This window comes from Sylvia atricapilla, chromosome 4 (genome assembly GCF_009819655.1).
Source record: "Sylvia atricapilla isolate bSylAtr1 chromosome 4, bSylAtr1.pri, whole genome shotgun sequence".
In the NCBI taxonomy this organism is placed as follows: Eukaryota; Metazoa; Chordata; class Aves; order Passeriformes; family Sylviidae; genus Sylvia; species Sylvia atricapilla.
The window spans coordinates 51,725,661-52,275,928 of record NC_089143.1 but is presented as its reverse complement, the minus strand read 5'-3'; the positions used below and the strand labels follow the sequence as shown (position 1 = coordinate 52,275,928).

Genomic DNA, 550,268 nt, shown 5'->3' with positions numbered 1-550,268 from the left:
TGTATCTTTGGTCACACCACCTCTCTGGAGTGGCTCTCCCAAAGAACGAGCTTTCCCATAAAGCTGTGGAGCAGTGCACAGCCAAGAAGCATGTCAGAAGCTCCTCCTGCTTATCACTGCTTTCCCTGCCTTGGGAATATCTATAATCTTGGTCCATCCTTGCACGCTTGGGATCCGCAGTGAGGAATATAACGGTCCGTAAATCACAGCGTATCAGCTTTGGCTGAGTCTTTGAGAGCCAGTCCCAAAAGTCACGTGCAGCAGATGAAGAGCCAGCCTGAGCTCGGACAAGGGAAAGAAGCAATCAGGTTCCTGCTGACATTTGGAATCTGCCGCCTCAAAACCCATCATTTTTTAGTGCACGACTGAGAGCCTCATTTCAATTAGGGTTCTGTGCCATTGGCTATCAGCTGTGATGTTGTGGAGTTTGCTGTGACAGGATACTCCCTTTTCCCAGACCAGAGTCTCCGCTCAGTCTCTTGACAGTCTGCCAAGCTTTGCAACTGGAATGTGTGAAGTTCAGTTTTGAAACAGTTTCTTTCCATCATTCCTGCCTGTTTTGATCTGGGATGTGAAACAGGTTTCTACATTTGTTATAGGATTCTTGTTCATTCTTGCCAGATTCAAATTTATTATAAAATCTAGCAGCATCAGATGACTGCCTAGGAATGAGTAGCAGATGCATCTCCTGAAATACGGAATTCCTTGCTACAACCATGCATTGGTGGCTTGATAGCCACCACTACATGACTGGATTTGTGGCAAGAAAGGCACCAAGAATTTCATAAAACCAAAACCAGATGTAATGAGCTCTGAAGAGGGTGTGATGCAGGGCTGGCCTGCCCTACCATAAAAACAATGGGGAAAACATTTGTCCTGGCACAACCACACTGTCACGGTAATCCTTTCCTGCCTAGGAGCAACTCAGGACTACCCTCTCTGAGGAGAGGGGTAGCTATTGTCAGCATCAGTCTGGTTTCTCCATTTACACACTCTTGTACCGCAGGCAGACTCTGCAGCTCCTCTTTAATCTACCAAGGATGACACTGATCCAAGCTAATGGATGAGGTCACTTCATTTGATGAAGGGCTCTGAGGCTGTGGCCTGGGTTTGCAATCCCACTGCTGGCAAAGTGAAAAAGAAGTTACAGGTAGTAATGCCTGTGAGGTTGCCAACTGCCATACACTTCAGAAACTTGGAAAGAACTTCTGAGAAAACTGGCACAACTGGCATTTTCCATCTTTTTTTTTTAATAATCATCTACAAAACACATCTCCTGCCAGTTACTGCTACCAGCAACCAGTGCTGTGGAAAAGGCTATTAAACATCTTAGGAACCTCCATTCAAAACTGCTCTGAAAAGGTTGGCTAAGCTGCAACTTGACTCTGGAGGTACCTGATACCTCCAGGACCTTTCCTGCTTGGTGTTATGTTCGCCAGGAGCCTCACGTGCTACCTTGGAACATTTTACCCTCATCTTCACAGGGCTAAGCAACTCAGCTGTTAACATGGAAGTGTAACACATTAAGGTCTTTAAACAGTGCTATTGTCCCCTGAAGTCCTTAGCAGCCGTTGATCTTGGTGTCCCCAAAATAAAGTACAAGAGTTGTCTGTGCAAGCTTTTTCAAAAGCATATTTAAGTCTGAATGGACTGGGCAGGTTTTGCTAACAGTGTGGTACCTATTCCCATTAATAGTGATTCCCTAAGAAAATGGGAAAAAAACCCCAAATTCAAGACTCAAAACATTAAAATGCCCAACTACTAGTTTTGTCCAGCTATAGGCATTCTCAGATAATGCCTGCCACAGACTGAAATTATTATGTTCCTTACAAAAGGAAGTCACAGCTGCCTGTGCCTCTTAAATCATAGCTGGAAGAAGAGAAAAAAAGGCCTTCATTTTCATGAACCAACCTAGTCAGGTTATTCACCAAGTGAGAGGATATTTCTTCTGATAGTGAATGGAATATAAGGTGAGAATCTTCCATCTCTGACAAGCATCCTAGAGCTCATGCTATAGATCTTTGTTTTGCTTCAGTTTAAATTGTCTCTGAGTAAAATAAAAATAGCAGCAATAATTCTGTATTAATTGGCCCAGTCAAGATGCATGAAAATGCCTGGATTTTCATCTTGTTCTCCCTGATCACTTGTGTAGTCACAGCAACCAGGGGCATGGGTGAGTCCCTCAATCCATAGGTGGGCCTAGAACTTCTTCCTGTACTCTCCAATCCATCTTCATTATGGAACAGAGGAGTCCTACCTAAGGAGACCACCTTTTAAGTAAAGAATTATGAGTGGGATGAGACTATCCTGAGTTTCTTCTTTCTGTCGAGTCTTAGGTACTTTCACTCCAGCCCTGGCAGCCCAAAGTCTCTTGCTCTGAGGTGAGCATTCTTGGTACGGGCTGTGGGGCTTCACAGACCGAAGCCCTTCACTGTGTCCCCAATTATCTAGCTCAACTCAGAGAGGTCTGTCCCTGGATAATATCCTGAGACACATATCCTTATGCCCCATGGATGTAAGCATGGTGAAAAGAAAAGGTCTTTCTCCTAAGTCCACCCCTGCATTTTGCCAAGACAGGCATAAATTAAAAATGTTCATTAGCAGTTCCTCAAGTGGATGTCAGTGTGTCACAGATCAACTATAGGCAGACCACAGACCAATCCTCACTAAATTATTTACAGGTTTCTCTTGTAGATCAACAGTTGGCAAGAGGTCTTCCAGAATGGACTAATATGTTGTATGCATTGTCTTGAGGATAATGAATGGATGCACATCTGTGCTTAATACTTTTCTGCCTTTCAGAAATTCCCTGCATTCCACAGATGTGAAATGAGATCCTTCAGATGTGAACAGTGCTTTTGAATTCTATTCACAGCTAAAGAGGTTAATAACTTGATGACCACAAGGAAAGCACTTAGAAAATAAAGCTTCTTTGCCTTTTAGATTAATTAATGAGATTTAGTAATAATGGTCATTGTATAAAATATGTGTTGGTCATTATTTTTCTAATGGAAAATCAGTGTTTTGGGATCCAAATGCCATACTGGCATTACAGTGTTGGATATTTATACAGCAGCTATCAGGGTTTCATAAGTCCTTGTTGGTGATTCCCGCTCTGCTTGTTAGGGCAGCTCAGAGTTTTTGTTTCAGGTAACTCCAATTATTAAGACTGTCAAGAACAAGTGGAACACACCTGAGTAAGGAGACAGGAGGGAGAACTTGGGGAATGAATATCGTAAGTTATACAAAAACTGTTGCCAGCAATTTCTCAACAAATGGAAAAGCAGGAGGAGATATGTGGATGTTGAATTCCATGCTAGGAGTGGATCACTACTTGCCTTGAGACAGAGGGGATGCTGTAAAGGGCACTTTGAATTTTTTTCAAGGCCATATGCTAATATTTGTCATTAATAATTGAATTTATCTCAATCTCATTTCCAGGTAAGAGCTGCTGAGTGATAAAGTGGAGCAGAAAAAGTAGTATGACACAAGACTTCCATAGCCTGGCTCGTGTTCTCTACTGTACACGAGTATACACCATATATGACTGCAAGCAGGTCACCAGTTCTGGCCTACACTGAGGCTAATTTTTGGTACAGAGTAAGTCTGCACACTCAAGGTGAAGACATATTCTTGCTGTTGTCTAAATATTTTTAGAGGGATTTGTTGAAGTCAAAGTATAATTGTGTACTTTTGATTCAGATAATGAGTATGCGGTGTAGTTATTTACAACAGACTGTATGAACACCATCTCTCTCTTTCTCTCTCATTTCCTTTATGTTATCCCACTGTGGAAGGCAAAACAAAAAATTTTACTACTGAAGGCTGGGTAGCAGCACAAGACTTCAGCAGCAGGTACTGAAGTCTCCTGGCACAATCACCGCTGGGTTTCCAGATCTGGCAAATTACTACTTTATCTATATCAGGGTTTTTCAATATTTTTAATATTGTTGGGGTTTTTTCAGTCATAGTGAGGCTCTTTCCAGAAGTTATGCATGTTTCAGATTAGTGTATATGAAATAGTTTTTTCTGTTGTCCTTTCGTGGTCCTCTGGAAGTAACTCTCCACCCTTCTGGGTTGAAAACTGCTTATCTGCATATCTGCACTGGGTTGGGTGTGCTCTTTTTACCAGGAATAAACAATCTCGGAAAATGAATAAGCTGTCACAAGCAGCTTTGGAAATAAAGAGCAAAGTCATGGAAAGCACAGAGCTAAAAAGGTTCTTTTTGTCAATGCTCATATTCATGGTTCATAAAAATCTAATTCAGAATGTTAGTTTACACCCCTCAGCTCCCCCCAGAAAAATCCATTCAGACACTGTGCATTTGTCATTTGTGGGCCAAATGCTAACAACTCTGGTATTATCCCATCTCACAGTCCAAGAAAAATCAACTTTTATCTTATGAAAAATTATTTAATGTATCAAAATATTGCCTTTTTTTTTTTTTTTTTTTTTTTTTTTTTTTTTTTTTTTTTTTTTTTGTGGAGTTGTGTTTGTGGTGCCTTGCTATATTACAGAGTTAGGACAGCAATCTCTCCCCTGATGGTTTCATGTTCCTCTTAAACAGGCACAAAGAAACTACAAGCAATGCATCTGATGCTGAGGTTATGGAAAGACCAACTTCCAAATGATAGTGAACTAAAAGGAAGATTCCTGCTGTACACTTTTTATTTGTTAGAACGTTTCTCTGTGAAAGACAAGAGCTATTTTTTGGTCACACATGCAGAGGGTCCCTGACTCAAGGAATTTATACAGGTGGGAGAGGAATGGAGGCACACTAATGGAGGTGCTTGGGCCAAGCAGCCACAGCTAGAGCTGGCCACTGCATCCTATTAGCCTCCCTGGAAAAGCAAAGCTGCTGGCCTTCCCTGAAGACATCACCTTTAACTCAATCCAAATATTTATTTAGGTTGATTTCTTTATCTGGAAGATGTGGGAAAAAGCCAAGGGTCCCCAGGGGGACCAAACATTAAAATGGCTCCTTTTTTTTTTTTTTTTCCCCAGAAAAGGACAAAATAAAATATTAGCAGTGCTATATATATTTTTTAATCTATCCTGTTTAATTTTATCGCAAAATTAAACTTGTTTTCATTAAAAACTGAACTGCACATTCTGGCCATTTACTTATCAATGGATTTTTTTAGCCATTGGTCCCTAAGAAGAGCCCTGTAAGCCAAATGAAGCACTTTGGCATGTTGGAATTATTTGTGCTCACTGCAAGCAGAGAATAAAATGGGAATATTTCACAATTAGTGATGGACTACAAAACATCAAGGAAGTAAAATACAGGTAACTGATCTGGGGAAGGTGATCCACACTCTGTTCCTGCCCCCAAATTTGTCAAAAAATCTGCCATAAAAGCTCCTTCAGACAGGCATGTAGGAACAGCTTTTGGCTCTGCTGTTCGTCCAGCTTGTGTCAGGCTTGATGTCCCTGGGAGAGGTGTGAGGGTTTCAGGGGCACCAGGACGTATGTCTGGAGAGGCATACGTGTGTGGAGAAGAGTATCAATCAAAACAAAGCTCTGAGGCCTGAAAGCCACAGAAGTCAAGCCTGTAGAAAAAAGTGTTCTGTACCAAACAGAGAGTTTTCTCCCCACAAAAGACTGCTCTTTGAACAGGCTGGAGAGACCCTTGGCCAGTCAGCCCTGTACAGCTGCAAAACCTGTCCAGATGCTCCCGAATGAAGATTCAGGCAATGTCCTACAATAGTCCCCAAAGCAGAGGAACTGAAAGGAAGGAGTTTCAGAGACAGGGTGGTAGCCCAAACTAAGCAAATAACTGTTTTGTTTGACATTCTGCCCAAGGCTCATAATTGAAATAAAAAGCTGTGACCTGTAAGAAACCCCGGGTGTGGTGGAAAGTGCTTCCTGGGCTGGGGGAAACTGGCGAGCCGCCCTGTCAGCTGCCTGGGGCATGGGTGAGCAAATACACGGCCCCTGGCTGAAAAGGGATTAATTATGACAGGAAGTATTTTGCATGGATTCATACTTAAACGGTTTTCAGGATTACTCAGGTACTTTTGTTTTGAGGCTTCAGTAGAAAGTTGCTCTTAAGGGCAGTGAGAATAATCCTATGAAGTCAAAGTTGCTGATGCTTTGGCACAAGCAAAATCTCACCCAGAAGACAAATTTTACAAGCCCCCTAAGTGCAATCCAGCATGGCAGAATCCATTGATGAGGGGACAAGTCATTTTCTGGAACGTGCAAGTCTTATTGAATCAAGATAATACAATATGAAAGGCTCCAGAAACAAAGATTCTCAATATGCTGTCAGTGTGCTGTGTGTACAGCACAAGGCAGTGCATACGTGAGAGCGAAAATAGATGTATAGCCCTGGCTCAGAAAGTACATTTAAAACAACATAATTTATTATCTGAGCTATAGCTGACAACAATCTGTTCCCATGTTTTGGACTGATTTTGAAACTTCATCAAGCTCCAGTTCATGTGCCCATCTCATGCTGGTGTTGTCTCACATTGGAGACTGTGGGAAATGCTCCAGGGTAGCTTACACCGGATGCACAAGCAGCATCATTACAATTTGTAAAAGGGATTGTTTTAATCCAGGAAACAATAGAAACAAAAATGGTGAGCATCTGCTCCGAAGGACAAGCCCCAAGCATTACATTATCACTACTGGGAACTGTGAAATGAGAGTCCACTTTAGTAGTCCTCAGCAATACTTCTTTTCTGGTAAATGTCGCAGCGTTGGTAAATGGAGTGTATATTTATGGAACAGCTTTGTTTTTGATGGGATCAGTGTAACTCTGATGAGGCTCATGTCTGCTGTGAAAAGAGAAATTCACTGAGGTGTTTGAAGATTATGAACAGTAGTTTTTCATTACAAGGTGCTTTTATATATGTGCAAATTGGCAATATGACAGTCTTTACTTAGTGAACTGATACTGAGGGTGATCTCGTCATTTTCTCATGATTTAAGAAGGAATTAGAATCCCAAACAGTGGTAAAATGCATTTGAAGGTATTTGACCTTGCCCAAATCATAGCTTTCAGTTTAATTTTATTTTTCATTCCTTGCAGAGACTTGATAAACCAGATAAACTGGCCCTGAGTTTTGCTATAACTGACTGTTTGGTACTATTTGGAATTTCTGTTGTGCCTTTGTGAGATACCGAAGCATAATTATGCCAGTTTACCCAGCACAGCCTGTTCCCTTCACTGCTCCAGTATAAAGTGTCTGTTGTTCCTAAATTCAGTGACTTTCAGAACACTTTAAGAGAATATATTTTCTTGAAAAGGAAAAAGAGAGGAAGTCAACAGTGTCTTGTATTAAATTGTTAGTGCTCCAGTTATAGCTGGAGAGGCCTCCTGTGGAGTGTGTCCTCAGCTTTTCTCAGACAGGGCAAATTAAGCGAGATTTTTTTTTCCTGGGACCTCGAGAAAAAGTCTCAACTTTTGATGTTTACATTTTTTCTATGCAAAATAATATATTGGAGAACAAGCTCCAGCCTTGAGTAATCTTTCAAGCTCCCCACCTGTTACCAATAGGATTATGTTAACAAGCCTCAATTGCCCAGAAAAGCCCCACCTGGGGCTTCCACCCACACATCCTGCCCAGGTAACCAGGCTCTCCACTGAAGGTCAGGACTGAATATCTCCTTCTTCTCGCCAAGCACAACTTTCTCCAGCCCTGTCTCCTGCTGCTCCTGCCTGGAACCCCAGGTGTGGCTCACACCTTGCCAAGTCGAGGGCCATCCAAGGACCAGCTCTACCCAGTGTTCAGGTACTGTGGGGGGACATCCAGGGTCATGATGAGCGAGTGTGTGCCTGGTGCTGCAGCGGCCCTCAGCTCCCCCTGAGCTGGGCAGCCCCTCCTGCTCTTTCTCTGACCCTGTAGCCTTGCAGCCTGGCATCCTGACTCATCTGGGGCAAGGGGGAGAGAGAGCATCCTTGAACAGTAACAAAAAAGTTATTTGTGCTCCAGAGCAATTTGGTGCCACCCCTGGATGGCATCCTTTCCTTCTGTTGTGTCAGACACCCTGCTCAGCTTTGTGTCATTTGCAAACTTGCTGAGGGTGCACTTGATCTCACTGTGATGATGTGCCACCATCCAGCAAATACCTTCTCCAGTGAATAGCCTCTCCAGTCTGGAGATAAGGCTGTTGTGTGGGACTGTGTCAGAAATCTAGGTAGATGACACAACTTGATCTTCCCTTGTTGACTGTTGCTGTCACTCCACTGTAGGAGGCTGCCAGGTTGTTTAGGTGTGGTTTGCCCTTGGGAAAGCTGTGCTGGCTGTCTCTGGTCACCTCTTTGTCTCATATGTGCCTTAGCATGGCTTCCATGAGCATCTGCTCCATGATCTTCCCAGACACAGAGGCCAGGCTCACCTCTCTGTATTTCTCCAGGTCTTCCTTTCTTCCCTTTTTCAAAATGAAGTGTTGTTTCCCTTTTCCCAGTCAGGACCTTGCCTGACTGCTGTGACTCTTCAGATAAAATGGAGGATGGCCTGTCGACAGCATCAGCCAGTTCCCTGAACTGGGAAGATGGTGTAAGAATCTGGAAAAGGATTTGAATGTCCTTGTATTTTTGATGAAATAGAACTTTGATTCCTGTTTCAAAGTACCCCAAAGGCAATGTTTCGCATTATAGTCAGTCTTTGGTCTTTGTGTGTTGTCCCCCAGAGTAAAAATTGAATTAGTTTCTCAGAGTATCCCACTTGTACAGTCTTCCATTCCAGTCTTGCATCTTTGCTTACCGCTTAATGCACCTGGCAAATTCTGGTGGTTGCTCTTTATGTTTTCATATGAGTACAGATTGTTAGATGTGTATTGTTGGCTTGTTTTTTCCCTTGCACTTCTTTTTTCTTCCATTTTTAAATTATTTCCTTGCTGTAAAGCCTTTTATTTTATTTTTTATTCCCTACATACAGACTTTTAAATTTACATTTTCTTTCATCTGGAATCTCAAGGCCTTTGATTCATATTTGCTCTTTGTTTTGATGTATGGAAAAAACTTAAGACATACTTGGCTCTAATAGCTATATAAATTCAAATCCTGGTAAAGAAGAGAAATATTTGAAGCCAAGTCAATCCTGATTTATTTTAAGGTTTAATTTGCCCATAGATTTCAAATAAAAAAATAAAATTGTCATTTATATTTTATTACTAGATCTTAAAATAATAAAATCAGCCATAGTTTACATGCTTGTTGGGTGACATTGGATGTTAAGGAGGAGAGAAAGCTGAAGTTTGCTTCCAAAGGATTCTTGTGAAGTGACTTTGAAACATGGCTTAAAGGGTAATTGCTTTTCCATCATAAAATTCTTAAAGGAGAGTGATTTTCCAGGTGTTTGATAAACACTTTGTTAAATAAGACGTATAACATAAAAACTTCAATGAAAACCTTTCTTTTTCAGAAACTAAGCATTGCAAAGAGAGAGGAAAAAACATAGCTCCTCCTACGTTGTAGCACCTTAACCAGAAAAATGTAAGGGACTGTAACCAGAGAGATACAGGGATCCAGCATTTACCCATTTTTACTGCATTCAGAGGGAGGTCAAGAGGCAATAGTAACCACTTGAAATTTTATGGCTAAGATATTAATGGATTAAATAATTTTTTTTTTCTTTAACACTGTTCACAAAAATAATTTCCAATTGCAAAAATGCATGTAGCTTTCCCCAGACTGGAAAACAAAAAGCCAAACATGCATATTTTAAATCCTTTCTCTGTAATGTGTCACTACATTGAAACAGCACCTCGCATGAATAGCAATGTTTCTAAGTTGTCATACTTATAAATGCAGATGCTTTAATCATAGAAGTCTTCAGCTTGCAGCTGTGGGATGGTGGCTTTTTTCCTTTCCAGGAATGGTTTGTGTTTTCTCTCCATTGTTCCAAACATATAATGAATTCAAACGGTGCTCTGTATTCACAACCACATGGTTCTGCAAACTAAAGTTTGCAAAGCAAGCTCCAAACAGAAATTCCAAACTAAACTTAAATGTCTCTGAAACTTCAAAGGGTTAATGCTGAAGACATAGATAAAGTTTTTCCCAGATAGATTTGTGAAAAAGGTGTGTTTTGTACAAAAGAAAACTAGATCCTCTGGTTGCAAAGTGGAATTAATAAACTCTTTCCCTCCGGTGTGGTGTCTCTTCCTAAAACTTACTTTTATCCCACCGGAATATCTGTTTTCAGCAGTAAAATTAAAGTCTGTGGGAGGTGGTGAAGGACACAACTCACCCAACAGAAAAAGTTTTCTTGTTTTCAGTATTTGCATCCTCTGAGCTTTACCTCTGGTGGTCAGTACTTTGTGTGCTCAGTACAGATGTGTCTGCTGAGGAATACCCATGGAGCCCTTTGTGCTGCTTCCCTTCCTTTTCAGTCCCCACATGGGGCTTTGGTGGGGCTCAGACTCTGCCCATAGCCTCCCATCCATTACTTAAACCTCACTAGGGCCACTCCAGCAGGAGAGCTCATGGGTTGAAAAGGGCTGAGTAGGAAGGGATTTGTAGGCTGCATTTCCATATTGCAAATCACTTTCCAGAACTGGCAGGATAATTCTCTTTCAGGATGATTTCTCTTTCACTTTGGGAACTGGAAGTAAAATACAGAGATCTCATATATGTTCTCTGTGATGGATGGCGATGAAAGGAACTGTCCCTCATGTGCTGCTGCTTTTTCTTGTTATTACAATGATAGCATTTTGAAAAGGTTTAAAGGGAATTTCTGTCACTCTGATGCATGAAAAGCTGTATTTCACTAGAAGCAGTTCCTCCTCTGTGTTATGCACCTGTTCATGCATGATACTGCCTGAATGCTTGCAGGTAGCCTGGGTGTGTTTATCAGTTTTTATAACCAAGCCTTTAGAAGCTTTTTATCTTCCTGAACAAAATGGAATAAACATCAGATTTAGCTGATACCACATACTGATTGCAGGAGAAAAGAGAAGAAACATGTTTCTGTGATATGCCTCATTTTACCCAGAAGTCGCATGGGAGCTACTAGATCCGTATTTACTGTGCAGGAGTATGTGGTGCTCAGGGCTTGGACAAAGCTGCTGACAGGGAAGTACTTTGGTAAGAATGAAGGAGAGCAGGGGATGGAGGCAAACAGACTGACCAACATGCAAGGAAGTTATTTGTTGCTGCAAAAATAGTTCCTAGAGTGGCAGTTCCTCCCCTCTTGTTCTGTTCTGCTTACAGCACAGCATCAGGACATGCAATGGTACAGCTAACTGTGGACTCCATGCTTGGAGATGTCTGTGTTCTGCTGGTCTGCTGGAAAACGTATTACTTTAGCAAACATTCATTAGTAGTGACTGCCAACATTTATGCCTATTTGCAACTTTTGTCTGCTGAGACATATTTAGGGCTCTGAGGGACTTTTACTACTGCCACCTCGGCAGCATGAGGAGACCATTTCCAGTTTCATCACGTACTTATTATTAAATAAGAGCTCTCCATTATAGGTGGCTTTCTAGCTAAGTACTACACTGGGAATTTAAAAAAAAAAATCCCACTTTATTTTCCACCAGACAAATATCCTGCTATTTTTTTTGGCCTGGGTCGCAGAACACAGCAGAAAAATAACTGTAATCCACTTTCCATGTAGTGTCTTCTCGCTTCTTAGAGAGTCTGGGTAATTTCACCAGTGGTTCTCTCATTTCTTATCTATGCCAACAACTATAACTTCTGGTATCCAATTACTCTATGGTCCTGACTTTGAAGACATTTCTTTGCATGGCTTTTGGTAAAAGGAAGCTATTCGAGTTTACTCAGTTTGGCCTTTCAGAAAAGGACCCTAAACCCAAGCAGTGAGTGCCCTGACAATATGGTTGGATGCGTGGGCCCATCTCCAGCAGCCTTTATAAAGGACACAATGATATGGGGACCTGTACACCTGAGCAGCAGTACAGTCCAGGAGAGTGGCTGGGATAAAAGGTGCTGGTGGGAAACTCAGGATCTCTCTCATGAGAAGTCAGGTTAGGACAGAAAATGTTTCCCTGCTTCCTCTTGAAATTTATGGAATAAATGGATTGACTGGACCAGGAAAAGATAGATAGTGTCTCCAGCCTATAGTTAAGAGCTTCAGTCAGAGTGCAAAGAGTCCTCTCTCAAATGATGTTTTTGTTTATTTGTATCTCTTACATCTCTTACAATTTTCTATATGCAATTACACTAAGTGGTGATTATTTTTTTGTTTGCTTCTTTAATAGCATTTACCTCTGGGTTGTTCAGTTACCATTTTTTATGACTGAAAATTGGTTTTAAAGTTTTCTCTTTCCTCCTGATAGCATTACAAAAATTTAAGTGCTTTTATTATGATATTTTTCTTTATTTTTGAAGAGAAGCTGTAATAGCAACATTCGGCCAAATGACTGGCTTCTCAAAGTTTCAATATGTAGTCAGGCTGTGTAGGGGAGAATATCAATGATGAATATTTTAAATCTGAGTAGTATGAAGGCATGGTAAAGCCAAGGGCGTGAACAGGATGTGGTGGTTGATTCCTGGATGTTTAAACAGTTTTAAACATTTTCTTGCTAGCAATTTTTTTTTTTTTTTTTTTTTTTTTTTTTTTGTAATGAGCTGAAGACAAACTTTCCTATATTCCGGACATTGAACCCGTTGGCTTTCACCTGATGCAGTGCTCTGTCATTAACTCATCAAAGGACTCGCTCTTTGCAGCCTCATCAGGAGAAAGCAAGCACAGTAAACCTCTGGAAATCATCTCTGCAGTGCAAAAGAGCAGCAGTCCAACGGATTGTGTGACATGGCAGGTCTTGAAAGCACAGCACATCAAGGAAGGAAGGCGTTCCATAACTTCAAGGGTATTTGGCTGTTATTTTTAGAATTATTTGACTGACAGATCACTATGCAACAGTGATGTGTATGGGTAGAGCTAGTAAAATAGTGCTGGAGATGGTTATGGTCTGATGTAACTCCAGTGTGATGACAATTCCCTGGCGCTTACTGGCTTTTTATCCCTGACATGCAATGTTCTACTTGTCAGCCTTCTTTTGTTTTCCATGGCTTGTTTCTCCTTGCTTTCCACACCATACAACAGTGAGCAAATGAAAAGGATCCTTTTAATGAATGCCTTTTGTGATTTTACATATTCCATTTTGGGTATAGGAGAAATGCATTGAGCCTGGGGTGACAAAATGGGTACCTGCAAATAAAAGGGCACCTAATTTAAAATACAGTGAGACCCTCTTCCTTCCCACTGCGAGAATGAAACAGTCTCTCAGCATGGGACTTTGCCTTGAGTGGATCCCTCGTGTAGAAATCCAGAATTTTCTTACTCCCATTTTTCCTGTCAAGCCTTAGAAAAAGCAAAACATGAGCAAAGGAAGATCCCAACCAAGAAATGTACCTTTTTCTCTGCATACTCTGCAGATTTCATCAGGCCTTCACCAGGCAGTCATATGGCTTGCTGTATAAAAGTAAAATAGCTTAAACAGTTTTGTTCCAAGAACTTTTTATGGCTGCTTCAAGAGTGAGCCCTGATCCTTGTTTTGATGTCTTAGGGGATACCAAGAACTTTTGCTGTCATTGTGTGAAAGGTCAAATTTTATGCCCTGTGACAACACAGCTGTATTCAGGGAAAACTGCTGTTGTTATTGCATTAAATTGGTCATTTTATGCCCTCCAGAATGTCTATCTCTTTTCAAGGGTTTAAATCCAAGAGGAAATCCCACTAAGATAGAATAGCATTACAGTATAGAAAGAATAAGAATATATGCACACTCTATATAGACATGACAAACAGTAAATGTAAAAATACCTATCATGCAAGTCCCAAACTAAGGAATTTCAAGAGGAAGAAAAAGCTAAGATAATGAAATGAAGTTACTATAAAAAAATGATGACAGACTTGCTTTTAATTAAAATAACACCTGTTGGATTAAGTTTCAAAGAAGTGATCAAAGAAAATACTGAGCAAAAAACAAGGGACACAGTAAGTGTTTAATAGATCAAAACATAAAATGTTTCAGAGAAGTATGAGATGTAAAAGGGAAAAAGACATTGGGGATTTTGTTGGGATTATACTGAAACTTGACTAAAGGAGCAACACTCCTGAACAAATAATATTGCACTAAACTAATCAGAGTTTAGAATATGAAATTGTTAGAGTTTGCTATCTCAGCTGTTTCTTTAAACTGAAAAAGGGATTAATCCATATTGTAAAAATAGTTAGTGGTTCAGAGGGCAGAAGCTATAAAATACTGCTGCAGTTTGGAGAAGCAATAACAAAATCCACAAGAAAGTGCAGTCCAAGTCCTTGGAAACCTTAGGCATGTGAAGAGCTCTTTGTGTAAGTCCATTTACTGGGCTTGGGAACTGTCTGCTATCAGCAAGGTGTACGTGGGTTCTTTGGGATGTAACCAAAATCCAGGATGTTTTGTCTGCAGTTTAAGACAGAGTAGTTTAACTGTAGTTAAAAACATCACAGGAAACAGATTTATTTTCAATTGGAGGGTATTCTTCTCCACTGCTGTTGTCCTAGAGACAGACTTCTGGGTTGGTTTTTTTTTTTTTTTTTTTTCAAATTTACTCTGAAGATTTTTTGCACCGTAAACTTTTTACTTAGTAAAGATGTCTAGTGTTCAGTTCTGATGGCTTTCAAGCCCCATTTATATCAATAGGGATTGTGAATGCCAGAAATTCATAAGAAGATTTCAGCTTCAGCTCTTTCCACACTGAAAACTTGTGGAGGATGTTATGGCTGACTGCTGGCTCCTCTTGCTGGTGAAAGATGCTGAGGCAGGCAGCCAGCCAGCTGCTCTCCCCAGGAGGGAGTTAGTCCCTGGATCTCAGTTTGGGAACGGCTGTCTTAAATGATTTTGTTCAAATATAGTGCCTTTTATGTTCTTTCCAATTCTCTGTCCCTCTCGCTATTACCATTTCACATGGGAAGCATGTACCCTTTCTTCTTGTTCCTCTCCTTTTATTGAGATGGGCTTGTCAGTATTTTACTCCCAGTGTGTTACATATTTAAACACATATATGTACGTGTGTATCCTATGGCAGAGTGAGGTAACAAGAAGTGAATTTGATCCTAAGCTTCTAGGATTTGCACAGCAAATATGAAACAAGACTGGGCTGCATATCCAGACTCAAGCTATGCTTATTTATAATGTTTGAATCAAGTTTTGGCAATTAAAATGTGTTTTCTGTATTTGGGGGTTTTTTATAAGCCTACTATATTGTGTAGGTGATTAGTGCATTGTATTAAGTGATGGTCAAAAGCATTTTTGACATCGTGTAAGTGGTAAACATCTGTTTCCTGAGTAATTTTTTAGCTGGCTGCTGAAGGTTTTTGATATTATGTTTATCACAGTTTAAGGGCTGATTTGAAAATCACAGCACGGCACTACAGACACTGTACTCGAGCAAACAGATGGTAGAGAGCCATCAGCTGTAATTTGTGAGCAAACAAAGACAACTGAAGTTTGGTACAGAGTTTTGAAAATGAGATGTAATTGTGTTATGGAAGTGTAAGAATGCTGTGAAATGATCTTACCCTGCCTGTACAGTAAAGAACAAGCTCTATTTAATCTGCCTTAATAATACTTTTTTTTTTCTCTTTTTTTTTCCTCTATTACTGAAACTTCCAGCTTTGGTACAGTAGGAAAATCCTCATGTCTGATCAACAGTTAGGAAAACGGCAATAAATGGGTTGCATGTGTGTGTTCTTTCGTTTTTTCCTTTGTGAAATACACAGGGCCACTGAATGGCAAACAGACTCCATGAAGTTGTTTACCAAGGAGAAGAAACAAATAGAGCACAAAGCCACCAGGCTCTTCACAAAACAGAGGGAATACTACTGTTTTGGAAAGCACGAGAGAGAATTTGCTTCTAAAATAGAAAGGATTACGTGATTATGTTGTCTTTCCTAAACATAGACAAAAGGTGAAGAGATCACACAATATTTGTTTTTCCACTGGATTGTTTATTTGAATGTGTTTAGGGTGGATGGGGGGGATTCTCCTCCACTGGCAACACGTAGCATGAGAAGAAATTGCAGAGGAGTGCTCAACACTTAGAGGTCAGGAAGGTGAAAGCATGCCAAAAGCTTTGCTAGGAGGCTCAATCATTTTTGTGGTTTCATGTGTTTACCTTAGCAATGATAGAAGATTTAGACAATTACCCAGCAGTCTCAACAGAGTCTTGTTGGGCAACACTACATCTCCTCTTCAGTAATGTCACTGGGAGCCTGATTTTTTTTTTTATTATTTTTTTTTTTAGCATTTTCATTCAAGTGTTGTTATAATCAGGTCTGATATAATTAGGAGTTCAAGAATGGTGGCTGAAATGATCCAGTTAGAAGAGATTAACTGGAGCTTGTGGGAAGAAGAGAGAAGTTGTGATGCCTTCATTAGAGCTCAGTCCAGGTCAGCATATTTTCTGTTGCTGCTGATTCATCATAGCTAAGAAGAGTATTCATTTTTCAAGTTTTGCTGTATGTTCTCAAGGAAATTGGTAAAAAACTTTCCCCTTTTTGCTGCACCCTGGCATTGGAGTGCTGTAGCACAAATCCTTGATTCTCGCATACTCAGTAAAGAGTTAATTAGTTTAGTGCCTCAAAGGAAACCACACTTTTCAGTTTCTCAGTGTGAAGCAAAGGTGTCCATAAGGCCTCTTTCTCATTGCCAACTGTTTCACTTTATGGCACTTTTAACTCAGTTACACCTTCCTTTTGTTCCTTTCCTATTTGTTTTTATGTCTTCTTTCCTTTTCATCCCTCTCTTTATTACTTCCTGAGGGTGTGTTTTTCTTTTCTCTTTGAGTTCTCTGTTTTCTAGGTTTTTCTTGTCAGTGCAGCAGCATTCAGTTGTTTTCTAGGAGAGTCACTCCTTCCATTTGCCCTGGTCTTCTCTTTTTTCTTTGTAGGAGATAAATAGAAGAGGGAAACCAAAAAGTGAAGTATCTCTGCTGAGAGGGAAACCTTGGGTTCACAATAGAAAATATATCTGTGTTATAATGAGCTGTGTCTAGGATACAGGCCAAAAAAGTGTGGAGCATGAGGGGCAGAAGGATAATTTGAATACACTGATTTCACAAAACAGCAGTGCAGAAATCTTGCTGGAGCAAGCTTTCTGCTATTTTTTCAACATTTCCAAATTTGCCTTGGCTGGTAATAAGGCTTCTGCCATGTCAGTCTCTACTATTAACTGAGGTTGTTGTCAAGTGGAAAAAATGCCCCATGCCTACAGGGAGAGGACAGGTTTGGGCCTAAGAACAGAGAGACATGCAGCTGGAGGTAGTTTGCCCCTCTGCTCTGTGTCTCTGGCCCAAAAATATTGGAGCAATATTCTGCAAATTAAACGTTAAAGGGGGATAGACTAGCTCTTGTGTGTGTGAATGCAGCATTAATATACCAACCCACTTGAGCAGTGAGGGCGTATGTTAATTTGAGTGTGAGAAACTGAAATTAAATGAGGTTATGCTGATGTCTGCATGACTAGTGAGTGTGGCCCCGTAGATTTGCCATGTGAAGCCGCTGGTGCTCAGGCCGAGGCGTTTGCACTACCTGTGACCTCATCTTGTGCATGGAGTGCACTCCTGCTGGCCCCACAGTGCATTAGGTGCACTCCCGGGATGCAATTTTTGGCTTACTGCTTGCAGCCTGTGCACTGAGGTTGCTCCACCTCTGTTTTAAAGTGTACTCCTAATGCACACTAAACTGCTAATGTAGTCAACCCTTGAACATTCCCATTTTAAATTTCCACTCTCCGCATCAGAACGTGCTAAAATGGACTAAATTGTGGTCATAAGCTTCTAATATCATAACTTAAACTGCTGCTCTGTTATTTCCTTTCATCACACAATCAAAAGAGCGAAGCAGTGATAAGATAATGCAGAGGTTAAAAAGGCTGGGCTGTAAGGTAGCACGGGATGGTACTCGCCTGCCTGTGGGATGCAGTACAACTTGAAGCAGAAGTATCCACATCGGGGCCGTGGTGCTGCCTACACTTAGTAATAAATTCTTGCTGACACTCTAAACACTATGCAATGTATAGGCGATTCATCTTTCAATCGCCTGTTCCCACGCTGTCCGTTTTATCTCGATAGTTAATTTAGTCCTGGCAGTAAATTGCTTCGCTTCTCTTCCCTGTCCCCGTGCCGCCAGCCAAGCGCGGGGCCCCGGGGCGGCTGTGCGGGGCCCCGGGGCGGGTGTGCGGGGCCCGGGCGGTGATGAGTGCCCGGCCGTGACCCGCCCGTGTGCCCCGGCTCCGCAGCCCCGCGGGAGGGACCGGGGAGCGGCGGCCGCGGGGGGCGGGAGGAGGAGGAGGAGGCGGCGAATCCTCGTCCGGCTGGCCGGGTGTGCGAGCACTAGTGGGAGCTGGAGAGGGCGAGAGGAGGGGAGAGAGCCCCAAACCACCCGAGCCCGAGCAGAGCGGCTCCGAGCCGGGCGGGAAGGGGCTGTGCGCGGGAGTCAGGCGGGGAGCGAGCGCTGGGAGCGGCGGCAGCCCCGCGGAGCCTTGGCAGGCGGTGAGGAGCCGGAGCCGGGCGGGGATGCTGCGGCGGGGCGGGCGGGCACCTGCGCGGCCGGGGTGGCCCGGGAGGCGGGGGGCTACCGAGGGGCCGAGTGCTGTGAGGGCAGCGCCCCGAACGCGCCCGGCGCCTTCCCGCCCCGCCGGCTGCTCGGGGAGCCGCGGCCGCCCAGCGCCGCGCCGTGCCGTGCCGTGCCGTGCCGTGCCGTGCCGGGCTCGGAGCGCTCCCCTCAGGCTGCCCCGGGCTCGGCCCGGGTGAGCAGCTGCGGTGACGCGTGTGAGCGGCCGGGGCCCGCAGGGAGCGGGCTGCCCGCCCCGCTGTGCTCGGGAACACGCCGCGCCCGGCGCGGTGCGCTCTCGGCACGGTGCACCTCAGAGGCTGCACTGTGCAGCGCTCCCGAAATGAACTTTTAAGTCAAAACGCCGGTTTGTCAAGGTACATCTTGTATTGTCACTGAGGACGGTGAGGGCCCGGCGAATCTTTGGGAAGCGGGAATCTCTCGCGCAGCAGTACGGTATTGTTAACTCACAGACTTTGTCTTTTGCTTGTGATGGACTGACGTGAACTCTGGTTTTCCGGGCCGGATTATAGCAGTCGATGTCCTCGGTGATGTTTAGAAACATGGCGTTGAAGCACTCGATTGAAGGACCTGCCGAATGTAAATTGCAGCAAGTGTCACTGTTGAGGAGTCTCTTGTAGGTAAAAGCAGAGGTCTGTCTAAGCGTCCTGGGTCTGACGGTGCAAAAAGCAGTGCCTGAGGGGGAGTAAATATAAGACAGGCGTGTGAGGATAATTCTCCAGGAGGCTCGCTCAGCATGCAATGATTTGAAGCTTGGATGCTTTCTAAGGGAAAGCTGGTGTCTTTATGGCACTCAGTGATTTTTTCCTTTCCATGAGCTGCTCTGAGTGCCCCTTGACCCTGTGTAAACTTTTAACAGTGAGCTGTGAGGAGGAATTTCATAGCTTTAACTTTACACCGTGTCAAACCTCATGGCATTTTTTTCTGAACCTTTGATAGTGCCTGTGTCTTGACACAGAGTTAGAGCAGGATTGGTCTCTGTTCCTCTCTGTCCCATTCATGCTTCTTTCAACTTTCAGTGTGTTCTCTGATGTTTCCTTTTCAGGCCAAAATGCTCTCTGCTACTTTACTTAAAGCGTAGCTTAAGAGGAGGGAAATGAGCAGAGACATAGTTATTTTCTGAGAATGGATCATTTTGAATGACAGGCATGTTAAGGTTAGGATGCTGAAAGTCTCTGGGAGTAACTCGTGGAAGGAGTGTACATTAGAGTGACAGAATGGCTACCGTGTGATTGCCTACAGAAGACAGAATATCTTCTGTCTGATGACTAGCATGGCTTTACAGCACCAGCTATTCCTCCTTTCTTTTACTGGCAAAGGCTGCATGTGCAGGGAGTGGGTTCCTTTCGGAGGTTTTTGAAAGCAAGCAAAAACCCAACCAGCGTTTTACTATTGGAGTGGTATCATGGATTCATAATGTGTTTGTAAGAAGATTCTCTGGTTCTCGTGTTGAAATTTTGCATTGTTAGGAAACAGTCTTGCAGTTATTTCAAAATAAGGAATCCATCACAGTAAATGCAACCTAAGGACCTTGACTCTCTTCCCACAACCTACTGCCCTGCTTGGCTTCAGCTGAGCTGCCCTTGACTGACACTTGTGCAATCAGGGAAAAATGACCCTCAGGCCTTTGGGATAGCTGTATCTGTGCTTATTTGTGTGTGTAATCCTGACTTACAGCAGTCCTTCCTGTGGGACAGTATACTGAATGCTCTGGCTTCTTTAAGTTGGCACTTAAATACATGCTTAATTTTAAGGATTTAAGGGGGGTCCATTTTAATTGGTGCACTTGTGTAATTAAAGTGATGCATGTGCCGGGGCCTTTGCTGCAGCAAGACTGGAGCATTCATCTCTTGACAGAATCGAGCCCTCAAGTTTTGAAACTCCCTTTGAAAGAGCTTTGATTGGTGGTGATGTAAACTGACAGATTCACAAAGGCTGTTCCCAGCATCTAGTCTTTCTTGCCTGTTCCTGTCAGTCTTCCCTGTGTATTGTTTCCTACAAAACAAGACCTTCAATCAGTAAGACGCAATATCTGTTGCCAGGTGTAAGGAAACAACGAGAGGAAGTCTGATGCTCAGGTGGGAAATGATGTGTTACTACTCCCAAGAAATAAGATGAACTTTGTTTTAGCAGAAGGTTTATGAGCTGCTCTGCGTCCTTAACTGCTGATTGCTCGATGCTGGCTACAAAGCACTTGTCCAAACTGTAAATCCTGAGGGGAAGGGGCTGCTTTGCTTTGTCTTACAAATGTGATACTTGATGCAGTGTGCTGGGGAGAGTGAAGGGCTGCCTCTGGGTCCAGCCTGTGCTGCTGCTAACAACAGCCATTCTAAGTAGTTTACAGCTTTCAAACAGAATATGGGCCAAGGCAGAAAAGTCTCTAACTACTTGTAGCAGGAAATTTCTGCCAATCTTAAGGTAGTTGCAAGGAAAGGATAGTATATAAACCAACATGCTTATCTTGGTTGTCATTACTCTATCTTATGAAGTTGATGAGGATTTTGAGATATATCAGTAGGTGACTCATAAGTGCCAAAAAGTGTTGATCTTTGTGCTGTAAATACTGCAAATATAGAACAGAAACAAATTAGAAAATCTATTGGTGGTACTCCATAAACCAAACTATAAAGTATATCTTAGACTTATTGCCATTCAGATTTTGGTTCCCTTTCAGAAGATACGAGCTATTTTTAAGTTGTCTCAAACAAAATGAGAATCTTGTTGCTGATAGGCAAAATTAGGAGGAAACTGTTTTGGAAACGCTGCAGTTTAATGTAAGGTTCCACGTGTCAAGCTGCTTTTTTCCCGAGTGCACATTTCAGATTGGGCTTGGTTCTGGTGAGCTCCTTCCTCTTGCTGTTTTGTATTTGGTTGAGGTAGCAAAAATGTCATGAAGGTTATAGGATAGGTTTTGAAAAAGTCTTCAAATTGTAGCATTCTGATGTCTGTGAATTGCATTGTTCTCTATATCAACAACCTTGTTCTTTTGAGAGCCTTAGAGGAGGAAACATTTATCTATTACAGCATCTGTAAGCGCTGGACTCTTTTGTAATAAGGAAATGATTTTGAGGTAACTGAAATACCTCATAATGTAGTGTTTGATTACATTATACCAGTTTTTTCATGCGTCACATTACCGAGTTTACTTTTCTCTGCTTAAAACGTCAACACCTCATCAAGCTGTAAGAAAAAAATTCCTATGTGATCAATTATTCTTTATGATCAGCCCATGCCAGAGTGTGCACGCACACCCAGGTGTGAATGCTTACACAGTGTGCACAGAGAGGAGCGTGGGTCTGTGGTAATACAGGCAGTGTGTTTTAACTGCTGTCACGCACAGACTGTTGCAGGACTGTGATAAGCAGCCAAACCCAAAGGAACCTCTTTCCTTTGGCATTGTGTCTCAAGGCTGGGGTCCCCAGTTTGATGCTCCAGCCTTTGTCTCACAGGATCACTCACAGGGGCTTGCATGCTCAGCCCAGCTGCCTGCTTTTCTGCTGCTTGTCACAGTGAGTATCTCTTAGGCCTCCAAGCCTACGTCAGATTTGGTTATAATTGGCCAATAGACTCAGAACTTACTAGAGAGGGTCTGGCAGACGTGTTTATCCACAGATAAGCAAGTCTAAACATTGCCTTGGGAAAGTAGGCTGAAGGAGTTATTTTCTGCTGGAGTCAGGATGCAAAGCAAGTCCTCATCTGGTGGTACAATGGCCAGCAGGGAGGGCATTTGCATGGAAGTCACGGTCACAATTCTGAGCCTTACATAATTGGTATTTTAGAGTCATCTATGGCAGCTTGCAGGGCTGCAGATATGGCCCACAGAGTTTGCAGACTCTGGATGTAGTGGAGAGACTGGAGCAGCAGCATGAGCATGGGGAGAGCACCAGGGAGCCTAGACTCACCCTTCACGTGTTCCAGAAAGCTTCATTCCAGAATAGTGAATGAATTGTAGTATGCAGGGACCTGAATGACACAGGTCTCAGGAAGTTTCTTCCCCTGAAACCAACTGTGTTACACATTAAAATTAATTCAGTGCTGAAGTCAAAATGCATTGCTACCAACCTCTACTCTGTGATGCCATTAAGCAAAAGATTGCCATTTTGGAGACCAGGATGAATAAAGGCACATAATTAAAAATGTTCATTCTTTAAAGCTACCACTTATTTCCTGAACACAAAAATATCTGTTGCTGTTTTGCTGACGCAAAAAGAAATATTCTTTGGTGTTCAGAAAAATGTCACATCTAAAGCCTAAAATACAAAATAGATTGCATATTAGACATATTTGTAAAGTAGCCACTTGAAAGTTTTTAAAAGGTGAAGTTATTCAAGACCTATTCCCTGAAGCTACAAACGTATTTGTTCATGCATAACTTCACTAAGGAATACTTATGTGAATAAAATTATGCACTTACAGGTTTGTAAAATGAAGACTGTAATTAGCTCTAGGTTAATTCCCCTGCTTCCTAATTAAAAACACACAGGTCAATTAAGGATCAAAGGAGACATTACCTTTGTGATTATCCTCCTTGGCAGAAATAGCTGTTCCGATAAATATTTTAATTTCACTATTATCTGACCTTTTGTCCAATTTGCTTTCCCTTACCCTTGCCAATTTTGGCCAAGGAAAAAGTGTTGTGTTTAAAATAGACCATGAACAGTTGAAATGCTGAATCTCATAGTTCGGACACATGTGTCTTTTAGGGGAAAAAAACTGGTGGATGAAAGAGTATATATATTTGCCTTGGATTTGATAATGTGTACATGAGCTGGATCTGGCTACTTTGTTTATTTGTCTCTCCTACATAAACAAATGCAGCTTTATTTCTAACTAGATAGTTAAATACAGTTTCCTTCATGTGTCTGACAATTTGTCTTTTCCCCAATAAAGTGATAATGGAATGGCATGCAGAGGTGTGTATTTAGAGTATGGGTCAGAGGGTATACCCACATGGACAGGCAAAATCTTGGACAGGCTGGTCAGATTTGCTTCAGAGCCTCTTGAGTGTAGGCTCTGTATGTATATGAGAAGAGTTGGACAAAAAAACCCTTGCTTCCGTGCCAGATGTATTGCAAAGTCAGGACAGTGTAATGGAGATAAGGTTAATTAGCTATTTGCATTTGCTACTGAAGTTGGATGAATAGGTTTTTTTCCCTAACAGGGAATTTCTCTTCAGGCATAACTATCTGGTAGTTTGTTAAAATGAGTAGAGCAGGACTTTTATAGCCTGCAGAAATACAATTAAATGTGTGCAGGCATCACAGACTTCTTTTATTTGTAGGCAAGTCTTGTAGGGTCTTGTCCTACCAGAAAATCGAAGCAGAGAAACCCTTCAAGCTGAGGAGGGTTGTACTGCTTCAAGGACATGCCATAGGATGAGTCCTTGTCATCTCTATCTCTGCTTCTGTCCCATGAGGTGCAGTCACAGGTACCCTTTTAAAGTGTTTTGAGGCCCTGGGTCAAGTCCAAGATGCTGCTGTTCACAGACAGGATAAAACTAAAGTTACTCAGAAGATTGCTTCAACATTCATCGTTAAAAGTATTAATGCAAATTGTCTTTTTCTTTTATTCACAAGCATGCCTGGGTAGACATTCAGGGCTCCTGTATTCAGCGCCTTGCAACTATTATGAAATTGAAACTTTGAATCTGTGTTGTGCTTATGATTTAAAATACTGATATGCTTTCTTTCTGAATGATGGTAGGAAGGGCTTTGTCTTAAGATTGCCTCTGTGATTTCTGCATGCAGACTGAAGTCTGTCAAGCTTGGTGATTTTCACAGGACATCCATCATTCTTACATGAAGTCAACTTCTCACAGTAGGAAACATTCATGGAATCATAGAACCATGGAATCATTGAGGTTGGAAAAGACCATCAAGATCATCAAATTCAGTGGTGAGTGTAACACCACCACCATGTTGGCCACTAAACCATGTCCCCAGGTGCCATATACACATTGTTTGAACACTTCCAGGGATGGTGACTCTACCACCTCCCTGGGTAATCTGTTCCAATGCTTCACAACCCTTTCCATGAAAAAAAAATCTGATATCTAATCTAAACGAGTCCTGGTGCAACTTGAGACCATTTGCTCTCATCCTGTCCCTTGTTACCTGGGAGAAGAGGCTGACCCCCGCCTGGCTATACCCTCCTGTCAGGGAGCTGTAGGGCAGTGAGGTGACCCCTGAGCTGCCTCTTCTCCAGGCCAAACACCCCCAGCTCCCTCAGCCTCTCCTCACAGGACTTGTGCTCCAGACCCTTCCCCAGCTCCACTGTCCTTCTCTGGACACTCCCCAGCCCCTCAATGTCCTTGTAGTGCGTGGCCCAGAACGGGTCACAGCTCTTGAGGTGTGACCTCACCAGTGCTCAGCACAGGGGCACAGTCACTGCCCTGCTCCTGCTGCCCACACTATTGCTGATACAGGCCGGGATGCCCTTGGCCTTCTGGGCCCCCTGGGCACAGCTGGCTCATGTTCAGGTGCTGTTGACCAACACCCAGGTCTTTTTCTGCCAGGCAGCTTCCCAGCCACTCTACCCAAGCCTGTGGCGCTTCATGGCGTGGTTGTAACCCAAAGGCACCAAGTACCAAGTTCTCAGCTTTGTTGAATCTCATACAATTGGCCTCAGCCCATTGTTCCAGCCTGTCCAGACCCCTCTGCAGAGCCTCCTTACCCTCCAGGAGATCAACACTCCCACCCAACTTGGTGCTGTGCACAAACTTCTTAGAGTGCACTTGTTCCCTTTGCCCTGGTCATCACTAGTCACTGGCCTCCAGCTGGATTTAATTGCCTTCACCACCATTTCACAGTGTTCTGGAGACGGCTGATGGTGTGGATGTGTGCATTCCTCACTGGGTAGAAAACTGGTTGCACAACTGAACCTTTTCTCTTATCCCAGCAGGGTCATTTAGGCTTTCTTTCCACAGGTATTAATCTTTCTTGAGTTTGTCTTGTTGTAGACATAATAACTTTATTAGAGTGAAAAAGCAGAAGCAGCATTTTCCTCCAGAATTCTGGTTTTAATTGGAAATGGATGGTAAACCTTGAGGGTCTATCTCGGAGTTAAATATTCCCTTAGGGCATGTGAGTTCTGCTTGCCAACAGCTCGTGAGCAGCAATGGCATCACAGAGATACACATTTGTATTTTATGGAAGAGACAGGTTTGTGCTCTTCCTTACAGCCATCACAGCAGCAGGTAGGTTGACATTTGTGCCTTTCAAGAGGAGGAGGAGGAGCACATTTTAAACCTGAAGCTAATTAACTTTTCTCTGATAACCATGTATGATAACTGTTTAGGCTTGTCTGTATTCCTTGTCTTCCACAACTAAGTCAGAGGCCATAGAAAATACACCTCAAAATAATTGTTTAGAATGGAGATTATGCAGTATTGTTGGTCTGTTCAATGCAGTAGGGATGCTGCTGGTTGAGGATATGCAGAAATCAGTAACTTGCTACAATTAAACATGAAAAAAAAAAATAAGATAACCTTTATAGCTTTTTATCTCAGAAATCCATTGCCAGGGAGTAATCAAACTTCCCTATAACTGAATTATGTAATCTTTTAAGACTGCTTTTGAAAACAACTTTCTCTCCTGACAAGAACCAACGTGATCTTGATGATACACATGCCAGTGTTTTGAATGTGTGGGATTTTCTTATGACTTGCTGCTTTTCAGGTTTTGCAGAAAAAACTTTATTTGAAAATCAGTTAAATTGAAGACTAACATAACACCAAAGCCAAAGCAACACGAACAATAGTTTCTAATCCTCTGGGCTGTAAACTTTATTCTTATTTCTTACGGCTTGAATTGTGAGCTGTTAGATTTTGTGTGTACAAAATGCCATATTTTTTACCAAACTTAGTGCTTATTTTGTGCATAAATGTTTTTCTAGCTTTCTGAAAAAGAGTAGATTTCTGCACAGTTTGTGCATAACTCGAGTTTTCTGATTTACCTTACCAGTTTAGACAACGTGACTTGGAATGGTGTGAACAAATAAGAACCTGTCAAAAGGGTTTGATCTATTTTTATACTGTCCTTCTGCTCTCAAATGCTGCACATATATTTGAAATTATTAATTCAGATGTAATTTCTTTCTTTAGCAGCATTTCAGCTGTTTCGATGAACCATCCTTGGCATTTCTTCCCTCTTAACTGCGAATTTTGTAAAAAACTAAAACACTGACTACTTGCATAGATGGATATATTCTCACAGGTTTAATCATTGATTCTAAATCTTTTTAGAAGCTGGTGGGGACTTGGCATGCAGGCAAGACTTGTCTTATGTGTATTAAAATGCCTTTTGAAATGTTTGGTTGGGATTTTTTTATGCCAGTCATACTTAAATGCTGGACTTGGCTTGAGATGAAAAGTCAACTGTAAATACACTGGTGGGCCAAAAGCAGTACTGTAAAGGATAAACTAATGGCATGAAAGCTGTGCTAAGCTTTTAGAAGTGTTTTGCCATAAAATTAAGGACCTAAACAGGCAGTTGCTTTGGTAGTAGTTGGAGTAGTTGGAGCATTTGAGGAGTTGCCATGCCTAGCTCCTCTTTTTATTCCTCTTGCTGAAAGGTAGGGTCCTCAGCACTCTCAGCAGGTGGGAATGTGCCTGGTCTGCATCAGTGCAGAGGCACCTGCCTTGTTTTGTCTCTTATTCCACCTGTGAGGTGACATAACCTCACTCCCTGTCCTCAAGCCACGAGAGGCAATCCTTTGACGAAGTGTGGATAAGCCTAGCTGGCTAGCACAGCAATGAACAGTTGAAGATGCTGTCTGCCTCAGAAATTAATTCCTTTTGTCTGTGACTCCAGAAAAAGCTATACATACAAATGGTGCCTAAGAGATGTCCAAGGCTAGAGATGGAGAGGTTTAGATTTTTTATTGTGTCCGTGGCTAGAGGTGTTTAGATTTTTTTGTGTGTGTGGTGTGTGTGTGCATCTAATAGCCTAAGAAATACTTTTTTTAAAAAAAAAAAGTTTGAAAATAGCAGAAGGCAGTACCTAGTACCTAAGATCCAAACACAGTCATACCAACAGAGGTCCTGCAAAGTTACCTCAGCAGGCTGACAACAGTGGTATAATAAGAAGAGTTCAACAGGTGGTGTGTTACTGGTGCTGGGTGCTGAGATCCTCAGTGGGCTGAACACATGTGAACTTCAGTACCCTGAAAGAAGTCCTTAATGTTGTCTGAAGGTACAGCCAAAGGTGAGCACTGTCAGTGTAACCCTGGGAGAAAAAGCTCAGCAAAGGTCAGGATTCTTCCTGTTTCTGCTTCTCACATTAGCCTAGGACAGAAGGGGCGGGCTGCTTCAGCTGACTCTATGTTCTAGTAATGATTAGAGACAATAATGAGCACTGGAAATGATTATAATAAAATCCTTGAAGGATGTGCACAGTGATTCCTGTGTTCATTCCTGGTGACACCAACTCTGCTGTCCATTTTTTGTTTCTAACAGATGTCAATCCAGTTACCTGTTCTCTGTAGGTATAAGAATGGACTAAGCTGTGGATTTTCTTTTTGTGGGGACTGGAAATTATCACAGAAGAGTTGTCAGCAACTTCAAACTACATCTTAAACTGCATGCAGTCTGTAAGCTGTGTCATCAGATAGGGAGAGGTGGTAGGGAATGAATAATAAATACATGTCAGGAGTGGAGAAAGATTTTGCCCAGAACAGCTTTTTCTGAATCTCATCATCCCTTCCATATTTTCCCTAAGGTGTCTAAGGTGAAGCATCATTCCAATACAATAATTCCTTTGTGATGTTTCTTTAGTAAAACTCTTGGAGAAATTACATTTTCAAGTCAGATTTTAAAAAAATACTTACATAGCTAGTTTGAATATTTTACTGTGATTTCTTGCATAAATACTCCAAGACAGAAATTATTCATATTGAAAGAAATAATAAAAAACCCTAATATGTCTTGCAAAATACATTTAAAAATTATTCCATTTAAATGTGAAACTATCTTGTTAAAGGTGTTGCAAGTGATAACTCTTTAATTGACTAGTAAGAAGTAAAATAAATGAGCTGCCTATTTAATGAATGAAGTAATTAATTGATGGAAGCTGTTATACTATTTCTGTAACAAATGGAAATGTTATTTCCATATAAGTGACTTTATCTCCCCTTCTTCCTGTGCCATTTCATTTCTCTTCCAGCCACTAACCTCTTTCATACATTTCCCCAGTTCCTTCTCTCTCCTGATGATATTCTTTCCTGAACAAAAGCAGCCAATTTCTGTGCTTGTTGTCAAATAAGCCAGTCTCAAAATGTTAAGCTGCACTCATTCTTTAGAAGATACCCCTTTGTGTACTTGGAAGACTTTTGTTGAGTATTAGTTTAGCAGTATTCATGACACTTAATGATAATAATTTCCCATCTGATGATAAATGCCTGTTTATAGCAGCTCTTTTCCACATTCATTAAACAAGAAAGGTTATCAACAGAGTGATAAATGTAACTTTTATTTTTGCTTGAATGTACCATATACAAAGAGTACAATCCTATTCATCAGTGAATGCATGACAGATATGCATTAGAGTGCATAAAAATACTAGGAGTGTATGTCAAACAGTAGGATGTTCTTCTTCTAGACAGTCTTGCTGAAATTGTCTTGCACATTCTTTGTTTTTGCAGTGTTGTGGCTTGTCTCCTTCTGTCCTTCCTGCTCCTGACTGAATTAGGTTATCATTGTGGGGAATGCTTCCTAATTCCTGCTAATGTGGGGCTTGCTCATAACCAGTCCTTGCACAGGGGAAGTTAGCCAGAATCTGTTTTCCATCCTTTAGCATGGTAGAACTTACAATGGCATTCACTTGTACCTGTTGTTTGAGGCCAAAGAAATTATATGTACAAATAATATGTTCTGCCTCTCTCTGAGGACTGTAGAGAAGCCTCATTTTGTTGTAGCAGTGTTCTGGTAGTTGGAAAAGGAGATAATCCCCCATGGCACAGATAACAGCCATGTGGGCTTTATCTCAGTCATTTTCCTTTTCTAATCAAGATTTTGAGGCACCTGCACTTCCGTTGGATCTGCTTTGGAAAGTAGCGCTTGGGCTGGATCCCCAGTTGCATCTCTGGATGCTTCTTACTGAGTTTTTCCAATTTCAGGCAGATTCTGTGACTACTGCATTTTGCTGATCATCTGGCCTTTGCAAAGCCTGTGAACTTCCTTCGTTGTTTGAGCCATAACATTTCTTAAGTAGTGTTGCCATAGTAGATGTAAGCCATTCTGGAAGTGGTTTCCATGGGTGTTACTCTCTGCCTCATCTTAAAAGCTGCATTGCTTTGATTTCTTAGAGGTCTATCTGATGCTATAATTGTCCAGGAAACAGAGGCTCACAATAGTGGGAATCAAATCATATTGAGCTCTTCGCTTTGAGAGTTTCTCAGATTCCTTTCTGTCTTGAGTATTGTGATTTTTTTAAATTTTTTTTCAAGCCCTTACTTTTTCTTCATGTCTAAAAGGATTTAAAATGTCTTTTAAATGTCTTTTAAATGTCTGGTCATTACATTTTCTTGAAGAAAGTTTGCTCTCAAAATAGCATTTCTTGAAACCATTTGTACTTTCTGTAGGTGGTCGTCAACATATGCTGGGGCCACCAGACTAACTGACTAACAAAATTGATATGTTTATTATTTATTGAATGTATAATTTTTTTTTTTCACTCAGATTTTTTTTTTTTAAAGGAAGCTTGGTATTGCTTTGGTCTTTGTGCAGCGTAGGTAACTTCAGACCTTACTTTTTACCTTACTTGCCAGATGTGTCATTAAATATGGGAATGTCTCATCAGAAATTAATTTTTAATTTGGGAATTCTTGCACGAAACCTATGGGTTGCTGACTTTTTACCAACCCTCAGAGAAGGTGAACCTGGAGGGGACAGGCACTGGGAGAAACAGATAAACTGAGGCTTTTCACAGTGAATATTTAACAGAACGCCGTGTTGATTGATCTTCAGCAAAACTTGTTTATTCAGATTTAAGATCTAGCTCAAAAATCTGACCCTGCAGTAACCAGAAAGTTGCCCTTGTGCTCAGGAGCAGGCAGAAGGGGTACTTGGTGAGATGGAGTTGCAGACATTACGCTCATGAGTTATGTGGAAGGAATTGGAATAGATGATAGAAAAGGTCTGAAAAGAAAGCAACAGCTGATTTTGTTCAGTTCAAAATGACCCTGCCAAAAGAGGCAAATGATGTCACAAACTGGAAGGTCATTGTTTCTTTATAGACTTTTAAAATATGTTTTTATCCAAAAAATACAGTGGGAAACCTGAATGATGATGAATAAACCACTTTAAACTCATGGGAAACAAGCATCCTTAGCTATCAGAAATCTTCAAAGCTGCTGACAGGAAGGAGGTCTGGCTTTATCTTAATGGATACAATCAAATACCTCACTGTTACAGTCAGGTAACATTTTCCAGTGTCCTCATCTGCTTGACCAAAAAGTCTGGAAATACAGAAATCACAAAAGCTGACTTGGCTATTTTACTGACCTCAGGAGTGAGTTAATCAGCTTTTCCCAGCTATAGTTCTTATATCATCAGCTGTGGGGATGAACTGTAGTAGAATCAACAGTGGAAGAAAAATTAGTATGGCTTTTTTTAGGATATGCAAATTATTGTAACTGTGGATAGTTTCCCATTTTGAAACAAACCAAAATTTAGACTCTGAATAATTCTTGTCACCCTTCCTATTATGACCAGAAATTCTTGGAGTGCATCCTCTTGCCTTCTTACACTTTCCCACAGGTAGATAGGAGATTTTGGATTAAAAACTTTTTGGATAAAAAGTTATTATTTTATTATTCCACAGATGGACAATTTTGTTCTCAGAAAATTAGTTCATCTTCTGTTTTTTCCTCTTATATCCTGGGATATATGAAGCTTCATCTTTTTTCTTCCTTTGTAGAAGATATGAAGAGAAAATGTTGCGGGAAAGCCTGTGTTTTTAAAGAACATCCATTAACTTCAGACACTTTTTCCATTCCTTGTAGCAATGTAGATTTTGCACACAAAAATTATATTTGATGTGTTTTGATTACTTCAGGACATTGTTTTCAAACATTAGTGTCATCTTTTATTTAATTTGGTATGTAGTCAACTGTTGATCTCCCATAATGGATCCAGTTCTTCAGCCCTTAGGAATTATTTTGTTCTTACTCCCCAAATTCTCCAATTTTTTGTGTTTCTGTAGTGTCAGGTGCTAGGTTTGTGCTGCTCAGAGGTTGTCAGACTTTCTGACTGTGTTCCAGTATTTAACAGCATAGCATGTGTTCAGGTAGAGCTCACGTAGGAAGATGTTTTTCTCCTCTCCACAGAATTCAGTTTGGTTGTATTGAAGTTTGCTGATTTTTAGCAGCAAAACCCAGCAGTTTATGGATTACAGTTAGTTGAAGTACAATTTCCACTCATCAGTTGTAAAATAATTTTCATTTTCACTGGTTATGCTGTGGTTCTGTAATTTAGCTGTAAAAATGATATTTACTTTAGATCATAGTGCTGTTAATTTTTGTGCATGATTTTAAGTACCATATTGACAGAATTCCTCTCTTTTCTCCTCTATGAGATGGATCAGGATGAGTGTTTAAAAGCAGTTTGAAAGCAAGGAAAGAAGATATGTAAACCAGAGCAATTCCACCAGCAAGTTTTATTACATTTTGACAAACTGCTTTTCCATTGCATTCACCAAACACTTACCTGGAATGCAGTAACCTAGTCAAGAATTTTTTTCTTTGTTTTGTTGTGGTGTGTTATATACCACTCCCTCTGTATTTCCTTGTTGCACTTGGGACTGGTCACTTTCAGGTGATGTCACCACATGCATGGAAGAGCTCATCTGCTATCTCACATCTCTGCAATTTTTCCATGGGCAAGGAGTTTTTGCAAGGAGCAGATTCAGATGGTCCCTTTATGTGTGTGTAGTTTAAAGCTTGCTAAATACATCGAGTTCGACACAGATGACAAAATTTTACTCCATTCCATGGAGGAGACGTCCCATTTAATTTAGCTGTATCTGTGTCACTGATGGTTGCAACTTGGTAACACCCTGTGTACAGTTCTCTTTCCATGTAGTTTCTAACCCTTCTAAAATAGATGGCTCCTAGGGTTATTGAGGATGTGAAATTGTATCTCAGACCACTTGAGCGTAGTCAGAGCTAATTGTATTCCAATGCTGGCTTTGCTCCCTGTCAGTGGACTCCAGCTGTTCCAGTGGCCGCTGTTTTTTATCATTGTGCTGGACTACAGAGTATTAGTGTTGAGACTACAGATGCTTTTATCTTGTATAAGTTTTCAAAGACTTTTCCTGCTGGCAGTTTACATCGCTCAACCTATTCTCTTTAATGCTTTCTAAATGTAATATACATGGCAGCCGCTAGCTAGAGAATCATATGTAGCAGCTGGTTACACTCTGTATTTCTTTCAAGATCTTGTGCGAAACTTCAAAGTTGACATCAACTTACAGGAAAAAAAACGCCTGAGTATCAAAGGGAGAAATGAGCACAGTACTCAATAAATGTTGGTGCTGGTCTGAGTGCTTCCATGTTGCCTTGAATACAACTCACTCATTTCTTTAGAACATGCCCTGATATTTACATTACCTTTCTCTAATTTTACTATTTTTCAGAGTTCATTTATGAACTGCCTTTAATCTACTGAAGGAAACTAAGTTGTTTTTGTGATGTCATTGGGTTCTCATTAGTCAAACTTGCTTGTTTTTTAATAGGACCATAATTCCCTTTGGCAAGCCAAAACTTTATCTTACCACCCTTTCACCTTTCCCTCTGTTTGCAAAGCCCAGGAAAGTCTTTGTCTGAACGTTATGTTTCAAAGCAGAACAAGAAACCCGTAGACAAAATAATTCAGCTCCCACTTGCAGAGTTGATCGGAATGGCTGAGCACTGTGTGTGTAAATGTTCCTGGAGACTCCTTGGCTCCCTCAGCATTGCAAGCCCCTCACAAGACCAGAGCAGCCAGGTGAAAGCAGCCACAGGGTCAGCATCTGGGTGAGTCCCAGCTTCACTCCTGGGTGGTTTGAGAACACTGGTGAAGAATATTTGGCTGAAATAAAAATGACATCTTCTGGTTTAAGGGCTACAGAGGAGAGCAGCTTTGGAAATAATTACAATGATTTACTACGAGAGAGCTATTAGTTAACGTGGGTCACCCATGAATTTGGGAATTAGCACTCTTCTGAAGTCTAAAGAAATAAAGTGAGTTGTAATTCACTTGAAGACAGGTTACTAAGTATAATGGTTTAGCTAGGAGCTAAGACTCTCACACCTTAACTCCCAGTGAAGTCCTTTTTTATTATTTTTCTTACTAGGTTTTCTAATAACCCATTCTGACAGGGAAAACTGTCTGGTCTGCCTCCACTTGATTTTCTTCTTCCTGTGTCATGCACTGGTTATGAACCCCAGTTAACTTTAATTCTCTAGCACTTCTCCCTAGTCAGTGCTGGGAATTTGGCCCTCCTGAAGACAGTTCTGTTTGTCCTGTCCTAACACGAAGGTGTTTAAGACAGAGCAATGAATACTCGGAAGCCCAGGGTCCTTTTCTCTGAGGTATCAAAATCATACCAGGGCTTACAGATGAACATATATAGGAGATAAATTGAACATATATAGAAGATAAATTACATCTTTTCAAAAGAAAATATTTATTTGATCTCTCTAAGAGCACCATTCCTCTTTATTTAATTATTGCTGCTGTTGTTGTTATTATGATTATTAAAGTATGGTTTGAGGTGCAGAGGTTAAAATATGCCCTTTTTAAGGTTTATGGACCCCAACATCAAAACAAGCTTTTGAGATAAATTTCTTCTTCTCTTCCTACTTAGAAGCTGACTGCTCCAGCAGAAGCTACCTAGGGGAGGGAGCTCCCTGTGCTCTGGCTGCTGTCTGAGGCTTTCCTGGCACCAGATCAGTGAGACTTCCTGAGTCGCTTTCCAGTGCTCTGCCTTTTCATCTCTTATACAATTCCTTTTGTAGAGGTAGCAAGTTTGTTCTTCTGAAGGCTGAATGCCTGCTTTCTGTTTCTCCTGTATGGAGGGTGTTTTCTGATGATTTTTATGGAGTTGTCAGGACATTTGTTTTCAAGTCCAACCTGGACATCGTCACAACTGCTTCACACACAGGGCTTGATGCTGCCCTCAGCAGATATGCTGCCTTTTCCTTTCTGCTCTCTGTGCCTTCCTGCTTCTACTGTGGCATGCTGGTAGACAGCAATCAAATGCCCTCTTAGCCTTTCTTTGCTGAGTATGTTAGCCAGGGCAGGCAAGGCCAGTGTCTTTGCTCCCTGGAAGATATAGCTGCAGCAAGGTTAAGTGGGGAGATTTGTAGTGACCTTGAGCTGTGGGCAGACCGCAGCTGGCAGCTCAGCCTCACAGAGCCACTCGCTCACTCACCAGAGTGGGAGAAATTGGAAGGGCAAAAGTGAGGAAATGGGAGTTGCAGTAGAGACAGTTTACCAGATAAAGGAAAACCAGCACTGCCAAGCAAGGAATTCATGCACTATGTCCCATGGGCAAGTGGATGTTCTGCCCTCTCCAGAAATTCAGGGCTTCATCACGTGTAGGAAGACCAAATGCCAACACTCCGAACATCCCCTTTTTGTTCTTCTCCCACCTTTTACTGGTGACCCTGATGCTGTATGGTTTGGAATATCCCTTGGGTCCATTGGGGTCAGCTATCCCAGCTGTGGCCCTTCCCAGCCTTTTCTGTAGCACCATCCTGCTCACTTACAGAGCAGGGTGAGGAGCAAAAAGGTCTTGACACCAGTAAGCTCTGCTCAGCAATGGTGAAATCATCTCTGTGTTATCAACACTGTTTTCACCACAAATCCAGCTCACAGCATCACATGAGGAACTACTAAGTCTGTCACAGCCAAAACCAGTATATGTTTTCTCATCAGTAGGGTGGGACTATAAATTGGGCAGGTAGTGGGCTAGTGTAGATAAGAGCAAGGACTTGCAAAATAAAAATGTGATCTATTTTTCAAAGGCTGGTGTCCTCAGTACAGAGCCAAATCAGATTGTTTCTGCTGTGATGTGCTTTTTCTTTTGCTTTCCCCCTGCTGCAGCAAGGTTAATTGCTTTGTCTGTATGCGTGTCCACATTATTGAAATTCCAGTGTTAGCAGTATGGGACTGGTGTTACGTGGTGTGGCAGTGACCCTGACCATTGGAGTGGCTGTAGTGATGTTTTACAGCTTTTTCCCCCTGGTCAGTCAGTATTCTCCTCTAATTATAATCAGGAGCATGGGTCAGGAACACCTTTCTTGAGATAAAGTGGCTCCTATGCTCGATGCTTATGTGGACAAATAAATGGTGCAGCCTCTAAATATTTTAAAAGAATCCTCCTGTTAATTTGTTGTGAGTTGCTTGCATCTAGACAATCCATTTGTCTCAGTGATTTCAGAGTTCTGGACACCTGACTTGTCACACCATGAATTTGCTTCCCCTTGCAATCCTCAGCTCGCAAACTTTTGAGCATCTCTGAACAGTGTCTGGTGCGACCTCCCTGCTCAGGGAAGATTATCCTAGAGCACATGGCACAGCATTGCATCCAGATGGTTCTTGAATATCTCCAGTGAGGGAAACTCTAAAACCTCACTGGGCAATCTGCTCCAGTGCTTTGTCACTGATGTTTAACAACTCCAAATCCTTCTTGGTACTCCTACCAAAAAAAACCCACAAGTATTACCGTTGTATGGACTACTGTGATAACAAATATTTTTGGCAACGATGGTGGTGGGGGAGAATTGTTTCCCATGTTTTGCTTTGTAAATCTTCTGTCCTGTGTTGCTGGAGCAGAGGGGATGCTCAGGTAGGCTTATTCCACTGGAAAAGCAAATGGGGAAAAGGGACGAGCAGAGAGCCAGGTGTGGGTTGGTGAAGAAAGGTTCTTGGGAATAGTATTGTAGAGTTTGTAGTAGTGTGGTGCTTTCAACTTGTAATTCTGGTGTTGTGTATGTTTAGTTATGAAAACTGAGATGCCTCTCACAGAGAAGTGGCAGGTGGAGAGGGACTTCAGTTGGAAGCTGAGATGTAGTTTTTCTTTTCCCGCAATTGAAGTGTTTTTTCCACCCTCATATGGCATTACATTGTTTTTTTGCCATCACTTTTTATTCCCATCTAGTACATAATTTAGAAGATTAAATAATAAGATTCTGGCGAAGCGTCTTCCATCATATTTTCCTGTAGTGAACTGTAGCACAAATTACCCTGTAGTGAAGTAAAAGCTGAAATGAATGGCAGTAACTGTGTCTGAACCCAGCCTTGATTCACCATACCTGCTGTTACCCAAGTAAATGCATTATTCATAATTTACATGATACTTTCCTAAAGGCAATATACTTGAAAGCAATGTGTGTAATATAATGTGTCATTATTCCAGAGCTCTGAAAATGTCCTTTTATAATTCTCCTTAGCAGTACAGTTTATGTGATGTGGAAACTATTTTCTGACACGTGTGCCTAAGCAGTGAGCTCTTTGTTAGATCCAATTAGAATTTCTCCCTTGATAGAGTGTGAGGCTCTAAACCAGTGTTATGCTTGGCCGTGGACAAAATTAATCCAGTCAGCTGGGACTCCCTGCATCAACCTTCTGCGATCTCATGGTATGGAACCACTGATATGTGCTTTTCACTTTCAGCAAATCCAAGATTCAGTGCAGGAGGCAGCAGCCACACCACTTTTCTGGCATAGCAAACGACGTGTCAGCACATTTAAAAATTATTACATGAATATGAGCTACTGTATAATAACCCTTTCCCCCACAGAGTAGTGAAACTCCTTTCCCACTGGTGAAGAGGGTTTCTCATTTATCTTTTTTCATTTTTTTGTGTTTTGTTTTGTTTTTTGTTTTTTTTTTGCGAGTGTGGTGGTGAACATGATTTGTTCATGAAGATACTTAAATGACATTTAAAAAAACCCGATGTCTTTTGTGTTTCTTCTGCACTGTAAATTGTGAAAAAAAGGCCCAAACCCCAAACATTTTGTTGATTGCCAATTATTTTGTTTGTTTTATCAAGTGTTTGGTTTAGCTAAGTGTTAAAAAGGATTGTTTGAGAAACTTAACTTTAGCTTGTGTGTTAAGCAGATCAATTTCAGATGGAGTAAAATAATTTCAAGTGTCATGGATTGTTTTTTCTCCATGTAGTTCCTATACTAAAATCTGTGGGCAGAGAGTTAGTTGTTGTTGTTGATGATTTGCTAAAGCAAGAGTGGTAAATGTGATTTAAATCTAATCCAAATTTATGGTTCTTCCTGAGAGCTTGTACAAAGGCCAGAATCATTTTGACTGATTTTGATGCACAGAAATCTCTGTGAGCATTGAAATTACTCAACAGTTTATTATGACATCTAAATGCTTTTAAACCGGACCTTTGTTTTTGCTGATTAACTGTGCTCTTCAAGCACTGCAAAACCATGTCCCTCTGCGGCTGGAAGTGATGAGCTGCTCTTGGTGTTCTACTCAGCCTGACTCTTCTTGGTGTTCAGCCACTTCTGTGGGTGCTAACCCTGGCTGGAGAGCCCTTTTTTTACCATGTTGATACTTCAGACAGCCACTGTGCAGTGAGGTTGGGTCCTGTCCTGTACTTATCGTGTCTTCAGGTTGAAAAGTGTTTCATCTCAAACTGGTTTTGTTCCAAAATCAGTGTGTGTGTGGGAAAGCTGAGCCAAAGCTCATTCTCTGGGAAATAACCCATCATAGAGTTGTTCCTCTTTGCTTCTAGTAGCTCCCCGAAGGAGCCAAATGCTCTATGTTGTATATAGGAAGCATGACTCTTACCTTGAAGGTAACTCTAAAAAAGCCCCAAGTGCCACATACTAATTGTGGCACAACATTTTATGAAATGCAGACAGAGAGGCATGTATTTAAATCATCTGGACAGCTAAGACAGTGCTGGATTCTTCAAATTTTTCTTCATGTATGAACAGTGGAAGACACTCTTCAGGTTTCCATTTTTTTTAAGTTAAGTCAGGATGGTACAATCTTAGAAAAAGGACATAACACATTTTAGCTATCTAGGTGTAAAATACAGTTATTGCAATTATTAGCTTAGTTTTAAGTGAGAATCTGAGGGCCAGCAAATCTTAGCTCTGCAGCCACAGAGTGATGCAACCAGATTGTATCCTGGATGTATTTTGCATTTATCTGGAGGAATTCAGCTGCAGAACAAGTTTTAGATTGCCCTGAAAAAAGTAGCCAGTAGATGACTAAGAGATTTACTGATATTAACAAATATTCCTGAGTGGAACTGGTATATGCAGGTTGGAAATCTGCAACTGATCAAGCAGATGCTAATTTATGTATCGTGAGTTGTGCCTTTTTTCTACATAAATATTGATAGTTCTTTCTCAAGATGAATTGAATTTCAGTGTTATGGAAAATATGCCCCTTTTAATTTTACAAAACCTTTATGGTAACCTATTCCTTTGAGATTATAAAAAATAGTTTCTTTTACTGTCAAATAAATGATATATTTTTATATATCTTGAAGTATAAAAGCTCTTGAAAGCCATTATTCAAGTGTAAGTAATTGAAGCAAAGCATTTTTTGTTAGACTTAATTATTAATTTTTATGAATCCATCTTTTAGTATTCTGCCACAGCAAGTGGAAACTCACCAAGGCTGAGAGCAACATAATTTTTACCCCTGTATCTATTCCTAAATAGAAACTACTATGAATCTTTGGAATGAAGGTAAAGTGGCATGGGCTTCACTAAAGAATGTCATAATTATTCCTATTTTAAACAACTCTACCTGTTACAATTTTGTAGCTTGAAAGATCTGTTCATAAATTACACTGTGTTATTGGGAGAAATATTTTGTCAGCTTTTTATTTTTTTTTGTACTAGATTTCCCACTTGGGAAAAAAAAAAAAAACAAAACACCCTCCTGACTAGGTTATTGTCTGGTTATATGCTGCAGCCCTGCTTCCAATTGTTAATCTATTATTTCTTTCTCAAGTCATGTTGTTCTCTTGCTTCATTCATGCCTCTGCCAAGCCCCAACAGTTGCACATCCCGTGAAGTTTATTTGGCTTACAGGTTTGCATGGGGATATGGACAGTTTGTTCACTTTCCTCCCTCGTGCATGGCATCACCTTTTGTAGAATCACTATGTCTGTAAACCCAGTTCTGATAAAGTTTTGTTTTAAACATTGTTAACAGCTTTGAAAAATCATCCACATTGACCGTGTTACTACATAGGTAGGGTGACTCTCTGAATATAATAAATGAAATATTTTGGAGATTGTCCTAAAGGTGTGCTTAGAAGAGGGAAAAAGAGGAAGGCATACACTTCTTGGGAAGGGAGTTATAAACCACAATTCTTTGGGCATCATCTGCTAGTGTTGCACTGAAAGAATCTTTGTGCAAGCAAAGGAGCATAAGCCCCTCTTTTTGGTAGACTTGTAGCAGGGGAGATGATGTTTCACATGAACCTCTCACTGCATTCACAGTGTGCTTGACTCACTGAGTGCACTTCACTTCCAACAGTGGTAAGGTAGTGGAGGTAGTGGCAACAGATCTCCTGAAAAAAGGACCTGCATCTAAGGGAAGGAACATGGAGTAATGAAATCAGAGTGTTCAAACTGGTCCTTTTGGGACTTATGGGAATACCCAGGGTACAGGAATGGATGGAATTCCTCTCAAGTAGTATATAATTTTACCAGTTGGTTACCACCACCTGCTTCCCTTTTTCCTTTTTCTTGGAAAAAGCAGACACGCACTGGAAAAGTTAATGAGAAACCATTTGAAGACTTTATTCTTCCAAAGAGGAAGGGAAGAATTAATAAAGTGTTTGCTTTCTTTCACATTGATTTCATTCATGTTTTGTGTTCAGGAGAGAGCACATTCCATAATATCTGCTTGAGCCCTGCCTGAGAGTTAGCCTTCAACTTTCTACTCCTGGGCATATATTCTTCCTTCAGTGTACAATAATTAGTTGCATGCCATAACCCAGCCCAAATCTGTTCAGGCAAGATATTGTATTCATATTAGTGTTAAACATCAGGCACCAGTTTACCTGGACGGTAAATTTGCCAGTTTAGCTCTCCTGTAACACTGCTCCACAGAACCACGGGCACTTGTCTGACACATGGTGCCTGAAGTATGATGCCTAAGGACTTTCCAGTTGAAGTCAGATAAATGAGTGGAAGAGGGATCTTGCACACATCCTTGGCAGGACAGAACTTAGCAATCTTTGAAGTTTTCTGTTGGCTTTATTCTCTCTATTCATATTTTGGGTTTTCTTGACCTCCTGTATTTTGAAAATTAAACCTTAGGGGTTTTTCCCCTTTCTTATTTGTTTTGACCCTCATGTTCTGTGTTTTCTCTTGCTTTTACCTTGTTCATCCACTGACCATGTGTCCTTCCTAAAGCAGATTTTTCCTAATGCTTGTCTCATTTCACTCCTGAAGCTTGTTAGCTGGATATAAAGCTATCAGAAACTTCAAGTATGGAAGCACTTTCTCCTACTTTGAGAATTAATCTGTAATTTCAGATGTTTTTGTTTGTTTTTTTAACTGTAGACATTAGAGAGTTTAAAAAAAGAAGTCCAGTAAACCATATCAGAGATACAATATTTATGAGAACTCTATATTTAAAGATGCCTTTAAAAATCGGTTGTTTAAATTGTTTTTCCTTTTGGGGCAACTGCAGAAGTACTTAATAAGCTGGTTTTGAACAAGAGCTGGAAGCAAGTAAAAGAATTGCAAGTATTTTCTTACTTGCCATTTGCTATGAAGAGCAGTTTGTTACTTTTCCAAGTCTGCTTTCAGTTCTGTTTAGTCCAAATAGGAGCCCAAGAAATTTTCTACTGAAAAGGGAATTTTCTATGCAAATATAAAAAATTATTTACATCTTGCTTATCTATGTCAAGGACTGTTGTGCATTTCCTAGCTTTTTGCAACATCAGTCGTATCAAAAGCATCTCTAGAGCAGCTCAAGGCTGCACTTAAAGCCATGCCAATACTTTTGAGAACTGCAAATGGGGCATGTTTGGGAGAAGAAACCAAGGACACCTTGGGTTAGTATCAGCTGTGATGAACAGTAGGACATATTTGAGTAACTTCCAAGAATGAACAGCAGAGGAAAAACAGACAGAACTAGCTTGATGAAAACAGGTTGAGACATGTATCAAACTAGGATATTGAGTATAGTGAGGCTGGAAAGAAGGTTTTTCACTTTCTGCTTATTCGGGGGATGTGCTCCTGGCATTGTGGTCCAGGCAGGTGTTATGGAGCCTGTTCATAGATTCTAAATGCACCCTGGCCCTGACTTATGGACCACAGCTGTCCAAACCCAACCAACTGGGCCAGGTGGGGAGTGCTGGTGGAGACAGCATAAGGCTCATGCTGACATGAGTCAAAGCTGCAGAGGGATTGCTCAGCACCTGTGGAAGTCAGCCCGTCATCTTTAGAAGTGTCCAAATTTCACTTCAGGGTCCCAGTTTGAACAATCTAACTTGGGTTTATAAGTTCTGTTATAGTTGTTTGATTTTTTTTTTCTGGTGAGGGGGAAGGTAGCTCAGTTTGGTTTGGTTTTGTTTTTAGTTCAAGGGTTTCTTGTGGCCAGATACTCTAGTGCTATCTTCCTTGCTTGAAGGGAGAAACTTGCACCACAGGCAGACAAATTTGAGTCCTCTTTTGTAGGGGTGGGAAGGCTTTTATTCCTGTTTGTTTCCTAACAGAATTCAGCACTGGATTCCAGTCAAAAGACTCTAAGAATTGTATGTCTGAATTCCATTGGAATTTTTAATATTTGGGTGTCTGGTATTTAGATTTTGGCTTTTGTATCCTGTTAATTTCAGTGGAGTTCAAATTCCCTGTAAGCTCTTTGCATGTAATCAGGGAGAAATGGTATCATTAAAATCCCAAATTCAGCAATAGGGAAACCTGTCTCAACTGTCAGGTTCCTAGTCTAGCTGTCAGTTCCTAGCTGTTGAAGTTCAAGTACAGCAAGCCAATTTTTTTCCGGTGTCTTTTATATTTTGGCACTTGTAGAGGGGTCATTCTCCCACCATTTGTTTTGCTGGGCTAGTTTTGCTCAGTAGTTTTGTTGTTGTTGGTCGGTTGTTTTGGGAGGGTTTTTTGTTTTCTTCTTTGAGAGAGGCTCCCCACTTCTGTAGCATCCTCTTCTGCCACTGGTTTGTAGCCAGTTTTCTGGAGTGGGAATGGCCAGACTTTCATGTGCTATTCCTGAGGTACAATGACATTTCTGCTTTCCAATCACTGCTGCTCATATAACGCTTGATACTTTCTCAGATCATATTTGCCTTTGAGATGTTGGCATTATGTTGGCAGGTCACAGTTAATCTGTTAGCAATGAGTATGGTCAACAAGGTATTTTTCCTCCTTGAACTTTTCCAGCTGATAAATAGCTTCATTTCCTGGTGCTTCCATGCACCTAGCCTTCCATTTCATGCTACAGGGCTTCAAGCCTACGTATCTCAAAGTTATCCATTGAATTCTGTGTGATAGTCTAAATGGTCCTTCTGTGTGTTGATTGTATCTCCTGACTTTGCATTAGAAGCTGTTTTTAATAAGGTACTGTTGGTTTGTTTTGGTTTTTTTTCTCCTTGCTAAGTTCACTGGTAAAAGTATTAAATAAGATGACTTTCTGAACAAATGTTTCTGGAGGTACATTAATAATCTCCACATGGTGCGTGTTTCCCCTTTTTAAATCTATAAGCTGCTCAGTCTGTTCATACTGCTGATATGTATACTTCAAGTCTCCCCTCTGAGTTCACTAAAGAATTCCTTATGTCATGCTAGCATAGGCTTTGTTGAAGGCTAGATTAATGATGCCTTTAAGAGATGCTCACATTTTAGAAAAGAAATAAGTTAGTCACACATTCTTCTCTTTCTCTCTCTCTCTTTTTTTTTTTTTTTCTTTTTTTTTTCTTTTTAATGCAGATACATTTATTCCTGTTTGTCTCAATTCCTTCAACATTTTTTCCCCCTCTGAGTAATTGTGCTAAAGCCATGCATTCTTCTGGGATCAGAAAAACTGGACTTTCTTTGCCCAGACTGCATTTTTTCTTTCTCATGTTATGGTTATTATATTTGCTCTTTTCCATCAGATGACACCACCCTCAGCATAAGAGACCTACTAAAATACTTCCTTTTACACCTCCTGCTTCACGGGCTGGTGTTTCCAGAGCTCTGAAATGTAAATTTTCTAGTCCTAACTTCAGTATATTAAATTCTACTGAATTTTGCTGTCATATTGGCTGTGTTTATTTACATGTCCATTAACTAATCTCAGAGAATAAAATGTAATTTTCTGCTTTATAAGTTTCTAAATTAAAAACACAGATTTGGTAATTCACATTCTCCAGAAGTCTTGAAAGCAGCCTGGTAAACCCTCTTTAAAACTGCTTGTAGAATTCACTGGCCTGTTAATTTTATCCCATAAGCCATAAAAAGCACAAGGCAATTGACAGTCAAAGTAATGTACATTTCCCAGAAATTCAGAATTGTGGAGTGAAGACTCATTTGGCACAAGAATGGCCATTTTCCTTCACGGCTTTCAACTAACTCTTGACTATAGTTTAATCTGTCCCTTTTTGACGTTCCTTTAGTCTAGGAGGGAGAAAATGGATGCCTTGAAATCTTGAATGTGGAATTTTTCCTTTCATGTGTCTGATGTTCCAGCCCATCAAAAATGTTACTGTCCTTCCAGTTTCCTTTCTACCCCTCACGTATTGCATCTCCGTACTTCTATCTGTTTTTCTGTCATCTCCTTTATAGTCTTTCCAGCTTCCTGCACAGTCTTCCAGTCATTGTATGACTTCCCAAGCTGCCTTTTTTGTGCTATTCCCCAGTGTTTTATAAGTGGCTGCTTTATATAGTCAACCATCCGTGGTTTTAATTTTTTTCCTGAAAATCAGTCTTTTCCACAGGTAATCTGGTGGATGTAATTGAAAAAAAAAAACTCTTCTGCATTGTACCCACTCATTCTATTAAACAGTGTCTCTTCTTTATCACTCAGGAACTGTGTCTGCCTATATAGCAATACATTTATTCTCATCTTTTCCTTTAGGACCTGTGAATTGGTGCAGTTTCTTCTTTTCATGGCTTTTTGGTGTTTTGGAGACCCTGTTCAGTTTCTGGTAGTGTGTCATGTTATGTAGTGGGATCGGGAGAAGCAGAAAACGTGGGCTGTTACTGGCAAAGCAGCTGTCAAGCTATGGCTGTGTAGGTATAGAGCATTCCACTGTTTTGTATGGAGAGAGCTTTTGGGGTAAAAAGAGGAGACCGTGCATTAGACCTTTCATTCCGGAGATCCCGGCCAGCGCTGCTTTCCTGTGAAAAGCCACGGTCAGCCATCGCCTTCTCCAGAAACGTCCTCTTCAAGGGTTATTCAAGCTACTGGCAACATCGATTGGAGCACTTTCTAAGTGTCAGCAGCCACTTTATGGCCGGCTCTGTTTTATGGGTGGACACAATGTGATTTAACACGTCCTTTTCATTGCAAGACCACCCAGCTGCAGCACCGGGCGGGAGAGAGCCGTGGTCCTTGAGCATGTTTTTATATGCCGTATTGATATGTATTGGCTGCGAGAGTATCTGGTTACACATTTGAGCACTCCCTAGCTGTTCCCTAATTGCTCCTGTTTTGCTCGTGGTTGTTAATGTGTAATCTTGCCTGCTGCACTGAACTCGTATTACTCAAGCTGCCGGGAGCCTGTGCTCGGCACTAAACGTGCAGCTGGTCCAGCTGTGGCTGCTTCACCCTGCCACTGTGGGAGCTCCCAGGCCAGGGAATGGGCCTGCCACAGCGCCGACCTGCAAAGTGAGCGGCTTTGGTGGAGAGGCTGTGCACAGCGCTCCGGCCCCGGGCTGTCCCGGCACAGGGCTCCTCCGGCCCCGGGCTGCCCCGGCCCCGGGCTGCCCCGGCCCCGGGCTGCCCCGGCCCCGGGCTCCTCCGGCCCCGGGCTGCCCCGGCCCCGGGCTGCCCCGGCCCCGGGCTGCCCCGGCCCCGGGCTGCCCCGGCACAGGGCTCCTCCGGCCCCGGGCTGCCCCGGCCCCGGGCTGCCCCGGCCCCGGGCTGCCCCGGCCCCGGGCTGCCCCGGCCCCGGGCTGCTCCGGCACAGGGCTGTCCCGGCCCCGGGCTGCTCCAGCACGTGGCTATCCCGGCACAGGGCTGCTCCAGCACAGCTCCCCGTGGCGGGAGGGCACTGCAGAGACCCTCCAATTCCCTCCTCGGCTGGGCCAGCGCTGTTTCTAATAAGGTTCAGGGAAAAGGTTTAGCAGGTGTAGAATGGAGCTACAATGTTCTGCATTGACTTGAGGGCTGTCCTTGGTGTTAACAGCTGTTTTCTGGTCTTCTTGTCATGCCCCCTTTTTCCCCCGCCCCAAAGCAAGCGTGCACTGGTTTAGAAAGCTCTTGTTGCTAATGGGAGCGAACTCACTCTGAGTTTTAAGAAGGACTGAGAGCTGGGTCTTTGCCTCCTGTAAATGGAGAGTTCGTCATCTGACCGGGTATTGCTGCAACAAATCGGGCAGAGGTTATTGGGATGGGGCCAAACTCTTCTAGATGCACTCATGCAGTCTGCTTGCAGTGTGGCAAATGGTGTAGTTACTGTATGTATGCTTTACATAAATATATACTCTAAGTGTACCCAGCATGATGTGTATAAGGGAGTTCGGTTACTAAGCAGCTTTTAAAAGAACTAGTAGCTTTCTTCTAGTAAAGCAAAAGGGTTAAATTCTTCCTAGAAGGTTGGAGATGTCATCATAAAAAAGGAAACATTAGGACAATAAAATCTGTCCACAGAGTATACTTCACATTGGGTTTTTTCTAGAGGTGTCTTTAGGTTTGTAAGTGTTTGTAAGCCAGAGTAAACTTCAAACCAAACACCTGATCTGCCAGGGTACTTTTGTGTAGTCCTCTATTTCTCAAGATCTTCCTGAGTTTTTTAGTTTGTGTTTGAGTGATGCTTTGTCCTTCAGTTCTTAAATTGCATCTTGAGACCCTTTTTTCTTCCCTGCTCCAAATACGAGTGCTACCTGACTCGCTGTCTGTGAGATTGCTCTGCTCTACTTCAGAGTATATACCCAAGATGAGCACAAGTCTTGGATGTCACAATCTTTCCATTCCATTCCATTCGGTCTTTTTCTCAGGAAAACAATTTCATTGCAGTCGTAAAAGTACACTATTCCATTTTGTGGATACAAAGCACAGAAGCTTGCTTCTTTTATAGTGATTTTTAATTTTGGAAAGCATGCTTACAACATGAACATTTTCATAGCAACATCATGGCTTGTGTTCTCTCCATATTAAAAAAACCCAAATTATTTAAAAGCGTATGTGCGGTTTCTGTGGAAAGCTCTATCCAGTGTGTTAAAATACTGACGCCTCAGCTGCATGGCTCAGTTTCTTCCTCTTCTTAGTTTGAAGGAAAGTGGTAACATAACAGAAAAATTCTTGTTGTTCATAAAGGAAAGAACAGCATTTTTACTAGATATGGAAAATTCCAAGTGGAACACGTACAGAGGCAAAATACCATTCGGAGATTTGAGAAGACTTTTTATGATTCTGACTTTTCTGACACAGAGCACACAACAACCTCACAAGTACTCTCTTTTCCAGTGCATTATGGTAAGCCATACTGAGAGAAGTCATGCAAGTAGAGAAGCACAAACTATTTATTTGAATAACCTTCTTTTCAATGCTTTCCTGAGAAACCAGAAGACGGTACCATGCAGGGTTGAAAATATTTTAGCTCCAACATACTTCATAGTTGCAGGTGATTGTTTCTGAGTTACTGTTTGTGCTCAAGGGAGAAGGCAGTTCTTTTCCTTTCTCCGTCTTCTGATAGCCTGGGGACTCTTGTTCCAGGTGACAACTGGCACTGGCTAGGGGCAGCAGCAGAATCAGCCAGCCTGTGCAGATATTCACTGCCTGATTATGGGTAAGACTGACTGTGTGCAGTTCCCCTTAGAAGAAAGGTTACATCACAGGGAGTGCTGAGGTGAGGCAAGGGGCTGAAAGGCTATAGCAGATTTTTTTTTTTCTTTTCCTGCTCCAGTTTTAATTTGTTAGCACACCTGCAGGTCTGGCATTTGTTTTCTGCTTTGCTTCTCCTCCTTTCAATATGTATAAATGGCTCACTAGAGGCAGAACTAACTCTAGCTTTATTTCCAGCTGACTTAACCCCATGCTGCTGCTCCCCAGTGCCCAAATCCCTGCACCAAGAAGCACACTCCATCCTTTTCTTTCTTTCTTTCTGGTAGGTAGTTCATGAGAGGGAATTGGTGAATGCTGGTCTTGGAAATCTCTACAGAAAATAAGAATTTAACACATCTCATTTCAAAATTATTTATATTGTTTGAATATAAGGGTAGATATAAAGAGGTTGTAAGAGGAGCATAGTTTATCGTTCCAGAGGGACAGTGGATGAAGAGCACAACATCTGGAAAGTTTGGTAATATGAATAAACCCAACTGGAAACAGATGGATAATGGGGAGCTCATCTCCTACTACAAATCTTCCTGTTTCAAGAAAATGCTAAATCTGTTTTTAGTACCTGGCAGTATTTTAAAGAGGACTTTCTGTATCTCAGAGGAAGTTGATAATAAGGAAATAAAATTATTCTGCTCTCTGTGCGACCAGGATTTATTCACCCAGGTGAGCGAAAAGAGCGAAGCCAAATTTTTCAAATTCAGCTATTGAACCTCCAGTCTTTAGAGAAAACTAGTTGTTATAAAGATGAAAAGTACACAGAAAACATACCATTTACATAACACAAAATCAGCTTTATCCCCTTGATTTGCAAGGCCCAGTTGTACAAATAATTACTCTTATAATAATTTTAAAATAATAGTTGCTTTGATAATTAGTATTATTTTTCTATTTAGTAATGAAATTATTAGATTAAAATTCTTGTTCTTCAGAATGAGAACTGAAAATTTATACTAATGGCACCAATGTAAATGTCAAATAAATAATAACTTGTTGAGGAGCGTTTCAAATCATATGATGTGGTATCTGGAAGTTACAACTTCCAGGAAGTGAACTAATAGTAGCAGCTGAATTATCCTTTAACCTACCAGTGAAGATGCTTTCTTACCCAGAAATACTAATGTAGTTAAAAAAAAAATTATTCTTTCAATTCGTTTGCTTGATACCTAGTGTACTTAATGCCTTGATATGTTCTCGAAGGTATTATGAATATTTTAGCTGAAGTACACCACTTAAATTTCAATTTGTGACATTCACAAATGAAAGGCAGGGCAAAATCAAGGTTTTAAAAAATTAAGTACGTATTTGTGTTTAGAAACTGCAAGGCAGTTTCTCTGTGCATTTGCACAGTGGAAGGAAACAAAAATTAATTTGTGAAGCGTGAGGAGTTATCAGAAATGGAATGCAGTGATCTTCTGTTTGTGGGACTGAAATTTTCTGTATGTACATGCTGACAAGTGGCCAAACCCAAACAAATTGTTCTCAAACACTGAACACTTCTGACAGTCATATGTTGTAAACCACTTTCTTTGGTCCTAAGTTGACTGCCTAATATCTATTGATTGCTATTTAATGTCAGTGCTGTCATCATTTGTTCAGTTCTGCTTCTTAAAAAAACATGTTGTGTGCCTGCTGTAGCTCTGCTGCCTGTCCATGTCCATCAGTATGGCTTTTTCATAGTGGAGCTTCACCAGTGTTATAAAAGATTACAGGCTTAGATGGATGGGGTTTGTATATCTGTACACTGTGAGGTAACAGTGTAACTGGGAAGTGCTCAGTAAATCAAACCATACATATTCAAGTATTTTGCAAAGGACATAATTATGGGAAATACTCTTACAGGCGAGCAGGTCTCTTCTGAAAAATGAAATCTAAGAAGATGACAGATGCTTGCTTTTACTGAATCCATAAAATCCTCTTACGAAATCTGGTTTTATAATTGCAGGTTGTGCAGAAGAAATCTGAAAACACACATGTGTTTTAAGATTCTAAATATTTTCCTAGTGATCAGGGCATTTAAGATAAGCAGAGGTGAGCAGATCCAACAAGTTTTTGTTTCCCTTCTCAACGTGATGTGTTTTGAAAACACTAATACTTAACTAAGCTCTGGAGCTCAAAGAGACTTTCAGATTTGCATCAGGAGTGGCTACAGTACCTTGGGGTACTGCAGGGAAATGTGATGCTGGGGACAGAGTCCTAACTTGTGTAAAGGCCCCTGCAGAAAGCCCAGGGCTGTTTTGCACCCACTCCCAGGCTAAATGGCATTGTGATGACAAGAGCTGGAGATTTTCTTGCTTTCTTGGAATTGTGTTTTGATGAAGGCCATTGATTGGGGTTTGAGGTTTTGATCTTCTAGGAAAAAAAATATTCCAAAACACTAATAATCAGTGCAAGTGTTTCATTTGCTCATCCCATCCTTTCTTTCCTGTCAGTAATGGGAATTGAAAGCTGTATAGCTAATTCCTGGGTGGTTTATTTTCTTTATTTCATCTTGCACAAATAGGTCATGCACTAGCCTGTGACGGTGGTGTTCTTGAGTAAGATAATTTTGGGACATATTGGATAAAGGATTATAAACTGGTGCTGATTAACACTTGTCCTGCTAGGTAGGGCCCTGGTACAGAGCAGCTGAAGTAACTTGTGACTTACAGAACATGCCATGCCTCACTGTCAGCAGCACTGGGCATCTTCTGGAAATGAACTGCCATCAGTTTTAACTTTGCACTTCAACTGCAGCTGTAGCAACCCGTGGCCAGTATCTGCTCTAGTGGGCAGTGACTGAGCCATGACAGACCATCTGTGACAAAAATAACAGGGAACTTTATTCCCCAACTGAAAGTGTACATCACACTTCTTCACAGAGTTTATACAGTTTTGGTGTGACTCTTTCCTAGGTTCCTGTCTTAGCCCCAAGTGTTGAAATGTTATTGTAGGCTGACAGCTCATTTTGGGCGAGACATTCCTTTGAACTTTCAAGGTGGGTAACCTGTTTCAGCGAAAGTAGGTGCTTGCTGAATCAGGGCCTTGGTTTCTTTCTACTCAGCAGTGTGGAGAGTTCATGAGTCGGTTTGCATTGGCACCTTTTCATTAGCGATGTTGTAAGGTTGTAAACAGCAGGTGCGTGCTGTCACACTTTCCTTCAACAAAAAGAAAAATTTACATTTGACAATGAATGCATTCACATACTGTTTTTGTTTTGATTAATGTTTCTTTCTAATTGACTGTCATTTCCACAGTTTTAAGTGTCAGCATATTTCTGATATTCATATATAGCAACTGAACACTATTTTTCTTATGCAAATTTTGTAGATGCGTTATGCTCTAAGAAAAAGTAGCACTCAATTTATAAAATCTTTGCCTGATGAATAAGGTCCGTTGCTAGATATGTCTGAATCCACTCTGATTCTATATAAACGTCTTCATCTTTTTTGCCATGTGCCTTTCTCTTAAAAAAATATATCTTATCTTTGGATGCATCAAGTGACTGATGTTTGAGAAGAGACTTGTTTGGAATGCTTGAATAATTCACATCATCTGCACTGACTTCAGCTCTTGCCCTGCAAACTTTCAGTATGACTCAGGAGTTCCTCTTGCACTGAAAGAGAGGACGAAACAAGCAGTGAATTTATTAACAATGGACTCACCAGTGTTCAGTAGTAGTAATGTGGTTCCATGCAAATGGAGCAGCACACTGGTACTGGAATAGAAAGAGGAAGGGAAATCTGGAGCCCACCATGGGCAAAGATGATGCTTCAAGCTCAGGTGCTTCTGGTGTTCCTACTTTAAACCAACAGAACTTGACTCTTGCCAGCAAGCAAATTGTTGAAGCCCTGCTCTTTCACCAATTTTACCATCAAAATGAAAGTATTATCAATGCAGAGAGTTGATTCCCATTTCCAATCTAGAGGGTCACTAAGATCAATAAATCATAGAGTAGTTTGGAAGGAACATTGAAGATCATTGAGTTCCAACCCCCATGTCACAGACAGGGATTCCTTCCACCAGACCAGGCTGCTCTGAGCCCCATCCAGCCTGGCCTTGAACACTTCCAGGGTGGGGCATCCACAGCTTCTCTGGGCAGCCTGTTCCAGGGATTGATATTGAGCAAGGAAGGAGGGGAAATGGACTGAGAAAACAGACCTGCTTTAGGGACAGGATCCCATGCTGTGTTGGGATCACATTGTACATAAATAGCTTTCTGGCAAAAGAGAAGTAGGACGAGAAGACCCGAATGCCAAATGTTAACAAAAAGACCAGTACCTTGTACAGAGTAGGAGCTGTGTGAGAACACTCAGACCTTGTGCAAAGATTGCCCCATAGTGCTGGAAGGTCAGAGAGACCTTGGAGTTATCTGCTGTTTCCTCACACTGGAACTGGAGAAACATTTTCACATTTCCATTCACTTTTCACCCCCTAGATGTCATCAATACAAACTGAATTAAGTGAGGAGCAACCAGAAAATTAGGTTTAGTGGCAAAGAGGTATCTTACTGAAGACACAGTTTATGCTTTACTTTGTAGAAGATACTTGGGGAATACTTTCATGGTGCTCTCTGAACTTGCCATATGTCTGGATGCTGGAAGGTTAAAACATTTAGGAAGTGTATCCAAAACATAAAACATATACTGGGTTTTGTTCTGTTGCCTGTACTTTGGCACTTGCCACCTTTGGCAGATACCTGTACTAATCCATTAGCTGTCTGTGTTGGTGAGTGAGATGGTGAGTGAGACAAGTCTGAAGAAAAATTGCCAAGGAAAGGAAAACATAGGAGGAACTCTAAAAATATGTCAAAACCAGTTAGGGTGGTTTTGGGGTTTATAGTAAAACTGTGGAATGTTTTTAAAAATAAATAATGGAAAAATATGTAAACCAAAATTCTTTCTCAGTATATAATATGGTCATTTTGCTTTGTATTTAAGTTCTAGCTTGATGCTATAGTAGCTATTTATTATCTTTTGAAACTCCCTTTTCATGTTTTTATACAATCTTTTTATATGAAGTGCTACAGCGATTTCATAGATTTTTGTATCTGAAACAGGATGGTCACAGGAGCATTGCTGTTTAACTTGGGGTATTTTGGTTTGTCTCTTTTTTTTCCCCTTGGTTGCATATATGACTTGTTTTTTAATATTGGGCAAAGCCATTGCAATGAATATATATGAGGTTAAATTCATGCTTCAAGAACAGCCTTAATTCTAGTATTTACTAATTTGAGAACTTAGAGCATTTTAAAACGAATATTCCTTCCATGAGCTTTTCAGGTTGAATTTTTTAGTAATTTTAAACTAAATCCTTGGAACTTGCTCGCCAGGTTCCTTTAATTGCACCTCTTGAAATAAGCAGGGAAGATGATGTTTTCCAGAACACAGACTTTGAATTGGTGCTTACAGGCTTCGTTATGAACACATTGATGTTTTCACATCCAAAAATCAAGAGACCATAGCTGAGCAGAATCAGAGCCTTCATTATTATGGCAAATAGCCTTTTATTTATGTGCTTTATAAATTGCCAATAGCAAATGAATACATACTATTTCAAATTAATATGTGCTGCATACAGCACTTGTTATGCATATTTAATAGGAAGAAGGAGATTAATGGGCTCTAGGTAAAAGTTGCAAGATCATCTTGAAGTGTTTTTTGTATTTAACTTGAATTCCTGCATGTTTTGAATGCTCACCTCTTCTCATCCTTTTCCCTCTGCATTCCTGATTATTTAAATTTATGGAGTTGTTTGATTTGTTTTGGTTTTTTGTTTTGTTGGGTTTTTGTTGGTTTGGGGTTTTTTTGACATTGCAGTCGTTTTGTTTATTTGTTTGATTTGTTTTGGTTTTGTTCCCTAAGAGCAGTTTAGATAAACAGGTACATCATGGCATGCACAATTTGTGGGCTCCCTTTCCAACTTTGGAAATCAGTTTCTGTTCTAAAAGCAAAAAAGCAAATAGGAGGTTTGTGGTTTTTGAAAACCATTTTACTATTAAACAAACAGGGCTGCCCTTGAGGCCTGTGCCATTGCAGTGATCTCCTACAGAACACAGGGCAATTGACAGCTGTGACTGTGCTTTTGTGATTCTTCTTTTGAGTGAACTGGAAGAGGGGGCTCATAAATCAGTTTTAACAATTTATTGTGGCTGAATACTAAGGCTTTATGGCCCAAATTGTGCAGCTTGCATATATTTTTTTTCCTTTTGAGATACACTTTACATAGAACCAAGTATTAATAATGATTTAAAAATGTTATTGTTATAATTGGACACAGCAGTTTATTTGGGAAAAATAAATGCTTTGTGTTGTAGGTTTCCCAGTTTTACTTCAGGCTAAGTCTTGTATATATAATTATGTTTTAGGAGACATTTTAAGTGCTAGTTGAACCTTTAACCTGCGTTTCCTCTGGAATAATTACAGGATGTGAAAATGGCCAAATGAAATGCTTACTCATAGAGATTAATAGAATTAGTTAAGCTACTGTTACCTTATGCTTGATTTATATTGTATGTGTAGGTCGAAACAGGCTGTAATGGTATGTGGGTGTTTTCCTATCTTTCTATACTTGCTAAAGTTTTGCCTTATGTTTATTACTTGCTATGTTATGTGAACTGCTTAAAAAGGCATTTTAGACCACTGGCAGGTAGTTGAATTTCAAAGGCTGGCTCTATTTAAAACAAAACAGTAGTGTTTGAACTTCTATCAATTTTTTTTTCTGAAAATAACAGTAATAGAATTGATTCCATCACCTTCCAAGGAAACAAGTTGAAAAAGAAACCTCTGTGGATTAGTACTCCAGACATCAAATATATTTTGCAGACGTTTGAAACCAAGCCTGAGTCAGCTACAAAAAAATAAGAAAAATCATTTGTCTATCTGCATTGCCAAAATTGCAGGAAAAGGTGAAAATAAAAAGTCTGCAAACATGAGGAGTGGAATAGCATTCAGTTAGAAGTGGTTTGCCTTTTAAAATTTGATCTGGTTGTGTTTCTTTAAAAAGAGTGATGCATTGGCTTTGAGGCAACTTGAATTTCAATCTTTGAAGAAAGTGTTGAACAGTTATCTTAATTTTAAGCAGCTAAGTCTTTAACAGAAAACTTAAATTTAGAATTAGAGAAGAGCCTGAAGTCAGCTTATCTTATTAGATAATACCGTGGGAGTTAGCAGACAGGTTTATGCCAGCTTTCGCTGGTGTTGAAGGACTTTTTGTTGGGCTCCTTTCAGTTAATGCTTTGCAGCCCCCCATCCTGCATCCTCTACCAGTTAAAACATTTTGGGTTTTCACCCAGGTGATGAGTAATTTGCAAAGGTGCTGCCCAGGAGCAGGAGCTCACCATGGCTCACTTAAAAATCTCAGCAGGTGCCAGCTTAATATATTCATTATTGGTTTTTCAGTTGTTCAGAAGAAAGAGAACAATTATCTCCTCATTTTAAGGCAGATAATGATACTCATCTGTGAAGCTCCTGGGAAGGCTTAGGGGCAGTGAACTTGAAACCTTTAAAAAATCCGAGCCACAAGTCGAGGAAACCTTTTTCTGGTGGAAAGTTTTTAGTCAGCAACTTCATTTTGAATCAAAGCGCATTTGGGTGAACCGTTTTTACCACTCACCTAAGGTATCTTTAGCGAGCTATTTCACTGCTTTTAAATCCTGTTTTAACTTGGTTTAGAGTTCATGTTTGTTGCAGTGGTTACAGCAGGCAGTGAAAATGAGATTTCTTGTTTTTAAGGTCAGTGAAGTATAAATGCAAAAGAGATTAAAAACCAGCTATTAAATCAAGATTTCCTTTTTTCACATTCTGTTTATGCTTACCTCTCTTTGATGACTTCCCTTTAGAGTATTATGCTAATGTAGGAAATTCCAGGTCTTCCTTATATACGTTTCTGTGTCATCTTGGGTTCCAGGATTTCTGGTCTTTTTCCTGAAAAACACACTCAGTAAGTCCACTTAGTGTGTGTGAAAGATGGGCATCCTCTCTGCAATACAGACAAGTTATTTCTGTATTATAATGATTCTGTTATTGACTATAATTTCTTTTAAGGAAGAAATCTGTATTTTGCCCCTTGTGTAGAATGGATATATCATGGAGGAATTACGGGATTTCACCAGAGATGCAAGCAGAAATCCTGGAAAAGGGTTGCTAAGTGTGGAATCTGAATGCAAATGTTCTGTGATAAGTTTGGGTTATTTTGCTGAGGGCTGCATGTGCATGCATCAAGAAACACTGTGATGGCATGAAGGGGGTTTATGGGCACAGCTGTGTGTGTTGAGGCGTGGCCCTTCAGCTGGAAAATTATATACTAGGATATCTTCACTTTTATCTTTGTGTCATTATGTCTTTTGTTACTGAAGTAATCTCTAAGGAACTTTGAGAAACACAGAGGCTCTGGTTGATGAGAAATCAACTTAGCAAATCATTAACATCAACAAATGAAATAGTAAGAGAAGGTAGAGACTGGAGTATTGAACTATTGACTCTTCTGTATGTTTAACAAAGGGCATTAGAATACCATGTTTAAAATAGTTGACTAAAACTTCAGACGGATGACATTAGCACAGGCTTTCCTCCAAATACACTATTTATATTGAAATGAGGAGAAAGCACTCACAAATCCTTGAATGTACCGTTATCAAATGCTGGTCAGAGAGCTTCCAGCATTTATTGGAATGTCAGTCCCTTTGGAAATGTTTTTATACTGCTACCATATTTTCTAAGATGATGGAATGACTAAATATTAGCCACTTGTTGTGCTTTTGGGAATCATGAATTTCTGGAAAATATCCCTCTGCTGTCAAAGAAATGAAGTTCTGTTCTGGGGAATTCATCTGGAAAGAGCATTTCTTCGGGGGCAATGGGGACCATCTGTGGAATTCCAACTACGTGAAAACCTGGAGCAGAGATGGGCAAAACTACACCAGGATGCAGGCAGTTCTGAGGAGGTCACTGTGGTAACCTCGTTTAGAGGAAAGGTCTGCACACGTGGGCTGACCTCCTGACCCTTAATAATTCCAGAGTAATGTTAGACATTCTTCATGCCTGTGCAACATTTCTGTGGCATAAGGCTTCTAATCATTCCCAATCTTCATATAGTTTTCAAATGCATCTTTACACATATGCAATATATACACACAGAAATCCTGTGATTGTTGTTTAGTATCCTGCCTATGTAGTTTAAAATAGTTCAACTCCAAAGTAAATAAAAAGCAAAAGTAACCATGCTCCAAGATTCAAACTGCTTTTCTACTGCAGTGAATTAGTAACTTGCTTTGTGCTCTAGTGTGGTGCATTTTTCTGTTTGAACCATTTGGTTCACAAATAATTTTGTACTCTAGTCTTTTACTGCTGTTGTGGGACTTCGTCAAGCAAGCAGTGTTTGTTTTCACGTGTTTGTTTGGTTTGGGCCATCTAGTTTGAAATTCCATTATATGCCCAAGTCACAATGGAAAGCCTTTTTTTTCTTCTTCCTTCAAGGCACTGAATTTTGTGTGGAAATGGAGATGATCTGTCTGTCATTTCTCTCCTAGCTTATGTAGCAATGTGGTTGTGCCCTTTCATAAAGGGGGTCTCTGCTGTGTCCCCCTCCCTCCACCCCCCCAATTCACTGTGTTTCATTTACTGTATGTGGAAGTCTTTTTAATGGAAAATGCAGAGATTTGTATGAAGTCTGAAAACAGAGGTTCATGTTCCTTGTTTAAAAGTCATAGTACATCATGTTGTAAATAAGGATTTAGAATTTACTCTGATTTTTATGCTGATATTTTGGGTTTCTTGTTTTTTCACTGCCTCAGACTGTAATGGACTGTAATTCTCACTTCTCTGTGTGTTTTTCACTATCTGTTTACATTGTTAGCCTTGTTTAAAAAGAGAGAAGAAACACTGAAATTTTGTAACTCTTTTTGGTAGCCTTGTAGTTTGTGTTTTTTTTTTTTTCTTTTCATTAATATGATCATATGTATGGATAATTTTAACATATTTCACTCTTTTCATAATCCTGTTGCTTCAATGGGAGGTTTCAAATTTACAGAGAACACACCCAGAATTGAATGCTGAATTGGATAAATATTTTTTCTGTTTTAGTAGGCATTCTATGGTTGTGGCCTACTGTATCAACACTGATTTAGAGATTAATTTGTGAAGATGGGTTCATTAGGACACCATCTCTCTGTTTCTCGTGGATGACACATTATGATGTTCAGTAAGGAGAAGGGGATTTGGTTTATAGTTCCTCTTTGGACCCTTGTCATGGGGATCCTGCTCGCACAGCTGTGGGAAAGGGGGAACACAGTGTGGCCCTTGGTGTCTCTGGGGAGGACCTGCAGGCTGCTTGTCCTTAGCCAGGTACTTGAATTGAGCACTCACTGTTGCATAAGCACCCACTGCAGAAGAGTGCAGCTGACTAATGGGCACCTGCTGTTCCTCGGCCTGTCTTTCCTCACACCTGACTTTGTGCACTTCGGCTTTGTTAGTCCCCTCTGGAGACATCACTGAGTTGGCATCAAGTATGTCAAGCGCCCTTGAAATACACACATGTGCATTTGTCATCAGCATCCTGGAGTTGTGTGTTCTGTCTTCTCCAGCATGCTTCACGTAGGGATTAGTACAAATTTCAGGGAGCACATCTTGCTCTCCTTTACAGCCTGTAGCCTAGGGCTCCTTTCATCTCTAATGATAGTCTCTATCAGCCCCACGTGGAAAATGTAGCTACACAGGCCTAGCATTTTACCAATACTGCCAGCTAGTTTGTGTGCAGAGAACAAAATAGATCTTTGGACTCAGTCTAGGCCTGAGGCTGGAACTGAATTTCCAGTTGCTAAGAGTAGGTGGAAGCCACAGTTACATTCTTAATCTCAGACCTTTGAAAAGTGTTTTCTGACTCTCCCTTTAAACTCGTGTGCCTCAAAATAATACTAGTAGTTACTTTAAAGCACATGCATAGATGACTCATAATGTCAATACACATGATTTTTGTAGTGCCTTTTCTCCTCTGCTTTGGAGTTAAAAACTAGAGTGTTTCAAGTATTAATTTCATGACTGGCTAGAATACAGTATTCTAATATTGACAAGTCCGATAAGTCTCAATAGAGCCATGTAAACTTAGGGAATATTTATGCTGTCACATTTTGTTTGTACTCAGACTTTGTTCAAAATCTTTAGTAGTTGACTTAGATTTAAGCGATTACATATGTTTAATTGCCACTTTTCCATTGGAGTAACTGGTAATGAGTACAGTGCTACTGTATTTCTGCTGAAACACAGGCACTGAAATCCTCTGAAGTCGAGTGGATTATCAATAATATATTGTTTCTCAGACTTTTAAATATCAAAGCTTTTTGCATTAAAAAAACAAAGAAAAGCAAAAAACCATGAAGAAACCAACAACTCTCCCCAAAACCTCAAAAACCCCAAACACAGACTCTATTACAGTATCAAGCAATGTTGCTCCTTCTCTTGGTTGCTTATGATTGTGCTGTAGCTCATTAATCCTGGGATAACAATGACCTGGTTGCATGAATTATGATTTAAACTTTACTCCTTGAGCATCTGATTGGTGGTACTTGTGTACCATGGAAACAGTGACAGCAAATACAGAAGCCAAATTCCTCATGTTCCTTATCTTTGCAGTGCCTTTGCAGGGACTTTTCTGACTGGATGTGCAGAGCTTACTCTTTTGTACTAAGAAAACATTTTAACATATTATTTCAAAAGTCAGCCTGAAGTGTCTTTTTTGGTTGGATTTCAGTTGAAAACACGTGGATCGTGTTTCGTACTCTCTGTTTAGATAGATGCTTGTCATTCCAACAATGAGCAAAGAAGGCTCAATGTGTGAATGCCTGGATGGCACGGAGCCATAGAGAGGAGAGGATGTTATGGGGGGTGTGGGAAAGCATGAGCAAGACAAGGGCTTCATTGCATAGATTACCTGTGGTGTTTTTAGTGATTGCATCTTGGAGAATCTCTCAGATGGTGCTAATTTTCAGCACAATAAGTACAGAAAATAGGAAGCAATAAGAAACACATTGAAATAGGTGAACATTCAGTGGATAGCATAACTGTATTCTGTAATGAAGTTGTGAGAAAGGGCCTTGTGTTTTTCCTGACAGCTTAAACTGGCAGCCATAGGAAAGCTAGAAAACCTATGGAGAAGAGTTTATCCATATTTGTGAATTATGGTTAAGGGGCAGATTGTCAGCATCTTATTACTATGTGCTGCAGTTTCCTTTAGTGTTTCACTGTGTGGAGGGTGGAATATAAGACTTCACAGTTGTCACTGATTACACTTTCCTGCTAGAACCAAGATTTAGCTCTTCACAGATGAATCCTCTTGGGATTTTTTTGCTGTTTGTTTGGGGTTTTCTGTTTTGTTTTGGGGGGGGGGGGGGGGGTGAGGGGGTGTGTGTGTTGGGTTTTTTTTATTATTATTATTTATTTAGAGCTGCTGCTCGTGGCATATTGGCATACCAATATGCCACTAGAAATCTGTAAACTTCAAATTGCTCCAGTCTTAGTAAAAGTGGTATCTTAGTAAAAGTGGCGAGCCTGTCATATGAGATCATGTAGTCTATTAGGAGTGGAGGAATTGGTTTATATTCAGATCAGGTTTTTTTGTCTACTTGTAATTAGATCGATGTGCCAACTCACCAACTTGTCTATACTGCAGTTGTAATTTTCCCTTATAAAACTGGTAGGTAGAGACAACTGCAAATGCCTCGAATTGATTTCTTTCTGTCATAATGTTAGGTAATTTGAGAACTGAAGCCAACTGATACCCAAAAGAATTATCTGGGTTTCTATAATCAAACCATATACTTCTATATGTTACATTCACACATTACAAAAAGATACTCATGAAGTTTTCTGTGCATGGATTTTGTGGGTGGGTTTATTTTGTTTTGTTTTTTTTGGGGGGGATTTTTTTGGGGAGGTTTTTTTTGTGTGTGTGTGTGTTGTGGAGGCAGCTTCGAGTGAAATCTTGTATTCCTCATGCTGTAACACTTTTCTGTAATCTCCCTTACAAACTTCTTAATGGCACCTATTAATTTTCTCCATAGATTTTAAATACTGTTCATGCTGAGTAATGTATTTAATTAGCCCCAAACTTTCTGTGTAATCATTCCAATCTGTGCTTCTCTCAGCTTTTGCCTGTAAGGCTGACAAATGGCAGGAGGGGGAAAGGGCACTTTGCTGTCAGTGGCTGCGGAGCCTTTGGTCCTTGGGTTGTCAGAGCAGTTGCTCCTTCTGAAAGAGCTGTGAAAGAACAATGAAAATACTATTTAGCTTCATTTAAGAAGTCAAAACAAATATTAGTTGTAGGAAAAAGCTTCCTTATCTTATGAAACAGGACATTTTCATGGTTCCTTTAGTGTTTCCCATCTTTTCATTATAATAACATCAGCTTATTTGTGAAATCCTGGATTCTATCAGTCAGAGACAAGTTCACCTTTCTGTGTCTATTCTTGCAGGGCCAAGAGGAAAGATAAATTAGCTCAAAAATTATACAAGTGTTTTCTGTGCAGTTTAGAGTAAATGCTAATTGAATCCTCTTCACATTTTCACAGGCATTGACATCCTTGGCTCTTGGGTTGGTTAAACACCAGTTCTGAGGTCAGGCACATGGATGTCAAATTGCAGCTGTATTGATCTGGTGAAGGACCATGTAAACTGTACAGCCTAATTTTTTAGGTTTGTTTTTTTTACTCATTCTGGTCTTTTCTTTCATTCTGAGAATAAAATGAAGGAAGGTCTTTCTATTTTTAACCCAGCTCATAGAGGTAACATTTGGTCAAATGCCAGCTGAACCATTTGTTTGTTAGGCAATTCTTCTAGATCATTACTGGAAACGATTAAGTCAGTTAAACATAAGAGAGAGAAGCATCCTCAAATAGGACAACATGCTTTTTGGAAGCTGGGAGCTTACATGCAGTATTATAGTTAAAGCAGGATCTTTAACCATGGAGTGACCTGTTGGTCTGTAGTGAAATACATCATCATTTGTGTATTTAACATTAGCTTAGCATGGGAAAATGTTACTTTTAAGAACTCCTTTAAAAATAAGACGTATATGCTTGAAGGCTATAAATGGAAATTATTTCAAGCAGGAGAGGCTGTGCTGTGATTATTGGGGACATTCACCTGTGGAGTTCACCTACTTGAAACAAATCCCTGGTGTCTGCAGGATGGAGTTGAGAAAAAGAGAAAAAAAAGTATAGGAAAATGGTTTCCAGAGATTTTAGAAAACAGGAAGATCATGTGAAAATATTGCTGTGATGTTTCTGCCTGTTGCTGAGCATGGCAAAATCGAGGAGGATATTATTGTCCCTTTGTGGGAGCTGAAGGGAAGGAGTTGTCATTCTTTACTGCCAACCACCCTGTTTAAACCCCTTCAGAAAAAGATTGTGGAAATGTAACTGCTTGCATAAATTGTAAGCTGCCAATAAGGTCCTCATCCCTCTTTTAACTGTGTGGGAGGACACAGTAAAGCAGATATGAATGACTTCAGATTGGACATGAGGAAAAGGCTCTTCACTGGCAGGGTTGTCAGTCTCTGGCACAGGCTGGATGCAAGGGGAATGCTGTGGCAGCTCCAGAGCTGTGTGAATGCTCAGAAGAGGAGAGGAGAGTTTGCTCAGGGAGATTTACTAACTTGGGAAAGTTTCTGATGCTGGTGAAAGTTGCTCTGGCAAATGTGTGCTGTTAAAATAATTTGGTGATGAAATACTGATACAGAGCAGATTGAAAATACATTGTTAAACCTAACCTTTTCTACCTGTAACTCTGTGTAAACACCAGACAGACCTCTAGGATGTGTAAACACAAGTTAACAGAGTATTTCAGCACAGATATGACCCTATGCGCACAAATTAATGCATGTGACAAAGCAGAATCCCTAATATTTGTACCCTTTGAAAACATTCCACAATGGAAAGGAAGCATTGCAAATCCCTCCAGTGAATCTTATTGAGTAAAGGCAGTAATTTTTTCTGAGTTTGAATATATGTTGTATATTACAGATGCATGTGAGCTTCCAAGATATCAAGATATTTTTGGGGTCACAGACTCACCATTAGCAGCTGGTCTCTGTTAATTAGAAGCTAAACCAAATGAACACAACTCACTTCAGTAGGTTTTTTAATACATGACTGTTCATGGGATAGAAACAAAATTCACGGAGATTTTCTTTTATCTCAGAAAAAGGGAAATGGCAGTGTATACTGTGAAATAATGATGTCATTACGAGCTATTTCCGTATTTAAAATATAACATCTGATTAGTGTCTCTTAATTACATGGGTATTTTCTTTAATAACAAACCACATGATTTTTTTTCCTTTCAAACATCAGGTTATTAGAACTGTAGAATGACAAACCTGATGTAGGAACAAGAACAGCTACTTGAATCAGCCCATTATCAGCAAATCAGTTGTATTTATGCCCTTGTAAAATTGCTAGGTATTTTTGCACTGTGAAGGAAATGATAAGTATTTGGCCACTGTTTGGGAGAGGAATGAGCTTGAACCATTATGTAACTCTTGAATTGGTGTTGATATATGTAAAACTACTTCAGATAAGATAAGCAGTGACATTTATGATTTGACTCAATGATCTTAAAGGTCTTTTACCAACCTAAATGATTCTATGATTGTAAAGATTTTGGTAAACTGTCTAAATGAATAATTTCTGCTCCACATTCTAGTGTAATAATGGAGTAGTTAATTAAAAAACAAATACAATGAGGCTCTGGTCCTCCTTTTCTCCTTCCCTCTGTGCTCTTGTGCCTTTTGTTCAACACATGAAATTTCTTTTGCTTGCAACATAAGTATTAATATGTTCAGTCTCCAGCAGCCTTCATCATCATCCTTCTGCAGCTGTTCTATCTTCTTTTTCTCTTTCGCTTCTAGCCTCTGTGATTAATTTTACAGCCTTGTCTTCAGTCCTCTGCAGCTGGCTGAAGCTGCACTTGCTGAGGACTTCAGTAATGCTTTTGTGGTTATGCTGCAGAATAAATCAATCTCAGTTTCTCTACTGCTTACTAGACTCTTGCTCTTACCCTAACACTTCTAACTTCTGCTGCCATAAAAATCCCATCCTGCTTCCATGGAAGGGCTTGAGTCTGTGCATTTGGTACAGCAAGGAGGAGTGATGATCCTTATGTTAGAAGATATGTAAATTATTAGGAGAGCCAGAATTAATTTTAGTCATGTGTGTCATGTAATCTCGTTCTTCTGGGCCCTCTGTTAAGATGAAAAGGAAAACTGTAGTTGAAGATTATGTCATGGGTTGCAATATTGCCGTTTCTTCTTGGAAGTGGACAAATATACAAAAGTGTCATTTTCCTTGCAAACCAGTATTGTTGAATATTTTGCCATCAGTGGGCTGCAGTTCATTAGAGCATTTGCATGTTACTTCTTAAAACAAGGTAGTAAATATGTAACTACTTATGCGCCATCAGTGGGTGTTTTTCCAGATAGCATAATTTTTTTGCCTGAGTATCATACAAGAATTGGGAAGTCTGCATTATTTTGTAATGATTTAAACTTTTTTTCAGAATATCACTAATCAGTTAAAAAAATGTTCTTTCCCCACAGGGTGGAGTTCCATTTCTTTTGTTCCTGAGAGCTGAATAGGAGAAAGGGACATTTCAGCTATTCTTGATAAAGGTAAGACAGCATCTGTTGATAAGGATAAGACACTGTTCATTATTATGAGCTCATAGAAAGTTTGTCGATGGAGGGTTTGTTTATTTTGGGCTATTTTTCTCAACTTTTGTGCTTTGTAGTAAGTGCAACGTGTGATAATGTAACTTGTATTGGGAATGGAATGTGTAACTCTACCACAGGTATCAGTAAAGGCTCTGAAGATAAGCAGGTACCTGTAGATCAGCATGACAAAGTGGATAGCAATTTGTTCTACTGCTGGTACTTGTGATATTTTCCGTGTGCCACTGAACTGGCCTGCCTAAGTTCACTCCATCGTGCTTCCACAAACTCAGCAAGGGCTTTTAAAACCAGTAGAGTTCTCCCCATGCCAGTCAAAGGAATGTATAGCCTTATCCCCTGCTACCTTCACTGGTCTGTATTGTCATATGAGAGTGCAGAGGTTGATGTGAAGAGAGAAGGACCTTGAGATCTATTTTAGTTGAGATAACACCTTTAAAATTAAGCAGTAAATAATTATCATGCTTGTCAGAAGGATGAGACCGAGAAGGGGATAAAACTCTGGAAGCCTTCTTAGGGATGTGCAATCCTCAATGACTCTTCCTTCATGTTGTGCTAAAAGGTCTGACTTCTTATAGATTTGTGTGCTGAATTAAATCCTGCAAGAAACATTTAGAAGTAAAGCATGCAGCTTAATGTTGAACTCTTAATTACAGTTTTTGATGCAGAAATCCACGTAGGACTGTCTTGTCTTATTTCCATTTGGTGCATTTTGAAAAGCGGGGGTGTGTTTGATGTGACAACTGCTAGTTGTGGGGTTGGTCAGGTTTAGCAGTTACCACAGTTGCAGCAGATTGACTATCCATGTGACCTTCATGCAGTGCAGATAGAGAGCATGTGTGGCTCAATTTCTGTTCAAAGGAGCTGGAATTCATACATGGTCATTTCTATTTTGTCCCGTCCCACAATCTCTCATTGAAGGTGGTAATGTGTTTTAACCAAGCCAATCACTGCCTATTTGGTGACTGCATCTGCAGATCCGCTTTTGACTTGTTCAGCAATGCATTTAACAAGATGGTAGAATGAAGGCTCCAGTTGTATGCTGATGTTTAGGCTATCAGGAACAGCACAGCATAAGTCTACTTCTTGAAAGTAGGATAGTTTGGAAAAGAGGAAAAGACAACTCTAACAAACGTGAAGAGAAATCAGAAATCAGAACTGACCAAAAATCAGTTTTATGTGTTTGTGCTGATGTACCTGATTTTGAGGTTTTCTCTGTAAGCATGATACAAGTTTATTGATCAGCAGTTTAAAGCAATGCTTTCATGTCACTATGTATGGATACCATTTTTATGAATATACAAGTGCTTACTGTACTATATATAGCCCACTGCTTCAGGGGATGAGAAATCCTTCATATCCATATGATTGTATGGATATATAGACATTAGGAGTTATGTTACCTTCTTGCTTAGAAACACACAATTAAAATATTTGTGGCATGGAAATATTCTTTCAAAACCTTTAGTTTTGGAATTTAGGCTCTAGCTTTAATCTCTTATCCACTGATAAGAGAATAAAAAAAAATGTAGAATCCTCCTCATCCTGGTGCTCCTGTCCTTCTTCCCCCTTGTGACTTGTGAAATCATTGCCCATCATTTCAAATGCTCATGTTTTGTGATTTTTAAATTTACTCAGCATGTATAATCTCAAAGATTAAACTTATTGGAAGAATTCTCAATCAATTGCGAAAGGAGAAAAAAATTTTCCTGCTGAAGTGATAAATTTATTGAAGGACTTGTAGACTCCTAGTGAAGGAATGTGTTAAATTGCTAAAGATGCAGGGTGAAAATTTGCTATGCTAACATACATGAAAATGTATTAATAATAATTTACTGATAAATTAATATGGCTTGAGCGTAATCTTATTCTGGCAAAACCCATGTTGAAGGAAATGAGAATTTACTGTGTTAGGATCTAATAGAGTATGATTTATTTTTTCCTTTTTATTTTTTCCCCCTTCTTTCCTACACTGGGGATCCTATGTAAAGTAATAAATAAATCTAAAAAAGAACATAAACTTAATAGTACCTACAGTGTTAACTTGCTGGTTACAGTTAAATACTTTTCTTTCCATCCTGGTGAGGATCAGTTGCATGCATAAAGCACAGTTCTTTGGTGAAACAGTGTACTCTTGTATTTTCTGAACCTTGAGCAGAAGTTATTGCTTCTTAGAGGTTGCTCCATGCTTCTTGTACATCCATTAACCCTTGCTCAGATATAGATGGATAGAAAGATGGATGGATAGGTAGATAAAGGCTGCATTTGACTTGCTGCTTTTCTTTCTGTATTTAGAAGAAAACCAGTACGTCTGGAGTCTCTGTTGTGTGTTCTTCCCATGGCTGCGCAAACAAAGCAGCAGCACTTCGCTTGCTTTTGTTACTTTGTGGGAGTGGAAGATCTTGGATGTCATGCTTAAATTTACTACTATCCAGCAGGATTTAAGGATTACATTTAATGACAGAAATTCCCAAACATAATCAGATGGCAGATTCAGCTTTTGGCTGTGTGAATTGGTGTTTGTATTTACCTATGGGAGGAACTTGAGCTATACGGGCAGGACGAGCAAACAGTGCCATGGAAGGTTAGTTGAAGTTGTTAAGCTGTGATGCTTCTCCATATTATAATTACTACTTTAGCCTAAATACTTCTGCAGTGGCTGCAGGCTTCATGAAGAAAAGTAATGTTGGCTGATCCCTGCTCCTGCCTGCAGTCTGCTCCAAAAGCAGTGCCCTTGAGTATTAATTTAACTTTATTTTCAACATGATACGCCTCTGTATTATACACAGAAAGTTCAGGTTGCAAATTGGGTGTGAGAGTAGGATGAATGCTTTGAAAACCTGCTTAAAAATGTGCCAGCAGGCTGCCAGCTCAGGCTGGGAAAACTCAGGTCCTTTGGAGTGGAAGGCCAGAAACTGCCTTTCAGCTTTTCCTACATCTTCTCTCCCATTTATGATAAGCAGTGTAATTTTTTTTCACCAAAACATAGTTCAAGTTCAAGCCAACAGTCCTTCCCATTTGTTCTTTAGTTCTTTCCTCCTTGACCCTTAAATCGAGAACCCCTTGGGACAGCAGCAGTCTTCATACTTGTCTGGTTCATGATCGAACACGTGCATGTTCTGATCAGTCTTCTCCCTGAACAGAGAACTGTGTCAGAATGCAAATGCTGTCCCCAGAAATAATCTTTGCCTCAAAGGAGCTTGACCCGCTTTGTGATGCTTTTGGAAACGAAGAGCAGGAATAAGCGTTGCATTATAAAAGAAGAGAAGAAAATAACATTGCTGTTTACCTGAAATAAGAACAGAGCTTTAATACTGCTGAAATGTTTGGTTTGCTGGGGGAGCTTAACTTTCCAGGAAGTTGAATGTTGTCTTGACTCGTTTATTTTGGGTATTTCCACTAATTGATTGTAATCTAATTATCCAGACATGAAGCCGGGCCACTGAAACAGCCAGTAACTACAGTTGGAAAGATGTATTGTTATTCTTTCGTCGAAGGAGGAGAATTGAGTGGTGTTTATGTTTCAGTAGTGTATAAAGCTGCAAGTGGAGTTGCAGAGCTGGTGAAATATGTGATGTTTTGTGTCTGGGAACCATCTTTCAATAACTGGTCTCATGATTCAGTTCATAGGTGCATGTTATAATTTTGAACAAATATCAACAGGGCAAGGCTGATTTGTGTAGAAAATTATGCAGGGGGACATTTTGTTACCATTCCTGTTCCATATTCTAGCAAAATAGTTTGTTCTAGACTACTGGTAAGCCATGTTCAGCTTGGGAAGGTGACTGCTCTAAAACCTTAATGCTGGGGAATGCACCTCTTTCTTACCTAGTCGCTCATTTTCTTTTGTATCTAAAAGGTAATCAGTCCAAAAGAGGGAGGTTGGGGGAGGAGTGGATGTTGCTGAATGGAGTGGAACGAGTTACTCATTCTTCAGAATAGCCAGAAGGTAAACTCGAGTGCACTGGAAAATCCACTCTGGTAAAATACCCCATGTGTAGTTCAGGCTGTTAAATACAATGTTTACTATTGACGTTTTTATGGGTTAGAGAAAGAATCGACCCCTGAGAACACACTGGGAAAAATGTGCTGTGGAGGATGTTAAAACATGGCAGTGTAGGGTATAGTGCTTTGTGTGTGCCTAAATGTGTGTGGTGTGTCCATTCTACACAGAGAATGTACACATATATGGATATATTCAATAGACACGTGTACATATATAAATATTCTGTGACTAAATATACATGTATTCATATCTGTGTATATAGATATGAATATATATGTATATATGCACATGCATGTGTGTGCAGACATGTGTTAATACATGTATGTATAATAAGGATGAGTACAGTCCTTATTATACATAATATAATATACATTATATTATACATATACATTATTATACTTGAGGATGCAGCAAGTGTTCTGGAAGGCAGGAAGATGTCCAGGAAGTTTTGTTTTTTGGATTTTTTTTTTCTTGTAGGGGGGAAAAGGGAGTGAGGGGGTTGATGGTATGATTTACTACTATACCTAGCTGAACTGAAGTTTGGGTCAGACTGGGAGTGAGATTCTGTTAAGATATATATTTATATTGCAGAGGGAGAAGAGGTAGAAAAAAACAACTATTCAAGTCTCTAACATAGAGGAAGGAGAATTTACAGTGCTTGAGAAATTTGGAACAAGTCTGAGACCACAGACTGTTCATGCAAAACCTGCTGGTTAAAGCATTAGTTATGATGTGATTAAAAAAACAAAACAAAACAAAAACTTGTTCAAGTATTTCTGAAAACATGAAAATAAGGTTAAACAGTAGTGGCAAGGCCAGGGTAATGTAACCTTTGCAGCCTCAAGGGATAAAAAGCAGGATGTAAACACAGAAACTAAACCCACCTTATCTTGGTACAGAAAGTACAATTTGCGTCTCCCCTGGCCTTGGATAAAAAGCCAAACTGTGGGATGCCAAAGAAGTTCTAGCCACTGATACTGAAAACAAACCTATGGCATTAAATGAAATGAATAATTTTTACCACGTATGTACATCTTGTGGATTCACGGAGCTGTAAATCCACTGTTGAAAAGCTCTTGTGTGGCAAGTCAAGAGTAAAAGAGGAAGAAGCTGAATAAGATTTCAGTTTTCCAGAGTTGCCAGTTGCTGACTGAGACTATTTTAAGTGAATCCTGGCATATTAGTATGGAAATACTGACTGTATCAGCCAGCGTTATCTAGTAAAAGAGCAGAAAATACCTTGGAAATAAGTTGTTTGTTGCAGTTCCCTGGAAGTTATTATCTGCTGCTGTGACTACCTAATGCACAAAAGTGTAAGGTGTTGTGCCAGGGTAGTACAATAGAAGCATTGTGATAATGTGATAATTTCTCTTCCTGGAAAAACATAATTTAGCTCACTGAAATCAGTGGGACTGAGGGACACAGCTAAAATATATTATGTGTTGCTCCCCTGAACAGTGTTAATTGGACCTTAAATACGTTCCTAGGCAATGTGGTTGGAACTGTAGCACATTTGTCCATCGTATTTGAGATATTCAGCAACCAAAGCTCTTTTATGTGTTATGGATGAACAACATATTGCAAATTACCAAAACTATACATGGAGATAGTACATTTTTGAAAATCACAACTCTGTGCCTGGAGTTGAATTACTTGTGTTATATATTGCACAACCTGTTGGCATGCTGAATTAATGTCTCTGGAGACCTACAAAAGGAATACTTATGGGGAGAATTAGAAGTCAAAACTAAAGGACTAAGCCTGCTGTAGAGATCAGACTGCTGCACTGAGAAAATCAAAGTCCATGTGTGTGATTTAAACCATGTTTGACATGCCAGGCTTTGGTTTCACCAGGAGACTCACTATGCTATTTGGCTGTGTTTTTAAAACCCGCAAGTGTAAATTAGAACGAGCTAATTTTATAATTATTCCCAACAGACACACAAGTAATTTAGTCTCAAACATGTTTATTTTATAAAGACACAATCATTCAAAAAAGAAGTGCTGAGAAACCACAAGTGGTTTGAGCAATAGAGGCTTAGAGCTTTGGCAAACATGCACACGTTTAAAATGTGGTAGCATTTGTTTAAAAGCCATTGAGTGTTCTGTCTCTTTCTTTGCAGCCTTATGACTGTCCTTCAAGAGTAATACTGAAAAACTGGGAGGCGAAAGAGTTGTTTTGTTTATGGTGGTATTAGTCATTAATTTAGTTTAAATTCCAGGAAAAACCTCAGTTGTTCAGCCTTGATAAATGATGAACAAAATCATGCTTGTTTCATATGCTGCTAGAGGAGGTACTGATCCTGAGCCTGAATAGAGAAGGGCATTAAAAAAAAAAAAAAAAAAAAAAAAAAAAAAAAAAGTCCTAAAACTCGATTGATTGTTCATTCTGAAGAGGCATGGGTACCTTTTCAGTAGCTTGAAGAATTGACTGCTCTCAGGGAATAAATATGCCATGGGGAAAGGACACCCTATACAAATGAGTTAAAGTGCAGATTGTAACATGTAACAGTTAAAATGGAGCTTGAGTAAAAGTCCTTAAAAAGGTGGCTAGAAATGGTGAAGTTCTCAAGAGTTAATAAGCAAGTTCTGGTATGTCATGACTTTCACCAGGTCTCTGATACTTTTTCTTTTGGTGCAACCCAGGAGGAACAAAATATTTGATAATGAGAGAAGTGCCACACAGTCTTTGGGGCTTACACAATGCATGATACAATGTTATAATTTTTGTAATTTAAACAAACACCTTTAGAATGGCTGTAATGTGCTATTAAAGGTGAGATATGGCCTCTTCTTTAAGTTGTTGTTTAAAGAAATCTGTATTTGCCTCTTTCTAAGCAGTACAGCAGTACTTTGTGTTCTGTTTTCAACACAAGTATCAATTTTTTTTGGGGGGGTGGGGGGGGGGGAAGGGAGACTTTATTTTTTACAGAGCAAGTTTAAAGCTTTTTCTAAACTTTTTGTAAGATTTTTATATATAGCTAGATAGCAACCAGACCTTTTACATCTCCTTTCCTAAATTGTTAGGATCACAAAACTAATCCTTCATCAGGCAACGTATCATGTTTTAGGTTCTTGCTTCTGCAAAAAGTTGTTTAGCTGCATCTGAAGCATAATGCTGCTGGAGTTACATTAAAGTCTCTGTTTCTGGATTTTCAAAAACTCTTCAAAATTCAAGCACCAAGCTTTCAATAAAGATAACAGGACTTAGGACTGTAAGTTCTTGTAAGTTTTTAAAATTTCAAGCCCTGTACAAAGCAGGATGGTATGCTTGGGAAGTCAAAGTAATGTGAATTAAAAAAAAAAAATTGTAGTAAATGGTTCTTTTAGATGCCAGACTTTTCTGGTAATTTCCATAAAATTTCTAACATAAAGTAGATGTGAACATTTTGTTAAGGAATAAGTAGCTAGAATATTTATTTTAGTCCTTCAGTGTAGAGAAGTCACAGAGATTTAAGGAGTGTTTAGGGTCTATGGAATATCTTAAAATGCAGTTGGAAATTCTCATTGAATTCTAGATAACTTTTTAACATCACAAGGTTATCTATTTCGTTAAATATACCAGACTCATAGCTTCAGTGAAAAATCACACTTTTAACTTAAGTGAAGAAATATTGCCCTGATGAGATATTAGTGGCTTGAGGAAAGGAATTGTTACGAGCAGTTTTGTCAGATTTCTGCATGAACACATTTTGTGTGTGTCTTCTGCAGTGTTTTAATACTGGTCATCATGTTTCCAGCACAGTCTAAACCTATAATTCCACGCCTTTCTCTGTGGTCAGTGTACGAGACATTGCTCTCACTGCGTTCTGCTCTAATAGGTATGCCTTCATATTTACATTTCCCATCAGAAAATGTGTATTTTCAATTGTTGAGTGCAGGTTTCAAGATTTGCCTCCAAAGCTGGAAAACTTTTTGCAGCAAGGGGTTATGTGTCGTACATCCTCATCTATGTCCAGCCAAGGCCAGCAGAAAAGGCACCTGCTGATGGCAGTGGGTGGTTGAGCACCACTGGTTGCAATCTCCCTGATATGTTACTGTATGGTTTTTCTTTGAGTTTGCATAACCATATGCTAGAAATGTGTTTTTGGAGTTTTAGTCATTAAAAAGTTCTGCCTTTCAGTTTTTTGCAGTAATACGTACTACACGCTGCTCTTCTGGGAAACTTTTAGTGCAGATGCACTGTTTTGACACTGCCATCTAAGATGTTTCTTGATACTCAGACATCAAAATCCTCAAAGGACTTCATCTTCAAATTGGTATTTTATCTCAAGTAGTTACTAAGGTTGAGAAAATAGGTTTGCTTCCTGTAATTTTTAATGCTCTAATATTTTATTTACATATTTAATTTTCTGTACATTATTTGCAGCCTGTGTTTTCCTATTTAATTTTGATTTCCTTTTTTCAAGCCTCTAAGACATGTTGTGCATTTTGAGGTTGGATGTGGGACTTTTCTTTTAAAAATATCGGTTTAGAGAAATGGGAATGAATGTTCAATATGGTCTTTGTATCCCTTTGTTATGAAAAGCAGATGGAATGGGTGATTCTTACTTTTTTTTCTTTAATGGCTTTCAGCTGCATTGGGCTAGTAATGTTTGTAATAAATATCATTCACCAAAGAAAAAAGCTAAGCAATTAATATTGCAAAGCTGCAACAACAGAAAGTGTCACTTTGAGAAAAAAAGTTGAAAGAAACCGATTTCAGTCTCAAGGTTTCCCAGCAATATTATTTTTGATTTTAAAGTGTACTTATCTAAAACACCAACAAACACATGAAACCTTTGAATACTGTAATTCCACATACATCTCCAGCATTTGTACACATGTGAAGAATTGCACTGATGCTAGTTCTACAAAAGAAAAGAAAGGACCTTAGCAAATGTGGTACTGTGTGGAAAGAGCCTCAGGGCAGTAAGCAGACATTCCTTTTTTTTTTTTTTTTTGTTTCATTTAGATGTGAACTATGAGAATTCCACTTTACTTCTTTGTATGCCTTTTTTGCATCCTTCTGTGCTTTTAGAAGATTTTCACAGATGTAAATATTGTCAGTGAGGGTTTGTGTTTGTATTGTCAGTTTGGCCTTTTATAAAGGCCACCTATATAAAGACCCTCCTTTTATGAGGGTCACAGTATTGACTTGAAAAAAAGAAATATTTTGGTGCCTGAAATCAAAATAAATAAATAAAAACACCAGGTAGACCTTTGACATTTTCTAGCTCTGGGCATATACATATGTATATGCACACACACGGGGAATTTTTGAAAGAATGCAAAAAAAACTTAACAAAAAGCAGCAGCAGATGTGGAGATTTAGGAATTTTTTTGCGTAACTCCACAAAATATTAAATTACATTCTGGTTTTAAATGCTAATATTCTGCAAATAAAGTTAAAAAAATCCTCTGACATCCAGAAAGTTTAATTTAGAGGCACTTTTTTTCCTAGTCACATTTAAATATATTTATAGGTCTCACAGTACTATAAAGTTCAGCAGTGCAAACCAAATTCACAGTAAAGGCACTCTATCTGAACATACACACCAAGAACTTTATACCCATTTTTTCCTCCATTAGTGTACATGAAGTCAAAAGCTACAATTAAAATGTCATCTGAGATAGGTGAGCAATGAATTTGTTTAAGAGTGATCTGAGTCCAAAAGATTAAAAAAAAAAAAATCTCACAGTACTTCAGACATGATGCCTACTTCTCTTTGGCTGCCAAAATTACCCTTGAAGACCTCATTTAAAATGATAAAGATTTACAGCATTTATGTGCATAGTCAATGAAGGGAAATGAAAATGTAATTGCAAGCAGTCATCACAAGCTCAGTCTTTCAGTTAGGTTCAGTAAAAAAAAACCAGCTTATTATGAAGTGACATGGTAAAGTTGGCAGGATTTTGTCAAGTCTAAGCTAGAGCTGAATCAGCTGCAGGTAGGAGACAAAAGGCCCAATCCATACCCCACTGAAGTGAATTGAAAGCTTCCCAACAAAAAGATCTAAGACTATAAAATTTGCCAAAAGATTTTGATTTTGTGTGGTAATTTTAATTTTTTTTAAATCTCAGTAATTATTAGACACATTGTTCATTTATATATGTTTGAATAAGAAAAAATATGTTATGGAAGTAACTGTGTTGATCCCAGATATTGGTGCCTGAGCTCTGGGTGTTTTGGAGAGTCCAGAAGTGCCTTTTACCTTGTGAGGCCGTGCTCATCAATACTTGTCAATACTACATCTGCACCCTGCAGCCCAGCCAAGCCCTGTGGATTTGAACCAGGTCAGAAGTGAGAACTTGCCCATGGATTTGTCAGCCTGGCAGAGCACACCATGATGTATTTATAGCTGCCTTGTACCAGCTGTAGGAAAAAGGATGATACCTGATCTGGCATAAAATCTACCAAGATAAAATTACTTAAAAAAAAAAACCCCAATTAAAATTTATTTATGTCAGCAGAATGGTTTGATGCCTGTTCATGGTTTGCCTTTTTTTTTGTCATGAGTTTTCACTGCTTTCTTAGGTCCTGAGCATCCAGAAGCTGCAGTTACCATCTTATTAAACCACATATTACAGTTATTAATACTGTAGATTAATGATTAATATTAAATATTTGAACTGTATTGAAGTAAATTGAGCTATTTTCTGGAAGCTAGTATTTGCCAGGGTGTAATTTGTGGACTTTTTCCCCCTCCCCTTTTACTGAGGGAGAATTTTCCATGACAAGATGTTTTCTCCTCTCCCTTCCCCCAGTCTGCCCTCCCACACAAAACTTGTGGTTTTCCTTGACATGACATAAACATTTTTCATTAACAGGATTGACACTATTAAGATAGAATTATGTAAGAGGAATTTATTCAGGCATGATACTTCTCTGCTTTACCAGCACCACTGGTGCCACGGTGAACCTGACTCAGGAATATGAGCAAGTGACTGACAGAAATGCAATAAAACTTGCTGTTGGACAGGGAGTCATGGCCTTATTGGAGTACATGCTTGTGGAACTGCACCATCAGAGCAGATGCACCAGCATTTCACATGGAGAAATCTTATCAACAAAGGGTGAAGAGTTGTGTCCTTTTAGATATTTGTTAATAGTTCCAAAGTTTGGTTAACTTGTGGGCTTTTGGCAGTCATGGAATGGTTAAAAGTTTGTTAAAGAGGAATGCAGGATAATAAAAATGCATAGTTCAGTTCTGAGAAATGAGATGATCACCTGGGAAATGTGTGGGAAAAGGTATTTTGAGGTGTAGGGGGAAGAAAAACTATGAGAGAAGGTTGTTTTAATTGCAAGAGCATGTGCACACCTGATGCTCTTCCATGTATAATCACATTACAGTCCAGGATAAAGGGAACAGAAAAGCCTATGCAGATTTCTGTAAGTGATCCCTGCAACACGAGATGTGGGATGTGGAGAGCTCTGGTGAGTGACAGTTAGGTTTTTCTGGGTAATAGAAGAAATTACATTTTCACTTCTCGATTTTATAGCACATAATCTACACTGTTTATGTCAACAAATATACTGATAATAATGTCAGGAACTGACATTTGCATGCAACTGCAGAAGTATCAGGAATTTCAGAGCACCACCTTGTTTCACCTCTCAACTTGCAGCTCTGACTCAGATTGTACATTGCTTATATGTACCAAATTGGCAGCACCCAACAGCCACTGATGACAATTTCAATCAAAGAAATACAGGGCAAGTGTGCAGATTTTAGAGCAAATTTGTGTTGGTGGGACCATTTCAATCATGCAGTAATTGCCCAAGAGGGGTTTTGCACAACTGCTTTCTTACAGTTTCACTGACTGCTGCATGGGCAGGAGTCAGATTACTGGAGAGGTTCTTGCAGGGTCTGTTGACAGTACAGCCACAAGTAGGCAATATCAGTGCTCAGGCAGGAGAATTTGATGAATAAGATAAACCCCATATAAACTAACAAGCATATCCCTTGGCTGTATGAAAGAAGATGACGGTGTTAAGGTCACAGTAAAGCCCTGAATTGTTTAGGAAAGCTTATGTCTCCCAGCTGGGAAACATCACACAGACAGTTCAGGATACACCAAAGTTTTGGCTTAACAGAAACACAGAAAGTCAACTTAGGTAATTTTATCTGCTGTGTTCCCTTGGGCCAGGGCTCTGGGGAGGAGAGTAAGATCTGTCATTAGTCATCGTTGCCTCTTGTGAACTATTAATTTATTATGCTCTTTTATGTCTGCATGCATTTTTGTAAATAGTGCTTAGATTAAAGTTAAGTGTATGTATTTGTAAAAACAGATGGATTGGACTTTCTTTTGCCTCTGAGTAGGGCTGGTACCATTTGTACTCACGTTAAACATCTACACTTCTCTGCTGTCTGTGAAAGGTTTGGTAAACTTAGGAGCTAGACTAATGGTTGGTGACAAGAGCACATTGTAGAAAGTCTCATTCCATTTTTTCTCACTTTTATTAACAAAGGAACAGCCCATGTGTGCTGGATAACTTCAGTGACTTGGTAGAACTTCATATACCCACCTCTGTACCTGCAAAGGGCTTTTGGAGATGCTGAAGTGCTCCTCCATCCCAGGGCTGTGTGTACACAGTCATGAAATGGTCGTGAGAGAGCTTTGTAAGAACTCCTGAAGGATCTTTCAAGGTAAAGTGTAATTTTAGCATTGTTGTTTTATTAAATAACCTTTTAGCTACTCCAGCTTTTGATCCTGCCACAGCAGTGCTATGTGTTGAGGTAAATAGGAACCTTGGAAACACAGTGTGATGCTGTATAATCAGCTTCTCCAAAATCCATGAATGAAACTGTGCCCTCATTGGAGGGAGTGGAGCTGGGATGCACACACAGGCACTTCTTGAGGAGAAGGTGGGCTCAGCTCTCACAAATGACACAAAGCACAAGCTACATAACTGTAAAAGTCTGAGGCAAGCTTGACTTTAGATGAATCAGATATGCATTCTATGGCTGATGCAGTTTGATGATGAGTATTTTCTGACTTCATTATGCCCTAGGCAGTTACTGTGTTATTTTTAGAATATTGGATTCAGTAAAAAATGAATTAAGAAGAAAAAGAATTGTGAGGATATCTCACTGTGAATTCTGGTATTCAGCAGCTCCAGGCAAACAAGGGAATGACATAAAATTAGGATGCATGTTTAGTTTAGTGTTTTGGCAAGGTAAAGGATAGGTTAACAAGGAAAAGATAGGATTAGATAAACTCCTGGTATAATTTCTCTTTTAGTTTCTCATTAGGTTTTGCCATTGGGTGTAGTTAGCTGTGGCATGACTTTATGCTTTGTGCTAAAGGGCGTGTTGTAATTTGTATTCAGGCTTTGCAGTGAACAGATTTCTGGCAGAGAGAGAGTTCTCTGGAGGGGATAGATCCTGTAAGGGGGAACCTCAGGAGAAATCAGACCTGCAGAAAACCTGGCCTGTTACTACAGCATGACCTTTTACATGCTGTGCCTTGGTTCCTGACTGTAACCCTTGAGATGCAGCTTTTTTTTTTTCTTTTTTTTTTGAGTTCCTTTATGCCCTTTAACTGTCTTTTTGGCCACAATTCACCTATCAGAAGTGTACAATGCAGGTCTTGCAGCTTAGCAGTTCCCCACTTATTCCTGTAGCAGTTCCTTAAGAAAGGACAAGAGTTGCAGAGCAAGAAGTGAAGCTTTGGGAATGTGTCCCTGGAGATGAAAGAAGGCTGGAAACACAGGCAAGAGTGCTTTGGCAGTGCTGGAAGTTGTTTTATGGGTTACCCGAGTCAAACCATGTACTGATGTAACAGTTTGGGTGCCCTTCTGTAAAAAATGAGATAAGTCTGAGTTAACAGAGGTTTTTCACCTTTTCTTTAGCTAAAAGAAAAGCTTATTTCAGGCCTAGTTATAAAATTGCTACTAAGCTTGATGGAGCTTCTTTATCCTGGACTCTGCTTTCCCCTGAGTGGGTTTTTGGGTAAATGGGTTATCGCAGTGCTGCCAGCAAGGTTGTTCTGCAGCACAGTGCAGAGAGGAATGTAGTCTGTGTGTGATGGAGATAACTTTCCCCACTCATACTCCCTGTGGCATGCATGATTCCATTGTGTGTCTCCCAACTCCCTCATTGTCGTTGGAGCTGGCAGAATGTTGGAAATGTGAGTTTGGTCACGAACAGATGGCCCAATTGCAAGTGGTTGCCCTTGCTGCTGTTCTCTTCTTCTCAGGTGCCTCTCAGAGAGTGTTCCCAGCTGAGAGCCAGCCTCATGTGCTGCTGTGAGAGTAGTGCTCTAAAGCTGGAGAAACCTGAGAAGGAGACACAGCCTTCCTGCAAGTAATAGATGGTTACTGTTTTAAATAAAGGCAACGGGAAAGAAAAAAAAAAAAAAGAAAAAAAAATTCCCATCTACTATGCAGCGTTGGGAGAGAAGGCAGGTTTTTGTGAGGGGGGAAAGTGTGTGTCTGTGCTGTCTGAAGGGAAAAGAGAGATGAAAAAGAGAAAAATGGATTTGAGCTTTTTCATATCCTACTTAATCACAGTCATATGTCAGGCTGTTTGAGAGGAGGAGGGAGGAGATGGCTTGTTGAAAAGTGTAGCGTGCTGGAATTCTGCGAGTGAGTTGTGTGGTGAGTCCTGTGGCTTACTGCTGCCCTGATGAATAGAGCCTTTCCAGAGCTGCCAAGCCCAAAGCAAATGTGGTCAGGGATTTATTATGAAATGTACCAAACCTTGGCATGGGGCTAATTGCATATAACAAGAAGCGTGCTGGAAACTCAGACCTGAAAGGTGACAAATGCAGAAAGTATTCTGTATCTGACACTACTGAAAGGGGTTTTGTGCAGGGGAATGTCTCTATGTCTGTGCTTTTTGCTAATGAGCTCCCAAACATAGCTGTATGTTTTCATGTTATTGGTTTGGTTAACATAGATGTAGATTTCTTGTTTTGGTTAGTTCTTTCATAGCCAACAAAGAAAAAAATAATTGCTTTATGGCTGTAATAGCTGAAGTTTTCAAAGGAAGTGCCTGGGTGCTGTCTACAAAATATCTGATGCACGCATTGAAAGAATAGAGTGGAAAGGTATGAGCTTGGATACTAACAAAATTCTGGAGCTGAGAGTTTGAAAATTGCGTATCAAAGTTTCAAGAGAGAGCAAAAAAATTAAACTGTAGGCCTTGAAGAAAATGCTCTTTCAACATTCTCAGTGGTCGAGTAACAAATTTGTACAGCAAGACTGGAGTTTCTTCAAGTTTGAAAGTTTCTTAGACCTGCTGAGTCTGCGTCCTTGTATGTGTAATGTTCATTATCATATTATACAGCATAGACCTGCACCACAGTGACATTTAATCCAGTGAAAAGCTTCTTCTCCCTTTCAGGGCTTTTTCCTGTTCTTCATATATATCTCCATAGCTGCATTTTGAAATTTTGTGTTGGTTTTTAATGTCAGATGTTGTTCACCTTGTTCTGTGCCACATCAAGACAGAGACTATTGCTTCTGTCTTTGAAAGCCATCAAGTTGTCCAAATGAGTATAATTAAAAATCAGAGGTACTGCAAGGAAGGGCAGGAAAAGAAAAAGTGGGGGGAAAACCCACAAGCAATCAAGAAAACCACAAACAAAAAAATCCCTGTGGGATGAATTCAGAACTTGATTGATTCAATGTTAAATGATATGGAAGCTAATCATAGGGAAACATACAAGAAATAGAAAAAAATGCTATGAAATTTTATGCTGATATTCTCTTTTGTGAAATTGTAAAATTTGTTGACAATTTTTCTTTTTGTATAAAGAGAGCAGCTTTTGTGTTGCTCTTTTACCCAAAAAACAAACATAAATCCATTCTGTTGCTTTTCTTCTGCTTCTCAGCCTTTAAAAAACTTCCTCATCTAATTAATAGGTCTGAAAAAAATGTACTATCTCACTTAGTTTTCTCCCTGGAGGTGCCAGATTTACTGTAAAAATGAGGTATTAGGGAGAGACAGACATGTAAAGCACAAGATCCCTTGGATGGCTTCTTGAAGGCTTGTACAGCCTTCATCTCACTTTGCTGTTATGTTGATGGTCAGGAAAGGAGAGATTGACAAATGAAGCAAAAGAGGATCTCAAACAAACAGAAAGTAAGCACTCTGCACACATTCGCTCTTGTTCCAACCAAATCTTTTATATGGAGTGTGCAGTCTAAGGCACTTGGTTCAGTGATCTTGTTAGCCCATAGTAACCTACTGTGCAACTCCTAATACAGGCTAGATAGGGTGTTGTAATTTCTATTCAGGCTTTGCAGTGAACAGATTTCTGGCAGAGAGTTCTCTGGAGGGGATCGATCCTGAGATCGATCCTTTTGTTTCATTTCATCTTCATGGGCTGAACTGAAGTCTAAGTGTAGTTACAGACTTTTTTTTGTTTCATTTCATCTTCATGGCAGAACTAAATGTTATAAAACTGTCCCAGTGTAGAGGCTTTTTTTGGGTATGGAGGGTTATAAGACCTAGCAAAGTTTTTAGTATTTAAAACATGCACTAGGTACCCTGTAACTTTGTTAGATTTATTCCTCTCAAGAACTTTTCTTGCTGCCTTTAGCAGCATCACAGAAATGCCATTTTTTCACTCAGCTCTTGAACCATTTCCTATATCTATGAAGCCCAAATAAGGCTCGTTTTCTTTGGCATAGACACATATATGCATGCTATATTTTACCTTCATTTTCCTTGATAAATATACAAGATTTTTATAGAAAGCTAGAAATAGTCTTGATATCAAAATGTTGGTGTAAGTTTGTGCAGATTCTACCAGTTAGATTTGAACACATAAAAAGTTGTATTTGAAAGACATTGAGTAAAACATAAGGAAGGGAAAGGATCACGGAGTCAGAGAATCTCTATGTATTTCTAGAGGACTTCGTCTTCCAGAGTAGAAGTTGTTGATGGCTACTATCATACTTCATCTGTGCAAGTTACAGTAGCTTTTGTACCCATTTCACCTTCTGCCCATGAATAGCCTGATCATCCTCCTGTTGAAGCTTAGCAGGAAATTGTGCTGGATTCCAGCAGAGCTAAAGTGTGCTGTAAGTGAGGGATGGTGATGAAGGAAGAAAAACAAATGCAATGATAAATCATTTTCATTTGCAGAGGCATAATGGTTGCACATCAGACCATAAGTTCTTCTGATCTCTAAAGTGTTACTTCTTGCTGCCTTTCTAGCAGTTGTTCAGAGCAGAGATGAGGGGGTGTTAAGTTGCTCAGTCCCTCACCTGCTTTCCCTAGAAGAACAGTGGCAGTGGGATATCCAGTGGAATATTAATTGATTTTTTGAATCAGCTTTTTATCTGATTGGTAGCCAAGTTTGCCCCTCTCTTTCCCTTGCCTTAGCATGAGACTTACACTTAATAAAGACTCATAAAAGTTGAGGTTTTTACTCTGAGGACATTGTCCAATTCTGAAGGCCTCTGCTGAGGAAATTATTTTCCTCCTCAGTTCTGGAACCTAATAAGCACTAAAAAAAGAAACAGATACAAGTAATGTTGTGATCCAAGCCAAAAGTAATAGTGAGCAAGTGTGTTATCATAGATGAACTATATCAGAAGAGTAGTTAATAAGTTTATAACGTACAGGAAGCATAAAATGCGTGAGATTCTTTTTATGTTTCATCCAACAACCTCCCAACAATATAATTTGACAAATTATTGCCTATCAGGAACATGTGAAAGTGAACATAAAGACTGTAGTAAAGGTAAAATTGGTGTGTGGAGTAGATGGCTCTTGGGTTTGTGCATGAGGCAAAATTAGGGGATGTTTTATGTCGTAGCAGTAGCTCTATTGCCTCAATAAGGCTTGAACATCCCTTTCTTGGATTATACTGCTGCTGCAAGTTCATGGACAATTCTAAATATGTATGTGACAGTTTGCACCAAAATCAGATAGTTTGTCTGTGGCCCAAAATTTTTACCAAAGACAGGTTAAGAGGAAAGTGTAGGTGACTTAGCAGGTGTTTTCCTATGCAAGAATTCTGGAATTTTGCAAATATTTTACTGCTTCATAGCTTAATAATCTTAAACGTTAATTTCAGATGAAAAGTTAATAGCTTTTAAATCAAGCAACACAAGATTGTTCCTTGGCACTGTCTTATTGGACTAGAAGCATAGAAATGAACCTACTGTGAAGTCAAACACCCTGTAAAGGTGATTTCTGTTGCAAATACCTCCTAAACCCACATTTTAATCTAAAAGCAAATTACCAATGTCTTTCGTGTGAATATTTAATATATTCAGTAATAAACTTATACATAGGAGTGTGGTTAGAGGAGGCCCATAGGCTGGGCTTGGATAATGATCAAGAAATGCTGATGTCTATAGCATCTACCTGTAAAATGTGATGGTCATGTGAAATTTTCTACCTGTGCAGGATCCCAGGCTTCCAGTGAGTTTGACATGAGCTGCTCAGACACAAGCCAACTTTGTAAGTGGTGCTGGAGAAAGTTTAATAAAAATACCTTGTGGATACTTTAATAATGCATAAAATAGACAAAACCAAGCTACAAAAGTCAAGGCACGTGGAACATGTGCTTTGCTTCTCCCAGACATGGAGGTGTGTGCAGTTGTCACCTGAAGGGTCAAGGGCCACATACAGTGGCCTTAAGATGCATATTGAAATCCCCTTGGGGTTCAATGAGGCACACAAACAGTGCTTAAAGCGTCTGAATCATGTGGCTTATTATTCAGCATGTTGTCACGTGTACTTAGAAATTTAAAGTACATTGTTGTAAGAGGTACTTGAAACAGATTCCTTGCTCTGTGTGGCACATGCTGAGCGATGAGCAGAAGCCACAGCAGATCTCATCAGCTGCCTGAGGTCTTGTGTTGGTTAAATCTGCACTTCCAGCTCTCCTGGCTTAAGCAGAGTTGTGACAGGGTATGTTGAAACAGGCATTGCTTTGGTTTTTCCTGCTGATCATTTTTGCTGATGCACTTGAGCCTTGAGCAGCTGTCCAAGGACCTCCTTGCTGCACTCTTTGGGATTCTTTACAAAGTGAAACCATGGGCCCTGCCCTGAAGTGGTCCTAGGAATCACACTTCTTTGCTCTCTCTGTGAGTGATGTGCAAGTAACCTCAGACTGCCAGGTTGTACTTCTCTCTGTTTTGTTAGAAAAAAGCCGGGTGAAGCTCCATGACCTATGTTAGAATCAGTCAGATAAATACTGGCTAATTCACTACAAACATAACTCTGGCTAAAAGTGGGGATTGTTGGCTGGTTCTGTGTAGATGCCAAGTGATGATGCTGTAGCAAAAACTGCCATGGCAGTAGAGTTGCATTTAGATGCAATTAACCATTTCTGCCTTCCTTCTCCAGCTAGGATAAATAGTTAGGGCTTGAAGCATGTGGCAGTGGCAATTTACAGCCAGATGTTTAACCAGTGCTGCTGAGGAGAATGGCAGGTTGTTACCATGGGGGCTGGCTGGAGAGGGACACACGGGGGTGGGAAGGAGGCCAGGGGTTAGAAATAACCTGCTGGTGGGGATCATTAGAGCCTTTATGTAAACAGGGCTGGAATGAAAACAAGGTGGGTTGTTGTTTTTTTTTTTTTTTCCTTTGGAGACCTGTATGGTATCCAAGCACAACATTGCAGGCTGAGCTGCATGCTCCCTTTCAGAAAGGCACCACAGTGCAGGAGATTGGGTCCACAGGGCTGATTCAGTGCTGGCTTTGTGCACGGTGGCCACTCTCTACATCAGTTGTATTTTTGCAGTGTAGCTGTAAAGGCTGGCAAAAAGGAAAAAAAAAAAAAAAAAGATAGTGATCATTAAGGGGGAAAATACCTGGTATGATAGCAGTGAACTAGAGTGACAATATTTATTTTAATTGAAATGATAGGGCCTTAGGTGTACCAGAAAGTAATAATAAGTATACTTAAGGTCTTCAGTGCTTTTCAGTTTTTTTAAAAAACCCTCTTAAAATAGAACCATCCTCTCTTCTTAATCCGAAATCAATATTATTAGCCTGCTTTTGTTTTAGCAAGCATCATATTTACTCATCTCTGTGTTGAGCAGGGGTTTTCATGCTTATGTGTCTTGTGTAGAAAACTGTATAGCAGCATGTCATTTTAAGAAATTTAAAGTTCTTCGACTTATGCAGTTCCTGCATGAAGTCTAAGTGTAGTTACAGACTTTTTTTTGTTTCATTTCATCTTCATGGGCTGGCAGCTTCATAAATGTGTGCCACATGTAGGAGACTTGTTGCAGTAGTGTTCTCTGGTGCCAGCACACACTTCTAACCAGGAAACCCTGCCCAGAACGGCAGAAACTCCTGCAATACACTGTCCAAGACCCCCAGCACAGTGCAGGGTCAGACTATACAGTCCTTTTACCGCTTGTTGTGCCATGTTGCTTAAGGCCATGGCAATCCTGGCCAGAGATTGTCTCTCTCACCTCTTCTGTTTTGACTTGGGTGAAGTTTCTGGTACACAGATTTGTAGGATGTTCATGTCCATGCATCTTGTACTGATCCCACCACTGTTTCAGAAGGATATGGCTCCTCATATAAGTGCTGCATTGACCTGGGAAGACCCAGTGCAAGTTAGAGATCTACACACAAGGATCATCTTGGAGATCAGTTCTCATTTCATTCTCTTCATCTTTATGTGGGTTTTTTTTCCCTTTTTCCTATTTTTTTTTTTTTTTTTTTGGCGTGGGTGGGGGCGGTGGTGCGTAGGTAGGTAGAAGAAAAAGCAGAGGTTTCAGCATCCTGAAACCAAGAATCTGAGTCCTTTTAGAGACAGTGGGGCAGGGAGAAGATGCTACTCTTTGCTTTGCCTCTACAGAGAGGAAGTCCAAAGAGGTTTAAACACAGAGGGCTTTGGCCAGTTGCCTCCTCAGCATTATAACCTGAGGGGCACAGGCACATTGCACCTGCTCCTCAGCCAAGAGACACTGAAGGGCTTTTCCCCACTGCAGAGCTGGGAGCTAAAGCAGACATCAGAGTAGGGAAATGTGTTTTTAAAGGGCAGAAGAAAACTCAAAGGGATGAGGGGCCTTTGGTTTGAGCACTGTTTTTGTAGGCTGAGGGTAGGTAGTGAGTGAGGACCATAGTCATGGTCCATGCAGAGGAAGCTAAAAGGGACACCTTAATAAAGAGCCTGAACTGTGGAGCCAGAGGTACCCCAAGGGACCAAAGCCCCTTGTGTTTTTGCCTTTGTAGGCAGCTGAATTATTAGTGTAGCTTCCTGAAGCATCCGTTCTAATACCTGTCCTAATGTTTTACAGAACATTAAACAGGTTAGTGAAAAAAGAAGAAAATGTATCTTCCTTTTTCCTCCACCAGTGAATCTAAGCAAATTACAATGATCAATGTCAATTAGAAACAGACTTTATTCCATTTAGTGTTTAAATACTAGATGGAGAGTATCACACAGAATTGTGATGTACTACTAAGCACATACAGAAATTACTTGGGAAATGAGATGTGTTATACAGCCTGTATTTCAAAATACATGGGTTCACAAAATGCCACTGGTCTACATTTGAACAACTTTACTGAGGATTAAGAAGGACTGACCTGTTAAAAATGTTAAAAAACACCCAGTTTTGGTTACTGTCTTTTCTAAGCAATTATTAACTTATTGTTTTGCTCATGTTTGTAGGAAACAAAATTTCAGCTGCCATAACCACATTAGGTCAGTAGCCAGTTTCTCAGGACTGCTGCTATTGGCATGTGCTCTTGAAAGCTTATTAAGAGAGAAGAGAGCTTGATGCAATTATTAGATTGAATGAACAAAATCTTCCTGGGATTTTGTGCAAACAGTAGATTGTTGAGAACTATATGAAATCTGTGAGAGATGTGAGAAACTGGTCGTATGGCCTAAAATCAGAGCCACTCTTACAGAATTAGTTTGCTTTTCCTCCAGAGATTAACACTTAGAAATTCTGGGCTAGATTTCAAGAAGAGTGAACTCTAACCTGAGCATTTTCCCTTCGCTTGTTTTTCTTAACCTGAAAACAGCTTTAAGAGTGTTTGCAATAAAATGCCAGGAAAAATAAAACAAAATTAAATAATCCATTTCCAAGCTTTGGGAACTACTCCTTTCAGTTTATAAAGAAAGCTAAAAATACCTCCTACACTCAACAGGCATTTGAAGGCTTGCTCAAGCTGAGCTTGTTCACTATCAGATGGGTCCAGGTATTTTCTGCTCCAGATACGTGCCCCTGTAGATCTGCCCTCGCCCTCCCCAGTGAGTCTGTGCATGTGTAGCACTTGTGGAACCTGCTCCTGGGTAACCAAATACTTGTGTTTGCTGTATAGGATGGGAGAACACCAGGCTTCTGCTCTTCTCCCCTTCCATGTCTATCCAGGAAGAACACTTGGTCCCAGTGCGAGTGTGATTGTATTTACTACCCAAAGGGGTTTGTTTTTTTCTTCTCAGGTACGGAGCATAAAACTTACAGCACAGAGAATGTCAGAGTACCAGCTACATGAGCAGAAAGTAAGGGAAGCCTCAGAAGTGTACCTCAAGATGGTGCATTGTCAAAATTCGGACATATTTGGTCTCTCATTGAGCTGAAGGCTAATGGTGTGGTAGCTGGGTGTGGCTTTGTAATGATCTTTGCGTGTGCATTTTTATATGAATATTGTTGGTTTATGCTTTGAAAACTGCACAAACCATTCCTAGGCCCAAGGTCTGATAGGCTGGACCAGAAGTCAACCCCAGGTCCAGAGACATCCAGGCTTGGATACTCAGGCAGTCAGTGGCTTCATGTGTATTCCAGCACCCTTTTGCTACAGCTTGGATGCAATTTCTTGTGATTTTTTTTGGTACAAGTAGCAGCACAGTAATTTAAAAGCTGTCAGTTGGCTATACATTTTAAACAGGTGTTCTTGGTTCCCCATGCTTCTGTCTCTTGACTGTTGTTGAGGTGGTGCATACAATTTGTATCTGATATCGAGTGTTTTGAGATGCTGAATGTGCTGAGAGAAGGCATGTATCTTAATATACTGCTGCTGGCCAAGGGCTAGGAAATACAGTAAACACACACATGCAGGTTTTCAAATTGCTCATTTTAATTGTTCCTTGTGGAGAGATTCCCATGGCTCTAAAGATTTACAACTTCCTGTTCGTTTGTGTTGTCTTCTCTTGTCAATGCCAAGACAGATTTTTTTTTAAGGTGTAATTTTGTTCTTTAATCAGCCTAAAGTGTTTGTTTATTTTTCTACAATACACCATTTTTTTTAGTGCTTAAGAACTTGAAAATGAAATCGGGTAGAAGATCAACATATAAGCTGCATTGAGGGTCATTTTTCTGATTTTTATTAACCTCGCTGAGAGGAACTCTGATTCTAGCATCCTGGACATACTGGATAGAAACTTGTCATAGAACTCTGAGCAACTGAAAAAAAGTTGAATTGGATTGGAAGCTAGCATGTCTTCAATTAGAAGAATCTGTTTGCTTTTTCTTTTTCTCTGTTTAGAATATATAATTCTTTTTAACCTTCATTCTTAGTGTCATTCCTACTGCACTCCATGGAGAATCCTGTTTGCTTCTTGATAACAACTTGTAGCAGCATGGAAAGTACCTTTAGACCATTAGGAGAGCAGGGTTCCATGCTCAGCAGCAGTTCAGATAGTGAGGATAACTCTCCTAGGTACTGGTTCACAGCTACTTTTTGTTGGCAAAGATGGGTTTCTGCCTCATTTCCTCCAATTGTGGGTACTCATTCTTTCTGCTGAGCTGGTGGTGGCATGCAGCTCTGCTGGTGGCACAGAGCTGAGGGCTGGGTGATGGGCAGGAGGTGGGATGGGGCAGGATCCTCCTCAGTTCCATTTTCTCCCTTCAAATCTGGGAAGCATCTGAAATGTTGTCCATATGGACTGCTCACAGATGTATCTGAAAGTCTTTTAGTGCACTTCTAATTTAAAAGGTAGCAATTCTTCTAAATTGAAAAATGCAGCATTTTGCAAGTGAGGTAAGGTTCTGTCGGAAATTTGCCGACAACAGAGAATGGCAACCAAAAATGTCTCGTTTTCCACTGTTTTGAGTTAGTGACTTGCCTTGTAGCAGATATATGATCTCCAACACTTGCTTCAGGCACTTTTCCTTCTGCATTGGTATGTTACCTGATCGTATGGATACAAATCTGGCATGAGACTTCTCATCTGGGAAGGTCTGTGACGAAGGCATGTAGGGACAATATTTGCCTGGTGTACTTATATATAAGTGGTGTAGTTAACACAGCTGGCACTGTGTTAATTTCATTAACTTGGTTTTGGGTGGTTAAATGCTGTTTTTAACTTTATCAGAATACAGTTTTAGCATTTTTACCAACTACATCTACTCTCCTCCACTCCCAAATTTTGATTAAAGAAGGAATTTATATTAGAATTTAACCTCTGCGTGATCTATTTTTTTAAAAAAAAATATTTAATTGGTTATGTACAGGAAAAAAATTACTTGGACTCTTCTTTTTTTTCAAACAATTATTTCATTTGGAAGTGTGGTGTTTCTAGGAGTGTTTTGTGTGAGGTGACAGATGCTAAATGCAGTGGCTCTGAGATCCCTCTGTTCCAAAGAGTTTTATTTATTTCAAGGAGAAGCAATTTTTTAACAGATGTTGTGGTAAGAGCAAGACTTCTTCAGCGTTGTGGGCTGTCTTGTTCAAGAAGGGTACTTGTTTAATGAAGGAATAATTTCATGGATAGCTGCATCAATGGGCAAATGGTTTACAGTTTGAAAAGATAATCTGTTCAGGCTTAGCACATCACAATTAATGTTGCAGGACTTGAGACTATTATTGTCTCCTTAGAGGAAATATTAATTAAGAGACTAAAGCCAAGAACAAGGTCAGACTATTTCTGCTTGGAGAACTTGTTAGGATAAATTGATTTTTTGTTAGAATTTGTCTTTTAGTCATGTATCTTGGTAAGCATATTAAGTTAAAACTGGCTTGTGGACAGCAAAGCATCTAAATCTTTTTTTTTTTTTTTGTGAGCAATTGGTTGTCTTTGGACACTGATACTGGATGCCTAACACTTGGACTGCAGTAGAATTAAGTATAAAAGGGGAGCCAGTTGTATTCTGTGTATTATTAGCAAGGTCAACTAGTGCTGGTATTCCTCTTATTACAAGAACTGTTTTGCCACTTTGGTGTTACTTCTTCCCTATGCTTTAATTTCCCTGGACTCCACTGGTATTCAGTATATTTGCTTAGGAGAAGATCATTCTTGCAGCGTGGCTTTCACTTGCCCTTGTCCCAAAGCCCAGTTTTGGCCTAAATTAAATGAATTGTCTTCCCTAAGAATAGATGATTTCTGCCACCTTCTGAAGGATTCAATAGATAAACAAACTCAAAGGCATTAGTAGAGTACAGTTCTGCCAAATGTTGAGCACATTTTGCAAGGAACTCTGTGTCTTCAATTCTCTTGACATCTAGAACAATTATATCAGTTAAGTCTTTGCTGAACAGCCTGCCAGAAGAATATAATTGTAATATATGTAGAAAGTGTTTTAACTACTTGCAGATAAGCAGAAAACCTGGCTTCTTTTTTTTATAGTGCTTTCCATGTGTAGCTAATTTTAAAAATAAGACGAGAAATCTTGACTTTGTCTTTTTCTCTCAGAAATTAAGAATGAATGGCATTTTATTCAGGTTTTTCTGGATCATTTGGACTTTACAGAATTGAGATGCAAAAAAATTAGTAATAACAAGAATTAGTCATAACTTGTCCACAGAAACAGATTTTGCAGACTTCTTGGTTTTCACTTGTGCTGGCTGTAATTTTTTCTTTGTTTTCAGAGTTCCACAATATTTTGTTTTCCTATAGAAACATCTGTCCCCATATTTCATAAGTATGGCAGCTTTTACACTGGGAACCATTTATTTTGATGCGAACATCATAACCTAAGCATTTAAAATGATGTATTTTCTAAAAACAATATTTAGGAAACAGTTGTTCATGGCAGGAGGTCCTCTTTAATATGTGAATTATAAACTGGGAGGTCTCTTTTCTGCTCCAGTTTTTTTTTCCCAAACATATTTAATCCACAAGATTAGAAGGTGAAAATGAATTCTTTGTGCATTGCTGAAACTTGAGAGCACTGTCAAGGAGTGAAATTTCCCAGAGTTTTGTCAGTACCATGCATTCCATAATATGCTTTTTGTAAAACATCTGTAGAGTATCCTCTTTATTTTTATTGTTTCCTCACAAGAGATTTCAGATTTGGATGTGTATTGTTTCTTATGCCAAAGCATAGGAACACTACATGAAGTTTTAGACCAGGGAAATCCTGTAGTGCAGCTAAGGTGAAAGTCAGTTCCCTCTTGTGTTGCTCATCTGATGGAGAAACATTGACAGATTGGACAAAGGTGGCTTTTATAAGGCTCAGTTTGTGTGAGCTGCAGTGACAGTGAGTGAGCAAACCTCAGCTGGATACAGAACACACTGAGACAACCAGTGAATGAGTTTCTAGGTTGGAGCCTTGTTTTGTGAGATGATACAGGACAAGGACAGCTGCCTTTCAGGTATGTAATCCTTGGGCCATCCTAGAGCTAATTGAGATGTTATTGGAAGGAGTGTCACCATAAAACATAATTTGTTCTTAAGATCTTCAGTGCCAGTTTCATTTATGTTCTGAATTTATCATCAATGCACACTGTGACGTTTTTTCCTCTGGTTTTCCATGGGTTGATTCTCTTCCAGCATCACATTGTCTTGCTGCCAGTCCTGGCCAAAATACTGTTATTATATGACACTCTGTGTAGACTGCTGACCAAGTTCATGCAGAAAACCTTGAGTATGTTTTTAAAGAAACATATTGTCTGGGTTTTGTGTGAACTTTTAAGACTGCAAAGTAGTCTGTGAAAAAAAAAAGAATCAAAACAAGTTATTACTGAATTCAGGAATTGAAAAGAAATATTCCATCTGCTAAAAAGGGTAGTGTATGTATAAAGATGGTATTTTCACAACAGCAGTAATTCTCTCTTCAGTGAATCAGGTCAGATGCTGATAGTAATTACAAGCTCCCCATGTGCAGTGAACTCACATATACAGAGGTAAAAGTGGACCATAAAGAAATGGCTATATATTGCTTGCTCAGTAAAGGTTATGCTATTTTGATATGAAGGATTGAAGTGATGTAGTCACAGGGCACCCAAGTTATTCAAAATCAAAACCATTTTTCAAGATACCTGCACAGGCAAAGTTTTCCTCCAGCACTTGGATACCAGGTGATACCTCAGCTCATTTGAGTTTATTGGGCTTTCACAAATGATTTTCTCATTCTTCATGTATTTATTCCTTATAGACTCTCTTCATTACTAGCTGTATCAGAGTTAGTAGTAGCTTATGTCTGCATAAGCTACAAGCTGGAAGGGATTTGGCATTTTATTTTGTGCAGGGCAAAGGTCCCACATTTAAGTGCAGCTTCATTACACTGCAGCTTTTCTGTATTTTTTTGGCAGTTAGTATTTGTTTCAGTGGTTAGTGATGAGGATGTTACTCTTGTCCTAGAAGATTAAATTTTGATGGAATATTGAGAGCATTTCCAGCAACCAGTGCAGACAGTGCTGGTGAACAAACAGAAGCACAGCAAGATTTTTTTGAGACACTTGCCTGGCAAGCTGCTTGTCCTGTATGTGACCCAAGAGGCATTGTACAACCTTTGACAAGCCCTGGGTGGTTTTGGTTGAAGGGAAGGCAGTGAAGCGTCCCAGCAATTCTGCTCTGACCTTCCTACTTAATCTGGTTGAACAATTTGTTCCTACAGCTAAATTTCTCAAGCCTTGCAATATTTTATTTCTGATCATTTTCTGGCCTTTCTGCCAGTTTACACTGCCACCTGTCTTCCTATCTGGTTTTGAGGTCTTCCCCTGTTCTGTTCTTTTTTCTTATCAATACTGCTCCTTTGCAAGCTATATTTCCAGTCTGTGACTATGTAAAGGAATTGAGTAAACTCTCATTTCAGTGCTTGCTCATTTGCAAAGGTAATCCACTTTGCCTGAGACTTGCTTGCTTTTGCTGAGCATATGATTAAATTTGACTTGGATATCTTCCCTGAGATCAATTGCTCATTTTGGCTGTTGTTTTTTTTCCCTAAGTGTCTTGGGGGTTTTTGCTATTGCTGATTTTTTTTTTTCCCTCTTCCCCTGGCTTCCTATCACTCATGTGCTACCAAAGCAAACTTGACATTCAAGTGGGATAATGTTATCAGTTTCATGTTGTACTGTACTGGGCACATTCTACTTCATTCTCCTCCTATCAGCACCAGCAAGTCTAGCAGTTGGGAAGTATTCGAGACATTGCTGTACGTGAAAGAGAAGAGTGGTGTGCCTTTTTCTCATTTATTAGTAGAAGTAAAACTTTTTCACTGTTGAGGCAACATTAATGTTAACTTTCTTTTGTAGAGATTAAAAACACAGCATTGCCTAAAGTGCTTACCTTTTAGCTTCAAGACCATTGGAGTTTTTTCTTCTTGCCTTTTTTTTTATTTCTTTGTTTTGTTTTGTTTGTTTCATTTGTACAATCAAAGCAAGTAAAACTGAAGAGTTTGTTGAAAAAATTGTCTGATCCTTTTGCATGTCACAGACCATCATACTTCTTCCACTTACCCTGTATTAAGACAATAAATTATATGTGTTCATTGCAGATTTGTACTTTGCCATTATATGTGTATATATATATATATATATTCTGGAAAGCTTTTTGATACTTTAGCTCTTGATACCATAAGTTGAAGAATTCAACATTCCTGACCTTGGCAATTCAGATCACTGAGTAACCATCCATCATAGCTGATGAGGGGTTTTTTTTATGCCTTTATCAACTGAAATAAGACTGGATTTTTCTTCCAGTGGAAGCACTTGGGGAACTGTAATAAAGTCTGGTCCTAGAACTTTTCCAAGTTTAATAAATTGAAATTTTAATTGCTTAATATAAGCTTTTGTTTTGTTCTCTTTGAGTTTGTCATTTAAAGGTGGAACACAAATTTCTAAGCTGATTTTGGTGTCAGTAAGGCTGTGCAGTGACTCACTTGATACAGATGTTGCTGGTAGAGCCTGGATCTATATTGGTGATGAATCTCAAATCAGCCAGTGTTTTGAATAGGTGCTTATTAGATCTTTTTAGCGTCGACCTTTTTTGATCAGAATTTTGAATAGCAAAAAGTGAAATGACTCAGAAATATTGATGTTCCCAATTTGTAAACCCTTATTTAATCTAATAGATTTGCTGTGCTCATCAGAGGATGAAACTGACTTTGTTTCCCTACATCTATTTTACATAAATCCATGACGTCTGGCATTAATTTAATAACTGTTCATTGTTTCTGTATCAGTTGAGTCCCCTGAAAATATTTCTTTTGCTTGTTTGAATCAGTGTTATGCCATGTGCTGTCAGCATCTGGTTATTCCCAGTGAGACATGAACAAGTGGTACTTCATTATCCTGTGGTAGCAATGCATTCTCTTGAATTTCTGGGAGAGTGTACAATTAAAGACTATCACTGTGTGAGGAGAATGGCCACTTCTGTCTTTATGTAACCTGTGAGGTAGAAACTTAATGCTTTAACGCTGTTGTTAGATCATACCCATCTTGTAATGTTGATAACCTCTGTACCCAGTTCCTTTGAAAAAGACTGCAGCATTACTAAGCATGATCTTTTCCTTATCTTTAGCTTCACCATTTTTAGACTTACCGTAACTTGTCTAAGCCCCACACAGAAATCGTGAGAATCAAAAGTGTTTGGTGTCCCTGCCCTGGATGTCTAACGCTTGTCCCTGTGTTTCCTGCAGGGGAATGAAATCAGGCCCCTACATCTGGCCCGTGTGTCCTCCTGGTCATCTGCATCTTGATCAGTTGGGGGAAGGAAGAAGCTGTAACTGTAACATGAAACACCTTTCCTCCCTTCCACACCCAATTGAACTTCTCTCCCATTTACACACTCCTTTCCCCCCAAACACTCTAATTTTCCACCCCTGTAGCAATCCTACAGAAGTTGGTCTAGTCACTGAAGTTGATTCTCTCATGTTATTCTGTTCACTTTTAAAATCCTCTTTCATTTGACCTTCTGAACAGTCCTAGCAGCTGACCCAAGGCTTCTGCCAGTAACCCATATTGCCACAGGACCTGTAAGGCTTCAGCTGTGTCTCTCTTTTGCCAGGTGCCAGAAGATCAAATTCCTGATTTGCAAGCACCAAGTAACACGGAGTAATTTAGAAGGGGTAGCAGTGGCTGTCAAGGAGTACCTTGGGAAACAGACATTTTTACCAGGCTGTGTAGGAACAAAGCTTACGTGGGTACAGGTTTTGCAATTACAGAAAATGGCAATAGTCTATTTCAAGAAAAATGAAGGGTTTTGTATATTTGAACACTTCTCAGTGTGTTTTCCTTTTGACAGCATGACAGTTTGTTAGTCCCCTTTTCTTCAGTGCTGAATTTCTAGGCATAGAAATTTTGCTTTCTGATGTCGCTTAGGGAAATCTTTGAAGTGAGGTACATTAGCATATAAACTTTGGAACTTTTTGGTTGTTCTTGGATCAGGATAATAAATGTTTGTTCAGGTGCCCTGTCTTAGGAAATGAGTGTTTTCTGCCTTGTCTCAATACATTAACTATTGTGCTGTATTTTCATTAAAACATCTGTCATATTTTTCAAACCTGGGCTTATTTCTAATTGCTCTTCCTCTAAATTATAAATTTTGAATGTTCTTTTGATCTTGTCTGCTTTGAGTCTGAATGAAAGTGTTCCTTGCATGTATATGAATATCTCCCTCCCTTAGGGGATTCCTCCCTGCCTGGCAGGGAACATGGAACTGGATCAATCATCTGTCACTTAACAGTGTTAAAGATTCCACGGGCTTTATCTCTTACCAGTTCTGATAAAATGCTTGTTCCAGTTGCATGACAAGCGTCCATGTTTGGTAGCTGGTGTCTAATGAGTCATGTTTTTTTAGAGCTGGCCATATGGGTAGTGAATCTGAATCACTCTAAATATTGTAAATTTACTTTGTGTTGATGAACTGTGGGCTTGTTTGGTGTATATGAAATAGATTTGATATGTAGATCTTTTAATTATTAATTACACAGACATAAGCCACCTGAGTAGTGATCGTGTATTAAGTAAGGTGCAAGAGCTATTCTTCAGGACAAATGGATATTTTATGTTGGTAGGAAAAAAAAAGGGGTTTGGAAAATGAGAACACACCTAAATTAGCTGGAATATATGGTAACCTTGAATGTTGTAAACAGAAAGTATGTGAATGGAATGAAAGTGTATGCCAGCAAAATTTTAAATGTACATTTTCTTAGAGAATTTGCAAGGGAGAAATGGTATTTTCTACATATTGTATGTGTGGTTTTATATAAGGTTTACTTTTGGGCTTTAGTAAGATTAAATAATGCTGGGGAAAATCAGTGTAAAAATGGCCCACAATAGGAAGTCTGTAGGATGTGTGTGTGTACAGGCCAGAGGGACTCATCATTTGCCTTTCTTCTTATTATTATTATTTTTTTTTTTTTTTTTTTTTTTTTTTTTTTTTTTTTTTTGTGTGTGTGTGTGTGTTTCTGCATTTAAGTGCTCATTTGCAATATTGCATTAATGTAAGGGCTTGGAGTAAATTCTAAAAGGAGTAGATAACAGCTTGCTTTGGCAATAAAGCTGCACTCTCAATTTTTTGGCAGTAGGTAAAAAGGCTGATTAGGAGAATGTATTTCCTGTATTTTCCAAATATAAACCAGCTACTCAGTCATGAAAAAGTCGTTCAGTGTTTTCTGAAGACTTCTCTTTTTTTCCAGTGTGAAATTGTAGTTTGGATGGAAAATGTGTTAGTCCTTATGCACAAAACAAGCATCAAGAAAATGTGACTTTATTAGATTTTTCCCTCCACACCCTCCTTAACTCCCTCCCTGGATTCTGATTATTTCTGGCTTTGAACAGATGAGATCCCTCTAATGACCACATTAGTGTTTTCAATCCTTCAAAGCAGGAGTGAAAGTACAATTACTGTACATGAATATCAAAAATTCTTCAGTTCAAGCAGTGTTTTTTACAGTCCAGATTTCACATAATTTTTAGAAATGAAGATATAATGTACAGCTGTGGGTTGTCCATATTCTGATAGTTGTTACTTGCAATTTTTAAGGTCATCCCTTTGAATACTTAAATTGATGTTCCTATTTAGATGTGGAAGATCAGGCGTTTTCCAGATCCAGTGTGTAAGGACTTATTTCTGGTGGTGTTCTTCTCTTGACCCATTTAGAACCACTTCTGTGTTCTCCTCTGGTGGTTGTGGTGACTTTGAATAGCTTGGAGAAGGTGAGAAGAACTTCAGTAAACAGGAAAAAAATATATTCTGGTGATAGTCACATTCTGCCAGTGATGCTGTGCTGATGAGTTTTATAAGGGAGTTTTGGATGGCGTGGTAGGTAAAGTGTCTATAAGTAGAGGCCTAGTCATCCATGGAATCTCTGTTTTCTAATAAGGCTCCTTGAAGCAGAAGTTCCTTGATGTTCCTTGCGGTCCTGTAGCCTCTTTTCCATGCTGGTATCCTGATTTTCCAGTGTAGCTGACCATGACATCCCTGTATGACAGAGCAGCTGCATCTCACCTTGCTGGAGCCCAGGAGTCAGAGGTGCTTGACAACAACAGGCAGAGCTGGTGGACTCTTCAGAATGGAGATCTGCCTTCCCCTTGCTTTGGGAATGGCAAATCCTTGGCACTGCAGGCGATGCTGGCAGAAATCTGCAAAGATTCTGCTTAAAGGGAAGGGCCATTACGTTTGTTCATAATGGAAGAAAGAAGAGATAGAAAACCCCTCAGTGTTATGCTCCTCCTCGAGGCAATCTCAGATTGGCTTCCACCTAGAGGGAGTTGAAATTGATAGTGCTTTATCTTGAGAATAACTCATCACAGGGACAGTAGATGGTACTGTCCCAGCAGCAGGTGTGTCCCTGTAAGATTCGCGTTGCACAAGCAGCTTGCTCAGTGGGCCTGTCTTCCTGCTGGGCTTTTAGCTGGATAACCATCTCACCTTGCCTCTGGTGGTTTAACACAGCAGAGCAGCAGGGGAAAAAGCATTCTGTCATCATCATATCAATGCTTGCTCTATGAGGATGATGCAAACCTTTTTACAGAAAACAACATCCCAAAAGTTCATGAGGTCTGGGGCTACGGGAGCCTGTGCACTCAGGCTCTGGTGTCTTATGGGAGCTGAAATCTTTATACTGATTTACACAGCTCCTTGAAACCTTTTCCAAGACAAGCCTGCTGTTTCTATTAAAGAATTTTATGGGGCTCCCTGTACATCATATCTTGCACAGCTTACGATATTGGCTCTTAAAAGTGGCTTTGAATACAATGCCAAGGCCCCCCAGTAGCAGCTTTACAGGCTGCTGGCGAGCTGGGAAGCTGCAGTTGGCTGTCTCCGTGCTAGCCAAGCTCCCTCACTGGCTTTTCCAGCTAAAATGATGAAGCATCTGTTCTGTCTGGTTTAATTAGATATGACTTCCTTCCTGAATACTGCAGGGAGCTCTGCAAAGTGCTACAAGCTCTTGTTCCAGAAGTACTCCTTCGAAGGAAGAATGAGTTCTAATCTAATGCCAACATCTAACCCCCTTCTGTACCTACTCAGTGCCTATGTAAAGGGCTTCCATGTGGACCCTAAATATGAAAACAAAAGCTTCATCATCAAGGTAATTTCTGTTTCCTTTCAGGAGTCCTGGCATAAAATTATTTTTTCTTGCTTTCAGTTTTGCGAAGTTGCTAAAAAGCCATGAATCTGAATATTTTTGTGGGGAAATTTGACACTCATTGTCTATACTTCAGCTTGTATATGAACACTGCTGAAGGGATCTCCAAAACTCATTCATGTTTCTGGATCATTAGATCTGGAATAATGTGTCCAGAACCTTTTTGCCATTTTATTAAAGACCCAGGTAGATGCTGCAGCCTGTAGGAGGTGATGGCAGGGAGCTGGAAGGCTTTAATTCCATTGTGCCTGCCTGCAGAGACAATTTATGTCCCAAGTTTTGTCCTAGGCACTTGCAGGCTGCTGTTAAAGTGTGAAGTGACCTCTGGTAGCCTCAGGACAAATCCAGCTCATTTTAATATGGATATAAGGGCAAGGGTGTCCCGCTCAAACATTGCCACTTAGACGAAACCTTTTAAGAGGCACATAATGACACATAATGCAGCTTGGCCTGTTTTTCTGTGTAAGTTATTTCAGTGCAAAGGGAAAACAAGCATGTAGAACCTCAGCATGCAATTATATAGTAATTTTAAAAGTGGTTGAAGGATGTATAAGAACAGGCACTTAGAGCACAGCATGGCTTGGGGGTTTTAGCAGTGATGGGGACTGAATATTATTTATTCTTGTTCAGGATGCTAAACATTAAAATAGGGATAAAACTGAAGGATATGTAAGAGCAAATTATTTTTTCCCCTCAAGAAACAAAGAGTTAAAATTCATCTCCTTAGTAAACCACACTTAAAGATTAGAGCCCTGAACAAACAAACACTAGATAAGCTTTTAACATAACAACATCATCCTCTGGCATTTTTAAAGGAAAAAAGGCACCTTACAGTTGTATGCAAGTAAGAAGCATATGAGAAAAACTTCCTAAAGGAGGAGTTTGATGCTCTGATTAAGATGAAAAGTCTCAGGGAGATGGGAGAAGTTGAGTAGAAACAATTCTAGATCTAAACAGGCTTCATCACTGAAGAATATTTGAAAATTAATAGTCGAGTTTTGAAGACTCTGCCAAGGTAAATCCTTTTCAGGGTATTTAGTCAAGAAGGAAGGAAGTGTTCAGTTGTTTGATGCTCACAATATGCCAGTGTTGTATTTCTATTTCATAAGAATTTTCTGCTTCACATTGCTGTGGTTAATACTTGGAGTGAGAAAACCACAGAAAATAAAAGTCAGCATTTAATGGGAAGGGGTGAACTTCAGAATAGGACTGCAATTCATGTGGATCCTTTCAAATGGAAAAAAGTAGAAAAAGCCAGGCAGGACTCAGTGGTTGGATTTAGACCCAATACTGCATTTTGAGCAGTTTGCCCATCCCAAACTGGTCCATAATAGTCTCCACTTTTGGTTACTGCTTTTTCTCTAGACCAGAAGAGCATGTCATAGTGTACTTCCAGATGTGACTTCCCAAACTCACTTCAGTGAGTCATGAAGCCGGGTGTCAGTTTTTCAAGACTGTTACATTTAGGCAAGAGCTTGGAGAGGAAGGTGTGAAAGGCTGCTCCATGGTTGGATTGCAAAACCATTGGCTCCAGGGTCTTGTTAATTCTATGTATGAATATGGCTGGAGCCTGAAATCTTGCAGCTTTGTCATGTCTACATGTTTTCCAACTTCTTTTTTACACAAAGACTACAGGGAACACCAGCCAACACGCGGCTTGTGTTATTTTTGAATTAGTATTGTTAGGATTTTGCATGTTGACTAATGTGTTATTGCTGTGGCGTATCAAAGAAATAAAATGAGGCCTTATTTTGACAGGGAAATGTATGTTACAATTTCCTTGTGATATACTGCACTGCCTTGTTAGTTTGATATTTTCCATTAATGTGGAAGAGCAGAGCAGAGCAGAAGAGATGTTCATCTGCCATGAATTTTCCCTCTCCTTGAAAGGCTCTCATGTCCTCTCCCAATTAGTCACCTTCCCTGTAGTGCGTGATGTGCTGCCCACTCAGAGTTTAGCTGGCAGTCCACATGCAGTTTGTTTCCCTGCAAAATCCCTGCAAGCTGAGCAGCTCCACCAGGCTTCCCAGGCTGCCCTGTCGGTCTCTGGGTTGCCAGACTGGAGAAGCTGGACTGTGTTCTTCTGGATTAAACCAGAATATAAAGACCCAGGCATTTTCAAGTAAGTGTGATCCTGCCTATTTTCAGATTCAGAAGTTTATTTGAAACAGTTTATCTAGATTGCTTCATATTGTTATGCAGGTTTTTTTTTTGTCGTGATTTTTTGATGCGTAGGCAGTCACATTTTATGTTCACTGCCAGGCATGCTGAGGTTTAATGATGCAGGTAATTTATGGGCTTTACTAGAGATGGAGGATTTATGGAAGCAAAAATTTATGCAACTAGATACATTAGTGTATTTCTATTTCACTTTCAGAGTAATTAACTTCAGAAGTAATTTGAACAGTTGGTAAAAGTTTTACGATGATATGGCTGTATTACGATTTTCCAGTCAGTTTCACTTTCACGGCCTTGTTTTGTTTGCTTGCCTGTTCACTTATTGCTCTGATTTTATTCAGTAAGAGCAGCAATGATTATAGACATTCATTTCCTATGAAGAGCTTATGCTACTCTGTTAAAAACAAAGCCTAACTCCTCAAAAATAATCTTGTAAAAATGCCTCTTTGAACAGGAAGTTTGAACAGCTGATCTGGGTAGGTCATAGAGAGCAAATGTATTACTTAGGGGACAGGGTGCTAACCTCTAACTTCTACGTCAGAGCATGTCTCATGCAGAATAATCCTCAAGATGTGACCGAGACTGCTCATGTTGTAGCATTAGACCAGAAGCACATACCACTGCCACACTGAGGCTGAGGTTTTAGATGGTATTTGGAGTTGTATTTCAGGGGACAGGTGGAAGTAATGATGACAATTAGAATGCCTTTGATGCCGCATTTAGCAAGTGCTCTTTTACTAAAGTGGGCAGATCAAACAACAGGAAGCAGTTCCCTCACTTGTAATACGAAGCTTGGCTTTGCAGCCCCTGCTCTGTCTGAAAATCTGCCTCTCTTTTGCAGGGAGCGACTGAACTGTTGCTTTCCGTGCTGCCCCGTTTCCCCTGGTTTCCCCATTGGGTTTGCAGGAAATGCACATGGAACCAAGCCAGTTCTTTGTCACCTGCAGTACATCAACACAGCTAGAAGAGCCTGAAAGCCCCCTGCCCCCTAGGCAGTTTACACCGTGGCCGTGCTCAGACCAAGCAAAATGACTTCCCAAGTTAGGGAATTCTGGCTATGAGTGGGGGGCTGTTGCATTTTTGTCCCCATGAGTGATTTGCCCCAAAACCCTGATACTTCCCACTCTTAATGTAACCAGATGGTACTGAGTGGCCCCGAATTACAGAATTTTGCCAAGCACATCTGTCAGACGCAGCAGAAGTGTATTTTATGTTCATGCTGGTCTTTGAGTGGTGGCATTCGGTATCTCAGCTGACATTTAGTAAAGACCATTCTAATCGTCCTCCATTTAGTTTGGTAGCTATTAAACACATCAGCTTCACAAAAACCATGCTTGTAGCCAGCCTTCTCTAAGTCACTGAAAAGTAAGGACATCCTGTTGGCCCAACTGCTTGACTGCTTGGTTAAGAACTACACACCTACAGTCATCCAATACAGTAAATCTATGCTATTGACCTGAGTCCCTCAGTTAAATGTCCTTTAAAACAGGGACCCGCATGGGAGGTGCCTCTTGCTTCTGCCAACTTGTCATTTGCTGTCTTTTGATACATTCTGTGCTGTAAATCTAATTTATAAAAAGAGAGATGACAGAATACTGATTCTATAAACTGAACAGAAAGATTGGATCCATATGCAAAATACTTTATATTTCTTTTGTGTTTCTTGTGACTCAGAAAACAACGTTAGAGGACAGGAAATGTACCTGAGTTATGTACACGCGGATGAGCTGATGTTTGCAGTGACTTGGAGTTGTGAACATAAGATGGAATGTGCTATTCAAGAGTGAGTCCAGCAGTTGTGTCTTTTTTCATGCTTTTTGTATTGCAACTATGTTTAGCATATCATGTTTTGCTTGAGGTGCTGCTTTGGAGTTCTGTAAAGTGACTTGTTACATAGTCAGAACAACAACGGTCAGGTTTTGCATTTTAAATTTTTTTTCTGACATAGAAAGGCATCTGCCAATTAGTCTGAAACTTTCAGGGATCTCCTGCTGTTATTTCTCAGCCATGAACACCTTGTTAAAGTTTATTCAAAGTCAGCGCTCCATGTTGAGTTGCTGGAATACTGAATTGTTCTTCCCACTGGGACTTGCTTGATTTGAGTGAAGGGAGCACAGCTCCCTGCCACTGTACCCAGTTATACCAGTGACTTGTGGTTACAAGCATGAGGGAATAGTGCAGGGGCTACCAGCAAAGAGCGGCTTGGCACATCACACTGTTCGTGCATTTTCTGGTGGCTAGTTTTTTTAAATCCTTCTGTCATCCGGGAGGATGTACACAGGCATTTCACAAATAGTAACATGTATAAACCCACCAAAGTGATTATTAGGCAGTGCATATTCATGTGACTGCTATTAAGCTTTTTAATGCAGAGGTTGGACTAAATGACCTTTATAAAGGTCCTTTGTACTTAAAATGTTCCATGTTAGGTACACATATTTGTAGTATTTGAATAGTAGAAAATATATTCTCTTTATTTTAGTAGCTTATTAGCTATTAAAATTCTCTGGTATTTTATATAGTATATTTTATATACCATGGGTATATTTTTTCTATTTTCCATAGACATGTAGGTAAACAAACTGCATGAGTGTTCCCCTGGAAAGAGCAAACATAAAAAAATTCCTCTTTCATTTATGTAGATAAATCAGTGTTTTCACATTAGTGGGTGGAAGGGAAAAGGCTAAAAATATTTTTTGCCCCTAAATTATATTGCAGTAGCACAAGCACTTTTGCGTGTGTTCCCGTAATTTATGTGTGTGGCAGACTCAAAGGTGAGATGACCCAGATCTGATTGCAGCCTTGTATCAGTGTAAAGCAGATGGACAGCGGCAGCTCCCCAGGCAGCCACAGTGCTCTTGTCGGTGGAAGTCAGCCTGAGATCAGAATCTGAAGCATTTACATATTCTAGATAAGAAGGTGAAACTTAATATTTCGTGTTGCTAGTTTTGAAGGAACTGTCTCAGCTGGGTTTCTGTTTGTTCTGTTTTTTACTGTCTCTTTTTCTTGTGCTGTGAAGTACAAGGAAAAACTAAGCCGAGATATTATTGTACAATAAAAGGCTATCTGGTACCTAAGAATAGGAAAGGAAACTTACTCTGCACGGTCCATCTATTACTAATGGGACATACAGCTGGATCTCTGCAATAAATTACTGCAGCACGTCCCAGGTACTCTCTGAGCAAGAACAATTTCTGAACTGAGCTCACAACTGTGGTTTTTATTGTGGAGAGTTCTCCTCTGTGATTGCAATAGACAGTAAGTAAACTAATGTGATGAAATGTTGTTCTCTTTGTCCTTTTCAGGATCCTGGTTTATTACATTGGAGCGCTTGCATAAACTTGTGCCACATAGGCATTTTTCAGATGTTGCTGAATAAAAATAGCTTCAAATTGCCAAGAAGTGGCTGCTGGGTTAGGAACGTGAATTTCATAAATCTTTTTATCTAAATTAAAGCAAAATAAAATCTTTGTTAAAACAAACTAGAGTACACAAAAAAAGTTTGTTAGGCTGTTTAAAAAAACAAGTGTCTTTGCTTGGCTTGTGGGTATCCTCAACCTGAAGTCCAGAAGTACTAGTTTTTCCTTTCAAACAGAAGATGTCTTCTGAATGTGGACAAGGAATGGGACAAATCAATTAGTGAGAATAAATAATAAAATGTTGCTTAGAGGCATCAGGCAAGGCTTCAGTCCAACAGTACTTTAAAGTTATGCAGACTTTAAAAGGAAGATAAGCCGATAGAAAAGTACTGCAGCAGATTGAGTTAGACACCGGATTATAGTTCTTTTATGGTTGCAAGCAAATAACTGAAACTCTAGGCTTCTATTTGCCATACATGAACACAATGAGATAGTGTTTCTTACTTTCAGGAGAGAAGTGAGCATTGTTTCTCAAAAATGTCTTGTGTGTCATTTATTCCTATTGTATGGGGGGGTTGGGTGGTGGGTGGGGGGTTAAGCTAGATCATTTAGAAACATCTTTTTGGAACTGTTTTCATGGTACAATAGAAAGAAACAGAGGTCTTTGCTTGAGTCTGAAATTGGAATTCTTGCATTTCATATTTGAGCAACATTTAATCATTAGTTTCATTTTAGTGATTTAGTTTCATGGAAAGTTTGCATGGAAAATTTTAGTTATTTTATAGAGAAACTATAAAAGAATTATTTTTTTATCATACAGGTTATTTCTCCATTTAACTGCTGGCACTCCATTACTGTGGATCCTATTAATGTTGTGCTATGTGAATTTTCCAAATTTCCATATAAACTATGTATTTTATATTGCAAATGCTTAGGATTTGGTTTTGTATTGATGGACTGTATGAAATCTTCCAAATGTGGGAAGATATGTTTGTAAAGTATTACTGAACAAACTATTGCAATCTCCCTGTCTTCTTTCTAAATACATTCTCCACTTTTACCAGAGGTAACAAAACCATTATGCTAAAAGAATTTGAGCTAATTGAGACCACCTCCCATCTCCAGGTTTGTGTTTGATCTTGGTCGTATTGAATTTGAGGCAGAAGCTCTCTCAGTGAAGGAATGCAGTGCAAGAGCCTGGGTCCAGATGTTATGCTTTCCTCCTGTACCAGCCTGGGCCTCTGAGGCAGATATCCCCCTCTCTGAAAACGTGGCTTGGACAAAGTGCAAACGCCTCATTTCCTGAAATCTCATTGTTTAGGCCAACAAACAGGCAGGTCAAGCTGCAGGTTGCAGAACTGAAACTGAACACCACCTCAGTTTCCCTGGATCAATGAAGTGTAATTTGAGGCTTGTGGTTGCCTGTCCAGCTTGGAGAACCAGCAGAGAGAACAAAGGCTCTACACTGTGGCCTTCAGATATTTGAGCAGTGAAATAGTGTTGCTGCTGTTCTCTTCTGCTGGCTTTTGGCTCGGGGCTGTGCTGTTTAGGTAGGCTAGGCATAAATTTTTTCTGATGGTTATGCCAGCAAATTCTCCTAGAGCAGAGGCAGTTTGTGCTGGCCCTAGGTAGGTTCGTTGAAGAAGAAAAACAAAACAACAAAACAAAACGCCAAACCAGGAAAGAAAAACTTATTTGAGGTCTGTGGCTGTTCACACAGACTTTCTTACAACAAAAACTTCTTGGTCTGACTCTGCCAGTGTCTCTGTAAAATCAAGTCAGAAAAGAGCCCTTAGTGAACAATAAATGAAAAGCTTGGCACAAGTCTGGTACTAGATGCAGACTAAAGAACAGTAGATGTAACTGGCTGTGATACCTGTGGCATTTTCAGCGACTTGTCTGAATGGTTAGAGCCCATAGCTTCTGCCCTCAGTGGGAGATGGTACATACTAATGTGGGCTGTCTTGACTGGAATGTTTTTGCAGTGTGGCTGCTGCTTTTGGACAGGGAGCCTTTTCTGGTCAGTAGAAACTCTGGCTCACAGTATTTTGTTTAGCTGCAGTTAAGGGTGTTAATTTACAATTAGACCTCACTGGGATGTAATCAGATCCATACTTTTAGGGATTATGGAGGGGTTTTTGCACATTTTTACTGAAGAGCTCATTAGAGGTTGATGGGAGTTGAGTGCATCTCAACCCAGTCATGCACCTCTTTCTGAAGCACCTAATTCAATTGATTGGAGTGTTTAGTGACAAGAAATACAATGTCAGCAGGACCTTAATTATTTAATCTATCTAACCTCAGCATGGGTGTTATGAGTAATGCATTGAGGTAGATAAAACTCTTAAATCTCCATGTCCGAGCAAGAACACTGGGAAAGGAAAAAGGTAGTTTTTATTAGCAAGTATATGCAATATTGAACAATTGCTGCTTGATATGTGCCACACCATGAAAATAGTTAGAATTTCATCTGTCAGTTTTCTCAAGTGTAACTGAACTCTTATACTAATTTTAAATGTGCAATATCATATGTAATAGATATATCTTTCTCCTCTGTTGTAGATTATATCGTCTTACTTAAACTGTGAGACAGGAACGCTTCTTGAAAATTAAGATTTCTACCGGTAAGAACTGAGGTAATTGATTTTCTTTTTATAAAGACCAGTGTTGTTAATGAGCACCATCATAAACACAGAAGTGTTCACTTTTCATGAACTACACTATGAAAAGCTGAAGAAAAATTACTGAAGATGCTCACAGTGACACAAGCAGGATATTTGAGAAGGACAGATGTCTTTCTCAAGTTTGAATGTTGTTAGTATTTTCAAGGCTTAGCACCAAGGATGTCTGTCATGAAAGGATTTGTAAAGAATTGTCTTCTGACAGAAAAGTGGGAGCCAGTTGAGAAAGTGGCTGGAGGTAATGGGCACACAGACACCAGGTGTTGGCAGCATGGCTCTGGTGCAGGCTGCTTGTCATTGTCGGCCTCATATTTTCAGATATCCATTGGGAGACCTGAACTTCGTGTTCAGGAAATGTCCCTAGTCCCCTAGGGGTTATTGCTGAGTAATAGCATACCCAGCAAGTTAAGTTGTCATTCTTTGACTGATGTCTCCCCTGGGGTAAACAAGAGGTAGATCTGCAGAGCAAAAGTCATCAGCTCTTTGTTTAAACAATCTGCTAAAACTCCTGCCTAGCGCTTAAGAAGAAAGGATTTGAGTCTTTTCAGGAGGACTGTTGAAAGATTAAATAATTACTCTGTTCATAATGGGGAAACTCCCCCTTTGCTGGAGATGGTGTTGTAAAGCCTTGTAGTTAGAGCTAACATGAAAACAAAATGTGAGCAGTTTTACCTTATCACATACTGGGGGGAGTTGTGTGGTTTTTTACTCCTATTGCAGACTGAGACAATGCAGGTAAGCAGTTCACTCAACCCCAGGTAAAGAACAGAGAAACAGAAATTTGATGGATGCTTACAAAACCTATGATGTCCTTAAATTATGAACTGTCAATCCACTTTTCCAGGCCACTGAAAACTTTGTGAGCTGTTTATCCTACAGAGCCCTTGCCATCCTTTCAGTTTCTTCCTTTTTGTATACATCTACTTCATCTTGGAGCTTATAAACACAATACAGGAAGTTGTTGAAATTGGAGAATTAAACATTTTTTCATGTGCAGATAGCACTTCCTGACTGCACCACATTCTGTTACCTTGCCTCAGTATCATAAAGAGCCTGAAGTTGAGAGATCGTGTTGAAGTTCCTCTGGGTTTACATTCTTGGAACTTTTCCTAGAGCAATTTCACGACTTAATTTGCATTTGGTGTTACAAAATTTATAAGACTCTGGTGGTTTGTTACTTATACCTAGATTTTGAAAGGAAAAAAAATGAATGCCTGCTAAGTTTAAAATAAAGTTGTAGCCTTTTCTTACGAAAATGGATGGGCTAACCTTGAAATCCCAGCAAGCTGCATGGCGATATTAAAAAAAAAAAAAAAGCTATGCTATCTTCCAAGCATTATAAACTAAACAAATGAATTAAGTATAAGCTTTTCTCTGTTAATCTTTATTTATATAGGAACATGGTATATAAGAATTCTTAAGACTGTCAAAATGCTGTTAATTTTCTGTGTTCCATCTCAAATCTTTGTCTTCCTGTTCTTACAGAAAATGAATCTTTTTATTACTAGCTGTTCAAGCACGTTTTAAGCTGAGTTTTGAAATACTTCCTTTAACAAAGAACTTTTTAAAAATTTTTTGAAACATTTTAAGGCTAGTAATCTATTTACTATATTTAACTACATGATAGCAAATGCTGCTTTTGCTTCTGCAATATCCTAGTTGATTGTTTATCTGCCTGAATCTGAAATGAGTACAAAGATAATAATAGAACCAACACAATTGTGTGGATGTATACATGTGGCTTTTGGTTGTACATCTGCATAAATGTAAACTGCTTTATTGCTTCACACTAAAGACCTTTTAAAGGGTTTTAAAGGGTTGATTACTCTACACTTAAAACACTTCCCTGGAGGAAGGCAATACCTTGGACATCTTATATGATGTTCCTAGTCAGTCCAATCATTTTCGGGGAAAAAAAATTGCCTTAGTAAATTAAACACAGAAAAACCAAATGAGTAGGTCCATGCTTTCTCCATGTAATTCCTGTACTAGTCCTTGGTTTTAGAATTATACTTGTGTAATACGAAGCATTTGAGGTGGCATACGCTTCATTATAGGCATCTGACTGTAAAATGCCACAGAAGATTGTCCACTCTTTTAAAAGCAATTTTTTAACACTTGACCAATTCAAAACGAGCTTTGAAATTTTAGTGACTACGTAAATTCTGAATGCCTTTCCTTATGTGATGGTTGAAGTAGTTCCAGTGGGTTGTACTGGTAGTTTCTGCCACTGCTTTACCAGAAGAAGTTGGAGAACAAATTGTTGTAATTCAAAGGCTGTATAGAAATATTTAATTTGTATACCTGCACCACCATTTATTAATGGAAAAGAAAATCAATAATAAATGATAGAAAAAAGCAATAATAATTCTAGTGCTTCATGCACTTCATGCCTGGAAAACCCATTTGAGCTTGGTTTACTTTAAGAAGGACTTTAACTTAGTTATTGTTATTCTATGACTATTCTGTTTATGGAGAAAAGAAATAATAATTATTAGCCATTACATCAAACCTAATACCTTAATCTGGAATAATTTTTCATTAATGTTTCACAGGGAACCAACGCACCTGAGAAAAGGGCATGGCAATGTCCAGAAAATAGTTGCTCTTACACCCTGGACTTGAAACCAATCGGGTTATTGAGCCAACTGTTACTTGGGCCCATAGTGAATTGTCTTAGGGAGCACAACCAGCTGAAAACTATTTCTTTAGAGGAGCAGGGACCAGGGAGAAAGAAGACAGAGGTAGTCTCAAGTGGTTTAGTTGTGTAAGCTGGTGTCACAGACAGGGTCATGAAAAAGGCAGGGATAGTCCAAGGGAAATAGAATGAGGGAGACGGTGGGGTGGACAGAGGAGAGGAGAGTAGTCCTTTCACTGGCAACTACTGTCCTCTGATCTCAGCTGTCTGGTAAAACTTCTCTTTGCAATTTGATGGGCAGTTCTCCAATCTGATGAGCATGGCAGAATAAAGAGGTGAGTGTCTTACTAGTGAGAGGCCCCAGGAAACATGTCCATCCCTCTAGCTCCTAAGGAAAGCATGCCCCAAGCCTTCCTCCCACTCAGATCTCTTTTAGGACTTCTGTTCTTCCTCCTTCTGAATCTTTCTGGCAGATTCAATTTATGTCATGCTCTGGGGATTTGATTAATTTCCTATTATTGGCTGAGTCTTGCAAAGTCCTGCACTCAAGGTTGGCAAGTGTGCTGTTAAATCTTGGTATAGATGAGTTCTGCTCCTGCACATTCAACCTGTGGCATCTTTACTGTCTGGGACTGTCCACCCAAACCCTGTTTGTTTGATGAGTAAGTGGCACCAGAATGTGAAATCTATCCTATTAGCAGGGTGAATAAATTTACTCAGTATGGAACTTTTAAGTGATTTTTACCATATGCCTTAGGATCATAATTTAAATTAAATTTGCTCAAAATGGAAATCTAGATTCAAGCTGACATCATAACATATGACCTCCACTAGCAATGAAAATTGAAAACATGAGACAAGGACATTAATCACTGAATATTTTATAAGCTGCCCTGAATGTTCATCTGAAATGCTAACGCTATTTTATTTTATGCAATAACAGCTTAAAGTAAAAATTTATGAACACTCTGAGGTGCCTAAGGTAAGGCATTCAGACTCATTTTGTTGTACCCTGGCTCAAATCTTTTGAGTCTTTGGAGAAGTGCAGAGCCACTTGCATGCCTAACCTACTGCTTTTAGTGCACGCATGACCTCCTCCTTTTACTGGGAGTGGAAATGTGAGCAGGATAGTGGGGATCAGATTTGGCAGCCAGACTTGTGTAAACTCAAATTTGTTCATACATACCCATTTGCAGGAGGAGGTGTTTAATGGCCTCAGCATGGAAGTGTCTATGAAGTTTGGATCATTGTTTTCTGGGGTTCTAATTCTGCTTAACAGTCTGAATTTTGGATTGGAGTTCTGATCGTAAGTTTTGATGTGGGTTTTTTTTTTAATACATAGCTGTAGTTGTAATGTTAAATACAGCTGAATATGGAGTATAATCAGTGCAGTAGAGCTTATTTATGCAAAATTGACCATGGCTGTCATCAAACAGATGTCTTCAGATGACCTGATGGAATTACCACTTTAAACCAATTCGTAGTTTCATTTTTTGAGTCTTGATGTATTTTCATTGATTTGGGGTTTTTGTACCTGGTATTTTATAATTAGTAGGTACAAAATCTATTTGATGGTCTGAAAAGGAAGAAATGTAAGAATGTCTTTTTAGCTTGATCTCAGATTTATAATGCTTCGTCTGTAATATATGCCCTTTACGTGTGAACTCATCAGTGTAACCCAGAATCTTCAAAATTTGATGTCACACCTAGTTGGCTTGGTAGAGTCTGGAAAAACACAAAGTTGGATTATTAGTTTCCAAATAATTCACTGCTGCTCTTTTGCTGGAAGAGCTTCTTTGTTCCTATGTAGCTTGAGCCAGTGATTTAAAAATAGATTTAAATGCTTTCATAGGTGAAAGTGAGCTTAATTGACAGTGAGCTGGTTGTAGCTTTTGTATTTTGCTTTATTGGGTAGTGCCAGTAGTAAACTGAATTTATTGAAGTAAATCTATGAAATTACCTCAATTGCCTGATCTCAATAATATTTCTAAGGAACTTCGCTATTTGCGTGTTTTCATTTTAATGTAAGGTACATGGTGCAGCTTGTATATGCATATTGTTTGAAGGCTTTGAATGGTTGGCCTGTCTGATCCATTTTAATACATTCCAGCCTTTTTCCATGACATCATTATTGTAACAGACTTCCTAGAAAATATGAACAGCTGCTGTGTATTTTTTTCCTGTGTTTGATATTAAAACTGTAGCAGCTATTCTGTTCTTTACAAATGACAGCAATAGGCTTGTCTGATGTAAAACAAAATGAAAAAAAGTCCAAGTAAGGAGCTGTGATACTGTTAACAGGCCAGTAATGTAACAGGTCCCCATGTATGAATCATTTCATAATGCAATAAGGGATTACTTATGCTGCTGTCATACTGGTCAAAGGTTGGTCCCATTTCCTTCCCCCCTCCTCCTGAACTAAACTGTGCATCATTAAAGATGATGAAAACAGTATTGTGCTCAGCTTCCTGGCCCAGATGGCAATTTGCATGAAGAATTTTACTGTATTTTTTTTTCCCCTAATATTCTTATGCAGACTGTGCATAGAGGTTTTAAAGTTCTTTTCAGTTCAGGTCAAGCAGATTCCTTCCTTGTTGCTCTGTGCATCTTGGCATTCAAGGATCACTTAGAGACCACTTAACATTGAGCCTCGAGTATTAAATAGAACTAAGAATTCATCAATCTCATTGTTACATCTGATTTTCTATCTTGCTCCATCTGTAAATACTGTGACTAGCTGAAAGGTGTCAAAGAGGGACGTGGACCTTTAGGTCATTATATTCCATGCTGTCTGAAATACCTTGGTTGGAGTTTTAGTATCTTTGAGACAACTTGTGCAAACCAACCATGACATCTGGTACATTTCAGGCCTCACTATCTGCATTTGACACAACAAAACCAGCCTGTATAAAGAAAACCAATCGTTTCTGTGGCTCTGAATAGAAACACACAACACTGTGTGGCTGACTTAGAGACCAGACAAGTCTTAGAGTGTAATGTGGCCATGAGACAACTCATCATCCATTAATGCTGTTATCTCAGTCCTGTGTCGTTTGGAGTTCCTTCTGCCTCCATTTTCATATACATCACCTGTGTATTTTCTCCTGTGTGTGGGGGGAAAAAATAGCAACTACGTACTCTTCTTCTTTATGAAGCGGGGAGATGGTCTATGCACCAGGTGTGTGTCTGTGAGCTCATTGAAAAGTGCTCAAAGAAAATCAATACTAACCTTGCAATGAGAAGTTAGATGAGGAATGGCTGCATTGCTCCTGTCTGTGGTGTTCATCAAATGGTGCCTGTTCTGCAGAGCATGTAGAGAAAAAGATTCATGAAGAAAATAACTAATACCTTTTGGCAATTATCAGTTCCTAGCCCTTCTTCATCTGTCAAGGACTCCATGAGAGACTGCTTGGCCTGTTCTCCATTTATGTCCTGAAGCAGTCTTGAAAGCACATGATACATAAATAATATTAATTCAATTATTATTAGCCCAGATGTGAGAACACATGAAAATTACCTTCTGTTCCATAACCAGAGAAGGTCTATAAACTGAGTATATCATGTGTGTTGCCTACAGAAAAAAATCTGAGGTCATTCCTTGGAATATTTGATGCACCAAGGTACTGAGCAATTAATGGTTGATATCTGTGGCTTCTGGGCTGTACCACACCCTGGCTGGAAAGACAGCTTCAAACCACACAAGCCCTTTTGAAGGTCAGCTCACACCAGGGTGGCATGGTTAATGAAAATGCAGGTTTTTTCCAATGTTAGACAATTTCTGAAGCTGATTTTTTTTGGTTGCCTCCTTCTTGTTTACATTGAAATGAGTGTAAAAGTCTGATATTCAGTGGAACAAAATCTGTGTCTCATTTTCACTTAGTTTTTGCAGGTAATTGTAAAGCAAAGTGAAGACACAGCATGTTATGTATAAAGTATTTTGAGACAGTAGTTCTTATCATACCACTTCTGCTCTGAGGAAAAAGTCTTTCTCATTATCCTAAAATTTCCCAGTATGGGGAAAACTGTAGAGACTTGGTCCTACTGATTTTAGCTTACTGTTTTTTGTTCTTTGAAGCATGCAGAAATTAATTTCTTCCTTCCCCTTCTCCCAACTCCCCATATTGTTTTCAAAATTATAGTCCTCTGGTATTGCATTTCTGGCCAGTCTGATTTATTTCAGGTGTGCAATCAGGCTGTGGATGGTTTTATTAGTTAATTTCTGCAAATAAACTTCTTTAAAAAAATCATTTTTCCACTTCCTACCCCCAAAAGAAGGTTCAAGAGAGTAATTGATATTTGCATAAATACATACTAATGGGGTTTAAATAGATGTCAGAGATAAATATTTGCCAGATGAGGTTACAAAAATTCTACTTACAAAACAAATTTATTTCGTTGCTTTTACTTGTATTTTAAAAATGCAAAACATCAACCATCCTGTAGAGATTAAACACTTCCTGGTGAAAAGCAATTTTGCAGTCATTGATACTTATGAACTACAATATATAAAATATCAAGTAATTTTATAATAATTACCACATCCATTCCGATTTGTGTGACAAAGCAAAACTGTGGAGAAATTCCACTGAAATTAATGTGGTTAATCTATAGTTACACTATGGAGTCAAACAGTAATAGGGATCATTCATTTGTAATTTGAATGCAAACAAATCGGTAATAATTTCTACCATTCTTCAGACGTGTCATGGAAAATGCTTTGCATTTTGCTTCATAGAAGTCTGAAATAAAACTTGAAATATGTCTTAGTAATAGCGTATGTCCACAAAATGTAATTCACTGAAAAATTATTTAAGTGTGGCTTTCTTACCAGCACCCTTCTTATAGTGAATCTGCTTACCTGTGAGAGAGCAGAGAGAGCAGTGAAGAGTAGTTGAAAATGGCCTGGTTTATAATAATTAACAGTGTATTTTAAATTGAGGGCAAGAACTGATTTTTCTCATTTGCTGTACAAATTCTTTTCAATTAGATTTGTGCTAAATTCAGTGGCAGACTGTGGAACAAAAAGTATGTCTTAATAGGCTGAACATAATCTTTCAGGTATTTGTGCACCTCCTAGCAGCAGTGCTTGCCCATGCAGCAGGTCCAGACAGCTGCTTCATCTCTTCCATCAGAAGTACTCAGAACATCAAAGTACATAAGACACAAAGACCTTCCTTGAGGCCCACAGTGCTTGAAAGGCTTTACTGGTTTACTGGTTTCTGTGTTTTTCTCTCTGCTGTGTAGATGCATGTCCTCATGATAAACTCTTTAGGGTGTAGTTCACATGTGCGTCACTTCCCAAGACCGTTGGTAATAACAGGATTGGGAATGATTTTTGGGATGGGGAATTTTTTTGGCCTTCATCACCATCAGCTTTACACTGGCCTATGTTGGCAATGAGTATAATCTATAATAAGCTATTGCCTTTAAAAATGGTAGCCTTTTCTCTGTGACATGAGTTGATGGCTGTTAGACCAAATGCAGAAGTCTGTACTGCAAACCATCAGTACTAAAGTAATTGTAATAGTATTGCTGCTACAGCCACGATATTCAAAGACTGGTAAGGGGGGCAGGGTTTGCACAGAGAGGTAATATCTTTTATTAGATGAACCAATATTGTTGGAAAAAACAGATGCTTCAGACAAACAAATCCTCCTTCAGGACTGTGCAGGAAAAGCTTTCCATGCCCAGAAGCTTGTCTGTTTTTTCCAAGTGTATCAGTTGGTCTAATAAAAGATATTGCCTCTCCCTGTAAACTCTGCTTAACTGAAACATGAGCATTTTTATCAGCCCTTTAACAGAAAAGCCTGCAGCAGCATGGGCATGGTGCTTTCCTGGATTTCATATGTCATACTTCTACTCCTGCTTCACCTGCCCTGCACTTCTCAGACACAGGGCAGAAAGGGAGAATGTGTTCAATTAATAAGATTAATAGACACAGACTGATGAAGTTTATCAGACTAGTTGGTTTATTCCTTTCCTTAGCTTTTGCTTAAATTTTTGGTGGAAAGGAAATTTTGCCCTCTGTGTAGTCTTTTTTTTTCTCTCCACTTGAGTGATGTGGGTCCTGTGGTTCCTGTTAGTGCTGATTTCCTGGTGCGGTCCGCCTCCGTATTGGAACAGTTACAGAAGGGAAAATTGTTCCCTGGCCATTGCTCTGCTTTTCTGATGTATCTGATTTTGTAATGTATTTAGATCTGTAGTGATAGTACTCACCCAATAGCTGGCCATAAGTCTCTTGCTTAGAGTTTGAAAGGGCTCTAAGGCTCTCCTTGCAGAAAACAGAAGACAAAAAATATTTGGTGGCTTAACGGGAAGTGTGTCTAAAAGGATTTGCTGTAATGTAAAAACAAAAGGACCAATGTTTCCAGCTAGAGAGCACCAAACATCTTGGAGTCCACTGTGGAAAATGTTTATAGTGTTGTATAGTTTTACTAGCACAGATTGAAGGAAAACAGCTTTTTGAATGATTTTGGGGACTAGATTCAGTAGCAGTGGAATACTGAAAAGTGGTCAAGGAAAACCCCTCTCTGCTGTGGGGTGAGAGCAGGGAATCTGTACGGAGTACTCAGCTTCCTGTACAATGTGCCAGGACCAATGCTGCCTTCAGACTCCCTGAGGGTCCTACATGTGCTGAGGGGAATTGGGTTGCAATGCCAGGAGTCTGTGTGGGTGCCCTTGGGCCTGCAGATTATCAGGTCAAAGTACTCCCAAATCCTTCCACAGGGATACTGTAAAAACAGTGGAGCTGTTGCCTTTCCACTCCTCCGCTCCCAAGATGCCTTATATAAAACCTGTTTACTTGGGCTGGTTTTTAGCTGACATTCTCTTAGTTGTGTTTTGCTCAGCGTCTCCAGTGTGGTGGGCAGTAACATGTGCAGAGCAGTCTCCTGTCTCTGCACTGAACCGTGTGTGATAACTGTAGTGCCTTTAAACGTCTTGGAAGGATTTATCTCTTCTCAAGCAATAAATATTATTAAAGCACCAAAGTTCACTAGCAAGGCCATCAATTTGTTTAATTGTCTTAGGTGTCTTCGCTGCCTTTATCGTAAGCAATGCCAGCAGTTGCTGAAGGCTGTAGCTGCAGGGTGAGCCTCGGGCTGCCCTGGAGTCCCAAGACAGTTTGGCTTTTACGCCCCTGCAGCAAGAGAACAAATAGTTCTCTCTGCACATTGCAGAATGAGGTGTGAGTGAGCTGTCGTGTCGTCTCAAGGAACTGGACTGGAGAGCGAGGCTGAAGCCAGGGCTTGAAAAATGCAGCCTGTGCCTATGTGCCAGAGCGAAAAAGTTGGGCTGGCATTCTTCCTGTTGTGTTCGGAGGCAGTGACTGATGGGGGCTTGGATTTGAACTTGAAAAAAGAGATGCCTCTGCGTTAAATCTACATGTAGACCAAAAATGAGTGAGGAAAGAAAGGTGTGAGGGGAAAGTGTGTTTTGCCAGATGCTGCCTTCATGCCATGCATTGTGGCCCTTACTCTTCTGCCTCCAGGAGAAAGGCATGTGCCTTTTTTGGTCTCAGTTGGTGTGAGATGGTCCACTTCCTCTTGTAGATCACTAAGTAACTTCAAAGCCTTTAAACTCAACAGCTTTCACCTTCTGTCCCTCCAACAGACTGATTTTTCTGAGTCCTTCTCAAGTTTTGTGTGCTGAATTTCTCCCTTCCCACCAGCAAGTACTAGGATTTTTCTGGTTGTGCTGCCATGAGACTGCACTGAGTGCCAGGGTGGGATTATCCTTGATATCATCATTCTGGTAGCATGTGAGAAAAGAGCCTAAACCCTAGTGTTCTGTAGCAAAGAGGAGGAAGACATCCTTCTGCTTTGAATTCAGCAGTGTTTTCATTGCTGCTTCATCCTTGCAGGCAGCTGTTCCTTGACGCTCTTCATGCCTCTTGCGGGGTTCTAATGAGCAGCCGTGAGCTGCTGCAGCTTGGCACACATCTACGCAGCTGGAGAGGTATCCAAAAAGTTATTTACTTGCTTGCAAACATGAGAAGCCAGCTATTAGGTTTACTGCCCGTTCGTGTTTGGAAGATCATTTTACAGCCAAAAGAAAGCTAAAAAATCTGGAGACACTTTGGCATTTGGCTAGCTGAGTGGGTGGATAGGTTGTTTTCAGTCCTTGGTTGGAGCACAAGGTGTTGGTGCACAAGGGTGGAGAAGCAAACCAATGTAATTATAATATGAAGTATTGCTTAGGAGCTGAAATACTCCATGATGTATGTCATGACATGTCAAAATATAAGGTGAAAGTCTGATACAAGCAAATGAATGGCACCTTTGGCCAAGAAAAGTCAAGGAAAGAAACAGAAAACACGACCTGAATCAGCAGAGAGATGCTAACACAGGCAGTTATGTGTAAGTGCTGTGTATGTGGGACAAATCAGTGTCATCCAAATCTCTCTTTAAAAAGTAATGAAACACACAGCTACCACCATGAAAGCTTAATGTGCAAGGTCTGCTGTAAATTACACTGCAGTGTATCACGTACGGGGACTCTGAATGCTGGAACTGGTGCCTCCCTGACATAATTTGAGGCACGTGTGGTAGCAATTCAAAGACATAAATTCTAATATATGTAACTTGTAGTGTAGTCTTGTTGACTTTTGCCGAATCTAGGCTAATAATAATAAAAAATATTTAATATTTTTGGTGATTTAACTAGCTTGGAAGCCCATCTGTTGAATCTGAATAGCTTTGTGATGATAAAATAGTGATGACAAAAATTAAGGGACCAGTGAGATTGACATGGAATCTGCTTGGTTTGTAAGTACACATGAGTTTTCATGGAACTACTTTGAAGATTGTGAAGATTGAAATAAAACTGGATTTGTTCTCTTTGATAAATGAAAGGTAAATATAGCTTATATTATTTTAACTTTTTCCAAGAAGGGTCTTGCAACATTTATCTCTTGCCCTTATCTGTATCCTCTTGATAGCTGTTTATTTCCAGTTTTAGCACTTAGCTTCATTTCTCTGCTTTAGCAAAATTCCTTTATTTTTTCTTCTCCATGTAACTTAGTAGATAGGACTTGCCTTTAGTTGCTGTAAAATGTGAATTTTTGCACATGTACAGTAATCCTATTTTTTAATATTTGTCTTTCACAAACTCTTCAATGATTTTTTTTTTCCAGAAAACTTTTAAAATTTTTCCTCTTCTTCTTGAAGATTCTTCATCATGTATCCTCACATCACTTTGTACTGTAGACACAGGAGCCTCACTCTTTCCCACAGCCATGCACACCTTGTGGTTTGAAAAATTGACCCATTCTTTATGCATGCTTCTCTTCTCTTGGCTGGGAATTATTTGCTTTAAATCTCTCTTCTCCCATGTTAATTCTGGCTAAGTTGATTGGTGTTGCTCTTCTTCTCTTAGTAAATCCATTAATTCCAAATTCTTCAGCTGCCTCTGAAGAATCTTAGAGCGGCTGCTTCTTGCCAGTTTGCTTCTCTTCCATCAGGGTGACCAAATCTTTCTCTTCTTTTTCCAGTGATAATCCAGGAGGTGCTTCCTCTCTGTTCTTCTCTCATCTCTTTCTTAGTTTTAGAGGAGATAGAATTGCTTTTGTCTAATGTCAGTCCAGTTAGGCACATGTTATCTAATCAGTGACATTTTCTGGAGATTCAAAACCTTCTGGCTCCAGTTGTGTTAACTATCTGACATTTTTCCTTTGGGCTCCAGATCCTTCATTGGAAGGGGACATCATAACCCCAGACACCTTTCTATCCTAAGATATTATGACTAAAATTATTTTCTTCTGTTTCAGCTTCTGTTTGCTGAAAACTCTAAGTTTAAGAAATGCTATCTTATTTTAAAAACACATGGCTCCTTGCATGCTGCATTTATTCCTTAGGAAAAAAAAAAAACCCAGAACATTTTCAGACAAAATAGTTAAACTATAGGTCGTTGCCAGTATGTTTTCATTCCGAATTTTGCTTATTTGTAGCTAATCTTTCACCGGCTTTATTTTTAGTTTAAGGATGAAATTTTTTAGTCAGCAAATGAACTAGCAATTTGTCATGGTCACTCATAAGTTAAAAAGCCAGCCAGATGCTGGATTTTTCATTCTCTATTGTTGTGTTTTGCAGTAGCTAAAACACCAGTTGAGTGTCAGGCTTAATGCTTTAATGCTTTTAAAACACTCATGACTGCTAAGCAAAATGTTCGTTCTTAGAATAAAGAGTAAAAAGGCAAAATATTTCAGAGTCTTGAAAGATTTTATTTTTATTCCTCCATTTTTTTTTCTGTTAAAAGGTGCCACTACTATTCCTCCCAGGTGATTTTCTTTTTTTTTTTTGTGCTGACACCGTCTTGTCCACTTGGACCAAAGTTGCAAGCTGCACATCTGGCTGAGCCATGTGTGTTTGCTGCAGGAGAGATGAGACACACAGTTTTTTGTCAGAGGTTCTGTGAAGCTGATATATGGCACAACAGATGATGCCATGAATTATTTTATGAGCCCTCACTTTTGAGTGCCCAATTTCTTTTGACTCCTACAGCTCCAACATTTCTCAAATGCTACGTGATATACTAATGCAATATTCCTCTGAGGCTGGTTTCCCATCAGGATTTTGTGACTGCTGTGGGCATCTCTAAGTCCATCCATTAGTAATGCTCAATTGCTATTGACCAATTCGACCCTAACTCCTGTGATGCTTGGAAGCACAAAGACACTAATTTTCTGCAATAAAGCTGGAAATCATATGAAAAAGATAAAGAGGGCTAAAGTAGTATGCTCCTTGAATTTTTTATATGTGTGTACATGTAAGGATATATATAAGTGCTCTATCAAAATTTTGAATTCTCTTTATGTTTACTAGATGTGGCTTTTTAAGCTGTAAGAAAACTGCACAAACATATTTTCCTATGCTGCTGGCTTCCCAGATAGCAGGACAAAATTTGCTTGCTTGTGTTAACAAGCAAGTACAGAGGGGTAATCAGCTTTTAATCAGTTACATAATTATGGGGAGATAGAGATTCGTGATGGTTTCATTTTTTAACCCCATGGGCCATAATTGCCTTTCTTGCTACATATTGTTCAGCCTTGCTATATAGCCATAAAATCAGTTTGCATCTATGTGAAATGGGACTCAGAACAGCTTTTCCTCTTTTTTTTTGACATTGTTTTCAGTTACTAACCAATCAGTAAAGATTTGGGAGTGATATAGGCATAATGCAGGAAAATTGTAAACAAAAATCTGTTTTTTAAAGGAAATAACCAATGACTTCTTGAACTTTGAAGCCTCATTTTTAATAATTTAACACAACACATGGATTTGTGTTCATTACATTTTATCTCTTTGCAAAAAACATGTTGGGAAGAGTGATCAAGAATGAGCCAAGACTGTGAATAACTGTGGAAATAGCCGTACCTGACTGAATAAATTATGATCTGTGGTCAGCCAAAAATTGTGCTACACAGTGAAAATTTTTCCATTAATTTCCTAAGATTTTTTTTTCTTTCTGCCTGTTTGTCAAATCCATCATTTATATCAGATGCATTTTCAATGTCTTTATATAGCATATTTTGGACGATTCTTTTGTTGTCAATCCATCTCCCCTTTTCCATAGCTCTTTTCTTATTTTAAAAACCACCAAGCTTAGGATTAAAAGATTATTTGGAATGCCGCACTAAATGATTCTGTTAATGTTGGACTAATGAGAGGAATTTTCACTGGTATGAGGTAAGTTGCAAATCAATAAAATTCATATAATCAGCACTGAAGAATAAGCAGCATTCAGCAAACAGTAACTCAGAGAATAGAAAAGGTTGAGGAAGCAATATAAATATGAGCCATCAATGAGCCCTGGTGGAAAGGAGAGCCAACAGCTTCCTGGGCTGCAATGGGCACTGTGCTGCCAGCAGTTGAGGAGAGGATCCTGCACTTCCGTTCAGCACTGCTGAGCCACATCTGGGGCTCTTGGGCCAGTGCTGGGCTCCCTCATACAGGGAACACATGGACATAGTGGACCCAGCTCAGGGAAGGTGCCATGAAGATGTTCAGGGGACTGGAGCATCTGTCCTATGGGAAGGATTGAGAGCTGGGAATGTTCAGCTTGGAGAAGAGTAGGCTCAGGGGGAACTGATGTGTACAAATATCTGAAAGGAGGGTGCAAGGAGGATGTAGTCAGGCTTTTTTCAGTGGTGTGCAGTGATGGGCAGAGACACAATGGGCTCAAGCTGAAATTCAGGAAATTCTGTTTAAACATGAGGGACAGGGGAAGTTTTTACTGTGAGGGTGCTCAAACTCTGGCAAAAATTGCCCAGAGAGAGTGTGGAGTTTCCATCCTTGTAAATGTTAAAGATCCAACCAAAGCCCTCAGCAACCTGGTCCAGGTGACCCTGCAGGATGGCTGCATTAGGTTCTCTCCCAGGTGCCTTAAAACCTCAACTGTTGTATGGTTATACGTAATAATAAATAAAATTCGGAGTTTTGTCTTTAAGATAGCTATCTTATTTCTCATTAGGAGTGACCAAACAATTTATTGATTGGCTGATTAATTGATTTATTGGCTGATCTGAAAACACTGTAAGTAATTATTCTTTCCCACACTAAAGAAATGTGCTACCATTTTCAGACTTGAACCACAATGATGAGAGCATGGAAGCTTAGTTTAAAAAAACGTAAGAGCAGCCTTTCATTACTACACTGTGCATTCCTAGATAATGTGAATACTTAAGAGTAATTGAGGTGGCACGAAAATTGTTCTTGTTTTGCCAATGTAGCTTTTGGAATGTTTTATCAGTTGCTTTCTCATGTTGTGTAGTGATTGGGATTACTTTGTGTTTATATAAATGGTGGTCATCTTTTGGTTAGAAGTCATTCTTCTCATGGGAGGGTCTGAGAATATAAAACAAAGAGCAGTCGTGTAATATAAAGCTGATTTGAAACCTATTTCAAAATGGTGATGTTACTTAATCTCTAATTTCCATGTGATCTCTGTAAGTGGATAAAAAACTAACTGTGGAGTGGGTCAGACTGTCTCAGGTAGGACTGCACATCTCAGACCTCATTCACATTTCTTGTTGGAGATGGACCCAGTGTGCCCCGTGTTCCTCCTGCATTTCCTTCTTGGCTTTTCAGAAGAAGGAAGCTTGACAGCATGGAAGGATCAAAACTTGCCATGAAGTCTTGGTGCTGTTGACGTGATTTATAACAAGGTTATAGAAAAAGTTGCTGTTAGATTAGTGTAAACTCTGTGTGGTTCCATAGCTGTCATCAACAGCAGAGTAAGTGTGGGATTTGTTTCTGGATAACGTAACCAAGGATAACATGTGTCCCAGTAGCACTAAATCTTAAATCAGGGGACTATGATGTATTAGAATGTCTTGCAATGATGTTTACATTACTACATTCATTGTGTGAAGAAAAGGAAGGTGCATGAACAGAGCTGGGGAAATGAGGACATCAGGTCACGGTGATCAAATCAAAGCTTCCACAATACTTGAGGCACACCAGACTGCAGTTACTAGCTCTACTAGAAAGTTAATTCTATTAGGCTGCAAGAAAGGAATCAATTGAATTAGTCTGAGAAACACTTAGGTAGTTAGTTTGCCTTTCCCATGCATTTGGACTAATTCTTATTCTTTTATGTTATATTTCTCCTCCAATGAACTCATCTTCTGACTGTCACACATATGCCTGCAATATGTATTATGGAAAGAATTTGACTCTAATCCAAATATTTAGTCTGATTCAAACAAGCCCAATTCACTGCATATCATTACCTCTGTTTTCCTTCTGCTATGAGTAGTGTAGCTGTCCAGCAGCTTGCATCCAGCTGTGAGGGCAGGCATGCAGCTGTTCAGAGAAGTCCAACGTCAGAAATAAAATGAGGCACCTATGAGAGATGCGTTTGTGGATAAGTGGCATAATTTACTCTCACAGTAAAAGAAAACAAACCATCAGCACCTCTGAGTCAGTGAGCTGCCCAATGGTGAAGTTCAAAAATAGCTGCACATGTTTAGTACAGGCTGAAATGGATGAGGCTTCTCGACTTGTTGGCTGTTTGTTGTAGTTTGTTTTTTTAGCCAAAGTGATAAAGTGAAGGCATGATGGGCTGCAGAACCTAAGTAAACTCGCTTTGTTAATTTGTTGTAACTGAACATTTGTTAATGTTCAGTTCATTTGTGCTCACTTGTGCTACAGTGACACTGCCATACCATGCCACAAAGAAACAGGCACTATTAGAGATGTTTTCCCTTCGTTGTTCCTACAGGTACTGTTTTAGTATGTTGGAGTACAAGTTCTGCACATGACTTTTTTCAGATGCGTTTTAGAAACTTTTGGACATCCTATTGTTTCAGGACTTTTAATACTGAAATAGATTACATATACACAGTATAGTTGCTTTTATTACAAGAATGGATCAGTTAAGTATTAGCTCTGATATATGTCAGGCTTGCAAATTAACTCTCATTAAGTGCTGAGTATGGTTGGTGCTTTTTTTTAATTTAACCCTCCAATCATATGTTTTGAATATTTCTGTCTCTTCCTTCCCCGTTAATCTCTTCCTCCTGTACAATATGTTTCTAATCCACTTCTTAATTGTGTGGAATCCTTTTAAGCAATTTAAATAGTGATTGTTTTCCTTCTTGTAGCCATTAAGAGACAGTTGTCTTGCACATGATTTATTAAGTGTAGTCTTAAAAGCAGTGATTAATTAACAATGATTGAGGGCATAACTGAAAATATTTATACAGACTGACTTAAGGCAAAAGAACTTTTCATGTGAATATTTTCTTGTTCTAAATGAGATTAGGCTCATTTTAAGAACAAAAATGGGAAAAGGGATGCTCAGTTGTATGCCTTTTGTGCTGACAGCTTGCTGATGTTTTGCAGCAAAGTGGGCTCTTCACCTTGTTTGTTGTTTTGCACTTCAGGGCAACATTTATTCTCTGGGAGAGCTGAGGCTGCTGGTTTTGCCCAAAGAAGACAAAAATCACTGGACTGTGTTGTTATAAAGCTACACAAGTATAGTTACAGTTCACTTCAATGCCTTGTTTCTTGAAAACTTAGTTTTTAAGGGGTATGAATACCTGGTCCTGCACAAAAAAATTATGGAAGCAGAAGAAATTTTGATGCAGCATTTGTTGATTGTGTTGCAATGACCAGAAAACTGAAACCACCTTCTGCAAATTACCTGCTGTGTGATGTCTTTATGTTTTTAATGGTCTTCTCTTCAAAAGTCCTTTTACAGTATTGCTTCAGTTAGAAAGAACAAATAGGCTATTTATTAAGTGTGCAGTCAGCAGCATTTCAGCTAATAATGAATAAGTGCTTACAATAATCTATCAACAGTAAAGGATTTTTTAGAGTCATGTATGATCTTCCTGTCTGCTCCCTGGAGTCTGAAATATTTATTGCTCGGAAACAAAGACCCTTAGAGTCAAAGGTAAGCAATGGCATGCTGAAAGAGCAAGAGCATGCCTGTAAACAGGAATATGGTGGAGAGTTAATAATGGACCTCTAGAAGGGCTCACTGTACATTCAGTCTTCCCACCTCATCTCTTCTTCTAAGCTAGGAGGCGATTCCCTCTGGCCACATTCATAAACAGTGAGTTCATGTATAATCATATATTTTACACGCAGTCGTTAATGTGCAAGGAGTATTTTTTTATCACCAAATAAATAGCATTTGGTTCTGTAGTTCAAGTGTATTGTTAATTACTCTGGGTAGATTCAATGTTCTGTGAGGTTGGACCCTTAAACAGTGCTTGGGTGAAAACTGTTCTTAGGCACGTAAAACCTTTATGACAGCATGGCCCATCCGTGTAGTAGAGCAGTGATTGTTGAGAGAGTGGCTTTTTTCATGTCGTAGTTCTTCAGATGTGACAGACATCATGGATGGGCATATTTAAGAAAATAATGTAAATTAGGAATTAAAGTTGTCTGTTTTCCATCACCTTCATGAACATGTTTAGGAGTAGTATTCTCCAATTTAGTAGTCCCTCTGAAACGATGCTGCCACTTCCTGCTGCTCCTCCTCCGACTGAAAGCACAAAAGGTAAAGATTACGGGTTGAGGTAAGAACAATTTACTGGAAACAGCAATGAGATATGAATACAAACAACAGTAAGTAACAGCATGAATATCAAGTAGCAGCAGCAATATGAATAACAAAGGTATGATATACAAGGAAATGATTTACACGTAAAATAAGCCAAAAATGGACCATTTTTCCCATCATGCTTTTTCTTCCCTTCTCCCTGGAAGTGAGAGTCCCTTACTTCTGCCCCTGAGAATGAGGTGAGGTGGTATCAAATAACATCCCAGCCTTAGCCATGCTTCCCTCCTGGCTACTGGGAAAAAATTAACTCTGTCCTGGCCAAAACTAGGACAGAGCAAAAGCTGATAGTTGTTACAGTGCAGGATTCATGAAACTGCAGCCAACTTGAAAAATCAAAATGTGATTTTACTTTGAGTTGCCTACATAAAAGATAAATTCTTTAAGCTGAATAGAATTCACTTTGATGAGTATTAGAATGGCTCATAATGCAAGGATTAATGAAATACGATAGTTTCATTGTGATTTTTGGCACTTGTGTAGAGTTTCAAATTAGCATTGTGAAGGAGGAGAAAAAAAATTTGCTGTTTTGTGGTTCATTTAAATGTATTCCTTCTGGCCTTTGAAATACTAATTTTTTCAGGTATGTTTGATTAAAATAATTTCACAGTCACCACTGACAGCACTGTGAGATTATCTGCCTGGCACATATAAATAAAAGTGAAATCAGTCCTGCTGTTAAAAATGTCACTTATACTTGCCAAACCTGACAAGGAAGAGATAGTATGTTAACTAAAGAGATCAGAGTGTATAATCAAGAACAGACTCATCATTTAGATTATGGGGGAGAAGAATCCAGAACCCAGGAAACCCAGAATCACAGGAACCTGAAGTTCAGATTTCACAAAACTTGACTTAAATTTTCATTTTCCAGAAACAGAGCAATGTGTGCAGCCGTGTGCAATTTGCTGCCTGTAGTCTATTTCCCCCAAAATTATTTTGCTGGAATCATAAAACTTTGTTACTTGAAGGAATGTGGAGAATCCTGTGGTCTTTATAAGTGAAGGGACATTTTGTGGTTTTAATATTTCCTCTTCATTTTTTACAAGCCAGTTTTCTTCAGTGATAGTCATTCTCTTCATTCTGTGCTTAATCAGTATCTGAGTTGCTTGTTAAAGAGGCTTTAAACTTTGAAAGTAACTGGTGATATTTTAGTTATGACTAAACTCATAATTTTGAGCTTGGGAGGAAAATTTAAGGAATTATTTTTTAAAGGAAGATTACACTTTAATTACAGTTTGTAATGCAGGTGGAATTAAAACTTTTGAACATATGCTGCACTGAATTTCTAGAATGGAGTTTGCCTTTATAGACTTCTATCCATATTCTAACCTAATTTCTTAAATGGATTTATATTAGGTCCATAGATGATTCCACATTGTGTATGTATATGTGTATCTAAACACTTTCAAGGGTGATTGCTTTCTTTTGCTGGCTTAGGGGAAGATGTGCAAAAACACAAGGACCTGGTTTCTGGGCACCAGAGTGCTCTTCCATGGCAGCAACTCCTTTTCTTCTGTTAGCATATATTCCTACAGGAATAAATACAAAGAAATACATGTACTCCTGGAGGAATACATGGATGAATGTGTCATCTAAATTTAAAGTGTTGAAAATTATCTCTGTTAATTAATGACTTCACACATTTGCTCTCCCGCTGAAAGTCTGCAACAAATCATGCTGCCCTTCTGCCTTTTCTCCCCCACTATCAGCATTTTTCCAGGTGTTTGTTCATATGGACAGCTTTTAAACCTGCATGAAACATTAGGAAACAGTGTCATCTATGAAAAATAAAACTGAAATCATTAACAGGATCAATTTGCCTTTACTGCTCAGTCATTTAATCCTGTAAATACTGGCATTATGGACTAGATTTTTCAGTGAAAAAGAAATGCCGCTTGATTTATTTTCACTGTAAGAACTCATCATCCTCTGCATTATTGTTAAACCAGCTCTTTGTGATAACAGATCTCCTAATTTTACCAGGCAATCAAAGATGATGTGATGCAGAGAAGTATCAAAGGGGCAAGGTACCAGTAACAGTTTTTTTGACTCTACAATAAATGTCACACTGGTGCTTAGATTACGTGGTTCAAGTTGTTTACTACAACCTTTTATATGAAATAATTCAACAAGAAGGCATTCTAAACAAGTTATCTATAGGTGTTTCTCCTTTGTGTTAGCTGCCTTGTGCTATAGCTCTGTCTTCTATTGCTTATGGCATTTCTGAATAGGGAAGCACAGTGATATAGCTGAAAGATTATTCTTGAATTACTCTCTGATTAAACAACTAAATTAGTTTTAGATTTTAAAAATGAGTACTGCATATTTTGACTAACTTTGTTTTCAAAGATTGGTGTCTCAAATGAGTGTCAGCTGAGTGAGGAAATGAGAAACATTATTATACTAAACAACCACTAGGGCATTGGCCTGCAGTTCATCAGTTTTAAGAGATGAGGAAGGAATTTTTGTTAAGTGTAATGAGTTATCATGCTGTAAAGTGAGGCAAAAACTATTCCTTATGCTTGACCTCAGGCCACAAAAACTCAGGTAGGCACTGGCATCTTTTCTCACAGTTCACTTAAAAGGTTTTTGACTAGACCTTTAGACCTTTTTAGACCTACTATCTCCTTTACTGAGAATCCTCCTGCTCTAACTTCAGCCTTCCATGATTTCGCAGGTTGTCGTTAGTGACCCAAGTGTTGTCTTAACCCTGCTTTCCTTATTCATTAGTGAAGACCAGCATCCATCCAATCCCTCACAGCATTTGCATGCCTGTAAGAATAATACAGTGTCTTTAAAGTGTAAGAATAACTAAATGTCTTTAATTTCTTTGGATTTCCTAAAAGCACACTGAAGCTATCTTCATCAGTGTCTGCACAGCTGACAGACTTCCCTGCTGTGCAGAGCAGTCTGTGATGAAGACTGAAGACTCAAGCTTAGAATGACCACAATTCCACATACATTGCATTTGAAAATGTGCCAGGCTAGATGACAGATGTTGCTATTCTTGTGTGGTTAATATAGATTTGTCTAAGCTTTAGCTACATCATGAAAACCCTCAGAGGTGCTTATTTTCTTATTTTTCTTGGCTGGAGGAAAGGTAACATTACAGAATGTTATAGAATTTGCAGCTCCAGTCATCTGCTCAGCTCACTCAAAGTTTCATTTATTAAGAGAAGACAAGAAAAATTTCTGTAATATTTTTGTCTTGCCTTAAAGGGGAGTGTAAGCCATCTTTTACAGGGTGTGACACACAATAGTTTATTCCAATATATACATCTTCAGTTAACTTCCTTCTTTAAACTAGGAAATATAATTACTGCCTATACAGATAAAACTTGGTTCTGTGATGTTTTTATAGGATACCTTGAACTTCTTATTTTGGGTGAACTTCAGAAGTTAGGAGAAAAAAAAATCTAGAGTCAGGAAGTAGAAACAGATTCAAAATAATTCAAATTATCTATTTTTAATGGTTAATTTACATATAATACTGGATGCTTCATGCTGGCAGTATGTTTCTGTAATGCAACAGGAGCCTTCAGATGGGTATTGACCACTGAAAAATTGGAAGAAAATTATGGTCATGGTGTACCATATTAGTCTACACTTCCTTGCCAGAGAGACTAAATTCTGAAACAAATCTTTCATAAACAACATTGAAGTCAAATGATTTAAGATCTTTGTGACTAATACTGGAGGTATTCTGTGTGAAAATGGTCAGTAGAGAGGTAGAAAAACAAGTCTACAGTTAGTAGGACTTTGGACAGCTTTGGCTCTGCAAGCCTCACAGGTTTCTTGAACCTATGGGATGAACTTACAATGTACATTTGGCTTTTAGCATCAACTTTTTTCCCTATTTGGCAGGAATAGCCAGGAAAGAAGTCTTCATTTAATTGAAGATAAAATTCCCTTATTCATTATATGGAATAAAAACACAGTGTGCATGAAGACACAGATGGAGATTTTCATAAAGTAATGAAATTTTATATAAGGTGTTTAAGTGTTTGTTGAGGCACAATATGTTAAGGTAGTTTTCAAAAGATTTAAAAATAATCTTGCAGACCTTTAAAGCTATTTTGTGGTTTTAGAACTTTTGGCTTGATTCACTGTATCATAACTGATGTAATGAAAGAAAACAGAATAAGATGCTTTTAAAAATACACAGAATATTTGGAATATTTTTCAGTATTTAAACTGGTTTATAGTTGCAGAAATCCAGGCTTCTGGGCACAATTTGGATTTTAGTGTCTGCTACAATCTTTCAGTTTTATAGTATTACTGGAAATAATTTTTCCTTACTGCTGGATGCATTCCTTTCTTTCCAAATAACTTGAATCTTTCACCTTACTGGTTTTCCTTTTTCAAGTTACTCATTCAGCAGGTTTTTTTTTCTCTAAGTTAGACTAGGTAATTATGAAACTTTGCTATTATTCATCTTGCTAAAAGGCCATTTTGGAGCTGTATTGGTCCATACAGTTCAATTCCCATCCTGTGTCCCATGGAGATTATCTTATATAACTACAACAGCCTTGTAAAATTTATGATAGTGTTGGCTTATTTCAAGTAAGCCTGTTACCTCTGATTAATATTAGTGTAGTTCTAGATTTAGGGCTAGCTAGATTGCATTTTAAGAGGCTGACTTTAGGTGATGTAGTACCAACTGCCTCATTACCAAACTGCAGTTGCTGGCTATGCAAAATGCAAGCAAAAAACCAGCAGTAATAATGCAGTAATAAATTCACATTTTTTCTTTAGCTATTCTTTTACAAACTGCAGGCTGTGATTGAGCTAAACCTTGCACATGTTTAATTTTGGATGTCATGGTTCGTGCCATTGACTTCAGTGATCAAAGTAGGAAAGGGCCTACTAGTTTCCTAGTATGAAAGGACCCAAAAATGCACAGTTGGCATTTACTCCAAAGCTCTCCTGTTCCTGAAAATTTTGTTGAAGGATTTCAGAAACTTAGAAAACATTAGGGTGACCTAAATTAGTGACTAATTCTTCTATATTATGCACACTTCAGCTGTGAGATTTTAATGTAAGTTACTGTTTCTAACACTAGGATGCTGCCTGTGAATTTTAGGAGGTTCTGTTGAAATTTTGTTAAAAAACTAGGCTCTTTTTCTTGAATTTCTGACTAGCACTGCTCTTTCTCCTTTGCTCTCCTCCAGAAGTCATCCTCTGAGTGCTGTCAGACTTGTCCAGCACACTAATTAGGTTCATGGTTTATGTCAACACACCGTCCTTGTATCATTTCATGTCATGATGCTGGTCTTCTGTGCTGTCACCTGTGCAGTAACCCCTGTGCATGTGCAATGCCAAAAAACCGCATGGTTGTAAACGCAGCCTTCACTGGCAGCCATAGTTGTGTTGTCCTCCTCTCACTCTTGTTTACATGTCTTCTTTTGCTTCTTTTTATGTGGCATGGTAGTAATGGGGTATGGTGAAATGATGCTGTAGAATTATTTACAGAAGTACAGGAATGTGCATGTTTCATTAAAATTATGGGCTTCTCCTCAAAATTTTAAAATTTAAGATAATTCTCTGTTTTAAAGGTGTAGATGTCCAAGAAGAAGTTTTTGACATTATGCTGCACATAAAGCTATGATAAATACTTCAATTTCTTGCTGAGTTTTATGAAACCACTCTGGTTTCTGTTTTTTGCAGGGATTTATTTGCAGCAGCTTAAAGGTTTGATGGAACGATATTATGAAACTGTCATGTCCATGATTGAGGATAAGAGCTATGTGTAGGAGCTTTATGACTGAGAAACTTGTAATGAGCAAATTAGTTACACTTTGCATGTGGCACTTCACCAAGGCTTAGCAATTACCCATGTCATCCAAATGTATTTTCGTTTAAATACAGAAAGTTTCTGTGGCATCAGTGACAGGCTTCTAAACCAAGGTTTTATAAACAGTGTCCATTTAAACAAAGCTTCAATAGCCGTGTGTTTCTAATGATCATCTTAGTTTTTCAAGCTACACAGTAAAGATAAATAAGTAGTATGAAAGGAGAGCCTTAACAATGTGCACAAGGTACTAAAAGCACTTTCAAGAGCTGCTGTTGATGAAAATAGTGGAAGGAAAGCAGAAAGACTTAACATGTCTTTCAATATAGATGCAGGAGATGAAGTTTCTCTTTTGTTTCAAAGTTACTATTAAAACTTTTTCGACTTGGCAGAGCTGCAAAAGGATGAATAAGCACAGCCACAACCTCAGTGGTAACCTCAAAGGTGTGCAGGGATGCTGGCCATGGGATTATGCCAGGCTGTGCAGCTAATCACAGGCTTGATGGCCCTGTAAGTCTTGGAACAGACTGGGATTTATGTATAAATATTGTCCTGACAAGGAGAATTTCATGGTCATAAGTTTTTTTAAAAAGAAACTGATTTTAAGATAAACTCCTGTAGCTCTTAGTGTTAATGCAGTTATGATATGGCTCACATGTTAATGGGGCAAACCTCCCAGTTATGCCATCCAATGTATTGATGAAAGGCAGGACATTTATCTGCCTTTGTGGTGCCTGCTCACAGTGTACACTGAGGGCGTGCAGCAAATACACATTTGTTTGTGCTGATCTTGCCATCTTCTTTTCAATTTCCCTTATTTTTCTGTTTCAAGCTATCCATATCATAACAGCCCAGTCTCTCAGTGGGTTTAGAGAGATGTAATTCTGTTTTATGTTTTTTCTGATTTGTAAACTTTAAAACTTTTATTTACTGCAGAGCAGGATTGTGAGTTCCTGCCACCAGTGATGTCTCATGCTTACTGTCATAGTGTGAATAATTATTACATATGAATTCAGATACCTAATACCTGGCCACTGACAGAAGTTTTGAGACACAGCATTAATATTTATTCTTCATCCTTCTGTGAGTGCTTATACAATCTTAATGCCGTTGTGTGATTCACACTTTATTCCATTTGAAGAATTTGTTGTATAGAAAACATCTTTGCAGAAGTTTTTCACATCCACATTTCCTGGGAATGAAATTCTATAATCATAGCTGGATGTGCCACTGTAAAGGGAGCTGAAACAAAAGTGCTTCCTCCTTTCCTCCTCCTTCTCTCCTCCCTCTTTTTTCCACCTGTTCGCAAAAAAGCTGTAATTTTTTCTTTTTTTTCTTTTTTTTTATATGAGCCTCATAGTTACCCTTCTGTGCAGGAAAGGCCTGCAGCATCTGTAAAGCTGGCAGCAGGATGGTATTTCCAGGCAGGAGGGGTGGGCAGCCCGTCCATGGCTTTGTCTGAGCAGCTGAGAACTTCATCTGAGTCGTGCCGCGGTGTACATTGACACTGACCTGTGCCATCGGCAAGGAAAGCCCTGAGCAAGTGTTGTGGCCAGTATTTATAGACAGCTACGCAGCAGTTCGGGAGGGAAAGACACAGAGGGAGTGCAAGAAAAACCTTGGCTGAAATGAGGGCAGTTTTATTTCAGGTTTCTGTTATTTAGGCAACATTAAATAAAAGCACCGCGCCTCCGTCACCTCTCTGAATTGTAGCAGTCCTGTTTCACATGATCACCAGGTGGATACTACAGATTTAAAACAAGACATTTGAGGGCGAGTAATGAGTTTCGTGTCACTTTTACCTCCAGCGTCCCAACCACCTCATTGCCCTTCGAGGATGCTGCACCCAGAGCTTGGTGTTGTGACTGAAGGGTGGTCTGCCTTTGTGTAAAGACGTTCTGCATGTGGGGAGTTTGCATACAGTTACAGGGGAGTGGTGTGTAGTTTCTTCATTTAGCAACATGCTTGAAAAGGTCAGTCAGCACACCGACTTCACACTCTGCTTCCGCTACTGAGAGTAGCGTGGGTCATTTAAAATACTGTCTCATAGTAAGGTCTAAGTTGTGGCTTAAAAGTTCTGTTTCTTGGTCTATAGCTGGTTTTATGCATGGCAAGACTGCTGCCCTATGTGCACTGCTTTTAGCAGCTGAAAACAAGGAAAAAAGTTTGGCTCACTCTTTTGCCTTTTGTTGTATTAGCAATCAGAGTCAATACTCAGTCTTTCTCTGAGGAGCAGGACAGTAGTTAATGGATGTTCTTATGCACTGCAGTTTAAAAAATGAATAATTTTTTAAAAGGTGGGGAGTTGAGTGGGTTATTAGGAGAGAAAAATTCCCCTTCCTCCGTGAATTGGTCAAGGTGACATAGAACATGCACCCCTGCAGGATATTCCCTGATAACAGAGGGGAAATGATTGTTTACAGCAAACTGTTATAACCAAAGTGAGAGAGGTTCTTCCTCTCCTAGCTTCACACAAGCAGGTCCCTACAGCTTTTGAAAAATGAACCTTTTTCCATTACTCACAGTATCTTTTTCAACAGCCTCCTCAATACATACAGGCTGGTGAGCTCATTAGTCTTCTTTGTCTGCATATTCTAGGGTGTAATTTTAAAAGCCAGGTTACCTAAAAAGGGGATAATTCTTCTAAAACTCCCTCCTGGCAGCAACATGTGAAATCTGTACAATTCAACATTGATGTTTACTATGGTTAGTTCAGAGAAGATTAATGTGTTGCTTAAAGAACACAGCGTTTCCCTGAATGAAATTTATCAGTTGACAGCCCTGGAATTACTTCTTTAAGTTAAGAAAATATAGACTTTGGCACTGGTTGAAGATTTTTGGGGGTGAGTGGGAGGGTGGCTTGCAACTTCAGAGGGTGTTAGACACATACTGAATACGTGTTGAAAACAAAAGTCTGTTGAAATAACTTTAAGCTTGAGGCTCAGACTAACAAATAAAAGGAAATGCAAGACAGAGCTGACGTTAGATCCTTAGCTGTACTTGTTAACACCACAGTTTTGCACGCATGGGGTGCATAACATAAGCACCTATCCACCATGTAAGGTTTAGCAATGACAAGAACTGTGGTCTTTTCCAGGTAAGTAAAGCAGTCTATACAAGAACCTATAGAAAACCATATCTGTATTTAAAGATCATGATGGTTATTATTTCCTAGGCGTATCACTTAGTTCACATTTTGGTTAGACGCTGTTATCACTAGAAACATTTTTAAAAATACATTGGGAAATGCAACAGGGGAGACAGAAATCTACATTAAATTGATAATTAACACTAATAAAACTTATCTCCTGAGAAATCCTCTCATTACAGAGCTATGCCAGTACATGGACATTGAAAAAACTAAAAAACCCAAAGAATCCACTGCCTTATAACTAATGAATTTCATAGCACTGTCATCTCTCTTTGAGGTTTATAAATAAATTATAAATGCAAGATGAAACCTCCTATTTTTTTCCTCTTCCTTACCCAAATTTGTCTGTGCTTCTGTTTGAAGGTTACATGGATGTTCTTTGTCTAGCACTTTGGCCAAAATGCAACTAATAAGGAATAAGAGAAAGTAAAGTTACTGAAAATCGACTTAGCAGAGTGTATTTGGACACAGCAGATTATAAGGCATCAATCCATATCCTCAGAGTTTCAGTTTTGTGACTGTACATCCCGAGATGGTCGCAGCCTGGACAAGTTTTACTTTACTGGATTTTACTACTACTGTTACTTTAGCTATTGTAGGCACAGAATTGATGCGCCATTGCTGAACCTGCATGGTCCTTACAGAGCATTAATTGTTCTCCAGTAGCTGAGATACTCTGTGTACACATAATCACCCTGGGTAAATGTGTCTTGCCTGTTGGCAACAGGAAATAAAGGTCTCTCCTTTAAAAGCAGGGACCATAAACTGCAAGTGTGAACAGTATTGCAGAGTAGCCAATGCAGCATGGTGTCCCTCTGACCTTACAGTGAGATTGGTGGTTTGCTTACCCATATAATTTAGTAAAATACTTTGTGTTTTGCAAATCTAAGCGACATTCAAGGAGAGATGTGGAGAAAGTGTCAGGACTTTAGATATAGACTTTAGACTATAGGTATTACTGCTCCAGGGAAGGAAATAGCCTCTGAGCTGAATTCGACCTTTTCACGAGGATGTTGATATAACCATGTATGAGCTCTGTAGGTAATTTTTGTTCTTTGTGATGGAGTTTTCTTGACCCTTCCTAAGCCCCACAGAGAGATGCTTTAATGGCACATTAACCTACTGATCAGTGAACTCTGTGCTAATGGGTCACGCTGGAGGCAGAGATTTTCTCTCTGATTGCCGGGATTATCCATGGAAAGTCCAATTAACTGCTGGGGCTGGGGTGAGAAAAGTCACACGCTGCCTCTTCAGCATTGTGTCTGCAGGAGTTGTAACAGCCTTGGGTGTTGCAGGGGTAATGTTGGGGCTTTTTGACTGCTGTGGACATGCCTGGGAGGGCTGTCAGTGGTTACCTGCTAGGATGGGAGGAACTCCCAGGGTGAGTGACGCTGTAGTCATCTTCCAGAGGTTTTAAAAGACAGATGGCTAGGAAAGCTTCATGGCAAAGGACAGTAGGGTGAACACTTTTTACTATCCCCCTTCCCCCTTTAGTAAGTGGAGCAGGAGCATAGACATAAAAATACAGTAGTGGCCATGGCTGTGTTTCTTCATAACCATGTTGTGTTTGGCGTGGGATGTGGCTTATCTTTGTTTTTTTAATGTCAAAAGTCTGCCTGCCCCTTTCTAAGTTGTCCTGGATCTTGAAACTCATTGTACAATTTTAGCTTTAGGAAATGCATTTCCGGGGATGGTATAAAGCAGGATGCTTTCTTTCATGTCGTGCTGCCTTGCTATTAATCTTGCTCTCATGTTCTATTTGAGGAGTCCCCAGCAGAACTCAGTAACCAGGCTGACACAAAAGCACTGCTTTCATAGGGGAAATGAGAACATGGCACAGTCCGAAAAAAAAAAAAAAAAAAAAAAAGTTATGCAAATGTAAAGGTACCTTCATAAGGTGCATGCCCTGGTTGAAGGTAGTCTTCTGGAGTCCTTAAACTGCACAAATGACAGTGCACAAATCTTTGGGGGGTTTGTGGATTTATCAGGTTGGGGAGAGGGCTGAGCATGTTTTCTGACATTATTCCTAATGATTGTGTGCCAGTATAGGAACTTAGCTCGTAACACATCAATTTTGAAGAAAATGTATTTTGGAAAGCTGTCTTGGATCTGGGAATGCTGTTATAGTTTGGATCAGAATCACAAAGACCATTACATTATCAGCCAGTACCTGATGCAGAGAGCACATATATGAATTGCGAGGGGTTCAAGTCGAATCTCCTGAGTTTATCTGATTCAGGTCAGTGATGTGGGGCTCCATTTCCCATGCTGAGCACTTCAAGTCTCTCCACCTGTGGCTGTTTCTCTTTGTATGTCTGCTGAGGTGTTTATTGAACGGGGGACTCTGACCTGGATTTCCATTGGAAGTGGCACTTCCAGTGTCTGGGCTATTGACTTATTCTGTGTTTTGTGATCTGTCTTAAAAAATACTAATTTCCATGTGAAAATTCTACAATTCAGAGCAGCATGTTGGGTATTCTTTGTTTCTTTCTGGGATTTTTGAGGAAATCCTTTTGATATATCTTGGTTTCAAGAGATTGAAGAGTAAAATCTATGTTTGGGTTTGGGGTTTTTTTTGTTTGTTTTCTTTGGGTTTGTTTGTTTGGGAGTTTTTGTTTGTTTTTTTAATATTCCTTTCCATTCAGACATCATCTGAGCAAAACTCTTTCCTAGTAATAAACATGGAAGTATTTCAAGCTGGTATCCTCTGCACTGTTTTGTCTGTTTTTAAATATCTGTATTCCCATGCAGAAATGGGAAAATCAGCATAAATTGACTTTCTATGCCAGTGTTGCCTCAGTTGTGATAATTTTCAGTGTCAGAAGAGTGGCACCTTGCATTTTTCTGTATCATAGCTTGCTGATGATGACTTTGGGAGCTCTTCATGTTTTGTAATAAACTTGAGAGCGAATTTAAAAAAGGCAAAACTGTGCTTATGCAACCAAGGAGACCATTCATGTTTTGGGAGTCAGTGCTCGCTTCCTCTTTAAGAGAGCCGCTCTTTGGCTGCCATGTCTCACACAAATGATTTTGCATTCTCTATTCCTTACCACATTTAAATTTACGGATAGCCATGTTATTTTCCTAACCTGAAAAACCTTCCTAATCAGAACTTTTGAACCCTGCCTGCAGGTGCTCTTCTACAGTGATGTTACTGGCACACTGCCGTGAATTTTTAAAAACTGAGCTGGCATGAGTATTGGATTTTTCAGTTTGATTTGTGTTTGCAAATCATTACCAAGTGCTGCTTTGTATTGAATTTCACCTATCACTGTGAAGCACCTTGGTTAAAGTGGTTACATTGACCATGTAATGTATGGATATCATGAGAGTATTTAACATCCAAGAGGAACACTACCCAGCCTGAGGGCAAGTGCACATTCAATAGCACGTACATTTCCAGAACACTGTATTTGTGGGCACCAAGTCTCTTGATCACTGACCTTTATCTTTTTCCCTTATGCATAGAGGAAGTCCACTTTTATTTGAGCAAGACTTAGTTGCTTAACCGGTGCTTATTTAGGCAAACCAAGAATGCAGGGAATTATGTGTGGTTGCTTGTTAATACTGGTTTAGAAATAGTATTTGCAGTGTGAACGGTCCTTTCAAGTTTATCTTAGTCTTTGACATGATATGAGAGTACTTAGAGCATAAGAAAACTCAAGTTTTCATGCCTTTTTTTTTTTTTTTTTTTTTTTTGTGTGTGTATGTGTGTGTATACTACTGCTGCCACTTCCAATTTCTTGAAGTTTTTAATATATTTGTGTGGAAAAAAAAATAATGCCATCACTTCTCTGTGATTAATAGTTAAAACTACTAAATACTGGTTGTCTCGGACAGGTTTTGAAATCTGATCTACGTTGAAATTCTCTTACTTTAGGAATTACAAATGCATAGAACCTCTTTGACTATACAGAAAGAAGGGTTTGGGAAAAAAGCTGGAGCTTTTAAATGTGCTTTTTAGTTAAGATGACGTCTTTCATGTTGGAAAACAGAGGCAGACTTTAACATGGAGGACCTCAACAAAATAGCAATGCTTCAGACAGTGGTCATGAAGGGGAAAGACCAGGGAACTACTGTGTTCTAAAATGCAGATTGAAAGTTTTCAGCCTGTTGTTCGTGTGTCAAACTGACACTCAAGAAAGCATTTCTTGCAGCAGAGAACAAAATACTCTGATTTTTCTTTATCCTTGTGGCTTACATTGTTCCTTGGCTCACAGGCTATATGTTCCAAATCTCTCACTTAAGGTCAGAATACCCCTAACACTTTGCACTATGTGCCAGGGCACTGAAGTGGGACCATGGTTTCTATAAAAATTGAAATAAGCCAGTGAATCATAGTTATTTACTGTATTTCATCCCACCTCAGAAAGCATAAGTATAAAGTGTGATTTTTAATTAACAAGCACATTGTCCCAGTGCTTTGACTTGGAAAATTACATATCAGTATCTAGAGAGATTAGCTGACCATTCATTTCTCCCTACAAGCAATAAATAATATCCTTCAACTTCCCAGGAATGTTTTTCTGCTTACTTTTAGCAGCATAGGTACATATGAAATCTTAATGATGAAGGTAAAAAAACTGAAGAGTGATAATTGAGTAAAACCATGCCATTTGCAAAGTAAAACAAAAGCCCCAACCCTTTCCAACACTGCATCTCCTTCGTTTCATCACTACAGTGGCTCATGATGACTACAGTGGCTCAAGCGTTGCCTACTAACCTTGAAATGTATCTTTGTGTTTATTGTCAGGACCTTGCTGGCAAATTGAGCCTGACAATGAGATGGTGAATGCAGGGGGAAGCAGGGTGACCTGGGACACACAGTTCTGCTAAAACCTTTCAAGGTCCATAGAGTGCCTTTTCCTTTCCAGCGAATCAAATTACCAACTGGGCAGCTCCTTCACTTAGCTAATCATTAATGTGGGACCCGTGAATTATGGAGCTTGTAACCCTTTCTCTTGCTAATTAATTTTTTTGTGTGTGCTAAAATACTCTTTCTCTTGGTGCTGTGAGAGCCTTTAGCAGGGGCAAGTGCCCTGAGCCTGCTCTGGGTTGTCCCAGAGCCCTGCTGTCACCTGGGCTTGGAGGAAACCAATTCTGCTGGCACCTGCTCGTGGCCAGCAATCCTGGGAGTGGTCCGTGGTGGGTGCAGTTGGTGGGCAGCTCGTTTCAGCCCTATCAGCTGCCCCAGGGTCCTGGTGCCTGCAGAGGTGAGTGTGTGAGGTGAGATTCTAAGCTGTGCCTTTCACTTGGGATGATTTTAACTTAGAATAACTCCTTTCTCCTCGTGCTGCAAAGTGCAGGTCTTGTAAGTCTGATGCATGTGTAGTGTTGTAGTTCTGGTTGCTTTAGTAGACCTGTGGCTGTCAGCTATCCTGTGCCAGTAAGAGTGAGGCCAGCTTAAATTCCAGCTGAAGTTGGTCTCTGTTTCTTCACACTGCTTGTCTCCTCCACACATTGTGCACAAGGTCACCGTGGGTTTGAGAGTAGCACTTACACCATGTTTTCTCAGGATAACAGAATGGATATGAAAGGGTTATTCTTGCATGTATGGCATAAGGATTTTGCTTTATTTTGTACCAGTTAGAAAACAAGATGTTTCTTATTTCCTTATAGTAGCACAGGCATTGAATGCAGGTACTGATTCCATTTCTGAAGCCACCAAGAGCAGCTGTGCATCTTTCACAAGGCAAAGAGTTTTTCTGCAGCCTTTTTCAACATTTGAAGGGAAGGGAATCTCATACCTGCTAGATGTGACTGGAAAAGGATTCTATATCAAATAGTCGCTTCCCCAGTTTTCAACAAGTCCATCTAGGATGGTGTGCAATGGGGGATTTGTTTGTGAAGTGTATATATGATTAGCAAATTACTCTGCACAAATGCTGTCATCCCTCAGAGATCCAAAAATCTGTCTTCCAAAATACTTCTGCTTTCCATAGTACAAAAATAAATGGTGATGACTTTTTATCTGCTCTATAGTGGTATGAAAAAATGAGCTGGATTTTACTCTGGTTTGTTGATTGTCAACAAAATTGTTAATTACTTTCTAATGTGAGCCAGAGAGCATGCAGCATGACTTCAGGTGTGGTTTGTAAAGCAGGGTGTTTGAAGAACTTCTTGTTGTTTCATTTGTTTTAAACTTGTAGATTAAGAAAATGTACTTTGTAAGACAAATTGTGATTTTTCATTGCATCCCTTTAGCCAAACCACTTCTCATCCTATACTTGCTCTACCAGGTCTTATTTCTCTCATGGAGTTTTTTTTTAGTTTTTCTGACAGTTACCAGGGTCCTTACTTTTTCTACCTTCAGAGCCCTTTAGAATAAAGTAATATCTGACACTTAAATGGCAATTTGCATCCTGAGAAGATTTTGAAAATCTCCATTAATGCGTCCTTCTTGAGGCAAATAGCAACGTGCATGTTTTTAAGATGAAAGCTGAGTGTGCTCACTTATTCTAAGCATGCAAGGAACTGGTACTATTTAATCTCAGAGTAAGTGACTTGAGCATGTAATTAACTTTCAGCTCAAAGGATATGAATGATTGGAAATTAATTATAAAAAAGAAGCATGAACTGTAGTGTCATTACTCCACTTGCACTGAGTCAATACTTTATGAAACACGCCAGGGAGGAGGGACTGACTCTTGGTCCTGAGGCTGGGCTACGCATCTAAGAGATGTCTCAATAATATAACATTGAAATAAGCAGTATTTGCCATAAGCCATCTGCCTTGAATGAAGTAAAAATATCTCTTTTCAGTGCAGGTTTTCCATGAAATGCAGGGCATGATGTAAATGACAGAAAGGTTTGCTTTTAGCAGAAAGTCCACTGAAGGCAGCTGTGAAACTAACAGCAAGACAGCAGATCAAGGGATGAGTGTTCATGATGCAGTTCAGTGTGAAGAAGCCACTGAAACCCTTGGTTGATTTCCAGGAGCAGTAATTTAACAGTTCAAAATGATGCAAGGCATATCATGTCTTTGTTTAACAGACTTTTTCTTACCAAAGTACTAAGAAAGATGAATAGTTAAAAAAAATAAGCTCTGATGAATGAATTAAGAATGCAGTTTAAATCAGGCTTGACAGCAAATCATGATGTGGACATAATTTTGAGAACCTTCCTTAAATAATCCTGATGATGGTGGGTGTGCATAATGCAGTTCATTATTGGCCAAAAAGAGGAGATTTTAGCATTAGGTGAATTTGTTAAACCATGTTTGGTGTTTATCTACAAAGTATTGTTAACCTGTATGCCCAGCTAGAGAATATTGTATGCATAGACATAGTATATCAAAAAAGTTCAACATCTAAACATGAGAGCTGTTTTATGCCTTTTTCTAAGCTGAAGCATAGCCACAGTGAAAAAATACAAATACTGGACATCTTCCTGAAAGGAAAAGAAAAAAAATCGTAATGAGACTAATCAAGTTAGTTAATCTAAATAATAATGAATGTCAACATCAGTGAAAGTTCATGCTTATTAAAAATTAATAAGTACATGCTATGTGAAAATATTATCTGGTGTATGCACTCACAATTACGTTTCTCTTTGACAAGGGGAGGTTCTACTCCATATTGCAGAAATCATGTTGGTTGGGGGATTTCAGTGGCATTGGTCATGGAGGAGGATATTATTCCGTATTAGTATGACTGATCAAATTTGAGGCCCTGGTGGTTAGCTTTAAAACACTGAGTTGCACAGGTCCTCAAAAGATTTATGAGAAATACTTACATTTCAGTTGTTGACAATCTCATGCTTACCTTATTTATTGGCCCTGTCATCTCCATGCTTTTGGAAATATCACCTCTAATTGTTCTGAATAATTGCAGCAACTCCTGCTGGCAAGCCCAGACCTGATATACTGGGAGCTTTCCCATTGATGACGTCAGCCAACAAACCATTTGTGTCTTTAGCAGATGTTTTTCATTTCTTTTTCACGTGGGATTTACCTAGTCTATTCTTTTCCTCCAGTAAAGGCCTGCCACCTCTTCCAGGCTGTTTACCATCAGAAACTATGTGGACTGGGTTACTGGCACCAAACTTAGATGGGTTTTACTTAGCTGCAATGTTGATGTATTTTGTATTTTACGAATTCACTTCTTCTCCTCTCTTTTTCTGTTTTTCAGAAGTTTCACATTTCATATTTTCAGCCTTCTAATGTAATTAAAAAAAATCCTCTACATTGTCTGCCTTTAGTCAGTCAATCTGATGATGTTGTCTGGCTTTGGTCTTACCCTGTTACCATCTTGAAGCAGTGACTTTTACTTCCACTTGATTTTAATACCTAGAGTGCTCTGCTCTTTACTTGCTTACAGTCTGTATAATTTTACAAATTTCTGATTGCTTCCTCACTATTCCTTGCAGGGTTATTTGGTTTTTTAAATTTAATTTTATACTATATGCTACAAAGGCTTTGGTTCTCATTGAAAGGCAAAACAGAACCAAAAAAAAGCTTAACAAAAGTGAAATATATTACCAGATGAATGGCACTACAATGGAAAACAGTAACAACACCACACCCCCCCCAGTAAACATTGCTTATAATATGTACTTTAAATATTTTTATTCTTGGGGTGATGTGTCATCTAAGTAGGAACAAATAGTATCAGTTTCTTTTGAGAAGATGGATCTGAATAAGTTAAAAAATTCGCTTTACATGGGACTTCATAAGTTGAACTTTTTGATTCACTGTTCTTTGGTGTATGGGTGTGTTGTTAACAAATTGATATTTTTGTCAGTGTACAACATGGACATATACATTCAAAGTGTTTCTAAAGGTTTCAAGCTAGACTGTGATGCACAGCAGCAATGTCTTCCCTCTCTTTCCTTCCTTCTAAAAAATTAATCCCTCCTTCTAAAAAAAAAGGTGCTAGCAAGGAGACTTCAGTTATCACAGGATCCCTGAGTGGCCAAAGAAGAGGCCACAATGCTTTATAAAGTGCAGCAAATAAAACGGTGTGCATTTTCTCAGTCTTTCTGCAGGGAAGGAAAAGTACTAAAATCAGTGCACTGTCCTTCAGTCACAGGGTTTGTTGGACATCTTTATAAAATGCACATCTACAAAGTCCTGGATGTGGGCTCTTAATTCCCTGTATCTTCTGCTATCAACAAGGCTGAAAAAGTCTCTCTACATCCTTTCAAGATATTAACCTTACATACCCAATGGCAGAAATGCTTCTTGCCTCTTTCATCTAGGCTGGCTGTTAGCATTTTGTGCTGTATTGTAGATATTCTGTGTCTTAATGAAAAACCTCTGAAAGGTGTTTATTTTTCATCCAGGAGAGCTTTGTTTGTAAGATAGATGTGCTTTGTTCTTCTGTCTTGGAATAAATAGAGAGATGGATAAGTAAATGAAGGTATTTCAGTGGCCCAAACTATATAAATCCTAAATATATGTACTCTATCAGCTTTTTTACTGGATAACAGCCTTCTCCTATTTTGCTTATTATCCTTAATTGTCCTGATCTGGCAGTTCTGTCCTGTGACTTTTGAAGCTGTGTGGCTTTTTGTTTCTTGACTCAAGTTGAAAGTAAATTCTATCTTGCCACTTCTGTTATGCTCAGGTCTCATCCTAATCAAGAGTTAAAATTCTCTGCGCATGATGCCCTATACTGATATATTCCTTAATATGGTACAGTTTCAGTATCTACACTATTTAATTGTATTAGCTACAACTAAAGCTGCAAATTATACACTTCTGCCTCATCACTTGTTTCTCAGTATTAGGTCACCAAGATGTTTGCACTGATACAATTAACAGTTTACAGCCATTCTTTCTTTTGGAAGGTTCCAGTTATAATCATCTCCAGGCTCCAATTTGTGCTGTACATAGCCATCTATGTGGGTTTTTGTACCCATTCCAACCACCTGGGTCCCATTACTCCCATTTGGTTCCCATTGCACTGTCTTCTTGTCTGTATTATGGAATTTATTTTAATTTTTGAACATTTATTATAAATGATCTTGTATGGTCTGTACGTGAAAAAAAAATTAAAAGTACCACCCCATTTTCTAAAAGTATAATTTATTTTCTGCATAATTCTTACTTACTTGTTGTAATATCAGTCAGTATCAAAGGAACTCAGTATCAAAGTGTAAGAATGCACCTTGACAGAGTTTCACCACAGAGTAAAGAATGTGTTTAAAATACCAGTTTCTAAAATCCCCATAACTTTTTTTACACAGTCATAGAAAAATGCTGAAAGAGATCTCCCAGGGTCATCTGGCTGTATCCCAAGGCGGGGTCCTTACATACTTAAGCCACTCTACAGAGACAGTTTTTTTGCCTTTTGTTGAGTGGATATAACTTTACTGGTGTCTCTAGACCACATGGTATGCAACAACAATTTTTTATTGTGTAGTGATGCCTGATGCTGAGGCTGAATTCGCTGTTCTCTTTCTCACTGGGAATTCTTTGGAATTTATGGGATGCTTTATTCATTTCCTTAAGCTTTTATTTTCATTTTCAAAGCACACATATATGTTTATGCATTTAAATATAAATCTAAATATAAATATTTATGCATTAAAATATATTGGAGCATCTCATAGCTTCAGTGTTTGCATCCTACTGCCCTTCAGAGATTAATAGCAGGTAGACAGGCACAGATTATTACTTGTAAGCAAGGACAGTGATGGTGCTATGCAAAAACATGTAAAGAGCCTTAGACCTTTCTACATGAATCCATAAAGACAGAGAAGAATTTGGACAAGGGAATAAAAGTCTTTTCATTTCTAAGTAATTAGAAATTTTATTGCATTTTAGTCCTGCAGATGAACGGAATCTACCTCCTGTGGCAAAGCAGGGGGTAAATGATATCAGTAGCCAAGCTCCTCATTTCTCCTTTATTTTGCTCCCCAGGGTAATGCCTTCTGCCCCAGCCTCGCTGGTGTTTTCTTTCCCTGATGCCAGAACCTACACATCAGATGCATTAAATAATCTGTGCGTAGAGCATCCAGCCGGAATTGGAGATTTTGTATTGCAGTCATGGATGTCTTTTCCAGGTTCATGGTCACTGATTGATACAGGAAAATCTGCTCATGAATGGGCAGTTACAGCACCCCAGCAGAAACAGGGCTAAACCCCTACTCCATGCCAGCTGTTCTGCTGTTCCATACAGCAACACCAAATGGCTCTATACCTATCTTAGAAGATTGTGCAGGGGATACACAGTGACTGAGTAACTCCAGTACTTTTTGCAAGGTAAGAAAGCTGAGAGCCAGGGAGTGGGTCATTTCCACAAGTCACGTTGTCTGGAGGCAAGTCCTTAAGCTCTTGGCATGTATTTCTTTCTATTATGTGGCTGTTGGGGTCAAGAAAGCAGAGAAAAAATATATGTCTTTCCTTCCTTAAATTGAAAAGGCTTATATGTAGAAAGCTATGCCATAAATTCTAGAATTCTGTGAATTTTTAACTTGGTTGGAAGGTGAAAAGACAAAGGCACAGCTGAAAATGCTAGCTGATTAGTCTTGTGTATAAAATCCATTTAAGGGGCAATAGCAAACTTCTGTATAAAAATTAATTAGAACATAGCACAGTCAGTTGAGATCAAAGAGCATACATTTATTGTGAAATATATGGTTGCTGGAGACAATTCATTTTTAATTTATTAGATTCCATAAATTGTTTTCTGATAGGTTAGGAACAGAGATCTATCAAGCTTATTCACATAATGCTGGCTCTGGCAACTAGCTAAGTGAATTATTGTCTTGAAGTATATGCTTACCCTTTAATGGTAGTAGACACAGCAATGAAAGTACATGGAAGTAGTGCTGGTGTGTTTGTAGGATTACAAAAGCATAGTAGAACAAGTTGACACTAGCAAAATAAAACCTCACGCTTTTCCTGTAAGGAGTGACAGAAAAAGTGATTGTTGTTTTCATCTTACTGATGTGATGTCTGGCATTTCTTCTGAGATGCATATTTGAAAGGGTGGAACCTGAGGGAGCTACATCCAATGCGCTTTCACATTCTTGAAATGTGGATGTGAATTTGTGGTGGAATTCCTCTGTGCTGCTATCTTCTACATTATCCTTAATTTTTTTGCCAGGGACAGAACCAATCTGTCTCCTTCAGAGCATGACCACCCTTTCACCCACCTGGTTTAACTTTGCCTTCAGATTGCTCACATATGGGTAGAATTTGGCCACATCTTGCTGCTGCAGCAGCTGCCCCTGGTAAGAGAAACCCATAAGGCCTTGGTTATCTCTTGCTTTGTAGTGTTGTTTCATAAAATACTGGAAAAACTTTAAAAGTCAGGGGTTTTGCACACCTTTTTCCTTATTTGTTTCTGCTTTCATCCACGATATGATACATGCTGAGCTGAAATCAAGGATGTAAAAATTACAGTGTATATAGAATTAAAACTTCAGTGTCTGTCTGATCAGCTTATGGGCACAGAGGGAGTATGGGAATGAGGAAAGGAAGGTGAGCAGTATTCTCATGTTTGCAAACCCTTGACTTAACTGCATATTTCACCTGCTGTTCTTTCAGTATAACTAGACTTTTTAGTTTGACCTGAGCTCATTTTATCCCAGTGCAAGTTTGGATTCCTAAAAAATAATTATTCTCTGTGGGTGTGGAAACCAATCTTATTTTTTTTCATACTACATTAAAAAAGCAAGCGTTTTTTGTTTTTTTTTTTTTTTCCTGCATCCTGTTGTAATTAATCTTCAAGTACTACTCTTTTTGAATTTCAGAGGTGATCTCATAAAGCAGAACAAGATATTTTAGATTCAGAAGAATCCTAAAACATCTGCTTTGTAAAGAGACCTGATGGCAGAAGGATGGACAGTGCTTATGCATTCTCAGAATACATTACATTTAAGTATCCAGTAAAGGACATATATCAACCTCTTCAAGAAAGCAACAGGATATCTTTGTTCTATTATTGTTTTAATATTTTGGGTCTTTTTAATGTTGTCAAAATATCTGCTGGCAATTTAAATATAATATGTTCACTCCCCTCTCTTTAATTTACAGAAGGAGTGAGATTCTCAAAAAGAAATTTTCTTTTGGGTATGTCCAGGTGTGCACATCTAAATCCTGTGGAAGGTTGAACAACATCAGAGTATTATTTTCTAAAAAAATAAGCTATTGCAAATCAGCAGGCATGAAGCCAAGTTATAATAGAATAATTTATTATAATTTGATGTAGATGGTGGATAGAATGGATAGACTGTAATTGAAGCTAAGTGAATAATTCCAGTAAATAATTTATTCAATGAATTTATCCTGTTTTCCTGCTCAGAGATTGTTTTTACTCCCCCCTCTCCCTTCCCTCCTTACATTTTTATAGCCCCTGGGGTTTTTTTGTCTAACCAGAGGGGTGAGGGCTCTCTTTGTTTCCTTATGTGCTGGGCTGTGCTGGCCATGGTGGCAGTGCTGCTGTTTCATGCCTCTGCATCCCCAGGTGTGCATGGCTGGGACCCCTTGGGGGAACTCTGGTGAGGCTCTGTGTGGGACATGCCCATCACAGCAACAAGGCTTCCAGACATGTGGGCATTCCTTCAGGGCAGGAATTAGTTATGTCATGGGATTTGAGCTTCACAGATGGGTAGAACCTCCTCAGCAAAGACCTGCCCAAGACAGATAACAAAGGGGCTTTCTAGAGGATGACAATCCTGTTTCACTTGGGCTGTTGACATCTTCAGTTTGTGTGTGTGTGTGCACACAGTCGGGGGAAGATTTGGGTTTGGTTTTCCAGGGCTTTCAGAAGAGAGTAGAAATATTTCTGCCACAAAAATTCCTCCCAAGAAAATGTCTCCAGTCCAAGGAATTTGTTTACTGAGCAGGAGCTATGCTCCCAAAGCCTTGTGTGGTTTTGTTTCTATTACTGTATGCACTTGCATCCTGCTGGTTGATTGGGCTGGCCAATATGTGTGCTTATCCTGTCTTATGTCTAGGTTTTTTTTCCCCTAGCTTTTAAAACAGTATTTCTGGAGTTTTGAGCTTTTAATCAAGCTTTGTCTCTCCTCAGCAACCCATCCCTTCTTTGTCAGGAGTTTAGACAAAAAATTATTAGATGCTTGCACATTCAATAGAATTATTTTTTCTTGGTTCCCTCAAAGACCCAAGCTAAGTCCTCCATCTTTCATTTAACATTATACGCAGATTTTTGTAACATTTCATCTTCTTGCTTTGAGTAGTAAAAGTCACAACTAATGTTTCTAATTGATATTTGAAATAGCACTGACTAAAATGAATTGAGCTATGGACATCTCAGAACTATTCTTATTCCAGACAGGCTGCAAACTTAAGTAGTCATCACTTCATAGTGGACTATGCTGATCTCAGATTGCTTAGTTACTGCTCAAGTAAATGAAGCACAGACTGAGACAAAATTCAGCAAAGAGTATGAAATTGTGATGTTTGATTTTGGAGTTCTGAGCCACCAGCCTGGGATGTAGAATGTAGCAAACCTATGTGTAGTGGTAAGCATGTTCTATTGTGGTTTATGGATTTATCGAGTTCATCCTCACAGTTACTAGGTCTGAAGATTTTAGTATCATCATTCTATGATTTAGCATCTGTGTGCTATCTCTATGCCTAGCTTGTTAATGTTTATCATGTTTTAACACAAAAATCCCTTAGACCATAGAATCTACTCTTCCATGACCTGTCTCACTTTCTCCCATAGCTCTAAGACATCACCTGTACCTGTGGAAAAGGGCTTTAACCCTACACTGAATTCTCAGCTCAGGTTTGGAGTGGGACTACACAAGACTGTCCACCTTCTCTGTGCTGCTGTTTGACATTGAGCAAGTACCAGGTTTGATTTCTTAAGGAGGCTTGCATTTTTTCTTCTGACAAAATTGGAATTGTTTGGTTTTGTATAGATAATCCATATATTCTTCAAAGTGACACTATTCCTCTTCAACAACTTCAAAACATTTGACTTTAATATTTATTTCTAAAAGCAAGTTATTTTAATGGTAGAATGTATGAACAATAGTTTAATCTGTTCAGCAGTCTGGTGTATTTTTAAATAGATTTCTATATTAATATTGGAGCAAAGACAGTAATTTCTGGTGCTTTTACAGCTGTGAAAACATGCCTATTGCAAAAAGAGACTAAACTGTACCAAAGGGTGCACTGTGCCAGCAATATTTAATACTTCATTGTAGGTCCACTCTTTAAAACATCTGTCCCTCATTTAGTTTATTTTTAATGCAGAATTTTTAGTGTGGGCAAAAATGTAACTTTTTATAGTAAAATGCTTTCTCTGCTACTGAGAAAATAGCAACTTAGGGTTCTATGAGAAAGAGTATTTTTAATGATTTACAGGATTTGGGTCATTTGCCTTCAACTTCCATAAAACAGTAAGTCATTTTTATTGAAATGAACACATTTCTAAGAACACAAATGTGGTTGATAAAGGAAGTTTCCGTGAAGTAAATATGGAAGCTGGAAAGGGAAAATTGCCCTGTAGCCCCTGTAGTGTGCTGCACATTATGCATAAAAAGGAAATAACTGAGTTACGTGGGCTGAGGCAGGTGAGTGCAACAGGCTCCTGCAGTAAAAAGGAAGAAATAGGAAATGAGCTTTGTGTGAAAGACACAAATCCTGCATTCAGTTTTGGGCCCCTCACTACAAGAAGGACATTGAGGTGCTGGAACCTGTCCAGAGAAGGGCACTGGAGCTGGGGAAGGGTCTGGGGCACAAGTCTTACGTGGAGCAGATGAGGGAGCTAGGAGTGTTTGGCTTGGAGAAGGGGAGGCTCAGGGGAGTCCTTACTGCTGTCCAAAACTCCCTGACATGAGGCTGTGGCCAGGTGGGGATTGGGCTCTTCTCCCAGGTAGTAAGTGATAGGACAAGAGGACACGCCTTCAAGCTGTGCCGGGAGAGGTGTAGGTTGCATGTGGACAAAAATTTCTTCACCAGAAAGGTGGTCAAGCACTGGAATGGGCTGCCCAGGGAAGTGGTGGAATATACATCCCTGAAGGTGTTTAACAAGGTATGGATGTTTTGCTTAGGGACATAGTGCAGTGGTGGCCTTGGCAGTGCTGGATTAATGGCTGGCCACAATGATCCTAGAAGTCTTTTCCAAACTTAATGACTGGCTACAGAAGAGAGCAACATGTGTACAGTGTAATTCTTCCACTCTAGCATGATTTCCACTATCGTTTTCTGGAAGAAAACTCAAGTGAGTGAATCTTCACAGGTTTTTTATGCATGCAAAAAGCAAAAATATCCTTGTCCTTACAGCAGGTTAAAAAAGTCGACACACACAAAAGCAGAAGAAAACACTGTGATTATCATGTACTAAATTAAATTTCCAAATATGTGGCAAGTGCCCATGCCTATCCCATTTAAATATTTATCAGAAATACATCTTAGATTAATTCCTCCCTTTCACAGGTACAAGACCACACAACTTATTTTAGAAAAGGACTTACTTAAATTTTCATCTCTAACAGCACAAAAAATCTATGGTTTGTTTATTTGTTCATCCTGAAGTATTAGTGCTTGGACACCAATCATCTTATTCAGATGACATTTTCCTAGATCAGCCTGCTGGGATTAGTTGGTGGATGGGGATGTTTTATCCTGCAAGGAGGGCAAACAAACACTAGATTTGCTATTTTGATCTATAAAAGAAATCGTTCAGGAAGGGAACTCAGTACTGGGACTCAAGAGCTTAATGGTGAGACTCAGTGACATCTTAGTTACCAGGAGAAGTTTATAGGTCTTGTGTGGAAAGAGCACTTGAAATTATATCCACAGATACATTTAATACAGCTTCCATTAGTTCCAGTCTTATATCTCAGTATAATTTAATTGGTGGAGACTTACACTCTGTCTCTCATGTGAAGGGACTGAAAAAAGGAAAATAATTTGGCTCATAATTTACTTTGCCTCAGCTATACCTTCCTTTACCGACTTTGTACAGGTATATTACTACCTGAAAAAGGATTAAGAAACAGGCTAATCTGGGAACCTCCAAAGAACAGAAAAATGCACTTTTTACCTAGGAAATGCTTTTTAGTTGTGTGTGGTCTTGTTGCACTGGCTGGGTTTTTTCAACACAATTTAACAAGACAGGGAAAAAATCTTTCTGAATTTATATACAGACATTAAATATTTCAAATTCTTTTTCCTTCTCCTTTTTTTTTTTTTTTTTTAAAGAAAATATTGTCTTCCATTTATAAAAGTACATGAGGTTGATGTGAACTATGGGAACTCAGCACCTTTTATGTTTTGGGTTTGACTTTTAAGCAGATTTGTTTTAACAGTTTTCAGTGATGTGTTATGTGGATTAGAATTGTGTCCTTTTTTAGTGATGTTCCTGACTTCAGAATATGCCAGTTAAAAGATAAAAAACATTCAACAGTACACCTGATGCAGCTCCTAATGGCACTAGAAAGGGAAGCCAGGATATGTGTTTCTTAATTTTCCATAGGAGAAGGAAGTCCACAGGTGCAATGTATTCTAGAAGAGTCATTGTCAGCTAGATCACCAATCACTGGAAATTATTAAAAAAAGCAGTATCATTAACATAATTTGGGAAGACCAGATATTAACTAAGAATATAAACCATCTATTTTTTTGTAATGTAACAGGCACACTTTCATGGCTGTAGAGGCAGCAAGCATACTCAGATGATAACACTTTAAAATCTGTCAAAGGCAAAAAAATCCCTGGGTTTTTTTTTTTAGAATTTTAGATTTATGTATACTTACTAGGGTCCAATTAAAAAGAAGAAGAAAGAAAAAAGATGTAGAGGAAAGTATATATACATGTTTCTGAGGATGGCTATTATGGGCAATTTCTTCTTATAGGAATTCTTAAAGATCCTGAGTCTGGAATCATCAGGATGTGGTCAAGAGCAAAATCCCAGTTCGTAGAGGCATGGGCAGGTTTGGGGGACTGCTGAGGTAGGAACTGTCAGACAGTTCCTGTTATTGGCAATCTGGTCCCCTCTGCCAGGACTCTGTCCTTGTAGGAATGCCAGGATTAGGCCTGCAGCTGTACAGACTTAGTCACTAATTAAGAGAACCTGATTTTGCTGAAGTTACATCCAGGGTTGAAGCTTTGAGTGAAGCCAGTGGAGACATTCAGAGGTACTGACTCAATTCTGGATGCCATTAGGAACATCAAATTTGTCAACGGTAAGACTTGAATGCCCTTTCTTAAGGACATGTAAAATAAATAAAACCTCTCTGAATTACCTTCTTGTGTAAAACTGAAAAATAGAAAAAGTTTTTCCCATCCCTTCCCACCATATGCATGGAAAACTGTGGTTCACATAACTTTTTCAAAACATTTTAGGGACAAAATAATCCTGAAATATCTAAGCACTAAAGGCTTCATTTGTACCAGGCTCAGCAATGCATTTTCACTTGACTGTATTGTGAGATAACATCCGTAAGGCAGCTCCAGTGTAACAAAAAGTGCTGATTTCATAGGAGATTGCAAATGACGAGCTCCGTGTCAAATTATAGGTGCTCTTTGGAGATAAAAATGGAAGCACAGAAAACTAAGAGCCCAGTATAATTGAACAGCTTTCTGAACTGTTGCATTTTATGTATATATATAATATTAGTTTTCTGAGGTGAGGGCCAAAACAAATGTTTGGAGTTCACTCTTAGCTGTGTGGTGCAGCAGAGATTCGGGGTTGCATCACGGACACTGGAAAAACCCCGCTCACCATTGGGAGGAATGCGCTTGGCGCCCAGTCAAACGCACAGCGTGGAAGCATTCACCTAATTAGTGTTTTAACAGCTGCTTAAGGTTCGTTTCAATGGGAAGAAAATTATTGAGCACAATTTTATGTAATTAGTAGAGCATAAAACACGTGGTGTGTCTAATTAAATGTTTAAAACTATTGACATTACGTAGCTACTGTTGAGGTAAATGAAGTGGAAAATCGTTATGATTTTTTCGGTTGGTAAATTACTCCACAATATGCTCAAAGGCCCATTTGATAAGATGAACTCAATCCTAATGCAGAATGATGAGCACCGGGGCCTTTTCACACCCCACAGGTATGTGGAGGTCTCACCAATTTAATGGAGGGACTGGCTGGCATTTCAGGGCTTTCAAGTCTTGCCAGCATGTGCTCCACTCTTCAGAGCGCACTGTGTTAAATGCAATAATGTCCTGCTGCTTTGGTTCACAGCTCCTTTATCCAAAGGGTGACAAACTGTGCATTGTGGAGCTGAAGTCCTCGCTTTCTGATCCCAAAACAATAAAGCCATTGAGTAACGATCCAGCAGGCACTTAGAAAAGGAGCTTGGCATTGCAAGCAAATTTGCTTATAAAACTTGTTGAGTTTCACAGTTTGCATTGTTGAAGTATTTGGACTTTGTTTTGCAGTTCTCGAGATAGAGATGGGAGTACAGTTATACATCATGCAACATCAGTAGTGTGATTAATTTAAATCCAGTTGTACTACAGGTGCTTCACTCTATGCTTGTATCACCCTGTTCTCATATTTATTTACAGGAGTGTTGAACAATGTGGACGGTAAGCCCCAGACTTCTGATCTTAGTTTTCTCCCCATTTGTGTCAATACAGTTTTGCCTAACTGATATTTAATGGCATGCCTTGTCATGTAAACCACCTTTCTTTTCCTATTTCAAATGCAATAGAGAAAAATAGCACAAAGATGGGAGTCGGGTTTAATTGCAGCTGTGACACTCAAATCCAAGAAAGACAACAGAAAAACACAGAATTTACACTGGGATAACTAAGGATTCATTCACTCTTTTTGTGTTGAGACTTAGCTCTACAACCTAAGTTTATCATTCTATATAATACTTGCAGTAGCTGTCAATATAAGTGTAAAATAAGCATATGCATATTGGAAAGGTAAACATTGCCTAAAAGAAATTATATTTCCCAGAAAAAAAATTTAAAAGGGAGTGGTTGTCTTTTTTTGCTTCCATAGCTTTGCATCTCATTGTTTGTTTGTTCTTATGGCCTCCAGGAAACAATGAAGTAAGGTTAAGCTGTGATTAGAAGTTTGCATAAGTTTGCCTTCCCTCAAAGGCAGCCTTCCCTCAAAGAGGGAAAGTTGAAAGTGTCATTGGTGTAACTGGAATTCTACTCAGGGACTTAATGCCTTAAAACCTCTGTGGTATGGCATGAGAAGAGAGCGACATTTTCCTGATGTACCTCAAAACAGTGTAAGAAGTCTGAGGTTTGTTTTGAGGAACCTTTTCAATCTTAAATGACTTTATATGCTATTTAAATTTAGTGACGTAGTTTTTAAAAGTGCCCTAGGAACTTCATGAAGAGCAGGAGTGGTCATACTTCACAAAACCATGGGAAAGAGGGATCTGGAGAAGCCTGTTGTGGCTTTCCAGTGTGGGCTTTTGGAGGGCTGTAGCAGTATCAGGGCTCTATGTGAGGCTATGGGACTCTAGCTGTGAGCTGAAAGAGTTAATTTTCAAGTTCATCAAGAGCTGTGTTTACTGATCCTTTCTTACTCCTTTGTGATAATTGGCACCTCAGATTCTCTGCTAATTAATTGGGCTGCAAGGGGCAGGTGGCGCCATTCTATTTTGATAATCCTTGTCAGCAATGTCTGTATAATCTCTTTGTTTAATTAAAATGAATTTGTAATAGGGGTGCATGAACTTGCAACAGTTTGGGGTTTTTTTCCTTTCTCTTCCTTTCTCTCTTTCTCCCCCTCTCTGCCTCCCTCCCTCCTGGCTGTGCTTTGCTTCACTTCAGTGGATGTTCACTGCTGGGGGCAGTTTTGCACTTGTGGAACCACCACAGTCCATGAGCTATTGTCACTCTGCAGTCTCTTTGGAGATGTCTTACCTCATTAACACTCCCCAAGACATAAGCCATTTATTTTGAAATGTCTTCCTTCCCCCCCCCCCCTTTAAAACAAAGAATATATCTGTAAAGAGATTTCAAAACTTTTTTTCCTATTTTAAGTTAAGAACATTTCAGAGGGTGCATTGAGGATTAAAATAATTTTAGTTAAAACCAAAATATTTAACCACTGAAAAACATTACTGTAATGCTTTATCAATTCATTGCTCGTTTATCTCCATGGCCCTGACAAAAATTTCAAGCAAGCAAACAAAATCCAGTGCCAAAAGCATTGTTTATCTTAAGTCAGTTCAGGCAATATGAGCGAGGGGTCAACTTTTTAACGCTCGCTGCCTGAGGACAGATTTCAGAATGAAGAGCTGGAAGTTTAAATTTCTGCTAAGAGATAGACAGTTTCAATGTGTGTTTTATTATGATTATTGGAAGCTTTTCATGCCAACTGCAAATACAGAAGTGGACTGCAAGCCCCATCCTTGAGGAGGCTGCATGGCATTGAAGGTCTCCTCCTTCTCCAAGTGCCTCCCTGATGTTTTGTCTAACTTCTCTTCACATTCCAGAGCATAGGGCAGAAAGTCACAGGAGCTGGAACAAAACACAGGATTTGTTTTAGAAACATTTTAAAGGAATAAAAAGGTGAAGGATAGATGATGAAGGCTTCTTGTACCATGGAGGACATTTCACATCTAGTGCTCATCTTGTCCTGTGGCCTGACAGCTCACTTCTGCTGGCTGCTGTTCAAGGGGAAAACTATATACTTCCTTTTTTTTTTTTTTTTTTTTTTTTTTTTTTTTTTTTTTTTTTTTCCTCTTGTGCCTATACAGGAGGCATGCTGAAGCCTAACAGAAATCAGAATCCAAAAATCTGGCTGAAATTTAACTGCTGGTAGGTCACTGAAGGAGTCTGTCCAACTTCTGTAGTAATATGAATGCACACAATTCCCTAGATACTAAAAGGGGGGGAAATGGTTTATAGTAGTTTAATTATATTATTATCCCTTCTGTGTTCAGATGAGGTTGCCCAGGAACTGATAGTGGCACTCGTGGCTCCTTTATATTTATTTGAAAAAGGTGGCACAAAAACCCACTTCTTCCCTGGCATCTCTCTCAGCATTTCCACAGATCCCCAAGACTCTCCTGTTGCAGGTATTTTTTTTCCTGTATATTGATGTGTTTACTTGTATTGTGTGCTGAAGCCACACATCCAGCTCGTTTTTGTGTGGTGTGTTTACTAGTGCTGTAGGTAGGTGTGAGTATCCCTGCTGTACATCCACAGAACTTGGAAACTGTGAGGTGCCAGCAATGTAGGATGTGCTTCATCCTTTCCTACCCATTCCTAGTGTCCCTGAGGTCCTTCCTTTCCTCCTACTGAAAAAGCTGCTGGTGGTTCAGTGTGAGGAGTTAATTCATACAAGACTCAAGTCACCCATTTGGGATCCTCACGCCCAAGTCGGCTCATATGCAGGAGGTGAGGTCCTGAAATTACAGTGAAGAATGTCTTAGAAAGTTCCATTTGAAAGATTTTTTTTAAATAGATGTCAGTGAACTAGCATTTTCAATGGGAGGTTGAAGGACAAGCTGGCAAGCTTGTCAGCATTCCCCTGCAGTGCTCTGAATGGATGCCCAGAGCTGCCAGCATTTGTAACCTCATTGTTAGCCTCCCAGTCATTGCTCTTTGTGAAGTATTCCTACTGTCCACACTCAAATGGTCACAGGAAACTGCTTTAATACAGTAAAGCAAAATGAAGTTTCCAGTTCTCATCAAGTTAGGGAGAATGAAAACTCAAAGACTGATGGGGAAGAAAGAAATCAAAAAATTCTTCTGTTCAGATCATCTGTGTTTTTAAGAGATTATCTAAAACTATGGTTTTTCTTATTTAAACAGAATGAAAACATAAAATGTACACAGTCATAAGCTTTCTTGCTGCTGTTTGCACCTTTGCCATATGGATGCTCTGCAATGCCTACATGGCAAGGGAGAGGAAATTTCAGTTCTCTTTCCTGGCATTGGATGAGCATCACACTAGAAAGAACTTCTGCAACACAGCAAAAAGCAATCCCCAAACTTTTCAGAAACTTGAAATGCATGCAAGGATTTGCCTGCGTCACAGACATTCTTAGAATTTTCTCTTGTAAATTGTAGCTTTAAGGTACAAGACTTCAAATGTTTAAAGCAGAAAAATATTTCCATGTACAGTAGCAGGTGGAAAAAAAAAAAAAAAAAAAAAAAAAAGCTGAAATCCTGAAAAGCTCAAGAGGTCCAAAGAAATCTTTCCTCTAACTTGTTATTGAACATAACAACTAGGGATCAGCTCAGCAGCATCTAGCCCTTGCAGATGGTGTCTATGGCCAGTATGACTCCAGTGCATTTCCTTTTCCTGGTAATTAAGATACTGTTGTGTAAAGAAGTGACTTCAAAGTTGTGTCTGGGCTCCCCACTCTTTTGGCTTATTAGCACATTTCCTGGAATAGTGATAGCTTCAAGGTTTTGCTGAGCTCTGTTTGTTTGTGAGTCCAAATGAAAACAATGGGAGAGTTGAAACAACTTCTGAGACGTGTGAAGAGCCTTCTTATTTGGGGAGTTAATTGGATTTCTCTCTGCCTGGCTTTAGGTGAAAGATTCCCAGGCAATTCCATGGTTTCTGTACAAATGTCTCCTGACTGTGACTGTGAGGGATATGTGGTGCTAATTAACAGACTCACAATTCAAGCTATGGTACAGGGTTTTAGAGGGATGTCTAGAATATAGACAAAATATAATTACTGATGTGGCTCTGGCAGTACCTCTATTCCAGTGAGTCTCAGGTTTTGTGGTTTAGTTCGGGTCCTTTTGGTTCCCAATCTAGTTACTGCTAGATTGCCACAGGAAAGTATGAATGTATTTGCTCTGTATTACTCTGTAGACTAGAGGTAAAAACTCCTAAAATGCAGCATTTAATCTGTGAAAATCCAACTCTGAATGTGAATCATTTTATATAGGAATTTCTGTCCAAGTTTTAGTGTGGCAAGACCTGAGGACCCAAAGTGATCCTTCTTCCTCTGCTGAGTGTCAGAAATAGCAGAATATCAATTCACTTGCAGAGACTCTTTTGGAATCTTTGAAAAGATTGCACGCATGCTAGAAACTGAATAAAAATCACCCATGCCACAGAGGATTAAATGCCTTCTGTGAACATGGAATTCCACATCTGAAACATGATCCTGTTCTTGTTCAGATGCCTTGAAATGGTAAGTCCATTTCTTTGGTTTATAGGTGTTTGCTGCAGAGAGTCCATCTTTGCTGATGTGAAAGCAAGGAGCTAATGCTGTCAAATGGTCCTGTTGAATTGCACTGCTTATGTCTCTTATGTAGATTGTGAACAATAATTTTCAAATTGAGGCTCATAATGTACAAAGGGATGCTGTGAAGCATCCAAAACTTTTTTAGGAAGGAATTTTTCCTCTCACCATCTAGAGTGTGGCTATTAAACAAATTCTGTTTTTTCCTGCCTCATAAATTCAGCAGTTCAGAGGAAAAATGTAGCAGCTGGATATCACATAGGAGATTGGTAGTTGAACGACTAAGTGGTAGGGTAAAAAAGACTGAGCAGTAGGAAAGAGTCATACAGTTGTATAGGGAATGAAGAAGCTACATGAAAAATTCTACAAATCACTTTAGAACAATAAAAAACCAATAACTTCTCCATTTTCTGACAAAGTTATTTGTCACAGATACTGGCCCCAACTGACGGATATTAGGCAGCCAGTAAATGTGACAAATCACATAGTACATTATTTATTTGGATGACTGCTTTTCCACTCCACAGCCAAATAATGATTATTTGGAGCTGGCACATACAGTGGCACTATAGATACTGTACTGTTGACAAGAAACAATCTTCTTAAGCGATACTGGGATGAATCTGTATTGGCAACTGTTGCAGAGACTTCTACTGTAGAAACTCCACTCTTCCTTGCAAGATTGTCTCTGGCCATTTGAATGTTAACAGTCCTTTATAGGTGGTGTCCAGTGCCAACTTCTGTGATTAGTGCTGCTCATCTAATGTTAATGAAATATTTTCAGGCAAGGCAAATATTTCATGTTGATTTTTGCTTTTAGTTGATTCTTGATAGGTCTTAGATGTGAAAGCTCATGCCTTTTTGTGTCTGTGAAGATACTGAGTTGAATCTTTAATACTGTTAGCTATTGACTTTTATTTATCTGACATATTTTTTAAGATTTAAGACCTTTTTTTTAAGTCTGACTGTCCTAAAGTCATACTAGAGATTTAAACTGTTGAAGGGATTGTTTGGTGGTTTCTTTAAATTAATCATGACCTTCTTCAGTAATGTTCTTGGAGACAAAATACCAAAAAAACCCCTCAGAGTTGCTAAGGCCTTTAAGGGTCCATTTATCAAGAATTAAGACCAAGTTAATGAATCAAGATGCTCAAGTACACTACACAGGAGCTTTTGAACAAGAGCTACACATTTTGGAGTTGTTTGGCTCAGGGAGGAATGAGTATCCAAAACTGCCGAGGTTTTGAATCCAAATTCTCAGTGTGTATAATTTTTGTCCTAGGAGTTTTTTATTTACTATACTCTCTTTTAATAGGCAGATCGTCAGCACCAGGATGTCACCTGGAAATTAAATATCCTTTGTTGCAGTAAAATTTTTAAACATTATGACATTATGGTGACTATGCTTTAATGCTTTGACTCCTGTTTTTAAATACTGCTCTTTAAAAGGTAAACAGTTGCCTCTTAGGAAACATGGAAATAACATCTTGATTTGGTAACAGTTCTGAGAAACAGCACTTCTTCATTGGGCCTGACTTTAACAAGTTGAATATTTATTTATTCATTCATTCATTTAGTTAGTTATTTAAAAGCAGGATTAGTTACTTCTGGGAGCTTATTGTATATATTAGTGTTATTGTAGGATTGTCCTCTGTGCAATATTTGGCTGGGATTTGAGGTCACAAACACTCTGGCCACTGAGAGTGACCACATTTGGCAAGCGGATGGCCTGTCTTTCACACTGCGACACCACTGCAGGGCCTCTTCTTTCACTCTTCCCTAGCCAGCTCTTTCTTTTTCTTTGAGATAGCCCTCTGTTTGCCCCTAGCTTTGAGACCGTATTTGCATCCTGTGCAAATGAATTTATTGCATCCATGCATAAAGCACCACCTCTATTAAGTCTATAATTTAATAATTGTTACATATCAGCCCTGAAACAACGTACTATCACTGGTTTCAGGGCCTTTTAGTCACTGGAGATAGACTTGGCATATTCAAATAGCTACATCTCATTTAATGAGTTTTCAGCCTTATGTTATAACCTTGTCCAAACACAGAGGTGTGAAGGAAGCAGGCCACACCACTTTCTCTGCAATAGCCTATGTTCTAGCAGGGTTAGAGGACTTTGCAACCCTACACCAATGATAAACACCTCGCTCAGGTCCTCCTTTACAAAGGAATTTGTGAGTACAGCTGAATATCTCTGGAGAACAAGGAAAAAAAGATGGAACTAAGCTGTTCATGTTACTACTTCAGTCACTGAAGAGACTCGTGGTAACAGTTCCATTTGTCTGGGGAAAAGCCTTTGCAGATGGGAAAGGGAAGGAAAGGGACCATGATCAGCCATAAGGTGATATGTTAAAAGGACTACCAAAACCACCCATAGAAACTTGAAGCACTAAAGGGGCGATCACTGGAGACAGAAAATGCAGCCGGCACAGCCACGGTATTGATTTGTTTTTCCTGGAATTAAAAACTCATTATTCACTTAAAAATTAGTGATCAGCAAGGGCTGAGTCACTCAGTTTGTTATCTAGACCCCAATTTTCTCTCTCCTAAGAGTGTGTATGTTTGTGGGTAGGCCTGATGTGCTGGTGAACTGTGGTCACTTCCCTGCCACATTCTCTTCTGGTGGGCTCTCAGGGAGGTGTGCATCCATCCTCTTGCTAAAGACAGAATTTCTCCCCATCATGGCACAGAGGAATCAGTTGCAAAAATAATATGCCTTTTTGGTGTTTCTGCATGAAGGTGAGGCCTGTTGTAGCAAAAAAAAAAAACCCAACCATTAACATCTCTGGTTCAGATTGGTTGGTGGCTGAAGCAGCTTTCTGGATCTGCACAGAAGCATCTCCCAGCTGATCAACTGAGAGAAAAAAAAAATCTGATATTGAAAAAGCTGTCCTTCATCATGATCAGTCTGGAGAACACTTCCTTATGCCAGGATTATACAAGAAACAAGAAAGTTTTTTATTACGTGCCATGGTATTTATATGTGAGCTCCTGGAACAGAGGTTAAAGCTGATCAGACCACAGCAAATGCTTGTGGAGATTGGTATATGATCACCAATCAATATGCAAACTGAGTCAAGATCAGAAGAGTCTGTTAACTTTAGCAGGCTGCTCATCTAATGTTAAGTATAAGAAAGAAAACTAGTGATAAAATAATTATTTTTGGCATCCTAGCTAGCACTGAAAATTATTAGTCTGACTGATAGACACTATAGCTAATAACACTGAGCTCCCTTACAGTGATGAACTGCAGATCCATAGATTGATAAAGTAGAATACAGACAGATGCTTGCTGCTGGAACAGATGTGCTGGTCTTGATCCATTACTGCTTATCTGCTGATGACTGCTGCCTGAAGAGAGGTGGGAAGGCCGCTGAGTGCTCCTCATCTGCTTTGGTGTAAGCTCAGATATCTTGCTTTAAGCTGCTGCTGAAGGCTGTTTAAACTAAGCCCAGCTGACTTGTCTGTGAAATAGATGGGGGTCTCAGGCAGTTCACTCTAGTTTTGTAAGGAGTGATAACATTTCAGAAGGGAGAAATGGATGTGATTTCTTTCTGTGTGACCTGAATAGCAGCAAAATGCACCTTGAACAAGTTTCCCACCAGATGGAGATCATGAAGATAGGAAGGGACAGAGCTGTTGATGTTTGTACATGGAAAACCACCATTGACTTAAACCCTGTAAATCTTACCAGTTCACAACTCTTTTTTAAAGTCATTTTAATCAACCCTTAGAGTTCCTAAAGCCTGGAGCTGGTTGAAAATACACTGTGTTTTCAGTGTGCTCACTTTTGCTAGCAATCATTTATCAAGTATGCAGATCTGTATGGCAGCTTCCTCTATTATTTGTGCTGCAGCTACATAGAAGTAGAGAAGCGGCATCTTGGCAACTAAGAAAATAGTGAAGTTAAACAAAACAAATTATTTAAATGTATTCCCTAGATTTCAAACAGAGTGTTTTTTTAACACACATCTGATTTTTGAGCTCAGAGCAGGGCATGTATTTCAAGAGATGCCAGAAATATCTCCTTATGGGATGCTGTGTGATACTGTGGCCAATGTTTGTGAGAAAAATATGTAAGCACTTTAAAGATAAAATATTATGTCATGTCTTAAAAAGCCCAGGGTGTTTAACTTCTAATGTTGCATGTTAAAGTTAATGGAGGTGACAAAACATTGCTAATTGAAGTGATAAATCAGTGGAACTGACCATCTTTATGTAAAGTTCGTGTTTCCTTCAGTTGTACTCTTTGATTCCACCCAATGATTTAAAAAACAATAAACACGTGAACATTTTACAAACAAGACTGGACTATGTCTTAAATAGTCCTTGAACACACTGTTTCAGCTGTAAAAGTAGCTCAGGGTTGCTTCTGCAGGTTTCTTGCTTTAAGGTTAGGGGCGTTGTGTTCTTGTATTGTGTAGACTGCCTGCATGAGTTGCTGCGAAGTTCATTATACTGCTAAGGCTGTCAGTGGTATTTATGGATATTCATGTGCAGTGAACCCTTGAACCTGAGCAAGTCATCTGAGCGTGGCTTGTAGTTAGACTTGTGTTTATGCTTAACATTGGTAGCAGTATTTAATTGCTCCCTAGGAAAAATAATTGCAATTTGAACTCGGTTGTGTGGTAGACAAGGGATTGCAAAAATGCCAGGCTCACAGGAAGGATTGTCCTTCTTATACAAGTATTAGTTATTAGACTTCTGTTTTGAGAAGAGTTGGGAAATGAATGTGGAGTAAGTATATTATTCAAACTGTGCCATGTCCCACTCCCATTAAAATTAGTAATGGCAAAAATGGCGTTATGGAATTAATCCTATATCAAAAATATTTTCCAGGCATTTTTCATGTCAGCTGCAAATGGGAGAAAGGGTGATGATGCCACTTTGCCATAGGGAAGAGCAGAGCTCTCGCCTTAGACTCATCTGAAGAATTTCTAATTCAAAGTATTGCAATGTTATCCCTGCTAAAGTTTCAGTTCTCATAACCCAATATCGGATGGGAAAATCCTGCGTAACGCCTGGAATGCCAGCAGGACTGTTATGGTCCTGGGGCGGGTGGAGCTGTGCATGTCCTCAGAGCTGCATTTTAGCACTCTCCTGCCAGTGTGAAGGGAGTTTATATTTCTGTAACTCTAGTGGGGATTCCTTTGGCTTGACACAATCCTGGGAATGTCTTTCAAACCATGTACATACACAGAACAGATGGCTTTCATGGGAAGCAGGAACTACTGTTCAACATGTAAGATTAATTTTTTTTTCCATTTCTTGGTAGCTTTCTAACTTGAAATAATCCTTCCAAACAGATACTGTGTAATGGGAACAGTATCTTGATTCTCTCTTTTCACATATTCTAAAGGTAGAGGTGTGTTTTGTTTTAGTTTTGTTTTGGTGGGGTGGTTTTTTTTTTTTTTTTTTTAGTTTTAAATTCAGTTACTACTGAATTTTAGCATTTGTGATGAAAGCTCAATTACTGGAGCTAAGCCTAAGTGGGGAATTTAACAATACACTGTACTGTTCCTGTCCCCTCAGGCATCACTGCCATCTGACCAAAACTCAGGAATGCAGTTATTGACAGATCTGTAGCTGCATATGGAAAATAATCTTTAGAATTTCATGCATTTTGCTTGCAATTTGATGAAATGTGAACATTTTGGAGTACCATGCAGCAACATCAGTGAGTAATACATTGTGACAATATAGTATGAAGTGACTACATAAGATAATTAAAGATCATGTTGAATTTAATTTTCATGCTCTTGCACTTAGGAGCTTGTCAGTGTAAATGGACAGTTAATAAATTGGCTGCCTCCTGCAAACATTGACTCAGTAAATGGCTCTATATTCTGATAACCATGAGTTTGTTTTTCATATCTTGTGGCCTTATAGAACATGAGCCTTTTTTGGGTACAGAATAGCAAAAAATAGACCTACTTTTGCTTTTGTTATGAGTGGGTGCACTCCTCTGCACTCATCAGTCTGGCAGAGTTTCTCATAGATTTTGTTAATATTTCTCTACCTTGCTAAAATAAGTAAGAACAAGCAACCAGATAATAGGAAAGAAGAAAGCTTTGAAAATTTAGTGTGTAGGTATCCTTTTTAGTAAACCTTTTTAGTTAACCTTGAAAACATTTCCCAGTTACTACCAAGACAAAGAACAGAAGCTGTAGGTTAATATTCAGCTGCCTGTACAATAATGAATTACAACCAAACATTAGAGAGAAAAAAAGTATAGTCTATTGTAATTCTTTAATTGAAAATGTATCATCATGGAATTGTTACTTGGATACCACTTGAATTCTTATGGAAATGTGTTTCCTTTCATTAGCAGGTCGATTTATTTGATGATATTATGGAATTGCAGGTTAATTTTCATCTACTATCCTTGTGTCATATTGATACTGTCCAGCTACATGTTTTAAATAAGCACGTGACTTCTAGTGTCTAGTTTTTAGTTTCCATCTGAATATTTTCTAGTGCTGGGATGAACATTTTATCTACAGCCAGGGAACTAAATTAGCACGTTTTAAGGAGGTGCATCCAGAGAATATATCAAAAATAGATCAGCCAAAATGAGAACTGTTAGACCTGAGTGAATAGAATAGGAATTGAGAGCATAAAACTAACATCTGTCTGAATCACTTCTCTTAAAGATAGTGGGGAATTGTTGAAGGAAAGCAGCTGCTGTCGTGTAAGAATTTGGGAGTATCCCATCAATTTCTAGCTTTCATCAGAGTATGAGAATTACCACAATCTGGTGGTGGCTTAAGGTCATTGAGAGATAGTGACGATACCAGAGTTGCATCAAGCACATGAGCTGACCATGTTGCTGAATCATCTCAGCCAAACAAAAATTACCAGCACTACACTTCAGCCTCTGTCTTGTTTGGATGTTTTTGTGGAGGTGGTTGGAGTTGCACTGGAGGCAGGAAAAAAGAATTTGCAATGTGTTTGTGGGTTTGTCCTATGGATGGAACTGGAGCCTGCAGGCCAGGGCAGTGCTCAGATGGGGCCCTGCAGCAGAGAAGGTGGTGGCAAGATTTGCAGACTTTCAGTGGATTAGGATTTGCAACCAATTCTATGATAAATAAGGTGTTGTGAATATGTAGTAAGTCCTAATCAGTGAAGTCTCAGACATAAGAAGTTTCCTCAAGGGTCAATACACAGGTTGTGCTGTTAATAATCGTTCCCTTCCGCACTGAGATGTTGGGACAATTTTCAGCTAAAAAGCTGTGAACTGCAGTAGCAACTCAGCCTATGCTGTGCACTCTTAAGGGAGTAGGTTTTTGCAAGACAAATTCTGTATAACCCTTAAAAACTGTTATTCAGTGTACTAGCACCGCAATCATAAAAAGTGACACATTTATGGCTTAAATAAGATGAACTGTGCTTTGATCCTGAAAAGTTCTAGCATAATGCTCTGATGCTTAGCCTCATTCTTCCTGACGGCATGAGATACCCAGCATTACCCACTCAGTCCTTGCTCTTTCTCCTGTGACCCTCAGCAAGGGAGCACCAGTCGCTGCTGCTTTGGGTGTGGAATGTGCCCACTAGAGGCCTGGTTTGTGATTACCAGCTAATTTTACATAGGCCACCCTAGAAGCTGTTGGAGAAATAAATCACTGCAGAGCTGTCCTGGATTTGAGCCACTGAAAGGCCTATAAAAATATTTGTTACCCAGATACCTGAGCTGGCCAGCCTTTTCTACAGAACTTAAACTGTCTTGCTCTTTTTGCGTTGCTCGTTTTGGGTGGTTTTAGTCAGGCAGGTTGAAAAAGTGTTTTTTGGCAGCTGGAGCAGGAAATTTGCATTTGCCATTTAAGTGCATGTAAATAAGGAAAATTCCTATTAAACTGCTATTGCTGAGACCTTGTGCAATGAAATGAAAACTGACCATTTTGATACAAGTAGTTGATGGTTTCTCTAATGCAGCCTAAAAATTGTTCTCATCTCCTCTTAGAGTAGTTTGGGATGTCCCAGCTTTTCTTGCTCCCAATGCCTCAGTTATATCTGCTTAGCACCCAAGGCTTCTCTTCTTATTTCTTTGGAAATGCCTTCAGAACACCCACAGCATGGCTTGTAGGATCTGATAGAAGGCATATCTATAAAATAGTCAGGCCACTTTTTGTCTCACTTTTGTTTCACACTGCCCATTCTCCCTGGGGAGGTTTGTCTCCCGTTCTTGGGAATGGCACTGATGTCTGAGCAGCCAACCTGGTCGTGGAGCTTCTCCCTGAGAACACAACTCCTTTGCAATGAGTACTTCCTAGGCTAGCAGAGAGAGGAGCTTTGGACATTTAAACAGAATGGTTTACAGGTAGAGGAGCTTGTTTAGCATGTGGGTTTGTTCTACATGCAAAAGATATTGGGGATTACACTTCTAATGTGGTTTCTCAGCTGCAGAGAGAAACAGCAAGGAGCTGCTTCATCTCTGGAATTGTTCCAACCCCTCGCATGGGGCCAAGCTTTGGTTCCCCTGCATCCTCCTCTGCAAGGAGGGCTTTGGGTGAGTCTTTTTTTTTTTTTTTTTTTTTTTTTTTTTCCTCCACAGAGATTGCCTAAGCAGCCAATCCTTGTTCCACTTGCCCTGGCGAAGGAAATCCTGTATGAACTGGAAAGTGTTAGAAAGGATTTAATGAGATTATCATGAACTGTTACTTCACAAAAAAAATCTTAAGCCTGCAAGCAGCTGTGCTGTGTAACTGGGGACAGGTGAAGAAATGGGAAGGGCTCAAGAAGCTGTCTACTTATTTAAAGAGGCAGAGCCAAAGGGTTTTTTAATGTCTTAATATGTATTTTAGCTAAAAAAAAAAAAAAGAAAAAACAAGGAAACAATCTGCTCCTCCAAAAGGAAGGGTATTGTAGAAGTCTAGTGTCTTCAATCTGAGATTTATTTTTTGATAATATTGCAGAAGTAAGAGACACGGAAATTACCATTTGAAAAATCAGTTGCCCAGTGGACTATGCAAGCTCCTACTTGCCTTCAAGCTCATCATACCAGTCAGAAGTAACTCAGGTCAGGTTGTATCCACATCACATTAGGGACTGTTTTGAGGTTTGACTTGTCTTGTGTTGTAATACATAGACTTTAGTAGCAATGGAATGAAATTTGGTTCATTTGGGGTATTTTTTCTTTGTTTTGTTTTTGGTTTGGGTGATTTGTTTTCTTACCAAGCACTTGCAATAAATCTGTAAGTACAGCTAAGACTTGTGCTGCTGCCAAGTCCTGCTAGCTGGGCTCTTGATGACAATGAAGTCACAAAATGCATTTACTTTCCATTTGTTTGGTTGGCTTCCGTGGTCTTTGTGTGCCTGTAAAGACTGGAAAGTTACGAATAGTTTCTGTATATTATGGAGGTAACCTCCCTGGAGAGCTGGGTACCTAAAACCATTGTGGTTCCTCAGGGTGGCCTGCCTTGCAGTCAGACTTATAGAGCAATCTAATTGTAAACACAGGAACAAGTTTTGCTCAGAAAAAAAAAAGTTGTTTCAACTGGAAATTGGTTGTGAGTAAAGAGGTATGGGGGAAAGAATACCTTCAACAAGCCTTAGAGTGGGATTTATTTTGGCAGATGCCTATCTTGAATGTATAGGATACTTTCCAAATCCATCAGACATGCTTTTGGGCTGGGAGTGGACATAGACAAATCTACGTCTTTGTCCATTTACTGCTTGGGAGAATAGTTTGGAGGCTGAAATTCAAATTGTGCTGAAAGGAACTTCTGAAATACAAAATAAGTACTGATAAGATACTGTACCAAGAGACTATAACGTAACTTAAATGCTGAGAACACTTTATGGTATTATTATTATTTTATGTGCTCATTACTATATTTTTTCTCAGTTATAAAAGCCCAGAAAAAAATAGTGCGAAATGATTAAAAGAATTTTTTGAGGGTACTTACAGCTCTTGTCATTCACTCGTCTCCTCAGTACCCAATCATCCCACCAAACCATCCCATTTCTGTTGGGCTTCCTCTTCTGTCCTCTTGCAGCTTCATTCTTTGGCATATTGAGGGAAAGGAGAAATGGAGATTTGGGAGGCATGCTGCTCCGCCTCCAGGAATGCAGTTACTTCTGAAAGTGGTTTTGGGTATGTTAGCCTTTAGAGGAGAGTGACTTCAGGGAAAGTAAAAGTAATTACTTAAATTAGTTTAGATCAGAAAGAATTGAGCTAAACTGCAAAAGATTTGCTAAACTTGATACTAGCGTGCAGGTTAAATAAAGTATTTTTGGCAAATGCACATTGTCAAATACAAAATCCTGGTATATTTCCAGAATGTTGAAGTAAATCTAAGTCCAAAAAGTATCCTTCTTTTCATCTTGAACAAGTCAAAGTAATCTTCTTTCTGCAGTGAGAAAAGAGAATAAGACATTTGACTCCAAACAAGACATAGAGCTGATTTCTGAAAGTGACTGTCAGTGGGTGTCACATCCCTCCAAGAACACTGCATTTGCATCAGGACACCTCAGCTGATAAAAAAGTGCAGCATGAATAGGTGGGTGATAAAATATGAGATGAACCATCTCCTTGAGGAACAGGCAACCTAAAATTTGGGGGATGGTTAGAGAGGACTTCAATAAGAGGAGACAGAAAATGGAAAATAAAATAATACACATAAAAAGAAGCAGCAAATTGAATTCTTCCATTTAACCTTTTATATAATAAAAGACAGGAGGCATCCCAATGAAATTAAAAAGCAATGCGTTTAAAATTAATAAAAAGCAAATACTTTTTATTGGAGACAGGAATATGGACAAACTGAGCTATTGCTCTGATCTGATGTGTCAGTGCAGAGACTGGTAAATTATGTGACCTTTTGAGGAAGTCTTTAGCTTCTGTAGCCAGGTGCAGTTCTGTTTTGCCATAGTCTGAGACATCTGGCCAGGAGCAAGTCCTGGCTCAGCAGTTGGGTGGGTGCAGATGCTGTGGTAGATACATTGCTGTGAGGTGGCTGTGTGGCTCCCACTTTGTGAGGACAACTTCCAGTCGGAGAACCATGTGCAGGTTCTCATTGCAAGATCAGGCAGCATGTGACAAAACCCTATAAATATTGGTTTCTGGTTAGTTAGGTCAAACACATGTCCAAGCTCCATTAATTTAACTTTTATGGTGTTGATTCCTTACCCAAATATAGTCAGCCTAGCAAGGAGCTTTAGTAAAGCTCAAGGTACAATCTTCCCTCACACATTTAGATTTTGATCCAGCTTGTCAGAGAAATGGGCTTTTATTCATATCATAGAATAACCAATAGTACAGGTAATGACATTCAAAACCAGCAAATCTATGTGTTTGTGTCTATGTTTATACTACTAGAAAAAAAATTCTTTTCATCAAAATATTACAAGTTTTAAAGGCTAGTTTTAACCAAGGGAGAAAACTCCCCCATGGACTCCATCATATTAGTCTGGGTAGGCCTTCTTACTAGCATGAAAATTTTTTGGAAATTTTGTGATCTGAATGCTGTATAGCCAAAATCTTTCAAAGGCACGCTTCAGTTAAGACTGAACATAGCTTTATAGACTGGACACTTGGACCTAAGCCTCAGCCCTTTTCTGATGCCCACATGTGATGAGATGGACGGTTTGCTGCTTGTCTTTTAAAAAAACAATCTGGTCACACATGATGCACAGCCACATAAGGTCCTCACTAGGAAACGTACTTCCCAAAGGCAGAGTGTCTATGCTACTGCTGGGAATGGCTTCAATATAATCCCCATGGAACTGGTAGTGGATTTCTCCATGCTGTCATCTTGGGTATCGTGTCTGAAAACCACATCCTTCTCAATATAGCTTTCCTGTGGTTTAATCCAAAGGTCTTTTCACCTGTCTTGGCAGTGTGCTGCTCCTTTTTCTCAAGGGTCAATCACTTTTGATATATAACTAAGAAATAAATGGTCCTAAATCAGAAGGAAAAAACCTCAACCAACCCTCTCTGCAGAAAATGCAGAAACCTCCCCATGATAAGATGCATCATACTGTGAACTGATCTCCTAAACTGAAGCAACAAACCCTCCATCATTAAAAGCATCTAAAACATGTATGGTGAACAATACATTCATGAGTTCTTAAGGAAGTGATTTGATTTAAGGTATGTTTTGAAAATACTCTGGTTTTGGGAATTATTTTAAGAACCCGCTTTGGTTTTGTAAATATGGGGCAATGAAGAGTTTTGGTTGTTTGGCTTTTATTTAATGGGCCTGGCAAGCCTTTTGTTTACTTCCCCTGCTCCCGACAGTCTGCACACAGTCTGCCCCAATTTGTTAAAGACGAATTGTTGCCCTTGGTAACTGCAGAGAATTTGTTGAAAAGAACACTTTTAGAAGACAATGGGCCCCAAATATACTGTGGCACAGCTTTAAACTTTATTAAGTCTGTCTTGGACTACCCTCTCTTCTCCTGAGTTGAGGGAAGAAAAGTTTGGCAGCCTCCACGCTGGGAGCGTGATTGATGCCCAGAACATCTGAGGGACTTTTGTGTCCACATGCTCTCCATGAGTGCATAATGTGTGAATACTCAAATAAGGTCAGCCCTTATCAGATGTAATCTAGGCCTGAAAGCAGATCAACAGTGACAGTCATACCCCATAAGTGAGAACACAAATCATCCCTGCGTGCTTTGGACAAGTTATGGGATTTTCTCCTTTGCTCCCATTTTACCCTTTCCAAATGAAGTGTGTGTATGTCAGAGGGGAGGGAAAACTTTGGCAGATCTCTGGAGAAAAAAAAAAAAAAAAGAAAAAAAACCGAGAGAAAACTCAGAGGAATGCGTGCCTGGAATACTAGATGGTCCCCTCAGCTGGGCCGCGGGGGCAAGGGGGCTGTGCAGGGCTGTGCTGTCTCTGCAGAGGGGCTGGGGCGTGCGGCTCCTCTCAGGCTGCTGGGGGGCATCCCCACTGGTAGAGCGGGGCAAGAGGGAAGAAAATTGGGCAAAAGAGGTTCAATTCACATCTCCAGTACCTTTTAAGAGTCTTTTCACCATTTTCTAAGCACGTCACGGTTTTTGTTGTCTGCCTGTCTCTGGGTTTGAATGCCTCAATTTTTCAAAGTGGACTGAAAGCATCTTTTTTATTCTTTTTGAGTTTGTGCTCCATGGAGGAGGAGGCTGTGTTTCACCACAAAGTGAAAAAAATGTTAGAGAATAATGCCTTGAAGAATTCATTTCTGATGGGTTCCCTGGAGAAAGCAGATGTGTGTTTCATTTGAAGGAAGAGCCTCCCATTTGTGAATATTACTGTAGTTTAAGCACTGGATTGCTTTTTTATCTAGGAAAACAAAGACAGCAGCAATGAAATGTTGTTAATTTAGACTTTTTTGATTTGTGCTTCTGCTTAGAAAAGGATTCTAATGGGCAAAGAGTTTTTACAGAACACAAAATATATAGGGAAATAGCATAATTAGCAGGAAGAAATAAAAGATACCGTTACATCATTGACAACATTAACAACTATGGAAACAATGACGTCATCCTCTAAGATGGGAATTTTTTTCCCACACTTATAATGACTTGAAAAATTTCATTTTTAGAAATTTAATGTTCCTATCAGGACAATAACTTGCAGTACTTTTACTTGCTTATGCACTTTTTATATGGAAGTGTGTAATACTGGCGTATTCCCTGGGACTGAGTGGAAGATCCATAAATGCTGACAGTCTGCCTACAAACCTTGTAATTACAGCACATAATTGCTTGCTTCATTGATTTTTTGTTTTGTTCTTTAACAATAACAGGAGTGTCCAGCTCCTCATTGAAAAGGCACAATAAAAAAGATCCCTTAGTTGCTGCTCACACCTTGAACTCTGAGCAGGAAGACCTCTCTCTTCCCTTCACTGTTCTGTCACCTCTTTCCTCTGCTGAATGGGACAGTGTTTATCATGGTAAGGTGTGAAACTTCGGAATACAAGACAGGAGATAAAACCTCATCAAGTTCATGACAGTGGTGTCCTGAGCTACCATATTTCCCACCACGTCACTTCTCTTGAAAAAGTGATCAAGGTGTATCTTAAATTTATGCTTTCTTTTTGGCCACTATCCCAAAGACGAATATCACCTGACACCCATATACCCAGTATGGATGGGCAAAGAACCACCTAATTTATAGAAATACATCATTGGCTTCAAGTCTAAAAGTCTCCTCCTACCACCCACACCCTAACACATACCTGTTGGGCACTGATTTTAAATACTTGCTTCAGTCTGCACAAGAACCTCCTTTCCCTGATGCATTGATTCTGCTGACATCCTAAAAGCTTCACGGTTGGATTCCTTATACTTTCAACGGCAGTCTTTTAGATTCAGACATTTTCTGTTCTAAATTCATGTAAGTCCTTTAAGGTCACAAAACTGAGGGTTGTGGTGCCCATCCCAAGTGTCCAAAACAGTGATAATATTCCATCTTGCAGTCAAAAAGGTCATAGGAGTGACATCCTGTGTTTGACTTGGGAAGAATAGTGCTCTGTAGTGTTCAGTGTGTGATATGTAGCAATTTGGGATTTTTAATTTTACTAACAAATATTTTAAATGGTGTCAGCAAATGACAAAGCATTACTTTAACAAGTTTTTGTTCACACAAACTATGCATTCAGGTGTGTAGAAATGAATGTATGTGTTGAAGTTGCATTGTTAGTTGGTGTAATAATCAAACAGGTAGTTAGAGTTTTAAACAAAAGGATGAGATGTTTATAAATTCCATGGATAAATTAGTTATGTCTCACTAATGAATTCCACTAATCACTAAAAAGATAAGAGCAGTGCTCATAACATTTATGATACCTGGTAAAGGTCTGTTTTATGAATGCTGTGGCCAAATTACTCTCAGTCACATAAAAGTGAATTTTATTCTGTTATTTCTAATTGTTGTTTGACAGTTGCTAGGTGGCCTCTTCAAAGTTTTCCGTTTTGCTAAGCATCACCAAAGATGCTGATCTTTCCAGAAAGTTTCAATGGGATTACTTATTCGATGCAAAATACCATTTGAAGTGTGGTAGTGGAATTTACCTGCTGAGATGCCAGGCTTCTATAAGCTTCTATAAGCAGTCTAGCATCAGTGCCAAACTGAACAAACGTTGCCACAAGTGAGCTGATCAGTCACAAACGTTACTTTTCCCATTCTTATAGATAAAAATAATAGTGCTGCCATTAATTAGTACTATATATCGATACAGATTTTAATTGTAAATACCTAGCTTACCTGTGCTTGGTGTGTTTTTGCTTAGTGGTAATTGGGAGCCTCTTTCTATATTATGGTGTATCAGTTTGTAAATTTTCCCATCATATTGCTGTATTTAAAGGTGTATCACGGATCCCGTGTTTTGCTCAAGAACATAGACCACATACTTCTGCTGCTGCTCAGATGGCGTAAGAGTTGCTTAAAATACTTGTTCCTGTCATAAGGGGCAGATGCGTAGATGGTTCAAAAGCTGTGCGAATGTGGCACTAGGGGATATGGTTTAGTGGTGAACATGGACGTGCTAGGTTAAATATTGGACTTGATTATCTTAGAGGTCTCTTCCAACTTAAATTGATTCTGTGATTCTGCGGGTTTGCATTCACTGATGACCTGCTGGTGTAGAGGTCTATAAAACCTAGCTATAGACGAGGTGGCTTTGTTCTAGTGCGCCCGGCAAAAGAGCGACACAACTGCTGTGCATGTGTGACCATGGGGGGTGAGGTTAAATCCCTATCTGCGGCTGATTCACTAGCAGGCTTATAGGGAAATCCTGCACTTCGCAAATGCCGAAGCGGCTCATTTAGTCCTTGACTAATGACACCAGCTCGGAAGGTGTCTGCAGCAGCTGCCCGGTGGCAGGCTGCAGGGAGGGTGCCCGTTCCGGCCCCGCTCCGGGCAGGGCGGAGGTGCCGGCTCCCCGGCTGCTGCTGGCCAGCGCTTTGTGCGCGGGGCAGGGCCGCGGTGCGGAGCGCTCCGCGCTGCGGCGTCTTGCCGGGCAGAGGAAGCGTTCGGTGTGCTAAAGGCCGGAGGCGTTCGGCGGGACGGCTCCGGCCCTTGCGGGGCTGTGCCGGGCCAGGGCGAGCCCCGGGCTGCCCGCCCCGGCACCGGGTGCCACCGCCGCCCCGGCTGCCTTCGTGCCCGGCCGCGGGGGTACAGCCCGGCCGGCGGGGCTGCCCCGGGGCCCGCCGCCAGCCCTGCCCTGCCCTGCCCTGCCCTGCCCTGCCCTGCCCTGCCCTGCCTGCGGGAGCCGGCGGGGGCGCGGCCAGAGGCGGCCGGGGCGGGCGGGCGGAGCGGGGCCGCGGCTCTGGCGGCGGGAGCTGGCGCGGCGCCGGCCGCACGCCCGAGGTGAGCGGGGAGCGGGCGGCGGGGAGGTGCCGCGGACGGGGACAGAGACGGGAAGGGTTTCGCTGCGGGCTGCCGTTCGGGCCGTGCCGGCGGTGCGGGTGATGCTCCGGCGTGCCGGGACAGCCGGGGCGATGGGGCGGCGGGAGCTGCTGCTGTCGCCGCTGTTCCCTTTCCGAGAGCGCAACCTGGGGCTACTTGCACCACTGAAAAGAAAAAGTTTTCAAGGAGCTCGGTTGTATTAAATCTGCCTTTAGAAATCTTGAGCGTTTCAGGCTTATGCTATTTCTAACTTTTGTCTGGTTACCCCTTTTAAGCGAGGGCTTTTTTTTTTTTTTTTTTTTTTTTTTTAGTAGTCGCTAATGGACTTAGGAAACGTCGTAGGAGGGTTAGACTTAGGTTTCGTAGGAAGACCGAATTTGTTAATTTTGAAGTCTTAGCAGGAAAGCACCATGCTAATTGTAGGTGAAAATGCCGTATTTATCCACCAAGATGCGAAAATTTGACATGGCTAATAAGAAAAGGAGACACTAATAAGCAGTAAACAGAGATTGCAGTAAGGCAGGATTTTGATTGACAGCACAATCATAGCAGTTTTATTCATTATAGAGATGAAAATAGGGAGTATATTAGAGAATTTGAAACACACTTAAAAACCAGCATTTGAAAACAAGTTCTGGGCACAGTACATGAGCTGATGCGGTTTTGGGAGGTTTTTTTGAGAGATTATAAATGTGTTTATAGTAGCACTTCATTCCTGTACTGATGTTCTTTGGAAGAACTATGAAATTACTGTCATTGAAAACTCGTTTTTCTGTTAAGCTTGGTATCTCTTGAAAAGTGGTAAATAATTTAATGAAACAGTCCTGGATCTTTTGGCTTGGATGTCTTCATTGTGAAGGAGTTAGCTAACAAGCTGATAATTATATCTGAAAGGAGGAAAAATATGCGTAACAAGGAAGTCTTTTTCTTTTCCCCCATAAATTAGTCAGTTCTGCTAACTAACCAGGTAAACTCTGTGTGGCTCTTCAGCCTCAACCATGAGTTTTCCTGGTGCTTGAGAAGGTTTTACTCTGGCTTCCTTAGTAAGATACACTAAAGCTAAGGAGCAGAAGAAACAGCAGTGTCACTCGTGCAGTCCATTTGTCCTGGAAGCTTTCATGTGGTGGGAAGTGGGTGCAGTGTCCATGGGAACAGCTGGGCTCGGGGAGAGCGTGGTAGATGGCAGAGCAGGATTCTGAGCAGCAGCTGGTCTGCAGGAGTCCTAACCATGTGTGACTGTGTGCAGCTCAGACTGAAGCTTGCAGTCCTTGGTCAGTCATTTTCTCCTTGAATCACAAAACCGCTGAACTGTTGTTTTTTATCTAATGTTTGACTTCGTTTTCAGGCATCACTGCAGAAGCTAAGTATGATGCTTAGGAGTGAGAACATCACAGTTTGGCATGGGATGAACAAATTTTGTGGATTTTGGGTGATACTGAAAAACGAGTTTGAAGCCATTAACTGGTCCTGTTCTTCCTTGTGCAGTGATCCTTGTGTGACATGGAGGCTCTGGACAAACTGCAGTCACACCTGACTGACCAGTCCTGGATATCTTTGCAGGGGCCCTCAGTATTCTGGCAGCACCCTCTGCTGCCGAAGTGGAGAGTGCAGCTGGGGCTGCATCAACTTCCGTGAAACCAGGAGTCAGAAATGTACCTGAGCCTTATTAGGTTCTCTGTTCATTTTTAAAAGTTTGATGGGTGGATGCTTTGACACTTTTATTTGTGCATGATCCCGTCAAATCGAGGGGGGTCATATAGCATCTTTCAAGTTATCCACACCAAATTAATGTGCTCCTAAAGGTACTGAGAATCTTGGTGCAATGACCTTCAAGGAAATAATATGTATTCTGACTTAGGAGCATCTGCAAGGGGATTAGATCTGTGGAAGAAATGCAGGAGGCTGGTGAAAGATGTGCACAGAAAGGTTGTCCAGGACAGACCAAGACTTTGCCCTGTCTGCAGAATTTCAGGCACAAATATGAGCATGCAAAAATTTTGTCAAAAGAAAAGATCTTCAGATACAGTGTCTTATCAACAGTGTAATTACAAGTGTCAGTGGGAGATTCGCAGTAATTTGAAACCTAGCTGCTTATGAGTTCACTGTTTGCATTTGAAATACATTCCCAGCTTCCTGGCTGTTGGGAGTCAAATCTTTTCTTGGTTTTTGAGCACTTGTGCAAACTTCTTTAGGAAATGCAGCTCGTGTCTTGTTCAGCACAGGGTTTTTTCCTCCCAAGGGCTGTGTTGGCCAGCACTGGTCAGAGGGTGAGAGGCTTGTGCTGGGGAATCTTTGCCAGGGAGTGCCCAGTGGTTTCCCACAGATGCCTTCAGGAGCTCCAGCCCAAAATCTTTCATCAAATAAAGACAAAGTGATAACAATTGAAGCTGAGTGCTTGAGGATAATTTTAGGAGGTAAATCGGTGGGAAAAAAATTCCCAAAACCTTGGTAAGCTATGCATTGTATAAATGTTACTTATTTATTTATTTAATTTTAATTTTTGTTAAGAAAAGGAAAAAATATCATGGTAAGACTTTGCTGCCTCCTAACCTTTGTGTTATGGGTCAGTTTCGAGGCCAGAAATTGTTATGAAAAGAGAGTTGAACATGAAATTAAGAGGTCTTCTAAGTAATTCAGACCATGGCTCAGGCTGAGAACAAGGTTTTCTAAAGCTTTATAAATTCTAGCTTAAATTTGCCTAGTAGGTACATCTGTTCTTTATCCCCCGCAAAGCTTCTGCATCCTTGCAGGATGATCCCAGTGAGGGCATGAATTACTCACCTGTGAGTTTGCCCTTTGCCTGTACATATACCTGGGGAGATCCTGATGGTTCCACATAGTTGCTGAAATCAGAGTTAGATCATTAATGTAATGACTGATTTTCACTAGATGCCAAGAATTTAGTTAATCCCTCTGATATACATACATACTTTTACCAACATTTGGCTTCCCTTCAGTGATGAGGAGACCACAGGTTTCCAGGAAATAATTTCCAGTGTCTCCTTATTTTCAACTCTAGAAAAATAAGTGTTAAGTGTATCCTGGTTGTCTTTGTGCTAGTTCAAGCCCAATTCTATTTGTCTGGTCTTGAGTATCTCTTGAGTTTCTTTTGCTGAACTTTGCTGTGTGTTCTTCAGTCTCTCTGTATGTTCCTCAAACTGCAGAACTCAGACCTGAGTATTTCTTCATTTGTGCAATTGCTTTTGTGTGTGCATTGTTACAGTGTCTGAATATTGTGTTATATTGTCTTAATAGCACCCTAGCTTCTCCCAAACATTTCTCCAACTTCTTAAGAACATTTTTGAATGCAAACCTCATCCTCCAGTTCACCAGGTCCAGTCAGATCTTACTTGTCTTATGTTGACAAGGTCTATGTTTTGTCCTAGAGGGAATTGAAATGTTTTTGACATGGTTTGTTTGTGACCAGTGTTGGCCGTGGCTCATGTCTGTCTGTTGGAGTATTTTTGGCTGAATGTAATCTTTTCTAAACTTGAGATCAAAGTGTAAGGAAGAAAAGCAGAGCAGTTCACTCAGACTGAACTGTGGTTCTTGTGTTCAGGCTTTTGAGCTGAGCACTATTTTCTGCTTCTGTCCTGCATTGCAAACTTACTGAGGGTACTTTTTCAGACTTAAGGAGATTCTTTCTGAAGGAAATGTTCAAATATTAGATCAAAAAAGATTATGTTGGTTTGAAAACTGAATCATAAATAATGTAGGCGAAAAAAGCTAATTTAACTGAATGGTTAGAAAAAATGCTTACTTGAGCTTGATGATGCAACCTAGAAGGTTGTATTGTCAAGGAAACTTGTGACAAGAACTCTTCTTACCAAACCTGCCTCTTTGTTTTAAAAACTTTTATCCCATAATCTGAGCAAAGGTCATATGAAGGAAAACAAAACAAAACAAAACAAAAAAAAAAAGGTGTGGGGGGGAGAAAGAAATGTTTCATAAGAGGTTGAGCTTTGTGGCAAAATCATAGTTTTGGTCTAAGTCCATTGCATCTGTCACTTCCTAGCTGTATCAGTCCTACACATGGAATTAAGTGTAAGCTATAACTTTCTGTAAAAAGGGAGTTTTTCCTGCCCATCTAACAACCCATGTGGGCTGGAGGCAGGATGTACATTGGGCAGGTTTTTCTATCTTCCAGTACTGGTGGCATCCTGAGTGTGTTACAAATGGGCATCTTTTGAATAGTCAGAAAGTTGACTGTGTTGCAGCCTTGTCCTAAAGTGATGCGTGGAAATCACAGAGGAGTCTCTGAATGAAAGAGTAGCACTTGTGAAAAACAGCGAGGAGAAAGTGTGGGAAAACTGAGCAGGGCCCAGTTGTATCTCCGAGGAGAAGCTTATTTATGCCTGCTGGTGTACCCCAGCCTCACACTGTGGAGTGACATATCAGCCTTTATGATTAATGAATCCAAAGCTACAGAGACTCTGAGCAGAGGTGATTGTCAATTAATTTTGCAATCTGGTAGATATATAAAGCTGATGCATCGAGATTTTTGGTATAATTATTTGTCAGACAGTTCACTGCTTAAGGGATTTAGCAGGCAATTCTGTACTTTGGTGTAATGCAAAAGAATTTCATGTTCACCTGCTGGTCTGGTTGTTGTCTGGAGAAGTGCCAGGCCTCCACATCCACCTCTGACATTTGTTGCTCCTTGATGCATTTTAACACTTGGAGACTTAAAGAAAAGAATAGTGGGAATTAGGAGATAGGACGTGACATAGTTTGGCTTGTTGCAAGTTGAAGGATGGTCCGGGAAGCTTGAGGATAGGTAACTTTTGGGCTGTATTACTTCAGGGGTAACTGTCTGGTGTAGTTGTACAGCACGCATTTAAAGTAATAATTTTGCAACTGTAAACTGATCCTAGTTACCATACAGGAAAATCCACTTAAAGTTTGAACCCAGCTGTTAAATGCATAACCATGTCCGTGTTCGCGAGGTTCAGGCTGCAGCTGTTACATGGCATCCCCGGATATTAATCTCTCACTCTTAATCAGCAGCAAAAGCAGCTTATGGTGAGCATTACAGATGCTTGGAATCTCATCTCTTCAGCATCATACCTGGAGGGGTGATAGCAGATACCTGAGTCTTTCCTTCTTTCATTTCTTCCCTACTTGTTTTTCTAGGAGATAGTTTAACTCAGGACATAAGAAACGTACTTTGCACCACTTGTTCTGAACTGGAGTTTATCACCCATCCTCACCTGCCCAGCCTTGACAGAGATACTGGGTTTGAAGGCCTGACATGTTTTGCAGTGTCACAAACACGTCACTTGTGTGATTTTTCAATGCCTGTTGTTCCAAAGTCATCAGTAGAAAGCAGAATAATTAGGTGGACTGAAACTACATGTGCCATGTGTTAGCCCAAATAACCATGAAGTGTTTAAAAGACCTGTGTGATTTTAAACTTAGATGGACTTTTTGAGACTCACAAATTAATCTTTTGAGTAATTTGGAGACTTAATTCCTTTAAAAAATGAACAGGGCTAGTGTGTTAGCTTAGTTATCCAGACTAAGGACAGTCTTGTCGTTTTACTAACTCCTATTTGCAGCTCTTCTACTTTTTAGCACTTGACACTGAAAACTGACTGTATGGAACATATTTTCTAATGCTACGGATGTTTATGATGTTTGTCTGTGGAGTTACTATGATGTTGCAATGGTACTGGTCATCTATCGGCAGATTTTGGGCTGTTGCTTCAGACACAATGTATTCTTGTAAGAAGTCAAAACGTGCACACTAAGCAATTGCATTGTTCTTCCTAGGCTGAAATATGGCTTTGCATTGGCTTGGCAGCGTAAAAGGTACTCAATCCATAGCATATAAACATTCCTTGAAAAGGAAATAGGATATTCATTGCTCCTCTTTTGAAAGAGGCTTTGGGAAATGTTGCTTGCTGGGCTTCTTCAAATAAACTCCTGATCTCCTTTGGGACAGCTCTGCTGTCCCGGCTCATCCGGTGCCCCTGTAATGTGCTCAGGAGGTGTTTAAGGAGCACAAGGGTGATGGGAAGTGTTAGATTTGTCTCTTTTCCTGCTTTGCTGAAGTTAATGACCTTCTGGTTTCTGTTTTAAAAACATTCAGTGAACTGCACAGAGAAGTGCAGCCCCTTTATTACCAATCCACAGTATAAGTATTAGCCTTTTGTACTAATTTTGCTTTGCTGAAAAGATCACATCTGTGTGTATTAAGTCATCGTTCTGTATTTGAAAGGATATTTGTGTCAAGCAGGGTTTTGAGGTGATAGAGTGCCAAATAATCAAAGATTAACTTTCAAAAAAATTTTTTCCTGTGTTTCTCAATTCCCGAAAGCAGAGAAAAGAGCATCTTGAAAAGGAATGCTACCCTTTCTGAGACAGTTGTTTGCCAATGGATGAAATTTAGGCGTGATTAGGAAAGGAAAACCTGGTCATGTTCTGTAGTAGAGCTTATTATAGTAAGATGGGCAAGACCAGGACCATAGGGAGCCAGAGATGTTAGGTGTCTTTGGAGATTTTATGCAAGACATTTAACCTTGTTAAAATGGAGTTACTTAGTGTTTCTGTGGCTTCACCTAATTGTAAATGTTACCTTAATTTGCTCTTTATATTCTCTTTTTCCACAGCCATTTTTTCCTCCACTTCTCTTTTGAGGAAGCCATTACAAGTGTGACATTTTGGGGAGCAAATAGCCTGATGATGTGTCAGGATGCAGGAATTTGCTGAAGTGTCTGATAGCATTCCCTTGAGTGTGAAAGAGGGTATGTTTGTTTGTCCCAGCAGTATTTGGTGTCTAGTACACAGTATTGTTACCCAGAGTGCTCAGTGGGATTTGAGCTTTTTCCCGGCCTTCGAAATACTGAACTTTTGGTGGATAAGGAGTAAAACGTAGTCATTCATTTGAGCATGTTGTTTATAGATGTTTGATCCGCCGGTGTCAGAGGCAGTATCTGTCATCCCAGTTTCTGGAATAAGTGGTGTGAATAAAAGCTAAGCAGTCTGCATGAAACATAAGCACCTCAGGAGCTCCATGAGTACCACCACTATAACCTAACCCAAGCTGATTGGGTGAAAAATGTGGTTTCCTGTCTTCGCTTGAAAAAAATGTTTTTCAGGCTTACTGACATGCATACTGCAAATTTAATTTTCATAAATATTTCATCTATTTCTTATGCTCAGTTTAATCTATCAAAGCCACACGGTGCAGGAGACATCTGGGATTGTGCTTAAGCAGCTGGGTTTCATTTGCAGGACGTTTCCAGCAAATTTCTTTTTCTTCCCAAACACAGAATATCTTGGTGACTGTGCAGAGTACTGGGAAAATCGGCATGAGTGACATAGCTTCAGAAACAGATGGGCTTAGTTTCTTCCTTTACCTGGGTTAGGCACAATCCAAGGCTCTTCATAGGAGGCTTTGTATCTGGTCAGCCTAAGCAATAAAATAACTTTTTTATTTCCTAACTGTGGCACCTTGTATACAGAGTGAACCTTTACAACAGCCTGCTACATTTTCCTTTAGTAGTAAAAAGCATAGAAATTCTAGTCTGAAATGTGTGAAATTGACAATCTAGCCCTATATGGACATATGCTGTGATCAAGCAACATATAAATAAATAAATGAATTTTAACAAATTAGTTAGTTGTAATTATACCTCTTCTTAATTATACCTCTTCTAAAATCTGAATGCATATTAATTAGGCCAATGTGACATTATACTAACCTCTTTTCTATTGTGACTAACAAGTGAAAACTCAGTCTTTTGTTTAAATTGGTAAATGTATTCTGTTTGATTAAGGGCCACCAAGTAGATTTTGTTAAATGAATGATGGCTGCCTGTGGGAAGTCACCAGCTGAAAACACAGCTACAGATAAAGAAACAACATTTTCACCTACCGAATCTGTCTTTACTGGCTTCAGTTTTGCAAGTAAATTTAGACTTTGGGAGCATTCTTTCAGATCAGTTTTCAAAGAGCTGGACCATCTCATAAACGTTATTATTTTTTAAATGTAGTTTTCCGTATGTTCTCCTAGCAGTTCAGTTGTTATTAGCTGCCTTAAGATGTACTTTATTTATTTATTATTTTTGTTGCCTTCTAAATTGGAAAATAAATAAATCTGTATCAGACGTCATCAGTAACAAGAGGGAAGATAAAAGACTGTCTGAAGTTATTACAGCATTTGTAAAATTTTTTGTCTGATTCTCTCCAGATCAGTTGTTATTAACATGTCTTCTCTTTAAAAAATAAAGCAAGATAAAACTCCGTCTGTAGCTGTAAAGAAGAAAATTTGAGAAGTTTTTTTGCTGCAAATAGGAATAGCCCAGCTGCAGTAGGCATTTTAGCTGGACAGTGAGGATTAAACTGTCTAGGGAGCGTCTTGTTCATGTGGGAAAATTTGGGCATGGAATTGCTGCTCTGTATGAAATAGAGATACTGGTGTGTGTAATGCTTTCTCCTTGGTAGTGGCTGTGTTATACGTGCAGAAATTCACATTTCTCTAAGATTACAGTTCCCATGCAAACCCAGATACTGAAGCATAGTGATCTTCTGGCATTCTTCCTGGTCAGTTCTCTTTAAAACATGGTTCTCCAAAATGTTTGTGATTGATCTAGTGTCTTTAGTAGCAGCCAGTGATAGCTGACACTACATTGTGGGGGGTTATTAACAGTGCTCTGCAGTGCTTTGGTTTTTGAAGGGTTTTAATGCTTGTCTTAGGCTGGCTGTTCTCTGTGGCAGAGGGAGATGCTCTGCTTTCTACAATATGAGAAGGATTCACTCTGGAATATCTGCTGTCATTGTACTTTGTTAATTTTATTTTTTTTATTAAGCACTCTGTTATAAATTTCATGTAAATCTCTTAGAATATCTTCTTTTTTGGGCTAAAAAATGTCTAAGACACTTTCTACATCAGTGGTCATGCGTTTCAGTCATGTATATGTTTTGTGCAATAAGGAGATAGTAACATCAAAGAAAAGCAAAATAAATCTCCTAAAAATTGTGTGAAAATCTAACCTTTTTAACCAAGCTTCTTTCCCCTGGAACATGTTCGTGCAGCCAGCCAGCATCCTGCCACCAAAGAGCAGTAGAATAAACCTGATGTTACAGCCTTCCTTTTGTAATAAATATCTTGAGGTTAGTTTAGAAAGAGAAGCAAAGCCTAGCTGATGTAAAAAAAAGGGAAAATAAATTCTGTCTCTAAAACACAATGGTTTTAATGAGTGTTTTTCTGCCACTTCTGTAAGCGATGTGTTGGCAGAGTCCTTTGTGTGTTTAGAGAGCAAGGAGGGAATTCAGTCAGGAGCTTTACAGCCTTGGGTGACAGCACCTACTGCCACCAAACTGCCACCTGTGTGCTTTCATGTCCTGGCATGTCACCTTGGACATTGTTGGTTCTGGGAAGCACCCTCCTGTTCTCAGTGGGGAATTCACAGATGGGTGTTACACTGGAGAGAGGCTGCAGGCCTGCCATGGACATGCTGGGAAGTGGGGGACAAATAGCAAAGATGAGAATTGCGGAAAGAAATTCTCATGAATGGTGCACTGCTCCTGCTTCTCTTCAAGCAAATTGTTTGTACTAGTGGGCAAACACCTTCCACACTCAGATTGAAGAGCTAGAAAAGTGCTGTGGTCCTGTGGTTAGGTTTATGCTTGCACTAGGTTAGGTTTAACACTTATGCTTGCTCCAGAAGGATTTTTCAGAGCTAAATAAGGGTGGTGGTGTAAATCTTTGTTACATTTTTATATAAATCTAAAAGGTGTATAGAAATCTGTGCTTCTGAAACTGTTGGCTAGAGTGGCAAGATTTTTCTTACTGTGTGACACCATTTTTTACTGATTTTTATAATTTCAGTGTTTATTGGCATAATATTTCTTCTATTTGTACAATAAGCAGACAGTATTGGGGGAAAACTCACTTATTAGTAATATGAAAAAAAGCTATTAAACTCATCATTGTAAGCATTTGGTATAACCCTGCCACTCTTCCTGCTCCAGTTTCTCTTGTCTGTTTAATATTTTAGTGGTAGTAACCAACCCTTTACTGAATGAAACAATATAGCTCAATTTCCTGAAAAAAATTGTGTTTAGTTCACTAATGACCTTTCAAAGATACAAAGCTTTGTAGAGTAATCCCACCTAGATGCTCATTTGATTTGTGGATCCAGATCCACAGAAGTTCTGCAGTTGAACCAGGTTTGGCTTATTTCTGTTCTTTGTTTTACCTTCTCTCTTGCGAAGTGGAAATAATGCAGTCTGACTCCACAGAGCTGTTTGTGAGACATTTAGTGGGAGTAGCTGTCTCTGCTGGTGACAAAAGCCATAGAAATATTGTAGATACATTATAAACAGTAACAGACTGCTGCTGTTTCATGTGCTGGACCAAATGGCTTTCAAAATCTGAGTGGCAGCCCACTTTGGCCATGTTAAATTCCCATTGTTTTTCTCGGGACAGCTTAATCTAAAATAATGGAGAATAAAATTCTCTTGCAGAATGGCAGAGAGTTTGTCACCATTTGCCTGACTCTCATACAGGCTCTTCAGTTGGGAGCACTTATGTGTTTTGGCCTCCTTACAAGAGACATATAGCAGGAGGGATGTGGCAGAGGAAGGGTGTGTGTTCCAGCCTCAGCACTCCAAAACTGAATCTGTTAATCTGGGCTGCTGCTCGACCAAATAATTCAACCAAGTCCCTAATGTACTCAGGGTAATACATTTTAAGAAGAGAAAAGTGGCATTTAGAAAGAAAATTCATAGATCTTAAATGATACCAGCTGTTAAGTTACATATACCAAGTAAGTCATGTGACTCAAGCCCAAAACAAATAAAAATACCCTTAGTAGTGCTGTAATCAAATTGTCTGTGTTTATGTTTTACATGCAACCTTTGACTTCTGTGCATAGGCATTGCTGTTGCAGTCTTCAGTTGCATGTTAAGCGTTTAGCTGTTTCCACTGGACTCCTGCTTTCTTCAGTATAAAGGATGGGAAATGCTCACCTATTGGGTCCCTGTTCATTGTTTTGTTTCGTGTGACCATCACCTGACTTACCTCATGCTGTTCAAACCCTGCTGAGGCCATGATTATTCATTTCCTTACATTTTTTTTCCTGAAACACCCATCATTATAGTATCATTTCTGTAACTTCAGTTTAGTTTTACAAGTCACCAAGGTTAGACAAAGAGCTGTCTGTCCCCCCATTTAGCAGGTGGAGCATTGAGGCAGAGGACAGTTCAGGCTAGAAGAAGACACCCAGGCTGCCGTTTCACATTTGGGTAAAACCAGCCTAATTCAGCACGTTTATGCTGTTGATTCCTCTGTCTGCTTGTCCCCGGGACTCGTGCAGCTGCGTGGTGGAGCAGATCACTCATGTGACTGCAAAGTAATGCCACCAAAACAGAAGGAAACTGAATTTTTGGTTGGACTGTCTCTTTCAAAGGAAGTGTGTTCTGACATGACTAAATCCCCTTGTGACATCATCATTGTTTTGCTTGGTTTTGAGGCTCTTTGGGCTCCAGCCTTTGTCGTGCGCTTACTTGAGGTGGGAAGCACCTTTCTGGCATCAGTGCTACCTTGGATGTTGACTGTGCTGGATGACCAGAATTAAGCTTTTCAGGCTGAGCACACAGAGGAGTGGAGCAAAGAATTGGGGATGGATGAGAAAAGAGTGGATTAGATGTTTGTTCTGCCTTCACCCCCAGGTACTGCTGGGGGAAAAGGGTCACAACAAAGCATCGAGTGGCATTGCTTGCAGATTATTCCTTCTCTTCTTCCTTTTTCAGTAGGTTTTTGTTCTACTTGTGGTTATTTACCTCACCTTTATAAGCTTCTGGCAATAATTTAAAAAGGGTTCTAGGCACAGTGATAAATATCCTTTATTAAACTTGCAGAAGTAACACTAATTCAGCCATATCCTTAGTAGGCAGTGGGTAGGTGAGTTGATGATTTTTATTTTTTTTTTAGTGTGCTTCTAAAATATTGTGGTTTTATGGGTTATTGTTTAGACTTTGAAAAAAATCAAGTGGAAGACAGAAGTCCTCTTATGTAGCACACCCCTCATTGTGCCAAGGCATGATGCAGCACAATGACCATGCATATCCATGTCACAAAACTTTTCCCTTGAGTGAGCAAAGTGGCCCAGATAATAGGTTGCAAATCTCCATGTGTCCAGCACTTGGAAGGGACAGGATTTTTTGCTAGGGCCTTGCAGAAAGGTTTTTCCACAGTTAAGAGGTTGAACAAATCAAAGTTCTAAGTTGTAGGGAAACATCCAGCACCTCTTTTTTCACCCAACTCAATTTTCCCTAGCACATTCTCCTCCTTTTGCAGGTTTATATATTTCTCAGATTTCTCAGCTCACTTCTGCTGCTTACCAGTTTTGTCTGATTTTGTGTCTCAGCTTTTCAGTCCAGCTTTGTCTGTCTCTCAACCCATTTGGTTTCCTCACAGCTCCCAAATACTGGGATGAACAACACCATCCACTGTGCTGTTGCACAGCCTGCCACAGCCTCTCACAGGCAGGAACCAAGGCTGCTGGAAAAGTCCTGCTGAGCTGGCATATTCCTTTGGAGGTGACATTGTCAGGAAACCCAACCCCTCAGATCCCTGGAGTCTGAATTAGTACAGCCAGAGGGGTCACTGATTTATTATTGGGCCATGCTAGGTCACATCTTTGAAGGAGCTGCAACAAATGCACTCCTTATTCAAACTCTTCTGTTCATGAGTAAAGATTTTGTTTAAGAAGAGCTTCATGGAACGTACTGCAATACTTCAAATTAGATTTAAGAGCCTGCCATATTTAAATATCCCAGAATGGTTTGGTTTGGAAGGGACCTTAAAGATCATCTAGTTCCAACTGCTGCCTCTGCTGTGGGCAGGGACACCTTTCACTAGACCAGGTAGCTCAAACCCCATCTAACCTGGCCTTGAACACTTCCAGGCATGGAGCATCCACAGCTGCTCTGGCAGTCTGTTTCCAGTGCTTCACCACCCATGTTGCTCTCCAATACTTTTGAAAGTCTCTAGATTTGTGTGCCACTGATAAAAGTTAAGGTCTTAGGAGAAAAAAAAACCCATCTGTAATTATGAACACTTTAAACAATTTTTTCTTTGGACTCACATTATCAGTATTTTAGGAGTAATGGAAATCTCATGGCAATGTGTGCATCTAAGACCAGAATTTCAGTTTAAATCAAAGTTTTTTTTTTTTTTTTGTTTTGTTTTGTTTTGTTTTAAATATTTCCAATAATGCTCAGTATAGCCCTGGAATGGCTTGTGCTTTGTAGCCTTTGGCATGTGATTCATCGCTCAGGTTACATTGGTTGCACCCTCTGCACCATTCATTTCAACGGGAGGGAGGAACTCAGAGTCTCACAGGATCAGGTGGTTCTTTGGATGTTTTTTGTATTGCTGTAATGCCTAATGCCACCTGGCAGAGATTTTTTTACTTTGATGCATGTTGTCAAAGTAAAAAGGGATGTTTCTGCTGGTCTTAACAGTCAGCTGTTGGGGATGTTAACTTGACTGTTGGAGAAGGGTGTTTGCTTGTCTCTGCCACTTTGATCACTTGATTCTAAGAAAGGAATTTTTCACTTAGGCAAAACATAGCCTTTCCCTGTTGGCAGCTGGGAGAATAAGGATTAAGTTCTCTAAACAAAGCTCCGTGCCCTTGTCAGGTCTCTCTTTTCAGAAGGTCTCCAAAGCCATAGTAATCAAAAGGCAGGTTTCAGGCAGAGCATTCCTTCGAAACACCTGCTGCATGGAGCTGAACACAGTATCCTTGAAGTGTATTGTGCTCTAACAGTGGGTCCTCTTTGGAAATTTCCCCTGAAATTCACTGGGCACAGACCATAAGGAAATACAAGACACTTCTGCCAGTCTGCAAGCACTTGGTGTCTGTTTCCTTAACCTCCCTGAGAAGATGCATGAAAGAACTTTTGCAGTAGCATTTTTCCTCTCTGTTTTTAAACGTTCTTTTGCTTTTTAGGGATCCAGTTGGTAAGGAAAATGTTATTCATGTTAATAAAGAACTAATATTATAAAAGCCTGGCAGCTTGAGTCCAGCTGAGTTGGCTGGTGGCTCTTCATCTCCTCTCTTGTGCATGGCCCTTGTTGGCTTGACTATGTATCATCTTCTTTCACACTACAGAGCACATACTACTTTTCACCTTCCCCTATACATTAACAATTCAGTTGCACATATATGATAATTCTCTGCTGAATACAAAGTTCTCCAACTATGCACAAATAACATAGAGCTTTGGAAATCAAAATCTTACTGCTCTGACCACCAATACCCTGACTGGTAGAAGCTGCTACTCGCAAGAAAGCTCATACACTGAATAGGGGAAGACATGGTAAATTGTGTTATTTGTTACAGCTTCAGTTTGACTCATTTGAAAAATCAAGGCAATTTATAAGGTAGGAAATTTATATTTCAAAATATTGATTAGCCTTTTGGAAAAGAAAGAAAAAAGAAGGCTTGTGTAAATGAAACTGAACATCTTCCTAGGGAAATAGCATTAAACAATTAAAGGTCTGGAGACAAATGTGGTATGGATTTTCTTATTCGAAAGAGATGTTTTCTTGCCTGCATTAAAAATAATCTCACAGGAGATTAGGAAATGGGTAGAGTCAGAAAGTGATTTTTAATGCTGCTTTGTTCGTCTGAGATTAAGCTGTTATGATCAAAGAACCACGCTGCAATGTTCGAAGTGTAATATAAATATGATTTAATTTAACCTAAGGCTTGCTGCAACTTCTGAGTCTCCAGAGTGAAGAAAAACCCAAATACTCTAGTCTCCTTACTTCCAAAGATTCAGTCTTTTCAAAACAATTATCTCCTGAGATCCTTAGCAATTCTTCAGATGTTTGTTTGTTTGTTTGTTTGTTTTTGTTTTTTGTTAACTTCTCTTTGGAGAGAACAGTCTGGAACAGAGGGCTTGGAATTGGATGACATTTAAGATCTTTAAGGTCCCTTAGAATTCAAACCATTTTACGATTCTAGGATTTCAGACTGTCACCAAGATTGATGCTACAACTGATCTAACCTCTATTCATATTCTGATGTGAATATGGTAATGGGAACAGTATTGTTGGAATCTTGGAATTCCAGTGATGGAATGATCTTAAGAACTCTGTGGAGAATAGATCTTTTGGCTTGGTGAGCAATTAACTGTAATACAGAGTCCCAGTAATACCATAATATGTGTTTTATGAATGTTGCATTGAAACATTTTGGTTTTAGATTAGTTTCTTTGTTGTTCATTAGGCCAAGTAAGAATTCAACATTATGAAATTAAAAAGTAAAATGACATTAAAATAATTTTTATATACTAAAAATTAAGAGATGTAGATTCAGTTTTTGAAATGAGTTAAATTTGCATCTTGAGGTAAATTTGTAAATTACAGAGTGACAGACAGTAAGTCTGCAAAGAACTTTGAATCGTCCTGGCTGTCCCTCCACCTGAAGGTGCTGTACCTAAACCATTTCTGACACCTGTTTATCTAATAATTTTTAAAACCTTTGGGAAGAAATGTTTATTCTTGCACCTCTGTAAACAATCTGTTTCCATTCTTTGTCAGGGTTTCAAAGAAAACTTGATCTTCTGGATGTCTGTGATCTCAGTGTTCAAATTTCAGCCTTTGTTTCCCACCTCGTGCAAGTGCACATGGAGCAGGGGTGCATTTCATCTGTCTTTGCAGAAGCTTTTGACTTATTTCAGAGCTGTTATCACGTGGCCCTTGTCTCTAGACTGAACAAATCTCACAATTGTAATTTGTCCTCATAAGTAATAGTTTTCAAATTGCTGAAGGTAGTTTTTGGGATGTTCTGGATTTGTTTTTCACGAGTTTTTCTCAAGTTTTTCTCATCGCTTTTGGGAGCGGTGCTGCCCAGAGCGCAACTCTGCTCTTAAAGTGAATTTCCTGCCCTGAGCAGGAGGCTTGTTTATCCTTTCTTGCACAGAACAGTCTTTTGATATCTCCTGATGTTGTAACTGTTTTCTCATAAATTATTACTCTGATGACTCACATTAAGTCAGTGACCTCCTGTCTGATGCTGCAGATTATTGACTAGCTCTTGTTCTCCATGTTGCATTTGTGCGCCAAATTATGACAGTTCATTATTTGGACTCGTCCTTACTGAATTTGTGGTGTGTCAGAAATGTCTCGTATGGATTTGTCATCAGTGCACATTGTTCCTGTTGTTAATAATTGCTGCTATTTTTACAGATGGTTTGTGAGCAGGTCGAAATTACAGGATATAATCATATTGGCGGCAGCACATGAAAATACATCCTCAGTGCAGCCAGGGGAGGGAGCTGCAGGTGGTAGTGGGGATGGGGAGAAACTGTCCTGCTGCTTCTTCTGTCTGGGAATTAGGAAAAAATTGTATGGGAGGCTGTGATCCCTGCTACTGTTGCTCTGGTTGGTGTCTCTGCCCCCATTCCCATGTGAGCAGTTCCAGCAAGCCTGGATTTCTGTGGCTCCCATGTAGGCCCCTTTCATGCAAGAGGGCCAGTGACTGCTTCCCCCATCAATGGACTGCTTCTGTCCTGAAGAAGTTCCCTGCAGACCTTTATTGCTGAAAGAGCAGTAATGTGAGTTTTTTTTGAAAAAGGCAGGTTGTGCTTGGCCGGGGAAGGAAGAGCATTGGTTGGCAAGGAGACTTGGTGGTTCATCCAAACCTCAACTTTCATTTAAGCTGCTCAAAACGTGGAACAAGTGTTAACTGCTGCAGTGATGCCTCCCCGACCTCATGGTGAGTGTGAAGTGGTGCATTATTTGCTGTCTTACTCACAGCTAGTTCAATTGCTGAAGGTGTGATCTTGAACTGTAAAACCCCTGAAGGACACCGTTGCATCAAGGCGCGTTCATTCTAAATATTTGATAAGATTATTTTTCATTTATCTGTTAAGTACCCAGTGCTCAGCTGTGGGCAGAGTACAACTGCACTTGGAGAGGCTGATGCCGAACTCCTGCAGCAGCAGCTGCTCTTTGCTGTGCATTCCTGGAGTCAGGTGCTGCTGCCACATCCCTGTTGTGCTCAGGGAGGGACTGCCCCTCTGGCATGGAGGGAGGCTGGCTATCTCACAGGATGTGGAGGGAGATCAGTGCTGTGGCTGCTTCGTGTCATCCGCAGTTCCACATGTCAGTATTCCCGCTAACCTTTTCGAATAATACCAAGAATATATGATTGACATCTGAAACAACACATTTGTTCTTAGCAGCAAAGACTAGACCCAGAGTAACTTATTGTAAAGTTCTGTTTCCACCAGACAGTGATCTATATTGAAGCTTATTAAAGTCATGTGTTCAATTTTTTCATAATTGCCCCCATTCAAACTATGGCAGGCAGCCAATAAAACACTAAGTGGAAGTTTCTGTCAGTCCACCTGTCTTTCTGTAGCTAACCAAGTGTGCCGGTTTTTGTCTTGTAGACGTTACACAATTCATTGTCAGAGGAACTTGTTATATATAGACTTAAAATAAATTAGTTCGAGACAAGGCCAAAGCCATTCAGCTCTACTTCTTTGTATAGCAAGTCATGTATTTATTATACAGAGTGACACATTAATACTTTGTTTGGGTGGAGAGCTTATTCTTAAACAAGAACAGGCAATTCTGGTTCTTGGCCATATCCATCTGTTAAATGTCCTAATTAAAAAGGACGACATCCTGTGTAGCATGGGTTTCATCAAGGGCATGCACCAGTCTGGGTTATGGGCTCTGCTACTTTCATTGATGGGTTAGCTGGAAGCTCTTCAGGGGAAGAGCAAGGATTGCCATGTTTTCAGGCCCTTGTCCCCTGCTACAGTCCAATTTTCAGCAGAGGTTTTCCTTTGCTACACTTCAAACCATAGGAGAACATCAGCAATTGCCTCCCATTAGCCTCCTTGGAGAAGTGGGAAATTAATTTTACAGTCTTCCACGAAATAAAGTCTTCTAGGAAATAAAAGGAGGTTTTAAGTTTACCACTCCTGATCTCTATGAATAACAGGTATGCAGCTTATCAAAACTCTAATTAATTCACAGTTGGAAGAGCTTCTAGGATAGAAACTTGACTGCAGGAGTAGCAATGCTAACAAAGTAAAGGAAAAAAAAAAACTGTTCTGTTTTCTATCAGGGCAGTTAATCTTGAAAATTTTCTTTGCCTGTGAGGAGATTGGCAAAGACAGCTGTTGCTTCATCCTGGAAAATGGCCCAAAAAAGGTCTGCATAGAAAGATCTCGCAGTGATTTGATTATAAGCAGTAAGTTTAGCAGCAGCTTTCTGGATTTTCCTTTATTCTGCTGTAAGATTCAGGTGTGCTGGCACATATTCATAGAAGGAAATGAGCAAGCTTGCAACTTGGCTTTCTGGCCATTAGCAGTGAAATGCTTCTGGATGAGCTAAGACAATTGTTCAGTTGAGTGATCTCAGAGTAAGGCTGACACCTTCATTTTGGTGATATCCAACCTGTCAGCACATGTTTTCCTAGTCCAGCCAATTTGTGAGCAGCAGAGTGCAGTGTCTGGTCAAGCCTGAGGAGAATAAAACGTAGCCTCCCTCGGATAAACTTTAGGCTGCTCCCGATTGCTGTTACAGAGACCCTCTTTTATTAACAGCTCTCCTGGAGGAGTTTTTCTGATTGATTTTCCCTGCTCACCTTCCTCAGAAAGGTTATGTTAATACAAGCTTCTCCCTGCAGAATCTTGCCTCTTTTAGGCCTTTTGATTAAGAATCTTCATCAAATCTCAAAATTTTAAAGCTTTCTTATACAAGGATGCAATTCTTCTTCTTTTTATGTATTGCTAGCTCTGTTTTTGTTGCTGGGAAACTTGGGAAAGAGAAGAAAGGAAAGGAAGGAGGAGAGGAAAAGAGAGTTGTAGGGGAAATGAGAGTTGAAGAGGTTGCCAATGGTTAAATTTTTGCAATGGGTTAATTCTTGGTGAGGTGCGGTGTATGACTCGTGTCAGGTGACTGGGCATGTGACTTGTCCTCTGCTTGATGGGTTTTCTGGTTCTAGATGTTTTTGCAGGCTGGATTAACTTCTGTGACCTGTTTTTTCAGGGTGAACATAAATGTGATTCAGACAATGTTAGACCTAATTAGGATTAGCTCCTTTGTTGTTTTGCCTACGAGGATGACTGAGGTGACAGTTTACTGTTTGATAGATAGGACAAAACACTGCAGGCTAAATTTACACACAATTAAACCCAGCTGCTTTTCCCAGCAATGCAAAAACTTGTCTTTTATTCCAATCTGCAGTGTGCACATTCAGGCAGCATGCAGAAGAGATGAGATGTAATCTCCCATCTTTGCACTTGCAACAACATTCATGGTCCTGTGGAATATCTGGGTCTCAATACATGCACATTAATTGCATTGGATGGTTGGAAAAAATACCCTGATATATTGATGATATATTAAATAATCTGATGACTCTTGTAAAATTAAATACTAATATTTCTTCATACCATTCAGGACCTGGAGAATGGTCTTTTTTACAAAACAGTGTAAAAGGGCCTTAGCCATGTATCTCATTTTAACTGGATCATTATTTTTCTACGGTTTTTCACACCACTGTCCTATTGGGTTCTTTCATCACAATAATGCTTCCTTGGGTCACTGTGTTGTTTTATACCTTCTGAAGGAAATGCCAGATCTTAACTTTCAGCACCTCCCACAGTATTTCTCACTGTTTTCTATACAATGAATGTGTCTGCTTGCAAATGTGTCCATCAGCACCTATTCAATGAATAAGAAACAGCCCTGGACTTGAAGGCTGCACTTACGTCAGTACTTAAAAGACTGAGGTGAGGACTGGAGTCTCACTTGAAAAGATATAGTGGAGGCATGGATGGCAGTTTAAAGCCCAAGTGGTTAGACTCAGAAGTTTCTCACTCCAAATTGTCATTGGTTCAAATATTTTTGAAATCGTGAAATAATAGATAGTATTTATTGTACAGAATCGCAGCAAAGGCATCTGTCCTCATACAAAAATAATCCCGGTGTATTGTGAGAAACAGAAGTGTTTTGACTGAGAGGATTTCACCTCTCTTTCTTCTGTTGAATAAAGGTGAACTTCTGGGAGACAGGAAGGTGATGATGAAGAAAGAATTCAAATAGCTGTTTTGCCTCTGATCTGTAGAGCATGGGAGTAAATCCTACGGCCAAACACTTGAGACTAACCCCCAACATAAAAAAAAAATGGAATACCTTCTTTTCTGCACCTTCACTCTGTTTTTCATACGGTTGGCAACAAGATGGTTGAAGTACAGACACATATCCAGTGTGACCAAATTTCATTTGTAATGCTGTTAGAATGGGCATTTTACTTAAAAACACCAGTTTTCGGGTTATAACTTTCATTTAAAGTTACATAAATGAAGGATAATATCTGAGCTGGTGAATAAAGAGGGGTTTTCTTTGTAGGTGTTTTTTGGCAAAGTTGAGCTCTCATTCTGTTGAGATTTTCTTCAACCTTCTCGTATTATTCTGTGGGGACCAACATTCATGCAGTCTTATCCTGGCAGGGTGTACTAATACAAAGTACAAATCTCTATGGAGAATGAAGACTGTTGCATGAGTTGGCCCCATTTTCAAGGACAAATATTTATGAAAAATAATATATTACACAATTCAGAGTGAACCTGTAGATTCTCTTTGCAGCATTACTCACTGCAGTCGGTAGCAATTACTTAAGATTTGCTCCATAGATTTTACATGTTCTCTACCCAAATATTTGTTCTGTACTAACAGCAAAATATCCTACAGAATGTTTCTCATGACTGACATTTTGAAAACTAACTGTTGAAAGACAGGGAAAACAAAGCTGGGCATCTGATACATTCTGATCTTGAAATGGTATTTAATACCCTGAAAATGTTACTGAAAAATGTATTTCTGTTGGTTTAAGTAATGACCCTGCCAGGTGGGCTGAAAGCAGAGGAGACAGAAAAGGAGTTACAAGTGGTTGTTAACAGTAGTGTGCTATGTGAAGCATGCTGAAGTTACCCTTAAAAGTCCAAACTGGGGATGGGGCTTGCTGCCAGAACTTGAGAGCTTTTCTTAAGGCCGCCCTGTAGCTTAGTAGAGACTTACACATTAGGGCTGACATTTAATCAGTGCTAAATTTGCCTAATATTTGTTGCTGAAGCTCACAGTTGTTTTAGTAGCAAATGCAGACCGCATTAGCTTGTAGCCATGTTGTGCAGAGCCATGCAGGTGTTGAAAGCCATCTTTAAACCTTCTCCTTCAATTCTAAACTCAAGCAGCCCTGTACTAATAGAAGTGAAGCTGTGGTGGAAGTGAAAATGAGCTGCCCTAAGAAGTTTGCATGGTGTGTGAAACAGTGCACCCTGCAACAGAGCAGTGGGAGAGGAGACATGATCCTTAGCCAGCCTTGTTTCTACGTCCCACCTGTATGTTATGTTAGTTATTTCCTTCTCTCCTCCTTGCTGTCTCTTAATACATAAATGGAAAGAAGCGCAGTCAAGCCTGCACACAGCAGAATGTTTTGAAAAGGCTTGAATGATTTGCTCTGAGGTTTGCTACTGAAGGAGAGCTACTGGACAATTCCCTTCTTCTCAAAATGCCACTTTTCTGTGATTCCGTGGGAAATATGTCGTCTGTCCTACATGATACTTTTTATCCGGCAGGGCTGGCCCCAGCTGTGGCTGAAACCCTTGTTTCACCTCTGGGATTTAATCATCAGTGTGAAACTGCAGCCTCCTTGCATTTTAAAAAGAAATTAAAATAAAAGATAAACAGAGTGTGGTTTGCATTAAGCCTTAGTAAAACCCAGAATTACTTCTAAATGAGTCATTGATATCTTTGTGAGACCAAACCTCTGAGGTAAATTTGTGGAATCTGTGTATTTAGTGAATTTCTGCTGCCTACTGCAACAAAGTTTTGAATACTGAGAGGGTGGTGGAATGCTGACTTGTTTTAGCTAGGACCAAGCAGATCACTTTATTTTTACATCTGAGTAGGGCTTTTGTGAATTTTTATTATAATTGTAGGTATTTGACTGTCTCAACATGACTTTCTGTAAGTTTTCTAAGTGCTGACTCTCCAGCATTTCCACTTTTGGGAGAAAATACGCTTTGCTTGGCTTTGTCTTGCATTTCTTTTTAGTCTAATGTGTCACTGTAGTGTCCTATAAATATGTATAGATAGAATAGGAAATTCTTTTTCATCATTATTCTTAATTTCTCTCTTAGAAAACTGGAGAGTGATGGATAGAGCTGATTGAAAAGTTAAGACAATTTAAAAGCATAAGAAAATAAAGACTGGCAGAAAAATGTTTGGATGTGGGCCCAAGGTACTCACAAATTTGAGTTACACTTGACTAATAGTTTCAACTAAATAAGTGCAAGGTTTTTGAAATTGTGTGAGTACAGCTTGTTCTCAGTAAAATGTAAATACTTTTCTTTCAAAGTAACATTTCCATGTAAACACTGACCTAGCTCTAAGCAGCAAACCCTAAAATACAATGATTTCAAGGAGTAAAACATCTAAAAAATAAACTAAATAGTATGATCTGAACAATATTCAAAATTACATTTGCAGTTTGGCTGGAACTGGAGGAAGCTGCAATAACTTACTTGAAATAATATTCCCATTTTTTATTTTTAGTAGTCTCCAACCGTGAAAATGCCTTACACAATCATTGTGAAGGTTTGGCCACCTCTATTTTATTGGGAGAAAAAACCTCAAATAAACAAACAAAACCCCCCCAAAATACACAATGACTGACAGAGAGACCATCCAGGGAGAAATATTACAGAGGTGAGAGTGAAACAGAGGGAGGGAGAGAAAGTACACAGCCTTCATTTGAAAACAGATCACCCACGTTTTAACTGGGAGATTTTCAAAGCTGCCAGATACTTCCCTTCAGACTTTTCCGTAGGAGTGTCTTCTCCTCTCTCTTGCCACAGCATTATTGGTGACGCTGGGTTCTTCAGGGATAATGCACTTGCTGTGCTGCTTTTTGGAGCTATTTCCAAGTTAAACAAAGCATCTCTCCTGCCATAAATGCAGATCCCTCAGTGGCTTTCCTCAAACAGAAACTCCCAGGCATCTCCTTCCAGGAGCGCCCTGCGTGAACGGGAAACACTTGCCTTATAAACAAACATGGCCCGGGGAGGCTGGCCTGCCGGCGTGCAAAAATAGCGTACACCCAGGCAGGGTAAATAGTTTACATCTCCTTCAGCCTCTGCCTTGTGTCACAGAGCTGCTGGTTGAAAGGAGAAAAATCTACTGCCTCCTGAAATGCACGTCTTTGGAACGAGAGGATGGAGAAGTTGTGCTTTAGATAGCTTTTTGTGGAGAAAAAAGATCTAAACCGACGTCCTGCAGACCGCAGCTGGAAAAAGAGCATCACTGTGTCTGGCTTTGGCAAAAGGCATCACAACAGTGCGCAGAGTTTAAGTGTTTCAGACATTGTGTCCTATTTTTCTTTGCAAGGCACATGCAAGAAAATATTTGCTTCTAATTCATGTCTTCAATGAACACAAGTGCAAAAAATGAAATGTATGCAAACCATGGGAGTACAGTATGTAACCTTTCCTTTACTGCCGAAATGTAAGCTGTCTCCCCACAGGCAAAGAAGAGCAAAAGATGCTTTAGAAATGTTTAGGATGGATCCAGAAAATGATTCTTTTCCATTGTGTCTTATATGGGAGGATACGTTGGTGACTGGGTTTTGAGGGCTTAAATGGGAGGAGAGACACCTGCCCAAGTTCCACCAGCCTCTAGTTTTTCTTTCTTTACAGCTTAAATCGGATTATTTAGGTTTCAGTTTTCATCATTTGTTTTTCTTTAACAATAATCTCTACACCTTAGGGAGCTCTCAGCACATGTGATTTGAGATTAGAAGATGAAGAGGTCCCTCAACCAATGGGCTACAAAATTAGGGGTGGGGAAACACCTGCACATCCCTGCTAGCAGAGGAATTTTGACAGGGGTGTTTCTTTTGGCAAGAACTGCTCCCTAGCTGGTGTTCCTGTGGAAGTGGAGTCCTTTGCTGATACCCTAATTGCTGCAGGGTGGGTTGAGAAGTTCATAAGCAGTGCTAATAGCTTGAGCACATTGTCCTCCATCTCTTCCCCTTGGATGAACCCCTGGACACCTTTTCTTGTGACAAAACCGAGTGTCAGCCTGTTAAAATCTTATGGCTGGCTTTATTAAGGAAAGGTTTGGATCCCGCTGTCAGACAGCCCTATGATGTCATCTGGAGGATTTTGGTGATCCTCTGCTGAGGAAAGTGGGAAGGAGTATTGAGATGACTTTTTCCTAGAGAGGAGTGGAAGTGACAGAAAGGAGACGCTGGTGGGATGATCTGTGTCTGCTGTAGGGCCAATAGAACAGTAAGTATTGACATACAGGAAACCTTTGAAATTCTTCAGGGATGGGGAGAAGATATTTCTATGGGAAATTTTCTAGTGCCTCTGTTCTTTAACAGATTTTCCCTCATTCCAACATCTCTAAGATGTGTGACTTTTGACTATTTTTAAATGGGGTGCTTTTTTTTTCTCCCCTTCCTTGTTCACATATTTTACTTTGAAAGCATTCTAAAAGAAGTGAAAAAAAAAAAAGATAATTTGTTTTACTGAACTTTTTTTTAACTTCTGTAAGTACTACAACATACAAATGGAGTAACATGGTTATGCTGGTTTCTTGTAAGTGTGTTTGAAAAGCATGGGGGTTTTCACCTTTTATTTGGCAGTATTTTGAACTATTTTAATACAATGCTCTGTATAAAGTACATCTGTTCCTTGCTGGAAGTGGGCTGAGCCTCATTTTGCCATGATTGTTATGGGCAGAAACTGAATTTACCTTTGGCAGAAGCAAATACTCCTGAGAGTGCTAAGAAGGAGAAACTTTGCAGGGAAAGGAAAAAGTGGTCCTAAAACACTCGATTAATATTATTGCTGAATCTAAAACCATTTTATACTAGTGAAGGGAACCAGAAATATGATGCTAGAATACTGTTGTTCTTAATCATCTCTTTCTGAATGAATGTGAGGTTTTTAAGTCAGGGGTTTTGACTCCTTCCCAAAGTTCCCTAGTATTTCATGGGTTACAGAACGATGAATGTGAAATCCAGAAGGGACCCTGTAAATCTGTTACACAGTGTATGCTGGTCTTTATTTCACCTTAACTTTTAACATCATAACTCTTTCTTTTCAGTGGGAACTAAGATATAGTCAAGAAACAGGAATTACTTCACTACATAATTTTTTTAATTGACTTTCTCTGACTGACAGAGAAAGGAAGAGGAATTCTTGCAGGTGGCATCTTTCCTTGAAATGCTAAACCCATTGCAGGTGATGGCAAAACTGAAAATGCCCGCAGTAAAGCGTGGGATTTCATTCTATAACTTCAGGATTTTTAAAGGAGTGAAAATTTTAGGTTTGCCTTGTACTAAAGCTGTACAAGCAGTTTGCAGAAATCACTGATTCCTTCCTGAAACAGAAAACTTTGGATTTGAGTGTGCTCAGTTTGATAGCTCACACTGATGGTGCTATTGAGAATAAAACTGAAGAAGTAGAGTTGTTTCTGTCCTGAGTGTATCACCTACTAAAACTGCAGGCAGCAAGGTTGTAGAATAAATTACAAAGTTCTAATTCTGTTGGTTTTATATTTAATTCTTCCTCTTTTTCTCCTTTCTTTAAATGTAGCTTTTTAGGTTTGTCGATTTATTACCATGCTTTTCATATAAGAAATTGTATTGCTGAATAAGAAAAATATTTGGTACAAGAATTTTTTTTTTCTCTCAGAGTGTGTTTTAGACATTCTGAGCATAAATTTATTAACCTTTTTCTTTCCAGTTGCTATTAAAAGGTTCATTGTTGCTTGTTTTCAGGTTGGGTGGTTAACATTTAGTGGAGAAGCCATGTTTAGCCCACCAACACTTCCTCCATTTTTAGGCTTGTTGTGAGCTTCATGTTTTCCTCATGGATGGAGTCAAGGTTTCAATCTCCAGTCCTAAGCCAACTTCCAAGACAAAGATAACAGCGAGTACCCATGACATTTCCTCCCCAGTAGCACTCCCTCTGACTTCTCTTGGTGCAGCCCAGCCACCCGAATGTGTGCCTTGTGGCTGTGCTCCTGAAGAGGCTCCTGCAGCTGTGTCTCACTGTCAATTTGGCAAACATTAGTCATAGTTGCAGCTGAATTTCCGATTGGCATTTCTGGGTTTGTGCCATGTGTGTTCCATATCACTTTTGTCGGTGGACAAAGTAGGTGTTGCCAGTGTAGGGACCTGCACTGTTCTAAAGAAGCTTTTTTTGGGTAAGATTAGTTAACTGTGGTGTATTTTATAGAAGAAAATTACTAAATCTGACGTATTTTCTGTTGTCACGCATATTTAAGTGTTTACATTGATTTTCTGCTGAATGTATTACTAAATCTTTGAAATGTATTTCCTTGAGCATGGTGGTAACTTAGGAGGAAAAATGTGAATTCTGTGTTGGAGTAAATCTACTGCCGTTTTTGGAAGGGTTTTTCTACTGTCTGGACATTCACATAGATCTGGTCCTTTAACTCACAGAGACTGAACTTCTGTCCACCACCTTCAGTCCAAGGGGAATCTACTTTGAAAAGGAAAGCAGCGTAGAAATATAAAATATTACATGTAGAAAAGTGTCAATGTCTATAACAATCACATTCATCTTTAAAAATGGTTTTTACCCTTTTCTCTCTTGATCTGACTGGAACTCAGTGATAATGGTTGTTTTATCTGGTATGCCCCCTCCCTCCCCGGAAAGGACTGCAGCAAATCATTCCTCTATTGAAAAGTTGTGCAGGGAGTTGATTTAGCAGGGATGCATTAAAAGGAATGCAATAAGAAATACAAGCTGAGAGGGAGTAATTTCAGATAACTTTATGGGTAAATAATAATCCCTGTGCTTATTTACAGAATATCCAAATACTTTTCCTTGTTTCTTAGTTAATGTTGATCAAACCAGTAGTCAGGATGTATAGCATAGAAACAACCTCTTATTTGTCAGACTTGACCACCAACACATTCTTTAAGAATTCTGCTATTTTATGGAAGAAAGCTGACTTTTTAGATTCTTTTGCCCTATATTTGGCATCTATTTCCTTTCATATTCTGATGGAAAATGTAGCACAATTTATGCATTTAGGTATGTTAACAGTATTTGTAGTGAGTTACAGTGCATTACACTAATGAAGAAGTTTCATTTTACATCTTTACCTAGCTGTAAAATACACTGTTTCATACAAATGAAAAGTTGAAAGCTTGGGAAAATATTTTTCTTTCTCTCTGAAACTACACAGCATCTCAGCTTGAAACACATATTTGCTGTAGGCCCCTTGTTCTTATGTCTTGGAGTATTTTTAGATATTGACTGGAGCTGAAAGAAATGAAACTTAGTTGGATGACAATTTTCATCTCTTAAATAGATTAAAGGAAGAAAAGGAAAAGAAATAATTAATTTCAATATTTTAAATTCGTATTAGAGAGCATAGTTACCTTCTTTTAAGTAAATTCTCTACAAGACCCAGTGTAGTATTTTGTTGGCAATAGTTTAAACTTGTTGATTTTTTCTGAAGTCGGAGTCTTTAATTCAATTTTAATGGCTTAACTGAAAAAAGAAATAAATATATTTTTTTAAAAGGAGAAAAAATTAATGTTTAAAACATTGTGGAGGAATTAGGTTGAGGGAAAATGACATAGAGGAGTGATTTGAAGAACAGAATAATAAAATATTGCAAACATTGTTTTATTAATGATTAGTAATTTTATGATTATGTGCCTTACTTTTTAATCAAATATGTGTGAACAAAATATTACACCACAGCCTTCTTTTCATTGTGCACATGAGAAAAATGGTTATGAGGACAACAAATTTCATACTTTCATTTTGACATTTTCATATTGAATAGTAGCACTAGTTTTAATTTTCTAATTACTTCATTTTCACTGTAGTTTGTTCAGTGGAACTAAGTCTGTGTTCTCTCAGTTTAGAGCCCTAGAAGATCCATTATTTATTGGTATATGTTGCATTTAGATAGAATATTTATCTTATATACATAATATATAAACAGTATATTTGCTTGTTTATATTTCTTTTGAAATATCCAAGCTAGATGGAATTAAACTGGTAGAAATACCATGGATGTACGGCTTGCCTTCCCCCAGTGCTTTTGCCTGCATTTTCTTTTCCTGGTGTCCATATTTCTGGCAATCTCTTGTGGGTGCTTGTACTTTGAACAGCAGGCAAAATAATCACTGGAAAACACAGCACTGTTTGGTCTGCTGTTTTCCTCTGAACTAGCACCTCACAGTACAACTGTTTTTTTCATTTCAGAATTGTTATTAGAGTGTGTGGTTAGGATAGGCAGAAATCCTCTGGCTGCATTTCTGCTCTGTGTTGTGTTATTCTCTGCTGTATTTGAAGTCTCAGGCCATTCAGGATAATCTGGATGGAGCTAGGGAAGAAGGAATGTCTGCAGATGGCATTCTTCTATCAGTCTTGTAATAAAAATTCTCATCTGCAAAACAGAAATGGTTTTAAAGGAACGTTGTTATTCACATCAGTGACTTGCAGATGGGCAAGCTGCATTGTGGAGCATCTGGGATAAAGTGCCACAGGTATTCATCACTTTGGGAAGAGGACCCACTTTTGGTTTCAGTGTGTCATAACCTCACTCTTAGGTTTTCTTACTTCACAGGGTGCTTGAATGCACACTAGCTCCTTTTGGCTCCACAGTGAAGCTAGGTGATTTGTGACAACGTTCAGATTTTTTAATTATTGTAGTGGCAAAGGCTGTTCATGGTAACAGAGTTGGTGTGAATGTCGCCGAAGGCAAAAAGATTTTTGTAGGGAAGGGTAAAAGGCCATTTAAGGAGTGTGAAGAATCACAGGTTCTGAAAAACACCTGCTTTAGGAATAGTTCTCAATTCACTTGGACTTACCTGATTGCTAGGAGGAGTCACTCATAGAAATCTGTCAAATCCTGTTGGGAGAGTGATCTCCTTTTTTATTGGAACAGACACTCCACCCCCACCCCCCTCTCTCTCTTAATCCATGTCATAGTCTTTAGGACATTACTACCATATGATGAAACTGAATATTTTTATTGAATGTATTGTGTAGTGCCAGTGGACCCGAGTAGGAGAAATGATACTGGAGGGAACATAAAAGGAGTTTCTTTTCTCTTTAGATGGTCGTAGGAGAGTTCAATATTACCAGGAAAACGGCTTTGAACAATGCTGATAAAGAAGAGGCTTAATGAGGCTGGGGCTGTATGCGGAAAATTAGTCCGTATTAGGGTATTATTCCTTCAGGGAGCGTTTATAATGCCGGCAGGAATGTGGGAAGGGGGGTGGATCAGATTCCGGCACAACCTTGCAAGCTTTCAGCTGCCGATGCCTGGTGCACCTGCATGTTCCCCTGTCTGACCTCAGAGCTGGCTTGAAAATCTCTGGCATCTGGAAGTGCGAGGAAAGATCAGGTTTTTAATTTTTGTGTGGGGGAAATAAAAAATAATCCACTTTTTTTTTTTTTTTTTTTTTTTTTTTTTTTTTAATCTTAGAATGCCTTTTATTTTACATCTTTTTAAAGGATACTGGAAACTATTTTGTGGGGATGCTTTTTAGTGGTTTGAGGTTGGGTTTTTCTTCTTAAGCTAGTATCTTAAAGATCTCATAGTGATATGTCCAAATGATAAAAAATCTAGTTAGTTGGCAAGACTGGAGAAATTAATTTGATACTCTTTTGCTTATCTCAGGAAGAATGTTCTCCTTTAGCAAGTGCAGATTTGAACATGACATCTTAGGCATTTATCTCATTTGTGGAGGTCTGGAATAGCATCTCATTTTCAAATTGTAGCGATATGGAGATAAAATGTAAATACTGCTGTATGAAAATTGCCACTTCATAATCTTGCACATCATCACTGGTAGCTGCGGTAGGAACTTGCAAATTGTAAGTGCATGTAATTTACATTGCTTGGATTTAACTGCTTTGTAATTACACTTTGAGTTGTATTTTTTTTATCAGACATGGTGGGGTGGTTAAGCTGTGCTGCTCATGAGCTTCCATGTGAGTAATTTCGTGGTATAAATTTGTGCTTATCAAATACACGGATTTTCTCTTTCAGAGTTTAAAAGTTGTTCGATTTGGCATCTGTAGCTTATTTCTTGCCGTCTACTTAATTGAATAGCTTCTCTGTTTATCTTAAAATGCAGATAAATGGCTTTCAGCGCAGTGTTTATAGCTTAATAGTTCCTGAAATGAGAGTCAACATTATCTCCTAGACTCTACTAGTCATAACTAATGATCCCTCTGCTTACACTGTTGAGCAAGCCAGGAGACACTGAACTCTGCAGAGAGCAAGGGCCCTGTGCAGTGGGAGGATAGTTTGTATGTGATGGCGCCTGCTAGACAAGGCTTTCATGGCTCAGTAGTGTTAATTGGGAACTAAAACTTGTCCTTGGCCACCTCTAACCTCCAACCTCCTATTACTGAACTGTTCTAGGAATACGGATACAAACCTGAGGGAGTGTTGACAGCAAACAGTATTCTCACTTCTCTCATCATTTAAGGTGAATAATATCAGGTTACTCTTACATTTGCTTCAGTTTTGCTCATCAGAGCACATTTTGCAACACAAAGTTTTTGCAGGAATTTGGTATATTTTAATGTTCCAAACATCACTGGCAGGCAGCCTAACAAAGGCATTGTGTTGAGGCCTGGAAGAGGTTGAGAAATTAATTAGGCAGCTGGCAATTACTGTATTTTTTTCTAGGCCTTTTTATATGACATTTAAATTACTTAATGAAAGAAAGATGATTTTTTAATATATTTTCCTGACCTTTGGCTTAGTTGTGAATGGAGAGTGGTAGGCTTTCCTTTGTAAATAGGGGTAAGTGCATGCTCTGGGAAGAGAGAAGGGAAAGAAAGAAAAATGAAGCACGGATTTACCACTCATCAGTAATGCTCTGTTATTACTACCTTGGGAACAAAAGTTCCTTGCTGATCCATCAAATTTAAATAATAGGGGGAGTAGCAATGTCTCACGGTGTTAAGGGTTAATATTCTTCTACATTCTGTCAGCTTGTCAATATGACCTTTTTCTGAATGTTTTGACTTGCAAGAAGAGTATATATTAGAAATGGCAGATGTAGGTGTTGTGAGGTGGATATCACCCTTGAAGTATTTCGGCCAGCACAGTGTTCTGGTTTCAGACAGGCAGTCTAGCAGGATGCCTTTGCTGGGTTTAGGTGGAGTTCAGCTAGCAATATACAAAACGCTCTATGTCTCTAATTCCTGTGTCTCCACAGCCATCTAGTCCACTGTTTTGACAGCTAATTAAATGTAAACATTTAGGTGTGTGACTGGTTGTAAGCAGAACTGTATACGAAAGCTGTTCTTACTTAGAGACACTTATATCTGTCTTGTTTATGCTCCAGCTTCCATGGTTTTCATTGTTTTTCTGAGTTTTCACGTTATCTTAGAAGTAGGTTTTGAGCTTTGTGTTGGCAGAACAGCAGGCTGGTACAGAGCACAGTCTGGGTAATGCCACATGTGCTGCAAAGGCCACAGTGTACAAAGAAGGCAATTTCAAAACACTACTTGCAGCTCTGAAGATGATTTTGTTGGACATTTCCATGAATGAGCTCCAGGAGACACAAGGCAGAATGAGCAGGATGCCCGTAGAGATTTAAAGAGAAGAATGTGATTGCTGCCAGGAGTACCAAGCAGCTTCTAGCAGGACCATAATTCAACACTGTGTTGGCAGAAATTTAGGCACCATGTATCTTTTTCGCTTGGTACATGTGGTCTTGATAGAGTTACAGGTAGTTCTCTAAACTAGGGATGAATCAGGAACAGACCAGAGTATGGAGGAGGAAAAATTTAGCCATTGCCTCTGCCTAGTATCAAGTAGCTTTGAAAAAGCATTGGTAAGGCTCCAAAATAGGAATTAAGTATTTGAAAAAAAACCACATGCAAATTTTTTGAAAGAGGAAATTTGAGGCAGTTTATTTTGATGTTACTTTGTAACATAAAGTCTTATTTCTTACTTTTTACTCTGTGATCTAATCAAATATCTAGATAGCCTACTTCTTTCACTCAGCAGCTTGGAGTTAGCTCTTCTGTAAGAAACCAGTTGAAAGTTCATATGGTTCCAGATTAGTTACGAGCATTTTCTCATAGGAATAAAGCTCCTGTTTCTTTGGAAATAATCCCATTGGTAAACAGCAGCTGCAGTAAACCTTCCACCAAGAAATTTGATACATAATTCTGAGTATGCAGATATCTCTTTTTTTCATCACCAGTTTCCAAACGTGGAATTAAATTAGGGAATGATGGAGCAGAAACTGCAGTATCATTTTGTAGAGAACAGCATTTCAGTGCAAATGCTGTGAGTGTGTTGTGACTGCAATGTCTGATGTTTACAGCTTAATATCAGAAAGAAACATTAGTAACAGCACCTGTTGGTCATCAGTAATGCTCTCTTACATATGTACATGTTATGCATATATATCCTCTATTATATAGTTACATACTACCACAGAAATTATAGATGTTATATGAAGGACATGTGGTACATTACAACCATATTATCTGGAAAAAAATCCTGATTATCAGGTTAAGTTAACTAAATTATTTCAGGTATCTGAAATAATAAACTAATCTGTGTGGTTTTGTTTTTTAAGCTATATTGGTTTGTTTTATATAAATATGTGTGGATCAAAATTACAGGGAGTTTTTAACAGTGGTCAGTCAACTTGCACAGCAAATATCAGGATCATAAAATGCACTCAATGGCTATGTACTGTACCTTGAAAGGAAATTCTTGCTATTGTTCCACGATGGGACAAAATTTTGGTGCTGTTTGATGCAGTTTTTCAAGTTTCCTGTCCTTTTTATTATTTGATTTTATTTGATTTGGAGGTTGGGGTTTTTTGTGTGTGTGTGGGTGGGTTTTTTTTGGTTTTTTGTTGTTTTTTTTTTCCCTGTTGTTTCTTGGTTTTGTTGTTTTGGTTTTGTGGGGACATTCTGGGTTACTTTGTGATGTGCTACGATAAAGCCTATGTATCCTAATAGCAACTTCACAACCTCTTTTCTGGCTCTTTCTCTGGGAATAAAAAAAAGAAAAAAAAATCCCAAATTGCCGGTTGCGTGCCATTTCTTTTCCTAGTCTGTTCTCAGTTGGCATTTTTTTGTACCATAAGAAGCCTAAAACCTCATCGAAACCTTCTTGTGATTGCTCTCGTCAGCCAATATGTACTGAATTGGGTAAATGAGGGCCAGGCCACTGTGGTGTATCCTGTATCACAAGTAGTCACACTTTAAAGGGGGGTGAGGAGCAGAAGGCTCCAACTTCAGTGTGCATTTTATATACTGACCTTGGAAGGCGTTGCCAACCATCTGGAAACAGTTAGAAATTCTGCATTGCTCAGGATCTTTGTTTTGTTTGTAATTCCAGGATTTTCTTTTTCTTTCACCTTTTTACTGTCACATCCTATGTAGCCTGAATACCCCTTTGCGCCTGGCTGAAATAATAATTATTTGCCAGCTTACAATCAAAGCGAGCACAGAGGGAAACAGCTGAGCTGTATTAAGCAGAGGCAGTCTGGACTACATTTCTTTGCTGCTGGATAACACGCCACAGGTGCAGGATTAGCCTGCCTACGGTGCTGTGTTTGCTTAGCAGAGCCACCCTCTGCCTCCTCACATGACTCTCATCCTCGGGGAGTCTGGCAGCGGTGTAGCGAGCGCGCGGAAACTCCGTGTAAGTGGAAGGCTTTAGCTTTTCAGCTCACAAAGCACTTGTGCTTCCCCCCTGCCCTTGTCTTTCCCTCTTTCTTATTTTTTTTCTCTCTTTTATTTTCTTTTTTTCTTTTTATTTTATTTTTAAAGTTTGGCTTGAGCAGAACACTTGAGAGACCGGGGGAAAAAAACGTAGAACAGTGAAGTTCAGTGGGTTCTTCAGAAAGGTCAGAGAGGGGCTGAAGGAAAAGCAGTGTTGCTGGTGTGCTGGCAAGATGTGGGGCAGCAGGGAGCCAGCTGCTTGTGGTGTACAAAGTCTTGTGTTTGCAGCTTTGGTTCCTGCAGGGACACGCACACACACTCTGGAGATTTCCTATTCATTCACTTGGACTGGGGCTCAGAGTTTATGCAGTGTCACGAGGCCGATGCAAGCCTTTAGCCGCACTTTGGTTTAGATTTAAGGAGAAAGGTGGTAGATTTACAGAGAAAATGCTGCAGTTAAAAGATTTCCTGTATTCCTTTTTGGTGAGGATTGAGGAAGAGATTTTTAGAAGAACTAATACTTGGAAATCAGCCCGATCTTAAAATGATATTTCACTTTTTCTCCTTTATATTAACCTTTGGAATTGAAGTTAATTTAAAAATAAAAGTTTTGGCTGTAATAGGCTAATTTTGGTGCCAGGTTTGCATTGCGGACATGAATTTCAATGCTGGGACTGGTTTTAGCTTTAGTGATAGTCACAATTCTGTCTAACTTTGGTGATATATGGTGCTTGTGTATGTCAGTAATGCTTATTAAAATGCTGCATCTGTTCTATACATTTCAAATACCAGTTAATTGGAAAAACAGCCAAATAATAAAAACAAATGTGCTTTTTCTCCTACTCACTGCTGTTCATATCTGGCTGGATACTGAAAAAAAAAGTTTTACATTTGATGAGAATTGTAGAGAAATCTGTAGAGCATGAAAGAAAGGTGGTCATGCATCTCTTGAAAACTTGTGGTCAAGGAGAAGAGCACGTGGGACATGAGCTCACCAAGAGTGTTGGCAGTGCACATTTCTTAGGTTTTGAGACTGTGTGTGAAGTGTAGGTGTGAAGATCCATCTGTATGACATTGGGAAAGAAGCAAAGCAAGCAAACACAGTGGGGCTGAGGGCTGGTTCCTCCTCTTGCAGAGGCCAGAGTGGGTTGGCAAGCATGGAGGCCTGTTGGTGGGCACTGGCTGGTGACAGTGTCACTGGCATGGGTGGCACACACCCCCTTCCTGCCCAGACATGAACTCTGGAGCATTCAGAGAGGGAAATGCTTTTAAGCTGCTCAAACACTTGTGGAAAACCGTAGTGCTTATGTCTGCCGTCAGAATTCATTATTGTTGTTCTGTGCGTGCAATTAATTTTGGTTTGCAGCAGAGATGCTTTCCTCCCCCTCTAAATGGATTTGTTTGTTTTCTGTCAAAGTGAGTAAGTCAATGACACTTTCTGTTGCATTGGGCTGTGTTTGCAGAAGATAAGGTTTGTGCCTCAGCCCTCGTTCACGAACACAAAGATCTTCTTCATTGCTTACGGTTTCCACACATGCAGCTCAAATGCCTGCACAGTGTGTGTGGTGAGGCCAACAGTAGCAGCAGTCAGTTCAATGCAGCCCCTGCCTTGGCAGCTTAACAGGGCAGGAATTTATACTGTCACTTGTTCAGTTGCTTAAAACTCTGCTTGGCCTGGTGACCTGTCAGGGTGGCGTTTGCCTCCAGGCAGGAAAATTCTTGGAGATTCTTGAGCACTTCATCCAGCAACGGTTAGTTGCTGAGAGTGTCGTAAACACACGAGATTTTGGGAGGCAGATGGCATTAATCCATGAAAAATTATCAAAATACTAGTTATTTCTTCAGACACCAAATTATCTGTCTTGGAAGACAGACAGGCACTAGAGGAAAAGTTGGAAGGGGAATTAGTAGGAAGCATCATTGTGCCAATAATTTGGGAAGCATGATAAATTAATCAGTAAACCGAGTTTAAAGGAAGTTACATATACAGCCACAGAATTTTAAAAAAACCCCAAAAAACCATTAAAAACATACCATGGTTATACCACAAGAGCTATATGACAGTTCTGGTTTTGTGAATATCTACACTGTTTAATTTATTCTTACAAGAAGAGAAAAAGGGAATGACACCAATGGAACTGAAATTAGAAAGGAGTTGGTAATTTATGAAGTTGGTTGCTCTTTAGGCTGAGCTGGGGTTCTTATCACATTTACTCCTGAACAGACAAACACAGTCAGTCAGAAAGGCACTGGCACCTCTGAATAGTGATGCACTGGTTTCTGCAGGCATGGCATGTGCACATGCTAATTATGTTCTAATATCCAGGTGCAGTCTTTGATCTTGAGGTGAGAATGGCTAACTGGTATTTTTATCTTCCAGGCACTATTTTTGTCTCAACCAAATGGTGCTCTTGTGTTCCTTCTCTTTTGGAAAGGCGACAGGAGTGACAGTGACATTTATTAAACGTATCTAAGAGAGCCATGAGGTCAAAGCTCTCTCTTGCTGTTTCTTTTAAATTTCATTGTCTGAATGCCTCAATCTCAGTATCATATGAAATGATAATAAGTAAAACTCTGCAGCTTGACCAGTGCAATCTTTGCTGCTTTCCTAAAGATCAGATAGAAAAGCATGGATTAGTAGCAATGGTATCATATTGCATTGCTTCTCTTCTGTGTATTCTTTCCACTGTTGCTGCTGTTCAGTAGAGTTTTCAAGATCACTTGTGGTGATATTTGCATAATCTTCTGATGATCGCATTTGGTGTTGGCTGTTTGGAACTTCAAGTATTTGTGGTGATTTTCAGCTTAGAAACAGAAATAACCGCTGTAGGATGTTAACAATATTCTTCCTATTTGTTTAAATAATTTTTCCTAAATGTAGAGTGTGGCACAGACTGCTGTTTGTTAATATCCAAATTACCTTTTTGACATATTTGTGCCCTAATTTCTATCCCCTGCTTTGAATGTAATTTAACCTTTGTGAATCTATATTGACTACCCCTAATCACTTTTTTGTCATTCATGTTGATGGAGATGACCTCCAGAATGAGGTGCTCCATCATTCTCCTTTCACAGGATATTCTGACTTGGAAGGGATCCTCAAGGATCATCCTGTCCAACTCTTGAGTGAATGGCTCCTGTGGGACCAAACCCAAGTGAGGTGACCTCAGGCATTAAGGTCAGGCTGACTGGCCAGTAGGTCCCTGGCTCCTCCCTCCTGCCCTGTTTGAAAACCGGGGTGATCCTTTCTTCCAGCTCTCATGGATCTCAGTGGATGGCCACAACCTTTCAAAGATGATCATGAGTAGACTCATTCTGATGTGTGCCAGCTCTCTCACCACTCATAGATGCGTCCTGTTGGGGCCTATGGACTTGTGGATATCAAATTTGTCTAGGTGTTCTGTATTCCTGTCCTCCGTGACAAAGGGAATGTCATCCTCAGAGCATTCCTTTTGTGTCAGAGATTCCTGAGGGATGGTGTTGACACTGAAGACAGATGCAAAGGCAGCCTTCAATATCTCTGTTTTCTCTGTGTGTCCAGAAGAATCAGTCATTCTCAAATTGGACTTTGGATCTCACCTTAGTGTTTATGAAGTATTTAGATTTATTTGTTCCAGACTGATAGCTCCAACACATTTACCTTCATTGTGTAAAATACAGCTCTTGAAAACAGATTAAAAATAAATAAATTGTGCTGGTATCTTACTTATGTGAACTACCTGCTTGTTCATCTTTGCAAATATTAAAGACTAACTTACATTTTAAAAGCTTTTATTTTGTCATTGAACATTTACACATTGAACCAAAAGATTGTGGAATGTAGAGTTAGACAAGATGTCTGACACAGCTGGGGAATATTTATTAATGGGGAACTACAGTGGATAAGAATAGATTTTCCTGAGTCCAACTTGACAGGATAAAACACTTTGCATGCACTTACCTTTGGAAATTTTAAAGTTGTCTTTCTTTTCTGCTTTTTTACATTGTGTTGGAACATTGTATCATGCTATGAAAAATGCGCCAACCGATTCCCATTTTCTTCCAAATGAAAACTGTGTCAAAGATTAACTGTGGGCATCAGAAATGAGAGGAAAACAGACAGCAAATTTCATGTGCATTTTCCATGGGCTGTGTTAGCAAAGAAGCCTTTGTCTTTGTAAGCTGTGAGTAGCATGGAATGGGTATTAGTTTAGAGGGTTTTTTCTCAATGGCTTTGTCACAGCTTGTTACATTTCATGCTAAACATTTTAGTTATTAATTCTGAAAAAGAAAGATATTGTTTAAAGTGGTGCTGGATGCTTGTAGCTATATTGGCACTCAGTGGAAATTCTATGGATATGGACAGGAACAGTTTTTAAGAAAACTGCCTTGACAGATTATTTAAAAGTACATTTTATTTTAAACTTTACTTGCATTATGAATATAAACAAAACCACCCCATATTTTGAAATATACAAATGAGAAGGAGCAACTTGTAGGTTCCCTGTGTTTTGTTGTACAGGAAATCCAGCATAGGTTGGTAATGGAGGGCAAATCATACACAAGCCCTACAATGTTACATTTTTTGTAGTATGTCATTTTATTACAGTGGATATATAGCAAGGTACAGCTATCTTCAAACACAGGTTGACACCAATCTCAGTTTGGGCTCACTAGTGCAGTATAGTCACACACTGAAGAGCAGAGCGTGCTGTTTTCATTTTTTCTGGTGTATTAATGCCAGACTTTGTTTACTGTGGTTTTGGATAAAAATATGAAGGTGTCAGCATCTGATAGTTCCTTGAGTTTTATGGTAGCCTTGAATATTCAGCAAAGGGAAACTGTCATGATCCAGTTTTCCTTCTCTGTTACATAATTATCACCAATAAAAAAGTGTTTTACTGTTACCTCTTGACTATTTTACACAGTAGATCAGGCTGAGTTAAGAGGTGTAATTTATTTCAAGTCTTTTAACTGTGCTGTATTTTCATTGCTGACTATTTGCCAAAAAATATCCCATGGAAATTCTTTTATCTGGTAACTGTAAAGTGCAGCGAGTTAGCAGTTACTTATTTCCCTTTTCTCTTAAAACAATCCTGTTGTATGATGGTCTAACCCTGGCCTGGTGGGAAGTCATCAGGAGTGTGCATTATAATATGGCATAGGAAACTAGCAGGGTGCAAGATAGTTTTGTATTTTAAAGTCTGTTTTGAGGGAAAGCACAGTATGTAGATTAGTGCAGGGCACAGTTGAAGTCATCTTGTGGTTTAAAGTTTCCATCTCAACTATTTTATCAAATTGACTGACTTTCTTCTCAGGTTTGCATGGTTTAATTTGCTTTCAATTACTGTTCATACACTTTTGTGTGAATATCCTAATTTCTCATCCAGAGGAGCAGATGAAACAGTTATTCCATGATGTGCAGAGCTTCTCAGGTGTGTGCCTTCTCTGAAGCAGTAAACTTTGCTCCCTGTCAGACAGTGCAGTCTAATATTGTTATTAGACTGGGAAAGTGTGAATGGATGGTATTGAACCAATCTGAGGCTTTAAATATGCTGTGTAGAAAGAGGAATAAGCATAAAACTGTGATTTTTTTTTTCCTGTCCTCTGCATCTGTTTGGGGAAGGAGCAATTCTGACTTTTAATCCTTACAAACCCCTGCAAGGTCATGAGAGATTTGCTTTTTTCCCTGCATAGACAGCACATAAATCTCACAGCTGTGGCACAGAAATCAATCTGTTAAGATAACTATTGCTAATTCTTCATCCTCCAGGAACAGGATGGCTTAAAATTCAAACCACAGAATACAGAGAAACAGAATAAAAAGCTTTTCACCTCCTACATTACCAGACTTGTTGAATCGGAGCAATGCCCAAAAGTCATTACCATCCAGTGGCTATGGGCCAGTGTGAAATGAGTTACTGGGCTTAATCCAGATTCTAGTGGAGAAATTTCTGTCCAAATCACATAACTATGGTTACAATTGGCAGGGGCTGAGGTACTTACTGGCAGCCATGGCAGAGAGTTTGAGGACTGAATGTACACTGAGAGACTGCCTCTCTAGATCAGGGTTTTTTTCTGCACCTACATGTGCCAATGTAAAGCTGAAATAGGTGATTTTCCTTTTGTGTGCAAGGTACCACTGCCTGCAGACCTGTCAAACCAACAAACAGCAACACTGTTTAAAACCAAGTTAGAATTCATCCTCACAGTTATTTCATTGTCACTGCGGAGTGGAGATCTACGATCGCTTCTCGCACATTTGAAAAATCACAGCAGAACTCCCTGAAAGGCCATGAAAGGGTTTGCCACATGGCAAAGTATTTTGCTACAAATCTTAGTGCTACTAGATGGAAGACTATATCCAAGAAGGATTATTTGTTGACAGTGGAGGTTAGTAGGGGTTTAAATTAGACATTAACATTATCCTGTATGACCATGAGAATGACTTTCATTTTACAGCACTTTATTTTCATTGTTTTCCTTCTTCTGGATTCAGGATCCTTGTAGATCTTCCTTTCTGTAAAGGACCACAAAGCACGGAGGGAAAAAACAAAGCAGTAGCGTGCTGCACACGGTCCCCATTTTCCGGGAGAGATTCATAACAGAGGCCATCACATCACAGTTTTCGGTGGTCTCAGTCCTAGAGAGGAAAATATTTCCCAGGAGTAGCACTCCAAAGAGACATCAAAGCCCTGGCAGCTGACTGCCAGTCCTTGTGGTGGATGATGCTTTATAGATGCTGGTGAATTTTGGTGGGAAAAGGGAGTTAGGCTGACAAACTCAGCTGAACTTGATGAATCTTTACCAGTCTGATGATGAACTTCAGGTGCTCAACTGCTTTGATGAATTCCTTGATGCAGTCAGTTTCTCAGCAGACTAAAATAACCTTGGTTTTGATACCAGTGTTTTCCTGCAGTTCTCCCAAGCTGTGCTCACTGTATCAGGGATGGGAAGCTCACCCTGAGCAGACTGCAACAGAATAGGCTACAGCAGAGAAGCAGTCGAGCTTAAATAGCTTCAAAACTCCTGCTTTCAGGGCTCTAGGAGAGCTTTCAAAACCTAAAGGGCTTCTAAACCCTAGACAGAGGAGGTCTGCGTGGCAAACATCTGCTTGTTACAGAGCAGCAGTAAATGCAAGATGAGCAAGCTGTTCACCATCCCAGTGTGCTTTTCACACCTGAAATCTGGAGGAACTTGTTGCCAGGCTGGAAAGTTCTCCCCACTTCTCATGTGAGTTTCTTCCTACACATTTCCTTTTGGGGAAGGGCCTGCTGGAAAACCTTTTTGCACTGAATTCAAGCAGACACAGAAGTCAGGAGACCTTGTTGAAACTGAGCTCTGAGTGGGAGGAGAAGAGTTCTTACATGTTCCGCAGTTACCTGCTGGGTGAGACACCTCAATTTCAGAGGGAAAAGATCTGCCCATCATTTTAGCTAGCAGCCAAGGAAATGAAGACATGAAAGGACCAAGAGAATAGAATGAGAAGAGTTTTACGTTTTAGAAGACAGAAAAGAGCTTGATTGAAAGTGTCTTATTCCTGCCTATTTTATTCATTTTAATATATTGGACACTAAACTGCAATGATTTTGCACTAGTTCTGACCCTGGGCATCAGGTGGAAGCAAAATACTAGGCTACATTGCTAATTCTAGCTCTTGGAAGGTGTAAATTTGTACGCCAGCCTATCTGTCCTACATTTTCCCAAAACCAACTACATCTCTAAATAGCCACCTGCAATGCTTTGATAGTACTTCAGATTTTTTATTTCAGTTCAGCAACTTCTGCCTGTCTTACTATATCTGAGAGTACAACCAGGTCTAGGGGTGTAAGCTGTTGTTTATGGCAAGTTTTGCAGAAGCTGTTCATGATCACATTGCTGATGAGTGATGGCCACAGTTTGTGCTGGGGTACGACTGTCTTATGTGCTTGTTGGAAAAAAAAAATGATCTGTGGTTGTGTATATTATGAAGATGGTATTTAGCTGCCTAAATTCAACATACACGGGCACTATCAAATGTGTAATTAAACCTTTCCCCCTTTTTTTGTGCTAGGTGTAAGAAGCTTTTGTCTTCACCTTCCTTGCTGGGTAAGGATCCCTGCTAAAACTGCAGGTAGCTTGTAGAAAGAGCTGTGGAAATGATGTACAGAGCAAACTATTACACTTATGAGCTAGAAGTTCACTTGGTTGCCTCATGAGCTTGAAGTCTCAAAAGCCTTGACAGGAATATTAATAGTTGAACATTTCCCATTCCCTGGTAACAAAGTAATACTGACAAAAATTGCTGACTGAAAGAGACTTTAGGTAATCCCTAATCCTGTGACCTAGGGAGCAAACATCTGTTGATATTAATTTGTTATACACAGGCTGCCTAATCATATTAGGAGAAACAAACAACAGTGCATTGTTTTCCCTTATTTTAAGCATCTACTTAATCTTAAGGTACAGCTGCAAGTACACAACAATGCATGCACACAATGCATCTTGACTGAACTGATGAATTTAGTTCTGATTTTGCCAAACGTTAGTGAAAACAGTATGGGACTGACAGCCAGCTGTGTCGTGAGTCCAGTTTATATCTCAGTGCTGGGCACAAGGGTTACAAGCCCATGGTTTGTATATGTTTTGTAACTGGTTGTCTGGTTTGAATTTAGAAAGAAGTGAGCTAGTCAAGAAGCCAGTTGGTTTCAGTAGGATACAGAGGTACTGAGAAAAGGTTAAGCTCTGTGAGTTTTGTGTTTCATAGGAGTAATTGTCTGGCATGGTGAATGATGCTCTTTCATGCGTGTCACCCTAATATTACTAATATACCTCTTGTGCAAGGAATGTGCAAGGAGTGGAAGGGCTGTGATGTTAAAAAGGCTAGCACTTCTCTAAATGCAATGTTCTTATGTGCAAAATGCCACTTCTTCCAGAGCTAACAAGATACAGCTTTTTTCTGACTTTACTGGGATAAACTTGCATTGTCTCATGTTACACTGCAGAGAATTAAAGCCTGTCTGCCAGTTGTTGTTCCCAGTGCCTATCCCAGAGCTGGCACAGGAGAGGACGGACATGCAGCTTGGAGGTGTGATGTTCCCTGGCTGGTACCATGCTTCCAGGAGCCCAGACTGGGTTCTTCAGTCCTCCTAAGGGCAAGGACTGGTAGAACAACCCCATGCTTCCTCCAGCCTTTCACTGCTTCAGAGTTGTTCAGCCTCACACCCACCTCACTTGTGGATTGCAGTCCAAGCCCTGAAGTGTAGCTGCTTGTTCCCATGGCCTCTGCCTGTTTTCCCACCCTATCTCTCCATTGGGAGCTAAAAGAGATAGGTGGGGGTTTTTTTGGTTTTTTTTTGTTTTTTTTTTTTTTTTTTTTTTTTTTTGTCAGCTGCACAATATATCAGTCTTAATGATGGAGATTTGGGCAAATCTTAGAATAAAGAGCAATCAAAATAATTATAGTACCAATTGTTCATAAAGACTTAAGAGTAAATCAAGAACTTCAAGCCTGCTCTTCTGCTAATCTATTGGAGACAGCTGCCTGTAAATGACCCTTTGCTAAGATTTCTTACAGGGAACCAAAAGGAGAGTGAGGAACTGCCCGTTGGAGCATTTCATGCTAATCTCATTTTTGTCTTTGAGGATTAAAACTTTCACAAGGACTGAAAGCTGATATTTATGAGTAGAGCTGGAGGAAGGAGGTTGCTTAAACAGCTCCTAGCCTATCACCAACATCTCCAGCTGTACTCCACCAGCTCCATGGAGATTCAGTACTCTGATACTTTTGGAAATAATCACCTCCATATATTTCAGCATTGTTCATCCGAAAACACATTCTTCTCTTTTACTTTGTTTATAGACTTTTCTTTTACAGAAATGAGCTCTTTCCCTTGTTTTCCAAACAGTGCTTTTGCAATTCAGTGACAGAACATCAGTTTCTATTAAGTCTTTGTTAAATTGTATACCCATGTTCTGTTCTGCCTGGAGTTTCCATAAATCCCACTGATTTTTATGGGGTTCAGTGAATGCAGATGTGTGCTGAGTGCTGTAGAGATAAAGAAGGCTCAAAGGTGTAACCAAGGATTTGACCTGTGGAATGCAATAGAAGAAAAGCTGTTCTGTGCAATATATAATAGTAAAAGCACAATATATCTCTTGGCAATGGCAGAACTCAAACGTTAGTACCTTGGATCTAATACCACTGAGGTCCAATAAGCCTCAACCATGGTGACCATTTCAATCTACGGAAAAACACTCTATGGTGAACGCTCATCTCAAATAACTTTCTTAAATTTTGATAGGTAGGAGTAGTTTAAAGCCTTCATTCCAAGTCTTGCAATACAGCCTAGAACTGTTGTTTTTTCTTCCTCTCTTACAGCCAGTTTTCTAGACAACATGCCCTTGCGAAGTTCTGGCAAGCTGAGCATGGAGACCAGAAAAGATGGTGAGAGTACGGCCCCTGCTCCTCCACAGAAGAAGCTGTTCTGCCAGTGCCACCACCACTGCCCTGAGGACTCGGTCAACAACACCTGCAGGTTTGTGGGATAGGTATCTGGTGATGATACATGGGAAAACACACTTGTGGTAGCTCAGGAATCCCAAGTTGGGTGTCACAGGTTTTGTTTAAGCAGTAATACGTAAATGAGTTGTTTTTCACAGTGTCTAAAAATCAGAAGTAATTTTTACCTGGATATCAACTGCATGGTTGTTCTGTTTTGTTTTTGCTTTGTTTTTTGTTAGGGCATACACATATTTATCATTTTAGATAATACTTGTTTTAATGCATTGCATATGAAATATCCTGAAGGTTGAACTTTGTTTTTAAAGGTGGATGCAGTTAATGAGAGGAGACCTAATGAAGACATACTGAAATGTCAATAAATGCTTATTAATTTATAATCACTCTCAATAGAATACTATATCTAATACCATTGCTCTCAGTAGAATACTGTCTAGAAGAACCCTGGTCTTTGAGTCTGCAGCAGCTGTATCTGTAGGTCCTTAAGGCTTCGGGTTTGGGTTTTTTTTTGTTTCCATGCTAAAAGGAAAACTGTCTTGAAGTGAAGTGTTGAGTATTTTGGTCTAGTAGCTGTAGCCTTCTGATTAATTTTGGGCTTAGAGTACTAGAGATTTCTCATTTGGGTTGGATTGTGCTTTCGCAGGGCTTTTTAGCTCCCTGGGGAAGAGGCAGGTCCAGATGTGCCCCAGCTCCTTGAAGGCTCAGCGCTGATCTGTGTTTCACTGGTAGAAGCAAGCAGAGTGACTGAGGGTACCTGGGGGTGGGGACCAAGCTGCTGTTCCCCTACCCAAAAGCAGCTCTTGCAGGACACGTACAGTTGCTGTTGAATGAAGGTTGAGTGAAGGCTGAATGAACCTCTGTCTTGGCTTGGGGTGCAGGTACAGTTTGCTTCGGCTGCAGCAAAGTTGGGCTGAGCTCTTCATGTTCCATATGAGGAATTCAAACTTCTGTGCTTGGCTAGAGCAGGTGTGGTACTGGAGATACCAAGTGTCAGCCAGTAGCCTGGTGGGGCTGTGGGAGTCAGAGAAGCATGGAATTAGGGCACAGATGTGAGCCCAGCTGGAGATGCAGTGCAGTTTGAGGTGAGCTTGTCTAACACTGTGTCAGCTTTTCAAGGCAGTGTATTTAAAAGATAAACAGGGAAAGCCTAAGGGTGCTGAAGCCACCGATTGCTTGGTCAGATTTTTGAGTGTGGTTTTGCAGCCTGATTTAATCCTTCTCAGCCTGCAGCTTCCTACTAAAATGTATCAAAGTTTTGGTGACAGCTGTAAACACCATTTCCCCTCTCTAACCTCTTCCTACAAGCCCATGCTCCAGCCAGCAGTTGGACCTAGCTGGTCTCACATGACAGTCAGTTTAAAAAACTATAAAACCCCACTCTGATACCAATTTGCAGATCCCCTGCAGCGTGGATCAGCTGTTTCCTGTTCCTGCCCAGCAAGAGTCACAGCTTTCATATGTGCTGTCTCACACATGCAGCAACAGGGAACTTGCAGATGACTTTTAAATCCGTGAATTAGGAAGCACAAAGGGATCAGTGTTAAGGAACTGACTGAAGAAGGTTTATCCCCCAGCTAGGTGGGCCTGCTGCTGTACCTCGCTTTGTAGGCATCATTGACATGAAGTATTTTTCATGGAACTATGAGTAAGTGTGCTGTTAGAATGGGTTTGTGCATTTTCCCTCACTGCAGTACTTCAAAGAAACTCTCAGCAGAGTCTCCTTTACGGTGTCAAATGTCAAACTTTTTTTTAAGTGTTAATGCCCAAGGATAGGCAGTTAAGTGGTAATAAAACATAAAATTGTAACCCCTTTTTTCTTCATAATCCTTGAAGACTCAGGCTTGAATGTTCTGCTTTGCTGCCAGAATTATTTTTTCCAATTTGAACATCAAAATAATAATTGAAGCTGGAGTTTGTCCATCAAATATTAATCACTTTTCTGTCCAGTCAGGAGTTTCCTGGAACAGTCAGGAGATTTGCTTTAGATCAACTCTCTCCTGCCCTGTGATGTCACCTGAGCAATATCCACCTTGCCCAGTGAAGAACAGCATAAGTGAAAAATTGCTGAGGCGTTTGGAGTAATATAAAACAAATGAAATTAATTTAAATGCACTGCCTTCGTGGCTTGTCAGCAGTAATCCTGTTCATGGTAGAGATCATAGCTATGGCTCCCACTGCCTTGGTGTGAGAGCTGCAGTGAGGACTCAACACCCCTTGTTTTCCCTGCACCTCTTTAACTGTTAGTGTAATAGTTCCTTTCTTAAATTCCCTACTACACAGCTGGAATTATGGATTACAGAGGAAAGAAGATCCTGAGCCTGCTGTTGGGAAATCGTGGCATTTAGGTGTCTGGTTCGCTGGTTATTATGTATCTGGTTAGTTGGCTGGATAGAGCCAACTTTCAAAAGATTTGAACACAACCAGCCAGGTTAGCAGGTCTATTACTAGTTTCCCCTGAGTTTTGTCATCTCCTACTAGTGAGGCAAATTTTTGTATTTTAGTCTATGTGAATGACTGTTGGCACCATTTTAAAGCACTCGGGGAATCACTGAGCATCGCTATAAAGGAAGTTTCCCCATTTTGAAGTTCAAGAAGTATTGATTGCAGTGTTTGTCTGAAGAATAAATTGATTGTTTCAGAGTAAAACTTTCTACATTAATTATCTGCTTGCCTCTAAAAGCCTTTTGCATTTTATATTTTTAAGAAAAAAATTAAAAATCAAACCTCTTGTCAGCTCTGTCAATCTGTTAAACTTTGGGCTGTGCTTGGACCTTCAGAGTGTGGATCTGCCAGCCCAACAAGAATGAGCCAGTGTGTTCTGGGGCACCCAAGGGCCTGGAAAAGCTCTGATACCCAGGAAATTCACTGAGTGCATCCAGAGCCAGGGCTTGGGCTCTGGAGAGCATTAGCCACTGTCCTTACCAGGGTTCTTACTAAAGCAGTGAGGCATTTTATGAGCCCAGGAGCAAGAACCTCTGAAAGTCCAATGCAAAAGCATTTCCAGCTGTGTTTAAATTAAAACCCTCAGAATAGAATAGGTAGTCCTATTGCAATCACCATTAAAAATTTTCTCATAAAAAGCAGTCTGTCATCTCACATGAAGATTTTTATCTGCTACCACAGGTATTCAGCTTTAAAGTATATATTTGGCCCATAGTACCAAGGGTCTGAATATAAAAGTATAAAAATGAGGACATCTGGTGGCCATTTAAAATCCTCTCCATAACTGTATTTGTAGAAATTTAAAAGCCAATGTTCTTTAACCATATCTATATCAAATCCTCCGACAGCCTGCTGTTTTCCCATACAGAATTTCCCTTTCTTTATACTTCTCCAGTTGAAGTCCAGCAATACTTTAGAGAGCTAAGGATAACAGTGCAGCTTAAAAGGCAGAATGCTTTTTTAACTAAGCAGAAAAGCCATAGCTCTAGTTAGAGTGTGTTTGAAAAAATGGGACAGTCCGTGGGCACAGTGAAATTTTGGAAGACCCGTTACAGGGTGAGCTTATCAAGGGAGAGTTAATGCCAAGGTGTAGCAAAAGGGAGCCAAGGCAGGAGCTGAGGCTGATATCCTCACTCACCAGGACCCCATTTCCCCGTGGGTGTGTGAGCACAGCAGGCAGAGACAGCTCCTTCAATAGCCGTGCCCGTGGCTGGAGACAGGCACTCCTGTACCACTGCTCAGGGGTTCTGTATGGGGGAAAGAGGGGTCACAGGTGGGGCCACTCTGGGCACTTGAAAAATATTAGCGCACTCAAGGCCCTGACAGTTAAAACCTTTGGAGAAGGCTCACAATCCTCTGCTTCTAAAGGCTGTGTTAAACTGCTGCATGATGAAACTTTATTCTTCTTCCTGAACATCTTGCAATTCATAAAAGGCTCTCAGTAAAGAAGGTCAAAGCTGCTTTGAACACAACCAGGACCTTGTTTTACTGTTCCATTTCAAGTTTTCTCTGTTCAAAGTGAATGCACGGACAGTTGTGTCTAATCATAATTAATTGCATATTTTAAAGCGCGGTGTTACGTCTAATTGACTTTGACTGTAATGGGATTGCAGTAAAGGCAGAGGCTAATTAGGTGCCTTGTCGCACTCTATTTTCATGCACAAATAAATGCTGACAGTTTTAAAGATTGGGCTGATAAAGTTTAAGTTCCTGAATGTTGCCTGCTAGATTGTATTCCTGCCCAACTGTGTCGTTGTTATCTAAAGCAATAAAATAATTAAGTTGCTTTTTCAGTGTTACCAAAGGTGATAACTCACTTGAGTGATGTTATTTTCATTCTCCTGTTCTCCAGATGATGTGATTGAATTTTTGTCCTAATTTGGTACATAGAAGAAAAAAGACTTCAACAGTGCCAAAGCACTGAGTTCAGACAACTTTTGTTTTAATCAACTTTAATTTTTAAGGAAAAGCTGAACATTTTCTGATAAGAGAGCTATGGTGAGATCTTAAATGTTAGCCTTTCAATTTTTTATTTTTTTTTTAACTTTCTTCCTTTATACAAGAAACTTTTTGATCATTGAAAAAAGAGTGCAGAGACTTGTCATGTTGCTTTGGATGGAAGTGAAAAGATGCTCTTGCTCTTTCTGGTATCAAAATGAGAAATATAAAGAGGAGGATTGGAAAAAAAAAGTAATAGTATTTGTACGGACTCATTTGAAATCAAATTAAAGATAAGGGGTCTTTTCATCAAGTTGTGAAAGTTACCTGTCTCTTTGTGATAGGCATTGAATGAGGGAAAGATGTTGCTTTTCAAAGCCATGTATTGTCCCCCCTGGCTGTGTCACACACAGAGCTGGATGGGAAATCTCCAGCAGGCAGGTTTTGGTAGCTGAGGAATCACATCTTCTGTGAGAAATGGCTGCTGGCCAGTGGGGACATCTGTGTGAGCAGATGCAAAGCTGTTGGCCTTGGTTCCTCTCCTGTGACATTTAGGAAAGGTCTGATTTAAGATCCCTGCTTGCTTTGTGGCAATCTGTAATTGTAGCAGCACCTTCTACATCAGTGTCTGTCAGTGTTTTACTATTAACTCCCTTCGTTTTCCTGGCATTTGACTTGGCTGTAAGAATTCACTCTTGGCAAATATGTGACACAAGAAATCTGTGCTTATTAGTGATCGTATCCAAAGTGAATTTAATCACTCCCCTGCACCATTCTCTAATAAGGTGGTGCTTCAGTGGAGGAGGTTACTGAGTGTGTACCCAGATGTATCCAGTAACAGCACATTGAATTCCTTCTTTACACACCATTTCCAGAATAAAATTATGCACAATTAGAATTCACATTGCAGATTTTCAGAAAATAGCAGTTCTATACTACAAATTTTTTCTAGGACGTGGAGAATAGGTTTTTCATACGACTTTGCAAGTATCAGTTATATGCACATGTTTCTCTTCAAACCAAAATACACATAAAATATGTTTAGTGACCAAAATAAACATAAAATATGAGACTGTGAACACACCTCTGACTTGTTTCTTACTGGCTATATTAATAAGCACAGTTTCATTTCTGCCCTTGTCAGGTGTGAGGTGGGGTAATCAATAAAACAGCAGGAGTGTGCCCTGCCCTTTCCTTGCAGTGTGTGGTCCATCTGACATGCTGTGAACCAGGAGAGCAGGTCAGGGGCGAGAGGGGGGAGGCAGGTAGGAGATCCTTCTTTATTTGCAGAGGAGTCCCTTCTCCCTCTCACCCACACACCTCAGAAATTCTCAAAAAGATAATGAGTTCTTACATTGCATGAAAGCCTTTTGTTGTTTGGATTTTTCTTAGAGCTAGAGACAAGCAGTACCAGTGTTTATTCTGCTCAGCAATGATATTTTTTTCTCTCTCTTTTCCTCCATTATTCTAAAGTCTGTAAAAAGCATGATTTATTCTTATTTTTGGAGCTTTATAACCTGTTTTGCTCTACCCAAACTAATTCTTTCTTTTTAAATTTGGAATAAAATCTTTAGAGGGACTAAAGTGCATGAGGAGCCTGAATGTAATTTTCAGAACTGAGCTAAGAATCAGAGTCCCGTATGACAAGTCAGAGAAATAGAATTAAGACTGCTGACTTTCTGTTTCTTTTTTTCCCTTTTGCTAACAATTTGACTTTTTCTTCCCCTGCTTTTCTTTGATGGAACGAGAGTTTTGGGTTTTTTGCTGGGGCCTGTTAGCTGTGGAGTCCATTCTTGTGTTTCACTTGATAGCAATTTATTGTTTTGTTGCTCTTTACCCGGGTTAAACTTACTCATTACTTTGAATCAAAGGCACCATGCAAAGAAAATCTAACCTAATATAATATTCTACTCTAATGGATTTCTTACTGTCTCTCTTGGCAATCCTATTGTTCCTATCTTTTCAGCTCAAGCAGTGACATCAAGGTGGCTGTTGCCCAGAAGGGTTACTGGCTCCTTTGCCTCACTCCCATGTACAATGTCAGAGAATTGTGGAAATCATTTCTGGCTTCTTGGAGAAAGTAATTTGTAACGTGCAGTTGGTTACTTTTCACATGCAGAAGTCAGTAACCCATGATAGATTATTATTTGAAGTAATAAGCTTACTGTGGCTAGACCCTGCCCCACTAATGTAAAAATACGCCACAGACAATGTTTGACATGATCCTACGCAGCATCTCTCGGTCGTGTAGCTAATACTTACAAATTGTGTTTGTCTCTTGAATGTGTAACTGTGGCTCTTGTTTCCTACATCTTCATTGCCTTTGCTGCTGGTGCTTTTTAGACTCTTGTTTCATTCAAATAACGAGCAAATCATCTGAAATTTTGCTGTATTTAAGTTTTCTAATCTCTTTTTCTTTTTATTTCCTTGTTTTAACTGAGTTTGCTTCTTCTCTTCTGAAAAATACTCATTGCACATAATAGCCAGTGTTATTTTCCTGAGCAAATAACAGAATATTTTATTTTTCTGTGACTTCAATATCTTATATTAAAAACTTTTTTTTCTTTATTTTTGGATCTTCTTCCTGCAGATCAGTCAGGGAGAACTGATTTTGTTTCTTACACATTACGTATCCCCCTTGGAGTGCTGAGAACTTAATGCACAGCAGTCTCAATAAAATGCAGCCACCCTTTCCATGCCCTCCACTCCCTCTTTCCATAGCATTCAGGCATTTGACCTTCATCAAGGAAGGGCATTTATCACCAGCACCATCTAGCCATCTGTTAGGATACTTGCCCTCCCTGGTGCACATTCCTGTAAACGGAAGCATTATGGATCACTTCAGGCTTACAACCCAAGTAAACATCTATGAAGGGTGTTGATGATAATTCAAGGACTCATACACAGAAGTGTTGCAGTTCATAATATGGCTGAAACAGGAATCACAAATCACTCTTGATAATATTTTACGTTTAGAATCTCAAAAGTGTTTCTTTCTCCAGGTCTCTACCGTGGTGCAAATGTTGGTGCCTTGTTCCCGCTCTCAGGGCAGACCTTATGTAGCACTGAAGCTTGCACTGAGTGGGTTTCCAAAGACTTAACACACTAATGACCACAGGCAGAGAGCTGGGCTGTGTGCTAGTGGGGTTTAGGCTGTGAAATGTGCAAAGGTAAGTGCACAGCTCTGAGATGGAGCCTCTCTCGTGTGTGCAGGAGCTGGTCCACAGCAGTGTGTCCATTTGTGAATGGCAGATTTGCCTGGCAGGGAGCAAAGTTTAAGGCAATATTCAACATTTTTCACTCCAGTGCCTTTTCCTGACTCATTCTTTCCAATCCGCAGCACCGATGGCTACTGCTTCACCATTATAGAAGAAGATGAGTCTGGTGGACATTTAGTCACCAAGGGATGTCTTGGATTAGAGGGCTCAGACTTCCAGTGTCGGGTGAGGAAGCATTTTCTGCCACAGTGTCACTTGCATTTTTGATAGCTTTCAGTTACAGTGCAGCCCACAGACATTGCTGTGTCCATGTTCATCGCTTCTATTCACTTGGCACATAGTTGATCTGCATTAATTACTGAGGGAAGTGCATTTGTATCCCCAAAAGATGATACTATAGTTCCTCCTAATAATAGCAACTCACGTTTTTGGTTTTGGCACTGTTGCTCCTAGTAACATTCCCACTCAGAGGAAATTTGGATTTAGAGAATTGCAGTATTAACTCCTCAAATCTCCATGTGGGCTAAGGTTAGTTAGGATATTATTTAATGGACTGCAGCAATATCCATGTCTTACATGCAGTTCACTTTTGTTTGGGATTTTTGGTGCCAGATACTCCCTTCAAGTACACTGATCATCTTACAGAAAACAAGTTACCACTGCAGGAATGGAAGGGGTGTGGAAAACGGAACAAGGTGGTTCTAAGGTGTTTGCCTTTCGTCATGTTAACCTTAAATGATTTTAGATGGGTACAGGAATGGTCTAAACATTATGATTAGTGGAAGGTATTTTATTCAGGTTCCTACGAGACCAGAGGCTGCAGCTGAAATAGTCCATGCAGCAATTCCTGTATTATCCTGGCTAACCTGTTTTGGATACCGTATTAACTCATTTTTGGTCGAACTGATGGATGTATGTGACTTTCACACTTCTGACTTGCACCATTAGAGAAAGCCAGTCCCTTCTGCTGCATTAAGGCACCAACAGGAGCAAGTTAGGGGTGAATTAATGTCTTAATTACCTGGATGAAATATTGCTGGATACACTGGTTGGCAGAAATCCTTACTCCACACATCCTAGAAATCTGTAGCAGATTGCAGTCCAGCTAGCAGTACATCTTTCAATGCCAGAATGACCATGTATATTTACAACACGGGTAATGACTTGCTTTCTATGTAAATTGCTTGTTGCAGGACACTCCCATTCCACACCAAAGAAGATCTATTGAATGTTGCACAGGCCAAGATTACTGTAACAGACACCTTCACCCTACGCTGCCACCACTGAAGAATCGAGGTAAGAGGAAGAAAATCCAGTCCTAAGCTGGTCTTTTCCTGCTGTTGGTCCTTGTGCCTTAGGGAAAAACAGAGCACAGACTGAAGTGCCCCTTATCCAAAAGCATGTGATTAGAGAGATAAATGGCATTAAACAGTATCTCTCCATTTCTGTAGGTTGTGTGTGGAGAGGTGCTGATGCTTGCTGTTATTTCTGTTGCACACTTGCAGCGAACACAAGATGCATTAAGAGTTGCATGATGCTGTTCTAGCACAGACCTGCTGAGCTATCAGAGATCATCTCAAAGACCTAGGCTGGTCATGGCAGAGGATGACTCTTGCTGTGTATGTTTTTAACCTGATAATAAAATGGAATCCTCTCTCCAGTCCCTGTAACTGCATTACTGTCATTCATAACTCCACACACAAATTGGTCAGTTCAAGTTGACACAAGTCTGTAAGTTTTTCTTATTTGCAAGACCTGACCATCCAGCAGTAGGACAATAATGACTCACTAAAGTGTATTTTTTATGTGAAAAATGTAGTTGAAAATAGAATCTAGGGTAGGAACTCAAGCACTTTAGAAAAAAATATTTGAGAGCAAATGGACACATATTAACTTAGCAAATGCTGAAGCAAGGTTTTAGCCTCAGTGTTTGTTTGTTTAAACATCACTTTCTGAAAGCTAGTAAAACTATTTTTGTCTGGGTGTTAAGAATACATTTTATAGAAGTGTATTCCTAAGTAAGTGTAAATTAATCTATAATAAACTCCTGGCACTGGCAGGAATTGTGGTAGTCAGCATCGAGTCAGTTCAGAATTTATAATCGTGGCGTTCTGTGATGAAGATCCCGATCGGTGCACAGATGCACTCTTGGCTTCACCAACAGCAGACACTCACACGAATGCAGGCTCAGAGAAAGCCTTCACTCGTGTGAGCTGTTCCCTTCAGGCCTGTGAAATGCTGCACAGATGGGCTGCAGAGTCAGGAGAGTAGTATGTAAATACTTCACTGTTTACTAGCAAGGCATTAAGGCAGCGAAACCTCATAAAATTCTGACTTCCAACAGAAGAGTTATGTACTACTTTGTTGGTTTATTTAATTTTAAAAAGTTCTTTGGACTGAGAGAGAAGCTCCAACAGCCAGTCAATATTTGTTCACACTTACTTAGTCTTTCATTAAATATCAGTTTGGGAAACACCACCATGATTTCTTCTTGCTACTGGCTGAGTTTATTCTACATTAGGACTACTTAAAAATACTGAATCAGTGCCTAAAACTAGACATCCGTCTTATTAAGATTTTAGTTACTTGGCAGTGCTATCTGCTACTCGTACAGAAAGCAATGAACCAGGATTTTGGTAGTGGCAGAAGGTGTTTGGATGTTGGATTTGTTCTGTGTGTAAATAAAGTATCGCTTGGGAACCATTGGTGGCAGACCCATTGAACAGCAGAGAGAATATTTTTTTAAAGAAAAATTTCAGAGAGTTGGAGCAGGTTTCTAGCTGCTCTGTGTTGCAAAGTTAACTATTTTAGCATGACACACAAAAGGTGACATAGTCACTCAGCATACTCAGAAGATTTTTTTTTTAAATAAGCTCTCACACTGCCAGCATCCAGACAGTGTTTTGTAGAAATGCATTTCCGGAACCGCTTCAGTAAATGCAGCTGAACAGGGCTGAAGTCATCACCTTTACTAAAACCTTAAGTTAATGTGTCATTCTTGGTGCTGGGCCTGTTTTTAATTTTTTTGCTACTGTTTCCAAGTATAGAACCTCAGAAAAAAAAGCCATCGCTTGAACCACAGACCCTCACTGCAAATAGGTACAAATACCGTGTACAAATACATGCTACTGCCAGTGCCCAGTACTGTGGCTGTGCTCATAACTTCTACTGGAAACATTTAGATTAGGCTATGATTATCTGAGTAATGTTAGAATTTTATAGCAAATTTAACATAAACTGTAAGTACAGAGAAAGAGAGGTAAACTTAAAAACAAACTTCTTGGAATAATAACCTTCTGGCCTTCAGAGTTTCATGAACGATACGTATGCTCCTCAGCATCTAAAAAACAAACAGAAATTTGGCTTCTGATGAACTCAGGCCTGAGATGATACCTCATGGGAAACAAAGTAGAGGGAGAGCATGCAGCTGCAGGTCAGAGGCTATTGAACTAAAAATTGACCTATGCACCAAGGTAACAGCTACAAAGGCAAGTGACTTTTCTGCTCTAAGTGCTTTTCCAGGCCTGGCATGTGCTGCAAGGCAAGATCTATTCCACACCCTGTCCTTCTCCTCTCCCCTCCTGGAAAGAAAGGAGGACCATGTACATGAAAGTGAGAGCTAGAAAAATTAACACCGGTCAAAGCAAGACTTGTTAAGTAAGATGGAAGAAACAACAGCTAAGCCTAAGTTTTGAGCTCATCTTGGTACAGAACTAGCAGGATAAAATATCCCAGAGAAGTCATTAAATCCTTGTGCCAGCTATACATCTGTCTTATTAAGGAAATGAAAATCATAATTAGGTCTGATATAACACCTCTGCTTTAAACAATAAAAAATATTCCTGGAAATCCCAGTGAAAGCACAGGCGGAGACCAGTCAAAAGGAGAAATATGTCTTTACTGATTTAGAGCCTATATAAGCAGAAGTGGTGGTGCCACCGTGTCTGGCTCCCTGCCTGTATAGCCAGTGATGAATGGGCAAGGGAATGATTGGAGGAATGATGGGGTTTGATGTGTGCACACAGCCTCCACGCCTCAGATTTCACTGCCGTTTTTACTTGGATAACTGTAACATTCTGCACTGGGGGGACCTGGGGTGGGAGGAGAACCTCCTCTCCCTTTGATATGCTGACTTCTGAACCTTCTGGGTGGCATTTTCAATGCGCTTCTCAGCGTGGTCCCGCTGATGACAGTGAGTGAAACGAGTGGTGGAGGAGGGGGAGATGGCAGGAGAGTAACAGAGGGGCAGCTTGCTCTCACCGAGCTCCCTGCTGCACCAGCCTGCACCACTGTTTTCCTACAACATGGAGCTGGTAATGTGCTTTTTGCTGGGCTTCACTGTTATCAGCCAGCCAAGGTATATGAAGAAGTTCCCCAAACCTACCGTGTGTTTGTTTTGCACTTCCGTGCTCCCGGTGTGGAGCTCACTCCTGCCTCCATGGAAGCTGCTGCTTATTCTCATAACTGTGCCGCTTGGCACCCTGCAGTTCCAAGTAACACAGCAGTAAAAAGCACAGCACTGGACTTCTTGGAGGACAGAGTACATCCATCACCGGCAAACTGGCGCTCACCCACCACAGAGTTCACCCCAGAGCCCACAAGCAAATCTCCAGGCAGACTCAGAGCTGAGCTGCCCCATCCCTCCTCCTGGTCAAATGGTGCAGGGAAAGGGAGGTTTGTCCAGCTGCTCCATGGGGAACAGCCTGGGCTGAAGGAGCAGGAGAAGAAATTCAGCCTGGCTCAGTGCAGCAGAACAAAGAGACATTGCTGGTGCTTGCATTTAATCTTGTGTTGTCCACACACACAACAGCAGGTTTATCAAGTCCTCAAGGTAGCAAGCAAATAAAGTCCTGCCAAAATGCTTTAAAAATGCAGGAAGTGTTTGAAAGGTGGGACAATAGCTCATTTACCATCAGTATTGCCTCTCAAATAGCCAAGAAAATAGAAAGGCATATGGAAGTTACTCTCCCCTCCTGTGAGCGCCAGTTGCACACCTGTGCTGTGCACAGAGAGACCCTGCTGAAGCTGTCCCCCTCTTGGCATGGGCGACCCCACCCACCACAAGAGGGTCAGCTCTGCATCTGGTCAAAGTCTTGTCAGTTGCTCCCAGCAAGGAGATCAGGACACGTTCCCTTATGTCTTTCATGCTTTCATTACACTCGATTCACACCGTTGCATTTGGGGACCCAAATAATTTTTGCAGTGTTGGAACTGGAAGTTCATCTGAGACTACGCAGCACTTCCAAAATGTCTTCTGGCCTCTGGGAAAACCAAACTGCATTTATTTACTTTTCTGCATGGCAGAAGCCCATTAGAAACATTGAGCATAAAGTTTGGATCACTTAAACCCTAAAAATTATGGGAATTTGATTCAAGATTTCAGGATGTTTATCATTCCTTTCCAAATGTACACACTCATACACGCACATGAAGCGTGAACAGCTTCATGGGCAATACTGTGTCTGCAAAAATACACAGATTTCCATGGCTTTAACATCTAGCAGACACAAGTATAAGATTTGAATTGTTCCCTCTGCATCTGACATCAGCTTTCATTACTGCTAAGCACAGAAGCCAAGCTTCCATCATGTTGTATTCTGTGTAGTGGGACAAGCCTTGCTGTGGATGGTTATCCGGGTTTCTCCCTGGTGTAGAGTGCTGCTTTATGGTCTCTGTGCTCTGCTTATTCATCTGATGGGCTGTGAATCTGAAACTGTTACAACCCACACATTTTAGAGGGAGGTGGTGGCTGCCACAGGCTGCTTACACAGCACAAACCAGAGCCCTCAGCCCTGCCGAGCTGCCATCACCTTCAGGAGAGCTCTGGATTCCCCGGTGGGCTCTCGGTTTCGACCCACAGCCCACTTGGAGTGGCAGGCCAGGGATAAATCTGCTGTGGCAGGCAGAAGGATGGGCTCGAGTGTTTTCCTGATAGACATCAGTGTCAGTGTCCCCTTTCAAAGGCATCAGCCATGTCCTGCATGTTTACATTGTTAGAGCTCCCAGAGCAGGTAATGGCAGGTTAAAACATGACCAGTGTGATCAGGAGGTGTGTTGGTAGGTAATCTCTGTTTGTAGTGGAAAGGGGAAGGAAAGACATTGTTTGGGAGGAAAAAGAAAAAAAAAAAAGGTAGGAGAAATCTGATCTTTAAAATAAAAGAGTCTGAGGGTAAACTAGGAGTCCCTTAGGAATCTCCTGGTCTCATTACCCTTGTAAATCTGAAAGGTAATACCGTGGCTCCAGGACCAGTCAATAAGGATAGATTTCTTGCGTTCTCCGATGTGTCAGGCATTGGAGTGAGGGACACAAGACAGCAAGGCTAGAAGAGCTTCAGAAAACAGGGCCCTCGTTTGCATCATCCCGTTATTGGGAGGGTGGTTTGTGTGTATGTACATGCCAAAATACTATAATTTTGAGAGTTTGGGTGGCAGGGGTGCTTAAAATAGAATAGAGCTGGATGTCTTTGTTTTTCAGCAGAGAAGCCTGCATGAAGGTCAGATACACTTGCCTGAGCTGAGAATACAAATTTGGAGATTAATGTTACACATTAAAGGAGAATACAAGTCTCCCATACAAAAGTCAACTGAAACATTTTAATAGTTTTTATGCAACAGCCTTTTCTACAATTTACTTGACACGTTTTATTTTCAAAGTATTTTGCAAAAAAAGCTGCTGGAAGAATAGTTTTGCCCACCAGCATAGGAAGGACTTGCTAGCACACAGGGCTGCTGATAGAGCAAATGGAGAAGAAAGTTCCTGCTCAGGTGTTTTAAACAGGATTTAAGAGAAAAATTGTTCTGTAAGATGGAAACACACTTTCAAGGCCTCTTGTCGCCTGTCTTCTTGTAGATTAAATGGTCTTCTGTGTCTTCTCTTCTAGGATAAATGCAGTTTGTCCTAGTGATTTTTCTTTTTTTTTCTCTCTTTTTTTTTTTTTTTTTAATATTAACTACTCAATAGGATGCTACTCAATCTGAGTATTTCAAAAATGCAGTAATTTTTGCATGTCTTGGCTGATCACTTGGGTTAAGATCCAGAGCTACGGGTCTTGATTGATTTTTCTTTCAGAGACAAACAGGGAATTGCAAATCAAGGTGATGTTTTGCCTGAATGTGGCCTGAGAAAACAAATAGGCTTTTGGAAGTGTCAGTTCTGTCCTGGTCAGTGAGGGTCAAAGAGGAAGCCCACGAAATGCCTGAGGAATCCAGGGGTATCCTGTACAGGAATTACAGGAAAAGAGCAGAAATTATCTTGTGCTCAATGCACTTCTGGCATTGGCTTTGTACTATCTCCCATTCTAAATTTTCCACCTTTCTCATTTTTTAACCCCAGACTTTGCTGAAGGAAACGTTCACCACAAGGCCCTGCTCATCTCAGTGACTGTTTGCAGCATCCTTCTGGTGCTTATCATCATATTCTTCTACTTCAGGTAAAAAAGGAATATTTTGGCATCTTCTTAATGTTCCTCCCCACATTTATGTTTTAATAGATTTAGGAATTTGAAAAAAATAGAAGTGGACCTTAAAGAAAAGAAATAAGAAACCATAGTTTTATCATAAGGGAAAAAAAGTGTATTTTATTCACGCTATTCACAGGTATACATGTGTGATGTATTTCATACAGAATCTTTCCCTCAATATACCCCAAAAAGACATTCAGATAGAAGCACAGATTGTTCTTTACTGACTGAAAAGGCTAAAGGAAAAATTTTATAGGGAAATTTTATAAGGGAAATATATCTAAGACTTCCAAATTTGTTTAGGTGATAAAGAGCTGGTCATAAAAAAAAGACAATGCAGGAATGTTAGTAAATGTGTCTAGAATGTTACCATAATCTACACACATTACATTTTAGTAATTCGGTGCATTCATTACATACTCCCAGATTCTACGACCATACCTCCTCTGGCTCCTAGAAATGCACTGCAGACAGTAAAATAAAGTTACTTACTTGGTTGGTGTTCTGGAGATATTTAAGTATCTGAAAGGAAAACACTTGGTTGCTTTGTAAATTTACCCCAGACTACATGGCCTTTGAGTGTTATGCTTAGAATTTTGATGCTGAGAACAGTCACTAAAAGGAAAAGAAAAAAATTTGGCCAGCAAGTCCAGTGTATTCCTGAGAGAAGCAGAGAAAGCTGTTAGTCTGCAAATGAAGGAAATGTGAAGGACATGTGCATTATTCATTGCACATGTGTTCATTGTATTCAAAACTCATTTTGTTTTCGTGTAAAACGTCAGATATAAACGCCAAGAGACGAGGCCCCACTACAGCATCGGGCTGGAGCAGGATGAGACCTACATCCCACCCGGAGAGTCCCTGAAGGATTTGATCGAGCAGTCCCAGAGCTCAGGGAGTGGGTCCGGGCTCCCTCTCCTGGTAAGGAAGCAATACTATTTTAATGCACATTTCAAAGGCAAAAATGGGAGAAGAGGCACGAAAAATACATTTACATGTCCTCAGTTGTTGTTTTAGGTTTGGTTTGTTTTGCTTTTTTTCTCTATCAGAAATGAGAAGGATTTAAACTGGAGAACAACAGCTGCTTTAGAAGCAGGGGACTTTTTCCATGTGAACTGAGCCAGAAAAGGTTAGGGTTATTTTTCTACCTCAGTTTGTTGTTACAGTTCTGCTTGGTTTATCTTGGTTGAGGTCAGGATGAAAGACAGAGGAAATGCAGAGTCGAGTTTGGTCTTGGTGGTTTATTATATTTTATTTATTTACAGTATTTACAAATTGAGCTCTAACTTGCCAGTTAGAGAAATGAGGCAAAATGGAGGGCTTTTAACTTTTACTAAGGCTATTTAAGAGGAAGTTACTTAATACCAAAGTGACACTTATGTTATTTATGATTTTGACTTAATACTGACCCTTTCAGGTTTGCAATGCAGGCATTTTTTACTTAATTAGAGAAAGCCACCTAAATCCCTGAAGAAGACAGAATAAGAAGGTGAAGAAGAACCTAAACTACACCCTGAATTTTTCATCTTGGCTAAGACACATTACTGTGTACTAAAACTCTAAACCTAAGTTTTTACTCTCTGAGATTACACAACACTACTTCAACTACACATGCACAACTCCTGTGCTATCACACAATTTTGGAAGCCTGTTCCAAGGCCTCAGGTCAAATGTAGTTAGCACTCCTCAGCTCAGAAAGCCTGAAATTTTCAGCTTTCAGGGTTCTAACAGTCTTTGTATTCACTTGTTCTAATGACAGAAAAAAATGTAATAGTTTAGAGCAAATACAAGGACCTTGGTTGTACTTCTCTGAGAGGATGTGTTTTCCAGCAGCCCATATGGGCAGCAGGTGCCCTGGGGCACCTCTCAGGAGTGCACGGCTCAGTACTTTATCCCAGGATCCCAAAAAACCTGGAGCAATGCTGGTTATGAGTGCTTGTTCTTTATGCCTTCCTCTGTCCCAGTGAGCAGTTTGAAGGAGGGATCTGTGGTCTCAGTGGTGTCTAGTAGTAGATGGGAAAACCAACTCCTGCTGCTTAGCTGCTGTAAGGGCCGAGGTGAGATCCCAGCTGGGGCATTGCTCAGCAGCTCTCAGAGCTGTGCCACTGCTCCATGAGGCAGAAACCATCCAGTCTTCTGTCAGTCCACTTCTCTCAAGCTTGGAGACTTTGCAGCCACTGGACCAAGAGTTTTTCCTCCAGGAACTCTTCCACCCCCACCATCTCCCCTTGCTTACAAAAACCTCATACAATTGTTTTATAGAAGTAGTGATTTTGAGTGGAAGAGAAGAAAAGAGATCTTGCATTTGGCAGTAGATGGTTGCTGCATTTCCCAGACAGAGAGAATGACTGAGTTCACTGGAACTGCCCAGAGGGATACCTCTGGGCCCATGCCTGAAACAAGTATAGAAAGTGTATAGAAAGTGCCTGGCAATAATGCTCAGGTCTTTATTATGCTAGGGCTTACTTTTAACCTTGTTTCTTATGCAAAGACTGAAATATCCAGGGTTATACTTTCAGGAAAGTGAGATGCAAATTTAACCCAAAATGTCAGTTTATGCTAACCAGTAATGTTTTTCTTCTGTGTTGAACATTTATTCTAATGGGTACAAATATTATACCCAAAACAAGTATTAGCCAATAATTCATCAGCATGATGACATTCAGCAAGTGTTCTTTCTCCTGCCCTGTCTGTAACTCTGACAGAAGAGTTTGCTGCAAGTCAAATGCTGCCAAATGTTCTGTCTAAAGAGATTGCTGAACTATAATTTGGTCTCTACCTTCTCACACGTTTTTTTCATGATTTCCCTTCCAATGAACTTTGCCTTTCAAGGGACTGCATCCAAGCCATAGGTATGAATTCTCTGTTCAAAATATTAAATTTACAAAAGGTTGGTGTGTCTAAATTTTCATCTGCAGTAGCTGAGCACGTTTAGCGGAATGCCAGGAAAGTAGAAATAGTTGGTAATTGGATTGTTTCCACTCAGAGAGATAAAAGAAAAGGTCATGTAACCTTACCTGGCTGCTTACAGAGTTAAAGCAGCAAAATACACAGATTTCAAAAGAAATAAGAAACCCCTAGCCCCACTCAGTGTAAATAACTCACAGGAGCACATCATTCAGCGTGCTTATGAAATCAGTTCAGCCAACAATTTTGATTAACCTATTTGTTTTAGAAATCATAATTGGTTTATAATTCAAGAAGGAGCTGAATTCCTTAAAATAAAATAAATTGTTCATAGGAAATCATTTGACCAGTTCTAGCAAGACAAAACCAGGTTAAGGCCTTTCACATAGTATTCTGCCGCCTGAAAACCCATAACAGAAATGTGTTTTTCATTTTCTTAATGTAATTGAATAAGGAACTTTTCATCATTAAGTATTGTAATTGCATGTACTTTATGATGCCATTACATATATTTACACAAATTAAGTTATTTGATGTAACTACATTATTGCTCAGGATGCATTTTTAAAATGGGCAAAATAGAAAGCAACAATGCTAAAATGACATTACAAAATGTTACAGCAAAATTCCAATGTAATATAACTATTGTTCAATCACTATATGAGCGTATAAAAGATAAATCAATTTTAAAAATTAAGGCTAATCTCTATTGTTGGCTTTCATTGATGTTAATCAAAAATAATGACACTGAGGCTACCATCTTGAATGTCTAATAATACAGTGCAGGGCTGGATAAATGGAATTCTGTTTAAATGACAGAAGAAGAAAACTGGGATATTTGAAATAGCTTTGCACAAATACCACTGTATGTTTTGCTTCTTAAATTTGCCCACTATGAAAACCAGTGGTTTATTTAAAAAATGATAATGATAGACCTGACTTAGAGGTTTTAAGTTTGTCTTTGGATGCACATTCATGCTGCAGTGGGGTTGTGGCGGTCCTCCCTGGCATTGCCAAACTGGTGGTTTCCACTGGACCTCCCACTGGACCTGCCCTAAACAAAGGAAGCAAATGATTAAAAAAACACCGTTTTTGCTCATTTCTGCCAGCCAAGATTGCAAAAATATTTTGGATTTCATGAAATGAATATGTTTTCATAGGGATTCAGGTAGACCAGTTAGATTCACTTGCTGCAAAAGACTACTGGAGGTTTGTATCTGGATGGTGGCAAAATGGAGCAAGAAACCACAAATTTGAACTTGTCCAGATTTTGCTTATTGCTTGGGCCAGATAAAAATCTCCTTGCATTGGCAGCAATATTCTTTCAAAATCTTATGAAATGGTACCAGGCAAACACTCATTAGCCGTGGATTGAACTGGCAACACTGTAGCACAAGAGGGTGGTAACATTTTAATCTCCTGTTATTTTAGGGTGAGGCAGTCAGCCACCAACACCAGTGAGTTGTGTGGCAGCATCCACTCGGATTTTTGTGAACTTCTAGAAAGACATGATCTGCAGACATGTTCGAATCTGATGAGATTATTAGTTTCTATTTGTCCAGGATTTTTTGTGGCTGTGAAAACTTGTTAAGTCTAGAGGTAGTGTGTCATCCTTGTGAAGAGTATCTCTGCAATGCTGTCGTGGACATTGATCTTGCAATACCCATGATTTTAGCCTTAGCTCACAGTACAGGCACTGACAAAGCTGGCACAGACACTGGGAAGCTGTTCCATTCTCTTCTGAGCTGGCTGTGTGGGAAGCAGACGCAGGAGGAGGGAGGTGAATGCAGAGATTTCCACTGAGCAAGGTGTAAGATCTGCCTTGGCATTTCACAGGTTCAAAGGACCATTGCAAAACAGATTCAAATGGTGAAGCAGATTGGAAAAGGTCGCTATGGAGAAGTCTGGATGGGAAAGTGGCGTGGCGAAAAGGTGGCAGTGAAAGTGTTTTTTACTACAGAGGAGGCCAGCTGGTTCAGAGAAACAGAAATCTACCAGACTGTCCTGATGAGACATGAAAATATTCTTGGTGAGTGAAGTGAAAGAGGATTATTTGATAGTGAACAGGTTTTTATGATTAGCAATTTTGTATTTGCTGTTATCTGATGTCCTTTCCGATGTGCTTTGTTTCCTTCTGTGCTCTGCAATTAGCCACCCAGTGCTTTTCAAAGCAAAGTCGTTTAAAGGATTACTGAAACATAAATGAAAGTTTAAAAATAATGGGGTTTGGAGGCTATTCCAAACACAACAGGTCTGTTTCAGCCACCAGTATATCCATACCTGGGCTTCTGAAAGCACATTAAAGGCTAGTGGTGAGGCACAGTTGCATGGAACTAAGATGAAAGTAATGAAATACGTTATTAAAACAAAACTACTGAAATGGATGACAGTCCAGAGTTCTGAGCAGTCAAAAAAAAAAAAAAAACAAAAACAAACACCATGAGAAGTATTAATTTGAAAATACCCTTTTTTTTTTTTCCTCTTCTTTTTGAAGGATTCATTGCTGCAGATATTAAAGGTACAGGATCTTGGACCCAGCTGTATCTTATCACTGACTACCATGAGAATGGCTCACTTTATGATTATCTAAAATCTACTACCTTGGACACAAAAGCCATGCTGAAACTGGCTTACTCCTCTGTCAGTGGCTTGTGCCACCTGCACACTGAGATCTTCAGTACTCAGGGCAAACCTGCTATTGCCCACCGTGACCTGAAGAGTAAGAATATCCTGGTGAAAAAGAATGGCACCTGCTGTATAGCAGATTTGGGCTTGGCTGTTAAATTTATCAGGTGAGTGAAAGTGAAGGGGCTGAGGAGAAGTTAATAAATCAGGTGCAAAAGTTTCCTTAGTTGTTGACTGAGAGTGCACCTGCAGTGTGTGTGTGTGCACACCTTCTGGGCTCTGCTCATCTGTGTGTGAGGTTACCTGTGTGGGGGAGAATGTCATGTCAACACCTCTTGTATAAATAGTTGCTTTCTGATTATTTGAGCACATTAGCTGTATTTGCATAAAGGTTCAGTTCTCATCACTGTGTCCTCCATAGCTACCTCAGTATTGCTGGCACACAATGAAGGGATGTAGCACTGACAGGTGAAGTCACATCAGTGAGCCTGTCACTGAAGCACTCAGCTTGTCTGATGCCATGAAAATTCACTCTCAACTTAGAGAGAAAAATACTAATAATCTGCACGAGTTACTAACTAGGATTTATTGAAAAGGACCCCATTTGGGCTGCCTTTTGTTTCATTTCCTACAAATCAAATTGCCGAAGTACAGATTTGATTTTTGAAATGGCTTTTAAATTTGATTTTAAAAAATGGTAGTGTGTTTAAACAACTTGGAAAGAGCAGACGAGTAGAACTTACTCACTCCTGGGATTCATAAGGAGGCAGTGCTCTCTGACAGCTCTGTTCAAAAGGAGCTTGAGCTCTCAGCGGTGGTCCTGGTGCTTGAGATTGTGTTCCAAAGTTTCTGATTTTTCTGTACACAGAAATGTGTCCAGAATACATAGACTGAAAGTTTCTGTTTCAGAGGTCAGCTTTGAAATCGTGCACTCCCTGGAGTATTAAAAAATTTAGGAATTCTGTACAGATCTTGAACTGAAATTATTCAGAGTGAAAGGAAAGGCAGTTTTTATGTGCCCTTCTTACTGTTCACTTACCTACCAGTTTTCTTGGTGAGGCATTTCCTTTATGAGCCTGACCTTTCTTTAGGAGACAAGAAAGGAATATTTTTACTTTGAGGAACAGAGGCCTAGAAAACAACAACTTGAAAATACACTATTATAAAGTTTAGGGAAAGAAATTCACCCTTTGCAGGTGTACTTTGCCTGGCAAATACAGAGCAGCACACTGCTTAGCTGTGAATGAAGAAGAGCTAGGAATTACCAAGTGCTGTTACAAGAGAAGGTGAAATATGGAATTTTCACACTCCAGATGGAATTTACATTATGAACTTGGCTTGTTTTCATACTGGACTCTTCCTCAGACAGCATTTCTCATGCAACAACAGGGAACAGAAAACAGTTGGAAGGGGTGTGCTCTGCTGAAGCTAACTAATTATTCTAGTAAATTTTTTTGTGTTTCCATTTCATTTGAAATATTGCAAGATATTATAGACATATGTATATGTAAGATATGCAAGATATATATATATGGTCACTGGATTTACGTTACATTCTTGGAGGTGTATAGTAGTGCAACCAGTATATGTATGGTTTAATGACTGTGTAGGTGACTGGTTGTACCACGGTCTCAGTTTTTCTTCATATCAGTTGGTGAAAAAAAAATTGCTGCACAGGAAGAAAACTACAGAAATATAATGATTCTGTGAGCGTCTGTTCTATCCATCATATTTAAAATGCATACAATTTGAAGGTGAGGAAAGGAAAACAGACCTTTTTAAGCAAACCAGAATATATGCCATATATTAAACTTTTAAGTATATTCATGTAGTTGAATCTGAGTCAATAAGAAAAACAAGAATCCATTCAGATAATTAATGGGAATTTGTTGCCTGTATGTTGTATCTTCTGGTCAATGTGTGAGGTGTGACACATTTGCTTAGACTTTTTATGCATTTATCTCTCTGAGTCTGCATATCTTGATGTGTGAAGATTGGGAGGGATCAAACATAATGCATGCAAAAAATAATAGTTGGATTCATCTTCCTTGCAGATCTGATTTGCTACAGCTAAGAGATACTGCCTCAGCTACTTAGTATCCCCCATTAATTGCTGAGACTGAAGCATTAGGCGGTGGAGTATGTTAAGAAAACAGCGTTTAATGAAGATTTGATTGTTATCACTAACATTAGAGCTCGGGCTAATGCTAATGAAATCTCACAAATGTTACAGCATCCCTGTTGAGTCTTATCTCCATTGTGGTTCTGCATTTGAATGCTTAACATAGCCTCAGGCGGGTCAGACTTTTAAGGAGGGTTGCCTTCACACTAAGAGGCTTTTCTTGCAGGAATTGTTCCATTAAGATTATGCATTACTTTTGACCTTGTTTGAGAGTGGATGTGGTGTGGATTTACTACTTCTTCTATCTAAATTGCCTTCTTTTCAAGCCACTTTACTGCATGTTTGATGCCCTTTTTTTCTCCTTCTCTTTCTTTTAGTGATACAAATGAGGTAGACATCCCTCCAAATACCCGTGTAGGAACAAAACGTTATATGCCTCCTGAGGTGCTGGATGAAAGCTTGAATAGAAAGCACTTTCAGTCCTACATCATGGCTGATATGTACAGTTTTGGACTCATCCTTTGGGAGATAGCAAGGAGATGTGTTTCAGGAGGTAAAGAGCTGGGAGATCACTTTTAATTGTGCCAGTGAACCTCGAACCTTCCATTACACGTTTTTTCTGAGTACTTGTTTTTAGAGTAAGAAACAAGTGTGGGTAAACCATACAGGTAACGCTCGTAATATCTTTTCTCTTGTTGAAATTTATTTTAAAGCATCAGGTGGTGCTATTTCAACAGCAGAGATTTAGACTGTATTTTAATGGCTCATTTGGAGGCAGCGGATGCCTTGCACTGAGGAAGTGTGGATTTCATCTGGGGACCTTTTCTAAAGGCATCACATTTCTGTTGGACTGGGGATGTTAAGCTAATTCAGCAGAATGATAATAGTGATTTCTTAGTTTAGTTAAGAGTTAAATGAAAAGAGGAGGACAAACAATTTGGGGTTTGCTGCGCTACTCTTTGAAATAAATAATCCGTTTACAAGACAAGCAGCAAAACACCAGAGGGAAGTGGCACTGTCATACCAGTGATGTGCTTCATTTCCCTCTTTCTGCATGTAGAGCTCAGTGTAGTGCAGAAGTGATGGGTGTTACTATCTCTTTTTTGCCAATGAGAAAGTTAAATGCACAGAAATTGCTTGCTAGCAGTTCTGTGCCAGTTTGGTGGTAAGAGTAGAGCCTGTCTCTCTTGGGTTTCTGCTACCTTTAGCATACCTTATGGGTCTTTAAATCCTGCAGTATTGTGCTGAATGCTCACCCTAGAGGATCTGAATGTTGCCAATGAGCAGCAGGATCCCTGTGTTTAAAGGCTGGTGACCTGTATTGCAATGTTGTGAGGTGAAATCTGCAATATTTGTGTCATTGTTGCTATGCACAAAGAATGGTACCTTGCCATGTTCTGAAAAGGCACAGAAATGCCCTTTAGTATTTTCCAGGTCTACTGATAAGAAGGAGACCTAACTCAAGGTTAATTGTCTCTCAAGTTACTCTGATACAAATGCTATACTAATAGCTCTTTCTGTGAGAACTTACTGCAGATTGCTGGACTGGATGGACAGCAGTTTGGTAGAAACTGTCTCACTTGGCAAGTTACTACTTTTGCATTAAGAAGTCTGGCCAGTCTTTACACAGCAGTGGTTACATTGGAACTTGACTGTGGAAGTGCAGGCAAGTCCTTTTTAGGGGAAGTACACCCAACTCTTAGACAGTATGGCCAATCTGTTACAGAATGAGAGGAGAAGAGGGGAGTGGAAGTATTTTTTCTGCAAGTGACAGGCAACTAATTGCTTCTTTCAGGAATAGTTGAGGAATACCAGCTTCCATACCATGACCTCGTGCCCAGCGACCCCTCATATGAGGACATGAGGGAGATTGTGTGCATCAAGAGACTACGCCCCTCATTTCCCAACAGATGGAGCAGTGATGAGGTACCTATCATCCCTCTTAACATGCAGTCCATGCTTTTAATCAGTTAGTGAGTGAGATTGACCCAATTCTGCATCATTTTGAGGAAGAAGGGTATTTACCACTGGTGCTGCTGCTTGGGAATAGCAGTATGTAGATGAATGGGGAGATGAAAGATGTAGGTGGCATGAAATTTGTGAATGTGAGGGGAAAAAAACAACCTCTCTGGGCTGTTTGAGGTCTTGTGCAACAGCCAGTGTGAGAAGATCTAACCAAAACTCATCTGCCTCACCTCCTTAGCCAAATCCCTCTGAGCCTTCAGACTGGGGCTGGAAACACAGGAGGAAGGAGTATCAGTTCCCAAAACGGCTTTTGTGTGGTGGCACTCAGTGTTTGATCTGCTACCACACGTGTCAAGGATTGGGGAGGCTTATTGCAATAGCTGCTCTCGATTAATTGGTTAGCATCCTTGGTGATCCCACCCCAGGCATTCCAGCAATAAAAGGGTCTTTTGTTACTACACAGTGCTTGTAGTGTTACCAAAAACACGTTTGTAAAAATCTACATGAAACGTGTTTGGCTGGTCTGGCCAGTGCTAGTGGTGTTTATGCCTTTCAGGGTCTGCACTGCCCTTAGAAGAGACCTTTTCCCTTTTCTAGCACTGCCAACAGCTGCAGTCCCCTCTTCCACTGACCCCTTTGGGACTTTCTCTCCCCCTTCTCTCCGCAGTGCCTACGGCAGATGGGGAAGCTGATGATGGAGTGCTGGGCTCACAGCCCCGGCTCCCGGCTCACAGCCCTGCGCGTCAAGAAAACACTTGCCAAAATGTCAGAGTCCCAGGACATTAAACTCTGACTCTGCCAGAGGCAGTGCTGGTGGAGGCCCCTGGAAATGGACATTCTTGTGCAGGCAGAAGTCCTGAGGATGTATCAAAAGTCTTTGCTAAGTACCTTGAAGGGAGAAGTCGCGCTTCAGAGCAGCTGTGAGTTTTTGAGACTATCCATTGCAAAAATCACCCAAATTTTGACATGCAAGATTGAAGAGGCTTGTCTGCCCTTGTTTACATGGGGAAATACAGTTTTAGTAACTGGTTTAAGATTATGCATGTTGCTTTCCATGAAAGCCACTTATTATTTTATTATTATTATTGTTATTATTATTATTTTGATTGTTTAAAAAGATACTGCTTTAAATTTTATGAAAATAAAACTTTTGGGTTAGAAGTAAAAAAGATGTATATTGTTACATTTAAAAAAAAATTGGAGGAACCTGCTGAAAATGAAAGCAAACCAACTTTTTCATTTCCAGAAAGACTATTGCACTCCAGCATTTAAAAAAAAAAAAAAAGAAAAGAAAAAAAAAGGTGAGTGGGTCTGTGTAGCTCAGAGCTGTAATGGAGCCTGCCTTAGAAGTTATTTGTTCCACCTATTTGTGGAGATAACTTTCCAAACCCTGCATGTGCAAGTGGTTCTCACAGTGTAGAGATGGAGCCCAACTACATCCCTGCTGTCCCTGTTGGTGTGGGTGGCCTGATTCCTGTGGGTGGCGTGTCCCAGGGAAGGTCATGTGTCCTTTAAGGTACTTGGGAGCTCTATGGATATGGTTTGGTGCAACCAAACATGAAGATCTTCATGTTTGGAAATGTTTCTTCCAGGAAACCTGATGGGGGGATAGTACCACAGTGATAAACAAGTGCCCTTCTTCTTGGCTTTTTTTTCCCCTTTGTTTTTCCTTCAATGCAAAATCAAGTGTTTTATGTGCAAGTAGAAATGAAGCACACATTTGAATCTGCTGGGTAATTTGGAACTTCTAGCACCCATAAACAACCACTTTTTAGAGGAAATTCCTTGTGAGAAGGAAGCATTAGCTTGCTCCTTCATTTGTGTAAAAGTGAGGGTTCCATCTACAACCACAGCTGAGGGAAAAAAAAAAAAAAAAAGCTTTCCCTTTTTCTAAGGGAAAGTGGAAAACCTCAAAAGTGCCTGTTTCTGGGGTGGGAATCATTTTTCCTTGAGTGTGAAAAGACCTAGTGCCTTGAGGCTGTAGTAGGAAGTGACAAGGAAGGGAGTGTGGGACTTCCTAGGTGGGTGGTGAGAGCTGGGAACCGTGGGTAGCAGTGGGTACCTGCCTGCAGCACTTCTGCTGTAATGAGAGACGCCACAAACCAAACAACTGGCTCAAGCTTTATCTGCATTACTGTTTTGGGTGGCCTCCCAGCAGCCTCCACACCTCTGGCAGCCACTGCACAGTGCTGCCAGGCTGGGGCTGTGTAGCTTTGTGGTTCCCAGCAAGAGGGGCTGTCAAGGGAGAAAGGCAATGAGAAATGTGTTTTCTCTCTTCCCCTGTTCCTCCTTCCTGGGGCTGCAGCAGTTCTAGTAATGCTAATGCTACAGAAGGGGAAATGAGAGGTGAAATATACCCTGGGAAGTGTTTTCTTTGGAAAGGTTCTGTTCTTCGTCAGATTACCAAAGCTGAGCTGCATGGGACTTACTGGTTTACCATTTTTTACTCTTAATTTGTTTTTTAAAATTTTTCTGCCTGCCTATATTGTTTTGCCAGTTTTGTGTTCAGGTTAATTTTGAAATAAGTCCTTACAAATGCTGCTTTGATTATGCTAAGCCTATTTCAGAAGTGAAATAATTGCCGTGCAGGATTTAGCCTCATGATTCTGTAATGTTTCTTTTTTTCTCCTCTTTTTGGACAAAAGGGATGTATTTGTGGTAGGTAGGTGTATAATTGGGGTTTAGCTTAACAGCTGCCTGAAGGTATTGCTAACTGGAAAAATTACCTTTTATACTTTCAAGCTAACAGAGAAAAATGTGTGGTTCAAGAGAACCAGCAAGACCTCAATGATGATAGGTGTTAAAAAGCTTAATTCAGAAGTTTTTTGTTCATTAGAGTGCTTATTCTGCAGTGCAGTTTCCCTGCCTGTACCCAAATTTACTAGGCAATACAAAAAGAAAATCTCTGAGAGTTAATAATACTCCGAGTCCTGACCCCAGGAGGGGCGACGATGGTTTCCCTGTCCTTAAAAAATGTTTGTGAGGCTGAGTGGAGTTTGCTCCTCTCCTTGGCTGCCTTGGCTTTGAGATTTGTGGGCCAAAATGGGGGCAGCTCAGCCTCTCTTCACCTTTTTGTCTTAGGGAACTGAGTCCTGGGTTTCTAGTCTCATAAAAGCCAGCACACCTGTGGAACCGAGATTTCTCAGCTCCAGAGAAGCGGATGGGACTTGCAGGTCCCAGGTTGCACAGCAGGGATGCTTCTTTCCTGCCTGTTTAGGTGTGTTTCGCCTCTACCCTCTGCAAATAGATTTTTTTTCTTTTTTAATTAGCAGGGCTCTCTCCCCAGGAGTGTTTTAGAGGGTGCTGTGCTGGCTGGCAGCGCAAGGCATGCAATGAATGCCCCCCGGCACCTGCCATCAGCGTGTAGCAAGAGAAAGGACCAGTCACTGGTTTCATGAGCATATCTTACTTTTTTTTTTTTTTTGTCCAGAAGAAGAGTCTAAGATACTGGTTGACAGATCACATAAAGTGTGTATGTCAAATGTTCAAGTTCATGTGGTTTTATATATATATATGTAAATATATATATATATATATATATTTTTTTTTTTTTTTCAGTTGTGAGTCTGGAATTGCTCCAGTATGTGGATTAGGAGTAAACTATTATGGATTAATAAGCACTAAATAAAATGTAGTATTTATTTATAAAAATGCATAAATGACAAATCACTACGACAATGCTGCATAGGAAAGTAGATAAATATATATATATATATATGAGGAGACAGACACTGAGAAAGCAAACAGTCTTCAGCTGTGTAACTAGTGCCTGCCTGTTTTCTCCCAAGACCAGACTTTTTTGTAATCTATTGTGAAGGGCTATTCCAGAGGCCAAAAAACAGCCTAAGGCAAGTGTGGAGGTCTTTTGTTTCAGCACTGTGACATTCGAGTTCCTGCCTGCATAGGTGACTTTCTGTGACACTCAGCATGTAATTATTAAGGTTTCAGCACCTGCAGTGACTACAGGTTAGTATGTTTATTTTGCCACGTGTGGACTTTTAATGTCACTTCCCTATTTCGGTAGTTTCAAAGAGCACATTGGTGAGGGCTTGGAAGTCTGTGGTAAGATGATTGTGGCTTTGGTGCCCACGGGTCTAGAAATCCACTTCTCAAACAGAAATCATTCAAGGAAGTGTAGTTTAGTTTCTTACTGGCATAGGTGAGATGGCGCAGGTAAGTGGGAGAAGAAAAAATAAAAAGATGCCATCGGGCCACTGCTATCCTTTCTCTAGCACAAAGTTATTTCTATTAAAGAAAAGGTTGCCAGTGTAGAGACTAAAAGAATTATAAAAGAAAGGCCTCATAAAATTAGGCCTGCTCTGCTAAATTGCCAAAGTTAGCCTGTCACTTCTAGGTAAATTGCAAGTTCCCATGTGAAAACAATCTTGTGTGAGAACTCCTTAGCCTAACAACCTATTCCTGGGTTGAAAAACAGATGCTCTTGAAATAACAGGATTTATCCCATGAGACTCAGTGAAGAAAATATGTAAACAATCCAAGAATACAGAGACTTGCTAGACAAGTAGAACACCTTTTACTAACCAATAGAGTAATTGGCAGGAAAACTATTAACCAATTAAACTTGCACACGAGGCCTGTGAAAACTGTATGAAACAAGTTATGTGATTAAAGAATTGGCTTTTCCCGCATAAAAATAATGGAGTCTGAGCTAACTTATTACAATATCTGATGACCCGGGGCGATCCCGGGAGGCTCGGCCGAGGCTGCCGCGGGAAAGGCGGCGGGGCCGGGGCGGCTCCGAGAGACGGAATGCACAGAGCCGCGAACGAGCCGCCCGCGGTGACGGGATTCCAGCGGCGAATACACAGAGCAGGGAAAGACTCCGGCCCCGAACACACCGAGACACGGAGCGGGGGGCGGGACCGAGCGGGGAGAGCCGGGGCCGCCGAACGGAGCCCGGGAACAGAGACAAACAGGGAAACCACGGCCGCGGGAGCGGGGCGGGGAGCGGGCGGCGGGGAGCGGCCCCGAGACACAGAAACCGATCCGGGCGCCAAGAGAGGAGCAGCAGGGAAGCGGCAGAGCGGCCGGGAAGGCGCCGGGCAGGGGGCGGGAGCCGGGAGCGCAAAGCGCCCAGCGGCCACCGGGACGGGGCGGGGAGACAGCGGGAGGGCGGAGAGCCGCGCCGGGCGGGAATACGCGCCGCGTAATTTGAAAATACGTGCCGCGTAATTTGCGCACCCCACAATACGCAATGCGTAGTATGGGAATTGCGCACCGCGGGGCGTAGTATGACTTTACGCGCCGATCCGCGGAAGGGGCACTCACGCGGCCCGCGGCGGGAGATCGGCGCGGCGGAGGAGCCGCTCCGCGGAGTGTGTGACCGGGACAGTGCGGGGCCGCGGGGCGAGGCGCAGAGCGGAGCTCAAACCCGCGCTACGATCCGCGCAGCGCCGCGGGCGAACTCCCGCTGCCGGAACCGCCTCAGCCCGAGCCCGGCGGGGACCGGAACCGGAACCCGAGCGCGGTGTCCCCGCGAAATGCTTCCGGCGGGACACAGCGCCCCGGGCGGCCGCGGCCGTGAGTTTTATTGTCCGGGAACCGCCGGGCCCCGCTCGGTTCCACATCCACAGGGAACGGGCGGGCAGCGCAGAGCCATTCCCGGCTCACGGCTCCTCCCCACAGCCCAGGGCTCCAATGGCCGTTCCCTCATTCCCGGCTCCTCCCCACAGCCCAGGGCTCCGGGGCCGTTCCCCGTTCCCCGTTCCCGGCTCCTCCCCACAGCCCAGGGCTCCGGGGCCGTTCCCCGTTCCCCGTTCCCGGCTCCTCCCCACAGCCCAGGGCTCCGGGGCCGTTCCCCGTTCCCGGCTCCTCCCCACAGCCCAGGGCTCCGGGGCCGTTCCCGGTTCCCGTTCCCGGCTCCTCCCCACAGCCCAGGGCTCCGGGGCCGTTCCCGGTTCCCGTTCCCGGCTCCCCGCGCCGTTTCCAGCGCTCCCGGCGGCTCTCCCCGCGGAGCTGCGCCCGCTCCGGGGCGGCGCTGGGAGCCGCAAGCGCTTTGTGCCTCTTTAACCTTTGCTGTGTTTGCTCGCGGCGGGTTCCCCTTTGCCGTGTGCGGCCTTCGGAGGGGTTTGTGCGGCTTTTCCCCCCCGCTCCTGTCCCGGGTGTCGGGGCGGGCGGGAATGGGCAGCCCCGGGAGGCTCCGCACGGCTCCCGCCGCTCCCGGGCAGGGCCGAGTTCGGGATCCCGTCCCTGCGGATCCCCGTGGGCACGGCACGGCGGCCTGTGTCGGGCCCTTTCCCTGCGGGCTGCGGCGCCGGAGGTTTCTCTCTCTTTGCCCTCCTCTCGTTTCCCCGCGGGCAGCACAGCCGCTCTGCCCCAGCGCCGAGAGCGCTCTGACCGCCTCTGCCCAATGAAGCTGTACCAGGCATTGGGTTTGAGCGCCTTGAAAACGTGGTGCTTGAAGTTAATTTTGTTTTCTGGCTGAATTCTAATTTTTTACTGTTTTACAGTTGCTGGGGAAATAGAAAGCAGTAAATGCTTTCTTATTACCTATCAAAGATTTCAACATAGTCTGATTTCTTTAACAAGAATGTTAACAAATTTGCCAGATGAAATGATAAAAAATACAATCGCGAGAAGCTACTTATCTGCTCAGCAGTCTGCCAAATTACCAAAAAACAAGATGCCATCTGGCCACTGCTATCCTTTCTCTAGCACAAAGTTATTTCTATTAAAGAAAAGGTTGCCAATGTAGAGACTAAGATGTCATGACAGGTAAAAGAATTATAAAAGAAAGGCCTCATAAAACTAGGCCTGCTCTGCTAAATTGCCAAAGTTAGCCTGTCACTTCTAAGTAAATTGCAAGTTCCCATGTGAAAACAATCTTGTGTGAGAACTCCTTAGCCTAACAACCTATTCCTGGGTTGAAAAACAAATGCACCTGCAATAAATAACAAAGGATTTATCCCATGAGACTCAGTAAAGAAAATATGTAAACAATCCAAGAATACAGAGACTTGCTAGACAACTAGAACACCTTTTACTAACCAATAGAGTAATTGGCAGGAAAACTATTAATCAATTAAACTTGCACACAAGGCCTGTGAAAACTGTATGAAATGATTTGTGAGAATAAAGAATTGGCTTTTCCTGCATGAAAATAATGGAATCTCAGCTAACTTACTACAATACTAAGAAACTAATTTGTTTTCCTTTTTTAGACTAGTGCCTTATTAGACCTGTAAATACAATTTAAAAATTAGAAAACCTGGGGAACAAACTGTTGTGTTGTATTTGTTCAAATTGTACATTGTTATTTTAACATTCCCCCCCAATAAAATTGTTTCCATCTCCCCATGACAGAGACTGCTATTTCCTTTTCCTGTGCTTGAAAAGCACTATCTTTTTGTTTAATTTCCCTGGCTAGATTATTTTGACTGTGCCTCATTTTATTTATTTTATTCTTATAAGATTTTTTTTCCCTCTAAGCAAACAAGTAAACAGCAATATGTTGCATATGTTTCCACTGGCATAAAAAAGCATCACTCCTTTCACAAGTCAGTGAAGAGAAAAATAGTAATTAAAATAGTGTTATCACTAATAGAGCAGTTGCTCATGTTTTGTGGCTGATTATGTAAATATGTAGGAACTTGGCATTAGCATAATATTTTTTAGACCCCCCCCCTTCATTCTGCCACATCTTTATGAATATTTTTGACGACTACTTTTAATAGCACAAGGGGAACAGGAGTAATTTCTGCACAGACTGAAGCTAGAATTCCCAGCTCCAGGTTTTTTGCATCAGGTGAAGAAGTTTCAGCCTAAATACCCTGCATCAATTGAAAATGGCATTGCTCAATGCTGAGACATGTGGGATGTACCTCTACATCTAGTGAGGTATTTCCATGAATTTGTAGTTAAAGCTGGAGCACTGTTCTCATTCTGCAGTGCTGTGTTGCAGATCGGTGTTTCCTAATGTTTAATTGCCTTGCTGATTATTTTCAGAGAAGTGTGTAAATAATAGCAATTTTCCCTTGAGCTGCACAGCCCCTGCAGCCCTCCTGCTTTGCCCCAGACCATCTGTGCTCAGTGGCTTTGCAGTTATTCTCCAGCAGCATTTCTACAGCCCCCTCCACCTGGCCACATCGAGGTGACAAAGCCCTGTGCTTGCTGCACATTACCCCTGGCATGCCACTGAACCCCAGAGTTCTCATCTGCAGAAACATTTCTTTTGAGGACTTCTTTTTTTCTTTTTATAAAAATAAACTAAATAAAACACTCCACTTCCAAGCTTTCAGGAACTAAACAATTGAACACAAGGTAGTGGTGTATTTTTTTTCCAGTTGCTTATAAATATAATTTATTACCTGTTTAAAAATTCTTTCTTACACTTTGTACATGTCAGGCTGACAGAATAAATGCAGGCATTTACAAACAGAGAGGGAAGGAGAAAAAGGGAGGGGGGTAAGAGGCACACTCAGAACTAGTAAACCACACCTCCACTGTACAGCAATACAAATAATGCAATGGCTAGCACTTCTCCTGTAGTAAGTCAGTCTTTAGAAAAGGAATTGCATAGAAGATACAACAATAGGGAAATCAAAACCAAAAGAGTTTTCCAGATCTGAATAGCAAAGAAAACAAATCCCACAAACCCCGGCAGAGCTGTGACATGGGAAGAGAAGGAGAAATGTGATACACCTGGGTCACACAGATTTTTCTTTTCCTACAGGCCCTCCTTTGCTTCAGAAAGGTACTGAAGATATCCTCTTTTTCTTTCTTTTCTTCCTCTTTTTTTTTTTTTTTCTCTTCAACAATAACAACATATGCTAGCAAAAAGAGTCTACCACACAGATGTGTGAAAACAGTAATGCCCCAACTTCTCTGTCTCAGCTGTGTCACACACCCTGGGTTATTGGCTCTCGGCTCGGGTGTTTTTGCAAGGTACCTTGAAAAGTCTGCAGGGAGAAGAGTGTTTTTCCTCTCCTTCCTAATTTTGTTTACTTTCCAGACCGATTTGTATTGTGCTAGCTCCCAGATTTACTGGCAAGCAGTAGCCAGAGCCAGCTGGCATCAGCCAAAGAAGCTGTGGGGCCCGTGCAAACTTTCCTCATCTCAGGGCTCTTGTCCTGTCACTGCTGTGGGAGGACCCTCCTGATGTCATCCCACTTCCTCACAGGCATCCCAAAAACATGACATGGGATGCTTTGGGAGCAGAGGGCAGGCCCAGGGTGCAGCACACGTAGCAGTTAATCTCTGTCAGCAGTTGAGGAGACTGAACCAGTAATAAATACATTTAACCAGCACTACAGAAAACGTGAAATACCTTCTTGGGATAGAGGTTTGTGGGAACTCTGGATTATCGTTTCTTTTTTTTTGTACAGTTTATCAAAGGACTTTCAGATAAGAGATTTTCAGATTTCAGGGAGCAGGGATCAAGTTTAAAGGACAAGTAAGTAAATAAACTAAATGCTCCTAGTCAAGCAAGGAGCCCTGACCTACCAAACTTGAGGCTTCATTTCTGTGGCTTTAGTTTAAGTCCAATTCCAGTTACTTGCCAGTTTTTACTCTGTTGGCTTTTGACATACTGCCTATTTGACCTTGCACTGATGATACAGCACTGAATTTTTACATTTACTTTCCCATGCAAAAGTTGGTACAGTAAGAGGACACTCATACCTAACATGAGAGTTAAAAGCCTCCAGCAGGTAGTATCCTTTGTTTTCTCCTCTTTATCTGTTTGTACACACACACACACACACACACACACACACACACACACACACACACACACTTTGCCTTTCTGTCCCACTTCAAAGGATGTCTGAGATATGGACTTGAGCGTTTAAAAGTCTGCAGTGCAGCTCATTTTATGGACTCAAGGTTTCACACACAAGCTAGGAATGGATTGCAGTGGTGACCCCAAAACCACTAACTCATTGGAGTCCTTGTGGGAGAAGGGCCAAAGGTATGGTTTCCATTCACAAACCACTTGTGTCTTTGCACCACTATCAAGTGATACCAGCCAAGCCAGCCTGCCAACAGTGAGTTACTTCATGGCCAGGTCAGAGTCAGAGTAATACCTGAAAAGACTTCTGAACACTCAGTAAGATTGTTTACAAAGTACCCTGGAAACAAGATTAAAAAAAAAAACCTCAAGCCAACCTCAACAAAATTATTGTGTTTAAAATTAACCTCAGAGCTGTGGTAACTACTTGGTAGAGCATACAAGGGTCTAAGAGCCCACCCACCCCTCTCTTCCCCATGCCCCCTGCCCCCAAAAGAAAAAGAAAAGGAGAACCAAAAATAAACGATTGTAGGTAGCAATACAAGACATTAGGACACTGTCCACAATGACAGGCTTACAGCATGTAAATACATTTATCTTATATGTAAGCAAATGAAATAGCAGGAAACCCAAGGGATCAATGTGTTTTGCTGTGTGGGTATTGCAGACTCCAACATACCTCATGAGTGTCTGCATTTCTGCCAGCGAGACAGAAAAAAAGAGTCTTGGTCTCCCAATAAAGCAAACCTTCACTGCTGCAAAATTTTCAAGATCCACTGAAACAGCACGTAGGTCTTGCACTGTTTAGCGAGACAAAGCTGGATCAGTTGTGATATAAATTTTGAAAAAAAAAAAAAACAGGAAAAAAGCGCCCAACCGAACCCCAAACTTACCCTATACAATGACAGTCACCTTTACAAGAACACAACACAAGAACTGAAGAAAAAAAATAAGGTGAAGAGGACTGCCTCCGATAAATGTTTCTTACTCAGAAATTAAAAGATTTTCCTTGAAGTCAGTAGATATTTTATATATATTTATATAATATATATACTATTTATAGCGCTAGCAATCAACATGTAATGAAGAGATGGTGTGAAGAGTGGCAAAACTGCTCCAATACAGAGCCAAAGGTGAACAACTAAAAGGAAAAGTGTTTTAAAATCAGTAATAACTGGAGGATAAGAAGCCTGCAGCCTTTTTGATTGTTTGTTTGTTTTCTCTTAAAGCAGATGTGCTTACCTGACATAAAATCTTACAACAACTTCTAAGAGTCAGCTCTGCCTGCCAGACGTTGTTGTCAGAGCCACCCCACAGGAAGCCTTTTCCCCATTCCACGTTGTTGTGGCGGCAGCGACATGGTGGAGCTGGGGCACAGCCCCACGAGATGGCACTGTGTCCATGCAGTCCAGGCAGAGCCGCTGCTGCTGGGGTTTCTACCACCAAAAATAATATCCCGAGCCGATCTGGCTGCCCTTGCTTCCTGCCCACTCTTCTTGGGTCGGCCGGATGGGGATGCTGCTGTGAATACCACCAGCCAGAGCCCTCTTCCCACGGTGCATGCCCTGCTACTGCCACTCTCCCCAGAAAAAACAGAGCAAAATTAATGCAGGGAAGTGTGAGGCGAGGTGGGAGCTGTTATTAGCAGCAGTGGCAAAGAATGGGTGCAGAGCTGCTGGGATGAGCTGTGGCTCTGTGGAGGAACCTTCCCCCGGCTTCTCCTGCCCTGCGAGGGCTGGGGCAGCCCAGGGGGCTGTGCTGGGAGCCTGCAGAGGCTATGGAGCCGGTGCTGGAGAAACCGTCCAGCCCGTGATGGGGATTGCGGGTGGTTTCTGAGCAGTCGGGGTGGAAGAACAGCAGCTTCACCACCCAGTGACAGTGCTGCTGCTGCCCAAGTCATGGTCAGTGATCAAGGGTTACGTTCTTGACCTCCAGCCACCTCTGCGGATGCTCCTCTTAATCAGAGTGTGCATTTTTCCTTGCCATAAATCCTCTTTACTGTGATGCTGTGAAAGGAAAATGCCCCAGAACATGTTGGGAAGGTTGTTCGTCAGCAAGATGCTTCTCTTGCAGAAGGCATCGCAACGCAGGTCAGAGGGGTGGCCAAAGGAGCATCAAATCACAGCAGTACAGGTAAATATGAGAGACTTTGTGGCCCTGATCCTGGTGAGAAGGGTGCACATGCTGCCCACCTAGAAAAAGCTGAGAGCTGAGAAGCACCAGTGACCCTGGGAATCAACCAACACAGACTGAACTGAAGAGGCCAAAGGGTCAAAGGACAATTCAACTCCTGCACCTGCCTTGGAAGAGGAGTCAAGGAAAGACACATGGGAAAGGTGAAGAAGCACAAACTAAACACAACTGGTTACACCTAAAGATGGCATGGGAGGGAAAAAAGCTGAGACCTACCTTTAAGAGCCATTTTAGCCCTCTTAGGTAAGTAAAAGGTGTGGAGAAAGGGCAGACCTGGAAGCCCCACTCCAACCCTTTAGAAGCTGAAAGCAAAATTTCCATTAGCATTGCAGTGGGCTGCAGCAGATGCCCAAGGTGAAAAAGGAGATGGTTGTTCATTGAGAGGATACCCACATTAAGAGAAGGTGGGGCTTACACAAGCAAAATGCACATGGATGTTGAAAGTTACAATGCATGTCCTCTGGTCTCCAGTTTTGACTGAAATGCTGTTTTGCAAACTGCCTGGTTACCTCTTACAAGGAAGGGAACTTTTTGTGCTCCCTGCCTGGTCGTCAATCAAAACCTAACTCACTGGTCAAGGAGCTGAGAAATTATAAGCAAGAAGTGACAAGGCTATGGAAATGTCAAATGGAAAAAGAGGTCAGATGAAATTTTCTTTTCATTTTGACCAATGACATTTTCAGTTACCTTCAAAGGTGCAATCTGGAAAGCCTAGGGGAAAGCAAAAGCAAAACCACAAACGAGAACAAACTACTCTAGTCTCGGAAAGCATATGGAATGGTAATGCATATGTAGGCAGGGGCATGCATGTGTGCACAACAGCAATGACCAGGAAACCTGGAGTGGATGGGTTAGGGCAGAAAGTCTTTCTGTGCCACACATAAATGACAGCCCAGGCAGGCAGTAAAACTACTGCAATCCTATGTGCTGTCATTTACCAAGGTCAGAATTTTCACTGAACAGAACAAAATACGTTTGCAGTGACAACCATTTTTGGTTTGCTCCTTTTGCAAAGCTCCCACCTCACCTGTTTTGTGAGGGCTGTAGAGGGACAAGTGTTCCCTGGCCAGCCATCAAGGACTGCACTGCCCTGCCCAGGCAGCGGTGGTGGCAGGAGCAGCAAAGGCAGCAAACTGCAACACACGGGATTTCAACTTCCCCACTCCACTGCCCTGCACTGGCCCATGGAACACAGGCTTCCCTGGCTGCAGCAATGCCGGGGAATGTCCGTGGAGATCCACCAAGTGCATCTCACACAAAAGTGACCCAGCAGAGGGCTGGGCTGTCAGCAGCCCTGGTGCAGTAAGCATTAGTGGAGGTGGTGGGTTTCAGGGAGACCTGCAGCTCTGTGGAGAGCTAACAGGAGCTGCTGGCCCTTAGAATGCTACAAAACAAAGCAAGAACTATGGAGGCCCACCTTGGATGTACAAATCAGGTGGTGGATGTCAGTGTCTCCACATGCTTGCACTTGTGGTCAGGAACCAGTGGTCTGTGTGGACTGGGAAGCCATCTCTGGTTCACAGCCAGCTCAGGAGAGGACTGCTTTCTGAAGCAGCCTGGAGGCACCAGGGTGGTGCAAAACATGCCAGGGCCAGACACTTAGTGGGTGAAGATCAGCAGAGTGTCACCAGTTCATGCTGTCTTGGCACTGGGCATGGAGCATGGCAATGCTAACATGAGGTGAGCAGCCTCTGTGGGCTGGCAGAGGACTTTGGAGGAGGAGTATGATGGCAAAGGGAAGGACAGACAGCATAGAGAGGGATATGTCTTAAAAAGACCTTCAGGGAGGGGACAACAGGTTCCATAAAACCAGAAATTAATTCATTCTGCTGCTGGCAATATAAGAAATAAAGTAATAATGGTAATAATAATAGTCATCATAATCCTTGCACTAGATACTAATCAGTAAATAACTATCATAGCAACGTCACTTTTTTTTTTTTCCTGTGTTTTCTCCCCCTCCCCTCCAACCACTCTGAATTGCATATCTGGCCCCTCATATAGCAAAGGGGTGGAAAGGGTGTGAATTGAAAATTAACTCAGATCCTTCATTCCCCACTGTCTTAAGAGCTGTTCTCCACACAGGCTCAGTGGGACTGTCTTGGGGAAGAAAGGGAACATTTTGTGTGTTCCTGCTTATCAGCCAGAGTACCTGCTTTCCAGATGCACACCCTGATATACTTGGTTTGTTTTTTTTGTTTTTTGGGTTTTTTTTTACAAGTAGGTCTAGGAAACAGAACAATGACAGGAGGATCATTGTGAGACAACCAATATGCAGAATTGTAGCCAAAATCTGAATTCACCAGAAACCAATAAGCTGAAATAGCCACAACCAACTGTCCATAGCCTTGTCTACAATGGCTTTAAACAAAAAATATAAAGAGCCATGGACAGTTTCCTTACCCCTGTCCAGAATTTGATGTAAACAACATCCATAGAAACTGGGATTGTTAAGAAAGTTTATCCATATATCTGGATAGCAATAAAAAGCGTTTCCTAGGAAACTGTAAAAACCTGTACCAAGCAGTGTACAGCCAAGCCGAGAGGAACATTAGGTTGATTTATATTTTCAAGGTACAACTTTGCATGATCTCTTTCTGATCCTGTGATAATGTACAAGGAGAGCACGTGTAAAGGTCAGGGCTGGTTTTTTGTTTGTTTGCTTGCTTGCTTGCTTCTCTGAAACATCTCTTGTGTAACTCATTGGTCTGGGTTTTCATTTCAATTCTTGTTTGCAATAACAGGGCATTACCACTCCCTGCGTCTGTCCTTCCTGGTCATGCCAAGGCTGCATTAGTAATTTCCTTCTGCTGCCAAAGAAACAACTGTTTCGTGTCTTCCCATTTCTTCAAGAACTGCTGCCAGCATGCTCAGGTTGCCATCAGGGAAATTCTGGGCTTCCCAGAGATCCAGGATCACCCCAGTGGGACTTGATTTTGTAGCAAAATAATTTAAGTACCTGCAATGAGCCAAAAGGAAACTCTTTTTTTTTTTTTGAGCTGCACAGAAACCACTTGAATTCATATGATTTCAACCCACCCCTGTTGCTGGTGCTGTCAAGGTGCTCATCCCCTGTGTGTGGTCAGCCTGAGCAGTCTGTACACGTGCTTTCAGTGGGACTTTCCCCAGGATCTTTTTGCACATGCCCCCCTCCCTAGGAGCTCCTCTGACCACATATGGGCAGCCCTGCTCACCTGTCCAGTTTCAGCTTGTGGGCCAGCATGCGCCAGTCGTGGCCTCTGGTCTGGGGAGCGTCCAGGCTGCTGCACAGCTTCTGCCTTATTGGGGTGGGGATGCTGAAAGCACTGGGCCCCACAATGGTGGTGACACTGCCCGCTGAGTCCATGGGAGGATAATCAATGCCAGTAGGTTCCTGAGATTGGAAAGATGGGGGAAAAAAAAAAAAAAGCCTGAACAACCCATCAGTTTTTGTTACTGCGTGAAGAGACAGTTGTAGAAGTACATCCTCTGAGACTCAGGGCTTTCACTTGCAGCCCTCTGCTAATCTAGTAAACACTAACATAAACATGTTAGTGTACTGGAAAACAGAAATATTTATAATTATCTTTGGGTAGACAAAAAGTTTGTTTTCCTTCTCTTTTTTTTGAGGGTGAATATTACTCTAGCTGGACAAAATGACAGTTTAATTAATCACTTACTGGAAATAATGAAGGATCAGTCACTTAGAAACATTTCAGAGCAAGTGGCTACTACTAAAGCAGAACTGGGATTTCCTGACATAGCTGACAAAACCCCCTTCCCAGCATCTTCCCAAGCCCTCAGTGTCCCATCAAGCGAGCACTAGGCTCATAGTACTGACATCCCTCTGGCAGTACCAAGCTCTCTGAAGCCTCTGATGCTGTGCAGACCACAGATAGACAGTCAATACACCCCCAGGCACAAGCTGGGCCCCATCTTCATGTGGCTTTGACTCTGGAAATAGATGGAGCATATCAGGGCTCAGGGTGGAGCAGGTGAGTGGCAGGCATCACCCTCTCCCCAAGACATGTGCTGCACTCCAAGGCAGTGTGGCAGCAAGTGTTTCAAGGGAAAAGTCATCTCCAAAGCCAGCTTGTCGCCTGCAGGTGTGCTGTTGATGCTCTTTGATGTCCCCCCAGCTGGAGGGTTCCCCATGACACCACTGTTAAACCACTGGGAATAACAGCAGTTGGCTCTTCTGGGCAAGGATTTTGCCTTCTCCTTGGCCTGGATGGATTTAGTGCCCACAGGCTAGGTAGCTGGTGGGACAATGATAGCTGGTCAGTTTGGATGTTGGCTTTGTTTAGGAACAGCGAGGACCTGCAGGGACCATGATGGAAAAAGCAGTAAACATGGCTGGTTCTGCCTTACTGGTGCTCAGTCTATTTCACAATCTGGTATTCTTTTCTAGTAGAAATGAGGGAGCTGCTTTTCCTCCCCCTCTGCCAGATCACAACCCCAGGCAGCCAGAAACACTTGTGCTAAAGACTTGTCATTAAATGTCAATTTGTTTTCTCCTCTGTGAACTGTCTTGTTGCTTTGTGTCAAACTGGCTGTTGGGAAGGAGCTGTAACACCTGAAACAGCCTTAAAGCCAGGTAGCTCCTGGCTGAAGCTGAAGCTGCAATCATAAACCCCCAAAGGATTTTGCTGGAGATGCTCTCCTTTGCAATCTCTGGTTTACCCCCCAATAATGTATTCAGAGATGGAAAGGGGAGAGCCAGCATCCATGAGTGATGCACAGAATTAAACCTTCTGGCTCCACTCTTTTATCTACACCAATTAATTCTCTTCCACTGTATAAATATGGTGGGGTTGTTGTTTTTTGTTTTTGTTTTTGGTTTTTTTTGGGGGGGTGGGTGTTGAGTGTTTGTTTGTCTGAATGATTTTTGGGTTTTTTGGGATTTTTTTGTTAAAGATATGGCATTTTAGGCAATCAGTGAAATTTCTAACCAGGGAAGGTTTACACTACCCTGTAATGTCCTCAATTAACATGCTGAACATGGCATCTGTACTTGGGTGCCAAGGCTCTGGATCAGAGGCTGCCTGTCCCAACCCCAGTGCCCAACGACCTGGCAGCAGGCACTGCCCAGGAGACAGGAAAATGATGTGCTTGATGCTGGTGCTGCCTTCAGGATCACGCACATTGGGAGGCTGGAAGTGGCAGTAGGGTGGTGGCAGTGGCATTGCAGACAGATAATCTTTTCTTTATATTGTGGGCCAAAGGACACAAGTGCTGCCCTGGCTGTCAAGGTGGCCTGCAGCCCCAGGGGCTTCAGCATTGCTGCAGAGGGGCCCAAGTATCTGTAGCATTGCCCTGTGGCTCTTTTGTGTGAGTATCAACAGCACAAGGTAAGAACAGGGCTTCAAAAAATGAATCAATAGAGACCTTTATCACAATTTTCCTCCTGCTTTGCAAATGTGCGTGTTTTGGCACTCACTGCATTTGTATTTTTGAAGTCCCAGTGGCAGACAGTGTATAAAGCCAAAATAAGACAGTTTAATCTGCAGAAGTTTTACATCTTTTGCAGGAGACTAAAAAGAAAGCCCATCAAGGGAGGATGCAGGAAACTATGTTACTAAATTTTTATCACAGGGTGACAGTGGCAGAGAGACAGATCCAGCAATAAAGAAAGATGCCAGCACAGTCCTGCAATGCCTAACCACTAGCTGGATACCATAAGCTTAACCTCAGAAGAAAACGTGAGGAATCAGAGCTATGGTTTCCTGATGCCTGGTCTGATGCCTTTATCACACTTTGAGGCATACATTGTTTTCTAAGTTGCAGTTATTACCCTTTCAGGTGATTACCCTTTCATCAAATCTCTGAGTTACAGGATTTTTCCCTAGTTGACCCTATATTCCAACTCTTAGCAGCCCAAGGTCCTCCTGTTCCTTGCTGGAGTTTGGGAATATCACAAGGTGTCAACAAAAAGGGGCAATTTTGCAGGAGGCAGCCTTGATCACAGTGGTATTATTCACTCCCTCTATTCATCCTTGATGGATAGGATCACAGCACAAGACAAGAATATTATCCTGTTCCCTCTGAATCTATTACCAGGCCCTATTACACACAACCAGCTGAAGATGATTATAGAGTATACTTGCATTTCATTAAAGTTACTTTCAGTTCTTTCTCTTCTCTGTGAGGTTAAATTAGTGATTACCTCAATGCAGCACTTATTACAATAATTGTTTATGATGCTTGTTTTACCATCTGTCCTTAATGCTGTGTAGTCCCCAGATGAATCTGTAACTTTACACCCACTAACCAAGCAGATGTTGTGGGTAATGGTGCTCACCGTCAGAGCCCTACAGCACAAGTAACTTTTGTCTCTGCTCTTGCAGCCCTTTCCCAAGCCAGCCAGCTGTAATTGCTGCCTGAGAGTCTGCTCCTCGTTGCTGCCAAGGGTACCAGGGGTAAAACCCACCAGTACATTCACTGGAGTCAAGGCCACTTCACATTTGAATTTGTTGCTCCATCTCAGCCTCAAGCTTGACTGCCCCATGGAGCAATAATTCTCCAGGTGCTACACAGCATTGGCAAAGATGTCCCCAAACTTATGATAGAATTTCTTCTGGAAAATTTCAGCCATCAAAAGAAAAGTTGCCAAAGACAAAAGTCAGGATCTGTAGTAGTAGCAAAATATGAGGAAACAGGTTTACTGCAACCAGACCATCTGATACTTCCTATTGCACAGCAGCTATTACATGGGATCAGGGGGGAGTGGCTCATGGAACACACAGCACTGACATTTTCCTATTATCTTTTCTCTCTCTCCAGGAATCTGTCAGGCATGATGGGTCTCATGGACTGCCAAGGAAACAGGACTATAAGAGCTTCATGAGATGTTTCAGGGAATGGCAGGCAAAGAGCTCCTCCACATAGACACAGAGAAAGGCAGCACTAGTAGAGAGACCAAAGCTGCTCTCCTCCCACCCTGAAGGAGGGATGCTTCCTTCCAGATCAGACAAACTAAGCAAAAATGTAACAGGAGAGACAAAGCATGACTTAATCTATTCTTTATGTCCATACCAGCAGTCAAGAACAAAATGGGAAGCACTGAAGAGGTAGCAATGGGAAAGGTTTTATCTTCTTAGCCATCCCATGTTCCCACAGTTGGATAGAAAGGTACACAGATGTCATTTACCTCTGAGACAGAGCAGTTGAGCTGGAAGATCTGTCCTTCTCCTTCGACCTGCCGCACACACAGTTTGCACACCAGCTCCTGGGTATTCAGACTGAACCTTTCCAGTGTGAAGGTGCAGTGCAGGTTCCTCTGACATCCACTCCAGATGTGGTAAAAGGGAATTTCCTGCAGGAGGAAAGCAAAACAAGTAGAGTCAGGGAAGGATGTGGGACCAAGGCATGGATGCTGTGTGACCAGAGACTGCAAGCCCCGTGCTAATGTGACTGCAAATGGTCCAGGGAAGAAAAAAAAAAAAAAAGTCCATGGAACTACAGCCTGACTCCTAGTGTTTTTTAAATACACCTGTGTGTGACAGTATTTCTTTAAGTCTCACTGCTAGCATCCAATGGGAATGTTTTGTTATGCTCACCTGGTATTTAGCCAGCAGCTTGCTCTTCCAGAGAGAATGGGCAATGTCATGAATGGACAGACGGAGGTTGTGGGTGCTTCCCTTGAAATGCAAAGCTTTAGGCTCTTCCAAAAGCTGCCCACCCATCTGCTGCTCAAGCTGGAGAACCTCCTGTAGTATTGGGACAAAAAGAAGAAAGTGGTCAGATTTCACCAAGACAGCACACTGGTCTTCTGAGTCCTCAAGACTGTGTGCTGTAGATGCTGTAACTTGTGTAATACAGGTTAAAAAAATACACAGGCATTGCACAGAACTGTGTGTCCCTGTGAACTAGAACTGCATCAGTTGATCAGATTATAACCCTCTCACCTCCTTCAATCCAGCAGCAGCCCAGTGCAGGCACCTCTCCTCTGGGAGACACAGTGTTTTCTCACATGTCCTATAAGCAGAAGCTCAATTCTATGCTATTAAATGGAATGTGAAGACTTTGCATGCAGTCACTGTTTGAGTTCAGAAATAGATCAATCTCCGCTGCTCATCAAACTGGATATCTAATTTTTACTATCTTGTTTTTGGAAACTCTCATTTGTGTAGGTCCTGCTGACATGGGGTACTTGTGCATACCACTGGTCTGTCAGCTCATGGCCTCCTGAGAAAGTGCCCCGTGACAGAGATAGCAGGTACCTACCCTGACACTCCATCGGGATGGCATGGAAACAGCGCAGGACACTGTGATGGAGCCTTTTGTTCACACAAATACACAGCTTCAGGCCAACGGAAATATTGGTCATGTGATTGAGAGCTAGCAAGCCAGGAGTCTGGTCATTTTAGGAAGCTAAATGCAAGGTTGTAATTAATAAGCTCACAGTCGAATGCTGCCTACAAACAGCCTAATTGTGGACCACATGGAAGAAGCAAGTGTAAAGGCACCTCCATGAGCCCCATTAGAAACCAACATAACCAATCTCAGTCACATTTATTCAAACGAGTCAACCAGCCAACCAGTCTCATGTGGCCAATCACACACTGTGGAGATGCTCAAGGAATACAGGGACACATAAAACTGGGATTCTGTCCCAGGCCAAATAAAAGAGCCCCCATTTTAGCTAAGCTGCTCTGACCACATTAAGAGAGGTAGTAAGCACGTAAGAAAAGCATCTGGAAGATCCTGAAGCTAAAACGATGTTCTTTTGTTGTCCATTAAAGGAAAAGAAACAAAATCAGGAAACCTTTCAGATTAAGGTTATGCCAATGAATCAGTTCCAGCTTCTTTCCAGTGCCACCTAATTACTTCATCAAGATGTCTAAAGAGCAATCAATAGTAATTATCTGATTACTATAGATCTTCATTATGTTCCAATTACCTCCCTGGAAGGTCCAGAAGATGACTTGTGGAATTATGTGAGCTAATTGCAGATGCCACCTCTCAGGCATGTGGGGCAGGGGTGCTAAGAAACTGCTCCTGCTCATGCTGCACCAGCTCTGGGAGCTGCACTGCTGTGGGGGGAAACTGCAGCATGATGCTGCACCATCCCACCCACCACATCTGTGTGTCTAGTTTCAACATCCCACTTCTGGTAGCCACCCTGGGCCACTGTAGCCCTTCCACATGCTCTAACTGGAGGATGCCAAGCAGCCTGTGCATTTCCCATGCCATTTAGCTAATTAATTCAGAATTAATTTGGAGCCATGTCTTGCACAGCCCTTCAAACACATGGGCTGGTTCCTGCCATACAGCCTTTTTTTAGAGCAGTGCTTATCCCACTGGCTGGCACCTCTGTGTCCTCCTGAGCCAAAACCTGAGCTGCATATTGCTTGCCCCATGCTGAGGTGGCTGTGGTCACCCTGCCCACTGTCTCACCACCCTGCAAGGCAGGAGTTATTTCCTAGGAGAGGGCATCACTCCATCACCCGTGACACCAGAACAGCCACAGCCTGGGCCTCCTCACTAAAGGGGCACAAGGAAACAACTGTGTTCGGTCCAAGCTGTGCCTTTCTTCAATGAAAAGAAAAATACTCATTAAGTAACAGAGAGAAGATCACAGGCCTATTGTGCCCATTTTGGGGTGTTTTTTTTTGTGCAGCACAAGATAGTTTGGGGAATGTCACCCTGCTACAACCTGGAGTCCTTCACGCGCCCCCAGTGAGGGAGGCAGCTGTTTCCATGTATCTGGCTGCTCAGCCCCTGCTACACTGCCACACAGGTCACATACCTCAATCTCAAAGCCACATATCAATAAAGAGAGCAAAGCAGATGGATTTCTTTATAGCTATCATATTATTACCTTTTTTCCTTTTTCTTTTTAACCTTGGGCATCCCCTTCAAAATGCAAAAAATTTAGCCTTAAAAAAAGAGGCCACCAGCATTCACTGTCACAACTCCCCTCATCCTTGCCCAAAAAGCATTTTTGTGAGCATCCCATGCAGGTGGCTCAGGACCCTGTGGGACAGAGGATGCTGCATGTGTGATCAGCACTGAGCCCACGCTGCTCCACGGCCACCAGGAACCTCACTAAGCTGCTCCCACAATAACCGAGCCCTTATTGATGGCAAATCATTACACTTCCCCACTGTACTGCGGGTGCTGGCAGCTCAGCTGTGAGTGCTTACTCTGCATGATGAGAGGGAAAAGTCTGCTGGATAAACACTGCACTGTGCTTTATACTGCAACTACTTGTCTTCCTTTGGTGGCTGTTAAAACATATTCAGCATATGGCACACTCATTCCTAGTTGTAAATAAGAACAGAATGCATTTGGTTGTCTATTAAAAAATACGCACGATCCCCTACAAAGGCTCTTCCAAAGCTCAGGGAATGCAAATATGGGAATATTGCTCTTCCCTACCCTTGTTGTGCTTTGCCCAGAGCAGCCAGCCTCGAGACATGGAGATGTTGCAGCTGGTGCTTCACCTGCTGCTTACAACTTTTCTTTCCTCTCCAAAATACTTCTAACCTCAGGATCTGCTGGCCCAGCCCTGCCTGCACGCCTAGTCCCCACACCCAGTGGTAATTGCCCTGTGAATGCCTTCCCTTTGGCAATACAGCAGTGCCAAGGATGTCCTCCCAGCACGGCAGGGGCTGCTGCAGTACCAGCTGCTGTGAAAACACGTGCCAAATACCCCAGCCTTTTTTCCTTCCATCTAAATAGTCATAGATTGAGTCTGCACAACACTGTCACACAGGGATGTTTAGCACACACTGGTTTGTATGTACTAGTTTTTGCATGCCTGCTTATACACACTGGTCCATAGCCAGCCCTTCCCTCTACACCTATTTTACTCATCTACAGCTGGTCTACTAGGCTTCTTTTTCCTCAATATTCTTCTTCCCCAGACCTTACACTTCCAAAGAAGTGCAACTCATGCATTCAGAAGAGTCTGTGGCCAGCAAGTAGATGTGCTTGTCCTCCTGCAAACCACCAGCTAGCTGGGTCTTGAACCCCATGGGTGTCCCCCCAGTCCTAGGGTAGACATACCAAAGAGAAAGAAAATTAAAATGCATGAACTTGACATAAAAAAGCGCTGAGTGAAATGGTGGCCTCCTAACTTTGCTCACCTTTCCTCACTAAATTGCAGTCTCACTTTGGCATCTAACTGCGGCAGGATCCCAAGGACTGACCTGTTGCCCTCCCAGATTTTGCCTGCAGCTTCTCAGGTGAAGGATGGTTCCCCCTGTGTGCCTTTCCTGATCCCTTCTGCTGTTGTGCTGAATTGGATTAACTTTACCACACAACTCTCCCTACAGTCTATTAGAAACAGACCAACAGCTCCTGAGTAATTCCTAATTAGATTCCTCAGCTCTGACTGCATTAGCTGGCTGGCCAAGGCCCCTCCAACTCAGTTATTATTACCTCAGGCCTTGTCAAACCCATGGAAAATTGTATTATGCAGCACAGGCATAAAACCATCAGGACCTTTGAAGCTTGATTGCTATGAAAGATCCTTTTCACTGGTGGGGGTTTGTTTGTTTGTTTGGGTTTTTTGTTTGGTTGGGGTTTTTTTTTCGTTTGTGTTTGTTTTTGGTTTTTTTAAATAGGAAAAACAAAAGGGAAATCAGACCAGGGAAAATAATAATTTCTAAGAGGCTGTAACACCATTGCAGTGACTGAGACCAAGCTCCCAGAGGATAAAACCATGCTGAAGTCACTATGTGCCTGCTTCAGCTCTTACACTTTGTTGCCTCTCTTACATCGACAGGAGCACCCCCTCAGCAAAGCCTATAGCAGGCAATATCAGAGAATATCAGGGAGAAAAACCAAGCATGCTGCTTTCAGTGATAGAGGTCACTGTTCTAAAAAACACAAACATCTCCCAGCCACTGTATTTGGGTTTAAATCCCAATAATTCCCACCTAGACCTGGGGAAACAAAAGTGTGTACAGCAGCAGGATGACTCTGCTTAGTCAGGCTTTGAAATCACTTTGCTGCAAAGAAGTGAAGTTGCACTACTTACAACTAAAGGAAAATCCCCACCTTTTAATAAACTCGCTTGTGCAGTTGGAGCTACATATTTCATGAGTGCATCTATTATAGATACCTTCTGTGTAAGTACAGGTATTTATAAAGAGAAATAGCAGGTATGGTTACCTCACTGCTCATCTGCATGTAGTGAGTGTGTGTTAGTGTGACTGCCAGAATTACACAGGGAGACTAAGGTTATGCAGTTAGGGATAGCAGCAGCTTTGGTTTATTCCAGTTGCGAATTCCCAACACAGAAAGCTGCACGCAAAGAGGTGTAATAAAGCAGTATGAAAGCAGGCAGTGATTAACGGGCCAGAAGCTTCTTTTATCATTATCAACTACTTACAAAGAAGCATTTATATGTTTCCCCATCCCTGGGGATCTGGCACTTAGCATTAAAAATACATGAATAACGAATGAAGCCCTGTGTACCTTCTGGCCTTTTAATAATGCAAAAACCTTAGGATTCAGGATATGATACAGGTAAACAAAAGAAAAAAGACTGGTGGGCGGAAAATAGTGTGAGATCTCTATGCAAAGGACAATTTATAGTGTGTGAGGGTTAACTGTAGAACAGCAGTTTGCTGTCAAGCTCTTCTAATCAGAAAAATAACCCAGGGAGCATGAATACATGGAGCAGAAGGTCCAGTCTCTGCTATGAGTGCAGTCCTGTGACAACTGGGGAGGGAGAGGGAAAGCAAGCAAGAGATCAAGAGCCACCTTAAGAGCATCCTGCGTGTCATCGAGGCAGTAGACCCGGATGCTGTACTCCAGAGAAGAGCAGGACAGTGGTCCAAAGATGGCCAGTTTCAGACGTTTGGCTGCTGCCTTGGTGATTGATTGTCCCACCAAAGCATAGGTGCTGAGGGTTTCTGTCAGGATATGGCAGGCCTCTGGGTCCAGCTGGATGTAGCACGGGGTGGTGAAGTTTTCCTCTCCGACCACCACCACATCCTAAGAGAGAAAGAGGCCAAGTTACAGCATGTGACTCCTCAGAGCTGCTCTCCTTTCAAGCCTGGATGATGCAAAAAGTCCTTGCTGTTTGCCCCTTAGATTAATCAAGGTCTAAAAGTCCTGCTTCCAGCTTTTCTCCTGGCAGGCAATAGGGAGCGGATTTCTCTTGGGTGCTGCTGATGATATTGGAGGTTGAAAACTCCCCGTGTCCTCACTCCTGCTTTTAAAACTCTGGGCAGAGTTAGGGAAATAATGAAAATATCACCAAGACTTTTTTGAAAGAAATATTGCAGAACTAATCATTTGGTGGCCATGATTTTAGCATCAGTAGTCTTAGGCATGCTGAATAAATAACTGCCCTTCACCTCCTAAGTATGACAATAAGGAGTTATAAAAACTCAAGGAAAGGAAATAACCCCTGTGATGGCCAAATATCACATCTATATGAAATATCACCTGCTGCTTCCTCAGAATAATCCTCTGTGATGAGACTGCAGGATGAGGAAAAAAAAAGCCTGCCTGAATGCAGATGACCTCCCCACCCTGGGCATAGAGGAAAACAGCTCCCCTGCTAATTTCTCCATTCAAGCCTGGGTGTAGTGTCCTGCACATAACACAAGGTGCTCTGAATGGCCTTGAGAGGGAGCAGAAGCGAAACGTCAGCAGCGGGTGACAACCGCCTCTTGCAAAGCCCCTAGGTGCCACACGACGCTCAGCACAACTCATCCACTTCGTGCCTGCTGCCTGCAGCTCTGCAGCACAACGTGTACACACCTGGCAGCTGAGAGGACGGGGCTCAGCTGGCATGAGGCATTAAGCTTGGCTCCCTCAGTCTTCGGAGAGGCAAACCCACCACATTTGCAGTGGTGGCACAATCTTTTTGGAGGGCAAGGTGCTGCAACGTGGCCACACCAGCACATGGCTCCGGCAGGAGGTGCTGCCTCGAGTGATGCACGAATGTGTGTGCACACGTGTGTGTGAGGCTCAGCTTGGAGGAGCTGCTCCAAGCAGACAGGAGGAGGAAGACTGCTGTGTGATGGCCAGGGCCCCACGGATGCTGCACACACACCAGAGTGCGTGCAGGGCTGGCAGAGCACCCTCTGCCTAGGGCAGGAGGAGGATGGGGGAAAATGACAAGGTGCCAGGACCACACAGACACAAATAAGGAACACACGTGTGGTGCCACGAGTTGGGCTGTGGGGTGCAGATTAGCTGGCGAGACAGAGCTGAGCTTGCTGCACGCTCTCTCCCAGCAGGAGGAAGAGCCAGTGCCACAGGCAGGAGCACAAACACAAGAGGCTTTTGAAGACAATGCTGGACACGGCACTTCTGCTGCTGTCAGCCCAACTGCCTTCAGAAGCCACCCTGACCTTATTAAGCTTACCAGTAGGAGAAAGTGCCCTTGCCAAATTAATTATGAGACCAATTTGTGGCAGCAGGGACTTAGGAGCACGGGCTGGAGAGGAAGGTTCTGTTAGGATGGCCCAGCCCTGCTGAAAGCATCAATTTATGCTCCAGTTATAGTAGGAAGATCCTGTTTTCACGCTGCCTTGGGACATTCTCCTGCTATACTGCTGGCAAGGAACCACCTCAGGCTCCCACCATGGAAAACTGCTAGTATTAGGAGGTGCCAAAGTGCCCCAAGACAGGTCTCTGCATGGGCACTCAGCAGCTTAGACATGTCACAGTGAAGGACACTCCTGCCCGCCTGTAGCAGCCATGTGCCTCACATGGAAACCCCAAAATACAGGCATCCAAGTTCAGAAAGGCAAGTAGAGGACTCCCAGAGAGCCCTGCCTGCACACAGGCTGGAGCTCTGGAGCCTCACCTCCCATGGTCCCTGGGCAGCCTGGTGCTTCAGCTGGATCTGCCAGTCCTCTGTGTTTGGCTCTGCGCAGTGGTGCATGGTTAAGATGACGGGCCGGGTTAGCAGGGCTCCTGGGGGGCCACAGCTCACCACTGGTGTCAGCAGGGTTTGGCTGTCTTCTACAGGTGGCCTGGCGAGGAGACAGAAAGATGGATATTTAGTTAGTTGAAAAAGACAAAAAGGTTCATTTGGGTGCGTAAAAATAAAAAATCCTTCACTTAGAATAAAAATGACTGTGCGAGCAAAATAGGTAGGTTTTGTTTTTCTTTCATTTTTTTCCAAATCCCTGTTTATTTAGGGGTTTTGTTTGGTTTTGTGCCAAATATCACTCATGTGTCAAAATGCAGGTTTAGGTGTCAGCAAATTATAGGCCATATTTGCTAAGTACACTCCACTCTGAAGGATCCTTGCAGATGGTATGCAGAGGCTTCATTTCACCCACTGCCAAAATGTGGTCACTGCTGCATTTGGCAGTTGTTCAGTAACATACAAAAATGAATGGTGGCTCTTGTGGGCACCACTCGTGAGAATAATTTACTGTCAGGACAGAGAAAACTGATGAAGAGAGGAAGACACTGAATTAATAAGCACATAAGCATGACTGAAATTGGTACACAGCACATCTGAGATGTGCAGTTTGACTTCTGAGTCATCACCAAACCACCGATACTCCTTTGCTTTAGAGGCATTTAGATCTACTGGAATGGCAATTGCAAATATGCCTGCAGGGAGCAAGTGTCACTGCTGGTGAGGGAGAAAGGATGAAGGGATGGTAAGGAATAGTGCAAGGGTAAAACACACTTGCAAAGCCCAAGATTCCTGGCGATTACCCCAAGCTGTTCAGGTGTTATCCAGTGTGCTTGCTGCCAGTCACTAGGAATTGGTGTTATGGGAAATCATATGAATATTTAGGATACACAACATACTCTCTAGTTTAAAAATGATAGCATGTGTACGTGTGTGCACATGTGTGCAAGTGCAAACCATCCAAGACCAACTGCTGAGGAGCTTCAAACAAGGGGAAGCATGAGTGACTTTAACTATCCCGACATCTGGTGTATGACAAATACAGCTGAATGTGCCTCATCAACCGCCTCCCTAAATAATAGAGGACAAATTCATGATCCAGAAACCAGCAAGTGGGAGATTAAAAGCATTCCACGTGATCTGCACTTAAAATCCTGATCTGCCCACGGGACCACACGTGCTCTGCTCTGGCTGAGAGTTCAGTCCTATGATGCATTTAAAAAAAAATATATATCTGCATCATTCTTAGAGAAAATAATTGAGACAACATTGCTGTTTTTTTTTTTTTCTGCAAGTCTTTGTCTTTACCAAGAGAAAAAAAAAGTAATCACAGAATGCTAGAATATCCTGAGTTGAAAAGGACCCAGAAGGATCATTGAATCCAGCTCCTGGCCCTGGGCAGGAATATCCCAAAGAGTCACAGCATGTGTCTGAGAGCACTGTCCAAACACTTCCTGAATTCTGCCTGGCTGGTGCTGTGATCAGGCCCTGGGGAGCCTGTTCCAGTGAGCAGCCACCTTCTGGGTGAAGAACCTTTTCCTGATATCTGACCTAAACCTCTCCTGACACAGCTTCAAACTGTTCCCTTGGGTTCTGGTCACCACAGAGAAAAGGTCAGTGCCTGCCCCTTTTCTTCCCCTCACCAGGAAGCTGTAACTGCAGTGAGGTCTCCCCTCAGTCTCCTCCAGGCTGAACAGATGCAATGACCTCAGCCAATCCTCACATTCCCTTCAAGACCTTTTACCATTTTCATTGCCCTCCTTTGGAAGCTCTCTAACAGTTCAATGTCTTTCGTACATTGTGGTTGCCAGAATTGCTCACAGTATTCAAGGTCAGGCCACACCAATGCAATTCAGGACTGATAATCTCAGATAACATTTTCAAGGAGGCCAAATCAGGACAGAAGCTATTTTGGTATCAAATTTATCCCACCTATTCTGGCTATTGCAAATACATGTCCATAGGACTAATCTAATTTTGTCCACCTTAATTCTCCCTGCCTATCCCATTAGTCTCACAAAATGAAAGACAAACTTCTGAGAAATCCTCTTTCAAAATGGAATGAAGGCAATTTTGAAAATTACCCCTGGTTGTCACAAATGTTGTGAAGGATTTGTAACATTTGAAAAAAAAAAAAGGGGGTCTGGCATTGAAAAATTTAAATCTATGCAAATCAGTAAATCCAGATGATATGCATCTGTGGAAATTAACTGATGAGTTTACTAAATGACTTAACAATTGTTTCTGAAAATCCATGGACTGGAAACAAACAGCTGCGATATAGATGTCTTTCAAAAAAGATGTAAAGTATAACAATCTGGACAGCTATCATGTATTTGCCAGCTATTTTAGACTAACAAACAATACACAAAATAAATGAAACACTAGCAAATATAGTAGCTAGTCCAGCTCCTCTTGCACACTGCAGGGAATCATTGGATTCAGATTAAGAAGATGAGGTATCACTGTTTTGCAAGGCCAGACTGAATAAATCATTGGACAGTTTTTCACTAAAACATTCCTTTCCTCACTCACTTACATTGTTATTTTTTAATAAGAAGCAAACAAGAAGCTTAAAAACCACTCAGTGTGTCAGTGGTTTTTAGTGGTCGTCAGCCTTGGGAATTTAAGGATATTTGAACACTCTTCTATGGTCTAATTCAAGAAATTTCAAGAAACACAGTATCTTATGAGAAAGATCTCTCAAAATTATAATAATTGTATGAAAAGCAGATATGACCAACTATGGAACGAATCATCTAGTTAACCTAACTTCAGCTAAAAGTACTGACCCGTGAAAAAGAAAAGAAAGAAAATACAAGCCATCATCATTTTTTGGACTGAATTACAAATCAAGCAGTCAAAAAGAATACAGGAGTGAATATATCATGATTGCCTTAAAAAAAAAATGGTGTCTTTTAGGTGGAAAAGGAGTTAAAATCGACAAGCACTGATGCCTGCAGTCAAAAAACCCCAAAAGGTCATTAAAATAATATGGTACTGATAAATCATACAGTCTGAAGTTGTCTCCAAGTAAAGTTAAGTTTAGTCACTGCTTCGTGCCAAGATTTTTTTAACTATCAGATTTTAGGACTCTGATAAAGGGCACAATTCTGTGCTGCAATATTTTATAGCTGATTAGAGCAAGTACAAAGAAATTATGCAGAACACCAAGTCAGGATGTGTTGCAGACTGCAGAGTGAGGAACTGAGATGGGTGGTGGATGCAAGCATACAAAGGACATGTTAAAAAATATCAAGGCTTAGTATTTTTCCCCATGTTCATAAACAGCATGTTTGTCACCAGACTTAGAAGATTTACTGCCAAGTAGATGAGATATGCATGGTCCTGACCTGGGTATTTATGACCGAGGATAGTCTGATTAGTGAAGAGCAGAAAAATGGGCCAGTTGTGGAGGTGCTTGACTTTACAGTCCCAAATTCCCAACCAGGCACACATCAGAGACTGGCACCACAAAATTACTGAACACCTGCTGGTCCTAGTGACTCTCCAACATCCACCTCCTGCAGATAAATCTTTAAAAGCTGAGATATAATGAGTTGGAAAGAAGTTCTCCAGTGGTGTGAAGTGGGTCACTGTCACTGTTGAGGTGAAATCCCAGCTCTGTTAAAGTCTATGCTAAACCTCTCTCTGACTACTGTGAGGCCAGGATTCCTACTCACAATGTGGAAAACACAATAATTGCATTTGCAGGTAACAATTAATAAGGAATCACTGCAAGTAATAGTGAAAGCCAGGAGACAATGGTAAAATTCTAGAGAGGGTAAAAATATGAGTAGGAAATAAAATCTTATCAATTTTAGAGTAGCTGAGGCTGGAGCAAAACAAGTTCCAAAGAGTTATTTAGTAACAAAGAAAGCAATAAAAGTGAACAACAGGGTGAGCTTGGTGCAGCACACCAGGTATCAACAAGTAATGTGACGCAGTGACAAAAGGCAAATCTGATTTTTGGTGTTGTAGGGGACAAGGCATGTCAGAGCACATTATGGTGATACTCCCTTTTCTCTCCAGCTCTGACATGACTGCAGGTAGCAGCAGTGTGTTTAGGGACCACCAGGAGATCTCAGAAATAAACACCTGAAACCCAAAGGAATGAGGCTAAAGAACACAGTGGCACAGACAGAAGAGAGGTGCCCTATGACAAGTGACAGGAAAAAGGAACAAAAGTCTCCCAGCAAATCTTTTCTTGCTTCTCACTGTTTTCAATTTCCATTTTAAAACAAAGGGATTATGCCTTACTACAGCTAATGAGAACAGAAACAGATGCAGTAGACAAGATACATTATAAAAGGGATATTAATCGTTCTTCTTCAAAGCATGAACCAACAGTAATTCATGGAATTAGTAAACAACAAATTCCCTTGAAGAAAAGTTATTGTGTAGTCACTCATTACAGGCAGTTTTCTTCCTTCTCCTGAAACAGGTGATGCAGCAGCAAAGCCAGGATCTCAGCCTAGAGGAGCACGTGTTTTGACCAGGACTGAGATTTATGTGTTACAGATTGTGGGAGATCCAGCACAAACAGAGGCACAGGGGGCTTATACAGCAAGGGAGTTAAACCTATGAGCAGAAATGACCAAAACTCTGGGACATCTTTTAGGCTGTTTTCCAAAAAAATACCCCAAACTCAAGCCTCTGCAAAAACCCCATCAGCATGGGCTTCACTTTAGGCTTGCAGCAGTCTCAGGACAACTCATTAGAGGAGACTGGACACCCAGATGTATAACTCCAAAATCAAAGACATGCTTTTGTTTTATAAAGATCTGAGACTCAAATTCAACTCACTGCTTAGTGTTTCTATTAAAAGGCACTAACAGTAACTGAAAGGTCTTCAGATATTTTTAGATGCTTTCCCTCAGAGATCATCAAGAACAGTCAACTTATATTTAAAAGCAAACAAACTTTTATTCACCATATCTGGTCCCTTCACAATCAAATTTGTGTTTTCAATGGGATTACTCATTTGAAACCATCTCCCTGTAATAAGCCAGACCATATTCATTAAGATAGCTGTCAGACAGCAGATGTGAGCACAACTAGATAAATCTCTGTTCCTCAGTGGGACTACATTGTGCTTCCTGCCACAGTGCTCCAGGCAGCTCAGGAAGCACAGGACGGAGCAGGGAGAGAGCAATGGCTGTCACACAGCAACAGAGGACAACCCTTCTACACACCTTAGAAAAAAGTTAGAGGGAAGATATTTTATTCCTCCATTCATTGCTAGGGCTTTATTTTTTAGTATGTGTTCTTTCTTGAATTTCAAACTTAATATTCTCGACAGACTCTGGTTCTTCTGACAGTCTATCTTCAGAAGAAAAATACTTTGAGAAGTTTGTCCTCCCCTTTTGCTCATGTTCTGGTCTTTTTCATGTTGAATTTTTCAATTATAGTGACTGGCACTTCAAGAAATTGTCTTCTGGAGTTGCAAAGTAATTTTGTTTATGCAACTGAGATAAGGAAGGTGGAGAAATGAAATGTGGATGACTTCAATTTCTTTTATTTCACATCACTAAGCTTAAGCTTACTGGTGAAAAAGCAACATTGCTTCTTGGATCAGAATCATTGATCAGATGCTTGACTTTATACTAAACCCTGCGCATACATTATGAAGCCATTGATACAAATCCTGGCAAGGCTCACCTGACCCTTTTCTCTTTTAAGGTAGCTAATTTGAAATTTGCACATTTATCTTTGTCTTCCATCAAGACCTTCAGGAGTGTTGCTTGCTCTGTTCTTCAGGGTTGTCAAATTTTGTGGGCACAGCGACCTCCACTCTCATTTGGAACACCTCCTGTGTGATGGATTATACAGGAATGTCCTTCACAGAGCTGTATCTGTTTTGTGCAGCTCCTGCCTCTGATTAGAGCATGCAAGAGTAGCTCCACCTAATGCTGTGCGAGCTCAGCAGGGGTTCACACAGAAACACGGAAACTGCCACACAAGATAAAGCCAGTGGTCCATCAAGGCCCAGACCCCATCTAGCACTGACCACTGCCAGATGCTTCTGAAGGAAACACAGCTCCGCTAATTTAGCTCACAGCGAGATTTGTTTTTTAACCTGAGGCGGTCAAACAAATCTTAGAGGTTGGAGGTTTATACTCATACTATTTAATCCTTAGGATTAAATTACAGATGAATTAAAGAAATTACTTCATCTGTAAGATCCAGACTCTTACAGGTGCTAATGGGAACAGGCTCTTGCCAGGTACTGGCCAACATAATGTGCTGATTTTACAGATGAAACCACTACTCAAGAAGGGACCCCTTGCAAGTCTCAAAGTTGGTGATGCTTCCCCAGACCAAGGGAAAGAACATCTGCTCTGAAACACTGAAAAAGACACTGAGCTTTGAGAAAGAAATCTGACAGCTGTGAAATATTCTCACAGGCTTGTCATTTTTTCAATTAATCTATACGTAACATATACATATATATGTATGCATGGATATCTGCATTTGCATATGTATATATATGTGTACCCATATATAATTTTCCCCACTGTAGCTGCTTCATGAAGGACATGGATCTTTTCATGAGGTCAACATACCAGCCAGGGATCAGAGCATGGGAGCCGCCTGCCATCCATCCTGCCCCAAATGACAGGAATAATGAGGGTAACACTCTCCTGGAGTATTGGTCAGTAAAAGAGAAACCCCACTGTGCAGCAAGTACACCGACACACAGGGAGGAAACAACTGCCTCCAAGTGGTGTTTACTGCAAGCTATCAGAACCCCAGTTCACTGCTAAAGGATAATGCTTTTAGGGTGACCTTCCTGCTCTCACTTGCTTTGATGGATATGAAATGGAATCAACGGACTGTCTCAGAAAGCTCTCCTAGCCAATCTGGGAGGCAGCACAAAGAGTGATATTACTCGGTTGTGAAGTCTCTCAAACTTCTGTACTACAGCTTTCAGAGACTAACTGGGGAAACATAGTAATATGAAAACAAAGGAAGGAAAAGAAAAGGGGAATTTGCAGGTGTCTTACAGATAACATTTTCTGTTTCAGCTTGACTATTCAGAAGTAGTTTCACAGTTCTATAAACAAAGTGTGAGCTAGATCTTAAGTTGCTGGAGATAGGTGAGCTGGGATGTGACCCTCTCTGTTGCTGCTCTGGTTCTACTAGGGCAGCACTGTGGAGACCACATTCTCCCCTCAGTGCTAGTTGTAATATCAAGGACAAGACTCTGCCTTCATTTCTGATAACAACATGCATTTTATAATTTCCTCTGTGTCCCCTGCCAGACAACATCAACACATAACAGGACTTTTCAACCCATACACATTTGCACAGTGCTCATGAAAATAAATATAAGGTCTCACAGGATTTGTTGAACATGCTGGAGTTACTGCCTGGCCACAGAAGCAAATGTCTGCAGCTAGTCCTTACTGGGGACTATCATTCTCTGCTAGAGTGCTGCAAGAGTGCAGTAGCTGATTTAAAAAATAATTACGCTGCACAGCAACTTGTGGTACCCGTATGACTCTAATTATATGAAACAACATCTGTGGCCCATGCAGTCATAAAAAGAAGCTGTGACATAGGTGTAGCTCTGCTACAGAAGTGAAGGGTCTGGTACCCAGTCCTGCAGCAGGAGAACATTACAGCTGGGTGCTACCCAGCCCCTTCTGCTCCTTGGCACCTGGAGAAAGGTGAATATTCAGTTCTGAGTGATCCAGACAACACCCAGTGAGCTACATCTTTCCAAACGCATGAAGAGCTTGATGTGCTTTCTGAAAAAACACAACAAATCAAATAAGCAGCTGGACTCTGTGCACTCAGAAAGTGACTGCCACCACAATACAATGAGCCCTGCTGCCTCAAGGCAGACTGCTCTGCTCTCCTCTCCCAAGGAAAGAAATCACTTCTAAAATCTACATTGTAAGTGAGGATTCACACCATTCTGTTTACTTCTGCAGGTGTCCTTTGGCATACCACTCAGTTTGGCAAGCAGCACATTTCCCAACACAGGTTAACCTATCCTTCTATCCTGTGTGTGACTTGCTGAGTTACAGCTATCACAAAGCATGCAGAGGTGGCTTTACGATCCTTGAAGAAAATAAATTAAACGAGTATGTGACATTAGTTGTCTACAGCTGCATGAATAAAGTAACAGGGATTCCCTCCATAACTGGCTGGAAAGAAAATAATTGCACACACAGCATCTTCTAGGAATTAAATAATTATTTTAAGAATCAGGTATTTTGGAAAGGGAGATTTAGAAGCAAGTTGAAAAACAGGGGACGCCATCCGATTTTTTTTTTCCTTCTTCAGGAAAGAGTCTTTGTTCAATACTGTTTGTAAACCTCTTTCACAGCCAAAAAAAGTAATAGGAATATAATCAATAGTAGCTGTGAACAGAGACATTTTTTCTGTAGCTGCAATTAGCTATTTTCAAAGAGCGGCTGATGAATAATGTATGCAAACGGGTGGGTGGAAGGATTACTTAATTTTTCTTTAAGCAGATTATTTTAGCTTGGGTGAAAGACTACCAAGCTAAAGAATAGTGTTCAATATCACACAGTGTATAAACAGCTGTGGCTTAGCACATAATAAAAGCTATTAAGAGGCTGAGCCAAAAAACATATCTAGCTATGAGGAGGAGAAAAGAGGCAAAGCACTGTGTAATGACTGCCTCAGCTTCACATTTGCCATTCTGCCTTTGTGCACAAGTCCATTCTGCAGCCTAAGACCTCACCTTTCTCTTCATTAGGGTTTTCTAAATGGCTTCAAATGGTATCTTGGCCTTTTTGTATACAATTTTTTAAATCTCAAGGCTGCCAGATCACATGCCAGTAGACGTTAGGATCTAGACTATGAATTGGCCACACATTCGGGTAACAGGAGACAGCAGTGGTCATCCCAGCATCAACTCTGGGTGCCCTCGGTGTGTGGTGTCTGGGGCTAAGCAGCAACGAGGTAGAGGACATCAAAAGCTTTGGCTCCATCCTCTGCATGGACTAGACAAGCCCATGAAGGGTAGAATAAAAATTCACCTTCACTCTAACAGGAGAGGAGATTTTCCAAGTCAGGCACCCGTCTCTCACCTCCACTGAGCTGATTTATCACCTTTCTCCTCTGCTCCCTTCTCCTTTGCAGCACAGGTCTTTGTCAAGAGGTCACTTCACACCTTCTCTGCTGCACAAACCAAACCCATGCTGGCATATTGTCCTTGCTCCCCTACAATTCAGCATCCCCTCCAGCCTGAGGGGTTGCTGCAGAGTGCAACACTTGGTTAGGAAAGCAAATGTCTGAGCTGCTTTTGTGGCAAAGTCTATCCTTGGCTTTGCTTGTGTTTACCTCCAAGTCAGCAAATAGCTTCAACGCAGTGGCCTTTGCATAAGTATTAGTATCACAGGTCTTCAGTTAATACATTTTCCCCCTCTATTAATGCACAAGGAAATAAAGGCAGTATTTTACCTCATGTTCTCCTTCCTGTGAACTGTCAGATACATCTCATAGACTCTCCCTTGTGGAACAGCTCCCGCTGGGATCAGCAAACTTACTCCTGCAGAACAGAAGAGACACAAAAGGTAAGATAGAGAAAAAAGAGGTGAGTGGGTCTGTGAAGAGGAGTGACAGGAGAGGCAGAATATGAAGTCTGCAATGGCAGATTTTCAGCCACTCTCACCAGCAGACTGTAAATGACCTCAGCAGGATGGGAGAAAAAGCATTTACTGTAAACCTGGGTGTCTTCAGTGTTCAGCTGCCTGATCTTTTTCTCATGCACTGAAAAACTGGAATGAAGAAGAGGATTTTCTTCCCTTTCATTTTATTTAAAGAGCAGACAGATGGTTATGCTGTTGCTTACCTTGTAAAATGATGGAAAAACAAACAACTCTGACTAAAATTTCCAACAGCTGTAATGGGACATCTCTCCCTAGGCAATTCTTACTTAATTAAGATCAGGAAAGAAAAGCAGTGAAGCACTGTCCCAGGAAGCAACAAGAACTAGTTGTTTCCTGAAAGATGGCTTCTGTGTCTGGCATCCTGTCTTTTCATGCACTCAGTGGCTAGACTGCCAGGGAGACAAAACTGGGCTTGGTTTTTGAATGTACCTAGTCCTGTATAGGGGCCCAAAACTGATCTATCCAACCTTGAAAAAAGTGTGGGCAAATATGCTCGGTGTCCTTTTCAGTAGCGGTTTGCTGAACACTTGATTGAAAACCACTGTTCTTACATTACTTCCATTTAAGAGATGCCTTGTCCCTACATAACAAACATGGCCCACAAACTGGCTATTTCACTCTCCTGGACACATCTCAGCCAGCTCTCTTTGTAGATGAAGATTACCTGGAAATCAGTGGCAGGGATATGCATACAATTATTGCCACATAGCTGAAAACAAACCTAGAGGAAGATTATTTACATATATGTGGTTACACTAGAGACACTTTGTAGACACCTTGCACAGCTCTGCCTCTTTTCTTTAGCATACAGGGTTTGGTTACACTGGACACCTCCCGTGTGTTGATGTGCAGGGCCTCAGTCCCACACTTATCTTTGAAGGAGAGAGGTAGTAGCTAGGAAAGCATTTCCACAAACGCCTTCTGGCACTTTTGTCTATACAGGCCTATCCCAACCTAACCTGTGCATGTCTGCAGCTGTAACAGGGCAGGTGCACTGCAAATGAAGGGCTTTGATCATATCTGGAGGAGGACATACATCTAGAAGCAGCACAGTGGCATACAAGGTAGCAGCAGACAGATTATTTTATTTTACAGAGTCATTACTTTAATAATTTTGATGGGATTGCAGCATCAAATGTTTTTCTTTACAAATTGATATTAATACATGTGAATTAACAGTGACTAATAGACTTTGCTGATAATGTGCACCACTGTGGCATATGAAAACTGAGTATCAATATCTATTTTCAGCTGCTACATGGAAAAATGTGAAATCCAAGACTGTATAGCACAAATTTTCAACATTGCTCATTAGTTAGCACCAGATTTATTGAAGTACTTCAGCTTTCACTTAAATTTAATAGATATTTTTGCTTTCCATTGGACAGGAGCTCAGAGAGCAGGGCTGTGGGTCCAAGCACTTTTGGCTGCTTCATGGGCAGAGTGGGTCTGCATCCTGGAAGGATCAAACCACCCAGTTCCTGGGCCACCTGGACATTTTGCTTCCTCCATAGCATCATCAAAAAAGAAATGATCCAGCAAAGGCACAAGGGACAAGGGTAGACACTATCGCCTTGGTGAGGACATCTGCTGTAAAATGGCCAAGCTGTGAGCTGCAGTCTCACATGTACTGTGGTCTTCCCTGAATTCAGAGTTCCAGTAAAACTGGGCAGGTGTGTTCCTGACCACTGTATACCTCCCATATTCCTCACATGAAATGCTTTACATATTTGATTCATTCTCACTTTAGATATTAATGCGGCTCTGCAGTATCATGCTAAACTCATGGGAACATCCAGGTGCTGAACTTCCCTAGAAAGAACATCAACACTCCTGTAGGAGCCAAGCAGCAGCATGGCTCTGCTAAAAAGTCTGTCTGAAGACCTGAGCTCTCTCAAAGCTGCCCAAGAGCTCCTCGGATGCTCTCAAATTGCCTTGCTGGTGTGATGGTGGCCCAAAGGGGCCTGGAAGCCTGATTTTGTGCTCTGAGAGAAAGATGAGCAGCATGTTACATTACATCAACAGGCCCTCAATGCTCAGTCCCTCTCTTTCCTAGTTTTACAGCAAGTTAACAATAAATACAGGTTAAAAATAGTGTTCTGTTGTCCTGCTTCAATTGCACATAGTCTGCAGTGAATTGGAAATGGAGCAACCAATTTTTCTTTTTAAATAATTTGTCCTCTTTTAGTGTGATGACAAATAGAGGCTTACTGTACTGAAGTCCCTTTTCTAGAACTGCATGAAAGGAAAAGGTGATGCAGATTGCACTTCACACAGGGGAGATCTGAAGCTTTGCATGTCTCAGAAAGTGGCTAAGAGCCCTGCAATATTCCATTTAGAAACAGAATCATTTATGTTGGAAGAGACCTCTAATATCATTGAATCCAATTATTAACAGATCACAGTGTTCACCACTAGATCACATTCCTATGTATTACTTGGGAGAAGAGACCAACCCCCACGTTGTTGCAGCCTCCTTTCAGGCAGTTGTAGAGAGGGATAAGGCCTCCTCTCAGCCTCCTTTTTCCAGGCTACATAACCCCAGCTCCCTCAGCTGCTACTCCTACGACCAGTGCTCTTGAAGTGAGGGGCCCAAGTCTTCCTCAAGCCTCTAGTGTTTTAAAAGGTGGCGAGTAATTGGGGTAGAAAATATTCTAAGTACTTTGATAGATGCAAATGAAGTGGGGGAAAAAAACCCATCTATTTGTTTTGATCAGAGAAAAAGCAGAGTTCCATGTACAGACTTTCCTTCTCCATATGAAAACAAGCTACCATCACTTAAACTCACAAAACAATTGCAGCTTTAAGTCAGCACTTACCTGAATTGGGAATTACGAGGTGGCCTCCTAAGGAGTTGAAGGTCCCAAATGCGGTGCATGATGGGTCAGTTTGCCGAGCAAGGCTCTGGTTCTTCATGTTCAGGGTCTCATTCTCCAGCAGAGACTGTGTAATCTGTGGGGACAGCTTGGAGGAGAAGTCAGAGAGGTCATCCTGGGGAGTGACTGCACCGGAGGTGTTATAAACCTTGATCTTCAAGTTGGGGAGTGGGTCCAGGATTGGAGAGTTGGTCATCGGGATTTTATCAGAGACATCATGCAAGGCGTACACAGGACCCCTGTACATGGCTGCAGCAGAAGTGAGATCTGGTGGCACTGTCAGGAGGTCTGCAGTGGAGATGAGAAGGAAGAACTGTATTATTTCTCTGTTCTGATTACTTTGCTCTTTGCAACAATTTGGATTTGTATATGCATTTTGTCTTTCACTCCAAATGTTCAGATACTCGAAGTCCCTGAACCTTCATCTCCGTTTCCATGAATCTCTCCAGAAAACTCCCAGGGCTCGTATTGTCCCAGCTGCTTTGGAATCCGACTGCTGTACAAAATTACAGCACATTTCTGCTCTGAAGAGTTTACGCTGGGAGTATTTTTCCAGGCTACACTCAGATTTCAAATATGAGATGCTCAGCTTCAGGGCAAGATGTTTTCATCACTGAGTAGATCTAGTTTTAACAAAGAACCCCTCTCCAAATGCTATGCTACAATCATTAACCAATCTAACTGGCCTAATGACAGCATTCCTGAAATAAAAGACACAACAAGCCTATGAAGTCATCATGCCCATGACTCCATGCAGTGGGGCTCTAGTACCTGCATCACACTTTTCTAAGATTTGTTTTAAAAGTTTCTCCATCAAAGAAAACTCTTCTGCTAATCTTACAAGTGACAACTCTTGTCATCTTAACTTTTATAGTGTAGATACTGGGGAAAAAAGAGGAACTCATCAACCTAAATAAGTGTTTTGATAAAGGCAGCACTATCTTTAGAGGGTTTTTTCCTGGCCAATGAAGTGAGGAAAAAGATCAAGCTGTTATGCACCAGTGATAAAAATATTCATTATCAAATTATGTTCTACCACAACTTCTACATTTTCTATTAAAAGCACAGCACTTCTCAAACTACTATTTATACCAGTGGAGACAGGTCATTGGAAAAAAAGCTGTAAGTGAAATAAATGGGAGGGAGATGTGATAGAACTACTGTAGTATCACTGCTGTGATGCAGCCTGCCTCCATTGTTTCTGTCAGAGCTTTGCTTTTGATTTCAACTTGAGCTGGACTTGTATTTCCATAAAAGTGTCTCAGTTTCGCTCTCACATTCATGCTCCCTCTTCAGAAGTTAAATTCACCTGCTTTATACTCTTGAGCATAGCTGACAAATGCCACCACAGGTTTTGAGCACTTGACAATCAGAAACAAATGAACATGATCTTTTCTCCTCTTTGTCAAGTGTCAACAGGCATCCAGCAATATCATTCATACCGCCCAAGAGACCATAACCTGATAGCATCTCCCTGAATTGGTGAAAATGGAGTGAAATGCCAACTAACCTTGCCTTGCAGCCTTGATGTTGACAGGCTGAAATCCCCCATTTAGCGCCGAGGAGTCAATAATATCCGACTCAAAGTCCCGGTGGTTCTTGCGGTAGACAAAGAGGGCCACAGCCACGGAAATGGCCAGGCACACAATCACGGCGATGACGATCCCCACGTACAGAGCAACGTCATCCGAGTCAGGGGCAGCTGCAGGGAGAGAGGACAGCAGCCTTCAAGAAATGTCCTCTTTCAGGGACTTTCAAGAAAACACATTCTTATTATTCTTGTTTCCTGCAGGTATTTACTGCATTTTTTATAGGCTAATTTAAAATCCATTTCCAACACCATATAGCAGGTCTATGCCCTTTTGATGGAAAACAATCCTTGATTTCTCTCTAACTTGTGTTCTAACTCTTCCCCTATCCATTGGTTCGTCTAATACTCAGGTTGTGAACTACTAATCAAAACATGTCATAGACTTAGTCTTATGAACCAAATTTACCCTACGAAATGAGATAATATGTCTTAGTGACATAATGTCATAATATCGGTATTTAGAAGTTCATCTGATACCAAAACCACATGTGTTTTTAAATTTCAGAAGCCTTATTTTTACTTTAAAGAAGTGAAAGAACCCCAAAATTTCATTTTCTATGGAGTACTTGGAATACCAGGACATATCTTTGGTTGGTTTGGGGTTTTTTTTTGAAATGTAACCTGTCATTACATCTGTTTGCCTTCAAAAATATAAACTAGTAAATTAGCAAAGCAGAGAATCAAGCATTGAATTCTCATCAGTGGACTTAGCACATACATATTAAGATAAAAGCTGAAGTAAGCACAAGAAAAAAAATGTGGCAATTTACCAAAAGGAACCAAAATTTATTAGAGCTGTCTTGTGAGGAAATGGCTATGATATTTCTACTAGCTGCTTATACCATATCTTCAGCACCAACTCCAAGCTAATCTCTAGCATCATTATCCACCAGACATTTTTTTCCCAAAAGGCCTGAATATGTGTTCAAAAATTGATGTATTTCTATACAGTGAAGAATCCCATTTTTAGAACTAGCCTAATGAAAAAAGGAAGTGCAAAAACAAATCAAACTCTTTTAGTACCCCATTTTTGTTGGCTTGAAACATGTGAAATCACTTTTATTTTATCTGTTTTAGCCATTTATGCCAAGCTGCCCTCCAGCTGCAGAGGTGAGAGCTGGCAGATGCAGAAAGGGACTGATCAATCTCAGACAGCTCCGGGCTACCAGACCTTCAATTTACCAAACTTGAAACATCCCATTTTTAACCCAGCAGTTCAGGAAGCAGAACTGTTGAGTTCTGGCTCAAAGAAAAGTTACCCCTCCACCACTGTCTGTCCAGTTGCTAAGGGAATTTTAATGAGAGGATGGCTCATTCTCTCCTGTTTCTGTCTCTGAGGCAGCATCTCCTCCCATTTCCCTCATGTGCAAGGGCCCTTATAATCCCGTGTCTGCTGCAAAGCACTGTGCCTGTTGTCAAAAAAGCAGAATGTCACCCTGCTGAATAGGTCCCTTTCTTGCCTAGTCACACTGAGCTTGCCAGTAAAACCTGACCCAAGATACAGCATCAAATTAGCATCCAGGAACATAAAATCAAACATTAAACTTACAAGAAAATCCATATTCATTCTGGGTTCTCTGTTCAGTTGAAATAGGATAAATGAAACCTTAAAAAGAAAGAAATTAAACAAAAATGGGAACAAAATCAAATGAGGAGAACAAAAAAAAAAAAATGAAGCATGAAAAATAGTTTAATTAAAATAAAAAAAAGGAAAAGAAGGAAAAAAAACTGATGGCACTTTAAAATTCTGACGCAGCACAGAATTATGATTTTGCATCCCCTGTCTCCTCCAGAGCCTTACTAAGAATTAATAAGCAGGCAGATTGAATTTCTAAGCCAAAATCGGTCTCGAGTCACTAACTTTGGAGTGCTTAAAGTCTTTCTTTTATTGAGCATAAACTGTAATGGATCTAATTTATTTCAGACATCTAGGGTCATTAGCATATGGAAAGTCTTTTTATCCTTATCCCTGCCATATGCTTTAATTCCCAGGACATGTTCGGTGAGGCTCTAAACAGTTTTTATATTTAATTATAATAGCTTGCTGTTGATCTAATAGAGCTGAAGGAGACCTGTTGTCACTGGTCAGAGGTTAAATACTGATTTGTGGAGCCACCTATGCACAAAGCCCTCCCTCTGTATTTCCTTGGAATTATTTTATCCTGTCCTTAATACATGTTCAATAGGAATTCCTTAGGGAGAAAAGGATTTGTCAGCAAACAGTAAACTGAGTGGTTTCTCTTTGAAATCATTAAAAAATCAATAAGGCCCCTGGGGTCAGAACATTATTTGTTTGAAATCTTTGCAAGCACCATATATCGACAAAATCATAACACAATTTACAGCTTTATTTTGGGATGGATAAAGAAGAAATGTAATTTCCTTTGTCTTTTCCTTCTGCAGTCCCCACAGAACAGCACACTGGAGCTGCTTAGTTCACACATGAATGCTGTGAACTGACTTGGCATCTCCCATGTGGCAAATGAGTGAAGTGCTCCAAGTGCCATCCTGCCGGAAAGGTAAATGACAAATCCCAGCTAAGCAGGGGAGTCACTGTCTGGGATGGGATTAGAGTCAGTGTAAGAAAGAAGGTACCTCTCCTCCATCACCTTCCTGACAGGAATTTCACTCCCTCCCCTCTGATAACACTGCAAGGAGCTCACACAGCTGGGGACTCCCTGCAGGTGAGACAAAACTGGAAAATGCCCTTGTGGTGTGTGCCTAGTGCAGAGAACCACATTACAGGCACACCAGAGTAATAACCCACAGCTCCCAGAATTGCTGAGCTTGGGTGCTCAGCATCTGCTGTGCTCTACACATATCTTGCTGCTTGGCTGTATTTTTTGTTAATGAAGACACAGTCTATCTCAATCACAGGCAAAGATATACCTCCTTGCAAAATTTACAGACATTAACTACTGCATAAACTCTACCTTACCTGAAATACCAGAGCAAAATCAGCTGATTTTTGATGATGATGTTTTTTTCTTGGACATCATGGAAAACTATACTGCCTGTAATCTCTGTTTAAAACAGTATCACACAATCTTCACAGCAAGGATTGCAGCCAAACCAGTGTTTTAAGAAATATTATATTCTTACATTTCCCTGGATCTCTGAGGCAAGTTTACCTATGTGTACTCTCAACATGCATACTCATTTTTTGTTAATAAATGCCTTCTCTTTCTACTGGTGTACTTGAGGTATTGGCCATGGAAGGTCTGGTGAGTAACTTCTGAGGGCTTGAGTGAGTGCTCAGCAAGTCTGGGCATGAATTTACAGTACCCTTGTTACTCCCAATTACTCCCCAGACGAGTGCTGAGGCTCATAATTTGGTAAATGTAAATTTCAGCTATAGCCTTATGCCCAGTATTTCCTTTGGCAAGGTATCTCTGGAGAGACCAAGAGGCAGGCAGAAGGAACTTATAGGCCCGGGGACAAAGTGGAGTTTAGGCTGGATGCATCTCTGAATGATTTTTTTGCCTTGTACTCAAATCCACTGGGAAAGCTGAGGATGTCTCCTTGCACTTCATGTGCCCCAGCAGGTTCTCAGGGGAGATGGAATGGAGCAGCCCACGTCCCCTGGCTCTGCATCACCCACGGAACTTGAGCTCACATGTGCAGAGCTGAAGAGGCTATTCCTCTCTCCTCACATTGCATTGGTGGTCCAGCCATGTCTGAAGGGATCCAGCCACTGCCACACAACAGGCACAAAAGATGGCACCCCCCGGATTAGCTGTGATGTTACTGAAAGCATTCTTTCCTCACAGGAAAATGGAAATCCAGATTCAAGCTTTTTCAGCAAAGTAAACAAGCACGATCCTCAAATATTCTAAAAGACATGTACCTCACTGCAGCCTCTCCACAGACCCTGTTAATCACAAACACATATTCATGGCTTACACATTTCCACACATTCTCTTACTGCTAACTACGGACAGCACTCCTGCAGCCACATCAGGGCGATGCCAATTTCCTCCACAGAAGTGTTTTGTGCACCCATTCAAAGAGACATCTACTGAAACAGAAGGAAAAGGCAAGGATACTTGCAGGATGCTTCTCCCATTTGGGCAGGATGTTCCACAACAAAATTAGTTTTAAGCACACCTTGGTCACTCCTCCAAAGGGGAGTGGGCAAGGCAGGGGCAAGGAGAAGGCCTGTAGCCATGCACTGGTGATGGGCAAGAGGCAGGCTTACTGCCACAACCCCAGCAAAAGAGAATTGGGTTTTCTATAGAAAGCTATAGGACTGTCACACTGGTCCCACTGACCATGCCTTCAAACAATGAAACAAGTTCATTTTCATCAGATAATGAAAAAAACCTGCTGGGATTAGTAACTGAAATAACGAAGAATTATTTCCCCCCTCTCTTCAAAGTAATTGCAGTGAAAAGAGATATTTTGTGTGTGTGTTTGGGGTTTTTTTTTCTTTCTCCTTGTATAAACAGCACTGCTTGGCAAATACCTAAGGGACTTCTACCAGGATGATGAACATTTTTAACGAGTGTGAATTTAGAAAGGTGCTAGAGGGTCTTACTCTAGGAAGGCTGCTGACTCAGAACAGCTGGTTTCACAGTGAGCTACTCTGAGAAAAGTAATTCAAGCTTCTTCCTAAAGCTTGTTGGGAAATACATATTTTCAAGAGTGCTTCTGCTATTTTGTTGTGTAAATTATGTTGAATGAGTAAAGTAGCAATAGTCATACTTTATGCTTGCATAGTGCCTGCTGTTTGAGGTTCTCAAAAGCTTACCAAAATGGGTATTTTTTTCCCTTATTGTACAAGTACCTCACCCTATGTCAAACATGGAAAATCAGTGGGAGGCTCAGGTTAATGCACAGAAATTGAACCACTGTAATTGCATGGTAAAAGCATTCAGTAAAAAGCCTTTAGTTGAGTTAATGTTTCTCCAGGTATTCAACTTTATAGTCCAATTTAGATTTATAAATATGTTTTTATCCCTATGGAAATGTTTCTATCAAGTGTCAAAGGTGAGGGTTTTTTTGAACTAAATTAATTACACTGGCACGAATCCTTTGTACAAATGCAGATGTACCATTTAAAAGGTGCTTTAAGTAGACATTACCTATTTTTTTTCTAGAAAGCATGAGAAGAGCAATTTAATCACCTTTATAATGATGCAAGGCACTGAGAAAAGTGAAGGGTGAATATGTCAGATTGTACTTGAAAAATTAACCAATCCAATGTTAACATATAGAAAAGACTACAGCAGGCTTTTTATCAATTTACTTTAACTCAATTTAAGCATCAGTCACACTTGGCACTGATTTGGGAAACTGTGACCATTTAACTGAATAGATTGTGAAGCTCATTTAATTAGTTTGGTGCAGTTTGTGAAGGCAGATGATCCCCAAACACTGCAAGTCCAGGCTGAGCATTCTGGTCCCACATGCCTTGTTCTGACCTTCTGGGAACACATCTGTGCCAGAGGCCCCGGGAGACAGAGGGACTGCTCTGTGCCACTGAAGGGCCCTCAGCATATCTGCATGTGACTGTCACCAAAGAGTCACCAAAATGACTGTCCTAAGCTATTCTTCTTCCACTGGGAAAGAATCTACTCCTCGGCATATTCATGGGCATTTATACACACTCACGATGCTCAGCCTGGGAACTCAGGATCATGACCATTTCAGAATTGAAATCCTGTGTTTGATTTTACCTAGAAAGCCATGGGAATATACTGCCTTGGCCTGTGAACTTGCATATTTTAAAGAGAATTTTTATCCCTGTGTTATAAAACTCTAGGTCACAGCTTCATGCAGAGGGAACTTTGTAACTGGCTTTGCTAGCTTTCTAGTCATGCTGAATTTGTATTACTGAATATCAATTTTATTGTGAATATGGAATAAAAGTTATGAAAATATTTTACTCTGCTGCTTGCAGAAATTAAAATATCTACATAAGAGAAAAACACCTAGTTTTCAATTTGTGTTTTTCCTACCTTTTTTCTCTCTTTCCAGCAACTACATAGGTAAGACAGGTGAAGTAGCTGAAGATGATATTTCTGGCCACATATTTACTAGGACTGATAAAGCTTGGGCCACATTTACAAAAATATTTACAATTACCCGGTAAGGAAATGGATTTATAGCATTAGCTGCTGAGGTCACAGTTAATGATATGTAATTTGAGACTGTATCGAGATCAGTGAGAACTGGAGACCTGCACTTTCATTTAATAAAGTGAAGACTGCATAAAGCACACCATAACTGCTAATTTCTACAATGAATCATACTTTAATCTGGCACCACTTGCTTCTAATCTACAAACTCTCTTTGCTCACTCTGTAGCAGTTTCAAAAAGAGCTGAGGTCAAGTAACCCCATGGTCTTTCTGAAAGCCTAGCCACATGATGTGCCTCAAGGACATCCTGTTGCAAAGAACTCAACAGGTTGAGCTTAACATATTGTAACAGCACTTCTCCCCCCTTTTTGACTCCAAAATCAATGACCTCAAATCACCTCTGAGAAAACAAGATGCCATGCATTTAACTGCTGCCTTCCTTTCTCAGGAAACAGATAAACAGAGACTACTTACATGCAGATGCTTAACACTTTGAAGGATGATTTAAAGTAGGTGTGTAGTATATAAAATGTGACATGAGTTTACTGAAACAACTCAGTAAACCTTTTTTTTTTTTTTTGCTGTGATATATACACACATTAGATGAATTCCAGTATCTGAAGTATCTGATAACTCAAAGCCACCAAGCTGGTAATTATTTTTCATACCAGATCCAAACAATATGCATCCAATTGCTTCTGCTCTTAATTCCCAAGATGAGGTCTTCTTTCAGCATTAAGTCATATTACCCTCCTCATTGGGCCAGCTCCAGTAGCTCAGAATTTAATTTAAAATCTTTGGGTTTTGCTGGAATTTTCTATAATGAGTCTTAGTCTCAGAAAATATCCTGGGAAGTTTGAATAAAATTGGTTTTAAGAACCCTAGTAACTTTTTTTCTTGTTAATATCTAACTCAATGGATCTCAATAAGTAAAAAAATCCTCAACTTCCCCAAAGTATATATAGCTGTTTTCAATTTCCAAGTTCTAGAAATTCAGCCTATCTCTCTTTCCCTGTAAGATGCCATTTTCAATTCCATGTCAGCCCAATTTCAGGTGTTTATGCAATCATGGGAAGAGACATTCATCAATATTCTGAATTCCATTATACAGAGAGGGTTTTGAGACAAAGAAAAAAAAAAAAAGTTTTATGACCCTGCAGTGTTTGCAGCACTGTGGCTGTGACTTTGCATTACCAGTCCTGTTTCCTTCTACCTTTCCTCATTCACCATCATTCCTACAGCTATCACCAGCTTGCTTGAGTTTCTTCACTATTTTTAAAGGAAATTCTAGATAATCAGTACAGTGTGAAAAGGCTCAAAGCTTTCAGAAAAGAATTTCAAAGGCTTTCAAAATATTAATTCAGATACATTGCAATGCTTTTGGCTTCCATCTAAGTCCATCTAGGTTTCCATCTACGATGGCCAAACAGTCACATATTACCAGCTTACAAGAAAGAATTTTTGAGATTTAATTTGACATTCAGGAGTTTAAAATTGCTTTGTGCAAGTTCCACTGTCCAGAGGCTGCACCTTTCCAGTATTTTCTTTTCTACAAGGGGCAGAGTCAATGGTACCACAGTAATCTTAGAGTAAACCCCATAATCTGACTGTTTAGTGTCAAGGCTTCATGTTCATTTAACATATTGCTAATGAGATTGGAAAAGTATTAACAGTAAAATTTGAACTCTGCTTGCTGTTAATTGTTTCTCTCCCTTGCTATTTGGCAGGAAATGTATCACACACCCAAGAAGACATGATATGTTATGCTTTACTTATAGTGGTTAAAAAATTAAAAAAAAAAAAAAAAAACCAAACACAAAAAAACCCCAAAAAACAAAAAACCAAATCAACAACAGAGTCCCTGGCACAACAAAAATCTTTCAGACAGAACGTGCCCAGCTTCTTCCTACATTTTCTATTCTAAAGAAAGACCTTCATGTCTGTAGTAATGACGCTGAAGGTCAGATGTGATATCAGGCATCCCAGAGATAATGCACAGCAATTTATTTTCCTTCTGAAGGACTAATTATTGGCATATTCAGGGTGGGCTAATAAACAGGGAGCTTGAGGTTTTGTGACTGATTATTTACTTGGGTATTATCTCAGATCTTTCCTGAGTGGGTGAGTTAAATGGGGACACTCTTTTGTTCTCTCCTTGAACAGGAATTCATGATATTCTATAATTAAGACTGCAATTATGTTTTCATTTTAAATTAGATCCTGACATTTTGTTAACATTGATAGAAAGGTCTTGCCCGAGTTTAAACATGCATGACATCTATATGGGAACAAGGGAAGATGGAAGAGAAGGATAACTAAAAATTTGATGTGGATTAGAACATCCAGGTTTGATATTATGCAGCCTTCTGCAGTTAAGGACTTTGACCTTTTGGTTAAATCTTGTATCTTTAGTAGGACCTCAGCACTGGGTTTGTTTGACAGCAAAAGTAAACACATGCCTTGCTTTGCAATTTGCTAGATGTGGATTTGCAAATTCTACTCTTGCAATGACTGAATGCTAGATAGACTTCCTGGGGTTCACTTTGCTGTAGTGGGACCAGAGCGCTGAAATGAGGACAAGGGGCACCACTGGAGAGAGGATATGTTGCAGACAGCTAGATGAAGGAAGGGACAATTAGAAGAGGATCTAGGAGAGGGCATCAAAACTGTTAAGAAGGCTGGACAAAAAGGGTCACAGAAAGCATATGTTATCCACATGGAGCAGGTATAAAAATATTTGGCAGGTTTGTATGCTCACACATAAGGTAACTTGTATTCCCCAGTTTATAACCTCAAAAATCCCAGAGACTACAGAATCAGCTGATCAGCTGAATGTTTGCTTCCCAAATTCTAGAAACTTCCTTCCCCAACATGAGTTTTCATCTAAGCATGCTGCAAATAATTTTGTTAGTCCAGATTTAGAAATAGAGAGCACTGAGTTTTACTTCTGATTGTTTCACTTACTTCTTGATGAGCCTTCAGGTGCTCATGCAACTTTGCCCTGCCTGACACCCTGACAGGAAAGCAAAAATCATTAAATATATCTGCCTTTGTATATGACAAGGATAATATAAATGTACGTTATTGTCTGTGTATGGGGTGGTTTTCTTCTACAATTAAACTGATGTATCAGTTACACTGCTAAAGACTTGAATTCTTCTTTCATCTATCTGAATAACTTTTTGAGTTTTTTAATGTGTAGGGGAATAGGGAAGAATAAAAGAAAACCTAAGAGAATAAAGAAGAATGAAAAGTATAGATGGACAAGGTTGTCCTTTTTTCTCCTCTCTGCATGGCTATAATATTTTTTTAATTAGTGCAGATTTTTGAAAATAGCCAAGAGATCTTACAGCACTTGCTTTCTTTAAAAATAATGTGGAGGTGGTCTTTCTGAACTGACTGGGGTTAAGGCACAGCGATTTCAGTGCCCTGGGTTCTGCCTGTGGCTCTGCACTTCTGCTTTCTCACAACACTTTTATCTGCTTCAAGCAATTGGTTTTCTAGGCAAGAACTCTCAGTTGCACAGGGCCCATCAGAGTGTGGATGCTTCTCAGCTGGGGATTTTTCATGTCACTACAATAAAATAGAGATGAGTCATAACTCTGAGATGTGTGCATAAACTCCCTTGGCTGCCACACCGTTGCATAGTAGCTGGGTAGAAAATGGAATAACACATCCCTTTACTCCTATCAAAAAACAGTATTATGGAAAACTTCCTCTAGGAACAGATGAGATGCCTTCTTCAAATGAATGAACTCCCCCTGCTAGGCCAAAACAGGCCAGGTGGCTGTATCATTATGCTGGCAGAGTGAATGTATTAGAAGTTCTCTCTTGACCCACATGCTCTTAATAAAAGGTTTTATTTAATTCCCCTGCACACACGGGCTTCTGTTGCAGCCTCCCTTGAGAGAGCTCTGTTTACCTTCTGGAGTCAGGAAAACATTCCCCTGCTCTTTGCACACTGATCAGCTCTGGTGGACCTGTGGTCCTCATCAAGCTGCTCTGACCTGTAATTCTCTGAATGCCTGCTTTCAAATCAAGCCAAAAAGGGAAACAAATACTTATTCCATCAGAGTTTCTGACTTGTTACATTAACCAAGCAGGACACGTGCAGAATGTGTATGTTTTGGGAAGAAAGAGATGCTAGTATCAGGGTAGCCTTGCTTTGTACTCAGAACCTGTGTATAAACAGAGATAAGATTGAAAAAGGGCAGCATTTTGCCATTTCTTGCCCAAGCAGGATAAACTGTATCTTTTTCACTTGCTTAGGCACTACCATTGCAAGAGGGAACCTTATGAACTTCATACTGCTTTTCAGATGAGGATTTCAGAGCACTCAGCAAATACAGATTTGCTGTCACCAAGTCACATCAATCCACCCTTGACTAGAAGGCAACCTTTTCTAAGGCATTACTAGTCTGGTAATAGCATCTTCACCACAGTATTGTGTCTTTTCCTCCAGTGGTGCATCTGCTATTTGCATTTCCAAGTAGGTAAGCTGCATGCAGGGAGAAGACCAGAGTGACCTGAGAGTTAGTCCAGAGTATTGTCTGTAGCACCAAGTGAAGATATTTTGAATCTTTTCTTCCATTTTTTAATGACAGTAGCACATCTCAGTCTTTTCATGCTCAAGAAACAAAGGCAAAGTCCATACTGGATCTGATGACCCTTGGCAATGATTCCCAGGTGGAAATTTTCTTTTTGTTCCTATTCAATGATAGATTTTTATTCCATATTGTGAGGCTGTATAAAGTAAGCAATTTTACTTCACGGAGCAACATTTGTGTAACTATATAACTCATAGTTCTCAAGCAACAACATATGCTTCTGCATTATTTTGCTTGTTGCTGTAAGACAGTCAGCTTTGTGTTTTGAACAAAAAAATTAAAGCACAGCTTATCCAGCCTTTTATGAAAAGCCACAGTGCTCGACTAAAGCAAAAAGGGGCACTGGTTGTCTCCCTTTGACTGAGCTAGTGCCAACCCTGCATGTCCCAGGCATGATTTCAGAAAAGCTTAAAAGACCAGCAGGCACTAACCTCATGCCTATGGACTCGCTGTACTTATTCATTCAGGACAGGGATAATACAGATCTGTCACTTCAGATCCCCAACAGAAAGGATATATGTGACATGCTGTGAGCATGACAGCTGCATGTCACAACTCAGGTAATAAGCCTTCAGCATAACTATGCAGCACAGCTAACTCTCCTCATTGGTTGTCCACCTCTTCTTGACTATCAGCAGAATGTTACACAAAATGAAATGCAGAAGCATCTATTTTGTACCACACAAGCGATCTCGCACGGATTCCAGAGTCCAGCAAAAAGACTTCCCCTGGTACATTGCCTTAAAAATGTTTGTGACCTAGTGAAGGGAACTACTTGTCCTGAAGTTTGAGGCAGCAGGAGAGTGCTTCACTTTCTAATTCCCTGCACAGAACACCCACCAAAGTCATTAGGTGATACGAGTGAAGGGCTAATTGCAGTGCTTCAGTTCAGAGCAATCCCCTGTGAGATGCAGTGCGTGCCTTTAGAAGTGTTGTTCCTTGCACTGAAGTATTTACCACAGTACTCATACATTAAATGGGAAATAATGCAACTATGGAGGCAATAATGCAACTAGCGTGGGTGGTAACCAGCCAATTCTTCTTACACCTACAGCAGATTTTGTTCCAGAAGATTGTATTAATGCTATTATGGGAATTATGAAATTGTTATAATGGGAACTGCTAGACAATATTGTGTACTTGAAAACTTAAAATAGCAGTGACTGCCCTAAATTTTCACTACATCTGTTTTTCCTCTTCAATTCAGCCTGCTGGCTCTCTGTGGGCTCTCTAGTTTAATGACTGTTCATCCCTTCATTTTAATGGAAAAACACTAACTACTGGATACAGGAGAGTATGTGTGTACCAGCAAGATGATTAGTCTGAATAAATGCAACAGCAGAGTTGCATGAGAAATGCCACAGTTAGTGGTAAGCACAAACTACAGCTCTGGGTGTAAAATACTGTAATTACAAGGGATGGAGAAAGCTCCACTGTTTTTATCCCCACAGAAATCAATAGTGGTGCAGACTTGTGCTCTTTGCTGGAGCAGGGGAAGCCTGATGAAAAAGCTTATTGATTTATCCAGCTGATGCTACTGAAGTGAATAACAGACTGGAAGAGAAAGGGCTTGTAAATTAGACTCATTCAATCCAGCATTTTCCAGGATATCTTTTACACGCAGCTATATAGAGATATATATTTACAAGTGAGTTTTTGTCAGAGCAACAGGCTAGTGACTCTTGGCAAGAATGTCTGCCTACTGATTCTTTGACCTCAACTACACCACAGTGTCAACCTGCAAGCTCTCACTAAAGACTGACGGTAAGGAGGAAGCACCAGGGCACTTAGGAACAGGATTTGACTATGGTGCAGGTAAGAAGCTGGCCAAGAGATCTCCCAGAGGGCTGTGGCCACAGAGAAAAGGTGGCTGAAGCTTCCTCCATGCCACATGTGCCATGCCAGAACCCAGTAGCATGAAGCCACTGGGAAAGACTGTTGTGAATCTACAGGTGCCCAGGCTAGGAGAATTGTCAGTTCCAGACCCTCAAAGCCTCAAGTAATGTGGAAAGAGGCATGTTGTTTTAGGAATGAAAGTAGTGCTGTGTGTCTTCCTGGCTCAGCAGGCAGATTTTCTGTGAATCTAAATCCACATGGGCAAAAATACAAGTGCTCAGATTGATTCTGCATAAACTGAGAAAGATAAATAAAGAAAAAGAGAGGGAAGGAGAGAGAGAGAGCAGCAGGCACACCACCATGAAGTACAGCAAATCAATCTTCTCAGCAGTGATGGATCAGGGAGCAGGACTGGAAGTTTTACAGGTATATGAAACCCTATGAGTATAAAGACACCATTAAAACACTGCCATTAAATTCCAACACTGAAGGATTATCACGGCCCCTGGAGCTAAGCAGGTCATTATGTGACTGCATATTTTTCATTACCATTTTTTATATACATATATATGAAGCAGAATAGGATTCACAACAGTTTCACCCTCTCTCCTGCTGAAGACCTCTGCTTTATACTCAGCATCCACTTTCACAAATAAAATGCAATATACCATCAACAGATAAATGAGATCCCTACAGGGCTTTTTATTCTGCTGTACTATTATATCTACTTTTCCTCAAGATTTCTGCTTAAATGGCTCTCTTTATGCACATACACAAAGATGACATACACCTGTCTAAATATAATCTGATAGTGAAGAGCTCTTCTGTGTGGGGAAATGCATCTTTTCCTCCTAATTTGCCATAATGACTGATTAACACTGCTGGAACTAGGAGTGCATTTGCTTCCTTACAAAAAAAGTCACCAGGGCTTATAGTAAGACACAGCTGAATTTTTTTCACTATCCTCAGAAAGGAAAAAGAGAGGAGTTCTGAATGTTACTTTTCCAACTGCACCACAAAAACAAGTGTTTTGAGGGATTACAGCTTTACAGACCACTGACATTGACTAATAGCTTTTAACATGATGGAAATGCTTGTGTGAGCCATTTCAAGTAAGATATTTGTAAAACTGGGAAACCTCAAAGTAAATGGTCATGCTGTGCCATAGGGTAGGTCAGAGATAACTATTAACATAGTAGCTGTCCTATATAGCACTTATTCAAAGACCAGTCCAATTTATTAGCTGGTAGTGTCATTTTCTGTCATCATGAATATTTCAGTCAAAAGTAACCTGCCTCAGATAATAAGAATTCTTTACTCCTTTTTTATGATGGAACTCAGAGCACTTTATGATCTGGACACAGAGGTACTGGAGGGGTACAGCCACAACTCTTTGGACAACAGAGAGCTGAGGCTTCACAGAGAGCTACTGCAGAGAGATGGGATGAAGGAATAGGAAAGAGCTGTATGCAAGGATTCTGGCTCAGGTTATGGTACTAATGAAACATGAAAGGGAGCTTTGATGCACCAGCAGACCAGAGAAGACATCATTTTTGAGAAGAGATGGAGTGTAGAGCTGAGTAATTGTTCATCAGTGTGTATCAGAATAATACTTAACAGCTGCTTTTATTTCATTCTCTCTCTATTAGTCAGAAAGGCAGGACCACTGCATGAATAGGCATATGTGGAATAGACTATAGTGCTAGAGCTGATCTCCATGAGGCAGCAACATGCTGGCAACCAGATAGGAAGTTTGCATCAGCACTGCATTGATGCAGGGTGCCTCTTTCTACCACAGGTCACTCGAAATTCAAAGAGGAGCATACCTATTATAAATAGAAACACATGCACTCACCATTCCTGACAGTAAGAAACCAGAAGCCAATCTGCTTGGCCAAGTTTACTCTTGAAAATGCTGGCTTTGCTCTAAATGCTCTATTTTTCCATTTGCAGTGCTGTAAGAACCACTGACAAGGTTCTCTGAGCCAATATAGAGAGGAGGGCTGTTTGGTGGGGAAGGCAGGCAGCAGAAGTTATGACTCTTTCTAATTCTTCACTGTTTCATATTCCTCAGGCAGGAGGAGTGGAGCGTCCAGACTGGTTGAGAACCAGTCCCTAACTCATTTCTCCTACAAATGGTTCTGTGAATTTAGGTCATTGATGCTGATCAGCAGTTATTTCAGGGTTTGCCACATACATCTCAGATCCTGGAGAGAGCACTTACCCTGCATGCAGAGCCCATCTGTGCAGTTCTTGGACTGCAGCACCAGTCCCTCGCAGTCCTTGCCCCCATTCTTGGGAGCTGGGGCCGTGCACTCTCTCCGGCGCCAGTGGGTGCACTCCGTGCCACAGGTGGACCACTTGCTCCAGGATGTCCACTTGCCATCCACTGAGACAAGGAGAGGACACACCTTGTTAGGGGTACACAAAGTGACACCAAGACAGAGCGATGCACGTGTCAGCACAAGCCAGTGTGCGGCTCCCAGCCATTCCTGGCAAGGCAGAAGGATCATCAGCCTGCCCCTCTACTTCTGGCCTGCAAATGCACATTCACCCCCACATCTCCCTTCTCTTTGCCCTGGCCCCATTTCTAGTCTTTCCTCCCCTTTCTATAAAGTTCTAACCAGTTGATCTGTGCTCAAAGTGCACAAGCAACAAGTCAGGAATCTATAATTTAATTTTGTGGCAGGGGAATGGTGGCATTTTTAAACAGAGCTTAGAGTTGTCCAGAAACTCTTCTTTAACAGAAATATATTTAAGGTTAAATATTCTTTATTAAAAGAAATCTCCAGAGGCATCAATTCATTTCAGATGAACAGAACCAGGAATGTGTTTGGCACCTTTCAAAATCCTGCAAATTATTTTCAAAAGCACTAAATGAACAGCTGAGGAACAATATATAAAATTGTTTCAGTGACAGAGCTGGATTACCAAACTTCACATGCTGAAGATGGCCTTACTGACATCGATTTGAATGGGTCCATAGTAGGAGGGCACTGGACAGTGGGACAGATGGCAGAATTTTATCACAGAGAAGTCACCAACTACATTGCACAATTTCATACTTTTCAGAAGTTTACATTTAAATAACTTCCAAAACTATGGATACACATCTCTTTCCAATAAAAGATGCCTTTGTATTTGACAATTGTATATGTCAGGCAAACATCTGCCTCAAATTTAATATCCACAGCCCAGATGCTTTACTTGCTGAGACAGCTGGACTGAACAGACATTGCAAACATATTTACATCACAGTTGCTTTCTATATTCACATCTCAATTCTTTTCCAGAGCTTTCAACCTTTATCTCCTACATTTTAAAGCTCTGAATGTTCCCCAAATCCCCTGAATTATAAGAGCTGAGACCACAGTGCAAGCAGTGTGAGAAAGAAGGGCTGGAACCCGTGCTGCTTGATAAGATGTGCTCACTATTTTATCTACTTATGCACTACAATTGAATGTTAATTCCCTGGAATGTCATATTTATTAATAATGAAAAAGAAGCTTTTGCAGCTAATAATGTTCTCCTGAGATGACTGATGACAGAGTATTTATGTGTGCTGTTCATACTGAACCTGGACACAGAGTGGTGCAAGCTATTTTCTGGACGCTCTGGCCCTCGCAGAAGGCGCCGCCGTTGAGCGGGGCAGGGTTGGTGCAGGTCCTGGTGCGCTTCTGGAAGCCTCTCCCGCAGCGGCTGTTACACACGGACCACTCTGTCCACGTGGACCAGCCTCCGTTCACTGCAAAGAGAGACAAAAAGAGCCTGGTCACACGAACAGCCCAGCCTGGGCTGCCCCCAGGCACCTCTGGCTCTGTGTGACCCTGAACAGTGGCCACAAGAGATGGCATGAGAAACAGCACTGAGCAGGGACAAATCCATGTCTCCAACACACCAAGTGTATGCCAGAAGTCATTGCACAAGCTGAAGAAATGCTGATGCTGAATGAAGAACACCGCTTGATGTCTATTAGGGTTGGCAGGTGACCTGCCTTATCCTGAAAACCAACCTGACCCAGCCTTAAGCGCCTGGTGGAGTGTGTATGACCAAAATCCCTGCAGGTTCAGAGAGCTCTGGCAGCCAGAAGCCTGTGCTCTGAAAGCTGCACCATTTTCCAGAGGGAGATCACATGCTCACTCCCATTCATGCTCAGATGCACCCATCACCTATGCATGCTGAGAGACCCCCATGCTTTCATTAGATATCAACAATTTTCTTTCCCTTTCTTTCAAGAAGGTGACTTCAGGACAACGTCACTCACGCCTCTGTGGACATAGCTGGTGCATATAAAAATGCCCCAGCACTTCCCTAAGCTGTTCAGAATGAGCCAACACTAAATGCATTTCTTTCTGTTGGACTTTGGGAAGATATTTATCTCTGGGAAGATAATTATGCTGATTCTCCTTTTTGCCCACCACAGTTTCTGGGATAGATGGAGGGATGAAGAAGGAGTTGAGCTGCTCTACATAATAATGTCATTGTCAGGTATGGGTAATAGCATATTAACTGCTCGGATTCCCTAAACCCAACTGTTTGCAATATGACACAACCCTTAAGCAGCTCTGGCAGCAAAACATAAAACTGCCTGCTCCCTACACGTCTCTTGAATACACTTTTGAAAAAAAATTCCGTATGTGTATGAGGAAGGGTTGTAGTACGCCTACATCTTTATGTTTCTGCATTCATCTCAGTTACAAAACATGGTGCTCTTGCATGGTCCATCCCTCAATATCAAAAGCACTGCTAATCAACTCAATTCAGTCAGTTTTCTATAAAAACTAAAGTAAAAAGCTCTCATTGTAACTTCGGAGAAGCAACTGCTCACAATTAAATCTAACTGCTACCCTGAATATGAAATGAATATTAGGGATAATCATAGGGATATTTTCCTACTTGTCTATCCTATAATTAAGCTGATTGTAAGAAACACCAGTTCAGTCAGCTGGCACATAATCAGAGCAGGTTTTGTTCTGGTGGATACCCCCACCTGGAAAGCATTTGGGGAAATAACTCTGCAGGGGCAAAGGCTTGGACTGGTGAGGCAGAGCTGCAGTGCAACACAGGCTGGAAGAGGGAATCCCATCCTTTCCCAGACAAAGCAGGGCCAGCCTCAGTCTTATCAGGACTGTGGATGCTGACACAGAATAATGCTATCCCATGCTTTATATTTCCCTGATGTTTAGTTTTAAGCTAGGCTGTGTGCCTACGAACTGCAGTTCCACAGTGCTTTGCTTCTTTGATCTTGATGTCAGAGTATGTTTTGGAAGTAGGTACCAAAAAAAAGCTTATTTAAAGAGATATAAGAAGATGGTGGATTCTGATGAACTCTGACATGCTTACCAGTCACTGGAAGCACAAACTCTCTATCAGTTTCGCTCATATCTGAAAAGGGTGAACATGAACTGTGTTGGCTGTAAGCCATGCCTTGGACACTCGTGCTGGAGGATGTGCCCTGGTGGCTCCTTGCTGTATGCAGCCAGTGTGTGTTACAGCAAGGGAACAGCTGCCTTCTCTCCAGCGAGGCTGTTCCTCCTTCAACACCATTGCCTGTCACCAATAAGACAAGCCATCAGACTTCTGAGGGATTTCAGCAGTGCCCCCTGACTGCAGTCCCTGTGTGTGGCTGCAAGTCACCAGGGAGCACAGGCAGCCCAGCCTGGGCACTGACTGCAGCCTGAGCTGCCCAGGGGCATTGTGCATCCCCCTCCTGCCCCACCTCCTGCTCTGAGTGCGTGTCCATCCACGTGCAACAATACAAGGCATCACCTACCATAGACTATCACAGTCGCTGTGGTGCTTTTCCTTTTGGCCACGATGTTTTTTGCCACACAAGTGTAATTGGCGGTGTCAGAAAGCCGGGCTTGCTTGATGATCAGGTTGTGATCAATGGTGATGTAAAAGTTTCGGTCTTCCACAGGATCAATCACCTCTTCATTCTTCAGCCACTCCACCTTGGGGTTTCAAAGGGCCAGAGGGGAGGCAGTGAGTCAGCACCAAGTCACACCAACGCGGAAGACACAGTATCTCTGATTGCCTTGCTCATCCCAGAAAACACTACGAGCCAAGGCACGTAACGAAGGACTCACCTGATGAACGTCTCCAACTAAAATAAAACGCCAGGGCAGAAAAACAGGAGAACACTCTGCATGCCTACCCTTTCCTTCAAGTCCCCTTTTGTCCCACCCTTCCACACAACAGCTGTCTTGCCTTGCCTTGAAAACATCAGTGCATTTGCAAAGGCTGCCAGGTACTGTACAGGGAAAAGGGCATCTGTGCTTTCAGAGTCAAAAGGCAAAAGGAAAGGGTGATACCTGAGGAGCATATCTGCAAACAGAAAACTCTCCTACAACATCAGAAACCCTAAATCAGCACAGATCTCACCCAATGTTTTCCATATCTTGCCTAACTAGGCAGTTAATAATGCAGTAACCTTGTAGGTACCTGGCCTGGGTCTAAAAGCATGAGGCTCTATACTAGAGTGAGTAGCACTTATAAATCACAAATCCCAATATTTTTAAGTACACTTGCACTCACATGCATATAGTCCAGCTTCAGTGAGAATGAAACAAAATAGAGTCAGTTACCAAGGAAATAGGAAATCACAAGGACATCAGTGCTTATTTTTCCTCTTTATTTGGGTACCTATATTTTACTTTAATAAAGCATGATTTCCTTGGTTGCACAGAAAAATATTTTTATATGAGATTTTTAATCTAGACAATATTCTCTTTATTGCCTTCCTAAGAAAACACCCTGTTATATCCCAGCTGACTGTTGTGAGCCACTCTAATATAATTTGGCTGCAAATCTAGTAGCTCATTTTCATTTGAACTGAGTATGCTGAAGGACAGGACTGGGGCCCTGCATGGATCAAAGCTGGGACTTCACGTCACTGGATCACTTCAGCCTGTGCCCAGGATTTAATTAAAGGAAGAAAAACAACCACAATCAACTCATCAGACTTGTGAGGTGCTAGCAGCCAAGTCCTTCTCTCACAGACTCCACTTTTCTAGAGACATTTGAGAAACTACCCAAGCACTGACATACCCCAAAAGCCACCTGAGACAGCTGTACAGACTGCCCCAAAACATGGCGAGAAAAACCAATGATTTCTCCTGCTGTTCAACACAGAAGCTCAATTCACCCCCAGACAAAGGCAGTCAATTCTGCAAGACCAGTGCTGGCAGATGTGGGCTTGGAAGCTCCAGCTCCCCGACTCCAGTTTGGGTGGATGCAATTCAGGTATGAGCTGCTTCCAAAGATTTACACCTTTAGTGACTGCAGAGCCGCTTCTCCAAGGAAGGCTTGGTTTAAGCCCCTCTCTTTCACAGAAGGTCACTGTGGGATGTGGCAGCCTCACAGCTGCAGATACTGCGGAGCTTGAAGACAGTGGTGTAACAAGGGCTCTGGAAATGGAAATGCGTGTCTGCCAGGAACAGGGGAGGAAGAAAAAACCATAAAACTTTGGAGGCTGTATTTCTATCACCATCGCAATGGTTTCACCACGGAAGATACAAGCTCTTAGTCAATAATCTGTTATTCCTTGACAGAATGACTAAACTTGTTTTTCCGCCTTTCTTGAATCTTAATAGGTTTCAAGTATAATCAAGACAGACAGATTCCTGTTCAGTCAATGGCAGTATTTAGCTCCTTCCTCACCTGCAGGCCGAGTCGGCATGAATTCTAGACTGAAAAACAAGCCAGAAGCTTATCTCCATCAGTGGTGTGCTGCCATTTAACTGCTGCCTCTCACACAAAGCCCATGTATTTCTTTGGTTTTAACATCACTCTTTATTTCTGGGATGGTTATGCCAGGGCTGTAAAAGATGCTACTCACACTGCCAGAGCTTTGTACATCCCACTTTCAAATCTGCCTGTACTCTTCCTCTGCTTTGCACATTGAGGACCGCAGGACACTAGTAAGGACAGGACTATGGTCCACATGGTCTAAGGCTCAGCTTAAAATATTTCTGGTATGCCCACCCAACAAGATACTCTAGCAGCCTTTGCCACCCCCAAGGCTCCATGCCCAAGCACGTGCTTCTTTTTACTGCTTCTCTGAAATATTTTCTCTCTCTGCAAAAATGCACATACATATTCAATCTGGGTCTCAAATGAGCAGACAAAATTAAAGCTGTAAGCATTGAATTCCCTATCATCCCTGAAAACCCACCAAAGATAATATGAAAAGAGAGGTTGCCAATGCAAAAAAAAAAAAAAAAAAAAAGGAAGAAAAAAAAAAAAAAGAAAAAAAATCCCTAAACAAAGCAGCTCTGTATAATTCAGTATATTGCCTCTGGCTCTACACTAAATCTCTTAGGAAAAAGATCTTTTTCACCTAATGTCTCATAGAATTTGCTAACAGTAAAAGTTTGAAGAACAGGGTATCTTTTTTTTCTGTGAGTACATCAGTACTTAGTATGCATGTCTAAATGCAATCTCTTTTAGAAGGTATCTCTTTAATATATCTAATTCAGTCTTCTGACATCCAGGTTTTCATGGTGTCTGTTAATGTTGCAAACTCTAATGTCAAATCTGAAGGAAGAAACTGATGGATGATTTGACAAACAGTGGGAGTCTCCTTTCACACATATTTTAGCCATCAGTAGAGCAACACAAAAAAGAGAACATCCCTCTAGTGGCTGTGTTTTTTTCCCTCAGTCCTTGTAGAAATGGGGACTAATTAAACATAATACAGTATGTGAGACTGTTGTTGGTACTTATTTTCAATTACTGTTGGACCCATTTTTATGGTGCAGGTGACTGCAGTGCTCAGCGCCTCCAAACCTCGGATTTTTTTTTTTGAGGTAACCAGAGTAGGTGGGAGTAGGGTTGTTCTGTCACGTAAGTAGGAAGAGATCAAGTGTCAAATAAGAAGAGAAGCAAGCAGAACGAGACAGTGTGATTTATGAGTGACAAGTATGCAAACTGTTATCACAGAAGTTAAAAGCAATGATCTCTTTTGATGCCATGTCATTCCCCAAGGTGCAGCCCCCTTGCTGAAGTAGGCTGTAAATCCCATCAGTGCAGAAACTTATCCTGAATTTAATTCTGCAGTCTGAATAATAGCTACTGGCAGCTAAGGCACTGGACACTTCTGTGCCAGAGACCTGTACACCTGCAGGCAAGTGGACAGGGGAGCAGCAGGATATAAATGGGCACTTCAAAGGGCAAAAAAGCCTGTCTTCAAGGTGATACCAAATCACATCCTCATGCCTCCATTTTTCATCTCTTGGGAGATGTTTGAGAGTAGATGTTTGCTTTTGCCTAAACATAAAGGATGTATATTTACTGGCTATAATCAGAACAATCCTTGAACATGTACCAAGTTTTATGTATTCAATTAAATCAGGCACATCCCTCCAGCTGTTACTGATAAATGTACTGATGGTCATGCATATATGTAGAAAAAGCATGGGATCAGTTTTTTCCTTATCATAACAGCAGTCATTTAATTTGCAAAAATTATGCCATGAAGGATGGGGTAAATGTACCCTTTGGGGGATGACAGCTATGGAAAATTACAATTACAACCACATACATGTGTTTTTTCTCACAGACCGAACTCCTGGAACAAAGCAGACAAAAAAATCCCTTTTCTTCTTCTTAGTTATCTACACAAGAAGATATTTTTGTTATATGTTTGCAAACTGACGAGCAAGAGAAGGCCCCCCAGTTGAGGTGTGAGAGTGGTGAATGAAAACCTGACCAACAGAATCTGCAGATGCTGAGAAGCTGGAGCACACCTGGAGCCAGCTACCTTTTGGTCAGGGCTCCTTAGCACTCCGGATGCAACTTGCAGTTCCATGAGGCACAGGGATCCTGCCAGCTGCACTGGAGCTGCACAGCCAGGGCTGCTAATGGGCTGGCAAGTGAGTCTGAGCAGGAGACTGAGCTGTCCCTGCGGCCAGCGAGGGAAGGCACGATCCAAGGTGTCTGTAATTTAGAACAACATACCTTGTAGTGTCTTTTCTGCCATCCTGCTCCCTGGTGAGAGACAGATGTGTTGTCTCTAATCATTCACTGATTGGTATCGGGAGATACATTAACATAATTGGCACATTTGTTCTAATTAACAGAAGGAACCTGCCACATGCCACCCAACCAAAAAAAAAAAAAAAAAAAAAAGCAAGACCATCAGCAAGAACAGAAAACTGCAATAACCACCTCAGCTCTACCTGGGAGCTGCAGCCAAACCTGTGCTGCCACAGGCTGTTTCCAGCAGCAGCACACACAGACACTGAGACTTGCAAAGCCAGGCCAGGCTTCTGTGCAGACTAGACGAACACAGGGAACATAAATCACACAAGCGATTACACACGCAGGAAAACCTATTACAGAAGCTAATTGCTGATACAAATTTAGCCATACCAAGTTACCAGCACTTAAATCTCTTGGCACGCTTGCATATGCGTGACTGTTTTAGAAACTGGTAGAGCAGAAACACATCTGCTCTGAAAGAAACACAAGGATGGAAAAGGAATGTGATATCATCTAGATGCTGCCCTCTTGATCATAACAGTTGTTCCCTGCACGTCTGGCAATCTCAAGAGCTAAGTCGGCTGAATTCTGGATCCCAGCTGCTCATTGCCTTCTCTGCACCAACCTGCCCTAGAGTCATCCTCAGAGCCAGGAGCACCTGCCAAAAACAGCAAGTCTTCTACCCTCCAGACACAGGCAAAGACTGCCAGTGCAATTTTCCACAAGAAACAAGATGCAAACATCTGGGAGCAGCAAGAAACTTGCCTTGATGAAAGGCAATTTGTAATTTTGGAAGGCGAGAACATTGCACCCGTGCCTTCCCCATGCCTGGTTGACACAGCAGGCTTGCTTTCCATCTGGTTCCCCATCCACACTGGATCGTGGCTGGTGTTCTCTACAGCTGTGCCAACTGCTCCCAGTGGCAAGGCTCGCCTTGCAGCAGTCCCTGCTGAGCTGGCATCACCTCCAACAGCCACAGGCAAATCTCAGCTCTCTGGCTTCACCTGGATTCTAACACACACGCACATTCCAGTAATAAAGCATTTGTGTCACTTATTACTCATTTAGACACAGTACGAGATGTCTAAGCGAGACTGAGAAAACTCTAGCAGTTTTCATATGAGCCAGCAACAACGTTAGGTACCTTGAGGCTTGAGTGCCTCTTTGAAGAATGTTATTTGATTTTGGATCTGGTTTCATCCCAGCAACTGTCTGCTGAAGAGGACGTTGTCCCTCTATGTACTATTTACTGGGAAGCTATTTCATACACATTTAAGATTGAAAATAAAAGGAAAAAGACGTGATCTTCAAAGCGACTGAAATTACAGCTATGAGAGACTGCAAAACATACTGAGAATGAGACAGCAAATGCAAACCATCATGCTGTTTTGTTCAGTTGCTCTTATTGTGCTTCTGCTGCCAATAAGGAGAACTGTTGTTCCTGCTGTGGAAACGCTTCCTTAATTACACATATATCCAGCTTTCTGCTTGCAGGGTGTATGTACAGATGCTGGATGTCTCCAGGCCCATTACAGCTTTTCTTTATACACAACTGGGAAGTTAAGCCTCAGAATAAACTTCTGAGGTGTACTGGTAGCAGCAGGTGGAGAACTTTATTCCACAGTCTCAAATTCAAACACAGATCATGGCATTATTAAATGAAAACCACAGCATCTGCTATGTGGCCATCAGAAGCTGCTGGGCTTCTTTTCCCATCTAAAAGAGGAGCTTGAACTGGAGGCCCATAGCTCACATGTTGACTGGCACTTTTGGCATCATGTGGACAGGTAGGCTGTGTTAGCTACACCAGAATCCCAGAGCTGTCTCTGCCACAGAAAGCCAGCTGTAGAGAAGAGGGTAAGCTAGCAGGGTTCATGTCAGTGCTCTCACAGAAAATCTTCCATTGTAATATTTAGTAGAGGAACTAGAAGTCTGACTGTTCTCCAACCCTACAGATTATCCTTGCCTCAACTGAATCATTCAGCAGCTGGATTCACTTTGGAGCATGCTGTGCCCTTACACTGGAACTGGAACATCAGTGGAACTGGACTAGAAAGGAAAAGTACAGGGCTAGATCCCATAGAAAAGTCAGATCTCAAAAAAGAAGTTCTGAAGAAGACCTGTGCTCCTTGGCATGGGTTTCTGCACTGTGGAAACGAACTGGTAGGAAATGTAAAAACAAGGCTAGTAGTCAGTGTACTTCCCAGGAAAGCACAAATCCAAATGCAAACCAGTCTTTCAAGCAGGAGGTTGTGACCTTATGTCTCATGCTCTGCAAGAGTGACTTGACCACCCATCAGCCGGCTAGGGGGTAAAATGTCTGTTAAAAGGGATAGAAATGTAGGGGAACAGGTGCTGACAATCACAGGGTGCTTTATCCTGTACTTTTGGAGGACAGCCCTGCATGGCCAGACCTTACCCAATGGCTCTCCAAAATGAAGGACGAGCAGCCCTCATGCATTTTGGGCTGTGCTCCTTTACACAAACCTGATTCCCCCTCCCCACTCTTCCTCTCACTGACACCAAAGGCAGTTCTGGTGTATGTCACAAGGCACTGCAAAGTGCCACTTTTCTGCAATTAGCATTTGTGGCCACAAACTCCTCTACTTGTCTCTCTTGGAGCTCACTTTCCCCCTGTGAATATAAAACAGTCTCAGTGACACACACCTGCATGGAAATGTGCACACACGAACTCCAATTAAGGGATAACTACTACAAAACATAAGAGGTTCTCAGGAAACAACACAAACAGCAGTCATATTAAAAATCAATTAGATGGAGCTGCCTATTCAGAAAAGTCCCTAGCTTCCACTGGCCTTTGCCTGGGCAAGAGCAGCTAAATAAAGTTTTTGCCACAGTCGTCTTGACTCGGCAAAACACCCTCTTCTGCCTCTTGACTCAATGATCCTTTTCCCCTTGCTCTAGTTCCTAATTAAATCCATGAATGTGGATAAATATCACATCCAGTTTTAAACCCAACTGGGTCACCAAACTGTACACTACACCCTGTTCTGCAATTAAATTACTCTGTGAAACACCTCAATTGAAATTAAAGAAGCAATTACCCCCCGTAAAGGCGCCACAAATCATACATTTCAAAGCAAAAGTTCATCTGGCAGCTTATGGCATATTAACCAATCTTACATCTCATTTGTGTTTTGATCTATAACCTACCCAAATGAGCTAATTTGATGTGACTCAGTGTCTCTAACTATATTTTCTCATGTGCAATATGATGCTGGTGTCTTTCAAAGAACAAGTTAAATGAGCTAAGGGGTTAATTGCTATCAACTCAGCCATTACTACTGGAGCGTCACAGAATGGGATCCTTCCTGCCTTCTCAGGTTAGGTTTAGAAAATCGCACACAGAGAGCAGAGTGGGATTGAAACGGATGTTTCTGTTTGTGCTGGGGAGCTGCAGCTGTCTGATTTCCACTGAGCATGAAGCTGGTGGGTCAGACTGCTGATCTCACCACCTTATCCTACTTCTCCCCACTGGGGAAAAGCAGAAGGCAGAGAAGCATAGAGCTAGGGCAGGGTGCCCAGGTTTGTTTTATGTTCACTCATTTTTTTCTCTTTTTGTCAGAGCAGAAATATGTGAGTTTGCCCCTTCCCTCCTCAGCTATGTGTGGAAACCTCAGTGTAACAGTGCCTGTGCTGGTCCTTCTTCTGCCTGCCTGGGCCATGCATTGCAACAGCCCAAACATTTACCTGGGTGTTTCAGAACCTGTTGGTTTGTTCAGCTGGATATTGGCTATAAACTGGGAGTGGGGAGGCATGCCATGGTGCAGCTGACACCCTCGCTGGTTGGGGCTGGTGGGCAGGGATGTATGATGGCAGAGAAGCTGATCTGGTTTTTCCAGAGACCATGGAAACCCTTGGTTCCTTCATTGTCCCAAATGAACAAGGAGATGTGCTTTGATTTGACCTCAGGCCCTGAGGCTGGTGTATTTAAACACATCTGTTTGTACTTGGATTTGGGCTTTTTTTTTTTTTTTTTTTTTTTCCATAGTGGCCAGGACCTGAGCCTGCTTAATGCTTGTCATGTACTAGTAGATCTGAGGGACTGGTAAGTGTTGCTTTAAAAGCTTTGCCTGCCCATCTCTGTCTTTGTCCTTTTGCCCTCTGGAGAAACCCTATGTTGCTATGTGGTTCAGCTTCTCAGCAGTCCTAAGATCTGCTCTAGCATTGATCCATAAGAGCTTGACACAGTTAATTGCAATTAAGTATGCTGGGACTGATAAGACTGAACTCCCTAGATACTGAAAAGAAGACAGAATTTATCCCTGAGCATGCTTGTTCTCACCAATTTGAAATACCAGGAAAAAAACAAAAACAAACTAAACAAAGAATGAAGGGGGAGAATGGAATCAAAGAGAAAAAGCAACTGAAAGATGTTGGAGCTGTGGACCCTAGCACTGCACCACATTCCACTGAGGGTGCGTTTTGTACAGTCTCACAGTGTAAGCTTTTCTTCAGCTGTTTTGGTGATAAATCCAGTGACTCCTTCAGAAGCCAGAAAGTTTAAGAAAAAACCCCAACCTAAACAAAACACAGTTTCCAGAGTGTGAAGAATCTAAAGCACATGCTCACCAAAGCATTTGGAAATGCTGCTCACAGCTGCAGCATATGCATTACCCGACTCGACTTGGAATCAAAGCAGTGTTTCAACAAGATGGAAAACAGCCTCAGTCTACTGCCTGCCTTCTCCCAAGCCCTTCTTATAGTTACCTGTACCATCAAATCAGAAACTTCTCCAAACAAATAAATGAAGTCTTAAACAAAGAACTCATTCATCTTTAAATTAAAATAATCATGTAATCCTTAAACCCACCAAGTTATCTTTCATCTTTCCTTTTTTTCCTTAAATTTATCTTCCTAGCTTCAGCAAGTGGCTGTAATAAAGTGTCACATTAAGGTATTCATATTCATTAGTGTTCAGGTCTTTGTTCTTTTAATAGTGTTGGAAAGAATCTACAAAGAGGCTGTATTAGGCAGCTGTCCAATCTGGGTGTTTGATCTCTCTCTGACTTCAAAAGTCAGAAGAGGAAAAAAAATCCACATTGAGAATGGTTCTTTTGAATGTCAGATAGGGAGTATAAGATTTCTGAGCCTGCCAAGTGTTAATTGGTGTCTGCCCTGACCATGATACAAATAAGATTCAGAGTCAGTCAATGCACCGTCATGAAGAGCTATTGACAGAGTGAGCAGGACACTGAAAGGCAGGAAAAAGCACAACTGTTATGGCAGCAGCTCACAGAGGATATTTTCAGAGATCACTTTCCACAAATCACGTTACATTATGCACTTTGGGTCTCAGCCACGTGATGGGGTATAACAGACCTTTCTGAGGGAACAATTGACCTGGCTGCTGAAATTCCAGCGGTGCTTGTAGCACTGCACAGAGATGAACGACCCGTCAGCGTTAATCTCTGCTTCTAGCGAAGGTAATGAAGCTCCCCAGTACTACCCTGCACATACTTCAGTGCAAAAACTCCTGCCATGCTACAACAAGAAGTTGATTTGATGCAAAGAAACATCAGAAAGGAAAATAAAAACCTGCTGCTAAGTCCCTGACAAAACCCAACTGATTAATATTACAGTTGTCAGCAAGCTGGCTCGGCACACCTAAACACTCTTTACAGTTTCGGAGATCTTAATGGGGAAATAAAACAGCCTACGGAACAAGAAAATGGGAAAAATCTTCTGTGCTAATTATTCTTTCTGATGTTTGTGGACACGTTTCTGCAATTCTGATTAAAGCTAAACTTGGGTTAGATGAGGAGGTAGCACTTTAAGTTTCATCTCCTGAGAAATCAGCCATCAGTGCTGAGTGACAACCACTTTACTACTTAGCCATGACAGTCTGACTTATCCTAATGCAAGTTGGCAACAGTTTCTTCTGTGCGTGGTAGAGGAAAACCGAAGAGAATTCAGATAGGGGAATTACCGTCATTAGCAATCAATTTTTCTCCTAACAGCCGCAGTAGAGTTAGGATTTCAGAGGCCCCCCTGTGACTCAGGGAACCCCTTTCCCCGAGCTCTCAGTCTAAAGCTGGAGGCACTGCTGCACTCAGGGAAGCTGCTGCTCACTGCTGCTGTCAGGCACAGATTCGGCTGAAGGGCAGGCTGGCTCCTGCAGGGGGAGGACACGCTACCCGCTCTGGGTTTACTCACAAGCCGGTAGGAAAAACAGCTAAGGCCCTGAAGATGGCTTATTAGACAGATACATCCTCTACTTTCCCAAACCTCGTGCTGCTTTACCTGGGGGCCCACATTGTACCATGCTACATCCTCTCATGCCAAGTTGGCAGGGTGATGCATACACATGTGAGTGAAATACAGTCTGGCAAACTAAAAAGTAAAACATGTTTGAAATCGCTCAGAATAAGGGATTCTTTTTTTTTTCTTCAAAAACAAAAGGAAAGATAGTAGGCTGGTATTAATATGTCCCCCCAGCTACGTGTCCTGTGGATACCAGATATAATTGTGATTTTTCAAAGGGAAGAAAAAACTGAAACCAAACCGCCTGCAGCTCTGCCCAGCAAGGCACCGCAACCCGAAGCCATTAATCAGGTCCTAATCAATCTTGTCTATGAGCAGCAGTCAGTCAGCTCTCCATTAGCACCCATTCATCACACCCTGCTGTAAGTCACTGCACCATTAGCCACCCATCAGCCTTACTTAGGATGTCCCAGTGCCAGACACTGCTGCTGTTGCTCACCTCAGCTACTGGGATGCCTTCAGGGGGACGGCACTGGAGCAGGACCTCTTGCTCCAGGGACACTTCTTTCCCTAAGGGCTCCTGCTCGAAAGTTTTCCGGAGATCTGAGAAGGGAGAAGAAAATAAAATCATTAACATTATTATCAGCTGGTCATTTAAATTACATTTGATTGCCACACTGGATGAGACAATGCGATATGTCTCAATGCAAATGCAAGAGACAAAGAAAACAGCAGTTCTACACCCTGTAAAATAAAGCATTAAAAAAAGTCTGGGTCATGTTTTCACTTCATTCAAACACTAAGCAAAGATTTCATAGTGGATTTATTACTAATATTGTGATACAGCATGTGAACCCAGTGAGCAACCAAGGCTTCCCATGGAAGGTCACATCCAGACCTTCAGAACTAGACAAAAAGTGAAACAAGTCCTTTCTTCAGGTAATTCATGTTTGTAAACTACACCAGTGAAGTTCTAAAGAAAGTTATGGAAAATCAAATAAATCTGTAAAACTACAGCACATAAACTGAGTTGCCTTAAACTCCTAGATGAAAGTGCTCATGCTGTGATTTAATGTACTTTTAGCTCATAAGCATTAACTTTACAGCTTTAGCTAATTTGTCTACACCTCATCATTATCCCTACAGCACTAAGTTATTATTATTATCATTAATAATGTAGTAATAATGATAACAATAAAAAGTCCCTTTAAGGAGTTGAACCATGTTTGGATCTCTCCACAGCACCACAGAAATGCGGAAGACTGACAGGGGCAGTCGAATGCAGCTGCAAAGATCAGACCACTTCATGGTACTGCACAGCTATAAAGTCTGGCTTTTTTGTACTCTTCTATAACATCTTTGCACTGATGGAAAATGGACTTGAGAAGCTCCCTCCTTATCACTATGTGTGTGTTTCTGCCATGGACTGGCACCCTCTCCACTGTGCCAGGGGGGAGATGGCTTTGGAGAACTGAGCATTCAGCCTCCGTAGCTACTGGGGATATTTCTCCCTGCTGCTGGTTCCTTCTGCAGTTGGATGTGAAACCATGCTCAAAGTTACATCAAAGAGCTGGCCCGACTTCAAAAACTTTACAACCCAGTCATTTTTGTTTTACTTCTTGTTCTGAAGTCAAACCATTTCCGTACATCAGCTCACGGTGAGGTTGCACAAATACTTGTGTCATACTGGCAACAAGACGCAGTCATATGGGAACAATTTAAAAGTCAGATATTTCATCTTTTGAGGCCTTAACCTATGACTGGGCTGTAAAACAAATCACTGAATTGAACCTGTTTACAAATAAACCACACAATGAGTTATTTTCTTCTAGATTTCCTCCAAGACCTGATTAAGAGCTGACCCACAAGGACCTGCGTCAGTGTTACCAAAAGGCAAAACCTGAGGCTGGCAAATGCAGAGATGGAAAAGGAGATACAGCGGCTGCCACCAAAATCAGCTCCTCTGATACCCTGAAACTTTGAATAGCATAAAACCTCTATCTATTACCCTATATTGGGAAAATATGATGGTTCAACTACCTGGAATTAAGTATCAGTTCAATGGCACCATGAAAAAGCTCTGTCATAGCTGGAGATGCTCATTTTAACTTGATATAGTGTCAAATTTCTGACATCCAAGCACTTCCCCAGGGAAACTGAGGTATCTCAGTCCTTCATCTGTACCATAGGCACGAGAGAAGCAGCCCCACACTTCACTGCTTTCCCACCAGCAGCATTCTTGCTCCCTCTGGCACACAGGGGGAGGAATACTGAAAGCCTCTCTGAGGGGACAAGATTTATGGCTATCGTTTAAGGCATGGAGATGAGCTTTGGCACATCCTAGAGCAGCAATGTAAGAAATTGCTCTTCCCAGCTCTCTGCTTGGTTGGGATTACCTTCTGTCAAAAGAAAGCACTTACCAGTGTCACAGCTACCTCACTACAAACCTCACCATTCCAACCTCAGCTGTTGCTGAAGGGGACTTTACCCTACAACACCAGATAACTCAGGACAAAGAGGAGGAGCAAAAATTTGGACACGAACGTTTCTTAGGGATGACATGTCAAGTTTTGCCAGGCTGTGCCTGTCAACATCCCTGTCACACTGGAGTTACTCCCATCCAGTGAGGCTCATTCATGTGATAGCAACCACACCGTGTCTCTGATGTGTGTACAGAGCTCCCAATGCATTGCCAGCAGCAGCAGCCTCATCCCACCATCTCCCACAGGTCACCCAGCAGGCATGTGGGTCCTACAGCTCCATTCGAGTAAACCTTAAACCCTCCAGGTACCTATGGGTGGGGGTCACTCCAAGGGCAAAATGCTGAGTTTTGACTTGCTGCAGCTCTGCACGTTAAACATGGAAATGAGCAGCTCTTTCAGGAGCTGGCAGGTTTCTTGGGAAGTTACACTCCTCTTTGGGCCCAGGCTCCTCACCCATCCTGTGGGCCCGATAGGCATCCTGGGCACACATAATGCCAGGACAATGCAGTTTGCTTTAAATTAGCAAACAGCTGGGGTTATATTGCTAGCAGTACCCATAAGATCATAATATTGCTAGTTCCATAGGTATATTCAGAAGAAAAGGATTACCTTCAGGTACACCTTCGTGCATTTAGGTACTCACACATGCACAATGCAGACAATTATTGTGCTCTAATATCATGGTTGATGGAAAATGAGGAAGTTACTGTAACAGTAATAGAAGCATATAAGCACAGTTTCAAATAGCATATTAATAATAGCTTTCAGGTGTTCAGGCTAAAGACAGTAAAGTGAGATTAGATAATAATCTGAATATTTTTCTTGACATATTGATTTACTGTCCTGCCTACCTTCCTGAAATATTTAACAGAGCTCTGGTTCCACATTGCCTCATGCGCACAATAATCACCTCTCCCATAAAGCACTTGCCTTTAGAAAAATCCTCAAGTTTAAGTGCATACAAGAGTAAATAGCGTTAATCCAGAAATGTGTAATAACTGTAGAAAAGTCCCCCTTTAGCCTCTTTGTCACCAACAGCTGGAATTGCTCGGCAGGAGCAGCCCCTTTTCCCTGGATACAGTTGCAGTGGTGCTGCTGCAGGTGAGGTAACCCTGCGGGACCCTGGCTCTCCCGGCTGCCCCCATCCTCAGGGCCTTGCTGTGGGAGGATGCTCGAATGGCACCACTGGGTTCAAGCATTTCAATGATCCACAAACTAAAAATACACTAAGTAGGGCCTTTGACATAATAGGCAGTAATGTTCTCAAAGGAGCCATTAGATACTATTGAGTAAATTATACTAATTTGGCAGGGGTGAAGGTACATAATCGTGTATTTACAAGATTGGGAGCTCTTATATCCTGTTGGCTCCCTCCCACGTGTTCACAGCTTTATCCCACCACCTCCCACAGCAGCCATGTCCCCTACAAATGGCTCCAGATGGCAACAGTGCAGGGCACTTTCTGTTAGTTGACCTAACCAAGCGTAAGGTTGGCTGTTTGTGACACACACAAGATGGGTTTTTAACTGATGAAGAAACAGAGGGCCTAGAGAAATAGCTTCATCACCTGCTGTAATGATCATGAAACACCCTGCTTGGACAGCAGTGGGTTTTGAAATGACTAGTTTTTTTCCTATGGCCCTTGCTGTGATTTTTTGTAGATAACAATGACATCCTTCTAATTCTTCAATCTTCAGCTTCCTTTGCCTTTTAACAATTAGAGCCATCATGGAAACCTCACTGTCAGCTGGGAGTAGGTGAGCTTGCTAATGTACTAAGGGACTTTGGATCTTTCCCAAGCAGAGTATTTTCAATAGCACTTTTCAATTTCTCAAAGTGTCATTTAAGTTACAATTGCTTGTGAGTGAGGACAGAAGGGATTCATTTTCCCAGAGAATGGTAAGAGACTAATAAAATACATCCCAGTTAAAAAAAGAGAAAAAGAAGAAGCTTTAACAATCTTCAGAAAATATGCCTGGAAAAGCAAATCAATAAAACATTTGATCCATTCTGGATCAGGACCTCTCTGTCTGTGAAGAGGCAGTGTGCATTATTAAAGCTTCAGCTACTGAGACGCTGAGGGAGCACCTTCCCTACCCTCACCTTCCGAATGGGGGACAAGAGAGAAAGGCAGCTGTACTTTCTTTCCATTATTAGTTTGGTGATGTAGAATAATCCTATATTGCTGGTGTTAGCAATACTCTTGCTCCTCATACGCAGGTAATATTCCCAAGTGGAGAGAGCCAGGGTGGACAGTGGTGCTGAAGAGCCTTACCTTATCTATCACCAGCTCTCTGACAGATCTCACTCAACTGCAGGTGGGGATGTCACTGCCACACTCAGGGAACAGCCTGTACCCCACAATGAGCTTCACCCCACCTCTACCTTCCCTTCAAGGCTGTCTTCACAAAAGAAACCAAAGACAGCATTTCTGGTCTGCCACCCTGAGCCAGGCTCTTTTCCCTGCTAAAGCATAGTCCTAGTAAATTCAGAGAGTGCTATTGTGGCATATATTGCAGCATGTTTACAGCATACTTATGGTGAGACTTCCCTCCAAGACTCCTGAAATACTCCAGCACAACCCCCTCTGATAAGGACATATGGCTGCATAAGAGCTGCATGGAAATAAGAGAATTTTCACAAACATAAAACTGAAATAAAGTAATGGGAAATCAGTCTCTCAGTGTACACCATGTTGTTAACTCTACTTTTGAACTGCTATGCTTTTTGGACAAAGAGGCATTAGATCTAATTTTTGATGCACTGCTAAATTACTTCATTATATGTTTAATGCATTTTTTATCTTACAAAACGCTCAAAAGTTGAATTTTTGCCTGCCAAAGGTAGCAGATTATACAGGAAGTCATGTCATTTCCCCACTTCCTTTTCTACCTGTCAGCTTCTAAGAAAGAGCAAAGAACTACCCTATAATTTCTTTTTAATCAAATATATTTTACCTCTTTGTTGTTCAGGGTTTTATTGTGATGTGTGGGTGGGCAAAATATAAGGATATCTTTTATCATTTCTGAGAAATGTGATAAGAGGCAGACCAGGCGCTTCAACGTGGTGCTAATGCAAGGGTGACTAATGAATGAGCATGAAAAACGGACACTTGTCAGCCAGGAATTAGATGCAAACCAGATGAACAGAACAAGGCAGCATTACTGTCAGGGAAAGATGGATTTCTGCCCTTGGCAGACCTTTAAGACTCTCTTCTCCTTCTAGTAACTCCAACGTCAACTTTCCTCCTATAACAAACAATCTAAAATATAAGCAAACATTAAGAGCACAAAAAGAAAAAAAAAAAAAACACTTTTTTTTCTATACAACTGTCACATTAACTATGGCCAGTGAGAGAAATATGTTCAGTGTGTGCTTTCAGAAAAACAAGTGTTGAAGAACGTGAAAAGATCTCCACAAAAAGCCTGTATTTCCATACAGAAGATAGCTTGCTTTGCATAGGTAAGTACCTACAGCCTAAACACATCATAAGAAAAAACCCACAATTTAAGCACTAGAGAAAAAGTGAGTATGGTTTGGTATAATTTTAGCTGCTGTTAGAGGATTGGTATGCAATAAGTAACCAAGATTTCAAGTCTACCTCCTTCTCTTGAGAATGTTCTCAAGAGGCAAGGTTCAATTCTGTTTTAATTTTACCTGGTCTAATAATAACACCCAAACAGAAAAATAACTGCAAGAAAAGAGTCGTAAAATGCCACTGATCTTCCACAAAGTGAAAGAAAGCCACATACTTGTGAAAACACATCTCAGTGCATTTATTCCCAGACTTGGATGACTTATTCTTAGTTTGAGAAACATGACTTATATTGCAAAACTGGTCTCTTCCACTTCCATCACCAACGTGGCTAGAGTTGAGATACCTTTTTGCTTCAAAAATAGCCATTAGAGACCGAATTGCAAATGTAAGATACCCTGCCCTGTCAGGCATACTTTGGCCTTGCTTTTCTGTTCACAGCAGCGTCTATGACCTTTGTGTGGGATCAATCACACTGGTGGGTAAGCAACAGAAAGGTTAGGTACAAAAATCTCCTTTTGTCCCATTTTGTTCTTGTGTGGTTCCTGTTCTGTGTTATTAATTAGATCAAACCAGATTTCCAGTGAGACAGCCACAGGAGTGTGTAGCCCAGGGGATCCCTCTGCAACCTCTATCAATGGCTTTTCTAAGTGTGGTGTCTTGCCCTGCAGAGTCCCCTGCTATGTCAGCTGCTTGCTGGGTGTTGATCAAAGCCCCCTGCCCTCCTCCAGAGCCCTGCTGCTCATGGAATGGGATTGCAGCTGGACGGGGCTGTGCTCTCAGCTGGCCCATGCTTCTGCAACTGGAGCTGAAAACTGAGGAAATAAGTTGACACCTCAAAACTCTGTCTCAATGCTCAATACACAACTCTGTGCTACTCTTTGCTTTTCTGGAGGGGCTGTTTCACTTCTGGCCAGTCCTGCAGACAAACCTGGCAGCACCCCAAGGCTGACACAGCCGTCTTCTCAGATGGAGAGGAACATCACAGATGGTGGAACTTCCACCTTTCCAAAGATGCCTGGAAGCTCATGGCTTGAGCTGAGCTTGCCTGTAGCCCTCTGGTGGCCCAGGCAGTAAAGCTGACACCCCACATAGCCAGGAAGCAGCATGAGCTTCCACAGCTAAACAGCTGAGGAGGACTGCAGCAGCTTCTTGGAAATGCACACCTTGATTTGGGGAAGCAGGCTGTTCTATTCACTGAGTGAGCTACAGAATGAGGTGAGGAACACCCTTTGCTTGGAAACTACAATCTGCAAGACACTCTGCATGATCCCAGGACCCTCTCTCCTCTTTTATTTCCTTTGTATTTTCAGCCTGAACAAATGGGGGGTGCAGACTGGCCAGCCCTCATTCTGTCAATGGCATTTTCAACCGGCTGGGGACAACACTATACCCCAATGACTCTGGAGACTCACTGCTTACATACAGATCTGCAAGAAAACCATTTCCCCCTCCTCTCTTTAGCTCCAAGCTAATTCAGCCAGATGCTTGCAAGACTAAACAGTGTTTTGCAACACAGCTTCCTTGTGGGCTGCGCTTATAATGAAGAATGACCCAGTCAACTCATTCGGTATTGAAACAACTGTAAAAAATACAAGTAAACAAACTTTGTCCTGAACACACTGAGCAGATGGGTTCCCAGGTGTACACTGATCATACTGTTCTTCTCTTCTTCTATTTTTGCTTGATAGCTCAATATTTTGTTATAAGCTTAACCTGAAAACCAGCTTACAAACTTAATTCTATTCATTATTATATTTGGTGATTGAAGATGGACTCCTAAGTCTCCTAAGTTCTTTTTTTTTTTTTTTTTTTTTTTTTTTTCAGATAAATCTAAATGTAATGTTCAAATGATCTAACCTCAACAGGTGACTTTTACATGACAGATATGCTAAGGGTACTAAAGAAAGACATTAGAAACATGAGGTGTACATTACAATTCATATGTAGAACTGAATTTACAAGACACTAAAACTGAAAACTCTTTATATAAGTAGTGTATTGTTGCTCTTCTGATACACTAACCTAACTCACACAGTGGTCTGGTCACTACTAAAATAAAAGCAAAAATTTGTTAACTTCCTGGCTGGATCTATCAGCACTAAGGCCCTAATCAGACTGTGCTGAATGGTGATAATTTATTAGCCGTGACAGTGTAGGTAGGATATCCTCAAAGCTCCTACAGAGAGATTAAATCAATGTAAATTCAGTAAAGGAGTGTCCTTTTGTTTTTTAAGCAATGCTCGCATCATGTCCGTCGTAATTTATAGAGTCTTGGCTCTTCAATACAATGCAATGTAATTTCTATTTATTACTGTTGCAACTGCATTCTTAAATTTGGGAGTGGTCTAGCCTATTAACTTGGGAAGTGGTACAGAAGTGTGCTTTTCAGGAGCACAGAGAGGTAGGTACGACTGAGTATGCTAAATGCACAGTTAACCTCTCTGCTGCCCTTTCTGTAATCTGCTGTTCTTCAGTAATCTCAGCTCAAGACGTGCCTCAGTCACCCCTTTATTAACTCCAAGCAGCAGATATTGATTAGTAGCAATTTAAATGGTACACAAGGAAGGAAGGAATTAAGGTCCTCTCTCTGCTAACTCTCATATGTACTTGCCAAAGTACAAAACCCACATTTTTATTACAATTTTTAATACTGGATATCCTGGATATACCTTCCCATCAAAATTTTCAATTGTTGACCTTCCAACTCCCTCTGCTTATCTCAACATCCACCCAACTTTGCTCCTACTGCAAAGGGCTCTAATGCTTTAGTGGCTGCAGAGCGTGTCCTCACAGCTCTGCTTGGATCAGGAATGTGAAGACAGGGAAGAAAGGCACTGCAGCCATGTGCCATGGAGCATGGGCTCCAGCACTAAAAGGTGAGATAAACAAATATCAGTAAAGAATATGTCATTGTTTTTCATATCTGCTTCTTTGCATAACTGCAAACCCCTTGTAAGCAGAGATAAACCATCAGATGAACCAATCTATTTTCCTGTACCACATTTATCTTATCGGTATACACAATCTGACATGCATATATTAACTGCATGCCTTTGAAAAAAAATGTCTGGGAGAATAAAGGCTTACAGATAAGTACGTGGGAAACTAGTATAAAATTATAAAAAAGATTAACAAGCACAGTTCCTTACTACATCAGGGCTTTTTAAAATCCTTTTTCTTGTTTTTTTTTCAATTCTGATTTTAAGATAATGAATAAAGGAAAAGAAAAAGCTATTCACATCCACTACACCAAAAAAGATCAGGTAATACAAATTACAGAAACAGCTTCTATTTTCTTACAGATGCTCAACAAATCCAAAACCGGGGAGCAGATTTAGGGCTTGAATTTTTACTATATTTTCTCAAGGAGAGCATGGGTTAACATCATGAAGTCAGTGAAGCTACAGCAACACCAAAGTGGTGCAAATGAAAAGTGAGGTTGCTCTATGCACAGGGGCTCAAAGCAATTTATCTTAGCCATCCCTTTATTATCTGATCTAAAAATTAGGTCAAATCCTGCAGCTATTGTTTAGTCTTTATCAGATGTATGTTCCAGTGGGTTTAACTCCATGTTTGGTTACACAGGCTCAGATCTCATTCATTGTTTTAACAGGAATTTTGCCCTGTTCGGTTTTATCTGCTCAATGACATCAGCTCTGTTACAGAAAATTCACATTAAAACTTTATATTTGATTATTCATTTTCACAGCCAAAAGTAAAGCTGCCCAATCCTCCTTTTTTTTCCCCTTCCTCCAAATAGCAAAATTTTTTAATTGAGCAGGAAAACTGTATCAAAACATATTAGTGACTTCTAAAGCTCCTCATAGGATTTGCCTAGAATAAATCAGAAGTGTGCAAATAAATAGGAAATGTGTTTTAGCACTTTCCTAGGAAAGTATCTCAGAAAATTTATTCTATCTTTCCAGCTCCACCAAGATACATACATTAGGTGTCACTACTTTGTCGGTTTCTGATATATCTAAAATGGCAAAGTGAAAATTATTCTCATCAAATCTGCTGGTTTAAGAGGAGAAATGCTCAGCTCTGCTCTCATGGGGAGACCAATGCCCCAGGACGATGAATTCCATGAAACAGGAAAAACATGCCTTTGCAGAAACAGCTCACAGAAGGGAGTCATTTCCCAGCATACTCATGATCCAAGAGTGCAACAGTGATTGGGTGTTAAATGCCTGAACACTTAGGGAAGCTGGAATGTTGTCTTTAAACTCAGACTCTTTTCCTGTCTGTATTGCCAGCGTGGGCATCCTTTGAAAACCAGCAGCATCTTTAGTCCGTATTTATAGATCACTCCTTTCCTGAATAAGTGAAGCTCTTGGTCAAAGCAATGTTGCAATTGATTTTCACAGAGAACTTTCATTGACCAGGTTGTTATGTACTTTCTGACACATGCCTGACCCTGTATTAAACAAACACAAGCTGCTTTTCCAGGATGCACATTTTTCACACTTTCAAATTACTTTTCAGTTAATTCTATTACACGCTCAGTGAACAGTGATGCTTGGTGCTATTTTTCTGTTTGTTTGTTTTAATGGAGTGCAGCTCCAGCCCTTGAGAGGACACAATAATTCCAGAATAAGACATAAGGGCATAAGGGAGAAAAGACAGAAAGAAGATAAAGAGAAAAAGAGAAGGAAATGAACAGAGAGAGGGAGAAAGAGGGAGAGAGAGAGAAAGAGGAAAAAAGCTTTTCCGAATGTGCTAGATATGGCTAGTTATGCTACAGCTGTATCTATCAAGATAAAATCACCAGGTTTGGGTATTAAGATAAATAATTCCACTTAAGCAGTTTAACATGCTCCATTGGCCCCTCACCTTTCCTAAAGGTGCCACTGCTCACTCTTGTGCCAATTAAAAGCGAAGACTGCAGCGGTGACAAATAAGCAGCTATAGCTACAGACTGATGGGGAGAGATGGACTCTTCTGTCCCACTTAAGATTTGGACATCCTTGATTTCCTACATTGTATCCCAGCCTCATGGCACACTGTGTAACCGTCAGAATATTTAACTAGCTGTGTTGAAAGTTTATTATGACACAACTATTATATTGCCAGTGCACATTCAGTTTTAAAGAAGTCAAAGTTCTGAATACAGATGAATGTTGGTGTAACTGAGTTTAAAACAGTGGTCTCACAGACCAAATGACATCAGGAAGTAAGGCACATTCCCCACATCATCTTCCTGCGTTTCCAAAAAAGTAGGTCAGAGTTACCTGACAAATTTACAGAAATCTGTGCCTGGACAATTTTGCAGAGAATGTGCTTTTGCTGCTGGTTAAAAATCTGCAGACTGAAGAACTCATACTTCAACCTTTAATCCCAAGGAGTCTAAGTGACTTGCCTGTGTCTCAACTGTTCAAGAACCCCAAATTCAGGGACAAGAGGTTAAAAAAACTTCAGTAAAATACAAAGCCACATTTGAGTTACAGGACTCTAAAACTCCCTGGTGTTTATTTAATTAGACTTTTCTGGGAGGGAAAAGAAAAGCTACTGAGACTCTAGAAAAATCACTGAACTGATTGTTCCTCTCTTTCAGTAAGAAAAAATAAGCAAACTCTGTATTATGAGCACCTTCAGTAGAAATGTGGACACCTGGGAAGAAATGTCAGTTGATATAAAATGACCTGCATTGACATATAATGATTATGTGTCATATAGAAATTAGGTGCACAGGTATGCCAGGACACAAAAGTACTTAAATATCGAATAAAATACAGGTAAGTATATATAAAATACTTCCTAACTGTGTTAATTTAATGGTCACCTATCAAGGGCTACCTAGCAGGACATGAGGATCTACAGAATGAGTTAACTGCAGTCATAATCTGAAAAACCTGTTCAAACATTGCTAAGCCTCTCTGAAGTGCTGACTGCTTGGAAGAAAAAAAAAGAATTGAAATCACTCTTTTGTTTCCGTACAAAAAAGCAAAATCCTCAAAGTTTTGAAAAGCTTCCCACCATGGGAAAGCAATATGCACACATGTAATGGCATTTCTGTTTTTTGCAGGAAGACTATCTTGTACAATAATTTAAATTCCCCTTAGCCCTGGGGAAATTCCTCTCTGGGGGCAGGTCTATATTTAAAAGTACAGGTGCCTATATCCTATTTCACTTGGACTAAAAGCATTCAAAAATGGGTATTTAAATAGCACCTCTGAGATTTGTATCTGGATGTTTACACAGAAGGTACCTCCTCTTAGAGTATTTAACCAAGTAGTAGTTCCTCCAAAACAGAAGGAGAATCAAGCCCTTAATGGAGAATTATAATGACAGAGAGTCCTTCCTCTAATGTGTCTGTGAAAAGGTTTATTTGGCTGCAAGAATTCTCTTATTCCATTAAAAATTGTTAGGCACAGTGCAGGAAATATAAGTATGCTGCAAATCCAGCTTCCAATGACCTTTTCTCACAAAATATGTTATTGCTGAGGTGAAAGCAGTGGAAGAAAGGCAATTCTAGATGATATATTTTGTTCCTATTATACAGAACAGTATTTCATCATGTGAAAGAGAAATAGGAGTCCCCAGTGTGATTACTCTATTACAAAGAAAAGCACCTCTTTGAAAATTAATGAACATTAAATATTTGTACAGTCAAATGAAGATCTGTTTTCAGGGAACTGGTTGCCCTATGTTCTTGGGGTCTAAGCTGGGAATGGTTCCAAATAAATACTGAGGCTAGTAGCCATGAATAACAATGATGAAATACCAGGGTTGAGATGACCACTTTCAAACTCATATTACCAATCTGATCACATGATATGCTAAACACACACTTTCTTCTTTGCTACGGAACAGCAGCTCTATTATCTGACTGTGGTGATATAAATTTTCAGCTTTAGAGAAAAGAGCCTGGGTGTTCTGGTGAACACCAAGCTGACAATAAGTCAGAAATGTAGCAAGTGTTAGCAAATAAGGCTAATGATGTCCTGGGCTGTGTTAGAGAAGTAGTATTGACAACAGAGGAGGGATCTGTTCCTGTCCCTCAATTCAGACCTTATGAGGTCACATCGGAAGTGCTGGGACCAGTTCTGCACTCCCCAGTACAAGAGATACATGAATATACTGGAGGCAGTCCAACAAAGGGCCACAAAGATAATAGCAGCATCTCTTCTAAAAGAAAAAAACAAGAGTTGGGACTCCTCATCCTGGAGAGGAGAAGGCTTAGAGGGATCCCATCCATGTGTAAGAACACCAGATGGGAGAGTGCAACAAAGACATAGCCAGGCTCTATTCAGTGGAGCCCAATGATGGGACCAGAGACAATGGAAAAAAGATGAGATGAAACACAGAGAGATCACTCTGAACGTCAGGCAACACTTTCTCATTGTGAGAGCAGTGGCACAGGTTACCTAGAGAGGTGGTGGGGTCTCCTTTGTTGGAGATATTCAAAAGGAATTTGGAGATGGTCACAGGTATTTGGCTTGAGCCAAGAGTTGGATCAGGTGATCTCCAGAGTTGCTTCCCACACTCAGCCATTCTGTGGTTCTGTGAAAAGAACAGCTATCTCTTTCCATAGCTAGCTTTGTTAAGGCTCCTACTCATTAGCTTCAGGCACTTTTACTGGGACACAAAACTACTGTACTCAATAAATACTGGTTTTGAGGAGAACGAGGTTTAGCTCTTGAGAATAAACTGAAACCCTTGTGAATATTTCTGAAGGCCTCAGTTTCCGTATGCATCAATAACTGCACAAAATACAGAGTCTACGTGGTTGGAAACCAAACAAGTCCCTGAGACGGCAGAGATGGGAGCTCTCCTCAGCTGAACACCATCCCCCCAGGCTGTCTGGCCAGGCACTCACATGCAATGCGGACGTAGGCTTTCCGGCTCTTGGTGGTGCCTGCTGAGCTCCAGGCAACGCACTGGCACCAGTAATCCTCCGGCCCGAAGAGCTCCTCCACCTGCTGGCGGGAAATCTCGATGCTGACCTCCCGGACAATCAGACCTGTCAGGGCACAAGCAACACCAGTCAGTGTTGGGCTTACTGATGGAGTAAGTAAAATGAGTGTAGTCACAGAAATCTGCTTGCAGAGTTGCTGGGAGACCTTGCAGCTCTCTACAAATATCTACTCGGCAACACAGACTGTCATCAGGGTGGGAAGGGAAACAAACTCCCACTTTACCTGCATAATGAGAGATGTGGGTGACAGAAAAACTAATTGCTGGTATTTTGACTTTTATCACATACAGCATGTATTTTAGACAAATTGGAGGAACAGCACCTCAGCTAATGTAGATTGTACCATATCTCTAGGACAATTTACATCAAGCGACATTGCAGACCAGTTTAATTTTGACTTATCATAAAACCACATACTCATTCGATTTATATGACTTCCTTAGCCCTTTTGTACTTAATCTCTTTTTGCTAGACAGACACAGCACAGGGAGAAGTCCTGTTCACCGTGACACTGAGCTGCCCAGGAAAATGGATTTTAGGATGGCAGAAAATGTCCTGATGCTTTGCAATGATGAGCACATGTGCTGCAGTTATGGTTATTGCAAGCTGCAAGATGGACCCTACTACTGTCCTATATGCTGTAGATATTATGATATTTTTAAAGGGATTTCATAACACAGTGAAACACAATTCAGTGCCTGACAGTCTCTCTGGCCCTGCCCTCTATAACCCATCTCAGCACAACCCTCCCCCAAACCCACAGCTGCACCCATGAGGACAGTGACCCATGTGCCATCCATCCAAGCAGACCGAGATTAGCCCACACTTCCCACACAGCGCTCTCTCTGGGGAAGCTGTTTCACTTCTTCTAAGTGCAAGGAAATTTTGCAGTGTCTCAGACACTGTGAGGATCACCGGCAAAATGTGTAGATCTTCCAGCAACAACCACTGTTTTTCACACTGACACAACCCCCTTCTCTGCTTCAAAACTCACTCGCTAGTCAAAAGTCTCTTAATTACTGGGTGAGGGTGGGAGAAAGTGTTTACACCTTTTCTCAGCATATTTGTCCTTTCCTGATGATGCCCAAATATTGACAAATTTCTAATACATGTCTGCCTGTAGAGAACACCACTGCCATTTCAAAAACGCACTCTTGCAAACAGCCTTGAATATATAAATTCACATACAAACCTTTTGTGTAGTGAGATTGATTTCCTTTTTCTTTCCAGAATCGCTAGGAAACTGAACTGAATTATCCTTGGATCAGAGCATGCACAGTTTGTCCCCATCACCAAACACCAAAGGGCAGGTCCTTCTGCTGAGCACAGACTTGAGCCTGTGGAGGCCAGCTAACCCTCAGCCTGCTGCCACACGGCTTACAAGGGGATATTCATAACGTGAATGTTCCCAATTGTACGGCATGGCGTGTTCCTCAAGCACTGGAAGCCAGGCCAGCCCTTTGATTCGCCTCCAGCCTCACAGAGGCTCCATTCAGGGAGCCAACGATTAATTACTGTTTGCACACAGTTGTGCACTGTCACTGCGGCTGCGTGCTGCCTGCATCCTAAACTTGGGCAACAACCTAGCAGCAGAAAGGAATTAAGGCATGTAACACCACAGACCTCTCTGGTGGGAATGTCTTCTAATGAGATGCATTTTCCCGCTAGAGACTATCACAGCCCAGCTCCCTTTTTATTTCATTATCCTTGACATCTTTAGCCATTGAATAATCAGCTTCTTTGGGGGGAAACACTTAATAGCTCTTGTCCTTGAAATGAAATACTCAAAATATGGCAACAGCACTGTAAAGAATGGAAATCAAAGCAGTGCATGGGCATTTGATATGCTGTGTTATAAACTTATTCTGCTTTGATGAGCTAATTTGGCTCCAAAAGGGGTCTGAGGGATATCTTTGGTCCTGGTGAGAAGAGTATGGAAGAGAGTGGGAAGGGAGCGGGAAGGGAGCATGTACATTACATCCATAAAAATTGTTATATTTTCCCAGTGCAACTGCTGTTAGCCTAAAGATTACTTCAGTTCATTCCCACAGTTTTTATTGCACTAGCCCAGGGAGCTTTTGAAGGTTACAATATTATGTTTTTATAATAAGCCTGATTATGACAGAACTTGATGGAGCAGTGAACTTCGTTACCAAGGGCCAAAACAAGCATGCTTATAATGACCATACTGGTTAATAATGATTGTGAAATACCCTTAACATTCAGGACACAGATGCTGTTTTCTGATTGTCTGGGGACGATACAAAACTATACGACAAATAGCTGCTCCCTTAAAATGCACCAGCAGAGCTTTTCATCTCTGACCTCCTGAGATGTTTTCTAATTCAAAATAATAAGCTACTCCTAGTTTAGCCTTTTGGGACAGCTGTGAAATACTGACAGCTTTCAGGTTATTCAGAGTAATTTAGTCTTTAAGTAATATCAACAGCTCTGCCATGACCAAAGAGACAAACATCTTCTTTCCACAGCAAATAAATACTACCTCTTTCTGCTTACAAGCAAAAAACATAATTGTGTCTTGCTCTCTAAGGTAAACTATTTTTCCTAGAGTTCAAAATGCATCAAAATTTTTCCTAGAGTTCAAAACCAGTTGGTAGTGCCACAAGATCATATGGGATATAAGAATCCATGACCAGAACTCGGAGATTTGATTCCACCACTGCTTCCCATCACAACCCACGGTGGCACCTTATTGCACAAACAGCCACAGTGATTTAGGACAAAACCCTCACCAGCCGAAGTGCATCCACCCTCAGGCCCTGGGACAAGCACAAGGAGACACGTTTCCCTTGTTGTACCAACTTGCAATCTTATTCTTTCTGCTAGCACACTCCAGCACCACCTCAGAAAATCCCTTTCTAGGCCATATTGCAAAAACTGCAATTTGCTGAGCTATCTCAGATAGCAACTGCCTTGTTACAGCTGACACACTGCTGTATATCAGATTTCACAGAGGAGCTGGCACACTCTGTCTGCTTTCATTCAGGAGTGTATTGCTTATCCGTCTCATGTGGGCACCAAGTGCAGAAAACCCCTTGCATGATGAGTTCAAACAGAGAACTTCATCTTATGAGTGATGCTTCTACTTCTACACCAAAGAACATTAGCTAGAATGGAAAAGAAGGGGAAAAAAAAAAAAAAAAAAAAAAAAAAAAAAAAAAAGGAGGAAAAAAGCTGAAAAACCCATGTCCCAATATTTCCAGACAATGTGATGTGCTGCACCTCTTATTCAGGCAACTGCTTATCAAATTGCTTAATTATGGGTGAGTGCACAATCTCTGAGAACAAAATGAAAAGTTGTTTTTTAAAATGAGTCCCTGTATATTGCCCAAATGTAATTAGGACAAGACAAACCAAGAGATTAGCAATAATTTATGCATCATATAACCTACTTGGTACTGGCCAATTTTACTTTGTCACTGTGCTAAGTAACAAAACGTCATCTTCTCACTGAGATTAAATCCTCTACCTTACCTTCTTCTTTAGAACTATATTGAATTTTTCAGTCTAGCTGTTCATAAAGCTAAGCTATATAGCAGGTGAAGATACACAGCATAAATGTGGGATTTTTTTGAACACTTCAGTAAGCTGCACATTTCCAGAATTACATAATAATCACTAAGCTGGTGGAAAAACCCACAAGAAGTCAGGATCTTCCTATTTCAAGCAATGCAATAACAAACAGAGCTGAAGGGAAATAACAGCAACGTGGGCAGCTAGAACGCTTGACAGGTTCCTTCTGTAAATCCACAAAGAGCTGATCAAGGGGATATCCCTGACCATGTGATGACATGCTCAGCCTATAAAGCTGAGAGAAGAATAAGGAAGATGTTCAGAGTGGTGGTATTCTTCCTGCCAAATCACCTTTAATGGAGCCATACTTTCCTGGGAACACCTGTCTGCCTACCGAGTGTTGAATAAATTCTTTTTTTGCTTTGCTTGTGCGGTTTCTGGTTTACATATTGAACTGCCTTTATCTCACACATGGGTTCCCTCAGTTTTACCTGCTGGATTCTCAGCCTCATCCCACCAGGGAGGGGAGTGAGGGAGTGGCTGTGCGGGGCTCAGTCAGCAGCTGGACCTAAAGCACAACAACCAGTCCAAGATATTCTTTTGCCCTAGTAGTTTTATGTCCAGTTCAGGACGGAGAATAGCAACAAAGAAGGCTCATGACATCTGTCATAACCAGTCTGCAATTATGTCCCAGTCCAGCAAATTAAGAAGTTGTGTATAAGTCACAATTTTTGCCTACTTCCTAGCGCAATTATTCACACTACTTCTTCAATCATTCATTTCAATAAAATAGAAGTATTTCTGGGACTAATACAAATTGGGGTGTGAAAAGGGGTAGAGAGGAAACAGAACTTTACTTATTTCTGTACTTGCATGTTATGAGGGATTAACGGGCAGAGAAAGGCAGAAGGTGGAAGGAACCTTTCTCAGTCTGCCTACTGCTAATAAACATAGGAAGAGGCATTAGCTCATGGTGCATATCAAAATCCAAGTTACTACCCCTCATGGAGCAAAAGGAAGAGTGAAGAGGGAATCGTGCCTTACATACATGGTCTCTTATTATAAGTGTATCCTAGGAACACAATCAAGCAAAGAGACACTTCATACATACAGTCCCCAAGTGCTTAACTTAGCTGGCTATACAAACTCTGAAGTAGATTATCTGGTCTTCAGAGGCACAAATGTTATGTTTTTTAATGTATGCAAATGTAATGGAATTGTGGATATTACGGCAGATTATTGATAACTGCAATTATAGCTCATGGGTTCCATATTGCATCCATTGAAGTAATTGGCGAATTTCCCAATGATTTAAAAAGAAACAGATTTGCTGATCAGACTCATTTCTTTCTAGGGAAACAAAAATCTCTCAAGGTTCCATGATCATATAAGACTGCACAAGACAAAAAATTATCACCATAAACATCAGAAAACAGAAAATTATTATCCATTAATCAAATGTAATTATTCAGCCTGGAGTCAGTCTAGGTCACAGAGTTAACATCTACAGCTCACTGGGCATCATTCTGCCAAGAAACTGTTTTGATATATTTTGGCTGTCATAACTGTTTGGCATTTGATATTAATACCCAAGACCTATAAAAATACTCCTCAGGACTTCGATAGAGCAATTTTGGTGAAAGTGCTACATTGGTATGTGTTTGAACCCTCTGGCAGAACAGTAAACAGGAACTATTTAGTCGCAAGATTAAACTGCACTTACAAACTCCAAGAAACTGCATGGATACTTTGTTTATTTTCTCTGTAAGTAGTTCAAACAGTTTCTGTGCTTTTTGTGCTTTCATTTGCCCAAAAGGTATTTCATTAATTAGTAATCACATACGCCAAAGAACACATTTCTCAAGGAGATGGAACTTTATGACCTAGTGGTCTGGAAAAAGACATTGCAGTAATACCTGCATATAGATGGCAGGTATACGGCAGCCACTGCCAATAACTATGGAAATACAGCCCATTTTCACAAAGGTAACGTGCAACCCTTTACACATTCAGTTTTGGAAAGTCAGTTCTCAGACCATCCTCACAAACCCGATATTTTGTGCTGCTTAGACAGGTTCCCCTGAGTGAGTAAGACCCCAAATCCCCCTTCCCACTGCTTGCTGGGGACAGAGAGGGCAGGGACAGTGTTTCTGACTGATGTGGAAGAGGCTTTGGGGAGCCAGCAGCAAACTAGCTTTGGGGGAGGGAAATTCCTCTGCACACCCATCAAACACATGCTGCTATAGAATCAAATTATATTCCTCTTATCCTCATTTGTCTTAAGATTCCAAACAAAGCCTCACCAAAAATTCACTTAAAATAGTAGCGTAATTTTTGCCTCATGAAAGTGGCCAACACCATAAGTCAAAATGATTTGACTGTAAATACATTTAATAAAAGGGAAGCAGATTGGTTTCTTTTTATGCAGTCCTTTGTCTTTTTACCTTTAAAGGCAAAATACAAGCAACCAAAGCCAAGAATTATGATCTTTTTACTTATGGATAGTTTGGAATAACTTGTCCAATCTATTTAATTGCTCATCACAGGTGCTATAAACAACCTGTGTCTGTTTGCTGTAGTTGGTGAAGTAAATTTTTTACAAAGGTAAAAAAAAAAAATCAGTGCTATGCAGGAATTTAAATTTATTTACCCTCTTGCAGAGATGGATTTCTCACAGTCAGTTACTCCACTCGAATATATCAGAGTACTTAAGCTATAGAATTAGATGTTTAAAATGAATAAATAGGCTATGCACAAGAAGAATGGCATCAAATATTAAAGTTCTTGCTGAGAAAAATGTATTCTGTGCACCATAATGGGACTGAGATGATTGCAGAATGGCACACTTTGCCTATAGCTTATTTTCTATATAGAGTACCTGTAATCTTAACAAAAGACAGATAGACAGATATCCAGAGATAGTTTAAAAGAGTAAACAGCTTTTACATCAGTAATCCTTCACACTGTGACTGCCGACACCTGGTTTTGTCTCAATATACTGCTTTTCTGTAAATTGGGACTGGCTGGTAGTATGAAATAACTCTGTGAAGATCATAAACAATTTTCCACAAATATTAGCTTAAATGTTTAAATTAAAGGTTTTCAGCTATTTTTCGTCTCTTCATAACTTTCTCTTTAGGAAACAGATACATTCTGAACTCAAATTAACACAGCTGAAGGCAACAGCTTAATAAAGTCAAGATTGCTTTAAAACCCATGTCAAGTTTGCACGGGTTTGCATCACCTAACTATGTTATCTAATTACCACTTAATGCTATTGAGTTAAGCTAAAATCTCAGCTCCCCTAATATTTTTTAACTGACTGACTTATACAAAAATTACAAAGGACTGTCTTCAGAGGGATTTCACTTTGAACTGGAATTAAAGAACATTCATTCTGTTTGGGTTTTGTTTTCCTTCAGTGAAAACAAGGCAGTTTTGTTCTTTTCCCATTAACAACTGAAGGACCACGTCGTATAAGATGAAGGGGAGGTTTCAAAACAGAGTTCTTGGATGCTGGTGGAAAACAAACTGCGTGCCCTGGTCCCTGGTGGGGCTGGGCAGTCCAGCCCGGTGGGTTTGTCCCCTTGAAGGAGGTAAAAGAGCCCCTCTGCTATCTCCTCCCCCGGCCAATCTCAGCAGCTGATTGCTTTACATCACCCTTGAACTACTGCTGTTTAACACCTCAGAACAGCATTGGATTGCTTGTTCTCAGCCTATAAACCGTTCAGAGATAAAAGAAAAACACTTCCCCCTTTGTTTCTTAATGAAGGCTATTTTCTGGTTGACAGCAGTTTTCGCAAATATGTACAAATTGCTCCAAAATACATTACTCTCTTCCACATACCACAATATGTGCCTACCGTTGCCACATTCTATTTTCCTTTTTCCTGGAACAAAAGCGATAAGCTCCAGTGTAGCAGGACTCCAAAGAAAACCTCCCTATAAATAGATACTTACATTTAACAACGGGCAACATAATTTCTGAACTCACAGAGGCTGAAGTCTAGGAGCAGAAACAAATGTGACTGGAAGCATCTTAACCCAAAAGCCATCCTGACACTAAGAAACCCCGGGTGGCAATCCCCAAACAATTCCTTGCCTGGCTGGTGCTACTTACAGGGAGTGGAAAGAAGACAGGTTGTCCACAGAGAAAAGCAGGAGTGTGAGCTCTTAGCAGCTCCAGCTCTTGGGTCATAGCCCAATCTTCCCTTCTTTTGATTGAGGAACATGCAGCTGAGAAAAGATGTTGGTTTAGGTTTTTTTCAGGGGCCAGGAAAAAAACATGCCAATGGTTCATGTTTTACTTAAAGCAGCAGTTGAGACTTCACAAAGAAGATCTGTGCACTTTTTATTTCTGGTTCAGAGGATTTACATGCTCTTTTTAATGATCTGGGCCTTCAGCAGTGGGTAATGCTTCCCAGTCCCCAGCTTAGTGCTCATGCAAAATTGAAGCACTTTTGAGGCAGTTTAGAGCCTACAGATGAATCTCAATGTGCAGGCAAAAAGAAATAATGGTTGTTTAACACTTCACAAGAAGAAAAATTATGAACAAATAAACAAAAAAAAGAGAAATCTACTGAACTTCAAACATCTGGGAAGCCAACCAAGAGCATCTGAATTTTGAACAGCATGTTTACATTCCCTTTGCATAGTGGAGGCAGGGGGGCAGGGAAATGAACAATAAATGGGTTTGTGTGTAAATTTATATATAAAAATATATATCAATTGGTTTATTTTACTAACTTACCAACTTATACATGTTACAGATATAAAATATGTATCTGCACATGTACATATGTACCACATCCACCCTGCACGGTTTTGAGAAGCAGAGACAACACAAAATGCCTTATTTCTGTGAACTTGATGCGATGACACAGTTCAGTGGCTGGTGCAGCTATTGTGTGAACAAGGACAGTCTCAATGTGACACAAGGGGTCACTCGGGAGCCTCCTCAGCAGTTGTTTTCCTATTTTTCAGTCTTCAATGTGCAGGAACAGCAGGTTGGGGGAGAAGTTTAAGACCCCCATCATTTTTTGCCATTGTTCTGTGTGCTGGGGATAACATTTCACAGCTGACCTGGGTATCTTGAAAAAAACAAAAAGAAAACTAAAAAGAAAAGAAGAAAAAGGCTAGCAGCTGCTTTCAAAGCAGCTTTGTCCACTGCGCTGTCAAGTGAAGTGACTTCCTCCAGACAGAGATGAAGCTCTGGGAATTTACTCTCTGCTCCCTGATCCAGCACGCTTTCAGGGTTGTGCCAGGGCAGCAGTCAAAACACCAGCTCCTGAACACCAGGAGGTTTTTCTTAGTTTGTAGTGAACAAAGGAATCATGGCAGGAAGGCGTGCAAAAAGGCAGCCTGGTGGTCACAGAAGTCCTTTGGTGTGTACATGTTTCTGGGGACAGCACAGTTCATGACACTCATCAGCTACGGGGGGGGGGGGGGCACCAGGGATGCAAGCAAGTTCCTCTGAAGATCTCTGTGACTTTGACATGAAAAAAAAGATCTTTTAAATTATGGAGTAAATGCCATCGAAGTACCTCTGTAAGTCTAGATGCCTCCTTTTACTCTTTTTCTTCTAGGTACCCACCACTCTGAATTCCAATACTGGTTTCCACCTTAGCCGCAAACCAAAAGCACTAAACCTAACCCCCAAAGCAAACCTGATCTACTTTTAGGCATTGTTGTTCCTCAGGGCTGGCAGTCCTTACTTCTCTTCAGACGAGGGTGCAGCAACCAATGCAGGTGCAGCATCAGCATCATTACAAAAACATAATTATACAAGTCACCGGGAACCCAAAAGCTGCAATCAACCAACCAAGACCCCTCTGAATCAAAACCTGGGAGCAAAAAATAGAAGAGGGAAGAGGCTGCAAGGGCCTAAAGATATGTATTCAGGGAATAGAAGATACAGAAGAGCCTGACAAAAGACTGACTTTCTACTCTTACAATCAGAGTATGAAGAGGATGAGAAGTTACGAGGAATTGTGAAAGGCGTTCCAACAAAACCTGAGGTGAAAGAGCTGTACGTAACCTTGCAGGTGAATGGCAGCTCTGCTGGTACTTACCACATCATGCTGCTCATTTCTGTACAAATTGGGAATGCATGGGAATGACAAAATGAATACAGGCAGTGAACCTGTAAAGGCAGCACAAAATTAGATCCTGTACGGGTCAGAGCTGCGTGTGACAGGCACCTCTCTTTCCCTTCAATGTTAGCGATGATTTGGCACCCTACCTGCACAGCAAAAAAAACCTCACTAAAACTGATCTATGTGCAAAGCTTTGCTCCATACAAATGCTTTTCTTTGCTAAAAAAATATATTTCTTTTTAATTTAAAAAGGAAAGTATTTCTCTAATGTAGTTTCAAGGAATAGGAATTCTTCGGCCGATGATTTTTCTGCCTTAACAAGCTAACAGAGGAAAACAGAAAATACTACTCAGGTAACTGAGACACAAGCTTAGATAAGACATCAAGAGAGGCTGGGAAACACTAAATGTTTAGTACAGTCATTAAGACCCCAACATCTCTAAAGAGTGTTAGACTACAGCCAGATCAGCTGGCTGCATCAGTCTATAACGTGTTTGCATAGAAGGAAGGTATAATTTTGACCTTCCATTTCCCTGAGTATTTCCAGGTATTTTTGCAAAGAAGCTACAGCTTTACTAGTCCTACTCATTCTCATATCTAATTAACTGAAAAATCTACACTTTCAGGATTCAAGTGTTCCTTGAACAGCACTTCTGTTTGGCAGCACATAAGACCTTGGCTCTGCTCTTTTTCCACCATGCTCTTCTTTTCTGTCATTCCTGTATCCAAGAAACAGCTGTTTTCCATTCAGACCCGTGGGTGCAGGATGGAGACTGAGCTTTGGGACTCACTTCCAAAGCAAGACCACATTTATGAGCCTTTCAGACATCAGACCACCCTCGCCACAGGAGCTCCAGATCCCACACAAAGGGCTCAAAAGGAGCTGGGGGACATGGATGGGAATAGGAAGCATTGCTTCGCAAAGTTGTGGCTAGTCTGAAGCTGAGGTGGCTGGACTGATGTCAGAAGATGTCTTTTGGGGAATTAACGGGATTACAAGTAGGTAACAAAGGGTTTAATGAAGAAAAAGCTTGGAGGAGAGAAGACAGAGGCCGGAAATATTGAGGAGGGGGATGTCCTCAAATGCTTCAGATGAATGCACTAGGTATCCATACTCCTCTTCTAATTATTCCAAATAACTTTATTTCCTGTCTCAGATTTGTTTTTCTAGAAGCCCACAGGAAACCTCCAGGACAATTAAGCAAACAGCTGCAGATAGGAAGTTAATGCTGCAATAAGAAATGAATAAATATCCTAAAGCTTTTATCTTTCGGTCCCAAAGCACTTGGCAGAGGTAGATCAGAGACACTGAGTGATTTGCACAGATACATGGTGAATATACAGAAAATCTGGAATGGGCAAATGACCCTTCCCAAGGGCCCATCATTACTCAGAGGAGGAGCATGAGAGGGATTACCTTGCAGGAAGAGTAGCTCCCTCTGGGCCCCCTGTTAGCATGCCTGAGTAACCCTGAAGAACAGAGCAAGTCTGGGAGAACCTGCCCCAGTCAGCTTAGCAACAGGAGGGCAGAGGGTTCATGATGTCCTCTGCTGCTGCCTGCAAAGGTGGCTGTGCACAGATCCCCACAGGGAATAAGCTGCTGCAAAGGACAGCAGTAGCAGAAGGACAGTTCAGTGGCTATGAATACAAAAAGAGATGTCTTGGTCTAAGAGCTGGAGCAGCCTTCCAGAAGGCTTAGAGGGACAAAACCCCCCAGTTTGATTAAATAAGAAATCATTGCTATGTTATTGCACATACTGTAAGTGAATCCTACACTCAGCTGAGTTTAACTCAAAACTCTTCAAGTCTTTTGCAGGTGTTTAAACAAAAAGAGAATCTCCCTGGGCTTAGGGGGAACCTTGGTATTGCCTATGTGATTTACTTCCAGAAGAAAATATCTGGTCCAGTGGTCTTAATCTGTTTACAAAAGTTTATTTCCCCTCTTCAGGTATCCTGACCTTAGAAATCTCCACTCACTTCAACAAAAAACCCCCGTTTTAAATGCATATCCTAGAAAATGGTGATTCTCTGCCTGTGTGTCTCTTCTGAAGCTTCCAAAAATTGCGATTTTTTTTTTCTATCCAAATATACTAATCACTCAAGGTAAAAGTGCAAACTTTGTCCGCTTGAAAACGTTGTCTGCAGCAGCTTTGTTGTTGGATATTCCCTTGATCTGGCTGAGAGGAAACCAGGAAACCATATTCCCAGCAGCTGATTTTGAAGATGCACCTGCGAGAAGAGAGAACTTCTCTTGTAGCAGTGATGGGCACTGTACTTGTGTTCCCCAGGAGAGCTGCCTGTCAGGCCACAAGGAGTGACAGGCAGGAAGAAGATGGCCCAAGTTACAGCATAAAATGTTTGCCACTTAAATTTCGAGTAGGAAAAAGCCCATGGGTTCCTTCATATGTTTTATGGAAGTAAAGAACCTGTGTTTCTCCAGAGAGTTTCAGTTCTTTGGAGAAACAGAGTTATGTGCTTCTTTCTGCACCACCTGCGGCCTTTCAGACCATACATGTTTCACCTGCAGCAACCTTCCAGAGACAGAACAGACTTCAAACTACAGAAGAAAACAGAATATTGTGGTATCAATTCTAACCCACATCTCAAAACTATTAATAGGAGCATTTGGGAAGAGACACTCAAGACACATTTTTAAATTTCCTTGAAATGAGCTGGATCAGGGAAGAGTACTGAAAGAGCTGAGCTGAAAATTGGCAATATGTTGCTGAGAAATAATTATTTTGTATGTGGGTGCTTGATGTCTGTAATGGATTTGATCAAATGATAAACGCAAAATAAAATGACTTTTGACAGCAGTGGAATGAAAGCAATCCTTATTTATGATGTGTGGCTACCCTACTACATAACCCCAAGGTATTCTACCCCAGAGAATCAAAATATTGCAGGCTAAGTCTAACTGCAGCATTCAGCATCACTTGCTACATGTTCAGAGAGGCTAAGAGGGACACTGGTCACATTTGCACAGAAAAACAGCTTATTCCTTATCCTTTGAATTCTTCAAAAATAATACAGAGAATCAGGATGCTGCAGCATGTCAAGATGCAAAAAGAGACTAGGTCAAAAAGATGTGCAGAGAAAGAAAACAGCTGTAAGGAAAGGAGGATCTAGGGGTAAAAGAAATGAGTAAAACACTATCCCTCCCTGAGCTCTGCTTACTTGGGGATTTGGGGCACTGGCATTTTATATTTGGGCTGCCAAATTAAGTTCTTCAACTGTTATTCAAAGACATGAAATACTAAGAAATAATGTCTTTGATTTTTATAAAAGATACTAGGACAAATGAATGCAACTTCTCAAAATGAGAGGCTGTATGATGATCTTTGCTGTATAACCAGAAGTCCCAGCCTAAACAATGACTTTTGCCATTAGAGCAATGCAGCCTTCCAATATGTGGTGTGACAAACACCAAAATAAATGGCTTTCATGAGATGTACACACAGACAGGAAGATGCAGCAACAGAGCATTTTGTACTGGAAGTGATTTTCCTGCCTCTCTACGTGGTGCCAAAAGAGCACAGTGATGTGAAGGTTTTCCTACTGCTGTCTTGGCTGCAGGATCTTGTAAGAGCTGTTTTAAAGGCAAAAGGGCAGATGTCAATCCTCGATCTTTCTGTTGAGAGGGTGATCTATTAAAGACTTGGCTAGCTGGGTATCTACTCCCTCGACAGGTTGCAAGACCCATTGCTTAAGGTAACAAACTTCTGTTTACCAGATCAATGCTGATCCTACATCAAAAAGCTCAGTTTCCTTTCGTTGAACCTGCAAGTCACCCAAAAAATACTTTACTAACTGGGAAAGGTAATGGTGCGAGGTAAGCATCAGAACCTCAGTGGTGGCTATGTAAAGAAACTGAAAAAAAGAAGTCAGGTTTCTCTCTGAAAAGAAGTGCATATTTGTCCACTCCAAGTGCAGTTTGATAAATTCTCTTAATCAGACAAAAGGAGGGGGTCATCAGCAAACTCCCCAAGACCTCCTCTCCCTATGCATCTCAGCAAAAGAAGACAGATAATGTAGGCAAACAATAATGCTGGGTGAATTGCCCAATATATCTATTTAATTAGCACTTAAAAAATCACAAATGTTTTCTCCTTGCTTGAAGGAGAGTGAAGAAGAACATGTCCCTGGCATTGCAGAAGGCAAGAGGGAGTTTATAGACCGTTTCACCTCAGTAGTCAAGGAGAAAATATTACAATGCATATCCAAACTGGAAAGATTAAAAGAATCTCCAGATTTTTTTTTCTTATTTTCTCTTGTACATCACTGGGATGTGGGGTTTGATATAGCAGCATTTAATCCCTCTGGGCAAATGAAAGGGGTGCAAATGATAGACAGTCATTTTCAATGCATTCATAATCTTCCCACCACACAGAACACACGTGTGTGTATTGGAAAATAGTTCCCCATAAAAGCACACATGCAAAATTCACAGAATGGGGTGAGTTTGAAGGGAGCTTTAAGGTCATCTAGTCCAAATGCCCTGCAATAATCTTCAACCAGACCAGGTTGCTCAGAGCTCTATCCAGCCAGCCACAAAAGTTTCCAGGGATGGGGCATCCATCATCTCTCTGAACAACCTGGTTCAATGTTTTGCCATTCTCACTGTAAAAAAAAAAAAAAATCTTTTGCCACAGTCAGTTTCAGAGGTACATAATTTGGAAAATGTGCACGAATTGCTCTAACCATTATTGATGCTATTGAACTTCCTGCCCTGTAACAATGGAATTTTCTTGCCCCCAAAAGCATCAGTTCTGCAGGGCTCCTTTTATTTTTGTTGCTGTTATCTTTTATGAGACTCAGCCATAAAATCAAATGTGTTCCCTCAAAAGAACTCTCATCTTTGTTTTTTAAAACCAGTGTTCTTATTCTTTTCTACATTAATAGGAAAATATTCCAGAGACATAAAGGCATAAAAAAGACAATGACCTGCCTTGTATTTCACATACATAGGAAATGAAAGAGTCAAAGAAGTGTACTAGACATTTCCAAAGCACCCATTTGACTTCTTTATGAAAATGCTTAGCTTTTTGCATAAAGAAGAAAAATTCCAGTGAGTCTGAGGATTTTATAACAGAATGTTATGATCTTCTGTGTAAAGCCTCAGGTTTCTCAGAGTTGATCAGTGTAAAATATTTCACAAAGCTCTCTCTTCAGGCTAATTTAATTAAATAAAGTGGTACTAGAACACCCTGTCACTATTACAGTTCTCATCCTCTCCAACCAGAAGGCAACAACTCCCACAGAGTCCCTGTGCATGTTCTTTACAGCAATGCTTTCTTTACCCACTGTTTAAAAATACCCCACAGTGCAAAGTATATATAACTATTACTTTTATTTTGTACCTTCTCTCCTTCACAAAGAAAAAAATTATGTGAATATTTATTTTTCGCTCTTAAAATTAACCTTCTTAATGCACCCAACATTTCAATCTAACAGCTCTCTTCAATGAGAGATTGGCTGCACTCTAATTCCATCTTGTGTGCCATTGCTATTGCTGTGCTGTTTTCTTTGGTCATCTCAATGACAGAAACAAATTTGCTTTATTAGAAGAGTTAATCATCTCTACATAGATTTCGTTCCTGGGCACAGGCTCAAAGTCCATGAACACATAATCTTTTGCAAATCAAAACCTATTTCTCTCTTTCATGCATCATTTACAATCCCAAGATGATGTACTGTTAGCATCACACCTGTATTTTAGTTCGCTTTCTACCTGATTACTTGTCCTTTAGAAAGGAAAGCACAAGTGACCTTTACTCTTTTCCTCTCATATTTTATTGCCGGTTTGCCTTGTTTTCCTTTGCTTTGCTTGTCTGGGTAAGGAATTGAAAGCCTGGTTCAAACCCAGCAGCAGAATATCTCCTCAGCACAATCCTCTTTTAATATGCAGGCAGAACAGACCTTAGGAGGAGTGAAATAGCAGCAATGAAGAAGGCACTCAGTTTTCAGTTGCTGGGATTCCACGACTGACCCTGCAGAAACACTGTGCGAGATCCCTTTGAGCCCCAGGTTACCCATGGGAAGTCTAGACCTAATCTGGTTTGTGGGCAGTTTTTCTTGCATCTCTAACCAAAAGTCAGGAGGCAACAGCAGCAGTGTAGGTTTGGTCCTAGAGGGATCCTTACGTCACCCTCTGAGCAGCTCAGTCATTACTTCTGTGCCCTAGGTTACAACTGCACTAGCTAGGCAAAAACAAAAGAAACCAAAATAATCTCAAAAGTTATAGAGTCCAAGGGCTTTGCCAGCCTGACTGGTGCAAGCTGCCAAGCTGGTATCTCCTTCTTCAGGTGCCAGAATGAGCCCTCACAGTCACTGTCTCCTGCAATTTTTTTCTGCAGCAAATATATTTTCCAGTGCTTCCACTGCTTTAAAGAAAATACTACTTTAGCACAACCTTAATAAAATTCTTTACCCATTTCTATACCACTTATGTGCTATGAGCCCTAGATTCCAAATCTGCCTACAGGAAGGTGCACAAACACTGCAGGCAACAACCAGGCAGACTGACAAATTTCGATTTTGATGATAGTGTCATTTTAACAAGCTATTAGTACAACTAAATTTGTGGTTCTTGTGCTAATAATCTGATGTGCACCCTCTTCCCCCCACAGAACTCCAGTAGATGATATTAATCTTTAATTGATATATGCATTGGCATATAATTGCTGTTGTTTATTATGCAAAGTATTTGTCCTCTGAAATATTTTGATGCTTCTCTTTTGAAGATTTGCCTTTCACACTTGTAGAATGGAGTTTCCTTTATAGCATCACCAAGTTTTCCCACAAGGAGATTTTTGAGAAAAAACAATTAATATTTCACCTGTAGTGAAAATCTTTCGTGTTTCTAAATGGTGATGTTCATGAAAACTTAAAAAACTAACCCAGTCATAACTGTCCTTCTGTTTGCCCACCCTCACTCCCTTGGGCTCCCATGGAATGAAAAATGCTGAAGGTGAATTAGGCAAACATGGGTTTGGGGTTTTTTTCCAAGTATTTCTCCTGAAGTCAACATGTGGAAAAGCCAATTTTTACAAATGAATACACAGGTCCCAAGTCTAATATGGACTTTTTTTCTACAGCCTTTCTTCCTACACCAACCTTCTCTTTTTCAAGTGAGAGTACCAAGAAAAGCTTATGCTTTTGATCTCTGTGCAAATAAATGAGCTGAAACAAATAAAACCTGGTTCACAAGAGACTTCCAAGACATCTGGTGGAGTTATTTTTCTAAGTAATTAGATCAAGTGATGGTGTAATTCCCAAATGGAAAGTACCTTCTCGTTTGGTATCCAGTTATTTCTCAGAGCCATCAAAACAGCAGTAAGTCCTGCTTCTCTGCTTGCATGTGTCTCAGACTCTATAGATTACCAGTCTTCCCAAACACTGCTTTATTACTCAAGTTTTTAAAACACACCCCGCTCCTCCCCCCCTCCTTATTTTTTGTGCTATGAGGATCCTGTTTTACTTCCATGAATGTTGGTGGGATTTCTGCTATTGACTGAGGAAGGATGCTAAGATACTGCAGTTCTCCTTCTTACAGGCTCTACTCTCTGCAGACAGAGAAGTGCAATGAATAACAGCCAGGTGCTTGCTCTGGATCAATAGTGCTCTAAACTGTGCCCAGGTGTGCTTTCTCCTTCTTTCTTGCTGAAAACTGATTAAATTTCTCTTTTTTTTTCCTCATATCTCCCCAAGAAAACATCATTCTAGTAACAACCCAATTGCTCTTTGACACTTTGGGGAGAACGTGGTTCTCAGTCTGTGACAACATACACAGTGCAACCACTGTGAATTTGTGACACTGAGGAAGTGAACTGGGAGTAGACTTGTCTGAAGAAAGGAATTTCATTTCATTTGTGCATGGTTTTCCTGGTTTTCTGGTTTCAGATTTGGTATGGGTGCTCTACACTCCTGTTTCACTAGCTGACCTGGATGCAGGCACCACCCCTGTGCTATGACAGGAACGTTTTTTAATACCAGATATAGAATTCACAGCTGAAGTAAAGAGGAGTAAAGAAAAGCAGCTGCCATACAAAACGCCTGCTAGATTACAACAGTCGGGTTTGATATTAATGGTGCTCATTCTCATCCCTTGACAACATAACACAAACTCACCAGAGGTTTCATCTACTCTCTCGTCCACCACATGGTCCTTCTGATGAACCCACTCACTGTTGCACTTAAAATAGATCTGTGTGGCTGGGCTTGCTTTGCAGTACAGATTCACAGGCTTGTTCTTCACAATGTAAGCCTCTTCAGGTTCAATGAGGAAGTGGGGCAATGGCTCTGGAGGATCAGATGGAAAAGTTTCTGGAAGCTCATGAAAAAAGTCATCGTCTGTAAAGGAAAAATAAAAGAACCAAAATTCAGCTGGCAGATACGTGCAAAAACTTCACAAAATTTTAAAAAAATGTGCATACTTTTTGAATAAGATGTTATCTTAGGAACATTCCTAAACTGATTTAGGAGATTTAGATACACTGCTGTTTCCAGACTGGAAGAAACTGTTCCTTACATCCTGAGCATTCTTTCCTCTCTGTGATGTGACAGGGATGTGCACATTCACAGTCTGGGATCAGTCCTTTTTTACTATCATTGGCAATACCAGCAATAAAGCTTTGTGTTAGTGCTTGGTAGAGTTGCCTGCAAAGCCATAAAGAGAAATAATAGAAACTTTCAGAGGTTTCAAGGTCACATTTTCAATAGCGACTTATCACACTGCGTAATCAGCTACTGCCAGCTGAGGCTGGTCCAAATAGGAAACAGTACCTTTTGTTTCAGATGAGCAATTTGAAATCTGCTGAGGGCAAAAGACTAAATGCAAGTCCAGTCTGCACCTCTTTGTTCTCTGACTGTCCTGCTAAGACTGCTAGTGAAGGTGCCAAGCTATGCTTTATTTACTCTGTCAGTAATACACTGGTCTGTGCAGTCCTTGCTCGGGAGAGGACGTGGGAGCTGGGACTTGGGGCAGGGCAGTTGTAAAATGGTGACATTTTGGGTAAACATGGACACATGCTGTTGACATAAGGAACCTCGGCACCTCTCTGATGCTGCTGGTAAAGAATTAAGTCAATGAAAGAAGTTTGGAGAAGGAGGAAAAGAATCCATTACATGGAAGGCAAGACTGAAAACACCAAACGCGCATACTTCCCTTTCCCCGCCCTTTTCACAAATCCTCTTTTACAACCCCTCTGCCCCTTTGTGCAGAGGAAGTCTTCCACATCAGAAAGCACCAAGAATAACCTTCTCCCCATCTCCCTCCCCATCTGCCATCAGAGCACAGGACATCCCAGAGGCTCTGAGCAGCAAAGCAGTGGGGACACCAACTCCTGACAGACCCACCGGCGGCGAGCTGGCGGCTCTCAAGGCCTCACTCAATCTCCCCTTTCTGCCTCTGACACGGTTATCTTTACACCTAGTGATGGACACTGAAGCTGATCAATAAAACGCCACAGAACATCCAGCTAAAAATACTGGCTGGCTATCTCCTCCCTGCCAGTCTTCATGAAGATGAAATGTCAGACTGCTCCCTCCCCGAACCTGAGACTTCCCTGGGCAGGCCGTGTCCAGAATTACAACAGGCATCACTCTCCTTCCAGATACTGCTCCTTAGGAAGACAAGAAGGAACAGGGACAGATGAAGGAGAGAGGGAAAGAAGGCAATATGGTACCCATCCATGCAGCTGTATGAAGGTAAACCACATGTCTTTATCAGTGATGGGAATACCACACAGAGCAAACCATTTTGTGAACTTCCTAAACTGTTTATGAAGAGAATATATGTTCACCATTTTTTTCTTTATTTCCCACCCCCCCACCTTCACATTAATTTAAAAGCACTTCTGTCCTTCTTGATGTCTTATTTTATAAGGAGTATTAGGCCTGACTCACTACTGCATCACTCCCTAGGAGTTAATAGAAGTGAACTGGTTCAAAGATAGAAAAAAGGGCCAATAAATAAGGCCTGACATTCTTCTAGAAAAGAGAAAATCTGTGACACACTGTAACACTTCTATTTCCATTTCCAATTAATCATTTCCAGATACTCAAATGAAATTTAATTTTTTATCACTTTCCCATGCTTCCTTTTATTTCTGCAGTTTCCTTTTCACTCTGACCACACCAACCTCCTTTTTCTGCCATCCTATTTCCTCTCCTCATTAGGTATTTCTTCCTTGCTCCATTTTACTCCCCATTTTTTTCAAGACGAGTTACAGTAAGTTAATGGGAGTCCTCGTTTGGTTTCATGACAATGAAACATGTCTGAAGTGAATCAAGAGGCTTTTTGGCATTCCTCATGCCCTTCCATGCACACCTCTCCTCTTCCCCTCTCCCACATGCTGCTCCATAGACATCCATGACACAGAAACATTAGAGATGAATCATTTCCCCTGAATTGCCACAGGACGTATCTTTTTCTTCTGGTCATTTAATTGCAAATCAGCAAGCAGACAGATGGAAACTAACAAAGCACACATATGTTTTATAATTAAACAAGTATTGCTTCACTAATTTCTGGTGACTGGAACAAATGTATTTATTTTCACCACTAAATTTCTTCACATTATCAAAGGCAATAATTGCAATGCCTGACCAATTAAATGCACCTTATCAAAGATAACTAGAAAGTCTAAAAGGAGGGATCAGCAAGGTAAAAAAAAAAAAAAAAAAAAAAAAAAGAAGATTTTCAAAATTATTTCTTTAATCAGCCTGGAAAATGGGTGTGGGTTTGGCTTTTCCTCCTGAAGGCAACAGCTTATGATGTTTAGATATTATTTGTATGTATTCAAAGTTCTGCCCAATACATCATGATCTGGTCTCACATTTTGATTGTGGTGATAGCTGCTCCTCTCTGTCAACCTGGCATCCCACAGTCAGGTACAAGCCTGTTTTCTTACTGCCTTCTTGCTGTGATTCCTCTTTATGCTTCTTGAGCAATAATAAAGCTCAGCTTTATTTTTCCACACTCTTTCTCATTTCTATCAAGAGGCATCTGAACCACTCTTAAATGTTAGGGATATAGATGGAAACCATTCACAAACTGTCACACAAATAGTGCTCAAAGGCTGCCGCATCCCTGGAAACTGGCATTTAAAACCGTCACTTTCAGAAAAAATTTAAGATAGTAGCTGAGAAAGATTTTTTTTTTGCTTTTTAAACTTGAGAATGCTCATTCAATCCCTGCCCTCATACTGCTGCTGTTAATAGCAACAATGGTGTTTTTTTACAGAGCAGTTTCTCAAGAGGAACATATAGAATATCACCATGGCTGGGTTTGGCAGAAAAAATAGCAATGCCGCTGCAAAGCTACACTGCCTCCATTAGCACTGAGGGACCCTTGCTCCTGCTTTTCACCGCTGAAAGGTAACACGTGGCTTAACCAACCTGTGTGAACCACAGAGGGAAGTTGCTTGGTGCTTCCTGCATCCCCCAAAGAGATGGGGTTGGGTGCTGCAGGGAGGCAAAGCACGCCTCCCCTCTCACCCAGGCACACCAGCTGAAATGGCAGGGTGGTGGTTTACAGGTAGAGAGGGTATGCAGCCCCAGTTCCCCTGTGCCAGGCTGTGACATTTGCTTCTCAGGATGAGAACCTTTTCAGGAGGAGAACCTTAAATCCCCTCATGATGGCTTGCACATCACACGAGGCACAGCTGTGTCACGGCGTAGGACAGTCGGCCAATCCAGCTGCTGATCTGGGATAGGGTTCTGAACCATCAACCTTAACACACATCTTGGAGCCAAGTCTTGCATTTCATTTTTTGAATTACAGAGATATGCTCTCGTGCTTTCATTATTAATGCTCATAGCAACATGCAAACATAATTACAATGTTAGTGTAATTATATAGCAAAATATTCCTAAAAATCCAACACAGAAAACATCAATATAGGACATTTGACTGCGCTGGGATTTTTTTGCAGGTCTCTAAAGCTAAACAAGACCTGGTAACACTAAAACAATCTAACGAACCTGTGTTTTCATGAGGACAGTTTCCAACACTCAAATAAACACTTCCATTTGTTTCTCCTGACCAGCTCTACTTAAACACAGGTCATTCCTCTCTCCATACAAAAATCAAACTCTGAGTTAGATTTTTCAGGAATGATTTTGCTATCACCATATGACCTGTTGAGCCAGTTTCTGTAATTTGGATGGGGATGGCCTCTCATGGTGTGCTCCATTGCTGTATGAGTGGATAAATGTTGCCTTAGACTTTGATCTGCATCTCCCCGACCGTTATTGCTGGTTATTCAAAATGCTCATCTCCCAATGCTGCAACAAAGCAACAAACTTTATAGCTCTCTTATTTAACTCTCTTAAGTAGTTAGACTTTTTCTTTTGTCTGGAGGAAAAAAGCTAATTAAACCATTTGGGAGTGATCTGGAAGCGTAGATACAAACAAACACTAAAAATTCACATACTTGATTTCCAATCATTATGCCAATGTCATGTGCAGCAAGTTCCCCTCACAACCTTGATCAAATGCAAACACAAGACACACTTTGTTCTCCCCTGTTGTAACAAATCCCCTTCTGTGCTCAGTAACTTTGAGCTGCAAGTTTACTTCTGCAGTATGTCACATTCATCTTTATTTTCACATAATAAAGTGTACAGCCCATCTGTTGTTATTGACTGATTTATATTAGCAAGACAAAAGACCTGATTAATGGTACTGCTAAACTGGTTCCAGTCATGCAATTCATTCATATTAACAAAATAAATTTTTAAAAGCCACTTTAATCCATAAACTTAATTTGGAATTTTTATTTTTAGTTGCTGGCCCAAATACAGATACCCTTTTTAATTTGCCTTCTGTAGTATCTGACAACTATGTTTTTTGAAAGCAAAGTCAAATGAAAATCTCTAAGAACGAGGGAAATGCTACCGAAATCAACGTCGATACAATCTGGCATGGGCTGTCACATACAGCAATTTTACCTTAATTTTAGTTCAGTTTTCTTTCATGGTAAAACAAATCTTTGCCTAAGTCAGGAACCTTTTGATGTTAGAAAAGGTCTTTATTCTTTTCATGCATTTGCCTGTAAAACTGTACATGTTATAGCTCTCCATGCATAACACGTGAAAAGAGGGATTTAATGGTATATTTCCCCTTTTATGGATTAGTATCCCTGCTCTAATCTGTGGCAGGAAAATATTGTGCTCTGTACACCAATCTATTCATCTCTAGATCACTAGTTTTATTACTATATAGGAAGCTCTAATTCTCATCAGCCCAGCATATAACTCAGTATATATCTAAACTGCGAGACTTGAACTATTATTGCTTAGATGATAATATATTGGACCATTATCTCTTCATGCGAGACCTGAAGCAAATTCTTCTCAAATGGAATTTACTTCAGAATGATTCAAGAGCAATTTAAAATGAATGGCTGCGAAGTTAATTCTATTTGCATTTGGATGCCCATCACTCGCCAAGATCATTCCCCGAGTGTTGCAAGAAAGGCAGCTGGAGTTCACTGTATGGATGGGATTTCTGTTCAGGTTTTAATGTTATGATTAAAAAGCTTTCTAGAGCAACAAGTACTGTTTACTGGGAAATTAACAGCAGGTGCTAGCTCAGCCAGACAGCTTATCAGGATGGAGGAAAGGGTTTGGATTACAGTGCACACTCTTCCAGGAAAGGAAAATTGCTCGGCTGGAAGTCCTTTAGTCGCAGGGTTTTCTATCCTCCTAGGAAGGGCACGCAGTGCCACCAAATGGGAAGCAAAAAATACTGTATGCCATAAAGCCTGCCTACACCTTAGAGGCCCATAACACCATGGAGCTATGAATCCAACAGTAGTTCAAGATGAACAAAAACTGACAGAAAATAGGACTTTTTCTAAAAATCACTTTGAAACAGTTTCCATACCAAAAGGCCCTCTCAACCCTGCCTCAGCTTTGGAGACCACACAGGGACAGAGAATGAGCACAGCAAAGTGCAACCTGTGCCCTGAAAGGGAGAGCACATTTTCCTGCCTTGGCCTGGGGAAAAGGAGAGTCGGCTTTCTCAGCACTTACCCTCTGTCAGCCCTGCCTCTGGATGACTGCAAGGTGACCATGCAATAAGCAATCACTCCTTATTCTTCAGCACCTCAGAAGGGGAAGGTATCCCCAAATAGCCAAGGAAGACTGCAATTTTGCAACAGCAAAATACATTTAGCCAACCTTGGAGGCTGGCATCTCCTTGCTTGCAGCTGAATTCACAGGCCTTTATGTGCCTAAAGATGAGGCTTGGTTTTGTGGCAGCCCACAAACCAGATTCTTCCTGAACTTTGCTGGACCCTCCTGGGAGCAAGGTCAAGGGAATTTCTGACTCAGATTTACTGAGCACCCACAAAATTAAATGCTCTTTTCATTAGGGAAGGTAGAGTGCAGGCACAGTCTGAGAAAAGTGACAGAGAAATCGATAGGGCATGCAATGTTCATCTTTTTTGGGTGACTTCAGTCCAGAAACAGAATAAATAAAGACCACAAAGAGGAATGTACTTTCCCTGCACCTGCAGCAGCTCAGTGAAGACTCTCCTAGCCCATCTGAGCTCACCAACACATCCACAGGAGGTCAAACCCAAGCTTTTCTTGTACTTAACGAAGAACATATGCACTGAGCGGCTACATATGCATCAGAAGGCTGCTGAGCAAAAGTGTCCCTCTCAAACACAGGAACATCAAAGAAAAGCCAAACACATCCTTTCCTGTCCTTCTGTACCCCCAAAAGAAAAGGAACTTTCACAGCAGCACAGGAATCAATACTTGATCCGTGGTCAGCCACAGGCACCAACCTGAAGCCCTTTCAAAAACCCAGACAATGGGCATCTCAGACACTTGAAATACTGGATTACTGGCTCAACTAAAGAGTCCAGGAAGGAGGCTTCTATTATTTGTATTTAACAAGTAGGATTACTGTATTAGGTATGGCTTATTTATTTAGGATGGTCTGTATAGTACAGACTATATATACAGAGCGCGCTAAATAAATAAGCCATACCTAATACAGTAATCGTGCTTATCATACCCACCATACTGTGACTAGCCTTTCTCAGAAAGCTGTGATTAGCTGAAGGGGAGAAGAAAACATCATGTTTTCCCTTTTACCAGCAGTGCACAGTCTGCCATTACACTGGGGGACTGTTAAGGGTGGGAGCTGCAGCTCAAAAGCAGTGAGGTTTCACAGTCAAAGAAGCAGCCAAGTGAGTGGCTGCTGGTGCTCCTCCCTGGCAGCCCCATGTGGAGTGGAGCCCTTTCCTCTTGCACAGTTCTCTCTGTGCTCCTAGTCCATGTGATTGCTGCATGCCCAGATATAAAGTCAAGGGCAGAGGAAGATGAAAGAATAAATGTTATCACTCAGCCACAGACAATGTGAACACTGTGCAACCATGCCGTCCACAGAAATCAGTGTGTTCTCCACCTCCCCTGTTCTGATTGTGCCACCTCTTTCTCTCAGGCCAGTGCTTGGAGTACATCTTGCTGGCTTACCCTGGTAAACTGCACTGCTAATTCCAGTGAAGTCAAATATGATTTGCATCAGAGTAAGGAAAAAGAGAATCACATCTAGATGAGGAAACCACTGTACTACCCTTATAAAGAGTTTTGCAAGTTATATCTTACTGCTGGGGAAAAAGGAACCTTCCCCCGGTTTGTTAAATTCATAATTATAATTAAAGTTTCTTTTTTTCTTGAAACTTTGACATCAACCAGATGAGAGGAAAATTGAAAACAAAGCTCTCAGTGCTCTGTAACAGAGGGAATTTTTTTTTATACATTCACTGCTAATTCAAAACCTGCAGGAACATATGCAGACATGACATTTTAGGTTCTGTATCCAGAACATTTCCATTGCCCTGAGACAAACTCTGTCCGACTACCAGCTGCTGCCTAAACATGCAAGAGATGGTGGAGGCACTCATTAGCATTGGAGCCAGCGCAGGAAAATGCCAGAAGATGGTATGATTTCATGCAAAGCAATTGAAAATACTTTCTGTCACATATGAAGAGCACCAAGCTGTTCTTTGATCAACAAGGTTTATGAGACTTGTCAATATAGGAAACTTAATGCAGTAATCTGCAAGCACTACTTTCTATGAGACTGCCTAGCCATGTAAATAGATAAAAAAGGCTGGAGGCAAACCATCAGGGGCTGACTTAAGAGCTTTGGGAGCATGATATGTAAAGCGAAGAGGTAAAGGCCCTGTTTCTTTGCTGCCCTGTCCTGAGCACCAGCAGTCACATCTCTCTTTGCAAAATATTAATTACTTCTGATGGAAATTCACTGTGCTTGTACAGAGCTACTGCATAAGGCGGGCTCAGTTACTGTGCCACGGCTCTCGAAAGTACAGCTCTTGAAAATAAAATGCGTGACAAACAGCAGATGACATCAGTGACATTTTGTGGCGATTACCCTGTGGAAGTTTCCGCCCTTTTTTCCACTCCCAGGGTTGTCAAGCATTGGAACAGGCTGCTGAGGGAAGTGGTTGAGTCACCATCCTGGAGATATTTAAAAGACATACGGATGTAACAGTGACATGGCTTAGTGGTGGACTCGGCAATGCTGGGTTAACAGCTGGGCTGTCTGATCTTAGAGGTATTTCTGACCTAAACTATTCCACGAATGTATGGTTTGTTTAAAACTAATAAAGTATTCATGGTTGGGGGAAAAAAAATAAATAAAAAGGTAGGTTACAAACTATCTGCAAAATTTATCTCCTTACTCTATCACATAACAAACTCACAGAGTAACATGCAAGTGCTACTTTGCCAAGCACTCACACCGTATTTTAACTGTGAGCTACTGGCATTTAACTGGAAAATTAACACAGCTCCTGTTAGATATGGTTGTGCTGGTACAGTTTGAGCCTATTAGTGCTAGCTGTGTCTTCTCTGATTCAGATGCAAATATGAACAGCAAAGAAACTTCAGTGTCAACCCACAAGGTTTTGTGTCCTCCCTCTTAAGTATTTTTCATTTTGGATTCATTTGGATTGTGATGGGTCTGTGTGATATCATGGGATCCCCTCCTAACCACCTGAAAAGCAAAGTCTAATTTGAAACACTTCTGCCCCAGCTGCCATTAGTGGTCATAATGGTTGACACAAGGTCAAAAATTATGAAACCTCTGAGGATCATCATTTCCTCTTCAGTGTTAGGCTTCACTTCCCTTTGACACATTAGTCCTGAAGCAGCTCCAGGCTCTTGACCTCTTCTTTAACCCTGATAACTAATTAAAGATGGACAAGGCTTAGGCTAAAATACTTTTTGTTAAACCTATTCATTCTCAAGTCCCCTTCAGGCACTCCTTGTCATACAGGACAGAGCCTGCCATATTTACATGAACATGAAAGAAGGTGCCTGTTACAATAACACAAAAAAAATCTCCTTTTACAAGACCTGACAACCTTTGTGGTTAGATGGTAGAATCCATTTTACAGCACATAAAATATATTCTCAACACATACTGGAAACAAGTTTCTTGGGTATAGTCCAAAGCATACAATTCAGGAAAAAATCCAAGGATAATTAACTCTGCACACATTTTTAGAACTAGAAGTTCAGGCTCAGGTCCTTTATCTGACAGCTATGTCAACAGTCTAAACATGGTGTCCCAAACATGATAACCAAATGAAAAATTGATCCCACCTTTTCTCACGCTCTTAAGGCTCTATCATGTACTGGACACAAAGACAGAGCTCAGGCCAGAGTCGTCAGCTGCAGACAAATGGATTTTAGGGCCAGTGGTAAATCATATCACACAGCACAAATTTGTTTAATAGAGAGAAATCTGTGTGCAATGCATTGTTGGTGGCTATGGCACAACGAAAGGAGCTCCATACTGCTGCCTTGAGGGAGGATTTGTAACTGAATGTGGCACTTACAAATATTTTTTTCTGTTTTTCATGTTGCTTATATTAATGATTCAGCTTGCTACTTGCATCAATATGTTAGAATTAAAATGTCAACCTTTTGTTTCTAGTAAGAATGGTTATTTCTACCCTTACTTTTCTTATTATTACAACTGCAGCAGAGCTTCGCTCCCAGTTTTGTAACATTTTCAATGAAAGCATTTTTGTCTCATCAAAAAGTGATGATTGAACATCTCCTGAATAATAAAACTGAGATCTAGTGGGATTTCATGGATCCTAATTCCATGAGCTGTCTGAAGTTTATGGTGAATCTAGATAGCAGTGTCACTCCATCTCAGAAAAACACAGGACACTTAACTACACCTAAAATAATATCTCAGTTGCACGGCCACCTAGTTAAGGTGTTGAGCTGAGACCCAGGGGATAGATATTCTTCTGTACCCTTGGGGAAATCTAATTTGCCAGGTTCTGAGCCCCATCTGCAAAATGGATGTAGGAGCTTAACAGGTAGCACTCTTTATTCACTACCTCCAAACTGAGCAAACAGCTCTGTACTCAGATGCTTCCCTCAAAACTTCTCCTAAATGCATGCCAGTATCTTTTGCTGAACAGCCAACGGTTGCAGAAAGGATCACAAACAAATTTATGTTTACAAAATGACCTGGGAACAAAGTCTGTCTGTGCTGGAGCTGATGTGAAATGTGCCACTGCTCCCCCTGTGCATCAATGGAGCAGCCTGGCCTTGGGTGTTCCGAAGGGCTCTCTCCATGGGCTAGGGGAATCCTGCTGTCCTGAGACTAACATTAATCCTCGTGAATATCTACATACTCACTACTTCTCTTTTCATGGTTCTTAATGAAATTATTATTTGTCTGCTGCTGCTTACCTAATTTCATCCACAGCAAATTTTTCAGGAAGCATAAATTATTTTGTATGAGGCTGATTTATCCCAGCAGAAGTCCAAATTGAATTAGAAATCCATTAGCTGAATTCTAAGCAAGAGCTTCTAGGGAGAAGGGGAAAGGAAGTGGGGGAAACTTGGGAATCTGAACATCAGATGTGGAAAAGGGGGAAAATCCTTAAAAGAAGTAGAAAAATAATAGAAAATGTAAATATCTTAATGAATTAAGCACCCAGGTATTTAGAGAGCCAGATGGAAAAACACAGATTATTGCCTAGGACCAGAAATATGACTCGGACATTTTATTTATTTTGACTAGCAATTGGTTTTGTAAATACACGAGATTTTGTAAGCAGATGAAAAACTCTGTTCCACTTGAATATTATAGTTTCCATCATGAAAAAAACCAACAGATTGTGTGTACTATATATACTAATAAAGCTAATAACGAGCTGTTCAGCCAAACCTTAATACAAAATAATCAAAGGCATTCCTCCCCCTGAAAGAAAATGAAAGCACAAAAGGTTTATTTGCTTTGGAAACATACAGGATGATTTAATCAGCTATCATCCTCCATTGGGAGCCTCCTTATTTGGGGAGACACATGGACAGTGTATCTCATTGAGCACATGTTTATTTGCAGGTGAACATATCCTCTCCTCTTGCCATCCACCCTCACCATCAGTAGACATAGCAAAGGAAGGATGATGGAAGGAGAATGCTGCAAGTTCATTGGTATTAACACCCACACTATGCTTTTCAGAAGCTGGACACTCTGATGGACAAGGCCCATGGAGGGAAACTGCACTACAGTCCCTCTCACATGAGTTACAGAAGCAGTCTGCATCCACACAGTTCTTTCAGAAATTGGTTACAGACAGGAAATCTTCCCCTGCAGTGACTAATTTCATTCTTAAGTCCTGCTGATTTCTCACTCACAAGCTCTCTAACAATTAAAAAAACAATAAAAATCTTAACATTCAAAGCGAAGCCTGAGACAGCAGTCTCCTGGCTTTGGTTTGCCTCCAACTCAACCTTTAGGTCAAATCTCTGCGAACTATCACCCTTTCCAACATCAGGAGCACCCAGGACAGCTCAAGCAGAAGTTCTTGTGACCAGAGAGCGAATGTGCAGTGCCTGTGGGAAGCTCTGACATGTACCCAGCAGGTAGAATTCCAATACCTGTGCAGTGCATGGTCACCCTTCCCAGCCATCACCCTACCCTTTGCCTTGAAACCTTTTCAAGCTTACTCCATGGACACTAACAAGAAAAATAAGGGAGAAAAAAAGAAAAGGAGGTCTTCTGAATATTCAATAATCAAAGTTATTACTGGAAATAATAGCTGAAGTAGAGAAATCCCCAGAAAGTTCTGAGAACAGATCCAGCACTGAAGTTTTATGGAAAGACAAGAATGAATGTTCAGAGACCAGCAGCTGCAGTTTAACCCCTGGACCTATAGATCACACTTTGACTTGCTTCCCTCCCTTATCTGTTTAGTTCCTTGTCTGCTGCATCCATTTTTAATGTAAGATTCCTACAGGAACTTTTATCTTCTGCTAACATGATGTCAACATAAAATGTCACTGGAAGTGGGGCTTCAGATCCTGCAACACAAAAGCCTTGCTACCAAGTTACATTGCATTTCTGGAAAGTGCTGTGAATTGCTTTGGATGAAACCAGAAGCACTCTGCAACTCACACCACAGGTCAGACAATAACAGTAGTGTGTTTCAGCAGCTGAAAGTACACAGCAGAAACAGGGAAAGGGCAGTTTGGAGTGTCTTCTGGCTCAAGGGCCTCTAGCAGCAAGGAAAAGAAACACAGAGACATCCACCTCTGTCCTGCAGATGCCACAGGAGATAACACTGCACAGCATGCAGGACAAGAGCATTTAGCCAAACTGGCCCTTAGATCTGCATTGCCTGGACTGGGACACAGGGGCATTTATAGATGTTGTTGACTCCCTTGTGTCTAACAAAAGTGGTATCATTCAGTAACGGTGCAGATTGTTCCAAGAAATTGCATTTGTCTGTATCTCAGTCTAGTCCAAAGACTGTAAATCTCAAGTCTCAACTCCCTCAGCACAAGTAAGTGTGCTGTCAGTGCTGGAGCCTTGGCCCTAACAAGAAGCAAATAGATTCCTTTGGTTTTGATTTTTAAAATACAGATCTGCACTCAAAAAGATGGATCAGCAGTGCTAATGAATGAATGAATCTAAAACATAAAGAAACACTGGAGAGGAATAACAAAAATGCAATTAAGTTGGAGGCTTTGCTGGGCATGTTTTGTGTTGCTGTATCATATTTATTTATTCAGCACTCCTCAGCAAGTCAGCTCAAAGCTAGGGAGCAATGAATCAGTGCTCTAATCTCCCTCCCCATCATCCTCAGCCTTTGTGAGGAAACTGATATCCAGCCCCAGCTGAATCTGTCGAGTTCTAATCATAAACACCATCACTAGAGAAACACAGACCTAAGCTATCTGACTGATCTGAGCACAAGACATACGTATTTCAATTCCACTTTAGTTTCCTCATTTTTTTCTTCATCCCTTTTCTTAGGTTTTCTGTCATGTCTTTTCTCCCCCCATTTTTATCTTCTTTCTTGCCTCTAGGTTCTCTCTCTCTATTTTTTTTTAAATCCACATCCCTCCCATTCCGGTTTTTTTTTTTTTTTTTAAGTACAGCAAATGTGACTGGTCAGAAATCTCCTTGTGTTGCAACAAATGGATAAAGATTAACAGCCAATAAGTGTAGACAGAATGACTGGGGACAGAGGCCTCACAAAAGTCAACATCAAAACTAAATAGCTGTACCTACTTTCAAACTCTCAGAATAATTAACGACAGATCTAATTTATCCACGTTCAAGCAAAATCCTCTGATCTCTTCAACAGTAATAACATTCTACCATAAAGGAAGAGGTGATCCTGCTGTATTTTGGTGTCTAACCAGAGACAACAGTTTAAAGGGGTTCTCCAGTTAGTTTAAACAGCTTTTTCTGCTCTTCATTTGGCAAAACTGGTTTGAAAAAGTTCATTTTGTAGTTAGGTAGCCTGATCCAGTAGGTTACTAATTAGTGGCCAGGAAATCACAGTAGTAATAAATCAAATGTATCTAAATATGTAGTAGAAGGTCACATTCTGTGATTGCACTAGGCTTGGGGCAGAAGGAATAGAAAACACATAAAATTAATTGTTAGCCATAATAAGTGGAGGTTTTCACCAAAAAGGTCATTTGCAGTGGTTCCATTTTATTCTCCAAGCCACATTTCCTTTTAAGTGGCAAAATCACAGCACATAACCAAATTAATATCTAAAATAAAACAACAGCTGCGCATTTGGGTAGCAATTGTATGGAAGAAACCTCAGAAGCTCGTTAGTAATACTTAAAGCGAGGGGTGTGTTTTGGTTGGCTTCCCACTGTACTCAGTGCTGATGCCAAAACACATTATAGTACAGCTGAACACATGTATTGTATGGGCAAGGCTGTCAGCACTTTGCTCACTCACACAGTTACACACACACAACGCTGAAAACAGGTATTGTCTGAGCAAGACTGTCAGCATTTTGCCTCAGGAAGCTGGGCTGTAGCTTTCTATTAATGATAGAAATCTCTATAAGCTGAGTTGCTTCTTTCCCAAGCCTACTTCTGCTGTAAGCACTCCTGGGAAACATGTAGTAAACTGTCACTCCACTGACACTAAACAGAGCACAGCACTTCCCACCACTGTAAATTAACCTGAATTTGCCTCCCCTCTTCAAAAAAAGCCCAACTGTTACATTAATCTCTGCCAATATGCTGAACTCATAGTGTTCTATACCATTTACTCACAGCAGAGCTTGGTTTTTTAAGTGACTTGTTCTCTTCCAGGATCCTCCTTCTGATACAGGACTGCTTATGCCCTGTCCAGGTGAGCAGAAACTCAAACAGATTGGAAGTCAACATCAAAAAGACTCTTTCATGCAAAGGCCAGGGAGCAAATGGGCCAAGGTACTAGGGACACACCCTAATGCTTCAGAGACAGCAAATTCCCAGCCTGTTTTTCCATCACCCCACACACATCAGCTTCCTTCAAGGTTTGAGGCTGTCCAGCAGAGCACCCCTCAAACCTGTGACCTGCAGGCTTGGGAAGCAGATACCCTGTGCCATGCCCACCACCTCTGTACCTGCTGCAGCCATCCCCACTGCCTGGCCCTGCGGACTGCAGAAACCTCCTGGCTTCATAGTGCCCCAGCCTGCTACTCCCAGGAGGAAAACTGCCAATACCCCAAGAACTTGCTTAATGTATGCAAAGGGTGCAGAAGGAGAGGGGAGTGGGTAGCAGCAAGAGCAGAGAACAAGTTGCTGTACATGACAGTTCATATCTGGATAGCTGAGGAGATTAATGCCTTCGCCTGCTGCTCGTGCATTACTGTCCCCAGCCATACAGAGATGAAATGCTGTCATGTACAGCAACCTACTCTTCACTGCTCAAGCAGAGAGAGCTCATGCAGTGACTGCTCTCCTGAACCCCAAACCACGGCAGAGAATCTTTAATTAAGGGAAGCATAAATATGAAGCACGCATTGTATTTAAATTATGTACTGTAAATGCTTCATCCCTGAACAACTGGAGGAAAAGTGTGAAAACTGATGATGCCATGAACAATCTTAGCACTGATCACAGGAGTCAGCTATGAAGTAAGTCTTCTCTTTGTTAAATGAATGGTATCAAAGAATATTGTTCAAATCTTTCTTCATATTTGTCCCACTTTCCCTGGTTGCATTACTGCTCTTACCATTTGCCATTTTTAGTATCTCCTACAAACCTGAAAATAACTATTCCCCAGGCACCTTTTTTTAAATTTTTATTTGTAACATGAAGTAAACACTAGAGAAATTGCTAGGCTGGTTGCTTCAACACACCTAAATGAACACAGTTGAGGAGTTCTGCAAGTGCACAGCAAACCTGCTCACCTGGCAGAAAACCTACCTACTTCCTTGTCAGCAGTGGTCTCATGACTCTTGAAGACAAATTTTTTCTTTTTTTTTTTTTTTTTTTTTTTTTTTTTTTTTTTTTTTTTTTTACAGCATGGAGATCCTCTCAGAGTGAGAAGTGATTGAATCAGGAGTCAAGCCCACCTTTCAGGAATCTCAGTCTAAATTAGCCCTAGTCATCGCTTAGACAAACTTTTCCGGGAATAGGGTTGTCACATTGAGTTGAGGTTTTTCCCATAGCCTAGGGAATTAAGAATCAATTATTCCTTGAAAGCAGTTTGTCTAGCATTACTAGACTGCTTTGAAAGATCAAACCTTATGTCTGAATCAGTCTTACTCCTGGGCTCTCTGCCCAATGGAGACCAATCTAGATGCTGAGACTCATACTGAAACTCATAATGAAAAGAGTTCATTAAAAAGCCAGCACAAACACAAATCAAGGTCAAAACTCTCAGGTATCACTCAACTTCACAATAAGCAACGTCAGACAAGAAATAAACAAAAAAATTAACCATACTGCTGTCTGTACCTCTTCCAAACAGGTCTTTTCCAGTCGCATGTTTTCACCTACATTCGTCAAGTCAGAACACAGCTCAGACTGTAACTCTGAACTTAATAAATGTCTGGCAACTAAGTTCATAAAACTACCTGAACATCTAGATGCCAGCGCATGTACACTGATTTCCTCTATACCGATGAACTACTGCAGGATACATGAAATTTTGATTTGCACATCAGTATCAGTCAACCCAGTTCAGTTGGGCTTCCAGCTGTTCTTGTAGCCAGAACAACCCACACTAGAGCTAAGAACTTAGAGATTTTGGGGGTGGGGTCTAATATATATGTGCAGTATAGATATATTCCTATATATTCATATATAGATAAAGAGACTTTTTTTTTTTAAGAACAAAATAATTAAATTTTCCTTCAAAAAACTAAAAACTTGCACTAAAATGGGCATTCTTACTCTTGTATTTGTAAGTCTTGCAGCTGCTTCCACTAATGTCACGTGAAAACTATTGCCTTCATCAAGCTCAGCATCGATCCCATTATTTGGTCCAATTTTCTCAAATTACTTACTTCTAGCCTTATTGTCTCATCAGCTATATTCACTCATTTCTCTGCTGCAGGGCTCCCTTATCTTATTTCTGGGATGACTCAGGTTTCAACTGCTCAGAGATATATATATAACACTAAGTCTTCTACACTCTGTAAATAGCCCGTTTTAGGTATCTAAAGCAATCTTACTGAGGCAGTGCAGAAAGCAAAGCATTTTAATTCAGAAACACCCATATGGATCTTGTTATGTTGTGGACAGAGTAAATAAACCCCTTGTTGTCTGTTGTGGGTTTTGCCATTTCTATGAACAGAATTTGCAGCACCTTACATTACCTCTAGAAGGATAATGCAGGTGCAACCGTGTCTTGAGACCTCTGAAGGCACAGGCCAAGAGATTTTATGCTTTTTAGGCCACTCCATTCACATACTCCTTTGCATAAAAACTCGAAGTACCACAACAGGGTAAATGTAAACTGAAGAAGCCATCAGATAGCTAACAGCTCTTCTGCCAAATCCATCTGCCTGAACTTGATCCTTGTTGGGAATAACACATCATTGTAATTATTATTGTATAGAATTCCTCCCCATACTCAATTTCCTGACCATGAATCTCCACAGAAGAAGTGACCCAATTGTATTTAAAAAAAAAAAAAAAAAAAAAAAAAGGAGAGGGAATATGAAAGCTGGAGAAAATTAGCATGCAATAAGCCATTTCTTCCTGTCAATTTTCTCGTCTCCTTTTATTAACAGATTTGTTTTTGAAGCAATTATACACGTGCAATCCATTTGTGGCATCTCTTTACTTGCCTCCTGACATAACCATTATTAGGGCTGTCACAGCTGATCGGCTGACAGCTAGAGAAAGGCAGTTCTGCAATGTCCTGGTACTGCCAGTCAATACCAGCTGAATAATAACAACAAAGCCCATGAACTGCCTATTATTTTTCTTTCCAGTGGCTGTGTTGAGAACAGTTCCCGCAGAATTTTGACAGAAGCAGGGAACAGCAAGGATGGTCTTCACGAGCTCCCTGAATCACGTGCCAGCTGTAGATGCTGCTATTTCACACACCCGCAGAGGCAGGTGCCCACTGTGAGTGGTGCTGAGCTCGCAGCACGCCCCATTAAAGCCTGACCAGCACACTGTGTGCTTCAGAAATGATTCAGGCAAATTCTCACAAATGTATGGTGCTGCCGGTCCTGTCGCTCCAGAGCAAGCTGAGTATGCCCTGAGGTTTGCAAAACTAAATGCAGCCCAGCTGCCTGGATGGATTTCCCCCCTGGTGAACAGGAAAGATTGGTGAAGCTGTCTATTAATATGAAGAACCCGTGAGAGCGGGGCCAGGAGTGCCAGCACTATTTTTTCAATCATACATCACTATGGAACATTTGATTATCATTGCTGTGAAGCACACTGTGTGCTGACTGTACCAATTTTGTCAGGAAATTTGCAGGCATGCTGTATTACAGCTACCAACAGCTGTGTCCCACGCTGCAGTGACAACTCAATTCTCTGTGCAAGACGAGCCAGTCATGTGGGAGCAAGACTTTGCCCTCTACTGGCTTTCCCTGTGCTCTCAATGTTCTAGGCTGGGGCAACACAAGGTATCTCCTCCCAGGTGTGGAAAGGAAGATTTACATCTCACATGGGAAATAAATCCAGCCCAATACAACATAATCCCAGTGGTAAAGTCCTGAGGGGAAGGGTGTGTGACAGATGTGTACACAGGGCTTAAAAGGTCAATCCCAGCTGTTCTACAGACAACTTGAATAAGCGTGGGCAAGCCATTCAGTCCCTATCATCATAACAATAATCTTTATTCTTTTTACCCTTATTTTACCCTTTAATATTTTCAAGTCCTGAAGGGGCAAGGATGACTTTTCACTGGATTGATACTGCATCTAGAACAGACCCACCTTCACCTTAAAGTTAAAGCCATGGCTACGCATCTACAGGAGTCTTCCCAAAATCAATTTAGACATAGATGCAACAAAGTGTTTACACTTCTGGCAGGAAGACACTTGACTTTTCACTGATTATGCCTTTGATCAAAGAACCATTTTTTTCTGAGACAATGCAAATAAACTGATTAATAGGTGGATGTATTTTAAAATGAGGCCTTCAAGAAATTTGGCCTGTGGGTGTAAGACCATTTTTTTCTCACTATTGAATAAAATGGATGCATTGTGCTTCCCTTTGAACTTAATCTGGGTCTACGACATAATTTGAATTGTATTTGCAGGCACTGAGCCACTTTAATCTTCATGGCTTGGATAATAAAAGTGATGAAAAAGTGACAGGTTTCCCTTCACTACATTTTGTGCCAGTCCACCTGGGATCCTGGATATTTAGCTTCCATTGCAATCTGCAGTACTGGATCTTCTAAAGTGGTACGAAGATAAATACAAGCTGTGGTGTGTCTAGATACTAGCCAGAAATAGCCAGAGACTCACTGAAATAGCACACAGAACCTGGGCACATGGGAAGGGAGGAAACCTTTTAGCATTTTTTCCAGTGATTCTTTTCAACTTTGAGCTTTATTTTTTTTCAGCATGAGCGCATGACTGTAGCATGGAGAATTTAATGTACAATTGCCATATTACCAAATGCCCATAATTGCTCTGAAAGGGACAAAACTAATAATTTACTCACTGTTAGGTGGTGATTTTGAGAGTATTTGTCTCCCATTATTTACAAGAGAACCAAGACTACTGTTAGTTTCTGAAAAAGACAAATCCACTTTTTTGAACAAAATGAAGGAAATGGTCATGTAGAGGAAGGGCACCACAGCACAGCTCTGTCACTGCTCTCTTGACACCAAGGGAGGATGTTCAGAAGTCTGGAAACAGAAGAGCAGACATTTACAGCTGTGAGGTGGGAGACCCTGGCAGAAAAGGGGATACCACTGAGAGGGAGTGTAGGTGTCCTGTTTCCAGGCTAAGTCTAGAGGCATGGGAATGCAACATAACTGCTCAGCCACAGAAGAGAAAAACCTAGAACTGTCCTCCAAGATCATCTTAATTTAATCCAGGACTAGAAAGGTTAAATGTTTCACTTGTAATGGTAGAGGTGTTAACCAAAGGTGGTGAGGGTTAAGCTTGTTTGGATAGTGAGCATTTCCCTACCTTGACAAGCATGGATGTCGGAACTGAAATCTACATACTCTGCATTTATAAACCTTGATTAGGGATAATTGTATTGGTTTTCAATCCAAATGAGAGACATCTACATGTGCCATTGTGCAATTTTAAAACAGCCTTTTCCTCCCTCAAGTCCTATTTCATGAAAAATAATACAAAACCTATTCCAAAATATTGTTACACAATATGGAGCACCCTCACTGACTTCCTCTAGTGTTCTCAAAGGGCTTATCTCCTATTCCTGCAGCAGAAAAAGGCCAAAAATCCAACTCATGGCTCCTGAAACCACTGCCTTGCACAAACTGATGAACTATTCCAGTGTCTCAGAATAATCTGTCCTTCAGCCTGCTGGGACTGAGGGATTTGGGCCAACATGCTGCGTGTACAGGCACATGAGAGTGTTCTGTACTTTTGTACTCAGGCACACAATTAATCTTCCCAGCAGAAGGCAAACCTTCATGTCCTCTGCCTGTGCAATATTATGCAGATCTGGTACAACCAGCTGAAATTTCCAGTAAAACAGTCATTTCAATACTAATAAAAGATAGTGGGTTTGCAAAGCTGTTGTTAAAGGAGTCCGGGCTCAGGAATACACAAACACCAGTTTTCTCTTTGCTCCAGGTGTGTCTGTGCTCTAGACTAAAGAGCAACTGGAGACTCTTAGCAGTACACGTTGAGCATGCGGTTGCATAGAAGCACGAAAGCCTGGAAAGTGAAAACACCACTTTTTGTCCTACACCTGCAGCATGAGCACTGTTTTAGTTCTGCCACTGCAGTGCAGTCTGGATAAACAAGAAGAGTCATTCTCTGCCTGGTTATCCACGAACTCATGGCTGACCAAGTCCAAAGCTCTTTCTGAGGGGCAGTGTATATCTCTACAGCCTAGTCTCTGTGTAACAGCAGAGAATGAGATTGAATATATAATAAAGTTACGCTTTTTGGAAAGCGAACTGCAGAATGAAGCGGGCAGAAGAAAAAAAATATCTAAGCCATTTTCTTTGCTGGACAAATTGGTAGTCTATCAAGAATAAAGTCAAAACTTCAATAAATTATCCACGCCTGAAATTTCTCAATCAAACAATACCTCTGAAAGTATATAATACGAGCACTAAGCTACTTTTCTCATCAAAGGAACAAGTACATGAAAGCATGAGTCTTTGAAACTAAGAAAAAGTGACTACCCACTGTGCCTCCATACAAAAATACTTGAGGTTTTCTCCTGCCACTCAAAAAGTATTTTTGCTTATTATATTAATTTTATTCTAAGAGTTAGATTTTATCAAAATGTTAAGAGATGAAACACTAGTTTTTCGATGCAGCACATTAAATAGGCATTACCCTCACAGCCCCCCATAGCCTACAGCATTAGACAACATTTAGGAGAAGCTGGTTTCTAAGATCTTGCTATTCTTCCCTGTTTTACCTAGACTCTCTGTCTCTCTTGCTGCTATTTAGATGCAATGAGGTATTGCTTTGGAACCAGGATGAATAAAGGGCCCTTGGCAGAACCTCGTCTGAGCCATATTAAAAATGCTCCTTCATTCCTCAGTCTGCCAATAGTTGAGTTCCTCACCTGTCCCAAATCAATACTACGATATAGATTGTACAAACTTAGGTATCGACCGTGTGAGACCTCTATTTTATTGTGAAAAACTGAGCAGAGCTTAAGAACGACCACATTAAAAAAAGAGGAGTTAAAAACAAACAGATGACAAACCAAGTCTCTCAGGCTACAAACATTCCCCACATATTTTAATAAAAGCTGTTGAATTCCCATCTCTTACATCTCAGAGCCTACATGTGACTGAGCCATAACTCAAAAGATAATTCAATAATATCAAGAATAAGCAGGAGTAAACACAGACTAGAGGTGTTCAGTGATTGTCAGGTCTAGTTATTTTTACACGTGTTTATGAAACATGTTAGATATAAGTCAGCCTTTTTCTACAGAGAAAATTGCTAGATGCTCTTTGGCTGAGATTTTTTTAGATTAAAAATAGGCTATGTTGGAGATAGTCAAAAATTTCCCATCAGAGCCCCTGTCATCACTTGTACCCGCACTAACATCCCTCCCTGCATCCTCTCATGGTTGGATCCCAGGGACCCCAGTCAAGAGGGACACATCTGCAAGACTTTGATCTGAAACTTGCAGAACACTATTGATTTCATACAGGAAAACAGCCTCAGTTAATGCTCTAAGTTCCATCATCTCCATGTTATGCTATTCCAAGACTAAGGAAAGGGACCAGTCTTCAGCTGTTTCAAGGGGCACTTAAGTCACAATTAGAGGAGCAAAACTTCTCAATACCAGCTGAAGATCTTGTCCCAGGAGGAGTATGGGTAAAACACATGCAATCTTGCCACAGTAATGAGGCAAGAAATGACATGTTTTCAGGGTTAGAACAACATTTGTGAAGGAACTATGACAAGAAATCATTTCCACCTTTGTTCTGTGGCAAAACATCTGCTTAGTTCCACGTGTTAAGACATTAAATAGATTAAATAAATGCTGCAGAAAACATGCCTGCCTTTGCACACACAGACACAAACATTTGTACTTTTGTTGCCAGCTTGCTTAGACACTTTTTTAATTGATCTGTTTCCTGCCAATCTCTGCTTGCTATCTATTAAGCAGTAGTTTGCTACCTGTTACAGCTGTATCCTAAATCTGGAGCAGTCCAACCAAATAATCACATAAAGCTTTCGCCACTTCGTGCCTGTTGTTTAGTGCTAATTTCTTCGTGCTTACTAAGAGAAATTGCTATTGACTGCTTTCATTAGGAAGCTATTGACCCTTATCCACTGGCACATCCTGGAGAAGAAATTCACTAAATGTGCCCATATTTCATTCTCTGAACACCAAGGTAGGAGAGTCATGCTGAAGGATACGGTTTATTTAATCCAAAATTAAAATTTTATAGGCTACATTACCTAAAGTAAATTGCTTAATACATTTAGTTGAACAGCTGCTTTCTAAGTATTTGGCTGCCATGTTTTCAAAGCCTAAATTAAGCTAAACAATAGAACACTGTAGACTTCCAGGAGATGAACTGTGCTACACTTAAGAGGCAGAATTTAGGTTCAGGAAAGTAGGGATTTTCAATGCATTCCTTTAAAGCAGCACAAGATCACAGTCTTTTGAGTTTGATTTTGATTTAGTAATAGCATTAACAATATGTATTTTACATACTTACGAACTCTACAGCAAAGAAAAGTGTAATGACTTAGCTACACTAACATTTGCCAACAATAATATAGAAAACCACCACATTATGGAGATCCAGTGCACCCTAAAGATTTTGGAAGCTGGAGCCAACATCAGTTCATTTACTCTTGCTTCCAAGACAAATAGATCTTCCCATTTCAGAACCATTTGGCCACAGTGAGGCAATCCAGCCAGATTTCTCTGTGCACAACATTGTCCTACTTGTGCACAGACCAACTTGGAACATTTGCTGTGTGGAAAGCACATAAGGAAAAGCCCTGCCCAGGCCCTTTTATTTTATGGGACAAAAATGTGCCTGGGAAACAACTCCAACCCCTAAAGGGCACTTTTAAATTCTGGACTTTATATGATATTTCAGGCTCAATTTTGGCAAATATAGAATAGCACTTCAGGACACAGCAACATTGCCATAGAAACCACCAGGTTCATTTGCATCCCTACCATCAATAACCTCTGCAAAATCCCTTCAAGCCAAGGGAGCCCTTCAAGCCAATAATGAAGGGATACAACATCAAATTCCCTAATAAATGCCAATGGCGCATGACATCTGCAAAACATTCAAAACCAAACCCAAATGTAACTTCCAGAACTCTGTCAATGATTTGTCATAATTTTCACCATTTACCTTCTTTCTGCTCACTGATCTAGCTCCCTGAACACAAGCCAAGAATGCCCACTCTAAGATGCTGAGCCACTTCCATCAGCTCTGATAAGTTAATTTATCCCTCTTTTAAACAAATGTCAAAGTGAAGCGTGGGAGAACACTATGTGTGGAGTAAAAAGCCATGCCATAAAACCTGAGAGGCATAGGAGGCATAGGAATTTATCACACCTTTAATGAACTCCTTTGGAATCTGTCTCCTACTACATCCATCCCCTTAAGAATTCTAATATTACCAAACATGCCAAGAGCTACAAATAATCAAGTCAGGTTTTTATTAATTCACTTGGAATTGTGAAATTCTTTTGTCAAAGTTACAGCAATCTGGAGCACAAACCAGTCCATTTTTACACTGCACTAATATAGGCATTGGTATAGAAAAATATGTACAGCAAAGCTATTTTATGTGCCAGAAATTGCATGCAACAGAAATTTTGATGTGATCACCAGAGGCTCATATCACAAAATCAGTGAAATTTACCAGAAGCCTGATTATATATGTTATCCACAAATTAATCTCATTGAGATTTATTTCCGTATTCCAAACTTTTATACATGTGTCTGTGTGGTTTTACTATTGATATAATTATTGTTTATTAGTACTGCTCTGATAGTGTTCAAATACTACAATTAAAACAAAGCCCAAACATGCTGTACAAACACCTATTAAATCTCTCCACACTGGCAAGCACAGGATTTAGAAAAACACAAAGGAAGATGGGAGAATAACAGAACAAAACAATAAAAACACAGTGATTGCTGTCTCTCCTCCTTTCCAAACTGTTGTGCCATTTCCTTTGGCATGAAAGCTTTGAAAGTTTAAGTACAGCACTTCTCACAATGAAATAAACCACTGCCTTTCACTATGGCGTAGTTATTCTTGACTCTTTCTCGTCACTGCTGTTATTAAATGGCATAAAGCCTTCTGGGACAGTGAAAATGTGTGTCAGTGATCTCTGTACCAGTTCACTGGCATTACAATCTTTATTCATCACACCTCCCTTCCCAACATTCCTTACATAAAGGCCTGTAGCTCTGCCTCCTCACTCCTGGAGTCAATAATGACACAGTGCTGCAGGTTTGGACCTGCCCCCAAGCATCCCCAGCCAGAGCCTGCTGTGCCAACACCCTACTCACACCATGTGGTGTGATTGGAGGGGGGGGTAACCCCAAATTTGGGACTTCTGGGGTGATTTGGGTGGGATTTCATCCCACTTTTGGGGGTTCTGGGGTTTGGCTCAAATTTGGGAGTCCCAGGGGTTTGAGGGGTCCCAAATTTGGGGAGCTTGGGGTTTTCTGGGGATGTTTTACCCTGGAATTTTGGAGTAGAGTAGTGAATCCCTAAGGTCCACATGGCTTGGGCATTGCAGAAGTAAGCAATAAGCTGATCAACTTACTAATTGCTTTCCCAAAACCCAAAATGACAAAACCATGTGAAGGTCAAATTCCCAAGTGGCCAGGCAGTGGCCTGAAAAATGCTGACTGAGCTAGAGGGGCTGTGGGACTGGATCAGGCTTTCCAAAAGGAGAGAGATGAATACAGGGCATGGCCATTTATTAAGCTGGTTCGATCCATTTATTAATCTGCCTCCTTCTCCCTTGAAACCTTTCCTTGAAAAATGGCCATAATAGGTTTTTTCACTCACCAGACTATGCTGGCAGGAAAGCAGTGAGGATTAAGCAATTAATGGTTAGGTGTTTCTTTGAGACCCTTCTAGGAAAGCTACTAGTGGCAATCAGAAGAATGATTATTGGTGTGTTACTTGCAATACTGATTTGTAAAAACCCACATAAGATTTAAACAGCCCAACCAGAAGAGTTCCAGCTCTTGTGTAACTTCTGATAAGGGATTTGCAAGCTCCTGGAAACTGATTGAGAAACCCTTCACAGTGTACTCCACATTCACTGCTTTGTAAGATAAGACACCAAGAAAAAGGATTTATTTTCATTTTTTCAGACACGTTTTAAAAAACCCTCACACACTATATTTATGCATTTTCAAGGCTTGTCAAAAAGTTACATTTGCTTACACCAAAGTTTCTGCATTTTCTGAAAAACACACCGTCACTCTGGCCATAACAACGCTACAAGGGCAAAGAAGACAAAACAGCAGCAGATGTTGTTTCTGTGCCCCTCTGCAAGAATTCCTGCCAGCTTGCTTTTCCTCCTCAAAATCTGCAGAAAAAGTTGGGGCTCTGATGTCACCTTGCCTGAACAGCTCTGGGCTTTTTATGCTGTCTGGTGTTATTATCAGCAATACAATAAGCACAGCTACATCTTCATCTAATGCTATTCACTGCATGTACTTAGTGTCTGCCTGTATTATGCCATTATAAGTGGTGGTGGAAGAAAAGAGTAAGCAAGAGGAATAACAAACAGGATTTTCTTGGAATAATGTTTCTCAGCCTTAGACTGATAATGGGCTGCAGTCAAATATATTCCTGTCATCACTAGCACACAAAGCTGCCTGGCTTTGTCACATTTGTTTTACTAATTGAACAATCAATTATTAACGTAGATTAGTTTCACAGTCATAAACAGCACCACATACAGACACCTGCTTAATATGAGAGAGTCTCTGGTCCAATTTGTACTTCCTCAAGCAATAGTCCCTGGTTTTCATTAATGCTCCTCTTTTGTACTACTCCAGCCCCTTGGACTTTGTCACCAAAAAACTGCACACTTGATCTCCAAACCCAGGGTCTCTCAGTGGGTGCACACTGCAAACCACAGAGAGCCTGCCTGGCAGATGAGAATGGCACACCTCTGAGCTTCGCCAGTGATCACCACCAATTTGATTGTACACTCATTAATTATGCTGCAGCCACCAGCAAATCTTCCTGAATTTCCCTCCTGCAGTGGCAGCCCCTCTGCCTGTCCTAGGGGAGGACAAGCCCTTGGTCCCTGGGAGCAGAGAGCCCCCTGGCCCTGAGCTCCAGCCACTCAAGCAGGGCTGATGGTCAAGCCTGGGGCAGTATTTGTGCCAAAGTGTAAAACCTCACCTCAAAGCTGAGCCCACAGGCTGTGTACATGTAAGCAGGCACCAGCTCACACGGATAATGATTTTCAAAGCAAGATCCTTCTGTTATCAGGACACGCTTTCTGAAAGACAAACCCCACTTTTTTAGTAACCTTACTGCAGTTTTGGTCCCACCTGGGATGTGTGTGAGCAGGCAGGCAGAAAGCATCCCTCCCAATATGCCCCAGGCACTTTCAGAGGTGCTACAACAGAGGGAAATTCATTGGTGGGAAATGAAGGAAGGGGAGCTGGGTTGGGAATAAGGTAAATCCAGAGCCAAGTTCTCCCGCAGAACTGCTGAAGGCCATAAACATGAAGAACACAAACCCTATGTTTGATGTGTTTGAGGCAGCTTGGCTTGCACTGAATGCAGCCCTGGTGCACTACATGAGCCCCATTTCCAAACTTCCGAGCAGCTCTCATAAAAATAGGGCTCAGGTGCACAAAGTGTACAAAGACACTGAATGAGATGGAAAAGCCTTAGGAAGTGGGGCCCAGTCCAGCAGTTTAATCGATTAAAGTGCAGAACATCAGCCCAATGAAAAGCATTTTGTCTCACTTAGACTGGGCTTTAAGAGACTGAAAGTAGTTAATCGCTGCTTTAAGCACTCAAGCACTCATGCCAAGTGAGCTCTCAAAAAACTGAAATAATCCACTTCCTTACCTAGGTGAACATGCCTGGCTTCTCATCAGTGCAATCCAAATAAGTAACAGATGGTTAAATGCTGGATCAGCAAAATTTGCAATAAGTTACAAATTAATTTTGCCTCACACTTCCACAAAATCATACAGGAATTTTTCTCTCAAAGTAACCTCTAATACTTTTTTGTTTTTGTTTTTGTTGGTGTTTTTTTTTTTTTTTTCCTGACACTTGTATGTATGATCCACTGAAGCTCAGAACGAGAAAAATAAAATCAACCAATTTTTTTATACATCTTCATAAAAATATTGATTGCCAAAACAGGTAAGATAGTGTATTATAGAAAAGTACACCACTTTTATTTGAAAGCTAAGAGCAATTGTCTATAGTGCAGGGGAAATGAATTTTAACTGATTTAATGACAAAAGCAGCTAAAGCCAATTACTCACTTTCTGCTTCACTTTTCCAAATCCTGATTCCTATAGAGGAATTCAAGCATTCACCATGCTTAAGCAGCTTCTGGTAACATGATTAGCAACATTCCTGCTTTTTTCTAGCCATATATACTTTGGACATGATTAAGTGTTCCAGAGTCTTAAATGATTAAGGATACAAAAAGACAGACAGTGACAAGCAGGAAAAAAAAGATAAGAAATGGATTACTCTCCAAGACACTGAAAACTCCTCTAGAGACCCTGGGCCTTCAAGTTCATTTAAACATTAACGAACTTTACATTTCAAATCATATCTAGGAGGACAAGTGATAGGATTACACAGCTAAATCTATAAGCATTGATTTTGTCTCAGTCACAGATGCACACTGTGCAGCACTGGAAAATCTGCTAAGATAAGGTTATGACACACAGCATGTAGCCTTGGTTTAGATAAAACTTTGTGTCTTTAAAAGAATCACACCCTCTCTCCCAAAAATATCCCCCCAAGTGCCATTTTGTCTGAAAAATTAAATTATTCTACAAGCAGGTGCAGACCCTGCCAAAGACGGGTATTTCATTTAGAGGTTGCTAAACAACCTGTGTGAGTCACCGTTGTCAGCAAACACATATTTCAATTGTTTGTAAAAATCACCATGTATCTCCATGCTTTAAAATCACCATATTGTTTTGTGCAAAACAAAAGATTTGTGCTGCCTATTTCAAGACACTCCTGTTTTGTTCCCAGCTCAAGCAATCCTATGAGTCATCAGTGCACCACTAGCTTTAAAGCAGCATGTTTATATCATTTAGGAATTGTTATGGAAAATAATATGTAGTTACTCAAACAATGGAGTAATGAACTCAAAGCAGTTCAAAAGATACCACAGCTTCATTTCATTCTCCATAACTATCTCCCAGAAAAGGTCCTGAAGAGCCCTTGGTGAGAATGATAAACATGGGAAGCGGACATGTTGCATCATTCCAACTCCATTCCTTCCTTTGTGTCCCTGTGAGGTCCTTCAGCATAAAAAAGAATTGCCATGGGCACTGTAATAAGGTAGCAGAGCAGGGAAGATGCTTCCCTTAAGATTTATGGCTGCAAACTTGGAACTCATTCTGAAAACGTCCAAAGGTGTCTGGCAGACAACTCTAATTTAAACAAGTCCTGTTTTGATTTGAGGCGCAAAGTTAAAGGCAGTGAGATGTAACTCCTACCACATCCACTTAGAACTGCTAGTCCATAAACTGTAAATGTTCTAGAAAGGTGCACAATTATGTATTTTGATGCAGTTTAAGGTTTGGTTTGGTTTTTTTTCATTCTATAAGGAGCTATGTGCAATATGATAACATATCATTGTGCTACATAACCTCCCTCCAGCAGAGGAGTGTTACCAGAACAGAATTCTGCTTGGCCCGCTTTATTTGACTCTCTAATGCTTATCACTAGCACAGGCAGTACCTGTAAGGCCCGGATAGTATGAACCTCTGCTATGTTACAAAACCATGGTTTACCCAGCCCTGCAGAGAAAAGGCTGATGCTATTTAATCACCAAACAATCTTCTATCTGCTGGTACAAAGCAAATTTAAGAAAACTGGGATGCAAATTTAAGAAATGCTGGGATGTAATAGGGACATTTTAGGATCAAATGTTTTGGCTGTGAGTCTCCAACAGTACAAGCTTTGTGTCACCTGTGCAGGGGGGTGAGAGGACCCTTGGACAGCAGACAGAACACGGCCTGGTCTTCTTCTGGCAAACTTGCTGCTAAAATCACAAAATCACAGTTTGCATATTGCTGTTGTGACATTTCCCCTGACCCTTCCTCCCTCTTCTCTTCCACCCATGGTGGTTGGGACCAGAACATCTTTCTCTCCCAGCTCTTTACTCCTGTCCCACCTGTGTGCTCCTTGGCTTCTGACCTTGAAACAAAGTGGTATTGAGGGGACAGACACTTAACCAGTGCAAAGCCATGGAGCAGCAGCCTTCACATCCTGATCCTATGAGCCATTCTTTACCCAAATTTATTGACTTGCAAACAGGCATTCGAGCCCAAGAGATCAAACCCACGCTGGACTAGGAAAAGCTAGGTTTTTATTTAGCCCTTCATGATCCATGGTGTCAGGTCTGTAACATAAACCAAACAAAATCTTTAGGTCTCACTTGTGGAAAACACAGAACCGAACTGAGTGAAACATACACTTATTTATAACCTCAGAAATGGGTCATCTCTGCAAAGGAAGCAGGTGCCTGTTAACACGTAGGCATATTTTTGGGGTTGTGTAGGAAGCCAGGACTTAGGGTTTACATTTTTCAACCTAAGTTTAGAGGGAAGGGTTATTTTCAGTGTCTTTACATACTCTGAACTGAAATTTTAAGCACCAAATTCAAGATCTTACAGAGTGCCTTGAGGTCTGACAAACATATGCTGCATATAATGAGATTACATATGATCTTTGATAATCTACAGTTATTTTAGTAAAATCTGAGCTCCTTGTAATATTGGACTAAGCATGGTGATGTCAAAATATCCAGTGTCTGAGATGCATGAGTTGATTCAAGAAATTACTCAATGAAAACGACATAGATTTCCAAATGTTACTTGGAAAGATCTCTTGTAACTTTTTCTAATCTTCTGATACACTGATACACATCCAAGTAGAAATGGGCAGAAAGTAAGATGGAATTTTAAGATATGCACTGATTCTACACATTTGGGTTAAGAATTAAATTAAAAACACTTTGCATACTTAAACCTGGACACCTTCCGAAAAAAATTACAGCCCTGGCTGCAGTGATCCAAAACAGACATGAGCGAAGAAAATCTGCATTTAACCATAAGAAGTCAACACCCAGGAGAAAAGTTAGATGACCAAAGGAGTTAGAGTATTCCCAAAAGTCACTGGCTCAGCAAACTGGGGTGGTCAGGATGTCTGAGCTCACTGTGTCAGAAATGTAATATGTAGAAATACATAACTTCATAATGAGAGACTTAAAAAAAAAAGTGTATGCATATGTACAGGCATAACAAGACAAATTCTGCTTTCGATTTGCCCAAGGATAGATCTAAACCTATCGACTTCTGCAGAAAAGATATTGAAGTTTTATCAATGCAAAGTAAGGATTTTTTTCATCACAATTAATCACAAAAGATTTGTGCTTGGTAAAGAAAATGCAGGAATAGGCAAGAAAGTATGTCTTTAGAACTTTAGGACTTAAAGAAAAATTTCAAATGTCTGCAAAAGGTTGCTGATGAAGAGTAGGAAAAGATGAATTAATTTCCAACCTCTGTAAGCTCCTAAACTGCCACTTTTCAAATTGCTTATTATCTCTATTCTTGAAGAAATATCTTTTAAAAAGCCTCCACAGCTAAAACCCACACAATTGCAGTGGTAGAGCACTAAATTTAAGGTACAGGGAAAGGCTATGTAATCCACACAAAGACATGGGAAATAATTCAGGGAATGTTATTGTACAAAAACTGCATTTTCCCCCTCACCTCCCCCCCATTTCAGATAATAATGTTTGAGTTTTTCTTTGCTTGTAGGATTTTCCCAGTAGTTTTAGGAGATAAGTGCTTGTGTACTGAGTAGAGATCATGTGCTTTATAAAAAAGAAATAGCTATATTGAGACCTGGATAATCCCAATCCCTATCCCTTGTAAAATCATAGTTCTACTTTGTGTTTTAAATCCCTCAGGAAGTTCAGATTAATGCCTCAACAGCACATGCACAGCAGTGTTTACTCCGCTTACAGGTCACTCTTTAAGCTACTCGAATATTCCAACATCTGGACAAGCCAAGCACCGATTAACCAGGTCAGGCCAAGTACACATACTCTGTCTCATCACTCTTTCTTTTACTAAATCTTGGCAAGATCCCCTTTGCATGGGTGCACAGACCTGGCAGAGTTTTCCCAATATCTGTCATCCTGCCACCTTGCATTAATGAATATGTTGAGACCACAAATCAGCAAAGTGTTTTACCTGTTTCCTTATCTCCTCAGCCTCCCCTCATTTGTTTAAAAAAAGCCTACAACACCAGATGCATAAAGACAAACCAGCCAAGCACAGGTTTACTTGAATATACATACCAAGTGACTGTTCTGCTGGCAGCAGTGTTTGACAGCAATGGGATGAGTAGCCAGGCTGCTGTTTGATTGGGAAATGATTCTCCTGTTTAGCCCCTGCTTCAGCAGCACTTTGCTGGTGCCAAACCAAGGGTGAGCAGCTCCTGCAGGGTGTGCTGCATGTCACAGGAGAGCTGTCAAATGCTCCCTTGTCCAAATGATGCTGCCACCACACACTTTCCACAAAGAGGAAACAATTTAATGTCAGGTCGCGTGTTGTTTTCAAGCCCCAGGTACAGTTAGTCTGCAGATATCAAAAACTGATTAACTGACATGGGCTGTCCAAATGCTGCCTTGAATTGCTTGTCAAATATTCTCCAAAATTTCTCTTCACTCTCTTGCCAGGAGGGTATGATAATGGGATATAAACACTGAGTTTGTGAGCATGAAAGGAGTGCAGCATCCAACCTGGGCTGCAGGTAACTTGATAATTAGACAATAAAAAGAAACCTAATATAAAAACATACTACTTTGTCTGGTTCTTCCTTTGGAGATAAAAGGTATAGATGCAACTTACAGATCATGACTTAGAAAAGCAGCACCTTTTAATTGCCAGACATACTGACCACAAGCAGCAATGAATGCAGGGTACAGACTGGCCAAAGATGTGTGCTGGGTACAGACCCCGTGTGTAGGGGCAATACAAAGGGGGATGAGCTCAGCAGCAGTCTTGGGCAGCATTCAGTGACTGCCTGAGAATCAGAATGCTTTAGGTTGGAAAAGACCCCTAAGATCATCAAATCCAACTGTCAGCCCGACACTGTCAAAGCCAACACTAAACTGCTCCCAGGCACCACATCTTCCAAGGATGATGACTGCACTTGTCCCTGGGCAGCATGTTGCAATGCTTGACCACCCTTTCAGAGGAGAAATTTTTCCTCATATCCATTTTAAATCTCACCTGGTGTAACTCAAGGATGAGTCCACTTGCCTTATTGCTTGTTATCTGGGAGAAAAGACTGACCCCCCCCATCTGTCTACCCCTCAATTTTGGCACTTGTAGAAGACCTGGAGACCCAAAAGGCAATTGATAGATAGAAGACATGTTTTCTTACAAAGAAAAAATACGGTAAGTTATTATCTATACAGCTAAGTTTATTACATCCATTTGAAATTATTCCATTAACTTCCATTAACTATTCTGTTCATTTATTAGCTTAATATATTTACATAAAATGCTATGATAAGATCTTTGTTACCAAGTTGAATTTTGATTACTTTTAATCACAATGAATATTAAATTAAAACAGGAAAAATTCTCTTTCCAATTGCAAACTGTTTTGCCTCTTTTTGCTCAGCCACCTTTGCACAGCTTTGGCAGACAGCTACAAAAGCACTCAGCATGTCATGTAGGTGCAAAAAGCTCCATCAAAGAAGACTTAGAAATAAGAACTCTGTATGTGCCAGTGACATAATGGCTTCATCTCTAGCTGACCTAGCTCCAATCCTTACCCTGTTCACGAAGCCCATGGGCTTCCAGTCACAGCCCCTGTCTGGCAGTGCTCTGTGGCTCAGAATGAGAGACAGTGGCACCAGGGTGATAAAAAGGGTTGGCTTTTCTAGCATGCCCTCAAACCACCTTTTTTTCTACTGTATTTTGCTCATTCGTGTTTTCATTATTTTAACAGATTAGCTAAAAACTTCAGACTTTCTAAGATCAATGGTTGACTTTTATCAAATAAATATGAAACCTGCCAACGATTGTGAAGTAGTTCAACAGCTGAACAAAACTCACGAGAGCACTGCTTCATTCTACAGTGAAAAACAGTGCCAATACTCAATATTCAGTGAGCAAATGTGAATACTTTTCAAGGAAGTCTGCAAACTGTTGGGTGACCTATTTTTAAATAAACATGACAGCCTTACCCATCATGTTACCTAAAAGCATGCTCTGAGAAGTAAGCAGGCTTGATAAACAGCAGATTTAAAAGGAGTAAAATAATAAGATAGCAAAAGCCATCAGTTCTGAACCCTTGGGTTTGGGTTATTTTAAAATGTACAACTGTGTTACATAATACTATTGTGCACTGATTTTGTAGCTATAAAGACCACTTCTTGATTAAAAGCTCAATGCACTATTCATTATAGTATTTTAGTGGATTAGTTATATAAACCCAGGTTTCAAACAGACTTCTGCTGTATAATATTCTGGCAATCTCAGCAAACCACAGACTGTATCAGTGCAGCCTGGACGTGTGTAAAGTGGTAGTTCTGTTTATCTCCAGCTGCCTTTGTGTCCTTGCCAGAAGCACCAGCCACTCAAGATGGGCTTTGGCAACTCCTGGCTTCCAGCTCCATCCTTCCCAGCAAGTAGGTACACATTTCCCAGCCCAAGAGTAGTGCACACTGCACCTGCCCAGATGCACTGTTTTCCTCTCCTCCCAGTGTTAAGCTGATCCTTTTGACTGGGGCATGGTGTTGGACAGACAGACAGCAGAATGGACAAAAAACTCAATCTGGCCTGGGACTGGAGTGAGTCCGAAGGAAAAACTCAGTGATAGGTAAAGAAGGGAGATAAGGAACATTAACAGGTATGTAAGGAACTTTGTGCTGTTAGTACTCTGGTTTAGGACCCTGGTGACAAGGAAAGGTCTTCCCTCTCCTCTGCTTAACCATCTGGCAGCTTCTGCAAGCACTTAAAATTCATGCCCAATTTTTTTAATGTATTAATTCCCTTTAGTTATTAAATCACATCTTACAATGCAACATATGGGGAGCAATCCGCAGATGAGAGGGTGAGGAGAGCACAGTATTTTACTCAGTACGTGTACTTAATGGAGTTCAGAAAAGAGAGTGATATTTTGCATCTGGGGAAGGAGGACACGAGAACAGGCACTTTAGGATACATCAATGCACAAGTTGACAAATTTCAAAATAACAGCAACGGAGAAATTTAATGCTGTGCTGCTCATGCTGCTGAGTTGGAACACACTTTATCACATTGAAATATATACAAATAGAAATACAAAGCAGATATGCTACTATATGCTACTACTCCAGCAGGGTTTTGGGGTTTTTTTTGTTTGGTTTTTTTTTTTTTTTTCCCCCCAGAGCTGGTAGTTCCAACTCACTTTGTGAGCAATGCAGTGGTCTAATTTTATTTAGTTGTCCACGACCAATCCCCCAAAGTCACAAAAAAACACTCCAAGAAAGCATTTCCCCCGCAGGTGTTGGATCAGCTGCTAGAACAACCCTATTAGCAAATGCTTGCCCTGCTTGAACAGCGGCATTGGAAAAGCGGGATTTCAAGATGAAGGAAACTGCGATATGTATTTGAGTTGGTGTCAGGAGTCAGCAACAGAAGAAAAGCCATATGTCACCACTCTTACAATGTGAAAATCAGAGTTTAGATATGAAATGATTGTGAATGACATCTTTGGCATGAGCACCATTCCCATTCCACACCTTCTGTGCACTCTCCATACCAGAGAGGTTTAATTACAAAGCTGAGCAAGCCCTGTGCAAAAGCACAGGATGCTCCACAAAAGCACATTCCACTGGCAGCTGTTGATAACAGAAACTTCATTTCCAGCAGACCAAAGTCTTCCAATATTGCAGGAAAGCAGCTAATAAACTGAAACAGATGTTGCATAGCCTGATAAGGGAGGAAGCTTGCTGTTTTTCCCTTGAGCAAAGACAAACTGACAGCCGAGTTTTAGGGTGTGTGAGAGCAAAAACTACGTGATACTTTGACAGTGTCAGCTCTCACTAGGCCAAGGGAGAGTTAATCCCACCTCAACAAGTTGCACAGCATTGGAACCAGAGCAGTGTGGGTGCGAATCAGCATTCCCATCTCTCATCTCCTTCACTTTGGCCACCCCTAGCCATGGGTGTTCATGGCTGGCCTTCTGAGGCCATCTCAGGTTCTCCACCTTGTGTCACTCCAGCATGCCACCAAGACAACAGGACCATGCCGACTTTAAACTGCACAGACTTTGCTCAAGTACTCAGCCATTTTCCCTCAAAGACTCTTTGCTCTGAAGGCCTCTGTGTTAGGCTTACAGCAACTTCTGCCACTGATGTTATTAACTAGGTGGAGCTTTGGTGAGACTCAGCTTACTTGATACACCTGCTAAAAGGACAAAAAAAGCACAGATCTGAAATATCTAATTTGAAGGACACAAAAATGGCAGATGGATATGCTGATTGCTTGAATTCAACAAAATAAAAACAAGATACTAGTGGTCTAGAAAAAGCAGCCACTTGGCACTACCTCTTGCACGCCACAGGGAGAGTTGTAACCATGAGCATAGCATCAGCTCAGTATCAGGGTAATGCTGGAGAACTAGCACAGGGGTAGCATTCTCTGAAATTTGCCCCATTTGAAAAAGCAAAAATTCAGCAATTATGATGCTGTTTATAAAACAGCAATGAAATCCTTAAAACCTCAAACTGGTAGTCCTGAATCCCTTTATCATGGGACTAATTGTAACTGGAGGGTATATCCTTTTCAACCTTCTCTTTCTGCTTGTGTTCAATGGGAATAGACAGCTGAAAATGTCCTGAAAGTCAAGAACTGCTGCACTTAATTCAATAGCCAACCCACTGTTGAGTCCCTCTTCCCAAGCGTGACTTGATCTTTCCTGTCAGAACCATCTTTAGGGATATCCTTTCACACATAAGGACACAAGATGTGTCTGTAGCTCTGGACAGACTCTATGTACCTTTTCCCAACCTCTGCTTTTTCCCCCCAACAAACATTATTTTTGCCTGTTAGTTTCCTTCCCCTGGACAATAATTTGTTACTATTTTATGGAAGTAAGAACTGAAGTTGTCATTATTACAAAGGTGAGAATTTAAGACCAGATAATACTGGGAAAACAATAATGAAAAATACTAAAAGAAAGAGAAAGCAATTGGAGGTATTACTTGTTCAAGTTATTTAGTGGGCAGAGCATAAACACATGGAGTGTTTGTTCCATGAAATATGTTTTGTTCACATTCTCTCTCTTTGTTTTATGTTAACTCCTGTGGCTTGTGACATTCATTCCTTTTGCACTCCCATTTTTCACTCCTTTCCATTCCTGCCTTTTGTACTCACACTCCACTCACTGGTGTGGGACATATACCAGAGCCTTGGACTAAAATGTGGTTGAAGCAAGCTGGTGTAAATGATGTGCTGAGCCTCAATAAATCATCTTCTCGTTGCTTTACAAATTAAGCACTTGCCCTAGTTTGCAATATGATTAAACAGATTTTTTCAACTAGCTAAGCACACAGACTTCCTGCCTTGCAGAAAGTCATGACTTTTCACGGCAACAACCCTCAACAAGTGCTGAGGAAACTAAGGGATCTCTAAAAATTCTACCATGTTTTCCTGTCTCATCTGTTTATTAATACCTGAAGGAAGAAACAATCCTATGTCTCTGTTCCTTATATAAGGACAAAGATATTTCCTCTCATCACTCTCATTTGATGAGACAGAAGCAGGACAAGATAGCTTAAGCAACCCAGTGTTTAACATAAAGGCCATCACATGCTGGAAATTCTACAGGTCACATCATCAGGTGTCCAAACCTATTGCAATGCATGTTATACTGGCTGTGACATCAGCAGTCACTCACTAATGTCAGAAGAGAAGTACAAGCCCTCAGAAGGTATAAAAATGAATAGGGCTGGAACTGATTTGCCACCAAAATCTAGCTGACTAATTTTTCCTTTCCTAGTATCATGGGGCAAGGTTTCTGCTGAGTCTACACTGCTGTGTTTAAATGCTAACTGGCCATTTGCTTTTCAAAAAGGGATTTTTTTACCACACCTGCTACTCCAGTTGAAGTGATTTCTAATTTTTTTTTTTTTAAATCCACAATAAACATCAGCTGGTTTTATTAAAGAACTTAGGAAAATTATTGAAAACAGAAGTCCACTCTGGAGAACCACAGAATGAGCATTAGAAGGAATAACTTAGTTCCCAGTGGAGGTAAATGCTTTTCTCTAAAAAAAGCCAACTCTGTCTTCAGATCCATTTTTATTTTATTTCCCATCCTGCCATGTCCTAGACTCTGTCAGTAAATTATGGATGGGTCTGTGATATCAAAGTAAGTTTAAGGTCTTGAAGGAACAAAGGTGCCAGAGAAACAGACATCAATATTGTTTTAACTGGCATATGACTTTATGGGAAATTTCATTTCAAAAAAGCGTATCTGTAAGTTATGAAGACATTTATGTGAGATCAGTACCATAAATGCTATTTTCCCAAACAGCCATGGAATGAAAAGGCTCCATTTGTCCTCTTCATGGCCAACATATGCTAAGTGAACACCTATTACATTGAAATGTTACAGTAACTCCTCTCCTAACCTTGAAAAGATCCTAGAACTGGTTTAAAAGAACAGCAAAAAGAAGAATAACTTAAAAATTTGAAGGTCAATGTTTGAATAAAACCTGCATTTAGAAACATTTTTCCCCTCTCAAATTCATAAGAGGTCACTTGTTCTTTTTTTCTAGAAGCTCTGGTGGATGATCTTCTAATATTTTGAGGCTCCTCAATATATGTTTATTGGCTATTATTTCACCCGACAACCTTTTCTAACCCATTACCTTAAGACATTTTAGCAATAAACAGGTGAAAAGCTTATAGCTAGCACATGCACCTTTCTAAATGTGTTCCACACAATTGTATTTTTCTATGTCATGTTTATTTCAGTTTCAGGACTCAAAATAGTGCTTCTCTGATGTTTTATTATGGACAGCTGTTCTGTAAATTACAAAGGATTTTATGGACTATAAGAAGTGATTCACAGGCAATCTGCTTTCTTAAGATAATTTAGAAAAGGTCTTTCCTCTAGGCCTTGAGGCTTGCAGGAAGACTTTTGAATTTAAACAAGACTAAAGTTAAGATAATAGCATCCCATTATGAAACCTGTTCCTGGCAAGTTATACTCAGAAGAAGGACTGAAGCTCTATGCCTTTGTTCAGGATAAAGGTATCTGGGGTTTTTTTGCCTTTCAACTTATGTCACATAGCTAGTCACAGGGCTATGATAAAATAAATAACAATATAATATGTTATTCCTCCCCAGAAGCATTATTTATTTCTTTGTTGAAAAATAGTTACTGGCATTTGGTCAATTTTTCTTTTAAGTCAGAAATCGATATTTGAAACTGTGATCAATGTGAGTTGCCCAAGAAGCATTCACTTAACAAACTGAAAGCCTTTTTATTTAACATTCAGTTGTTTAGAATGAACATTTTTCATGTTTCTTTCATAGCCAGAAAATTACTTTCTTAAAAACAGGGAAAAAATCAAAATTACAAAAAGAACCATTTCAAATAAAATGTTTTTAACCTCCATGCATTCTGCCCTTTACTGCTGCCCCACAAAACAAAAGCTGATACTGTCAGGGAATGGCACAGCACAACAGTGTCTGTCAGATTGCCACGAGGATACCTCCTTTGTATCACTTTATATAGCAAAACCAAACCTGGGGTCTTTTGATTTTGAGAAAAACATGGTGGGTTTTAATTGCTCAAAACCCCCCAAAGTCGCTGTTTACCTGCCACTTCAGAGCCAAAGCAATACCTCCAAAAAGCAATCAGCCCTGGATCTGTGGGCAGTAAGTCATTAGTCATCCCTGGAGCCTCTTTCATTGTACAACAAAAGCTTCAGAGCTGTGCAGAATAAGTGCAATCCTTGTGAAGTTAAGCTCCCAAACATGCAGAGACCTCAGGATCTCACCATTTGGACCTACATCTGCAGTGAAACAGCCTTGGTGGGAGAACGTCAGGTGGTGTGACGGGAGAGATGCTGCACTTCTTCAGACAGAGAACAAGATGGAACAGTGATCTCATCCAGGATGGCAAGTCCTTTGTGCCTGACCTCAGCACAGAGTGTAAATTACAAGCTATTTTTACAGTTACTTCAGTGTATCCCATCCTACCTACATTCTGTGTCTGAAGGCTCAAACCTCAAGGTTCCAGAGAAGTTTAAAGATAGAGCAAGACCCTCCTCAAGTCTACTTGCACATGACTCACAAGGGAAGACAAAAATACTCGGTTTATGGCTCCTGTAAGAGAGAGATCTTTTTTCCAATCAATGATTGTATCTTTACACTATTTTTATCTGCTGTGAAAATAAACCTGCTGAGCTGAGAGTGAGGAGCCGGGAGTGCACTGTGAGCACGCCGTTAAAAGCAACTGCATGGCGCTGGGAACCCTGAAGAAACAAAAAATAGAATACCAACCAAAGAATAACCTCACTCTCCTCCATTCGCAACACCTAAAACAACAGGCTGTGAAAATGGTTTCATTAAAAAATAACAAGCACATGCTCACCAGGGGATAGATCAGGGCAAACTGAATAAAAAATTCTTCAATCATTGCTGAAGTAGGTCAACCAGAATTAATTCAAAGGGCAAACATTCAAACTGAGCCTGCCACCCCCCCACCTCACCCCACCTCCCTGCAGCATGTCTTTCTGCCTGCCCTTTGACAAGGCCAAGTGGAGACCCAGACTGACTTATTACTTCATTTTGTACAATGCACTCACCACAGTGGGTCTCTTTCTCTCCTCAGTGTAAACTGATAGGCCACAGATTTCCTCCACATTTACACCAGTGTGAAACAGAACACAGCAGAGCCTGGTGTTATGTGGGAACATAAAATACTGAGAAGAGTGGCTCCCCAGCTCAGAAGACCTTAACTAAGGATACCTTTCTTGTGGAAATTTTTGCCAGAGAGACATTTGTGCTGGCCAAGAAGCCAGAAAAATCTGCAGAAAGTAAACACCCTGGAGACAGGAGTCAGATGAAGAAGTCTATGCATTACCCAGCTGCAAAACACAAAAACTTGGGCTGTCCAGCCAGGATCCACATCCTGCCCTGTGCTGCCAGGACAGTGCCCTGTGCTGCGATGTTTGAGGAGAGCTGGATCAGGGCATAGTTCTCTTGAGCTGACCTTCTGTCAGCATGAACTAGCTCTGATATATTGTATAGTATTAATTGACTTAATGGCTTTCAGCGATAAGGGTCTTGCATACAGAAAAGCTGGTCTAGCACTACATGCTCCTCAAAACTTACTTATCTTGCAGAAATGGATTTTTATGAATCATTATTTGGCTTTAAATCCTCTCTCTCTTCTTCCAGGTGAGCTGTCATTTCATTTACAGTAGGAGAGAATGATTCAGGTCATGATGAAAGAAAAGCTTTTTTTTTTTCCTTAGTTGATGTTAATAAAATATATTAACCTCCCCTTCTCCACCCCCTCAGCCTTTTCAAACCTAACCTCATGATGGAGCTTTGAAATGCAGGCGAGAAAGGTTAACTCTGGGAGGGTGCAGCCTCTTAACTGTTTTATTCAACATCCCATCTAATGAAACAGCTGTCACACTTTCCCTCTTCTCCCTCCCACCGTCCTAAAAAGCCAATTAACCCTATCCCTAGAAGATAGCATCCTGATGGTATCAGGAAGCTACATCACTTTTCCTTCACTGCCAGCGATGACACCGCCAGATCAGGGGCTGTGCCTGGATTCCCAGCCTGAGGAGGGCACTACCCCAGCAGAAGGGAATTGCGGCAGTTTGGACAACTACCAGGCTCCTCCCAGGCATGAAAGGGAGCTGCTGCTCTGCTATCTCTGCAAATATCAGTCAGCCCTTTCAGTCAAAAGGCAAGAGAAATAACACAAAGCTTGGTGCATTTGGTGCTTCCCCCAGAAAGCACTTAAGGGAACTGGGATGCTTATAATACCCGTTTCAGATCGCCTGTAAGATAAATGCAACCAAGCCTAAAAAGTTGAAGGCTTTCTTCTTTGGGACATAGATACGCACCCCACTTAAATCACAAAGGCTGGATTCTACTTCCACTGGTATCAACAGGCATTTTGTCCTTGTTTTTAGTGAAAGCAGTATCCGCCCTTGAGAGAAAATCCATGCCCTGCAAAGCAGTGCAGCCATGACATTGGGTTGCTAGTGGCCCTCCACCAGGAGACACACTGGGGCCGGCGTTCCTGCCAGACTCTTGTGAAGCCAACATCAACACACAAGGGAGCGATCCCGCGCCGTCTCCTGTGCTGTGCCCCCCTGCCATCTTCCAGTGCACAACTTCCAAGAGACGTGTTTGAAAACCTGCCTGTACTGCTCAAAACACGAGGCTGAAAGAAGTCTGCCAGTGTTTGCCTTATGAACAGACCCCTCACAACCACCTTTTCCCTCCTGTTCCTGCCAAGAGGGTGAGCCAAGGCCAGTGTGTGTCAAAGCACCGCGCTCCTCTGCCCTACCCTGCCAGGGGAGGCTGGACCACAGCAGCCACACAATTTCCATCTTGCACATCCTTGTGCCTTATAGCTGCAGTCATTCCGGTGCTACACAGAGCCTGCAGAGCCCCCAGCAAAATTCAGCACTTAGGAAAAATGGAGTCAAACTTTGCCCATGTGCTCGGAAAATAATGACTGACATTACAGTGTATGTTGAATATCCAAGCCTGATCTTGAGGGAATAGAGGACGTATTTAAATGAGCTCATCTGTGAAAGGCAGGGAATGCAGATCCCTTTATTGTGCTATTACAAAAAGATTATTATCAAAAACATTATCCTAAACTCTCATTTATATTTAAGAGCAATTTTACTATTAATTGTCTGTGCTCCCCTTAGCCCATAATTCAGCATGTCCGAACCTGTTTCAGTTTCATAAAACTGGCATCTTTATTACAGCCTTGGGCTACCATTTTCCAAGGAGAATTGTATAAATGCAGGGGTTTTCCCTTTTTCTGTGTAAAATGCTGCTCTCTATTACCTGTGATCAAGCTCCCAGGAGGCAGGAGAGGAATTTGTATTGGAGAGTATGTGTAAATTGAGGCAAAGTTGCCCAGGCCCATCATCAACCTCTCCCACACAGGCTTTCAGACAACCCACCTAATAGGGGAAGGGTCTTTCCCATCTTTTCCCATGGACAGAAATGCTCCCCTTCTAAAGCCCCCCAAGAACATTTATCTCCCCTCCAACCCTGAAAATAAGGATGAAGATGAAAATTTGACACTATTTCCCTTCTTTCTGGTATCTTGACTTCTTTCCTACATTATTCCCTTAAGGAGTTTTTGTAGCATCTCCTATCAGAGAGTCCTTTCCTTTTGTTCCTGGCAACTTAAGCCCACAAACTCATTTTGGCATGCCATATAATCCATGTCCTCTTTGTTCAGATCTCTATTGGGAAATGAGGCAACACACCACAGTTGTTAATTTAAAATAAAAGAGTGAAACCATTACCCTTTTGTCCTCTGCTTTCTCTTGCCAGTTACATGTATCTCAAAGACTTCACTGCACTGGTTTTAAAACACACAAAAATGGAGCATCTTGTCATAATGAGAAAATGTTTGGTCTACACTTTCTCAGTGGAATTATCTTTATAATTGGCAGCAATCATTTCAGAAGTAAGTCCTTGTTCTGCCAACAGCACATTCCATGAGGAAATGAGGGAGCTGGGGAAGGAGGCCTTTCTTCTGAGGAAAAGTTGGCTTTTGTCTAATTAGAAGAAAAATCACAGCGGAACAAACTCCTGTTCTGCTGACCTCCCAAATTCTCCAATCACTGTGTATTAAAACACATGCTCTTTTGAAACTCCAGACTGTGAGATATTTGTATTTAGAGATGAGCTCTGCCATGTCAGGCACAAAGCCCTCCTTCCTGCTCCTCTAGGATGGCTTGATATGAAATTCCTGGCAAATATTAGAAGCTTTATCCCCACTGCACTGAATTATCAATCCAACTCTTAAAACAGACAGACTTCCTATTCAGCTGAACGCTGGGAATTTGGAAGACATACCCGTAAATCTTTTGTGGAAAGTCCAGCCTTTCCATTTGATTCCCATGGAGAAAACCAAATCTCAGCCTGTTTTTAAGAAACAGTCTCTAGATGTTTTCTTTGCAAAGCTGGGCTTGAGAATGTCAGTGATACACACTCCTTGCTGGAACTGAAAGGAGTGCAAGTAGGACTTATTGCTACCCTGAGTAGAGAAGATAAAGTAGACTTTTCCCTTACTGCATACTTTGAAGTGAAATGGATCAATTAGTTTGGGGTTTATAGCAATCACCTCCTTCAGAAACATTCTCCAAGTCATTAATTGCAGCCTGTGCATAGGAAAGGTGAGAAATCGATTCCCTAGCATTGCTTCAAGTCTTCATTGCTGAAGCTCTTTCCACACTTCTATCATTTCCTCTCCTCTTTGGTGAGCCTTCCCTCACTCTTATCTCTGCTATCTTTGCTATCTTTCCCCCACTTTTTTTTAAGAATAAAATGAGCAGAAGTAAATTCTTTAATGAAGGTATAATAGATAACATTATCTCCTCCCTAACAAAGTGCAACATTTTCGTAATCCACTCATCAACTTTCTCTGTCACACAGGCATCTTTAGCCATCCCTACCGTACATGCTGTTCGGCTCTCTAGGGTTAGTTGTGCTCACTACATATTTTGTCCGGGAGGGGGAAAGCCAGCTGCCTGGATATCTGAACTGAAGCAAGCGATGCGTTCCATAAAAACACCAGGAGACACAGTCACAGCCACCATTACTGTACAGGCAGTGGAAAGGCAGACAGCGCTTGTCTGATGCTGCTGGGAGCGGCCCTCACCTCGGACATCCACAGGAGACCTGATGTTCACCTCCCTTGCAGCCGCGGGACAGAGTTTATTCTAGAAGACCTTCAATGTGCTCTTATGCGGAGGGACAGGTTACCTCCCATCTCTGTCTCCTCCACTATTGGCTCAATTTAGTCCAAAATGAGTGCTTATCAAGTTGCTGTTTGCATGAATTCCATTGCACCTGCCTATCCTGAAGTACACTGCCCAGGTTTCTAGCTTTCTTAGGGATGTTTAATGTAGTGCATGGCAGCACAAACAAGTTCCTGTTGTGCTGGCGGTCACCTCTTTCCTCACAATCTCCATATGTTCAGTGACACTCCCTCTAGGTCTGAACCCTGTGGATACATCATCATAAAAACCTCCTTCTGTGCTGAGGCATAGATGTCAGTATTTTCTTTTTTTCCTATCTATAATCTAATTTCTTCTCCTAATCTCTGAACAGATCTAACTTTACACTCACCTTCTCGTTAACAAATTTCATTAACAGACTACGTAGAAAAATCAGTAACAAGACATTTAAAAAAAAATTAGATATATCTATGTTCTAATGCCACATGGGGTTTTTTTTTCTGGTATTGTTTTAAATTTTTTTGTTAAACCTGCCAAAGATGGTAGGACATCAAAAGAAATAGTATGTTAATTTATTAGAACAGAATACATTTATTTTCCTACCATGGAAGATTAAATTTGCTGCTATTCCTGTGTTTTAAAAAGTCTTTTCAATTGGCAACTTTTCTCATTTGATAGATGAGGTTGTTTTCAGTGACAATCTATACATATTTTTATAGTAATTCTGCTCTGTGTTTTTTTGAAACCTCAGATGAATGCCATCTGGTCCCTAAGATTTATTGACATTTAATTTCCTGAGTTTTTCCATTTCATACACATGAATACATATATATGGATATATAGAGAGATTTTTTTAAAAAAAAACTGTCAAAAGGAGCACTGCACCTTTACTCTCTGGAATTCTCCTGTTCCAAATTTATCCATTATACTCACTAGCAAACACCAAGGGAAAAAAATATTGAAAATAATATGCTACACTCTTTTCTATGATTAGGTGCCTAATATCTTGAAGGACCTGTGGAATTCTGTGGCTCCTTGTTCCTAAAGCAGTTCAGCTTATTTCCCTTTGCCTGCACACATCTTCCCAATTCTCATTAAACGGGTGCTGCTGATGAGCATACTGTAAGCTTACAAATTCATCTTGGGATGAATTTCAATCTTTAACACAGCTTTCAAGGCTTAGGTCAATTATATATGTAATGCAACTTGGCTTCTTTTGCTTTAGATGATATGCCCAATGCAAGAAGAGGTTTAAAATAATTTTTAGATGTCCTGTATATGTATGAACACATAGTAGGAAATCTTGCAGTCTTTTTCAGTACCATGTCTTTCTACTAACAATATACAAGAAAGTCACTTTCATTACAGTATTAATTACTTATGCATATTTTATTACATAGTATGAATTAATTATACTGCCATCACCATACAAAGGGCTTAAATCACTTGCATAAATGTAGATATATCATGTAATTTGAGATGCTCTCTCTTAAAACTCATGCCTGCACTGGGTTGGCAGCAGTTAATAACTTAGGGAGAAAATACTTTGAGTTTGTTCTACACAGTGTTTTGAATGCCCTTTTTTAAGCAGTAAGATTTACCCATTAGGGGTTAGATGATTAGTCCAGAAACTTTCTGGATGTGTTTAACAGACCAAAGCAGCATCTTAGATTTTTGCTGGGTTTTTTCCTCTGTTATCAATCCATGCAATAAATGGTCCCCATTGGAAGAAACCTTTAACCTCAAAAAAAAAAAGCTGATTTTTTTTTTTTGTCTCTGGAATTTATTCCACAAAATGTGATTCTCACCACCATCACTACCATATGTTATAGTAAATCTGAACTAGAAAAGGAAACGAGACCTTCACTGAGGTACCAGCTATAGACAGACTCATAAGACCCTTCGAAAAAGCAGAAGGTAAGAAAAATATTTTTTAAAGCAACTCTGAAATTAATACACTTTAATCTCCCACAGATTCACACGTCTTTCTGATACAAATATCACCCCCTGTCTTTAGGAAAATGACACTGGAGCATGACCTAATTCCAGTAATACTTTAACACTAATAGGGATTTTTTACATATCTATCAAATCCTAACAATTCACCTTGATGTGGGTAGGTAGATATTTTATCTTACTCAGGGCTAGAATTCTCTAGATCTTTAGGTCTTTGTAATTTGTTTCATTTCCCATTTGGTGACTCTGGTGATGCCACAAGACACAGACATGTGAACAGGCATTTTGAGGACAGGACTCTCGATAAAAGTCATAATTAGTGCCTCAAGCCAAGAAAGGGATTTATGGAAGCAGCAAAGGACCAAAATTAAACCTTCAGAATGACTCTGCTCTGAAAGTCATATTGTAGACAGTTTTCTAATGAGATTGCTGGGTTGAATTAATTTTCAACTCTTATCTGACTTTGATCTCAAATAACAAGAGATCATCAAGATAAATGCTGCTCATGCTATAAATGACATAATGATGCTATTAGGAAAACCTGAGGGATTAAAAACTAACCTATTTATTCCCACAAACAGTCCCACTGAGGTTCACGAGACCAACTGGATGCACAAATTAACCAACACTATATGAGAAAAAGAAAATTAAAAGTTCACTCTCCATCACAGCTGCCATTTCTATAATTTTGTTTTATTCCCCTGAACCAATAAGTAATATTACATGCAACTTATATTTTCTATTAGGATGAAGATCCTAACTCACAGGTGCTGTATGAATATCTATGTAAGGTTCAAGTGCTGTTAAACCAGCTCTCAGAAGTTTAACTCTTGGTGTTTGCTCAAAAAGCCCCTTTCATCCTCTCCTGTCATGGGGCTCCAGTGAACTGGCAGCTCAGAGTTGCATCATCTCTGCCTGCACAGGAGCTTCCATGAGGACCTAGTGTTTGCTGCTGGCTTACAGCTCTTGCTGTGTCCCCATGAACTCTGGTTTTACGCTAAGGAAGTCTGAGGCTGCTGTCAAGGTGCCCTCCCAAATCTCAGAACTGATCAGTACTTCTAAAGCTCAGCTGCATCTGATTTACCCTACCCAGAAACCAGCAAGGCAAATTCAAAGCTCTCCTTGTACCCAGTGTAACGTGGCTTCTTTATAAGAGCAGCAACTTTAAATTGCACACTTCCTCAACAATTTAGCTTTAAACCCCAGTGTTAAGAAGATAGCATTTATTTTTAAGCATGCTAAAACAAAGGTCCCTGCTCTGTTTAATAAAACAGTACAGGAGATCTGAGCACTGCCACCAAAGCCAGCACTCCTCCGGTGAGCAGGAGATCTCCACAGGTAAATACAACCAGAATGCAGCAGTGCTAGCCATGGCTACGGTCCCCGAAAGGAATATTTTGGGAATTCACTGTCTGCACTATTAACAGCAGTGGGGACTCTGCAGATGGCTGGCAACCAGCGCCCTACCAAGCAGGGCAGCATTCCTGAGGCCACAGTTCAGGGTGGTGCGTGACGCCTCTGTGTCAGCTGAGCAGTTCTGCTAACGCGCCTCATCCGCGCTCCCAGAGGAGATAAACCATGGCTTCCAGCTGCAGTCATTCTTCTGCTGTAGACAGAGGCTGATTATCTGCAGTGATCATTACTGCAAGGTACTGACATTCCCAGCAAAGCATCTCTATAAAGCAGCATATTGTCTGCAGCAAAGTTAGAAGGAGAACTGCAAGAATCTTGCTACACATAAACCCTTCAACCACTCTGATTCATTTGCCTCCACCTAGACTCTACATAAATTCTAGCAGCAGGAATTTGCACAAGACTGGTGTGCTAACATACCGGTTTTGTCCACAGCAAATGGCAATACTACAAACAAATACCAACAAAATCTAAAAATTCCTAGAGAGCAAGAGCATGGAGCAAATTGCCTGCCTCACTGGGAGGGCAAATCACCCATTTTCAAATGGTAACAATTACCAATAGAGCTGTGCTTAGAAGTCTAGATGCTAAACTGGAGAGCAAGTTAAATAAGCTTGTTACCCAAGTGCAGTGCCATTTGAAGGTGACATACAGGAAGGGAGTACCATGTACATGCTTTTTTGGGGTGAAGATTTCTGGGGAAAGAAAGCAAACAGGAAGGACTTGACAAGTGATAAAACACCAGCTTTCTCCATTATTTGTAATCTGAACGAAGACCAGACACACTTTTGTGTTTATCTCTCAAAGCCCCACCATCTCCTTCCCAAGCAGGCTATTAAGGTCAACAGAAATATCTATATAGTAGGAAATAAATAGAGAGAAATGAAGATGCATTATATGTCAAAAAGTGAATTGGGAACATCCATATTAGAAAAGAAACACATGAATTCATAAGGCTTTAGCAGGACACCTGGAGACCCACATCACCCCTGGGATGCAGAAAACACAGCTGGTTGCATAAAGACCGGTGAGAATTACAAACCAGCCTCTTTGGGGATTTTGCTGGTCAATGTTTGGGATCAGGAACAGAATGGGAAGAATTTCAAGTCAAAATAAAGGCTTTAGTTATTGATATCTTAATACTTTTCTGTCCCACTCCTGTTAGTTTCTCAAAGAGAGAACTACCACTGAGCACAGAGCTATTTAATGTAATGAGCAAGCAGCAAGGATGGATTTGCTCTCTCAGTCTCAGGGATGTCCCACGCTGACAGTGCCCGACTGCTGCTTTTGCAGTGCCTGACACGAGGCAGAAAAGCTCTGGCAAGAGTTTTTCACAGTGCAGATCTCAAAACTCCAGCTATGCCATGACATCGGCTATCCTTCCTGGATCTGCTGCCAGGGAAGTCAAAGCCTGAAACTGAACTAAGTAGGAAGTGGGAAAAAAAAACCCCAGCAAAGAAGATGGTATTTTATTAAAATGGTGTGATTTCCAGGCATTGCCGATGTTTAGGTAACTGCACATTGACAAATGGTTCAGCAGAGAGAGAAGCTCGTGGAAAAGGCCCCCTCCCTGATGGGAGAAAGCATAGGGAGGGCAGTGGGTGCAGCACCGCAAAGCTAAGACAGAAGCAAGCCCCAGGCAGGGCAGTGGTATCAAGCACAGGGAACACTGCATAGCTGGCAGCTCAGAGGTACAGGACAGTACCCAAATGGGATCCTTCTGACCTTCTTCTGCTCACTCCCTCTCACACTGTCTCTGCCCAGGGGTGAGCTGCCAGCTGCCATCCCTTCCTGGCTCCCCTGGGTCCCTAATGCTCCTCAGCCAGGGGAATAATGTGATTTGTCAGGAAAGGGACAAATGCTGCAATAACAATGACCACTGAAACTCCGGCAGTGGTGCAGAGTAATTGTCCCTGCAAGACACCCTCAGCAGAGCTAAGCTGGGGAAAACCTAGTACTGAAAGGCGTTATTTGCCTGTCCTTTATTGAAAATTTCAAGAAAACCAAATGTTGCTGTCCCTAGAGACTTCAGCAAGGAAGCTAAGTGACAGGGAAGATAAATGCTTCCTACTGCCAGTGACATACCCCACGCAGAAACATAGAGAATATTTTTATAACTTTGTGCTTTAAATGCCTTTATTAGAGAAACAAGATTTATGCTTCTGGCTCTGAGGGAGGGCAAGAGAAACTTAAACTGTACAAGTAGTTGTGTACACATGGATGCCTGTGTGTGCATATCACATCAGGCAAAAAGAAGGGAAGAGGATTAAAGATAATCTGCTTCTGAATAGAAAGGCCCTCCCTGCTGTTCTAAATTTTCTTGACTTTTCTTCTTGTTAGAGCCTCTAAAGTAAAGTAAAGTTCAATGCAATATCCTATGATCAAAGTCATAGCCTCAAAGAGTTACCAGCCTAGGGTGGTTTTTTTTACAGTTATATCATAAATGAAGTCACTAGAGGACACAAAAAGTAGGTATGATGCTTCAAGTAGTTGTGTGTATGTGTATTGTAAGCAAAAGCCTAAAATCCCTGTCTGTATGAAAAGGAACATACAAAGGTTCATTTTCAACAGAGATAAGCCTCTGACGCCAACTTCAGACCAACATAAATACTTTAACTTCACAGTTACCCTTGGACTGGTAAAGAGACGGGAGTAAGGGTCAACATTCACTCTGCCTATTAGTTTGGGCAGTTAAGTTTATACTTAATGTTAATCACTGCCAAGGAAATGACTTAAAATAATGAAAAGGAAAAGCGCTCCCAAATCCAGTATTCCATAATAAACTCCCCTGAAATGTGCAGACCATGCAAAGACGAATGCAGGGAGAGGAATAATTTTATAGAAGGAAGCATTTTTAAATCCCTACTTTACGATGTTTTATAGAATCAGTAAAAATACAATAAGGATGAAGTGAACTACTTATCTTTCTAAAAGCCTGCATATGCCTCACATCTACCTTTAAATCCTGTGGGGTTTCAAATCTGTTTATGCGTTTAAAGGGTTTTTTTATATCCTTGCTGGCACACAGGCATTCTCTCCCCTCAGCAGCTTGATAAATGAGCATTTGTTAAATGAAAAAAGACCCACCTGTAACACAGGGCAGGCTCTCTGTCCTATATATTCCAAGAGGCTTCCCACCCACGTTGTAACAAAGACACACTCACTGTGTCATTATCAGGCCAGACTGGAGAAGATGCTGCAATCTTCAAAAACAAGCCCTTGAGGCAGACTTGCCTGTACTTCAGTGATCTGCTGGGAGAAAGGGGCAAGGGGAAGTGGGGCTATTTGGGCAGCAAATAACATACAGTGCTCCAGATCAGGTCTCAACTCCCTCTTGGCTATCATCTGAGTATGAAGGCGCCATTCAAATCTGCAGTCAGTGAAAGTTGTGGCACTTTCCCCTTTCCTATAGCCATTTACCTTTTCCACATTCAAATGGAGATGGTTCTCCCACTTACTGAATGTCAGTCAGAGTCACACTACAGACTTTTCCCCAAACATGATCTTCCTCAAACATGGTCCCTGGATGCAGAAACTCTATTCAGTGATTATTACAGGACTAATTTTCATGTTTTACTTTGCAGGAGATAAACAAGTTCTGTACTGCAACTTATATTCAGATGAAGCAATAAGGCTGGGTTCTTTGGGGATTGAAAAAATAATGTAGGACCATATACCAAGGTCAGTATTAGGAATTCCCTGAAAATTTGGCTGTAGATGACTGGGGCTCCTCTCTGCATCAGCCCATTGGCAGAAAAGAACTATAAGCAATTTGCTAATTTCTCTGCACTATATGCATGAAATACACTAACCCAGATTTACCCCTGTATAGAGCCAAATTTGGCACAAGATTAGCCAAAACTGCACCAAAGCTCTCTGCCAGCCTTGTAAATCAGAGAAAACTATTCTTCAAACTAGGGCTTGCTTCTGAGCTGACAATGAAACCAGAAAAAGAAGCAGTTTCACATTTAATTATGAAATCAATCTACCCTCTTCATAGTTTCATCCTCTCTCTTCATAGTTTCTGGAGAACAAATCTCAGAGCACCTACTTGCTATCTTGTCAATTATACTCTGTTACCATAAGCAAAATCCAGTCAGTGGTGTGGGGGTTTTTTTCCCCATTTTTTTCCTCTCCAGCATCCTTGAAGATCAAACCATTCAGCTCAGGCATACTGAGCAGCCTGAAACATTTACTACAGGCTTATGTGAAGACTGTGATGAAAATGCAAGGACTTACTGTCTCTGGTTATGCAAAGGAACCAAAGTACCTATTCCTAAAACTGCAAGGCAACTTGACCTCCCCATCTTGTGTTTCTGAAGAGAAGTTTCAGAAAACTTCTGCCACTGCTCAACTAAACTAGCACTTTTGTTTCAGGGTCTTGGATAAATCCCCTGTTGCTGTCTTCCAGTAGCAGGAACCAAGAATCTGGCTTAAAGAATTGCAGAAACTGATTTGGTTTCTATAGTTTGGTAACTATACACGGAATTAGGGTTTCATTTGATATAGTCAGCATTCCTTCCATTTGCCTCATGAAAACTGTAAGGACACTGATTTCTCACACTTCGCTTCAATATACCAAGTTAGAAGACATTACACCTTCAGACACAAGCAGATATTTCATTCACACAGTATGTAATCCTCTATTTAGACACAAATCTCTGTTTGATGCAGATATAATCTCTTTTTAAGGTTTCTTCCAGAACTTAATGGGTTGATATTACTTACACTTTTTTCCCTGCTAAGATTGGGAACTGTTCACAGACAGATCAATCCACAGATGAAGAGCAAAGAGATTAAATGTGACTTCTTTTACCAAGGAGTAAAGTCTGTATGAATAATATAATGTACCTCAGACATTTGGGTGACCAAAGGAATTATACAGATTGCATAGCAGCATGAAGATAAAATTAATTGGGTCTCTTTGTACGGTATCTGTTATGAAAGCAGTTAAAATAGTTTTGTATATTTTGGATGAGTTAAAGAAATGTTACTTTCATGATTCTTTTTTCCCCTCTCCTTTCAATCAGCATCCTTTTATTTCCATTTTCATACACCTGCTAAGTGTATCCTGCTGTATTCACAGTTCAGCATGATGGGTTTCATATTTAGCGGAAAATGAACAATTCGTACCCTGAAGATTCCAATTATTCGGCTCACTCGGAGGTTCATCTTTGGAGTATCAATGAGGAGAAGGAAAAGTGAAGCCAGGAAAAAAAGAGAAAGTATTGGGCCTTTTTCCCCAGTAAAGTGTTGTTTCAGGGAAAAGGGTTACTTGAAATCAGCAGCTTGAAAACCAAAAAGAAACAAACTAAGAGCAAAAGGTTGTTGCAAGAGATCTGCAATTTCACACACTTGCATCATTATCAGGACAGATTTATTGCAGTTCTAATTCGGCCAGATATGCTTGAAGAGAAAAAATAATATTGAAAGGAGGTCATGCTTCTCCTCTACACTGAACAAATGACTGGGCTTTTTTTCAGAAGAATATGAGAAAACCTGCAATGTCACCCTTCTTTGTCCTTGTGATCTTTTGGTGAGGAATATAAATTTAACTCTCTGACTACAAGGGAAGGACTTCCTCCAGCAACTCGATCCAACTTTTAATCTTTGAATTTTTAAATCTTAAGTGCATCTGTTAAATCACAGTCAGATGCAAACCTGGCCACAGGGCGTGCCCAAATCCTAAAGGACACTTAATTCCCACTCACAGATCTGGAGACTTTGAAATGCTAATTGCAGGACAGTTCCAGGCTCTGCATTCCTGGGCTTTCTGCCAGGGGTTCATCAGAAGTGAAATATCAGATTTACTGCATAAAGAGCTAAGGGCAGAGTGCTCTTATTTGGAAAGCTTGGACTCAGAATTTGATGAACTGATTGATCTCTTCAGGATTCAAAGGATTCAAATAATTTCCTTCCATCTTTCAAATATGCACTCCTTCTGGATTCAGATTCTGGATGGACTTGACTCCAAGGTACAACCCAGTGCCACCTGTATGTCAGGTGTGTACAAAGCACTCTATTCTCAGTTACACCACACTAGCACTTCCAGATGAGCAGATTGGCAGATTTGGGTTATGGGTGAAGCAAAAGAGAGGAAACAACCCAGCTGACATGAGGTAATAATGACCATGCAATATCCCAGACAAGGAAAGGTTAGGTCCTGCACAAGTCCCACTGGTGTATTTTCCAGGCCTTGCACCAAATCCCCACCTCTACCTACACTAGAGTCTGAAACAGAACCAGAAACAAAATGGACAAGCTGTTTTTATAATTATATCAGTGTATGTGAGACATGGAACAAGGTGAATTCTTATATAGGAGATACAGTTAAACAAAAATTAGTTCCCCAAAGCCATTTTTTCCTATTCAAATGAATGTCTAGTGAGCTTTGGGATCTTGGTGACACACTACTTATCCTGTAAGTTACCGAAAATTCCTCTATGTCTACAAGAACAACATCATAGGAGTAAAATGAGGAGAGACAGAGAGGAAAGAGTCAGCTGTTAAAGTTCTCATCTGGCCACTCATCTGATAACAAAATCCCAGGTACTCTTTAACCAAGAGAGCTCCTTTTCTAACTCTCCACAGTGCAGACATGCCATCAACTTCAGAAAATAGTTTATTTATTCCAATTCACGATTTCACCATGAAGGTAGATAGGAGCATTTTGCACTAGTGGTATACACTAAATACATGTTGTCTTTGTCATGTTGCTCAAGTTACAGGGGAGCATCGATGGTTGGCAAACAACAACAAATAAGATTGCAATGACAACTGTTGTATAGAGAAAATTCTGCTTCCTTCTGAAAGGGTTATTACATGAATTACTTGGATTGGTCTTATTTCAGTGTAATAAGCTGGTGGGAGAGAAGGACAAGGAAGTATAATGAAGAAGAAAGAAATTTGAGAGCAAACAACCAAAGGTCTGAAACATACATTTGGACAAAGGTATCATGCAAGGGAACAGAGTGTACTTACAGCCCACTGAGGCCTGTCTTTTACTACAGTAACAGAGACATCATTTACTAAACAAACACCAGCTGCCTATAGATCTCTGACACCTGACCATTTAGGCGGTTCAAAAAACCTTCCTCAAACACAGCCATCTCTTACCATTAAAGGGTAAAAGCAGAGCTTTCAACTCTAGGAATCAAAGAGAAAAAAGATAATACAGCTTGTTCCTCTCAAAGATATGGAAAATAATTTTTGGACAAGCATTTATTTTCTTCCTGAGCATGCATCATCAATCAGTCAGAGCTGTGTGCAGCAGGAAAGGGAACACATCTCTTCTTTCACCTGGGAAAGTGGATGGCTGTTTTTTAAAATAAGCATGCTGCCTCAGTTTCCTCAACTGACAGTATAACACTGATTGTCCAGGAAGCTTTCCTTTGGATGAAAAAAACATAAAGCATTTGAAAGCATATTTTTCCTAGGTTGGCTTCCCATTCTTTTCCATGCATATTCATTACCTATGCAGTTTGGAGCAGTTCCATAGGCCAACTGAAAGCAATTGCTCAGAGCAGTTCAATGTCCAGGCTCTCAGGATGGCACTGCTGCATTTCGGCTGCTTCCTACCAACCAGATGGGACATCAGTGATTATCAGCATTTGTCCCAAAGCACTCTTAGCAAAAGCACCAGAAGCACATCTTCAATATTTCTGAGTGAAACAGATAATCTCAGCAAGTCAAAGGAACTAGAGATTATCTCCTCTTTCTAGAGCTGCCTTAACGGCAACATCTACTGGGAGAAGAGCTTACAGAAGTTCTGTAATCCCCTCAACCTATCGTTAAAACATGCCATCCATGACAGAAGTTGATTGCTTTCTAAAGAAACTTCTTGCCAAGTGGATAGAAGAGTTGTGCACCACACTGCATGATCTTGGAGCACATTCTATACCCAGCACCCCCCATAATGAAAATGGAGTGCCAACATCCCTGTAATCACACATCACCACGCTGGAAATCTCTACCTGCTTTCTTTCCAGAGCTGTTATTTATTTGGGAAGGAGGTCCTAACCACTGCTTAAGGTTCAACTGGACAGCAATCTTGAAAGAGAAGAGCATCACAGTTTAAACAATAACAGGAGGACATTTGTCCACTAATTTATTCTCTTCTGCTTTGCTAAACTTGACTACTTTTATTTGCCAAAAAATTACCCCCTTTTAGACTACAGATCTTCCCACTTAACTCCCAATAAGGTCACTGACCTTTCTTTGCATTTATCCAAACTGCTGCACTGTCACAGATACAGCAATGTTTTGGGTGCTTACAGACCTTTACTGCTACAACCCAGCCTGCACAAGGAGAGAGAAATCCAGGCAGAGCACTAGGAACTGGTGCAAGACCTGTATTCTTTCTTCCCTGAGTCTTGGGAAGCACTGAGAACAGGCACAGTCCTTCAGTCTGCAAGCAAGTTCCACTCAACATGAATCAACATGAACCAAATGAGTTTCTAAAGCTTATCAGTGCAGATCTGACCACTTCTCTAGGCAACTTACCCTGTGCTTAATTATTTATCTCATTTGAAAGATCTTCAGGAGATCTACCTGAATCTCCTTTCTTTCAATCTCAGCCCACCCAGCCTTGTCCTGTGAGAACACAGAAAGATGTTTGATCCTTTCTTTGTATTAATTTTTTTATCTGTTCACACACAAGTATCTTACATCATCATTGGCACGAAAATTAATGAAAGAAGTTGAATTTTTAAGATCTGCTAAACATAAGCAGCCCCTAATGATAAAATGCCATCGTTGTAAGTATAAAATTATATGCTATTCAAGCAGAAATTTTATGTCCAATGATAACTGCCTAAGGTATGAGACCCATGGGACCCATACCACCCCCATCATCTCATCATCTTTTTATTTCAGACTCACATTGCAAGGGACAGAAATGTACAGGACATGCTGAGGTTTAAGAACAGCAGAGTGCAAGTGCCATAAGCAATATACCAATGTGAGGTAAGCAGAAAAAAGCAGGATGATTTCTTGCTTTAGACAGCTATCTGTAATACAGACACAATTCACATTTTGAGAGAATGGCTATGTGAACCATCAAATAGAAGATTAAAAATCCACAAACTATTGTTTGGAGGTGATGGTGGCAATTGTTTTGGAGGTTAGATAGCATAGCTACAATAACTAGCAATACATTTGTTTCATGAACAACTATCATGGGAGATAGTAGCTCCTTTTAATATTACACTCAGAGCTTACATACAGCATCCCTGTCTCAGACTGTGTATTCTCCAGTGCAAATAATATTTCCTGCAGGTTACTCTACACAGCCAGCCGTAAGCACAACCATGGTCTTGACCGCAGTTCCTGAAATATTAAAATAACTCCTGTAAACCTTACTTTACTCTGTAACCCGAATTTGAGATTCAGCTTGAACTACAGACAGATGTAACAATTTCCCTTTTTGTCCTAGTTCATTTTGTCAGGTTAAAAACTTAATGAGCCTCAGATGCTGAAGCTGTGTGGCAGTGAAAGGCCATGCACCTTCAAAGAAGCAGCTCTGTTGCACAGGCTCATTTTCACCCTGCTTGTTCTCTAGCTATTCTTTCACCTAGCTCTCAATTGGGATGTTCAAAGTAAAAGCAAAGCCAGGACTCCAAGCCACTCTATAAGCTCTCAGGCCAAAAGCTTGACATATCTCTATGTCACGTCATGACTGAGCAGAATTCCCTAATTTCATGTGCCTAGAGGTCTAATAGACTTGATGTCATATTGGTTATCTGTCTTCTGCAAAACTCTTTTAAAACTGGACTTTCTTTTACTGACTTCTTTCTGGCTGCAATCCCCATTGACAGTCCAATTCCTCTCTTTTTGCCTGGAAATCTTCCCACACAAAACTGTTTGCCAGAGATGTGGTTGCAAATGGCAGTCATTTACCTGATGTCACTTCATCTGGGAGTTCTGTACCTCCACCTGTCAAAACGAAGCCTCTTTGCTATGGTCCCTTCGGAAACTCTCTGATGCTGCTCTGAGCCACAAGGCTCTCCTTTCACTCACATCACCTCCAGGGACAGCTGACATCTGTGGCAGCCCACCAGCCCCCTTGGTACCTGCTGTCCCCTAATGGTGCTGGACACAGCCCAGCAGCACTCAGGGATGCTGAGCATATTCCAGTCTGCTGCTACTTGCTTCTGCAGTGCACATACACACAGAAGAAAAGTCCTTTTATCCATCTTCAAGCATCTCATTTTCTCCCTGGACCCACACCAGCCTTTACCCCTCAGCTCAATCACCAGCACTTTCTTTTTAAAATAAACTTCACAGACTCATCTTTGCTCTCCCATGACCCCTGTCGCACCAACCTTTCCATCAGGTACCTTTCTGTCTGTCCAGTCCCACCAAGAAACCCTTGCTCATACACATTCACTGGCCAGAAAATGAAGGAGTGAATAAATAAATGATTTGAAGAAATTTGGTAGTCAGAAAACTGTGCTCTGCCCTCTGATGTTTGGCAGCATGCACTTAACCTTTCCCTACAGTAAAACGGCCTGGGGTAAAACCAGGCAGTTTTAAGAATAGAGAAAATGCTGAAGGGCCAACGTGTGGGTTTACTAGGAACACGAAAAGTTAGTATTTCCTTTTCATCAGGACTAATTTCTGTAACTAAGGATTGCTGAAAAGTAATTCTTTAATGGCAGGGATAGAAATGATATGAATGCTAGAGACTTTGGAAGAGATGTTTTGCCTTAATTTATTTAGAAGTATTAAAAAATCAGAAAGCCATTCACTGGAGGTTAGTGACGTGAATACATTGCAAGGACTGGGGAATACTGACATGTCTGATCTCCCTAAATTACTCACTTGGAGGCATTTTATTTTGCTTGTTTATTTTATAAAGTGCAGGTGGATCAAAACCACATGTAGTCAGAAATAAAACCAAAAAGAAAAAAAAATTATTTTACAAGTTCATATTCAAAGCCACTCATATGATCCCTATCCAGAAGGCAGGGCAGACCTCTTTATAAAAAGTTAACATGATGGGAGGGCTGACAAAAATTGGAATACAGCCTAAGCAATTAGTAGACTGTCAGTAACTGGAATTAAGTACTCAACTTCAGCCGCTACAAAAATGTACTGTGGAGAACACTCTTCCACTGCCAAGGACATGAATGGGATAACTGTACAGCTTTTCCATCTCTAGCTGCTATGATTTGATGGCAGAATGATCCACAGGCAGTTGAATGCCTGCAATTCAACAATTAAATACCCTGATCAATATTTAATTCACAACTCTCTTACCTTTTCCTTAAATCCACTTTAAGCATATTAATACTTTGAAGATATTAAGAGGCTTTTATTCCTGGGTGAGTGCATCTGAAGCAGAAAGCTGCCTGCATGGTCTCAGGTTGTGGTATATTGACTCATGCTTTTTGTTTTGCATATACATTGTGAAAAGCAGTCATTAAAATCACAGTAAGAAAAAGAACAAGTGAGCACTTGCTCCTGAGACTGATCCTAAGCTTCACTACAAGTCGTCTGTCACTCTGAGCCCCTTCTGAGCTGCCTGCTTGCTGAACAAATGGTACAGCAGCACTTGCCCACCTTGCAGGCATGCTGTGGAGCTGAGGGAAGGTAAAACTGCAGCTGCTCCAGGCAAAGTGGCCGAGGAAGAGAGAAGAAGGGCAAGAGCCAGATAGGAACTGGTATTCCCAAGCATGTGAGGCTTTTTGGGCAGCAGGACAGCCTCAGCCTAGAGGACCACAGCACACTGTGCTGCAGATGCAGCTTTGCCCATTGGCATGTGCTGGGAGCCACATGCTGTTTCTCTCAAAGGCACGTCCAAAGATTGCCAGTGCCCTTGGGGGAGTCTGAGGAAACCTTTATCTTCACCTGTGCAGACGTGCTCTTTGCTCAAACCACTCCCAGGAGCATCCCAGCACCGTGTCCCTGCCTGTGTCAGGCAGTGCTGTGCAAACACACAGTGGGGTTATCACAAACAACAGCTTGTCCTGCTCCCATCTTGGCTGCACACCTGTCTGCAGCACTGCCCACCTCCCTGCTAGGGAAGCACAGAGAAAACGATTTCGACCACTTCTGTATTTGTTGCTTCCCAAGCTGACTTTCTGGTAAGGATGTGCAAAAAAGCTTTATGGGCTTGGGAAGCCACAGCCAGTGCTGTGCACACCCCCATGCTCAGCTGCACTCATGGCAGTGCCAAGACAGCCCCTGGGGCAGCCTGCCCAACACAACATGGCCAAGGCCCCAGATAACAGCCAGCAAGAAACAAAAATAAGTTCATGACCCTGCTTAAGACAACAGAGCTCGCAGCCAGGCGCCAAGCCGAGGCACCAGGAGCCTGTAATCGAAACATGCCTTGTGAAGAGAGGCACACATGAAATACTAATTTTCTACTTCGCCCACACGAGCAGGGTAATAAAAAGTTCGGCCTCATGGCCTGCTCTGGCCCCTGTTAATGTCTGTATCACTGTTCCTGAGGTTTGGGGGAGGAACAGAGCATAATAGACAGGAAAAAAGCTTCCTTTGGAAATGACAGCGCTAATGGAGCTTATCTCTACCAAGAGTAATTCAATCCAAAATGCTGAAGGGGAGGGGTGTAGCACTCAGTTAAGAAAACATTCTGTAAAATAAAATCACTTCTAACTTCAATTAGACACTCACCTTTATTTTTCCTCCCCCCGCTTTCTGCCTTGGTTAACGTTCTCTCTCACTCACCCTCACTTCCGAAGTGAAAGGCCTTGCAGCAAGGCCAGGATTTTGTCCAAAGAAAGCCACCTCATCACTTGCGGATTTCACAATGGAGATGTATCTGAACGTGTTAACTGATGCACGGCGTATGACATTTCAATTAGCCCACACGAAGGCCCCATGTTCCTATGATAAAGCCTCAACATCTCTCTGTCCCCCAGGGTCTCAGCAGAGAATGCAGTCTGGCTTCACTTTCTGCATGTTAATACAGCAAGTTCCTTAATTACTTTTATAGGAAGGACAAGTGGCAGTTTTCTGAGTTTGCATTTTTGTCCCCAGTGCTGCAGAAAGAGGAAAAACCCCTGTCATGAGGTGAAGTATAGGCAGAAAGATGATCCAGGTGACTGAAGTCCCATGATTAAGTTGGACAGTTTTTAAGAAATTCAGCTCTTTAAGTTATTGCTGGCAAAAGGAGCTGATCCCCTCAGCTGGGAGGCAGCAAAGTAAAGCCCTATCTGCTCACTGCACATTTCCAAGGACCTAAAAGTACTGCAGGAAACTACAAAGAATTGAGATTTTTTTTGTTCTTAAGATGCAAAAGCAGCTGCTGCTGAGCATCACAGATGAGGCAGATCACATGTACATGATGTCCTACAGATTCTGAGTAACTAGGCATTTCTGGTAGCACTTAGTCAAAATTTATCTTCATGCTTCAATAACTTCTCTGGCTGGAATTTGCGTTGGCACAGCCAAGAAATCCAATAAGAAACACCATGTCTATATCTAAATATAGAAACATTATTGATTTCTTGGAGGGCAGGTTCCTTTTGGGATAAACTCACACACACACAAAAAAAACCCCAACCAGGCAGTCTCAGCACATACCTTGAAGTGTTCAGCAAAGGGCACCCTCTGTGCCCAGCTGCTCCCACCAGATAAGGCATTTGCATACGTGACAGCCAGGTACTTGTTACTACAAGAGGATTCATAATGGAAATTCAAGGGATTATAAACTGTAATAACCTTGTAACCAAGAATTTCAGTGTAATCTGTATAAAACAAAGCATCACAATGTGAGAGGAATGGCCTTGTTTTCATTAAAAGACAGGGAGCACTGGAAGAAATAAGGTTTGCTTGACACCTTCCAGTGAAGGCACTCAGGGAAGATCTCTGATGTATTAGCAGGATTCAAGAACTAAAGGTACATCACTCTTGCTGTGTGAGAGGCCCATGAAGTCAACAAGCATATGTGTGGGAGCAGGATGGGACAGGAGAATGTCAAAAAGAAGCTGCAAAGAGCTCGGCCTCCCTGAAGGATGCTCTGGAGTACTTCTGATTCAAAGAGTCATCTCACCTCCTTCCTGGCAAGCATCCCAAGGGATAAGGACAGCCTTGGGGGATATAGAGTGCACTTCCCCTCCCCTTCTGACTTACTGCTTAACTAGCTTTTCATTCCACCTATACCAGACACAGCACTGCTAAAAGAAACAAACCAACTGAACCTTCTCACTTTGGTCACTTAGGAGAGTGCAAGATGGAAAAAGAAATGGCAAATCAAAAGAGGAATTCCGTTCAAGGTCGTCTGTATTTTTATGAGATGGTCCTGACATGCCTAAGCCATGGTTTCAGGATGCTGCCTAGAGCACTGAAGGTTAGAAATCACAAATACCAACTGCAGTCCACCAGCTGTGGGTCTAAGAGGACCCTCAATTGCTGCAAAACCTGTAAGCTCCCTGGGAAAGCCAGCCATGTTCCAGACTCTCTTTTACTCCACAAATCCCATTCCTTTCCCACGGAAACTGCATTCTCCTCCCATGGCTATGCAACAGCAAATAAATTGCAGGCAAGGGCTGACTACCTCAGGTAGCTCAGGGATGCTTTTGTCCCACTGGTAGCAGCATGAAAAGTCCCTCCATTTACAAGACATTTAGGAAATAAGGGCATAAAAAGCACATAATTGTTATCATTCAGATATGACCTACATCTGTGAGTTTTAAAACATTTTCTTTAGCAAAGGAAAATCAGAAACTTATTTTTCAGCATGAAAGCGAAGTTTTAGAGGCCAGCTGCTCTGGTCATTAGTGAGACATGACAACCTGGCATCTTCCCAGCATGTATGTTTTCACCAAGAAATAAACCCAAAATGGTCCCCTTCTAGATAAACCCAAATTTTCTTCAAAGAGAAACATCATTAAATAAGTCTACTTAATTGCTTGCCTACATAAACATACAGACATATAAACCACGTGTAAAGGCAGACAATATTTGGAAACTTAATAGTAACTGACTTGCAGGAAAGAAAAAACCTAAACATTAGTAGCTTGAGTAAAGGACCACTCTTGAGCTGAGAAGACAGAATGAAGTCACCCTTCTGTCATGTCACCCACCCAATGGCTCTTGTTGCTCTTGGGTTTTCAGCCACAGTGGCAGATGCAGAACCAAAGCCTGATCTCAGAACAAAGCCTCTCACTAGCATACATGGCAATCTGCAGCTCTGCACTGCAGTTCCTGGAGTTTTGTTACTGCCACGGTATTTGTTATCCGCATTTATCTGTTCATATAGGAAATCTTTGGCATTATTAAGCACAACATACCTAGGCCTGCCTGCAGCCTGTATGTTAACCCAAATACTCCAGAACAGATCCTTGTAGCCAGCCCACAGGATCACATCTAAAGATTTACAAATTCCAGGTCTACATCTGTATTCCTAAAGCCACTTTACTAGTTCCTTGAAACAACTTCATATTCCTCAGTGGGAAACAAGCTCAGCAAACGCAGGAACACAGAACTTTCTTTCTGTTCACATTAAACTGTAGGGGTTTAAAAAAATACATTTACACAAGACTTCATTTAGCAGGATTTCAAAGAGTCTCTGAAGGCAAATAAACAGAGAAGCCCAGAGGAGACAGCAGCCACTGGCCTCTGAGCCTCAGCACCAGGAAAGCAGACAGCTTCTCTGCAAAGCCCTTTGTGAGCTCTGAATCTCATATACTCCCACCAGAGGTCAAGTGGGAAAGCCCAGCAATTCTTCCCCCTGTGACAAGTCTACTCCATTATTCCTCTCCCACAAAGCCATCTCCTGGTAGCTAGGACTCAGGCTGCACACAGATCTTTAGCTCCAAACTGGCTCTCCTTTTCACCAGCCACCCCACCAGTTCCTTGTAACAGCTTCTGAAAAACCAGCTAAAAGCTCTGATCTCCCTTGCTCTGTTTATTTAAAGCAGCACAACTGAAGTGGCTGTGGGGATGAGCAAGCTTCCAGGTGATGAAGGCTCTGACAGTAACTGTCTGGCTTCTCTGATGCATGGAGAGCTGCACCCTGTCTGCTCCTCCAGCCTTGCTTCCAAGGTGCCCCAGGGACAGCGCTCTGCCCGTGGAGTATCCCGGCCTTATCTTGCCCTGCATTCCTGAGCACTGATGCTCGAGTCCTCCTGAGCTGTTCTTTGCATTTTATTTGAGTCTGCCAAGAGCCTGATGATTTCCAGCACAGGCTGCCAACCTCAGGAGGAGATTAAGTCTTTCTATGTCTTAAACCTAGCCTATAAGCACACCTCCAGTTGTCCTTTGTTATCAGACTCCCAGACATCTTCAAATGAAGGGGAGCAAATAAGACACACAGAGAGATGCGCCTACCTGTGGAAGGGAAAAGAAACGTTTTCAGGCACCAGTGTGGTGCACAAAGCTGGGAGAGAACGGAGGAAGGCAGTGTCCATCCTACTAGGATTGTGAGATGAACTTAAAGAATGTAAATAAATGCAGTTATTCCCCCTCAAATTAGATTCAAATGAAAACAGCTTAGAAATGGCAAAGACCCTCGAGGTTAGTTTTGCAATCTGTACTTGCACTTCCTCTACTATTTTTTATTCTTCCCCCCCACCCCCCCAGATTTAATTAGCTGCAGTGCACCCTAAAAACAGACTCAGAAATTCCTAACATACTCTGGACTCTTTCCAGTCATTAGAGGAGCCTTCCTTCATCTGCCTTCATTATGAATTGATCTGAGTATGACTGTGAATGTAAACAGCATTGTGAATGTAAACTGCACCCCGAGTCCACAGCTAGTCAGAAAGATAAAAGAAAATTCTCCCTTTTACAAACTGCTGGTTTATCCCAAAGAAACATCCACATTCCTTCTGTTGCAGAACTCTCAGTTCACGTGGTTTTTTTTCCCTGCCATATTAAGCACACGTATATACAGTTATGTTGTTTTAGTATGTAATATATTACATTTGGCCTTTTGCCCACAGGGGAACAGAATGGGCCATTTGTAATTAGAAAAGGCATTCTCTGTTTGACTGTATCTTATCTCTACTCTCTCTTCTGTCTCCTACTTGGAAAAACAGACATCACAGTGGTTGGTCAAAGCAACATTTTTTTCCACTGGAACATGACCAAGCCCATACTGAAATTGCAGAAGCCAACTAAATGTCTCTGATTTACAGATTAATAAGGGAACCCTGTCTCCTGACTAGAGGGGGTCAGGAAAAACAAGCATCAGAAAAGGGAAAACGTTTGCACAGAAAATGTATGAGGATTGCAAATGACCAAATGCTGGGAATCCACTACAATTACCTGCTATTCTCAACTGAACACCACAGCTGTGTTGCTCCTACCGAGAAGTAATGCTTCAAAAGACCAAACAGCCTCTGCCTCTTTGCTCACAATCAATTTGATGTTAGGAGAAGCACTTTATAAACTAAGTTATAAAATTAGCATTGAGCCTTTAAACTGGCTCTCGGTAAAACTGTCTTCATTTTGTATAATCCAATCTGCCATTCACTGTGATACCTTGAGGACTATAAAATTGATAAACTAGACTTTCTTAGCCTAAATTGTAGTGTAAAAGCTTTAATGGGGTTCATGGAGAAGGGCCAGCTGTGGAACCAGACACCAGACTCCAGCATGCCCAGTTAATACCTGACCTATCTGCAAATCACCAGGAAAATGCAACTCTGCCTCTGAAGAAAAACTGGAGCCAGAATAAATGGATGGAACAAGTCCTCAGGCTGGATCAGCCTTTGCTGGAGAAAAGGTGTATTCTGATGGAAATAATGGGAGCTGTGGCAAAAAGCAACTGTGTGCATGGGCTCCATCAGGAAGAAAATCAGTGTCTATCCATCAGCTGGAAGGCACTGTAGTTTTAAAGCCCTGGAGACAGCAAAGGTCTTTTCCAGGAGGACTTCCCACAAGGATTCTCTCTCCAGGGAAAATGTAGCAGAAGCCAAAGGGAGGAAACACAGTAAATCCCTTTATATTTTCTTTATTTCTGTCCTAACTTTAATTTCATAACACAGCAACAGTAGTTCTGTCATTTTGTCTATTGCAGCCAGGCAAGCATAGGTAATTTACTGCTTGGTTTAACTTGGTAAATAAATGCTAAACCACCAGGACAAGAGGAGCTTAATAAATGCACAGAAGAGATTAAAATAATTCAGAATGAGCATGCAAAGGCAGTCAAAAAGAGTTATGGCTCCTTGTGTGAGCACCACAGCTCTACAGAGCTGGTCTCCCTGGCATCCTACCATGCTCCTCTCACTGTCTCCTCAAAACCACAGCCCTGTCCGCCCCTTTCTCCATGGGAAGCACTCCTGCCCTATGCCAGATACCAATTTCCAGCCCCATGTGGGAGAATGCAGACACACTGAGAGGGGGTCCCCTACATCCTCACAGCTCTCCCTCAGGGGTGTCCCCCTTGTGACAGTGAAACTTTGAGAGTGTATTCACTCATCTGCAACTTGCATAGGTGAGAAAAGCCTGCAGCCTAAAATCCTGGCACTGGGGCTTTGTTGGGGTGCCCATTCCCGGGGCCTGGGGGCTGCCAGCACCGGGCTGTCCCCAGCACCTGCCCACAGACACAGGCGTTTTACCAGCAGCTAAATGAACTGGGAAGTTTTCACAGAAGGAAGGGTACAAAGCTCTGAATTATGTAGGGGAGCAAAGTTCTCAGCTATCAAAACTGGCAGGCCTGGAGCCTGTGGCAGGTAGCAGCAACCGCAGTGCAAAGCAGCAATGCTTCCTGCGAGGAAAGTGTGCTCCCTGGCCTCCCCTCAAACCCCAAACTGCTCACTGAACCTCCTTCAAGGGCAGCAGGGACTTCATCTGCCACTGGCAGACAACAGAAAATGCCATTTAGCTGACTCTAGCCCATGGAGACATTGAGGGGATTTGGATTCTAGAGGTCTCAGTCCTTGGATTCACAGAGATCAACCACATGAGCAGGGCTGTGTCTCTGTATGAGGTTTCTGCTCAAGAGGCCAGTCCTGGCCCCCTTCTAGATAACCCCAAATACTGGCTACCACTAATGAAGCCTGATGTGCTCCAGCATCACGGGATGCAACGTGCAGGCAAGCAAAGTGTAACAAATTGTAAATGCCAATAATGGTTCATCACCAGAGCTTCCCCCCTGAAAAGAAAAGCCATGACAAAACGTCATTGCTGAACACAAGGGGACATTTTGGATGCACTGTGTCGCACCAAAAAAAAATTTAGATTTGTAAGCAAGCATTATTGAAATAGGAGTTTCTTTTATCTGAAGCTTAGGTTCAGAACCTTTCTTAGGAAAAAAGAGAGCGTATCAGGGAGAAATTTTTGCTATTCATAATTTCACAGTTAAGAGGAATGGATTTACATGGATGGATGGCTAGATGGATGGATGGGTGGCTAGATAGATACAGACAGACATGTATTATTTATTATCTTATTATGTTATAATATATACGACTACTTTTTAAACATGACGGTCATTGTTACAGCCACAGGCTTGCTTAGATGTCTCTTAAATATGAAAAAAGGTGCTTTTTTCCCCCCCAAATATGTCTCTCAGTTCACATTCGAACCAGAAGTGACATGGGAAAATGTCTTTTTGGGCAAACTTAGCTTCCTTTGAAGTGTCTGTAACTCTGAATCCAAATCCCTAGTCTTAATTGGATTTTGCTTTCTTCTAAGGATTATTTAAAAATTCAGTACAAAGACATCAGATCTGCAGTGCTGTCATTATAAACTTAAGCTAGTGAGGCACCAGAACGAGAAAGCTGTCTTGGGAGTTAACACAACTTTGGCTGAATGCTTTGTATTTGCCATTTATTTTTCTGATTCACATTAATAAATGAGACAGATGCAAGCATCATATTTCTGAGAAGTATCTTGCTGATAACTGCAAACAGCCTTATTGTATTTTACTAAGCAAACTGATTAAAACATAAAATTCCTAGGGCTAAAATGTTACATGTGAGCTTTTCTTTATATTTTTCTGTACTGAAACTCATCTTCATAAGTAATTCAGCAATCCTGTAGCTCAAAAGATGTATTATCTAAAAAAAAAAATGGATCTTTATTAAAGATGTATCGATCTGCACTCTACATAAAAATAAAGAAAACCTTTCAACCATCATTAAATGGTAGATCAGTGAGTTTGCCAGCCTGTAATACATTTTCTGACAATTTTCTCTTGGGTAGAGTTGCAAGTAAGAAAAGAAGTTTCCCACCAGAGATGAGCTGTGTACAGCTTTACAAACCAGGGAGCTTGATCTTGTAAACACAGCTGATACAGACTTGACTTGAGCTGGAAGGATAAAATGGAAACAGCATATTGTCCTGTGCAGGGGCTTGGAAGAACAAACCAAAGGGGAAGAAAGGGGTCGCTCAAGCGCACAGCCAGGGCACCCTAAGCTAGAGACTCCTGTGTGTCTTTCCCAGTCTATGAGCATGGGTGAACACATCGCTCTGCTCCTGGGCAGGGAAGGGAGCAGGACGATCAGAGGAGCCCCCACAAGCAGGGCCAGGGGTTAAGTTCTGCAAAGTTATGCCACCAGCAAACTGCAGTGATGGAGAAGGAGGCATTCTGCATTTCTGCTGCTATGACTCTTGGCCGAACCCAGACACCTCACTTGGCCAGTGTCTGGCCCTCTGCACGGCCACCACCCACCCCATGTTTGTCCAGTACTCCAGGTTTTGAAGACAGGCAGTTGAGTACTCCAGCAGAAGACAGACACTTGGCTCTCCAGATGAGGAGAGGGATCTTTCTCTTTGGATTTGGTGGTACTGAGACAATTCACTGCTTCCAGATCTACTAGATATGAAGGAGTGTTTGGGTAGTTTTACTATTGTATAAAATTGACAGCTGATCCAGAGCAAAAGCACAGCATGCCAAGGTACCCATGAGAGCATCTGGGCACAAAACAGGAGCTGTGGCCCCTCCAGCCCCGCGGGTGACACATCCCTCACACATCAGAGAGGGCTCTACATGCTAAGTGCAAGGGCAGCTCACCCACACACAGAAGCAGAGGACAGCATTACAAAACACAGAGCAGCACTAAAAGTGCATCAGAAACTTTGCAACAAGTATATTCCAAGCACCACAGCAGAAGTTTCATTTCCAAAAGCATTCCTGAGAACAGGAGGTCATAGCTCCCAGCTACTCCTGTCGTCTACACACAGCTGCAATTCAGGTGCTCCCAGGTTGCAGACAGCACTACTGCACACCAGCCGTGAGGATGTGGGTGCCAACCCAAAGTGCCTGGCTGCACACACCCTTTGAGCATTTTAGCTTAAAACTGAGCAACAGAAATGATCAAGAAAAAGTGCTGAAATTTCTGTACAGCTTTACTAATTAAAATCACCTTATGGATATTCATCCCAAACCATTTCTTCACAGTTTGCCACCTCACCGACTTAAAGAAAAAAAAAAGAAGTGTTCATTCTTCAGAGGTTTAGTGGCACAGCTCAATTTTGCCGTCTTAATGACATTAAAAGGGCCCTACCTCTGGGCAATGTTTGGTCTTAAGATCCAAAATCTGAAAAAAAATTACATTCCTGCTTTAATTTATGCAGTCTAGGTGAAATCCTAGCTGACCACAAGATGCCAAGATCTTATCTTCCAAAGATTTTCTCTAACGTCAATGGACTATTCAGCCAGTAAAGCAGAGTATGCACAGGATCAGCCCATAAACTTGGACTACTCCTGTTACTCCTTGTTGAAAGAAGAGAGAGATGTATGTGTTTTCCAAAGCAGCTACAGGGAAACCTGTAACTGGAGCAGCCTTAGCATTTACACTAATCACACATTCCATGTCCCTGTTAAGGGGTCATATTTTATAATTATGCTCTCACTGATGTTAGTGGACCTCGGATAGTAACACACTTATTATATTAGTGCCTGAAAGCACATTGTAAAGGAACTTATTTCCCCATTAGTGTCAGAAGTAGCCATCTGAGTATAGGCACTTGCACTCACTTGAAGCAGCGAGAGTTTTTAACTTTTTTCTAAACTGCATATATATATATATGGGTATGTGTGTGCATACATACACACAGAGAACCCCATCCTTTCCTTTGACCCCTGGATTATATGATACAGAGACAGCATCCAAAGAAGGTTTATGAAGAGGGTGAAGGGCCTTGAGGGGAAGCCTTATGAGGAGCTGCTGAGGCCACTTCACTTGTTCAGCCTGGAGGACACTGAGGAGACCACATGAGGGGAAGTAGAGGGGCAGACACTGATCTTGTCTCGGTGACCTGTAATAAACTCAAGAAATGAAGCTCACAGCATGAAGCTATGCCAGGAGTAAATATACACATTAGGTTGCATATAAGGTTAGATATTTTGGAAAGGTTCTTCACCTATGGGGTGTTTGGGCACTGGCACAGGTTCCCCTGGGAAGTCACAGCAGCAGCCTGACAGAGTTCAAGAAGCACTTGGACAACACTCTCAGGACTATGGTGGGACTCTTGAGGTTGTCCTGCACAGGGCCAGGACTTAGACTCCATGACCCCTGTGGTTCCTTTCCAACTTGGGATAGTTAATAATTCTATGGCTCTATTCTGCAATAGCAGCATGAATTCAGATCTGACTGAAGCTTTAAATTGATTTCCTCAGCTCTTTAGGTTTCAGCCAGACCATAGCTTAACTTCAAAACAACCAGCAAAATACTGCATACATCAGAAGAGCACTGCTTTGGGACGTTATCTTGCATAATTTTACTGTGAAATATCTTCAAAGTTTTCAGTATTTCAGCTGAGAGCTAAGATGCACCTGTCTGAATACAAACCTTCCAAATTAATATCATGCAGATGGAGATATGAAGAGCATGTTCCTCAATACAAGAGTTAATGGTTCCAGTCATAAATCTTGTCTCATGGATTAAGCCCAGAGGATCAAATGCAGAGATTTATTACTTTATTTATTACTCCATCTGAGTTAATCACTTTCAGGAAATAGCTCATTCAGTGAAACTAGAATACTTTTTTATAATCAGGTCATGGATTTTCAGACATGCTTGTTATTTTTTATGACCGTTTTACAATGTTTATAGTGCCAAGTGAGGCTGCACATACAGCAAACCTAGCAATGGCCCATAAAGGGTAGGGGTTCAAGTTTGGAGCCTACCCCTACTTTCATGATTTGTTCGGCTGCATACCTTCCTGACTCCAATATTTTCTTGTCCCAGATCCAACACAGTTTCCTTCACCTCCTTCCACTAAAAGTAGTGAGTTTCCTCTGTTCCCACCACCTCCAGTCTTTCCTGAAGTGCAGGTATTGGTGGCCCGTGGTTTAACAATCCTCACAGGCCTGTGTAAGGCAGTCTGCAGACTAAGCCATAGCAGAAAGCACGTCTGGAGCCTAGGTCCTCCCCAGTTTTTGGCATGTTATATAATAAAAGGAATCAGCATTTTTAGAAAACAGCTGCTGCTATCTCTATCCACAGGTCCAGACCCCAGAGCTGCGTGAATGCCAAACCCTGCCAAAACCTCCATTTCACGGATCTCCCAAACTCAACAGGGAAAAACAAACCTGCACAAGGCTTGTAGGTCTCGGAGTGCATTTCTTTTTTAGTGGATAAAGACTTCATAATAGGAAGCTTTCCCCCCCCAGCAAAGGTGTAATTAGCTTTTCTGTCCCAGCTCATTTAGCAGTGGAGTTAAAGAAGGTGGATATAATCACTGGAACGCTCCTTAGACACACTAATGCAGCAGCAGTGATGAGCTCTAATGTAATGCCGTAGGACGCTGAAACAGAAGCAAACTGCACATCCAGAGGAACTCAGCTAAATTGTTTTCCAGGCTCAAAATAAATGAAAACAGACTGGCATTTTCCTTATCAGGGACCAAAAATTTAATGTGATTAATTCTTCAATTTAGTTGTAGTTTACTTGTGCATTAGAGATAACAGCAAGTCTGTGGGTAAAATCCAGCTCACTCCTGCTCCTGACTATTAATAATGTGTGCAGATCTTTTTCACTCCCTGAAACCAAAACAAACCAAATTACTAAAAAACAACAAAACAATAAAGCAGTTCTGCTTTATGGAAAATGCATTTAATGTATTTGCCCTCTTCTTGCCAGAGAACATCTCTTCAACATTTTTGCTAGCACTGCACGTAAATCAGATTTATCTTGCCATTTCAGTGCAACTTTTCCCTCTCATTTTTTTAAAAAAGGAGTATCTTGGATTTGTAAAGTTACAGAAATGCAGCACAGAAAGTATGAGAGCATAACAAGCATAGCAAACACACACTACCTAGGTACGCTCATGTAGATTACATAAAAAGACCTCAGAATGGTTTTCAATTTTTCGTCCTGGTATCTTGCATTACTCAGAGCCTAGATAAGACAGTCATAATGGAGCTCCCCTCACTCTGGGTATTGCACAGAGATGTAGCAAGGGACAATGCAGGTACCACTGGAATATTATGCCATCCTATACTTGTATCTGCTGCATGAGTTGTGGCCAAGGGTGAGGATAAGTGCTACAACATTCAGCAGTGAAAAGAAGTCATCAGATTAGGCCTGGGAGAATATCCAGGGGATTAGGTTTTCTGTATATTGCCAGTTCAGCTGCAAGAATTTCTACCTGTATCCCAGTCTCGGTGGGAAATGTTTTACTTGCTCTTCCCTTATTTGTGAAGTGTTATATATTCACTCACATGCATCTTCTTCCCTTGCTTACTGAGACACCTTTTTGAACAGGCACAAAAGGGACAAAAAAGATGTGTGTCAGGCTCAGAGCAAAATATCCTCCTGTCTCCTTTCCATCACCTTACTTATTTATACATGATTCCTTGTCATGATCTGCAGGTAAATAATTATGGTTAAAGCAGATGTTCATCTGAGGCAGAAGGGAATGAATCCCTGCTACTAAACTGTGGAGGGCAGAGCAGCAATGCCGCTCTTACTGGCAGAAGTAGAGGATACAAATTAAACGCTCTGAGGATAATGTGCTCTTTAGGAAATACAAAAGCTTTGCTTTGTCTTGGATCCAGGAGTGCTGCATCAAATCAAGCTTAACTAGGGCTCTCTCAATCCACACAGAGCCTCAGGGGACCTCAGGAGCTCAAAACTGCAATAGAAAACCACACAGTCAAAAGAAAACCACACAGAAACTACAACACTATCAACCCCAAAACTCCAGCAGCTTTCCAGCGCCCTGCCAGGCAGAGCATTGGGACCATGTCTGCTGCAGTTTAGTCTTTAACTATGGAAAAGATACTGGATTGGTTTTCCTTCTTCTGCCTTAAAATACTAAAGGGACCAGCACTGAAACAAGAGTTGATAATTTTCTGTAGCAAAGTACATAAGACAGGAACTCATTTAACCCCACACAGGTTGTGTGATAACAAGCCATGGAATATCTGATGAAGAATCAACAGCGGTAGCCGTGATGACCCACCACAGCTTTACTTAAGTATTTTTCATTTGGCTATCGTGTGAAAAGAAAAGTAGCTAATCAACAAGAATGCATCCATTTTTGCAGGAAATAAGTATATTTTATAGGTCTCTAAAATGGCAAAAAGAGTAGGCAACAGAAAAATATTGACTTATATTGACTTATCATCAAATTCCTCAGAATATCAACAGGATCTTAGTGTTCTGCTACCTGGTTTTAATTCCCTCACCCTTTTACACTATTTTTCTATGTGCTCAGAGAAATTTGATAGTATGGAACAAAAAAATTCAGAAAGAGAGAAGGGAACTGTAAACTCAGAATACCTGCCAGTTTGCCTAACCCACCAGAGAACTTCATAAAAGGAAAAAAAAAGTTACACTGTATTTCACAGCTCTAGGGAAAATCATATCTTTCTGGACCACAGCACTAGATGCATAAGAAATTTACTGGTTCTCATAGCAAAGGAAATCTTATTTCTAGTCCCCTGTGTCCCAGCATATTCCTCTGGATCAGGACAGGTTCCCAAGAGTCTCTTTGGTCCCTCTGACTGCTGTGGTCTCCAGTCAATGTTGAGCAGACCACTCTCTACATGAAGGTGTCTGCCTACCTAAGAAACCACATCTTCCCTTAAAATTTGGACTGAGAAAAACTGAGAGAAAGAAAAGTGGGGCAAGAGCAGGAAGCATTAACTCTTCTTCTAGGTCCCTGAGTACACTGATGTGTCAGAAGCTGATGGGCACTTCTGACAGGTTGCTCCCTTGCAGGAGCTCCATGGGATTTGAAAGCAGTTTGTGGAGGGAAGGTGACAGTTTGGAAAGCGAAGCACCAAGTCTGTCAGTCATGAAGACAAAGATAAAGAATCCGAACAAAAAGAAAAGACAAAGCTGTTGTCTCATTCCCAGTTTGCTGGGATTTTTTCATGCTTTGGCAGAAGAAAGAGCCTGTAGAAAACAGAGCATTGCAGTGAAATTTCCAGAAATCTTTTGTCCTTCTGCTGCAGCTTTCTTCCTTGCCTTGTGAAAGGCATTTAAGGGAAAAAAAGTGTTTACTAAATGAATTGTGCACGATTCCTATTTATCTTTTCAATATTGTTTAATTTTCATTTCTTTCTTAATTTTTCCTTCATCACAATAAACCCACTGGGAACCAGATCTGAGAAGGAGATTATTTTAAATTCTAATCACAGCAGAAATAATTTGTACTAAATATTTCTATAGAATGGCTCAGGTCACCTATTAAGTTAACCCACACAGACACCCCTTAATAAGGCATGCTCTTCATTATCATCCCTAGAGATACAGAATGCACCATCAAAGCCCTGTGACATCCGATACTGTGGAGTAAGACCTTTTTTTGCAGTAGGACTGCAACTGTACAAAGCCTACACAAAATCAATACAGCTGACTAATGAACGATCCCTTTGCTTATGTAGCCAGACCCTGAAGCTGCTAAAAGCCATCAGCCTAGGGCTTACATCAGCTGCTCTGGGATCCCTTCTAGAGATGAGCAAAGATCCAGTGGGACAGAAGGTACAGGATTTCTCCTTGAATCAACAGTGGCCACCTAATTTCTTTGTGAACAGAGTGCTGATACAACGTGGAGCAGTCTCCAGAGCACTGGCAGGGACAGACCAGCACAGGAACTGAGGGACACAAGATGCCACAGTCCAGGTTTGACCCCCAGCATGAACCCGGCTGAGATTTTATATTTCCAAACCAACCAAAACAAAAAATAATTACAAACCTGACACACTGATTGGAAAGGGTTTACTAACTGCAGCACTCTGGCTTAAATCTCGAAGTCCCTGAGTTCCTTAGCAATTTGGAAGGATTAATTCTGCCTACTACATATTCCGGGCTGTCCTAAGAACTGCCGTTAGCAAGTGGGTTTGGTTAATCTTTTGATTAATCTCTTTTCAACAGGGGGAATTGGTTTTGCCACTCAATTACTATACAGCAGGCTAAATTCTGTTCTCATCATTCGACTTATAAATCTCCCTGTCCTTTTTTTTTTTCCGTGCTTTTCTAAAAACATGCTATCAATAAATAATAGAGAAAAAAAACCTAATTCATACTCAGATTCTTAGAATACAAAACCCATGCAGATGACAGCATATAGGTCACCAGCTGTAGTGCAGCATAATACAGAATCTGCAGACATTCTGTTAGACAATTTCAGCATTGAGGAATACATGATAGCATAAACAATTTCACACAATGATCACAAAATGAACCTGCCCTTCCATTGCCCTCCTATTCTTCTACTGTTGTTTCAGATTTGCCTCCTTATTACAAGAAAATATGCCTCCTGGTTTTATTAGACAGTGTCTGAGGAATTGCTCTGTGTGACAGATAGCAGAGAGCAAAGCAAGACATAAATTTGATTCAAAACACAAAACAGGCCTTATCTTGTAAAGTCCCAAGCAACGAGCACTGAGGATGCCACACTCCTGTGTTACTTGCTATATAAGAGTGAATTTTTTATTCACTCTAAACACAGTTACCTGCTCTTACCCAAAAGCTTCCTGTCCCAGTTCAGCTGTAAATTCCAAGATTTTTTTGCTTAAATACTCAAAGCACAGAAAAGACACAAGAATGATACATCATAAATCCCAGAAATGTGGCAGAGCACTATGAACACAAGGGAAATTCTGAACAATGACACCAGGACAAATCCCTCTGTGGCACAAGGATCCTCTTGAAGAATGACACACTTAAGTTTCTGCTTTAAGGTCAAGCTTGAAAAGTCAGCCCTATGAATGATACGAAACCCTTCAAGCCAGTATCAGTGGCATTACCTGAGGAAAGCCCTCCTGTAACCAACCAGAGAGTCAGCCCAATTGAACTGTCTTGAAAATAAAGGTATAAATGCAGCTTGTCTAAATTTGAGTTGATGGCCCTAGGGAAGGCAGATATTTCAAACCAGATGCTTAGACCATTAGACCATCTGCTCTAGAAGTGTATGAAAAGCCAACTGCTACAACAGAATTAAGTCTCTCTCTCTCCCATTTTCTCCTTAAATCAATAGGTCTCTTTACACAAAGTATTTATATTGAGTATTTTACTTTTACAGCTCCTTCTGCACTTGTGAATTCTAATTCTCAGTGAACTGTGAGGTGAACAGGAGTGCTAGTTGGTTCTCACCAGGCAATGGTATATCTTCCTTCAAATTATAAAAACAGACTAGTATTTATTAAGATGTATTCACTTTTAAAAATATATAACTAGTTTGTGCAAAATCACATCAAAACATCGTCAAAATAATTTGATATGTAAATGGATTTCACATGTAACACTGCTTTCTTCCCTTCACCAAATGAAAACAGTCTGTATCTTGACCTTGAATTTTGGGGATATATGTTACTTGGAAAGTTTTGCAAATAAACTTGAAAGAGTTAGTTATTTATCATACAGGATTGGGGCTTTCCTTTCTAATTCACTGACTAAATAGGAATTAAGGACTAACATGTAGCAGGCAGGAAACAACACACCATTAGTGCTAAAATTCATCAGCTGTAGGTACTTTGGGAGTCCGTGGGTCCCCTGAGGTCATTCCCTAGTAACTTCGGGATTTTGCTGCTGGGTCTTGCAGTGCACAGAGCCACTCACCACCTTGATCAGTGCTTTTGTTTTACTTCTCTGTGTCTCTCCCTCTCTCTCAAACATTAAGCAATTAGCCTAACATCAAATAGAAAAATTTAAAAGGAAACAAATAAATTAAATGACTTTATGATCAATCAGAACGTTCTAACTTGTGGTTGCCCAGGTCAGTCCTTCCAGACTTTGTGCAGCTGTAATAAAGACCTAACCAAAATAAGGCCTTTTCAGTTATTGCTCTGAGAGGAGGCAGAGTTTTATTGAATCAAAGATCTGGAGTTTATTTCCTCCTGCTGCAGCATCCTGGTTTCCATTAAACTGACTGCTTCTGTTCTCCCTGCCTTGGTCACTGCATGTGGGTGACAAGGAAGGCCATGGTACAGGCAGATCTTCATCAAGAACAATATCAGCCAGCAGAACATCTTAAATTACTAGGAGCTCAGTCTAACCCATTTCCACCTTTCTGAAGCAGGAGAGAGACATGGCCACACCATAACAGCCTACCTGTTCATACAGCACTGGGCATCAGCTTCCAGACAGGACCCAGTATTTAACAGGATGCCAGAACTGAAGATGCCTGTGTTCCAAGCTCTTCACATATGAGCAACCTAGCAGCATCCCCAAAAAATCAGGCTGCTGAAATGGTTGAATATTGCTCCTCATTATTTCAAGCATTTGTACCCTGAGCTAATTGAATCCATGTGCACTAGATCACACTGAAACTTAACTTTTCACAATTGTTCGTGAGCATACTTCATAATTTGATTTTTTTTTACCCCAAACTGGAAAATATTTATCATGACAGTCAAGAAAATTACTCTTTAAATTTTAAAAACCCTAAAACATTGGTGTTGAAAAACAAAACTTGAAAGCTTAAGTTGTAAGCTTAAAAAAAGTTACCTCCTTCCTCATAGCCTATTTGCAGTAGGCTTGGCAAGAAACAGAAACTGGGAGCAAACAGGGTGATTAAATAACAAAATCTGACTACTTCCAGTTTTCTTCTCTTTCAGATAAAGCGTTGTTGGGATTAGAGGAAACATTTGCTCCTCGTTCTTAGTTAGGATTTCTTCTGTGTATTAAGTCAATTAAATCTTAATAGGGTGATTCCTTGTTTTTTATTTAAAACCGAGCAAGCAACAAAGTTGGAATACAAATAGTGTGAAAAAGCTGGACTTTATATTTTATGTGCAACCATATGGCATGCAGGGCTGCTGATTTCAATAATACAGATTTTGAATTTAAAAAACCTCAATAACTTTGACAACAGTCAAATGGGAACTGCTGAAGGAAATTTATTATCCTGGAAATTTCCCCACTCCTTAAAATAGCACATCTACCCTCTGCATTCCAGTTTCAACCAGCTACTACTAATGGTGTTCCCTGAACCCCAGCGCATCTCTGTGGAGAAGAGGAACAGGACCAGCGTGGGGGCGGGCAGCACTTTTCCATTGTGTTAAATTAGTTCAGCACACTAATTAGCTAGGATGCCTCAGCCTTGTTTACAAACAAGTTCTTTCAAGACTTTATTTTACCAATTTGTAAAGTGGTGAGTAATATTAAATTCTCCTAAGCATTTCCATTTTCATAATGGCATCATAGTTGAGCATTCTCTAAATTAGTAACAGTTATGTCACAACTGCTCTACTGAGAAACTGTGTTTACTTGTCATTAAAAAAAGAACCAACTCATGGATAAATTGCACATCTGCACCAACAGAAGTCATCTGCAGATCCATGGCTAGCACCTAGGTGCCCTAAGTCCAAGGTTAATCTATTATCTACAAAACTCACAGCCCATTACAGTAACAACGACAAAATGGTGGTTTGCATTAATATTTCAACATTTCTGGTTGTGAGTAGGACAGCAGAAACGACACACAGAGTACAGAGTAATGCATCCATGATATGAAGTTGACTGTGACTGCACTTAGGGTCTGCTACAATTCAAGCCAACTGGAGGGATTAAAACTGTACCAGTGCATTACAACGTAGGGTCCTCGAGTCTGCTTGCTGCAAGACTCACCTGTGAGAGAAGAGACGCAACACCTTGCTGATTATCTCATTTAAACATGCACAGTGCACAAGGAAAGCCAGAATCCCTTTTGTATGTGTGGAAATATCTTTCAGCAGTGCACTCTTACTCCCAGCCTTAGCATTTGCACAGAAGAGGCTAAGGAGAAAGAAAGGAGTCCTCCAAAGCACTCAAGAAATTTCTGGGTCAATGGGAATCACAGCAGCACCCAGTCCTAAGTGTTTTAACTGATGTAAGAACACGAGAAATTAATAAAGCCAAGCTGCAAGAACCAATTTCATCTAATATTGCTTGCAATCAGTAGCAAGAAGATGCAGAAAGTCGGCAGACAGAGTTTGGTGAAAGGCCAGGAGGTTAATTTGTCATTTGCATAAGTCATTTAGAAGAAGAAACTATTTAAAATTATGTATCCATGACATATTACACATGAATAGATGAAGAGTAATCTTGAATAATAGTTTAGTGTGTATGTGCAGAGGCGGGGGAAGGAAGCTGCCTTGATAAAAGAGTATAATTTGCAAGCATTAGAGCAGGGGGGTGAAACTGCCCAGGTTACAGAGTTAAAAGATGTGAAGGAAAGCAATTTGAAGATACTGCTTCACTGCAGTCATTTTGTTTCATCCCTATACTTGAAGAGAGGAAGCACCAAGTATCCTTGCATGTACCAAGTTTCATGCAGCAGTGGTCCTGATGGGGCCGTACTACCAGTCAGAACCGCTCATCTTTGTCCAGACTATTTTATACCATTGTCTTTTAAAACATCGCTGCTGGAGCAGTGTTTCTATCATGAGGAGGTGTAAAAAGAGAGCTGATTTGCCCAATGGTTGAACGTGATGAGAGGGCAGGGGGAGATGGGAAGGAGAGACACACACACTTCATTTTCCCTGAAGAGCAGTGTGAGATTTCCAATCCTCAGCTTTAACACATAAAATATTAAGAACCAATTTTCAGCTGCACCTCTGTCACTTCCATTATCATTCTACACGTCCAGAGGTGATAATGGACTCAGTAAATTGCAGCCTCTTTCCATCCTAGACCACAAGGGCTTTCACCTGGGGACAAGTCTGCACAAGGGGTGGCCCAGATATATGCTAATGGCATCTAGCAGCAAGGCGCTAGGGAAGACAACAGGATGTGTTCAACAAAACAAGGTGCCCTATAACAAAGGCAGGAAAACAGATGCCCAGGAACAAAGGAAAATCAAAAAGGAGAGTGCTTGATCCCCAAAGTTATGCATGTATTGCTATCCTCACAGACTTTGACTGCAAATACACTGGGCAGTCAAACTTCTTTTCATTCAGACACATTCTATCTGAGCTGCTCACTGCTGTGCTTCAGCCACAGTGCCAAACAGTACTGAGAGCAATGATTTTTTAATTACATTGTGACAGCAATATGGACTGTGGCATGGCTGATGACAGAGCTGCAACTGGTATTCAGCACATCCACTGAGCTCACAGGCATGTCTCAGAGCCAGGCAAACAAAAGCCACTTACAACAAAATATTGCTGCTGCCAGCTGCAGCCTTTGTACGCTCCCAGCTCTGCTTCAGATCGGGGGACATCACACTCCTGGTGACACACACTGAATTGTATGGGAAATCACCCAAAAAGTTAGCAATTTTTAAATAATGACAGTCTCCATAGAGCCTCCATGGATCATAAGCATAAAAGGTATCAGTATCGTTCCCATGGATGGAACGAACCCAAATCTCAAATCCAGCAAGCAGATGGAAAGTGTCCAGTTGGTATTAATAAAATTGGGATCAGGCCCAAAACACTGCAGGGCTCTCCAGTTTTAACAAGCAGCCTTCAAGGAATAAACTGCAAGCATTGCAAGCCAGATTACAAGAATGTTGGTCAGTACTGGGAAACCCTGAGTGGTTACCTCCATCAGGGCTGAACAGCCTGACCTGCTCAGCTCCGGGGGACAGCATCCCTCCTGCTCAGGTGCCATGAGCATCACATTTTATTTCCCTGAACTGTGACATCTGTTAAACCTTCCATCCTGCCACACAGCTGAAAAAGGCAAAGTGCACTTTGCTACTACTACATGCTGTACTTCAGTAGTTACTATTTAATTACGTTTTCCCCCCGCAAAGTATTGTTCATGTATAATAGGAAAACAAGGACACCTGGAACACAGCTAGCACACAAACACATTATTTGGTTCTCCACTCCCTCAGATGCAAACCCAAGTTTTACAGTTTAGATGACCAACACAAGTGGAAAAAATGTGGACTGCTAAATTCTGAGAGCTCAGGAAGTTGCATCTTACACAGACCTGAATGCCACGGCAGCACAGCTCACTAATGTCACTTAGTGGACATGCAGCCCAACCCAGAGAGCTACACGGCCCACTAACAGCAGCAAAGGATTATAATTTACTTTCTTCCAAACTATCCTACTCAGGCATTGCATCCTTTTACGCACTTATCAGCATATCAGCACTTAACAATATTTAAATATTTTTGTCTGCTAAGCTGTGCATTGACTTCACCTGCAATTGTACTGCACGTGTTAAGAGGTATATCATGCATAGCATGGAATTATTTTAGGAAGTCAAACAGCAACATTTGATCCAAGTTGTAAGCTGGCCACAATTAGCTCTCATAAGAATTACAATTTTGAAAGTTCACGAGGTTGGATTACTCCAGCTGCATTTCAACAAGTACTAATTTTGCATGTGCCAGTCTCCTCTCAAAAATTTCATTTCTATGAATTTTTAATGACGCAAAGCAATTTTTTCAAGGTCACTGAGAGACCGAGCAGTTATTCATACATTAAATTTGCGCACAGTTTCTTGGCAGCTTTGCAAGAAAGCGAGCAAGGATGGTGTGTGGTGGCAGTTGGGGGAGGAAAGAATGATGGGGTAAAAGAGCAGAAAGAAAGTTAAAGAAAAACGAGGCAACAAACTTGACAGAGAACTAACTTTAAAAACAAACTCATGGGGTTTATTCTAAATGGGGAAAGGAGTAAAACTTGTGCTTTGGGCACATACGCAAACATTTAAATCCCCTTCTTAGCTTTTTATTTTGTTTGGATAAAAAGGAGAGTGGGGAGTCATTAGACATTTCATTTTATTTTGGCTTTTAAAAAAGTCCATTTATGTCACAGCAGATTTTCCACTAACCTAAATGTGACAGTATCAAAATAGCTGCTTTACCTCATTAACCAGTTCCGTGAAAGAGCTGGCATGACATTGATGGAAATTAACAATTCAAATGGTTCTGGCAGCCATAAGAGTGCCCGCTTCCAAATATTTCACCTCCTAACATCACCAAAATCTTACAGGAGCTTAGTGCCTGACAGCTATGTAGCACTGCCACCCTCTAAGCTGTTTGGGACAGACAGCTCAGAGAGCTTTTTCAATATTCATCAACTATTTCATTTTCCAGACTTCAAGGTGCAATTGTTTAACAGAGCAAGCAATTCCCAGGAAGAGTGGGTAGATCCCCTACCTCACTGCTGCAGCGTGTGCTGGGGTGACCCACACTACCACACACATGTACAGAATTAATATAGAAACACTGCAGGTGAAGCTTGGTACCTTGGGGAGATAATTCAGCCCAGTCTGAGGTCCTGATTCACCTCAACCAAGTCACCTGTGTCCCCAAGCCTCCGTGGTCAGCCTGGGCAGTGGCAGCTGGCGCTGTGCAAGAATGCATGCTGTTTCCCCAGCTGGCCGATGTGCTTTCCAGCAGTGGCTGAACAAGCCGCGCTGCCTGTTAAATCTGATCAGCAGCGCGGCTTTCCCGACCAAGGCAAGGCTGCTGCGGGACGCGCGCTGCTCATCACCCCTGTCACTGCTCATTGGGCTGAGCGCAGGAGACGCCCCGCCGGCAGCAGCGGCGCAGGCAGCGGGAGAGCTCCGGGAAAACCGCCCCGAGGAATCTTTGGCCTGAGCACACATTTCCGATTCACCTGCATTTAATGCCATTAATATTTCAGCAGCTGCAGTGCCAGGGTCAAACTGAATTTTTGCACTCTCTGTTTCACTCGGAAATGTCAGTCTCAGACCTTCTGATGGATTTTTTTTTTTCCTCTTTTGAACACTGGTGAATAAAAAAAAAAAAAAAAAAAGTAGCAAAAAAGCTTACAAAAAGGTCAGAATTCACATTTCCACAGCCTGTAATTTAAACATAGCTTTGCACAGAACTTGGCCTTGCTATCTAAGACTAAAGGTAATGTGGAATACAAAGGGTCCACCAGCAACACTGGATTCTCTCTTCCCCAACAAACTGCTCTGTACCCAGTGCATAAACCCCTGCCTAAGAGGATCCTCCCCATCCTCTGCAGCCCTGGTGTAGGCCTGAGCCAAGGCCACATCTCTGGTGTGGCACTGATCCTGAGAAGCACGGGAGATGGACGGTTCTGGACATAACCTGAGGCGCAGGGACAGTGTAATATACGAACAACACAAAGAGCAGAAGCTAGAACAGAAGAGCATCTGCAGACCATCCATGGGAATATCTGAAAACATGAAAACACTCCATGGAGAATATTGTAGAAATAGTTGGAATATGGGCTTGATCCTGAAACCTGGATGAAGGTCAACTTTCATCCAGATAACACATCATGTGTCACCATTCAAGTCACTGTACCTTGCACCTCACCCTGCAAGCTGTCCCAGTGCAGGACCAGAGCCCTATTCATGCCAGAAACTCCAAGGTGAAAAAACAACTCAGTGCCTGTTTCTGTTCACCTTTGCTGAATGCCAGACACACTGCAAAAGCTGTCAACAAACATGCGAGTTGTATCCACACAGGTTCACTCATTCAACTAGAGCATACATCCTAAAGTATATAGAAACTGGTCATCACACATATATAGACACACTGTAGATTCACATTCCCTTTCTTTAAGGGAGAGAAGTTTCAAACTGTCAGATTTCCTTAGAGATTTTCACATAGAAGTCATTCACCTGTGAAACTTGATCCCTTTTTGTTAATGTTAATGCTGTTTATCTAGGTGAGGAAAAAAAAAAAACAACCCACAAACAAAAAACAGCACCTATTTTTTTCCTAAAAACTGAAAGTTAAGAAAAAAAAAACCCTACAAGGAGTCTCTCAGGTTCCTGACACCTTTGACACATTGGGAAGACACAATCAATAAAGAAAACCAAGCCAAGCAACATGATTTTCAGTGTTGTGGTTTAAACCCAACTGGCAATAAACCTTTACACAGATGCTCAGTCAGCTCTTCCCTGGTGGGAGAGGGAACTGGAAGGGTAAAAGTGAGAAAACTCCTTAGCTGAGATAAAGACAGATTAAGAGGTAAAGTGAAAGCCACATATGCAAGCAAAGCAGAACAAGGAAATAATTCACTACTTCCCATCACTACTAGCTACTGTGAAGAAAATTAATTCCCCCCAACCAAAATGGCACAGATATGTCCAGGATTCACAGGCCATAGAGCTTCTCTCATGGACTGTGTGCGTTGAAGTGCCTCCTTGCCTTCAGCCCGGAAATACTCCACAGAAAAATGCCATCCTCCCTTCAGTTATGTGCAAGACTCATGGTTTCAAAGGGATATGCAGCTTGGAAAGCTCTGCTCCAAAGGCACGGCCCTTTTTAAACACCCATCCTTGCAGCTTGGCCATTGTGAGATGCCTCAAGCCACAGTGCCTAGCTGCAGGAGGATGGAGTCATGGCTGCATCTGGTCTCCGCTTCCCACATTATTCCCAATGGCACAAACTTCCCTGATCATTAGGAACTCTGGGGAACTTCTGGAGGTGTCAGCAAGTCACAAGGCACCTCAGCAAAAGCAGTTCAGACAAGTAAGTGCTTAATGAACTTGGGTGCCTGAAGAGGACTTTAATTTTAGAAATAAATTATTTTGATGGTTTTGTTGTTTTGTTTTTAGTGAGCTCATCCTCAAAAAGGCAGTCTGAAGCAAAAAACACCTGCTGATGCTTTTCATCCATATGTTGTTTTTCTGCAGTGACTTACCAGCAACTCAACAGACCTGACTATACTCTATCCCTTTCTTTCCTTCAGCATGTGGGAAATTCACCACTTCCTGACCATTACTTAGAAATGAGCTTTTCACTTATGGTCTGTAGAAGTATTTAAATATATCCCTCCCTTTCTTCCTCTCTCCAGCAGATAAAAAAAAAACCAAAACCCCAGACAAAGGAGTTGTCCAGCCAAAATGGATCTCTAATTTCTCTGAAGACTGATGAGTCAGAGTGGATGGGTCAGCTATAAATTTAACAAGATTCCCAGGAGGACCCTTATGTTCCCTCTAGTACTAGGTATACCAGAAGCAGTATTAAAAATTAAAAGGTTGGCTGTTAGTTTTAATGAAAGAAAATTAAATTAATAAATATTTATAATTATATTCCTGAAATACTCCTGTGGGCTAAAAAATTAAAATTTAAGTGTTCTATGCAAAGAATAAACACTAAAATTCTAGTTGATTAGGAAAGGTTTGCTTTCCATGGCAAACCATGAGTGAGATAGAACCGAAGACATGTGTCTCACCATCCAATGTTAGAGCACTGAAACAGGCATTCCAGCATTATTTTCCCATTTCGAAAAGTGGGAAATAACCCTTTTCTGCAGTGTAAAACACACAAAAAAGGCAAGGTAAGGATCTAATGATCAATCTCAAAAGCGTTTCTCTCCCTCAAGATCCCTCTTTATTTGAAACCTGGCCTAACCTAGGTCCCCAGCATTGACAAACTGCCGTGCAAGTCACGTATGTCATAAATCACAATGCACAGCTTTTGTGCCAGCTGACCCTGTGAAATGCCACAGCAAATCTGATCAGAAGAGATTTTAGCCACGTAAGTACAAATACTACCTTGTAAACCACCACCAAAAATTTTACTCAGAGGAGGGTAACTCCTGATTCTCACTCCCTGTTTGTTGCTCTGTCAGGATGCGGGGAACAGCTGCCTGATGGGAGATTCATTCATTTTTATTTTCTCAGCTGATTCTCCATCAATTACTTAATGAATTTTATGATATATACTACATAGGTGAGAAATAAACTGGCTATCAAATTAATGAGGAATACAGTCACGATGTTAAAAATGCTTGATATAAGAGTTCGTATAAACAGCAAAGCGCGCGAAGATTATCAACACCAGAAGGATTTTCTGACCATCTAACTTTTTTTTCAAGTCTTAAAATGTGTTGAGGTTTGTTTTCCTTCATCAAGAAGGCAGGATAGGCAGCTTTCCACTTGTCTGTGGTCATTTCCTACTCAATTTTACTGTCAAAGCATCCCATCTGTACTTTGAATGCTTGTGCAGAATTCCAATAATCATCAGTGATAATTCATGATCTGTGTAATGCAAAGAGATAGGTTAGATTAAATTCACATCTAATATCCCTTTAAAAATGGAACTGCAATCATTTTATGTCTTCCTGTAGGTACTTAGTTCTGAAGCAATGATAATCTGTCTACAAAAGAACTTTCCCAAACTAACTTTCTGTAAGACAAATTACGGCTCCACATTTTTTTCCTCCCCTTATTATACCAGTCCTAATCTTGCAAACGGAGATGTCCTGTCCTGTTTTTGCAGAGCTGTTCAGAGCTCAGCATGAGGGCAGGGCTCTGTCAGCCTGCAGACATCCATTTGCAAGATCTCGCACTTAAGAAATAACACATTTTCCCTTCCTCATTTGCATAACCATTTGCCACATTTTATTTTGACGCACAGTCCACGGTTTCCAAGCTAAAGGACATACAGCTCTGTGTGGGACAAAATTCATGCCAGTGCCATACCATTTACATTTTTAGCTTCCCATTGCACTGGGAAGGGCAGACTGAGCAGCTGCAGAGACGAAGTCTGGATCAGTCCCACGTGCTTGGAAGAGAGTTTTGCTGCAGCCACCTGGCAGGTAGCACCTAGGGGAGAGTTAAGCACCTCTGCCCTAGGAGGGAGTTGAAGCCCTTGTGTGAAAAATGAGCAAAATGCAAAGATCTCAAAGTACAGCTGCATCAGGACTATAGGTTCCTGCCATCTGCATCCAGCTCATTTGAGTACAAAGAAACCCTTCTCTGTTGCACAGATGGGACCAAAAGATACAAGGGAAACAGGTGCAGGACTGGCTATTTATTCAAGCATTTTTACACATGCTTGTTTTTGAGTCACTCAGCTTCATTTTAAAGCCTTTTTCTTTCAGGAGTAACCTACAAAGACAGTCCTTGGGCCTGAGCAGGGCCTTCATGAAGGTGATATCCTCCTGAAACCCAAGTAACACCAGTGCTCATGCACTGGTTTGGCCTTCCCCACACCCCTGCAGACAGCTGCAGCGAAGGACGTGCCACCACAAGAACCCTGCTTGTTCATCAACAAGCTTCTCTTGGCAGTATTTTCTTGTCTGATGCTTTCCTGAGCTGCAACTTGAGTTTCAAAATAAAACATTAATTAATCTCTCTTGGTTTTTCTACTTCATGACATAAAATATTTTAATTTCTCAGACATTCTAAAAGAATGTCTAATATTCTAATTTCTCAGACATTCTAAAAGAAAACCTGAATTCTGCCTTCTTCTGGTTGTTCAAAAGGCTGAAGCCTTCAGTTGTAGCTTGTCGTGTTTTGGGGTTCTTTAACTAAAATTGATTTCCCAAAGGATCATGTTTGCATGAGGGCATGGAGCAGGTTATGCCCCTGTGTTTGGTGCCCCTTCTTTACATTACAACAAGCATATTTTACTTACATGTTTTTAAAAGCTCCATGTGAAGAAACTGGTATCAAATGTTGGCAAGTGTAGGAAATTATGGGACTAAATACCTCTTTCTGCAGGCCAGGAATCTACATACATGATGGCATTAGAACATCAAGCATGAAATCCTGACAGAGCCAAGAGTAAAGGAAGCTGTGCCTTCAGGAGGCTATGCCCACACCTAAGCATTCAAAGGGATGTGTCTGGCCCCCAGTTGGGGCTCCCACAGATGGATGTGAGGGCACTGCAGAAAATGGGGGCTAAATTCGTTTAAAATTATCAAGCAGTAAGGAAATGCCTTGTACACATCAGCCAGGTGCACACATGAAAATACAGAGTTTTGGCTTCTTGGAGACTATTGGCATTGCAGGGGTTAATAATTGCCCTTGAACCCCTGGGATGTGGACTTGAAAAGTTCCAGGGTTCAAGTGCGATGCCATAAACAAGGTGCTAAATAATACAAGAGCAGCCTTGTAGGAGGCTCCCCCTGGCAGGGGATGAGCCCGCCAGAAGCTCCGCCTGGGCTGATGGGCCAGACTGCGACGCCAGCAGCGTCATTTCTACAGGGTGTCAGAAAATGCATTACTACTAAGTGGCACCACTCTGAATGAAATCTGTATGGGTCAACTGCAGGTTAAGCTAACAAAACAATTAAAAATTTAAAATCTAACTATCACAGAGCCCCCCCATGCACTCAAGGAGGAGCCATGGGTGGTTTCTCATGTGGACAAAGAAACAAGTCGCCACCCTGGTTTCAGTTTTCCAAGCAATATTGAGATATTTGCCCTAAGTGGGTTTCACCAGCTTATTGCCTTGAAAACAGGTTCAAGATCTTCCCTTTGTTAGTGAGAAGGACATCAACAGATAATGTTTGAAAACATGGCCTACGTATAAATGCTCACTGTGAACCTGACTAAAGTCTATCAGAGGCAAGATCCCATTGGAAGGACTCTCACTTTCTCTGCTACTGTTTCTATATAGAAAGCATGTGGAGGACTTGACACAATTTGTTGATGATGGTCACTGTATAGCCATGCTTTATGTTGGTGAGCAAATGGTGATCTTGCAGGCAGCTTTTAGGAAATGGATGGGAGAGACATTTTTGTGACAGGGCCATGGACATCTGACAGCCTCCCTAAAGAAAGGTTTTGCTGTGAGCAGCAGGAACAGGGGAAGTGTTGACAAGCCACGGGGAGATGCTTGTTTCCAAAGAAGACCTGCTTCGGGGGGGAGATGGTGCTTCTAGGTGACGTGGGGCTCAGCCTAGGGCATGAAGAACTACAGTCCAAGACCTCAGTTAGGGCAATGAAGAAGAAAACAGCACAAGCGGGTTCAGATTCTGGCAAAATGTCCTCTTTCCTCTTGAACATCCTCTCTAAGCCATACTTCAGCCTTCTTGTGAGCACAGCCATGCTCTTTTCTCCATTACATTACAGAATGAAATAATTGTGTGGCTGGGGGACTTGCTGGTTTCATATTCAGTAGGGCAGGCTCTTCCAGATCAACACAAAATAAGCCATCTATGAAATATATTTCATCTCACAACAAGTTTTTAAAATATTTCTATGCAACTTCAAAATGTGTTCTGTCTGACATGTTTACATTTATCACTCCATACAGGCTCATTAGCAACAAATTGTGCTGCATTTTGACTTTGAACCTTGCACTTTCCCTCTTCAAGCTCAAAGGAATGTTACCTGTATGGATCCTTCTAATGGGCTTTACAAATAATTGTACTGCTCCCAAGAATTCTGTGTATTTTTTTAACATTCATATTTGTAATGAAAAGCGATTCTGAGTCAGGCTTAAGCTAAACCTTTATATATGTACATAATCTAATCAAGAGGCTTCAACAACTCTTAAATATATACATTTTGATAAATGAAGTTACAATGGGAATAAATTACTTCATGAGATCACTCCTCAACTTCAGGAGTTACTGAATATTTTTATAATTATTTTTGTAGCAATGGCTTTATTTAAAAAGCAGGTAAAATGAAATAAACATCAGAGTAGAGGAATGGAAATCCAAGTAGCAAAGTACTGTGCTGGTCCACAAGGATGTTTTCTTTGTGGATGCAAATCAGGAATGGAGACTCATCAGAAAAGTCTGAATCTATTCCGATTTATATCAAAATTAATCATTAAAGTAGAAACAGGAGAAGGTCCCTGCATTATACCCATTTGATCGAAATGCAGAAAACGAAATGTATTTGTTGAAATTTTGTAACTTTTTCCAAATTGAGAAATATACAAAATAATAAGAAGGGCTGAAATATGACCCAGGTTTGCCTTTAAAAAAAGGCAAAATTAGTAGCATTGCCTTCTCTCTATGAAACCTGTTACAACACATTTTCTTCATCCAAATAAAAATCCAACTAACAGACTACACCACCAGTTCAGGTTCTACTTAACCATTACTTAAACTCCATAACTTTATACTTTTCCTTCATTTTTCTATGCTGCCCATCCTGCTTCCATTGGGTGACATGAAGGAAATTGCTTGTTAGTGACTAAAATTACACAAGGTCTGGACAGTGTTTTCAGCTAACAAAAACACATGTGCACACAGAAAAATTAAAAATATCCACTGAACAATCCTTCTCCAGGGCTGACAGCAAATAATATTTTGTTTTTACAAATATGGGCAAACTCCAAATTTTGCATTCCCCTGTGCACTTGGGTTTTTTTAACAAATTAAAATCATTCCAGCATCTATCTATTCATCCATCAACCCATCCATCCATCTACCCATGCCTAACTCCCCCCCTCCCCTTCCTTTTCATAAACAGCTCTGCTAATTAACTCCCACATTGCAGCAATCTTTCCATTACAGGAAAAGGAGAGAGAGATTGAATTTATCTATACATGATGAACAAATGCCCTGGAGAAGCTCTTGTAATCTAACGTGTCAATGTAGATGAACTCCTCGGGATTTCTTTTCTTTGTTTTATCATCCAATAACAGCAAAAATAACACACAGAAGAATCCCAGTACTTAGGCTACATAGCTAATCAACGACTGGAAAGACATTCAAGGTTGCACTGCATTTATCCTTTTTTGAACAATAAAATTCAGGGGTGACTGCTCCTGGGTTTGAGGTCAAATTACTATAACAATTAGGCTCATCAGTTCATTTTTATTATTAAGGAATGACGACAGAAAACTGATCTCTATCTGATTAAAGAAAATAAAGGATAATTGAGAAGAACAGTGAGTCCATTATTGTTCAAGTCCTTGGAAAAGGGCTAAACTTCACAAGTGGAGGCAGCACTAATCCTTGTTACAAGAGAAATGAGTAAGAACGTGCATATTCCTAAGGAGATGTGGGACAAGCCGTGTCCCAGCACACGCGCGGCGTTGCACTGCTGTGCGCCCCTACATCCCGATCCGGGACACACGCCTGTCACCGCGGCTCTCACTAGTCATTTATTACCCTGACACCTCTCATGTAGTATCAGCTCTGTGCTCATTGTCACAATGAGTCATTAATGTCACAGTCTTCACTTACACCTTTCTCTATTTTCTTTCCCAGCTCTGTTTGGGTGCAGGCTCTCAGCATGCGGTTACGCGGCTAAAACTTGCTGGAGCAGTGGGCATTTTGTCTGCGGACCGAGTGGGAGACCCGAGCTGTCAAAATAGGAAATAAAACCCCCATTCAATGGGGTTTTGAAACCATTTCCAACTCTGTGATGTGTCAAAAGCTGATTAGCACAGTGTGTCACACTCTACTATCTTTTGTGAAGCATGGTGCAAAAATGCTGAGAATTGTTTTGCCTTTTTACATAGAAAAATATACCAATATTTTAGGACTACATAAAAAATTAAATTAAAAGAAAAAAAAAACCAAAAATCAGAAACCAAATTATTTCAAGCCTCAAACTGATGCAAAACCAAACAGAAAGAAGTCAAAATGGGAGAGATACAGAACAATCACAGTTGCCTCCTCTTGCCATATTTTCAATAAACAAGAACCCATTCTGTTTTATAGGTATGGATCTCCTTGCACTCCTGAACAGGTCATAGCAAACACTATTTCAGCTGCAAAATTCACACAAATGAAGACTGTGGTTTTACTTGCATACTTAATTAAAAATTGTTTGCAATGAATATTGTTTGTAAAAACATCACGGCTGCAAAAATACATGCAAAAAACCCAACAAAACAACAGTTATTTAACCCAAAACAAACTAACAACGATGGTTTCGCTTACAGAAAGAAAATAAGAAAATATGAAATTCTTTCTCTTCAGTAGAGAAGGAAATATGTTGTAGGATGAAAATAATCTACTTGCATGCAAACAGATACACTTTCCTAATCAATAAGAAAAAATAATCAGCTCCACATTTCACAGACCAATCCTCTCTTTTTTAATGCAATATTTCAAAGCTATTTATGTATACTGCAGCTGCCAAAATATTTTATGTGGTTTTAATGCTGATGGGTAAAGCAATCAGAAGCTTTTCAAAGGAATTATAAAGACTTCGGATTTCTAACAATGTTGAACAGACAGCTAACAAACAAATGCTCCCAGAGGCAACTTCGTGCCTGCATTTACCATAATCACAACAGGACACTCCTCTAGTGAAAAATATCACCATGAGTTAGGAATATGTACTTTGTGAAATGCTTGGTTCGTTTTATCCTGTGCAGCACCATTTCACAGGACACCAGATTAATCCAGAGCACCGCCTGTTTTGAGCAGCATGATGCAAATATAAATTCACCTTTCAATCACTTCTGCGGGTTAATGACACTGAGTAATAGCACATTAGCAAAGTGCCACTCCAGACACCAGTCAGGCATGCCAAACAGATAATCTGACAAATGTTTCGGATTCATTTTCCATGAACAGAAACACTGTTCGGGCTTATTAACTAGCAAATCTGCATACAGTGCAGTGCAGAGCACAGAGGCTCCATTAAGAGTAGCAATCTATCTCATTATCTCATTAATGTAATATATAAGGGTATTTGGCTTCTTCATTGTTGTAAAATGAAAAAAAAAAATTCTCGTGCTCCATAATGTTGTAGAATATTTGTACTAATTGCTTCATATACCCCAGTTAAGTTTTCAACAGAGAGGAATTCCCCAACTGGTTAAGAGAAAAATTATGTTTTCAGTTACTATAATTTTCCAGAGTGCAAATAGTTCAGTTAGCCTTCCCAAACTACTCTCTGTACTCACTTCATTTCCCCTTTCTCTATTAAATGCTTCCCTTGCAAAAGTGACGTATCCGTATCTAGCCTTCACATCTACATCTCTGCTCTTACAGATGTTATTTGAGCATGTGGAGGAGTAGAGTTACAGGGGCTGATTGCTCACTTAGTCCAAAATCAATAGGAGATGAGCACGATTTGTCTTCTTATCTCCATCATATGGATAACCAAATGGGAAAAAGGGCAACTAAAAAAGAACAGTTCCCCAAAATGTTCATTCACAGTTGTAAATAAAATTACTTGAGTGCTTTCAAAGCCATTAAATATTGATCCTACCAGAATGTTAGAAAACAAGAACATTGCTAAAACAATACATTAAAAACAAACTTCTCAGCAGGTTTATCCAAATAATTCCAACAGCAAGCACACGTATTGAAAACCTAATTAAAAGCCCCATTCTTATGCAGAAAGCAGAAATAATGCTGCGATATCCATATGTCAGCTCAGTTTGTAATTTTTTTTAACAGCTGGGATTCGGAAAACTATCTATAAACATTTCCTATGTTGGCTAAACTTTGCCTAGCTGGTTAGCTCCAGTTCTTTGCACCTTGATGCAGTATCAGTGGTTTAATCTGACTGGGGTGAGGAGGAGCGGGGGGGGCACAACAATGATTTCTGTTCTGCCCAAAGTGTCATAACGCATCATTTCTAGCCAAAGAATTCACTTTGTCACAATGTTCTGCCTCTAGAACCAGGAGTCACAGTTTATCATTATTTATAAAAAAAGGCAGGTGGAAAATTAGCTTTCTGTCCCTTTGTTGGCCACTCTTAGTTTTCATCTGAGCTTTTGTTTGAAAACACACCTGCAAGGTGATTACTCCAGTGGGCCACCAGCCTAGTCAGCCACATTTCAATTTTCTTTAATGCTGAATTTGGAGTTTCAAAGCTGCAATCTGCCACTGTGAATTTCCCCTTCTGTGCTGTCCCTCCATTTTAGGGTGCCAGAGGACACGGAGGCATGTTCTTGCTCTTGGCCTTAGATTAAAGTAGCGCCGGACTATTTTTCATTTTTAATCTTTTTTTCATTTTGCATCCACTTTACACTGCCCCACAGAAAAGTGAAGAGGATGTGCCATGGTGGTATGACACTGTCAGGCTCTGTCCAAAGTACTTCAGGCAGGATTTCAGGTTTGTATTGCTAGATAATCAAGTGCTTTGCTTTATTGTTACTTATATCGAACAGCTCACACACAATTTCCTTTAGAAATGCCTCAAGTGCTCATGTTAGTTACAATTCTTAAATAACCTAGTTTTTAATGGCACTGCAGGGTATTTAACAACAAAATATTGCTGCAATTATGGGATGTTAAATTAACACGTTATCGATTACTTCAGAATTTGCGATGAAAATCACAATCGGGAGATTAAATCACCACCACATTTGTGAAGACACTGGGAGATTACGGGCAAGTCTTAATTCTGCAGTCGGCCTCTTCTGTGGAATAAGAGTTAAAATACTCCCTTTTCCCCAGACTTTTTGCCTGCTCAGACAAAGCAAGCTCCTTTCTGCTGGAACCACTATGGTGCATGCACTCTTGTGTGAGTGCCTTAGGCATTACACGACTACAGAGCAAATCTGCTGCTATGAAATATTAAATTATAGTATGAACAAAGGATTTAAGTTACTTCTGGCTTAAGATTTAGCTCAACATACAGTGGATTCCTTTAATTTGTAGTTCATGGTATTTCACGTACTGGTATTTACAACCAAACAGTCAAACCCTTGATTTTCCTCGAATCATGCACATTGTTTTACATACATTACAGTCCACAGAGACTCAGCAACAGAGAGAGCAATTAAGAAAGCAAACAAACTGTAGTAATGAACCATATAAGGAAGAAAAGCAGAAATGTCACCACCAGCCTTCAAACATACGGCTCTCCAAGGCCCTCCTTGTGCCATGCAACTTCCACTGCTCCATCAGGCACAGATGCCTGCCTATTTTGGAGCAGAACTTGCTTAGAAAATGTCTCCTGGTCAGCATGATTTCATACCTCATTAGCATTGTCCTGATCCAAGTAATGGAAATAAAAGTCCTGGAAGTCAGGACTATGTACACTTGCAGAAGCTGTTTGCTTACCAGATGCTTAAGGAAGGCAATGAAAACTGATAAGAGAATAACACAGCAAGTAGTAGCTGGGTTAAGGATAAAGATAGCTGTCAAAGGAGGGAGATTAGAGTAGGCACCACTGGCACTCAGAGCTTAAGAGAGTGTTGTTTCCATTACCTGTGGATGGGGAAAACAGATCACTGTCTGCCTGGATACACTGATTATTTTTGATGTTTTACTACAGACTGCATTGGGGAAGAGCTATGAGTAAAAAAAAAAAAAAAAATCAACTTTTAATGTCCTCTAAAGCTTTGTAACTCAGATCATGTCAGGAAGCACTACCCTGAAACACTAATGTGGGCACAGGTAAGAAGGAAAAATGTGGTGAAATGAGTAACAGGGAGCAAAAGGAAGATGAGGATCACAAAGAAATCCTGTAAGTCAACTTTCCTGCCAAGGAAGGGCTCATTGGTCAGACAGAAGTAATTTGTTACTTTATTTGGTAACATATCCAGAAAAACACTCATCAATATCACACAAGTTGCCTCTATTAGTAATTTTCAGACTTCTTTATGCAGTCAAAGAAAAGAAAGAAAAAAAAGCTTTTCTTTCTCTATCTATAGTAAAAATATGTTTTTTTCAAGTAACCTTCTGTAAGTTATCTTTTTTATATGAAATAGAAGCAAATTCTATTTCATATAAAAGTATGAGGAGAGCTTTAGAGAAAAAGTTCCCATTAGGGGTACTGGATCAGTGAAATGTGGGTCTCTGGCCCAACAAAGCAACACTTGAGTAAACAAGCCAATGACTTGCTTTTAAAATCCACAGTGTTTCAAGATACTCTGTCACCCACACAAGACAGACTGCAAACAATTTTCTGTGGTGCATAATGTGAAAACAAAGTGAAAGAATGTGAAGAAAATGAATAGGAAAAATATTCTTTCAGGCTTCCTTTATCCAATCAGCTAAGTACCACTTGAAAACTAGCTATCTTTATTGCATTGTAATTAAACTTTGTGTCTGTTGATTACGGCAGAATTTAGTTGAGTTTTTCAAGTTGCCAGCCACAGCGATGTTAAAACAGAAGAATGAACCAGTGCTGTAGTCAGCATCCTTCTTTTAGCCACCTTCACTAGCTATTAGCAATTAAAAAATGCTTTATTTTCAGATCCTCTTTCCTCCTCCCCTACTGAAACAAATTGAGTTTGTGCAGAAAGGTCTCACTGTCTCCAAACAGTACCTTACTTACTTGGCAAAAATCTGTACAGACTGACTGTGACATAAATGGCATCTCGAGGCATGGATGAAGCTGAAATTATTTTGAGAAGGAATAAGCTTGGTTACAGTTTTAAACAAGTTTGTAAATGTATTCAGACCCCAAAAGAAGTATTTTGATCCTGGAGGAGCGAAGGAAAACCAAAATGAGGAAGATTAACAAGTAAACCCGCCTCAAACACTGCTGCCTGAGAAAGGATTCCTGTTCCTTGCACAAGAACAGCCCATCTTCAGGTGATCCCAGCACTCCCCACAGCCAAATGCTGCCAGCCCACTGCAAGCAACCCTCTTCCATTGTCTATCCTTCAGGATTCCTCATCAGAAAGCAAGAGTCCAGCTCTCCCTCTGATAAGCCAGATCATCCTCTATCAAGCAAGTCTGGCTCCATCAAGCATAAGAAGTCATCACTCTTACAGCAAACGCAGAACTCACCCCCACCATTTCCTCTCTTGTTTGGCAGCTGACCTCCCACAGAGGCGTCTGAAAGGGGCATTAATGTTTTTTGTCAGCTCATTTTGTTTAGTAGCTATCAAAATCAAATCAATGCCTCCTTCATTGTCTGGGCTTTTTCCTTTGCAGGTTTTTGTTCTGTACTTCACCTCATAATCGCTGTGGGCTTTGGGCCCTGATTTATCACCTGGTTCACAAGGCTCTTGCTTCATGGGAGCAATAACCAAAAGTGTAATTCCAGCAAGTTTGCTTTTCAGCGTGTTCTTGCTGAAGGCAACAGCTTTATCCGTGCTACTCTTGAACATAACTCAGACCCCAGTGTTCCCAGAAGAAAAACAGAAGAAGGACTTTAGAAAAAAAGCCTTTTGCCCTTCCCTAATTCACCCTTCCTTTTTTGTCCCTGTACCTGCCAGCTCCTACTGCAACTGGAGCCCAGTGGCCAGCTGCAGACTGCGTAGGCTGCTGCAGTGCTGCCAGCTGAAGAGGAGTGACCCCACTCTGTGTGTCCTCACACCGGAGAAGGCACAGCATGGTGCTGAGGGCAAGCTCTCCTGAGACAATACAGAGGGCTGGTCCCTCCCTGACCCAGGCTGGGAATGCTCCCACATCCCAGCTACATCCTCTGGTTGGGCATCTGAGTGACCCAGGAAATGCTAAGAGTAAGTCTCGCAGAAGCATATTGGAAGGAAAGAATGAAAGGAAAAAAAGGTCATATAATAGATTGATTCAAGAAAATCATATTTTATGTTCACCAAAGACAAAGCTTATGAAATAACTAATATTGAATTACTCACTGGGCTCTCATCCTACAGCTCTAATGCAAGTTCTGTCCTGCTGGAGCATACAGAACACAGTCCTTCATTCTCAGAGGTACTAAAAATTTTTACTTCTGTATAGGTGGTTATAGATCTTGTTTACACATAAAATTTCATGCTTTTATAAAAGTAAATTCCAAAGCAAATGTAACTTTCAGAGCCATTATTACCCAGGGGTTATTGCCAGGCTTGTTAATTCTCTCAGCAAGCACCAGGTCCAGCCACTGTGCCTCAATCTTGACACTTCTTCAGAGGCTGGTGAGATTTATTTCAGCGCCTGACAGCCGAGCTAAGTACACTTTGCTTAGTTTCTGTACACATTTTACTATGCAGCAAACTTGCTCCTCTGTTCTTTCTGGTACCTTCTCTCCCGTTTCCACCTCACACACCTGACTGACTTGTGACCAGCGAGGGTGTTTTATTTACAAGAGTCTTCAGGGTGACACTTGCGTTTTTCTACCTCGAGACTGCAAGTGCAATTAAGCCCCAATCTTTAAATGTGGCCTCTAAGAACCACAGTAATGGAAAGAATAAATCATTATGAATAATGCTGTCACAGGGAAACTCATATTCTCTTCTCATTTACCCCAAGGCCCCCAGCAGGGTGTGTGGGTGAGGGAAGCACTCTTTGATGCTGGAACCTGTGTGGCAGCACCATTTTGACATTCTTTCAGCAAAATGTGGGAAATAACAAACCTGACAGAGAAACAGCACCACAGCATGCCAGTATGGATGTTACCTCTTACACTGGGTCCTTTGGATACCTCTACAATTTAGGAATGGAAAATACCAAGTATTTCTTTTGGGTGATGCAACAATTGCACTGGGACACTGCAGGAAGACTCAAATATTTTAAGGTTTAAAAGAATCCTGAGTTTCCTATCTAAAGCTTAAGGAACAGTGCAACATTTCCTTCCCTCCCATCACCCTTTCTTCTTTTTGACAAACCAGATCCTCTAAAGAAAATCAGTCAAATGGTTTAAAACAAACCAACCTTCCCAATGCATACAGTCCTACATGAGCAAATTTCGGCACAAACAACTATGGAAGAAACATAGCAGTAGGTAAACAAGATCAATCTACCCCCAGGCTGTTTCTCTGCAACGGAGTTCTGTTTCAAATGAATCCAGTAATCTCAAAACACTTTGGAATATCTGACATTTATAATTCTGCTCCCTTCCATCAAAGCAGGCATTTCAACTGTGCAACATTTATATTCCTCTTATATTCAGTCCTATCTTATTACTGAAGCATTTCTGGTGGAAGTTCTTATGGAAAGAAGCTAAAATTCATTAAGACACTGCCACTAGCCCACATTAGGGAAAGCCAGATATCTTCAGGGAAAAGAATCTTCCCAAGACAGAAGATATAAAAATTATCTTTCAAATCTATATGTATAGAGCACATAAATGCATATATAAGACAAGAGAGGCAGGGGGAATGTAAATCAGAAAATATTAATTTCAATGAATATAGGAACAATAGGAGGAAGACTTTTATCCTAAAGCACTTCATTGTGTAATACACAGTATTCACCTATTAAAGAGGCTCAGGAGAATTTAACCAGACCAGACGGCCTAAAATACAAGTATTAGTACATTTCTTAACATCATCAGTTGCTTAATGTTGCATCGCCAGCATCATGTTTGTTTTGCATATTGGGGCTTTTCCTCAGAGTGCAGAGTCGCAGCAGATTTTTGAGATCATAGGAGGGCACGTGAGCAAATGAGCCAGGCAGATGAGCCAGCCTTCTGGTGGCTCCTGTACCCCTTACACACGGTCTGCATTTCACCCACTGCTTGAAGAACAGCACAGCGCTTAGCAAGGAGCAGCAATTAGTATGGGGTTATCAAAGAACTCAAATCAGCAAGTTTTACCTTCTGGATCACTTAATTTATCAAGCAAGTGAAGCTGAATCTTGCTGTCATGTATATCTGTGAGTGTTTCCTCAGTGATTTCTGGTCTGATTTATGGAACTTTTCCTGTTCCATCAGTACATACTCTGCACAGGAGACAGAAATGATGCTTTGGAGTGAGTAATTGAAGTTGGAGAGAATAAGATGTGTAAAGGGACGTCACCAAGACAAACACGACAGGCTAAACCTTTGACAGGAACTCTGCCAGAAAGAGGCAGGCAAAGGCCATCCAAGGGCTCTACCATCTTCATGTCTTCCTACACTTCTTACCTGTTTTTTTTAAAATTACTCTAGGATGACTGTAGCTAAAAAAAATTTTAAAGCAATCTGGTTTACACTGGATAAGATACACAGTTAAGTCAATATTCCGTAAGACACATATTGAAGACACTCTCAGAGGGACAAGGCCTTTCTCCATTCAAGAGGACAGAAATTAGTCTTGGTTGTACCCTTTTATTAAGATCAAGATCCAGAAGCCACCTGCTTAGTCCTGCCAGCCCAGCAACTACAGCAACCTTCCAGTTTGATTCTTCCTTTCCAGTCAGAGCTCTGAGAGCAGTGAGACCGCCCAAGACCTGTACGGTATGTGGGATGGGGCGCACAGTGATCCCAAACTAATTAGGGAAACATCTTTATTTGTGCAATAACTAAATCCTTTAGAAAAATTTAGATTTCACATACCTTAAGGAACTGAAGTTTTAATTGTGTCTAAAAGTCCAACTCCTACAAATGTGGTGTTGTGTTGAGCAGACCATGACTTGACTGGAGACTTAAATCACACGGAGACTTAGATGATGTATTGAAATGTATTCCCCGTGCATTTATCTCAGCTTGGATAATGAAAATAAGCTGTTTAGCTTCATTATCCATGAAATACCCTTAAGAAACAATTGTGCCACATTACAGTGGGCAGAGTTGACTTTTCCTTTTCACACTCTTTATCTGCTCTGGTCTGTCTTCTCTGTGTCTATACTGATCTGGGGGGCTCTGCAGTGAAGCAATCACGCCTTCCTGTCATCTCTGAGTAGGCCCCACAGCATGTTGAATATTCTAGTATAAACAGCAAATGATAATAATTTATCAGTAACAAGTTTTACATTTCAACTCCATGCTGCAGCAGCATATGGAAACACTTTTTGCCATACCACTTTCTTTAAAAATACCAACTAAAAAACCTTTGTAAAACACAGGCAAACAAAAGCCCAAGTATATTTATCTCTATTAAAACCAAAATGCTGGGAGCACATCTTTAGCCTACACAAACTGTGGTTTATTTCAGGAGTAACCTGTTACCAACAGTGAGATAAAGGCACTTACACCATGATAGCTCTGAGCCCACAGGAAGAACACCCTGACTTCTTTGCACTGCTCATTACAGTATCCTTATTTCACTGTTATCTTATGATCAGCCCAAGGAGAAGACTCCCAATGACTGCAAGAGATCTTAAAATGGCCACAAGTGCAGTCAACTTGCTTTCTTTTCTTCTTAGCTAAGTGCATAACATCAGTCATATGAAAATAATTTAAAACAGATGAAATCCCATAAGGAATTTACTGATATTTTCTTTGGGTGATTTTATATAACAGGTTTTACTTTTTACCGATAGAGTGCATCAGCCTTGCAGCTGCAATCAAACAAAAATAAGGGATCAACTAGTGGACAGAAAATGTACACCAGAAATCAGCATTTGACATTCTCCACTGCTGTCGTGGCTAATGCAGACTGAACAAGCTTGAGCATCTTAATTACTGTGGAGTTGAGGGAATGTAAGGCTTAGGGGTCTGCTAAGCACTTTGTGAGATCGGGCCTTTTCTGGTTTTCTCTCAGCACTCATTTCACAGGTAGATAATGGAAGGCTTCCACCTTGGACAGAGAAGATGCGAGCAAGTCACAGGGCACCAAAGGGATGAGGTCGCCCCAAGCATCACCTCTGAGCTGCAGATCAGTGCAGCAGGCAGAGAAGAAGTAACATTATCATATAAACCCAGTGGCTGTGATTCATCTCAATGCCATAGCAAGCTTGTCAGCTCCTAAACACTAAACTCCCTTGTCATTACTTTTGTTTAAGTCATGTAGAGCAGGTTACTTCATTGCACCATTTCTTAAGGGAAGGAATAAATGTGATGTCCATTGTTTAAAAGGTAATGGAAGCCAAAATGTGAGCAGCAATTTTAACCTTCAACAATTACATGAGCTTGTAGGAGAGTGCTCACATTTTACACTTACTAGCTGAATGACGTGAGAAAAATTATTTACTAGATATGAAGGGTTAAGGTGAAAGGACTTTCTGCTGGCCTGAAAACAACACTTAATAGCTAATCCTTTTAAAATAAATCATGAACAAGATAGACTGGACATGTCCTCTTGTCCATAGATTGCATTGAAGATGTAAATAGCTATGGATGTTATGTAGTAAGAACAAAGCCAGATTAAAAAAGAAAAAAAGCCCCAGAGTTTTATATGCTGTCAAGTGATAAATGACTGGCAAGAAGGAAAACTTGGTGGAGGGGAAGAATTGCTAATTTCATACTTTCAGCTGATTTCTGTCATCTACAAAAAACACTGAACATTTTACAAAGGTGAGAGTCTCAAAAAGCTTCTGTATGTATATATGTGAGATCTAACTCAAAAGTATGAGTTTTTAAGAGAGAAAGCAGTATTATCCTTTCTCCAGCCTACAGGAGGAAAGCTGATGACTGCTGACACAAATCATCACACATAAAAATGTGACGCCACTATTTCTTTCTGTAGATATAACAAAGGTTATCTGATATGCAGTCTAATTTGCGCTGGAATTTAGAGATGAGTGAATTATAATAAAAATTCTACAGTAATCAAGTAATGACATATGCAATTACCTCAAGGCAGTAGGTGATAGCATTAACATATAAGGGGATGAATTTGCCGACCCCTGAGATACAGACTTATCTCTCATGTCTGGTGCTAAGGAACTGGGCTTCTCAGGGCCTCTGAAGAAGATCTGGCCCTTTCATGTAGACATTTATCTATAATTACAAACACTTCACATACGAGTTCAGAGATGTTGGCACATTATATTGAGGACATAAGCAATTAATTCTGATTTACTATAAAAGAGGCACATTTCTGTTCCTCCTGTCAGGTAACATGTGTCCTGCTTAAGTGTCATGCTTTATGCAGAAGGTTCCTACACACAAATGTAACAATTTATGGATCAGGGATTTCCATGGTGCACTGGATACTGCCATTCTTTCCAATATCCATACATCTGCTAAGGTACACCCCACTGCCACATAATGGATTTAAGGAGTAAGAAGTACAGACATCTGGGGACACCTTTCATTCAAGTAAACTGGAAATGAGACAGATATACATGCAGATATATGCCAAATTTGTTTTTAGAAGAATGAAGGCCTAAATCACAAGTACTTCATCACCCGTGCTTGCTAGACAATTCAGGAACATTTTTAATTACAGTCTTAGGCTGAGATATGATGCAAAGATTGTCTACAAGGAAGTTCATGGGAGAGTCTTGATTTTTATGAGGAGTATATCGCATCCCACAAATTCAGTATAAAACTTTGTAACCATTCCTAACTAGTTTGTGTCTCCTGGACTCCTGAAACTTTGCAATGGACTAACTTGACCTAATGCTGCAACTTATCCAAAATGTGTTAATTTATGGGGAAGGTGTCTTGTCATATAATGACATAAAATCGTGACAGGACGTGCCTTCATCACACATCAACACAACATGCCATGAAACTATAGTGAGATGAAGTTATTATGTGCAGTACAACAAATACGATTCTCTCTAGTGAAAAACCAAAGAGAAAAACTGTGAGTTATGTCAACTGTAGTGACAAAACAGCCTGTAATTCGAATCCCTTGGAGTCAGGCCAAAACAAACAACTAGCAGAGACAAGATCACACACTCAGAGATGTAAGAGTGGCAAGTGGGTACTGCTCGGAGCACTTCTCAGAAGCAAACGTTCTTTGCATGCATTTTTTTGGTGTTAATTTTTTTGCCATTGATACAGCGCTGAGGCCAAGTAAAGTAACTCTGAATATTACATACACACCATATACTTTAACTACTTAGTGCCCTGCTTTATTATTTCTTCTTTTCAAAACCATGCCAATGCGTCTTTAACGTGAACTGCCAATTTTTGCAAACAAGACAGTTAAGAGAACGGCAGCCCTCTGAAAACTCTGCCAAATCTGGAACAAAAGCAGCTATTTAAACAGTGAACATTGAAAAGTCTGTTAAATCATCTGATTTGTGTAACCTGAGCCACGCTATGTGAGGTGTTTCCTCCTCACTAGCCAATTCTGACTGCCACAAGGGTGAAGAGAACAGGGTTCCTTAGAAATATCAGCCCCTGTTTATCAAAGAGCTTTGTAAAATTATTAAAATAACATTTCTGCTACGGTGGCTGCCCTTCGAAACTTGCCAAATACTTCTGATAACTGAATAGCTACCTCAGTAGTCCCAGTATTCCAAGAATTTCCTACCATAAGTAGCAGGAAGCAGAAGTTAATGCTCAGGCACTGCAGCATCTAATGCCACGCTGGCAATCTTAGCTGGAGCACATGCTGTAATGTCCCAAACCAGCATATTCAGCAAGATGTCCTTCTCAGTTGGGATATTCCCTCAAAAGCAGTATTCCTAAAGCCTGCTGAAGGCCTGAATTCCTGCTTTATTTACGCCAGATGTCCCTCATTCCCTGGCTCCAGCAGGCTTCCACCATTAGCAGCACCACAGTCTTCCCATTGTGGCTGCTGGGGCAGCACAGAGTAGGGGTGCAAGGTCAGTGTGCATGAACGTTCCCTTTCCACACAAAACCTTCCCTCCACCAGAATATCATTATGGCCTCTCAAATCCTGCTACTGATTTTTGCAGAGCTTGGAGAAATAACTCATGCTGTTCCCTACCCTCTTTCTGTTGACATGGGCTACGTAAATTTAAAAAAATAGGAAGTTTTTGGAGAGGCAAACAAAAGCATAAGTACCTACATGTCACGTCTTTAGGAACCCAGAATGTTTTCAGAGAAGAAAATTGCAATGATGGACAGATCATGAGAATACTTTGGTGAAAAGATGCATATAGATGGTTCCATCAGAGATGATGGCAATTCTGCCACCACTAGTAAGCTCGGGGCTTCACACTGATCATTCATGACTGACATATTCAGGATGACAAATATCTGCTTTCTATTTATTCACTTTTTTCCATTTTGCTTACTTGTTCTTCATTAACACACTGTTGTAGTAAAGCAAACATACAGCTTGAGGAACCAAACACATAGAGTGGCTTTAGACTGACTTTGTATGTGCTCCCCAAATTTTCTCTTGGAGCTGTTAACATGTTCTGGAGCCGATCTCCTCTCTTCTGTGACATCTGTACAGCTCCAAGAGCTTTTTGTTCATAATTAAAAGTGACAGTGCTCCTTTTGGTTAAAATTAACAGAGGTGAAACTTAACAGAAACTGCCTACTCAAGGAGTCACACCACTCTCCATTATCAGACTCTAAATTATTAACTTGCCTTAGTTTTATAATGATTAATTATTAAAATTCAGCTCCTTGTCAACATATTCATCCTAGAACTGATAGATTAGCAGTGTCTCCTGCTATATTGGCTGTGCTCTAAACGGTGACCTTTCTGCAGTATTTCATGTCTCAAAAGGATTGTTGTAGTGTCACATTTTACTCAGGATAATAAAAGGAACAGAAGAAGAAACAAAACCCACAACACTGGAAATTTAAGGCAAAACCTATCCTCCCTTTTATCTCAAGCATCCAAGTGAGTTAAGATGCAAAAACAAGAATCAAAGTTAGCTGACTTGCATTCAGTAGCAGGAGCAGGATGGGGTTTCTACTATTTATTTTTAAATATATATTTTTATTTTTGATTAATTGACTCAAGATTTTGAGGGATTACTCAGACAGAGCTTGCTGCTGAATTGCAGCAATGTTTGCCTCTAGTCAAGTGGCTACAGTTGAAACTATTCACTTTCACTGTGGCATTCTTTGCACTAAAAACAAAAAACTTTGTTATTTGAGGAAGTATTTTTTCTTTTAAATAGCAGCAACTACAATACTTTGCAGTGTCCTGCATATTTAACACTTATTGGAAAAGTCAGCTGAATACCACAGATTGTAATCAACATCTTTCACAAATGCCAGGATTTTTTTCTTTCCCTTTGAATGCTCAGAGCTTTGCAAGTCATTAGTCCATTAGTACAAAGTTAAAGTACGCCAATCAATGTCATTTAAAGCTGTAGGTCATCTCGGGTTTTCATAAACAATCTTCAGGCTAATGACAGCTACCTACCCTTTTGCTCTCCTTTTCATTTCATCTTCAGCTTCTTTGAAACATTAGATTTGGCATTTGCAAAGAAATAAACCCTCTGCAGGTGCTGCTTTTTAACCATGATAAAATAGAAATTATGTTCCCAAAAATCACTATGAGACTTAAGGAAAAGGCAGGATATTGTGACCTAGGTTTATTCTTACACTTTCTAATATCCTTCGGTTTACTAGAATGATGTGAAAGAAGCCATGCCAGGAAAAACTGTTACTGTTTGGCTTTAAAGACGCTTTATTCAAATGTTAGAAAAGGACTTGAGCTCGGGTTACATGACCTGGCAACAGTAAATCCAGGTCTGAGCTTCAGTCAGACCCCCTCTCAGCCTTAGACATATCACTTAATCTCTCAAAATGTCTTCATTTCTCCCTCTAAATGAAAACAAACCGGATTGCCTGATATTTCCCCCCCTTTTTTTTCTCCTCAAGATAGCACACTGGAGCAGGCCATTATAGTAAGCTGGCAGGGAGTTAAATATCTCTTGTGTGTCTTCCATCAACTTACTGCTTTCTGCCTACCTACAGAGAAAGGCCCTTTTGGGAAATAAAACTGCTGAAATCTGAAGCTCAGATTTCCATGAGCAATGGAAGGGCTGTTTGCAAAATCTGCTGTCATCCTTGCACTGTCAGGGAAAGCAATTCACTTCCCAGTCTATCAGAAGTCAGGTGGCTGTGTGGGGATGCCAGCCAAAGGATGGATGGACTCCCTTACAGAAACGTGGATGCAAAGCATGATGACACTGGGAACGGTCATCCAGGGCCAGGGTGAAGGAGAGCTGAAAAAAGCTGTGCTCCATGGAAAGAAGGAATGGGAAGGGAAAACTTTGCATCTCCTTCATTTCTGCCCAACTATCAATGCAATTCTTCTCCACACCTGCTTTTACTGAAAGGCAAAGTGCTGTTATCAGACACACAGTGATAGGAATTGAGGAACCAGGAATTGAGTTTTCCCCTCGAGAGTAACTGTGGACCAACAAAGCACTGTAGTGACCCCTGGTAACTGCTTCCCAGAGCCAGAAATGTGTACTCAGAACCTGTCCTTGGCAAGATCAGTGGGAGATACAAGGACTTCCTTCAGCACGGGGTCTGAAGGACTACACAAGGACACCGGGCTTTGTTGCAAAGAGTCATCTTTGTTCTCAGCTTTGGCAATGAAAAGATCCTCAGAGAAGGGAGGAAGAGAAGAGTGAGTACCAGTCTGACAGACTGGAGACTCAACTCTGTTATGGCCAAACACCCAAACCAATGAGTGTTGGCTAGTCCTGAGAAATTAATTTTTCCATTAATTACAGCTTTGTAATTTTAAATGTCATCTTTAATAGGTCTGTAGTTTCTAGCCCTATTAAAGGTTCTCACACCATCTTTACAACAGAATAATGTCCTTGTTGGTTTCAGTTTTAATTCCAGAAAAGTCCTTCAAAACCAATGTAAGGAAGAGAGGTTTTATTGTGAAGAGGGAGGTTCACTCCCAGAGCCTTTTCTCCAACATGTGTTACCTGTATCCAACCTCTCAGTGGGCATCCATTGTGTTGACCACTTCCTCAAAGCCTTACTCTAACAGCTTTCTGCTGGATCACTCCATCTTCACCAGAATAAGTGAGTCCAGTAAACGCCATTCTCCTTTCTAACACACACCAACTCCCTTGGTCATTTTAAAATAAAATATTTCTTAAAGATCATTGATTTACTTTGTCTAATACCCCTATCAGACTACAAGTCACCCTAAGTAAAATGAGTGTTGTACATGAAGTTACTCCAGATGAGTCAGCAGGGCAAGGAAACATGCAGCTGCACAGACTGAGCATGCACTAGGTCCAAACTGGGTTTGCAAGCAAGGTGACTGTCAGCATTTTTTTTAATTATTTTGTTTTTCTTCTGTCTCTTTTCTCAGCCTAGCCCTCTCCCCTTCAGTAAAGGAATAATTTTAAATTATCTTGCAGCAAAAAACCAGAAACCTCAAAGGCTCCCAAGCCTCTTCAGCCTCCAATGGACTCACTCAGTCCTCACCCCCAGTTCATGCCTTTCAGAGCTTTTCCACAAACCCTTTCCTCAGTGTTTGCGAAGGGTTAAGGCTGACCCTTTAGGAGGACCACCCTGCAGTGACAGCTAAAGAGCACTGACAGGAAAAAGAGAAAGTAGCTGATGGCAAATTGTTGCCATCGAAAGCCCCCCACCCATGGTTCCAATTGCCAAATTGTCTGGTGTCCACCATTAACCTGAGTTACAGCTTTCCCATCGCCTGGGCAACAGTGCACAATATTTATCAGCAGAAACACCAATTCTCAACCTGCTCCATCCTCCTCCCCAGCTGTCCATCCCCCTGCACTCTACAGACAGCAACTCCCTGGTAATCGGAATCAAGCACTGACATGGTGAACCTTTTCATTACTTGCAGTGTATTGCTGGTTTGTAAAATATAGATTAAGCATAGAGTCCCGCTGTGCCCTACATCAGGCTACTGTTGTTACATGTTTATTAGGGGAGTGATTTCAAAGGGAGATCATGCAGTGAATTACCAATCCTGCAAAACCTACTAAAAAGTGGGTGATGAAACAACATAATCATCATACATCAGCTTCCCTTTACCTGATTTAGGGTAATTTGTATTCTCTGCTTCTGTACAAACAGAATGTCACTTACTGCACTGTCAAACTTTATTTTAAGAGTTAAAAGGTGGGTTCATTATTCATAATGCTAACAATCAGGAGTAACTAAAATATTCCATATGCCAGGAATCAAAACCTGTTAGCATGGAATTGGTTACAGGACATTTAAACTAAATTAAAGCTCTGACAACATTAGTTTTAGACTGGGAAAGCATAAGAAAGAGGAGTCACAGAAAGACTAATCCAATGCATCTGCTCCTGCAGGCTGTTTTTGTGTTTCAAATGCATATTGAAAGATAAAAAAGTTAATTATTTCTCTGGGCTAGGACAGAACGTGTGTGAGATGACGAGCAAGTGAGATGGCAAGCACACGCTGGTGTGTGCACCAGAGAAAGTCAGATGGCCCTGCTTTTGTCCTCTTCCCTCAGCTGGGGTAGGACACCTGCCAACATCCACAGCTAACTGTCACCCAGGGCTCTTGTGGTTCTCCAATTCCAGACCTCCGGGTCAGGAAGTGTTTTGAAGACCAGTAAACCACTCAGCCCTGGACTCCTCTTCATAAATAATTCCTCATGGCCATTGAGGAAGACTAGAGCTGGCTTTCAGCTTCATTATGGTTACTTGAGAGCACTCTCTGGTCTGGCATCTTCACAGACAGCTTATTCCTCTGTGGGAAATCCTAGTGGGCTATGGGGAGTGGTGAAAGAGAGCCGTCAGCAGTGACTACTTGCCTAGCTGGAAGCCACACTCCTGCTCTTTTCATGCAATCAATCATGAAGGAAAGGTCAACAGACAGCTTTCAAATAACCGATCCATTTAACTACTGACATTGATCTGGGCCAGAGAAGTGGAGTTGGTGTGGGGGGAGGGGAGAAGGGAGAATTCAGTAGTTAATCAGTGGAAATCTAAGACCCTTTCAGTGTAATGGGAAGCCTAAACACAGTCCTAAGCTTTCTGGTTTAAATCTCACAGCCATTTGCTTAAGGCACTATGGGACCCTTACATGGTTGTCTTATAAAGTAAGCAAAAAAATGTCCTGCATAAAATTAAATAGGTAAACCAGAGGAGATCCATATTTCACTAAATAATGCTGCTCCAGTAAGTGTAACAGGTGGGATAGAGGAATAACAGGGAAACCCCCTGGCATGGCCCCAAGCCAACAGAAATCCAGCTGTTTTGCTTTGGGTTTTGTTAGAAAGATGTTCTTCCTCCCATCCTAAGCATATCCTCCAGTGCAACCCAAGGCATGCTGTCACCAGCATTTATGGAGATCAATTAATTACCTTCCAGCTAAAATACAAAAAAAAAAAAAAAAAAACCACAACCCTACCTCAATTGCCAGGTAAGAAATTTCCAACCCTGAGCCCTCTTGTGAAGGGCCAACACCTTGCAATAAATCTCACAGAAACAACACAGAGCAATATGTAGCTGACAAATCACTGTCCAGGCCCAGTTCCAGATAACTCTGGTCCATACTCTGTCAGTAGAATCCTACAGCCACCAAGCAATATTTCTGTGCAGCGTAGATTTAATTCTCACTGCATAGACGCCACAGAGCACAATGTGAGTGTGTACCCAGCAGAGAGAGAAAGCAGATTTGCTGTTCTCACTTAAGGCCATCGTGGCAGAAGGATGGCTAGTCCTGGATTCCAAGGTGTGCTCCCAGAACTCTGTCCACAATACTTCACATGAACCACATCATCTGCATTAAAGAGATGTGCATTATACCAGCACCTAAAGCCACTTGAAAAGGCATTTTAGTGACAATACACTGAAGTTTATCTAAACCAGGGCTTCAGTAGCTGAATTCAGTCTTTTACTGGATCAAGCACTTCATCTTGCTGTACTTCAAATCCCCATCAGTAAAGTGGAAGGACTGTGAGGGGCATGTAGTAGGATAAATATATGTATTATGATATGCTCAGTGACGAGGATAATGAAGCATAAAAGACAGACAGCCTGACCAAGAGAACTGAAGTCAGTGGAAGAATTCCCTCTGTATTAATTGGGCTTTGACTGCAGTCTCCATTTAAAGGGAACAAGGCACACAAGGATTTGCTTGGTTCCTAAGCTGGAGGTACAGAACAATTCTCTGAATCCCATAAGAAATATTCCTCAATCAAGTGTGGTAAGAAAAGAATCTCTTCATGAGACACTACTACAGAAAAAAATATGACATGAAATCCTGTGTGTGTTTATGTATGTGTGTCAGGGGAAATGATATTAAATACAAAGGAAAAAATAGAATTAGATATCAAAAACAGGATTAAACCATAAAAATCTGTCCAGTATGGAGAATCTAGTTTGTGAGATAATCTTTCCTATAAAAGGCAGAATATTAAAGTAAATAACTCAGAAAAACCCAGGAGAATCTGAGCTTTCAGTAACCAGCCAGATGGAGAATGCAATATAGGCAAGAGCACTGCATGCCACATTTCATATATCTAAGAAAAAAAAATAAAAAGCAAGCTATTTCTGGGGAACATTATTGCTCCTCATGGTTTCCTCAATTATTTCTTCATTCTGCTCCTCCCCATGTGCATCACCACTATTACTAGAGTCAGCCATTTGCACTGAAAAATACAATTTAGTTGTGGCACTAATCACACATTTCCTGCCCTCTCCATGGCACAGAGAAGCCTCAGCTCTCTGCTCTAACTCCCTGCCACAGTGTACCCTGTAAATACATTCCTTGCACGGAGCAAGGAAGCCAGCTCAAAGGTGCACATCAGTCTGAATAGGCTTCTCAGCTTTCATTTTGTCCAGAGGGGTCTGGCAGTCTGTCCTTTTCCAGGGGAGTCTATGCAGACAGGCTGGAAATACTGACAGATTCCTTAAGGGAAAATCCAGCAGTCACAACAATCCACAAAGCCACAGCACTGCGTCCTGCCCCATGCCACAGAACTCTTGCTGCCTCCACCCAACTAGCACACCACTGATTTAGCGATCACCACCAAATCCAAAGCAGTACACGTCCTGAAAAATGAACCCCATTACCTTTCAAAATAGTCCCCAGCTTCACTATCTTGGTCTTTCAAGAAAGAGCACAAGGACCTAAATCTTTTGGGAAGTACTAGGATGTGCCATAGTATGCTGCCACTCCTCAGAAGTACACAAGCAATTAGCAAGGGATTAGAGCTACTAAATTTTTGTGCTATTTAAAAAAAATTATTTATTCTATTTTATCTAAATTCTCTTTCCTTTTTTGTGGTAAGCAGGTTCTAAAGCTTAATTAAGCCTACAGGTTGGAGGAACACAGAATAAAACTGTTAAAGAGGATAATGCAAGAGGATTCACAACTCCACAGTACAAACTGTCTAACACCTAATTAAAAGCAGACATAGGGCAAACTAAACAGGAAAATGGTACTCCAGGAAAAAAACAAAACAAAACAGCAACTTTTAGAATGTTAAAAGAACTCTGTTTTCTAAACAACCATGAGGATCTAGACTTGGTAGCTAAACATCTTTGAAGATTGCAGTCCTAGCTATCTCCAGCCAGCTTACATCCGCCTCTCTCTGAAAAGCCCCACTAGAATCAGTGGTTTAAATCTGGATCTCCTTCCATCTTGTGTTAATTATTTCCATGTTTAGAGTCTGTGTGAGTTGATCTTGAGCACCACAGTGCAAGCACCTGCAGAAACTCCCACCTGATCTATTACGCGACTGAGACAAGAATCATCCAGCTCCAGCAGGAAATCTAATCATCAGCTTTTATCTAATGATAATATCTGCTACATTATCTCACAGGGACAGAACGCTGTTTCATCCAACAGTTTGGGATTCTTTTTTTAGGCTGACATGTCACAGTCAAGGAAGAACATGGGCACAGGGAGACTGGTATAGGAATAAAAACGAAAACAGTAGGATAAACATGTTCAGAAAAAAACCCACAAATAACCAAATAGGCACATATTTTACAGAAATAGACCCATGTTTCTCTTAAAACAGTTTTAAAAAATGTACGATTGTTTAATGAGAAATGTGAAATCAAGCTTTAGCGATCCCCAGCTCTTCAGCTGGATAAGCAACAACTTGCCCTTATTTTGATTAAGGAGAGCTATTACATGTTTTTCCTGAAGCTATTATTCTGCTAGGAGCATGTTGTAATTTGCAAGTTTCTCCAAAAATCTTCCTTTAATGAAATGAATAGGAAATTAATGCTACCAGGCAGAAGGCTTTTAGCTAATAGTTTCTAACACTTCTCTCTGAGATATTGGAAAGCAATTTTCATTTACCAGCTATCTAAATGTGCAAACAACCTGTAGTTTCACTGACAGCACTTTGATCCTCTTGTCTGCATTTGTCAGACATTTTTAATTTGGGGATAGCACACAGCAACTGTAAAGTCTTCTCACCAGAAACACACACAATATGGGCCTGGACCCAAAGGGACAAGAATTTCAGGAAACAGCATTTGACTTAAGGCACAAATGGGTCTAAGATATATTCCTGTTCCAAATATGATCAAGAGAAATTTGGTTTAAAACTCCCACTGACTCCTGTGCATCAATGGAGAAGTAAGATACAATCATGGTAAGAGAAAAATTCGGATTAATCACAGAACAGGGGAACGGTTTATCCAGATTGAAACTCAGGACAGCAGGCATGTTGCACAGAAACAGAAAAGTAAGAGAAATGATGTCTTTACATTGGTCCAAAGCAATATCATGGGAAAAAGGGTAAGATTAATTTAAAGACTGAAACAAGAACTAATAAACCGATCCTCAATCAGCCTTAGGAGCAATTAACTAACCTGTGCTACTTTCACCCAGTTTTATTATTCAGGACTTTACTAAAAGTCCTGAGCTCACCAAAGGACTTGAGAACCCTTACAAACACTCACACGACTGGCTAGGTGCCAGGCTAGTAAGTAGGGTCCCATGGCTATAGGAAAATACCAGTTTGTACCAGGATCCTACAACTTCATCTTCAAATGGCAGCTGTAGAGCTGGCAGTGAGAGAGGGAGGCAACAATAAAGAACGATTTCAGACCCTACAGCAGAGGTGTACTGGTGATACAGGAATGCAACATCTGCTGCTGACAAATCGACACACACACCACAGAGCCACATCACCACATCAGCTGCCTTTTCTTTCCGTGGGAGTGTGGCATACCAGTTGGCAGGCACACACTGGACCCAGTGCATTCCTCACACTTATGTCACACTAACAGAGCCCCTTGAAGTCTGAAAATACCGTGAGTGATACCAGTGCTGTCCCTTTCTATCCAACAAAAGGTAGTGCAGAAGGAAGGGCACCGTCAGCTGGCTGAACCCACATTGATGCCAACAGGCTCTGGTGCTCAGGCATGCCCAGAAAAACTGACCTGGAGACTTTGAGATGGAAAAAAAAAAGCCATGTCCTTCCCATTAGGAAGAGTTAGGTTGGGAAGGACACAGGGAGTACTCTGTGCTTCGCTCCCATTAACTCCTCTCGCAGGAACCCTACTTTGAAGCACTTTTGAATTACACGCCTGACACTGAGTTTAAACAAGCTCTCAAAGTGATGCATGTCCCCTTAACTGACTTTTTATTTGGAAATACATTATTATATGGCCTTCTAGAGAGATGGAGTTGTCAACCACATGAATGACAATGCATGGCAGAAGACCAGCTCACAAACTCCCTCTTTCTCGCTGTCACTTGCAGAAAGCTTAAAACTGAAACAAATGCAAATAATTAATCACCGCTTGCACATCATCTTAGTTAGAGCAGATGCAGGAAAAAACAGACAATTGATGATCTTTCTGCACTAGGAAACAGCCAAATTCTTTAAAAGGAGATGAGATATTAAATTCTATCATGTCTGGGCACAGCTCAAAACCAGGGCTGGCTTTTCCCAGCTTAAAGCTTGCTACAACTTTTCAAATGTGGTATTTGCTATCAATCTCTAAAAAAGACAATCTTAAAAGGTAACAGTTCCCTACACTATGTTATCCATCATTCACTTTTTAATTATATTAGTAAACAATCGATCAGAGACCTTAAATATTAGCTTGACTTTTTGGTTAAAAAGCCTGAAATTTCTGAGGCCTAAGAGAGGATGGAAAGATGATGTGTGAAATTTAATCACAAAATAAGGAGAGTTCTGACGGAGAGCAGCATTGTTAGGATATCCACAGACCAGCTACCACACTTAGGGGATTGTTTCACATGAAGGAAAAGAAAAGGCGTGGGGGCAAAGATCAGGCCCCGGGCCTTGGATCTCTGTGCTCAGAGCCGTAATTAGGGAAACTCAGGTCGCGCTTCCTTTCTTTCTCACTATCACTTTGGACCAAAGGATCCTCCTTCTGCTCTTCATTTCTGCACACTTCACAAAGGAGACCTCAGGGGGCAAGGGATGGTTTCTTACAAAGCCGCCTTATCTTTGCGATCAGAGCTGACTCCTGCAAGAGGCTGGGTTTGCAGGGAGAGCAAAGACTGGAAGCTGGACTCCTTGGCAGTGCTCAGATCATTATCGTTCCCATTTAAAGAAACCTCACACTTTTCCCAAAACTGGGAGGAAAAAAAAAAAATCAAGCATCCTGACCAGCTCTTGGAAAGGCAGGGTCCATTCCCAATGAATTCCCCAAGTCACAAGGATGCTTAATTTCAGGTGGGGGCTGTCCGCTCCCTACCTGGGCAGTGTCACTGAGGCAAGCAGAGCCAGTCTCTTGGGGCAGCGAGAACACTCATTGACTTCAGCGGGAAGGACAGACCTGCACAAGACCTGCTTGCTGTCACAAAATACAGCAGATCCTGACACCAGAGTCCAATGGTCTGGTGCATGAGAAATGGAACTCCTTGAAATAGCAGCTGCAAGAAAAAGTAGAAATTGCATTTCCATGCTCCTTTATTTTTTAAAAGCACCCAGTTGACTCAGAACTTAGAAGAAAAACAGACTTCTCCTTTGCCTTATAGTCGTGTACAAACTCATCACCCAAGAAAAGGCTACTATACCCATAATATCCAGTCTCCCCCTCCTTTGAATTTATTTCACCCTTCCATTACTTACATCTGTTCTTGTTTTCAGGACCTCCACTCTGTTCACTATAAACAAGTTACCCTCTTTGTCTCTCTGCAACTCACATATTCTTTTTAATAGCTTTGCTTGACAACTTATTCCATATGTTTGCTTTCCTCTGAGTAATAGTACTGCTTGAATTTCCTTTCGGTCTTAATTTCCTAATAATTAGATTGACTGCAGAGCTCACTCTTTAAAAAAAAAAAAACCCTGAAATTTAAACCAACAAGCAATACAACACACACACAAAGCACCATGAGAATAGATTCCTAGTGGTCTACTTTATTATCATTTTCAGCCTCTCTCCTATTAATGTTCTTGTTAGAGAAAAGCAAAGAAAAAAAAAAGAATGGGTTAGTGCAGCCCATTCTCAAAAAAAAAAAAAAAAAAAAAAAAAAAAAGAGAGAGAGAGAGAAAAGAAAACAACAACAGAAAAATCCATGTAAATATGACCCTTTTATTGTCCCTAAGGTCTAGTTTGGAGCTTCCAATAATAACACCAGTTCTTTGGATCTATATTATTCCATCTTAATGATGATGTCAGTAAATAGCTGTATGCTAACCTAACATTTTAAGGCTGTTTTTTCTGCAATGAACATTAAATTCTGGCACATTCTGAATGAATTACACCATAGCCAAGATGTGGTCTTAGTGTGGTTCAGTCTCTCTTTTCATAGCCACCTTTTTCATTATGATATTGCATCTTGCAGAAAATGGCATTTATTTTGCATTTACCTCTTCTTCATGAAAGCTGCGGTTAGAACCGAAAAACTCTATGAAGAACTTGGTTCTAAGACCAAAATTCCACCCATTCTGTTTGTACTTGATTACAGTGGTAGACCCAAACAACCACTGCTACCGTGAACCCTTTAATCCTATTAATTTACAAAGATGTCAACAAGAACATCTCTGAAAACTAACCACACTACCTTTCCAAACTAGCCACACACACATCCACAGTGCTACATGTGAGCCCAGGATCACAGTCTGCCATCTGTGCAACTCAGAACAGATCCACGAGAGCACATAAGTGCTCCTGTGGTTATCATGCCTACACTCCTACTCCTAGGAGATGGGAAAGCTCATCAGATGCTGAACTCACAAAGTTCTCTTCAGACAAGAGCTTACAGCTTTAAGGAAAAGAAAATGCTTCTCTATCTTCTCATTTCCCTCCTACTCCTCCCAACACATAAGCCTAGAGTGAATAGTAACTAGCCCAGGACTTTCTGGATCAAAAACCTGTGTTTAAGTACTTGAAAACTCATACAAACATTAATGCAAAAGAAAAAGAAAAGCAGTATAGGTAAGACCTATACCTTCTTTTCTTCTCATCAGTGTTGCCTCTCAATGGCTTGGGCAAAAGGGATTTTCTTTTTATTATTCTTTTACCTTTCTTCAGGCAAATTACACTTTTCAGTTGATATACTCTCCACCAAACTCTCCAAGAGAATCTCCTACCGAGTCCTTCCCAGCAGACTCCTAACAATCAAAGCACACAGTTGCTGTATTTCTCACTTTTTTCCCCTACTACCTACTTTTTTAAAAAAGGAGAAAAATAACATTTTCTTCAGATGACTGAGTGCATTTATTTCCTTTCAGAATAGTAGAACAGTATACCCAGAAGGACAATCTTGTGAGTTTACTATTAAAAAAACCTTGCCCTCTCCACACTCCTGGAAAAGGCATGCACACAGGTGTGAAAATGGGAAACATACAGGGCCAAGAAGTACTTCACTACCCACAAAAAGCATGAGTAAGCAACATTGGATTCACTCAGCCAAACAGAGCACAATGGGCTTGGCATCAACACCAGCTTTAGTTCAGCCTTGAAAACTCTGTATGAAGTGGCTGGGGGGTAGTTCAGAACTGTTTTTTGGGGTTTTTTCTCTTTTTCTCCACAGTGCCTGGATTACTTTCAGAAAATAGGCTCCCTGGCACTAAATGTTTGCCATAGCCTCTCACTTACTGTAAAAACAAGGAAAAGAACTGCTGCACAAATCTGCCATCACAGAACTTGTCATTCCTCCACTTCTCCCATTCCCAAGCTTGCACAGGACAGTTCCCGCTTGTGCCTGGCCACATTTCTATTGCTCCTAGCTGAAATGCATCTTTGCAAAGCTCACTTTGTTAGCAGTGCTCCCAAAATGCCAGAGCAAATATTAAACATTGTCAACCCATTTACCTTTTGAAATGTCTTTGCACAGGGCACCTTTCAAAACAATACATCCCGGATATTTAGTCAGTGGCAGGGTAAGAAGAAACAAGCTTTTCCATAGCCAGCAATAAGCACCGGGGTTTATTTCTTTTTTGCTCAAACTTACAGCAATGAACTTGAGTGTTTTAGAAGTAACATGAGACAAAGGTGTTGCCAAAAGTCATGGATGAAGTTACGGAAATTTGACTCGTAACCATTTGCTGGCCCCAAGCCACCCCCGACCAGCGGTGTGAGTGATCGGCAGGGGCCCGGGGAGCGCCGCAGGACCACGCGCAGGCAGGGGGGTGGGCAAACAAGAGGCCAATTCAGAGCAACTGGAAGGCATCCCAGAAAAACAAACGATGGAAATGTTTCAACCACCAAGCCGGCTTCCCTAAGCCTCTCAAAGAGGGAGTTGGTGCAGCCATCTCCAAGCAAGGATCATCAGTGAGCCACAAGGCTGGCATTAGCCCTGCCACCTGGGAGTGTGCCCCCACTAGTACAGCACACGGCCTCGTCAGGGCATCTTCTGTGGCCATTTCAGCAAGCAGACCACGTTCATGGCACTGAAACATCAGGCTGTCCAGCTGCAAGCCTCTTCTGCTAGTATTTCATATTTTGGGTGGACTCCTGGGAAAGTGCTTGCTCATTTCACTCCACAGGAAGCGAAGCAGCTTCACTGCCTCAAGAATAATTTATTGTCATTAATAATAATACACTGATATAGAACTTTTCATCCCAAAGGATGAAAAAAGCAATTTAGAATCTCCAAGCAATTTTCAGAGTGGAATAGGTTGTGCTTTAAGGCACATGCAGCAGTGACACTGCAGTGTCCCCGGCTATGCCTGTGCCAGTCATGCACAGAGGAAGCATGCCATGCCACAGACTCAGCTGACACCCTCCTTGGCAGCACGGGGTGAGAAAACAGTGGCAATGGGTGAATTAGACATGGCAGGGGGTGCAAAACCATCTTACACTACTGCATTCAATGGGATGAAGCCACTGGGGTCACGATTCCCCCTTTCTTTGGGCAGAGGAAACAACCCTCCCTGCATGAATTGGTGCAAAAAGGAAAAGGTGATGGACCAAGCAATGGAGTTTTCAGAAAGAAAAGTAGGGTAAAATAAGACCAGAGGTTCCTTCACTCGTGCTTCCTTTGGTGTCCAAAGCTAAGATGCAGTGCTTGCTGGACACTGGTAGCTAAAACATCAGTGTGCCCTTGACGGTTTTGTATCTCTCAGACTGAAAAAGAAAACAGACAGCAACAAGAACTACTCTTTGGTCATGATTTCCCACTGCAACCTGAGTGCCAAGCCTTTCTTGCACAGTAAACTCTGACTTCAAAAAAATAAAGTAGACAAAAACAGAGAAAATATAAAGCTGCACAAATATTAACAAGTTTGCTTAGTGTTAGGATAAGGTATTTCTCCTGCAGATCTTCTGAATCTTCCTTCCCTTGGCACTTAATGCATAATCTGGAGAAATAAACACATAACTTCTGCTTAATGACCACCCAGAGAGAAGGGCAATGCATTCCTCCAGGGAGCAGCAGTTGCAGACAGAATTTTGCTCCATGGGTCACTAATTCAAAGGTAACCTACTTTACTAGGGGCTCAGTTCTATTAGTGGCTGCTGCTGCTCCTTGGTGGCTAAGTAAAACAGTTTTTCAACCTCATATGAGTTCTTTGCATGTACAGTCTCTAGCTTATACAGATGTAAAACCTCCAGCTGCAGACAAGAGGGCAAGGGTCAGTGTGGTGAAGAAGGCCTCATTTCCCAGCTGGTCCAGCTGATCTGTGCAAATCTGGACTGGAAGGTGGGATCTCTATCCTCCTGCCATGACCCTCACTTCTTCTTCCAATCTCCCTCTGAGCACTCTTTCTTTATTTTTCAATTTACCCAAACTTCTTTGGCTTTCCAGTTTAACAATGGAAGCACACTTTCAGATCTCCAGTCTTAAAAAGAGCCAACAAATCAACCAACTCTGTTATAGTATGTCCCATTGTGAACCACAGCTCTCCCTTCTCTACTTCTCACCTCTCAGCTTATTGGGAACACAGTTCAGTTGAAACAAGATTAGAGCATGAGCAGAGATGAACAGATCCCCATGGCTACTCAAGGATGTTAGATTTTATTACTAAGAAGTGGTGTTAAAAATAGGTCTGAGTACAAGCACTGTCAGTACTGAGAATTCTATCACTGCTAGACTTGGGAATTTGTTTATGACTTTTTCCAGTGAACAGAGAGCCTTAAAAACACACTTCAGTAATCTTGGGGGGATGGGGGGGAGAGGAAAGAAAATAAGGGGGAAAAAAAGGAGACCATATCAAATATTTATGGAGCCATGAATCTGTTTACCTGGAGAGTAGGTAAGAGAAACAAGTACACCATGCATCAGGTTGTATTCTGGAATGGAAAATTCTACGGTTCTTTGCGTGGTATCCAGCTCACATCCATGAATTCTTTCATAAGACTACACTAAAATTTTCATTAAGCATTTGGGGATTTAAGGAATCATTTGTGTGTGTAAAATCAATATTAACTTGCATTGTTCACTGGCAAGTCACTCTAATAGCATTATACAAAATGTTTTCAAGCACACTGAATGAGTGATGATGATATAAACCAGTTTTGGGGAAACTTTTATTGCAGTAAATGCAGGGTTGTTATTTTATTCTTAAACAGCCCTTACCAGCATCCAAGGGATGTAACTGATTTCAAATGTTGATGGCTACTGACATATGATTTTACAAACATGCAGAGAGACATTAGGATAGGCCAGGGTATTACAGCTACAAATAAACTTTTAAGCAATTTGGGAATACATTAAAGGAAAGCAGAACACTTAGAGGACCAAGCAGCTGACTCCCATGGCTACTGCTGAATAGGCAGTGATAGTGCAGCATAGCAAAAGCACACTTGCTGCAGGGCAAGTGAGCCCAAAAAGCCAACAGTCTCCCCATGCCCAAATCATTACAGTAAAACTGTAACCCAGGATCCTGCCTGCATGGCCACAAAAGGAAGTTTTGGATTTTGAGCACCAGCTTCCTTGGAAGCTGAGGCACCTCACCCTTGCCTTGCTGAGCCACAGGCCTGTGGTTTCCTCCCTGCACCTGTCCCTAAAGCTCCTGAACAGTGAGTCTCACTCTGCTGTGAGTACTCCATGTGACATTTCACATGAGTCCAAGCTGGAGCCTCCCACCATAAAAGAGGGACAGGCAGTGACACTTCCTCTGCCTTGTGGGCAGGGATGAACCCACTGCTTCCTTTAAGGGTGCAAAGCCTTGAGCACTTGGCAGTATTGCACCCAAAGCACAGTATCAACATGGTGCCAATAAGGAAATTCTATTTTCACTGCAGTAGGACGTAAACTACATTTTAAATTTGTGCACGCCTCCTTATTGTATACCTGTCTATAAATATAAACCTTTGCGTGTGTATATATAATTGTACACACATACAGTACCTCCAGGAATGTCTGGAACAAGAAGAAGAAATGAGAGCCTTTCTCTGATGAGGGACTGACACATCACTCATACAACAGCTCCATCAGGAGCCACGCTAAGAACTCTCTTCTGCTTTTGAGTCTCCCCTTCTGGGCTAAGTAGTCAACAGGGGTGCCGAGTGACCTCTACCCAATGCTCCTCAATACTTTTCCTAACACAGTCCTTTATGCCTATGATAGCAGCTTATAAAAACTTTATTATTTTTGATGAAGTCACACTTCGTATGTTACTGAAATGGGCTTGGGTCTATTATTTTTTTTCAAAGAATATTTCCAGGACATAGAGTTTTTAGATTGGTTTATGGTATATGCTCCCAAGCTATGTATTATACATAAAATTAATGATATATAGTTTCACTTTGTTTTTAAATCTAGGCTCCTCAGAGTTCTTCCTCAAAGGAATAAATAAAACTCAGCCTCCGAATTATTAACAAATAATATCTACGGCGGACAGATTTTCAAATTGCTCTAAATTGCATGGCAACGTTGATTTGAATGTGGTTACAGCAATTTACATCACTCCAAGACCTGACTGAAATGAATATTTCAGGCAGTTCAGTGGTACTGGTACAGGCTGTTCCCATTTGTTTACTTAATATCTGAAGTTAAGTGTAAATTTGCAAATAATAAATGTGCTCATGACCATATCTATATGCACATGCTTCTCTCCAAACTTCTAACAAGGCCCGAAGCACAATAACAAACCAGCCTCAATATTCAAGCCGGCGTGTAAGAGCAGAAATCCCTCCACACTCACTCATTAACATATTTTCTTCCAGGGAAAGCAAAGCCAGAGGGGTGGGGAGAAAGGACAGATTTGGGAGGGTACCACACAAACTACTGTATATTTTGGGAGCACCGTATCCTCCCATTGCAGAAGTTTTCTTGTGACCCACCACTGGCTGCAGTGGGGGTAGGAGGGGTTGGCACTGGGACAACTTCCAGACAGGATGAAAAAGGCAATTTTTTACACTGTCTGTACAGATACAGCCTCAAAATATTTTTCTGATATTAGTTGTGTTGGGAAGATTTCTTAAAGACCTGCTACTTGTAAAAACAAACCTTCCAACATCTCAGACCACAAAATCCCGATTGCACAGACAGGCAGTAATTCTTGCTATCTTTTCAGTTAAGTAAAATTTCATCTCATTAGCAGAAAATTTAATCTAAGCATGTACTTATGTTTAAGTGGACAGCAAGGGATTGTGTAGAATTCATTGCTGCTCTGCCATCCCCGAATTCAGTACATCAGTCAAGCAGTCACATCCACACTCATAGGTGCTCATAGCCCATGTCTAAAGTGTACATGCAAAAACACCACAATCAAAACTTCAGTCATTACTGTCTTTTCCAGGTTTTTGAAACCTCTGATGGACCAAACACAAGGGACTGAGAGCAATAGCTGTAACCTGCAGTTTTAACTGTCGCGGGGGCGGTTTCACGGGGATTTAGCGGAAGCATTGAAATGCTGTAGAGGTCCAGAGCGTTTCTCAGCAGTAAAGCTGCGTTAGGGGGTTGGCGGCAGCGCTGCGGAGTTCCCAAAGAACCCCCCGCGCTCCCATCCCGCCCGTGCCGGCGCAGGGAGGCCGCCAGAGGGCGCGGCACCATTCCCGCGGCGCCGCTCCCTCCCGTGCCCCGTGTCCCGGGAGCGCTGCGGGCCACAGCGCCCGCCGGCACCGCACCGCGCTCTCCGCCTGAGCAGCAAGGCTTTCGGCACGGCGTGAGCACCGCGGGTGGGTCAGCGACACCCCGTCCGTGTGCCACCGCCCCGACTCGCTGAGCTCGGAGAGCGGCCCGAGCATCCCCGCAGCTCGACTGGCCTCCGCGCTGCCAGGGATGTGCAGGATTGACACGCAAAGCGCAGAAGCGGCTGTGGGGGGCTCGGGGACAATTAGGGTCTGTGCTCCCTCGCCAATTAGCTGAGTGATTCGGAGCTGCCGGAGAGGTTTAGTCATTCCTGTGGGGGATAAAGGACATGGATACTCTGTCGGGGGATATTGATTGAGAAGGACACAAACAGTAGCTAAGACATTTTTTCAGTGACACAGAAGTTGATGATTTAGTGATTCATAGACGAAAAGCTGCCTTGCCACCTTTGGTAATTGTTTGCATTGCAGATAGTGCCACGTGAAGTGACCTTGTCAAATTAGCAAAAGCCCGGAGCACCATACAGCAGGTAACTAACTCACTGGCCAACTACGGACCTGAGGTTATCAATATGTGGATTTCTGCACATGCACACACACTCAGTGCTTCCTCCTGATTGAGCACAATTTCCAGGAGCTCTTTCTAGTACAGAGTAGTTCAGAGCTGGATTTCTGTTTAGCTAATCTCATCCTCTGGCGAAAAATCCCAAGAACCCCAACTCTTATTTTCTAACACACAAGAAAACCAAAATCCACTCCCCTTCTTTCCCTCTACATAGAGCAAAAGCAAAATTAAGAGACAAAACATTAGAGCAATCCTTCTAGGCATCCATAGGAAAAGGGAAACTGCCTAACTACTGGGAAAGCACAGTGCTGTAGCAGAGCACAGTCGCTCTCCAGTTTACTTGCAAGCCACAAGCACAGTAAGGCCAAGCCAATGCAAATGGGAAGCAAGCTCTTAGGAAGAGTAAGAAATGGGCTCAGCTGCCAGATTACAGGCCTCAAGAGACTCTTAATGGGCTACAGAGGCTGTCACCTGCAGGCTACTGTTTGGCTCAAATTCACACTGACTGAAAGTTTTCAGCAGATGATGACTTGCTGGTGGTCTTGTTCAGAATAAGCCAGTGCCTTCCTACTCTCTAAATTGTTCTTCTAACTCACACTAACTTTACCTTTGTGTCTGATTTATGCTTTCTAATAACCTTCATTGGGATTTTTTTTTTAAACATTTCATGCCTCTCTAGTAAATTCAAAAGCCACTGGTGTGAAGAGGACATCTTTAGAAGCAATCATTTAACTTTGCTCAAAAAGCCAATGGCTTGCATATTCAAAGGCCCAGGTCTCAGTGCTGCTACAAGAAAAAGTACGTGAAAACTTTTGAGCTTCCTGTTTAGAAACAGCTGAGGTTTGCCACTGGATGTGGAACATGTTACCCATCACATGGTAAAATTCTACACAGGCAAAGCAGAACAGTTTTACGAGAAGTGTGACTGAGCATCTTGCCCCCAACTTGTCTGGGGAGGGAGAAATGTAATTTAATATAAATGTGGCCACAGGGATTTGTAGCTTTTCCATTACAGTGTTCAACATGAACAATGTATTTCATGGCATCCATGTTTCTACAGACTATCATGATGGAACCACTCTATTCCTCTTGAAGCTAATAGAAAATTCACTGTATAGATCAGTTCACTATATCTTGAAATATATACATATTTCAGACCCATATATAGCCGTTGCACCTCCCCCTGAAATGCACTGATATATGAGGATGTCTAAATAACAAGCTAGAGTGGGAGTAAAACATTTTTCCCTAAACACTTCCAATTATTTACATTTAACTCATTGGTGTGACTCCTGTTTAATTTCTGTGGCATTATTACCTGTGCAAAACTATAGTACCACTGGGGATAAATCAGGACCAAGACTTTTAATGTCCCATCCTGGTTTCACGAGGCATTAATTAAGGTACCTCAGGAGCACTGGGCATTCAATCACTTCTTTTTTCTTAACTAATTAAAGAAAATACTTTAGCTAAAACTACAACTTCTTTGATGTGGGTTACTCATACCTTCCTTCTCCTCCCGAAAATGTTCAGCATTAAGCATGTAAATAATATTGAACATTACCAACCTAAGGGGAAGTGACAGATGACTGTGACTGCCATTAAATGTTTATTGCATCCCTGCCATGTAATGCAATTAGATGGCAAGGAACATGTAATGTGTATTGCTCTGGTGGGAGAATGGGGAAATTATTGAATTTTCTCTCTTAATCTATTTATATCTTGCAGTGGGGGCATTAGGTAGATTAAGCTAGGGACAGTGCCCCCATTCAGTATGCTAAGTAGTGTTTGTCACTCATTGCATTATATGGCAGTGACAGCCACCAGAGTCCCACACATTGCAATAACACTGAATCAGAGGGGAAATGGCTGAAGAAGTCTTCTGCTAACAAAGTACTCTCTTAGTATCTATACTTAAATGCTTCTCTCTAAATAAAGAGCAAAATCCCTGTCCTTGCCCAACCTCGCCCTCCCCTAAAAAGAAAAAAAATGGGAAAAAAATCATTAAATCATTAACTCTGGTTATTTCTTTCTTTCTAGGGACTGGTGCTTACAGGAGTTCAACCTGCATGATGTGTTGCTTTAGTAGAACACTACTGTGCTCCTTCAACTGTGCTTTATATTCAGGTTGAGCCTGCATATAAAGCACAGTTTAGCCTCTACTCAGCTAAAGCTCAGCCTCTACTGAGACAGAAAACTTCAAAGCTTAATGAACTCAGCTTCTCGGCAGCTTCTGGAGGTATAGGATCTTCATGTTAAATTGGGGGGCATGAAGCCATTAGAAGGTACAAGTACAAAACCACAAATAAAAGGATTCAACATAACATTCTAGCTTTTCTATTAATACCTACTCCTTGGCATTCAAAAATTATATATTATCCCTGCAAAGTCCAGCTCAGACCTTATGTTTTCCTCAAGCATTTCCTACACTGGCTTTGTAGCCTGGCTCTGTTGGGGCAGAGGGGAAGTCATATGGCTGTGGCTCCTGCCACACCATCGCCCCAGGATCACATCCTGCTCTGTGGCAGTCCTGATGCTGAAGTCTCAAAGACTCAGTATGGATCTATCAGCAGGTGTGTTTTTCCAAAAGTTCATTAATCCTTTGAAATCTGATCTCAAAACTGTCGTACCATTTTGCTAATTCGGGCCTCCTCAGCAGATTTCTAGTGTTTCCTGACTGGAGCACAGCAATGGTCGTTAATGAGAGGCTAAGTGGCCAGCTGGGGCTCCTTAATCCCTCACCTAATTGCTGCTCTAACATCCTTCTCCTCCAAGCCTTGCATGTGTGTCTGAAGTAATGGATAGATAGCCCTAGAAACCTTTGTTCATCCAGACAGATCATACGTGGTCAGGCTCGTCTGAGACACCCTGCTGATGCACTTTACACTGTGGCAGCACCATTTCAAGTGTATCTTTCTCAGAGGGTTAACTCAGCACTTGCTCTCCACGTTTGAGCTCTGGGCTTAGCCCAGCACACCCCCAGAGCCTACTTGCTCTTCCTGAGCCTGTCTCTCCTCACCTCGCTCTATGTGGGCAGCAGCATGTCCGGGGATTCTGAAGACCTGTTCCACTGCTCCCCGTGCTGCAATCAGCTCTGCTCTTCTGACAAAGTTGCCCAAAAAGCTGTGGAAGGACGTGGCCATCTGCCTGGGCCCACGGCAGAAGGCAATGGAAGACTTCTCATCCTTATGTGACAGCCTGTGTCCCCCCACAGATCCATCCTAGGCGAAATGAAACTGAACCTCTGTGCAAAGCCATGGCTGCTAACCCAGCGTCACAGAACAAACTGTCATGTATTTTGTTAACTGCCTCAGACAGCTTTTCCTGCAGTCCCACCGCTCTGTAACCCCTCCACCCCGGGGCCCTCATGCCAGCACGGTGCTGCAGTCACAGCCGTGCCTAGCACCCAACAGCCTTGAAGCAGCTCCAAAGGGCGTGCGGCTTCACATTTGGTGTCAAAGAGCTTGCAGCCCTGCTAGCACTGACTGCGGCGGCACCTCTCCTGCCGAGAGTCTCAACATGCTCCTCACTGAGCGCTGATGCTTGGGGTGACACTTGGAGCTGCTGCCACCTCCCTCAGTACCAAAAGCCAAACAGCAGAGAGAAGTCTAGGCAGAGAAAGCTCCACCTTTGCTGGGCAGGCTGGTGACACTTGTTACATTACTCCTCTTGTGCCTGCCATATGGGATATTTCAGAGGGATCCAAGTCACTCCACTTTAGGAACCGATTAGACCAGGAACTTGGAAAACAATGAGGACTATTCTGAACTCACCTCCTTGTCCCAAGAAACCTAAGAGCCATCACTGAACTGGGCTTCCACTCAAAATTTACATTTATATGTTAAATCCTAACAGGAGCAAGGACCTTCCATGAAGCCTTCGTGCAACCTCTCCAAAATCAAAGGCTCGTACTGGTGGAAAGCATCTTTCCTGAGAGTGGGCAATTATCAGATGTGACTGTAAGTGCCCAGCAAAATCAGAACCATTCTGCTGCTTCCCACGGGCTTTGAAGCAATTCAGTTTTCATGCCTTCTGCTTTGTCAGATGAAATATTTGAATTGCTCTGTCTAATGATGGGTGTATATTCAGAATGAAAATCCCAGTCCTTCTCACAGTGTTGTTTTTGACATTGAACACAGGAATGTTAAAAGTTTCTGACTGACACCTTTTCATTACAGGGAGAAAAAACTGCACACATCTATCAGATCTCTAGCTGCAATAATGTAATATGATTATTGCTAAAAATAAGATCAATTCATGGTACAAAAATCAATTCTAGCAATTTCCAGTGCTAGATATATTGCTTTTATGTCCTTTTGTGTACAGTACTTCAACTGAGTGAAAGCTGACACTCAAAAGCTCTCATATGAAAGCTCAGCTTTTCAAGAAACTAATGTAAAAAAAATCTTCTCAAGCTGTTAAAGGGGACCAAATAGAGCCCTCTTGGAAAAAACATGCAATATAAACTCAGTAGAGCTGGAGTTGTTGATATGTGGGCAGAAGCCTTTCCATGCAGGAAGGCTTGCTCTCCCATTTCCCAGCGCTACAGTAATCTGCTGGCAGATAACTAAGCTCTAAGATATAAAGGCAAAACATATATTTTCTTGAATAGAGACAAAGGAAACTCAGTCTGTCTGCCTCTCAGATTTGGGAGATTAATAGTATTATGAAGTAATAAGTACTATTATGAAGGAAAGGTTTTATTACCACATGTAAACCAGACTTGGAAAACCAAAAAGTGGAATAATACTACTGTGGAGCCAGTGAAACACAACTTTGAATTGGTAGGTCATTGCATTTTGATATTTTTTGGCACTGCAGAGTATCTGCAAACCCGTCATGCTATCTGATAATCTTTTGGTATTTGATAATACAGTACTAAAGGCACAAGTGAACAAAAGGCAGCCAGGGAATTATTTGTGAATTATATGATATTGGTATTCAGTAATTAAGCCTGAGAATTAGTTGGGAGAGGAGAGCATTAGACTTCAAAATTGCTCTACTGAGTATAATATTTGTCTTCTGTGTCAAACACATTTATTCAACTGAGTCATGCAGATCTGCTTCCAAGCTTTGAGACTTAATGCCTAGTGAAGGGCTTGAAAATGACTGATTCCAGCATTTACCATACACTCACAGCTGAATCCCCAACTGCTTTTCATTCCCAAACTTCAGTAGGCAGGCAGGATTAAGAAATCTATCCTTATTCTTTATGTACAAGTATGTCCTGGTTTGTGTAATCTCATGTAGAAAATACCTATTTCCCTGACTCCTTGTTTGAGTAAGGTTTTGTAGATAAATGTTTCCTACACAGCCAATCTTGTTTTTACTGAAGCCGGTTTATGAAAATTCCACAAACTTTACATAGAGCTGTCAGACAGCAAATGTTCGTCCAAGACTGCTAAAATTAAGTGGTTTACCACCTTATAAAGAAGGTATTCATTAAAGCATAGAATTAACTGAAAATACGGGAAATTATGGACAACAAAGAGAGGAATTTCATTGAGAAACTGATGTGAGGGACTATAAAACATCTGGAAGATGTTAGCGACTGCACTGGCTAAAATCAGAGAGCATGCTATCTATCCTCTGAGAGCCGATTCTCCTTGACTTAAAGGGGAAAGACAACCTCAAGTGAGATAGCGGATGAGTTGTTACCCAGAGTAAGCGGGCACTCCTCATGAGGCACTGATAAAATACCAGAGGGAGAGTCTGGCTGTGCTGGCTCTCCTAGCGGGAGAGAGCCAGCCTAAGCGCCTCTCTGATGGGGCTGAGCATCACTACTGACAGTCACTCCAGAAACACGGCCCAAGAGCTGAAGCACTCCACAGTCTCCATCATTTATCACCGCTGCAAATACTCTGACAGGAAGGAACTGCTCCCTCCTTCTGACTTACCCTCTTTCTTCACGCCCACCCACCCCAACTTGCAGAAAGAAAAGCTTTGTTTGAGGCCTCACAGATTTTACTGTTTTCCGGGTTTTTTTCCCCTCTCTTAGAGAGATTTTAAATGTTCAGATATTTTTGTCTAAACAAATATTTTCAATTACAGAAGAATAGCCTACACTCAGGTAAAATGCCTAATGAGATGACAGAGGCAGAATGAAGTGGCAGAAAGTGTTATAACTAGACTGGGAGACTACACTAACATGTTTCAGTTGCTTTTGTTCCTACTCTCCTCTGATATTCTCCTGGACACTCAGCAGTACAGATTTAAACAAGCTGAAAATCAGCCCTTCCCATCCTGTTCTGAAAAGCAAACAGTACTCTGCCATTGAAACAGATGTTTTGGTTGTGGGTTTTATTAATAATAGGGGTGTGTTGTGCAAAAGTCCTGTACAGGCTGGCGTTCTCTGAAAAGGTAACGCCAAGGTGAAGCCCCATCCCTGACAATGCTAATGGAGCTCTTTCCACAGGCTGCTGTGGAGACAGGGTTTGACATCCACCGTGTCCCTCCTCCACTTCACACCATCCCCCCTGCTTCAGCCACCAGACCCACTTGACAAAACTTCTCCGTTTTACCTGCCCCAGGCTACTACCGATGTTCCTTTTAACTTGCTCCCAAGACAAATCTAACTTTTATGTGCAGTTTAAGTCAAAGGTAATAACAAAGCTGTTGAGATTTATGTTTCCTGAAACCCAGCAACTCAAAGGTGAATTTCAAAATAACCACAGCAATCCTGATTGGTGCTGAAAAACAGCAGCAAGAAGATAAAGTAGTGACAATACATGAATTATCATGTTCTCCTTTACAAGTTATATATGGCCTTATTTCTTCCTTAGTTTTATTTACAATCCAATCTGAGTATTATCCATCTATGTTTGCTGGTTTCACCAGTATTCATGGAATTATTTAGACGGAAAACTTTTATGTACCCTTTCCTCCCGAAGTCTTTGTGTTGGCAATATACCATTTCACCTGGCAAGGCATACAAAATATTAGGAGCCATTCCTGCTTCCTAGCACTAGAAAATAGTAAATCGTAAGTACGCTGCTGACACCCCTAGATATGCAATATCTCTTAAATACAAATTTTCAGATGATCAATCATACCACAACCCAATGGACTTTAAAGAATCAGAAATAATTTCAGTGCTACCTTATGCAGATGCTGAAAAAGTGGTGAGGATGACCAAAGCAATCACAGAAATTAAATCTAGTGACACACTGACAAATACACTAATCCACATTAATGCCTCTGTTTGCTCTGGGAGATAAAAACCATTACAACTAATGACAGAATCAACCTTATCAACAGCATCCAGAGAAGTAACAAAATATTTGGATAGCTGCTGGGACAGCTTCTGAAAATAATTTGCAGAATTCAGCCAGAAGCTTTTTAAAACAGGTTTTTGGGGATGGGTTAAGATAGGCTGGTCTCCTCACATGCAGAGCCACTGCCAGAGGTAAATCTGCTGCTGTGAGCACCCCTAAAAATGATGTACAGAAACAAAATATGGCAGTGAAAAGCATAGAAATTAACTGAAGCTTAAGAAACTCCAAAAATAATCACATTTAAATCCAGAATATTGGGAAGAAGTGAGGGGCAGAAGGAGGTAGGGAGCAAGTCAGAGATAAAACTCCTGAAAATTATTTCACATAGTCATAGGAAGAAGAAAAAGTTGGAAGGAAAAGCTGAGGTTATGCCGGAGAAAATTTAACATATTTCTGCTTTCATTTGTATTATGCTCAGGAAAGAGTGAGAACAGACAGCTATGAGGGATGCTGTCTAAATACAAAGCAGAGAGCAAACCCTAGCAGCATGTCTTTTCAAAAAGGAAGAAGACTTGCCAGTTCTCAATTACATGCTTTCATTGGTCAAGCCCACATATAAAATAGGTTACACAACACCCCAAAGTCGCCTGCATGTATTTTTGTAGTCAGAGAGCAAGCCAACAGCAGAATTATTTTTGCTGGGAGACTCAGAATGACTGGAGAGCTTTGCCTCCCAGATCTGGTTTCCATGCCACTCTTTACTTGCCAATGAAGCCTTGACTATCAGCACACACAAATGAAGAATTTCCAGAATTCATAAAAAGCAGCAAGTTTTTTTCTTGCATCGGGGCTGATGCCAAGTAAACTGGCAGATATTAGATTAATTAAACTACATATGCAAATATAACTAACAGAACAGCTGCAAGAGATCAAGGCAGACAAACGTGTTGGTATATCCTGGTATACTCTCTTTATATGTTCTGGAGTGTGTTTTGGATACTCAGGTTGTCTGAAGACTTCATTTAATATTCCAGATTACAAACCAGTACCAAGTATGGTTCATTGCTCACCACAACAGATATCCTGGCTGTTCTGCTGTGTCTTTCATACCTTTCCTTGAAACAAAGCTGCACTTGTTAGGGACATTTTTAACATTTTCCACAGAATAACATGATGACCCAGGCTGGAAAGGACCTTAAACACCATCTAGTTCCAACCCCCCTGCCATGGGCAGGGACATATTTTACAAGCCCAGGTTGCTCAAAGCCCCATCCAGCCTGCCTTGAACAGTTCCAGGCATGGGACACCTACAACTGCTCTGGGCAACCTGTTTCAGTGGCTCACCACCTTCACAGAAAGAGATTTCTCAGTAATATAAATCAGTTTAAAATTGTTATTCCTTGTCCTAACCTTTCATGTGCCCTTGTGAAAGCACCCTCTCCATCTCTCTTGTAGGCTTTCTTCAGGTACTGAAAGGCCACAATTGGGTCAGGCCTGAGCCTTATCTTTTCCAGGCTGAACAAGCCCAATTCTCTCAGCCTTTGCTCTTGGGAGAGGTGCTCCATCCCTCTGACCAACTCACATCAACTCAGTTTCCCTCCTCTGGACTCATTCCAACAGGTCCACGTCCTTTCTGTGCTTGAGATCTGAGATATTTTTAATACATAATTGACTGACTACTGCAACACCTCAAAATATTCAACAGAAAGACAAAGACTGGATACAGAAAGCACAGTGTCTCCATGTCATTAGAAGTGGGCAGTTGTATTAAATATGTAATTTCAGTTTCCCAACTCAAGCATTTGCCCTACCATGTATAAATTAAGTGAAACAGATTTATTTGCAGTATAATGTATTGAACCATATATTAAATGACTGAAGCAGATTTATTACGTGCTAGATTTGAGAAAAGCCTTTCAAAAAGTATTTTCAATAATCCTAGTATCAAAGCAAGATTTAGAGTGGTAAACTGCATAATAAAATATATTTAAAGAAAGAAAAAAACCTGCAACTATTTTCCCTACCCTGCGTAAATGAATGGCATTTCTGGATTTAATTCATACCTAGGCAAAGGACCCATACAAAATCTCATTGACACTGAATTCCAACTAGAATGTCTTAACAAAGACATACGTGGTGTGTAAGTCTCTCTCTATCCATTAAAAATTATAGTATTACACCAAAGAGAATGGAATGTCCTCAGAACAACATAAAATAAGGCAACTCCATTTTCCTCTGTTTCTATCAGCAGTTTAAATTCTTGAACAATCTGACCTTGAATGCAACAGACAAGTAAAAGGCAGTTCTGAACATTATAACCCCAAGAATGTTTTGTGCAGGGTCAGAGTAAGACTGTGTCTCCATACAGAAGTCCAAGTCAGGGTACTGGAAGGGCAGTCAGAGGGTGGACAGCCCAAGGTGAGTTCAATTCTATCATTCTTCTTTCATTTTGTTCAGTACTTAGTAGAGCATTTGGAAGAAATAATCTAATATCCAAAGGCTATATAGCTTTCTGATTTGGAAAAAATAAGGAGAAACATTAGAAGGAACTCGTCCTGTGCCAAGCAAAACCAATACCAGAAAATGTAACCACAAAGAAGAGGCATGGAAGTTGTTTTATACATTACATCACTAATTTTTGAATTCAGTGCTCAGTGAATACCAGAGGATGAGCTTCAATTGGAGAACCCTCCCAGTTTGCACATAAGCAGCAGAAATACACCACTTACTAAAACCACAAGTGTATCTTGTCCCAAAGCAAGCCCCATTTCTCCAGCCAGCAGTTTCAGAAGTGCCTAGCACAGGATATCCCTGCAGTGAAAACTGCAATGTAATTGACATTACTGTGACACTGAGAATCAACCCTCCACGTCTGAACAGCAAAATAAAGTTGTGAACTGTGAAACATACCAAGAAAGAACATGCTTGTTCTGCAGAGCAAGGACTTTTGGTTTATGTGATCTTCTGTAGAAGGTGCAGGGCTCAGCTGGCCTTCCCCAGGAGCATCATGCAGCTTATTAGAGAAAAGGCCTGCTACAGTTGTGACAGAAATGAGTACCTGAGGCAGTTCCTACAGGATATGATCATCAGGGTGTCTTGTGGACTGAGCATAACTCACATTGTTACATGAAGCCTGCAAAATGCCACACAGGGGAAAGGAAAAAGGGGGAATGATTCATGCATGGGCAGGGATGCTTTTGACCAAAACGCCCAGAGCGTGAAACACAGCCAGAAAGCCAAGGATACTTTAAAAGCCACTGCAACAAAGTCACATTTTGTAGCTATATAGTGATCTGAACCAAGATTGAACTCTTTTCTGCACTTTTAAAAAGCAAGTGGGTTTTTTTGGTGCATTTGTCTAAAATATGTTGCATTCTTGGCTGAAGCTGTGGAGAGTTCATTTTCCTTCCCAAACTAGTCAAATGAGTGTGAGTGCTTAGGACATATCTTATCCAGACTGTAACCCCTGCTTCTAAACTTGGGAAGAGTCTGACTTGCCTCTTCAAGCATGTTTAGTGCCAGAACTGCTGAACCCTAGTGGTGTATCTGTGCAGGAAATCGTCATGCCTGGAATTCCAAAACTCATGTGAACCCAAAGGTATATTACAAAGGTAGTAACAAAGATATCCTCAAATTCAACAGCAGGCAGAAATCTCACTTAGCCTGGAAAAGTCACCGGTTCCACCCTGGGGTCCACCCTTGGCATCAAAGGAATGATAAAACCAGCTAGGCTTCTAACAAAGGTCATCACTTCTTAACTCCCATAAAGCAATAAATGCCAAACTGCAGGTAAGAGGTTATGAATGTTAATGGATTTACAGACTGATGGGAAGTGCTGAGTGGCAGGAGTCAGGGGGAAGGTGCAACCTATCCAGAGAGCAGGGCCAAGGCTTTCAGAAACAGTTCATGATTTTGCCCAACTCTACCATGGGATCAAAGCACAATGCATGTTAGAGAAGCCAAACAAACTTCTTTAAGAGGAGCATCCTCAGGTCAGTAGCTATTTTTCCCCTTTGATATAGGTTATCCTTTTTCCACATCATAAATCGCTCTGCTGGGCAAACTGTGGAAGTCAGACAGAGGGGCTTGGCAGCAGCACATGGCAAAGGTCTCATGACAGCTCTTCTTTTCCTGACAGACACATCAGCAGCACCTGGCACAGATGTTTGGCACAGGTGTGCTCACCTGTAAGCATGCAGAGCTTGGCGTGTGCAGCTCAGGGACAAAGGAAGCTGAGTCAGCCACAGGACAGCAATCCCAGGCGCGCCTAGGCGGCCAAATGACTCCTCATCAGACTGCTGCATGTTCCTACCTTTGACTGGTGCTCTGAGGCAATGATAGCTTTGTTTGCATGCATTCTTTTTGTCAGCTGGATTGTGCAGAAGCATTTACAGACACCTCAGCACTGTCTCTCCTGCTGCCCAGCCTGGCCACCAAAGCCATCATACACTCCCAAGCTGACTCACCAGAAGAAAAAGCAGCACTTCTGGAGCATATACTACATTTGCAAAGGATTGTTTAATCCCAACTCTTTCTCTTCATGTTTGTATCCATCCATTTGCCTGTTTTGTCCCTCTGTCAAGTCAGGTCTCTCTCTTTTTTTCCACTGTTTTCTGTTACAAAACTGGGAGTGTCTGTTTTCCTGAATATGTACAGCCTGGAAATGCAGTTGAAGACAGTGTATAAAATTGTGCGTCCTACTTATATTATTACTGGAGAGCTGCAATGAAAAACTTCTTGGCATTCTTCATCCCTAAATCTTCTTTTGATCAATAAAAGAATTCTGCAGCTTATATGAAGTGGATAGAAATGAAATATTAGCAGCCAACAAAATGTTTTTAACTTTCAAATACATAAATTCATTCATGTATTGACATGCACAAATGCAAAGGAGTTTAACAAAAATGTGCCTTTAAAAGGTAAATAACCAAACCCCTATTCTTTGTGTTATTTACACATGAAAACAAAAGGTAACATGTTTGCCTGTCTCTTTTGGATTCACTTACATCCTGTAATGCGTTTTAGACATTTCAGATAACCCTGCAGTTTTTGTAAAATATCTCAGAAGGTTATTCCAGCTCTTTCCTGGGGGTGCTCCCACACAGGGAGACTCAATGGATGGAATTTGTAGGTATATTTTCCAAAGGAGGAAATGAAGAGACTCTAATGTAGTGCAGCTATCCACTGTCCTCCAGAGTAGACAGTTTCATAACCACCGGAGCCTGAATGGTCACTACTCAAAACATAAACCAGAAAAAAGAACACATACTATGATTTAAGAAAGTACATAAAGGAGAACTGCCCTGTACCTATTTCCTGCACTGAGAAAGGCAGCAACATCCAGCCCTCAGTTTCATGGCACCTAATAAAAGTGCAAGAGCTGAGCCAAAGACGAGCTCCACATTTTGGGATGTGTCTCTTTACAGACTGATTTCATAGTGTTCTGAAGCAGACGGGAGCTCCAAACTGGGAAGGAAAGCCATTCACACTCTGGGCACAGAGTCAAGAAGCCTTGACATGGTACCTAACACTCCTCCAGCAGCTCCAGAGCACCCACCATCTCCAGCCAATTCTGCCCTCTTCAAACACAATTGGTGCCCGACACAGGGGTGAAGAGAGGACATTTCTCTTGAGCAACTGCACCAAGACCATGAGGGACTCCCAGCTGTGCAGATTTGAATATTGCAATATTGCAGCACGGCTGCCTCGTATAAAACCCACCACAGCCTCCCCCTGAGCACAGCCCCCATGGGGCATGGGGGCAGTGGCACAAATGAATCCCTTCACCTTCCCAGCTAAAAGAAATGCTCTGCGAAGTGGAAATGCTCTGCGAAGACTTGTGCATCTGGTGAGGAGAAAAGGAGGCTTTTATGAGGGGAGTGAATAACAGAAAAGCTATGTAGGGGCCCCATCAGAGTCACTGAACCTCACACGTGTGGGCAAGCAGGCTGAAGTAAACCACTTGGCATGGAGCAAATCAGGCAGGACTGGTCCTCAGAGGCAATGGCAGAGCTGGACCAACAGCTCAGCATAACAGGGCTTCTCCAACTGGGCATTTCATCTGCATCTTGCTGACTGCCAGTGAGGATGAGTGGCAAAGCTGAGCTGGGCCAACAGCAATTAAGCTGGACACGAATCAGACCATAGTGCAAAAATCCGGCACCCAGTTCCTACATTCTCCATAGACTTTTCATGGAAACAAACACCACCATCAGCCATTTTCATACCACAAATTACTTCCATGTTTTCTGTGAGCCCACCAGAGGGGAATTCCTGTGTCTGCTCACTCCCCAGTCCTGCCTCCTGCTCCTCTGGTTTCCATCTAAAATGAAGATAATTATACTTGCCTCTCTCCAATATGTTTTTCCTACTGCAAATAAAAATGCACAACATTCACTCAAAGGCATCTGAGCTTTCACTATGCAAGGACACTCTTTCTCAGGGGGCATGAGCTTTATTGCATGGCCAAGATGGTCTTCATTAATTTCAGCGGCATAAAAAAAAATAAGTTTAAGAAAGTAATGGAACAATGCACTGAAAAGTCATCCCAAATCTTATTCTGCATAGCTTTTAGGTTAGTGGATAATTTTTTTAATCCGATGTGTCATACTTAATGTTCTACCACACCAAATCCATAGATACCCCCAGTTTTTTATTTTTTTTTTTTTCTCTGCTAGCTTAATACACTGGGTCAAGTGTGACTACTGTTTATTTTAACTTTACAAAATTGATCCCAGCTTCATATTTCTGAGACAGATTGGTCCATTTTGGTACATTTCCAGAATAAATCCTGCCTGTTCTTTTAAAGTGAGACAGACTTTTGACATACCACCGTTGTGACTATGGAAGGCATTTCTGGCACATGTAGCAAGTGACTGACTTCTCTGCATGTTTTCATAGTGATAAATATGTGGGACCATTAGGCAGGAAAACAAAGTGTTCCCCCCAAAAAATCTCTGCTAAGCACATTTCAGAGGGAACGAGTTAGTACAGATATATCATGCTCTCTTTTCTGTGCTAAGAGGTATTTAATTCTGCAAAATTCACTCCCTCTCACATAACTTAAACTGCCAAAACGGAACATTCTGCTTTCCCTTTTCTGCACGTGTAAAAAGAACGCGCAATCTTGCCAAGGTTAACTATACAATCTTGTTTGGCTTCTACAGATTTCATTAACGCCTCATAAAAGAGAATCAATAAAACTCCTTGCACGTCAATATAAAAAATGACCTTTCGATTTACTCTTTAAGATACAAAAAAAGAGAATCTTAATCAATAGACATTGTCAAAACTTCTCTGATAAGAGCTCCTGCAACAGGGAGTTTAGATTAAGAGTTCTTCAGAAAAGTTGTGTTTCTGGTCTGAACTCCTTCCTGAAGATCTGGTTTTGATCCTATTGGGAAACTTTGTTGGGACTACTCTTTTTAGGCTACACACAACCTTGCAAGGCTGCATATTAGAAATGTGGGATTACTCACACACTGAAGCACAGATCCTTGTATAAGTATCATCACAATTCAAAGGTTAATAGGACTGCTCACAAGGGAAAGGATTTATACAGAACAGTGCCTTTAATCCCACTCTTGCCTCAAATTTTCCTTTGACATGTTTCCTTGTGCATGAAAGTCTACAATGCTTAAGCTGACTTTTTCAGTTCTTTTTATCTAATTTTCAGCTTTGCATACCCAGCAACCACACCAAAATGACATTCTCCTAAAGCATCCCAGCAGGAGAGTTGGTAACAAATAGTTCTGTCCTGGCACCAGTGCAGGCACTCAAAAACAAAGGCCGGATCCACAGTCTTTTCACTGATACTTTCCATCTATTTTGCTTCAAATTCTTCACTCAGCTTGTGGGATCCCACTTTACATTGCCCTTGGGTTTTACAGTGTCCTCTCACACTCAAATATAATAATGACCCACTGATATCTTTGCAACGGCTAGATGGTCCAATTCATGAAATTGTTCTAAGTCCCTCCTCCCACTTCTTCAAGTTTTCTCATGCAGATAAGGAACAGTCTCACATGAAAAACAAACAAACAATCCAAACCAACAACAACATCAAGAGATAACCTGGTGGCAATAGCAAATATTTTTCATATTTAAAGTACTTCTGTTGCTTTACATATCACCTAGCCACAATATAATAGTTCATATAGATGATGACACATTTATTTAAAAAACTATCAAATCTTAAGTTCACATGACTTTTCTTCTGCTTTTCAACAAGTTTTTTTTTTCCTCCCTGCCTGCCTTAGTTCATCCTGAATAGTCTTCCAGAATGAACTGAGGATCCTGAGGTAATTCCTGAAGCAGGGAAGCCCAAAGCCTCTTATGTCAGGGCCACATTCAGTCCACTCAATTGTGAACAACTAGTGGTGTGGATGATTGTGGGGCCACTCACAGTCACTAGGCCAGACCAGTCCTCTTTTTGTGTTTTGGTGTCCTAATCAAATGGAGCAGCAGCTCCTTTATCACTGCCTTCTCCTTCTTGGCTCAAGTGTCGTGCACAACGTAGCTGACCTTTAAACAGGCTGCCTGCATGTGTTTGTATCTGTCTCGTGGTTTAGAAGTGGCTGGTAAATACATACATACTACCCTGCTTCTGCCTTTCTCCGGCCTCAATGCCCACAGGTTTGTTCCCATCCCACGTTTTCATGCAAGAGAAAAGAATGTTTAGTCTATTCCTTGTATTTTGGGGGGGAGAGGATGCTTGAACTTATTTACACAGTGCAGTATTTGTCTTACCACTCGGGAAAATAATAAAGCTTACAGTGTATTCAAAACTCTTAACTCTACAAAGAAATGTATGGTTTCCACTCTTACTAATATTTGAAATCATTAATCCTAACAGGTTCATTCCTTCATGTTTTAATTTTCCATTGCCTACTTTGATAGAAGACAATGAGGACAATCAAGTTTTATTTCTGTTTCTGTAAATACCCTCTAAGATGATCAAAAGTGACTGGTCACTGCCATAGCAAGGAAAATGGTCTTGATGGTACACAGAAAATTCATCTCAAGTTTTGTTCAGAAGTAGGGTGATGGTCTAAGAATAAAAAACTGCAGAGAGTTGGGTAAATGTGAACATACAACCTCTACATTTTAATTACTAAGTCTTTGAAGAGACTTTGCATCAGTGGGATAGTGGGCGATTGCAAAAACATCCAAAGAAGGCTTTTTTTTTTTTTTTTTAATAAAAAGCTTCAAACAACTTATAGTCATAAGCCAGCATTTTAACCAATAATTGCCCTTGAAGATGCCTATCTTTTCTTTAGGCTCTCCTAAGTGGGACAAGATCTTGTAAAGATACAAACATTTTCCTCCTCATTTTAATGGTAAATAATCTCTCTTTGTTAACATTGAGGCTGCTCTCTGTTAACTGATGTACTTTGCAGCATCTGCTCCCTTTTCTCCCCAGTTCTTTTAAAAGCATTCTCAGAGTCACGGAAACTTTTTCTGTCCAAACAGACCAGATAGAAATCTCTCCTCCAGGAAAGAGTCTTACAGAAACCCTGACTGTTAACAGCCCTCAGCTGGAGCAGAACTGAGGCACTCAGCTCGGGAAAGCTGTGCTGGTTTACACAAAATGAGAGGTTCAGCTGCAAGCATATTTTGTGAAGGCCAGCTCTTCTCCTTAGTTCACCATTCTGAGCATAATCAAAACTTTCAAAACCTACAGCCTGTAGGCTGAAATTTATTTGGAACAGATGGGGCTAAAGAGCACACACAATTTACCTGTGTACCTAAATAACATAATATATATTTATAAGCATAAATAAAACAGCTGGTCTCCATTTCCTTGCTAATGAAAACATCCTTGGCCTTCCTGAACTCCAGACCTACACTGCCACAGCAACTTGGTCTTCACACACACAAGTCCTATCTGTTGGCCTGAGTCATGAAAACCTGGTGTTGCACAAATTTTCATTAATAATTTTGGCTCTGTTCTGGTTTCAGGTGGGATAGAACTGTTTTTCTTCCTAGTAGGAGGTATGGCACTTTATTTCAGTCTTAGGATGAGACTAAGGGTAGCAACACACTGATGTTCCAGGTATTGCAGAGCAGTGTTTATACTGAATCAAGAACTCTTCAGTTTCTCACCCCACCCTGCCAGCAAGGGGGCTGGGGGTGCATAAGAAGTTGGGAGGGGACACAACCAGGCCAGCTGACCCCAAAAGGTTTATTCCATACCATACTTGTTACGATCAGTATACAAGAGAAGGGGAAAACCAGACAGGGGCTGCTGCACAGGAACTGGCTGGGCATCACTGGGCAGGTGAACAATTGCACTGTGCATCACTTGTTTTGTATATTTTAATTATTTTATTGCTATTATTAATATTACTGTTATTCTCTTCCTTTTCTGTCCTATTAAACCATCTTTATCTTGATCCATGAATTCCCCCCATCAGTTCTCTTCCCCAATCCCACAGGGTGGGGATGGAGCAAGCCAGTGGCTGTGTGGTGTTTGCTACCTGCTGTGTTAAACCAAAACAGGCTCCTACAGGAAAGCTCAGGCTGTCAATTAAATTATGGCAGCAGCTGAAATCTAAAGGTCACATCATCTAATACGAAACAACACAGCATTTGATAAACAGCACAAGTCAGAAGAACTAACTTTTGAAGGTCGGACTATTGCCAGGTAAAAGGCTGAACTGTTGCAGGTAAGTGCATCCTCCCAAATGATATTTCATGGGCAGGAAGACATTTTCTTAGCAAGATGCTTGCATGAAGCTTTAAGCTGGGTTTGTGGGAAGGAAACACGTAGGCTTACATAAGCTATCTCAGTCCAGAAATTCCTTGTGGTTGGTTAATTATACATACTAATAACTTCCCAATGACAGTGTCTGGATACAGCCTGCACATACACAACAAAGCAATTTAATATTGTTCACCCACTACAATGTTCTCAGGCAATGACTCACATGTCAGTGCAAGTTCTCATACTATAGAAAATTAAGTATTGGGACTTTAGCTTTCCTAAATTGAAGTACTGCATTCACGAACTCCTGTGATCTCTCTAGAGAGAGTGACTTGCTTAATACTTCGCAGCAATACCTTTGCAAATCATATCCAGGGATCCCTGTGTGCCTGTAGAATGATGATAGGGACATCTAATACTGATCACAAGTATCACCATATAGTTTTACACAGATCAAAATAGGTTGATATATCTTAAACTGACCACCTAAAAGCAAGGCCAAGGAGCTCCCTTTATACAAAGAGGCTTTGTGGATTTCTCAAGGATGCAAGGAGAAAAAGTAAGAACTGCTGTGACATATCCCAGTGTTATTTCCTAACTCATAACAATTGTTAGTTGGGTTTTTATTTTGGGGGGTGGTATCCTAAGCTTGAGAGGTTCATAGCTCGGAAGGGGCAGCATTCCTGAGGAGCCTGGCACAGTTTTGGAGACTAATGATTTTTTCAGAGAGTGCAAAGGCCAAAACATCTGAAACATTATGTCAACTATAGCAGGGGAATCCAACTGCAGAACAAATTCCCAAAATGGATATTTTTCAAATTTGCCCTTCTAAATAGTGCTTTAGTTACTTTATTTCTTATTTCATTTTAGAGGTTAAAGAAAAATTCTCAGTAAACAAAAATTGCAAAATGTCTTTTGCACAACTACATTTTAAGCTCTTTGCTTGGTGCAGGGTAAAATGACTTGAGGGATAATCATAAGCCTTTTCCTGAACCTCCAAGGCACTTTTCTGAACTGGACATACCACGCACACAGTTGGAGTTCTCAAAGATGATTTAGTAGCCTCATGCAACCCCAAATATTCTGCACTAACCAGATAATTGGTCACATTTTCTTCCTTCTATTTATATACCAGCTCAAAACCTTCCCAGAAGGAGGGGGCCCAGTACAAAATACAGTATCATGGGTCGCCCAGCAGTCCGCTACTAGGCTGGCTCCTGGTCATCTTTGGTTTCTCAGCCCTTTGGCCACCTGAATTAACAGCATAACCAGCTGCCTCTTAGTGGCTTATGCATGTCTTTCAGGCTTAGTATACAACACACAGACATCCACATAAAAATAGTAAAACTTTGAGAAAGACAAAGAGTATTGGCACTGCAATGCCTTTTCCAATGAAAAAAAAAATCACAGCTGTATTGAAGCAATTGTCCCATGCCAATGTGAGTGGCGTCATTTGGTTAGTTCCAGCATAATTTAATTACATAATTTTCCCAGCTTGTGAATGTGTATATATTCACCTTTTTATAATAAAATACAAAAAAAAAAAATTAAAAATAACTTCCAGGCAAAGTAGTGTAAGAGATTAGGAAGGAACATATGGTAAAAGTCATTTTTGACCTATGTTTTATCCTCAAAACCCGAAAGTGGATTCAGTATTAAAATCAAAGCACTCTAAGTATATTATGAAATATTTACAGCTGTTATTACTGCCTGATTTATGTGTGCCAGAGACCAGATTATTCAGGCTGGTTTCACAAGCAATATGTCAGTAAACAGGATTCTGTTTGGTAATTATATTAAACATGTCCATATAAGCTTTGAATTAATTATAAACTGTATTTTACTGTACTTGATAAAAGCACTAAGCAGCAAGAACTAACGATGGCAAAGAGGTCTCCTCTCATTTTCAATAAAGCTTTCCATGTGAAAATCTGTCAACATGAAAAAGTTGCTGCTTGTAATTAAAACCAGGCTTTAGTTCAGTACTGTGTTTACATGTTATGTTCCAGAAGGGGGAAAAACGCAATTAAATTACTCTCCTTAAACCCTGTGGTTCGCAAACACACAATCTGCTTTGGGCGCGCTACTGATGTCAGCTCCTTCAGCAAGGAAGACACAAACAATCGTTCTTGGCCTCATGACACGTTTGAGAGTTCTGCACTACTAACACAGTGCGCTGAGAGTGCAAGGCAGCCCTCCAGATACATTCACAGGATGCTTGCAGTGGGTTTGTCAGCCCACGTCAGGCATTCTAGCTGTGCTCCTGTCAGTACTTGCACAGGGCTTCGCTAATGGACAGATAATGACACAGCAGAGGTGACAGCAGTACTTCACCAGGCTTGGGACGTGTCAGTGAGGGACTCATTACCCCGCTGCTCCAGCTCTCACATTCACTGGCTAAGCCACCCAAGCCTGTGTCCACAACAACTTGATAACACAAGGTCTATTCTCAATGCAGACTTCAAAGCGGCTTTTCTGAATTAGAGCCCCTGCCAAGCCAGGCACTAAACCGTGCTGCTGTGGGTGCCAAGACCACGGTACTGGGACGTCAGCCTGCTGGTTGCTTCTGAAGATGAACAGTAAGTGCTCTTCTCAATACCAAGCACACGCACTGTTTCATTACCACACTTTTTTTTTTTTGATACATAGAGATGGGCGAATGCTATTTGCTGTGCCACTGGTTAACTAGAATTTCAGACCATAAGATACAAGCATTATCTTAACACATTTAAAGGTTTTCATACAGCTGTAATGAGACATATTTCCTAAACTGCCAGAAAACAACCTCCTTCCATGGCAACCCAGTGCTCCACATGAGAAAGCATCTTACAGACTTCAGTATAAACTTATCTCAAACAGGGTCATATCATATTTAATGATAAAACACCAAGCAGATAAGCAGCTCTGTGCTTATCCTGTATTACAGAAGCCTGTACACTAGATTTGTTCATCTAGCTTTAATTCAGAAACCTGACACTCCCTGCTTTTCTTGTATCCATTTTTGTTTCTCATTAATGCAACCAGATGGTGACTTCAGTTTGATTACAATTCTGCCTACTTTAATGTGAACTCTTCATCTCACTACTATCAGATGACATTTGCTTTTCTTAATGTACATAGTTTTAGGAAAAGTACAGCAGTGCTATTGCTGTGTTACATGAAAAATTCCAATATACATTTAGCTGACATAGCATCAGCTGGTGTTTAAACTTGGCTTAGCTAATGGACTTTTAATGTCAGTGGGGTTGTGTGCAGTCACTGGCTATTAGCAGGAATGGGCCCTTTCTATAAAAATCACTTTTCCTCAAGTGTGTTGTTTGAACATTCCTTCCCCTGATTTAGTGACTGTCACCAAATACAAAACAAATGCAAGGACACTGGAATCTACTGTTATCTTTAAAACCAACTTAACCTCAGCCTGGCCTCCACAAATGAAATATGTTCTGCAGTGGTACTAGTGAATACAAAACTTCAAAGACAAAACACCAAATTTTCCTCGCCTTACTGCAGTGAGTAAATCCCAAGCAATCCAGTGACAATAATCAGACAGAAAGTAAATTTGATCACAATACTATTTATCTATTGATTTCCCTAAACAAAAAAAAAGGCAATGAAACCAAGTACTGGTAAAATAAGCTGATCAGCAGATTAATAGTCCACACAAAATCACTTTGCCACTTAAATTAATTTTCTTTGCAAATGTTTCTCATAAATGCAAATTTAAAACTTTATTCTTGAGACCACAAAATGATAGAAATGTTTATAAATTAAGTCATTAAATTAGGCATTTTAAATTTTTTAAAAAGATTTGGAAGGCTTTATCTAATAGCCATGTTTACTACAAGGAATTAATATATAACTTTGGGGGGGTGGAGGGAGGAAAAAGATTAATACAGCAATATTTCAGGACAAGCAGCTGAAAAGTTTTGCCTTTTCCAGTACTCATGAAAGGCATATGGCACTTCTCATTCCACTGCCTCCATGGAGATAACAACTGCTTTTGTTACCAGCTACCAGGCTGCACTCCTTACTGAAAACTTCGAAGCCCATGCTTTTAGTGGCAGAGGTCTTTAGTTCAAAAACGATTGCTAAGGCAGGAAATTGTCACACATTTGTGTGTAATAGATATTCACGTGGATATCTGCCTACAGTTGGTGACATTTGGCTGTCAGTATTCTTATCTAAAATATTGTAACAAAAAGCTAAGCAAAAAAAAATCTACTTAAAAGAATCCTGCCAACTTTTTTTCAAGTGAGGCACCATGTTAATCTCGCTACAGGAAGGAGTCACATTGCCACATGGAAGGGAAATGGATAGCCTCAAAGTTATTCAAATTATCCAGCTTCAAAAACAAATACCAAGCAAAAAGGAAACAACCTCATGAAAAAATTTGCCACCAAGTAGGATGAGATCAAGGTCTGTTCATCCTAGAATCTCATCTACTGTGTCAACATATTTTTAACACAGAAAAAGATCAGCTTCTGGCATGTGCTAGCTCTGAAATTAATGGAGCTACATTCGGTGGTGGTCATAACCTGGCCTTGTAGCACATAAGTCTGTCCTTGGTATAAACATTAGGCATTTAAAAGAGTAACAAAACAAAAGAAAACTGATAGTCAAACTGACAGGTCCCTGTACTGAACTTTCTAGTTACTTAGAAAGTAAGAAATTAGGAACTTCCTATTTGCTCCGCTATTCTACATGATGAAGAGAAGGAAAACCTGCACTCCTATTCTTGCCAGCAGGGATCTGCTGCATAAGAACACTGCTCCATTTTGTTTGCGCAAGAGACCAAAAAAGTTACCCTCACCTTCAAAAACTGGTGAGGAAGCAGAAAGGAAGTCCCTCAAGCTAGGTTTGAAATGTCTACATGAAAAGAATTTGTAATGGGGACTATGACTTGTCAAAAAATAGAGCAGCTTTGGGGCCAAAAACCTCTGAGCAAGGAATACAAGTATTTCATGAGACAATTCAGCAAGATTTTCTTTGAACAGTACTTGTAGAAGGGCAGAGTCTTCCCCATTTAATTACAGATCCATTCCTTAACCAGTCAGAATTCTAGTTTCCACAATGAACCTTGATTTTCAGATTAAGTAGCTAAGTTTAACAGCAGAAACTTTATCTCTTCCTAGCTGAAAGCAGCAGGGAGTTTTATCCTATTAAAAGAGGTTCATGCAGCAGAGATTTCTCTACAGTCTCATCTGAGTGCAGACATGAAATTTCAGTCTGAACACCTCACTGTTTGCCTGTTCGCCTCAGCTATCCACTGTTAGTCACAGCCACTCATCTTTTGTATGTGCGGAGCTACCAGACAGACACACAAAGTTGTGGGAAAAGGGAAAGGTGAGAGGGATACATCAGTGCTGACTCCAGGAGCAACTGGCAAAACTTAGAGAAACACTAATGAAAGAGCAAATTCATTCAGACTAAGGCAGTGCGCACATCTGTACTTGGAATTACTCCTGATAAGTGCCCACACTTCAGTCAGTGTAGGCAAATACAGTGCCCATGAGAACAGAATTAATCTTGCTTGCTATTCTGTCCCACTTCTTACTCCTTGAGTTCAGTATGACTGAACTGCAATTAACCTCATTCAGTGAGACTGTACTTTATTTTCACTCACGATGTAAACTTTCCAGTATAAACACGTATGTTGGGAGTGGATAAGACAAGCAATGTATTTAAACAATAGATACACCATATCATAAAAGCACAGCAATTCATATTCCAGCCATTATTTTAGCAAATTGATGACTGGAATATAGCACTCCAAGAAGCTCTGAATTACTAATAATCCTGCAGTGATCTCTTTTCACTGTCTCATGTGAAGTGCACTAAATTCAAGCAAAGAAATACCTGGGGAACAACTATCAGTTCAAACAAGTTTCCAAAACGGCTGCAATAAAATCACCCTCTTCTGACAGATCATTCAAGGCTTACTTGCACATTTCCTTGTATCTAGCTGATGAAATTCAAGATTTCTCAAACAATTGCATCCAGCACTCAGGGGACCAAGAAAAACGCCAGCTTTCCTTTTTCTCAAAGGATACACTGCTAATCCACTGAGATTAACATTTCAACCTCTCACTCAATATAAGACTAAGAAATAAAGCTACTTCACTTCTTGAAAATAACTAAAAAGGGATTGGCAGGAGCTACCTAACAAGAAAATGCTCAGCTGTTGCCAGGCCAGTGAAATCTATCTGAGCTCCTTAGCATAATTGTTGAAAATGTTCCTGCAACAAGAAAAAAAAAGATAGTGATTTAATTGCCTGGGCAACCTCATAGCTTTTGTAACTCATAAGGCAACGGGGTCCTCTGGAGCATAAGTCATTCAATCAGATGAATGAAGTACAGTTGAATAACATAGTCCTGAAGCTCAGATTAAACACAAATGAAACAGAACAGCCCAGGACAGTGATCCTTATTCCATTTAACATGCACTGGATCTGCTCTTCCTCCTTCCAAATTTGAGATATTATGGATTGCATTGGGCAAAGCAAATCCTTCCAAACTGCCTGCCACCAGAAAGTCAGAGTTTCTAGGAAGCATCCCTGTTCCTCAGCAACAGCACATACTTTTGCCTGTTCCTTTGTTCTTGTTCTGGCCAGCACATGGTTAATTTTTGCAGTAGCCAGGAGGAGGCATGGCTAGGACCCAGAGATTATACTATACCAGCTCACTCCATTTTTCAGGGATGAGGTGAAGGGCTCTTTTCCAAGTCTGGGTAGTGTGGCAGAGGGAGCGGTCAGGCATTGCTGTGGTCAGGGAGTTTCCGTGTGAATCATTCGCCTCTTTCTTGGACCTTCTCTCATCACTATTGTTGTTGTACATTTTCTCATCTAACTGCTGTTCCCAGTAAATTGTTGGTAGCTCAACCCATGATCTTTACTGCCTCCAATTCACCATCCCACCTCAGGGGAGGGAAGAAGGGAGGAGAGAGAGAGAGCGAGCAGCACATGGTTTGGAGGGTCCAAGTGGGAGAGACTAAACTGAGGAGTACCATTCCTAACCCATGGCATCCTTTTATACATATTTCTAGACTACAGCAGATACATCAGTGAGACTCAAGAAATTCAACATTGAGAAGGTACCTAAGAGCCTTCTCAGTGTGGCATTCCCTCTGTAGCATCTCCTCTTTCTTCAGACTGGAGAATGGACTGGAGCACCAGTCTTGGCTACCTGGAAAACTTGAGCCCAGGTTTTGGTTTGCCTTACGCATTTCCTCTGCACACTGAGGCAATTCCCCCTAGACCTCTCCACCAAACAGTGATAAATACAGCAAGCTTCTAAATCCAGCAAAATAGAGATGGAATAACTAAGGCAATGTTACAAATAAGAGCTTCCCATTGTCTCCAGCAACGCAAGAACATAGAAAGCTCAGGAGGTATCACCAACTGAGACAAGAATGCACCGCTTTTTGAGTGTCTCTCCTGTCCTGCCTGTGTCGGGCTCACAACAAAGGAAAGTGAGAATTTTGAGGAGGTGCTGAGGCACTGCAGCATCACACACTGACAAGGGAGACATCGCTGCCTTGACAGGACTGTTGGGCTGCCACCCAAGCTAGAGCAGCACTGCTGGTATTTAGGGAGCAGCAGAGGCACTCATCTAAATTCAGCATTGCCTGACACTCCCTGGTGGAAATAAGGGCATGTCTAGCACTGCTGAGAATTTGGGTCTCCACCTCAATCTACATCACAGAAAAATCAGTGCGATTTACAAAAATCAAAAACAAAAACACACAAACCAAAAACCCCACACCAAACCAAAAACAAAACACAAGAGCTATAGAGCACTGTAAATATATGCCTTAACCAGTGCTAACCAGGACTGTAAACAAAGTCTAACAGTGGGGTTTTTCACTAGGCTGGTTGAAATATGTGGAAAAATGTAAATGGAAATGAAAACCGTTGTCAGAAGACTTCACAACTTTTTAACTTCTTAATTTTCACTGAAAACATAACACATTTTCAGAGAGTATAAATACAAATAGTTTGGACAGTAGGGTAAATATTCAGGGCTATAGTGACCTTTTCTCTAAAATAACTGAATCTTTTCTGGTTTTGATTAAGATTTCTTCCCTTTTTTCCAACCTCCCCTGAGCAAATAAACAAAAAAGGAATCTTTTTTTCTCTTTTGTTTCCACCTAGATTTTCCATGTTGATAAAAAGGGTATTTCTAAGTGAGACTGTTTTTGCATGAAGGTCTATCTCCCCAGCCAAAACTTTTAGATAATGTCCCAGGCTATAAAGGGACTCCCCAAATCCTGGCATTTGATGGCTTGGGAGGAAATCCCATATTTCCTGCTTAACGTCCATGTGATTTGGGATGGAGTCATAAAAGCAAACAGGAAGTTGTTCTAGTGATGACTACCTAGGGAGAAAGCTATATACAAGAATCTCTGAGGTTACTGAAAGCTGGAAAAACCTCTGGCAGCTCCTGCCCGCTGCTCGCACTCACTGCACCTTACTTGTGCACACTGTTTGTACAAGCAGAGCCAGCCTTGAGGAAAACAACTGGAACACAGCTACACGTTGGGGCTTTCCTTCAGCTCCTCCAGCTAGTGTGCACACACCAGCTGTGTAGTCCTATGTTACACCCTCACACCAGAAAGATAAATCTAAACACAACAACCACAATGGATCTTCTGCAAAATATTTAACCAAACCTATCACGAACCCAGCAACAATACTGAATAAATCATCTCTCTACCACAGCAGTAGACTAGGGGGCTGGAGTACCTACAGATGACCCCATTAAATTAAACACAGAGGAATAAAGTACACCCAAAATCAAGGGGAATTTTGTTGTTCCTATTTATTCTGTGTAAAGTTCTTTATAACCATTTCCCTTTTTAGCATAATTTCAGATGCTTGCTTGCAAATGATGCAAATTAAGTGTTTCTTTGAATACAATTTTCCTCCCAGAAGACTTAATAACATTTCCTTCCGATTGCTTCTTGGATAACGTTATGATGGAAAGACCCAGGGGTGGCTGCTCCTGAGCACACACGATACATCACTTAAAACACCACCATTCCTTCAGTCCCTGGAAGCAGCCAGCACTGAACTGTGCCTCTGCACAATATTATCCTGGTTATGGCCAGCTGGAAAACCACAGCTCGTCTCTTACTCCTTTCCCTTGATTCCTGACTTGCACTTGGGAAGCTGCTCTGTACCTGCGAGCCGAACGCGCGGCAGAGCCGGCGAATGCAAATGACAGAGGCTGTAATTCCCGCCGCGCTGGCACCCGTGCCAGGATCGCTGCCTGCTAGACTTGAATGCCTCCACTGGGTGGCTAACAAGATGTGCGCTTCACAAACCAGCACAGCCCTCTCCCCGCCCTAAAGGGAGGGAACACAGTGCCATTTTTTCCTAAAGGGACATATAGACGCTTATGTGAAATACATCGCATAGGCAGAGAACCCATGATTAGAGTTTTATTTCAAAGACAGCCTCCAGTAACATGTTTTCAATGACAAAGCAAGCCTGAGACTCACATTGAGCCAAATCCTCTTTGACTAAATCACAGCAAACTGTCCACTAGTCCAGCAATGCAAATTTACCCAGGTATTCCCCTTTGCACCAGCAATTCAAGCATATTTTCCTGGTGAGCTGCAAAGGTAATTTTCTTGCTTTTTTGTAGAAAAAGTATCCAGAACAGATTCCTTGAAAGCCCAAGGATGTAAAATCCAGAAAGAACCAAAACCCAAGAAATACAGCCATATACCGGTTACTAAACCCAAGAAGATTGTTTTGCTGGTAGCATGACATAAATGCAACTTTGCTTTTCGAATTATAACTCTCCTTTGTATTCTACTTATACATAAAATTGTAGTCATATACTGTGCAAAAATAATGAGTTGTTTTCCTTCTCAGCCTGGGCTTCTCTTACTTTCTATAGAAACTGAGTTGCTTTGTATCCTAGTCAACTGAACTGTAGACTGTGCCTCGGAACACTTCTCTTCTATTTACACAAAAATCGAGATATTTACCTGGAAATGTCCAATAAATATAACCCACATTTTTGTGGTTTTTGAGATGGCCACAACACTCAGAGTGCTTCAGTAAAACATCAGAAGGTTTCAAGCATCAGCACCTTGTTATCTAGAAATCTTTCATACCTTTTCTCTGTAGTCTCCCATGGGCAGCTCCACACAGCTCTGGTTCTTTCGCTCCTTCCTTTCTTCCCTTCTCTAGCTCTGGCTCACTCCTTCCTGTCCCTAGCATGGTCAGCTAACCCTGTCTGTCTGTCCTATGTACAGCATCTTATCCTGGACACCAGCCTCCAACTGACTCCCTCTCATCTCTTTATCACACTCGCAGCTGTGAGGGCAAGGCTGTTCCCACTCTTGGGTAATTAACACAGCTGCCATATATCAGGAGCAAGATTGCCTTCAGCACTGTCTCTGTCTACCTACAGTCTGTCTCCCCACACATCTTCTCCTTTCCTATTGCACAGACCAGCTATGGAACTGATTTGCCAGGCCTTGGCACAGACTTGTATTCCTGTTTTCAGATACACTGTATTTGGAAAATTAAATTAGGAAAATCTCTTTAATTTGGTAAAGGCTGTTTCCTGTTTCTGAATTTGGATGTCACACACAAAGCTAGTCCCAAAATACAGCGAATAACTGGGGTGTAAGACCATTACCAAAGAAAAATGAAGTTGTGTGGTGAATGATCCATGTAAAGTGATTAAGTGCAAACAAGCACAACTGTGGAAGTGTTCAGATGCACTCTGGCATTCTTATTGTACAGAGGAATAAATGACACTGACAGTAATGCTGAAGAGCCATTAGGAGGAACCTGTATGTGAGCCACATTTTTTTCCGTAACTCTCTCAACCAGCTGCTAGAGCCTCTACCCAGAGGAAGAAGAGCTCAAATTCTGATTTCCCAGGTTCCCAGGGAGGAATCTCTCCTCTATGCACAGATTCACCCACTTAATTTTAATCCTGCTTAAACTGCACCTCTGTCAGCAAAGGAAACAAGGTGGCTGCTTGGCTTTCAGCAAAGAGTACTGCAGTAGTAAAATCCTACTCAGAACCAGTACAAGCTACCAAATCCAGCTCAAACTTGTCAGCATCATTGAAATCTACTACAGTGCATCGCTTTAAAACAGATTATTGTTCCAATGGGCCTTATCCATTCACAACAAAATACTACTTGGCTCTTGCTTTATTAATACAAATACTACACCCACATGATCAAGTACAAGAGGTCCACTGATGCATCAAGATAATTAAGTCCTTTCCCCTCCTTTTTTCAACACGATGTGTTTAGGTATTTAATTACGAAATGCATCCCCAAAAGGTTAGTACATTCACATGTTATATTTCACTTTTTCCGCACTAAGCATTTTCAAACTGCTGCTGTTGCGAATACAGACTATGCTGGGGCAAGACAAATATCTGCACATATGGCTCTTTTACAGTTTTCTTTTTAAATTATCACTTTGATTTAATTAGGTTTGAGGGGTTAAGCACGAAAAACACACTCTTTCATTGTAAAGGAATAAATGAAACACAACCTCATTAATACGTAGTCCATTTAGCTTTTCTACCATCTTTTAGACCATCGTTATTAACCCCAAAAGCTGTCTGAACCATGCTTGTCACTACAGATAGATAGCCTGACCTCCCTTTCGTCCCACCTACACAACAAAAAGGTGGGAGCCACAGGACAAGTGGATAACAGTTTGGGAAGCAGTAAGTGTGGGGGCTGTAGGGGAGCACAACAGCTGAAACCCAGTCACTGCTGACTGAAGAGCCAAAGGAAAAGTTGCTCTTACAGAGATGGCACTGAAATGCCCAGCAGGGGCACAGTTTGAGGCATTTAAATTCTCATTCTGAGGTAGCTTAACATAGAGGTATAGTAAATGCAGTGAATGCCAGATCACAGTTGATTCTGGCTTGATAATCCCTCTGGCCCCATTCACACCACCTCGAGAATTAAGGGCTGTCTCTACCACTGCAGCCATTTCCTGTTCTCTCCTGATAATAGCGGAAAAATACTTAGACAGCTTCAGATAAGATGATAAGAAATACTCATAAAACAAAAAGTGTATTTAGGTCTGCTGAGAAGCTCACAGGAGGACGTCGAGACACAGTGATAATGAATCTGCCAGGGAGTGAGGGGGGGTGGGTCCGCCAGCCCCTCAGTTAATAAATTCATCTTCTACGAGGCAATAGAACAGGAAGGTATCAAAGCACAAGTCCCAGCAATGCTCATGGCTTTCTCAGCCTGCTTCAAAAGCTTAAGATAGTTGGGGAATTGAGATGAAATATATATGTTTTTGAAATGTATATATAGAATAGAGGGAAAACTTTGCCCGGTACTATATAATGAAGAAACTTCCTGAAGAGGGCATAGTTAAACTGTTGATTCATTGCCTCACTGAAGCACCGTGTACACATACACACATACATGAAAATCCCCACTGCACACACCGATCAGAAAAATCCCTCAGCTCTGGGAAAAATGCCAAAACCATGTCTGCACCCAAATTCTCTGCCTGGTCCTAGCAATACAAATAAAAGTATACATGGGGGAAAAAAGTCCAAGACGAAGAGCTATATCCCAACCAGATTCCCTGGATTTTTCACTCTGTTGTGGAAGTTTATCACACATCACACACTGGGAAGTGTTGCTGAAGAGCTCTCCATCCCTTTCTGGGTAGGTGAGCACACCTGTGCTCTGTGGCAGGTCCCACCACGTGCATTGCCCTTTGCAGTGTAGGAACAGGGGGCCTGGCTCCTCTGCTCTCGTGGCGTTTCTGTCACACAGCGCTGTGTCACAGAGGGTAAGTGTGGAAAGCAGGAACCATCCGGGAGTGTGAGGTATGAGCCCTGTGGCACCAAGATGAGCGCTCTGGAACAGCCTAACGCAGGGGGTCCTCTCTTCCCTGCCCACGCCATCTGTCATGCCAAACTCCCGTGTCCTGCCAGCAGAGCAGGCAGGCTCCTTTCCACTCCAGGTTCAACTGTCTGAGGGGAGATTTCTTCTCCAACGCCCCCTGACAGGATATATCTATATCGACAGAGACTGATATATACCCCCTGACATGTAGGTCTACAGTATATAGTACTATTAAAACCTCTAAATACAAAATATCAAACCTATCTTATCTTGAACGTGAAACCAACCAGTGAAAGGAAATGATATGGAAGACACAGATGAAATGTACCAGGATGCATAAGGGATTTTTGTACTCTCGTTCTCTGCTACTCCCTTTTCATGGCCAGATTTCTGATCTTCCTGTGAGATAAATGAGCAAGGGAACGTGACTCTGAGGGGATGGAATAAGTATCAGCAGGAAATGGATTAGCAGTTACATGTACAGACATGGTGTTCAGTGCAGCCAGCCCACCAGCAGCAAACCTACAGCTCCGTGCCTGAAAGAACCCATAGAAAGCCTGCCAGAGGGACCGGGAATCAGAACAACCAGCACTGCTCTCCTGTCAAAAAGGCCACAGGGGTGTGCACTTTGTAATGGCTGGGTGAGAACATAGGGTCAGATCTGTGTAGTTTTCACAACTGCCTCTCCACAGACATGATGTGGGGAAAATCATGCATTCTTACACTTGCATTATGCTAGCGACTTCAAATCAGAAGTCTAGTGCATGTTATTACTTCTCGGTTACATACATATGGAAAATAAACAAACAAAGAAGCTTCTAAAATTTATTTTCTCTTGTAAATCGTATAACTGGGATTTCCAACTGCTTTAACCAGCCGGCACATCTTTGCTGTATGCAGCTCTGCCCACATGCAGCAGTAACCTCACTCTCTGCTGTGCTCCACAAAAGCAACACATTTCCACATCAGGTCTAACTCCTGGAAAGAAAGAAGAGAAGCACCGAGAAAGTTTGTCCAGCATCAGCTCGCAGGAGAAAAAAGCCTCCTGCTGTGGCTGTCAGCCCGGTGGGTGCCACACTGAACCGGGGCTCTTTGTGATGCTCTCAAACACCCCTAAACACGCACTGAGAAGCCAGTGTTGCCACTTAGAAAGGGGAATGGCTACAGAGAAGGCAGATGGAGATGTACTCCAGAATCCCCGACACAGGAGAGGAAACAAAATCTCCAAACATAAACACAGAAAGACGGTGACTCCCTTCGGGTGTATCATGTTTTAGGCAGGGAAGAAGGAGGGCGTGGGGGGCCTTGGGGGGTTCCGGACTGACCGTCGATTGCCGAGCTCCAGGGTACGGCTCTGGCGCTGCGGAGGGACACCCGCCCGCACCTGCCTTTCCCACGCACCTTGCCGGCCCTCCGGGGCGGGAGAGCGGCGGCGGTGCGCCCGGAGGGCCACTGGCGGGGCTCCTTCAGCCCCAACTTCCCCTCCTCTCCCCGTGCCCGGTTTGAGGACCGAGTGCAGGCGAACGCCTGTCCCGGCCAGGCTCAGCACCTACAGACCCGACCCGGCTGGTACGACCAGAGCCCCAGACCCCGGCGGGGGTCGTGCATGCGGAGGACTGCACTGTTTGCACACACAAACATAGTAAAAAAAGATAATCACGACATAAAGTCGCATTTCTAACCCGCACACGGAGGACGCCCCAACCCCTCTCCATCCATCCACCTATGCGTCCATCCATCTCCTTACCTTGCGCCGCGGAGCCGGGGCGGCTGGCCCCCAGGACGGCCAGGGCGGGGAGCACCACCGTCTGCAGCAGGTATCCCAGTCCCAGCCCGCAGCGGGCCGCCGTCCCCTCCAGCCCCTTCCCCATGGCCGGGGCAGCGGGGGAGTCTCGCGGAGCCGCGGAGCTTTCCTGTGCCGCCTCTGCCGGCCCCGTCCCAGCTCCGGGCGCGGAGCGCTCAGGCTGCGCGGAGGGCGGCGGGGCGAGGGGCTGCGCTCGGGCCGGGCGGGCAGAGGCGCTGCATGGCCCCGCGGAGGGGCGCGGAGCCGGCGGAGCGCTGCTTCCTTCCCGCGGGCGGCTCGGCGCGGCTGCCTCCACCCCGGGGGTGGGCGGGGGCCGAGGCCGGGGCTGGGGAGAGGGGGCTGCGCCGGCCGCCTGCGATAGAATGCGAGCCGGAGCGAGGAGCGGACCCAGAGGGAAGGGGGCGGGGGAGGCGAGGAGCCACCCGCCGCAGAACCGGCCCCTTTCGCCTCCTCCGCCCGCGCCCCCTGCGCGCACGGCCGCGGGCACGGGCGCACGCAGATGTTGGTGCGCACACGTGCGCGCCCGCACACGCACCGACAGCCGCTCGCAGCCCGCCCGGGCAGGACAGCCGGCAGCGGCAGCGGGAGCCGGCGCTGCGCTGGCCGGACCCCGCTACACTCGCGGCTCTCGCATCCCCGGACTGCCCCCGTGGGCCTGGCACACCCTCCACACCCTTCCAGGACTCTGGGAGACCAGGGCCGTCTTTAGGGAGCCATCAAAGTCGGGATCGGGGAGCCCCCGTGCCAGACGGGGGGTAGTGGTCTGCTCCCACAAGCAGCAAGGCAGGGGGAGAGATCGCACCAGGAGAGCTGTTGGAGAACCCACCACGCCTGGGGAGCATCTCCCTGTTTGCCCTCCAGGGCCTCTCTCTCAAGGCTGGGGTCACTCCCAGCCCTTACCCTTCCACCCTTCTTGAACCCCCGAAAAGCTGCCCCTGGTGTCTTGACTTCACCACGTGCCCACCACATCTCACCGAGCATAGTAGCGCCCACACCTCAGGTTCACTGCTCAACCAGGCTTGGTCGGGTTTTACTGCTGCTTTCTATGGCTGTGGTGGGGTTTGGTGGGTTTTTTGTTGTTTGTTTGTTTTTGTTGTTGGTTTTTGGTTGGTTGGTTTGTTTTGTTTGTTTAGTTTTTGGGTTTGGGGGGTCTTATGTTTGGTTTTGGGTTTTGTTTTCTAAGTTGTCCTTCCCTTTGCAGAGCCGAGGTGGGCTGTCATGAGCAGACCCTGCACCTCACATATCCACGTGTGCCAGTGCCAGGGGCTGTAGCCCCGGAACCCTCCCCACAGCACGGTATTCCAGAGAGCGTCGCCTTCTCCCGCCAGAAGTTCCCCCAAGCCGGGCTGCGTGCGAGGCAAGGAGCAGTCTTCCTGGGAGGCGTGACTGGGATCTTCGTAGGCACTCTGGCTTTGCCTTCCCCTCCCTGTCCCTTCCACACAGGAAAAGAGTTACCAGCCTTGCTAATGCGGCAGGAAGGTTTCCCTGGGGCCCCTGGAGCTGTCTGCCTCCAGGGAGGCTCTGTCCCACCTGCCCCTGGCTTTAATGTCCTTCCCAGGGAATTACCCAGACTGTTCCATCCTAGAGTCTGCCGGGGCAGCAGATTTCTCCCCTCGACAGCAGCTGACGTAAAGCTGCAGTGTGACAGGAAAGTAAAGTCTCTTGGTTTTGTTGTTGTTGTGTTTGTTTGTTGTGGTTTTGTTTATTTTGGTTTTGTTCTGGTTTGTTTGGTTTGTTATGTTCTGCTTTGTTTGGGTTTTTTTTTGGTTGGTTGGTTTTTGTACAAGCTAAGAGCATGGAAAAGGGGCCGATTTTGTTGCTCCAAAGGTGCTCTAAGAAGGCTATGTTTCAAGCCGAACAGGCTGGGTTTTACCCAATAACTCTCAGTGGTTCTCTCCAACTGGAGCACTCCACCTCTCCATCTCCTCACTGTTCTACATCTTTTAAGGGGGCGAGTCCCATCTGCTTCAAACAATACAGCACAAGCTAGGAAATATTAAAGTTCAGCCAAAATCTGTGATTTAAGTTTATGAGGCTGTGTAAGTGGTGAAAAGGAAACTCTCAACTTTTAATCACATTCAAAGGAGATCATGAGTCCTGAGCAGGAGCTTTTTTGATTGCAGATGCTCCCCATAGCAATCCCTGATTTAATGTTCCATAGCTCAGATAGTCAACAGAACGGGTTCCCATGTATGATATCTATTTGCCAGTTTTGCCCAGTATCTGTGAATAGGGAGCATCTCTCTTTTTTGAGGTACTTACTGTACCTCTTTCCCCTCTTCCAGGGAAAACTTGTCAGAGGCAAGAAGAAAGAGCCCTGAAAGATGCCACATGTAGAAGATGGATTTGTTGCAGCACCAGCTGATGAGCACATCTCTTGCCACAAGGGAAGGGAGAGGGAGGGCTTGCTTCTCCATTAATCAGAGTTAATTTATTTTTGATGTTTTGGGGCCTCCCAGGAGTAATACCTATAGTTCCAGGCTTAGTTTCTAGTTACTAGCTCAGTGACCTCATTAAATAAGTCCATCCCAATTTCAAGATGATGTCCCAGCAGCCCTGCCCTGGAATCCCTGGTGGCTGCTAACCTGTCAGCCTCTCTGCCCTGGAGTAGGTGTGAGAGGGAGCATTGCTGTTTTACGGCTGTGACAGAAGTGATGGCACAGGGACCACAAGCTCTCAGCTTGGAAACAACATAAGCCTTTTCTCAGTTCCCAAGGTGTGGTGGACAATGGAGGAACAAAGGTACTGCAGCCTGAGGTGCTCAGTAATCACTCTTTTGCTGGAAGTGGATATACCTTGGCCTGGAGAAGATGGCTCAAGCAACAGCAGCCAATAACTTGATAGGGGTCTTATCTGGAAAACATGCATTCAAACCTTTCCATGCTCCATTATGTGTAAGAAAAGGCATCCAAGGATGCTCCATGTGTCTACATTACTGAACTTTCTCAGAAATCCAATATATTCTGACAAAGGACTCTTGTGTCTGGGACATCCCTAATGCCACCACACTGGATTTTCCCCTATTCAGATGCAAGTCTGTCCAAAGGCTCTTTATTTTTCTCCCTATGAGATACATAGAATTATTATCCGATCTTAATAAATTTCAGATTTGACATAGACATAAAGGATTGAGGTAGTTCAAATTCAGAGTTTTAGAATTAGAAAGTGCTAATTGCCCGGGTTTATTCCAAAAGCTTTTTTGTTTTGTTTTGGGTTTTTTTGGTGGCTTGTTTGGTTTGGTTTTGTTTTGTTTCCCTGAAGGTATTTCCCTGGCTGAGAAGGTGTTTTCCATCTGTCTGAAAAGTTTGTGACTTAAAAGTACCTGTAATGTAAGTCTATCACTTTGTCACCTTTAATGTCCTAAAAATCACACCATACCCTTCATAAAGTCAAGTATGCAGCAAGTATCAGTCTCCAATTTTCATACTTGGACAGAAATACCAAGTGTCAAAGAGTCAGCATTGGAAAGTGGCTTTAGCAGCCTAACAGGTATTGCCTTAGTTTTCCAGGTAAGTTCAAGAATTCTCAACTCTAAATTAGATCCCCCTAAGAGATTATTATAAAATCTAGGGTAACATTTTAAAAAGCTGTTGTGCAACTTGTGTACTGGTGAATTTGACTTTAGTGTATTTTGTTGCACAAGCATCTGGAGTTGCACTAAAAAAACCCACACAACTAATTAGGTTCTAAAATACCTCTCAGGTCACTGAGTCTAAACCTTTACTTTTCACCAACTTGTCATCTAGACCATGGCACTAAGTGCCACCTTCAGTCCTTTCTTGAGCACTTCCAAGGTTAATGATTATTCTCCATCTCCCTGGGCAGGCCATTCCAATGTTTAACAACCCTGTCCATTAAGAAATTTGTACTAATGTTCAATCTAGTCAAAACTGGTTCCAAGTGGTACAAACCAGTTCAAAACTGGATCCAGCTGGTTCAACTGGATCAAACCAGATTCTAAAAAATTCAAACCGGATTAAATTGATTCCAATAATTTCAAATGTTATTTAACTGGATCAAACCAGTTCCAGCTGGTTCAAACGAGGTAAAATTGGTTTCACCTTGTTCAAACCAGTTTCCAATGGTTCAAGTGCTCCAATCCCCACTGCAAAAAGTTTCAAAATTTGATTGACAACTTTGGAGCAGAGATACTCGGGTCCCCTGCATTATGTGGGATTTCAGCAGTGCTGGTTTGAACAAGGAGAAGAATCTCTTTTGTGCATTGATAATTACCCATAAGAATTTGCTAACCAGTCCTCTCACTGAGTGATGTGTTCCTTGGCAAGTGCTATCAGCTTTGGCCGACTGACCTGAGGATTCATTTTCCACACACATGTCAGTAAGGGATGTGGACTCAGGCTACCCACCAAGTGACTACAATAGTCAGGATGCTTCCAGCTACTGCGACACCCCTAACGCAGCACGGCGTGGTTGATAGAGGGCTCTATTTTACACGTTCCTGCACGAGCTGTTTGCAATTCAGGGGAGCATGTGGTACACACACCTGCTTTTGGCTGTGCCATTCCCCCAGGCTCTGCCATGCTGCTCTTATTTTACGACAGAGCCGAGCACAACGTAATCCAAAAAGCAGGTGTGTGACAAGCCTCTCACTTCACTGACATGCCTGCCCCAAGCTATCAAGTACTGCAGTTTGCTCTCACAGTTTAGATAGGCAATTACCTCCTCTGTGGTCGCTGGGTTGTGTGTGATACTGGGGATCAGCAAATGAAACTACCCTTCTGATATCTTACATTTCAAGAGCAGCACAGCCTCATTTCCAGTAAAAACTTCTGAGTGGTTTTTTTTACACGCTGGGAATGACTATTTGCGGTGGAATTGTGGTCCAAGGAAAATTTCTTTCATACCTACTGAAATTCAATAAAACGACTGATTGTGTTTCATCTTCCAAAATCACTACTTTGTCTGCTTATTTATGGAACCAGATTTTCCAAAGTTCATCTGTACTTACGCACTACAGTAGTGGGCTAAATTTTCAGTCTTGGCATTATACTAGCAAGGCCATGGATCAGCATATATGTTAATAATGCCCACTTAAACTGTTTAAACGGTGTTCCACCTCATAACAAACCATCACTACAGAACTGTGCTGAATCACCTGGCAGGCCATATGATATCCTGCTCCTGCTACATTTTGAGATGCACAGCTCACATTTATTTAATAAATTTATGGCAATTAACAACTTTGTTGTGCTCACTATTCTTTGAAACAGCTTGGCTTTTCATAATATTTGAAGAGGACCTTCTTGAATTAATACTAAAGGGAAGGCCAAATTCTGTCCCTATACATATGCTGGATACAGTGCATATGTTGCATCCTACTGCGCATGATATCCTCTTGTCATTTGTGCAAGAGGATACTGCTGGAGCTGGGGACTTGTATGCCTAGGGAATAAAGGTAAAAAACTCAAAGGTGTTCAAGTTTCGCTTTCAGGGACATCATATTTTTGAATGACAGTGGGACTTAGGCTTCTTGCCCATTTTTGAAATGCGTGTCCTTCAGCTACTGCCAAATAACGCAGCCAAAGAGCTTTTTCTTTCATTTGAGTTGTCTGTAAACAGATCCCAATTTTCTTATTTATTTATTCTCTCTTCACATTTTTTGGTAAATATCTTCTCTGAGCAGTTCCTGATCTGTAGCTCATTCACAAACAATTCCTCAGGAGCAATTGAAGATGGGTGTTCGAACGATGTTCCTCATTCCGATTGCATGACACTGTATCAAAACGCTTCGCACCTACAAATATTCTATAACAACCACCGCCACAACAAAAGCTTAATCATTTCAGTCTCCATCTGTCTGAAGAATCAGTGCAGAAGTACCAAGGGCGAGACCTGCTGTCAGTCGGCATTAGCTGGGGCGCGGAGAGCGCTGTCCCGGCTGTTGGCTGGAGGCTGCGATGGCCGAGCGAGTGCGGCGCCTCCCAGCAGAGGGAGACGTGAGACACCGGCTCCGGGCCCCGCTCGCCGCGCCCGATCGATGAGTCATGAATGTTTGAGGAACATGTCAGCGTCCCATGGCTTCTCATTACCTAAGCATTTTATCTGAGAACAAACCTCTTTTAGGCCCGTCTCTGATAGTGCAGCATTCCACACCAGGTTTTCTCCCTTCGGCTGAGGTGAAGGACATGAATAACTTGAAATATTTCAGTCTGTTGCACAACAGTGCTATATTCTTCCCTCCCGCTCCACTCGGTATTTATTTTTGTAGCATTGTAGCTACGTATCTGCCTCTGAGCTGAATATTAATGTGACTGAGGTGTGTCAGTCTCTGCCCCAGGATCATCTGATTCCAACTGATGTGAGTTTATCTTTTATTTACCAAGTACTAATTTCTGATTGTCCCATTCAGGGTACAATACCTCAAAATTTCTTTACAAGTGTCACAAGAACCCTCCCTCTGACGTTTCAATACCACCTCACTGCCCAGCTCTGCCTTTGTGGTTTTTCCCTGCCTTAGGTACCATGAGAAAACAACATAATTGCTATCAGGATCTTTGTTTCAAATTCTCTGTGTAGGTGTATATTCTGGGTTGCTTTTACTACATGTAAGATTTTATGGATTTTCCTCCCTAATGCACTTTGCAGAAAGCAATATTAGAAAGAATTATAATTACAGTATTTATTAAACCACTTCTTAGGGGAGGAAACTGATAGCATGCAGAAAGAAATATTTAATAATAATAATAAAACACACTGGCAAAAAATGTTTAAGAAGATGCAGGTTCTATGAAGAAATCCAATTTCTGAGAAAGTTAGCTGTTGACATAGTGTTTTGGTGTTCTACAATAATATCAACTTACATAGAGACCTGTGTAACATTCATTTATCTTCTAGATTTAAAAAAATGGCGTAAATTTAATGGTTACAGATTTTCTTTATAGTTCAATATATTGGCAGTTTCATGCATGAACTATTTTGTGAAAACTGATCACATTCAGCAAACTATGGGAGTTTGAATACATGCCAGTGTCCCCAGCCTTTGCATTTCTGTCTACTTTGTGGGGAAAACCAGCTACCAAAACAAAGAGCCTCACTTTAGGTGTTTGGTTTTTGGTTTTTTGTTTTCTTTTGGTTTGGTTTGTTTTTTTTTTATCCCTGTGTTTTTTGGTTGTTTTTTTGGTTGTTTTTTTTCTTTTTTCTTTTTTCTTTTTTCCTTTTTCATTCTGAATCCTGACCAACTACTCTGTTGTACAGTGGGTTTGAAATGCAACTCTCCTTAGCTACTCCCCAGTAGCTCCCCTACACTACCTTCCCAGAATGCACAAATGCATTTACTCCTGCCAACGTGTAACCCAATAATATTTTTTTTAACCAACAGAAAGAAGCTTTCGTAGGAAAACCCTAAATTTTCTGAGCAGTGTGTGACAGTAAGAGGAAATCTGTTGTAGCTGCCTGTAATGGAAGCCCAGTTATGTGTTTTCAGTCTTTTTTTTACTTGGTCTCTTAGTGGCAGGGTAATTAGAGCTCAAATGTACAGGGAAAACTTATCCCAGTCCAGTAATCAAAGCAAACATTATATAGATTTTGATTGCTTCAACAAGAATGAAGCCTTTGTTAACTGAAGTAGCTTTATTGATTCGAATGAGGAGATGTATTTATTCTGTTTTGTGAAGTGCTCCAAGCTGTGTGTGCATTTAATGCTTATGAATTCAGAGATGAAGGACTGAAAAAGTTCTATGTCAAGTTGTATAAGAGAAACTCGACCATTTCCAGAATATTTATTCTAATATTCTTTTCCAGAGGCTGTTTTAATACTTGTAGTTATCATTATCATCTTATAAAAGACCTTAATGTTTCACAAATGGCATGATTTGTTTAAGTCACATAATTAACAACATTCTAGAGTGTTTAGCAATAATTAGTTTGTTTTTGTAGAAATACTCTGTTTTATGTCTCTGAACAGAGGTTGAAAAATAATGGAATAGCAAAAATGTTCAGTCTCACAGCTGAGGATGAAAAATTTATGAAAATAAAATCACCCACAATGACAACATGTTTTAAGTATGTTTTAAGTATGACAATCCTGTTTTAAGTATGACCTTTAGCTCCTTAAAGCACATATAATTTGATGCTAGAAAGTAACTCAGATTTGCATTACTACAGTAGTTTAAATTGACAGCCTTTAGATTTCTTTGTTTGAAGACATTACTAGGAATTCAGCTGTGCATTTGCTCATGGACAATACAAACAACATCAAGCAAAACATGAAAAATAAAGAGAAGACTCCCCTTGCTTTCAAAGTCTAACCAGGATAATATGGTTTTTTTGTAATGCAGTGAAAAAAAGTTTAAGTTTTGTCCCAAGTAGAAGCAGCTATTCTGGATCAGCTCTTATTTCGAATAAAGTTCTGCAGAGATTTACAGAAACCAGCTCAGGCCCTTTGGAAATAAATCCTCTATGTGAAAACTATGTGCTCTTTCCCCAATAGGACTCTATTGTAAAGATAATAACAAGAGCCTTATTTTGGTCAGAGAAGCATTGCAGGTTATCTGCAGCTGTCTGCTTTATTACCTCTTCAATTCAAAACCTACATTTTTATTCATTGTTTCTCTTATGAGTAACATTTTGAAAAGTAATATCAAATAAATGGACTTGTGGCTGTGGCCCCACACAATGCTTTTTTTATTAGATGTCTCAGTTGTTCTGTGTTCGAGGATGATTAAAGTGTCTTGAACAGAGTTTCATAGTTATATAGTTCATGGTTCATTTTATTCCATGTGCATTCACAAATTAGTTGATGGTAATCTATTAATAAAAACTTAATATTCTGCATTATTCCGTATAGAATGTTGCAGGGTCTTTTTTTTTTTTTTTTTTTTTTTTTAGCTGGAACTAGTCATAGACTCACTTCAGAATATGATAAGACACAGATTACAATACTGGCTTCATAATGGCCAAGACTTTTCCTTCCTCCCTGAGTAACATAAACTCTATGATGAGAAGTGATACTTTACCTTCATAACTAACATATTAGCCATTATTTAGTCTTGAGATTATTAAAACCAGTTCTAAAATGTGGAACAAGAATTTACCACTGAAAAACAGCCTATCTGTTTTCTTGCTCCCAACAAATCAGTACCAGCAGTCATGTTATCTGCAAGATTAACATCCCTAAAAGCTCCTCCTTCTCCAGACCACAAAAAAGGGAAGAACTCGATTTTTACAATGTTAGACCACAACAGACATGCCTGGGGACTCATTGATTTCTCTGGCGTTAAATTGTTCCAAGTAACAATACCAGCTCACTTAACGATCCCTTTGCAAAGCAAGTTTTAATGATAAAGTGACCAAGATAGAAGGCGTAGGCTGGCAAGGAGGAGACACAGGAGTGGGACAAGACAGCACATTACCAGACAGCCTCAACATTCACAGGGAGTGCCAGTAAGTTCATTAATGACTGGAGACTTCTGATGCTTCCTGCCTGCTATATATGTTCTCAAATGTGTCCTGGAAGAGGAAGGCCTAAACTGGAAGAATGAAAGAGTAGCACTGTGGAGGCTGCTGGCTGACTTTTTATCCTTTTAATTTTTAGCAGATAAGGAAGATTTGGCTACTTAAGAAGAAAAATGAAGAACTGATCACAGTTTACAAGGACGAGCATGTGGGATGGAATATTGTAAAAGTAACAGGACATAATTCATAAGCAGCAAGATCCTTAGAAGGTTGTTAGAAGACTCAGATAAACAATATGATCATAACTAGGACAAGATTCACAGTTACAAGTCAAGAAAATACTTTGTGATTCTTGTTTCTCCCCACACCTCTAACTTTTCAGACATTGTCAAAGTCTCAACATGCCTCCAGGAGCACAGAACAAAGTAGCTCATGTATCTTAAGCCATTTTTCCTTCTTTTTTGTTGTTGTTGTTTTTTGTTTTAGTTGGGGTTTTTTTGTTTTGTTTGGGTTTGTTTGTCTGCTTGTTTTTGGTTTTGGTTTGGTATTTGTCCTCCCCAAAAGGATTTTATTTTTCACCTAATTTTACTTCTTTCCACACATGCCTTCGATCTTTCTCTGCAAGGAAAATAATTCTCACAGTGATGCCAGGACAGCACTAGTTTGCACAGCAGTGCATTCTCTAAGCTGGGCTACCTTTGAATATGTGGTGGAAAGTAATTCTGTGAGGTTTTCTAGCTAGCCAGATCTCTGTGCATGGTGAAACTCTAAAAAAAAAGGAGTTCAGAGCATGTGAAGGAGGCACTGTGTAGTCTTAGCCCGTTCTGGCTTGGATCCAGACCTTTTGTTACCCTTTTAAGGACATTCTCCTGCCCTAGGAGTGCCATGTGTCCGTAATGTTTACAAGAGAATTAAGATTACCAGTGATAGTGGTCTTAGGATCAAGAGGCAAGTCTACATTCAATACCATGTTTATACTCCCAGCTGGTTTTCCCAGAATAAGTACACACATCAACAATTCCATAATGCATGAGTAAGATCTGTTTATTCCTTACCACAGCTTCAGCATTAATCATTTGTTCTTCTCCAAACCAGTAAACCTCTCAGTGCTGTGGAAAAGTACTAAACAATGTGTAGTGCCTTGGGTCAGGATCAGGCTCAGACCAAGTCCAGATTTAACAATACAGTTTTACACATGGTCATTACACTGCATTTCAGCTCTCTGCTCCCAGATAAAGGAATGTGTTCAGTTTTCCATTCAGCTGTGCCCTGTTCTCAAGCAGTAATTCTGGAGAATAGATTTTTTAAGACACCCAAATGTAACCAATTACAAATTTTTTAGAACAGGAGATCCTTTATGTGGCACTTTTTGCAAAAATTATTGGAAAAAAATTATAAGCCATAAAGACTCCTAGCATTTTGCAGTGCTGTAGAAAGCTGCAAGACCAAAGCTAATGGGGTTTCCTTGGGTACTGGATTGGTGTCACAATTATTCTCTGCTGATGAGTGGCATATTTAAGAAACCTGTGTCAGTCTGGGGATTATGACAGTAAGAAAAAGACATTTTTAGATCACTGCATCAAGTAGATTCATTTAGAAGCACTGATAAATAGACACAGCTGGCAGCAGAACTAGCAGCTGAGCTGTGCTTTATTTCCTGTCTCCTATCAAGTATTAATATCAGGTGAAGTTGATTGGTATTAAGAAACAAACTGAAAGCAACTGGAAGGGGAAATGACAAAGAATAGAACTAATATTTGTCTAGGGTTGCCTAAAATCCACAAAAAACATGAGAAGTTTTCTCTTAGCTGTGTCTGCTACTGCTTTCCTGAGAACTTCAGCAAACACCGCTCAGTGAGCTCCTTTCCCAGCTACTGAAGTCACAGTACCTTTTTATAGTTACCAAGAATTGTGTGCTCATTAGCAGATTGGCCGTGCAACTGCACAGCCATTGCTGCAAATCACTGTGGGTGGGTGTGTTTCTTCAAACTCAGGGCCACAATACTCAGTATGGTTTTCACCTCTCACTATAACACTTTTCATCTGGACCACCTAACTCCCTGTGGTTTTCAATTCAGCTGGTCTGCAAACAGAGATGCTGTTTTCCCCATCTACAATATTTATGTCCTTCCACGTTTAACCCCAATAGAATCAGTGCTAAAGGTGAACATTAAACCAGAGAATGATTCCTTTAATTACATCTGCTACTGACACAAATGTTCTCTATATCCAGAATCTCCTGCTAGTGCTTTTATGAACTACCGTGTACCTCTGGCAGGAAAGTGAGTAGTTCACAGGCTTAAGGAATTCTGTATTAGTTTTATTGATGGTAATTCTGTTAGTTGTGCACTCTGAGGCTCCTTCTGGAGCATGGACTGGCTTTGCTAATGGATTCTGTAAACAGAGCATACATTCAAGAGGAATTCTCCAGGGAATTAAAAAACGGGCCATTACCCTTATATAGACCTAATATATATATTAGGAAAAAAACCAAACCAAAACAAAAGAGCCCTCCAAAACTTAATACAGCAATTTTTATAAAGTGTGGTTCAGCCTCGATGATAGAATATCTAGAAACCTTGCTTGAATGTTTGCAATCCAGTCCAGTGGCAGACAAGTTTACTGTGAATATGTAAACCATTTGTAGATGGCAGCTGCTACAGATTGAGAAACACTGACTTAGAGGATTGCTCGTAGCCTGATCCACCTCACTGCAGAAACCAGTGCCAACTGATGGCAAAAGAAACCACCCAGTTGTGCAAATCCCAGCAAACATCAAAAATTGTGGCAATTTATTTTCATATTGATTACAGAGTAAGATCTGATGAACCCATATGAAATATCTCTGGGCAAAGTCCAATTCCTATCAGAGAGGAGCTCACACAGAAATGCCTGCTACAGCTTCAACCAAGACTTTGTGAGTTGCCTCCAGAGAAAGCCCAAGGACAGAAGTACCTGTTGGCTGCTGTAAGGCCTCAGTAGGCATGACACAAAGAGGATTAACAATGTCAAAACTTTGGGAACTTGAGGATTAACATTTTTGGTCTAACGCCACAAGGTTTTGTGCTTCTGGGTTCTTCAGGTCGTGCTTAGTCTGGATGTGTCTTAGCCAGCCATTTAAATTGAACTCATTTATCCCTTGAAAACACAGTAAGGTTGGAAGTTGATCTTGCTGCCTGAAGGAGTGATAAGTTTGCCTGTGACTCAAGCACATGTTAGGAATGGCAATTAAAACCTAATTCTAATTAGCAGCACTGGATGCTAATCCACATAAACAACAAGCAAATTAGTTGTGCAGATTTTTAGCTGCAGAAGTAGATACTTAGTAGATAATGTGCAAGTTAATCACTGTTGCAGCAGCAAATAGACTAGACTGTAAATACATCAAAAACACACTTAAGATTTCTTCTGCCAAATGAATTATTGTCAGACCAGACATTAAGGCTGATGCTGAGGCCAGGGCAGCCTCTTTAGGCCATAGTGTCTGGTCTGATTTCTGGTTAATTAAGGCTGAGAAGTTGAAAAGTTTGCAGCTCTGTTATTCTTTACCTGCTCTGAGGAGTTAAATTAAGAGAAACCTCAGGCTGTCCATTTTCTATTTCGGATAATCATCCAATAAAAATTACAGAGAGGCTGAAAGCCTCCAGCTGTCAGCTCAGACTTGTGTACTGTGGGGCAGGTCATCTGGAAAGCCAAAAGAAGTGAGGATCCAGAAACTCTAAGCATTAAAGGTAAATTTTATCTTTTATCCAACCATTCTTATTGCAAACTGTGTCCCAAATAAGGCAATTAGAGGGCTCTTCATTCGGTCCTCTTAATTTACTACCATAGTCCTAATAAATGCTTTCATTAATTTGAGCAGCACGAGCTCCTGATCCTGTATCCACCCCATCAGGCGCTTCAGAAATGTGACTAGTGCTATTACTATTCATGTGTGTACATCCTGCAATGTGCCTAGGTCCAAGACCCTAAAAGTTCAGCATCTAAATATCTTTTGAGATTATGGCCTACATTAAACAGAATTGAATCTGAGATACATTTTAGCATAATGCTACCAGAAACTACATGAATAATTGTAATAATCCCTAACCTAGCTGTTATAAGGGAGGGGAACCATGTTAGAATTCTAAGAAACAGAAACGCATGGAAATATTTGGAGTATGTCACCCAACCCTATATATTGTGCATTTTAATTGCAAGGAAGCTGGGACTGCAGCACAAAACAGCACCACTTGTGAATTTGGACTGCCATTACTTGTCACATTTTATTGAGTATTACATTTATACACATTTTAATGAGACTCGAAATAGAATGCCAGACCTTCACAGCTTTGCTTGCTCTATAAAAAGAATCTGAAGTCAAAGTCTAGAACCAAAGGAAAGAAAAAAAAAGAGGTTAAGAAAGACTGGAAAAAAGAGGAAAAACCTATGTGATGCCTTTTCTGGGAAGAATTCAGTGGAAATAGTAGCAATAAACCTATTCTAGAAATAAAGGCATGTAATCCACTGCTCCATAAAGAATCTTTTAACTACTGTAAAACATGTGAAGTACCAGCTTTCATTAAGCATAAAACAAAGCTTTTTCTCTTCATCTTCAAAACCAGAAATCTGAAAACTGGACTAAATACAATTCCAGGCAGTTTCATTTATCCACTTCTGTACACATTTATAAATGGCTCTTTAAAACTCTCCTTGATTACTGTTTTCATGCAAGTCTTATAATAGAGATCTGGGCTTTTACACAAATATGTATTTCAGGACTTTTTGATACCAACTTACTGTATTATGAAGAAAAAGGAAAAGAATAAAATTTATCCCAAAGATGTTTGGATATCTTCTTCCTTGTATTTCCGCACAACAGTAAAACAAGAAAGGGAAAAAATTGTCCTTATTTTTCTGTATGTTGAATTGTAGAGCCCTTGTTAATATTCATGGCCTCTCCTCTATCCCACCTTGAACAGCACTAACTACAACTGAAAGGCTGAGTCTAGAGCTCCAGCAGAGACCTTTATCTTGGCACTAGCTTAAATTCTGCTTCTCCAAAATGGTAAGAGTAAATTTGCATACCCTGAACTTATAACATTAAAAAGATGTGCTTTCTCTTCCAAAACACTACAATCCCTATTTCAGAGCTTATTACAACTTAATTCAACTCAGCCACGACCAGGCCAAAGCTGTAGAATGAGGTCTGCATACACTAGGGTGATGCATGCTGAATTGCAGACATGGTAGACTAGAATTGGAATTTGAACTGCATTTCAACTTGTTGGCAATGTCAGTTTTTTAAATCACTTCTGTAAATGCAGCTATTCAACATGTGAGGCCTAGTAATGACACCCCATTATTGGATAATTCTTATTAATTCAAACTTTTATGTCACTGCTTCACCTATGCAAGTCATGCTGAATTAGCCTATCAGTTTAATCAGGGTGCAGGCAAGTTGCATCCTTGCGAAGTACATGGAGAAGTTACCTTTGTTTTCAGAACTTCTGAGAGGAGTTCCAAGATACAGAATGCACTGTCTTGCCTCACATCCCTGCCTCAAAGATTAACATTTTGCCAGTAATAATCATCTGAGCTCTTCTTTAATTTAATTTGAAGGCAGTGACATATATAAAATTAAAATGTAAAATTAAATAGTTCAAAGGAAAGGACTTTATCTCTCACTCATACAGTTAATGAAAGATGTGTATTATGAAAGGTGTCTGTAAAAATGTCTAACTTAAAAATGTAAATTAAAGTTTTGGTCTCAGACATTGGAGCAACTTCAGAACAGTGCTGACTCTGTAAAAATATTCAGTGATGCTAAGATCTTTCTAGGTTAACACAGGGAGAGTAAAGTTGTTTGAAATTCATTGGCATAAGAATTGGACTTGAATTTCCTTAAGCAAAAAATGGATTCTTTGCTTTATTGCCTTGCAACTCAGACCTCTTATGGCAATTATGTCATGTGAAGAACTACAGAGATTTACACTGTAGTTGTGCTGCTTGTGAAGACAGAGTTTGTAAGGACATATGGACATGGGGAAATTTTTGAGTAGGCCCTATATCCATGCAGAGCAACATGAAGATTAGGAGGCTGAACTCAGCTTCAGAATCTGTCACATACATACTTTTCATGGGCCTAGAATGTGGGAAACTGGGGAAAAGCTCTGTAGCAATTGCAAAAATATTGTGTTAGATTTTCCTTTTTCCTATGGCATGGACATAACAGTGTCTCCAATGATCTAGAAATTATTGTTATAATGATTGACTCACTCAGTTGGGAAATATACTGAATTTGCCTGGGGGAAGAGGTAGGACAAAACACTATTCTAATACAATTATTTTGTATGGAATGCAACAGGTCATATAATCACAACGTGTATTAGGCATTGCATAATTACATTTTTTCTTTTGTATCATCAAGGCAGTGCAATAGCTGAAGTACAAGACTGCCATGAGTTGAATAAAAATACAACCAAGTTCCAAAATATTTAAAATTTTAGCTGAATGTATCCTGCCCAGGATACATATCCTACTGCCAGATCTGGCTATGACTTCTGCACAGACATTAACCACCCTTCCCTTTGGTAGAAAGGATTCACAGTATGAGGGTGCAGCAACAAGCTGCCTGCTAATCCTGTTTCCCTGGAGGCTCTGCTTGCTTGCTCAGCGCTTAAAGTAAGTTAGATAAGTGCTTATATATCACAGGGACAGGCATTATAAATATCCTGCTCGGCTGTGTGCATATGGAGCTGCATTAAGTCCAGGGCAACGTGAATCTGGAGGCAAAACATTCAGTGCAGTTTCACACATGGAATGACCTTCCCAACTATCCAGCTAAAATGCCAGATGTCCAAAGATGCTGAGCTGACTCCTCTCTGCCAGCAGCTACCTGGAAAGCACCTATGTTGTCAGCAGATCTACACTGCAGAAGCGGCTGAGTGCCTGCTCTCTGCACTCTCAAGTGGCATCAGCAAAGACATCAAGTTGGTGGCCTTGGGGACAGCTGGGACTTCCTTGCTGCTTGGGTCCCCAACAGCATCAGTAGGAACTCAAAGCATTTTGAGTCTCCCAGTTCCATGCCCAGCCCAGCTGTCAACAGAAGTCTCATGCCACGCAACATTTTGGAACCAGCCTCTGACTTTTGCTTCTAACGTGACCTGAAGTTGAGCCATGGGTGAAAGAATTTTCATCTCTGAGTAATCGCATTGTCTGCATCAACATGATTAAGCAAGCAATACATTCAGAGCTTTGCATATGAGATAAATTAAAGCTTTTTGTTCAATGGCACTGAGTGCATTTGAGTTAAAAAGGGTGTATAGTGTCCCTTCAGTAACCCTGCCTTGTCAACATGATACACCACCGTGTACTCCTAGGGCTCAGAAAGATTAAGAGAAGCATTTACATCTTGCATTAATGAAGCAACAGATTATGGGTTTGTGCACTGTGTTTCTGTTTGCTTTTTTTTATTATTATTATTTTTTTAATTTTACAACCTAAGTGAATCAAATCTCCAGTGGGCTGAAGGGGATGATCTCAGCTGATGTCTGGAAGTAATTTTATAATTGCCCAATAAGTCAGAAATTACAAAACCTACTTCTTTTTCTGCCATGGCACTGAGACCACCAGTTGCTGTGTTTCCTGACATGCTCTACGCTGTTTGTGCTCAAGAGGTTTCTTTTCAAGGGGAAACTGTTTACATCCATGACTAAAACAAGACATATTGTACAGAGGAGGATATTTGGTTACAGAAGAAAAAGACTGGAAGAAGGGGAGAGAAAATAAAAACAATAAGTAGTGACTTAAGCCTTCAAACATTCTCCTCTGTGGGTTTTTTTGGTTTTTTTTTTTTTTTTTTTCTTCAATACTGTTTTGAGGTTTGTTTTGAAACAATTTCTCAGCAGAAGTCTTGGGATTTCTCACAGATGAGTGTTCTTATTTCCCAAAATTGCTTTTATTATCTGGTTGCAGAAAGGAACATAGTTACTTTGTCAAGTAAAAGTCACCTGTAACCCTACTATCATTAGAGAGGTTCACAGTGACTCTCAGCAATCTTTGTATGGGGAAGCTTTGCTGAAACTGACATTTTAACAGCAAAGCCTAGTGGCAAGACACGGGGGGACCTGCTCTGTCCTACTTAATCCAAGCCTTCTGTGAACCCAGCAGATACACTGGATTTCAGGATTACCTCCAGGTCTCTCTCCTGAGGGTGAACACATAATTATGATAAATGACATTTCCTCATTGTACTGCTATAGCTAAAGGTGAACACAATGAGTCAGATCTCAAAATAAACAATTACTGAACTCCTTCAGAGCAATTAAACAATCTCTCTCCCTTGCCTAACATGTGCTGTCTGCTGTCTTCTGCTTGTGTGACAGATGATCTGCAGCCACCATTGCCATTTGCATGGTCACCCCAAAACTTTTACTTAGGAGTGCACACAGCACAAAGACAAGCTCCCATGCTAACAGAAAGAAGGCTGGATGCAAAGGTTCAAGTAGCCACCCCTGTGTTTGGTACAGTGCTTTACTCTGTGCCCTCTGCTACAGAAAGACGTTATGTATTATGTACCCAAATCAGGTCAGTCTTCTGTGGCTGCACACCACCAACCTCATTTCCCTAGATTGTTCACTTTTTGGATTGCAGAGGCTGTTTGTGGACCCTGCAATACAACAAAGACCGGGTTTCAAGTGGAATCTGTACGTGATATTGCAAGAAACTTAGCAGGGAAGTAATATTTTGTGTTGTCCTTTGTCTTCTTACAAGGGCATTAGGCACTCTGAGGTTGGCCAGTTAGGATTATTACTTTTTGACTCACAGGGTCTAAATTACGTCTCATCTGATTAACTCCTTTTATAGTTTATTTGCAGGTGTCTGTGAAGGCAGTGGGGCTGCCTGTAAGCAGTTCTTCACTGTGACAAACTTAGAGAGATAAGCGGCTTGCCAAACATTTTTTTTCCAGGATGCCTGCTGCATACAATCTGTCTTTTTGGCATCTACAAGCCTTACGATCTGCATGCCCTCCCGTCATCTGCTATTTGGCTATTGTCTTGTTTAAAAAAGGGGTTTTGGAACTTAAATGCCAACAGGTGTGACAGAGTGTATGAAGGCATGCTGTACAGAAACATGACTAATTATAATCTGTCTTTTTGCTTAAATTTTTATTCCGTTAACAATTGAAGTTAAAAATAATGTGCATACAGTGCACTGTGACTTTAGAAAAAGTTCTCTAATTAATAGAGCTTCTAATTAATGAAGTCCTACAATCTGTGTTGGTTATAAGTCATCCCAACTTGTACACATCTTGCTGTTTGCTGCCAGTCTGGTAGCAGGCTGATCTGTCAGGCATTTCGTACACGGCATTTCTGGAGTAGGGGCAAGGGTCTGACCAGCATCTAACCCACATAAGCAGCTTCTGAACAGATGGGACTGGAGACCTGGCAGCTGAAACACCCAGTCTGTTCATCGACTGTGGGCACAGAGCATAGCTTGTCCAGACAGATTTTTGCACCTTGAGTTAGAATGCTTATGGCAAAGGTGTTGTACAAGGAGATCTGTGAGCATTTTAGAGCTCTGAATCCCAAATATCACGGATGTTGATATTCTAAATGGTAGAGAGTATTAGTGCCTCATTAAAGTGCTCCTCAGCACATACTTCTGCAGAGCAGTGTTCCACAAAGAGAGAAACAATTTTTTGGCTCTTCTGTTGCTTTAGAGGCACAAAGCTAGCAGAGGAGGTGGAAGCACATACCTCACTGTGGCATATGGCAACAAAGAATACACACTATCTTTCCCTCTTGTTTCTCCTTAGGGACACAAAGGAAAAGAAAATTCATGAGTTGTGCTTCATCACATACAGTTGCTTAGATTGAGGGGAAAGAAAACCACATGGACTCCCATTCATACATCTCAAAAAATTTACCAAAGGATGAAGAAATGGACTGCCCTTCATATAAAGGACATGATCCAGAATACCTGCCTACAAAGTGCTGATTTGTGCCTATCTTTAGGCATCTGTAACTCCTTACCCTGTGCAGCTTTATTAGAATAAATAAGGGAAATATATCTGAGGGCAGAAGATGGAGAGAAGCGAGGTAAAGAAACACCTACATTTTTATGATTATTTGCAGGAGATGGATTTTTCTCAGTGCCCTATCATCAGTCTTATAGTCACTAGCTACTTTGCTACACTCAGGGTCAGAGAGATCGTATTTGTCTATACTTGTTTGTGCAAGCATCAGTGAGGTAAAGCAAAGTATGAAATGTCAGGAATACCCGTGTTGTAATTCCACTCTCACTGCTTCACATTCAGATTTTCCTGAGCTCCAGATACTGACTATTTCTTTCTAACTGTGTCATTGCCTCTTGTACTCAACTTATTCCAGGCAGTGCCATTAGGTTAACGCAGAGGCTGAGCACAGAATCTTTCTGCATTACGCCAAAAAAAAAATCACCGAAATAGGTCTGTGTAAAAAAAACTTTGTGATGAATTTGCAAAGCCTCCTGTAAATGCCTAAGGACTTTGCACTCTATAAATATTTAAAACAAATATCTCCCAATACATAAACACACTCATTTCCTGCTGATAAACCTAGACACATCAGCAGGGGTGGAGGGAAAGCAGTTATCTGCATTCAGATGTTGTTTAGCATATTTCCAAATGCAATGAAACTTTTTTGTGTTAATTCTTCCTTTTCACTTAGCTGTTTCATTATCATATAGCATTTCAAAAATCCAGGAGATGTGGTCCAGCTGCTAATCTGAGCTAATGGGAACTGTGTCTAATTAAAAACTCATCAGTATAAAATTTTTTTGTTCACAGTAAAAGAAAAAAACCTACAAAACACAACCCTTAAAAATTCCATCCTACAGTATTGCTACTTTTATTTCTTGTGCATGATCTGTGCAATTAGACAGCAATTTACCTCAATTAAACAACATCACATACGTGCAAGAGAAGTCTTGTTTACACTAAACAGTTTGGGAAGATGAAAGGTGTTTTCTAACATGGGAGTCAGCTCATCCACTACCAAAAAGTAACAACTCAGGAGCAATAAAGTAGCTCCTGACAGATCAGTCCAGTATTACGCAACAGCAGAGAACGAATAATAATAACGATAACAAAATGGTATCAAGTACTATCTATCAAGGAAAAGCTACACTGGCAGAATGTTTCTGTGTAATAAACAGAGTATCTGGGGTCATAAAGGTCTTCAAACAATTAGGCCTCGTTTTTCTGTCTCAGATGTGCAGCGCCTGCTCTCAGTCTGTTTGCCTGCTCTGATTCAGATGTAAGCTGGATTCAGGGAGCATTCAGCAAGGGCTGCCATCGTGTCTGAGGCACTTGGGCTCCTCTCAATGCTCTGCTTGAGTAACTGAACCCTGGCTCTGCTCTTCCGACCAAGTTCCATCTCTGAAAGGACACAAGGACAGCAAATATAGAGACCTAGCTCCAGCATTCTGAAATCTGGCACAGTCCCAGAGCTCCAGGAGCTGCTTCACTGCTCTCTCCCAAAATCAGGCAGATGGCAGGTGAAAGCCCAGAGAGCGTGCAGACTGTTGTCTTTGCAATTTTATCATTTAGATCCACTGCAGAACTCAAGTAGGTACGTTGTTTGCTTACCAGTGCTTGTTTGCACTGCTGCATTTCTACCATTCCTGCTTGGAGAACAGCCTTCCTCTCCCCACCTCCAGAACAATGCCTTGAAGGGAAACACTTGGGAGAGCTCCTGCTGCCTTTACGTGGGAATGAGCACTGATTGCATGTGGAGATAGAGTCAGGTTAGATTTCCGCTTTCTAAGTTCAAGTAAACTTCTCTAACTTATTTAGCAATGTGGAATTTACTTTACATTTAAAATAGGTCCTGTCCCCACAAACTCAGAATAGCAGGAAAACACCCCTTGAGTTCTAAAGGCTTTAACCCTTGCAGATCTGGAGAAGCTGCTTCTTTTCCCCCCTCAGCAGCCAAGAATGGCACAATTGGAGGTGGGTCACGAAAACTGGATGCTTACAAAGAAAGGTGTACAGATCTATGACATTTTCTGTGTGCCCTTACAGTGCAAGAAGGTTTTATTTTCTATTTCTGTCCTTTGACTTGCTTCCTTTGCTCCAGAGCATGAACTTCCTGTTCAAGCAGTGCTACAGATTACCTTCTTTTGGTACCATATTGATCTCTACCTGCAGCTGACAGCATGCAAGAGTCGTCTGAATTTTTTTTTATGAAAGTTAAAAGATTTTTAATGGTGATTTTTGCCATGAGACGCAGATGAGGCCTGTGCTCAAACCAGTGAGCCTTGTTTAAGCATACAGTGACAGGGTCATGCTACTTCTTTGACTCTTTAGGCCAATTTATTCCATTTAAATTAACACTACATCAACAAGTCCTTGGCTTCTCTGTGGTCACCAAGGCTGCCAGTAGTGATGATGACATTTGCAAATGAAACCTTGCCTGCTGTGAGCTGCTGGATTGGAAACTGCTAGACATTGAATCCAATGTTAAGCAGAACTGTGGTGATGTTTTGGGAGTGAATTTGTAACAAGTTTCCTATTTGTCTTCATTTCAGGGGTACTGCATTACTTCAACAGCCTGAATCACACCATGAAGCTTGTCTTGTTACACTGTGCAGAGTACATATAGCTCCTTTCATGGCCGATAGTGTCTGGCATCTTAATTTATTTTAATCTATTCCCACATCTAGATTTTAAGCTGTTCTTCTTTCTTTACCCTTTATCCACACTTTATTCTCACTTCTCTTGTCTGCTCCCAAAGATGTAGAAATTAAGGGAATTTATTTGGTTTCCCTTCCCTCAGGATAAAGCTGAGGAACACATCTTCCCAGCTCTTTCAGTCACCAAACTGAGAGATATGGCTTTTTCATAAGCAGGTGATGCACTATGATGACATATGCTCAGCTACAAGAAACTGTGAAGTATGCATGGTAAAATGATTTACTCAGTATTTTATACGAATCGAAGCAGATTCTGTTCAAACAGAGCAATATCCTGCCAATTGTATGGAGAAGCAGGCAGAGGCAAGCCTAGAAAGGCACTTTTTTCCCCAGATCTTTGCATAAGCTTTCTACATTTTTGATTCAGAAGTAACAATAGGAGTTAGCAATTATATACACAGGGCCCACCTCCACTCTGAGCTCAGTGTGGCCATTTATACCTATCCTAAGCAGCTGAAAGAAGCAGAACACTGCCCCTGCTTCCTGGAAGCGTACAATGCACACTGCAAAGGGGATGGAGCCTCACCACGCTCTGCTGTGTTCACTGAGGTGTCTGATCCATCAAAGGACTGGAGGAGCATTGCCCGCACAAGGGACTGAGAGACATGGAAGGAAAAAGGACTGAAGCATTCAGTTGTTATAAAGAAGCACTTCCATGTATTCTTGCTTCAGTGGTAGAGAATAGCCTGATGAGAGGGAAAAGGAGTACAATATGCAGACAGTGGTGATTGTAGCACTGGGAAAAAATGGAAATTGTACTGTGGGTAGACACAAACTAGCAAATTGGAATGGATTTTTTTCTACTCCAAAAAGAGGAGAGCTTCCACACATATCTGCTAATTAATAGGACACCTTTCACTGACAATACCAACAGGAAGTGCAAATTCTAACTAGTTTGGTTTCCTTTGTACAAGGTCTTAGTCACTGAGTGAGCAGTAGATAAGTGTACTGTAGAAAAAGCTATGATAAATTCTACATTTTCATGCCAGCACAGCCACTGCCTCCACTTCTTTGCTGACAAACTCTCGCCGTGCAAGAAGTAGGATAATTAATGGAAGAGATTCAGAGTAGAAGACATAACATGAAGGCAGAGATTCTGCTGCTGCTGTTCTTGAACTTCTCACAGGAATGCTCCTGCTCTTTTCTGAACATCTTGCCAATTAATATTAATTTCCAGTTGTTTGAGTGTGTTTCCCCAGGGTAGGTGGCAGAAGCCATGGTCGTTTTCAACAGCCTATATAGAGGGAAATTCATGTGCTCCAGTGGGGTGATGGTTATCTGGCATTATGCAAACAGGGAAATTTAGGCTTTATCAAAGACTGTGGGAATTCTAAACTAGGCAGCAGTGGGGTTGAGCTCTAGTCAATCTAAAAAATTTCCTGATACTACGCAACATCCTGGAAACTTTACTTGAAGGTCAGTTGGTGGAAAGGCTGGCTATAATCAGTTGGATTTCAGAACCAAACAAGCAAGAAGAGGTGGAAATTCCTCTGTCTGGCCACTTAGACTGTCTCTTGAATTGCAAAAGTTGATAACAATATTTAAGAAATGGTGGGTAAAAAGATAAGAGGGAAATATCCATATTTCAAATAGTTGGGTTTTTACCTTTCTGATTACTGATAAAGTTGGTTGGAAAAGTCCAACATTTCTATTTCAAAATAAGCTAAGAGAAAAGAAAAACATATTTCCTGTGCATCTTCTTTTGTCTCTGTGATTTCATAACAGAATTAATTGTCACTGTGCTTTTTCTGGGAAGAGGGAAGGTTTTGATTTGGAACAACATTGTAAGGAACACATGGAAGCAGAAGCAGGCATGGGTCTTTGGTACTTGGACAGAAAGATCAGTCACTTTTGGATCAGAGGTGCTGGCAAACCATTGAAACAATCTGTTGAGGCAAAGAATAAAAGAATTGCACAGTGGATATCAGGACTATGTACTGCCTGTAACACGTTGCCTACTGTTCAAGGTTACAAGCCTAATGTACACAAAATAAGGTCAATCACAGCAGCATCTGATGCATTCAATGTATTTTTGGATGTGTGTGACTTCTCAATTTCACACCTGCGCAGCAGGGCTCGATTCCTATGTTGCAATTGCTTCTGACTCAGTAGGCATTACAAATAATCAGTGCTCCTTGATTTCTCCACCTCTCTTCCCGAGGAATCTGTTACCTACATTTGGTTTCATGCCAGATCAAGAGCAACTAATTCCATTTTTAACCCTGAAGCTGTTTAATAATTTCTCTCCTCTTCCCCCCTTTTCCTTCACTGTGAGAGGGTGATGACCCATTTTTGAACAAAGCCTCTTCATCGCACAATTTACTAGTTTACAACTATTCCAAAAGCTCTACTGGATTTACAGAGAGAAAATAACCTTTAAAACAGGTCTTAGAATAGCAAGAACAGTCGGTCAACTTTGCAGCCATGCTATAATCACTTTTTCTAAATTTCATGCATTTGAGTTCTGGAAAAGGGGGTCTCTGCTCTGTTTCTTTAGGCAACACAAAACACACTGAATATATTTCAGTTCTGCCCACACCATGCTCACACGCAGCCTGCCCAGCACACCGGCACAGCTGGGTGAAGATGTCTCCCTGCAGAACTATCCCCACTTCCCCATGAACAAATGGGGTGTGCTTAATTATCCAGCTTCACAATTTGGTATCACAGGTACCAAAACACACACAGGATACAATTCCTGTGGCTTACCCTACTCACCTAACTTATAGCTCTGTCAGTTACTATAGATGTTAGTTTGGCCCATAATTGCCAATCTGCATGTTATAGAAGAGCTCTGAAAATGAGGCTCTATGGGAAGCAACATACTCCAGGGAGGATAAAACTTTGAATAAAAATGTTCTCATAGTCAGAGAAGAATAGTCAGAGGAAGCAGAGGTGAGATCTAGGACCAAAAATCTGGTGATTCCTCTTGGCTTGCTTTTATTGGTGCAGACAAAGGTGGAAACACAGTGGGCTGCACCTGCTTTGGCTCTCCCTCCAGCAGTACAGGCAGCCAAACCTGAAGGGCAGAAGTCCCTTACAGATAAGCAGCAGCCACAGCCCCATGATATTACCAGGGTCAGCAGGGCCATACCTTTAACTGGAATGTCCATGGACGCTTGTTAAAGCACTGTTCAGGAATGTTTACCTTGGAAATTACAACACTTCAGCCTGTGTTCCTTAGCAAAGTCCTGGAAGAGTGGTCACTGGGGAAACTGCCAGCTAGCAGGAGCCCTTACCTTGCAGAAGAAGGAGCTCATTAGCATACTGCTGTAGTGGGCATAATGGGGTGGGACTGATGTGGGTTTAGACCGTGCACTCATGTATATAACATATGATGTCAAGAAATCCTCTTGTTCTTCACTGATCCAAACTGCTTGCTCCCGGTGTTCCCAAAGCCAGACATGGATTAAACAGATCACTGAATTTGTGTGAAACTGTTTATATAAAAAGGGTTGATGGAGTTATGAATTGTTGTCTTGTGGCTTTCAGAATGGGGACATTTATAGAGATGCTCCAAACATTTGTGACTGATATACAGAGAACAAAGTGGATATTGCTGGGGTTAAGTCACAAATTTCACTTTACGAGTGACAAACAGGTGTTTACTAAGGATTGTATGTGCCAAAATTAGTCACATTTTCCTATTTCATCTGATTTCTGCACTTCCCTTGCTAAGAACGGTCATAGATATTTCAAGAACAGAGGATTAGATACCTGGTCAAATACCATAGCCCTATTTCCACTCTGTCTCTCATTCACAATGAGATTTTTTTTCCTTCACAGCTGTGCTTCGGGTGCTAGCTCTGCTTACAAAGCTTCAGTTCTTTTCAGGTTATCAGTAAAAGGAGCTCAATGGACTGAAGAATGGCACTAATAGCAGGAGCCTTGACCATGTTTGTAGCAGGTGCTAGTTTTTACATATCACACCCTCTTTCAAGGGTCTTCATAAATTAATAAAATGAAAACACTTGAAATATTTAAGTGATATATAAAATAATGGAGACAAAACATACAAATGTTTCTCATAAAACTCCTTAAAATGGATTCTAATTGTCTCATTTTATTAACAAGGATTCCAATCTACAGCTGACAAACATTCCAGGGAAAGAGAAATAAATTAATCAACCCTTCCCCTTTATAAAGATCAAAAAAACCCCACGTTGCTTCATCTCATATTTAGGCAGAAACAAGGGATAATTTTTTGAAGTGGTTATTAAAGGATATCCACCTACCCCTGCCATAGGTTTTGCAACGGGAAGGAGCCCAGGTGGCTCAAACAATGTTTATCAATCCTTTTCCTGAGCCGCTGTTGGTGCATTCGAGCAGATCAATTGTGTTCAGTCAAGGTGATGGTGGTTCATTCTGCAGTACCTCCTTGACCTGCAGGACATTTGATTTTTCTGCAATGCACTGCAGTGGCTGCATGGGTAAGACATGTCCCCCTTTGGCTCGCCGTTTGTCTGGCAAGCTTATGTTTCCACAGGCATGTCAACACCTCCTTGGATATTAGCACAACTATAAATGTTAGTTTATGCTAATAAGTAAGACGTTGAAAAACAAAGGAAAGGTCAGAAACTGTAGTTTTATATTAAGTGTGATTTCCCAAGACAAAATAAACCTGATTCACAGCACATGCTTACACTTTTCCAAGAGATATATTTATAGCTGGGAATATGTACTTTGGCTAACCCTATTGTAAGCACAGAGAAGGGAGGAGAGGAGGAATTTTTTTTACTTTTAAAGTAAAAGCGAGGTTAATTGGTTCTGCTAGCTGAAGGGCTATGTGCCAGGCAGCGGGAGCATGCATTGTAATAGAAGAGCTACAGAGACAAATGAGCCAGTCCACAGGATGAAAAAATCCACCTAATGCCTTGGAAGAAAGAGGGAGAAAATGCCAAGGCACAAATAAAATAAAATAAAGTAAAATGAAACAAAATATAAGCAAGAAATATCTATCTACTTCAAGTATGGTGATTTTAATCAGCATCTCATGAAAATAATAAATAATTCTTTGCTTAGAAGGGTAAAGAACATATTTTTTCCCTGCTGTAATTGTTAGAAGAGGCGGTGGAGCCAAGACTGAAGTACTGCTTGCTCGTCACCATCATATTTACCCTTTCTGGCCCAGAGACTCTAGAGCCCGAAGTAGCTAAAGGCATCCCATCATTAAAGGTTTTGGTCATGATCACAAAGCACAAATCTCACTTATTTTGTCCCCTTAATTCAGGGATGAATGATTTGTGTGAGGCAAGCAGCAGTAAAAGCAAGCAGGAACAGATCTCACAGACCTTGAGGAAAAATCACTGAAGAAAGGGACAGTTACTCCATGGCAATGTTTCACAGACATTGGATGTGACAAGTGTGTACATAAACTTATCACAAAATATTTACAGAAGGAAGGGGAAATCCTGATCGAGAAAAGAAGCTCTACTTAATTTTCTTCTTTATCCAACTTTTTTTTCTGCTTAATTGCAAAGAGCAAAATTAACTTTCTTATTTCTTTGTATTTTGTGTAGTTTGCTGTCCCTTTGTCCTTTCTTTCTTTTCTTCTTTGGCAGAAACTACAATTCTCCTTCAACAGAGAACTGCTTTGGAGAATTTCTTGTACTTACCCATTACTCTTCACTTAAGGTCACACATCCACTTCCAACACTGATTGATGATAGTACCTGGTATCATCCGAAGCTGCAACAAAAGCCAGCGAGAGCACCTGCAGTAGCCCATCCTCAGGAAAAGTGTTAGATACCACTTACTGCACTGACAAAACCGCTGTTAAAATACTAATACTTCCTCTCAGGTCTTCACTTCTATTCACAGCATTATAAAAGCTCAGGAAGAGGTATTATCTCTGTGGTACAGATGGAATTTCATGAAAACTTACAGAAGGAACAGTAGGAGCCAGCACTGGTGTGTGACAGCAATTTCTTCCAGACCTAGCTGGAACCAGAATGCACAGAGATTCAAAGGTGTTTCATTCAATAGGAATTAAAACCCTGAATAGCTTTCAGGATCTGGAAGAAGGAAGATTAAGATATGAATGACTGGAAGATATTTCGGTCTGACTCTACACAGACATAAGTTACTTAGGGTTTTAAGTCCCACTTTCAAACATGATCTTAATGTAACTGCTTAGGATCACATCTTCTCCATGATTGTTATAGGCATGTCCACTTGGATGGACAAGAGTTTGCAATTTGGACCAGACATAGTCCTTTCCTTCTAACAGATCTTTGGCTTTATTGGATGTCACAGCTCGTGAGCTTAATATTCTTCCTCGTAATTGCTAAAATTTTTTTTCTGCCCTACAAAGTGTGAAACAGTTTAAAAATGTATATCACTAATGCTAATGGAAGACTTAGAAACTCTGCTGTGCAAATTCCACAGTGAACTGCTGAGGTCAGAGTCTTCTTTTCTTGTGCTTCTTTTCAAATGTTCTCGGGGAAGTAAGTCTACCTTTCCTTTGGTAGGTCAGCTGTAAAATTTTACTTAATAACTAAAATAAAGTTATGACATTGTTTCCACTGGGATTGAACAGATGTGTAACTGAAACTCAGAGAAGGAGATTAGCAAGGAGTCCTTTTTGTTTCATTTCTTTTTAATAGAACACCAAACCATGAAGCACTGAAATTTCCAAAGTGAAATTGCTGTTATATTTCACAGGCTGTGAACACATAAGTTTTTCACGTGCTTGGCACATGATAGAATACCTTTTTTTTTTTTTTTTTTTTTTTGCAGGTTCATCTGTTAAAAGGCAAATCTTAGAAATTGTCCATCTGATCAAGCTCAGTGCATTGCTATATGAGTTTCTAGTTTTTGTAAAAAAAAATGGACACTGAAGATTGGATGCTTTTTTTCTTCATAGAATATATTGGGCATTAATATACATAGTACTCACACACACATAATATTAATAAAATCATTACTTAATAGCCATGTGCAAAAATATCTTCTGTGGAATTTAACAGTAACATTTGAATTATTTTGCTTCCAACATATCATTTTTATTCCTCTGGAAGGGGTAACTGTTGTGCAAAATTTTCTGTTAGTCTCTCCAGTAAAAGGCCATGTTAACATTTGCTGAATGACCTAGTTTCCAAATTTTCTCCTTTCCTCCTCACCTCAATAAAGATCATGTGTGTTTGTATTTATGTTAACATAATAATTTCTGTTTCTTACTCTTGTTAAAAAGCACTGGCAAGTTATCTATGGAACAGCATGCAAGGTGCAGATATCTGGTTCATGTTGCTTTCAAATTTTCAAATTGAAACAGGAATAGTTTTATTTCTTTATGTATTGTTGTTGATTTGTGGTCTTTCACAGAATGATGTGAAGAATGGCATATATAAAAAAAATAGTTCAATACGAACTAGGCAGGACAGCGGAAAAACACCATTTTGATTCTACCAGTTTAAAAAAATAATATGCGTAGAAGAGAAATTAAAAAGATAGATATTTTTGAATGAAGAATTAAAACATTTTCCTTTAAAAAATTTCTAAAAGTTCCAGGTAGAAGATACACACTTTTTCTTTTGTCTTAGTTCTTTTTATGGAACAATTCAGTAAAGCTTAATGGAATACACATCCCTGCAATTTACATTTTTCACCAAAAGAATTGCTTCAGCTAAAAACTGACACGGCTCTGAACAAAAGAAATTGAATACATTCTATTTTGCCCTTACTGTGATTTATTTTCTTCTCTGAAAAGAGAAGTCTTTCTGAGTCTTACCATTGGCCCAGGTGAATTCAGCATAGTTAAAATGGAAATATTCTGATAATAAATAAAAAAAAAAGCCTGGGGAAAAAAGCCACCAAGAATTGTTGTAATCATCTGAGAATACTATTGTATACATGGTTGAAAAAGTGTCTATTTTTATTAGTTTAACTACTGGGATGACCAAAAAACTGTAGCTTCTCATTCACTTTTATGGGACCATAAAAGTTAATGATAAAACTTCATAGAAACCTCGCTTCACTGATGTTTTCAAAGCAAGTGAAATATAAGCCATAAAATGTGATTCTATAACCTCTTTTCAAAAAAATGTTTAAAATTTTATTTTTATTTATATTACTTAGATAAAAAAAAGAAAAGAAAAAATAAAAGAAAGGTTATTATATTTAGATTTTTTTTTTGTTAGAGAGATATTTGAAATCTCCACTGAGAGTTTGTGTTAGTATAAATAACTAAATTATTTGAACAGATAATTTTTTAAGAATTCTTACAGTTCTGTCTCATTACTAGAAGGTTTTGAGCCTTTATTTTCAGTTCAAAATTGCTCATTGCCATTTTGCTCATAACTTCAACAATATGAATTGTTTGAATTTTTAAAATCTCTATTTAGGAAAAATATTTAACTAAAGCTTGTTTAGTACATATATTGAGTAAAAATGTATTAAAATGTCATTGGAAGGTTAGAACCTGATGCTAGATTTGTACATTTCTTAGAATAGAAATGGAAATATTTGCTTATCTACATACATGCTCGAGCATATTCCTTAGAAGAGAAAATGGATTTTCCTCATGTTATGGAATACATTGACTTTGCACTACAGAAATCCTTAAGTGCACAGTGGTGCTGAGGAAATGAGCAGTGCCTATAGACAACAAATGTCAACTAGAAATATCAGACTTTGCATGTTTTTTATTGTTTCCAGGCAAGACGGAGAGGAAACTGTCCCGTCCTCTATGCTAAAAATTGGGCTAATCAAAGACATCAATCAACTTCACTCTGTGGAAGGAGTGCTGCGAAAAACCTGTTACAGTACATTGAGTTGTGGGTTTTAGTATTCAGCCGTGCACCACTGGCATCCGGGGCTAGAATATCATATAGTGTATGTTAAATGAAGTTCCACTCCATGCAACACTCGCACATCAAAATGAAAGTAAGAGCTCCATTTAGGACAGGATGAGCAGTATAATTTCTGTTCAGTGAATTCCCACAACTTGCACCTTGTGGGAGAAGTGAAGCAGACTGACAGAAAGCTAGGAAATTAGTTCTGATGTGTTTTTGCTTTCGCATCAGAAAATATTGAAATAAGTACTCCAGACAAATAGTTACCCTTTTCAAAGCTTCACAACCTTTCTCCTTCATTGCCAACTCAGCCTGAGAATGGGAGAGAGACATCATTTTGCAAACAGAGGTCAGACTGGAAAGAACAATGCCGTGAATGACTAATGAAGTGCTCAGATTCATAAGGAAATTTTGATTTACATTTCAAATCAATAGTGATCTTTACCCAAAGCAGGTTTTGAGCTAAGAATAAAGGGAACTTTGCATTTCTGTTGAGGTAGGTCTGTGAACCATAACACACAATGGCTAATTTTTCATATGTTTTTTTCTTAACACCAAGGTACATGTTGCTCCTTGCTAGAAGAACACAGCAAGTCATGAAAGCAATCTGCATTTTACTGTTGGTTCCCTATATGTCTAAAAAATTATTTATATTTCAATTACTGGAATTACTTTACAGAGTATCCTCTTTTACATATAATTGACATAGATTGTAGTTCTAAATACAGACTGGTTTCCATAATAGCTTGTAAGGAGAAAAGCAAGGTAATGCTATCACTAACAAAACTTTCATATCAGCATTGTACTCCTTAAAATATCCTTCCTTTTATCTGTGAAAGGTTTGGTTACTCTGTCTCCTCCATAGTTTGACTTTTGCTTGCCGTGCAGGGTATAAAGCTGGCAGTCTCAGTTACAGTTCATGGGAAAACGAATCTTGTTGGTTTTGCTTTCTTTTTTGCTCATTCTGTCTTTGCCAAGAATAAGTTCTTAGTGCTCAACACTGCTGAAAGTGATGGGCTTTAGTAGCAGGGAGTCATCAATAGATGCAAACCCATGTGGCCATCACCTCTTCTAGGTACTTAAAGAATAACACACTGAACGAGCGGCAGCGACATTTTAAGGAGCGGTTTGAAACATTTTCTCTGGCAAAAAATTAACCAGAGAGCAGTCTCTCGCTCAAACTAGTTTCGATTTCCCAACAGTAGAACAGGTACCTAAAATGTATTCTTCCATCAAGTTTTAAGAGTGGTTTTTGTAACAAGGTGACATGAATTAGTGACAAGGACATGTCTTACCTTCTATCTTATTTTGGCTGGTCATGCTGATCTGGCAGGCTGTGACTGAGCTGGGCTCTGCACTCATTCACAACAAACCTGTTAACACAGCCGCAGCTGCCAGTCCAGATCTGACTCCAGAGTCTCTGTGCAGTTCCACTCTTTACTTTCCCTTGGGGATATCCAGGGGAAAAAGGAACTGAGGCATCTAATGGCAATGAAGTTGCAGAAATGGTAAAGAAGGAAAAATTTTGCCATGCCCAAATGTTTGTTCCACATAAAGTTATTTGTGCCAGACAGAATAAAGATGGATTTTCAGGTGGTAACACTGGCAGTAGTTGAAAGCACTGGCCATCAGTAAATACCTAGCACATTTTTGTGCTAGCACATTTTACCTCTGACCTTTGTGAGCAGATACTTTGAACTCTCACAACATTGCTTCAAATGTACAAGTTTCAAACTATAATTGTGATTTAAAGCTGGAAGCATGCACAGTGCTGATTGTGGGTGAGGTGAATTTTGCTGGCTGTCTGCACTTCAGAGCTTTTTGTTTGCCCAGTGGGATGCACTCTCCAGGTATGAGTATCACATTAAATCCTAGTAGAAGATTATATGGATGACAGAAAGTACTAAATTACTGATGAATGTGCTGTGTAGAAGGAGGAAAAATGTAAAGAAAAATGTCACCAAAAATATCACACAAAATTTCTCCAACAATAAGAACTGCCTCAAACCCTGTAGTTATTCTTTCCAAAGACTAAAAGGTGCTTTGACCTTGTCTTCAAAGGTAAACCCCAGAGCATCTTGTAGCAAACCACTGTGTTTCCCTCTCTAGAATTTTTTTTTTGTCTGGAGAGCAAAAAATCATGAAAGCTGCCACTCTGGCCTAACACATCTTTGGAATAGTCACAGGTGCAGAATAGGAACATAAAAAAGTATTTAAAAAAATCTGTGATTAGATACAGAATCAGAGAGAGTAAAGCAAGGAGATAAAGTTTGAGAACTGTGTTTAAAAAACAACTGGAAAAGACAAAGGAAGAGCCAGGTCATCTTTGTTTGACAGCAACTGTACTCAACTGTTTTCTTTTCTGAAGGGAAGGGAAGGAAAGGAAGAACAGGAGTTTGTTTGCGATTTTTTTCCCCAAGTGAAACTGAAAGTGGAAATTTGAGACAAAGATAACATAATTATGTAAGTGGATTTTAGCTCTGACAGAAAGGTTAATGATCCAAGACTTGGAAGTATGCCAGGACACATTAGCGACCATAAGAAGTCATAAATTTGGTTTTATGTTAAAGTGAAAGAAGGCCTCTAGTACAGCATCTTGTAATCCTGGTGAAACATTGGCTACACAATGAGTTGGGAAAAATAAAACCTTTTTATTCAACACCATCCTTTCTGATGAGACCTGAGTTGTAGTTGGAGATCACCCATTTGAATGCTAAGAGCAATCCTATTTCAGTTCCAGTATTGTGTCATTATTGTAATTTTCTTTTTGGTTTTATTCAGCACTCTACAGGGATAGTAAAGGACCTCCTATTCTGCCTTGAGCTGTGTTAAATTCAGTAATGAACTCGTTTGTGAAGGGGACAGAGAAAAGGGACTAAGGCCAGGAACTGTATTGCATGACAAATACTGCAATGTAAGTTGGAAACTTTGGAAAGGGGAGAACTCACCCAGTTTTTTGTTGTTTTTTTTTCTAGGTCAGCTATGAGGAGAGGAGAGGAGAGGAGAGGAGAGGAGAGGAGAGGAGAGGAGAGGAGAGGAGAGGAGAGGAGAGGAGAGGAGAGGAGAGGAGAGGAGAGGAGAGGAGAGGAGAGGAGAGGAGAGGAGAGGAGGTGACTGCTGTTATCCCAGCTGTAAATGATATGGCTGTTCAGCTGTTCACAAAAAAAAAACAACAAAACAACCCAAAACCCCTCCAAAACCCAAACCAACACCCCCCCCCAAAAAAAAAAAAACCCAAAAAAAAAAAAAAAAAAAAAAAAAAAAAAAAAAAAAAAGCCAAAACAAAACCCCCAAAAAACCCCAAAAAACAAACCAAAACAAAAAAGGTAGAGAGCTGACAAATGCCAAGGGAACAAACATTACGTCTAGAGCAAGTAAGGGAAGAATAAACAATAAGCTGACAGACCAGACAGGATAAATGAATCAGTCAATCACTAAAATTAAAAGAAGAACAAAACCCAAAGAACTCTGTCAGTTTAACATAGCTTTTAAAGTGTTTAGCTTGACAAAACCTTAGGAGAAAAGATGATTTCAGTAAGAAATACTGACGACCCTTCCTGCTGTACAAGGAGTCCTACAAGGAGGCTTTGGAAGGTTGGAGCTGGGAGGATGCTCTGCACAGGTCTGGGAATGAGCAGGCTTAGAACAAAAACTAGCCTGAAAATCCCAAACCAGACCATTACAAAACAGATAGAAAGTCAGATAGATCAGAAGCTGAAGATAAACAGGAACTGATTTCATTAAATAAGCACTCAGTCTATGATAAGCAGGACATTGCTTGGGCAAACAGTGCACAGGCAAAACCTTTTCAAGAACAGCTATATTCAACAGTTATCTCTGTTTATATTCACTGTAAATATATTTTCCTGATGTATGTCACAATAATAGTTCCTAATTTTTCACTTTCACTGGATTTACACTTTTGTAAGTGCATTGGCTTCATCAGTGGGCCTCTCAAATTGCCTCTGGCTGCATGAGAGCAGCTCATACCAGCCCAGTGTAAAGGAATATATTTCCACTACAACCACTGCAAACACAATTACATTTCACTCCTACTTGAAAATTCCTTGAGCTCCTTTGTGTCATTTCTGCTTCCTGAGCCCTTCCAAATTTACTTTCATTCCTTCCATAATTTCATTGGAAGCCATCGGTGCTTACAGCAGGGTACAACAACATATATTTTCTGAGCCATGGAGAACACAACCATGTCATATCTATACACAAGCCCTGAGAAAGGCTCCCTGCAAAGCCCTTAGTTGAATTTTGTCCAGAAGAGTTGGGTTTAAGTTATGAGACTGAATCCCAATGATTCTGGCTATTAGAAAACCAGAGCTTTGTTTTCCAAACACGTTTTTCTTGTCTTGGTAACTACTTGTTTTCTGGTCCCATTTTAAGCTCACACATAAGTACCCTTTGGGACCACAAATACCAAGATCTGCCTGATGCCCTGTGAGGTGCAAGCAAGGGTCAGGCTGGCACAGGAGCCATAGTGAAGGATGGTCTGGGGTTCAGCAGTACCTGAGCACAGTGCTCAATTGACTCACCCCCCCAACTCTCATTACCTTCCCCAGCTTCCCAGAGCTGTGGCTGCTCCATTCCCTGCCCGGTGGCTAAATGCTACAGCTGCCTGTCAGTATCACAGCACAAGGTTAATGCCTGCACTCACAGCATGAGCTTTTTCCTCAGTTCACATCAAAACTGACGTGTCCTGGAGAACTCGTGGTGTATTCCTTCAAGCTTTAAACCCACCCTGACTTTGCTGGGAAATTTGACTGCACGAGCACTGCAACGCAAGAGTTTCAGTGTCAGCTTCAAGAGTCAGGGTAATTGAAGAAAATGCTTTGGTTCATTTTAGTAGCCCTTATACAGTAAACTTATAATTAGTTCTGTGATTATATCGTGTAGACTTTTATAGTTTACAAGCAAAAGCCATTTATGTGGTAAAGACCAAATATTTTGTTTCCCTCCATGTATTTAGCCTTACAACAATAATAGCTGCTATGCTCTAACTCTGAAATAAACTGAATATTCAAACAATGTAATTTTAGTCTTAATTTTTGACTGAGTTCCAGTTAATTAATCTTCTTTATTCCCCACCTCTTCTTGGCACTGAGAAAGCCTATGCACAACAGTATTTGTACTTTAAAGATATAAGAAGCTGTGAAAGAACAGCATGAACAAGGAAGAACTACACAACAAAGATTTCACTGTTTCTTGAGGAAAAGAAGTCTCAGGGGTGACCTTATCACTCTACAACTGCCTGAAAGGAGGCTGTAGCCGGGTGGAGTCCAAGGTAACTGGCAAGAGCATGAGAGGACACAGCCTCCAGAGGTGTCACGGGATGCTCAGCTTGGACATTAGGAAGAATTTCTTCACAGCTTTCTGTGATTAGACATTGGAATGGACTGTCCAGTAAGATGGTGGATTTGTCATCTTTGGAGGATTTTAAGGAAAGACTGTACATGACACTCAGTGCCATGGTCTAATTGACAGGGTGGTGTTTGGTCATAGATTGGACTCAATGATCTCAGAGGTCTTTCTCAACCCAATTGTGTTATTCTGTAAAAGGATGACCACATCCTTGTGTACAAAGACGGGAGTAAATCTGTAGATACTTGTCAATATAATGTAGAAATTAATCAAGCTGTATCTAAATGAAATACCAGGAAAAAAAATTAATTAATAGTCATGCTAATACAATGAACATGTGCATAGTTTTAACTTCAATGTTGTTTTGGAGAGAAAGAAGGAAGTTGAGTTCATGGTAAAAAGCATGAAAATGTGAGCCTTTGCTGGATGAGATGGCAAATATCGGTCTTCTGAATCCCCTGTGTCATCACAGCCACACCTCTCCAGGGCTGTATTGGTTAGGCCATTGGACATCCACCAGCCCATGGTTGTGCCTTCTAAACACCCCTACTGAAGCAGATGCAGGCACAAAATAAGTACAAGCTTCAGTCTTTCCTCTTATTTGTAAATGGCAGAAGCAACAGGAAATACCAAAGGCCTATTCCCCTTCTGAAGAAATACCTCACCGAGGAGATGCCAGGCACTGTGAAGAGGTATGGTGAAAAAAACTGCAGAGGCATAGCTGCTTTCTCACTGCCAGAGCAAGGTGGAATATCTTTGTAGAACTCCTTTTTAAAACGGCTATGCACATAAACTATGAATAAATTAGGAATATTTTAGCAACAAACTAACCAGGAGATGCTCAGAAAAACCTTATTTAAAAAGTCCATGCATATGGCACCTCAAAAATGAAAAATCCATTGCTATCACTTTCTGAAAATCCTGTTTGAATACAGGATTTTAATAAAAGTTAATAAAAGTGCCTATTATTAACTTGAAAAAAAGCCAAACCAACCATCACCTGAATGAGAATAGCAGAGTGTGTGAGAACCCGGTTTTCACTTGCACTACTCCATCTGGCTAGGGCTGGTGGAGGTGTTAAATGGAAAGATTCAAGGTGGAAACCGGAAGGGACATTTTCCAAAAGCTGCTAGTGACAGTGGCACTTAAGCTGTAAGCACTAACTACACACAAAAGAGCTAATGTCTGGTTTTTATGAGGTCTGAAAATTCTGAAAAGCTGGAACTTCTAAGGGGCAGGGGTAGCTCTTTAGCATCTGAGCCATTATTTGTTTCAGGCTGAGCATGCAGAAACTGAGCCCTCCTAATTCTGTGTGCAATCCTGAAAATGCTGACTTTCATTTTTTAAACCTCTGTTAATTTGCTAAAGTAATTTTTTATTTCCCAGCTCACTGCACCTGCAGAATGTACCCTGCTGGATGACTGCACCATCTCTAGAGGAAATACCTTTTCCATCTACAGCAACAAATGCTATTGAGCTGGCAGACTGAATGGAAAGAGTTCACTTTAGACCCAGACACACCTGCCTCAGGCATCACATCCCTGACATTCAGCTTTCACTGCCGGTGGCTTTTCCCCTCCTGGGCTCTTATCAGCCATCCTCTATTCTCATATTCCATATATCTGCCAACAGATGTAGCAGAATTAAACCACATCTGCTGAATAATGTTTAAAGTTCCGTGTTGTTTAGCACTCTTTGGCCTACAGTCTCCAAAGACAGATTTAAACTTGTGGTTTGCCTACGGCTTTGAGCAGAGCTACATGCATGTGTGTCTCTGCGTGTGTGTGTCTGTGTGAGCCTTCCCCTGAAGTAATTTTCCTTGTTGCCTGTTTACAACAACCAGGCACTTCAGCATAAACTGTTTTTGACAGGGGAATAATGTGTGTACTGTGCAGGAATATTTAGCACAAAAGATGTTCACTTTACTGGAATTTGCAGAGGAAAACTCTGCCCAGAGTCCTGCCTGGCTGGAGAGCCTCCTCTGATCTACAGCAATTGCAAATGGACAAACAAATTATTTCCATTCCCCAAGACACTGTGCAGAATTTGTACAATTTCAAAACTAGCTGGGAGGAGGAGCTTTACAAAGCCTTGAGGCAAAGTACTCAGAGGTGTTGTGAAATGCCAAAAGGATTTCTCAGTGGGCAAAATAAAGGTTATGTTTTAATAGAGGAAAAAGATCTCAGATAATCCAGAGAGATCCAAAGGTTTTCTTTCATCGCTCACCACTTGATGCTACCAAAACATATGTTTTGTTACCTCTCTGGAGGCATGAATTAACTAACTACATTTGGCTATCAGTAGACTTCTATTGTTTTTCTACTCTTCAGCATTCACTGTCACAGAGATGTCTCAATTCTCACACAGGAAAGAATGTTTTTACTGATAAAATTCCCCTAGGAACTACATCAAGTAGCATTCAATTTAGCCAAAAATTATGCAGGCATATTATCAAGTTATTAGCTATTTGGACAATGATGAATCTACATATAATCACATTTGTTTCCTTGCGAGGTTTTTGTTTTTCTTTTCCTTTTTTGGCTTTCAAGAAGCAAATCCCATTTCCCTTTAGGCTTCTCTGCAGGGCATAAGATCTGTCCTCTGTTTCTACCCCACAGCACACTCATCCCTATCCTGGAAGCTGTCATTCCTCTGGCTGTGTGAGACAACAGCCATGGAACCAGCCTTGCTGGGCTGTGAACAGAGAATATTTTCTATTTGTATTAGTGGTGCTAGGGAAATGTTAGTATTTTTGTGATAAGGGAAGTTCTTAGTAATGAAAGAAATCATGTGGCAGGCAGGAATATTGGTGTGCCATTAATCCATTAAATGGGCAAACTGAAGAGACAGTTCAGGGTCTGGTGCCTTGCTCTGCCAGAGCAGATTTCTGTCCTATTTGAAAGAAATTATATCTATTCCAAAAGATAATGCAATTGCTTGATTTTCTGTCTCTCTGTGCCCCAGCTTGAAATTCATAAAGAAAAGATTCCCTGAAGTTATTTCATATAAGTGGTTCTGAGAAAGCCGGAAATCAAATACAATGGATATTCTTTGGTACCAAGATTTTTCTGTGATGTGTAAAAGGATTAGATGATCTTGTTAACTCCCTGCCAGATCATCTCCTATGATTATATGCAATCAAAAGAAAGCCCTAATCACTCATCTAATACTTATCCTAAATATTCCATGTTTCCCTTTTTCCCCCTATGTACTACTTCTGTTGGCAGAGACGGCTGACTTGGTTGTTTTATAAGGTGTGAGCTGAAAGACAAGAGATGGTTTTCATTTAACACAAGCTGTTTTACCAGCACTTTGTGTTTCACTTTGGAAATTGTGGGTCATTGTGTTGTCAGTCCTCTTGCTCTTTGGGCTGATTTCACCTTTACTCTTCAGAAATTTACATATGAGGTATTTTAGTTCCAGCTGCAGCACTGAATTCCTCTATAGCCTCTATGGCATATCTCTAAGGCTTCCCATCTCTGCTGTCATGGTCCCTAAATAGCCACTCCCATTTCTTTATTCACTTCCTCTCCTGTTCACCACTGGCCAGCTGTGAAATGCTGTTCCTACACCACTAAACAGTGGTTTCTAGGGAGAAACATAATCCATAGACTTGTATTTATTTATGGATCCACATACTAATCCAGCTCCCATACCATCATTCAGATTTAATGTAGCATATCACAATTTGTCCTGCCTCCCAAAGCAGAACACCAACACCCCTCAATGGTCCCTGCTCCCTTCCCTTTGTCCTACACCGTCTTTCCACCCTGGGGACCCAGTTGTATGCCCAAATTTTCCTTCTCCCCTTCCAGAAACCAGAATCCCAGGCCATAATTTGGGGTCTTGATAAGTAATAAAATGTGAATCTTGATTACGCTCTCCTTTACATTAATCTCCAGTTTAATTATGAAATAACTTCAATAAAATCTGTCGTTCTGTTTTGGAGCTTGTGCAATTAAGATGAGAAAGCTTCTCCTTCTCCAGAGCTAAGTAAATTGTTATCAGAAGGCATCTGCGTGCTGACATGTGTGAAGAAAGGAAGTGGTCCCAGCTCACCTTGCATTTGGCACTTGCAGGCGGTTCTTGCCTGCCTGCTGCTGTTCATATTCCCTCCCTTCAGATCACAACTCTGTTTTTGTAGGCTCAGTCCCCCAGTTAAATTTGAAAGCTATTATAGTTCTGCAGGCAGATCATAAGATCAAATGAAGGCTGGCAAGTGCCACTGTATCCACCCTTCTTTCCAGTTTCCAGTATTTACTGTAGCACCCTTGCTTTAGATGCTGTGGTAGAAGGTCAGGCAGGGCACAACTGGACATTTTAGTTCCTGATTCCTTTATTTGTCCTAATTAAAACAAGACTTTGCAAAACCCTACAAGTATACTCAGGAAAATATATTTATTCAAAAGTCTTGCAAAATTTCCTCAAAGCTTAAAAAAAGGTGGATTCAAATCTTACTAACCCTCATCCCTCTAGCCTGGTTTTTGTTTTGTTTGTTTGGTTGGGTTTTTTTGTTTATTTTTTTCTATTTCCTCTGAAAGGGGAAAATGTTGATTGAAGAAATAAAGATACTAAAATCTTAAGAAATGGAAATTAATTCAAAAGCCAGTCTGATGACTGCTTAGCTCTGGTCCTATAAAAAAAAATGTGTGCAGTTCAAATAAGCAGAATTTTAATCCAATTTTTTAACTAAAAATGGCTTGCTTTGTAGGTTCTGCTCAACAAGGTTGGATCCCGTTTACTCCATATCTACAACTGGTCATTCTTCTCTTCTGCCTTCCAAGAGAAAAGCACTTTCCCAAAAAGTAGTGGCTGGTTTGTAGGTCACCTGCTTTGCTTCCCCTTTGACTTTTCTGTACAGCTCTTCTCAGTTTTCTCTGTGCTTCCTCCCCCTTGTGCCCTTTCCCCATCCTTAGTTTCTAGAGGGCATTACACTATTGTTCCTGCTCGCTTTTCAGCTACTGAGAGCCGTGTATTTTTAGCAGCCATCTCTCCTCTCATCTACTCGGAGGCGAGTGCTCGTGGTGGTGGGAGGGCACCACAGACGGACTGGATCGTCGCGCTTCCTAATGGCAGCTCAGCCTTTGTGTCCTGAGCCTCGGGACGGGTGGCAGAAAGATCTGCCTGACACCCACCCAGCAAAGCCTTCTGCCAACACTGAAACCAGCTTTCAATCAAATCAGACTGTGCTTCAGCTGAAAGCAGCGAAAATTTAAAATCGTGACACAACTGGTGTTCATTTTGTTCTGTTCAGGGTCTTATCAGATGTCCAGAGAACAGATTCAAGGTTTTTTTTCTCTTTCTGCAGGTATGAGAAATAGAGACTTTTTTTTTTTCTCCTTTTGTGATAAAAAAATGGTTTCTGATCTCACATGAATGTAGAACATGAAGCAATGTAAAATATACAATGAAATTTTTTAAAAGAGTACTGTTAAAATTAAATTTTAAACAGGGGTATTGTTAACACTCAACCTGACTGAAATATGCAGATTTAGAGGCAGTGGACTGGTACTTGTGCTCTACATAGCTGAAATGAGAATAGGATGCTTACAAAGTGAATTTAAAAGGTATGAAAAAAAAGTATCTTTTCTACTTCATGGAATTGTAATGTCAATATTAGAACTATTAGTTTAATATGTATGGGCTGCTTATCATGAAAAAAATCACCTTTTTATTCAAGTAGGGAAATGACCAACATTCTGTAGGTGGGACATACTGGCTTTTCCATAGCACCTGGCTCAGGTGTCACATATTCAAGATGTCAGATTACATAGATGGGCAGCTAAAGGGGCCATAATTGTAGTGTAATTTCATTTCTTTTTAAAAATGGGGCATTGCAATATGAAAGAATAATGGAGAGTACATGTAGAAGATAACATTCAAATTACATTGAAATAACTGCAATGAATCAGGCTGTCAAAACCTAAGCTTAGGACTAACGTAATACTTACTTAAACCAGAGCATTAGGATTTGAAACATTTTCTACATATATATTTTTTTTATCCTTATGTAGAAAGTGGACTCAATTTTGTATTTTTTCCTGATAAATATGTGAAAGGTTGATGTACTTCACCACATACATAATTGGAGGGATTAGTTATGCAAGTATTAGATATGCAAACTCCAGCAGGAGCTATGGTTTAGTATAGTTTAGTGTCAAGAATCCGACACAACTGACAACTAAATTAGGACTATTTAAGTCAATAATAATGATGACAATAATAATAAGCAGAATAGTATGATTTATAGAGAACAAAAGTTCACCCTTGGTTCTGCTCCTAGTTATACCGCCATGAATCAGAAGTGGCTTCCACAAAATAAGATTGGAGGACCAGACATTTGCTGTCTGTTGGACTGTGCAATCCCTTAAAAGAGAACTTCAGTGCTTTTGTTATTACATTTGAATTTTAATGGCATCCTTTGGATTTACATATTTTTCCATGTTTCTATACAGATTTAACTAAGCTCTCTGGCAAAAGCACATAATTATGAAGTTTTCTAAAACTTGTATTATTTAATTCACTGACCATCTGTTGGATAAATAGCTAATTAATAGTTTTTGTTATTTTTAGAACACTGTATCACTGTGTTTTTCAAATAGAGCTGTTTCAGTCTTTTGGGTAAATAGTGAATAAATCTGAAAAAAAATGTTTAGGTATTTTTAAAGTAAACACACACTTCTATAGTTCAGCAAAGATATAAATGTGTTTTGTTTTTTTTTTTTTTTAAAGCCCTTTCCTGGTTAAATCCTTGCTTTCCATTTGTTGCTCTTCTACACATGCAAGACAGAGTTCAGACCCCAAAGTTCTCTGTAACAGTGCTGTAGAAAGCATGTGGAGTCTCAAGTCAGAAGTACAGAGTTGATCTCTCTTTGCCTAACTCCTACATGGCAAACACACTCTTTGTGGAAGAAGGCAAAGACCAAAATAACAGAACAGAGCCTGACAAGTAATAATATTATTTCCACTGCCATGTTTACCCATGGAGAGCCCTTCATGAACCGTTTCACACCCTGTAAAGACAGGTCAGATTTAAATCTGACCTTGACAATGAGAGGCTCCTCAATGGGAAGAGAGTGAAAACCTTCAATTTCCACTCTGTCCACAGGGGCAGTCAACACTTGCAGGCCCGAGTGCCTGGCCATGCTGCAGAGATGTCCACTTACTTAATTCTGGGTAAAGCATCTCAGCAAGCAGAGAAATTCCCCCTCACTTATGCCAGTTTAACTAGCCAGACTCACCATCCACAAGCTCTGCAGATCTCCAGTCTATTGCTCCTATAGCTGATTTCAACCTTCCGTTGAAATATATAAAGATAATATGGAGGAAAATTTAGGCAGAACACCTTATTGGGATGGACATGAACTGAATGAGAGAAGTGCTTTTCTCCTCAGTTGCCATCTTAGGCAAGCTATACCATAAATCACTTATTCTAAACTTTTAATAAGGTTAATAATACATGAGATCTTGCAGATTTGTGTTTTCAGTTAACCTGCACAGGCCTTCCACCAAACATCAAAACCCTCTAAATGCAAAGATGCTCCCTGCCTGCTAAACATATTTCTGATGAACAGTGCTTGCTTGTGTGCACAGGGGCATTTTGTACATTACATTTTATACAATATTTGCACAGATCTGGAAGGCACTAAGCCATTTTGTCTTACTGGGTTACAGCTGTTCCTCCATGGTTTCTGAGCTGAATATTCATTAAGTCATCCTTATCAACAAATTAATATGTGTGTTTTTTTAAGAACCCACTCAGAATGCTAATTTTAGGAAGATATTTGAACGAGAAGCAAATTTTCTCTATATGCAATTTATATATCCACTTGAAAATATGGTTTTGTAATGAAATGCTGAGAGATCCTTAATTATTGCAGCTTTAGTGGCACCGTTATAATACTAAAAAGAGACCATCTAAAGGATAATTCCCTTCAGCAGAGATTTGCTGACTACACACCTGCTTTAGCAAATGAACACAGAATACAATGTCAAAGAATCCTTTTGACTTAGTGCTGCTTTCCCACACTCATGGTCTCAGTATATCTCACACATGACTGACAAGTATATCTGCAAAATAATAAACTGTGTGAGAAAAAAATGTCTGCTAGTTAGTGTTTCTGCTGATCTACTAATTCATTTCACTTCTTATATGATATCACCATTATGTCTAAGCACGTTTTATGACAAGGCTCACTGAAGTGAAAATCAAGCCCATGAATTGTTTAATACGAACTAATGAAAACCAGATATAAAAGGCTTTCACAACTGGTTTGAAGCTTTAATTGTCAAACTGATGTAAATTCAGAGTAAAGCAATGCAGAAAACTGGATATCTTCGTGAAAACTGGTTTTAATTAAATAGTCATATAAAGAGCTCCGTCCTTCAAGATATTGACTGAAATAAAGAGTTTCCAAGGTAAAAGTTGGAATTGCTAAAGAGTGGGAAAACGACAAGTGCATTATCATTTTTCCTTCTGCCTTTTACTTCAGCTATGAAGTGCTGACAAATGTATCTCGCGCAACTTAAATAATCAGTTTTATTACAGTTGTATTTATTTTGGCTTGATCAACAAATGCTTTTTCACTATGCACCCTGTAAACCCAAACAAACTGTGTCTGACTGATTTTTGTTTGAGCCTCTCCCCTTGCTATGCTGCAGTAATGCCTGTAGTGCCAAGTCATGGACTTGGGGTGTTTGTTCATCCCTGGACTTGTCATACTCCTGCTGGGGTGGAATATGCCCACAGACAAATATCAGTATGGTTTCCATGAGGCACATTGAGTTCCCACACGGATGGCACCTAACAAATAAAAAACCAAGAAAAAGTGTGTAACACTATTCCCCCTAGCCATGTTCCAGAAATGCTGAAGATCTGAGAAAAGTGTTTTGCATTTTTCTCTCTCTGCATCTATGACTTTCCATCTTACATAACAATCCTGGGAAGGAGTGGCTATGATGCACTCTGTAGAGTTTGTTCTTCACTTTTTTTTCCCTATGCTGCTGTCATATGTCTCAGTGGGTATTTAATATTCAGATTTGATAAGGCTTCCCACCCACCTTGCTCTCATCTTGAATTGGTGGAACTAGTCAACCTATGGATGATGTAAGGGAGGATCAAGCCCTATATTCATAAAAACACCAGGCTGAATGGCACCTCTTTCTAAGACTATTTAAATTGCACACAGCCTACAAGAATTGTAAGACACATTTAAGCAGAATTCAAAATTATGTAATAAAAGTCATGCAGACAGGAAGGAAAAGGTATCTATCATACTGAAGAGATTATCAAAGCTTTATATTGTGGAATTTAAGTTTTTATTATGTGCAGAGACTTAAGTAACCTCCAGGATAATGCTCTAGAGCAGAATATGCTCTGATCCAGTAATCACCTAATTCTGGCAATATGTCATGTTTCAACATATAATTTTAGCTAAAGTAATTTTTAGATTTCTTAGCTAAAAAGACAGTTATTTTGAGTTAAAGAAACTTTAGAAGTCATATTCATCTAAACCTGTGTCACAACAAATTTCAAGAAGAGAAGGGATCCTTCAGGGTACAAAAAAGGGAAAAACTGCGCATTGGTCAGCCTGTACACATTGATCCAAACTGAGGAGGCAGAAAGACTGCTCTGAACTGTGCTTTACTGTCTATGAGACCATTACACCACTCTGATAAAATCTAAATCTAGTCTTCTCTTGGTGGATCCTGGTCCTTTTCTGCCTGCTATCAAGACAATTGGTGCTTAGCCTAGCTAGACAGCAGGAGTCAGAGGAAGGTGCTCCACAGAGGTCCTGCAGAAGGACTTTTGCTAGTACAAACTCTCAGCTCCTTGCCACACCATTTCTCTTGCACTCAGTTCCTCATGCTCCCAGCTTTCCCCATCCTTAGTTAAGGTTATGAGGGTCTAGTCTTTACCGTCTTTCAGAATGCTGACAGTTCTTTTGCTTCAAGAAGCCAACACATTATGTTCCCCAGAGCTTAAACAATGTATGACAGAAAAGCACAATGTTGCCAATCTCGCTTAATTCAGAGGGCAAAACCCTAAAATGAGTCATATTAACTGTGGAAAGTCCAAGAGTTCTATCTGGTGCTGATAGAACATGATATCAGCTGGTAGTTGTACAGCATCATGGGGAGAGTTTGATGTCACACCATCTCATCACTGGCCAAAAGATTGCTTAGGCTATTGCTGTCCAGATTGCCTCATGATGTTGCGAAAAGGGTCATCATAAAGGCTGAGAGGAAAATTGTTTCATACTCCCTTTTTGCAAAATGTTTATGAAGCTGGAGAATGTTTACACAAATGTCTTTTAATTCAATTATCCAGCTTTGAAGGGCACTGTTGTTTCCCATGCTGGATCTCCCTTGGCAGTACAGAAGCCCTTACTTCTTTTGGTCTGACAAGGAGCTGTATTGCAGTCCCCTAGTGGAATGCAGTCCCCTTTGTGGAATGTTGAATTCCATCCTGCTTGTTGAAATGTGTGGTTTAAAATGAGTGAGAAATAATGTTTGATATGTTCTGTTTAGCATGCACATTCATCGATCTCAGGAGAACTTGCAATAGAAGGGTCCATGAGGAAGGTAACAATCCATAAAAATCAAATAGAACAGTGTGCCTAATACTTAGTGGCAGAATCAATATTTGAAGGACTTTCTGTTTTGATGCCTTTGAATGATGCCACAGAAACCTTCCTGCTGCAGGGCTAATGCACGGACTCAGCAGTGATCTGACAAATGGATGAAAACAAACTCAGAATCTGGCCTCCCTGAACAAGACTGACTTTAATCGTTACATTCATGAAGATAAAGGAACTACAGGGAATCTAGTTTTACCTGGGGCACTCCTGTTTCAACTGACTCGTCATATATATTGGAAATATCCTTTAGCCCACAAACATCAACATTTTCTTTAGAAAGTTTTCACTTAACTAGCTGACTTTGTCTGGAGATGCAAAAAAATTTGCCACAATTAGTAATTACTTCCGAAATGGCAAAACATTCTGCAGAGCATGGAGCTTTCTGTTTCTGCTAGGTTCTTTGTCACTTTCCTCTTTTGTGTGTGTGCTTTGAGTAAAAAAAACAAAACAAAACAAAACAAAACCAAAACAAAATCCACACCAGAACTTGCCACGCTTTTTTGTTGTTGTTTTTTGTTGTTGTTGTTTTGTTTGGCAAGAGAAGGTTAATTTTGGGCTTTCCTCATACATTTTCATCATGCTGGACATAATTATCAGGCCAACCAAAGCAAACTCTTGGTGTCATGCATCTGAAAGCACAAGTGCATATGATCTGTCTCATTATTTCTCCATTTTTTACTGAAAATATTAAAGAGAAGAACAAGCTACAGGATACAGATGAGTGAATGAAGGACCCAGCCTTTGGAATTTGTTTCTCCATATGTCTCTGCAATCATATATTATCTTGTGAACTACTCAGCACCTACACTTGAGTGTGACTGGCTTTCTCCTGTCTACACATCACATACTGCATTTGTTCTCAGCTTAGCACAGTCAATCTTCTTGGTACAGTGGAGCACCCACGGGGATGAATCCCTGGTCTTGGCAGGCAGCAGGCTCTTCTGGTGTCAATACCTGGTAGCTCCTGCCTCAGCTCCTCCTGGGTAACCTTCCTGGGAGAGCACAGGCTGTGAAATCCTGTCACCTTTCCCCACCAGATGGCAATGCGACAGCAAGAGGCCTTCTTCATCCGGTAGGACAGGAGCAAACAGGACTTTCCTTGTGGGAAGTCATTTCCGTGTGGAAATTCACTCTGTTGCAAATAATTTCTGAGCCATTTCCATCTCCTGGTAGATGGATGTGCTTGCACAGGTGTTTTTGCCTACTCCTTTCCTCACCATATCTTTTATTTCCTTTTATTCAGTCTTTTGAATTTTTTCTACATTATCTATTCATGTTTACAGCTAGACTTATTTTCTATATTAAAGCAGGCTTTTCTTCTCCCCTTTACATTGCAATCATCCACAGCAAAGTATTATAATAAGAATACTTATCATGTACATAAGGCTTAACATCTTCAAAGCACTGTGAAAAGTATCCCCACTTCTGTGAGGCAGGTAAGCAGAGTTAGGAATGCTTTACTGAGAAGGGAAGTGAAGCAGCTGGGCAAGTAATTCCACTAAGGACAGACCAACTTTTAGCAGCAACCATGAGTTAGAAGTTCTTTCTTAAGTGTTGACCATTAGACAAGGCAACTTTGCTGGTATATTTACAGCTGTTTCTCTTTGTTACCTCTCAAATGCCCAAACCCAGGTTTTGTCTTTGTTTTGCAAGTGCATTTCTTATTTCAGTTCATCTCAGAATATGATAGGATTTCCCTCCCTGCTTGTATTTCAAAGCAGAATTTTTTGCTGCTCAACTAAAACATGATTTTTCTTACTGGTACCTCTTTTTGTAGTTCAAAGAAGGTTTTTTTGACTTCTTGTAGTTCAAAGCAGTGGTCTTTCTCTTGTAGTCTAAAACTAGGGTTCTTTTTAGCTCAACCCTAGATAATTTGCTCATCTCAGTGAATTAGATATGCTATACATAAGTATTCCGGACATTAACTCTTTCCTTCAATACCAAGAAAAATCACTGAAGTCAGCTTTAAAATCTTACTGCTTCCCATCATCTCTTTTGGCTGTCCATTTCTCTCATGATCCCCGGTATTTTCAGTTTCACACAGATGATGTATTCAGTGCAGATGTAGACATGCACAGTGCTCAGATCATATTCTCAAATGGAGCTTCTGTATTTAAAACACTGACATGACTAGAAATATTTCAGAGCAGACATCTGTATTTCTAAAAAGATATTCATGGCTTTTTTCCCGCTTTCCAAAGTGCAGAGGAGTTACTTGTTGTTTCTTTCCCTCTGCCCTGACACTCCAGAGCACAGGCTAATGGCTATAGCCCAAGTGTACAAGCACTGCACTGAATTCAGTAGCACACAAGACACTGCCTAATAAATATGGTACTTTGACAAGCAGGCTTCTTCCTCTCATTCTTCTATGCTTTCAGCATTTTTCTGTACATAACATATATGTTAAAAAAATCTTCCAATCCAGACAAACATTACTTTTTTCATGAAACATCTCCCACTGGGTATTTTGGGGCAACATAGAATTATCAAGTGCCATTTTGGAGGCATTAGTTCGTTTCACTCATCAGTTTGTAACCCTTACTTTTCCTACATTTCAAAAGTCTCTCTATGGCATGTCGCTGGAAAAGATCTGTGCTGACAGAGTTCCATAATACATTATAATGCAGTACTGAAAAGGAAACAGAAATAACGGGGAAATGTATTTTTAAAATGATACAGCTCTTTGGAGAGAGGAATGAAACTAGAAAGACTGCACAATGGGGTCTCTTGAAGAGATTTTCAGCTCTGGGCTACCTCCTTGTGCGCTTGTTTCATGTAAAGATTGCAGAAACTTCTTATCTCAGTGAGTCAACCTATCAAATGCTGTAAATGTGGTGTGGCTCCATCTAGCACGAATCTATGCTGTCCTCATACAGACCATGGTCTTTGATTAATAATACATGAAGCAGTATCATTTTAAGCACGGAAGATTAAAAATCCAGAATTCTTTAAAGTGATTTACAGCTCCGGCAATTGAAAACTTTTATTACCTCACTGCATGTGCTGTAGTCTGAAAGAGCAAATGCTCATCTGGTCCCAAATGCCACCTCACCATTAGAAACAAAAGGCCTTAGGATTCCCCATGGTGTGACTGGGGCTTTAACTTCTCACATAATTGTCCACTGCATGTCTGCTTCTGTGCTGAAATTCTGGTCTCAACAAAGTTAATTTTTTCACCTAGTACTCCC

At 40.9% G+C, this 550,268-nt stretch overlaps 2 protein-coding genes across 4 annotated transcripts; one reads left to right on the top strand and one right to left on the bottom strand.

The window, feature by feature from the left end:
* Nucleotides 1-64,087: 64,087 nt before the first annotated feature.
* BMPR1B (bone morphogenetic protein receptor type 1B) lies at nucleotides 64,088-244,263 on the top strand. 2 transcript variants are annotated; one of them, XM_066317929.1, is made up of 14 exons: nucleotides 64,088-64,161; nucleotides 105,998-106,059; nucleotides 138,521-138,614; nucleotides 190,781-190,917; nucleotides 218,277-218,433; nucleotides 226,138-226,240; nucleotides 227,209-227,311; nucleotides 233,349-233,445; nucleotides 234,258-234,396; nucleotides 238,219-238,411; nucleotides 238,877-239,174; nucleotides 241,507-241,682; nucleotides 242,925-243,055; nucleotides 243,762-244,263. In XM_066317929.1, exons 4-14 carry the CDS (start codon nucleotides 190,899-190,901, stop codon nucleotides 243,885-243,887), a joined length of 1,542 nt encoding a protein of 513 aa, XP_066174026.1. In that variant the 5' UTR covers nucleotides 64,088-64,161; nucleotides 105,998-106,059; nucleotides 138,521-138,614; nucleotides 190,781-190,898; the 3' UTR covers nucleotides 243,888-244,263. The 2 variants fall into 2 exon arrangements, with proteins under 2 accessions (XP_066174026.1, XP_066174025.1); XM_066317928.1 differs by lacking the exon at nucleotides 138,521-138,614 and having other exon boundaries at nucleotides 190,777-190,917.
* A 10,563-nt stretch (nucleotides 244,264-254,826) lies between these two features.
* On the bottom strand, nucleotides 254,827-500,277 carry UNC5C (unc-5 netrin receptor C). Of its 2 annotated transcripts, XM_066317918.1 has the most exons (17): nucleotides 500,091-500,277; nucleotides 344,408-344,629; nucleotides 326,550-326,693; nucleotides 313,209-313,312; nucleotides 302,274-302,454; nucleotides 300,078-300,245; nucleotides 298,725-298,889; nucleotides 285,526-285,582; nucleotides 283,896-284,087; nucleotides 282,329-282,673; nucleotides 279,301-279,388; nucleotides 269,794-269,962; nucleotides 267,732-267,965; nucleotides 262,574-262,723; nucleotides 262,165-262,329; nucleotides 258,230-258,408; nucleotides 254,827-257,994 (listed from the first exon to the last, which is right to left on the bottom strand). In XM_066317918.1, exons 1-17 carry the CDS (start codon nucleotides 500,212-500,214, stop codon nucleotides 257,829-257,831), a joined length of 2,853 nt encoding a protein of 950 aa, XP_066174015.1. In that variant the 5' UTR covers nucleotides 500,215-500,277; the 3' UTR covers nucleotides 254,827-257,828. The 2 variants fall into 2 exon arrangements, with proteins under 2 accessions (XP_066174015.1, XP_066174016.1); XM_066317919.1 differs by lacking the exon at nucleotides 285,526-285,582.
* Nucleotides 500,278-550,268: the final 49,991 nt, after the last annotated feature.

Coding starts and splice junctions, on each gene's coding strand:
- BMPR1B (XM_066317928.1), top strand. Junction 234,397..238,218: donor GGTCCGGGCTCCCTCTCCTG/GTAAGGAAGCAA, acceptor GGCATTTCACAG/GTTCAAAGGACCATTGCAAA. Junction 238,412..238,876: donor GAGACATGAAAATATTCTTG/GTGAGTGAAGTG, acceptor TTCTTTTTGAAG/GATTCATTGCTGCAGATATT.
- UNC5C (XM_066317918.1), bottom strand. CDS start 500,214: ATGGGGAAGGGGCTGGAGGGGACGGCGGCCCGCTGCGGGCTGGGACTG. Junction 285,583..298,724: donor AGATGGGCTCTGCATGCAGG/GTAAGTGCTCTC, acceptor TTTCTTTTTAAG/GTTTCATTTATCCTATTTCA. Junction 267,966..269,793: donor CTGCCCAGGGACCATGGGAG/GTGAGGCTCCAG, acceptor TTTCTCTCTTAG/GATGTGGTGGTGGTCGGAGA.